Source organism: Cylas formicarius, unplaced genomic scaffold (assembly GCF_029955315.1).
Source record: "Cylas formicarius isolate icCylForm1 unplaced genomic scaffold, icCylForm1.1 PGA_scaffold_8__14_contigs__length_24414737, whole genome shotgun sequence".
Classification (NCBI taxonomy): domain Eukaryota; kingdom Metazoa; phylum Arthropoda; class Insecta; order Coleoptera; family Brentidae; genus Cylas; species Cylas formicarius.
The window spans coordinates 2,683,401-3,245,253 of NW_026844361.1; the positions used below are offsets into that span (position 1 = coordinate 2,683,401).

The following is a 561,853-nucleotide window of genomic DNA, read 5'->3' on the forward strand; positions in this document are numbered from 1 at the left end:
TTTTTAAAAAATATATTTATTAACTTTAAATTAAAATAAAAATCAAAATGAAATTGGACGTAATAACCTCGTGACGAGAGAATGTTATTAGACCGTTAAAATACAAGTAAAAATGGACATAATAACCTCGTGATGAGAGAATGTTATCAGACAACGTTTTACAATAGAAATTGGTATTTATAATAAATTTATGCTGACGTTGACGGGGTCGACGGCTGCGGATGTTGCGACATATCGTTGACACGACGTTTTCGCAATCGTTGCACTCTTGCAGGTCGGTGGCATTTAACCCATATGGACAATAGGATTTCCGGATATAACATATATATATATATATATATATATATATATATATATATATATATATATATATATATATATATATATATATATATATATATATATATATATATATATATATATATATTCTTAAGAAATGGTTCTTGGGTTTTTTTTGGTCCTTTCTTAGTGAAATTAAAATAAGTTTCCGTTACTTGTGAAACATTTTATTTTTTGTGACGTTTCGGCCTTCAAGACTTTCTTCAGACATTTAATTTTAACCTACAAAAATGTATTTTTAAATAAAATTATTGATAGCATTGTTTTCCTGGTCATAATTAAAACATAGATAAATATTTGTATAGGAGTCAGCAAAATAGATTGAAATGATTAAAAATTACTAGTACAAGTCAATAGAACATAAAGAGTGATTAAAAATAGTATAAAACTATATCTATATGCACAACAATAAAACATACATCATTTTTATATTACGATTACATACATACCTTAAGCCAAAAATCAACGATTCACTATATAGTTGTTTGGTAATTTACAGTTTTACAACATTCACAACGGACATATCGAATATATAAATCGACAAGCCACATTGATAAGACGACGAACCAAAACAATAATGCGAAACAATGGATTTTTTTGGATCTCCGCTATGATGCGGGGTTCGAGAATAGTTGCCCTGAGACAGAGAAGCATAGGGCGGGAAGGACTCCTTGGTGGAGCTCTTCCCTGGAGCGTCTCAGGAGGAAAGTGCGGAGGCTGTTCAATACAGCGAGGAGCAGCAGCCAAGGTGCGGACTGGGATCTCTATAGGGAGGTCCGCAGACAGTACAAAAAAGAACTACGGGCATCACAGAGGAGGGCCTGGAGGGGCTACTGCGACGGAGTAATGAATATCCCGGACGCGGCTAGGCTCCTTAGGGTACTCAAAAGTGACCATGCGGGAAGACTGGGGGTGGTCCGCAGGACCGGCGGTGGCTACACAGCGAGACCAGCGGACACACTACAACAGTTGCTGAACACGCACTTCCCAGGGTCCGCTGATCCGGACACAGGGGGGAATATTGAAGCCGGGGGTCGTTTTGGATGCGACTACGCCACGGCAAGGAGGGTGGTTACCCATAGTAGGCTGAAGTGGGCTATTGACAGCTTTGGCCCCTTCAAGTCGGCGTGCGGGGATGGAGTATTTCCGGCTCTGCTGCAAAGGGACGGAGGACTCCTGACCAGCCGGCTGATCTACCTGTTCAGGGCCTCCATTGCGAGGGGGTGCGTGCCCGAGCTGTGGAGACACAGCAGGGTAGTGTTCATTTCCAAGGTAGGGAAGAGTGACTACACGGACCCGAAGTTGTACCGGCCTGTTTGCCTCACCAGCTTCATTATGAAGACTCTGGAGAGACTGGTGGACCGGTATCTGAGGGACTGGGTGGAGCTGGAGGCCCCTCTAGAGCCAGCTCAGCATGCGTACCGAAGTGGCGGGTCTGTGGGCTCAGCTCTTCACCATCTGACTTCCAGGTTGGAGGAGGGTATGGGCTCGGGACGGCTGTCGGTGTGCGTGTTCGCTGACATCGAAGGGGCTTTCAATAACATGGCCCTGTACTCGATCTGCAGGGCGGTGGAGAGTACTGGAGTGGGGACGGCCATTGTAAGGTGGATCCGCTCCATGCTAACCGACAGGAGGGTCGAGGCAAGACTGGGTGGGGAGCAGGTCTCCATCGGTTCATCACGGGGTTGTCCACAGGGCGGGGTCTTGTCCCTGTTCCTGTGGTGCCTAGTGGTGAACGAGATATTGCATATTCTGAGGGAAGAACACGGGGTCTATGCTCAGGCATATGCAGACGACCTTGTGATAATGACGCAGGGGACGGACGTGAGGAGGATGCAGGGGCTCCTGAACGGGGGCATTGGCAAGATTCTCACAATGGTGCCTGGACAGCAAGTTGGCTGTCAATCCTGGCAAGGTGGAGATGGTCATCTTCACTAGGAAAAGGAAGATGGAGTGCAACCTCAACATTTCGATGGATGGGGTGCCTCTTTCTGCAAGCGGAAGTGTCAAGTACTTGGGCGTATGGTTGGACTATAAGTTGACCTTCCAGGAACATATAAGATCAAGGACCAGGTCGGCCTTTGGAGCTCTGTGGGCGTGCCGGAGAGCGGTAGGGGGCACTTGGGGCCTGGGGCCGAAGATCATGCAGTGGATCTACGGTACCATGGTGGTGCCTATGCTCACGCATGGGGCAGTGGCATGGTGGCCGGGGACCAAAAGAGCGGGAGCAAGGCTAGTTCTTGACAGACTGCAGAGATTGGCTTGCCTCTGCATAACGGGCGCCATGAGAACGGCGCCCACGAGGGCCCTGGATGCTCTGGTGGAGCTGTCCTCTCTGCAGATGGAGGCGGCCAGGACCGCTGTGAGGCTGGCGAGCTGCGGGCTCTGGAGGGAGGGAACCTTCAATCGGGGTCCGTACGACATTTTAGAGGGCTGTCGCGGGGATCGCAGGCTCATGGGCATGCCGAGTGACGTCATGATCCCCGAGATGACCTTCTTTGATAAATTGACCTTTCTCTTTCCATCAAGGGAAGATTGGAGAGAGGGCAGAGTCGGCTCCTGGGATGGACTTGTCTAGTACACGGACGGGTCCAGAATGGGAGATCTGGCCGGAGCTGGAGCGTACTGCGAGATAACGGGATCAAGCTTGTCGGTCCCTCTGGGTCAGTACTGCACTGTGTTTCAGGCGGAAATTTTCGCTTTATTGATGGCGGCCAGAGAGGTGCTTCGGCTCAACTACGGAAGCAGGAGAGTCTTCTTCTGCTCGGATAGTAGGGCGCTATATATATATATATATATATATATATATATATATATATATATATATATATATATATATATATATATATATATATATATATATATGAACAACAGCTCACATTTGTGCGAAAATGTCGTCCCAGAAAACTTTTAATTAACGGCCCAATAAATACAAGAATGAAAAGTACAAATAAAATTTAGAAAATCTCCTAAATATCGCTAGCATCCATGATTGATGTATGTGTCTTTGTGGATCAATTTCGAGTTAAAAACCAAATCTCTACTTTGATAATGTCAAATTTTAGGGGGTAGTTTTATATCTGCGCGAACATTTCAAGGTGATTGATTCATTTTGAATCTCTCTCAAGTGACTTTTGGATGGTCTAATTCAGTATCTGGGAAACATCAGTTTTTTTTTTTGAGATTCAGTAATAAATAAAACGAACATTGGGGTATTTCATATTTGGGAGTAGTTTTATATATTCCCGACCGTTTCAAGATGCTTGAGTGATACATCATTTTAAAGCTCTTTTAAGTGGCTCTTTAATGGTCTAATTCAATATCTCAGACGTCAGCTTTTTTTGAGATTCCGAAATAAATATAACGAACATTTGGTTATTTCATTTTTGGGGGTAGTTTTATACCTTCCCGACCGCCTCAAGGTGGTTGAGTAGTACATCATTGTGAAGCTCTGCTAAGTGGCTCTTTAACTCTCTAATTCAATAGCTGGGACAACGTCAGATTTTTTTGAGATTACGAAATAAATAAAACGAACATTTGGTTATTTCATTATTGGGGGTAGTTTTCTATCGTCCCGACCGCTTCAAGGTGGTTGAGTAATACATCGTTTTGAAGCTCTCCTAAGTGGCTCTTTAATGGTCTAATTCAATATCTGAGACGTCAGCTTTTTTTGAGATTCCGAAATAAATATAACGAACATTTGGTTATTTCATTAATGGGGGTAGTTTTATACCTTCCCGACCGCCTCAAGGTGGTTGAGTAGTACATCATTGTAAAGCTCTTCTAAGTGGCTCTTTAATTGTCTAATTCAATAGCTGGGACAAAGACAGATTTTTTTGAGATTCCGAAATAAATAAAACGAACATTGGTTATTTCATTATTGGGGGTAGTTTTATACCTTCCCGACCATTTCAAGCTAGTTGAGTAGTACATCATTTTGAAGCTCTCCTAAGTGGATCTTCTAGGGTCTAATTGAATATCTGGGAAAACGTCAGATTTTTTCGAGATTGCGAAATAAATATAACGAACTTTTTGGTATTTCATCGTTGGGGGTAGTTTTATATCTTCCCGACCGCTTCAAGGTGGTTAAGTAATACATTATTTTGAAGCTCCATAAAGTATCTTTTGAATGGTCTGGTTGAACATCTGGGACATTTTCAGATTTTTTCAAGATTGCGAATTATTAGTTAAATAATTATTTGCTGTGATACGAGCGGATAAGGTGTTATTTTCTGTATAGCGACATTGAATATGGCTTTTGGGAGTTCCCTTACAATATTTCCGTGCTTAATTTCCCGGAATTTCCACAGGAATACATTTTTTTAATTACTGTAAATAACGAACTGGTCCACTGTAATATTCGCAAATCCGAATCCAAATCTAACTTCAGCCACATTAATAAACACACCTTCCAAGAATTAATGGGTAAGTTTTCCAAAATTGTAAGAACATATGTTCGCATAATAAGGTGCCACAAATCATTCATTGCCTCAGCTAGTGCCCGGATATTCTTAGAAGTCCAAAATTTGTTAAAATTGTTTTTTTAACGTCCGAAATATTCGCTTGTCTGGTTCGTGCCGCCCTGGATATTCATTGAAATAAAGTTCATTGGTTGCCTCTGCGTTTTCGTTTAACAAAATGTAACATTGAGAAGTATCATATTTTTCATAATTTTGGTACATTTTATTTTGGTACATGAACTAAAAGCTTAAGTTTGGCCACTAAAATTATATGTGACAGAACACAAAATACAATAAAGAATAAAAGTGATCCCAAAATAACAAAATTCTATGATTTTCATTTAGCGATATCTTTGTTCAAATTATTAATGGTTTCCGCATCGAATATTTCTGTGCTGTTCCTTTATTAAAAGCCAAGTGTTTTGTTTTTGTTATCAACCTTCTGTTTATGACAACTTACCAACCCTTTAAAAACCAAGTTGTCATTAATGTTTTCTAGGAAAGAGGACATCGTTATATAACATTTGCTTTTGTTCTAACTAGAAATGAACTATTGAACACACACCCACATACTTATAGATTTTTCACGTACACTAATCATGGTAAACTTGCAATTCACATGTAACTAAATAATTCATTAAAAATATATTTAGCGATGTTATATACATTTAAAATAAATGTACTCTAAAGTTTTTATAAATTTGATGTAAAATTACTTAACATTTCTTGTCCTTTTTTTTGAAGTTTAATGGTGATAAGGCTTTTAAAGAGAGGAACGGTATTGTAAAGTTTGTAAATGTTCTTTGAAAAAGAGACGTCCTGTGTGGTGGTGGAGAGATAAGATTATCAATCCATGACGTGCTGAATAATCTGTTAGTTCTTTTAAATCTGCATTGATCAATTTTTGATTATGCCGTAACATTTTTCATACAGGATACAAAATTGCTGGTGTAAATTGTAAATAAAAGTCGCCCCAGTATGGAACCTTGCGGCACACCGCAATTAACAGTTTCTCTAGCTGATTAACCTAACCTTTTTTCAATATACTGCATGCGATTATCAAGATAACTTTTAATTAGCATTATCGCACCACTCGAAAACCCGACATAATTTAAAATAGCTAACAGGAGTTCGTGACATATACTGTCGAATGCCTTCGAATAGTCCAAAAGCACCAAAACGGATGACTGACCCGAATCTATTGATTTTATAATGTCATATTTAATACTCAAAAGCGCCGTTACACAACTGTATCCAGACCGATAACCTGACTGGTTCGAAGCCAAAAAAATTCGTATTTGATTATTCATAATCTTTTCTAGGAGTTTAGATAGGCAAGGCAAAATACTGATGGGCCTTAATTCCTTAAAACTATCTACTTTATTATTTTTGGGAAGTGGAGTAATGCCCTTCAAGGACGCCTGAGTTTACTATATTGGTAAGAAATGGTAGAATTCTGGGGCAAAACATTAACAACATTTCTATATTTATTAAATCTGAACCAGATGCCAATGATTGAATACTACAAAGTTGCGCTCTCACCTCATCAATACTAACAGTAGAAAAGGAAAATTTGTCAAGTACATTTGTTTTTAAATTATTTTGGTAATACTGTAACAACATAGGATCCGCTTGTTGTTTATTTTTGGAAAACTGTAGGAGATACTGATTAATATCTGAAGGTCTGTTTAATCCATCAGGAAGAAATATATTTGTAGTTTTAGATGTTATATTTAAATTTCTTAACTTTTTCCAAAGAACTTTACTATAATTTTCACTAGAGACAGATTCTAGATATCTTTTCTTTTCATTTTTAATTGCTATGTTAGTTTCGTTTCGCAGTTGTTTATAGCTATCCCAATGACTATTATTTTTTGTAGTTTTATTTCAGTATTTAAAGTGAAATTTGTTAGTGCATATAAAATTTGGGGCACATTTTTTATCGAAAAGGTATAATCTTCTTCTTTAGGTATTAAAATTAAATCTATTAAACTACTAGTTCTATCAGTAACTCTAGTTGGAGTATTGACTATTTGTTGGAAGTTAAAAGTATCAACGCAGGATCTATAACATTTAAATTAAAGTCGACCCCGCAAATAACCTTATCACTCTCCATTGAAAATGTCGACGAATGGTCCTCAAAATTATTTAAAAAATCAAAAAACTGCCATTTTGGTGGTCGATACAGTGTTCCAATGATATATAATATATGTTTAAATTTTATTTTAATCTACAGATGTTTGAAGAAGAAATTTGAAGATATTTTTAATATACATACCTACTCCACCACCTCTTGTGACTCTATCGGCTATTATAAAAGTATAACCATTATTTGGATTTGGTTATTAAGAATATCACCATTCAACCATGTTTCTGAAATTTCCAGAATGTCATAGTTTTCATTTATTAAAAATAACTTAATTTCAGCAAAGCGATGCAATAATAAACGTGCATTTAAAAAAGCAATATGCAGTGACTTCATTCCTATTGGTCAATTATATATTTTCAATTATAAAAGAAGTTTATACCCTTAAACTTAAAACAAAAAAAAATCTATAAGCTAATTTTAACAGTAATAAAAATATAGAAAAAAAACGCAATATTGAGGAAGGAAAAAAAATATATCGCCAATAAATGTACCAATACCAAAACATACATTCGGACTTTCGGTCCTCATCTATTTGTTGCAATATTTGATGATTTCATCCTCCGTTTTTAAGAAAGTCTTATTTCCATTTATATTCTCAAAAATTTTCGCCTCCGTTGTCCATGTCTTGTCCCTGCCAATTTTATCCCTCGCCAACATTAGCAAACTGTATCTGCGTAGAGTAAGCTCCTCAACGATCACTAAGTTGGTATTTTTGAGGTTCTTTTTGTGATAAAATACATGATTTCTTTGACTGAGAGATGAAAATTGTATGATAATTGGCCTTGGCTTTGAAAATCTTGCATTCTGACTTCTACCAATACGACAGCAACGCTCGATATTAATGTTGAAAATATTGACTTTATCTTCCATGACCTTAGTCTTTAGGTCAGCATTATCCTCAGGAAGACCATATAAACGAAGTCGACTAAGTTTCGCATTTTGTTCCAGTCGATCCATTTTAAGATAAAGTTCGTCTTTTTCTATCAGAAAATTTTTTAACTGCCCTTCCATAATATCAACTTTAGCTTCTAATGTCACTATCCGTTCGTCGATTCTCTGGGTTACAATATACCTTCTTAGCCAGCGAATCCAAGAAACTGTTGTCGTTTAAAATTTCACTTATAATTTTTTACGACGCCTCCTTGACAACAGAAAACAATTCCGTTTTTTGCCTCTCAACGAATACCAAATAATGTAATGTAAATAGCTGCGAAATAATTCCTTATCAATTAATTATTGTATTACTTTTTAATAAGTCTCTTGATGATCTAATACAATACGCAGCTCCCGCGATTTACTACTTGGATAAAAAACGAGGAAAATATTCGCACTTTAGCGGGAGATATATTATGCTGTTTAATCGGAGCCAAAAAATAATGTGCTACGCTCTGCGAACTTATCGCGACTATCAATTTCTATATTCAATGATTTCTGTAAATTTACCCTGGATTTGCAATGACGATTATGTGAAATACTCGATTTCAACGATAAAAATTACCTTAATTTTACATAACTAAACATAAATTTTATTGGTATTTGAAATGTAGTTACTGTTAAGTTCGTAATGCAGTAGAATTGCAAAGTTATTCCAAAAATATGGAAACTATATTGCTTTTGTAATTTTACCAGATTACTGTCCAAATTTTCCAACAAGTGTTTACAGTATATATCGAAGGGATACAAAAAAGTCGAAAATTGCCGAAAGGAACACAAAGAAGTAACACAACAGCTTTAAATATGTCGGGTGACCTAACTGGAACCGAATATTGTCTGCGAAAACCTGAACACAACCGAACATTCAACTTCAAACAGATTATGAATTAGCGCAAGTATTTCATTAATTAAGTGAAAACATAAATAAAAAACGCAAGGAAAGCAAACATATTGTCAAAATTAAATAAACCACGACATGATCTCAAAATTCCAGAAGAAACCAATCAGTTACTTGGTTCTCCACAGAAAATATTTAACTGAAATCGTATTTGTGCTGATTTGGGGTATAACATTATCTATTAAATTTTTGCGTTTTGTGAGAAGTTATTGTTTTTTTGAATACTTAATTATATACAATGAATTTCAAACGAAAACGGCCTCTGCTCGACAATTAGGTACCAATTTACGTTCGCTACCCATCTATCTGTTTATCTATTTTTCGCTTTATCGCTAACGCAACGTATCAATAATTACTGTTTTAATATTACATCATTATTTAAAGCATGTGTAAATAACCGCCAACTCTTTTCTTCGGTTCGCTATATCGATTCAATTTTCCCACAAAAATGAAATTATTTGTGCTCTGCTGTTACCCACATTTTGCAGTGGCAAGTTATGCAATTTTCATTACAGCCAATCTTCTGTTGCTATGGCAATAAGCACCGACGAGGGTTAAGTAATTGTGATAAATTCTTAGAAAAAAATATATCTACAAAACGATGTAAAACATTTGTCGGAAAAACAAATTTAAAAAAATATTTCTGTATGCAGTGTATCACAGAACTGTCAGGATACAGTATGCACACGGTTTTCAAATTGCTGCCAATTGCTTTGAACTTTTTTCAGCTCAGTCATTTAAAACAACGATTTTCCTTTTTTAACTGGATAACACATGCTGTTTGAATTACAGGGTGAGTCAGCGACATATACAAAAGTTGTAAAATTATTTTAAAGTATACTCGTTGGCTCAAAAAAGCTTGATAAATAAGAACATACATTTTTTAAAATGGATCACCCTATTGTTAAATTTTTTATTAACATACCGAACCTAATAGATTTTACAATAATTTAATTATTCCAAATAAATACTTGTTTTCACACTAGCAAAAAAATTACAATACCTACATCAGTTTTGAAGGCAGATGGCTCATATTTGATATTAACGTTACTTTGAATTATATTATTTTAAATTGAAAAATCCTGATTTTCTTAAGGCGCTCCATATACATATTTTTATTTTTTCTGCAGGCTCTTCCAAAAACCTACATTGTTTATAAAGTAATTTCATTTTGAATACCCTATAGCAGCAGTAGTGTGGAACTAGTATTTTTTGAACGGAATTCAAATAAATAGGTAATAGGTCTTTAATGCTTGAAAATTGGATTTATATTAATTCCAGTTTTGAATATTATTACAAAATTTTCCTGTAACATTTTGAGGCATTTTTCATTACATAAATTTTCCAATTTTGACAGTAGGTAAAGTCCATTTTTAACAAGACAGTAATGCACTAGATATTAAAATGTCATGTCAGGAGGAATCCAGAAGTTTTGTAAAAAGCAGCCTACCAAAGTTATATAAAATCAGTTTTCAAAATTAAAACATCTGTCAAAAAGATCCCTTTCGGTAATATAATAAAGTGTTATGAAGTCGCACACGTAGGGATAATTATAGAGAAAGAAACTAATTATATTCCATATTACTTTACCACTAATTTCGAATGTACCCAATATATACCCGATTCATATAAATAATTAAATAGTAATCCTTAACAATGCTCGTGTCTAAAGTGTGATTATTTCTATACAATTTTAAAGATATTCCTTGTCCAATCACACCTGCCCATTATAATAATACTTCAGCCACTCAACTACGGAAGAGTTCTATTATCTTCGTTCAAAGTTTAGAAGAAAAAGTTTCCTTCTCCTCTACTAATCAGAATACAATTGAATCAATTAATCAACCTTCATTAATAATACCCCAACAATGTATGATTAATATAAAAAATGGAATATTTTAGTAAAACAAAATGCAATAAATTTACGGTTAATTAATTAATTGATGTTCTCAAATATCTCATAAATATGTGCGCCGGAAAGGTAGCTATAAAAGAAATTGAAAAAAGGTTATCAAATTATTTGCAAAAAACTGCTGACAAGACAACTAACATCCTCGAAAGGTCTGTTCAACTAAGAAGCCCGTAAATCTTCCTAAGAAATGTTTGTAGGGTCGGATTTCATGTTTCGTGGAATACTCTGTGCAGCAAGATTCCATGAAATTGATTTAAATAACCTATTATGGTTCCAGCACTATTTCATGAAGATACAATTATCTGCAAAGTCTGAATTGTGTCATAGATTGCAACAAAATATTGAGAAAATGGATTTACATCTAAATGTAAATTCTTTTATTACTGATGCTATGGAACTCATTCAGGAATCGAAATCTAATTGGGGCATTTGAAAGATAAACGTTTCTTATCAATTTAGAAAAAGTTTGAAAACATATGGGTACATGGGTACATGGGTACATGCTAGATCAATACTATAACGTTTTTTTTTATTATTATTTTAGGTGCATATTAGAACTGAAAATTTTGTATTCCACGTCGAATAAATATGAATGGACAAATATTTTCCACACAAGATCCTGTATCATATAAAATCAGAAATATGCTGGTTTTGCCATGTTCTGATGCCACCTGCAACAGCAATAAATGCGCAGTGCTTAAAGTGCTATGAAGAATGTACTTGCAAATTCTAGAGCACAACGGAATGTTTGGATGAAAATTTCTAAATTCTTTTGAAAAGAATATATATTTTGCCTATTCAAAAACTTACAAATAAAAATGTATTTCGAATACTATTCGCTGCATATAATATGAATATTTTCCAAATACTTATTGACAATTGCAATACAAAAGTCCCAATTCTCATACTTGATGTCTTGAAAAAAACCACTCGATTATCATTTGGTTCTAAGGCGATTTTTTTTTTTCAGGAAGGAAGCGACTTTTACAGGTTTTTAACTCCACTATAAGGAGGGAGGAATTTATGGCCATTTTCGATTACGCATGTTGTGAAGCAATATAACATAAAAAGAGATGTATTAGACTAATTAATAGTCATTATCTCTGTACCTCCCTAAGCTACGACCAAAATTTTAATTTTCTAATTTAATTGAAGCCATGTTTTGATCGATAAATGAAGAAAATGATTAATCTGTCTAAAACCACTAAAGATAGGTATAAAAACGTATTATTCAAAAATAATCATATCAATAATAAATAAACTATCCACGCGTTGGAAAATGCAATAATATACATGGTGTGCCAACTAAAATTTAAATATTGATGCTACTTTTAGAACAATCCAATGTACCATTCGCAGTAAACGGTTAAAATTTCATCAACGGTGAAACTCGACAATGCAATGCAAATGCGCACAATGATTTTCAGATGTGCTGATTTGTGGTATAATATTGTCTGTTGTTGCTACGTAAAAAACGTTGTAATACCTAATTATTTGTAGTGTCATTCGAACAAAAATGGCCTGACCTCGTCAATTACGTACCAATTTAAGTTGGCTAACCATCTATCCGTTTATCTATTGGTTGCTAAATTACCTACGCACCATATCAAAAATTACTGTTTTTTTTTTATTATTTCGTTATTTAAAACATGTATAAATAGCTGCCAACGCTTTTCTTCGTTTGGTTATATCGATCCATATTTCACACAAAAATGAACTTGTGTTTAATTATTTGTGCTCTGCTTTTACCCGCATTTTGCAGCGGTAAGTTGTGCAATTTTCAGTACAGCTAAGCTTCTTTTACCACAGTGATTAATTTTTAAAAACACTACATAAAAGGTGGCTGCACTTTTATACTTTTTTCAACTGGATAAAATATGTTTGGAGTACAGGGTGAGTCAATGTTATATACAAAAAAAGTTGTAAACATTATTAGGCCGCTTTCACACACACACCGATAAAGCAGACGCCGGTACCGGTACCGGTACCACCGCAGGGTCCACTACAATGAAATTGATTCTTTCACACAAATTCCGACTAGTCAAATAAGCCGATTCAGCAGCAGAAGCCGTCGATAATCTCGACGAATCGGAAACCAGACCGATTTCCAATTTGTCGATTTTATTGTTGGCTTATAAGAACGTGCCCACACAAGTGGGGATTTGTCGCTGCCGGAGAGTGATTCCCATTGTGGTTTAAAATAATAGGTGTCACATTGTTGAGTATAATTCAAAAAAAAATTAGTTTAAAGTACGATGCTGTTCCAACCAGAAAGTAAACTAGGTAGTAAAGTAAAGAAATTATGTAAATAGTAAAGTAAAAGTATAGTAAAAGTAGGCAATAAGTACTTCCTATTATCAATTTTTTAAAGAAACTTCCACAGGCTCTTGTAATACTGTTTACAAAACTTCTGCATTCCTCCTGCGTCGGTTGTTGAAAAAAATTGAGAAGGTCCGCAACATACGCATGCGCGAAATTTCATTCTTTTCAAAATTTGCCTAGTTCTCGTTAAATGTTCTGATAAGACGAGTTAAGTGAGTGGAAATCACCGTTTAGAATGAAAATGGTACAAAGTGCATGTTTGTGGGCGAAATGTACGGACATGCGCGAGGAATCAGTCCCTTCTCTATCCGAGGCGCATGAATTTTTACCGTAGCAGGGTCACTATATTATCTAATAGCTGTATGGTTTGTTCTAACCAAAACATAAAGGCGAGCCTTACCGAAATAGTTTTCGATAAATGTAGAGTAATTTAGAAACCAAATACCAAGCAAGTTAAAAACTTTCTCATCTTATGGTGTGTGAGCTTTATTTTGAACCCCATGAAATTGAAAGGCTATTGAAGCGACAACAGAAGTACTGACAACTAAGTTAAAAACACTCCGTTTGATCAAAGCAGTTTTTACTTATTAATTTGATTTATTTATTCAGTGCAATCAATAAAGTTTCTGCTGAAGCTGCAAGACCCTCTGTTTAACCCGGTCCGAATGTAGTTACAGAGAAAGGAAGAAAAAAAAATTACCACCTGAAGGAATTTTAAGACAATTTCTACCTATTATACATATTTGTACTATACTTTTTGTAAAACTTCTGGATTCCTCCTGCGTCGGTTTTTGTTGAGTCGAACTAGCAAACGTTTCGCTAATCATCCTATTGGCATTTTCAGTGCTCAACTAAAATTGACTCGCATTTTACTCTATACCTGCTTTTATATTGCTTGAGGTGGGAGGAGCTAAATGAGGGGCATCACCATCGTCTCTGCTAACTGATTCCTATATTCGTGACAGGTACAGACCTGAGTCGCGGTTGAGATTGTTAGGTTGCTTAAAGATTTCTATCGACTCTCGGATTTTTCGTTGGTAGAAGAACCGATTACATGCAAGAATTTTAGTTTATCGAATAAAATTTGACCTCCGACTTCATGATTGTATTCGGCAACTGCCGATGAGTTTATTTGTCTTAGCCTTAAGGCTCTTTCATGTTCTTTGAACCTAGTTGATATTTTTCGTCCGGTCTCTCCAATGTATTCTTTACCGCATATGTATGGAATGTTGTAAAGCCCTGGCATCCCAAATGAAATTTGTCTTTGATGGATCGAAGATGTTGAGAAATTTTTGGACTAGTGGTAAATCTGGTGTTGACGTTACATTCTTCAGAACTGTTGATATGTGGTCATGTTTTGAATGTAAGGAAGGGCATGTAACACCTTAGATCCGTTATTATAGTGGAATACGATCCGGTAGTTCCTCGTCTACATTTTAAATTCTAAGCGACTTCTTTTTTTCTGCCTCACCGGCAAACACCTAATTTGCTTTGAGTTGTAATTTAATTCGCTTTATTTAGTTGTTATTACTAATGTTTCAAATACTCACTTCTTAATAAATAGTCTCCTTAAACGAATACCCTTTTATCAATAAAGAATTCTGACAGCGGAATAAATATGTACATATTGTAAGACGCATATATTTTTTAAGCTACCCTATAAAATTTTTGTACATACGACGCAATAAGCAACCACTTGTGAGCCAGATGTTTTCTTAAAAAAACGCATTTCTCGCCCCTCGCTCTGTCAGAATATCGATTAGAAGACGGGCGTCATTCATAATAAACATGGTTTTGGGGTGCAGTGACATTTTAAGAAATATCTTTCCGGCATTTCTCGGTTAACCGTGCATTCGAGTATACAGTAGTTGCATTTCATGATGTTTTCATTTTATTGGCCTAACTTATTTATTCCACTGTCGCATATCTCTGCCCTTCACTGCCTGTGTGATTATTTGCGACAGGATACTTCGAGTGTCTCTGCCCTTAGCATCCGTTGCACGATCGAAATACCTAACACTAGTGAAAGAGGTAGGATGCTTGTCTCTGCCCTTCAATATATTATGACCTGTTGTTTATTGCACTGTAGTATCTGTTGCAGGGCGATAAGCACAAGCGGAATTCATTACTTGTATCAACGTTTGCCAATAAAATAAGTACGTACAAAATAACCGGCCGTTTATTATACAGAAGTTACAACACACATTTTTACATGACGCGCACACGACAGTCAAATACAGAGAGCAAGTGAAACCAATACCTACGGTACTGAGAGGCAAAGATAAAGAGACGTAAACGCAATATGTATTGCATATTACTTATACAAATAAATGTACCTAACACGCAAAGTATTGTATTCCAACATTCTCCCTCAATATTTGCGTTACATAGGCGAGTACAATAAGATACCACATTTTAGTCCCATTTTAAGTTAAATTACAGCTAAATCACTGCAAGCTTAGTTTACCACATAAATATAAGTGTTTATTACTAGCCAGACCTTTTGTAAGTAAGTCGGCTACCAAGTCATTAGTTGACATGTATAGAAAAGTAACACTACCATCTCTAACTTTTTCTCGTAAGAAATGGTATTTCACATGTATATGTTTTGTACGCTTGTGAAATATTTGATTTTGGGCTAATTTTATGGCACTTTGATTGTCATTATATACTCTACATGCCTGTGATACATTTAAAAATTGACACTCACTATTAGTAGTGAAGAGCTCATCAATCAAAGATTTTAAATACAATGCCTCTTTTGTAGCTTCACACATACCTATATATTCTGCCTCTGTTGAGCTGAGAGCTAAAATCTTTTGTTTCCTGCTTTCCCACGATATTGGTCCACTGGTTAAACAATATACATAACCATAGTATGACTTGACAAGAACAAAAATCGTCAACATACAAAGCCACGATGACAATGGAGTTATCTGTACCTTTAAAATACAAACAGGGTTCAATCTCAGACTGCACAAAGTTTAATTTTTGCAAAACTCTACTGGCTTTTTCATACCAAAAACGAGATGATTGCTTGAGTCCATAAATAGCTTTATTTAACAAACAAACTTTATTTTCTAACCCAGGCTCCTCGAAGCCATCAGGTTGACACATATATATTGTTTCATTCAGGTCAAAATTAAGGAATGCAATTTCAACGTCAAGATGATCAGCTTCAAGATTCAATTCAGCTGCCATTGCAAACAAAAGTCTCAAACTAAAAAAACGGACAACAGGGGAAAAAGTTTCAGTATAATCAACTCCATATTTTTGAGTAAACCCCTTTGCCACCAAACGAGCTCTATATGTTGCAATTTGGCCGCTCTGATCTCTTTTGATTTTAAACACCCACTTATTTCTAACAATATTGGTGTTAGCAGGCCTGTCAACTAATTCCCAAGCATTATTCTATCTAAAAGCATTAAGCTCCCTTTGGATAGCTAGAATCCATTGATCTTTTTTTGGTGCAGACAATGCTCCGGAAACAGTCTGGCTCTGACTCTACATTTAAAGATAACATAGCAAAATCAATATCTGAATCAGATGAGTCGGTCAAAATATATTCGTTAAAAAACGTCGGCTTACGAGAGATTCTTTTTGGGTACCTTCGGTCCTCAGTAACATTCCCATCACTATCAGGAGCCTGTTGCACATCACTCATTCGCCCTTCCATAGCACCTGTTTGTCCAAGCACAGCAACTGTCCCGTCATCAGACGGTACACCATTTTCCTCCAATTTTTCTGGGGAACTTGCTCAAGAACTGTCTTCTTTGTCAACTAGAGTTCTCTCTGCATCTTCAAAAGGTTCGCTCTCTGAAACATCACTTGCCGCATCATTAGCCGAAGAAGTTCTACATTACCATTTTTGTGGTCCATTCCAACTTCTGCACCCTCCAGTGGCATGGTAATAACGCCGATGTTCTGAGAACTTGCTTGATGTTCTAAACTCACAGTTTTCTGTTCCAAAAATATCACATCTCTTGCAATTCGAAGTTTGTGAGTAATGGGGTCAATTAATCTATATCCTGCAGTTACATCAGAATAGCCAACAAATATATATTCCTTGCTTTTCTGTTCCAGTTTCCCTCGTTTTCCATCAGGGACACGAACAAAGGCTGTACAGCCAAACACTCTAAGGTGACCAAGATCAACCTTCTTGCCTGTCCATCTTTCCTCCGGAGTTTCTCCCTTGATCCTTTTAGTTGGTGATCTATTTATAAGATAGACAGCCGTGTTCGCCGCCTCCGCCCACATCTGGCTTGGACAATTTGTATCAAACATCATTGAGCGCACCTTATCCATTATTGTGCGGTTGTAACGTTCGGTTACACCATTTTGTTCCGGTGTATAAGGAACAGTCACCTCATGTTTTATACCTCTTTGTTTTAAAAACTTGTCCAAATTCTGATTGCAGTATTCACCACCATTATCAGTTCGTAATATTTTTATTTTTCTTTCTGTTTCATTTCCGACTCGAACACAAAACTCTTTAAAGCAATCTGCAACTTCATCTTTACTTTTGAGAAAATAACAGCAAACTATTCTTGTGTTATCGTCAATTAGTGTAAAAATATATCTAACACCACTCCAGGACTTTATTTCGTTAGGTCCCATTACATCTGAGTGGATTAAGTCTAATTTATTCGCAGCCACCCCATTACTTTTATTTTTGGGGAACGGTTTCTTCGAATGCTTACCTTTAATGCAACTTTCACACAAGGATGAAGGTTGAGTATCACAATAGCTAATTCCTGAGGCCAAACCTTCTTTTAACAACTTCATGCTAAAATGATTAAGATGACCTAACCTTTTGTGCCACAGCATTTGCGATTATATGACTTCTGCAGTATTTGCACAGATGTCACTTTCTGGTATTGTATCAAGTCTGTACAAACCATCCACATTACTTGCTGTTGCTATCAACTCTTCCCTGTTGGTGAATTCTTTGCAATTAAATATTCGGCAACCCTGCGAATCAAAAGATACACTAAAACCCTTTGAAATTAGTGAATTAACACTTAATAAATTCACAGCCAGGTTAGGAACATATTTTATATCTGAAATGCGTCTTTCGCTGCCATTTTACTGCAACTTGACAACTGCATCTCCCGTTCCGGCAACAGACAATCTAGCATTGTCAGCAACTATAATTTCCTGTCCTTTATTTTTGTCAGGCAGCACAGGTAACAATGCATATGAGAAGTAGCTCCACTATCAATATACCATACATTTGGTATAATATGTCTTTCATTTATGTTAAAAGCCGCAAACAAAGTTTAGTTGCTATTCATGTTTTTAACTTTTGCATGAGGAAAGTTATTTTGATGGTTATATTGTTTCTGGGTACACTGATTTTTATAGTGCCCCTTCGAGCGACATCTCCAGCACCAAGGAGTCCTTTTACCTGTTTTTGATATCAGTGCTGTGTCTCCATTTGAGCATTTACCATTCTGCCATTTTTTATCTTGCAGGAGCTTGGTCTTTACAAAATCTGAGATTATGTCAGTTCCAGAACTTTCAAGTGCCATCACCATCGGTTCATAATCTTCAGTGAGCCCTTGGAGCATAACAACACCTAAAAACTCATCATCAATAGGTCTACCTATCGAATTAAGTTGTTGCGAGAGAGACATAATTTCATTAACATAATCCTCGATTGTATCATAATTACTCAACTTAATGGAACACAGATTCCTCAAAAGGCGCAGACGTCGATGAAGTCCCTTGTCTTCAAAGGCTTTTTCAAGAGCCTTCCAAGCTTCTATCGATGTTTTCGCCTGCATCACGTGCGGGTACGTTGACTTGTCCAAGGAAAGAATTATTTTGGATAACGCTTTTTCTTCCTTACGTGCTGCCTCCCGGCGTGCTGCAACCGCTGTTGGAGTTTCGTCAGTAGTCGCGAAAGTAACCATCTGCCCCGTCACACATTCCCAAAGACCATCATGTTTCAACAGAGCAGTGATTTGAAATCGCCAATCGCTATAATTCTCTCGACCTTTTAATTTTTCGATCGCAGAAAATGCGGAACCTACATCGGCAACCATTTTGAATAAACGACACAAAGAACGACAAAAAAATTCGGCAAGGCAATAGTTCAAAGCCCTGGGCCCATAACCTGTTGCAGGGCGATAAGCACAAGCGGAATTCGTTACTTGTATCAACGTTTGCCAATAAAATAAGTACGTACAAAATAACCGGCCGTTTATTATACAGAAGTTACAACACACATTTTTACATGACGCGCACACGACAGTCAAGTACAGAGAGCAAGTGAAACCAATACCTACGGTACTGAGAGGCAAAGATAAAGAGACGTAAACGCAATATGTATTGCATATTACTTATACAAATAAATGTACCTAACACGCAAAGTATTGTATTCCAACAGTATCCACTGCACGATCGAAATAACTAGCACTAGTGATTGAAAGAGGTACTATGCGTCTCTCTGCGTGTTCTGCAATTCAAAAAAAAATTCTGCTACGAATTCAGGTTCCTAGGCCAATATCCAACTCTTGGTCAGCAGAGTTTTCTATTCAACCTGAAAATTTTCTAGCTTCAAATTACCACATAAGTGAAATTCTACTACGAATTGAGATTACTAGGCCAATATCCAACTCTTGGTCAGCATACCTTTAAAAATAATGGTTTTATCGCAATTTTTTTGCAAGTGCTAGTATTTTTTAACAACGAATTTAAAACAAATTTTAAAAATAGAGTGTTCCGTTTTCAAAAAAAAAACATGTTTTATTCGCCACTCTTTATTGAGACACAGTGTACATTTTAAAATAATTTTAAATTGTTCACAATCTTTACAACTTTGCCATTCACCATTTTTCTTATAACTCTTGCGACCAACCTTTAGTCTTTTGACTCACCCTGTACATATGAATCGAATGTAATCGTAAAATTGTTAAAAATTTACTACTTTGGTTGATACGTTGCAGGCAGAGGATATTATCTCCAACATGCTGAATCGCAATTATACATAAGCAAATATGGCTTTAAATTGGTGAAGACTCAAGATGAGGCAGGCGTTTACATTTTTAGCGCAAAGTATTTCATCAGCCTGACTAACATGTAAATATGCTAGCATAAAAAATATGTTTTTATGTCCTACTTAGGAAGTGGTCCGTTATTCTTAGTAATTTTAAATTAACTTAACTCGGCCCTGAGAGAACTAACCACGATAAAGGAAGACAAGACATATAGCACAAGGCAAGCAATCTTCGTTGGTCCAACATTGACAAGTTAAAATAGGGCTGAGATACCTTTTCATAAACAACGGCCGTAAGCCAATAAAAAAATTCAAATTTTGCGCCTGGCAACAGTCGGACCGCGGCGGACATCTATTTTTTTTCGAGTTTCAACTATTTGGACATTGAAATTTAAAACCAATACGAACTAAAAGTTCAGATTTTCACGAAATTATATATTTTTACATGAAAATTGTTTCGAAAACACCGTGTCCTTATCAAATGTCACACAAAATCTGAACCTTTAGTTCTTATTTATTTTGATAAATGGATTTTCATTAACTAAAAGCTACCTCAGATCAATTTGGACATTGCTTCCAAACACGATAAATGTAACAGATTTGAAATTCGCCACGTATATGGGACTTAGCTCCGTGATGGAACTGATTGTTGTGATTTGGCTTCCAAAAAAAATAAAGTTGTCTAGAAAACTACCAACCCGATGGGCGTTATTCTTGAGCTAGGAATTTCGGGAGACCAGGTACTATAATTTTTGTTATAAGCAGTTTTTCGATTATATACAGAGTTTTTCAAATATTCACAAATATCTAAAATACTCTGAACAATATTCTTTTCGGAAATAAATAATTTGCCGTAAATCAAAATTTACTATTTTTATCTATTAAACACGCTTCTCGGGATATTTGAAAAAATATAAATCGCTATATCTCGCGCTCAATCTAAACGCGATGACTTAGTTTACTATTTAGAGGTTTGAATAGTTTCAGCAAATAAATATTTTCTAGAAAACCATTTACTCCACTGCAAAAATTTGTGAACAAAAGATCCAGGGCTACAATCCGTTATTATGTAGAGGGTGTGGCGGTAGTTCATTATTTAATTTTATATTATATGTTTGTAATTTATTGTAATTAGCCTCAAATGAAAAACTGTAAACGATGGGATAATTTTATTTAAATAGTATCGCAAACTGGGTCGACAGTTACAATTTTCCTATTTCAAAAACAAAAAGCCAGGAAACGGCTTTTTTAAAACACAATGCCGCTTAGGCATATTGATTACTGAGCTACGGCAACGCTGCTTCTCCAGTAAAACGTATTTCAACACTATTTACAAATCTTCTGGATTAATTCTTCATCAAACTTGCCGACGTTTCGCGAATCATCCCGTTAGATTCTTCAGAGCTAAAACAGAAACTGCTCTGAAGAAGTCAACACGATGATGGGCGAAACGTCGGTAAGTTCATTTAGAAACAACCGACGCAGGAAGAATTCAGAAGATTTGTAAATAGCATTTCTTGTGGAAAGTTCTGTCAAAAATTCATTTTCCGTTTGACAGTTCAATAAAATTTTGTCGATAAAATCGGTTGTAAATGGAATAAAAACCAGTACTGTGATACTGCTACAAGGAATTTGTTTATGCGTAGACGATGCAACTGCATTATAGCCAGAACCTTTAATAAAACGTATCTTAATTTACAACACATGAATAAGAGAAAATTCGCAAGAATTAAGAAAATCTCAATCTTTACCAAAATATGTTACTTTAACCGAAGAAATGGTAGTACACCACGAGATGCCTCCATTTAAATTTACCAAAGTTCAGGCTCCGAGTGTTGATGATTTTGCTAACATAGTGTCTTTTTGTCAAATATTGTTGGTCCGCATTCAAAAGGAATTAACAATTTTGGTTTATCGACAATCTTGATTCCACAAAAGAAATGGGATTTCAAGGGAAATTTAGTTTAAATATGTTTTACTTGTTAAAGGATGATAAAGTACGTTTTATAAAACTTGTGGATTCCTCCTGCGTCGGTTTATGTTGACTCGAACTAGCTAACGTTTCGCCAATTGTCCAGTTGCCTTCTTCAGAGCTTGACTGAACCTGGCTTGCATTTTACTCTGTACTTTTTTTTATATTGTTTGAGGCAGCGGAGAATCAGGGGCATAAACACCGTCTCGGATGACTGATTTCCATCTTGTTGACAGGTAGAGACCTGAATCGCGGTTAGGATTGTTAGGTTGTTTATAGATTTCTATAGACTCTCGGATTTTTCGTTGGTAGAAAAATTGATTACATGCAAGAATTTTAGTTTTATCGAATAAAATTGTATAACCGGCTTCGGCAACCTAACAATCTTAATCCCCCTCAAACAATATAAAAGTAGGTACAGAGTAAAATGCAAGCCAGGTTCAGTCAAGCTCTGAAGAAGGCAACAGGACAATTGGCGAAACATTAGCTAGTTCGAGTCAACATAAACCGACGCGCGCGCGCACCCACACACACACACACACACGCGCGCGCGCGCGTCGGCCTCCCAAAGCAGAGCAGAAGACTACTACTATCATCAGTTGTCACATTGGTGCTTACTTATGGAATATCCATTTGGGCAGATGCGTTGGAACTGCAAGAGTCATGGAGAAAGGTTGGACCAGTATATCGTCTAAGTGCTGTAAGAGTAGCCAGCGCCTTCCGCACTATATCGGAGGAAGCAGTGTGTGTCATTTCCGGAACTTTGCCACTCAGAATTCTAGCTGAGGAAAGACGGAACTTTTACCAACGAAAGAGGTCAACCACACTAAGTACCGAGGAACTTAGAGCTGAAGAACGGCAGAACAGCATCACACGATGACAATCGCAATGGGATGCCGCAACAAACAGAAGATGGACATACCGTCTGTTACCAAAGATCGACGTTTGGCTGAACCGGAATCATGGCGAGGCCAACTATTATCTGGCGCAGATAATATCAGGACATGGATGCTTTCGGACGTATCTTCATCGCTTCAAGCATGATGATTCACCAGAATGCCCGTCCTGCCCAGGAATCAGTGAAGACGCGGAGCACGTCTTGTTTGAGTGCCCACGATTTGATCCACAACGAGACGGGCTGGAGACGAACTTCAACCAGAGACAATAGTAGCAGCAATGCTGTCATCAGAAGCTGCCTGCAACGCTATTAATTCGTTTGTCACGGAAGTCCTTACGGAACTGCGTTCCATTGAAAGGAGAAGAACAAATGTCGTCCACTAGAATAAAGAAGAAGATATAAAATCTTAGCTACCAGAAGGAAGAGCAGCAGCTAATTCTTCCCTCTGCGATGTAATGCCTAAATGGCGGGTCCGCGGGGGATGAGAGGATAGAAGACAAGAGGTTTTAGGGTTTAGTAAGTAGGGGCACTAGAGCCGAGTTTTAATATAACGCAGTGTCGAGTCTCACATATCCAGGCGAAACATCTATCCCTGGAATCCGTAAAAAGGATTCCCCCCTCTTTAAAAAAAAACACACACACACACACACACACCAAATTTGCAAATTTTGTCTATAAAATCGGTTCAATATGGAAGGAAACCAATATTCTAATGCTAATTTGTTGATTATGTATGGACAATGCAACCCCCTGAAGTTTGGCCTCAGATTTGCCTCTATTGATTTCTTTTCGAAGTAAATCATGAAGAGGTTAGCAATCACAGGGGATAGAGATGATCCCATTGCTGCTCCATCCACTTGTCGATATATTTTCCCATTGTACGTAAAGTAAGCATTTTCCGGGCAGTGTGTTGACAGATCCGTTATATACGGCGGAAGATCTTCGTTCTCTTCTATAAGCAGGACTGCCTCCTCCACTGGAATGCTCGGATATAGGGATTTGACATCGAAGCTTGCCATAATATCGTCCTTGTCCATCCTGACCGACCCTAAAATCTGAGTAAAATTTTCTAAATTTTTGACATAGGATTCTGCCTTTTCCACTATGGGTTGCAGTGCACTGGCTAAATGTTTCTCCAGCTTGCATACTGGCGAGTTAAAGGCGCTCACGATTGGACGCAGGGGAATCCCGTCCTTATGTATCTTTGGACAATGGCTCGATTTTTCCCTTGGTATAAGTTTCTTTTTTGTATCCTCTTTTATTGATGACTCGAGAATTTTGGACTTGTTGAGTTGTTTTATTCCAAATAGGTCGTCTGATCTCTGGTGACCGGTTTGTATATTGCTTGATTCAAAATTTCCTCAAATTTTGCACAATATTTTCATTTTTGTTGAAATAGGGCCTTAGCAGCTTTGTCCAGGATAGCTTGAGTCTTTGTGCTCCGTGTGTGGTAAGACAACCTTGTAAACGTTAGCAGCAAATTCTGGTTGCGGCAATTTATGAGAAAATTCAAGTTACATAGCTGAATAACCTTCCTTTGTCTTTCGCGCTCCGAAAACACGAGTGTTCGAATATATGTATATATATATATATATATATATATATATATATATATATATATATATATATATATATATATATATATATATATATATATATATATATATATATATATATATATATATATATATATATATATATATATATATATATATATATATATATATATATATATATATATATATATATATGATGACACTATATTCCGGGATATCATCCGTTCGCTCGTTGAACTCCGACTGGAATCCTGCATCCGACTGGAATCCTGCAAATCTTGCATCCGACTGGAATCCTGCAGACGTTTCGCCAAAATCTCACTTGGCATCTTCAATGCTCGCGTTCCGAAAACACTTCGAACACTCGTGTTCGAAGTGTTTTCGGAACGCGAGCATTGAAGATGCCAAGTGAGATTTTGGCGAAACGTCTGCAGGATTCCAGTCGGATGCAAGATTTGCAGGATTCCAGTCGGATGCAGGATTCCAGTCGGAGTTCAACGAGCGAACGGATGATATCCCGGAATATAGTGTCATCACATTTTTCCATCCGTGAATCAATACGTGAGAATATATATATATATATATATATATATATATATATATATATATATATATATATATATATATATATATATATATATATATATATATATATATATATATATATATATATATATATATATATATATATATATATATATATATATATATATATATATATATATATATATATATATATATATATATATATATATATATATATATATATATATATATATATATATATATATATATATATATATATATATATATATATATATATATATATATATATATATATATATATATATATATATATATATATATATATATATATATATATACACTTCCAAAATATGCAGTGATAGAGCGGGGCGTTAATATAACAAGCGAACGGATGATATCCCGGAATATAGTGTTATCATTGCTTTATTTTGAAGATGCGGTCGTGTATGCCTCTTCCTATCCTGAATCCGATTTAAGATTGTTCTAGTTGTGATTCAGGACTTTTTCTTGTAAGACTCGCTCATATAATTTCGATGGTATGCTCAATAATGTTATTCCTCTATAGTTACTACAATCTCTGGTATCCCCTTTTTTAAATATTGGCACAATGACTCCGATTTTCCAATCGTCGGGAATGCTTCCCTCTTGCCACGCTAAGTCGCATATTCTTATTAGCACTCGACATCCCACTTCACCCATATTTTTCAGCATCTCCCCCGTGATCTCATCGTGTCCAGCAGCTTTCCTTTTTTAGCTTACTTAGAGCGCATTTTATTTCGTCCATCCCTATGTAGTGGTTCGTGCCCATGTCGCCAGTGCCCTGTTCAATTTCATCATCTTCTTCATTGCTGTTATTCAATAAACTTTGGAAATATGTTCTCCACCTGTCGATTATATCGTTGTATTTTATTGGTTTTATAGTTCCGAGATTATCTTTGGTCCTCATATTTTTTAGCGTTTTGTAGAAGAATTTTTGGTTGGTATGGTCCGATTCGATTTAATTTCCAAACTCTTCCCATGTTTTTCTCTTCGCTTTCAGTATCTGCTTAACTTTTCCTGTTTGTATTTTATACCCCTGATAGCTGTCGTTGTTTTTAGTTCTATATATTTTTTCCATTTTTGTTTTTTATTCTAATTTCTTTTTTGATGTCTGCATTCCACCACGCTATGTTTTTTATGTTCCTGTTTATTTTTGTTACTCTACATACTTCTGCGCAATAATATACATGGTGCCCTAATTAAAAATTTCAATGCTGATGCCACTTTTTCAAAGAAGCGGCAAGGCCGCAAACGTTTAAAATTACCTTAGCCCAAAAGTTGATACTAACCGAAATACAGGGTGCAATTTCACTTTTGATTTTTTTTTAATAATTTCTAATTTTTCGCAAAATTTGGCAAACTGGTGTTTTTCGTGAATACGTATGGTACTTTTCGTGCATTTAATACTTCCTAACTTTTTTGCACCTTAGTGTACGCAGATTTTTAATAAAGATTTTACACAAAACAGGTATACCTCTTCAACGCCAATGAAACAATTTTATGGAAATACAAATTTAATTCAAAATAAATAAGAACTAAAAGTTCAGATTTTCACGAAATTGACATGACAATTGTTTCGACAACACCGTGTCTTTATCAAATGTGATAAAGACACGGTGTTGTCGAAACAATTGTTATGTCATAATATATAATTTCGTGAAAATCTGAACTTTTAGTTCTTATTTATTTTGATAAATGGATATCCATCAAGTAAAAGCCACCTCAGTTCAATTTTCCACAAATTTAATTTTAAACTAAGGTAAAATAGAAAAACTATTCATATAAAAAAGATTTCTATTCAGCAATAGATGTTCAAAATGATTTCCATTCACTGTGATGTATTTATAGACACGTTTATTGAACGACTGACTGATTTTAAATAATAATTCCTCGTTTCGAAATGATTCAGCGGCATTTTTAATCCCGTGCCATAATTCATCTAGGGTATGACCTACTTCTTCATACACTAGCGACTTAAGGTATCCCCAAACACAGAAATCAAAGGGGATTGGAATCTAGACTCCTAGACGTCCAAGGTGTTTGACTCCCTCGACCAATCCAATGATAAGAAAATTGATTGCTTAGGTAGTCTGCAACATGTTTTGAAAAATGTGTCGGAATGCCGTCTTGCATGGAAACAATTGTTCTTGTTCATTCTGAAGATAAATCATCCAAACAATGGACGAAGAGGGTTTGCAAAAATTTAAGGTACTGCTCGCCGTCTTGGTAGTTCGATGAGTCCTAATATTAATTATCAACTATGCTGCACCAAAGGTTTATTTTAAATGCCTGCTGGAAATGACGTTCAGTTGTCAAATGGTGATTTTTTAGATCCCACGCATCCATATTATTTTTAGAAACATTGGGTTGGCGTTTTGCCAGATCCCACATAACCGACCAAATTCCAATCTGGCTAGAGAATCTCGCCTTAAGAGATATTGGATTGATTGAATTGATATGGATAAAGCTTTTTTTGGTGAAAAACTCTACAAACTGTGGATTTGGTTGCTCCGGTTCCCACTACTATTAGTCCTGTGCATATTTCCAGATTTTTTACTTACAATCTTAAAACGGAACGAACCAGTTTCGCCGAGTTATATAATAATTGCAAATTTTAAAATCTTCGCTTTCGAAACATCTCCATCTCATGTGCGTATGACCATATTATGTCTCCCCGTTGGAACACAAGTTATGTTTTGGCATTATTGGAAAACTAACCAAACTTTTTTAAAAGCGTTATTTTAGTAAAAGTGCCTTATATCCTATCTGGGCCTATTCGCACTATATTATTGTAAACTGAAATATCTCAAAACGACTAGATCAAAATGTCAATAAACTATATGTTTCGGAAATCAGGAAAAATAGATCTACTATTTAAGCTGCCTAGGGTATTCCATTTAAAAAAAATGATGCTGCTGCACTTCGACAGCTTGCAATCGTCGTTTGTTTTGCATAAGACAATAGAGCAAAAATATTCAAACTTTCGTATTTACAATTTTTTTTTATCTTTCAAAATTAACCTTGTATGTGGGTGTCAAAATATAATGAATAACCCAGTTCAAAGTAGACATTATAAATGCCTACTTTGAACCATTTTGCTCGCTGAATTAGGAGCAACTAAAATTTCAAAGGCGAATTTATCGTGAAGGACGCCCTATTGGTTAGTGTAATAGTTGAGATTGTCATACAAGTGTTTAACCGATTTCTAATTGCGCTTCTACTTTCAGGCGAGATGTGTCCGTAAGAGGTGGATGTAATAAGAGATCTTATTTTTATGAAGCCAGAACGTACTTTCCGAGATTTTCAAGTGTTCTCATATGCCGATGGAATGCAGAAACAGAGTAGTTGCTCCTGATGAAAAAGGGGAACGAGTCATTTTGGAGGCCAAAGATCCCAAAAATCCGGGCCGTTACATTTTTAATCAAATTGAATATGTCTACGTCCCCCAATAAATCGCAACTTACTGGTGTTTTGTTTTATTAATTATCCAGGCGATTTAAACGTTAGACTTTAGATTCCCACAGTAGTGTGCAACCAATGGTCCTTTCGATCACAATTAATCGAATTTTGCATTTTCAAAAACATCCACGTTAGAGGTTTTTTATTAAACAAAAATTGTATTTGTCACTTTCAGTGTTGGAGTATTTTAACATGAAAAACCTATTTCTGAACTAGACATTTAAGGACTAAATCGGCATGGCGATATTTTCACTACCAACAAAATTGCCCATAACTTTTTTATTTGTGAAAATTTTGGATTTAGATAAAAGCATTAGGGCATTTTTTAAGGCAAAAACAATAGCGTACTCAGTCAACCTTTTTATTTTATATGGCAATCATAGTTGGCTATGGTTTTAAAAAAATGGCCGTGCCGAGTCCTTTTCAGCTATGTAGATTTGTTGGTAACTGTGACGAAAAAAGGCGAAAATATAGGGCATTTTTGTTCATGTATTAGCGCTGCCGATTGATCTCAGTTGCGCGATGCAGACATAACAATCCATTAGTTAGACAAGAGACATGCGTCGAAGTGGAAGAACGTATTATTGTTGAGCTTTGTTTCTTTTGTAATTGTAAAAATAAATAAGTGTAAACAAGATACTCGACAAGAAGCTGGCAAAATAAACCCAACAATAATAGTTCGCTTTTTTAGACTGGGAAATTTGACCATTTACCAGTTAATTGATGCTTGTCAAAATCTCTAGTGCTTTAAATAGTAAACGGTTAGATTTATCTAACGTTTGAATTTTCTCACTGTGATTGTGTTTTTTGCATTATAAATGTCTTATTCGACCGCAGAATCATAAGACATGTTACTTTTTCGAGCAATGGCGGAGGTAATTTGTATAATATGCATTAATGGTCGCCAGTAAATCCTCAATATTGTGTGTCAATTATCACATCTTGTGTGGTATTTTGTGTGATCGGATTATAGAATCACCTTTTTCTAATAGAAAAGTTAATGGCCAAATTTATTTGAACTTTTTAAGAAGCCACTTGATGATTTTATTACAAAACGTTCCTTTACAAACACAATGAATGTCCATCACACTTTTCTCACGAACTTAGGAGTTCTTTAGACCAGACTTATACAAACTATTGGAATAGAATAAAAGATATTGTCTATCAAATTCGTTCTACTACTCCGGAAAATGTGGTTGATCGTATCCGAAATTATGAACATTTATTTCAATTAATTTTGTGTTTGTTTTATCGTTATCAATGTTTAGTTTCCATAATGTTCGGATGGAGATATTTTAAAAAGGGCTATTTAGGGAGATAAATGAACTGTGTCATTATCTTGCACAGCCTTCTTTAAACAATTTTTTCTACGCCTTTATCAAATCTTTAAAAATAATGAAACAGTTTTTGCAAATGAAGGAGACGAAAAAATAACGTAATAAATGAAGACTGAGAAATTGATGCTCTTGAATATTTTGAAGCATTTCGTGAAAATTCAAAAACTCTAACCTTTATAACTGTCTAAATATTTAAAAAAAAAAACGCACACAAATTTTGCCCTTTTAAATTCCGACCAGGCGCTTTTGACAGGGAATGCAGAGAGAAGACTTTTTTTCTCATTGATATGTGAACTTTTTGCCTCCAAAACATAAATAATTTTCGTTATATGTTGTGGACTGACCAATCAAATTTTTCAAATTCTGCTATTTATAATATAAAAATTCGTCATTATTGGTCAAGAGAAAATTTATTGCTAGTAGATCCACCAAGTCCACAAGTCCATTTCAGCTTTAAAGTTTGGTGCGGTATAATCGGTTTTCGAATTGTTGGTCCAAATTTTTACTGGATGGTTTTTTAGATGAGCGTGACCTTATAAGAAGCAGAATTTGCATTTCCAACAAGATGGCGCAACAGCTCATAAATTCCGAGGCACATATCAATTTTTGACAACCAGTTTCAACAAAAAATGAATTGCTACAAATGCCTATTCCTTGGCCTCCTAGGTCACCAGATATAACCCAACTTGATTTCTACTTGTGGGGTTATTTAACATGTTGACATTTTAAAGGTTGCAATAAGAGAAAATATAAACCAGATATACGGTAGAACGTTATCAAAGGCCATTCGCTTAGTAGTTGTAGTTGTTCGCTTAGTTGTTGAACACCCCTTAATAGTATATTATGCAACAAGTGTGGTAAACGGCATTCGACTCACGAGTTTATTTGGCACGAGCGGAGCTAGTGCTTAATAAAAGAGTGAGATAAAGAGTTTACTAAACGTTGCATACTATATCTTTTCTACGACCGTCACGAAGAGTCACAATTTAACAAATTAAAAATAATAACGGATTATCGGATTACAAAATTTCGTACCATTCCAACAAAATATTTACTAGTTGCTATCAAACCTATTCGTTTATCGTTCCGATGGGTTCTGCTATTGTCTCTTTTTAACTGTGTGCGTTAGACAGAAAGAGATGTATTATTGAATATGTCCTATAAACAACGGAATAAACACAATTTTAAAACGTTATGTTGTTTATTTACGTTTTATTAAAAAAAAAAGACTGTAATTGCAAGAGAAATTGTCCAAGGATGGAGCTTTTAAGAGAATTAAATTTTTAAGGTCGAATTAGCAAAAAAAGCCGAGTCTTAACCTTTAATTTTGTTTTGTTGGTACTGATGAGACGTGGACAATGGTACAATTGGTTTTAACAAGATATTAATATAAAAACTGTAAAAAAAGTTTCTGTTTAACTGTATGCATAACATTTTTCTGTGTATTAGCTTTTGCGTACATTTTTGCAAAAAAACACGAATCGATTCCCTGACATAACCGTCAGGACTGACAAACGTCAAAATTCAAGGCGTGCGGTAAAATCTCCGAAAACATCCGATTGCTCCCAAACCCGTGCGGTAAAATCCCGGAAATGTCCGAAGTGACTCGGATCCGTGGGAAACGAAACTGACATGGTAATGACGCTTCCCGCACGCTAGATCGGTGTGTACAGACGGAGTAGAAAAATTAACTTTAATAATTGATCATAAACTAATTAGTTTTCTCAGTGTTTCTTCTGTTTTTTTTTTATGTCCATAATTCTTACGCTCAAATAAATCAATAAAAGAAAAGTGGAGTTTACATTTTCGTCGTTTTTTGCCCAAACCACATATTCAATTTTTTTTCTGTTTTCGCCGTCGTAATGAGTGAAAAATACTACTAATTTGACCTACTTTGCATTTATACTCATAACAAAGTTACCAATGATGAACACTTAATTTAATTCAGCCTGTAAATTAATGCGCTCTCTCAATCCTTCTCCGTCATCGGTGCAGTTTCGTGGCGGTTCATGAGAGGGTGGGGGGGCGAGGGGCCATAAAACACTAATAAAAGAACAAATAAAAACATAAGAGGCGCATTTATAAAAGGCGGGATCGGCCGCCGATGATGCACCGCCATTGGTTCGGCCGGTCGGCCGCTGTTTGCGCTTCCCCCCGAGTCCCGCAGTCCCGCGCCATCGAACGTCGGTGCAATCGCGAAGACTTGCACTAAATCGATGATTTTTTAAACGAATGAATTTTATTTTTAACCTCTCCGCCCCTCGCGTGCCGGACGACGGCCGACGATTAATTCGACACGGTGTTATATGAGAAATCGCAATAGAAATACAGGGTGATTGTAATTGCAGTGTTTGTATATGAACTAGATATATGAAAGGATCCGAATTTAGATCGACCCTCACTATAGTGTCCACTAAATAAAATTAACATTTTATCAAATAAAATAAGTTTCTGAAGATCACTTGATATTTTCAAGTTCAAGTTCAAGAATATTTTTAATTAAAATGAAAAAAAATTGAAATGAAACGGAAAGCTTACCTTTTTCGGTCCCTAATTCCCATAATTCCACTCATTTGTTTTTTTTTAAATAAAAGCAATTTAAATAATAATATAGTATAAGGTTGCCTTAAAAAAATTGGTCATAGATGCTAGTTGTAAGACATTTAAATGAAAAAAATTCCGATTAGTCCAAGACAAAGAAAGACTGCACGTACCTACTTCTCGTGGCAGAAAAGGATACAATGCTAGGAAATAATTAACTAACTATAGAGCTGTGTTTTGTAGTAAATAAGATGATTTTTTAATACATTGTAATAAAACAGTTTTTAAAAGCTTGGCGGAGATGAAATAAGTGATCATACAAATAACAGTAATAAATTATTCAGCACCAGAATCGCCGGGAGTTGTATAATTTTATTTTAATGTTTAAAGGCGTCTGATCTCAAATAATAATGCATAAAGTTTCTATACAATTAAAAAAAAATACTAACATTTCAGAGTTTGAATTTACTTTCATCAAATTTCGATTCAGTTGAGATATTCGAGTTACTTCGTGAAAACAAAAATGGTGGAGAAAAAATTTTCTTATGTCAATAAAAAAAATATTTTTGAATTTTTTAATTCAGAATAGTATATTATGCAACAAGTGCGGTAAACGGCATTTGATTTACGAGTTTATTTGATACGAGCGGAGCGACTGTTTGAAATAAACAAGTGAGTTAAAAAGTTTACCGAACGTATTGCGTACTATACTTTTTTTTTAAATTTTAGCTCGGACCTTAGACTAGTAGAGCAAAATCGACTTACATGTCACGGGCACGATTTTTGAGAAACATTTAACTGTTAAAACCGCATGGCGCACTGGCAACAGAGATATAGAGCAATTTTCGGCCCTTTTGAATTGTCTATAACGTTTTTGGAAACTTTGAATTGGGATAAAAACATTGATGCGGCCTTTTTTCAACGGCAAATGCAGTGGCCTATTCATATTCATAGTTCGTTTTGGTCTTAAAAATATTCCCGCGTCTAGACTTTTTCAACCATAAAGATTTGTTCGTATTGGTGATGAAAAAAGGCGGAAATATATGGCAATTTTTATTTATTTATGAATATTCCGTGCATATACCTGTCAATGTCAGTTAAGGACCTAACATTTACTCTTTATTGAATTTTTAGCGTTTAACAATATAAAATATACCAAAATATGTTACAGCGTTACATTTTGTCAAACGAAAACGCAGAGGCAGTCAATGAATTTTATATCAATACATATCTGGAGCGGCACCAATCAGATAAGCGCATATTTCGAACTTGAAAAAATAATTTCACCAATTACGGAATTTTGAAAAAGCCAATTCAAAATCAAAACCACTTAAAAGAAGAATGGGAAATCCGGGAATTGAATATAATTTGAGAAGTATCGAAAAATCCAACGGGCACTAGCTGAAGCAACAAATGCTGAAAAAACTGAAGTTTCCACTAATTACATGAAGGAGACGCAGGAACAATTTTACTATTGGCTTATCGGAAAAAGCAATGAGAACATTAATTTCCCATTGTCTATTGTTTGGACTGTCTGAGCGAGAATTGACTGTTGCGGAATATTCTGTGTTCAATCAAACTCTTGACTGGAACCTTCGGCACTGTACTAACGCACAATAACGCGTTTTACCACAAACCGAAACTCAATTTTACATATTCGACACGCCTTTCGCCAACCAAGTTGGCATCTTCAGGAGAAGATTAAAACTAAACTTAATAGAACAGATGCTCTCTATATATATGGCAAGTTTTAATTTTCTAGTCCATAGACTTGTCACATTTCCTTTAAATCAAGAAAGGTTTGAGGTGGAAAGAAGCCTTATAAAAAATGTGGCTAGAATCAATGGCTATGAAGATAGTTTTATCGATAAGTTAATAATATCGATAAGGAAAATTTAAAAGTAGTCTCAATTCCTTTCTCTCCCCAATATACAAGTGGACATGATAGAGTCTTCAGGGCCGCAGGTCTTCGAAGTGTCTATCAGGCCGGATCAAAATTAAAAAATCTCTTGGGTAATCCCAAGGATAAACTAGATACCCCTGAAAAGTCGGGAATTTATGAAATATGTTTTAACGATTGTGACAAGTCATATGTAGGGCAAACCAAAAGATCAATTAATGTTAGATTTAAGGAACATTTGGCTCATTTAAAATTTGGTAGATTAGAAAAATCAAGTGTAGTCGAACATATGTTCAACAATAATCATAAGTAATTTTAAATTAGTTAAACATGTAAATAATAGTAGAAAATTAGATGCCTACCAAAGCTTAGAAATTGTTAAGAGAGGGAATAAGGCACTGAACAAGGACAGAGGTCCAATCTCATTTGGCCCATTATACGCGCTGATTGGTTGCGTGAACAGTGCGTAATTCCCTCTCCCACTTCCCGATGTGCATATATATAGAGAGCATCTGTTCTATTAAGTTTGCTTTTAATCTTCTCCTGAAGATGCCAACTTGGTTGGCGAAACGCGCGTCGAGTACTTAAAATTGAGTTTCGGTTTGTAGTAAAACGCCTTATTGTGTGGAATATTCTGTGGCTTGCGAGATCGTATGATCTAACTCCTCTAGATTTTCTTTTGTTTCTAGTTTAAAAGATCTTATATTTAAAGATAAAATTTTCCAGAATTAGAGAAAGTCACTCGAGAAGGGTTTGCTTCCATCATACTTATAGAGTTAGTGAATAGTATAGCCATTCAGTACGAAATAGTGTATTAAAGAGGGCGGTGTCCAATTGGAATTAAATTTTGATTTTTTATATTATAATATTTATTATGTTTGGTTTATTACTTTAAAATGACTATAATTTTGGTATGTAATACAAAAAATATTAAAAATATATATAAAATTAACCATAGGTTTTTTAGGTTCGTGTTTTTCACTTAAGTTATTTTAAATTGGCCTTATCTTTTTTAAAGTTCCAGTGTTTATTAAATAATTTTAAAAATTCCTATGTGACGTCCTTTTGAACATATTAGGCACGGCCTACATAAACTAAAAATGCCCTATATTTCTGCAAAATTGCAAAACGCCCTATATGGTAGTGAAGTTATAGCCATGCGGTTTTAACCATTTCTCAAATATCGAACCCTTGACATGTAAGTCAATTTTGCTCTATCTACTTCAGAAACCGTTTTTTTTTAATAGAACATCCTGCATTTAGCACTTTTATTTGGTTAGGGGTATCATTCTGTCATTTAATATGTATAGCTTTTATTTTAAAAAAATGGGTTGTTAAGCAATTATGGCCAATTTCTTGCAACAATTCGTGTATTTTAAATCTAACTAAATATATATAATATGCTATTCTAAGTTTTCTTTAAAGCACGTTTTCTAACCCCGTAAACATGTGTGATTTCAATTTGGCATTTAGCAAGAGTTCAGCGTTAGCCTTAAGAGAATATAAGGTTGTTGTATCCTTCGAGGCGGGTATCCACGAAATACATTTTTCACGAATTGTTCGTGACCTTAGACGTGGAGCGGTAGTCAATAATCGAAAAAGAAATTAGAAATTCTCCTGTATATTTTGTAGGAAACAATGAGAATTCATCACGTACATCGCGAGACCTACTGGATATAAGACTAGTGTTCAAATGACGTTCAAATTCAATAACTACCAACCTTTCATATTTTTCCCAGTTTAGAAATTATCGCAACAGAACTTTCAAGCAAGACTTCTTTATTGTTCCCTAATGTTACATTAAAAAAAAACTATTTATATATAGAAATAATATTCAATACTTTTGTATCTCAAATAAAAGAAGTGTTTGTGTGTGGCATTATAGGTGATCGAATAACAAGTAAACAGTATTTATTATTATAAAAGTGGGTAGGAACAGTTTGTTGGGATGAAAACAGAATTTAAACGGTTATACGCGGTAAAATCTCTGTATCAACTCGTTACCGACTGACACTCGCGTCAGAACTGACACAGCGGTCTGGGCCTACGATGGTACGTCCAGGTGGGCCTACTATACGTGTTCGTTACAAAGAGTATTTTATGACTTTGTTCTGAATGGTGAGAGATATTATAATTTATTGGAGAACTTATATACATATTTCCATTAACCGTTAATGGGTCGGACGATATTAAAGAAGGGATTGTTTTTTAACAAGATAGTGCGCAATATCATACCATAGTGCCTGTTCAAAACTGTTCAAATTAACGTTTTCCATTTTGGATTGCTTGATTGACTTGAGACTCCTGAACTTTTTCTTATGGAGCTGCATAAAAACGTGTATAAAAGTAGATGTAATAGTGTTCAAGGCTTAAAAATGAAAATTCGAAAAGAGGTAGAAAGACTATTGCGAAAGATGAAATTATTGCCAGAGATAGAGGTTATGTAGAATATGTTTTTTAATTAGTAATAAGTTCAATTTACTTGCATTACTTGCTGATTTTATATTGTATTAATGTTTTAAAAAAACTTAGTTACAATAGGATATTATAAAAGTTAAGTTAGTTTAATATGAAATGCACGAGTTGTTGCAGAAACTTGACCATAACTTATGAACTACCAACTTTTGTAATAAAAGCCATATATATAAAATGGTACATTAAATCCCGAACTCAATAAAAGTGCTAAATACTGCGTGTTCCATTTAAAAAAATTGGGTTTTTTAAATTTCGAAAAACATTTTTCTGATGATCATTCGTGACCACCCTATAAAAAATATTTTCCATAGGTAGATGTAAGCATGTTCGTTATGGTAAGAAAGCAAAAGACATTTGAACAGAATATAAAAGTTGCTGATTCTACAATAAGTAGAGTAAAAAAAATGAGAGTAAAATAAAGCAAATGAAGAGAATAAATTCATACATTTGCCTAAAATAAAGAGCCCTATCAAGTTTAATCATTTGCGTTCAATTTGTATATTATTAGTATGTCTGGAAAAAATCATGGTAAACCAGATAAGAGGTTTTCTAAAGAGTTATGACATGCCGCCCGCAAAACAGTCAGGGTTTAGATCGGGTTAATAGTTATGAAACTGTTCTGACGGATGTGGTAGACGATATATTTAGAGGTCACGATGGAAACAAAACTACTGTATTGATTTTGCTTGATCTCAGTAAATTGTATGATATCATAAATCTTGAAATCCTCGTCTCAGTATTAGATTACATCCGATTCAGCGAAATGTGAGCTTATCTCTTCGTTTTTAATTCATAGGACACAAGCTGTGGTGCTTGACGAGTCAGCTTCGACTCCATTGCCGGAGAGTGGGAGTGCCTCAAGGCAATATCTTGGGCCCTCTACTATTTTCGATTTTAATTTGTAGGTATATCAAATATTACTTATCTTTACGGAGATGATACTCAGATCTATCATTCCTTCTCTGAACAAAGCATCCATGAAGAGAATATCTCTGTTACTTCAGATTTAAATAGATTTTATAATAGTGTTACAGATCATATCGAGAAGTTTCTTATACAAAAAATGCAAAACTCCTGCCTTAGACTAGTGTACGGGGTTCGACGTAGAAATCTCAGATGGTCAGGCTGGCTGACCATGTTTAACAGATATAAACTTCATGCCTTACTATTTTATTGTAAAATTATCAAATTACGTGCGTTATCTAGTGCTATAGTTATTGTAAGTAAGTAAGTAAACTAACCAAAACTAAATATTTGAGTAAAGTATACTCCAGTAAGAAATAAAATCAGCTGTCGACGACAACATAACCTCAAATGTTGTGTTTTCTGATACCAGTATTGAAATGAATTTCTGTTAAATATAATAGTTACTGTTACTGTTAGTTTCTATTTATTAATTAATTAATATTTTCGTGCTTTAAATGCAACCATAAAATATGAATCAAAGAAAAAAAAGACACTCGATTTCGTCAAAAGATAAACTATCATTGATTTTAAAGGACATTGAAAATGGTTAGAAAACAAAGGAGATTTGTAGCGAATATTAAGTTGCTAATTCTACGATAAGTAGAGTTCTTTTACTCAAAAAATTTAGAAGAATATGCTTCCAAAATTTACGTGAATCACAGTAAGATAAAGCGAATGAAGACAATAAAATATAGTGAAATCGACGATAAACACGGTGACCATAATAATAATTGAGAATTCAAAACCGTAGAGCGTAGCGGCGGCAATAATAATTATTACTACACGCTACATTCAAAATGTAACCCCCTCCCCACACCCCTCGCACCCCGGCATTCGCAATATAATAAAACCGGGCACCTAAAAAAAAAAACAATCGAGATTGCGCTATAAAAGCGCAATTTACGGTCTCTAGTCGCGCGAAAGACGGACGAAGAAAACTCCACCCCTCGCAATGCTATGGACCAACCCCCTTTTTAAACATTAAGGGAGGCCCAGAGCCGGCAAATACATCAGTCCTGACGGGATCAACCTAGCGTTCGCACCGCGCGCATCAGATTTCCGATTTTCCGACTCTTTCCCCTCCGATCCGCGCGCTCGTCGTAAATTGAACCGGACGATGATACAGTGACGTCACAGAACATGTTTCAGAACACGTTTCATTTCATGACGCACCGCGGCAAAATGCTCAAGACGCTGAACAACAACCAGAACCCGTTCTCGATGGATAATCTGTTGGCGGGCGGGAAAATGTCGCCCGAACATTTGGAGTTGGACCTCGGCGATCAAGCGAAAGAGGATTTGGTGGAGGACGGGTCGAAACGCGACGGGTACAGCCCGGAGTCTCCGGCGCACGATGAAGACGGTCTCGAAGACCAACTGGACAGGCTGTCGCCCGCGGAGAAGAGCAACGAGTTCTTGAACAGGTTCAACACGTGCTTGAGGAACAGGATTTGCTCCAACTGCGGCCGTTTGGACTGTAACTTTTTCCAATGCCGGTTCGGTAGCGACGGCCTGATCAAAGACAACAAACCGGTGTTGAAGTTTAGTGTGAGTGCGATTTTGGGTGACGAGAAGAAGGAGGTGCAAAGGAATACCTGCAACGGTGAGTATGCATCCAAAGGACTTAGTCGGAATTTGGTACGTCGAAATTATCCAGCTGACAATTAGCTGTGTAATGAAGATTCCATCCGAGAAAACACAAATTAGTTTTAGACGTACCATTGTGCTTTTGAATAATTCTGATTCCGGTTATAAATGGGTAAAACAGATAGAGGATCTTTTCCGTAATGCTGAGTTCAACGTACACTGTTTTGGTCGGAATCAAATTGGCCTCTAAGATATAGGGTATTCCATTAAAAAAAAAACAAGCTTGATTTCTTTTCAAAAAGACGAAACCATTTACAAAAAACTGATTACCCGAGATACGAGTGGTGGCTAACTAAACGAGTAATGAAAAATTTGTTTAGATCATCTTTCGTTTCACAAAAAAGCAGTAAAGCTCTGCGAAAACTCTAAATCTATGAGCGTTATAAAAAAAGTTTGAATACAAAAGTTGGTTTGTATCTAATGCACCGTTATTATCGAATATCTTCGGGATTCAGTTTATGTTGAAAAAATTTTTAACGTTGCATATTAACTTTTAAAACATTTTTCTGCCTAACATATGTTGGAAAATAATACTTTCTTTAAGACGATATTCAAAATTGAAATACTTTTATTAGCAGTGTTGCGATATTTCGCTAATTGTTACTTATCCCATTTTTTAAAATGAAACACTCTGTATATTTTTCCATTTTCGGATAGCCCTTCGAATCCAACGATACACAATTTATTGACGATTTGCATCGATTCTCGGGCGATAAACCTCAATTCATTATTTACTTAAAATACTCTAAAAGTTAAAGATTATTTTATTTCATTTCATTTCAAAATAAAATTTATTATTTTATATTGTATTTAATATATAATTAGTCGCATTTAATTGGTTAATTGCATCCCGAATTTGTTGTTGTAATGCAAGAACTTCTATGGGTATATTTTTGTATACCACCTCTTTTAAAGGAGTCCAGTGGGTTTAAATCCAGACTCCTTGCTTTCCAGACCGAGTCATTTTGCCCAATCCATTGTCTGAAATTTCTATTTAAAAATCCACTGATGATAAGGAGCGCCACCTTGTTGCCAAATTAAATTTGGCTGTTCTATTTCAGGAACAGTATTTAGTATCTCTCCAATTACCGCGCCACAATTTAACGTTATTTATTTGTCTCAATTTTCACAAAGTTAAACCCTGTATAATATAACCATATATCCTGTATATATATCATAATAAAAATTCCTAATATTAGTTTTCCGGTGTAAAAAAACACATTTATCCAAAGACCTGATTTTCCGCAAACAAAATGGAACATTTTATCAGAAACTACTTAAAATTTCGTATGCCATGTAATGACAAGAAATACTCAGAATCAGGCGAATAATTAAAATTTTTAAAAATATTCATGGCGTTCCATTTAAAAAACTAAAGTTGATGACTGTCCTGGCAGAACACCCCGTATACATAAAAATACTCTAAATAAAATATACGCTTACATGTTTTTTGTCTTAAATTCACAAAGTTTATTGATAGAACTCCGATAATGCATATTGTAAATATCGATTCATGATTAAATTAAAATTAATTAAATTAAAATGATTAAATGAAATAATAATCATTCTATATGTATACTTGGGAACAGTAATGGATCATAGCGGACGGACTGAGAGAGAGATAGAAAATAGGCTTATAAAAGAAAAACAAATTATTGGAGCTTTAAACTCTGATTTATGGTCGAAAAACATAAGTAAAGATAAGAAACACCAATTATATAATACCGTCTTTAAAAATGTCCTATTATACGGATGTGAAACATGGCAACTAAATAAAAACAACAGAAAAAAAATTAAATACCATCGAAATGGACTTTTATAGAAGATCAGGTGGAATATCTAGACGCGATAGAATCACCAACGAAAGAGTAAGAGAGATCATGAAAGTAAAGAGAACAATTGTAGAAGATATGCAAGAGCGCCAATTAAGATGGTTTGGCCATGTCCAAAGGATGGATGACCGAAGAATACCTAAGAAAATGATGAGTTGGAGGCCTCGAGAAAATAGAAAACGGGGAAGATCTAAAATAACGTGGGAAAAAGGTATAGAACGAGCCATGTCAGAACGAAATTTGACCAGGTGACTGGAATGACCGCCGAGAATGGAGACTGGGAACCGGAAGGTGCAGGACGCTATAACCCCAGATATATATATATATATATATATATATATATATATATATATATATATATATATATATATATATATATATATATATATATATATATATATATATATATATATATATATATATATATATTATAATCACTACATTGCACTTGATCTTCCTATACTTTCTAATTTCGTGTTATTGTTTGTCATTATAAAAAAATCAGCATTGCTTCCTTTTTTTTTCTTTTTTTAGAAATATACAACAAGAGCCAATTAATTGGCTCTTGTTGCTGATTTTGCTGTAATATTATGTTAATGTTTTATAATTCGTACCTTATTTTTGCGGATATTTCTTTTCTCTTCTATTTTTATTCTTTAAGTAAAATTTGTTGCTATGAGTGTATTAGATGCATTATTGACTGTTGTATTGGTAGGTACAGGTCACTAGTGAATATTTTTAGAGAATACCACATGCCTCTTAGAGACTTCTCCTATTACTAAGACTTCAAAACGACAACTTTTATACAGACTTATCCCATTCGGAGAGAATATTGACCCATCTGTCAGATTATACTTCGTCTTTGTATCGAACGTACCATTTAAAGAAACCCATTTCAATCACGAATGCTTTGAAAAAGAAAATTTGACTCATCGTCTACGGAAACTTTTAAAACGAACTAGACCAACTGATTTTTTTTTAAATGGATATCCAAAGAAATAAAAGAATTTTATAATTTCTGTGCCCGTGAAAAATTCGATATAATTTTTTTTAAATAATTAATACCACAAAAATTAAAAAAGGTTTAACATTAAAATTATTTATTATGTAAACTCTACGTTGATGATAGTTTTGTTGTGGCCTCACAGTCAAGAATCAGAATAATTAGAAACAAGTATTACTGTGCTACTCTTACATGTTCTGATTCATTATTTAGTAGAAAATAATACTTCAGTTTACAGAAAACGAAGGGGTAAGCCGCAGTGAAATTATTGTGCAATTCCGGTCGAATTCCAGGCTAATTCCAAAGAACTTAGCATAAAAATTAATTTTGTGCTTTGAGATATTTTGATTACCAGTGGAGTTTCAACTGAATATTAAAAGAAACAAGAAAGAACCCGATTCCTTTAAAAATAACAAATATTTTCGAAATTCTAATTCAATTTTGAGTAAATTTGGCCTCGAGTTCGACTGCGGTTTTAGTAGTAACATTTAGTTACTATTCCTTAAAATACCCAACTAAGTTCTGGATTGCTCCTGCGTCGATTGTTGTTGAATCGAACTTGCTGACGCTTCGCGAATCATCCTGTTGTCTTCTTCAGAGCTTTACTGAGACTGACTCGCATTCTACTCTGTTTATTTATTGTTTGAGGATTGCCATATTGGTGAAAGGTAAAGACCTTAGTTGCGGTTAAGATTGTTTGGTTGCTTATAGACTTTTATATATTCTCGAATTGTTCATTGGTAGAAGAATTGATTACTCCTGGCATCCCAAGCGAAATTTTGTTCTGGACGCATCGAAGATGTTGAGAGATTTTTGGACAAGTGTTCTTGTTTTGACGTTATATTTTTTTAAGAACTTTTGATATGTGGTCAGTGATGTTTTGAATTTAAGGAAGGACAACAGTGGCAAGTGTGGGATTGTTGTCGGACGCACTGTCTTTGGAAGGTTGTGTTGAGGTGTATTTTGTGATGGAAATTAAGCATTCCATCACAAAATACACCTCATGCGGAAATTATATGTATTGGTATTGGTATTAAAAAGGGGCGCCCCCGCGGGCGTCCAAGCACTTAGGTCACCAGATGGGCCCGTTGTGCCCCTAGATCGCTCTAGAGGGCGTCCAGAATGGCGCCCCTCCTACAGAAGGTCAGGAACTCCTTTAGCCCAATACCGTGCACTGAGTCCGGATTGATCAGGGCCGTTCCGAAGACTCCAAATCTTGCCCATGCCAAAAAATTATTTTAATTTAGGGTTCGGTGACTAGAGCTGAAATAGTTTCAAGGCTCTGTAAACAAGAAGAGTTGATAACCTACTCCCTCAAACAACCTATAAGAAGGTACAGAGTAGAATGTGGGTCAGTTTCAGTAAAGTTCTGAAGAAACTAACAGGATGATTCGCGAAACGTCAGCAAGTTCTATTCAACAATAACTCGTGCAGGAAGAATCCAAACGTTTTGTAAATATTATTACAGTAGCCTATTGAAGTTTACTTGAAAAATACCTAAATCAATTGACAGTACCAACAATCGTTTTGTGTTTTTGGCCAATTTTCACCGATTTTTGCTGAAGCTATGTAAAGAATGTTTCGATTGCTTTATTGTGGTTTATCTGGGTATGTTTAATCAATACGACTAAATATACGCCACAGAATTTCAACGCATGTCCCAACATATCTATCGGATATCTTGACAAACGAGGTGGAAATAATCGAAAAAGCAATCTAAACAGTGATTTCTAAGCATTTTAAGATTCTTTACAGACCAACGGCATAATAGGTCTTCCTTATTGATGTAAATAGTTTCCACCACTTTTACAAATACAAATATTGCGCAGGACATTGAGATCAAAGCAAATTGATTTTTGAAAAAGTCAATTAATGTGGGTACCTAAAAGAAATCTTAAAAAAAATTATTAAAGGCACGATCGAACCAGCCAGTTCCTCATGACAGCGACATTATATCTTACCACTACACTAGGAAGCTATCTCTAACTATTCCCTTATTTAAACATAGAAATAATACCCTAGAACTGTCAGTGCCTGAGTGGACTTCGTTGATTAAACTTTTTCATTCGGGAATTCGGACATGAATTTGTGGATGGTGGATGGATTGGTGGATGGAATTTGATTAATGGTCCACTTTTTTGTCATCATTATTATTAGAAATATCATTTTTATAGTTGAATAGCTTATTTGAAACCACAAAAATCAATTACAAAAAAGTGTTTTGACGAAAAACTAAAAACTTAATATACAATAATATGTTTTGCTGGTGCAAATTAATACTGAATTTTTGAAATAAGCAATTCAGTTAATTTACTTAATTTAGTCAACTTAAAAGACACTCCTTTTTCGAGATATTTCGATTTTAATACATACAAAAAATCGGCAATATTGCTGTGAATAACATTTACTCACAATTTGATTTATAAAGGATACAACAATGAGCGACATTTTACTAATGCATATTTTTATTATTTGTCATTATTGATTATGCTAATGGTACATCAACCATTTCATACTATTTTTTATTCCGTTCAAAGATATTTTATATAAATTAATGAATGTCAATGCTAATGTTAATGAGAAAGTGTTCATTTCCAATCCATAACTTACTTATTCTTAATGAAGTGTTTTTGATTCAGCAATTTCGTTTTCCTTTCAAAAAATTATCGTAGAATGATCACTTCTATATACCGTCATACCGTTTGTAAGATATTTACATTGTAAATTTTTCAAAGAAACTTCCACAAGCTACAATAATAATATTTACAAGCCTTCTGGATTCATCCTAAGAACTTGCTGACATTTCGCCATGTTTTTGTTACGTTGTTATCCCTAATTTTCTTTGCTAATTTTCATCTGCTTATAAAATTCTTCGTTTATTCTGGTTTATCTTCTACCCAGAATCACATTTAAAATTTTGAAAAACGTCAACACTAGTGAAGTCACTCTTCTCAACATCACTATAGTGCATCGAGTGGGGCACCTCCAAAACATGCTTTTTAAAAGCATCAATCGCTTCTCGTGGTGTCAAACACCGTTTCCCACGTAATTTAGTCTTAATGTATGGGAATAAAAAGAAGTCGTAGGTGCTAAATCAGGACTATATGGTTGATGGCTCATCAAATTAACGTTTCCAATGCTCAAAAAGTTCTTTGTGTGCACTGGAGAGTGATTCGTCTTCGGCGGTTGGTTTTTCTAATTTCTTCGAACACTTTCGGCAAACAAATGATTGCGTACCATTGAGAATTCACTGTTTTACCTTTCACCATAGAAGCAATTGCAACGTGGCCAGTTTTCCTGAAGAAAACAGGCTGCCATTTGTTTCGAGGTGCTTCGCGCACGAACAACTTTTGTAGGCTTTGTCTCATTCTGAAAGACCCATACAATCGACTGCTGCTCACTTTCAGGTTCATATGCATAGATCTATGATTCATCACCTGTCGCGATATCATAGACGTATTTGGAAGCACCGCGATTGTATTTTTGCAGCATTTCCTTCGACCAATCAACACGAGCCTTTTTTTGAGTTGATGTCAAATTGTGTGGAATCCACCGCGAACAATTTTTTTTAGCGGCCATATGTTAATGCAAAATTGTATGTATGCTGGTCACACTAAAGCCCAAAGATACCTCAGTGTCCGCACTGCATCTTTGACAACCACCGATTTTGGACGACCTTCACTTAATGCATCCTCAAGAAAACTGCGACCACGATTGAAATCCGAAAACCAGCGATAAACAGTAGCCCTAGATGGTACTTTAACCTCAAAATGTCAAACTTCCCGATAAAAACGTTAGTCACCAGATGATGTGGCTGAAGTTTGATTGAAGATTACAGTGGACAAGTTCGTTATTTATCTTAATTAAAAAAACGTATTCCTGTGGAAAGACCGGGAAAATAGGCACGGGAATATTGTAAGGGAACTCCCAAAAACCATATTCAATGTTGCTATACAGGAAATAACCCCTTTTCCGCTCGCATCACCCCAAATAATAGTTTAATTAATATATCGCAATCTTAAAAAAATATGACGTTGTCCCACACGTTCGACCAAGTCGTTGAAGAGCCACTTTGTAGAGCTTCAAAATGATGTATTTCTCAACCACCTCGATACGGTGGGGAAAATATAAAACTACCCCTATTAATGAGATACCCTAAAATTCGTTTAATTTATTTCGGAATGTCACAAAAACCTGACGTTGTCCCAGATATTGAATTGGACTATTAAAGGGTCACATAGGAGAGCTTCAAAACGATATACTACTCAACAACCTTGAAACTGTGGGGAAGATTATTATCAATTAATCATGAAACACCCAAAAGTTCGATGTATGTATTTCGCAATCGCAAAAAAATCTGATGTTGTAACAGATATTCAGTTAGACCATTGAAGAGCTTCAAAAAGATGTACAACTCAACCACCTTGAAGCGGTCGGGAAGATGTAAAACTACCCCCAATAATGAAATAACCAAATATTCGTTTTATTTATTTCGCAATCTCAAAGAATCTGACGTTGTCCCAGAGATTCAACCAGACCATTAAAAAGTCACTTAGGAGAGCTTAAAAATTATATCCAACTCAACCACCTTGAAACCGTCGGGAATATATAAAACTACCCCCAATATTGAAATAACCAAATATTTGTTTTATTTATTTCGGAATCTCAAAAAGAACCTGACGTCCGAGATATTCAATTAGATCGTTGAAGAGCCATTTAGGGGAGCTTCAAAATGATGTACTGCCCTACTATACTTCCCGACCATTTCAAGGTGGTTGAGTAGTACATAATTTTGAAGCTCTTCGAAGTGGCTCTTCATTGATCTGGTTGAACATCTGGGACAACGTCAGATTTTTTTAAGATTGCGATATATTAATTAAATTATTATTTGGGGTGATGCGTGCGCAAAACGGGTTATTTCCTGTATAGCAACATTGAACATGGTTTTTGGGAGTTCCCTTACAATATTCCCGTGCCTATTTTCCCGGTCTTTCCACAGGAATACGTTTTTTTTAATAAGGTAAATAACGAACTGGTCCACTGTAATATTCGCAAATTCGAATCCAAATCCCAATGTAACTTCAGCCACATCACCTGATGGCAAGTCTAGTTGAAGATATCCCAAAATATAAAAGGCAGCCCTCGTACAACTAGGCTAAAAGAACATGAAAGGGCCTCAAGACTATAACAAATAAACTCATCAACAATCATGAAACCAACCAAATCTTGAAGACATGTAAATATATCCTCTCTTTGGAGAGATTCCGGAAGCATTGGTGACAACGTAACCAACATAAACCAAGTTCATAAGCACACACTTCATAACTCCTCGGTGTAGAAATGTACTTTATTCTAATATCCTGCCTTTTTCTTAGTTTCGTTTTCGAAATAAATAGATCTGCGTGGGAAACCCGTAATCCGCCAAACAACAACGTAGACCATAAAAGTTGTCCGGCGAGCGAGCACATTCGCGAACATATTTTTATTATGCACGCCCATAGTACCTTAAAAAAACAATTTCGGGACGTAGCGCCTCCTATTGTTGCCGAGTCGAACACAAAAAAAGCGCAATCCCGTCGGTCGTAAAAAATACATAGCTATAAAAATAACACGCCTCTATAAGGGACGTTTTAAGCCTCACGATAAATATTTCGCCGGGGGGATTATCGGGGCAGAAAAAAAAATCCCTTTGTGCGCCGACAATGGAGTCGGTGGTTTGTCGAACATTGTTAATAGATAGGTACATAATGGGATGTTTTTACAAGGTGTTGCCCGGCCGATTTTTAATCTTTTAGAATAATATACGGATGTAAGGGTAGGTTTTTGTCTGGGGCGTAATTTGCCGGAAAAATTGTGTTGTTTAGGCAGGAGCGAGTTTATCGAGCGAAAAATTACGCTGGTTTTTAACGTATCGTTATTTTGGGGGCGATCGCGTTGAGGTATACGTTTTTTTTTCCTGAAGGTTAGAATAAAATTAAAAATTTAATAATAATAATAATAATAATATGAACCATTTAATTAGCACATAAAAACTAACCAAGGCCAATATGATCAAAAGTTTCTTAACAAAAATTGGTAGATTTTAGTTTAAGGTTACAGTAGAGCTTCGATAATCTGGATGAAGGACTAGTAAAAAATAAAACTTTCAATTTTTATAAAAAGCACAAAACGATTAAACTTTCTCAAAACAAATATTATGCAAGTAAGAATAAGTATACAGGGTGTTCAGATAGTGTACAAAAGTAATATATCTTATTTAATATATGTTTTAGAAAAAAATCTTAAATGGAAAGTTCAAGGTAAGACTAAAAGAAAAAATTTCAAATTAATTTTTGAAAGAAACTTCCACTGCGATACTTTTCACAAAACTTCTGGATTCCTCCTGCGTCAGTTTTTGCTGAGCCAACAGGATGATTGGCAAAACGTCAGCAAGTTCGACTCAGCAAAAACCGACGCAGGAGGAATCCAGAAGTTTTGTAAAAAGTACAATTTCACATTGTTTTCAAATATACAAATATTATTTATTATTATTATCGTTATTATTATTATTATTAATTGTTTATCAAAAATTACATTTCTACAATAAGAAATCCGCATCACACATTACACAAGAATTAAAGAAACAAAATACTGAACTATTATGGATCTATGATTTTTACTTATTTCTTTAATATATCTATAATAAGATAAAGCAAGATGTTTTGACCCACCCACCCAAAATTGGTAAAGCGTTAATAAAGGGATTGGAAAACTCCACGATACGATGATTGGGTTGTGGTCTCAGTAAGTAAAAAATCGTCAAGCAAAGATTATTTGTGTTTTCTGGCACCAAAGTTTTTCAACTTCTTACTCAAAAAACTTAAAGACACTGTATGATAAAAATTAGTGGAGCTAAATCATTTTTTGATAATTACACACACATTAGAAATCCATCAGGTGTTTGATAGCGTTATTTGAAAATTCGTTTTAGTCTAAAAAAAATAAACTTTATTATTATTCTTTTTAATATTATAAATCGGCCAAGAGAAATTTCTGGGAACAATTTTTGAGATTCTGTAATGGCCACCAGAGGGCGTAATTGCCATCTTGAATTTTAAAACTCAAAAATTTTTTGTTGTTAATGATTCTTAAAATGTACACTGTATTTAAATTGAGACAAATTCAAATCATTTTTGTTGGGTGATTTTTACCTTATCTCAAAAAAGATCATTAAAAAGATTTTTTTCTGGGCTATCAAACATGCTATGAGTGAGATGATTGCGATTAAGAACCCTGGCACCAGATGCAGTTTTCAACCATAATGGCAAAACAATAATAATTTCCTTTGGAATTTTTTTTTACGTCATTGGAATCAGGAGCTCAACAAGGCAGTGAAAAGACTAACGCCTAAATGTTGACAAGGATAAAGCACAACAAAAAATGGTCTTTATAAAGGTTGTTGCAGGGCGATTTTTATTCTACCAAAATGGTAAACGTACAGGACAGTAAAATCCGGAAATCGGAGAGGCCGCAGAAACAAAGTACCTCTTCCTAGCCTTGAAAAAGTTTGGTCTAAAAAATTGCGAGTTTCGTGAGTTTGTAAGGGAACGTTTCCTAGTAGAATCGTCAAGTTCAAATAAATTTGTTCATGACCTTTACCATTAGTGAAAAATGGCCACAAGACTTTCATATTTTGATAATTCACTTCAGAAAACGCCATCTGGTGGCAGGGTGTCGCAATCAATTCATCTCATAGCCAATTTCATTGGCTAGGAAAAGCCCTTTTTAAGGTCTCCAAAAGTATTAAAATCCATTAAGCCAAAGTAAAAAGCATGTAACAAAAACTGTTTAAACTTATCTAAGCTGTTCATTCATTCATCATTAGATATATTAAAAAAGGGCTTTTAAATATGGCAATTATGCCCTTTGATGGTAATTTCAGAAACTCAACAATGATTTGGTCGGTTGACTTACTTTTTTATCAAATTCACAGGCACCTAATTATGAGAATGGCGCCTATTCTCCACAACAGCCGCCATCTAGCGACAGCGCCCTAAATTAATTTACCGGAAGGTGAAATACGCAATCAACTGGAATTGATTCTAGTTGCTGTCAAAACACAGCCCGTGCAAGTGATTTTAAGCATTTTTTTTAAGTGTTCCCTTTGAAGTGATTCTTTTGTTCAAAAGGTAAGAAAATAAATAAGTTTTGCCCATTTGCTTTGTAGTGTGGAATTTGCTTTATTGTTTCAATGCGTTTTATGCATTAAAACGTATGCCATGTTTGGAAAAAAATATGTAAATAATTTCGCCCTAAAGATACAACAAAGATCTTAATATGAGATTAGGAGCGCTTTTAGTTTTTTCTAATTTTAAGTAATTATTTTTTGCAGATGCCTAAAAATATGAAAAAAAGAAGCCAATGGAATCAAAGTGTCATGATTAACGCTGTTAATGCATTAAGAAATAAGGTCCTCCAAAACGTTCAATGTTCCAAGAGTTACAGTCAATTTAAACAAAACTACTATTTTCTTCACAGAAGTTTACCAGCCTATCTTACTAAGATACTTTGAATCTTTAGAATGTCAGATATATACCGACAAAGGGTAAATGAAAGAGTCAAATTGTCTATCTCTACCTGTATTTCAAAATATAAAAAATGGCGACATAAAAGTTCCGATATTTTCTCCCGAAGAATCCATCATTTAAGGCCCATCTTTTCGACTCACCCTGTATACGTTGGACGTTAAACCGACTTGTTAGTTTCCCTGTATATATAATGTTAAATATACGTATACTTTAAATATATACGGTCGCAACAGGAGACTTTTTTAAGCTATCGCAAAATCCAGACTTTTCCCCTGCATCAGCTTAAACGATCAGCGTCAGCTGCTGGACCACTTAGTCTGGCATCCCTGGAGCTCCCTCCGCGAAGGGAGAGGCGTTTTTATTCGGCGTACTTTTATAAACAATTTTCTAACCATGTCGTCACGATCCAGGAAAACGACGCTACTTCTCTGGAGAAACTCGATTTTCCGATTAATTTTAATGAAATTGCTAAAATTTTTGCAAAAATCACGGTCCATTTGAAGTTTTATGGGAAACATATGGCCATTATTGGCCCTGACGTCCAATTTAAAAATATATTCGCTTTTGCAATGGCGTCGGTTATACCAGAATGGAACATGTAGTCAAATTCAACGTAAAAAATTAAAGAACCCACTAATTGTTCTTACATTTATCTGCCCCTTATTTAATTAACACTTTCGCAGGTGATAGCTAATGTACTTAAAAATTTATATGTAATATTGACCTTTTATACAGGGCACGCCGAAAAAGTGCACTTTTGAAAGAAAAATAAGTGCACTGGAGTGTTACAAATGATTTTGTCATAAATTTATTAAAGATAACGCAAACGAAAATATATTTTTTAGGAATTCGACGAATGTACGCCGCAGAGAAACACTGTCACCATAATTCCTGTTATATTTGGGATTCCTTGTTTCGTGTAATTCCTCGAAAGTCGTTTGAGGTTTGTGTATTTGGTTGTAATTCTTATACAATTCTTATAATTACGCAATTATCTTTCAAATACCCGAATTCCATAAATAGTCTGTACTGACTGATAAAAACATCTCTCTCCCCCCCCTCTCTCTCTCTCTCGCCCCCTCTCTCTCACTCTCACCTCTCTCTCTCTCTCTCTCTCGCTGTCTCTCGCTCACTCTCGCTCTCTCTAGTGCAGTTAGAAAAAGGTGAAATCGAAAACCAATGAACCAAGTGAGGAAGACATTTTGCCCATTAGCAGAAGACGAGTTAGGCGAAGATGTGTGTTGAAAGATAACATAATTTTTTCTTGTTTTTATTCGAAAACAGTTTTTAGTTTAGTTTTCGTTTCATTTTTTTTACCATATCCTTATATGAACTCTTCAATTCAATAAAAAGGCTATATAATTTAGGCTGTCTTTTGTATTTATCGGTCTGCATATAACGCGCTACGATTGATGTGATTTGAGATTCTTATAGCGCTGTACGTACTCACCGCGTTATAGGAGGGTTGACTGTTTCTATCTACTACCTACCTGCTATCGTTGAATCACCCAGTACATCGTAGTTCCTCCGCGGTTTACATCTCGACTTTTAGCGAAAAGTTTTCGTCAAAATCGCTCCCCTTTACCCTCGCGCGGGACCTTATTGAAATAAAACGAATTAATCGAAAATCCGGGCCGGCGATGATATGTTAAAATCCTCCGGAGAGAGTGGGGGGGAGCAAACGTCAGCCTCCCGCGGAACATTTCCATTTTATTTTCCGCACCGAATGGCGCCCGTTCTCAGATGTATATATCGCGCTTATAAATCGGGAAAATTCGCAGGGAAATCTCCTCTTTATTTGATTTCGAGTGAGCGTTTCGCCCGGGAGTGCAAATTGGGCGATAAAAAAGCAGCGACGTGCACTCTCAAAAATGAATTAAAATTTCAACGTAAAGTTAAGGTTATCATAATGAACTAAACATAAATGCGACCTTTGATATTGATATTTTTTTATTTAATGCATATCTAACACGTTGATGGCCAGGGCGGTCACTACCCAAATAGCACAAGGACGTCGGTAAAACATCCTCGGCATATCTGGCGGGACGTAGCGTATATCCTAGGGATATACTGTTTCATCTAAGAGACATCCTTAAGACGTCCCAAGGATATACGATGTTACTAATTGGTACGTCCACTGTATATCAGATACGTATGTCCGTAGGATTGGGTATGGTTGGTGAAGTCATCACTGGAGTAACAGGCGATATTTGAAATGCACAAGTTTTTTCTAGTTAATATTTAATCTTTAATTTTGCTTTTGATGGTAAAAGTGAAGGACTGCCAGTTGATACCATTAATAAAACACATTTTATACACATCTCATTTTTTTCTATTGTAGATATAAAAAAATTGTAGGTATGTAATATAGCAAAACCTAAAGTATCTTAAAAATAGAGTAAGATACTATATCTTGAACTAAACTCTAAAAGAATAAGTAATATTTGACAGGTTTTCTGTGATTCTTTGATAAAAGTAGTTTTTTTCAGCCAAGCAGCTACTGAATTCTCACATTCTTTTCATGTTTGTAATGTGTTTGCCTTCTTATCCACATCTGAAAATAGCTTAGTTTTTAGAAAGACAGGAGACTGGTATCTTATATGTTTAAAAAATGGATTTAAAAAATCCCTACATCCGCCTTATAAGTAAAGGCTTGATTTGACGCTGATAGTACCCTCATGAAAGTGATCTTAGATGCTAATCTCCACGATGATGTAGGTATACATTTATTCTCATCGGTAAGATCTCTTTCATGAGAGTAGGTACTATCGCGCGCAAAAAAAAACTAGAACAAATATGACTTTTCAGTTTGACAGTAAAGGCCTATTTTCATGCAATATTTTTTGTCAACCTAAAAATTTTCCAAATTTTTTTTGCTCGTGATAGGAAAAACATTTTTATGAATTTACCCAACAACCATTTCAATGTGAAAATTGTACTTTATGAAGGGTGATTCCCAAAATTAATACTTTGTTTTTGCGGGGTGATTCTTGCATCCATTTTAAGAAAAAAATATACTAACTGTACTATATAACTAAAAACATAATTTTGTTCGGGGGATTTTCTCTAACATTGCTTACTTAAATAAAAAATTAGTTTAGTTTTGTATGCCTCAATTTCACTGCTCAAAAAACATGAGGAAAAAGTGCATTTTATTCTTGTTTTCAAAAACTAAGAAATAAGATACGAAAAGAAGTCTAGAATCAAAAAAGACATGTAATCTAAAACATATATAGGTTACAAAAAAGTCAGTTTTATCTTAACTCGGCCCAGCAATCACTCCTCAAAAAAAGTATCAACTAAGCAATCACCATAATACATACTTTTATACTTTATTTATATTACATTTACGCACTATTTATTTTTAAAAAGCATAAAATCTACTTACCAAATATTAATTTGGCCGATTTGAATTTTAAAAATTTCTCCTTTTTCTTCATGCCCAACCAATTAAATTTCATTGCACGTTCATTTGAAATCAGCGGGGTCAGAGCTTGTTATACAAACTCATAACTGCTGCCACCGCCTGATCTTGCTATCCCATTGACCTATAATAAAAAACAAGGCATGATATTGGTAGATTACACAACATTGGTTTGTTGACCTTAGAATTAATCAAATTTTATGTTATATATTACCATAAAGCTTTACTTACATGAATAATTAGTTCTTCAGTAATAAGTACTCAAAATAGACGCCAGGTCGCCGTAGCCTTATATCGCCAACAAAAACAAGACTGAAAAGATGGCGGACGACGAGACAGAGGAGAAGCCGACGAGACTCGAGCAAGTCCAGCACTTCACGACCGTTAGTAGTTACGTCATTGGTTGCAGCCGAACAATGTTTTCAAATAGGATCTTATAAAAAAATATATTATTTTTACGTTTTTGTAATTTTTTCACTTAGGTGAATCCGTATTTTCTATGGTATTTTTATTAAAATAGCGTTTCTTGTCTCGTTCGTATCAAAAAATAATAAAAACAAGTTGATTTTAACGGTTTGATTTCGGTTTTTTTTAGGACTTGCCAACACTGACGCCGATGTAGATGTGCACAAAACATGACAAATCAAATAAGACTAAGTGTTTTCCTCCTCAGTTTTTCAAAATTTAACTTTTTAGGTTTCTATTTTTATGTTGCCATTATGGTGTAAGGGGATATCCTCAGGTCATCTATTTAAAGGATATCCCTGGGATGTATTTTACAGTATATCCTTAGTATATATGCTAACGTATATCCTGAGAATATACTCCACATGTCCCGGGACATTGACCGGAAATACTGGGAATATTGTGCGCTGTCTGGATAGGGACCGCCATACCATTTTAGAATTGGACGGCTCTACTCAGGCGACTCTTTTCGGACCGCTAGCATCGACTATTTTGCAGCCATACTCTAGCACTAAGAATTTTTAAGTTTTCCATTGAAAACTGTTTTTATACATTGTCATACACGTCTTCCGTGTATAAAAAAGGAATTAAGAAGTCAACCAACAATTATAGAGGAATTTGTGTCATCCCCTCAATCGCAAGACTTTTCACCACAAAACAAAAGCAGATCATGCCTGGACATTATATTTACCTTGAGACAGGTCATAGAAAAGAATAAAGGCAAGACCATTTAAACACATGTGATATACATTGCCTTAGAAAAAGCAATGAACGTGGGAGAAAGATTATGTAATGATACAAAAGGGCACATAAAATTAGGCAACGAATTAACGAGACCAATAGTCATAATAAATGGGCTAAAACAAGGATATGGACTATCACCCACATATGTATACCATATGTATACCATATCGATACAAGGAAATATGTTGCATTCACTACTTTTCGCGGATGATCAAGTTATTTTTGCACATGAGAAAGATGACATGGAATACATGATAATAAAGCTAAAAGAAGAGTACGAACTGTGGGGACTGAAAATAAATATAAATAAAACCGAATATTTATGTATTGGACAACAAGGTTCAGATTTAGATTTGAATTTAGAGGACGAAATTATTAATAGCTGTCAAACTTTCAAGTATCTAGGATCGACAATACACCGACATGGTACATCTTTAGGAGATATAGAGATAAAAATAGCACGAGGGAAACAAGCCACAAGAGCATTGCTGATATGGAACAATAATCTTAATAAAGAAAACAAAAATAGAATTTTTCAAAGCTTAATACAAAATAACGCCTTATATGAAGCAGAAGTATGGCCAGTGACAACAACGATAAGAAACAAAATACGGTCGTGTTGGACTTTATGAGAAGATTGCTACAAGTCACAAGTACTGACAAAATAAGAACTGCAGAAATTGAGCAATGAATGGGAACAGAATGCTCGATTGCAAGGAAATGAGAAAACAGAGCATTACAAAATGAGTACTGGAATGGGAACCTCCAGAGAGAAGACGAATAGGACGAGTTAAGATGGGAGACATACATTGGACATGCGATAACTGATAGAGATCTGAGAGTAGGGGACTGGAATGTAAGAGAACTGTGGAGAATAAAAACGGTGAACTCGTAAAGGCAAATGGCGAAGAAGAAGAAAAAGAACTTTTTTTATTTATGAAATTGTTGTGGACATCTAGTATATATTTTATATTACAGGGTATTCAAAACTTTATTCTAATCAAGCAATTAACACATAATATCCAAATAAATGAAAATTAAATGTTTAAATTCTATTTCTATTGAAGTCACAGCACACAATTATTTATGAGAAGCACTGAAACCATATAAACAATAATGAGGTTGATCCCTACAATCTTTACAATAGGCCTTTTGTGTGTAACTTTGTCTGATCTTTCGCTCTCTTCTCTTTCTCACCCTCTAGCACTGGTCATTTCTTTGTTGGACTTGTTTCCCGGAAATCGGCGACGGAAAGGTTCGACCATTCCGCTTTTCGTACAGATAGTGTGCTTTAACCATGGTTAAACCAAAAAGAAGTTCTGCTATTTTCCTACACCATTTGATAGACTTGCGTAGTGCTGAGTTATAGCTGGCCATTTGATCTGAAATATCAACCGAATTCTTACCCCTTATTATAGTCTATAACGGAACTAAACGTTCGACTTTCTGCCATTTTTAAAAAAAAGTTTGACTCATGCAGTAATGCAATTATCCCACTGAACAAGTAACACTAAAGTCATCTAAAAATCATCTCAAAGGTCAGAGTTATGACTCGAGGCACCATCTTGCTGAAGGTATACATCATTGGAACGACTTCTTCAAGAATGTCTAGGTATCTACGTCCTAATAAAACACGATACCCCCCCCCCCTTTCAAAAACTAAATAGTGGTTTTCTGTCGACCAGTTCCTCGTCTTATGACGATTAAAAATTCACGAAAGTGAAAAGTAATATTCGTGGGACCATATTACAAGTCTCCCAAAAGAATTTGTTGCAAATACCACTGGCAAAAGTGCATTCGGAGTTCGACATCGCCAGAGTGCAAATGTTTAATACTCTTAAACTTGTATGGATGGTATTTGTATTTTTTAATATTCTTTGAGCAGTCGATTTTGGTATCCCTACTTCTTGTTCTATGTAGCCTAATACATTTGTTTCTTTTTGCTCCCTATTCTCCTTCAAATAATTTTAGGACGTGGTTGAATAAAGGATTCGCGCTTAACTTGCTTTATTTTCAGACGAACAAATATATCTGGAAACGGTTATCGTGTCCCTGGATATCTCATATAAACAAAATACATTTGTATAATATAAAAATTCTACTGGCTATATCCCTTTAAAACCATTACCTGTCGTAATCTAATCCCCAAGCTTGTTGGGCATTTTCATAGCATTGTATAAATAATTATTATACAAAATTAATTAAAATGAAATAAACACGTAATATAATTAAAAACTGGCAGTCTCTTAAGTTTTTGACACATTTGCATTTTTTATTATATAATTATAATTATTTTTATAGTAATATAATATTTGTCACATTAAGACATTATTATTTTTTAAAAATTTATTTTCATCCTGTTTTTTCGAAAATTAATAAAGAGTCTCTTGTATAGTAATGCCACTGCCACAAATAAAGTAATAAATGAAAAAAAAGGAATTTTGAGCTTATTTTTGTTTGAATACAATATACAGGGTGTTCCATTTAAAAAATACATATGTGTGCTTCATAACTAAAAAACGGTTAGAATATGTAAAAAAACAAACTACGCTAGTGGATTCTACAGAAAAAGTCCTATATGAACGCTTTTTAAACTATTCAATATCTTAAAAAACAAAGTAGATGGTCTTAAAATCGATAGTATTAAATTTCACCGTGTATCGCAAAAACCAAGAGGGCTATGACAATTTGGTTGACGTGATCCTTAACGTCACAAAAAAGTAGCATAAACCGCGACTCTATCTTTAAAAATAACTAAGATACTCCGTAAAAGTGTCCAAAATGGTATACCCGGTATGGGGATATTGGAATCTGTAAGAAAAGTAGCCTATGTATATGCCAAAAAATAATCTTGCTTTGTTTTATTTTAAATGGATACCCTTACGTACATACAGGGTGAAAAAGAAAATGTCTAATTTTAAAAAAACACAATATTTTACTTGTTATAGGAGCCGAAATGTTCAAATTTTGATGACATGGGTAAAAAGATACGGCGATGCTAAAAATTGCGTTGCAAAAAAAATAATCCTACTATGTTGCGTACGGCCGAAGTCAACTTTTTTTTTCTTATGGGCGTCATATAGATTTAAAAAATGCTTTTTAACCATGCGTAACACATTTATGTTTGATCGAGATAAATCTGAAAAAATAAAAATAAGATTTCAGGGTAGTTAGATTAGATGGATTTTATTGTCAGTTGTGTGAAGTTGATAAATTGTGGGTTTTAAATACAACAAATAGAGAATATAGTGATATGTTGAACGAAGCAAAAGTCGAAGAAATGTATTTAAATATGTTTCCGGAAAGGCGTCAACCGGCTAGAGTTATGTTTAGGCGTCTGAAAGCCAAGCTTGTCACCTACGGGAGTTTTGCTAAGGAAAAAGGGAACAAACTTCCACATGATAATAAAGAAATTTTGGTCTCGCAAAGCGTGGTTAAGACTCCTCGTATATCTTTAAAAGAGGTGTTGGTCTTGTTGGTTCTTTGTTTACCTTAAACCAGTGTTGTGTGTAACGCTGGATCACCCTCTTTAGCTTACAAACAGTGTCCACATTTTGCTTCGAGGTCTGTACCAGACTTTAGAACCCTTCTTCAACGTTGCCAAAGTTCTATATAATTTCTGTTCAGTTTACGCGACATCGAGTAGGGGGTTTCGTTGTCGGGATCGACGCGTGGCCCAATTTTGCATAATTCATGCAATAAACGTCGACAAATCGTCCCTGAACGCCGCCACGCTGTCCCAATTAATCCCGACCCGAAACAATATGTCGCAAAGTTCATAGTTTACGGGACCCAGAACCTATCAAACGCGAAGACACTTATCGAGAGAGTCGCGGTTGCCTTGACTACCCGATCCCCCACCCCATGGCGAGTGGAAAGGGAAACGTGCTATCCCAGCCGCCTCGCCGCGCACTTGGCGGAGGTGTTGAAGTGTGTGACGTAGTTTCCTCCTTGAGTGACGCCGTCGGGACTGTTTTCGCACGTCGGATTATTAGGAACCAATTTTGGCAACGCTTTACTTTATTTAATCCACGGAGGGAAAAACAATATTTGAACGAGCAACCTCGGCGTGAAAATTTAAAAACAGGGAAACAGCGCCTCCTCACTGTGGCCTGATGAACTATATGTTGATAAAACAAGCTGCTGTGATGCAACCACAATTATTATTATTATTAGAGTTCAACGGCGGATGTAGCCTTTTTACGCCCTAGGCCCTGTCTTATTTGCCGCCCGTTTTAATAGACATATTATTTTTGTTTTATTGAAGTATAATTGTTAAACAACACAAATAAATATTTAATTAGTGATAAATTGATAAATATCTTCTTGCTGGCTTTTGTCTTTTGTTTTTACTCTTTTCAAGGTGGAAAAATTTATATTCTTTTTAACAGTTTGTAACGAGACTACTCAAAAAAATACGTAATGCAATGTCTACATTCGGATAAATATCTTCGAAGATTCCGAGAATGTAACACATTGCATATTCCTTGGGCGGAACGTACCGTGCGTTCAATTTATCTTGATAACATTTTAATTGGCTGTAACTTTTTTGTTGTTAGAGATATCAAGGTAAACAAAAAAACAATCAAAGGTTAGTAGCCAAGTTTTTTCCTAGTGACGTATAAAGCAAAACCCTATCAATCTTCTGTCATATAAGCCTACATCACATTTTTTTAATGGAACACCCTGTATATTATATATGTGTTTAATAGAATATCTTATTCCGATTACAATTACACATTATATTTTAGTCCAATCGTTTTTAACAAATCGTCAAAAATTGGAAATTTTTATTAGTCTATTAATTTGACTGAGTACAACAATAATTATTTACTAATTAAAGCAGAACAAAAACATTAAAAATGGCAAGACACCATTTTTCTGAACACATTTCTCATACACTCTAATTGTATGATGTCTTGCATTTAGTAACGTTTCCGGATTGTCTCTTAACTGATTCATTGCCTCTAAAATCCTTTGTCGAAGGTCTACAGCATAATTACAAGGCGTTCTGTGCACGTGATTTTTTATGTGTCTCCAAAAGAAAAAATCCATTAAAGTTAAGTCGGGGCTGTTGGCTGGCCAATCCATAGTTCCGCCGTTTTATTTTTTTTTAATTTTAACTTGAACCACATTGTGAAGAGGGGCACAGTCTTGCGACCACATAATCAACGCTGCTATATATGTGGGTAAATCTTCTATAGATTGTTCTCTTTGGTGCTCTAAGAGTTGCAAATAATGATCTCCAGGTAGCTTTAGATCTATAAATATCAGACCCATAATTTGCCTTTCACCATACATTAATTGATTAGTACCCCTGGGTTTTTTTTTCGTATATTTCTGTAGGATTATTTAAAGACCAATATCGCGTATTTTGTCAACACTTTCTTGTGGTGGTTTTCAAAAAATTATTGTTTTTATTATGTCTCTTTAAAAAATCCAAACAAAACTGACATTTGGCATTGTTCTGCAATTAGTTCTGAGTTTTACGAAATTTAAATGCATTCTTTTAAAGCTGAGTGGATTGATCCCCGAGAAGTATCTCTTTCGTCCTATACTCTAGTAATAGAGGAAACTGGCTGTGCTTCATAGAATCCTAATATGTTTGCCTTATTTTCTCCATTTAAAACATTATGATTAGCATTTAATACGTTACCGTTTTCTGTAAATTTCTTTGCAAGCCTTGGGAATGTCTGCTTTGAAGAAGCTCAGCGCTTTGGATAAAATCTAATACACTGACGACAAGCTGCGGTTGCACGTTTATTATTCAGAAAGTGTACTTGAAGCATATCACTTCTTTCGCAAAAACCATTTTAAGAATAATGACTTGACAATAATTCAACCATCAACATCGTTTACTTAAATGTCAAATATAAACATTTTTATTTGTCAGTCAGGGCACTCTTTGAAATTATATAAAAATTTCCTATTTTTGCCGATTTGTCAAAAATGAGTTTACTAAAATATAATGTGTGTTACATCATTGTAATCGGAATAAGATATTCTATTAAACACATATGTAATATACAGGGTATTCCATTTAAAAATATATTATATAGGCTTATATGTCAGAAAATTTATTGATCACTTGGGAAAAAGACTTGGCTACTAACCATACATTTTGTTATTCTTTTGTTTACCTTGATACCTCTAACAACAAAAAAGTTACAGTCAATTAAAATGTTATCAAGATAAATTGAACGCACATCACATTGTCCAATAGCGAATCTTTGAGCTGATAGTGAGGAATGTATCCATCTAAAGTCTAAAGTCTCTTCCATATCATCAGGATACTTAGTATCTACATTACACTTCGACGTGATGCCAATTGCACACTTAAAGTATCCAAAATTCGATAATCAACGATGGTTCGAAAATTTTCTTCTCCAGATGAAGATGTTCTTTCATTCTCCCGTGTTCATTCTGTTTGAATTTTCGGATTCTTTTACGACGGTTATCAAAACGATTATAATTCTGAACTCCAGATGGTGCTTTGGCTTTTTCTCCATATTCCGAGAGTTGTTTATCTCTCATGCCTTATAAAAATAATTCCCAAGATCTTCCACATTTGTATCACAGATGATAGTACTGAAGTTTCTGACTGGCAGCATTAAAACGATCTAAAATGGCATTCCAAACAATGTCTAAAATCGCCGTTTCTAGATGTTGCAATTTTTGCTGCAGCCCCCTAGCTTCAGATCGCGTAGTGGGATTTTCAACCTTTTTTCAGCAATAAATAAATAAGTTTATTTCAGGCCACTCTCATTCTAATGCGTAGCGTGCATCATGTGGAGCAGACCAATGAGTTTGAGAAAGGCTATTAAACTTAAACTTGTATGCTGTAATAAGATCTTCCAGTGATGTGTTGAAATTACAAGAGATTTTAACATAGAGCATCTTTAATATATTTAGCCCTATCGCCAGTATTTGGGATAAATTCTCGAAATCTTTCGACAATTATGATTTAAAGTAGTCCTCGAATCGAATTGGAATGAGGAAAGTGCAGTGACTGTACAATTCATATCCGGCTGTCTTATGGAGGAAGTATGACCCTACTATCGAAGATTGTTATCGTAAAGTGATCGAAGATAACTCACCTTGCGTATTGGAAATGCTTAGATACGGCAAGTACGAAGAAACTTGCTAATATGTTCAACCTCTACATTAAAAATGACCAAAGATTTGTGGTAGTTTATAGTGTCATAAATCACATCACCAAACCTTCCCACTAGTCGCGAACAAAGTTGATCTCGAACATCAGCGTGAAGTCAACAATGGCGGTGCCCTTTTATCGATTCTAGTGCAAAAAATAGCACCTACGTCATAGTCAGAGCAATGAGCAGAAAAGGAAAAGACAGGTTAGTGCTGCTATACTGTGGTCTAAGGTGGCCTCATATGGAAACAATGAACCTGTCGCAACAAGCCTTTGCTTTAACTGTGCTGAATGTCAACTGTTATGTATATTAATTATGGATTTTTCTTGTAAATGCTCATCCTAAGTATTCTTCAATGACTTAGATGGGCGCATTGAACAAAAGGAAACTTTTTCGTAAACAAATGATGCATAAAATAAAACTATACAAGTTTTTTAAACTGATCATATTCACTGTAAGAACTAGAATAATGATAGTGCCTGAAACTAAATGAAACAACGAGGAACTGATGCAGACCGCCTAAGTCGTCCCATGCCAATACTAGCCCTTTCCAAATTCAACCAGAGCTCCCAATGTAATATGATTTCTTTATAGATTGTTTCAACGCCTTTAGTGATTGTGTCCAGTCATGAAAACGGAAAACGCGCGGGACGTACGGTTCAATTCAATTTAGAGTTTGAAAGGCAAAATGTAAAAAAAAAAAATATGTCGAAAGAGTTTTAAAAAAATGGTTATTAAAATATAAATAAAGTGGTGTTATCCGTTAGAAGCTACTGTAGTATTTTCAGTGTGACGCATTACTTTAAACCGTCATGACAGTACTTTAGTACTTGGACACAAATATTAGATGGCATTGGTAACAGTATGCACGACCTTCCCCTCTATCTTATACTCTTTGGTTTTAGATAAATAAGAGGTATTTCCATTGCCAAGGTGCTCATATAATTTTAAATGCTCCGATAAAAACGGATCATATTCTGAACCTAAAAAATTTTCATTATGGGGATCTCCAATTCGTTCTGAATGTCCTAAATCGCAAGGGAATTTAATAATCGCAATTACTCGATACAAAACATTTTTCCAGTATTAATTCTTCATCGAATGGTTTCATTAAATGTTGATCAACAACACAAGGATTTTTAATTTAAATGTAAAATTGAATGACGTCAGCATATCGTTGTTTGCCATCGATTAGCGAATATTCGACTGACTAGTTCACTAGCTAATTGATATTTTCATTCTGTTTGGGTAATAACTATGGTCAATTTATCTTTGGTAGAAAAGGTGGTAATTGTACGCACCTAATATTTAATTAAAAGTTTCGCTTTCACGGTTTTTTTTTCAGAAAATCTTATCCACGTGACTCCCCCGAGCCTGCTGGGGCTGACGTCGTACATCAGCGGCGCTACGACGGGGGGCACGCACTCGCCCTCGATAGCCAAACCTGTTGCTAGCCGGCCGCCCCATTTCAACCCCCACATGCTGCTGGCGGCGCACTGCAGGCCCCAGCCCTACTTGACAGGTGAGAAAAGGGACAGCGTAAATTTACGGCGTCCACCCCCCCTAGGGGCGTTTGTCACGCCGGTCACGTCGAGGGTGTTGATTTGTCGGAACGTGTCGTTTTTGACGTCGATTTATATACGTATACCGGGTGGATCAGTCCGAAATTTCAAAAAAAAACAATACAGTATGTCCAAGATCAAGATGTTTCCCATGCGGCTTTTGCAAACCATAAGAGATACGAAGATGGTTAAACTAGAAAAAACTTTAAAAATTTAAGGGTAATAAGGTGCAATTTTTGCGAAGAAACGTCACAGGCTACTGTAATGCTATTTACAAATGCTTCAGATTCGTGCTGCGTCGGTTGTTGTTGAGTTGAATTCGCTGACGTTTCGCCAATCATGCTGTCGGCTTCTTCAGAGCTTAACTGATTTAAGTAAATAGTGAAAGTAGTAGGTTAAGTAAATAATAAAAGGTGTTTCAAGTTTTCAAGTAAATAGAATATTTGTATATACCTAAAATAGCGTAATGTTCATATGAGTATTCTATATTCTTAAAATTAACTCTTTAATATTTATATACATTTAAGAAATCGGTTTCTCAAAGTCAGTTTCGCAGTCTGTTACTTATAACAAATTATTCGTTTCTCCTTTCGTTAAAACTAGAGACACAAAATCGATTAAATTACCAATTGAATATAGGGTTTAGGATAAAATGAGAAAAATGTACTTTTTTTTAATAGAACACCCTATGTATTTTTTACTCCAAAGATCGTAAATCACCAACAGAACAAAAAATTTAATAATACGCAATATTAGCCTAAAATTGAAAATAACCGGATTATCAGCACACATAGATAGCTGAGTGGTTGCAAAATAAAACTCCATTTTCTTCTTTCATTTGTTATAATAAAAATTGTCTCAGTCTTTTAGAAACTATAAGGATTTAATTATTCATTTATTCAGACGTCAACTCAAACGCACACAGACACAAATTAGAATGATACCGAATCTAAATTAAGAAATATATAGGGTGTTGCATTAAAAGAGAGTACATTTTCATCATTTTTTCTAAACCCTAAAATTAATTGTTTTTCTGTTTTGACCATCGTAATCAGTCGAAAAAATACTACTAGTTTGCTAATCTAATTGCCTTTTTATCTCAACTCATAATCAACTTACGAATTATGAACACAACAACTCTATGGCAAATTTAAATTATAATTTTCATATTCGGTTGCTATAGGTGCGGTAAAAGTTTTTGAACCATCATTTGGTTATTTTTTGGATTAAGAAAATACTGGAAAGTGTGCAAAAATTTATTATTGGCATTTTTCTCACTAGCGGATATAAAACACTTCATTTAATGGAAGTAAATAAATATACATATAGATTATTATTTATTGCAATTTGTTTACTATATTAGTCATTGACAGAAGGACATACAGATTCCCTTAAAAAAGGTTTTATTATAGGTAAATAAATTATTGAAAATTTTTGCTAGCAACTTAATTTTGAAATAAACCAATTATTGGTCATATTAAAGTATCAAAACATATTTCTGTGATCACAAGAGTTTATTTTTTGGAGAAAAATAGAAAAAAATATTCAAAATAGAAAAGTATTGAATTTTAAGATAATTTTTACACTTTATAATGGCGCTTAACTTTTACTGTAGAAATTTATGAAAAAGAGAGTATAATAGAAAGCATGGTGGTAGGACTAGAAGCTATGGCCTTTTTTATAACACTTGCTACATTTCTGTGCCCTGTTTTGATTAGGCTATACTGCAACTAATTCCTTGAATTGTCTCCAATTTGTTGTCTCACTTGCTGAAGAGAATTTTTGAAGAGGTCTTCCTATGTTTGAAGAGAATTTTTTATAGCTGGCTTGCAAATATATTGCCGTAGCCAGCAGTCGGTTTTCTTTCTTCCACTTGTTTTCCAACGGCGTGAAAAGGCATATTATGCACTTTGCTAACAACATTCGTAACGAATTTTTTTATTGTGTCTAGTAAGAAGAAAATATTGTTTAGCTTGCCCACATCTGATCAATTTGAACTAAATATAGGTAAATATAAAGAACTTTTAAAATAATCACCGTGAAACTAGGTGATATATTTTTTTACGCTCTTTCAAAGATTTGGAAATATATAAAATAGATATTTTCGTTCACTTATTTTTATTAAAAAAATTTATAGCAAAGTCCTGGATATTGCTAACGCTTTTAAAGTATTTTTTCTTACCACAAGAACAATCAGACGCAATCGCATAAATATCTAATAAATTCTTATCACTGTTTTGAAACCCAAATGTGATGACAATAATAAAGAACAAAATCCAGGTTAGATTGCTATGGACTCTCGGATTTTTCTTTGGTAGAAGAATTGATTCATTGATTGATTTTTGGATAAATGATAAATCTCGTTTTGAATGTAAGGAAAGACAACAGTGTCAAGTGTGGGGGGTTGCTTTCGAGCTCATAATATAGCTGGTGATGTGACCATGCATTAAAGTGTCGGTTTGTGTGGTTTTCTATAAACAGTATGAGCCAATGTTAGATCTAATTTTCTATTGATAAGAATATCTATATGGGAATCAGTCATTCGAGACAATGTTCATAGAGACGTACAGAGTAGAATCTGAGACAGTTTCACTTAAGCTCTGAAGAACCAACGGGAAGTTAGTGGAAATATCAGTAAGTTTAATGTATAAACAAACAACAACAAACAAAAAGTTTGGAAATTTAATTAGTTAATGAGGTTTTGACATGATGGAATATTTTAAGAAAATTAGGGACAACGTTATGGTCTCAACAAAGCGTAGTGTACACTGACTAATCTTACCAGTGTAGGCGGTGATCTTCTAGCCTTCAGCTTTTGCGCTTGATATGCTCTCTATAAAGACTTGTTAATTTTTCAAAGAACCATCTTTAGACTACTGTAAAACTATTAACAAATTAGCAATATATAAGCAGGTACACAGGAGAATATTAGCCAGTTTCAGTCAAGCTCTGAAGAAGCCAACATCAGCAAGTTCGATTTTACAACAACCGATGCAGGAGGGATCCAGAAGTTTTCAAATAGTATTAAAGTAACTTTAGCTTAGTTTCTTTGAAAAATTCTAGGCACTACACTTTTAGCAATTCCATTAAGCAATATACCATGAAATATTTTGATCAAATGACACAATTTTTAACCGATTTCTAACTTTTTTGGAACCGGACTTCGAAATATAGGTTAAGTTCGCGGAAAGTCAAACGGGGAGGAAAATTCAAAACTAAAACGTTTCAGTGACAGCCCCGATGTCTGGAAACCAGGCGACGGTGTTTCCGTTACCGGGCAGTTTCCCGTGGGCGCACAGCGGCCGCGGAAAACCCAGGAGAGGGATGATGCGGCGGGCGGTGTTCAGCGACCTTCAACGGAAAGGACTCGAACGACGGTTCCAAATACAGAAGTACATAAGCAAGCCGGACAGGAAAAAACTGGCGGAAAAACTGGGCCTGAAAGACAGCCAGGTAAGTCCGAAAACAGTTACATACGTTATCTCAATCGGTCAATCGGTACTACATTGAGGGAAACAAGAATGAATATAAAAAGTGCTCGACTCTAAACATATATTTTATTTATAGTGTTTTTAGGTATACAGGGTGTTCAAGTCTTTGGAACAATGCATTTTTTTAGCACTGGAAAACTAAATTTGGAAATTGTCTATCTATCTCTATGGCGAAAATATATTATACAGGGCAACAAATGGCCATAAAAAAATGGTTTTTCTAATTAAAAACACTCAATTTTTTAAATTTAGTTCTATTATTTGGTTTGTAATTTAATTCTGTAGTGCTTCAGTGAAAACTCACTATAGCCAAACTCTGTACAATGTAAAACGAACGAACAAAAATTAGTTGTACTATTAGGTCTCCATACAAAGCTACGTACTCTGTACAACGAATTTTTTACTCTCTATACAGAAAGAAAAAAGAGCACATCAAGTAACACAGTAAGGAATGTAGACCGACTTGAAATTAATAGAGTCTCTTCTAATTCTAATTACCGAGAACCTGGTCGTCCTAAGTGTTTTTCTCGTAATAAGCGATTACGTTAACGCCTTTATCGGTATGTATAAAAGCACACCATTGTTTCGATCATTTCTAATTTCACTTAGTGAATAAGGCGAACTCTAGATGATAAAGTTGCTTTAATTCGGGAGATAGAACGGGGAGAAAAGAAAAGTGATGTGATGTGGGACGTCGATACGGACTTACACCGTCAACTGTATCCACGATTTCGAAGTGCAAAGAAAAAATCATTCAGGCTGAAGCGGCAGTCAGGTCTAGTAAAAAACTAAGAAAGCCAAAATTTGAATATTTGGTTCGGACAATGTTGCAGTGGTTCCAACAGCAACGTCTTAAAAATGTACCACTCTCTGGACCTATCCTAAAACTAAAAGAAGACAAGTTTGCTGAACAGCTTGGCATTATCGATTCAAGATGATGGTTGAAGGTGATGTCAACAGAAACGTCACCAACGATTGGCTGGAGAAGACATGGCCAAAACTAGCAGACGGCATTTTTAATGTTGACGAAACTGGTTTTTTGTTAAAAATGATGCCAGATTATACTCTTAAATTTCGAAGGGTACAGTGTGTGTTTGGAAAACTTTCTAAAGAACGTATAACAGTATTAGTAGCTGCCAATATGAGTGGGAGAGAAAAAAGAAAGCTAGTCGTGATTGGAAAATCAATTAACCCACGATGTTTTAAGAACATCAAACATTTGCCGGTCACTTGCAAGGCAAACTGCCCTGGACAAACCCCATATTCCAAATCTAGGGAATATTGCATTTCTTCCAGCCAAAACAACAAGTGTATTACGGCCGATGGACCAGAGCGTAATAAAAAGTCTTAAGAGTCGATACGGGAAAAACATTTTAATGAAAATGATCGAGTCCAAAGACCAATTTTCCATTAATATGCTAGATGCAGACAACTTAATTAGTAAAGCTTGGAAAGAATGCGAACAGGACTTGTAAGATGATCAGCCACTAAGCGAGTGGATAAAGCAGTTTCAAACAACAATTACGTTTACAAATGAGGAGTTGCAAGATTTTATGGTGATATATCAGGATTTGTCTACAACAGCAGACTTGACAGAGGAAGCCATTTTACAACAAGCAAGAAAGGGTGAGGAATAGCAGCCAGAGGAAATAGAAGATGAAGAAGTTGATCTGGGACTACCACCAACCATTCAACAAGCCCTATATTCAGTTAAGCTGCTATAGAAATTTTTTATGTATCATGGGGAAGATGCCCCTCTCGAAGAAATGGTAAAAATACAAGCCAAAGTACGAGATGCGTACTGGCATACTAAAAAAATTCTAAAGAAAATGACCGATTATTAGAAACATTAAAATAAAATATGTATATAACATGATTATTACAGAACACATATGCGTATTGTTATTTTTCAAGTGCCTATAACTCTTTATAACGAAAAAAAAGCAGTCCTTCGAATTTCGCTATATAGAGTTTCGACATATGGCTTTTATTACAAAAATTGGTAGATAAGTTATGGCCAATTTTCTGCAACTAGCGTATTTTATTTCCAACTAAACCGATATAATACATTATTCTAATTTTTTAAAAACATTAATTAATTAAATTTAACAAAAAATCAACAAGTAATGCAAGTAAATAGAACCTATTACTAATTACAAAATATTCCTATCCATATCTTTTGACAATACAAGTAGTATATATGGTTTCAATTTTGCCAATAGCATTTCTAACCGCGTCTGTTGCATTAATTCTTTCTACATCTTGCCGATTTCTCATTTTTAAGTCTTAAACGCTATTATACCTATTTTTAAACACTTCGTTTTTTATGCAACCTTATCAGAAAAAGTCCAAAAGTGTCAAGTCGGGGCTCCTCGCTGGCCAATCCATCGTCCCGTACCGACCAATCCAAAACGGAAAACGTTGATTTAAACAATTTCTCACAAGCACTTCCGCATGATAGTTTTATAAGTTTATAATTTTGTATATTACCGATATCAAATATATCTATATAATTTGTTTCTATTATCATTACATCAAAAATCGTTAAAAGTATTTTTTTTTTCAAATGTAAGCACCCAATTTTTATATTTTGGTAGTATTTAGCATTAAAAGGGGGTGACTTTGTATAAGGTCATGTATCTAAAATTGATGGGGAAGTATGTCGAAAAATAGAAAAATCCAACACAGAAATGGCAACTACCGCTTCCTGTCGTTTGAAAATTTTTCAAAATAACGATTTCAAAAAATCATACGCAAAATTTTTAAAGTTTAAGAAGATGATCAGCAACGTTACTGGCAATTCTGTAGAAGACATGACTATTATGGCTATTTTGGCACCTAGGTAATGTGGAAAAACAATATCTTTTTTAATATCGGACTTCGGACTTCGGACATATCCGGGGTTTTACCACACGAGTTTGGGAGCAATCGGATGTTTTTGGCGTGGGGCTTTGAAATTTGACATTTGTCAATTCTGACGGTCATGGCAGTGAATGTATGCGTGCTGTTTTGCGAAAATGTACCCAAAAACTAACGATCGTAAAAAAAGTATAGTATGCAATACGTTCGGTAAACTATTTAAGTCACTCGTTTATTAAACACTCGCTTCGCTCGTGTCAAATAAACTCGTGAGTCAAATGCCGTTTACCGCACTTGTTGCATAAGATACTATTACACGATTTTTATTTGAGATACGCCAGTCATGGGTAATTTTTGTGTTAAACATACCGGCCGTATTATTGAAAATTGCCTCATAGGTGAATAGATTTGTTTTTAAATCACTTTCAAAGTAGTGGTCCATCATAAGGGAACAATAAAAAAGTCTTGTTTAAAGTTCTGTTGGATAGTAGTTTTACTAATATGCGGTAGATCTCGGGATGCATTTCTTTACGAATTTTCGTTGTTTTCTTCAAAATACAGGAGAACTACGAATTGCTTTTCTTCTGTTAGGACGTCGTTTTCGATTATTGATTACCCTTCACATTCAAGATCACGAAGGGGGTATAAACAAAATATATACCTTATACAGTTGTTTTTTTTATAGGTCTCTTTATTTTATTTTGTTTCTTCGTTTTTTGTAAATTTATATTTGTGAGGTACCGTTTAGTTATAAGTGTTTATTATGAAACGCTAATCTAGAAATTTGAGCGCTGAAGAGTCATTTTAATGGAAATGGGATGAAGCTTTCGAAGAAGTGGACAAAGATTTGGTATATTTTTAAGAGTATCTGTTTTAAGACAACAGTTTGTGACAGAAAGATTTGTGCAGACACAGCTACAGGAAGCTAAACTCAGAATCTTGCACTGCTACTTTTAATCGACGCTGAAGAAACTGGGCGCAAAACCAGTTTTGGTTCCAGAGCACCGGAAAGCAAGGTTAAATTTGGCTAAAGAATACATCAATTCGGCTGATGAATGCTGCGAAAGAGTTTTTTCAGATGAAGCCAGTCTCTACAACCCAAATAGACGTAAGAATTTATAGAAGATCAATCAATCAAATCAAATCACTATAGAACTGCTCCTAGTGACTTATTCGTTATTAATAATGGCAGTTTATCAGCAAACAGGCGCATAAGGGAGATCCTGGTAGAACATGTGATACCATTTGGCCCTTATATTGGTGAGAATATTTTGTTTCAGCAAGATAAGGTTGAACCGCATGTTGCTCAGATTGTGCAACGAGTTCTGCTCTTAACCCAATTGGCAATGAGAATAAACTATAGGTGTTTTAAGGAACTTCCTAACCCTTCTAAGACTTTGAATGGAATTACTGGAGATATTGTCCAAATATGGCATAAGTTGGTTCAATACGAGACAAGGCCCGTACTTGTACTTGTTGTTATTCTATATAGAGGAAGAAATAGCCGTTATATATTTTTAACCAAAGTTAATATTTTTTTTATTTCTTGAATTTCCTTTTTTTTTCTTTTGGAATTTTCTCTTAAGCTAAAATAAAAATGTACTTTTTCGAAATATGTATATATGTGTCTTTTTTAATATCATTTACGCAGTAAACTCCCTAATCGCTAAAAGGGAGAAGAACTGCAATTCCTACTTAAGTCTATAGATTGCATGTCTTCTGATTTTCCATATCTTTTATAATTATGTATAGAGAATCCACATTCACCTATAATGTTATTATTTTTGCAAATCTGATAATGAATTTAGTTCTTTCTTCGAAATTATAGAAGATCCGAAGTACTTTCTCCAACTGATTAATTTTTTGTTATCTTCTGTGTGTTTTGTTTTCTTTGTTTATTTGGTTCAACTGTTCCGTGGTGTCTATTTTTATTGCCGAATATCATTCTTTTGTCACGTTTGGTTTAAATTGTTTTGTTGTCTAGTTTAGTAATTAAAAGCTTTTGAATTAGGCAATACATGTAACATTCTCACCCATTGCAGTTATTATAAAATATATAAATGAAACCACTACTAACTGTAAAGACTTATGGTTGATTGGATTCCTTATCACATTGTGTTATTTATTGTATTGCTTACACTATTTCGCCATTTTTTCCCGATTCAAGATGCTCTTAAATATTCCCATAATATAATATAAAATAACTTGTTTATTTTCACTAACAAAACCAATGAATTTATTTTGACATTTAGTTTTAAATGGTTAGTAGTAACGCGTCAAAAGTAGAAAGTAGTGTGAAGTTTATTGGATGTTTTTGATGATCATTTGATGTTTATTGATCTGTTTTTTGATCATTTCTGTGCTGGATTAGACATATCAAGTGGAATTTCAATTTTAAAATACTTGAATCAGAGAGTTCTGAATGCATTCATGTTAGGTATTCTTCGACCAGATATATAATGCTTTTACAATCGACCCCGTGATTAACTTTGCCTACTGTTCATTACTCCAAAACCGGAGGTCCTTATAGAACACCCTGTCGAGTAGACTCTTTCCCGTGACCAGTCTAGGTCCGTCCTAGAAATTTATCTTCTTACACTAACAAGCTGGATATAAGTATGTTTTCAATCTTTTTCGCCGAGCAATTATTGAAACATGTATATAAAAAAATTAGTGCAAACTAACAATTTCTTACGTTCTATTTCATTACGTTTCTACATTGTATCATTATTAATATATAAAATATTAATTATAATAATATTAAAGATCAAAATTGTCACTATCGCTACTGTCGACTTATTGATTGTTTGGAACTGAAAAACAATTTTCTTTAAAAAAAGTACGCAACGACTCTTTGGCACAACTAATATATAAGTCAGTATTTTTTTATGCAGTTCTTGTAGAGTTAAAACACTATTAACTTTATAAGCGTCGTAAAGTATACGCCTAATTAGATCTGCGTGTTGCTCTTTAAAAACTCGCGAAGTACCAGCATCTTCTCTCACTTTTCTCCTGACTATCCCATTTGCAACAAATTTTTTTACAGTTGACTTCGGAACATTGGTCATTTCACTTGTTTTTATTGCTGCTCCTACTCCTCCTTCGGAATTTCTTATAAAATTGTAAACACTCAAAACAATTTGTTTAGCATCCGAAGATAAATGGATCGATTTTTTTATTTGCCGAAGTTGTTCGTCTTCTAAATTGTCATTCGGTTCGACTACCATCTCCACTTCGTCATCAAATCTGCGATGTTTTCCATGTCTTCTTCTAATAGGGGAACATCTGCTTCCTTCCAGGGTCTCCAAATTGTTTAAAAAAAAAGGACCTTAAAAAAATGTTTAATTGTAAGATTCTAATAAATATTTAGCTGTATTCTTATGACGTACCTTTATCTACCGCGAATATCATCTATAGTCTTAAAAAAAACTGTTGTTGTTTACAAATCGAAGGACAAAAGACACAAAAATACAAGAAGAAAAATGTTGTTAATCGACAGGCACACAGACCATCTCAGGTAAGACCTACTTAATGCAGAATAAACATCTGTTCAAAGCAATAAATGCACTTTATTTTTGGTCGTGTTATAACAATACCCGCAAGGCAGTTTGTGTTACTCCGGTACAGTGTATCTAAAATAATTTCAAAGAATAATGACTGGGGTTACTTAGAGAAGTTGCCAAAATCGAGAAGGCCAAAGGAAGCATAATGATCGAGAGAAAAAACACCTGAGTATGTCATTGCATTTGCCATAGAATTTTTTTTTATCCGAATCCGAAATTTCCATAAATAAAAAAGTTATGGGCAATTTTCTGAAGACGCGAAAATTGAAAAATGCCCTTGGTTGATGTTGAATATATCGCCATGAGGGTTAAACCAATTAATGTTTCTCAAAAATCGAGCCCTTGACATGCAAATTTTCTGTATCTAGTTTATACCTTAAATACCGCAAACAAACAAAATTCTTGCAGGTATTTTACAAACAGACTTTACCGTAATCTTCTTCTTGAGATGCCATGCAGATTCCTGTTTAGGTGTCCTCCGTTTTCCCGATCATATGAGTCTATTTATCGCAGCTTCCTAGAGCGACTGAAAGTCGCTTATACCCGTTCACTGGCGTATATTTCTGAGCCTAGACAACTTTTCCCTTCCGTGTTCCACCTGTAGTATTAGGCGTTGAAAGTCATATCGCTCTCCCCGCATAATGTGCCCCAAGTAAGAGAGCTTTCGTTTTTTAATAGGTTCGAAGACTTCTTGGTGTTCCAATCCAACCATCCTGAGCGCATCCTCATTTCTGACCCGTTGCGTCCACGGTGTCTTTAGTATCCGTCCACATTTCGAACGCTTCATTGCGGTTGAGAGAAACAGCTTTTAGCGTCCACGCTTCCGCTCCACGGATAACGACACACGCAAGAAAACGGATAACGGCATGGAATAAAAAATATATTATGCGATTTGCCACCTGGAACATAAAATCTAAAACTAAAACTAAAAGATAATAACATCGACATATGTGCCCTACAAGAGACCAAAAAGAAAGGTAAAGGCCAAATGCATTTTAATGATTACCTAGTGATTTACAGTGGAGTGGAAAAGAAACAAGGGCAAAAGAAGTAGTAGCCATTGCAGTATCTAAGAAGTTCCAAAACAATATACAAGAATGCAATTACGTATCTTCACGAATCCTGGTTGTAAAAATGAAAGCAGAGGACCAAAGATTGAACATTGTGTCAGTGTACTCACCTGAAGATAACAAACCAAAGCAAGAAAGAGAATCCTTTTATGACCAACTCCAAAATATAATTCAGTCACTGCCCAATGACCAACAAATAATAATTCTTGGTGATTTTAACGCCCGTATCGGAAATGAAACAATACCTGGAATCAAGCAGAGATTTAACGAAAACGTGTTAAATGATAACGGAGAACTTATGATCCATCTATGCACGCTTAATGAGCTGCGAATCAACAACAAATTTTTTGACCACAAAGATCAATATAAATTCACATTCAGCAACACTAGAGGCCACAGGTCTACAATTGACTATATTGTTACCAACAGACACATCCACCTACTCCAGATACGCGACGTAAAGACACTGAACTCTGCCGACGTGGGAAGCGACCACAGCTTGCTACTCGCAAAAATCAAAATAAAATTTAAACATTGAAAGAGTCCAGAGCACGTAACACAGGAATCTAAAATAAACATCGATTCACTATGGGACCCATCGATAAGGCAACTATATGAAAGGAGACTGAAAGAAAAAATCCAACTAAACAAAACAAAAGAAGAGGATAGTATAAATGCTTCCTGGGAAAAACTGAAGACCAACATTAAAGAAGCCGCATATGAAGCTCTAGGTACCCGAACAGTAAAAATGAATAATAATAACACCAGAACTCCATGGTTCCGCCCAGAAATTAGGGGAAAATGTAAAGAAAAAAAATAGCGTACCTCATTTACAGGACTTTACGAACACCAGAATCCTACGAAATATATAGACGAATCCGAAACGAAACAACAGCATTAGTAAGACGAACAAAGGACCATCACTGGGAAATTTTTTCAAAGCGAATGGAGGAAGACTTCTATGGACTCCAAAAGCAAATTTGGCGATTTATTAGAACCCAAAGAAAGTAAGTGAACGAACTAGTCGAAACAAATCAGATAACAAAGGAAACCTGGGTTAACTACCTAACCGAATTGTATGAACCAGAGAAACCTGAGATTGAACTGAATACACCCGAAATAGTGACGAATCGCAACGCAGAAATTGAGGTAGCCGACGTAGATGCAGCTCTTCAAAAACTAAAAAACAGGAAAAGTCCAGGTAAAGATGGTATCCCAAACGAGTTACTTAAATATGGTGGCCCGTGTCTTGCACAGCAGCTAACATCCCTCACTCGGAAAATTCTCTACCAACATAGAATACCCGATGACTGGCGAACTAGCATCACTATCCTTATGTTCAAAAAGGGAGATAAGAAAGTACCCTCAAACTACAGAGGTATAAATCTCTTAAGCACTGCACTGAAACTTACAACAAAAATTATAGGAAACAAAATCATCAACTTAACACCCTTAGCCGACGAACAGCAAGGATTCAGATCGGGCAGATCATGTACAGATGCGGTTTTTGTCATAAGACAGATAACAGAAAAATCAATTGAATACAACAGACCGGCATACATGTGTTTTATTGATTTGGAAAAAGCGTTCGATCGAGTGCGATTAAGAGACGTCTTACACCTCCTTTACAACAGACAAACTCCACACAACCTCATCAAAACGATAGTAAATATATATGAAGCAAACCAGATCGAAGCAAAAATAAATGGGATCCTGACTGAACCAGTAGCAGTGGCCGAGGTATCCGACAGGGAGACTCCCTGAGTCCCCTTCTCTTCAACATTATCATGGACGAAGTAGTAAGAAATGTACGATTACTGAGAGGATACCGAATGGGCGACCATGAAATCAATATTCTGTGCTACGCTGATGACGCCGTACTGGTGGTATATGATAATATCGGCCCAAAAAACTAAATGCATGACAACATCAAAAACACCATTAAGATGCAAATTAGAAGTTGAAGGCAAAATCATCCAGCAGGTAATGAAATTTAAATATTTGGGCATAGAAATCTCGGGTTATGGTGATGTGGAGGCAGAGGTCAGAGAGCAAACAACAAGGGCAACAAGAATAGCAGGATGCTTAAGCGACACAATTTGGCGAAATAAAAACATTAAAATCGAAACCAAATCGAGAATTTACAAGGCAATAGTAAGACCAACCATGACATACACCGCAGAAACCTGACCAGTCACAGCGAAAACTAAACAATTACTAGAGACAACCGAAATGAGGATACTTCGTAGAATAACTGGAAAAACGCTCTTGGACAGAGAGAGGAGCGAAAATATAAGACGAACATGCAGGGTGGAAAACGTTAATGCGTGGGTATTGCGTAGAAAGAAAGAATGGAACGAGCATATTAGTAGAATGGACAACAGAAGAATAGTCAGAATTGCACGCGACAAATCACCATTGGGTCGCAGGAGCTTAGGTCGCCACCGAAAACGATGGAGTGACAACCTGGCAGTGGGATAGGCAGAGACGACGAAAATGAACAGGCAATTTGCCTAGACTAAAGTAGGAAGAAGAAGAAGAAGAAGCTTCCGCTCCGTACAGGAGAACCGAAGTTGGAAATTTAGATTCCGGTTGGTGAGGATTTTTTTAAATCTTACAAAAGTTGTTCTTGCTTGTTCTGTCCTGCATCGAATTTCAAGTTCTGGGTTCCACTGGCCATCCACCATACACCCCAAATACTTAAACTTCTTGACCCGCTCTATTTGCTCTCCATTGAGTTGAAGGTTTGGCAAGACATCTCTAGATATAACCATAAGCTTCGTTTTGTTGGTGTTAATCTTACAGTAGTGTTATATTACAGTATTTAGTAGGGTTTGCAGATAGTTGGCATTATCGACTATTACTGGGTCTTGGGTCATGGGTCTTTCAGATATTATTTCAGCACACAGAGATTGAAACGCACTGGGGATAGAATGCAGCCCTGCTTGACTCCTTTCCTTATTTCAAATTCCTTTATTGTTGTTGAGTTTTGGAGATGTATTTCACTCGCCTGGTGCCAATATAGATTAGCAATCAGTCCTACATCTTGGTCATCCAATACAAGTTATGTTACCAGGAGTTCATGTCTTACATTATCAAAAGTCAACGAAGCATGTGAAGGCGTATTTTTCTTGGTCAAGGCAATTTTGCACCAATGTCTGCTGAAGATGGCCTCCCTGGGTCCAAACCCTCTCTTAAAGCCAAATTGACTGAACTCGCTGACCTCTTCGCACTTTCTGTAGAGTCTTTTATGCATGATTCGAAGAAGCAGTTTTAAAAAATGACTCATTAAGCTAATGAACCGATAGTCTTTACATCTTTGTGCGCTATTTGATTTTGGTTGGGTTATAAATGTATTCGATGCCATATTATGGCCACACGTGTCACGTGGAACGTTTCTCCTCGCGACCGGAAAATTTCTTATCCACCCCGCTCGACGATTACCTCCGAGCGAGAGATCGATGGAGTGCAGATACGCGCCACAGAGGTTTAATCTGGCGAGAGAAAACAATCGCGGTTTAGGTCGCTTTGTCCCCCCCGTATTGTGGTTTATTTCCGGTCGTTGTCGTAATATAGGCAAAGCGGTTTAACTGATAAGAACCGGGGGACTAAATGGTAGTGTGCGTTTAAAAAATCGAAATCCCTGAATATATGCATTAAATATCCTTTGACGTATATTGTCCGATGTTTGCTCATCGAATGTCTACTACGAGCCCAGAACATATGTTAATATAATGTTAAAAATTAAATTAGTATCTCGGTAATGGTAAGAGATACAGGGTGACTTAAATTAAGACAGAATTCTGAAAATACTTTTTTTTATGTTTTCATTTTAAAGCTTAGCAAAAATCTGTAAATACATTCTCTTTGGAACTCTTTAGGCTTCATCTCATGGCCAGGTCTAAAATCCTTTACGACGTTTCGTTTTCCTCAAACCATCATCAACTTTATTTTTTCTTATGATCGCCATATACGGGCATGGTCGGCAACGGCATTACTATAGCATAAGGTATATACCGGGTGTTTCAAATTCGACTCTCGCCATTAGGATCTCGGTAACGGTAAGAGATACAGGGTGACTTAAAGAAAGGCACAGTTCCGAAAATATTTGTTTTTTTATGTTTTCATTTTAAAACTTAGCAAAAATCTCACCATCTTCACCATCATCAACTTTATTTTTTCTTATGATCGCCATATACAGGCATGGTCGGCAACGGCATTACTATAGCATAGGATATATACCGGGTGTTACAAATTCGACTCCCACCATTAGGATCTGGGAACGGTAAGAGATACAGGGTGACTTAATTTCAAAGTTCAATAATGTTCCATTTTCAAATTGAAGTTATTTTTGTTACTTCCGGAAATATGGCGAAAAATCTGAAAATTTTCTTTTTTATTTTTTTATGTCCTTATTTTCAAAGAGATCTAAAATTTGTAAAATCTGTAAATACATTCTCATTGGAACTTTTTAGGCATCAAGAATCCCTTACGATATTTCGTTTTTCTCAAATTATCATCAATACTTTTTTCCTTACGGTGGCCATATTGGATTTTGCAGTGCTGAATAGGCCGCATTTTTACTTCTTTATTGATGTATCATATTGATGTATTTGTATTCTCTCAAATTCAAAATATTGAACAAAAACTTTTATATAATAATAAGCTATGGATTTTCAAATCTGTCAATGACATTTTAATATCTAGCGTCGTTAAAAATAGACTTTGCCAATGAAGCAAAACGAGATATAGTAAACATTTATTATAAAATCTATAGAAACGGTGTTTAGACGTCGGAATTTATCCTGACAGACTACAACCTCATCAAACCTTATTTAAATTATTCTATAGAATTCTCGCTGATTTGCTTCATTTGAAAAACTAAGGCACAAATATGGAGACAGAATGGATAAGGAAACTAAAGAAAATTTAGTTAATGGGGAAGATTAACTTAAAATTATTTTATTCCTTTCAATGAAAGTTGGCATTTTGTAGGTAAATATGAACCCGGGAAAATCCACACGCCAAGTTTACTCTGAAGTAGGTGCTTCTGCTCATACGAGTGCTTGGAGACACCTAAAAAAAAGTGATTTCAAATGCTACAAAAGTCATATCTCATAAAACTTATATCCAGCTGATATACATACATACATACAATATACATTGCGCATTGCATAACATGCAGAGACGAATAGATCTGTAGAATCACAGACAATATTTTGAGCATCTTTTGTAATTTTTTTACGTATAACAATTATTATTGTTAGTTTTTTAAAAATATCCTGAAGTTTCCTATTAATTATACGTTTATAATTTTATCTTAGTTTTTCAAACGAAGCAAACTCTAAGGTCTAATTTTAAGGACACAGTCATCGATTTGAAAATTCATAGTTTGCTATGATAGAATAGATAGGTTTTGTTCAATGTTTCGAATTTCAGGGAACACAAATACAAATTGTGATACATCAATAAAAACACTGCAAAAATCCAAGATGGCGACCATAAAACAAAAACATAAAATTGATGATGGTTGCGACGTATCGCAAGAGATTTTTGACCCGGCCATAAGATGAAATCTAAAAAGTTCGAATGAGAATGTATTTTGAGATTTTTGTAAACAATAAAGACATAAAAAAATAAAAACAAAAACCGAAAGTTTCAGAGTTTCTGCCATATTTGCGTAACAACAAAAGTAAAAAGTAACAAAGATGATGTCAATTTCAAAACGGAACTTTATTAAACTCACCGATGCGAAGTCACCCTGTATCTCTTACCGTTACCAAGATCCTAATGGTGAGATTCGAATTTGAAACACTCGGTATACTATTAACAAATAATCATTTATATTTGCAGGTTATTTTAATTACAGTAAAAGAAGTAAAAAGAAATATATTTAATAATGTCTGGGACATATTAATTGGAACGGCATCGATTCTCGTCTGCATAGTGGATGTTTTGCAGTATTCGGGTTGAAAGTTACACCAAATTTTCTGAGGTTTTTGCCTTTGTTAGGAAATAGTGCGGAATGGAGAAGTTGGGAGTGCTTTTTTCAATTTTAAAACAGGTGTTACGCCATCCTGTTGAAACAGAATCCTCCTTGCCATAAATTAAAAACAGATTCAGGAAATTTAGCATTTTTTGATATTCGCGCGATATTCTTCCCCTGGAATTCGGATGATTTGACTGCGTGAATCACCCACACAAACTTCAAACGTAGATTCATCGCTCGAAATAACTGAGTCTTATACCCCATTAGCCAATAAAACTCCATTTACTTTTTTGTTTTTCAGAAAGATGTGACTTTTACTTCGAATAAAATAAAAATGTGATATTCTTGTGATGCGTTCGACTTTTCATTGTTGTTTAACTTACTTTGTAGAACCCATATCCCATATTTTTCAAACTTCTTAAACAAGTGTTTTTTGAAACTCGTTTACCAATTGCATGTCATGTGACCATTTTACAGCTATCTCTTTCGATGCAGCTTCTGCGATCTTGTTTGATAATTGAGCGAAGAGTCCGTTTGTCTCTTTCTGTGATCTTAGAACGAAGACCGGTTCCCTTTTTTGCCCGGATATTTCTATTATTTTTGAATAGTGTGATAATGTTCATCACTGTGCCATGATGTATTGCAATAGTATATTGTGCAACAAGTGCGGTAAACGCCATTTGACTCACGAGTTTATTTGACACGAGCGAAGCGATGTGTTAATATATTGCCTTGGTAAAATTGATACGCCACTAGGCTCATACAATATATACGCTGGGTATAACACAAAAAAATCTATAAACCTATAAATAAATGAAGAGGTCTTTGAAGAAAAACGCGGAAGATTGGCGAGAGAAAAAAATATCATGTCACCGTGAAAAACATTCACCTATATCCTATTTGACACATTTTGACTAAAATTATTTTCAAATATACGGGGTGACTCGTAAATATGTTGAAATCAAACTTATATATTTTTTAATACAACACATATTATGGCATTAATAGATACTCCTTTTTACACTCAATCGCCGAATGTAGGGTTGTTGTGAGTGTTTTCCGATTTATTCTCTATACCTAAACTTTTTTTTGAGGTGTACACATGTTTACGAACAAAACCCCGAATATTTATATGTCTGGATAAGTAATTTTTTAATTTTGTGAAAAAATGGTTCCTTTCTTTCCATTAATTTAATAATTCTGCCATATATTTGAAAATAATTTTCAATTGTTTTTTTTTTTGGTCTTATCTACATTTTTGTATTTAATTTTTTTTTCTAAAACAAATAATGAATATTACTTTGACACACTATTTGGATAGCCTGTATAAATAGGATGTATTTAATGTATAGTTATTATTGTTACCGGATTCATTTACATCACAATTTCTAGTTATGGTCTGTTCATAGATATAAGAAAGTGACCAATTGCTTTTGAATGGGATTTTAAGTTCAGGTAGAATTGTGGTCCGTAATAGAAAATAATTTTATACTTACCTGTGTTTAAGATTCTTCAGTTTAGTATACTACTTACGTTAAGTTACACAGCACACAGTTATACAGCTTGTGTTGAATCGTGTGCGAATTATGCAAAATATGTGCGAGTCTATCTCAGGAGATGCTCCCGCCCAAATGTAGAAAACACTATTCTATTGAGACCAAGGAAGTTATAAACAAAAAACGGCCACATTGACGAAACATCGACTGTATGGAAAATTGTGAATAATCCCATTCCAGCGAGGAAAAAAAGAAGAAAGAAAAATCTTACATTGCCTTGTGACTTTTAAAAACTGATAAAACAATTATGGTCTGTTCATAGATAGAAGAAAATGACCAATTGCTTTTGAATGGGATTATTCAAGGGTGGGCATTAACATACAAATCAACAAGATTATTTTATACCTACCTGTGTTTAATATTCTTTGGTTTGGTATACGACTTAGTTTAAGTTTATTAGTAATCATTCTTATTTCGTGTGTAACACAGCGTGTGTTGAATCGTGTGCGAATTATGCAAATATTGTGTGAGGCTAGTGTATCTCAGGAGATGCCCCCGCCCAAATGTAGAAAACACTATTCTATTGAGACTAAGGAAGTTATAAACAATGTTTATTTGACTCTCATTGAACGTGCAATGTAGCAAGCAAGCATCTTTAGAAGAAACAGCCACATTGACGAAAAGACCAACATCAACTGTATGGAAAATTGTGAATAATCCCATTTCATTATCGATGAAAAAAAGAAGCGATGCTGACATTTTCTCGAGTGTAGATCAAAGTGATCAAGATATAATACGGCGTAAAATTTACCAGCTATACGAGGAACAAAGCGTGCCTACATTAGCTATCTTAATTAGGAGGATTGAAAAAGATAAAACCGGTGTTAAATGTGGCAGAACTACCTTATGGAAGTGTATTCAACACATGGGTTTTATATTTTAAAAAATTGACAAAAGGCTAGTTTTAATGGAATCTTTTAGAATTCGGAAATGGCGACTGGAATATCTAGAAAAAATTATGATTTACAGAGAACAACAAAGGCCAATTATTTACTTGGATGAAACCTGGTTCGACACTTATGATACCCCGGAAAAGGGTTTGGGTTGACTCAACTGATAAGTGTAAAACAAACGCGTCCTCAAAAAGATGTAATTTTTTGCATGCTGGCTCTAAAGATGTTTGGATTCCAAAAATATTAAAGATTCTTCTCTGGATTACCATGAAGGCACCACCTCTGATAAGTTGTAAAACAAACACGCCCCCAGCATCATCATGATATGAGGGAATGAGAGAATGACATAGTTTGCTATAAACAATCTCTTTGACGTTTTAAAAAACAATTTGAATGTTAAAATTTGTAACTATCTTTTTCTATTTTGCCTTTTGTTAGTTTTATCTCCCTATTAATGATTGTTTTAACCTCCAGCCTCGTTGGATGTTGTGATGTGAATGCAAATAACGTGAAAGCGGGTTGAGATATATGGGCAACCAACTCAGTAATCTATATTAAATCATGAAATCCTCCGTACAAAAAAGAAAAATCGAAAGTAAACTAAGCGTGTTTCGTCCAAATAACAGCAGATAATTTACTACAATTTAACATTAATACATTAACGAATTGAATCAATAAATATTCTTGAGAAACAAACAATTCTTTAAAACCAATAAACGTGTATTTTACTTAAATAATACTTAAACATTTTTATTTGAATCAAACATTTAAGTAGATATAAATAATTGAAATAAATTTCTCCAACATTTCAAATAAATATTTTTAGGGCCATTATCAAATCAAATCAAACCGTTTTATTTGCCCGACTATTTATAAACGATAGTAAAAATGCATTACACTTGGTTGTCAAAAGTGACTTCACAGCGATTATAAAAAAAGGATTACACACGAACTAAACATACCTGGGGTGTACAAGCACGCACTAAGTCATAAATTATATATTATAAGTATAAGAAAACTATATGAATATGAATCATATGAAGATATGACTAAATATAACCTCGTTCGTTAGACAGACAGTAAATAAAGAGACAGACCCTCGATAGTGACCGCTAGAGATACAAAAAAGCCTAGCAGCATAGTAAGTTCTATTTTTTTGTAAATTGATATGGTTAGGTAAAGCATTCCCAAAACTAAAATATGTAGTTTTATGCTACAATCAGTTATATATCTGGTGTTATGATAATGGTCAAATAAAGGAAATAAAGCATGTGATATTTTCTACCATATATATTTAATAACTTATTAGGATTTGGTGTCTAGGTGTCTAAAGGGTATATTGTAAGCAAACCTCGTGCATGAGTTTCGTAAATCCTGGTTTTTTTATGAATAATAAGAAAACATATTTATACTTATTTTAAATTGATTTTTTTTGCCTTTTCGATTGAAAAATCAAATCACGCACTTATTTTTATACCAAAAAGTGCTATCGTAATGAATTTATTTTTATTTCACATAAATTACATATCAAAATATCAAAAACATACCGACTTTGCTGACAAATAAATATTCGGACGCATTTAAATCTTTTATTTTAAATCGAACATTAATAAGAGGTAACATCACCTTTCGCGACAATAACAGCTTTTATGCGTTTCGTCATGGAATCTACCAAAATCTTGCAATATGAAAGTGTTCCAAATTTCGGTGATTTTTGCCTTTAATGCAGGAACTGTACGCTGAGGATTGTTACGCAAAGTCGTTTTCATCCGATGCCATAAAGTTTCAATAACATTCAAGTCGGGGCTACTTGATGGTCACGATAAAACTTTCATATTATGGTCCCCAAACCACTTTTTTGTTGTTTTCGCAGTATGGCAGGACGCACCGTGTTGTTGAAATATAAAATTTTCATTTCCAAAAGTTCGTTCTATTGATGGAATCAAACTTCTTGGTAAAATTTATTGGTATTTTTCTGCATTTACAGTACCATCAATGAAATGAAATTTTACCGTGCGCTTTAGACAATCTTTGTGAAAGGCTTCTCTGATTTTGTACGAATCACCGTTTTTCGAAAATCGCCTACACACGCATCAAATTTTGATTCGTCGCTGAAGATAACGTTACTACTCCACGTTTCCGTTGTCCAGGATATTTTAGATTTTGCCCAATCCAAACGTTTTTTCTTCTGAATAGACGTTAATAATAGTTTTTCCTTTGCCTTTAACAAAAGTAGATCATAGAATATTAATAATTTTTATATTGAAAAATTGTAAACTTACCTTATAAAAACTCAAACCAGACTTATGCATCCATTGTATACAACATTCCCTGGCAACATTTAAGTTTGCCTCGTGATTCCATTGGGCTTGAATTTGTCGTAAGACGCTTCGTCTGCTATTTTTACAAATCTTGACCAGAATACGACGATCTCTTTCAGTGATTTTACGGGGTCGGCCTGAACTTTTACCACGAACGCCAACACTAGTTGTCTCTCCTACTTTTTTATAATATCCCCGACTGTTGATTTTGCAATACTCAAGTCATTTGAAATTTTGTGCATTGATTTACCTCTGCAGTACTGAGATATGATAATTTCTCGCACTTTTTTGTTTGTTGCAACACCACGCGTCATTTTCTTATCAACTATTATACAAACTTGAAAGATACAACCCGAACTGACATCTCATTTATCTAAGCACACTACATTTTACCATCAATGCATGGGTAGCATTGATTTCTCTTGGTCAATAAACATTCGCGTCCGAATATTTATTTGTCAGCAAATTTGGTATGTTTCCGTTATTTTGCTATGTAATGCATGCGAAATAAAAAATAATTCATTACGATAGCACTATCTGTGCTATTGTAATGTGCGTAAATTGATTAGTCAGTCAATCGACAAAGCAAAAAACAAAATTTTTAAATAGATGTCTTTTTTATCATTTTTTACGTCGTCCGAAAATTTACTTGTTAGGGCTCTTATTAGAACAAATATTTTTTTTCCGCAGCACGGTAAATATGTATCGCGACATCAAAAAAAGTTAAAAATAAAAAACACTCCGTGCATTTGGTTCGGTATTCCGCGCCGATACGTCAGCGAGCGAAGATTAATGGGTAAAACGGCGCGGATCCCTTTTAAATAAGAACCGGCGTCGCTCTTTCGTATATAGAGACGCTAGGCCCTCTTTTCCCGATAATATAATTTATTTGACCGAAATCGGCGACTTCTGGCGTTGACGTTTCTTTTATTCGGCGACGATATAATCGAGCAAGGGGGCGCCCTTCGACCACCCCGCCCCCGCCGATTTTACGGCAATTTACAAGTGTGTTTGTGATTTGTATATACACTAAACACAAAGTAATATATCTTGAGCGGCTTTATCGCTACACCCGGGAGACCGGGACTACGCTTATCTCCGCAGGCCGTTGATCTCGCGACATTTTGTATTAAATATATAGTCTGAAACTTTAACGATATTATTATATTAGGACCAAAAATATAGTGAAGTTTTGGTTAGTATTTTACAGTACCTTAACCGCAGACCTTCGCAGGACCGTGGTTAAAACCCATCCCAACAGATGTTTATTCTGCATTAAGTAGGTCTTTCCTGTGATGGACCGTAACGAATATTTGTAGAAACTCGAAATTTTTATTTGAAAAATTGATTAGGCATCGATGCTGCGGGGTATTTTGGAATAAGTAGAAGTATTTATTTTAAAAATCAGGTGTATCGTTCTCAAGAGCTTAGTCTAAATTACAATATGCTCCTATATATTACGAAGTTATTTGACTGTGATCCTTCCAGTATGTATTTATGTACCTGATTCTCGAGCTTTGACCCTGCGTGGCTGTTTTCACTGGATAGTTCAAAGGGTAAGGGTAAGTACCTGCACTCTATTTATCTTACAGGTAAGTTCGAAAAAAATCATTTTTGTCTTGGGTGCCTGTCGATTAACAACATTCTTCTTCTGGTATTTTTGTGTCTTCTACATCGTTCTTCGTTTCTGTTTTAAGACTATAGATTATATTTGCCGTAGATAAAGGTACATCACAAAAATACAGATAAATATTTTTTTAGAATCTTACAATTAAACATTTTTTGAAGGTTCCCGTTTTATAACACTTTAAAATGTGGAGACCGTGGAATGAAGCAGATGTTTGTTAGAGGAAGACATAGAAAACAACGCAGAATTTGAAGATGAAGTGGAGATAATAGTCGAACCTAATGACAATTTAGAAGACGAACTACCTCAGCAAATAAAAAAACGGATGCTAAACAAGTTGTTTTGAATTCTATAAGAAATTGGGAAGGGGAAGTAGGAGCAATAAAAATATGTGACATGACCAAAGTTCCTAAGTCAACTATAAGAAAAATTGTTGCGAATGGGATAGTCCAGAGGAAAGTAAGAAAAGATGCAGGTTCGCGAGTTTTTAAAATGCAACACGCAGATCTAATTAGACGTATAAGAAAAACTGCATAAAAAGTACCGACAGACTTAAAAATTAGTTGCGCCAATGAAGAAAATGGATTTTCATTTCCAAAAAATTAATAAACTTGACTACAGCAGCGATAGTGACGATTTTTTAAGTGACTGATACTTTATTATTATTATTATCATATTTTATATATTAATAATGATAGTATGTGGAAATGTAATGAAATAGAACGTAATAATTTGTTACTTTGTACTAATTTTTTTATGTACATGTTTCAATAATTGCTCTGCTGAAAAGATTGAAAACATACTTATATTCCGCTTGTTAGTGTAAGAATATAAATTCCTAGGACGGACCTAGACTGGTTACGGGTAAGAGTCTACTCGGCAGGGTGTTGTATAATGGGCTGCCGTTTTGGAGTAATAAAAAGTAGGCAAAGTTAATCACGGTGTCGGTTGTAAAAGCACTATATTTCTGGTCAAAGTATTGAAGGCATTAAAAAAAAAGTATTCTTACTTGAGTGACAAGGCAGGGGTGGGCCAGGTATATTTCTTTCTTTTTGATATATTTCTTGAGTGTTGACCATTTATGGCAGTGTTGAATAATCATTTTACTGTGCGTTTCGAAACAATTATTTTACAAGAATATGACAATGTCAACAAACAACAATAAAAGGAAGGAAATAAAGGAATACTCATCACCATAATAGACGGTAGGTCAGAAGACGAATTTGTCCCAAACTGCTGCTGCTTAGGATTCTAGCGTGGATTATCATGAGGATAAAAGTGCCGACCTTTTTGAAAATTGGTTTCGAAACAATCTTTTAAAAAAAATTCCCAATAACAGCGTTATTGTCATGGATAACTCCATAAAATATGTAATCAATAACATACCAATTGAGAGCTGAAAAAATTCAGTACAGCACATTATAAACAATAAATACTCTTACACTTTTATACAAAACAACATAACTCTTATTATAATTAATCTCAATGAGGATTCTGATAGTGAAACAGAATTAGATTTAGACATTTCAAATAAAAATGTATTGTATATATTTAATGTCATTGTTTTTCCTTTTTTCTTGTATATTACATATTATAACAAATCAAAAAACACCCAGCAAATGTCAAATGGGCCCCCGAATATCTAACCGCCACCCCCCGACCCATGATCGATTCCGCGCCGCCGCCACATCATTCGGAAATATGCCCGCCGCATTTCTTCGACTCTCGCCGTTCCCCATCTCGTCTATTATTATCCACTGCGTTAGATGTGCAACACATGTTTTTGATAGATCCTAACGAGGGGTAGTTATTTCGCTCCCTCCCCCCGCCGAGCCATTTGTTTCTCGGTCTCACCCTACCCCCGTTTCGTCTATATATCGTATGCCACGCTGCCGATCCGTGATATCTTTCTTTCTTTAACGTTGAATGTGACGTCACGTACCAAAGAATTCGCTGAAAACTGAAGCCCGTTTGTCGTGCACTTGGCAACCAAAAGATTAAGAACATCTTGCAAGCAAAAAAGAGTACTTCTGGCATTATGTAGTGGCGACGTCGTTCTCAAACAGTATCCAAAAATTGTATTGCTTAATTTTCAAAAAGGAAAAAATCTGGGATATAATTAATAGAGAATCCTGAAAGATCCAAATAGTTAACCAATGATGTACTTTGGATATTTATTGTTTATTAGAAAAAATCTTTTATAACGTCAGTAAATGAAACCTTTTCAGATTTGATCATATTGTTACGCATTACGTATATTATTAATAACTGTTTGTCTACTAACAAATTCCCTAAACCCTGGAAATACGCTCGGTGTCAAAGAGTATTCTTCAATATCAGCTATTCCAATTATGTAAATATTCGCAAGGGCGTCGCACAGGGTAGTATTTTAGGTCCGATGCTGTTTTCCGTTTATACCTCCGACTTCTGTAAATTTATTAAGCATTGTTCCTCCCATCAGTACACAGACGACACTCCAGTATATCTCTCTTTTAATTACTCCCAAATTAATACCGCTGTTAATAATACCCAGTGCTCTCAGCGATATTTCTACTAAGTATGGTCTATTATTTAACGAAACTAAGACTCAACTTATAATTTTTGGTAAAGATAAAGGAAAAATAATTAGTCTAGACGCTACCAAAATCTGGGTTTGCATTTGGATAATAATCTGCATTTTGAAGGTCACGTAGCTGCATTGATCCAGAAATTGTTTTACAAGCTTCGGATTCTCTACCGTAATAAAGATGTTCTGGACACAGCAATAAGTTAAAACTTACCGATTCCTTAATTCTCTCCTCAATTTCATACTGTATGGGAGTTTACTGGCCTGCCCTACTTCAAAAGGACAAGGAGTCTTTAGCGTCTTCAGAATGCCTGTCTCAGATTCTCATACAACATTCGTAAATCTGATCACATATCTACTACTAGCCTAGAGGATTCTCGCTCTTATCGTTCCCAAACATACTTCAGCACAATTCCAGCGCAGTTTCACGTATAATGCTATCAAGGCTTACAATAAACTCCCTGAGATCAATCACGTCACTAACTTCATTCAAACAAAATCTTAAACAATACATTTATCATAATAGAAACCGATCATAAAACTATCAAATTGCATATATGTATTACTTTTTTGACTTCACTCTAGCAGTCTTAAAATTATTAAAAATGTTTTTTTCACAATTTAACTCTGCCATTTTGAATGAATGTCTATGTTAATTTGTATGCTTTATTTTATATTATAAATAGTGTCATATGCTCATTTTAGGGGGTTATATATTTTGTAAGATATCTCCTTCGAAACCGAATAAAGGCCATTTAGTATTATTATTATTATTATTATTATTATTATTATTATTATTATTATTCAAAAAGCTTGATCTTCCATTAATCGCCTTATTTGAGAACCTACCTTCGGTGTCTAAAACATACTCCATCTTTACTTAAAGCTTTAACATACTGCTTCATCAGTCCTAACAGTGGTACAAGTGGTACAAAAAATAGGGGTACTTCGTATATCCTGACGGCTGACCTAGTTGAAGCCCCACAATTTTTAAGTCATCACAAGTCATCGAATATAGGCGTCGTATTTGATTTTCTTACAAAGTAGTTCCAGATTCTGCAAAAGAACAGCTTTGTAGGGCTGCTCTTAGATGAATCAATAAAAAAACCTCTATTTCTCAGAATTGCAGTCTATACCAAGTTTTTTTTATTAGATTACGAAAATCAAATCAAATCAAAATAAATTCTGTCTCGCGCATGTGCCAATATTATTTTATTTCGAAGCTAGCTGCTAAAATTTCGAAAAGATCCTTAGGTAAACCTAAGTCTCTCTCAGTAAGTCATTAAGTTCTGATTGGGAAAATAACTGTGGTTACTGAGAAACACTACAAAATATCATCAACATCAATAAGGGTATCTTCTTGTATTTCAGATTCAGAAAAACAGGCAATATCTTCTTCTAAATTGACTGGATTCTCAGGTATTGGAACTTCTAAGCCATTTGGCACTAGCTGAATTGCAGGCTGGTGATTCGGATAAACAATGTTTTTCAAATTTGTAATATGATATCCACCAACATTCACACATACAAAAATGGCAGTCATCATGGTGATTTGCTGCCTCTCTCCATATCATAAGTATTCCAAAAGGTCTTCTGGTTCCATTATTCTATTGTCTGATACCTTCTTCACGTACCTTACACACAAATACGCGTAGTATTGTTTCTTAACCAGGGGTGTATTTTTTGGTAATTTGGTAATTCCTTAACCACACACAGAGCAAACCTTATCTGGAATATTTTTAACCTCACGAAACGACTGCCAAACACAATTACACGATAAACGGGCGTTCTTCAAGACTGGCCACTAATATTCTGTCAATTTATGCTAGTGCGGTAGCAATTTCCAGTTTTAGAATGTTATGTAATGTTTCTCTTTTTGAAACAAAAATGTTGCGTAATAGAATCAAAAAAAATTGTCATCACTCCACTTTCATACCTTCAAAATCTTCGGTGACCTGTGTTATTATTCAAATGTAGTTGAAACCGATGATAGGATAAATTTCGATAAATAAAAGCAGCACTCCGAACGTTATATCTTTTTTTGTGAATCCAACTAGTAAGGATGAGGTAATCACTACAGCTTAGGCTCTTAAATCTCTGCAGGAGTTACTGCTTTGTTCAAGAATTTTTTCCCGATTGCTTAAAACAATCCTTAGTCATTCTAGTTTTTAAATGTAAAGGAAAAACTCGTAGTAGATATTTTTTAACCTCAAGTAAAATTTGAAGTGAATGTCAACTTACTTACCAAATCCGGAAAATTTATCTACCTCTGACGTTGTAAAGACTTAATCTGGTGTTCTACTTCAGGTTTCAAGGTGGCCACTTTAGGTTCCTTTTTGTTGCGCATCCCTTACTTCCTCAATCTTTCTCTTATTTCCGTTTTTAGTTTCAAAAACCTGTTTCACTATTTTGGTGTCAGTCATATGTTTCATATGTCCGTACCATCTATTCCGTCTAAGATAGGTTTTGTTTTTAAGTGTTAATGGTCATGTTTCTAATTCCATCCCTCACGACCTTATTGCCTATTCTTCGTGTCTTCTTGTTAATGTCCATGCTTTTGATCCGTTGGTATAACGACTTTGTTGGAAAGTTGTTAGTACCACATCATCTGCGTAGCATAATTCTATTACCTATCAAATATCAATTAGGCTCAAAGAACACGAAAGAGCCTTACGACTAAGACAAATAAACTCATCAGCTGTTGCCGAACACACTCATGAAACCGGGCATAAAATTTTATTTGATAAAACTAAAATTCTTGCATGTAATCAGTTCTTCTACCAACGAAAAATCCAAGAGTCTATAGAAATCTATAAACAACCTAACAATCTTAATCGCGACTCAGGTCTCTACCTGTCACCAATTTGGGAATCAGTCATCCAAGATCGTGTTTATACCACTCATTAGCGCTCCCCCCCCCCTCAAGCAATATAGAAGCAGGTACAGAGTAAAATACGAGCCCGTTTCAGTCAAGCTCTGAAGAAGCCAACAGGATGATTGGCGAAACGTCAGCAATTTCAACTAAGCAAAAACCGACGCAGGTGGAATCCAGAAGTTTTTGTAAAAAGCATCTATATCTTTCTTACTTTCCAATATCTCGCAAGACGTAGCTTCCTCTCTTGCTTCTTTGATTCCTTCATCTAGTATTACAGTGTAGAATTACCGCTTTGTCCAACGTTGCCGGATATTTCTTGTTTTGTGTGCTGCTCTTAACTTTGGTTTATCATCTCTACATGCTTATATTCGCTTTTTCGAGTGCGTATTACATATAGCACACAGATTAGGGTTTAAAACTTGGCAAGTAGGAAAAGATAGTAGGCAATTGCTTTTAAGAAAAAAAAAATAGCATCACAGGTGAATTTCAAGAAAAAATGGGCTTATTAGCATTAAAGATTACAGGTATAGAGGAAACTATAGTTAATCTTCCAATAATTCCTCATTAACAGTTAAACAATATCCTAAGCTATCATTTCTAAGTTTACTTAGTTGATATTGTAAAATCCTATCACATTCTAAGGAAAAAGCGTTTTGTAACTGGTTAAGATTTTCAAATTTTACATTTTTATAGATAACACTTTTCAAGTGACCGAAGTTAATCGGCAAGAGGCCAGGTGGCCTGGGTGGTCAACGGATTCGCCAGCTTGTCAATAATATTCCAGTTAAAGTATTTCCTAAATACTCCCTAACCATACGGGAATTATGGGCGGGACCACCATCCATCTATTTGGTATCAGTTCTATTCTTCGCAAACAACTTCTTCTAGTGCAGGTTCAATTTGACTTTGTAATAAGTCCAAATAAGTTTCTACCGTGATTATAGTCCATAAATAATAAATGGCCTAATTTTATGGTGTCCGCAAATTCTCACCATAACATTTATTTTTTGAGTGTATTGGCTTCAAATGTGAACAAAGAGATATTCGTTGTCTTGGCTATCGAGCGTGAATTCATCAGTAAAACAAATGTTTTTCAAAAAATCCCTCTCATTATTTACTTTTTCCAGGATCTCAAAACAAAATGCTAATCTTTCTTTATCGCCATATTGGAGCTCTGCTTTTCATACTTATAGGAAAAATATTTGTGTTTTTTCAATGTGCGCAACACTGTGGTTTGATGTCTATTTACAGCTTGTCCAAGCATCCTTATAATATTTTGTTTTCCTCCACATGCAGCAAAATATTCAAATCTCTATTGTGCGTTTCTTCTGCTCCGTTATCGAAATTTTCAGGTTAACATTTGCAATTATTTATGCCTTTGGACTCGAATTGGGTAATAATACTTTTAACTGTTGAAATCGAATGTATAGTTTTAGCAGGGCGATAAACCGAAAGCATTTCTTTCACACACTGCTTTACGACTGTTTGCTGCATAATACCACTTAATTTTGGTTACTTTTTCTTCAATTAAATAACGGATATTTATTGAACTGAAGTGGCTTTTACTAAAAGTTCAGATTTTCACGAAATTATTTATTTTGACATGACAATTGCTTCGACAACACCGTGTCACATTTGATTTTTGATAAAGACACGGTGTTGTCAATTAAATAAAATGCATTTTACTGTGTTCGAATTATTGCCAAACTAACCAAAACTATAAAAATTTCGTAATTTTCCCCTGATATTTATTTCAATAACTGAAGATTGGATATAAAAATTATTGGATATTAAAATTTATGCAAACTCGGCACATGAGTTCATCATTCCGCCAATTTTTAGGCACCTAAAAATTTACATATAGTTTCCTGTGTTTCGTTCAACAATGCATCGCTGGTATATACAGGGTGCTACATTTAGGAAAGTGTCAAATTTTGTAAATGATTCCTAATTCCGTTTTCCCAAAACGTCGAGGGCCACAGCGCCAGGGAATAGGGCTAACACATTTGTAGGGACTTATCATAAGAAAATACCTAGGAAACAGTTTTTTACATTGGAAAAAATAGAATAAACCACTGATGACATTTATATCATCCTAAAACTTAATTTTGAATCACTGAGCAACGTCTTTTAGTAATTTTACACCCGGTAATTTTTGAAGCCACCCTATAGTCCACCTATTTTATACCCTGAAAATTCCCTCCCCAATTTACACCAAGTTAATAAAAAACGAAAATCCGCACACGGAAATTATCACCCAGCGTCGCGTCGCGTCGTCGCTTTTTTGCTCTCCCCCCATCCCTTTTTTTTCCGTCGGCCTCCCGTCGTGTGAGTTCGGCACGAAGGGGGTTGCTTGGCAGCCTTTCCGCGACCGGCATTTGTTCGTCCTTTGCGTGGTGGGGCGCGACGTTCTTATTGGTCGACCCGCTTTCTTACGTGTTCTTGGGTTTCCACCCTCCGCGACGCGAGACAGAGAAGGCGTCGAGCCGCCCCCTGCGCCCCGCGCCCTTAAATACTCGTTTATATCGAGCACCCCGCGATTAAAATCTAATTTAATAGTAGTTTAGAGCGATTGGGAGCGAGTTGATTGTTTAATGCGGTGGAGGGGGGCTTTATCGCTTAATAAAGACGGAGGCAAACGGGACGGACAGAGGACTCGCCTAGTAATTCTTCTTCTTTTATTTAATTGTGACTTCAACTTACAGGCAAGTAAAAGGTTGCGATTGTGATAAAAAATGACCATTGATATTTATGCCCGTATCGACCAATGTAAATAATCAGTTTTTAAGTAGCTAAGCAGATATGTTCTTATTCACCAACTTATAAACCACTATCTAAGTTCGATTATTAGCTTGAAAAGGGATGTTGAGTTGTGTTGGTGGCTTTAAAAAGAAGGAAAAACAAAATTGTGATTTTTTAAAATGAAGTAATTATGACTTAGATATCTTGCATGCAATCCACAATGATAAAGGCCAGATTACTTGGAAGAAGTTTGCTTCCTTTTTGTTGACTCATTTTTAGACTAAAATGAAAAAAAGAACATGCTTTACCTAACAGAAAATTTCTGACAAAAATTTGGATTTCATTCGCTTCCTAACTCAGGACCAAGCTATAACTTTCAATTTTTGTATTTTAAATTTTCGCCTACCAGTAAAAGAGCAACATTGACTTAAGGCAAATGACTGTTCTGTTTTGGGCCAATATGTTTTTGATAATTTGCTTGTATGGAAAAAGGTTACTTTTTATAAAATTTATTTCTTAACTTTTTCGCAAACAAACAAGAGCAAACAGATAGCACTAAAAAAACAAGGCCGTATAACCTTGTTACAAGCTCGACAAAAGTAACCGTTGGCTTTTAAGCTCTTTATTAGAATGTCACGGTGGATATATCAATTAAGTAAACTACCAATAAGCGTTAATCAACAGTTTCTTAACAGATGATTAGAGTGTTTATAGACCATGAGGCGGTGTTGCGAGTGTTAAACATGGTCGATTTTTTTACCGATTCAGCCTAAGTAAATAAAAAAACAAAATGTCTTGCTGATATTTCGTTACATATTACGCTTAAAATATTTTATTTTTAGTGGATGTGGAGACAAAACGAGAACGCATGAAGAAGTTTGTAGTTTGTGTAACGGAAAACATCCAGAGAAAAAAGAAAGAAAATTTATAGAAACTAATGACAACACAAGATTAAATGTTTTATTTAATATAATAAAACAGTAGATTCGCGGAATGGGGATCAATAGAATGGCCTGTCAGATCTCCAGATATTACATTATGGACTTTTAAGTTTTCGTTTTGTCTCCAGATTCAATAAAAATTAAAATTTTTATTCTCTGAGTTTCATTTAGCGTCCACTGCAATTGTAATTGTAATTATTTTACCAACAATTTGTTTTGTATTTCTAAATATATCTATTTTACGTTTCAACTGGTAAGTGGGTGTATTTTTTACTGCAAAGCTCACTGTTTTATTTGGGACACCTTTTGAATATTTTCAGCATCTGTATACATTTAGTATAAAAAGACGACGAAATCGACCTCAAGCCTCGACTACACTCTGCTTGTTATAGGTGTAGTATTGTAAAAAAACCTTTTCCAACATTACGACAATTGCTTTCAATATTCATTTGCCTCGAACGGTATGCAAACTGACTCTCTACAAAAACTTTATTGCTATCAAAATATGATATAATTCTGTCCTTTAAGAAAGCCTCAAAGATATACATGGTGGCTCAAAAAAGCGCGACGAATAAAATTTATGAAACGCCCTATTTTAAGTTGAGTTTCGCATCTGATTGTGAACGGAAGTGATGAGAATTACCTAGCGTTTTGACCGAATAACCCCGGTAGTCGTAGCCAATAGCAGTAAAAAAAACTTGCTTTGAAATTGAGTCGCTTCTTTTCGTTTATAGATAATCGGACTGGAGTATTTTGAAACCCTCGAAAAGGGGTTCTATTCGGCAGAGTACAGTAGTAAAATTCGTGGGCATAGACATAGATTCTAACTTATCTTGGGAAAGTTATATTAAATCAGTTACTAACAAAATTAATAAATACTCTTTTTTCTACTCCCGTCTGTAAGATACCTAATTACTCATCAATTTATCGTGCGGGAAGCGTCACTTTACCACGTCAGTTTCGTTTCCCATGAATCCGAGCCACTTCGGACATTTCCGGGATTTTACCGCACGGATTTGGAAGCAATCGGATGTTTTCGGAGATATTTCCCACGCTTTGAATTTTAACGTTTGTCAATTCTGACGGTCATGTCAGTGAATGTATTCGTGTTGTTTTGCGAAAATGTACCCAAAAACTAACGGTCTAAATTCCAAATTCTATATTATTCTAACCCCACATACCAAATTTCATGACAAAATTCGCATTTGTAGTTTTTTCATTATTTTGGACAATATTATTTATATAAATATATATAAATAATATAAATTATTAAAAGTTATTTTTTTTATTTGATAAGATACAGAATATTCTATATTAATCTAACTCCATATACCAAATTCCATTATGAAACTCGCATATTTAGTTTTTTCATTATTTCAATACACAAAATTAATAAAAAAAATTTATTTGATAAATTATTTTGGTCAATTTAATTATGTAATTTAAATTCTGCAGTAAAATAAATAACACTAATACCATGGAATAATGATTTTATTTTAAGAAAACAATAGTTTTTGATTAAATTTAAGAAAATAATTAAAACAATTATTTTCATTGTACAAACGACAATTTCTCAATCTCATCTCTTTCGACTATGCTAATACATTTTTCAACTCTTTTTAAAAGACTCTGCCTGGATACTCGTCTAAGTTCTGATATGCTAATTTCTCAGAATGCTTGTCCTATTCTGGCACAAAGTTCATCTCAACTTCTGAGGTTTGTTTTATAAACTAAAAAAAAAATCATGAGTATAATATCAAGGGATCTCGGAAGTGCTACTACGAGCAAATCACCAAACAATCGGATTATTTTGTTTTCGTTAGTTTAAAGTCACCGGCATTTTAATTCGACGATTATTAAATAAAATTATTACTTTCCATGGCACACTGGGAAATTAACTTATAATAATTTTGTGTAGGGAATGACCAAAATAATGAGAAAACTAAAAATACGAAAGCTAAGCAAAATTGTCCTTAAAAATAGAGGAGTATTTATGTTAAATGCGACACATGGATGTTTTGCAATATTCAATATACTCTTTGGGGGAGTTTTTTCAGATTAACTGGTAGAATGATGCCGAGGGAGTGTCTATGTGCTGTGAGGGAAGACAATTTTTTATTTTGTTTTATTGTGTATTGTTTTTGTTTGTAGGTCTTTTTTTACGACAAATGACGCGGGTGCTAATATAGTTATTAAATAAATAAATACAATAAATATATTGCAGTAACAACAACATTCTCTAGACTTGATAAGAGTTGTAGAAGAACTATAATTTTCCGACAGATCCACTTGATTGTTATTGTCGCTTTAAGTCGGTCCGCGAATGTTTCTTCTTATTTTTCTTCTTAAATGATAGGAATCAGACCGCGTATAAACTGTTCGTTACCTTGCAGGTGAAAATTTGGTTTCAAAATAGACGAATGAAGTGGAGGAATTCGAAGGAACGCGAGCTGCTCGCTGCAGGAGGCTCGAGGGAGCAGACCTTGCCCAACAAAAACAACCCGCATCCCGATCTGAGCGACGCTGACGGCGACCGACCGAAGCTCGACCTCACCGACGTCCAGGTAACTCGATTTTAAACAATCACGAACGGTTTTCCATTCATTGTTGAAGTGTAATAACAAAAAAAGTCTTTCAAACCGAACATGGCCTCTACCAAAACAATAATAATAATAATAAAGTTCTTTATTGAATTGAGTAAATACACATTTGATAAGACATTTAGACATTGGAGCAATGGTGATTGTTCTTACACTAAACGTTTTATCCGATATGAGGTAATATACAAAGAAATAGATAAAACATACCATCTCAAACTTGCATTTCAAAGCATTCACACAATTTGCTGACAAATAAAAAATATAATAGGCAGGTAATTTATGTTAAGTTGAACATCAGCAGCTCAAATAAGAGAATTCTTGTTTTGATAAGAAAAATTTATACAGACTGAGTCAACGTAATGTAAAGTTCAATATAATAGGTTTTCCGAATATTTTAATTTTTGTTAAAAGTACCTAAAAGTTTTTACACTCGACGTAAAAGATAAATATATGGGACGGAATTTAATTTGTTTATTAGTTTTTGTGAAAGATCTTGCGAAAACCTACAACTTTTATAAGTATGTATACCTGTTTTATAATTACTTTGCGAATTATTTTAACTCTTCCGATATTTACCCTCCTTTCTGTCTCTCGTGCTATAACCTACTATTAATATTATCTATGCTAATTCTATCTTCAGTACAGTTGTACTAAAAAACATAGTTGCGGACTGTAATGCATGTATTTATTCACTTGTTTTGAACCAGAATGTGACTAACATTTGGGAAATTTGGCAATGCCATAAATCATTGTAGTTTTTGTATTCAGTACTTATCGTGGACCATTAATCAGGTACCATCATCATAATATGTCATTTGAAGTATGATTAATGAATCGCAAAGTAACGATCTGAGGGTCTACAGAATATTTGTTGATAGGTTTATTTTTTATTCATGTCAGCATCCCAACTCCAAATCAACCCTATTTTTTTTATTTGATCTTTAAAGTGTATTGATTTACTTTCTAAATTTAATACATTATTGTCTAATATGAGTAATACATCTGAGTATCATCTGCATAAAAGTGATACAAACACGATAAGAAGACATTTGAGAATTGTGATACATAAATAGGAAATAACAGAGGTCCCAAAATAGAACCTTGTAGGACTCCGGAGGATACTTGAAGAAAACTTGGCATTCTATCAACAAACACCACTATATCCCCACGGTTGATAAGATAATTTTCCATAGCCTTTCATGCAGATAAAAACCAATATAGTTCAAAATCGACGAAAGCATCTCCCTGGCACAAAGGATGTAAAATTTGAGGACACCACACCATTATCAGATTTTAAACCTACACGGTAGAAATAATTATAACAGTTGCTGGACATTAGCGTAAACACTGGCAACCGCGTCAAGTTTTTTAAAAAATGCTACGCTACTACCTATTTCAAATATAAATTGATATAAAGCTTGACACTTTTCTAAAATGTGGTTCAACCTGTATCACCCGTGTAACTTATTTCCCAGGACATTTCGCCGGCGAGTTCGCCTTCGGAACGTCAAGCGGCGCCGCAAGAGGTCGCTGTCAACTTACAACATGCTGCACACGCGTACCAGATGAGCTACGACGGCATAGACTACGACAGTTCGAATGACAGCGACGAGGAGATAAACGTTACTTGATTCTACGTCGAAAAAAGCCGCCGCCGGGCGGTTTAAACGCGTTTTCGACGATACGGCGTCGTGACGGCCGGTATAGACAGACCTGACGAGGTTAATGTGCGTGTACCTAAACTGCTTCGTTTTCTTACGTCGCGCAAACCGCGACGCCCGATATCGCACTTTGTACATATACCTGCCGGAAATTTTAATGACTCTGTATGTAAAATGTAAAAAAGCTGAAGAAATAAAACGATATTATAAGTATTTGAGCTATTATTTAGGCCGGCCGAACGATTCCGGCAGTGTGGACCGAGAGAAGTAAAGAAGAAGAAGAAAATGCGTTTTTTTATTTCATTACAATGTCCGAATCTTACTCTAGTTTTGCAGTTCAGGAGTTAATCGGAAAGTACTGTTTTTTACAAACAACTCGATTAAATTTTTGTAAGTCTATTTGTTAGCATCACCGCATGTTTAAGTTCCATCTACCCGTTTTGCGTCAAGTCCGGCAATAAAAATTGTTTAACGTAGCCTGTTTGCGGTATCCCGGCACAGATATAACGGCGATATTAACCCCAGCTGATTGCATTTTTATCGGCGACCGATTCACCGCAAAAGGCCGCCATATGCGCCCTCGTATTTGCCGATAATTAATTATTATTCGGTTTTGTAAACCTACGGCACGCGGCAGTCATTAAATATCGGATATTATCCAACGAAACATTTTTGGTGTGCGAAGGGGAAAGCAATAGCTCGTCCGCGTAGGTAAATTTGACCCCGTTCGAAAGTGGACATAATATGACCCCGCCTTTACCGCCGCCGTGTCAAGGCCCACTCGAATTAACATAGAAAATGGATAAACCGCCGCGAATCGCGTCGATAACTCCTTATGCGAAAGTAAAAGTCATTGAAAAGTAAATACTCGCTAGTAGACCGTGCCTTGATCGATCGGAAGCGAACGCGGGTTTATTTGTCGTATTACTGCGAAACTTGTTAAAATAGTTTACGTTGTTCCTTCGCGAAGGTGAAAATGAAAGTTTTTCGGTCGACTCTTCCGTGTCTCGCCGCGTTCCAAATCGCAGGTAAGCGCAGGGCAGATAATGACGTAACGTCGCGACACACGAATGTCAAATTTTTTCACTATCCGTGTTCAGTGTTTCATATAATCTATGTATTCTACGGCCCTAATAACAACAATAATAATAATCAATTTTATTAATACAACATTATGCTTCATATAAAATAACTGCAACTAGACCAAAGAATGCAATAATTTATCTAATATCTCAACGGCATTTTCAGGTTTGGCGGCTTTCATTATCCCCGACGAATTGCCGTCCATCTTATCGGTAATATACTCAAATATCCCCACCCTTAAAAAAGGTAAGCCCGACGTGAGTTTCAAACTTTATGTGGTCTGTGATCAAAAATCGTAGTACGAATTCCTACCCGGCAGGTACCGACTCACGAATAGGTTGGGGCTTCAGATTAGGCGACAGGGCCGATTTCCAAGTGCTTACGGAGCTGGGGCCGCAGATTAACACGCAACCCTTGGCCAATCAGGGGGATAATAACAATAAGCGGGAGGCGCTGAACAGTTTATCGAACGTTTTGTATGCACAACGCCAGCAGGATCAGAAAGAAGAAGAAAAGGTAACTCGAATGCTTCGCTGTGCGTCGTGCGCTGACGCGTTAATTTTTAGAAGGCTTCGAGCGATACCAAAGGTAAAGGTGAGAAATGGCTTGAAACATGGAGCGAAACGGTAAGAAGCGAGCAGGAAAATGAAACGCGACAGTTTCAGCCGAAACCGGGGCTCGGCGTTGGGGAGATCGACGCAAAATCAGTACGTTTTCGCCGAATTTGCCGACAAGATTGTGGTAACAAATCCGGGGCGTTTTTCAGGTAATTCCAAGCGACTACGAGCTAGAACGCATCGAAAAATTAAAGGTTAAGTTAAAGGAAATGCTGAAGGATGTGGAAGTCACGCAAGCCTCAGTTGATAAAGGACAGACCTCGGGATGATGTAAAAAGCTGATTTTATTTATAAATTAAATGTGTTTTAAAAAAACGAGTTTGCGTTTGAAATTCAGCTGTAAACTTCGAGGTTATGGTCTTTTTTCAAGTGAACCTTTCTGGCGTAATTGTCTATGAATCGTTTCGTACAGTAATCACACTTGTAAGGCTTCTCTCCTGTATGAGTGAACATATGCCTCTGCAGTTTATTGCTAAACGCGAATATCTTTGGGCACATGGGGCAGAGGTATTTCTTCTCCGGCACAGAAGCTTTCCAGTTGCCCAAATCGTGGACCACCTTCATGTGTCGCCTCAGGCCTTCGCGGTTTTTATATTCCTTATTACACAAGTGGCATTTGAAGAGACGCTCATTTGTGTGGGTGTGAAGGTGTAAATTCAGTTCAGCTTTGTTAATAAACTTCTTGTCGCATATGTGACACGGGAAATTCTTAATACCAGTATGTCGTTTGATGTGTTTCACAAGGTTCCCTTTGATGGGAAACTTCTTTTCGCACAATGTGCACTGGAATTTCCAATCGTTGGGGTCCAAGTGCATCTGCAGCCTATGAGTTCGTAAGTTGCTGTGAGTTTTGAAACTCCGGTCGCACTGGGGACAAGGATAGGCGCGGTTGACGTTGTGAATTTTGTTGTGATGATTTAAATCTGCGGAAGAGACGAAACTTTTACCACAAGACGCACAAATAAAAGGTTTCTCATTGTTATGTTTGCGCTTGTGAATTAGCAAACTGTAAGCATTCATGTACCGGCACTCGCACTGATCACAAGAAAAGGGCTTTTCGAATGTATGTTTAGAACGAACATGAGACTCCCAGAGTTGTCTTTTTTGAAACACGGCATCACAAAACTCACACTTTAGTGCTTGTTTTAATTTGGGGCCGCGTTTCAATTGTTTTGTTTGTTCGGAAGAACTTTGCTCATTGTCTTCAGATCCTGTTGAGTAATTATTATCGCAGAGATCGTCTGTATCACTATCGCCATTCAAAAACAGATCAAAATCGTCTTTCTGTAGGTCTTCCTTTTTCAGCAATGCGTCTTCTTGGTAATTCCCAAATTCCTCCTTAACTTTTGCAATATCTTGTTCTAAAGCAACCTCATCCTTTATATCACACTCTTGTTTCAAGTATTTTGAATGTCTCTTCACTGGTTTCGGAGTGTGTATCCTTATTATATGTAAAGTTAAAGATTTCTTCTGTTTAAAGCATTTGCCGCAGTTGTTGCAAATGAACAGTTCTTCAGATGCATTTTCTTCAGGTCCTTGCTTATCTATTTCGCTTAGTATTTCTCTTCGAAACAGTTCATTTTCTATACAGGTCCTGATAAACTGATAGGCCGCCCTCAGTTGTTTAATACAAACTTCGCAAATGGAGTAATTTTCTTTCCAGATCTGTCGGAAAACTAATAAATCAACCAACTTTCTCCATTTACAAGTGATAAATTAAAACTTACCTCGTTAGGTACGCAAATTTTTAATTTTTCCGATAACTTTACGTTATCTGAGTCGGCAAACTCCAAGCTTTTTAAATCATCGAATTCTTGGGCGCAAATGCAACAAAAACACCTCAATCTGCTCATCTTAAACTAAAGATAAATAGTAAACAAAACATAACCTTCGGAGTGAAGTACGACATTGATAACTTCTTCTTTTATCAACTAAAGTTCATTGACTTGACAGAGTAAATGTGCAATTGTGAATTGTTCCTCAACTTACCAACCAGAACTAAAATTTGTATTCTGTCACTGTCACAAAGAAGAAGATAGGATTATGGAAGAATTGTTGGGATACCTCTAGCAATTGTTTTTATTACAATAACTTCACACATTTCAAGTAAACAAAAGTTGGTTAAAGATGGCAATACTTCCCACTTTAGCTTGTATCGTGTGTTTAGAAGCTCAGCCCGAATCTGCAAAAATTCTGAATGAATTATGTTCAAAAATTGTTGAAAAACTTAACATTGTTGCACCTGAACAGGTACGGAAATTACCAGGATTGCATCGTTCGCAAACTTAAAAAGTATGTTTTAGCATTGGAAAGAAGGTCATTTAATATGTTGCAAATGCGAAATTCTGTTGGAATATGCATTAGAATTTAAAAACCTTTGCGTTAAATTTGAATCTCACAGAACATCTCTAGCCAAATACGAAAATATTGACACAGATTGCGAAATTGCTGCAAACTGTGATTCCCCTGCTCAAAGTATTAAACATTTCCAAGATGAAGATGTTGCAGTCTACAAAACCGCGAGCGATCATTTTGAGTGCCACCACTGCAAAAGAGTTTATAAAGTTCAGGAAAAGTTAATATTGCATATTGCCTCCAGACACGGCTTAGTCTGTGAGCACTGCAATGAATCATTTCCTACAAAAAAATCCCTATACCGCCATATGCAATCCAGGCATAAGGAAATTGTGGCGGCTCAAAGGAAAAAGCCACCTGACAAATTTTTCTGCGAACTATGTGGAGAAAAGTTCGCGTTGAAGAAACTTATATTGCAGCATTACGTTTCTGCACATTCCATTGACCAAAAAGGGGCGAAACCTTACAGTTGTTTATTGTGCGGAAGCAGATTCGCATCGAGCGCGAATTTAATTCAACACAAGAGCTACCACGAAATTAGTAGGACACACATTTGTAGTTTTTGTGGCAAGACCTTCAAAACCAAAGGTGATTTAAGCACTCACGAATCCATCCACTATAACGAAAGAAAGCATAAATGCCAATCTTGCGAGAAAACTTTCAACACCAATAAGAACCTCAGAACTCACATTCTGGTAGTTCACACAGATCCCAGTTTGTGGAAGTACTCTTGCCCCGAATGTTTAAAAAGATTTCCGCAGAAGTCAAACTTTGACGATCACCTAAAAAGGCATCGAAATAGCCGAAACTTTTCGTGTCACATCTGCAGAAAAGCCTTTATTTCTAGGACTGAGTTGAAACGGCATTTAAAACTACATTCCAATGAAAGGGATTACAAATGCAACGATTGTGATAAAGAGTACAAAGATAAGAGATCGATGGATATACATCTGACTCGAATTCATGCCCCGCACTTGGTCAATGTCAAAAAATTTTCTTGCCATGTGTGTTCCAGTCAGTTTTTTGAAAAATACAAATTGGCTAGACATATCAGAACACACACCGGAGTGAAACCCTTTGCTTGTGATTCATGCGAAAAGCGATTTGTTGACAAAAGTTACCTCAATCACCATTTCAGAACTGTACACAATACCAATGAGGTTCAGATGGAACAATTTGCAAATTAGATATTTATCATTTTTTATTTTTTACCTAAGCACCCTGACTGTTTTACACTGAATTAACACCAGCGAGCAGTATGATGGAATCGAAAACAAAAAGTTTCAAATTAGATATCAGTCAAGGGAACGATGTGACGTCAGACGAAATTTCAGTTCATTGATCCTAATCTTTTGAAACGGCTTGTTGACCAGGAGCCAAAAGAAGATTCTAAAGACAATTAAGTTTCGCTATAAGGTAAAGAATTTTTTTATTAGTGTAAATTGTGAACAGTGTTCAAATATGTATATGTGACTAGTGTAAAAAGCTCAATTAGCAGTTCAGAACTGTACACAATACCAGTGATGTTCAGACCGAGCAATTTGCAAATTAAAAACTCATTTCTCAATTTAGTATCATTGAATCGAATGAAGCGAATTACAAATTAATTTCACTACAGACTGACAACCTAACCTTTTAAACGTGGCCCATGAGCCAAAAGAAGATGTCAAATGCAATAAAGTTTCGATGTAAACAAAAGTTTTTTTATAAATTTTGTAAATTGTGCACAATGTTAAAATATAAACACAATATACACAAAAACTAATTCAAAAGCGATGCCCAAAAACGCCTTGCCACAAACATGTTGCGTTTGCCTGAACAAAGCATTGTATTTAACTAAAATTTCTTACAGGAAGGAAAGCAAAGTCAGTAGTTTAAGCAAACTGCGCTCCTGTGTTCCCGAAGTGGTAGATTAATAAATGAAATGTAGAACCGTCCAGTTTGGTAGAATTTAGTTTTTCAGGAATGGCTAGCCTCTTACTTTATTTGTACGGAATGTTTGAAACTTTTGGAGTTGGTGTATAGTTTCAGAGAGACTTGTATCAAGTCGGATCAGCTGCGCAAACAGGAAGAACACAAGGATGTAAAAACAGAAGATGACCCAAGCAAACCAGATGATGTAAAAACTGAAACTGATGCTGATGGCGATGAAGACAACCAAGATACTGCCGACTATTTGAACGACAGCAGTGACGAAGAATCCAAGAAGGAAACTAAGGAAGAAGGTCAGAAATCAAATGGCAAACGGAAAAGGTCGCTCGAGTTCCGTTGTGAAAAGTGTAGTTATGTTTTCAACTCCAGCTTGAAACTGGTAGATCATTGTGTGGAAGAACACCAAATGAGCGCGAAAGATGTACGTCCGTTCGCTTGTGATAGATGTCCGAGTCGTTTCGGTAATTCCTCCAATTTGTTGCAACATATCAAGTACCACGAAGCGATCAGGTCTAACATATGCCCTTATTGTGGAAAGGGCTTCATCACTAAAAGCGATTTAAGTATCCATGAGAAGCAACATCTAAACAAACGGGAGTATAAGTGTGACACTTGTGGAAAGTGTTTCAATACTCACAAAGATATTAGGTGAGAGGCAATCTTTACTATATTAGCAGGTTAGCCTTTTTTTCGTATTTAGATCTCACAAGTTAGTAGTTCATTCCGACTCAAACACTTGGAAATACATGTGTACCATATGTAGCAAACCGTTCCCCATTAAGTCAAACTACGATAGTCACATGCGGAGGCATACAGGTGATAAAAAGTTCGAGTGTCACCTTTGCAACAAAAAATTCACCGATAAATGCGTGTTGCAAAGGCACATGCGCACTCACTCCAATGTAAGGGAACATAAATGCGCGCACTGTGATAAAGAATACAAAGATCAACGGGTAATGAAGGTAGGTTCACTGTGTTGCCGAAGACCATTTACTACAGTTGAGAAATTTAGGTCCATATGGCGAAAGTACACGGGATAGGGCTGGGATTCATCAAACTGCCGTCGAAGGATAGGAAATATATTTGTCACATATGTCCGAGGGCCTACTACGCCAGGAATAAGCTCACGCGTCATCTGTACACCCATTCTGGCGAGAAACCGTTCCAGTGCACCATATGCGACAAAAAGTTTAACGATAAATCCTACCTCAAACAACACATGAAGAAAACGCATAACAGCGAGATAGAATCGAAATGGCTGGTAATGCCCAATATGCCCTGAGTTCAAAAATTCCTAAACTATTCTTTTTGTCTAGTCAAAAGATTTTTTTATGGGTAACAATAGTTTGACTAGGGGATGAGATACTAAACAATTCTTACCACAATATTTTATTAAATTTACCTTTTTGTTATCTATGTTGGGGGCTCAATATGCTGTTTATTTGATTGTTTTATGCAGTTTTAACGATTATGAATACACAACACAATGGAATTGTGACTACTAAAACTCATTGCGATTGTAAGTACAAACACATTGGCAGTTTCCTGGTTGTCTAATTTTTTAAAATTTATTTATATTTTGTAGCTGGTTGTTTATATTTTGGATATTTTTTAAACAAGCTTTGCTTTATGTAACTGTTTCAAGCCCACATTGAAATATTCTAAAATTGAACTGAGGTGGCTTTTACTTGATACATTTGATAAAGACATGGTGTTGTCGAAACAATTGTCATGTGAAAATATATAATTTCTTGAAAATCTGAACTTTTAGTTATTTATTTTGTCAAATATTCTAATTTTGTTATAGAGCCTTGAAGAAGAAATATGTTTCGAAACGTCGGCAAATTGAAATCTGGGTTTATTGCCCGCAAGATCCCACAACCCATAAAAACACCTTTCGATTAGAAGTGATACTCTTCGGAATTCATTTTAACTGTAAATTATATTCTAGCGAGTGTAAATAGCTTAAAAGAAATAAACTTTTTACCTCATGAAAGTTTTCTTTGCCCTACAAACGTGTCAATTTAAAAAAAAAAAATTGACAGCACCTAGAGGGCGCAAGGATTTAATACTTGTTAATCACTATTTTTTTTTAGGTATGTGATTAATGTGCAATTACACTGTAATTAAAAAAATTAAATTACAGGGTATCTGCTTGACTGTATTTATTATTTCCGTAATTATACCTCTCATACAATATACGTAACGAATATATTTATTAAACTATCGGTACCATAAACACTTTGCCACGATTTGTCGATTGTTGCACTTACATTTGCAAAAGGCAGTATCGTTTTCAACCTGGAACAACCAAAATTTGGATTTTAAGTGAAAAAGTTGATATTGAAAAGAGGGTGTTAATTTATCTTTGTGTAGGGGATATAAATATTACCCGAGAACCAATTTTTCCCACATTTTCAGTTCCCTTCAAACTCTCGTTTTGCATTTCTTTAATTATTATTAATGGAACAATCATGTAGCGAAAAAAATACAATAGCCCTTCAATGGTATACAAACATACAGTAAAATCGGTATAAAAATTGTTACATATCATCACTCACAGTTTCAAAGGTTTTTTATTTTTGAGCGAAACAAATAAAAAGATGTCTAAATCACTATTGATAAGCAAATTTTTGTATTATCTGAAAAGCACATCAAAGATAAGTCACAATTTTTTGTATATAATAAAACAAAATATTTATCGCTTAGAAAAAATAAAACCACTGCAAAAAACAAAAACAGCAATTCGGACAATCTTTTAAACCATTCAGGATTTTATACCTAGTTTATATATTTACATCTTTGAGGCCCAACAAAGTTCACGAACCTTTTACACTCTTTTCATCTGTTGAACATGATGGCTGAAGTAAGAAAACTAAATCTGAAAAACATATTGCAACCTTATATATGACCAAAATAGAGTTTTAAAGCTATCAATATTGTTAAAGTCTTTCAAACATCTTTTTAAAAATGCTAGTAATTTCAATGCTTTATTAAATATATATGTAAGTTGGAACTTTAGTTATTGTCAAAGAAACCGCCTCTAGGTGACTTAACTCTTCTTTATTTTTGAGTATGATCTAGGGAATTTCTGAATTCAAGATTTCTCAACCTATAGAAACTTCAAATAAAAGGATTTATCTACGTTTAATGTTATATATTTAAGTTCACTCAGTTAGTGATGTGAGTTGGTCAGATGACCTGGTCATATGCTTCCCATGCCATGCCATGATGTTAAGTGACCTATACACATGCAGGCAAGTGTTAAGACTTGCCTGTACAGGTCGAGACACGCGAGTAAGTGCGAATGTGTATGTGTCAAAACTAACGGCGCGTTCAGTTCCATGCGTGGCTCGAAGCGAATCACATTGTGTCTGATTTTTAAAGCAAATGCGAAGACAATCCGTGATTGTGGAAGATGAAATGAAAAGAGTATTCCAATAAAACATTAACAGATGAGGCATGCCAAATATTAGTTGAGAAGTTGAAAGAAATGAACAAAGATGCAGCAAAGAAAGACGTTATCAAAAAAAAACTGCAAGAACGACAGCGGTTGTAATCCCACACATTTCTTCGACGATGATTTTTCGCACAGTAGCAGATCCCACCAACTAGTGAACCTCGAACAGTGTGTGGCAGCAATTTGTTTCGCACTTGCTCGCGGACTTATCTGGACACAATTGCGCGCGAACTTGCCTGCATGTGTATAGCCCCCATTATGATGCTCGCGTCATAATCGATTGTGACCAATCGGTCGTTTAAAAATATAACTTCACTTTTCTTTTATTATCAAAATGTTAAGCTTGGGAGCTGGCATACAATAAAATGTAAGTTTTCTCCGGTATCTTGATATGAGGCAGTAAATCTATAAAATTACAAACCATAAAAATTTGCTAAAAGTAAATATTTTGGATCCACAACTTTCAACATAGGGTTTAAAGAAGTGTGAAAGCTGGGTTAGGTGGCTCATTATGTTTATCATGTTTAAAATCATAGGAATCACAAACTCATATAATTCGTCTTCTTTTCAGAGATAAGATAAATAATGTAAATAAAATAAAATAATTTTTGGGCCTATCAAGAAGTAGATAGTTAAACTGCAGTCCCATGATGCTGAAATGAGTATCGTAGTCGAAGCATTCAAAAAAATAAAAGACTTTTTTGAAAGCGAACTACCAAATTCACCTTTTCTAATGAATGAAGAAAAAAAAAGCGATGCATGTGCTAGACCAGGGGAGATGTATGGTATACAGCAGCAACCAGTAACTTCTTCATCCACAAAAAGGACATTCAGTAGCCAAGGGTTTATCCCCATTGAACGCAGAAATACATTGACAACTGAGCGCGCTGTAAAATTAACATATGTTCATCATAACCCTTTGGGGCCTTCAGTTAATGAATTTAATTCTCCAGTGCAAGAAAATTCCGAAGAAGATTCCGCTGAATGCCATGAGATTATAAAAATGTCTTAAAGTGACACTGATCCAGATTGTAATAATGATATGTGAAAAAATTAGTTAAATTAGGTATCTATTAGGAAATGTGCTCAATCTCATTTATTTGTTCTTGTATGTTTTTTTTAGAAACTAAAAATTTCATATATCTAAAGAAGTGTTATATATAAAAAATGTTTTATTTTACGAACTATCGACTAAAATCTCAAACGACATAAATGACCCACATGTGGCATAAATGACTAGTAAATAGCAGTCATTTTACATCACTGCTCACAGTATTTAAGTCTTCTTCGATCTTCAATCATCCAAAATGACTTGAAAGTTGCTATATAATAAACCAAACCTAACAAACCTTTCATCTGAAGCTAATCCGAGTCCGATCCAGATTCAGACAGGCACAAGTCCTCGTCGAGAGTGCCCAAATTGCCGTTCATCTTCAATCCTCCATTACTGTACCCGTTAAGTTTGGCGCTCTCGGCGGCAGGCTTGTCGTTATCGCTGTCCGATTCGCTGTCGCTGCTCGACGACGACGAGTCGCTGATAGTGCCGACGCCATTTTCGTTATCGCTCAGGTTGAGCGTCGGAGACACTTTGCCGTTGTTGATCGGCACTATTGGTAGACGGTTGTTGAGAGACGGTTGAGACGGAGGCAACGGGTCCGCGAAATCGTCCATGCCTATCATCGGGAGGCTGGCAAGGGTACTCGGATTACCGTGCATTCTGCAAAACCCCCATGTCTCGGGCCTTTTGATTTCTCATCCAGTTAATGAATCACTTACTCCATCACGTTGTGTATATCTCTGGACGATGGTAACCGACCGGGACTCCGCTGGTTACCGGGAATGGTATTTGGCGACGGGTGGTTCGGACTGGCTCGCAGTGGCGAATGTTTAGGCACTAATTGGGTCACGGGTCTTTCGGACTTGCGGCCAGAGGCGACTCTGGTCTTGTGCGAGACCCTCTGCCCTATGGGAGGCGTGGCCGAACGCTGAGACAAGCTCCTATCCCCACTCGACGTCGATTGTTGGCCTAATCTATCTGCATGTGGGGAAATACCAATTGTCTAATCAATGACATATATTTTACTATTTACACCTGTTCTGTGTCGGTTATTGATCGACAGAACTTTACTAAAACGGGTTTGGATTCTACTCTGTACCTGCACGACTAATATGGGAATCAGTCATCTCATGTACCTCCTTTAGCTCCCCCCCCTTCAAACTGTATATAAGCAGGCACAGGGTAGAATGCAAACCCGTTTCAGTTAAGCTCTGAAGAAGCAAACAGGATCATTGACGAAACGTCAGCATCAACATCCACAATTTATCTTCGAAAAATTGACGTATGTTTTCCTGATCCAATTAGGCAATCACGATTATTTTTTGTGTGTGTGTGTACTGGAGATTTTAATGTAAATTTATGATCTAGAGCAGGATTAAATTACAGATTTATCTATAAACATTTTTACCTCATTCCAATTTTGTCAAATGATTACCGATCCAGCTAGAATTACCCAAAATAACGAACCTGCTTAGAGATTTAATTTATATAAGTAACAATCAAACAGTAATTTCAAGCGTATACAATCGGACCATGACTTGCTCAATAAAATTTGAAAACCAGAAACATCTAGCAATTTCAGGCTGAACTCGAGGGGTATTCGATCGAGTGGATCATGAGTTATTTTGTGCTAAACTAAAGCACTTTGGTTTCACCAATCGATCTGTACCTTTTTCCAGTCGTATTTAAACAATAGGAGGCAGGTTCAATTCTTGGACCTCTGTTGCATCTCTGGTATACATTTGATATGTCTAAGGAGGTCCATTTTTTTTCAAATTCATATGCTGATGACACCCAGCTGTTAATCAATTAATGATGAAAAGGTCGAACCTACTCTTAGTTTGGATCCTAAAAGTCTTTCCCATTACAGTAAAAAACGCAATGTTAAGATAAATTCTAAAAAAACACAAATTATGCAATTTGCTCCCCTTGGAAGCTATAATTTTGTGTGTGTTGACATTAAAATCCAATTGTAAAATGGAGATCCTAAATTTACAAATCAAGCAAAAAACTTAGGAGTGCTAACTGAGATATATTAGTCACATTTCTAATTTATATAAAAAGGCTTATATATCCCTCAATATGCTATAGGCAAATAAACATATATTGAATTTAAAAATTTAAAAAAACTCTATCTAAAGTTATATACTGTCATCCATTATATTATCCATTCTTAACCATTGCTAATAAAACCAGATTACCAAAAAACCCAGAACAGATCCAGAAAACATTTGTTGAAATGACTCAAAACTAAATGCGAGTTTTTTTTTAGTTGCAATTGTTGTATTTCAGTTTGTGAAATATTATTTACCAATGTACCTGAAAGATTGTTTAGTTTTTTGCTATGAAATTCACAATGCTACTCTAAGGAAGAAAAACATTCCGAATATGCCCCAGCATAAGTCTTGTAAATTTGAACGCTACTTTAGCTATCAAGCCATAAAGTTAATTTTTAAGATTTTGAATATATCTCAGAAAAAAAGTTAGGTTCATTTATCGGAATTAAAAAAGTCTCTGTTATAAACAAATTAGTATTTTACTGATCATCAATTAGCTGGTTTCATTATTATTGTAATATTCAGTTAATGTTGAGTACCTGAGATCAAGATATTAATCTAGACTTCCGCCTTTTGAGATGTGTTGAAACTTTGTCTACTCTACTGTTAAAGCCATTGAAGAATAGACATTCTTTCTGCTGCCTTCAAAAATGCTTGAAAAAGTGGTCAAATGTGAAAATGTCAATACTTAAATTCCAGTCAGAGTTCAGATGCAATCTGCGCTAGAGCTTTGCTCAGGATTACTAGTGATATAACCTCTGTATTCGATCAGTCATATTGTTGTCCTGCTTTAAAAGATATGACTTGAGTCTTTGATAGTTCTTTTAGACAAATTAACATTGATTAATAACTCAGTACTTTGTTCCTATACAGATTGTAGCAAACATATATTTAAAAATCATCAGAATTTTTGACATATCATTGACTGTCTACTGGTATATAGAATTTATAAACCTTTTTGTACATATTTAGTTGTGGTCGTAAAGTTTTTCAAATTATATTATTGAAAGGTGGTTACACTTAGCTGCAGGTACTTTCCATCTTTGCATGTAGCATTTGGTAATTTCATTTTTCATGCAATAGAGATTATTTTATTTATTACCTTGAGGAAAGGGAACCGGAGCTTTGTTATACTCGCTACGGGTTTTTTTAACTTGTATATTGCAAGCTAATTTCTCTAGAGTAATTTCGCCAGTGATACGATCTATTATCAAGACGCATTCCTTAGTGTAAGGTCTTTGGGAGCCTTTGAATACTGTCTGAGCTGTGCCAGATCCATCTGAAAGGCAATATGTCCCGAATCTCAAAAAAGTTACTACAAATGGCTCCTGTTTACCTAAATGCGGCACTGTTACCGTGACTTGGTGATTATCTCCCACATCGAGCGTCGCTTTCTTGTTGGTATCAACCGAGGCGGGTTTAAAATCATCTAAAACACAGGGAATTGATGGGATTAAAGTAGGCAAGTGGCGACCGCACTTACACCTGACGGTGTGGAAGGCGGTAGACCGGGGATTGGTGAAACTCTGTCCTATTTTCAACTCGCGAACTTCATTACCCAGACCGAGTTTATCTGCCATATTTTCGGGGTTTAATCCATTCTAAGGTTAGATTTTGGGCTGGAACGGAAGGACTTTCTCGTAAACGCGGCGTGACTCCGCCGCATATCTAATCGTTACCGTGGAAGACACTTACTCGATTGAACGCTTCATGTGAAAAACTGTTGAAAATTTCTAAACATATGAACACACGTATCAAACGGGTAAAATATTGACCTACTTTTTGACGGATTTGACGCTCGTAGGGGGCCATTTGAACTAATCGCCACTTTCAAATGGGTTGGCTTCCCGGCTAAATTAAAAAAAAATTACAGGTCTCTGTAAGATGATTGTAAACAAAAATAAAATTTCGCAAAAAATGTTTAATTTGTTTTAAAACCACTTCCAAATCACAATTTCTTGTCGTTACGAGACCTCCGAATCGTTTTAATGGTGGATTTAGAAAAAAAAGTCGTGCATTGAACTTTCTCCGCGCGACTAGTGGGTGGGGATGAGGTGATTTTTCTCGCAGTAATGGCCGCCATGTTGTGGAAATGTGTACCGTTGCCGTGGAAGTGATGTGAATTCTCGGAAAATAAGCCGCGGAAAATGGAAGAAACGAAAGTGATTTACCACATAGATGATGAGGAAACCCCGTACCTGGTGAAAATCCCGATTTCGCCCGACAAAGTGACTCTGGCAGACTTTAAAAATGTCCTTAACAGACCGAATTACAAGTTTTTCTTTAAGTCGATGGATGACGATTTCGGGTAATTTTTCCGCTGTCGTTTTGAAATTTTCTCGCAGAGGTTTTTACGGGGAGAATATTTTCTCCGCGCGGCTATCCTACTCGCGTTATATCGCTTTTTCCCGAACATAATGGTTTTTTGATAGCTTTTATGTAGCCATGATGTCTTTATATGTAAACATACAATTAATATCAGCTTTGACAGCTGAATGGGAGCTTATTGTGATCGTTCTTTTGAATTTTCGTTACGCTTTCGCCGTCTTTCTTTGATTCGCATCCTCCAATTAAAAAAAAACTGGATAAATTTCGATTCATGTGTGATAATATTACAGGGTTGTCAAAGAAGAAATTATAGAAGATACCGCCCATCTGCCCTGTTTCAACGGGCGGGTAGTTAGTTGGGTAAGTTTTCAGGTTTCTAAAAATAATTAGAAATTACTGCAAAATAATTATGAAAGTATTTTTTTGACCATTTAAATATTGTTTTATGGACATCAGAAGTTCATATCGTTCGTCGCTATAGTCTTTTTTAATGCGCGAGAGTAATAAAATGTAATTTTACCAAACAGGCTTGAAGGTTATATGCGAAAGTTCAGATAAATTGCAATGATACTTTTTAAAAACTTCATATTTCAGTTTTTAAGACCCACACACCCCAAATCCTTCCTAAATTATGGTTACACTAATTTGCTTACAATAGAATGACGAGTTTGGGTAATGAAAGTATTGTGACAGCGGCGTTACTACGGATAGTTTATGAAAATAATAAATATAATAATAATTGTACATGATTATTCAAGTAAATGAAACCTGATATGGAAATAAGAATAATGTGGAAATAGATAAATTGTAATAAATATATATAAAATATGATTTGTAAATTTTGGGGATTGTGTTTTGAGTAGTCAGATGAATTATAGTCCTTGGAGTCCATAGAAATAATAAGGGGCTCTACAGTGTTTTCTAGCATGTTATCAGCTTTCCACATTCTTCTATTTTAATCATATGTTCAACACACACACACACACACACACACACACACACACACACACACACACACACACACACACACACACACACACACACACACACACACACACACACACACACACACACACACACACACACACACACACACACACACACACACACACACACACACACACACACACACACACACACACACACACACACACACACACACACACACACACACACACACACACACACACACACACACACACACACACACACACACACACACACACACACACACACACACACACACACACACACACACACACACACACACACACACACACACACACACACACACACACACACACACACACACACACACACACACACACACACACACACACACACACACACACACACACACACACACACACACACACACACACACACACACACACACACACACACACACACACACACACACACACACACACACACACACACACACACACACACACACACACACACACACACACACACACACACACACACACACACACACACACACACACACACACACACACACACACACACACACACACACACACACACACACACACACACACACACACACACACACACACACACACACACACACACACACACACACACACACACACACACACACACACACACACACACACACACACACACACACACACACACACACACACACACACACACACACACACACACACACACACACACACACACACACACACACACACACACACACACACACACACACACACACACACACACACACACACACACACACACACACACACACACACACACACACACACACACACACACACACACACACACACACACACACACACACACACACACACACACACACACACACACACACACACACACACACACACACACACACACACACACACACACACACACACACACACACACACACACACACACACACACACACACACACACACACACACACACACACACACACACACACACACACACACACACACACACACACACACACACACACACACACACACACACACACACACACACACACACACACACACACACACACACACACACACACACACACACACACACACACACACACACACACACACACACACACACACACACACACACACACACACACACACACACACACACACACACACACACACACACACACACACACACACACACACACACACACACACACACACACACACACACACACACACACACACACACACACACACACACACACACACACACACACACACACACACACACACACACACACACACACACACACACACACACACACACACACACACACACACACACACACACACACACACACACACACACACACACACACACACACACACACACACACACACACACACACACACACACACACACACACACACACACACACACACACACACACACACACACACACACACACACACACACACACACACACACACACACACACACACACACACACACACACACACACACACACACACACACACACACACACTTTTACACATTTTGCAATCTTTATTTCTTTCTTACCAAGAACACTAAAATTTGTAGTTCATATTAAATACAAATAATAAAAATTTGAAATTTATAACTCTCTCACAAAGCAAAGCCAGAGTCGGTTCAGAAAAAAATATGTCAGACCTGGATCTACCCAACACCCCACATATTATATGCTTCTTTATTTTATTTAGTTCATACTGTTACATATCGTCAGACCATAGCAATGTAATAGCTGCTTGTAGCATTGTTGGGTTTAGCAATTTTCTTGTCCCGTCCGACGGCGGTTCCCAATGTATGGACAGCGTAACCCATCCGTCGGAACCGCGACTGCCGCCTCAGGCCCCCGAATCAATCTGTACCGATACCGAGAGCATAATCAGCTCGAGGCAGGGCAGAAGGCACCACAAATACTCGTCCAGAATCAACGGACACCTTCCGAGGTTCTAACGATCCCCTTTCTGTCATATCAAAACGACAAAGTCAACGTTTTAGGGTCTATGAGACCGCGTCGGTACTGAGTTCCGATATCGAAACCACCAGTTTTCAATCGGAGACGACGGGTAGGCACACGGCCTTGTCAGAATGCTCGAGCATCAGCCGATTGCACGTGGCGGGTCGCAAAAGGCCTCAGAGGAGGCGAAAACAACGACTCCAGGCCATGTCGAGGACTAGTTCTTATTCCAGCATAACTGACTCCACCATGTCGTTAAACATTATCACTGTCACGCTGAACATGGACACTGTTAATTTTTTGGGTATTTCGATAGTGGGGCAAAGCAACAAGGGCGGCGATGGCGGCATATACGTGGGGTCTATAATGAAAGGGTAAGACTAGTAGTAGTGTAGTTCCTTACACAACGTCCATCTGGCGGGAGGTTTCAAAATACCGCTACTCGTCGATAGATGGCACCACGGTTGGTAGCAAAAAACAAAAGAACTAAAAAATAATTACAAATACTATTACTGCACAGTATTAATATAATTATTAATATAAATATATGACTATAATGCTTAAAGTTTGGAGAGGATAGGAAAGAAGACTGATTTTATTATATGTGTGGAACAAGAAACCTCATTCCCTTTATTATAACACACTGTGGACTAAATAGCTTCTTGTATTTAAAAGTTGAAGGAGAAGACGAGAAATCGTTTACGCCAAAATATGTGTAATAATAGGAAGGCTTTTAAAAAGTATAATGGTATTGTTAAAATATTTTTTATGTATATATTAACATTACAACTATTTTTTGCGTACACTAAAAGGTGTGGAGAGCTTTTATATTTCAGTATTTTACAAGAGAAACATATTGTACCCAGGATACGCCGATCACATATCTAGCAGCTTTTTATCTTTAAGCGTTTAACTTGTGTCCGTGTGCGAATATTAAGTTTGGAGCAATGTATTCAACTTCAAGTTTTGAAGTTATTAAGGATTAAAGTAAGTAAAAACTTTGAATCCAATTACACAATGAATAATGAAAAATTATGTTACAAAAATCAACACAGAGATCTAGACTTAATTTTTAACAAAAGTGTTGGTTTTAAGGGTCTCTTATCACACATAACACAAAAAAGTCTCAAGCTCTTCGGTTTCACCATGAGAAATTGTGATGAATTTTCAATTGACATCACAAAAGTTAACTGTAACACCAATTTGGTCACCTGTTTATGATCAGTACATTAAGTTGGGAACCTCAGCTGCAAACTTTGACAGAAAAGCAAAAAACGTTGATGTTATAGTTTATACATACTTATACTAACCCAAATTATTTATAATTACGATCCTCCTTGAACATAGTAATTTGAAATGGAGTATTTGTTAATTTATTAGTTTTATAAAACAACAGCAAATTTTCATCGGGTCGGCTAATGATTCATTGCTTATAGTGGGGCTGATCCAGGGTTGATAAGGTTTCTTTTTGCCTTGTAAAATTTTAAGACGGGGATGTCAATTTACAATCTTTAGAAGCTCATTTTTGAATAAGTCTACTTTATTGTTGTATTGCCATATCTATGTCCTTCGACCTACTGTTACTGTAAGAAGCTTCTGTCAATGAAAAACATCAGTAATTTTTTTCACAATAGAATAGAAGCCCTATTTTCCATCTAATATAGATTGGTATTAAAGTCACCCAAAGGTACAATGGAATACAATATTTAGGGACAAAGTTAGAAAGTAAGATGCGTATGTTGGAGTTAGGAGCGTAAAATAGGAAAAACTGTTTCTAACAGCAATCCAGATATGTTCCCCAAGCTCCTCTCACTTACTAAGAAGAGTTTTAAAAAGTTAGTCTCTAGTATCTTAAAAGAGTTCAATAGTGATCTCTGAGATATGTGATATACCCAACCATAGCAAAGAAAACCTTAAAGTAGCTGCGTAGGTTTATAACCTACTGGCTAAACAAACATTGTCTTGCTTAAGAATATATATATATATATTTTTAATTAACACGTAACCAGATAGTGGAAGATTTTGACCAATATTCTATAAAAATTGAGTGCATAAAATCAATTAATTTCAAGTTTCAGGTCTTGGTCAGTCGGTCAAGGCGTCTAATCTACCAATTTTTTGCATATATATTTTTAGATTATCACTAAACCACATAGGGGAAAATTATATCTACTATGTAAATAATAAAAGAAGACGAAAAAAATTGGAGGTTAAGTTTATGTGATGCCAACAACTTTGTTAAGTTTTGAATATAAATTTTAATTCTTGACCTTTAAAAATGGCACCCGAGCCTGAAAACATAAAAATATAATAAATTAACTCCATTAATTTATTATATTTTAGAGGAGCGGTCGCTTTGGACGGCAGGATAGAGCCCGGCGACATGATCCTGCAAGTCAACGACGTCAACTTCGAAAATATGTCCAACGACGAGGCGGTTAAGATCCTGAGGGAAGTCGTACAAAAACCGGGGTAAGAGTATTTTTAACGCTGGAGACGTCGCCTGCATTCCTGCCGGTTTTCAGGCCCATAAAACTGGTGGTGGCCAAATGTTGGGATCCCAATCCCAAAGGATACTTTACAATACCCAGAACAGAACCCGTCAGGCCCATAGACCGAGTGTATCAAATTATGTTTTTTTTTTATTCGCAAATGTTTGTATGGTCTTGTATTGCATATGGAGTGTTGGTATGTGAATATGCTGCCCATGTTGAAAGGGTTTTTTAATTGCACCGTGACGTGAAATGATTTTTACGGCAGAGAAAGGTAATCGGGAGGATTCCAGCAGGTTTAGGTTTTAGAGATAATTATAGAGATTAAGTAAGATCTTTCAGAAAAAAATAATAGTATATATGGTGTGCCATTTAAGCAAATCGTGATTTTTGATTTAAAATGATCCAAATATATTTGTTTATTTTGAACATTCTATATATAGCATCTAATTCAACTTATGTTGCATATATCTTTTATTTTATCTTCGATTAACGATAATATCAAATATGAGTGATCTACCTTTAGTAATAATAAGAATAATAACGCTATCGTAATTTTTTTTGCAAATGTGAAAACTAGTATTTTTTTTTAGAAAAATTAAAATATTGGAAAAACTATTACTTTTAGGCATGTATTATCATTATTAAGAAAGTTGAAGAATTTTAAAAGGAATTCAAAATAAAATTTGGAAAACAGGGTCTTCGATTTTAACAAAGTGTATGATTTATTCGTCACGCTTTTTTTTGAGCCACCCTGTGTACTTTAAGATAATTTGAGAGTGTGCATCCTAACAATCTTTTCACCTTTTTTATTTAATATTTTCTCATTACTTTTGAAGCCGATGAAGTAATGAATTTTACTCTATCTTTGACTCACCCTGTATAGATCAAGCGTGCAAAACGTATTACTGTTGGATGCCCTCTTCACTAGCTAGCTTCTTCAGGCATTTGCTGTATTTAAGTCAAGTAGTTGAGAGCGATCAAATGTTTTCGTTCTAAGGGTCAAGTCACACGTCAGTCAGTAAATATCGAATTATGCACTGATCACGCGAACGCAAGGTGTCAGTTTAATACGTCAACTTTATTAAACACCGTCGCTGCTTTTCCTACTATGTTGTAGGTCCCGAGTTTGGTAGTAACATATATCATTAAAAATCTTTGACCATCAGGTGAGTTCCGATTTTTGCTGTAGGTCTGTAAAGAATCATAAAATGCTCACCTTTTTGATTCATCTTCAATTCAATCAATATCACTAAACATCTTTTATTGTGTGAACATCGCCTGAAATTTGTCGAAATACATATCTCTAGTTGTATTAATTAAGCATATCTTGACAAACCACATAAAAATAATCAAAGAAACAATGCAAACAGTGATTGCTAAGCATTTTAAGATTCTTTACAGACCGTCGACATGATCGGTCTTTCGTATTGGTGTAAACAGCTTCCACCATTTTTAGTGATACATAGATCATATTCTTACCACTACGCCAAACCTTTTACTATATTGCCATCGATAAAACATACCGTTTTCGAGATATTTGCATTGTAGTTTTTTATTTGAAAAATAATTGCGGGACCAAAATAAGTTGAAAATAATTAGGCCATGGATTAGAAATGAACACATTCACATCGACATTCATCAACCCATATAAAAGATCTTTGACCTTTATGTTATGAAAATACCGCTTTGTATTGCCTTTTACTGCATTCATTTTACCGTTTAGGTTGTATTGTAATATTTAAACTTTCATTCATTTTGAATTGTGTTTAATGATAACTACCATACTTTTGTTTCTTCTTAGTTTAATAAAATAATTAATGGGTTTAAATGCTTTTTCAAAATACACAAAATTTTAAAGGAATTTTCTAAAATTCCGAGAAATTATACGTAAAAGCGAAATTATGGTGTACCTTCATTGCTATAAATATATCTTGTGTCTTGTGTTTGGTTTTACTAAAAAACAATACTTTTAATATTTTATTTACAAAACTTCTTCTTCAGAGCTTCACTGAAACTGTCTCGCATTCTACTCTGCTTATATCTTATTTGAGGGAGGCGGAGGTAAAGGAGGGGCATGAACATTATCTCGAATGACTGATTGGTATACTTGTGAAAGATAAAGACCTGAGTCGCGATTAAGATTGTTTGGTTGCTTCTAGATTTCAACAGATTTTCGGATTTTTCGTTGGTACAAGCATTGATCACATGCGTAAATTTTAGTCTTTTTGAATAAAATTTGGTGAGTGGTTTCGTGATTGTGTTTGGCAACTGCTGCTCTTTGAGCCTAATTGATATTTTTCGTCAGAGCTGTCCAATGTATCCTAGCGGTAACATATTTTTCTTATAACGGTCAAATTTTTGAACAAAAATAGGGAATAGCTACAGATTTTCCATTATCACCAGTCATCGCGAATATATTTATGGAAGTCTTTGAGAAGAAAGCCCTGGACACCTTCCATCTAAAACCAAAAATTATGGAAACCCAACGTTGACGATACTTTTGTTATTTGTCATGGTCAAAAAACCCTACCAGATTTTCTTAGCCATTTAAACTCTATACACCCCAACTTACGTTTTACCATTGAATTAGAAGCTAATAATAATAATCTCCCATTCTTAGATATTCTTATCAATAGAAAATCAGACCTAATATTGAGGCATTCTGTTTACAGAAAACCTACGCACATCACCGTCCAATTCTATTGTTTACAGAACCGTAAAACCATCTCAATCCGAGTCACTGAACCCAGAAAAAATACTTTAACATCTGCTCGCTTCTTATAATTTCCGCATTAGAGATATCAAGCGTTCAAAGACAATGAGTTCAAAACCAACTCCAGAGTTGCTACTCTTGGCCTTTCTTTCATTCAAAATATCACTGACCACATATCAAACGTTCTTAAGAAATATAACTGCAAAACCAGATTTACCACTTGTCACATACCTATGCGACAAAGAATACATTAAAGAACATGAAAGAGCCTTAAGACAATGACAAATAAACTCATGGGCAGTTGCCCAACACAACCACTAAATCGGACACCTAATTTTATTCAATAAAACTAAAATTCTTGCATGTAATGAATTTTTCTACCAACGAAAAATCTGAGAATCTATAGATATGTATAAGCATCCATACAATCTTAACCGCGACCTTTCACCAATATGGGAATCAGTCATCCGAGACAATGTTCATGTCCCTCCTTTAAGTCCGCCCCTCTCTAACAATATATAAAGAGGTACCGAGTAGAAAACCACCGAGTAGAGACCCAGTTTTGGTTAAGCAATGAAGAAGCCAACAGGATGATTTGCGAGACGTTAGCAAGTTCGACTCAACCGCCACCGACGCAGGAGGAATCCAGAAGTTTTGTAAATATTATTATTGTGGAAGTTCCTTTGAAAAGTTTAATATGTCACGAATATCGATTTGCGGGAACCAAGATTTAAACTGTGAAAAGACCAGAATCATAATAGAAACCAACCAAAACTACATTTTAAGGTGCATGGGTGGCGCACACGGCCGCGGTCAGGGGCGACCCCGTGGCTAGACCTCCGAGCAGTTCCACCGTCTCCAGCACCTCGATAGCGAGCACCGTGCCTGCCAACGAACGTGAGTGTCTTCTCGGTCCCGGTAGGTACATCTCAAAAGACATTAACAAAATATATGTCTGAGTCATCATAAAATCAAATTTTACTTTCTTGGCAACGTCGCATTTTAGTTGAAAATTTAAATTTCGTTGGAATTTTACGAGTTACAATCGATCGATCGATAGGAGAAAGACATAGATATCAGTAGTAATCTTGTCTTGGCCCTTTCATTGAAAAAGAAGTGAAATATAAAATTTTTCAAAACAGAACGCTCAGGTGTAACTAACCCAAGGGTAAATATTTAAGAAAATCGCGACTAGCGCAACGTTTTAAATTTATAATGTAAGCGAAAAGAATTGAACTAATTGAAAGAATGCACCGGGTTACAACTACCAAAATTTAGGCAAAAACTCGGAACTTAATTTAAAATGTTTATCTAGTTTTAACAGAAACGCGTTTGCTTTTCAAATAGGACACACATTTAAAAACATTAACCTAACTTATGTGCAAGTTGTCGTAAAGTTAAATTAATTACCTTGGCAACGTTGAATTCCATTCGAAATTTAAAGATTCATGGAAATTTTTTAATTTAAATCTTCTTCTTTCATTCATTAAAAAAATCATCCAGCCAGATACCCATTATCCAAATGATAACTTCATTCGCAATGCTGGTTACAGTCTTGTTTCACAGTTGTTATTGTTAACATGCAGGAAACAGTCTTAAAAGTCAAGAAAAGTCTTAACAATATTGTTATTTAACCATGTTTATAACAATGTAGCAATAGAATAGTAGTAGTAGTAGTAGTGAATTCCCTTAAATTTGTCTTATTGTTTATCAATTTACTGCAAAATATACACTGGCCAGCAAAATTAACGCACCATTATAGTATATTATGCAACAAGCGCGGTAAATAGCATTTGACTCAGGAGTTTATTTGACACGAGCGGAGCGAGTTTTTAATAAACGAGTGTGTTAAAAAGTTTACCGGACATGTTGCATACTATAATTTTTCTACAATCGTTAGTTTTTGAGTACATTTTCTCAAAACAACACGAATACATTCACTGACATGACCGTCAGAATTGACAAACGTCAAAATTCAAAGCGTGGGAAATATCTCCGGAAACATTCGATCGCTCCTAAATCCGTGCGGTAAAATCCCGGAAATGTCCGAAATGGCTCGGATTCGTGGGAAATGAAACTGATGTGGTAAAGTGACGCTTCCCGCACTCTAGATCGGTGGGTAATTAGGCATTTTACAGACAGGAGTAGAAAAAATTATTTTGAATTATTTTTGTAAATTCATATAAAAATAAAAATATTCATTAGACAGTTTTTTTTTTATCGAAGTCGCTTTATTTTATTTTTATTTTGTTGAAATTCAAATAAATAACATCTTCGTTTTTTGTAATTTTTATTCCTAAAATTTATCATTTGCACTTAAAATCTACATTTGTGAGGTACGGTTTAGTTAAAGTGTTTATTATGAAACGCCATTCTAGAAATTTGAGCGCTGAAGAGTAATTTTAATGGAAATGGAATGGAGCTTTCTAAGAAGTGGACAAAGATTTGGTGTATCAGATACATCTCGGATGATCGAAAGTTACAGGAAGACAAGTCAGTACTTAAGAAGAACTGATAAACGCAGACCATCTTTTGAGGGTCTCTGTTTAAGACAATAGTTTGTGACAGGGGGATAGCTACAGGAAGCAGAATTTCAACTGGTACTGTTCATTGGCGCCTTGCTGAATCTTTGACCTCAGGGCATCCTAGATCAATGTTAAACTTTACTAGAAAATACATCTATTGGACTGTTGAAGACGGGAAAAGAGTACCTTAGTCAGAGGAAACCAGATTTTGACTCTGCATCTCAGATAGACCTATAAAAGTTTATTAAAGACCAATTGGCCAATGTAACTTCAAAATACATGATTATTTGGTTAACTGTTTATATTGATAGTAGATAGGTATATAAAATCATTTGATACCATTAGCCCTTACATTGGTGAGAATGTTTGTGCAGATTGTGCAAAATGATTTTAATGGGGTTGAAATTGAAACTGTGGATTAACCAGCAACCCGTGCTGATCTTAACCCAATTGAGAATATTTTGCAAGAGTTTCCTTAGTATCCTAAACTTTGAATGGACTTACTGGAGATGTTGCCCAATATGGGAGGAATAATTTGGATCAAAACAAGATAAGGCCTGTACTTTTAGGCATCTACTTGTACTTGTAGTGTAGCTTCTACAAGCGGAAAACTAAAAAGCGATCATCGCAATTAACTTTACCGTCAAAGAGATCCATAAGACAGTTACGTCTTGCTTGATCATGGAAATCCAATACAAAGCTCACTAAGAACTAATCATAATGAATCAATCCTTGGGAATTGTTGAAGATAAGGGGTTTTGGGAGTTTGTTAAATTGTTGAATCGATTGTATTCAGTCCCGTCTCAAAAAATCTTAACTTCGCAACTAATTCCTGAACTGTATCAAACTCAAGTCGCTAAATTCTACATTACACTACATTACAGCAACTATTGATTTTATAGACAATGGACAGTTAGTCGACCTGGATCACATTTAACATCGGAGTTAATGGACATTTTTAACCAGTGGCATATTTCTTAGAAGATCGCCATGGTGGTTTCAGCTAATGATACAAATAAAAAATCGGCTAAAAATGATCATGTCTCGCATACTCTAAATTTATCGGTAAACGAGGGATTTGGACAAAATAGTGAGATAGGTGTTATATTGAAAAAAATTAGAAATGTCGTAGCACATTTCAAAGACAGTACCCTTGCTGTAGAGAAACTTTCGTAGATGCAGCAACAAGAGAAAACTTCTCAATTAAAACTGAAGCAAGATGTAGGGACGCGCTGGAACTCGAATAGGTGCTTGATAGGTTAATAGCCGTTAAGGCTCCAATTACTGCTGTGTGTTGTCCAGTTTACCAAATTCTCCTGAGATATTCAACGCAAAGGAATGGCTAGCACTAGAGGATTGCGTTCGCATTCTAAAGCCGTTTGATTTATTGAACAACAACCTTACCTGGAGAAAAATAAAAATACCCTACCTTGTTTACGATAATTCCACTTGTGCAAGGACTCTGCCTGACCAATATTGCTAATAAGCTGCAAGCTGATTTAATGGCAATTATTTTAAGACTGCTCGGCAGTTATGAACGAGACAAAATATCAACAAAAGCCACTTTCTTGGACCTGCGTTTTAAAGAGTCTTCAAGATAATGCAGACAACGCCGTGAAATGGGTACTTGAAGAACTTGAAATCTTTTTGCCTGAACTTCAGTTAAACCTGCGACCGTTTCACCCAAAGCTGAGGTCGACCTCGAAACTCGGATTGTACCTATATAATATGTAATTTGTCAATGCCGAATATACCGCGTTCTTCAAGCCCACTCGACAAAAATCTACTGCCTGAATTATTCAAAATTCATCAAAAATATCTCTGTGTTCCTGCTACAGCAGTGCCTTCTGAAAGGATATTGTCGCCAACTAGCATCATCACTAATTCCAAAAGAAAAAGATCGTCTTTTTAAATACAAATTTGTAGATGCTTATCATTACTTCCTCCTGCAAATCGAAATAATCATATAATTCATAATCTAGAATAAGTTGTTTTTTAATCCTAATTTTTATTACTCTTATATATAGTCGTTTATTTCAATGATCATTCGATTATTAAAATCTATTATTTCTATTATTGCAATTATGAAATTAGATCGATTGTTTATGCAGTGACTCTATTTCGCTCGCTCGAGGCGCCACTTCGCGGCTTTACGTGCAGGTCGCGATCTATTTCCAGATTTGGCCGAACCGTTGACGATCAATTCGCCGATGTCGGAGATCGTGCAGGCGATGCAGCGACCGGACAGCGGCCTCGAAATCCGCGACCGGATGTGGCTGAAGATCACCATACCGAACGCGTTCATTGGCACGGACATGATCGACTGGTTGCTGACGCACGTCGAGGGGTTCCCGGAGAGGAGGGATGCCCGCAAGTACGCGTCGCACCTCCTCAAAGCCGGCTTTATCAGGCACACCGTCAATAAGATCACTTTTTCCGAGCAGGTAATATACAAAGTTTTGGAATTATAATAAAAAAATAATAGAGATATTTTAAATTCTCGCGCAAAATTTTTGAAAAAATTACGTAATGAAGTAGTATTAAGTAAGTATTAAGTGTATTATGTAATAAAACTAGTCAGTGGTTCTCAAACAATCTACATCAATTAAAAACGGTAGGCAGGGTATTGTATATAAGTGTCGATGTAGGTACTTGTAGGTACTGCCACTGCCAGAATACAACCCCTTTACAAAAATCTAAATCTAAAAATTATTAAGTAAATCGGGAAATGCTGTAAATAATTTTTAAGGTTCTGAAATGACCACCAGAGGGCGTAATTGCCATCTTGAAACATCTTTAAAACTCGTTTTCCGCAAAATTTTAGATTGAACACTCTTTTAAAGGTTGAGGCCCTCTAAAAGAAAATTGATGGGGGGTGTCCCAACATTTCCGGAGTCGTTAAAAAGGGCTTTTCATGCTATGAGTGAGATGATTGCAATTTAATACAAAAAAATAATTTTCTGCAAAAACAATTGTGAAAAGTGGGTTGCTGTGCTGGGAAAACCTAAAATATGAATAAAAGATTTTAAAACTCAAGAGAAGTTGAATTTTTGGTTAGGTTTGCTTAGTTTTGGTTAGTGGGCATTTCCACTCTACGGGTTGTTATTGAAATAAAAGTTCGTTGTGATATCCTAATCTGGTCTCATTTGTTGAGTATTATCACTTTTCTTTAATTAGGTTTAGTCACTGATCAATATTTTTAAAGACTTACGAAGTTTATTAATTATTAACATTTTAAGTAGTATGTAGAAAACCATAATTATCGATATTCTCATAAAAAAAAATCCAGCCAAGATGTTATTATAATAGTTTGCGTTTTTAATAGGCTGTGAAAAGTACAGTTAGAGAATCTTTATCTAGTTCTTTACTGGATGTTGTAAATTAACACCAGAATTTTGTTTGCCATTTTGGAAATCGATATTTGTGGTTATGATAGCTAAGAAGTATCATTTTTGATTACGTCACTATACGTGACGTAACTGCACATCTCCTGAGGGGAGAATACCTATCTGACAAAACGCTTTCATGTCGTTATTTCATGCTTGTCAAAATCTCTTCATTTTCTACCCTTTTAAATAGCTAAAGTTACTTTAAATTTTCTTACTCTGATTGTACTTATTGGATTAAAAATATCTTATATACGCAGCTAACTATCCTTATAGAAGACATTTTAGAAAGATGTTTAATCGTTAAAGTAAATGTTTGCTCGAAACAGGACGAGTTCATCCTAATCCAGTGCCTAGAAGAAATCGACGCCTTAAAGACGAAGAAAACGTCATTAATATATTAATATTCTTGCCTCTGCCCACATAAATCTCAATATAAGCTATACCAGTATCATATTGAATTACATTTTTACGATTTTGATAGGAGATTGGATTGGTAGTCGGCTAAATTTTATGCTAGATAAGGGTCATTATGTTTTGTCTCGAATAATATGGACCAATGAAGCTACTTTTACGAGCAGTTTCAACTACATAAAAATTGATCTAGCTGTTATTAAACAGACCACTTCTGCGACGTCAGCGAAAACAAGTGAACAAGCAGACAGGAACCCAATACAGTGGGTCTCCATGGCAAGGTTTTGCATGAGGTGTCTGAGAGGCAAAAGGGATGGCGTAACTTGATGCCCTTTAACGTTCTAGAACTTAAAGAAGAAGACGATTTGTCTACAGCAAAAATCATACTGTCAGATCTTACTCGCTTAATGTTGCTAGTGCAGTGAGAATAGAAAAGCATAATAAAAACGGTTACTAGTCATTGCGCCTGACTCTAGACTCAGCTGAAATAGTTCACAGAGAGAGGAGTAAGAAAAATATGGACAAAAGCCGCTCGGAAGTGAGCACACTCAAGAAGTAATTGAAGGCAAGACAGCGAAGTGGAGAACCTAATCTCTTTCTAAAATATGTAAACGGAGTTCCCAAATTCATTGCAAAAAACTAGACAGGCCTTCTCATCCCAGATTGACGGACCCCTCGTCCTTACTTATATACTTCCAAATTGTTACAGGACTGTGGACCAAGCTTCAGCTTCTCTTTGAAAATGTGTCTTACTCCCAATATGACAGTGCAGAACTACAGATGTTTAACTACTATATATACCTTAAGGATAGATCTGCAGAAACTAGTACCTTTGATAGGGGAGATAGTGTTCTAATAGCGGTCTGTAAAACTATTTCAAATAAAGTTTTTATTTAAACATTTATTTATTCAAATTAATCTGAATAGCAACAAATTTATACTGGCTACAGCCTACTTGCCACCGAAGTGTTCCTTTGAGAAATATGCAGAATTTAGAGAGAACCTGGAAAGACTGGTTGAAGAATACCCCAGTCATAAGTTGTGCGTCCTAGGCGATTTCAACCCAACAGTTGGTGGACCAAGGAAGAATTATCCTCAGTTGCAATCCCTCTGGCGGAAAGCACGCAGAGCGACATCGAATCCACTAATCTACTATCTTACCTATGATCTTACCACAACCTCTTCCAGATAAACACACTCAGGAACGTTAACGACAACCTTCCGGACCTAGTGTTTGCACAGAATGGTGGAATTTTAATGGTTGAGGCGGATTGTGCCTGCTGCCAATAGACTTTTATCACCCACCACTCTCCTTTTCCTTGCAATGTGATTCAGTACCTTTCAACAGTTCTGGTCTAAGGGGTAACGGCCTTTATAAAGATTTTAAATCAACGAACTTGAGTGCAGTGACTAAGTTTTGGTCGCAGTTCGAATGGGACAAGTTATTTGCTAGCAAAACCCTTGAGGACTTGGTCAACGTGTTCTACGATATAGTTTATTTAGCTATCGATATTTACGTTCCATTAAAGAAGTTTCCAGTTTGGTTTTCTCCAGAGCTTAAAGATGCAATAATTGAGAAAAAGAAATCACATAAACGATATCTTGGGACTGGGTTATATACAGACTATAAGAGATTTTCAGACTTAAGAGCTAAATGTAAATTTTTAAAAATGCAGTGTTACCAGGAATATATATCTTTGACTGAATCTTCCTTAAGAGAAAATGTTAAACGTAAAACGTTAAGAATTTTTGGAAGTTCGTTAACTGTAAAAAGAAAATAAACTTTATTCCATCGGTTGTGCACTTTGGCGACGTGACCTGTTCTGTGTGTGAGGATATTGTCAATTTATTTGCAGACTATTTTTCGAACATGTATATTGATGGGGAGGGGACTGTGTCTCTGAAGATGCACTGCCCTCTGGAGATGTCTGCCTCTCACACTTGAACATTTCGATTTCATCTGTTTACGAGAAACTGTCGACTCTAGATAAAAACAAAAGATATTTTATTATATTTTATTAACATCGCAGCTTCATACTTTCTAGACCCCTTTATATTAGATTTTACCAATCTTTAAAAACGGGAACTTTTCCAACTTACTGGAAATCAAGCTTCATTAATCCTATCCTAAAATCCTGAGCTGTATTCCTAAAGTGTTCAAATGTTTGGTCTGCGACTATTTATCTGCTGGCCTGAAAGGTTGCTTTATCGGCCGCATCACTCCACTGAGCTAAACTTTCTTATATGTACAGATTTTCTGCTGGAATCATTGGAGGAGGGGTCTCACGTTCATCCCATTTACACAGACTTTGCAAAGGCGTTTGATCTAGTAAATCATCAAATCTTAATCGAAACATTGGAATCCCCGGAAAACTTTTGGAATGGTTAACATCCTACCTTCCTGAAAGAGTGCAGATTGCAGGGCTTCCAATCCACCGAAATTAATTCCGCAATGATCACACCTGGGACTCTAATTCTATATGAGAGTCCAAAATGCTGATGACTGTATAAAACTCCAATCCAATTTAGATCACCTATCGCTATGGGGCGAAAAATTTCCAAAAATATTACATAATTTAAATGACGCGATTGTTAGAAGAACATATCAAAGCAGTTCTTATTTTGGGCGAGGCTAACCGGAATTATCATGTTGCCATGCTTTCAATGAAGACAATATTCCGTTTGGGTTACCAAGAAAATTCCTTGCAAATGCGGAAAAGAATTCATTCGAGGAACAGGACGAAAAATACCAACTATTTTCAAAGAACATGAGAGAGCCTTAAAACCACGACAAATAAATTCTCATTAGCAGATCTCATTCGATAAAAGTAAAATTTTTGATGTAATCCATTCTTCTACTAAACAAAAATCTGAGAATTCATAGAAATCTATAAGCAACCAAACAATTTTTACGACGACTCAAGTCTTTACCTTTCATCTATATAGGAATTAGTCATCTGAGCCAATGTTCATTCCCCTTCATTAGCTTATCAAAAAATCAATTAGAGCCTAAGATATTGTTACTAAAAAAAATAACCAATGTCAACATATCAACATCAAACATATTAAAATACAGACAATTAAAATAATTGTACGGGTATTTGTATCAGTAAATGGAGTAGCAGGGCACTATTGTTGGGGGCACGGAAGAAATATTGAACGTGTGGCAAAAATATTGCGCAGAACTGTTCAAGAAACAACAACTCTTGACGGAGAGTACAGAATTCACAACATAAATGAAATAGTGCACTAACCAGGCATTATCCATGTAGAGGTCGAAGAAGAAAATCTCCATTTGTTTAATATCGCATCTAAATAAGATTCTACTTCGCATTATTAAGCGGCGATTAGAGGGATCTATCATATAAGACAACTCGTAGATAAATGCAGAGAATTTAATATTCCAATTGTCATCTGCGTCTTGGATTACCAAAAGGTATTTGGCTGTGTTAACTGGAGAATGCTGTGGAGAGTACTTCGAGAGATGGGCGTGCCTGAACACCTACGTGCACTCATAAGAAGTCTGAACGACAACGATGTGACCAGGCCTCTTCAGCATCTAGGAAGAATACATAATGAAAGAGGCATTGGACGAATCTCAATTGTAGAATAAAAAAGCAAATTCCCAAAAACCCATAGAAATCGTGTGCATAGGTTTTCTGTAAACACAATTACCCAATATTAGGTCTGATTTTCTATTGATAAGAATATTTAAGAATGGGAGGTTGTTATTAGTTTCTATTTCAATGGTAAAACGTATGTTAGGGTGTATAGAGTTTAAATGTCTAAGAAAATCTACTAGAAATTCCTGACCATGAGGCCATAGTAGATTTTCTTAGACATTTAAACTCTATACACCGTAACATACGTTTTACTACTGAAATAGAAACTAATAACAACCTCCCATTCTTAGATATTCTTATCAATAGAAAATCAGACCTAATATTGGGTTATTGTGTTTACAGAAAACCTTCGCACACTTCCGGCTCAAAAATCATCGGTTATCAATTCTATTGTTTACAGAGCCGTAAAACTATCTCAACCCGAGTCACTGAAAACAGAATTAAAATACCTTACCTCTGCTCTTCTCTCTAATAATTTCCAAATTAAAGATATTAAACGTTCCATCAAAAAATACACCTCACCACAACCTTCCAATAGCAATGAAGCCGAAAGCAATCCCACACTTGCCACTGTTGTCCTTGCTTATATATTCAAAACATCACTGACCACATATCAAAAGTTCTAAAGAAATACAACGTCCAAACGATTTACCTCTTGTTCAAAAATCTTTCAACATCTTCGATCCGTCAAAGACAACATTCAATTTGAGATGCCAGGAGTTTATGGCATTCCTTGCATGAGCGGCGAAGAATACATTGGATAGACCGGACGAAAAATATCAACTAGGCCCAAAGAACATGCAAGAGTCTTAAGACTAAGACAAATAAACTCATCAGCAGTTGCTGGAAACAATCGCGAAATCGGATATAAAATTTTATTCGATAAAACTAAAATTCTTGCATGTAATCAATTCTTCTACCAACGAAAAATCTGAGAATCTATAGACATGCATAAGCATCCATACAATCTTAACCGCGACTAAGGTCTTTACCTTTCACCAATATGGGAATCAGTCATCCGAGACAATGTTCATGCCCCTCCTTTAAGTCCGCCCCTCTGTGGAAGTTTCTTTGAAAAGTCCCAATTTGTACAAATTTTAAGGGATTTAAAAAAGATCCGGTGGGGTAGGTCGACTTTTAGCCCTTACGGCTCCATTTTGCTTATTGCAGTGCTACTACATCTTCGGCGACCTGTGCTCGGCCATGACCAACTTGAAGCTGCAGGGCGACACGGACAGCGTGGGACCGTTGCCTAACGTGCCGAATTATATGCCGTACAGCGGTACCTACAACCCTCTCGAGTACATGCCGATGCCGTTCTACAGCGAGAACACGGTTTACGGTTACAACAAGGAGGAGTCAGTGCTTAGCGGGAGCGGTAAGTCCTTCGTTCATTTTTGTCTCTTCTTTTCGGAGTTTTTTCGTTTGTTTTCGTTTCTCGTGCGGTCGTTCTAATATAATTAACCGGCGGAAGTAGAAAACGAGCCACCAATAAATAAATAAAAAATAAAATAAGTAAATAAATGGCGGTGAGTGCGGAGTAAAACTAGTCGTAAAAGTAGAAACTTAGGTATGTAGAACGAAGTACGGAGCCGAAATCAGAATGGATAACTCGGTTTGTTTCAGATGTCCTGCTCATACAATCCTCGTAAACGAAACCGGAGTGCGTAGAAGACTCTTTTGAGAATTTTCTTTTTTACTGGTGCGAATACAAGCGTAACGGGTAGAGTCCGAAAGCGGTAACGCGGTTACGTCATCGGCGTCCGTTTCGCCAGGCCCGAGCGCCATTTTTAATTTAGTCGCCCTGTTTCTTATATATTAAGATTTTAATGTTTGCCATTTAGGAGAGATCACTGAACTACAAAATAGATAAACTGTTTTTCCTTTTTAATTTTACTTTTTTTTATAGGGATAAAAAAAACTCAATACAATTTTAAGCAGCAACAAAATCGGTATAGGTTTCAAATAAAAATTTTTATTTTTTTTTCCAACTTCGTACACCCCTTTTTTGCACACCTCTGGCTTCATCATTACGAATATTTACCCGTTGCGATTCAAACGGCGTCTATCACTGTTTAATACCGATTTTAAGTTAAAAAGAAATTTCCTAATTCTAAGCGAAAAAATGAAAATTATTCGTTGTCTTACATTCACACCCTGTATATCAACAGTAAAAACAATAGGATGCCGCAGACACTCTGCATATTGTGTGAAACTTACTGTAACTCAAAAACCAATTGAAAACTATTAGTAACCAAATTTCAATATTGATTGTCAAATCGTAGCCTCAATTTTCAAAACCACAAAAGTTTGGAAAAAAAAGTCTAGTTTGACTTTTCTATAAAAGCTGTTGCTATGTTTAATTTTTTGCTATTTTTTCTTGTGACGTCTTTAAACATCATAACTTCAAAAATATATGGAAACGTTTGTTACTAGGCTTATAATCTAATATTCTTTACATTTCATAGTAGATGTAGAATATTTATTAGGTGCTACAGTGAAAGTTTTGTAAAAAGGATTTTTTAGAACGAAATATAAAACCTTCAAAAAAACGTGAAGTAACCAACACAAATAGTTTATAAAGTATTATAAAACTTAAAGTGTTTTGGTATTTATTGCACATCTCTCAAAACTTGTAACGCCAATGGTTTTTTTTGTAATCCAATAAAAGCCATTATAGATATCTGTTCAGGGAGGCGGAGCCTGAGCGCGTGTGTAACTTACTACCTTCGGACTCTAGGCGCAGTTGCTAATCAGTGAGGGAAAAGGAACAGTTTGGAATAAATTTTAAAAAGACACTAACCAAAATGTAGTAGCGGCTTCGCCATTTCTATTGTTTTATTTACTTTGCGCCTGTACAGTTTTCTACGAAAGCGCTGAAAGCCGGCAATAAATATAAAATATAGGTTTTGGTTTAATTATGCAAAAGTAAGTCAGTGACATAAGTTTCAAATTCCAACATTTGATTTGAAGGTTATTTTTATTACTATTACCAAAATTGAAAAGAAATACCTTGAACTTTTTAAATGCAAATAGGTTAGGAAAACGATTGAGTTAGACGGAGCGATTTCCAAATTTCAAACGTCTCAAATTCGTTAATTGTCTTCTTAAAAGAAACTAATATAGTCAATTTTTATTATTATACTGTGTATAAAATCCTTCTCAGTTACTGAAAAAATTCTAAATAAGATTAAAATATTGACCGCCTTGTACTTCCGAAACATTGTCAGAGATATCCTGACTTTTCTTTAGAAATTCTGACCTCTTTTTCAGAAATTCTTATTTTTAAGAAATTATTGCTTGTTTTCAGAAATTGTGACATATTCCTCAACAATTTGCCTAATTAACTTAAAACCTATAGTTTGTTTTTGGTGGTGTTTTAGCGCTTTCGTTTCGTAATTTTCGAATACTCATCCTTTAGTTTTAGTGTCACGCAAGTATCCGGCTCTTCGTTTTTTGTTTTCCTCCTTTGGTGCCATTTTCGCAACACTCGTTTTACCTCACATCCGTTCGACTTTTATAGCCGGATAGTTGTCGCGCGTTCGCAGTTTGTCACCCTTAAGTTTTGTTTGTAAATAAACGGAATTTTAGTTTTTCAATTCTGTTTTTTTTGTTGTAATTTCGTCCTCAATAAACGTCCCCTTGGTTTTATTTTTATTATTATTTTTTCCCCGGAAGAAAATCGCCGATGATTGTGGTCGATTGCATAGAAACCCGTTATTTTCCCGACAGGTGGCAGCTCGAACGGATCCGATCCGCTCAAGGAGGGGGCGGGCGCGCACAGCAGCGCGTCGGACAGCGACTTGACGTCGTTGGGACCGCGTCATCTGCACGGGGGCGGTCCCACCGGCAACGGGAACGGCTCGAGCAACGGCTCGGAACGGAGTAGCGGCACCCAGGTGGCCGTCGGCCAGGGAGGCAACAGCAAAGACATTGCCGGTAGTAGACAGTCGTTTAAGATAGCGATGGGCAACCCGTGCGAGATGTTTGTCGATGTTATGTAGGGTTTTGTTGCGTGCGTTTCGATATTTCTTTAGGTAATTTTTTTTCTCGTTCGTTTCGGTTTTCGTTTGGCGTTTTTTGTCTTTTTTTTTTTTGGGAACGCATTCGATCCGCTCGGCCAGATAATGTAAGTGAGACTCAGGAATCAGGAGTCATAAAAATGGGGCAAAATTATAACCTACAAATTTATATTTTGTGTTTACACGCGATGTTTTGGCTAGGAAATTAATATCCAACTCGCAAAATAATGGAGAAGCAACTTGCGCAGGAGAAAGCGCTCGTCAGTGAGACACGTTTTATTTGTATTTTTAATTATGTACTTTCGAAAAATCTGATATGGTGTCGAATGTCCCGGTGTTTGTCTTGTGTGCTCTACAGGAAGGCATCATTTACGAGGGTCATTCGAAACGTGTCCGACCTAACAATGATACATATTTTCTCAATTTATTTTTCTATATAGCCTCTATACACGTCTCCCAGCGATGCTCCCATTCCTCTAACCCATTCAAAGTACCCAGCGTTTTTCTCCGCAAAATAATTGTTCACGAAGATTCTTGCCTCCTCATTTGACGAAAAACTTTGTCCTCCGAGCGCAGTTTTCAGATGCGGGATCCAAAAGAAGTCACTTGGGGCTAGATCTGGTTAGTAGTTTTTCAGTTTTCAGTTTCAGCTTGTCAAGTAATGATGCATAGAAAAAATAGTCGGCACCACTTTCCCTGCCAGATTTTGCTTTTTCCATAGTCGGTTCCCCCTTCGCAGTCCATTATTGTTAATGTATTTTTGATTCGGGCGTATACTATTGTATCCAAGTTCCATCTCCAGTAATTAATCGGCGCGTTGGAAACGTTCTTTCGGACATGTTTTGGGTCTAATGTAAGTAAACGTGGCACCCAACATGTGGACAGCTTTCTCATGCCTCAATCTTGATTTAAGATGTTACAAACACGTTCTTCGGACATTTAGCACTATTTGATGAACTATTAACAGTTTTTGGGCGTCGCGAGCGTTCATTATCTCGTAAGCTCTTACGGCCACGTTTACATTCAGCTGCCCAAAATTTCACTGTGGTAAATGACAGTGTAGAGTCTCCATTCACAGAGTCTGATTAAATTTTAATATGTGTGTGTGTATTGCTTTTCAAAAACAAATATTTTATAACAGCTCTATATGGCTCAAACTTAGGTCAGCTATAAAGAGGCGCAGAACTAAGATCGCTAGCTGTTAGTAACTAGCGCCGCCATCTTCAGGGTGAGGTCGTAAACTTTTCAAGTGACCCGCGTGTTGTACAGTGAGAAAAAAGGTACAATTTTGATCATAGAAAAATACACTTGCCTGCATAGAAATCGGCTCACTGTAACGTTTTGACTTTAACTACATTTTTTTTAGAAATCGTTCCGCAGATAAAAAAACAGTTTAAAACACGATTTAGTAGGATTGAACACAAGTTTAAATTGATTAAAATTTGTTCCGGATTCTTAGGTTTCTCGAAGTGAAATAACTGCATGAGACAAATTAATTATTTTTTATTACTAAAAGAAATAACTGTGACAATTACCACCTTAAAACTTATTTTTTAATATTGGGTATGACCTCCTCTTGCCCTAATAATATCTCTTACACGTAATCTAATCAAGTTCCATATTGTTTCTTGCGAAATCTTAAACCACTCTTCCTCTTCTGCAACGATAAGCTTCTGGGATCGAGGTTAAATGTTCGATCAGATTGAGGTCGGGACTACATGCTCCTGGTCTTCCGTATACTTTTTTTCGTCGGTCGCTACCACAGAGGCATATTCTAGTCTCATCTCAAGAGCAGAACCCCATTGTTCCAATGTCGAATTCAGATGATCTCGTGCAAAGCGTTGAGCAGTCTTCTTGTCACTGTCACTGGTGTTGTTTTCATCCAACTAATACACTTAAACACTAACCAAATTATTAAAAACAAATAATGTCAAAATTTCGGTTGCAAAGGCAATTAATTTTAGTATTTGACAACTTTGTTGCTCTCGTTATAGCTACCGCATAAGCATATTTCATTTGATTGCCGATTGCTACGCATATAAAAGATCATTACTCTTGACAAATTTAAGTCCATATTAAGCATTATCTTTTAAACAGTATGTTTCTTTTTTAGTAGTAGTAGTTAAAGTCGAAAGGTTACAGTGGGCCGATTTGTATGTTCGTAAGTATATTTGTTATGTTGGGTATGCAAGTGCAATAGAAAACTTAAGGGGAATTTGAAAATACTTGATTCATTCAATATTTAACAAACTAAAACCAATTTCAAATTTAATAATAGATAATAAACCCACGAATTCTTTTGGTCCCTGGGGCAAGTGATTTCAAATTCGTAATACGAATCTTTTTGTTTTAGAATTTGTCCTATGTCCTAGTTTTGTCCTTTTCTGATTTTCTCATAAATTCAACAGGCACAATATCCATCAGCTGTCAAGTCCATCTGAATCTGGAACATTGGTTTTTCATTTGTCATGTCTCTTGATTTTCTTTTTCTTTTTAATGTTTTTTACCCTTACTTTCTTGTTTTGCATCCTTTTAAGGCGTACCTTACGTCTTCAAGTTGCTTTTGAAAAACCTCTTAAATTATTCGGGACAATTTACAATCCCTTTCTTGAATTTTGTCTTCTTTTTCTAATTAATTTTTTTGAGCAGCAACAGCATTTTCAGAGAAGCTATCATTTTTATCACAGTTTGATACCGCTGATGCCGTATTTGAACAAGAAATGTTGGTTTCATTATTTTCATTGGCATTGTCATTTTGAAAGTATCAAAAGTTCGCCAAAAAGAAATGAAAACACATTTTATATTTCCTTTTTTATTATTCATTATTTAAGACAATTGAACATATATTTAAAACGAAAACGTAGGTGAAATACGTACGAAATGACACACTGCTTTGTTTAATTAAAAAAGGAAATGTATTTCAAAAACTAACAAGTAATAATTACTAATGTTATAAATCGCAAAATAAACATAGTATTAATAAAATAAGATATAACAAGAACATAATGAACAGTGCGACCATTTTCGGCAATTCATGCACTGCACCCACATTTCATTTGGTTTTTAGCGGGACTATAAATCATTACATTAAATGTATGGGCAGTCTTGATCGTCACTGTTGAAAAAGGGACGTCCCGTTTGAAGTAGTCCTCCAATGTACTCTAAGAAAAGTGTATTGAATTCTACACTGAGAAAATGTTTATTAAAAAAAAATGAAAATAATAATAATGAAACCTACATCCAAACAATTAATTGAAATCTTTTTTTTTTTCAAACAAGATGTATTCAGGTAACGTCTATATTTATTTTTTTACATTTTAAGATTTTTTAAGCATTTTTACAGGGTGTGTCAAAAACTTGTTTCACGGATTACTCACGACCCTGCTAAAACCGCTTGAAGCAAAAAAGCTGAATTTTGGTATAAAGCAGGATTTTAGGCTATAGAGGTTCTATAAGAAGGGATTTTTAAGAACTCAAGTTCCACAGGGGTGGGTTAAATATGAGAATATTTATTATTTAGAGAAATTGTTAATTTTTCAAAAAACGCTTCAATTTTAATTTCTTTTAAAAATAATATATATAAAGATACGATATGAGGAAGAAAAGGGTTGAAATCCCTTCTTAAATACTAAAATAACTTTTTAGTTAAAAAAAGTAAGTTTTTGTTTTTTTTTCTTTCTGGTGAGCGATGAAACAACGTGGAATATCAATAAAAATGAATTGCTCGTGACAGGAAAAACAGAATAATACTTATATTACAATTTATTTTTTTATAGATGGAGGTTTGGACTGGCATGAAAAAACAAATTATACTTAGATATTAGAAATGTGAATTAAATGGTGTCTACTTTGTAAAAAACTCTGTTATACCCTCAAAATACTGCTTATGCCTTCCAAAAATCGTTTGTTTATCCTTGTTATAGCATCATCAAAAATTGGGGATGTTTCTTCTGGCGGCTCTTCATAATTTTCTTCGTCAGTTTCAATCACTGTTTGACCAATTTGCGCAACAGTTGCCTCTTCTGTAGGCATATTTGTCGTTGCAAGATCACTATCAACAAAATTATGTATGGTAATAAGTTGTAGTCACGCACTCGAAACCATTTCAATAGCATCGAGCAAATTTATTGCTGTTGGTGTGTTATTTTCAATGCACTTACGATTATTACGTTATTAAGTGAGTTTCTGTCAAACGGCTAGACTCATTTCAAAATAGTTTCAGTTTCAAATAACTCACGTCAAGTGGTTGCATTCTATTGGTAGAGTGCGAAGGAAAAGTCTCCGCATTATTTTTTGCCACGGTAAGGACAGCTAGGTTAAGATGGTTTTCATGGTTATCATAAATTTGAAGACTCGGATTTTCTTTAGAAATCTGTATTCAGGTGCAACTAACCCTAATGTGGTGGAGCTGCTTAAATCATATATTCTCTGTGTGTTCTTAATTTATTGCAACATGTTGTTACCAGGGTATTCCGCTTTGCACTCCTTACCTTTTTTACTTGTGGCTTTCGAACAGTCATAGTTGTAGTTTCATTGCGATTATATGTTCTTAAAAAACCGAAACATTGTGCTTACGAGATAAGCTACATTCCTCTGTGGTTCGTACTGAACGTTCCTTAGTCGATTGCGAAAATCTCGAAACCATTTTATCCCTGCCATGTTTACGTTTCACTGAATATTTTATTTACATTGCACATGAGACATTCTATCGTGTTCTTTAACATTTCTTGCTTATCTACCCATTGTCTGAAGCCGCTTGTTTTCTTATTGCAAGACCAGAGCTTGTAGAATCTTGGGAAAAATTGAGAATTTTTCTTTTCTTTGATTCCGTCTTGTGATTTGTAAAACAAAATTATTGTTAGCTTTATAAACACTTATGAAACATAAGTTGCCAGACTGTGAGACACTGTCTTACTGTTGTCTTACTCTTGAACACATGTGTGACATGGCTCTCTTGAGCAAGGTCTCTTCAAGCCAAAAAGGCACACTTACCTTTGTGTAAACCTGTTTACGAAAAGAAAGAATACAGCAAAATTTAAGCATAAAATGAAAACGCCGTCGCCATTGTTTGAATCGAATATGCCTTTCAAGTTGATGCGCCAAGTGAACTACCGGGATATAAACAATTACCTGGGTGGCCTTTGACAACATGCAAAAGAAATGACGTAAGCATTATTTCTTTCTTAAGGTTCTACAGAGCGTTCTTCTCTGCATCCTAAAAAGTCATCAAACATTTTTTTTTCAATTTTCCAATAAAAAAGAACGTCAGAACAATTAGGTTATAACCCGTTAATAACAAACAGCAGCAAAAAAATCCCTGTTATTAGTTATCATGTTATGAAGGTTTTCTGTGAAATGCCGATCGATAGCGTTCCCAAAATGCATGGAGTTGTTGCATGAGCTACGGTTGAAGTGCAATGGAGTCGGAACAAAACGTGCGTCAGACCGACAAGTCGCGCCACCTCGACGTTTAAGCAAAAAAAAAAAAAAACTGGGTGACGCGAAAATGTAAATGTATCGTCACCTCGCGATTCAATTTCACCCTGTATAAGGTAAGTGCGACAAATAAGGCCTGGTTACGGATAAATAATTTTTATTTCTCAAAAAAGAAATGAAATTAACAAATTTTTCATAAAATAATATGAAGTAAATTATTTTTATGCTATGCAAAAACATGCATGTGGTATAACACTGACAGGCTCTGCAAATATATTCCTCATTGTCTGAGGCAGTATAGCCTCATTTATCATGGGCCTATTACTGACGCCCAACGCATTGTCTTATATCTTGTTGGGACAGCTCCCTGTACATTTTTAATGAAACGTTTCTTCCTTTTGCTGTAGATTCACCATATTTTGGTAACTACTTGAGCTTTGTAATTAAATGATTTGTTGTTTGGTGCTATTGGCCCTTCCAGTATTTGTTTTAACATGTCGGGCGTTGACATCAATTCAAAACTAGTGTTTAACGGATTATTTTTATTGTGTTCTTTATTTAAGCGCTTCTTTGTGTTAGCAATAGAAGGTCGTCTTCACTGCTATATTCTGCGTCGATTGCTTCGATGCCTTTCACTCCAGAATAGCTGATTTATCCTATGGATATAATCCATTCACAATATTTTCATACATTAGATGATATAGTTGCTACGTTAAAAATTGATGCGTCTCAAGGGGCAATGATAGTTTCGTAGATCTTTCCTTTTGCGACAGCGATATCCACACCTTAACTCATTTTTGCCTGAATATTTAACGAGGTCGAGGCATAGACATGAGAAAATACTGCCGTACAAATGTGGCATCCAAACTTACGACGATCTATCAGCGGCTATGTTGGTTCTTGAATGCCGCACTGGTTAAAAAGGAATATTTTAAATTTTTTTCATAGTTCCTTCATAAGTTGTTGTATTATCAGCATATGCGGGCCTCTATATCTCTATATGGTTATACGTCTAGACCAAACCTTGGTGAATATTAAGTTCAATCTTGATTTGGTTATTCTCCTGTCTGAGTTATTTCCCCAAAACCGCAATACTTTTTTGCCGATGAGATTCAAAACATTTGTCGACTGACTTGTTGGTGCAGTTTATAAGTTATACGTGCTTCTTCTATGATGGTGTACTGTAGACCAAAAGAATTGGTCCAGCTATTTTGAATTTTCATAAATGCCGAATGAACAATACGTGGTCACAGTTCCTTTGGGGGCCACTTTAACCAGGACTCCAGCAGCTGGTAGGTTCTGGTTTTCAGCGTGTGCCTTGAAGTAATCTCTAACAATATCTGATCTAAACCAACCACGTTTTAGAACTCTGGCTACAGGTTCGTTTTCTTTTGATCGCTTATAGTTGAATTTCTAGTTGAATTTCTAGCATCCCATTGGCCTCGAATTTTGTTGCACAAACATAAAATACAAAATTATGGTAATTGTAATGTAATGGTAACTGTAGTATTTGCCCTACCTGCAAGTGGGTAGAGCAAATACTGCAGGTGTCTGCTGACCTTGTTTGTGGCACCTAGCTTAATCCTTCTATGCAAGGTACTGTATATATATCTATACATTTATTTTATTTTAAAGCGGATGTTTTTCGACAATATTTCGCTCCCAGTATATATATGTGCATGACGCATGTCATATTATTCTTCTAATTAATAAAGTTGGGTCGAATTAGTACGTTTTGGTTTTATTGTACACCTTTTCGTGTTTCTCTCTCGTTTGTGTGTCACTGGCGTTCGTCCCCGCCCACACTTGTGTTTTGATTTTTTACTAATTCGTTATTTCGTTGCAGTTTTAAGTTACCTCTAAGTGCGCGAGCAAATCGTTTTGCAAATTTTTTCGTTTCGAGGTAAGTCGCCATTCGTTTGGTTTCTGTTTTTTTTTCCGCCGCGCTCTTTTATTCTGTCACGCTTGCGCATGATCCCGTTTTTGTACAGGGCAGCGAAATAAAATCCTGAGTTCCTTATCGAACTTTAAGGATAATTCAACGATTTCACGGTAGCCGTTATGTATTAGTTTACAGGCCAATCGTATACATTTTACAAACTAGCGAAAGTTTATAGCCTAATGAGCCCGGCAGTCGTGGCTAGTAACTTTTACTATTTTAACGAGCGGCTAAATCACAAGTTACGTTCAAGGACTTGATTTGTCGTCCCTACTTGTTGTTGTTGTCGTTGTAGTTGACGAGTGACAGATGGCGGCATTTTTAAAAGGCGTAGTGTGAACACTTTGGTGCTGGCTTGAATATTTCATCTAATTTAAAGAATTATTTGTTACAGTGTATGGCTAGGAGGATTAGTTTTATTAGACAACATGTTTATCTATTTGCTCTATTTACTTATGAGAAGGAAACTTTTAATTATACAACACGTGCTTTTCCCTTAACTTTCATTAACCGACTTGTCATAGACTACAAAAAAGAACAGTGCTCCCATCACAACAACCTTACCTAAGTATCGACTGTGGTTCTGTGCGTGATGGCTTTTGTGACATCGGCAACATTTTTGTTAATTTTATTTACAGGTTATAAAAACAGACTCCTAGAAAAAAAAGACCATACTGTACTATTTACATAATTGATTTAAATAAAATTTAGGTCTACATACGTAAGAAATTAATACTTAATAAGTGTAAAGGTGCAAGTGGACGTGTTACTGTTAACAGCTTATGTTGTCCAACTTCTTAACCTCTGAAGCTGTGGTTATCATAGTATAAAAAACGTTTCCACTATGCTCCAAAGCAGTGTTAAATTATTACGGCACCCTAGCCTCTTTGCAGTTTGCTATATGCTTGGATGGGCAGCGTTGCACAAGTTGCTTCCTTACCAGCATCCTTAGACAGATTTCAATCGCTCGAACTTCCGCTGGCATATGCTGGAATATGTGCCAACAGATACTTCGGCCCCCATGAGGTCAGTCAGGTTCACTTTATGGAAAAGGTCTTTCTATGACATCGTGTCTGTAGATTAGTAACGCCATCTAACGTCAAACAGATGAATTATCCGACCTAACCTCTATACACACGAATATACGAATACACACTCTTTATAGTAGTATTTTGACATCCCAAGTTTTTTGGAAATAAGAGAATAAAATTTAAAAATCTTGCAAGAAAGAAATAAAAGAATTTTGTGAAGAAATGTGTAATCTGTAATTAATTATAAACTAATAAATCATTAGAGGAAACATACAAGGTGTGTCAAAAGAAATGCGAAAAACTGAAGGTGGTGATACTTTGTCAAACTAAAGGGTAGTTTGTTGTATAAACTTTAGGCCTAAAGTCAACCACTAAAGAGCTATCTATCCCTCTATAAATATGCCCGGAAAAATGTCATTTTTATTTCTTACCTTAAAACGAAAGTAGAATAATAAAATATTAAGGAAGTATTGTTATAAAAACAAACTTTCTGCATATTTTGCCATTTTTTGTAAATGAGTGGAGGGGATTGAATGTGGATTCTATTCAACAAAATTTTAGGCAAAACTTATGCAATGACATATTTTTTTCTTTTATTTACAATTACAATGTAAAGAATTGCATGTAAAAAAAAGCTTTAGTTGGGTGCTATCAAACAGTTGCATTGTGTACCAACATTTATCAATTCTCTTCTGAACAATTGTATTTTAAAAATCAATTAAGAACAAACATTTCTGAAACCAATTTATGTATTCATGCGTAAATTATGAAGAAATATCTTCTTCAAAATCATTTTATTTAAACAATGTAACTCAAATAAAACGCAACAACTAAACAAAACACTGAAGACAAAGCAAAAAAACAATTTTTATTAATGAATTAAAACTCTTATTATTGATCAATTAAATAATAGATAATTAATAGATTGATTAAATGAGTACTATTTTGTACTCTAAATAACTGAGCCATGTCAAATAACGCAATAATAAGAAACGCATTAAGAAGTGACAGCAGCCTACTAATCTTTTTTTTTATCTCGTTATGCATTGTAAGTATTTGAAAAAATTGCAGGACACGAAAATGTTCCTAAATAAGTAAACAAACTTTTTTGTTTAAAAACTCCTTTTTCACACATTCCATTTGTTTATTACGCCCATTTATTTATTAATTATATCAATATGAACTATTACAATTTTTCTAAAAACACGACATATATTTTGATTGATCATAGGAAACAATCTTGTGATTCAGATTATGCACTTTTATTCTATATTTATTGAAGTTAGTCTCATTAGAAGACAATTTATCATAAACCACACACATATTACCCATTTTTAAAATAAAATTGCTTTCAACAAAACTGAATCATGGAACGTAACTCGTAACTTAGCCCCTCGACTATTTTATTGTTAGCAGTTAATCTTGGGTTAAACATCGATTCCGCTGAACGGAATTTCTGCTTTTAAGTTCTTTGACTATACTTACAAATTAATGTTATGTCTTTATTATATTTATTTATGAGGATTTCAGTAAAATTTTGCCTGGATATTTTCAACCGAATGCTTCTTTTTTCTCAGTTGCTTAAATCGTCCATATGTTAATTTATGTATTTCTAAAAAGGTTTTTAAGAGCACTATAATTCCTTTAAAAAAACTCAAGTAACCCGCATCAGGTTTTTTAAAAACTATAAAAACTAAGGTGTCTTATAAACCCAATATAAATTTTCGTTGCCTTATAATACAACTATAAGCAGCAAAAAGATATTAGGAGGTGACAGAAATAGAATGCTAATGTTTTAAAGGACTTTCTGAAGAAATACTGCGTAAAATATCTACACCCGAAAAACTCACGTATTTATTTCAATTAAATCGCAAAAAACTAACGAATTTCTTGTTTTCGACGATCACTTCAGAAGGTAATGCGCTAGATGCTGTGCATCTATTGCCTACTGCAGACAACTCAAGGTTAACTCTGGCAAACTTACGTCGATTTGATAATTGATTGATGTCTATTTAAAATTGATATTGGTTATACGTGTGCAAATGATAAGGCAGCTTCAACAGAAGGTTCTTTTTAGACCAAACCGGAATAGTCGGCTACCAGTTCACGCAAACTTAAAGAGGAGTAAACGTGAAGCGTCACACGGGAGAGAAAAAAACTTGGAAAATAGACTAAGTATACCACAAACTCACAATTTTTTATTATCAATTTTATATTCGCTTAATGTATCATAGATTAATGTTAAATGTACAGGTAACGTATTTAGATTTACATCAGTGGTGGAAAAGTTTATATTATAGTTAGTCACATGTTAGGTTATACTTACCGTTACTGGGCGCTGTGTATAGGTGATTTTAAATCAGTAACACTTCTCTGACATCACACCAATGACGTCTGGCTGGGTTTATATTACAAAACACTTATTTCCAAGTTAACGACCTTTAATTTATTAATTCAATAGCTATGGACAATTGGTTGCTGGTTTCTTGAAGGTACATTTTTGTAGCAGACGTTTAATTTCCTTTGGATTTTTTGAAAATGGAAAATTCTGAGATTAGATTTTTTTAAACCTAATTTATCGGATATAATTTAGCAACATGTTAGGTCCCTAACATTATATCTTAATTAACGTCATTGTAACCTCATTGAAAGCTTCGTTATCAGAAATATCGCGCAAAATCGTTTGTCTCATAAGGTTATGAGAATCATTTCACATCAAGTGCTCTTCTTTTGGATCTGAAACCCAGACTTAATCTAACATTTTAACGTAACGTCAACAAAAAAGAACAGAAAAAATATTAAGTCATAATTAATACGGAATAAAGTGATATAAGGGTACAAAAAGTACCCGATCAGTGGAAGTTTCTCTGAAAAATTGCATGACGACTCACATGACCGCAAAAACAGAGTACATAACCTATTATTTGACAGTTAACTTAATAATGCTGAAAGCTTAAACACGAATGGTGTGCCTCGGTGATTATTACGTTATCTCTGACGTCATTGGTTCTTATTTGAGCAGTCGTATTCAAGACGAAGTCACTGATTTAAATTCGCGTTATATTTTACTGATAATTATGGAATACGTATATAGTGGACTTCCTTTCCTACGCAATGTTTCCAAAATTCGCAGATTTTTTTAAAATTTTTATGCGAACCACGGTGTTATTATTAATACTAGTTGATATTTATTATTCGATTGGTCTTTAGTACGTACATTTCGACTGCCATATTTCTAAGGTGCTTTTTCGACCGGCTCGAGAATATTTTCTTTTATATTTTTTAAATTATTTTCGGCTTTGTATGTTTAAGGTGTTATTTGACGATTTTGTGATATGCGCGCTATTATTTGCAAAAAAATTTATTCAGAAAAATCTGGACAACTTCCCAGACTTTAAGGTTTTTATAAAATAATCATTTTAAACTTAGATAGTAGATTGCAGCATGTCTATAGTAACTTTTCACGTGCTGGATATATGAGGAGTTGTTCATATTTTTTTGGACGCTGCTTTATATGATATTGCAATACGCTACAAAAATTTTATACATTTTTTTGGGCCCAAAAAATGGCGAACATCGCCACCTACAGGGTACATTGTTTTGCCGCGTTTTCGTTTTATACAGAACTTCTTCGTTGTGCTAATGTTTTCGTGGAAAATACAGGGATAAACGTAACCAAAAAAATTTTCGTGTGACTGATTAACACGATCATTAGATTTACGATGCCCAGAGAGAAACGATCGTACTCGAAATAAAAAGAAATGAATGTCCAACGAGTGTGTTTTATTTGCCCGCATGGTCGAAGATTCCAGTTGACCTTACGGCCTAATTAACCGATCAATCTGCCGATTTAATGAATGTCCGGCGCATTCGCCAAATATCAGAGTGCATAAGTTTATCTTGAATTCTACGGGACTCAAATTTCCGCCATGTTTAAGCAATGAAGAGCATTTAACAGTACAGAAGGTGTTTCAAAATACGGATACCCCTAAAAAATGTGTACGTTTTTTAATCATGTATATTTTTTATTCGAAAGTCTAAAATTATAAATAAAGTAATTATTAAATAAATAAATAATCGAGTTTGGGAAGAAAACGACAAAAACAAAAGTTGTTCAAAAAATAATAAGCTATTTGCAAGATATATTTTTATATATACAGGCTGTTGCATAAATCAGCCGCAGATAAAACTTATATAATGTAAATCCCCTAAAAATCCTGCACTTTGTATAATATGTATATATACCCAAATCCAATTATTTTTGGGATATTTGCGCTTTTAACATAAAAACAACATTCAAAAGAAAATAATCTAGAATTTATAATTTATATCCTTTGTGACTGCGAAGTAGGTTGTCACCAAAAATTAAAATGGTAACAGATTTAGCGAAACTTTTATCAAATATAAAATGCCTTCTTTGCAAAGAGAAAAGCAATGAATTTTGGAAACGTTTATTAACCCAAATAAGAGAAAATAAATTGGCTTACTGTAATTAATCCCGATTGTACGGTTCAGACAAAAAAAAACTTTCATCGAATCTTTGAAAATTTTCAACAAAACATCGAGCCTACCCAGAAAGAAGAGAACATTAATACTAATACCTAGTTATATCTTAACTGTATCCGATACCTTAATTCAACAGTTTTCGGAGTATTTGTTAACTTAAGCGCAATATTAAATTTAATTAGTTATAATATAATACGTAGGTGGTAATCTGATGGATGTTTTTCTAAAGCGGCAGCGATAGATTGCCAATATTCCTCATTTAGAATTCGTTCTGAAGAAAATTTTGATAACCATCACCGTTTAAAGTAACGTCGGCGAAATGAGGACCTATTATCGTGTTGTTTAAAATACATTTACAGTTTGAAGTGCTTGAAATTGGAATTCCCTTAAGCAATGAGAATTTCTGTGGCCCATTGACTGCTGTTTTTTCGATTTATCATATCACTGGTTGAACACGATGGCTCGTCGGTCTAACAAAACATTTTTTAATAGGTATAATTTCTGTTAATTTTTTCGAACATTGTATCGCAAAACTCAACCCTTTTTACTCTATGCCTGGGCGTTAATTTTGTGATAGGCCTAATTTTGAATTGTATTGTATTCTGCTTTTTTTGAGAGTGGTTTGAATCTTTCCCGTACGATGTATTTTGTTGATCAATAAACTCTTTTTTCGGGATTTCCGATATTTTTCTTATTGAAATATTGGGATTTTATTTAGCTTTTAGTAAATCACTATCTTCATCTCTTTACAATATTCTCTTCTTTCTGACTAGGCAGGATGTTTGTTGAAATTTTTCATAGATTCGATGAAAGATTTTTTTGTCTGCAATATGCATTCGTCAATTTATAACTCTTATTTGCTTTAGCAGACGTTTCCTTTCTGTCTTCAAAATAATAAAAAAATCGTAAGGTTTGGTAAATTGTTAAGTCATAAAAACATTTTGTTTTTTGGTGACCACCTACTTCACAGCCATCTATGATATTAATGATAAATTTAAGAATATTATTTTTCTTTTAATGTTACTTTTAAGTTAAATTCGCATTTATTTCAAAAACTATTGGATTTTGGGTGGTAGATTTTTATTAAGCCTATAATATACAGAGTGTTTTATCAAAAATATGTAACTTTTACCTGTGTGCGATTTCTGCAACGCCCTGTATATAAAAAAAACATATAGTTTACTATTTTTAACAACTTTTGTATTTGTCGTTTTTGTCCGAACGTTAAATAAAACAGTTAAAGGAGCGATATTATAAGTGATCGATCACCTTGTACAGTACTCGTATTTGTTATTATTTAAATATTTTTTTCAATACTTTTTTTGCTAACAACCCGGCTGCCATCTATCGACGAGTAGCGGTATTTTGAAACATCGCCCGACTTTATAAATGATCACCCGGTACATCAGATTTTTTTTAATTTAATAAGCAAAAGTTATTTGGCATAGATAATATAAGCAAGAAAATAGAGAAAAAAAGATGCAAATCCTATGTCTCCATTCTACAATGAATGGCTAAAATATAGAACAAATTCATTTAAAAATCAGGTATTCGATTTAATGCAAATATTATCGCACACTTTCATCATAATTTTTTCTTTCGCATTTTTTGCATTTTGCAGTTAACAGAAAATATACAGGGTGGGTCAAAACTTAGATTTCGATACGAAATTCATTTTTTTTTAATTCGTTTTTTGAATTCTTTGTCAAATTTCACGGATTCACCGATCTCTTCCTTTTTGTGAGCAAAAGAATAAAAAAAATGTAATTTTGAAATGGACAGGTGAGTAGTAGTAGTACCACGTAAGTAGTCAGTGCTAGAAAATTTTTTAAATTGTTAAAATTACATTTCTTCAGTTAAAGTGAATATGGCGTATCTAAATCAAACTCGGAGAATTGCGTAAAATTGAGAGAAAATTTGTAGAAACAGGGTATATAAAAGATTGTCTATGAGCTGGTTGTCCTAAAACTAATGAGAACATAAGATTAAACATTTGATTAGATGTTGAGGATAATCATTCTATATCGTGCATCTTCTGAAGTAGTTTCAAATAGTGAAGTTAAAAGAAAAGAAAGAAGAAATTTATCATCTGTACAAGAATATATTACTACATGAGCTGAACGAAGACGATCCCCACTGCAGACTAGAGTTTTGTCAAGCTATGATGGAAATGTGAAATTTAAATCCCTTTTTTCATCGTCATACTGTATAGTGAAGAAACTGCGTTTAATTCAAATGGTACCATTAAAAAACAAAATTATAGGCATTGGAGTACAAAGAGAAAAAATTATACACAACAAAAAACAATTGTTTGGCAGGGACTTTGAATAAAAAAATTGTTGGAAATAAACAAAAGCGAACGTAGACAAGATCCACGTAAAATTGGGGTTAAAAACTCCCTTGCATTGGAATAATTATTCGTACTAAATTTTAGCAAGACTTGTTGTTACCTTGAGTTACTATTGAGTTAAATTTCTTATTTACTTATGCTTTGGGATACACGGAACAATTATTCTGGGTATGGTGTAAAACCGCCGGTAATATACAGCACTGGCAACATGCTCTCTGCTATAAAACTTATAGATGGATAGATAGATACTTTATAAAGCACTTTCTGTTTAAAAGCAATTGTGGCAAATTATTTTCCACAGGCAAATAATAATGTAAATTGTAAAAGAGTGAGTGACATAGGCAACAGTAAAACAAAATAACAACAAACGAGACTATTACACATTAAGAAAGAATTAGCTAAAAGAACACAAATTAAGTCAAAAAATACATACCCATAGTTTTGTCCATGTACTTCTGCACGGAGTAGAAACAGTGCCTTTGAAGAAACTTTATTAAATATCTTTAAAAAATTTTATTACTCAGTGTCCTCACTTTTGATGGTAGTTCATTACGCAAACATAGAATTTGAAATTTTAAAGACCATTTAAAAGAAACTCCTTTATTTTTTATTTATTTATAACTAATTTTATTGAATGAGTTGTTCCAAATGTCCACCCAGTCGCTGTATACATAGTCTGGCTCTTCTTAGAATTGAACTGCTAACAGTCTCACGATCAGCACGAATAGTTTCTGTAGCATCCATAATTCTAGCTACCTCTGTTTCCAATACTTTTTGCATAAAGTAAATTTTTCACTTTTCCCCAAAAAAGTAATCTAAGGGATTAAGGTCAGGTGACCTTGTTGGCCAAGGAACTGCTTAACTTCTTGCTTTTCTTGTATAATTTTGATTGAGAAATTCTCTTACTTGTCGAGGTACGCCATCGTGGTGAATCCACATTCGTTGTCTTACATTAAGATCATTTTCTATGAAACTTAAATAACGAATTACCGTGACACGTTCTTGAAGTATAAAAGGACCAATGAGGCGGTCATCAATAATGCCACATCACGACGCCACGATCAAATATTTACCAAAAATCTATCTTCAAAATGGGAGATTTCCGAGTTTGTCGTTGATTTTCAAGTGTCCACCAATGTGAATTACTGGTGTATTTGACACCGTTATGCGACAAATCCTTTGATTTCTCAATATCCAGCAACTAAATTCAAGTTTGAAGCGTAGTCGGCAGGTTTTAAAACACGTATAGATAAAATGTGGTACAGGTACAAACCGAATTTGTGTAAAGTTCTCCAGACGCTCATCCGGCCAACGTTAAGACCTATTCTTCGGACACTAGTAGAAGATTGATCATCAATCGTATTAAGTATTGCCTATTCTTGAACAAGGTCATGTTGAACGGGACGTAGGAAACTTGCCTGTTTCTTTCAAACATCGAGCAGGGTGAGAAATTTTCGACAATATTCACCCGTTGCCGCTATTCCGTTTCTATTACACAATCCATAAAAAAAGTGAATGTCGTATTCTTCATTCCAAAAAGTAAACATTGTACCTTGATGAGTATTTTAATGTAACTCACGTTTATTGTCACAATGCATAAGATTCGCAGTCACTTGGACTGTTTAATAATAATATTAAACGCCGAATGTAATACTAATAATACTAGCAATAATAAAATTTCAAATGCTTATAGCTCAGTTAGAATTTTCCTGGTGTATGTTCATTTGACATTTTTAACTTGAAATCTCTCCAACAACACACTCCAAAGCTATTGCAGTCTTGTTGTGGGGCACCCTGTATATCTGGTAACTATATGGGTATGGTCTGTTCATTGGTCACTTTCTTATATCTATGAAGAGACCATACACCTATAACAACCCATATAGGGCATTGATGATCATCTAAGGTAGATACTATTAAATGCGTCAATCGAAAAACACCCTGTACTTTGAAACGAATCGTTATTGCAAAATAGTTTCAACGACATTGTTTGCTATTATTGTTGATAATACGCGCGATGGTATTTAATCTGCGGTTCTTATTTTCGCTGCTATTGTGAACCGAGACACAAGTGACCAAGTGAAAAAGCCGCTCCCGAAATGGCGGATACACCCGAGAAAATCCAAAAGATCGATTACATGGAGGAGAAGATCCACATCCCCCTTACAGAAAAGGTAACACTAAACAAATCCTGGAAGCCTGCGATCCCAGTAAAGGTGCTTTTGGGACTTTTTTTAACCCGTTCAGTGTTGTACCATCGACGAATGATATAAGCAAGGCATTTGAAAATTATTTGTTGATGTGAGATTTTTGGACCTGCTTAAATTATAACGAGTTTGAACTGCCTACTTTTTGAATTTTACCAGTATATGCGTGTATTTCTTTGGGTTTGTTAATTTTTTTTGAAAGTAGCTTTATCTACTGTATGTACGCCTACAGTTTGTTGACTACATTCTCATTTATTGTTACGAATAAAGAGACGTGGAAGCAAGGGGAGCGTAAGTAGATGTATAGTGCCGATATAAGCAACAGAAACCGTACATAACCTCAATTTCCTAACCCCCCCGCAGCGGGGGCCCCCCGCGCGTGGCGTCCTAGTGTCCCCCCTGTCTACCAGAGTGCGCTCCGCCCCCCACCCAGCTTGTGTAGCGTCCTGTTTTGCCCCGGTTCCGCCCGTCGCTGCTAGATGTCGCGCGCTTGTGTAGCGTCCTGTTTTGCCCCGGTTCCGCCCGTCGCTGCTAGATGTCGCGCGCTCCGACCGTCGTAGGCCCCCCCGGTAGAGGGCGGTGACGGTGCGGCGCGGAGACGGTGTGGCGCGGTGACGCGGTGGATCGGGTCGTCGGTAAACAAGTCGAGTGACTTATACAGAGTGTCTCAATAATCACGGTTTAATAAAAGAAAAACTATAGATACAATAGTAAATATTTATTAGCTCATATGTAGACAACGTAATGCTTCGTACAAGCGGTGTTTCTGGTCCATGAGATTTTCTACTTCATCGCGGTCGAGGATAATTTCGTCGCCATGATCCTGTTTCAGTATCAACTCACAGCTCTCTTCTTCGTTCGAATAGGTCACCTCGATACTGCTCCCGATGTAGACTGTTATGTCGTTCCAGAACATGATTTCTCCCACCTCGTCCTCCAGAAAGAACAAAAAATCCCAAAAATCCTGGACTTGAAAATCTATGTGCTTGTTCTTGAAGATGAAACGGACACCTGAATTCTTTATTTCGAAAATCGTGTTTTCATCGATAGTGACCACTTTGTTACACATTGTGACAAACAGACTGACTTCGGTATCAAATTCAAATGTACTTATATATCAACAACCCCCCACTATCGGTGTAATTAAGAGAGATATTTACATTTAGTCAATTTGAATAAGCATTTTGCCAAAAGAAGCAAACAAGCGCACGTAGTTACATATAGCGGGATTAAAATAGTTTTTCGATCTGCCGAGATGTTGTATTCGTTACCGCAAATGTCGTTAACGCCGCCGCTGGTGTTATTGGAATTCTTGATAGCGATCGTTTGCCATTCGCCGTGGTCTTCGTAGCTCCGGTTCGCGAAAACGAAACGTACCTTGTAATTTAAATACGGCTTATCTGCGGTAGTGTTATTCGACAATGTCACGCTAAAAGTTTGTAGCTTGTCGATTCCGTTGACCTGAGCGAGTTGCATACGCGTCCACGTATCGGGCCAAATGCACCGATTTTTGAAACAAACGAACGCTTCAATCACATCCTTAGGTTTATGTATATAGAAAACGTTTTGTACCACAGCCGACAACAAAACAAAGTGAGCACTTAACAAAACCATGTTTCTAGCCCGAATGAATCTATCCTAGATCTCGGTAACTGCTTTTATAACACTCAAACAATAATGACATTTATTCTGGGGAGGTGCCGGGCCGTCGATATGCATTTTGCTGTCCGGTCTGTTATAGTGAACAAAGCAGGGCAAATGAGTTTGCAATTCAAAATTGTTGCGATGTCGTACTGGTAACTTATGCCACATATTTAACAAATCGTGCGGTCTCACATGCTCCAAGAAATGTTGCACAGGAATCAATTCAAGTTGATCGGTATCCAAGCTTCTAAAATCGTCGAAGAAAACTAACTTCTTATTCATTGTTGTGAAAGATCGATAACTTTCTTAACAAATCCCTAATTTGTTTAAAGACACTCTCTGTGGGACAATTAATTGCGACAAGACTCAAGTCTATTTCACCGACTCTCGTTAATTTATTCAAAAATTCGTTGTATTCGTAATACGTTTTCTCTTTGAAAAAATACAAATGTCCGTTGGTGTATCGAAACGCGCCCGACAAATCGTCGGGCAGACCCGGAAACAGTTCCGTAGTAAAACCGTGTTCACTCGCACTCAAAGAACACTCGTCTATTTCTGCATAGTAGCGTTTACCGTAAAATATATACGTTCGACCGCCATACGTATTAAAAATAGCGTTCACTGTTTTACCCGCAGGCACACCCAGTCGCTGGACGCTTTGTCGGTCGCCCACTACCGTGAAACTCGGGAAGTGAAGTAAATAAAACGAATCACCGGTGACTACCAAAAGTTGTCCGTTGGGTCTCTGGTAGATATGCGAAATAGGAGCGTAAATAGGGACATAATCTGATATCATTTTAGGTTCCATGTAGACTTTATCACCTAATCTTATTATCCAAACCCATTTGTCGTAAAATAGATACATATGATGGTTAGACGTAACCAAAAATATGGATGGATTTACGTGACACAAATCTGGTACTTTTGTTTCGTTTTTCCCTATCGGAGGTTTCGTAGTTGTGGTAGTAGTGGTAGTTGATGTTGTTGTGGTCGGAGTTGTTACGCGGACGGTGGTTGTGGTTTTTTTACCATATAAACGTTGAAGACCTGCAACATCGTCGTATGACAATGTCTTAGAATTTAAGCTATACCAAGGGTACATAATGGCATTGCGATCGTTACTGTGCGCCAAACCCAACGTATGTCCAATTTCGTGGAACAACACAGTAAACAAGCTCGTTTTTCCTCCGGGCGCAGGCACTTCTAAACCGTAGTACCAATCTTCGGATTTATCCAAATGAACTTCCACGCACTCTTGTTGTTGATTTGGAAAAAATGCATGTCCTAATATGTTACCCCTTCCGTCAAAAGCAAAAGGACAGGATTCGTTCCCTTTACATCTTATGCTTTGTCTGTGGGTAGTATATTTGTCAGACATCAAAATCATTATATCCGGCTCTGAATAATTTAAGAAAAAATTTAAATTTGATTCATCACTCCATATTTTAAAAACCTCGGTTGCCAGCACTTTTAACTCTTGATAGTGACTGGGCGGTACTTGAATATACCAATTTAAATCCGTTTTCTGCCATCGCGAAACAGTCGTGAAGGCATTTTCTATTACACCACATCGGGGTTTATTTATTAGTTCGACGGTTTCGTTATTAAGAGTACCATCCACCGGTAAATTATAGAAATCCTGAAAATCCATTAGGGCACGTTGCAAACTCGACGCATTGATCTGCGTTAAAGATTCGTTGTCGTTAGGTGAAAGGAATCCGAATTTTTGTAAATATTCAATCACACCTTCCTCGGGCAGCGCGGCGACTATCGTCGACACGTCCGAACAGGTAGTAAAGACAGCGTAGCATAGCAACAAGACTCTCATCTCGTTCAAGGTCAGTAAAATACTAAAATGTATTCGGTTCCTAGCTAATCTTTTATAGGTAAAATAACAAAGAGAAGTGATGAACCAAACGCTTTTAGTCGCTATTTTGCGTGAGATGACGCAGAATATTACTCGAGAAATGGAACGAAAAAAGAATTATACTTCAATAGATTACAGTTTCGCAGTTTGTATTCATATCATAGCATTAGCGTGCTTTATTTTTACGTGTAAATGTATTATTAATTTTTTTGGATTGAAATAAAAAGTCTTATTTAAATAAAGAAAGTTTTATTTCATACAGGGATCCTTGAATACAACCAATTATATAAAAGGGCAGAATTTCTCAACGCGCACATGCGCAGTCTTCCTCCGGAGTGAAACATGCAATGGGCGTGATCCGGTTGAAATTTCGGCGGATTCAACCAATTATCATCATCGAATTTCTCCACGTTAATGACTCTGCATGCGACATCCTCCTGATCCATTTTCGACATTAAAAATTCCATTTTTGATCTTCCTCTCACGTATATCAAGTCAGCATTTTCTATCAGTAGTCCGATCAACGTATCAATGTCGGAATATTGAACAAAACCAGAACTGTATTTGAGACCGTGATGATATTGTTCGAGCCAGCGTACCGTCCTTTTTTCTGCACCGGTCAACGTGCAATATTCACGCGGCGGTTTCAAAACGTAATGACTAATTTGACATCCATTGTAGACAGCCATTTCTTTAACGACAAATCCATCTTCTAACTGGAAGCCTTGAATATCTACCGCAACGATGCGCATTTTTAATATGACTGGTTAAGATTAGGTTCCTCCGGCGGTATTTATGTTAGATTTCGAACAATCTCGCTGAGCGGTAGTTGTTCCACGATACAATCGTGAATGATGATGCAATAGGCACGTGTATTCGCGGGAAATCCCTTTTTTGCTTCGATGTCTAACTTTACGTCGACAGTGCTGGATTTTACACTGTCGTTTCTTCGAGAACAGTCAATGACGAAAATCGCGCAGTTTTTGAAAGCCATATAGTCAAGCAACGCAGTTTTTTCCTCACATCCCTTATAACTGGGGTAGAAATCCGTGTAATTGTGATGCGCTTCCACGAAGTCATTCTTTTCAAAATCTAATCGTAAACGTTCGTGAGGGTAATATTCTCCGTTTAGTGTTAATCTTATATCCGTTACGTCGACGTGATCGAAAAGCGTCGCATTTTTCGCTTCGTTGTCTTTGCGATTTGTTTGAAAAGCGACTATTACGTATCGGGGGCTTTCGATAGCCGCGCACGTCTTGACAGACCAAATTTCTTTGGTAGAGCCCGCGGTTAGGGCAGGATATTCATGAAGTTCCCATCGTCTATAGGGTATCAATATGGGTTGATCTAATCTAATCGATTTCAGCAGAGCCAATTTGATTTCGTCGTTTGGAAATATGTGCTTGACCCTAAGATCGACACTATCAATTTTTAATTCCGCCGTTGTTTTAATTGCACTGGCCGCAACACCGCCCATTGGTTTAATTATCATACAATTTTTGTCATGTCTGGCTCTTACCAATCTTATGGTTTGTTTTCCACAAGTTATCATATTATAATCATTAAATATGTTTAAAAAGTGTCGTAACGGGATTCGCATGCTAAAATGTCCATTTTCTGTATCGTGAATCGCATTTTCAGGGAAATTCCAGCCGGAAATATCTAGATGCGATGAGTCATCTTTCGAGTAACATAGATAACCTCTAATCGTACTAACTATACCCGGATCACGCACGCTATCCACTTCTTTCCCATTCAGCTCGTACGATATAGTTTCAAAAAAAAATGCTCCTGCATTGTTTACAAATTGCACTTGGTCGGTTCCCGTGAGACGTTTCAGCGATCCCTTAATGCAAATAGCAGCGTCGTACATAAGCAGCCAGGCATCTCCTTGATTGATCGTGATCTCAATGGTGTCGTTGTTCAAAAAAGATTTCACAAAGGGATGATAGGTGCGGGTCTCCACGCGCTGGATAGATTCATCAAATTTTGGCTTTCTGTGTATGTCGAATATTTGATTCGATAACATCGTAGCCCAGTGATCGGAGAAATTGTTTGTTGCTCAATGTAAGACGACCTTTACGGATACGCCTCGGTTTTGTTACTAACCCTACCGTTTGGATGTTCGCTTTTTTATATTCACCAGCGTCTCCGATTGAGTTGAAAATCAACATTACGTTAATTTTTTAAGTTCCAATCTAATGATGATTTCTTCACCTCGGAAATTAACCAACTCAAAATTTTGATCCAGAACCTGTAGGGTAATGTTGTAGATTTGTCGTTTGTTTACTGGCAAGTACGTTAGATATTTAGGAGTTTCGTCGATGGCGTACCCCGGATCGACGGACAAGGCAAACTCGTAAATTGTGTGCGAAGGTCTGTCGTTGTAGAACGCTCCAGACGTTATGTTACTATCTACATGTATCGTTCGCACTTTTATTATATCCACGGGTAAATCTGAGGAATGCATAATATTGGGCTCCAAAATTTTCTGTGAAAACCCCAATAATTTTCCGATACTGTCCGAGTGTTGTTTAAAGTTTACCCCGTATACGGGGCTGTAGATTTCACACTTTATCGTATTATTGTTGGGTTTGATTGATATCTCCTCTATTAACTTTGGGATCGTATTCTTCTCTTCCTTATTTTTTGGCAGATGTTCGTTAATGTAGGTTTCAATGTCGCTAATTTCATAGGACCCGGTCGGAATTTCAATTACGTTTTCTTTATTGTTACCATCGAAGTAGTAAAATTTATTCGAACCCTTATCTATGTTGGGAATGTTGTTGTAAGAGTGGAATCCAATCAGCGCTAAACCGTACTCTACATCTTCATCCAACTGCAGCGGATTGACAAAGTCGATGGATAATGTCGACGTGTTCCCTTTTAACGTAAATATGATCGACATGTTGACTGCTTATAGGTCCGCGATTTCAGTCCTTTTTATAGAGAAATTGCAAACACAAATGACCGCAATTGTATTGCGTAAACTTTTGATATCTATCGTGATTATAGTAGATATTGGCGCTGTTGCCGAAATATTTAACAAGTTCCGCGGGTGGTTTAAGGTTACCGAAACTGTCAAAATACTCAACATCGTTTCCCTTCCTCTTTTTGTATGCTACCCAGTGGGTTCCTCTATTTCGACGAACATCCAAATTTACGATTCCGCATTCTTGCGATCTGATTCGACGGGGTAAACTATCTCGCATAAAAACACCCCTGAAGTGAGGAATTTTTAATTTGCGCGCCAGAGATATTAAATCGACGTCGTATAGAGCCCTTCTGGGTAGCTTTATTGGGAGTTTTTTTGTTTCTTCAGATAAAGACCGAATCCGCCGCGCGGACTCTTTTTCAAGAATAGACCCGATCCCTTTTTTCCAATCTCTTCCATAGCTCGGTTATGGCGGTTGTCCTCTTCGAGTTTCTTTCGTGCGTTTTTCGCATCGATGACAGTTTTAGCGATAGCAGCGGCTCCGCCCGAGAGCGAACCTAAAGCCCCTAGCGCTCCTAATAACGGTAAAAGTGGTAAAATACCGCCCGATTTTGATTCGAACGGTATAATTCTAGGTACCCTAATTTTTTTACGTCCTCCCGCTTTTCTTACAGCGGCTCTGCCAGCTCGAAGCGCTTCCAGTGCCGATCTTCTAAGCATTTTAGGGTTATCGATATGAAACAATTGTTTCTTCTTTAATGCATTGCGAACCTTTTTCACGACACCCTGTCGAAACGAAACAGAGGGACGCCGTTGTTGACCCATACCGAGCTTACGTTTAGTTTTCATAGTCGCGGTGACAAAGAATGCGGCAGCTTTTTCACCAAACTTTGCGTCTTTAGATTTTACTCGCTGCCACGCACGCGTTTCCAATTCTTTATCCGCTTTATGACGTTCGTCTAACGATTTGTTTTGCGAATAGGCAATGTCGTGTACCTTACACGCAGCGTCCAAAGGATTCACCCCGCTATCGCCTCGGTTCAAGCGTTTTTCCAATTTTGTACCGGGACCGCAAAACTGGTAACCCGGAATGTGTACTTCAAAAGGTAACTTGTTAATAAGCGTGTTAACGAGACCACTTCCGGACGCGAAGCATAACATACTAATTAAAGGAAATTGCTTGTGTCGTATATATATATATACGAGGTGTCTCGAATAAACATTGTAGTCATGCGGGTGGTGCAGCAGAAACTCAAGCTCCCCATCGATAATTTAGATTTGGTTTGCGGAGATGGTTTCTTTAACAAAAGCAAACACGGTCAACTGCTACCCAATTCATTTAGGGCGGTGTTTTGCGGACCTAGCGGTTGCGGCAAAACCAACACCATGTTAGCGCTACTCTTTAACCCCAACGGGGCAAGTTTCGAAAATGTTTACGTCTACTCAAAGTCGTTGTATCAACCAAAATATCAACTGTTATCTCGCGTATTGAGCAATGTCAAAGGAGTTGGATATTATCCCTACAGTGAAAGAGACTCGATAATCGACCCCAGCGACGCGAAAGAGAATTCTCTGTTTATTTTCGACGACGTGGCGTGCGACAAGCAAGATAAAATTCGCGAGTATTTTTCGATGTGCCGACACAAGGCCATCGACGCTATTTATCTCTGTCAGACATACTCCAAGGTACCCAAGCAATTGATACGTGACAATTGCAATATTGTCGCGTTGTTTAAACAGGATGACATGAATTTACGTCACGTTTATGATGAACATGTCTCACCCGACGTTTCATACGACACGTTTAAACAAATTTGTTCCGAGTGCTGGAAAGAAAAGTACGGCTGTTTGATAATTGTCAAAGATTTCGACGTAAAAAACGGACGCTACCGCAAGGGTTTCGACAAATATATAAAAGTCGATATTTAATTGTCGATAGAAACAGTCATGAAGGCGACGTCCGCCGACATCGCCGACGCGGCGCTAAAAAAAAAAGTAAACGAGTTGTCTAGATCTATTCGAAAGAAGTATTTAACATTAAAATTGGGTAAGAGCGAAGAGGATGCGTCAATTCGGAAGCTTTTCAAACCCGTCAGCGAGCCGCTAGAACGTATAGCAAAAATAAAGCTATCACCGTCACCGGCAGAAATAAAAACTGAACGTCGAGGTGTCAAGCGGGAACACAAAAAGGAACCGAACGAAGAAACAGAAAATAAGGTTAACGTATCATTTTTGCCTATGGAAGAAATTCAGGAAACGCCGGATCCCAATAAGAGCGTTGAGATGCAAAATATCGATGAGGAGGAAGATGATGTGTTTGACACATCGAGCGTGGCCAACGCATCCCTTCAATCATACCTGGAACAATATCCAGAAATTTCCCATTCATATATTCAAAATTTATGGGTAAAATCGCCCGACACCGATATTGTTTACGGACCCGTTTACGACAAAATATCATCCAAATGGTTTCTCGGCAATAAATCGCTGGATTTTCATCAAGGATCTGGCGATATTATTGTAGACGGCGAGAGATATTCCGGTACCCGCGGCTTGTATAATTTGGTGTTTTTAAAAGATCCCATAGCATACACAAAAGACGATTTGGCACAATATAAAAAAATAATGGAGGCTACCCAGGTGCACAGGGACGCGATCGGACGTTTGAAAGGCGCATCGACTGTACCAAAATATACCAAGGTCATCCGACCCTTAATAAAATCTCAGTCGCGTTCGTACTCGTACAGCGGTCAAGGTTATAATATGCGTTATAATGACGCTCCTACTGAATATGTATACTGGGACGACGTCAATGAACTCGTAGAGCGTCTGAAATTACTAATCGCGTCGAAACACGCAGGCAACACGTCTCATGATAACGAAATAGTTTCAATCGTTGAAGAGCTAAAAGAATCAGGTTTTATACGTTAGTTTAACGATGAGTCTGGACAAGTTTGGACGTTCTAGCGCGCTGCGACGACCCTTCACTAATACTGTGATTAGAAGCGCCCTCGACTATATGCCAGACGGAAACGTCAATATGAACAATTTAAAAATTTGCAATGTCCAAACGCCTAGCGATGACGGTGACGTGGCTAACAAAAAATATGTGGATGAGACAAGTAATTTATTAAAAATTGCATTGAGAAAGATTATTGGACAGAAACTCGAAGCGTACACGAAAAGATTACAAATTGAAGACAAAACTAAATTCTCGCGTCTTGAAGAACAACTGAAAATGAGTAGCACTACACTCGAAAATGAAATTATGCAGTTTCGCGAAGTTTTCCACCAAAAGCTAAGCGAAATGAGCGCAAAGAAAGATTTGGAAAAGCACATGACAAAAGTCGCCGTTTTGTCACAGCAATTTCATGATATTGTAACCAAAATGGAGCGACTTACGAACGAAAATGAGAATATAATGAAGGTATTGAAACAAAGGGTTTTAAATCCTCCATCGCAACCGAACACACATTATGAATAAAGAGAAGGTACAACTGGTTCGAGAACTGCACAAGCCGGCACGCAGAAATTATGCTCGCCGCCGGACTATAATACGAGGGATGGATGACCTGTGGCAAGCGGATCTGGCCCAATTAGATCGCTACAGCAAACAAAACAGAAATTTTAAATTCGTGCTGGTTGTGATAGACTGTTTCTCAAAATATGTATGGTGTCGCCCGTTGAAAACCAAAACCGGGGTCGAAGTCGCCAAGGCGTTTTCCAAAATTCTCAAGGACGGACGGCACCCTCAAAACTTGCAAACGGATCTCGGTAAAGAATTTTACAACGACACGTTTCTGAAACTTGTGGATAAGCATAAAATTAACCACTATAGTACGTATAGCATAAAAAAGGCCTCAATTGTCGAACGGGTGATACGTACCCTCAAAGAGAAATTGTTTCGACATTTTTCTTTACGCGGGACGTACAAATGGATCGATGTGCTCGCCTCTATCGTTGATGAATACAATAACACAAAACATAGAACGACGGGTACGAAACCCATCGATGTGAGTAAGAGCAACGAAAAGAGAATTTTGAAAACCGCGTATAGTAGCATAAAAATATTCGGTCCTCGTAAACTTAAAGTCGGCGACATCGTTAGAATCAGCAAAGTCAAGCACGTTTTCAACAAAGGTTATACACCGAATTGGACCACGGAATTGTTTAAAATTGTTAAAGTACGGGTTACTAACCCCGTAACGTATTTGCTTCAAGATATGCAGGGTAAACCCATAATGGGCGGATTTTATGAAGAAGAATTGCAGAAGACAGTTAACCCGGACTTATATCTCGTCGAAAAGGTGTTGCGCAGACGAGGCAATATGGTTCTCGTGCGCTGGTTGGGATTGGATAAGTCGCACGATTCGTGGGTAGACAACGTAGACGTTTTGAAATAAATTTAGTCTCGATTTAGAAGTTCTGACATAAATACGTGTATATGATGGCTCAAGAGAAAATTGTGACATCCAACGAATTGTATAATTTATTGGAAAATTTCGAGTTGCAATTTCCTTCATCAGAAGTGCTCCCGTCCAGCTTCGTTCCTGTAGAGCAACAAACCAAAATATCTGCGACCAAACGAAAACAAAGTGCGTCGGTCGTATCCCGCAAGAAGAAGAAGAAAACTACCACAAGTGAAGCGTTTGCAGCTCCAACGTCATCCGCTGATTGGCTCGAAGTGTTCACGGACGGTAGAGAAAAAAGTGTCATTTGTGAGGCATTCAATTTAAAAAGAAACTTGGCGTCTCAGTTGTCGGGATTAGAGTGCAATATCAACGAAATTGAAACACAAATTGCGCTTTTTAATACAGACTTGCAAGTGGCGCGGATGCAAGCTCAAGAGTGCAAAAGAAAACTAGAACAATTTAATAATTTAGCATTTAACGAAATTGTAAAATAGTAATAATGTATATAATAAATAAATTATACAATTACAAACTTCTGTGTAATTATTATGCGGTGTTGTGGTGGTGGTAAAAAAGAAAATAGCGTCTAAAGATATACATGTTTATTCTTGTTGCAATACAATGGAATACAATCAATACATAAAAGTCTTATCTACAGTATTAATAGTTCAATGGACTATCAGAAAAGCGTAACTTTTTTCCATATTTCCTCTCATCGTGAAGCATTAAATTACATTCATCTTCAGTTTCTACAGTGAACAAAACTTCTTCAAAGCAGCTTTGACACCAAAATTGTTTATCGTGATATACATCATTCAAATTATTTATATCCAGCTGTAAATGATAGTGATCCAATAAAAGTCTAAAATTTTTCTTTTTAAATTTTTTAACTACTTGAAATATAAAGTGACAAGATTTACAAACTAAAATTTCCGAATATTTTATCCTGTAATAACTGACCCATAAACAGTAAGCGGATTCTCCGTCAAAATCAATGGTTGGAGTTGCCAAAATGCTATTTCTGTAAGACGATCCAAATCTCTTATTCAACAGAATGAATTCTAAATTTAATAAAGAATTGCCATCAGACTGGAGCGCTAATTGTTTAAGGTACTTCCATCTATATTTCGAATAATATTTAAATATTAGTATCGTTAGTTTCCAAGGCAAAGGTGACTCAAGCAAAAAATCAGCACTACACCTAATATTTTCGCAAATTGTTATAATACAAAGGCTTTCTAATGTAAAATATAAATATATTAAAAAATATATTAAAAAATAATTACGGCACTTTATAATGTCCCCACGGAAGCGTTTCATATGAATTCGGCAAAAGATAACGTTTATCGTCTAAAGGACTCAAGGCAACTTTTGTTTGTTCGATGCTAAATACATTGTGAGTGTATGAACGAATGGTTCGTTGAGTGGCGTACTTTTCCCTAAAATTTGTTAAGCATTCTACGTAGTCATCAAATGAAATTTTATTTTTTACAATATTGTACTGAATACCCTTTGACTTTTTAACTACCGAACCCGTTAAAATTTTGAAAGTATACATTTTCGACCTTAACCCCGCATAATGACTAATGATGGTGCCATTAGTCTCATCCTTCATCAACCCCAAAACCTTTTTGTTGATTTGCGGTATATTATAGGGATTGTCATTAGGATAATCAGACGTGTCAAATTTTGTTAAATCGGCCTTAATAACGCTTTCATATGCGTCATAACATTTGATATTATAAATGAAACTGTCCGTATCCATGTATTGAATTTTACATTTTTCGGGACCCAAATTTGGAAGCATGTAATTATAATGAAACTCGTACATGGTCGTTTTCGACAAATCCAATATGGACATTCCAATATAAAGTGGCTTATTAAAGCAAAGTTCCGATTTTTTTAATTCTATAAGCAACAAATTGTTATCAAGTATGGTTCTACTGTGAAATCTAGGACTAGAAATTAAATTTTTCGCACCGTAGCGACCATCCCACGCTTTAACAAATTTAACAATACGATGCTTGCGAATGTTTTCCATTGTTTTACCGTAAGCGGCATTATTAAACAATTTGTATAAATTTATACCAAATTTTGTCTTTGCTTGGGTTCTTAATTTATTATTATGATCGATATAACATTTCAACCAACGAGATTGGTTAAATTTTAATATTTTGTGAATTTTCTTTAGTACGAGACCGTTTTTGAGAGCCTGTTTTAAATTGCGATAGTGTATGACGTATTTTTCTTTATTATACAAAGTAGTCATTAGTTTTGGTAACTTTGAATTGGGGGGCACTCGATGTTCGGCACAAAATGGAAAATCTCTATGTGTGTCATGTAATTTCTGCGGGTATTCCAGGTCTACCTCTAGGATATATCCTTGGGAAGATTCATCTGGAATGTTCATGACAGTAAATGAATCAATCTCTTGATGAGACATCCAGTCGAATCCTCCGTAAGGAAGAGGCTCGCACATGGCCTTGCCATAGAGGTTATTGACGTCAAAGTACATGATATAGGAATCATCCCTGGATGAATCGTAGTTGGGCATATATTTATTGTTGGCCTCCGCATATCTACCAACACACACCGAAATTCCACCTCGTATAGCCCGCTCGATAAACATAATTTGGTCAATGTCGCACAACGAAGGATGATCCGTTACCCATTTCAAATTTATTAATGTTAATCTCTAAATAAATAATATTATTTAAAGCCCACCCGGAATCACGTTCCTGAAACTCTGACATTTGATTTAAAATTTTATCTTGGACATTTTCAACAAACCAATCATTCAATTCTGTTCCTAAATCAACTACAGCATTTCCGGTACTCAGATATTTAACATCAACTTCGCCTTGGACATCATTTTTTGCCTTAATAAATTCACCGCAAAATGTGGTATTTACTTTCAGCAATAAAAATTTCTTTAAAATTTGACTAATTTTTTGTTGAAATATTGGACGAGAATCGTTTAAAAATTGAATTAAATCTTTATGAAGTAAATTAATTATGACACCAGTCTGAACTCTTCCCTGGAAACACGACGCTACCGATTCCCATACAACCATTTCATTTGTGTTTGTCTCGCGGCTACTACTTTGTAATCCCAATCCAAAATGCTTATGTTGATAATTAAGAATAATTTTTCTAATAGCTTTCAGATGTTGAATTGTAGTTTGTAATTTTCTTTTTAACCCAATAGATAAATCCTTTTCGTTAGAAACGATTTGGTTGCAAGATTCAATATTTTTACTTAGTCTCCTAAGCCACACATCACTATCTCTAAGAGTGAACTTGTCGGAAATATGCTTTTTTAATTTTTGTAAGGTTAAAATTAAGATTTGCGCTCTATGAATGATCTGCTTTACGCGCATCGTGGTTTATTAAATATATAACAGTAAATAAGACTTACCCTGTATAATATGTTGATTAATTTTGAATTATTTTGAATTTCTTTAAAGAGTTGGGCTTTCCAATATCTTTGGATCCCTCGTAGACCAGTTTGTACTGCCCCGACGCAAAGTGTTCTAGTCTCGGACGGAAAGCTTCTGTCACGCGAGTAGGAAGAAATACTACGGAATTTTCTAATTGCAGCAACACGGAATTGCCAAATTTTGTATTAACAATTTTGGCTCTAGTAATTTTAAACGGAACGCCTATCGGCAATTCATGCAGTTTGACAATCGGCTGCTCAAAATCACCTTCTGCAAGACAGGTTTGATTCAGTTGACTTAAGTCCATCTATAAATTATTATTAATTATTTTATCTCAAAATAAAAAAAATAAAAAAAACTTACGCTTAAGATTGCTGCTATTCTATTTGCGGTTACGGGTTGAGAGTACTAAGATGATCTTTAGGAACTTTATAAAATAATAACAAATGTTAAAGAATTAAAATAAAACAATAAAAAAGGTACTTACTGCTTTTTTGTACGAACACCAAACCACTAAGTTAGCTTCCACGTTGCACGAATAATACCAAAAACAACTACTGACAAAACAGAGAAAAATGAGATGTATTTATACGGTGCGAGAATACTTTCTAAAAGTTAACAAACGAAGACACCTCCACATGCGTTGCAACAAATTTTTCCCATTACGTTAATCCCACGGAGCAAATATAAAGGGGGCAATTAATTATTATTCTCAACAAGCAAAACAACTCGACATTTAGACTCGGCGCGTTATGAAATTCCACATCCCATACGGAGATTGTAAAAAATGAAAGCAAGTTGGCCTTGATCTTTTGCGGCAACATACGTTCGTCCAACGTCCGAAGCGGTTGCGTTCCCGTGTGAAAGCGTGTTGACCCTGAGACTCCTACCTGCACGGTTGTCTGGCGACAACATCGCGTCTATTCAAATCGGCGTTGGTACTTGTTGGTAGAAGACCTTTTCGACTTTTAATTCAACCATGGAAGGGAGTGCATGTGTATATTCAGTGCAATGAATACAGAAGTGCGATGTCCATTTCCCTACGACCCTACAACTGGTAAGTTTTATATTTTAATTACCTTTATACAGTGCGCGTCTTTTCTTGTGGGTTTCAGTTTGGGTTATCACTTTTTTGGTTAGTTTCTACCTGTTTTAAAATATGATACTCATCTTTTTTACGTTGCATAATAACCGATTTAAATTGAGTGTTTTTAATAGCTTTTAAATGACAGTGAATGGAAAAGGAAATTTTGGCTTTTAAAAAATAAACAATTTTTAAATTTGTTTCAAAAATGTGCGTTTTATGGGGAAAACGCGAAATATGTTTTATTTTTTGTACTAAAAAATTGCAGTTTGCCTTTTTGACAATAATAATCGAATTAAATTGAGCGTTTTTAATATCTTTTAAATGACAGTGAATAGGGAATTTTGGCTTTTAAAAAATAAACAATTTTTTAAAAATTATTTGATGACCCCCACTTACTGAAAGTTTTGTTTCAAAAATGTGCGTTTTATGGGGAAAACGCGAAATATATACATATTTTTGTTTATTTTTTGTACTAAAAAATTACAGTTTGCCCTTTTGACAATAATACACGTACATTTAAATGACAGTGAATTGAAACGTGAATTTTGGTATGCGCGTATAACTTAAAAAACAATTTTTAAAATTATTTGATAACCCCCCTTTTTGGAAGTTTTGTTTAAAAAAAAAAATGTGTGTTTTATAGGAAACGCTACATATCATACTTTGTTTTGTTCTAGAAAAAATCGCGGTTTGTCCGTATGACAAGTCGCATATTATGTTGGCGCATCGCTTAGGGCGTCACATATTCAAATCACACAAAGAGTACCGGGGGTTAGAATTCCCGGTACGACATGAAACGACAAGGGAACATCACCAGCAGCAGGAGCAACCCGGTGGATCAAAAGAAACAAAGGAGCAGCAGGAGTACCCGGGTGGGTGGTCGACGGAGTGGGACGGCGAGGAGTGCACTTCGTATTTAGATTTCCTCCGGGAACGGGAAGAAGAACAACGCAAGGAACAGGAACAATGGGATGGTCGACTGAATCGACATAAAAAGAAGAAGAAACTCCTCGCCAGACCAATTTTATAAATAAAATAAAATGTATTAAAATTCAAGTTTATTTAATTATCCTCCCGATCCACCGCGTCACCGCGCCGCACCGTCACCGCCCTCTACCGGGGGGGCCTACGACGGTCGGAGCGCGCGACATCTAGCAGCGACGGGCGGAACCGGGGCAAAACAGGACGCTACACAAGCTGGCGACATCTAGCAGCGACGGGCGGAACCGGGGCAAAACAGGACGCTACACAAGCTGGGTGGGGGGCGGAGCGCACTCTGGTAGACAGGGGGGACACTAGGACGCCACGCGCGGGGGGCCCCCGCTGCGGGGGGGTTAGGAAATTGAGGTTATGTACGGTTTCTGTTGCTTATATCGGCACTATACATCTACTAGCGTAAGCCCATATACTTTCTATAGTCGATGGGATTTGTGATGGCATAGTCGGCAATAAAATGCCAGACAGAATAAAAAATATTGTTCATCTTGATTCCACTTAAACTTCAATAGATGTTGTTTGGCCGTAAATGTCTATTTGATGAATGCAAGACAGCCGTCACTAATAAGTTTTGCTACCGTTGTATCAAGTGTATTCGCTTTTTTCCAATATTCTTTTATTCCAAACAGATAACTACTGCAGTATCATCGCGCCTTGCCTCACTTACAATATTTTAATTATAAAATATTTTGCACTAAGTCAACACCAATTCTATTGCATTGAATATACAATGGTAAGGAGGCAATCTTAAAACTTTCAGCAAATATTTCGTCTGTAACACACGTTAAGTTTGTTTTGCAATTTCTGAAATTTTTAATAATTAATTAATAATGTGCTTACTGCGCATCTAATTAATGACTTCTTCTTTTCTTATTGATGCATTTGGTACATTTTCGCTATGCCTAGAATGATGTCGTGCATTATCCATAATAATTAAAGACGACCCTTCGAGTTTCGGCAGCGGTTTTTCGAAAATATTACATTGTTTTGTAGTGGGAACTTCTGAAATCATCCGGTAATTGGTGCTATCTCTATCGAGTTTAGGACGCCGGGGCGTAATAGACAAAGATAGAAAACTGGCTGGTAAATGTTGAATATCAGGTTTTGCCATTCTGGGCATTTATACATATACATAGATTCAGTTCCTTTTCTTCATTAATTATGAATGGCTTTGCACTATTTATTTCGGCATTTAAAATGTTAACCAAAAGCATTGTTTGTCTGTTATGCCTTTAATATAATAGTATACATAATATAAGTGTTTACTTTGCATCCTACGGATTTTTCATTCATGAAAGTTAATTCACACTATATGACAATGAACACGTACTTCGCCTTTTTCCGATTTTTTAAATAAATATGCCCATAAAATATCTTCACGATTGTCTTTTTCAGGCATCACTTTTAAAAAATTCCGTATATTTGTTCGTATCATGTCCCAGAATTAAAATTAATAAGTTGCACATTGTTTCGGCAGCTGCTTAAACAATTTCATCAACTAAACTTTCATTTTCCAGGAATTTGTATTCATTAATTTTAGAAAACTAATTGTCGTGTTTAAACTCATCCGGCAACATGTAAAAATATTAGAATCTATTTATTTCGTTCCTATGGAAGCCAATTTAAAGGCGATTTACCAATACCTACTAAACCACAAGGCCGTGAAACACTAAAGTATGAATCATCATCCTGGTTGCATGGCGTTCATAACATCAAAAAGGATAACATTTCAATTGCCTTATATTATTTTAATGTTTAAAATATAGTACAAATATTTTTCAAAGAAACTTCCACAGGCTACTGTAATACTTTTTATAAAGTTTCTGGATTCCTCCTTCGTCGGTTTTCGTTGAGTCGAGAGTCGAGAAGATTCACAAACCAGGATTACGCGTTGGACCTTTTGTCAGCACCATTGGTTCTCCAACATATTCTCTAGCAAAATATCTAGCTTCCTTTGTAAAACCGTTTACAGGCAAAACTGACAGTTTCATACTTAATTTCTTTCACATTATTGAACAAATAAAAATTATTACATTAGATGCACAAGATATTCTTGCTAGTTTCGAAGTAGAATCCTTCTTTACTAATTGAAAAATTCTTGTCTGGAAAATATTTTCTTATAACGGTTATTTGGCTTCGTGGTTAGGAACCCCTGGTAGCTTTTCTTAGACATTTAAACTCTATATACACTAACATACGTTTTACCATTGAAATAGAAACTAATAACAACCTCCATTCTTATATACTCTTATCAATTGAAAATCAGACCTAACATTGGGTCATTATGTTTACAGAAAACCTACGCACACAGACCGCACAAAAATTTTCGGTTATCAACTCTCTTATTTACAGAGCCGTAAAACTATCGCAGCCAGAGTCATTCAGAATTAAAAAATCTTGTCTATGCTCTTCTCTCTAATATTTTCCAAATTAAAAATATTAAGCGTTCAATCACAAAATACACTTCACCACAACACAACAATACCAATGAAACCGAAAGCAATCCCACACTTGCCACTGTTGTCCTTCCTTACATTCAAAACTTCACTGACCACATATCAAGAGTTCTAGAGAAATATAACATCAAAATCAGGTTTACTACATGCCCAAAAATCTCTCAACATCTTCGATCCGTCAAAGATAAAATTCCATTTGAAATGCCAGGAGTTTACAGCAGAATACAATCACGAAACCGGACCCAAAATTTTATTCGATAAAACTAAAATTATATATAATCAATTCTGCTACCAACGAAAAATGCGAGAGTCTATAGAAATCTATAAGCAACCTAACAATCTTAATGCGACTCCGGTCTAATTAGCCCCGCCCCCCCTCAAACAATATTAAAGCAGGTACAGAGTAAAAGGCGAGCCAGTTTCAGTCAAGTTCTGAAGAAGCCAACAGGATGATTAGTGAAACGTTTGCTAGTTCGACTCAACAAAAACCGAGGCAGGAGGCATCCAGAAGTTTTACAAAAAGTATAGTATAAATATGTATAATAGGTAAAAATTGTCTTAAAATTCCTTCAGGTGGTAAAAATTTTTTTCTTCATTTCTCTGTAACTACATTCGGATTAAACTGAGGGTCTTGCAGCTTCAGCAGAAACTGTATGATTTGCGCTGAATAAATAAATCAAATTAATAAATAAAAACTGCTTTGATCAAACGGAGTGTTTTTAACTTAGATGTCAGTACTTCTCTTGTTGCTTCAATAGTCTTTCAATTTCATGAGATTCAACATAAAGCTCACACGCCATAAGATGAGAAAGTTTTTAATTGCTAGCCCACCTGAGTATCTGGTTTCTAAATTTCCCTACACTTATCCGAAAACTATTTCGGTAAGGCTCGTCTTTATGTTTTAGTTAGAACAAACCATACAGCTATTAGATAATATAGTGACCCTGCTACACCCACATTCTTCCTCCAAATGCAGTAAAATCTCTATCGTTTGCAGTTATTTATTACGGTGCTGTTGGACTTGAATTAGATAATAATACCTTTTAATTATGATTACTTACATTTGGCTCTAATGAAAACGCGTTTAATAACATATAACAATCACAAATAAAAATATTGTTAGTCACGAATTTTCGTGCTAACATTGTCAAAATGTATTTTACTGTTGTTTGATTTATTATTACTATAAACTAAACTATAAAAATTTTCTTTTTTTTTTCATTATTTAATTCAATAACTGAGGATTGGCATATTAAAATTTATTCAAACTCGGCACATAAGTTAATCACACCGACACCTTCGAAGAGTTATATTATAACTTTGCTATAAAATGTACGGGGGAACCAATATTCACTCGGTATACGAGGTTAGTGCCAAAATTTCCGTGCCTGACATAGATGCAGCTCCAGTATCACGATAAAACTTTGTCTTCTTTTAAATATATATCTTGGTAGGCTGCGAAAAAAAATTGAAGTCTTGCGTCAAATAGTTTTTTATTGGTAGCATTTTAAACAAGACGTGTCCGCAAATAACGCAAACTGAGTATAGAGCAGTCATAAAGTTTTTGACAAAAGAAGGGTTAGCACCTAAAATTATTAAAGAAAGGCTGGGTGGTGTGTACGGCCAAAGTTCTCCTTCGCATTCTGTAGTGAAAGAATGGATATAACGTTTTCGAATGGGACAGGAGTTCCTTGAAGATGATTCAAGAACTGGTCGACCAGTGGAGGTCATAACGGAAAATATTGTTGCGATTGTGGAAGAGGTGGTATTGAGTGATCGACGTGTAAAGGTCAAGGAAATCTCAGAAATTACTAAGCTTTCTGATACAAGTGTTCGTCGAATGCTGCATGATCATTTAGGTATGCATAAGGTGAGTCCAAGATGGGCTCCTAAAAACCTTTCGGCTATTCAAAAATAACGCAGTGTCGAGTGTGCGCGGTCTTTTGTGGAACTCTGCGGGTCGGAACCGAAGCCTGTGATAGAAACTGTTGTGACTGGATATAAAACTATGGTTCTCTATTATGACCCTCTATTGAAAAAAGAATGAATGGAGTGGCGTCGTAAGGGTGTAGCACCTCCAAGAAAATTCAGAGTCTGCCAGTCAACAAAAAAGTTGATCGTCACGATCTTTTGGGATTATGAAGGAATTCTTTTGATAGATTTTAAAGAAACTAATACCATTGTTAAGGATAAATACTACTCAACATTATTACATAAATTGCGAGACTGCATGCGTGTAAAACGTCGAGGAAAACTGACCAGAGGCGTGCGTCTTTTGCACGATAATGCACCTGTCCATACTGCTGGTGTTGCACAAACTGCCATTTTAGAGCGTGGGTTCCAACACATAGATCATCTTCCTTATAGTCCAGATATGGCCCCCAGCGACTATTATTTGTTTGTGTATTTGAAAAAGGATTTACGTGGACGGCGGTTTAACGATGAAGTTGAGTTAAAAGAGGCTGTTTTAGCTCATTTTGCAGACAAACAAAAAGATTTTTTTTAAAGTTGTTAATAAAGAGATGTAATAAGTTAAGTTAAGGGAGATTGTATTGAAAAATGATAAAAAATTGTTACTCTATTTTGTTTCTTTCATATTCAGGCCGGGAAATTTTGGCGTTGCCCTCGTACTATATAACGCTATAGACACCTGCACTTTTCATGATGACTCATCCATCGATTGTTTACAGTTTACGTTTCACCATCTTATTTTTGAGGTCGTGTTGAACTTACACCAAATTTTGGTCCGAAAGTAACAAAAAAAAAAAGCCGTTCAAAAATGTATTTTTGCAGTCCGGGTTCAGCTTCAAAAAGCTATGGGCGTTCGCGGGTCCCGGGTTCCTCATGTCAATCGCGTTCCTGGATCCCGGCAATATCGAGAGCGATCTCCAGTGCGGTACCATAGTGGAGTACCGTCTGCTGTGGTTACTGCTATCGGCCACGGTCCTGGGTTTGCTGATGCAACGTTTGTCGGCTAGACTGGGCAAGTGATTTTTCAATGTTATCCGGAACAAGGGCAAATTCCCTTGTTTACGCAAACGCGGGTAAACATTAGATTTCAACGATTGGGAAAAACCTTTCGAAGATTTTTTTTCTAATCCCGTCAATATTTACCCAATAGTTTTATCTCGGAATCCAATTCTCTGTTTCATTGTATCGCTTAACGAGTATATCGTTGCCGTTGGAAGGTAGTTGCATAAACCTGATGATCATTTTGAGATGTTTCGACGAACATTGATAATTGACGCGCTTTCTTATAAAATACGGTGTGTGATTTCCATTTAAGAACTCCAATAGAAAGGGGTGCTACTCCCAGTAGTAAATTTACATTATCAATAGTAAAAATAATGGTTTTTGATCTTTAATTTTAAAAATTTAATTTTAATTTATGAATAAATAACTTTTACACTTTTTTTTTAAATACCGTGTATAGTGCTTTCACAAATAAACGGTTTCCTTCTAACGGCTGCGGTAAAAATGAACGCTGCTTAGGTCGTAAATTTGGGTTAAAAATTTTGTTTTTTTGAATTATTTTTTAAAAATTTTCTTTTAATTTTTTAATGAAATTTTTTAAAATACTTCGTAGAATCTCTGTTTCATGCTGTTCTTATAATACAGTGTATAGTGCTTTCACAAATACACGGTTTTGAAGTAATAATATGAAATCTGCGCTGAAGACCAAGTAGGTTCATGGCTTTGTGGTCATTTTTTCCTACAGTTTCGTCTCGGTTGCCATCTGCATCTGCTTTCCGTCTTGTTTTTGGTATTCCCTGCTTCTCTGCACTTTTCCCTCGTATAAAATATCTGGTTCGTTATAAATATCTTTTAATTCCTGTTTTCCCCTCTCGTCTAAATTTAACCCTCTTTCTTTTCGCTGTAAACCTTCTCTAGTACTTTTCCCTACCATTCTGCGAATCTGTCTGGTTCTGCTTTCTTTAGTGTTCATACTTCACTTCAATATGTCTTATGACTGTTCTGTATAGTCTCACTTTAATTTTCCTGGATATAACTTTACACTTTAGTAATTTATTCAATGCATAAATACTACGGTTTCCTGCGATCAGTATGCTTCATATTTACACTGTCATATCCGAGTTTCTAGTAAACTCCGTTTCCAGGTAGTATATTTTGTAGTTCCTCGAATCTGTAGGTTTTATTTCTGTCTGTTACAATTGTCAGGTATTGGTTTCATTTAAGCAAATAATGCTGCTTTGTCTTCCAATATTTTAATATTTTTATGAGTTCTTGCTTAGTTCTTTGAACAATAATACTCAGTCAAAAGCTAGGCATAGCATATATAGGTTTTTGTTGTCTTATTCCTTTTATATAGGTTCCTTACTCTGTTATTTTTATAGTTATCTTTTGTATTCCTTGGTGTGTTTTCATAAAATTTGTGTTTTTCCTTCTTAGTAGTGCTTTGGTCGTTCTTCTTTGTTTCGTATATGCCGAACCCTTTTGTTGCCTTGTGTTGCATGCTTTTCGTATATTTCTCCATCTTTCCTCAATATCTTCCAGTTGGCTCATGCTATCTAGCTCTCCGCTTATATTTTTTCTACAGATTCTTTGTTCCTCATTAATTGTTGGTCGTATTGTCCTCTCCGTTTTGCCTCTTTTATTTTTTGTTTTTTGCGGTTCGAATAATTTCATTGCAACTTCCACCATTAAGGGATCGTAGTCCACATCGGGGTCTCCTTACTTTCTTGTGTTTCTGATTGCTCTTGCGTCATTTTTTTCTAGTAGAACGTGGATCATTTGCCGCTATTCCTTGCCTATCTCTGGTAAAGCCATAGTTAGGTACACCTTCATATGCTCTATGTAATTCGCTATAAATGTCTTCCTTTGTATTTATCTCCTTTTCTTCTGATGATGCTTGGATGCTAATCAGGGTAATTTTTAAATACCTCCCTTCTGTCTCAATGTGGTAGAACCTGTCGGCGAGTGGGTTGAACATGTTTAAATTCTTTACTTATTATGAATCCACATCACAGTATTCTATTTTGGCCACCACTGTTCAGATAATCTTTTATAGTTTCTTGTCACAATTGTGTCTTTTTCTGGAGAGCAGCTACAAGGAATTTTTTCCGCGCCAGAGGTTTTAATTTCCCCTCTTCATATGAACCTTTATCTTCATCTCTTCCCTGTCATTGTTAGGTTCCCTGTCTAGTTTTAGTCCGTTTTTCTTCTTGTCTTGTCCTACCTTTACCAGGTTTTTCAACTTTATTTCCTACCTCTACCAGTTTTTTATTTGATCTTATACTATTTTCTACCTTCCTTCCTTTTGCTTTAATCTTTTTTCTAATTTCGATTTCCGGTGTCAGGTGTCATCATTAATAAAGATTCGATCGGTCCGTGTTTATTTTAGCTTACTTTTATTTTTTATACTTTCTATTTTATACTTTGTTTTGTGTTAACTTCTGTTAGGCACGCATTTTCTTATCAAAAATTTTTTCATTGTTTCTTTCAAAACACTATTTTCAGACTGGTTAGTTCAGTTCAGATAGTTCAGTTAGTATAACGTTCTTTTCTTTTTTGTTCGTTTCTATCAATGCGATATAACCCTTTTTGTATATTAGATTCTTTATAATTTCTTAATTTTCTCTTTCAACTTCTTCAATACTCCTTCTGCAGCTTATGATTACCTTTTCTTAGTTCTCTCGCCTATTCCTTATATTCTGCAATATCATCTCTCAATTGCTTTAAATATGTTTTTATTTCCTTTTCCTCCATTTCATTTTTTCATCCTCCATATTATTATCCTCCATAACGCATAGTTATCACTTCTGCATCTTTTTGTTGCTTATTTGCAGTGTGTTTATTGCCAAGCTCTTCTCTACGCGACGGGACCCGCATCAGTAACTTTATTGTATTCATTATATATTTATATAAAGTAGGGTGCTTCAAAAATTTTTTTTATTTCTGTTTAGCTCTTACCTTCTCAAATGTTTCTTTTTGATATAAAAAAAAATCCTCACCAAAGATGAGCCCTGTAGCTCAACTCTAAGGGGTCGCTATTTTTATTTCAGTTTCCCATTTAATTAACATCGGAAAAATTCTTTTTTCACTGAAATTAAAAAACAATTTTCTTTTTACATGTTATTTAAATGGGAAACTAAAATAAAAATAGCGACCCTTTAGGGTTGAGCTACAGGGTTCATCTTTGGTGAGGATTTTTTTTATATCAAAAAGAAAATTTGAGAGGGTATGAGCTAAAAAAAATATTTTTTTTTGAAGCACCCTAATATACAGGGTATAAAGAAGATACGGAAATATTGCCGTTTCTATTTTAAATACCCTGTACAGTGCTTTCGTAAATAAATGAGTTTATCGCATCGAATTTTTCGCAAATATTTGGAATGTTGAAAAATATTTTTATGATAAATGGGGCATGCAATAAAATAGTTTTTATTTTGTTATCTTGTAAACGGAGCAAGATTAGAAAAATTCAAGAGAAGAAAAAGTAGGAGTTTTAGTCGTTCCATCTCTAGAGAAGTATGGAAATTAAATTAAAGTCAGTGGCGTACATTTTTATCACTAAATTTTCTAAAATTGGCCCATTTTTTAATTTTTACTGAGTTAGGGTCAAATCAGCCCTTTATCGCTATCAACAACGCTACCTAATTTGAAACAAATCCGTGAGAACAGATTTCAATTAATATAAAAAACATTATTTGAAAAAAAAACAACACTTGGAAACTTGGAAACGATGCATTTATGGGTAATTTTTAAATAAAATATACTCTATATATATATACTCTATATATATATATATATATATATATATATATATATATATATATATATATATATATATATATATATATATATATATATATATATATATATATATATATATATATATATATATATATATATATATATATATATATATATATATATATATATATATATATATATATATATATGTATGTATAATATATATAACCATGTACAACCAAAAATTATTCTCTGCTTCGCCGCGCTCAGGCGTCGTCACGGGTGTTCACATGGCCGAGCTGTGCTACAGACAGTACAAGACTGTACCGAGGATCCTTCTGTGGCTCATGATGGAGCTCGCGATCATAGGATCTGACATGCAAGAGGTTATAGGCACTGCCATTGCCATTTTCCTCTTATCGGACAAAAGGCGGGTCATTTTGCGCCCGTTGGAAAAAAAATCTGACGAAACGTTTGCAGGGTACCTCTCTGGGTGGGAGTACTGGTTACGATTCTGGATACCTTTACTTTCCTGTTCCTGGATAAGTATGGCCTGAGGAAACTCGAAGCGTTCTTCGTGTTCCTCATCGGCGTGATGACGGTGACCTTCGGTTACGAATATATCGCGTCGAAACCCGACAGTTTGCAGATCACCAAAGGGATGTTTTACCCTTGGTGCGAGGGATGCGACGACAGGGCCGTGCTCCAAGCGGTCGGTATCATAGGTGCCATCATAATGCCACACAATTTCTACTTGCATTCGGCTCTGGTAAAGTCGAGGGAGGTCGATCGCAAGAGAAAAGACAAAGTGCGCGAGGCCAACTTTTATTACTTCGTCGAATGCTCGATCGCCATTTTGGTCAGTTTGTTCATCAACGTGTTCGTTTTGGCAGTGTTCGCGCACGGACTCTATTCGAAAACCAATAAGGAAGTGGTGAGTATCTGATGATGTCGCAAGACACTAAAAAAACGCGAAAGCCACATTTTTGCATTCTGGAAATTGACAGAATTCGTAAAATTCGTATTGTGAAAGAGTTTATCAATATTATAACATGAAAATAGGATAGGAAACGTTTTCAGTTAATTTCCAATTAACCGTCATTGTCAACCATAGCATATCTCCTTTTATTCGTCTTCTTCACATTTTACGTAACGTTGGTTAGGTATACTAGACACACTCGCCCAATCATAGCATATCAGCGACTTACAATATCTCAGAGACGCTTTTATACTCGAATCCACCAATACACATCCTAATCCTTCTGTTAAGAAAATGTTGATTAACGCTTACTGGAAATTCACTTAATTGACGAATCCGCAATGATATTTTAGCAACGCTGCATAATTTTTTTTAGCGTCATCTGAGGAGTAATTTTGGAACATATTTCTAATGAAAAATGTCATTTTTTACTGGCACTTCATAGGTTAGAAACTGCGGTGTTATTTTTTTGCTGTTGTTTGTGTGGTAAGGTAAGAAATAAATTTCATAAAAAGCACTTTTCTCATACAAGCAAATTGTCAAGAACATATTGACTATTATTAATTTAGGCATTATGTTGTTTACCTCAGTACTTTTACCCACTTTTGTAAAAACCCACAAAAAATCTTCCCAAAATCGAACAGTTTTTTGCCTCAAGTCTTAGGTGATAATTTAAAATACAAAAATTGAAAGTTATAACCTGGTCCTCAGTTAGGAAGCTAATACGACGCACGGTGGGGCAGAGGTTTCCCAAACTTGAAAAAAATTGCAATGGCAAATTTAAAACAAACTGTTTCTATTCGTATAGTTTGTTTGTCATAATCAAGGCAAAAATAGTTAATGGGAACCTTCCCCCTCTCCACCTTACAATGAGATTTGCGGAATTAATGGTTAAAAAGTAGTGGAATATTTCCAAACTCTTATAGATACCTAAAAATGTAGTAAAAGCGTTTAAGAAAATTTACATTAGAATTTTCATTAGCTAACAGCTGATTTTGAACATCTGTTGGTAGAAACATAGATAAAGCTGCTTTGAAAAATGCCTTTTGGGGTATTTCGAATGCCCATAATAAAAGCGTCACATGAAAGCAAAATCTTAAAGATATCTTCTTTTGTTTTGATTCGGGAAACTTTTAATGAAAACCCTTCCCTATAGTTTTTTACTTCTTTGTTTGTTTCTACTTTCTGCTGTTTCCTCCGATAATTGACCAACGGGAAGAAGAGCCGCACTAATTACTTCTGCGCCATGAATTAGAACGAGGTGGACCACGGATATGTTGCCACTAATATCCTCGCCGTCCCAATAGTGAAAGATTTAAACAAGTTTTCATAAATTCATAAATTGTAGATTGTCCATCTGGCCTTCTATGTGCTATTTTTCCTTTAAAGAAATTTCTGTCGATCTTTAATAACCACTTTAAATGGTACTAACTATCTAACAAAGGCACTTGGGTCTGATTCCCAAGAATTCTCGAATTTCTGCTTATATTTCTTACGATCAGAGCCTCCATCGTAGCCATATTTACAAACTAAAAGCAAAAGGCTCAGCTCATGGTCATCAAATTGAATCAAAATATAAAATATATAAATAAATAATAAAAATATCTCTTTCAGAAGTATCGTTTAGTAGGTCCGTACATATGGATGAAATTTCTATTATGGTGGTAAAGTGGGTAAGCATTCTTCGCTTCGTGTATAATTTTGTATGATGGAAAACGATCTATATCATTTCTTTTCTGGAGATTGCATTGTTCAAAGCACTTATGTATTTTGCTCCCCTATTAGAACTGGATGTAGTTATCTCATTGCTGGCACGTTTTGTCTTAAATCTGGAGTTTTTTGTCGCTTAGTACGTTCGGTATGTATTTGCCCGGTGTACTTCTCAAACCTAATACACCTTCAAGCCATTTCTGTTTTTTTCTAAGAATACATGATGATTTTTGGATGCGTTTTGCCACTTATCTCTGAATTGCAGATTAGAATTGCAAATTAGATACAAGAAGCGAGATTTCCGAAACATTCTTATCTGAAAAATTGGTTATTCCTTTGACAAATTCTTTAATGCAGCTGTACTGCCTGTTACTTTTTACAGAAAAACATGCTTGAATCTTATTCCAAAGATTGCTTTAGATTATTTCTATGTAAGCGACTTCATTCTGGAACAAAATTAAAAATATTTATTCTTACATATTCGAGATACTGTCATTTTGTAAAAACATCGAAACAATGAAAAGTATATTGAAGTGTAATAAGCAAAATCTCGCAATAGTATAATATGCAACAAGTGCGGTAAACGTCATTTGACTCACGAATTTAATAAACGAGTGACTTAAAAAGTTTACCGAACGTGTTGCATACTACACGTTTTCTACGACCGTTAGTTTGTGGGTACATTTTCGTAAAACAACAAGAATGCATTCACTGAATTGGCAAACGTCAAAATTCAAAGCGTGGGAAATATCTCCGAAAACATCCGATTGCTCCCGGAAATGTCCGAAGTGGCTCGGATACATGGGAAACGAAACTGATGTGGTAAAGTGACGCTTCCCTCACGATAGATCGGTGTGTAATTAGGTATTTTACAGACGGGAGTAGAAAATTAGTATATTATGCAACAAGTGCGGTAAAGGGCATGTGACTCACTTGTTTATTTGACACGAGCGGAGCGCAGCGGAGCGAATTTTTAATAAACGAGTAACTTAAAAATTTACCGAACTTGTTACATACTATACTTTTTCTACGACCGTTAGTTTTTGGGTACATTTTCGCCGAACAACACGAATACATTCACTGACATGGCCGTCAGAATTGACAAACGTCAAATTGAAGGCGTGGGAAATATATCCTAAATCATCCGATTACTCCCAGACGCGTGCGGTAAAACCCCGGAAATGTCCGAAGTGGCTCGGATCCGTGGGAAACGAAACTGACGTGATAAAGTGACGCTTCCCGCACGCTAGATCGGTGTGTAATTAGGTATTTTACAGACGGGAGCAGAAAAAAGATTTTAATTGGATATTTTAATATGAACGACAGTCAACAACACACTACAAAAACTTCAGTGGAATATGGCGGAATGTGTAACTTTTTAACAAAGCAAATTCATAAATAATAAAAATAAATCATAGGCAAAAATGAAAATAATGCATATGTGCAGACAGCAAATTAGTAGAGATTATTTGAGTTATACGAAAAATTTAACTACTTACTAGACCTACAGGCAGACATCCTTGTTTTTTATATTTGAGTTTTCAACTAGAAATGTAAACCTCAGTATAGCACAGTTTTCTAACAAATAAAAACTCAATAACAAAAAAAAATTATTAAAGGGATAAGTTTACATGACTTGTAATTAGTTTGTTTTGCAAACTAACATATTTTGAATTTGGATTTTTTTAACGTTCGGGTGGCCCCTGCCTCTTCTGTGCGTCGTAAGATACTGTTTTTGTGTTCCGAAAAACGTCAAAATTCGTAAAATTCGTATTGTGAAAGAGTTATTATAACACCCAAATATGATTAAACGTTTTCAATTAACTTCCAAATTGATCGTCATTTTCAACGTTGTTTACACCATATCATATAATAATAATAATAATAATAATAATATATTTTATTCGGATAGTTTCGACAAGGAAAATGACAAGAAAAGGCAAGCGCCCAGACATATCTGCTTGCTGATTTCTACACTTATCCTCACACATACATCACACACAATGTTTACGATTGCATTAAGTACTCACTTAATTATGTAACAGAAAGAAAAACCTAAACCTACCGCTGTAAATAAAAAAACTATTAGCGAAAGTCGAGGCTAAAGTACTGTAAGTACCACAAATTTTTAAAGAATTCTAGCAGTGCACATTGGTTTGATTCTTCCTGCGTTCTGTAACTTCTCAATGTTTTTTTTTTTCATTTTTTTCTCTTTAAATTCTAGAACATTGTCACGTTTTTAGTTTATTTGGAAAAGAATTTATTGTCACATTCTGAACGGAATGGGGCAGGTCATTATATAGTTTAACCAAGTCGTAACTGAAGGATCTTTCAAATATACCAGATCGGTGACGAGGAACTATGACCCCTTTAAATCTTAGATTTAAGTTATTCACGTCTGTTCTAAAAGTTATTTTTGGGAGAGGTATTCGAGATATTTTGTTTTAATTATTTTGAAATAAAGTCAACAGCGATGGATCAAGCGCCGCTTCTTCATGTTCGTCCAACCCGCTTCCTTCAGCTTGTAGCTGATAGATCTTCGGCGGCGGATGCCGTAAATAAACCTCAAGCAGCATTTTTGAATTTTTTCAATACATTGTGACGAATTAGCTGTCGAACAAGGCCCATATACGACATCACAGTGATTAAACACGGAGAGAACAAGAACGTCGCATACAACCCTTTTAAACGGCCAATAGCCCTTTGCGTACAAGTCGAAATATGCTTTTCAAAGCGAAATTTTGTATCTAAAAGTAACCCCATATTTTTTGCCTCGTTTTGAAGTGGAACAGTAATATTATTTATTTTTATGATTACTTCAGAAGCAAGACGCTCAACATCCACCGGGCGACCAAAAAACATTACAGAAGATTTTTTTGGGTTTAAAACAAACCGCGATCTCTGGAAATTCTGTCAACTCGTTCCAGGTCCCTGTTGATATTTTGGCACTCAAACTGCAACCTATAGGGGTCAAAAACATGGTAGAGCTGCTTGTCATCAGCATATGATTGTCCTTTGCAATGTTCGAGAAAATCTAAGAATTTTGTTGTGAAAACAATAAACAGAACAGGAGCCAAAATTGAGCCTTGATGAACTCCACTTCGTATGTCTGGGCAAGTAGACTCGACCCCGTTCATATCTCCTTTTATTCTTCTTCTTCATATTTTACGTAACGTTGGATACTTTTGCGAGGGACACTCGCCCAGTCACAGCATATTAGTAATTTACAATACCTCAAACTTGAGGAATGCAGAAGATTTGTAAATAGTAGCCTGTGAAAGTTTAAAAACTGCCGGAAAGTAATTATAATTCTAATTTTAAACTTCTACCTGCCACTGTCCGGGAGTCTTCGCCGTCAACACAGGTACAATAATACTCTATAGAGTACGGCAAACAGCACAGTTCAATAATTATTCATAACTCTCTTGCATTAAGAAACAGAGCATAATTTATATCTTTTTTCATATTTTTATTGTCCAATAAAAGAAAAGCACGAAAGGTCACCAAAAAATTATATTTAGTAAGTGAACTACGTTAAACTATTCCTTACAAGCTAAGTCAACTTAACAAATAATTACAGCTTTTTATTGCAGTGGGTTAATTGGTATTTGGTATTGGTATTGGTATTGGTATTAAAGGGGGGCGCCCTCGCGGGCGTCCAAGCACTTAGGCCACCAGATGGGCCCGTTGTGCCCCCAGGCCGCTCTAGAGGGCGTCCAGAATGCCGCCCCTCCTGTAGAAGGTCAGCAACTCCTTTAGCCCAATACCGTGCACTGAGTCCGGATCGATCAGGGCCGTTCCGAAGACTCCCAATCTTGCCCATGTCAAGGCAGGGCACTCGGTGAGCAGATGATACGGGGTCTCCTCCCCTTCCATGCACCACCTACACTCCGGGTCGTCTCCAATGCCTAGCAAGCAAAGATGCCTCCTAAGCCTGCAATGTCCTGTGTAGGCCCCTGTTAGTGCTCTACACTCCCTTCTGGTCAGTCTAAGCAGCTCCCTGGTCCGAGGAAGGGCGGGTCCATCCATCATAAGCCGCGCCTGCCTCATTCCCGGAGCAACTCTCCAGCCCCCCGCGGCCCGGTCTCTCGCCCAGGCTTCGAGAGCTCCCCGCCTCACACACGGGGCGATCCCCAAGCGGGGCTCTGGCTCTATATGCCTATGCGAGGAGCCCTCCCTGGCTAAGGCGTCCGCTGCCTCATTGCCCCGGATACCGGTGTGACCCGGGACCCAGACCAACGTGACCTTTCTCTCCTCAGCCACCCTCCTCAGTACCTCTTTGCACTCCTTTATCAACAAGGAGCGCGTACGCTCTACGTACGACTTCAGCGCCATAAGTGCAGCCCTACTATCCGAGCAGAAGAAGACTCTCCTGCTTCCGTAGTTGAACCGAAGCGCCTCTCTGACCGCCATCAATAAAGCGAAAATTTCCGCCTGAAACACAGTGCAGTACTGATCCAGAGGGACCGACAAGCTTGATCCCGTTGTCTCGCAGTACGCTCCAGCTCCGGCCAGATCTCCCATTCTGGACCCGTCCGTGTACCAGACAAGTCCATCCCAGGAGCCGACTCTGCCCTCTCTCCAATCTTCCCTTGATGGAAAGAGAAAGGTCAATTTATCAAAGAAGGTCATCTCGGGGATCATAACGTCACTCGGCATGCACATGACCCCGCGATCCCCGCGACAGCCCTCTAAAATGTCTTACGGACCCCGATTGAAGGTTCCCTCCCTCCAGAGCCCGCAGCTCGCTAGCCTCACAGCTGTCCTGGCCGCCTCCATCTGCACCCGATCCGCCAGAAAGGACAGCCCCACCAGAGCCTCCAGGGCCGTCGTGGGCGCCGTTCTCATGGCGTCCGTTATGCAGAGGCAAGCTAATCTCTGCAGTCTGTCAAGAACTAGCCTTGCTCCCGCTCTTTTGGTCCCCGGCCACCATGCCACTGCCCCATGCGTGAGCATAGGCACCACCATGGTACCTTAGATCCACTGCATGATCTTTGGCCCCAGGCCCGAAGTGCCCCCTACCGCTCTCCGGCACGCCCACAGAGCTCCAAAGGCCGATCTGGTCCTTAATCTTATATATTCCTGGAAGGTCAACTTAGAGTCCAACCATACACCCAAGTACTTGACACTTCCGCTTGCAGAAAGAGGCACCCCATCCATCGAAATGTTGAGGTTGCACTCCATCTTCCTTTTCCTAGTGAAGATGACCATCTCCACCTTGCCAGGATTGACAGCCGACTTGCTGTCCAGGCACCATTGTGAGAATCTTGCCAATGCCCCGTTCAGGAGCCCCTGGATCCTCCTCACGTCCGTCCCCTGTGTCATTATCACAAGGTCGTCTGCATATGCCTGAGCATAGACCCCGTGTTCCTCCCTCAGAATAAGCAATATCTCGTTCACCACTAGGCACCACAGGAACGGGGACAAGACCCTGCCCTGTGGGCAACCTCGTGATGAACCGATGGAGACCTGCTCCCCACCCAGTCTTGCCTCCACCCTCCTGTCGGTTAGCATGGAGCGGATCCACCTTACAATGGCCGTCCCCACTCCAGTACTCTCCACCGCCCTGCAGATCCAGTACAGGGCCGTGTTATTGAAAGCCCCTTCGATGTCAGCGAACACGCACACCGACAGCCGTCCCGAGCCCATACCCTCCTCCAACCTGGAAGTCAGATGGTGAAGAGCTGAGCCCACAGACCCGCCACTTCGGTACGCATGCTGAGCTGGCTCTAAAGGGGCCTCCAGCTTCACCCAGTCCCTCAGATACCGGTCCACCAGTCTCTCCAGAGTCTTCATAATGAAGCTGGTGAGCCAAACAGGCCGGTACGACTTCGGGTCCGTGTAGTTTAATTGGTATACTGTCTTAAGTGTCGTTTGAAGGTTTTAGCGTGTAATTTGAGTGATGTCTAGATACAGCCAACGTTTGCCTGTTTCGAGAAATGTAGGGATTACAGTTAAAGTATATTTTTTCCCAAAACGAAAGGAGATTCAATCAAATTGTTTACAACATTATAAAAAAAAAATAAATCATAATTTGTTCTATGATTTCGCTAAGACTGCATATAATAGAAATTAACTATAACTGAAAAAATCAACAATACGCTATTGGAAGTTAACAAAGAGTTAATACGTGTAAAAATGAAAAAACAAAACTGAACTAAAATAAAAACTATCCGAGCAGTTAAAATTAAACTGTCGCGTAAGCGTAATAAACTTTCGCAACTCTAGCACGATCTGTGCGCGAACCATCCGTCCATGGACGCGTCCGTGTTTCCCGTAGACGCGGACAACGCGGACCAACTCGTCGATTCGGACATCTACAACGGGGGCATCTTTTTGGGCTGCGCTTACGGACCACCGGCCATGTACATCTGGGCGATCGGCATATTAGCAGCGGGTCAAAGTTCAACCATGACAGGTACCCAAGTTACGGCACAAATTAATTCGAAAAGCTTTAGTATAAATAATAGCTTGATGAGTTATTATTTATTAAATTTATTTATATTATATATATTATTAAAACTATTTATAAATCTTGCTGGCTTTCTTATATATTGTTTGAGGGACTGGACTGAAACACTCTGTATATTGTTTACCCTAATGTTTGTAAATCACCGACAAAACAAAAAAGATCATATGCAATGTTACCCTGAAATTGAAAATAACCGAATTATCAGCACATTTCTTTTTTAGACTAGATGGTTATGAGCGGTTAGAAAACTAACCAAAACTCCATGTTCCTTTTACTGTTTTATTTGAGCGTAACAAACAATAATAATAACACCAATTTCCACGTCTTCATTTATTATAAAAATTTTTCGTCTGTTTCTTCTTTTAGCCTAATCGGTTTCATTATTTCTAAAGATTCGATAAAGACGCAAAAAAAATTGATCAAAGAAGGCTGTGCAAAATAATGATCGCCCTGCCAGATAGAAAACTAGTTCTATTGTTATTAATGATTTAAATTATTTTACTGTATTACCTATTCAAAGTAGGTAGCGAGTAGGGTGCCTTCTGACCCGGAAGGCTAGCACACATGGAGCGGAGTAAAGAAAGAGCAGAGAGCAAAAGCAGGAGTGGGTATATTAATAAAGAAAAAAAATTAGAAAAAACATCAAAACATGGGAAACTCATAATAATGCGGATCACGATCTAGAGCAGAGCTATATTTGGCGCTTACGGACCTAATAACGATAGACCGATTGCGGAAAAAGAAAGCTTCTCGGATGAAATACAAAAAGAGAGAACACAAATAAAACAAAAGGAGGAAATTATCATTGCAGGAGACTTAAACGGAAGGGTGGGTAGAAAAGAAAATAACGTAATAGGAAAATACGGAAAAGAGGTAGCTAGTGATAACGGAGAAAGAATTATCGAACTATGCGAAATGAAAGACCTTCAAGGTACAAACGCATTTTTCTGACATAAAGACATCTATAAATACAACTGGACCCAAGAAAGCAGAAACATAAAAAAATCTATAATAGATTACATTATTATACAAATACAATCCACAATTAAAATAAAGGAGCAGAATATGGAAGTGACCATAGAGTGTTGTTGGCAAAGATAGAGTTCCCTTGGATAGGAAGAAGAACTCGTACCAACGAAAAAAAAACATTGGAAAATCAAAAATTCACTTACTCCAGGTCGATACATAACCTCTATCAAAGAAGACTGGATCAGAAGCTTTCACAATTTAAATATGAAGACAATATACAAGATGCATACCAACGCGTGAAAGAATGTATGCTACGAGCAGGAATAGAAGAAGGAAAAGAGAGAAAATATCAAAATACCGTCAGTGATAACACGATAAACGAAATAAAAGAAAAGAAACAACTATGCATCAAATGACTCAGTACTAACAACGAATAGAACAACAGAAAATTTAAAGAAAAAAATAGAGAAGTAAAACTGGTAAACAAGTAAAAGAACGAAAACTGGCAAAAGAAGGAGAGCAAGAAATAAAGAATAGGCTCCATTCAGTTATAGGGACAAGAACAAGATAGATCCGATTAAAGGAAGGCTGCGGCTGTAGACTACCTATTCAAAAATGGGTTTTACACATGAAGAACAGCGCAACTTGTTAGAATGCTATTTAGCATACCGTAAATCGTCTGTAAGTGAAAGAAAACGATACATAAACAACCTATATCCACAGCACGTTCCACCACATGAAGGAGGCGAAAAAATTTGATTACAAGTGAAGACGTGGAAATTGGTGTTCTTGGATGTTTTGGAGCATCTCGTCACAATTTAATTCCAAACATAATCAAAGACTCTAACCTGTCTTTTAATACTGTCCAAAAGATTCTAAAACAACACAAATTTTGCCCTTATAAATTCCGATCAGCTCAGATGCTTTTGGCAGAGAATGCAGAAAGAACTTTTTGTGTCATTTATATGTTAACTTTTGTCGCCAAAACATAAATAATTTTCGATATATTTTGTGGACTAACGAATCAAAATTTTGAAATTATGGAATTCATAATCCGAAAAATCGTCAGTATTGGTCAAGAGAAAATTTATTGCTTGTATATCCACGAGGTCCACAAGTTCGTTTCAGCTTTAACGTTTGGTTCCCGCATTGCAATTATTACTGAAATTCTGGGTGTTCTAAATGAACTTCACCTCATAAGTAAGCAGAATCTCCATTTATAACAAGATGGCACTTATTCCTTCACCTCCTAGGTCACCAGATATAACCCCACTTGATTTCCACTTGTGATGTTAACGTTTTAAAGGCTAGGATATTTTTTATTTCCATGTTTCTTACGCACACTTAAACCATTAAAATGAAAATGGAAGTTTATTTCGCACCCACTCATAGCCATCTAGTCTAAAAGGGAAATGTGCTGATAATTCGGCTATTTTCATTGTAATTAGTGGAAAAAATGCCACTAGTTGGTTGCTATTGATGAACACTTAATTTAGATCAGCCTGTATAAGCAGGTACAGGGTAGAATGCGAACCAGTTTCAATTAAGCCCTGAAGAAGAAAAACAGGATGATTGCTGATAGAACTATAGTAACCTGTAGAAGTTTCTTTGGCAAATCTATTGATTAATTACAAGCTAAAATGTCACGTTAGTGGGCGCACACATGTTACAGTTTCCTCAGTAATTTTGGGCATTCCTGCACAGATAAACATAAAACAAACCAGTATCCTTCTCCTTCCTTATTACTTGATCTATTTTCCCTGCTACGGTATTCTCTCGCAGTTACATAGAATCAATACGCCTAGAAGTCTACTCTAGAGATAAATCTCTCACGAAGAAAGAGAGAAAGAATGTGAGGATGGTATGTGTGTAAGATATACTCGCACCGTTGCCAGTAAATTTTAAATATGTTAAAGCGATAATATCTTATTTGAATAATTATCTACAACCGAAATAATATTTTTATGGATTTTCTACGGATAAAGCTACAATATTTTCGGTTAGTTAATTTTTTTATTGGCAGTTCTGACGTAGAACAGAACAACGCAGTCAGTTGGAACTTGTGTGCCATTTTTGCAATAATTTCGTAATCCTGTCTCTCTTCGTTAGTGTACTTTTATATACTAGCCTTCTATTGAGAGATACCTTTCAATAGCCAACGCAGTAAAATGCTCGGTTCCCATCTTAATTTATTTGCTTTTTATAGGCACTTACGCCGGCCAGTTCGTTATGGAGGGTTTCCTCAATCTCAAATGGGCGAGATGGAAGCGTGTCCTCTTCACCAGAAGTCTCGCCATCATACCCACGTTTTGCGTGGCGTTTTTCACCAACATCGACGACCTAACTAATTTTAACGACATCTTAAACGCCGCAATGAGCGTTCAGTTGCCGTTCGCCCTCATCCCTCTCATAGCGTTTACGAGCAGTACCAGAATCATGGGCGAGTTTGCGAACGGAATGTAAGCGACCACAGACTACTAAACAACGCTCGTTAACTATTTTTCTATGCTCTCTTCTTCGTTGGTTTGCGATAAATATTACTCCAGCGTAATATAACCACATCTTTACAGAGATAAACAGAGGTTTCTAAAGAATAGAAGCAAGACGAATAACGTGATGGTATTATCATATTCGTTTTGCTTTGAATGCTTGTATATCTCCAGTTACACACCCGAATAGTCACATAAAATGTTAAAATGAACGGCAACAAAGCATTGCTGCTTCAAAATACAGCGTGCATTGACTCCAGTTCATTGTTGCCGACCTGTACCTTCCCTCTCTCTCTTATTTTTAGAGTATAAATAGTATAGCATAACGTTGCGAGGCTCGTTTACCAAAACAAAACACTCTTTATTCGTATATTAATTTAATAGTTCACACACGGCACTAAAACAAACAAGATTGCTTTCGAAAAATAGTAGCTAGGCGGGGTATGTTCGTAGCGCGTAGGAGCTTTTTATTTTAAAAAGGTGGCGGCTTCGCGGTCTTGCCCTAGAGGGACGGATTAACTTGCGGACCACCTATGGAACTTTCGTAAAATCGATGTAATTACATTGTGTACACACCCTGTATAAAGCGTCTTTTACTTATCGCCGTACTAGTAATAACGATGTCCAATTGTATTATTCCAAGTATCTTGCGCACTCTGTATAATAGACGAAACCTGAAACTTGATACTGTTTACGACAAATTGGTTAAGGCTTTCGCGACCCGTTGATAAGCTATTATCTTGATTCGGGTTTAAAGGCCGTCGTCGATTGGAATTACTTCCTAACGTTTCGCTAGCACGAGTGGCGAGCTTCTTCAGAGGTACTTCCATCTCCGATGTTGGACGTAGACTGACGATTTCTCCTGCGCAGGTTGTATTTATGCCGATTGGTGGTGGGCGGGGCTTGTTCCGCTTCGGTTGGTCTCGGGATATCGATCGGTACTGCTCGGGCGTTCCTAGGGATCGGGTTCCAGATTTGGTTGAGTCTAAGGGTCTCCTCCTTTCTGTTGAAATTGTGTGGGTGTTTTTGTATCTCAATGACTTCCCTGACTAGTCTGTTGTGATAGCCGTTGACCGATGCTAGTAACTTACAGCTCTCAAAGTGTATCCTGTGTTCCCCGCTGCCCAGTGCGTGTTCAGCTACTGCAGACTTCTCTCTCTGCCCTAGCCTGCAGCTTGCTTTATGCTCCTTAAGTCTCGTTCCAATTGATCTCTTGGTAGTTCCGATGTAGACCTTTCCGCATGAACACGGAATGCGGTAGACTCCTTCAGCTGAAAGTGAGTCCCTCTTGTCCTTCGCTGACCTGATGGTCTGCTGGATCTTCTTTGTAGGCTTAAAGATTGTTTTGATGTCGTGTCTTTTCAATACCCTGCCAATCCTGTCGGTGACACTCGGAATATACGGCAGATATGCGTGAGAGGTGGAGGGTCGTTATTCGGTATCCCGCGATCTTGATGATCTTGAGTTCATTGATCTCTCGATCTCCCTCTTGCTGTAGGCATTTGCCTCGAACGCAGTTTTCAGGTGTTCAAGTTCCATCTGGAGGTTCTCCGGTTCGCAAATCCTTCGGGCTCGTTCTGTCAGGGTTCTGATAACCCCACATACTTTTGACTTGGGTGATGGTTGGATAGAGCATGCAGGTATCGGTCCGTATGGGTTGGTTTTCTGTACACTGTGTGGCCCAGCTTGTTACCTCGCTTCCTCACTAGTACGTCTAAGAATGCAAGTTGTTGGTGATTTTCAGTCTCCATAGTAAACTGGATGCTGGGATGCTGACTGTTGAGATGTTGTTGAGCTTGTCCATACCATGTTTCCAAATCACGAAGGTGTCATCCACGTACCGGAACCACGTTGCTGGATGCTGGTTGCTGACTAGCAATGACCAACAACTTGCATTCTAGTAAATGGTAAAATAGTAAATGGTTTTCGAGAAACTAAGTTTTTTCTGCGTCATAATAATCAATGACGTCATCGCGTCTTCACCGAGCCCCCGAATAGCGACTTTAAAATGGATTTTTTCGTATACCCCAGCAGCGTATGTGACGAAAACCGCAAATACAAAAATTTTAACTCTTGATGCGGCCTATGACAGTGTTTGAACCTGTTAACCATAATTCTATAACTTATTCTGTAAAACAACAATTTCCTAGGTCTTTTAGATTTTTGCCTATAATTTGAAAACCCTGTATATAATCGACAAAATGCCTGAAATAAATGTTGTTGCACTTCCGCGTCTGCTGGTTAAAGAATTTTGCCGAGCGGGTGAACGATTAAGAAGATATTTTTCTGGAAGCCAAAATTACCAAAAAAAAAAATAATCAAGAGACGAGAACGGACAAACAGACAAAAAAATTTTTTCGACGTTGATCATTTCTATGCCAAAAATTTTTATATGAGCGTAGAAAAATTCGATTTTATCGATTTTCGAAAGTAACAAGAAAAATAAAATAAGGGTTCGGCGTCGGACTGGAGATCGACAACCAACATCCTTGATTCGCATTGCGTACTGCTGGCGGCTTCTTTTTAGTTCGCACCTGTTTGGCGTCTAGGTTAGACGGCGTGTGTGAGTATGTGATGTAAATCAAGGTATCTTGACGTTAATTGCAAGGACACTTCTTTGTTGGTTTATATCTTCTTCACATGGGTACCTCTTCTTCGTATATAGTGGGGCTACACACTTTCTTAATAGTGTAAGGTCCACCTTTCTTAGGATCAAACTGGGAAGAGCAAGAGGCCTTTGACTGACTTGGCGCGTGTACTTCTACCATAACTTGATCCCCTACGGTATAACTTTCTTCCCTTCGACTTTTGTCGGCATATGTCTTTGCTCGATCTTGACATTTCTCAATGGTTTCACGAACTTCCTGTAGAGTTTTGGATATGAGTTGGAGGTAAGGAGCAATTTGAGTTGAAAAATTTTCATCTTCCACTATTGACCAAAAATCTCTGATTACGTCATCGGGTGTCCTAAGCTCGCGAACAAAATTCACGTAAGACGCAATGACTCTTGGAAGTGTTCATAGCGAATCTGATGCTTGGCATTCCACTTGGTGTGATCGTTCTGGACTAATATAGCCAATTGAGTATTAAGATCCCTACTCTTTCTCTCCACTGGGTTGCTCTCTGGATGATAAACAGGTTTTTGAAGTTTTTTTGGAAAATTAAGTATTATATAACGTAATATAACTTCGTCGATGCGTTATCGGGAACAGGCTTCGGCGCTAGCATATTTTAGGGGGAATAATTATATACGTCTTGTGGCAGTGTCTTCCATAATAAATATCTATTTGTCACCTTCTGGTGTCTCCGGTAGTGGTCTAATTAAATCAATGGACAAAACCTCGAATCGTTTGTTCTGTATCGAGGTTTGCAATACACCAGTTGTTTTAAATTCATCGGTTTGAATCTCTGGCATTCCAAACTTTGATGAATGTAGCAAGTTACATCTCGACGGAGACTTTTCGATGTCAAGCTCTTTTAGCTCTGCTTCGCGCAATTCTTTGGCATTCAGCCTGGGTAAGTCGATGCTTAATAATGCGATCTCAAATTCGTCCAAATTTGGTCGCGACAATGTATCGGCGATGACATTCAATCGGCCAATTACATATTCGATTTTGAGGTCAAATTCTTGAAGAGTGAATGACCATCGAGCTAACCTTCTGCCATTTTAATGGTTGGTAATCGCTCTTGACGATGCAATTAGTTCCTTCTAGGTATCCTCTAAATTTGTTGCAGCTCCACACGACTGCGACTGCTTCTCTCTCCGTGGTAAGTTCCTTTCCCCGGAGGTTAATAGTCGACTGGGATACTCGATTGGCACTTTCTCTGCGTAGGACATAAGGTAGCCAGTTATCTGCCTGTTGTAATATTGGGGTACTGCTGAGCAAATCTTTCAGTTTACAAACGTTTTTTCGTTAAGTCGGTGAGTGGTCGTGGTGCGACGTCTGCGTAGGTTGGTAGGAACTTCCGAAACCATGAACAAGTCTGGAGAAAATTCAGAAGTTGCTTGATGTTTGGGGACTTCATTACGTTTATCGCTGCCGTCTGCGCCGGATTGGGTCTAATTCCTTCCTGGGTTATCAAGTGTCCTAAGTACTGCACTGTATAGCATGCGAATGAACACTTTTTCCTGTTCAGTCGAAGTTTGAAGATTTGCAGACGGTCAAAAGTATTCTGCAAGTCGCATAGGTGGTCTTTAAATGTGGCGGACAAGATGATGATGTCGTCTAGATAGGCTAGTATCGAGATTTCTTGAAGTCCAGATCGAAATCGATCGATTAGCCTCTGGAACATGGAAGGGGCTGTTGTCAAGCCACATGGTATTCGGTTGTATTAAAGTAATCCGAAAGGTGTGATGAATGCGGTTTTGTCTCTGTCTCCGATTTTAAATCACGTGTTGTCATGTATCTAATCCGTTTTGCCATGTCATCGAGTCTTGGTAGTGGATATTTGTCCGATTGTGTAATAGCGTTCAAACGTTGATAAGTCACCCAAAGTCGAACTTCGCCATCTTTTTTTGGGACTAATACAACGAATGAGGAATACGTTGATTCACATTCCTCAATCACAATCCCATAGTTTGTCTGGTTCTTTTCGAAGGATTCTTCACAAGTCTTTGTTTCCATCCGCTAACGTCATTAGCAAAGATCGTACTATAAATGGGATTTTGTGCTTCATTAGCAATTTTCTTAAGATGCGACATTGGTCTTTGCTCCTCTGTCGATGAAAGCTACACCTAATGCATCAAGAATACCAATTTAAACATCTTCCGTTGATGATTGACACAAAAAAAATCTGTGGAAAGCGTATTGATATGCGTATGATATGATTGATTTGCAATTTGGGCAATTGGTTCTGGCATGACCAACTTTTCCGCATCCGTAGCAAACAATTTGCCGTTTTGCTTCTGCTTTGTTTTTCAACTTTCGTCTTTCATTCATCCCGCTTCTCCTTGTCATGTAATCTTGCTAATTTTCGGCATTCCTCCACCGAATGGCCAAAATTCTTGCAGTAGTTGCACTGAATTTTGTTTTTCTTGGTTGCAGATGACACTCTGTGATTAGTCTTCTTAAAAGTTGAGACTTTTATGCATTTCCTCTCTTCAATTCTGGCAGCTTCAATGAGGCCACGAAATGTTTTAATTTGTCCCTGGTAAATCTCTCAAGAATTTGATGATGCGTTTCAGGCAAACAAGGCAGTAAAGCGCGTGCTTTACTTACAAAAATGTCAGTTGCTTCGTCAGTACTTTCTTCACATGAAAATAGTTCTCTGTATATTTGGTAAGTAGGTTTTGTATAACCATAGGCCTGTAGCTTTTGAAAAATTTCTGGAGTCATGACAATTTGGTTCAGGACCGGTTTTTTTTAACGTTCTCCTCGACCGTAAGTACATAAACTGAATAACAAAATTTACGCGACTTGACCTACTCAATTCAGCCAAGGCAGCTCTTTGACTTACTCATTTCAGCCAAAATCACTTTTAACGGATATGTCTCTCAGAACAGTCGCGCTATATCTACTTTCACAGATCCACAAAAGTCGCTACGAGTTTGTTGGGCCAAGAAATGCTGTTTGAGTGTCGAACTGTCGCTACAGTGTCGGGAAATACATCACACACGCCACTATAACAAACAAGAAAAGGGGTTCGGAGTCGGACCGGGGATCGACCTTCGATTCGCACTGCGTGCTGCAGGCGGCTTCTTCTTAGTTCGTGCCTGTCTGGCGCTTACGGTTAAACGTCGAGTGGAGGGACGTACTTAACTTTCGTGTTACAATAGTATACATAGGTATATGCTCTGTTCTCTCTTTTCTCGGTCAATTCAACAACAACCAACCAAATACTTGGTAAACCAACAACACCATTGGACCACGGTCAAACAGAACGGAGGAGTTAAATGTTGACTGTAGCTGTTGCCTTTCTGCATTAAACCTATGCAGAAATAAGCAGTTATTTGATTAGTTTTGTTTAGTTTCTGTGATCCTTTTGTGGAGTTGAGGGAGAAGAGAGACTTATTATTTAAAAGTGCGTACATAGGAGAGATAGTACAACTGGCAACAATGAACTAGAGCCAAACATACTAAAAGTTGTGCCGAAACTATGAAAACTGCATCTTACGACCTGTCAAATGTCAATTTCATAAGCTAACTTTCGCAGTTCCCATTTTTAAGTAAAAATTGGGTAGTACCAAAAATTCGGAAATGGATTTATTGAGCAAGAATTGATTTAAAACCTAAAACTGTTCCCTTCTATGCTCGACTTCCGCCCAAAAAAAAATCCTAAAAAATCCATTTGGAGTAACTTGCCAAATTTAACTGAGAAACAATTAACGATGGAGAAAACAAAAGTAAAATTGAAAAGTTTAATTTAATATACAGGGTTTTCGGCTCATCTGAGGTACATACTAGTTTTCTTATTTTAAACGAAACAACTAATAACAATACTTAATAGCAGCATTGCATTATTATCGATACAATTATAAAAACACGTGGGTTCCATTTGTTAAAATTGTTTTTTATGATTTGATTGTTGTACCTAATTCTTGCTCACCATCTATTAATTTACATCCGAAATATCCACTTAATGTATGACAATAAGCCCTATTTCACAAGGAATAAATCCACAATTAAATAATCGGGGCTCCATAATGGGAAAAATTGTTGACGTAATTTTTGACGTAAAATTCAATATTTGTCGAAAACATTTAGACTTAGGTATAGGGGTATACATGAAATATGTCTATAATTTCCTAGGGAATCCAAAACTACACGCGGTTTTCTATTTAAAATAAAGAAGAAATTAAAAATCCAGATGCAACTTTTATATTTAATATTTTTTTCAATTTTCAATTTTCTGAGTTAAGGGAACCGGAACCTTTTTTTAGAGATCTTTTAGAGACACTCTATATTATACTATACTCTATACCGGGTGTTTCAAATTTGACTCGGTAACGGTACAGGGCGATCTAAATTAAAGCAAAGTTGCGCATCGGTGAGTTCAATAATGTTCCGTTTTGAAATTGAAGTAATTTTTGATACTTCCCGAACTATGGCGGAGAACTTAAAACTTCCGCATTTTGTTTTTATTTTTTTATCCCTTTATTTTAAAAATTTGCAAAAATCTGAAAATACATTCTCATTGTTACTTTTTAGGCTTCATTCATGGCCAGGTCAAAAATCTCTTACAAGTTGTATTTGTGTTACCTCAATTTCGAAAAATTCACAAACACTCTTATATCATAGTAAACTAAGAATTTTCAAATCTGTTAATTGTTAAAAATGACTTTACGAAAAAGAAAAACTAGATATGGTAAAATTTTATTATAAAAACGGCAGAAATGGTGTCAAGACATCGGAAATGTATTTGAACATGTATCCTGAAAGACGACAACCTTATCGAACTTTGTTTAAATTATTCTATATAAATCTCACTGAGTTTGCTTCATTTGAAACACTGAGACAAAAATATGGAGGCAGAATGGATGAGGAAAATAAAGAAAATGTAGTTAATGACTTAGGATTAACGTGATATTATTTTATTCCTCTGGATAAGAGTTGGCATTTTGCAGATTAATCAAATCCACACACAGCACGCACATGCATGCTTCTTCTCATACGAGTGCTTGGAAACACCTATATAGAAACGCTTTAAAATGCTACAAAATTCATATTTCCCAAAAATTACATCCAAGTGATGGCGAAAGCCGATTACAATTTTGCAATTGGCTACAAAGGAGACTCTATTTTCCAGCTTTCCTAGAAAATATGATTTTACATTTACAACTCTAGGCAATTTCGAGAAATTCGACCGCAAGTTCGATTTAATCTTAATGTGTGGCCAGGTATTTATGAAGACAAAATTTTGGGTCCTCATTATTTTAACGGTACTATGAATGGAAAATCGTATTATCAGTTTTTAACGACAACGCTTAAACACTATTTGGATGATTTACCTTTGATCCACTACAACAGCGTGTTTCAACAAGATGGCGTCCCGTCTCAGAACACAATACTGGTAACTGATTATCGAGGCTTGGAGACAGATGGATTGGGAATAATGGACCAGTGAGATGGCCAGCCAGGTCTCCAGATGTCAGCGTATTCGACACATTTTCAAAGCCAAGCGAACTTAGCGAGATTTCTATCGAATAATTTCATATAATCAAAGATCTTAGCAGGGAACAGAGCCTTCTATGAGGTACAACAATACAACAAAAGTAAAATTATATAAATCATTAATTCTATCAGTAGTTACATATGGCAGTGAAGCCAGGACACTAAATCAAAGAGAAATAAATAAACTGTTGGTGTGGGAACGTTAAATATTAGGAAGTATATACTGTCCGTATGGAGATATAAAAATTAATGAATGGAGACCCAGGCACAATTATGAATGAGAGGAATTGTATGAAAAGGAAATTATTGTAACGTGTATAAAGTCTAACCGCCTAAGATGGGCAGGGCAGTAAGAAGCGCAGACAATCGCCTCATTAATAACGTTTAGACCTTAGGAAAATAGGGATAAGGCAATGGGAAATCACTGCACAGGATCGACAATACTGGAAAGGGGCCGTAAACGTGGCCTAGACTCACGATGAGTTGTAGTGCCAGAGAAAAAAAAGAAGAAGAAGTATCTCGTTTTTCTTCAGTGATAAAGTCCATTTTTAACGATACATGCACTAGATTCTAAAATGCCATCGACAGATTTGAAAATTCATTGCTTACTGTTGAATACTTCGAATTTGAGGGAACACAAATACAACAAACGTAATAATTTTAATACTATAATACTAATACTAATAATATTCGACACTAAAAATAAATAAAGTATATGATGGTTTGACAAAAAGGAAACATCGTGATGGATTTTTGACCTGGCCATAGGAAGAAGCCTAAAAATTCCGGGTTTCGCGCGCTTCTAGAATTCCGACCGTAAGTGTAGATGGTGCTGTCAGCCGTTTTACAAAGTGATTCGTAACAAACGCGGGTGACGTCACGACCGCTTAACTCGGTTTTCGTTTCAGGGGCAACAAAATCATGTCTATAGCGGTTAGCGTAGGCATAATGGTTATCAACACCTACTTGGTCGTGGTGCAGGTGCGGGGCTTGGCCTTGTCGCCGCCCGTCTTGGCGACCACTGTGCTAGGCGCGAGTTTTTACGTCGCGTTCTGCCTGTATTTGATAGGTCACATGTTGGTTTGTATGGGCAACGATAGGTGGAGCGACAGCAAGTTTGCGCGAAAATACTTCGTAGGACCCGTAGATGCGAATTTTGCAATAGGAAACTAATAGACGTACTTATAAATATACGTTGTTTATATAATTTATAGTATTCCCCCATTTTTTCTTGACAGTCCGATTTCTTAGATTGACGTACGTCACACAGTGGTCGAATTTCTAAAAAAGCTGGCTATGGAATGATGTTTTCGGTTATTTTTAATCCAATTGATAACGACATTATGTGTTACACTGTATTTGGCTTAAGAAAAAACAATTGATATCTCGTTGCTAGATTACAGCGCCCCGTCAAACTTGGTTGACGGTTCCTTTTTTGGATTATTATTTTCAACGCCTTAAAGTTTATGGATAATAATGCTCCGACCTCAAACATACTGTAAAATGGGAGTGTTTTGACAGGGACAACCTATTTTTGAACTAGATAGAGCAAAATCGACTTACATCTCAACGGTTTCACTGCCAAGTAATATTTAAAGGGATTTTCAATTTTCGGACGTTTTGAAAATTGCCCATAACTTTTCTTATTTATGAAAATTCTGGATTCAGATGAAAACATTATTAGTTTTTTTTAAGGTAAATATAGTATGGCAATCTTAGATATTATTTTTAATATTTAATCTTAATATTTCTGAAAGAGAATTATACTTATTTTAACTTAATAAACGAAACACAATAAATATTAGAATACAAAATATTAAAATTTAATCTTTTAAATTACTTATTTTGAAATATTTTAACTTATATGTTTAAATTTTGCGCCATCTTCTTCAATTCACTGAACGCATCTATTTCCTACTGAATGGCAGCTATTTACTAACTCTCTAGGATCCAAGGAAGCCAACGCTTCGCGAATGGTTTCCTCTAACTCTCCCGTAGTTTCGAAAATTCTATCTTTAAATACAAAATCTTTTAATCTCCCCCATGAAAAAAATCTCGAGGAGCTAGATCACACGATCTCGCAGGACACAGAATGGGGCCTCTTGTTCCAATCCAACATTATCTAAATTCTTCATTTAAAAACTTCTTCCACACCTACAATCCGTGCGTTGTGAGAGGGGCAACCATCTTGCTTATAATAAATACTCCTTCGATGAATTAGTGGCGAGTCAGCTAAAGCCCGTAAGGATATGCTTGGTTTTTCCAATATTATTCCAATTATGTTCAATTCCCCGATTTCCTGTTCTTCATTTAACTGCCTTGGCTTTTTGAAACTTCCGCAATTGACTAAATCATTTTTTAACGTCAGAAATATACGCTTTTCTGATCGGTTCCACTCTGGATATGTTTAAGTTTGGTCCCTAAAATTACTTGCGACAGAATACAAAATTCAATAAAGAATAAAAGTTATCTGCTTAACGGACATTGACACCTATATGCACGGCCTACTAACACATAAACAAAAAATGCCCTATAGTTCCGCCGTTTTTCATACCAAAAAATCTAGATGGTTAAATTTATGAGAAAACAGAGAACTGTAGAACAAATCTGAGTATGCAATTGCATTTACCTTGAAAAATGCCCTAAAAATGTTTTTATCCGTATTCAGAAGTTTCATAAATAAAAAAAGTTATAATTTATTTTCAAAAGGGCCGGAAATTGAAAACGTCCTATTTCTTAGTTTAATTCTAGTTCAGCAATAGACTTTAGTGTTAAAACACTCCAATTACGACGACCCGGTACAAAAAAGATCAAGAAGAAAATCTTGTTTAAGTTTTCTCAATTTTTCAAATTTAATTTGAAATTGGTCAAAGGATTCGCACAATATTTTTACATGGTATCCCCAAATATCATGTACAGTGCGGGTCATGGTGCCACTTTTTGTGAAACGCAAGATGCCGTCAACGGAATTTTCTTATGAGCTGCAGGATGATTCAGAAAATTTCACGACTTGCAGCACTGCTAGTATCTCTGTTAATATTTACGGTATCAAAAAAATAAAAATACATCTATTGAGATCTTTTTACGTATAATCGAATAGATAATCGAATAGATTTTTAGTTTTTCTAATTTTTTGAATTATGACAAAAAGTTGTTAATTTTTATATGGGACACCCTATATAAGGCCATAAAACTTTACCATTTGTTTTTAATTTTAGTTGTTCAAGTGCAGTTTTTCTTCAAATTTATTATTTATTATTATTATTATTATTATTATTATTATTATTATTATTATTAAGATTTGTCGGACCGAAACAAAAAACGCTTTGTCTCTGGAGTTATCAATTTGTTCATTAAATTGTGCTAAATATTATGGCTGTCAACGAAAATTTTGGAAATGTTGAAAAATATAACATGCCGTTTTGTTTTGTGCATCTGAAAACAACCCAATAAAAGCATATTCCGTGGGCTTAAATCCAACCTACTAAATTTTGGATATTTTCCCAAAAGTCGGCCAAAAACGTATAATAAACGATATCGAGAAATTAGTGAAATTAATGTTTTGGCGTCAATTAGAACAGCTCCTACAAATTCAAAATTTTTTAATATTAACGGAGCCCTGTAGGCTAATGGTCATGGCCAACTAATATGCTAGTAACAATCTTAGACAGAAAGAAGGTTAAATATTGTAAACGTTAAAATTAATAGCAAAGTATTAAAAATGATGATACTTAATAAAAGTTGTGGGTTTATGCAACGCCTTTCAGAAAATATAATAATACATGCGGTGTTTGTACCCTTTAAGAAAATCGAGAATTTCCAATTTGATATGAATACCGAGTAGCATCTAATTCAATTCCGTTGCATATATCATTTGCGTCATCTTCGAATATCAAATATAATCAAAATTTCTTTGTGTGAAAGTGTAAAAACTAATATTTTTTTTAGAAAATCTAAAATACGACAAAAACTATTAGGTTTAGGTATGTATGATTTTTAATAAAAAAGTGAATTGAAAAAAAAAATTAAAATAGTTTTGTAAATGTTCCATTTAAAAAATGTGCGTTTTTTTTCACGTTTTTTTGAGTCACCTTGTATTCTTCTATTTGAATAATTTGAAATTTTGCATAACAACAATCTCTACCACTCTTGCATTTGCCATTTTCTCATACCTTTTTAAACTTTAGTAATTTTTTAGTCATTAAATTATTTAAAATAGTAAATTATTTTAGGATTTTTATTAGTTAGTTTCTTCGGGTGTTTGTTCCATGCCTTCTTTGAATTACCCGTTGCTTCGTTAAACTTTTATTGCCAAATTCTGTTGTAAAATCCGCATTTCGATATTTTTTACCCAATCAGTAAAAAAAACTGGAAATAATGTCCATTTTTCGGAAAATTTTCATTACTAAATAATAATTTTCGTTTTTTTAACAATATATACAAGTTTACTCTTAAAATGTCAACATTATATTTAAAATGTCAATAATATTACATATTATTCTATTTTATATATTATTATTATACGGGCTGATCTAAATTAAGTGTTCATCATTGTTACTTTGTTACGAGTAGAGATACAGAGTCGCTTAAATTAGTAAACTGGTAGCATTATTTTCCACTGATTACGATGGAGAAAATAAAATACAATTGAATATAAGATTTAGGAAAATAATGAGGGAAATCAACTCTTTAAATGGAACACCCTGTATAATTTTTACTCTAACGAACGTAAATCACCAATAGAACGCAAAAAAATGTCATGCAATATTAGCCTAAAAGTGAAAATAACCTAATTACTTTTCTATTGAGCGAATTGCCTTTAGTATTGTTCTACCATCTATCTGGTTTATTTTTTCTCTTATTGTAGTTTTCTAAACGTCAACGTGTTGGTATCTTTCGTTATAAATTTCGTCCTTTAAATAACCTCACAAGTACAAATCAAGTGGGGTTATATTTTGTGACCTAGGAGGTCAAGCAAGAGGTCCATTTGTAGCAATCCATTTGTTGTTGAAAATAGTTGTCAAACATTGATATGTGCCTCGGAAGTTATGAGCTGGCACGCCATCTTGTTAAGAATGGAGATTCTGCCTACTTATGAGATTAAGCTCATCTAGAAAACCATCCAAAATAGCAGTAATAATTGTAATGTAATGTAATGCGAGAACCAATTATACCGCATGTTCTCGAAAAAATGTTTTATTTTATTATTATTATTTTCACTTCTTTCACTTCTTCCCGCACTAGTGGACATGCGTGGTACCAAAATGATCGTCGACAAGAAAGTTTCGGCAAAAACTAGAGTTTTACAATTTTTCATTTTTCGGTAAGTCCTAAAATATTCACAGTAGTGCTAGATTACACGGACTTTGGTTAATGCAAGGGTACACCGCGTCGACGACACTAGAAACCACAGGAAGTGCACATACTCGCCAGTTTTGAGCAGTTGTGTCTACTGTGTTTACTACTACAACCTGTGGAGATTTTCTCCTCTTTCTCTGGATGAATACGTAATTTCAACACACTACAGTCCACTAACTAAATGTACGTTCTTGCGTGTTGGTTTTTGTGAACTCAGGGATGTACTAACAATAAATTTTTGTATTTCCTGGATTATAAATTCCAGAATATGACAAAATTTGATTAGTCAGTCCACGAAATATACCGAAAATTGCTTTGGCGGCAAGACATACTAATGACAAAAAAAAGTCTCCGCTTTGCATCCCCTGCCAAAGGCACCGATATATAAGTGTAAAATTTGTGTGTTTTTTTAATCCTAGGTTAGAATCTTTGACTATGTCTCGAATAGAATTGCCACGATATGCTTCAAAATATCCAAGAACACCAATGTCAACGTCTTCACTTATAATAAAAAAAATTGTCTCCATCCTTGTGCAAAAACTGTTTTATTACTGGTGAAGATTGGATTAAGGGCCTGAAAAAATTGTTCATGTCGAGAAACGCGCTGTGGATATAGGTGTATGTATGCCTTTACAGACGATTTATTGCATGCCAAATGGCATTCGAACATGTCGCATATGTAAAAACCTTTGTGAATGTATTCATGTTTTGCGAAAATGTACCCAAAAACTGACGGTCGTAGAAAAAGTATAGTATGCAACACGTTCGGTAAACTTTTATTATTCACTCGTTTATTAAAAACTCGCTCCGCTCGTGCCAAATAAACTCGTGAGTAAAATGCCGTTTACCGTACTTGTTCCGAATCCAGCAAAATTACTTTAAATAATTGATAACAATTGATACAACAATACTAATAACTAAAACTAATTTTTTGACAACTAGTTTTGTATTTGGCAGGACCGTCATTATTTTGCACAGCCTTCTTTGAACAATTTTTTCTGCGCCTTTATCTATTAGTCTAGTCTAACAGAGAAATACGCTGATAATTCGGTTATTTTCAATTTTTGACTAATATTGCATACTACCTTTGATGTTCTGTGGGTAGTTTACGAACGTTAGAGTAAAAAATACACAGGGTGTTCCATTTAAAAAGAATACATTTGCTTCATTTTTTCCTAAACTCTACATAGTTTGCTAATTTAACCGCCTTTGTATCTATTCATGATCACTGGTAACAAAGTTAACAATGATGAACACTTTAGTTAGATCAGCAGGTATAATATTACAAACATTAAAATAATGGGAAACTCCCAACACACCAAAACCGAAAAAACTCCAAGATCCTTGCTTTTTAATGCAAGTTGTAGTCTTGAAAAATTTTGACATTTGGATGAAGCGTATTGTAACACTTCATTGCACAGTTTCTAAGAGCAACAATTACGTTTTCAATGCTTGTAATGAAAACTCGAAATTGATTTCAGCTTTGCACCAAATCTTATCTGGACGTTTCATATCGTTAGTACCGCAGCGTGCGACTGCGTCCCTTTAATGGAGTTTAACGAGGTAATTGGCTGATTTATCGCTGCAGAAGTTGGCGGTATATTTCGACCTGGACTATACCGTTACGTCATTGTTTTATTGTGCGTTTACTGGCCAGTTTTATCACCGGATCCTTTCCGGTTAGACGCCACGGTCCCGGATACCGTAAACAGCTCGACGGGCACTTCTTTACCGTAATTGTCGAAACTCGTCGGCTCGTTTTGATTGTCTGCCGTCAAATGGTTGTTGAGGGATGGTCGGCGGCTCACGATCCCGTTTTGAAAACTCATATCCGTCAGTTTGGAAGTCGCCGAGCCTAAAGAAGAAGCATCTTAGCACAGAATATCAACGACAGTTTGGTAGTCGTTGAATTTAGTTTCTTCAGGCTGGCGTCAGTACAGAAAAATGACAGCCAGTTACCCACATGACATAAATGTAAATTATATTAAAATTATAAATTGTAAATTATAAAATTGTAAATTATATTATAAATTACTAAATGGATAACTTTGTTACTATTGATCCTACGATGAAGTCAAATTTTGACAGGTCGACATTTTTTTAAAATTAAATACCCTGTTTTTCTCTGGATTTCAAGTATATATGAGCTTTTAGGGTTATTTTTGACAGATTTTCAAGTACCGCGCATTTTATCTAATATTGATTATGAGGAACTATTGTTTGAAAAATCAAATTAACCATGAACACTAAATTAGTTGCTTTTTTATCGCAAAAGAGTTTTTTTGTGTTGTATAATTTTCTATTATGTAATATTGGTAAATATTGTGAAATTTTCAAAAACGTCTTACTAAAACATCGTCTTTAGTATTCTAAATTTATTTTACAAAAGATGTGACCATCATTCATCTGCACGCATACATGAAAACGTTTGCGTAGGTTTTCGATACACCTTCTAAGAGATCTGGTTGCCCATTTAGGGTTTCATCTTCGTTTCGCATTCTGTTTTGTATATCCCGAATTATTGCCGGCCTTCTATATAATCTTTATTTTAAAAAAGGTGTCAAGGGGAGTAAGATCAGGACTGTTAGGAGGCCAGCATTACACACAGTATTACAGATGGGCAACCAGATTTCTTAATTGTCAAAATTTCGTTGGGATTTTCCCTTGACCAGAAATGTGTCTTTTTTAAATTAGGCGGTGAGGCCGTATTAAATGAGGACTCATCTATAAACAAACTGCTGTGAATCTTCTGAAAAGAAATATTTTGAAACTTAGTTTCTGCACTTTAAATTAATACGAAAACAGGTACTGCTGCGACGAAATGTCAGCTACCGAAGAAAAGGTTTTGGTTAGTTAGAATATTTAAAAGTATTTATGTATTTTACCATTGCTTCTTCTTGTGATTCTTCTCTAGATGTTAAAAATATGGAAATTAACTATACCATCTCATCTGCTACCTGCTTCTTCCTATTGTTCTTTATCTCTCGGTGATATAAATATGGAACTTACCTATGCTATCACGTCTGTGCACCCTCTCGAACGTGGGGAACTCCAAACTGGGGATGTTTTTGGCCAAAGACCAGTTTAACACGTTGTCCACCGTGTCGTCCCTCAACGGACTCGAGTTGTCCTCTTCTATGGTCTGTTGGAGGCTGAGGTTCCTCGAAAACGCCCTCTGGTTGTACATACCTACAAAAAAGGCAAGTCGTACTAAATGGCATATAGATTCAGCCTCTTCCGTGCCTTCAAATATTTCCTCGGTCCTCCTGGTAAGGGGGATGATTACCGTTTGCTGGGGTTCGTACGTGTGGTGGCCAAACTGCTCGATGGTGCTGGTACCGAGGTTGCCGCCAGTCTCCATTATGCCGATCTGAGTGGTACGGACGTGGTACGGAAAGTTTTTGTTGGCCACCGATGGCATGGTCAGAATCTAACGTCATTTTTGAGTCAGTGCTGATATGTTACGATTCCGTACGTAGCAACGTCGAAATTTTTAAAGGTTGTTATTATTCAGTTACGTAAAAAGGGTTTTTGAAAAAGTGGTGTGTTTTTACGAGGTCTAGCCTTAGAGAACGTAGATAGGATTAATAGTGACTTACCAGGAACATGAGGTGTCCTCCGAACGCTATGAAGAGGAGGACCGCCCATACTATTGACTCCCTCACCCACTTGTCTATGTAAGTGTTGGCGGATATGATGAACGTGGGTCCGGCGACGAACCATATCGTTCCGAAAATGTTGAAGGGATAGTAGAAACCCGACTACAAATCAAATAATTACTTCTCTACATATAGACTGACTCAATGGTCTAGCGCCCAAATGTTTTAAGTGCCATTAACCATTTTCAGTATTCGAAAAACAAACTTCAGGTAGAAATTTAGAAATAGTTTTCTAGTAGTTACTACATTTAAAAGACAGTTCTGACAGTCTCAATATTGTATTCATCATTTACAAAATTTCTGGATTCCTCCTGTTGGCTTCGTCAGAGCTTAACTGACACTGACGCTCATGCTCTCTATTAAATTGTAAATTGTTGACTGATTATGAGTCACGATTTCTATAGATTCTCGGATATTTATTTGTTCATCGAATAAAATTGATGTCTGGTTTCGTTATGGTGTTAGGCAGCTGCTAATGAGTTTATTTGTTGTAGTCTTAAATATCTTTCATGTTCTTTTAGTAGTGTCTGCAATGTATTCCTTGGCTCATATGCATGGAATGTTTCAAACGGAATTTAGTCTTTGACAGGTCGAAGATGTTGAAAGACTTTTGGACTAGTGCTAATTCTGGTTTTTGACGTTATATTACTTAAGAACTTTTGATATGTGGTCCGTAATGTTATGAATGTAAGGAAAAACAACAGTAGCAAATGTGGGGTTGCTTTCAGAATCATCATTTCTGAAAGGTTGTGGTGAAATGAATTTGGGGATGGAACTCTAATATGGAAATTATTAAATTGATAAAACTAAAGCTCTTGCATGTAATCAATTTTATCAACAAAAAATCTGCGACTCAGGTCTTATGTTCATGCCCCTCCTTTAGCTCCGCCCTCTCAAACAATATATAAGCAGTTACAGAGTAGAAAGCGCGTCAGTTTCGGATACGCTCTGAAGAAGGCAACAGAATAGTTGACGAAACGTCAGCAAGTTCGATTCAACAACCGACGCAGGAAGAATCTAGAAGTTTTGTAAATAATTACAGTAGCCTGAGGAGGTTTCTTTGAAAAATCATTTTCAACTTTTGTGCGTGTTAATGTTCGGTATTTGATGAATGGTTTAATGTCATTAACTCAATTCGCAAAAAAAACACTTAATACATTTGCGCGCTAGGCCGTCGACATTGTACCATAATTTACCAGAATTTCGGAAAATAATTTTAAAATGTTAACTTACATTTTAAAAATATTTTCATTTATACAAGGCGTTCGAAAAGGTGAAACGTGGCCTATATAGTTTTTTCGTAATGCAACACACAATACTTTTATTAGGTTTTTGAACTGTACATTCGGTTGTTCTGAAAATTTTATTAATTTCATAAGCAGCGATGCTCTATCGATCTAAAATATTTTTAACGCTGCGACGTTGCCGTCTTTTCGAAAAAGTCGAAACATTATAGCCAGAACATGCAGAAAATTTAACGAAACTTATCCTGATTTACAACACATGAACAAGAGAAAATTTGCAAGAATTAAGAAAAGATTATCTGTAAATGTAATAGACGTTTTGATTAAATCAGATTTTTTATTATGAAGTGCGTTAAAATGAAGAAGGCACTTCAACGGATTTTAAAGTGTTTAGAATGCAACGGGGAACACTTCGAACACCTAACGCAAAATTGGATTCATTTTTCTGTGTTCTATTTTTATTTCAAGTACCTAATATTTTGTTAGTTTAAATAGATTTTAAGATATTTTTCGTAAAATGGTGTGTAAAGTTTTTCTTAATTCTGGAAAATTTTCCGTTGTTAATGTGTTGGATTCGTTTCATTAAATTTTCTCCATGTTCTGGCTATAATGTGGTTGCATTGTCCATGCATAACGAAGAAATTTATTAAAACAGCATATATTATATATGAGTAAATCTTTATCGAACTGACAAGCGGAAAATAAAGTTTTTAACATAAGATGGATATTTCATGGCCACCTGAGAGATGAATTAAGTCAAAGTAATCCAGTTTTCAGAGAAATTTGCTTTTATTTCTGAAACTAAACCAAGCCAGTTAGGTATACGACCATGATAGCATCATTCGAAAGGGAATTCAATTTGCACTTAGAATATGTGGTAATACATTTTTGTATCTGATAGACAAATCATTAGTTTGACCAATCCTGTATAATATAGAACTAATTGAGATATAGTACTTAGAAATCGTCTGAATTCCTACTGAATCGATTGTTTATAAATTAAACTTGCTAACGTTTCGCCAATCATCCTGTTACTTTCTTCGGAGCTAAACTAAAATTGCTTACGCAGCAGAAAAAATCCAATCCATAATAGTATATATAAAGTAGTATTACAGTAGTTTATGGAAGTTTCTTTGAAAAATTAACTAATTAAGTAATAATGTACCTCTCTAAACTACTTCCAAAATTTTAAATTTATACTGGCTAAAGTGGCGTAGTGATAAAAATTTAATTAAAGCTATGTTTTGGTTAGTAAATAAAGATAATAATAGATAATTTCTAGAAAACCGATGAAGATAGGTATAGGAACGTGTTTTTCAAAAACTGTCGTAAAGTATTAGCGGTGTCCCACTTAAAATTTCAGTATCGGTGCTAATTTTTCGAAGAAGCTCCAACGTTAAAAATATTTTTTCTACTCCAGTAGTCTGTAAAATACCTAATTACACAACGATCTAGGGAAGCGTCACTTTACCACGTCAGTTTCGTTTGCCGCGGATCCGAGCCACTTCGAACATTTTCAGGATTTTACCGCACAGATTTGGGAGCAATCGGATGTTTTCGGAGATATTTCCCACGCTTTAAATTTTGACGTTTATCGATTCTAACGGTCATGTCAGTGAACGTTTTCAGAACAAATACCCAAAAACTAACGGTCGTAGAAAAAGTATAGTATGCAACACGTTCGCCACTCGTTTATTAAACACTCGCTCTGCTGCGCTCCTCTCATGTCAAATAATCTCGCGAGTCGAATGCCGTTTACCGCACTTGTTGCATAAAATAGAAAAAATATTTAAAATAAACCATAATACTATATCATGCAACGAGTGCAGTAAACGACGTTTGAGTCACGAGTATTTAAAAAGTTTACCGAACATGTTTCATAATATACTTTTTCTACGACCATTAGTTTTTCTGTACATTTTCGAAAAACAACGCATACATTCACTGACATGACCGTCAGAATTGACAAACGTCAAAATTCAAGGCGTGGAAAATATCTCCCAAAACATCCGATTTCTCCAAACCCGTGCGGTAATATCCTGGAAATGTCTGAAGTGGGAAACGAAACTGACATGGTAAAGTGACGCTTGTGTATATTTTTTCTATTATGCAACAAGTGCGGTAAACGGCATTCGACTCACGAATTTATTTGACACGAGCGGAGCGAATGTTTAATAAACGAGTGATTTAGAAAGTTTATCGAACGTGTTGCATACTATACTTTTCCTACGACCGTTAGTTTTTGGGTACATTTTCGTAAAACAACGCGAATACAATCTCTGACATGACCGTCAGAATTGACAATCGGCAAAATTCTCCGAAAACATCCGATTGCTCCCAAACCCGTGTGGTAAAATCCCGGAAATGTCCGAAGTGACTAAGTTTCGTGGGAAACGAAACTGACGTGGTAAAGTGGCGCTTCCCGCACGCTAGATCGGTGTGTAATTAGGAGTTTTACAGACAGGAGTAGAGAAAATTCATTTCTAATATTGCTTAGTTGATATTGTGAAATTCTCGCAAGTTCTAAAGAAATAGCGTTTTGTAACTGTCTAAGATTTTCAAAATTAACAATTTTATATATAACACTTTTCAAGTGATCTCATAGAAAAAAGTTCTTCGGTGAGAGGCCAGGTGACCTGTGTTGCCAAAGGATCGGCACCTTGGTCGAATAAAATTCCCGTTAAAAGTATTTTTCTACTTCCGTCTGTAAAATACCTAATTACCCACCGATCTCGCGTGCGGGAAGCGTCACTTTACCACGTCAGTTTCGTTTCCTATGAATCCGAGCCACTTCGGACATTTTCGGAGATATTTCCCACTCTTTGAATTTTGACGTTTGTCAATTCTGACAACCATGTCAGTGAATGTATTCGTGTTTTGCGAAAATGTACCCTAAAACTAACGGTCGTAGAAAAAGTATAGTATGCAACACGTTCGGTAAACTTTTATTATTCACTCGTTTATTAAAAACTCGCTCCGCTCGTGTCAAATAAACTCGTGAGTCAAATGCCGTTTACCGCACTTGTTGCATAATATACTATTCACAAATACTCTCTAACCATACAGGAATTATGGGCAGGACAACCATCCATCTGGTACCAGATCGCCTGATCTTCGAGAACAACTTCTCCTAGTGCGGGCTAATTTGATTGTCTAATAAGTCGAAGTATTTTTCTGCCGTGAGATCATAGTCCATACAAAATGGCCCAATAATATGATGTCCACAAATTCCCACCATAACATTTATTTTTTTGGTTCCCTATTACCATTTGCTTTTTCCATAATTTCAAAAGAAAATGCTACTCTTTTTTCTTCGTCGCCTTCCCGAAGCTCTTGGTGCATTTGGTAGTTATAGGAAAAATGTTTGCGTGTTTTTAATGTGCGCAACACTGGGGTAAAAGTAAAACGTAATGTAAATATAAAATGTCCCTTTCCGCTGCTCTATTATCGATATTTTTAGCTGAACATTTGCAGTTATTTGTTACGGTACCTTTGGACTCTAATTGAGGTAATAATGTGTATTATAGTGGAATCGAAAGTATAGTTTTAGAAGGAAAATAAACCGAAAATATTTCAGACACTACTCTAAGACTATTTCCTACATAATACCATTAATTATGGTGTACTTTTTCTTCAATTGAATAACTTATATTTAGCTTTAATTAAAGCGCGTTTAATAACGTATAACTATCACAAATAAGAATTTTTTTACTGTTATGAATTTTCGTGTTGTTATTGTCAAAAGCTATGTTACTGGTATTCGACTTATTACCTAACCTATAAACAATTAAAACATTATATTTATATTTATAAACAGTTAAAATGAAAAATGACTAATTAAAATTTATTCAAACTCGGTACATGAGTTAATCATGCAACTTTTCCAGCAATGCAATGCAATGATGGCTCATTAAATAAAATAGAGATTTTTCAATTTAAAATGATCCCGATATATTCGTTTATTTTGAAGATTCTGTGGCATCTAATTTAAATTCCGTTGCATATATCCTTTACGTCACCCTCGAATAATGTCATTATCAATTTGAAAATAATGGAGCTATCGTAATTTTTTTGGGAGTGTGAAAACTATTGTTTTTTTTTGAAAACTTTAAATGTGGGAAAAACTATTAAGTTTAGGTATGTATTATTATTAAAAATTTTAAAAGGAATTCAAAACAAACTTTCAAAAAATAGCGTGTTCCATTTGAAGAAATGTATATGTTATTCGCCACGGGTTTTTGAGCCACTCTGTATATTTTAAAATAATACTCAACTGGGCATCTTTACAATTTTTTGATTTACTATTTTCTCATAACTTTTGAAACCAACTAGGTAATCGAATCAATTGACTCGCCCTGTACAGCACATTTTGAAATTTGAAAAATCTTACATTTGCATATAAATAATATAGAGCGCACTGTAATTAATTCTCATGACGACTCTGAAAGTTATATTTTGAATAAAAACTTGCTTATTTGGCTAATTATTGATAATTTGCATTTATTTAAGTGTACTTACCTTCTCGGGGTATCGTTTCAAAGTAAACACAGTCGAGTAGATGAACATGAACCACGCGAATATCCTCAGCATGATTAAGCTGTAACCTGCAGGCGACTCGTACAGGTACAGAACTTGTCCCGGATCGAAAACCTGGAAAATATTCCACTTTCCAAAGTCGAATTCTCCCAAAGGCGTTCGCCCGCACTCACTATCGCTTCGTACACGAATATAGTGAGGTAGGTAGTGACGTAAAGGCACATGAATATGGTCAGCTTGACGCTGGCTTTTATGGGCAGCCTGCCTCTCGTTACCGTGTACCCTTTTGCTAGTAGCAGGAGCAGCAGGAGGTAGCAAGTCTCGGAGGCACCCATCAGCATGTTGCCTGCAAAAGGACAGCGGTTCGGACCGGACCTGATCTATTCTATTCGAAAGTAAGGAGGAGTAATAAAACGATTTAGGATGATACCTTATTTCAGAAGATGTCGACAATATCGAAAAAAAATGGAGACCGAAATTGTTTGGATTCATTTATTCTTTTAAAATACTAAATTATACAGGATGAGTCAACGATAGAGTAAAGTTCATTATCGCATTAGTTTCAAAAATTACACAATCCCTATCCTATTTTTAAATTTGGTTTAGAATTTGTTTTTAAATTCTTCAACTTTTTTATTAATAATAATACATACCTAAACATAATAATTTTTCAAATATTTTAATATTTCTAAAAAATATTAGTTTTCACACTTACAAAATAATTACGATAGCGCCATTATTTTTCATATAATTTAAATTAGACGCTACAGGGTATTCAAAATAAACGAATACATTTGGAGCGTTTTAAATAGAAAATTTTTGAATTTCTTAATTCTATATCATAAACAGGGTGCCCCATGGCAAAATAGGAGATTTTTTTGGTACAAATAATACGACTTACGAAACTTGCCTTAGTGCAAAAGTTGATATTAACCGAGATGCAGTATATCAAAGCTGCAATTTTATTTTTGATTTTGTGTGCCTCCTAAGTAATGGTGCATTGCAAAATAGGAAAATTTATTAAATGAAAATCTGCATACCCTAACGCGCAAAAAAGTTAGGAAGTCTCAAATGCACGAAAGATACCATAAATATCACCTTTGGACTAGGCTAAATTTCATTAAATCGTATTTTTACCTAAAGAATCTCCTATTTTGCCGTGTACCATTACTTATAGGACACCCTGTACATTATTTTTTCTAAAAGATCTATAACTTGTATTAAATATGTCATGGAACATTTTTTTATAATTTGAGATACTTATCGGACATTTACCGTTTTTTATGTCTAAGACTAGTGCCTAAGACCCTGTATACCTTAAAATAATTTTATATTGTGAACCCTAACAAAGATTACACCTTGTCTATTTACCAATTTCTCATAACTTACTTTTACTCTACTCTATCGTTGACTCACTTTGTACAATGTGTTCGAGATAAGGATGTCTATCATAGAGATATTGGAAAACGTAAGAGATACGAAGATGGTTAAATTAGGAAAAGGTTGCAAAGTTTTACGGTTTCGTTTTTATCTTGTTCTGCTGTTATTTAAAGATCTATAACGTTTCCTTTAGTCGAAATCATCATCAACATTAGTTTTTTATATGGATTGATTTAGAAAAATGAAATGATAGCTAAATAAGTACACCCCGTCACATGTTAATTCATGAAACAAATTACTTAAAAAAGGCTTACTATAAAAAATAAGAATGTTCAAAAAAGTGACCTGCGCCATCCTGTTGATGCCAACAGTTTCTAATTTTTGGGAGCGGTAAGTTGTCTAAAGCTTCTTCAAAGTCGTGCTCAGAGTTTAGAGTACGATTATCAAAATAAGAGGTCTATTAATAGGGTTCCAAAAATCCCAAGCCATATATTAAACCCAAAATGATGCTGATGTCTAAATATTTAATGTAGTTGAGGATTATCTATCTCTTGGTAAAATAATGAGCATTTTGCCCGTTACAAGTTCCATTATTTATTACCATACTTTCGTCCGACCAAAAGGTCTTATGGGAATAGTTTTCATGTTTCTGACATTTCCTAGTATACCATTGGCAAAATGTTCTCCGCCCTTCTTCTTCGCCAGATCTGGGTGCTTGACAAATTCTAAAATTTAAAAAGTGAAATCTTTGTTCCATCAAAATAAAATGAGCGGTACATTTGGCGATTCTATTTTTTTAACAGATATTTCTCCATTTTCCGTTGCAGCAAACAATACATTATTTAATTCTTCTTCATTGCAGATCTGCTTAAGATTGGTAGTTAATATTAAAAACTCGGTTGTCTTCTCTCTGCATACGGAAGGTTGGGGCAAATCGCTCCCCCTGGGGCAAGGAGTCCCATCTCAAAAATTAACCAACTTTTTATCGTTACTATAATTATAAATTCTGGTTATTTCACTTCCATTTTATTATTTATTTTTTCGAAAAAATTTTTAAATACCAATAACAATTTTTTTTAATCGATAGACAAATAGTTACTAATCAGTAGCGTTTTTTTTAATAAATACTTTTTAATAAATAATTATAATTATATAGAACATTATAAATAAGGGAGAGTAGGGCTCGATGGCCAGAAGCTTCGCCAAAATTTGGGTACATTTAGTTAAAGTTAGTCAAAAATAAATCGACTTGATGGTTAAAAGTCACAAAAAGTAATAAAAAACTTAAGTGGGCCGCCTTGCCCCACCCTCCCCTAAACTTCTTCAAAGATATATACCGTGTTTCGACTCCCACCATTAGGAACTTCGTAACGGAAAGAGGTAGAGGGTGACATAAATTAGGCCAAACTTGCACATCGATGAATTCAATAACGTTTCGTTTTGAAATTGAATTTATTTTTGTTATTTCCGGAAATATTCCGCAAAATCTGAATCTTTTCGTTTTTATTTTCTTATGTCTGTAAAGACATTCTCATTGGAACTTTTTAGGCTTCATCTTATAGTCAGGTCAAAAATCCCTTACGACATTTCGTGTTTCTCAAATTATCATTAATACTTTTTTCTTATGGTCGCCATATTGGATTTTTGCAGTGTTGATTAGGCAATATTATTACCTTTTTATTGATGTATCACAAGTTGTATTTATGTTCCCCCAATTTCAAAATATTGAACAAAAACTTTTATACTATATTAAGCTATGAATTTCCAAATTTGTCGATGATATTTTAATATGTTCTTAATTGTTAAAAAAGAACTTTACCAATAAAAAAAACGAGATATGGTAAAACTTTATGATATAAACCATAGAAACGTGTCAAGACATCGGAAATGTATTTGAACATGTATCCTGAAAGACGACAACCTCATCCAACTTTGTTTAAATTATTAATAAAAATATGGAGACAGGATGGATGAGAAAATTAAAGAAAATTTCGTTAGATTAACTTGAAATTGTTTCATTCCTTTCTCCCCAAAAATGACATCCAGATGAATACTAAAGGCGAGTTCAATTTTGTAATTGGCTACAAAACAGACCTGATTTTCCAGCTTTCTTAAAAAATGTGATTTAAACAGATGAAAACACTATTACAAATTGTGAAATACTCAATCGAAGTTCGATTTAGTCTAAATGTATGGGCAGGTATTTATAAAACAAAATTTTGAGTCCTCATTTTTTTACAACCTGATTGTGATTTTTTATGGCTTGTATTATTTGTTCTCACTGGAGATTAATAAACAATATAATAATGAAATTTTTGTAAGAGATGTGTTCAAAAAGTAAGGTGACTTTCAAGTTTTATCAAAAAATGTTTATTTATTTATTAAAATTGATGTTGTCCCCTTCAAAGTAATCCCCCAGATATAATACACAATCTTCGAAACACTTCTGGTAAGCACTTCTTCGCTCCTTCCATTCATGCATTTCTTGAGTTTTGCGAACAAGAAAGCGGTCGCAGGGTACATCCGGTGAATAAGGTGGCTGAGGCATGATTGTGGTTTTGTTTTTGACCAAAAAGTTAGACACAAGCAACGATGAGTGCGCAGTTGCATTATCGTGATGCAAAATCCATAAATTGTTTTCCCACAATTTCGGACGTTTTATCTGTATTTCTTCTCGCAATAGACTCGTAACTTCAATACTCTTTATTGACAGTACGACCTTGAACTCTTGATCAAAGAAAACAGTAAACAAAACCTTGATTTGATCGAACTTGACGTACTTTTTTCGGTCTTGGCGATTCTGGTTTCTTCCAATGGGAGGACTGGACTTTCGTTTCGACGTCATAACTATATATCCATGATTTATCACCAGTTATGACTTTATTTCACTTCTTCAATGCTTTCATCAGTAATTGACGTCCCGGGGCATCCAGAGCGAGGTTCGTGATTGGCGACTTCTCGGCCATCTTGGAACAGTTTGTACCACTTATAAACATTTTTTTGCTCAAAGTAGATTCACCACATGCCGTTGTCAATATTTCAAGTGTTTTGCAGCATTTTCTACACAAAATTTTATGCAAATTCTGTTCCATTTTTTTACAGCAGAAAATCGCCTAGCGCACAAAACACGTTTAACGCTTCTGTCTCACAAAAAAAAGTAAAGGTGCAAACTGCCTAAAACTGTGAACAAAAATTAGGGATATGGAAGATGGGAAGTACGTAGCCCGCCCAATTACAAAAGTCACCTTAGTTTTTGAACACACCTCGTATTAATTAGATGATCATGAACATATTTCGCCATATTTATAATATAATATAATTTGTCATTAGGAGAGAAACGACAGTATATGAACTAAATGTCAGTACCATGTCATGTTGAAAGTACGTCCATCTGAGTACTGTTTACAAACATGAAGTTGATTAAATAGTGTAGAGTTTATATGATTTTAGAACTAAAATTGACTTTATGTTAGTACCGTGAATAAACGAGTCAGCAGCGACGAACGAAAAAAAAAATTATGTGTCTCGTTGTCGACGCTTTGAAGTTGTAGTAAAATCCTTTCAGGCTTTTATTTTTGCAATAAAATAGATGAATAATATGCACAAAAGATTGTAGTTTTAAAATATTAGGGATTTTAAGTAAAAGATTAACAGTTAGACAGGAATCACCCATTTGCATTTTCTGTTCATTTCTTTTCGATGAAAATTTTATGCATTTAAATCTGTAGATATATTGTATATATATTAAATATGCTATTTAATACATGTTATACCTAGTGTTTTCACGGCCATGTAAAAAAATAAAGTTGATGATAATTTCGTCGGCACCAAACGTCGTACTTAAAATCTCCCAACGTTTTTTTGAAACGTTCTTAAAGTGGCCACAAGAAAGTGCCTTTATTTTTGTATATCTCTTTAAATAAATAACAAAAAAGAACCAAATTGGCAAATTTCGTTTTTTTTGGGCGAATATTCAAGGTGATGGGAATTTTTTATGTTTCTCAACCTCAACTGTTTTCTAATTTAACCTTCTTCGTATCCCCTTATGGTTTCTAATATCCCCATGATAGACATCCTGTATGCAGGGTGATTCAAAACAAACGAGGTTTATGGCATTAATGTTGATACGTTTGCCACTTTTGGGATAACCTGTATAGTTTGAAAGTAATGTTAAAAAGTATAATTGTATCATCTCTCTCGCAGCCGGACGGACTATAAAATCTATTAAAATCGTTTCAAACCAAAGCGTTTCATCTGCGGCGACTCCCTACCGCTGACTGCGTACTTCAAGTACACTATGCTCAGTACCAAGATGGCGAACAGTTGCAGCACCACGGAGATGACGAATATTTTGTAGGTGGTGTGCAGGAGTTGTCTCGACTTCAACTCCAGCGAGCACACGACGATCGCCACCATTAGGAAGGAGTAAGCTATCGAGAACGCCATCAGTACCGGCAGAATATCTGGAAAAAATGAGGGTTTGGGGGGCAGAGCGTTCGGTTTGTTCGTGGTTTAGGTTCGTTCCAACCTCAAATCGTAAACAGGTTTCTACGGTTGGTGGAAAAAAAATTAAAAGTTACTTTGACATTTTTTGAAATTAGAAAACGTTGACTTTGAAATAATGAGATTATATTAATCTTAAATTGACCAGCAGAACATCGCAAGAGCAAAACGAAACGAACTTTGAAAAAGTATGCTGGGGTAAAAGGTAAACCTGATAGCTGCGAGCCGGTGTTACCAACAACATGGCAATTTGTTTGGAGTTAGTACCTCGCTCGCAACAGAGAGTCATCTCTCTATTCCTTTCAATGCCGAGGTGACGTGGATATAAGATATACGAGGGCAGCGCCAAAATTTCCCTGAATATGAAAGAAACAAAATAGAGTAACAATTTTTTATTATTTTTCAATATAATCCCCCTTAACTTCAATACACTTGTTACATCTCTTTATTAACAACTCAATCCCTTTAAAAAAATATTATTTTGGTTTGTCTGCAAAATGAGCTAAAATAGCCTCTTTTAACTCAACTTCGTCGTTAAACCGCCGTCCACGTAAGACCTTTTTCAAGTATCAAAACAAATAATAGTCGCTGGGGGGCATATCTGGACTATAGGGAGGATGATCTATCTGTTGGAATCCACACTCTAAAATGGCAGTTTGTGCAACACCAGCAGTATGGACAGGTGTATTACCGTGCAAAAGACGCACGCCTCTGGTCAGTTTTGCTCGACGTTTTACACGTATGCAGTCTCGCAATTTATGTAATAATGTTGAGTAGTATTTATCGTTGACAGTGGTATTAGTTTCTTTAAAATCTATCAAAAGAATTCCTTCACAATCCGAAAAGATCTTGGCCATCAGCTTTTTTGTTGACTGGCAGACTCTGAATTTTTTTGGAGGTGCTTCACCCTTACGACGCCACTCCATTGATTCTTTTTTCGATAGAGGGTCATAATAGAGAACCATAGTTTCATCTCCCGTCACAATAATTTCTATCACAGGCTTCGGTTCCGACCCACAGATTTCCAAAAAGACCGCGCACACTCGACACGGCGTTGTTTTTGAATAGCCGAAAGGTTTTTAGGAACCCATCTAGCACTAACCTTATGCATACCTAAATGATCATGCAGGATTCGACGAACACTTGTATCAGAAAGCTTACTAATTTCTGAGATTTCCTTGACTTTTAAACGTCGATCACTCAATACCACCTCTTCCACAATCGCAACAATATCTTCCGTTATGACCTCCACTAGTCGACCAGTTCTTGAATCATCTTCAAGGGACTCCTGCCGCATTCGAAACCGTTTTGCCCGTTCTTTCACTACAGCATACGAAGGAGAACTTTGGCTATTCACACCATCCAGCCTTTCTTTAATAATTTTAGGTGCTAACCCTTCTTTTGTCAAAAACTTTATGACTGCTCTATACTCAATGGGCGTTATGTGCGACATTTTTTCGGACACGTCTTGTTTAAAATGCTGTCAATAAAAAATTATTGGACGCAAAACTTCAATTTTTTTTTCGCTGCCTACTAAGATACATATTAAAAAGAAGACAAAGTTTTATCGTGATAGTGAAACTGCGTCTATGTCAAGCCGGGAAATTTTGGCGCTAACCTCGTAGGTTACAATCAGTTTAAGTTTTTAAAGTTGTCAGTCAATGACTCACCGATTCCCTCTGTGTACAGTTTTATTTTGTGCATCTGATTTCTAATTAATTTTTGTAACACCAATCGTATCGTTTTGAACCCAATAATAGAAAAAAATCGTTTAATATGTCCTACCATTCAGAAAAGCATTTTATTTATAAGGCTTCCAGCGGTGTGACAAATATTATATAGGTATATGCCTCTCAGAGGTACTGTCGAATGTCATGTGGATTTAAGAATTATTTTCATGTTTGATATTTGTCGAAAAGGATTTTTGTTTATTTGATGAGTCTTAAATATAAGCACATTTTTAACTTCATTATAACCATGAAGACAGAAATGTAGCATCACACTGCATTTTTGTTTTAATTGAAGTTCTCTGTTAGATTAAATTCTACATCTTCGCAAGTGCCCTCTTTTAGCACACAAGTCAACTATTCAAGAATTTCAAGTACAGCTGCCAGCTGCTTACTTAATCTGTACAGTATCCTTTTTAGTGCAACGTTGGGGGACATTGTGTGTCCTATGTTCTTCTTCATGGATACACTGTTTGACTGGTGCACCTCAAATGATTTACACCTTAACATTGGAAAGTGCAAGTAAGGTTCTGAGTTTCAGTCAAGAAGACGATATTACAGATGTTCCATATCGAATGTCAAATGTAAGATCTACAGATCTGGGCGTGCATTTCGATCAAAAACCGAATCACATGAATCACATAGCAAGAATTGTATCTGAGGCTAATCTTAATTATGTGCGTAATTGTAAATCTTTTACACATATCCTTGCTTTGAAAACTCTTTACTTCAGTTTTGTTTAATCTAGTGTTGAGTACGCGTCGATTATGTGCAGTCAGATCTACTCTAGTCAAAGCTGGGCGGTTGATGAGAGGTTTAGATTAAGAATTTTATTTAAATAGTCTTGAACGGAGGTGCAAGGACGTGTCAGTTGTCTTCATTTATAAATTGTGTTATATAACGTTATAAACTGTCCCACTTTGTTAGCGTACATGGATATTCGTATACCGCGGTTAAATGCTCGCACTAAAGACACTTTTCACCGTGTTCTGGCCAGAACAAACCTATTAAAAAGTTCTCCTATAAACGTACGGTGTTCTAATTGTAATAACTTGTCAAATGTATGTGATATTTTTAACTGCAGTCCGAATGGATTGAGAAACATACATTCGAGGCCTGATTCACGTTAGTTGTGTACATCAATGTCGATTGCGAACTATCTTAATTGAATGCCAAAGGCTATGTTGCTGTTGGAACATATAATTTGATTACTAAATATTATTTTCGTTTTCTGTTGAAAAATAAAGCTATTATTATACATTCCCTCTTCTCAGGTGTCTCCTGGCGACAGGAAGCGCTTATTCAACGGTCCGAAGAGACAAGATGATATGCTTGTTGCTAACGCTCATCACCCTGCGAACTTTCCAGTTCCAGCTGCTGTAGGCTCCTTTTTAGGGTTTTTGGTATTTCTCCCGTGGCACCTATCACTATTGGGACAACAACCACTATCTGCATTTCCCACAGCGCCATACAGACACCAGAGTATATAACCAAAGTATATAAAATTCTGTTAGAGTGGTATCCGGAGATATCTTCGTCGTGATAATCTCGTTTATTTCCGGTATGATGTGAGGTGTATTGGGTTTAAACTTCAGCCTTGGTAGTTTAGGTTATGCCAAAGGGTCTAGACCAAAGATATGATTATTTTTGGTTGGTTTAGTTAGTTAATTAAGTTATTGGCTTCCAAACCTGAGACCAATCACCAGTTCGAGGGATTCCCGCAATTATCTAGTCACTTGTGGAAAAACTCCTTCATTTGTAAAGAACTCTGGGCAACGTAAGACAAGTTTGTTAGCTTTGACGTGGAAAGTTTATAGTTTATATACCAACGTGTCCTTGGAGGAATCGTTAGTTGTTTAGGATAATACGTAGGGCAAGGACTAAGTTGGAACCTTTTGTAAAAACTGAATCTTCCGTCTCAGAAAGTTGGTGCGATGATACATTTACAGTATTTGGTAGTTGATGTTAGTTTTTCAAATTTTTGAATGTGATTCTAGGTGGAGGATAAAACAGGATTTTCAGTTTTGTCATGAATCATATTTGACAGGTTATTAAACTCGACTGGGACAAAATAGAAGCAAATTCAAGATGTAGAGACGGAAGAGTTTTATTCATTGGGTCTATTTCTTTACGGATAAAGTAAAGTAAAGTAAAGCAAAACTTGATTTACGAATTTTTTTTAAGCAAGTCAGGTTTTGATATGATAAATTATTATAAGGAAATTAAATCGTTATGCCCTCTACAACGTAAACAAAAAAGTCAGTGTACAGTCGCAGTCGGTAATCTTCTAGCTTTCTGCTTTTGCGGTTAATGTTCTATCCATAAAGGCTTGTTAATTTTTCAAAGAAACTTCCACAGGCTACTATAATGCTATTTGCAGATCTTTTGGATGCCTCCTGCGTCGGTTGCTTATGTCAAATATCTATTAAAATTATGTCATTTTTATGTCAAGTAATAGTGGATCTGATAACGTTTAATGACTAGGGTAAGGTAGAAACGGTTTGTGAATGGGGTCGGAACGAACTTAAACTATGGGGCTCTTACAAAATTCGTCCGCAGAAAAGTGTTCATGCCAGTAATCACCGGGAGCTCCGTTAGTCATGAGCAGTTGGTAGTTGATGCTGATACCCTGAAAATCGATACTTCTAGAAGGTGGTCGATTAAGCGAAGTCTTGAGAACCGCCGACCGTACAGATTTTCGAAAATAAAAGACTTTCAATAAAAGCAACCTATAGAAACATCCGCTAAAAGAACATAAAAATAAGTTGAAAATAATCATAACACATTATAGGGAAAATTCCACACTTTTTTCCATTTTAGGCATAATACAAGAGAGCAAGTGATCTTAAAATATAGGTTGCCGATTTTTGCAATTTTTTACAAGAAGTACTATCAGCAAAAGAATTAGAGCAGTACTGCAGCGCAGCAAAGTAAAGACTGCAAATGATGGCGTATTCATTTTTAAAAAAGAAAGAAATCAAAATGCAAAAAAATTGGACCACATTGGACTTAAAGTTTTACCAGACGTGATCCCTTTCATCTTACGATTTTATGCAAGGAAAGATCCAAGTAGTACAATACATACGAAAGTTATATTAACAGATAACAAATATTATAATCTATCATTTATTCCTTGGGTGTCTTGTTTTTTTTTTTGTTCTTAAAAATTCATTTTTTGTTGGTAAGTTCTACAGGGTGGTCATTTTAGTGTGCAACATATGAAATTTTTTGTTAACAACTGCACAACTAAAATGCTAATATTGGCAAAAGTAGTTGCATATCATAATTATATTAGGCGCACTTAAAATATTTGCAAGTCAAGCACCACACAGCATACTTATTTCAAAAAATTGAACAAAATTACAATTAATTACTTTTAATTAATTACTTACAGATTAATTAATTAATGTTATTAATTATAATTACAACATGCCTAAATAACATAACAATAAAATACTTCAAAATAAATTATCATTATATAACAATATACAGGGTAGGACGAAAAATACAAAAATTGAACACTTACACTTACTAAAAAAAATGGAGCCAAATGTTATGAAAAGTTGTTTAGAATTAAACGTAATGCAAACAGTTTTTCTGTTCGAACAAAATTATTTTTTTTTTATATATATAAAATAGGAAAATTATTTAATTTTAAAAAATTATTAATAAAAACATAATTATGGGGCAGAAAATATAAAATAATTCTATGCATGTAATTAATTGTAATTGTAAAATTCGCTCTTGAGCTCAGTGCATTTGGTGTTATATTTCTGCCGTGAAATCTTGTTAAATGTTCAAGTTCCTCAAGATTATTAAACGTCCGATCCATATAAAGTTTTGTTTCAAGTGTTGGGGACATTTTCAAGAAAAAAACCTATTGGAGTGATATTTAGCGAACGGGACCACTGTGGGTCGGTATTTCGTCCTAACTATTCGGTAAGAATTCTAGAAGCGACTATTTCACGCACTGGTATATAATTATCTCCACATATTAAAACTACCTCTGCTTTCTTAGTAATCAAGCAATTATTATTTGACAACAACAATAAATGTCATCAGACTGTCATAATGTTTACTGCAAAGTGACATCTCTAGTAGGATTTTATGTTTGTTAATTAATAATAATTTATACTTACTGTTTTTCATAAAAAATTTAAAACCGAAATTTTGTTATTTAAATGTCGATTTCTTAACATGCCTATTATAATTATTTGGTTCCTTGGCTACTTAAAGAAATATGTCATTAAATATCGTTGCAACAAACATAACATTTATGCTCTTAATATGAGTTAATTTTACAAATAAGATGAAATTGGAACAATTTTTATTTTTTATTTTTTTTTTTAATTTTGTTAAATCCATTTTATTTTGCATAATTTGGGACAGTATGCTGACATTTCACCAATCATCCTGCTGGCTTCTTCAGAGCTATATATTGTTGGGGCGGAGTGGAGCTAAATGAGGACCATAACCATAGTCTCGGATAACTGATGACGGTGAGAGCTCAAGACCGGAGTCGCGGTTAAGATTATTATTATTAAGATTGCTTATAAGCAGCCTAATAATCTTAGATTTCTATTTCTATAGATTTCTATAGACTCTCGGATTTGGTAGAATAATGAAATGAAATGGGACGTGAATTTAACAAACCCATATATGTGCTTCGCGGACTACAAAATAGCCTTGGGATCTTCTCTGGTCAGTGCTGGACCGGACCAAAACATCTGCTACCCCTGATTGCAAGCTTGTACTGGATTTTTATCAGATGCTTTTACCAAAAAAGAAAGACATAAGACAAGGATGTATACTGCAACCACTGTATATAGTGAATACTTTTTTAAGAAACGTTCTGGAAGACATCTAGAGGAATTCATGGAACTCCCGCGACGTATACAACAATTATATCTCTGCATAATTAGATACGTTCTCTCAGAATTGCATCTTGTTTCAACCACAACCACAAATAATACGGTGTGGCTAGCGCCCCCTAGGGTAAGTATCAAATTCATATTTGTCAAAAACTTTCTCGATTGAATAGAAAATTTAGAATAAAACTTAAACTTGGAAGTATTTTGGTGTCTGTAGTCCAAGTCACACTGAGAATACAGTGTAGAGTATTATGGAGCGCAATTTCGCTGCTCGTATCCAATTTTTTTACTCCAGTGAAATTTTTTATTTCCAACAGCAATAACAATTGCAAGCGCACAAAATATAAAATTATAAAAGGTTATTACAAAACGATACAAACGAAACCAACAGTAATATAGAGAGGCCAGACCTTAAGATATTTTAAAAATAGACTATACTATATACACTATAATACTATATAGTATAATAATAGGCCAATTACATGTAAACCAATCCTGGATGTTAACGATTGTAGAGTTTCCTCCGACAGGCGAGAGCTGTTAAATGTAATTCTAAGCATTGGTTAGAGTAGTAGAATTCGTGATTGTTACAAAAATTATGATAAATGTATCGCTGAATACTTTCTATCCGCTGTTTATAGCAGGTGTAATCGGGACTTCGTACCGAAGCAGCATATTCTAGATGTGATCTAACATAGGAATAATACAGTGTTTTCATGACATTGATTTTTGAGAAGTCTGTTGTATTGCGCCTAATAAACCCTAGCATGGACTGAAAAATCTGAAAAAGTTTTAATTTAGCAGCATGCCCAAATCCCAGGAGTGCTAGGCAGTCATGTTTGAGTGGTTATTCTTAAGAACGGTTTCAGATCGTCAGCAAAAAGAAGAAAAATATTATGCTTAAAACATGATGTAATGTCACTGATATTGAATAGTAACAGTCCCAGGTAAGAGTCCTGGGGGGGCCAGATTAGACTAAGATTTGGAGAGATGTAAAGTTGTTCAAATGCACCAGTCATGTGACTTTCTATCCAAGGTCATAACGTACCCGAAACACCCAAAATCTCGAGTTTCTTAACCAATGGTGTTTGAGTCAAACGACATGAAAAAGTCAGTATATATCGAGTGTATCTTCCCTAAAGCACGACCAGGAAAGTAAGTAGGTGGAATTCGGTAGATGAATAATGTCAGATCATAAGCACGAAGTTAAAAATTTTGTGTTTAAGTTTTAGAATACTTTCGGAATGAATATACTAATAAAAGTTACTTCTTAAAGGTGCAGAGATCTTGATAAGATAAAGCAACAGTTTTCGAGAAGTAGAGGGTGAACCTTATCTGGTCCTGGCCCTACATCAGGATTTAATAGTATTCAACTCTGAATAAGTTACACAAGTTGTGCGCACTCAATGAGAGCTGATCTGGCATATCAAGGGAATTGTTGATATAGACTGAGCCAAAATGTTTACTAGAGTTTAGTAAAAAATCTATGTAAGACCAGAATATTTTTGGGTTTCGTTGAAAGGAGCCTTCAACATCTGTTTTGATAACTGAATGCAATGATAACGCAATTTGGTGGAACAGAGATAGGCGTAAGGAAGCCTACTTTGCTTGAATTTTTTATGGGCAATCTTTTTTTGAATAATAAGAGCTTTCAGATTCTGTGACAGTCATTTGGGAAATTTTCCACTAGCGATCTTTTTCACGGGAAAGAAAATGCTAAAAGTTTTATATGGTATGTCATAGAAAGGAGTTGTCAACTCTTCAACAGTCAGAACAGGTACACATAGACGTTTTTAAAATTTGCGGTTCAAGGTGTTCTGGCTACACAGGGAACGAGAATTTCATTTAGTTGAAATAAATGCTTGATCTATTAACGAACCAACATGTTTTGTATTGAAATCGGAGTTATTCATTGTCGAAATGATAGAAAGCGTTATCAAAACGTAAAGAGTGATTCTACGCCGAAACAAACCAGAATATCCTGTGGATCTAATGTAACGGTTTTTAATTGTTCAACGAAATGAAAACATTAAGTACGAATTTGTCAGTTTTCGTTGTAACGAGTTTTAATATAGAAGCCAGATTTTTTTTTAGGCAATATGTTGGAGGAATTTTAAAGCCATTTTTTCATGGATTCTGATAGAGAAAAAGTCTTAATAAGTTTGCGTTCTACAGATGATGTAGGATCTTTTTTAAGTTGACAATAAGAATTGTGAATTGATATTCACTTGTGTTTTCCTTTATCTGCGTTTAAAATTGCGAGATCTGGATCAGATTCCAGAGATTTTAGAGCAATTTATCCAGGCTTTGGAATATTATATTTAGGAGGTTTGTTTTTTTAAGTTTTTTTTGCGGTACATTTACCACAAGGTATGGTAGACAAGAGTTTCATGGTTTCACCAGTGTTGACGTTAGTTTTTCAAAATTTTTAATGTGATTCTGGACAGCTTTGCCATGAATTATGTTTGAAAGGATATCGAACTCGGATGGGGACAAGACGGAAGCAATTTCAACATGTAGAGACAGACACAGACAGAATGCCTTGTCATCCGGCCCAAAAATCATCGGTCATCAACTCTCTTGCTGTAAAAGTATATCAGCGCGAGTCACTGAACCCAGAATTAAGACACCTTACATCTGGGAGATTAGAGATATTAAGAGCTTCATCACAAAATACATTTCACCACAACCTTTCCAATACAATTAGTCCGAAAGCAACCCCACACTTGCCACTGTTGCTCATCCTTACATTCAACACATCGTCAAAACCAGATTTACCATTTGTGCAAAACTCTCTCAACATCTTCACATACCAGGAATTTACAGTATTCCCTGAATATGTGGCACAGAATATATTAGAAAAAATTCATATTAGAAGGTATTATAAGCCATCTTGACTTCCTTATTTCAGTCATCACCTCATTAATTAATTAATATATTTCACCGTTTATTACCTATTTTACCAACCAATTCAAAACATCTTATTCTAATATTTGTATGAGTAATCCATTTAATATGCGGACTTATATGTATTTACAACGATATTATCGACTCTAGGACTGCTATACGATTCTCGGCAATGCTGTACCGTTTTGTCCCACTTGAAATGCATTGCCCATGCTACCCGCACTGTATTATGTGTGACTTGGACTATAGTCTCTATAGTTTAGAGAGTACCATTTCTTTAGAATCACCCTGAATAAGCTTTGACTTATAAAAAATATAGTATATAATTATCCAAAAAAAAAACAATGACTATTTTCTTCACGATGAAAAGTACCTTGGTCCCGTTACAGTTGCTGATGGCGATGAACCACCACCTTTCCCTAGCGCTCCGGAATTTCCGGGCGTTATGACACGATACCGTCCGGCCTGTTCTGATGACGGACACAGGAGATTTCACCGGAACGTATCGTCTCCTCCTCGGACGCTCATCGTACGCGGTTACGTTGGACCCCTAAGAAATGAAAAATTTTTCCTCAAACCACAGAAGCCTCGACAAGCTCTGACTCATAGACAACACCAATTTTCCGATGCGAGTTTTGACTTTTCGAAGCAGCATTGGAACGTTTGTGACGTGATTTGTGTTTTAATTATTTCCTACTTACTTTTTTCTTTATTATTTTATATATGTACTAGCTGAACCGGCAGATGCCGTACTGCCTCAATCGATAAATAAAAGACACAAACTTTTGTATAATCTTAAAACAAACAAAACGATTCCGTATTTAATAAAAAAAAAACCTTTTTGAACGAAGCATATTATTATTTTCGACACATCATGTAACTTACAAAACAGAGTTTTCCTAAAATACTGGCTATTTATGAGGTATAAATTTGATATTGACAGGCACGCACTGTTATGATACAGTATGTTAATCAAGCTTTCTCATAAACTATTTTTCTTGTACAATTGTCCATGCGCGAAACAAGGAAACTTCAAGTTGATTCCGCAAACTTCTAACCACTGTCCTTGCGATTTATTTATGGTCATCGCAAATGCCAGTCGTGCTGGAAATTGTAAGCGTTTAAAATCGAATGGAAACATCGGTATCCGCGGGATCAAGACATCCTCTCTTTTCTTTTATGATTATTGCCTCAATGACGTTGTCCACCAGCTTTTTCACAGTCTTGGTCCATTGCAAAGTCGAGGTTTGTTTATATTACGCAGCATGATGACAACTGAACCTACTTTTAACTGCAAATTGTGAGGTGGTAATCCAGACAATTTCATTGAATTTAAAAGTTCCGTGGTACAGTTAGTTGACTACGTCATCCTGGTTCATAACAGTGTCGACTGATTTGAATGAAACCAACTGTCATGGAAGAAAATTGAGATTCTCGTCATCTTTAGTTTTCGCCGCCAATATCACTCGTTCACCCAGAAAATTATGAATAATCAAAGCCAAGCTGAATAAGCTCCCCTTTTGAGTCTGCGATGTGACAGAAATCTGTGGGTAATGTAATGAATCTGATCCAGGTGTCCACTGCAACTTTATTATTTTCATTTGCAGTTTCATCTTGTTGCAAAAAATACTCGCATGTTGTAAATTGGAGTGTCTTTACATACTGCCACAAATTCTATGATTTTAGTCATGCAAATCTCTCTGATCTCTGTGACGAAAATCACCTGACAACAGAAGCATGGCCCCACCAAAAATATTGTGGTTGTCACGAAGATGTTTCAACGTTCACACACTCAACACTCACCAGATAGCGAAGTTCTCACATAGCAATACGATTATTTTCCTGATCTCTTCGCACATTTGATTTGGACTGCGACTATCTAAGTCAGGTCGTCTTCTTCTGGGTATCGTAAATTGTAAATAATCAAAATGTCAAATGTTCAGCACTTTTATTGAGTTTCGGAACTCGGCGGCAATAAACTGAAAATTGACTCTTTGAAGTTGGGAATACCCTTATATTTCTTAGTCAACAGTGAGTATTATTGAATGTTGAAACGTTTTTATGGGAAAAAGAAGAGGGCTGTTTTTAGGGTTTTCCCGGCAATTATTAACATTTTTCTCACCTTTTAAACCTTTTTTAAACCTCCACGAACATTTCAAGACCAAGATAAGATAAATCCGTTCGATATTGCACTTTCTCTACGGCGTACTTTGGAGATTTCTTCTTAAGGATTAAGAAGTTTGTAAGAAACTCTTTCTCTTAGAATATAATTCAACACAGCATTTCTTTAGCATTGTTTCGATGTGAATAGAGATTTTGTACGTTACAATAGCCTGGACCGATCCAATCAATTTGAAATTGAAGAGTGGAAGTAACAAAGGTGATTTGAGGTGAAATTGAGTTATTCCCAGAGAAAAGTATTAAGCGATATGCTGCGTCATTTCAAGAACGCAATCGTGGCACTGCCGAAGTTCTATCGATTTATTTTTATTGAAGACTTTGCAAAACTTTCATTTCACCGACCAAGAATGGACACTTTTCATACCTCGATGGATACGATCGACTGGATTGGGAAGTTCATGCAAATATCGGCACAAGTAGAGAAGCTAAATCACAACTGGAGCTTCATCAAACAAAAGCTGACGGAGCTGGGGAACTTCTAAAATAGTCTTTTCTTCCAGGTCTTATCCATGGACCTCGAATGGGTAATGTTTTTTTTCTGTTTAATGGCATTAAGGTGTGAATGACATTTCTTCCTGTTAAATAGGATCTATAGTCCTCTGGTGTGATAGCGGTCATAACTTTATACCTTGTGACAGGGATTTTGCGTTGATAGAAAAACGCAAAAGAGTCATGAAATCCTTGATGCCAGACGATCTGGTCAACGTCATTCACTCGGCAAGGTACAACCCACCATTTGGAGTGATCATTATGGCCAATTTTGAATTTTGCGATAAAAAGAGACCTGCAGACCTAATTCTAAACACTTCAATGCTTCAAATCATTAAAGCAGTCATAATCAGATCGACACAAACTGTATTTTCTCAATCGCAAAAACGAACTTAAACCAATCTTCTGAAGAAGTATAAAACTATGAAAGATTTGCTAAATACAAAACTATTAGGATTTACGAGGGTCACTTGAAAAGGTTCCAAACCCACCCTGAAGATAACGGACCTAATTGCTAAAAGCTAGCATCGTAGTTGTACACCTCTTGATAGTTATGGTCTGTTCATAGATATAAGAAAGTGATCAGTTGCTTTTGAATGGGATTATCCAAGGGTAACATACAATGCAACAAGATTATTACCTAAAGTTTCGGAATTTAAATTCAGGTAAAATTGTGGTCCGTAATAGAAAATAATTTTATAGCTACCTGTGTCTAATATTCTTTGGTTTGGTATACTACTTAGTTTAAGTTTATTAGTAATCATTTTTATTTCGTCTGTAATACACCGTGTGTTGAATCGTGTGCGAATTATGCAAAATATGTGCGAGTCTAATGTATCTCAGGAGATGCTCCCGCCCAACTATAGAAAACACTATTCTATTGAGACTAAGGAAGTTATAAACAATATTTATTTGACTCTCATTGAACGTGGTGCCAGCAAGCAAGCATCTTTAGAAGAAACGGCCACATTGACGAAAAATCCAACATCAACTGTATGGAAAATTGTGAATAATCCCATTTCAGCGAGGAAAAAAAGAAGACATTTTGTCGAGTGTAGATGAAAGTGATCAAGATATAATACAGTGTAAAATTTACCAGTTACCATGAAGACACCACCGCACAAAAGGAATACGTCTGTGATAATTATGCAAAAAATCTAGCACATACAGTTTTAACGCTTCCACCTTACCACTGTATATTTAATCCCATTGAACATGTTTAGCACCAACTGAAATATGCCATTCGTCGTAACAATGTTTTTCCCCGTGTTAAGTCCAACGTCCTCAAAACTTATAGAAACCGAAATTTTTAACAGCCCTCCACAAAGTTGAGCAAATTCTGTTAAACAGATATAAAAAGCAGAACAATCGTATATCCATATTGCAAATAATATAGAAGAAATAATAATTAGAACATATAGCGATAGTGATACTGATATATTATGTGAATAATTTTAAGTAATTTAAGTAGGTAATGAAAATAATTTGTAATTTTATTTTAGATTTAAACATAAATACATACATAAATAAGTAAATTTGGTTTAGTATCTTTCCTAACAAAACCCCAAATACTTAAATTCTAAGCAAAGTACGGACCTGTTCGGCCATATTTCATTCTTACAGCTTGCCCGGGTCTTTCCTTAATTCGTATCAGTTAGTCACTTTCTTATATCTATGAACAGACTTTACCCCATTTTCAGCCGTTTTGGTTAGTGGCTTTTAGTTGAGAGTAGTTTGAGTGAGTCGATGTAAGTGTTTTAATGAAAATGGAAAAAAATGGGTACAGAGTTGGTATAAAATATTTGTTTTTGAAAGGCAATATGCCTAGGCAAATTAAAGTTGAGTTGGATTCTGTATATGAGTACTCTGCACGGTCATATACCACAGTGAAATTTTGGACAATTGGATTTAAACGTGGTCAAGAGATGAACGTCCAAAAACTGTAACTAGCGACGATAATATTGCTAAAGTTCATCAAATGGTGTTAAACGACAAAAACGTGTTTGAATGAACATTGCCAATGCTCTTTTAGCGCAGTTTAGGTGCAATAAATCCCAGTTTTGGCTGCGATTACTTAATATAGATGAAACTGGGATACACCATTATACGCCAGAATCAAAAATACAGTCAATACAGTGGACTGCGAAGGGGGAACCGACCCCGAAAAAAGCAAAACCTATTTTTCCGGCTGCGAAAGTGATGGTGACTGATTTTTGGGATAGCCATGGGGTCGTCTTAATCGATTACCTCCAAAAAGGAAAAACCGTTGCAAGAGGATACTGTGCATCACCCGGAAATTGGATTGTTCCTTTATCTGGGAAGTTAATTTTAAAAAACAAATTGGTGCTTTTTTTTTAAATTATCAGGACCAGTTTGATTTTACGACGAAGGCACTATTAAAGTTCTTGGAGGGTGTGGTCGAGAGCTTTAACGCTGCACAGTGTTATAACGCTTTGCAATTTCGCCAAGGCCTTCGGTTATGTGTGCCATGAAAAAATTTGAACAATATAGTATGTGGGGTGTGTTTCTCGAATGTTTCAAAGGCGAAAAGAAACCGGCTTCGTTTAAGTGTGATATTTTGACGTAAAAACGATTTATTCAATTAACACTTTCACAGACACTTTTTTTTTAAATGCTCTTTTTTATCTACAAAATGAAAGATACAGTGTACGTCATAAACTGGATTAAAAATACCGCAAACGAAAATGTATTTTTTAGGAATTCGACCTGTCCGAGCAGTAGAGGAAACAGTGTCCACCGTAATTCCTTTTTTCTACCCCCTTCTGTAAAATACCTAATTATACAGGGTGCGGCAAAATGATAGGTACTATTTGGGATGTTAATAAAAACCAAACTACATAAAGCAAACATTTTTTTCAAATTATTTTTGAAATGTACATTTTATGCCATTTAGGAACGTTATTTTTTAAAGGTGATGTCTTTTAAATGACGGCCATTATTGTCGATGCACTGTTGTAGGTTCTCGCCGAAGCGCATCATTACTCGATGGACCATTTCTTGGGGAATTGGGGCAATTTCTTGTCTTTGTCTTATGGCTGCCTTTAATTCTCCCAAAGTCCGCGGACGACGTGTGAAAACTCTCGCTTTCGGGTAACCCCAAAGAAAAAAGTCGCAAGGCGACAAATCAGGCGAACGTGGCGGCCAGTCAAGATCACCCCGGACATTTCGGGGATATTACGCACGGATTTGGGATCAATCGGAGGTTTTGAATAGTTTGAAAATACCCCGACTATTTTAAAACTTGTGGATTATTTTAGTCGAGAAAGCGAGGGAACCGCTTTTACTCTTAAACGCTGTGTACAATGAAAGAGCAATTTAAATTTTTTAAAACTTTTACCGATGCATTAGATATTTCTCGAAGATCGATGCAAAAGCTTGTTTCTGGAGGCATCAAAACCGATCATGAACAAAAAGTTAAAGTACACGAGTGTAGCATACAAACACGAATTGATGCAATGTACGCAGCACATATTAATGTGAAACATTCTTTTTTTCCAAATGAATCATTCGAAATTTTATATAACCCCTTCATGGTTTTTGAATCAAAAAAATTCATCCATTTTAATAATTACTTTTCGTCCCTTATGAGAGAACATGTCACTGTAGAATCGCTACGCAAAAATTTAGAAAAAATCGAAGGTATTGATATTTCACATGGAACATTCATTGATGGATTAAAAAGGTTAAAATTTTGTTGTAAAAAGTATTTCAAGCTGGAAATATCTAATGGAACAATCATGAATTACTCATAAACGACTGAAATTTTTGAGAGAATACATGAAAAATCAGAATTTTGAGCGAAACTTGTAATGAAGCGTGTAGAAAAAGCTGGCACGACGATCCTCAAAAAGTATGGTGAAAGACTTTGTTATACAATTTTACATACGGGTTCTAAAAATGGCTTTGTGGAAAATTTTGAATATTTCTTTTTTATGCTAACCTATGCTTTTTTGCTAACCTATGAGCAGACATAAAAGTTTTGCATGAACCAGATTCGGGAGAAGATATTTTTCCGACGATGACTAGCCGCTCATTTGTCCTTTGCGTTATGGGTTTTCGTTGTTTTTGTTGTTGAAGCATTGGGAGTTTTTCAACAATAAACTTACCTAATTGATATTTGTTTTCTCCCATATATTTGATGCGTTTTACTTTGTCTGTTGGTATAAATAAGCTACTGAACCAAGTTGCCATAATCTAATTATAACAAAATAATAATATATAAACATGAAATAAACAGTTGACCTAGCCAGAATTTGCATAGAGCTAAAGATTGACAATTATATATGAAATGTCAAAAATCCCCTTCGATTCGACTTGTGCAAACAAATGTATTCAAAGACAAACGTAAAAAATTGAGTTTTTTTCCCTTTTTCTCGAAAACGATAAGTTTTATCGTGAATATAGGTCACACAAAAGTAACAGATCATACAATTCTCTACAAAAATTGTTCAGACACATTTTTTCTCACGACTCACCATTCATGAGACATCGCGGTTTCAACTATTAAAAAATTCATATTTTACATAACATGTATAAATAAAAATAAGAAACTATGGACATTTTGGTCATAACAGTACGATTGTATTTGATAGTTATACTAATCATATGAAAAATATTAAAGCTGCAGAACAACGTCGCCAAACTACAAAAGCATATTCATCTTTTGATATCATTTTCGATCGATCTATGAAAGTTCCAACAAACCAACAACAATTTCTTGCAAATACTCACAATAAGTCTCGCTTCATTTCAATGTTTTATTTTTTTATTTTATGAATTTACAGAGGCTGGAATTTCAATAAAACAAGCTGATAATGATGCTCATATCCTAATTATTGAAACAGCAATAGAACAATCTAAAAGCTGAAATACAACCGTCGTTGTTGGGGAAGATGTTGATTTGTTGATACTACTGACTTCACGGACTCAACATGAAAAAATTCTGAAACCTGGGAAAGCTTAAGTACAATCAACATCACAAATTCTGACTGCATATTCAAAATATCCAGGTCATATTTTATTTTTTAAATGTCCGAAAAACATGATTTCATTGATTGCGCAGAAGTATTAACAAACATTGACTCTTCTCCACACGACACAGTTCCAAATGGAATTCGTTTTGTTCTTGCAATGTATGGCGCTCCAAAAAAAATGATTGCATAGATAAATATAGATATTTGAAGTTTGTAAAATCTGCATGGAACAATAAAAGAATCAACAGTAATTATCTGGAGCCAATTCAAACTCTACTTCCGCCTGCTGTAGAAAAGCTGTTCAATACTATTTTCCGTAAGACGGGTTGTAGTGGCTGTCAAAAAGTGGGATTATTTTGTTCGCCAGTTAATTGTCACGGCATGACTTGCTCCAATATTGAATCAAGTTCACCAAAAGAAATTATTTATGATTCTAATGAAGAGACAATTAATGCATCCCTTTTCTTAAAACAGCAAACAGAGATTCTGTAAGAAGAAGAAAACGAAGATGAAGTGGAAGCATCTATTGTAACAACATTTAGAAGAAAACCTATTCCGTTTTGAAAATTATCAATATTACCATACTTTCAATCAATAGGATACGATTTGATCAAATTTTCTTCATTACAATAGACCGTAAAGTATTCCTACTGGGTAAACCACTTTTAAAAAATGCGTCAAATACATTACCACAAAGGTGGTGCGGAAATGTGTGCATATTATGTAAATAATGAATTTTCTAATAGTTGAAACCGCGATATTTCACAAATGGTGGGTCGTGAGAAAAAAAGTGCCTGAACAATTTTTGTAGAGAATTGTATGATCTATAACATTTGTCTGACCTACTTTCGCGATAAAACTTATCATTTCGAGAAAAATGGAAAACGTTTGACCTTGAATAAAAGTTTTTGTACAAGTCGAGTCGAAGGGGATTTTTGACATTTCATGTATAAGGATATATTTAACGTCTCTGTTAATTTTCAGCTCTATAAGAATTTTGCCTAAATTTTGGTTATTTTTGTCTATTTTGAATGGATTATAGTAGGTTCTACCACTTTATAATCTAATGATTAACGTCCACACTGCAATTTACGTACCTACTTTAAACTAATGAATTAATTAAAATTGGAAGGCATCTGAAAATGGTTGCAATATAGTTAAGACATAAGTGTACACGTGACGTAACTGCAACACTGCTCCGACTGGAGTTTATAATTTACGCTAAATATTCAAAAATAGTCAATAAATTTATTATGTTCTATTTCATTATATCGACTTACCACGGTCGTAGCCGAGTATTCCTCGGTTCCAGCCGTGGTACTAGTGAGATCATTGAAGGTGATGGACGATGGGTATGTCGAATAGTCTAAACTTGAGAAAGTCGAGGACATCGTAGTCCCGGTTGTGTCCGAAACTGTGGTTTGGGGTAGTTCTGTGGTTGTTTTGACGGTAGTAGTGGTGGTGGTTATTTTCACGTGACCTGAAACCTTTTATAGTTTAGCTTATCGAGAGCTTTTCCTGTATTACCTGTATATCAGAAGCGTATCCGCGAAAATGCATATAAATAACATGAACAAGTCAATAATCAAGCGAAAATGTACAGGGTGTCGAGGGGGACTATTGGGATCTCGGAAACCGGAAAAGAAGCTAAGGAAAAGTTGCTCATTTTGATGCTTAATTTAAAACCGTGTCAAAACAAAGAAAATTCCCATTAGTTCCGTAAATATACAGAAACACCGAAAATCAGCAATTTCTTTTCAATTGTTTCCTGGCCTTAATTGATTTTTTTTAAAACAAATAATATTTTCTCGTTGTAACGTTTTCTCTCCTACAAATTGGCATTATCAAGTTTTAAGTATGACGTTTCGGTTTTATGTGCCTATCATCAACTTATTTTTCAAATACAAATCTGCATTTTTTATCTATCATTTCGAAAAAGCAGGTCATTTTGAAAAAATACATGTATCAAACTTATTGATTTAATAAGCAATAACGCCCTAAAATTGACAATAAAGCCGACTGATAATTGGCAAAACGGCAGCAATTTCGACTCAACAAAAACCGACGCAGGAGGAATCCAAAAGTTTTGTAAATAGTATTACAGTAGCCTGTGGAAGTTTCTTACGAAATTAACAAGCCAAACGGAAAATCAGGTCTTTCAAAAGGTTCCAACTTCGTCCTTGCTCCACGTATTATCAAATTGTAATCTCAAACAGCTAATGAAATTCGCTTTGAAACCGCAAAAATCTTTAAAAAATCAAGACCTCCTAAATCTAATATTTCAGAGCCTGAACGCATTGCTCTAAAATCTCTAAAATCTAATCCCGAGATCGTAATCCTAAAAGTGGATAAAGGAAATGCTACGGTGATTATGAACACAAATGAATACCAGGAAGAGATATTCTTACAGGCAGATCATATCGTCAACTTAAAAAAGATCCTACCTCATCTATAGAACGCAACCTTAAATCTGTTATTAAGGCTTCTTCTCTATCAGACTCCCCGATAAAATCTGTCACCCCTTATGACTCTAAAATTCCTCATCTCTATTTTTTGAACAAACGTCGGGAACAGCTATGGGTTCAACATTATCACCAGTTATCCCGAAAATATTTATGGAAGGCTTTGAGAAAAAAGCTCTCCACACCTTCCATCTAAAACCAAAATTATGGAAACGCTACGTCGATGATACTTTTATTTGGCCTCATGGTCAAGCATCCTTAGTAGATTGTCTTAGACATTTAAACTCTATACAACCAAACATACGTTTTACCATCGAATTATAAACTAATAATAACCTCCCATTCTTTGATATTCCAATCAATACAAAATTTGGGTCATTGTGTTTACAGAAAACCTACGCACACAGACCTTAATGCATTGTCACATCACCGTGTCCGGCACAAAAATCATCGGTTATTAACCCTCTTGTTTACAGAGCCCTAAAACTATGTCAGCCCGAGTCACTAAACTTGGAATTAAAACACGTCTCTGCTCTACTCCCTAATAATGTCCACATTAAAGATATTAAGCCTTCCATCACAAAATACACCGCACTACAACCTTCCAATAGCAATGAGGCCGAAAGCAAACCCACACTTGCCACTGTTGTCCTATCTTACACTCAAAACATCACTGACTAAATATCAAAAGTTCTAAACGTCAAAACCAGATTTACCACTCAACAACTTCGATCCGACAAAGACAGAGATACCAGGAGTTTACAACATTCCATGCATTTGGGGAAAAGAATACATTGGAGAGACCGAACGAAAAATTTACAACTAGGCTCAAAGAACATGAAAAAGCTTCAAGACTGAGACAAATAAGCTCATCAGCAGTTACCGAACACAATCACGAAACCGGACATAAAATTTTATTCGATAAAACTAAAATTATTGTATGTAATCAATTCTTCTAACAACGAAAAATCCGAGAGTCTATGGAAATAAGCAACCTATCAATCTTATCCGCGACTCAGGTCTTTACCGGTCACCGATATGGGAACCAGTCATTCGATACCCTGTTTGTGCCCCTCATTTAGCTCCGCCCCACTCAAACAATATATACACCGGACCAGAATAAAATGCGAGCCAGTTTCGGTTAAGCTCTGAAAAAGCCAACAAGATGACTGGCAAAACGTTAGCGTTAACAAAAACTGATGCAGGAGGAAGCTAGAAGTCTTGTAAAAAGTAATAAATCTAAATGTACACAAAATATAAGGCGGCCATGAAACAAAAGCCATTATTATGTCAAAGCTTAGCAAGTTCAGGAGGAATCCAGAAATTTAGAATTAAGAAATTAAGAATCTGAGAAGAACACAATTATTAAGTTAACTAACTAAATTGAGCCATAGTTCATATTACATTTATTTATAGACTTTGTAGTGAAAACGATGTTTTCAGATATGGAACGGTCCCTAAATCAATATCGCCAGCGACTTCAACCGCCTCCAAATTTGCTGAAATTTGGCAGTTTAGATCTCTCTTATTTTTGTTAATAACCTTAGATTAATAATACCTACACCTCAGGGTATCTTTATCTATTTCAGATTCAGAAAAACAGGTGGTATCTTCTTCTAAATTGGCTGGATTCTCAGGCACTGGGAGGGGAGATCCGAGCCATGTCGCACTAGCCTAACTGAATACTTGAGGCTCGGATAAATGATGTTTTCCAAATTTTTTGTATTATATCCGCGAACATTGCACATGCAGAAATAATGGTTATCATGATGTTGGGTCTCTTTATATGATCATCTTCAAATACCTTGCAAACAGTATGTGGCGCCCGAGGTATGTATTGCTCACTAATTGGCGTTAAATAACTTATATTTCAGTAATCAGGAAAAACACTAGACAATAGAGAGAAAAGTTAATGGCATTTAAATCCAAACCATACTCAGATTTATAGTCAGGACCATCCCCATCGTGCTTTTTGTGTGTAGATGAAAACTGTTCTACAAATAAGTTAACAATTTTTCAAAGAAACTTCCGCAGGCTACTGCAATACTATTTACAACACTTCTGGATTCTTCCTGAGTCGGTTATTGTGAAATCGAACTTGCAGGAGGAATCCAGAAGTAATATAAGTAAATAGTAAGTTAACAATTTCTTGACAATTACCACCAATCTCATTCAGCAAATACATGCAATTGGGATATTCTGCTATTTCCACTTTTCCGGCATAAATTTTAATTTTTTTTTCTGAAAAATATTAAAAAATAAAATAAAGATTATATAGCATTTCCATATATTGCTACCTATATTGCCTGCCGATCTTCAGTTATTGAAAGACCGTTATTACGCCTTGCTTTATCAATTATTATCAATATTAATTATCAATAAATAATCATTATCAATATAAACTCAAATAACCGGGAGGAACAAGAAAAGAAGGATGTTAAGCATAAGCTTTGACAAGCTTTCAGACAATATTAAAATATCGCGAAAACGCCGTCTCTCCGCATTGAGGTCACAAGGCAGTAAATAAATATCAAAATAAAACGTGAAAAAAATTCGGGAAAAGAAGACCTTTATATTTGTTTACAAGCTATGTACAATACAATAAGCTCTAACAGCGCTTTTAAAGAAAACACGAAAAGATCGCGAAAACGCAATCTCTTGATGTCACAATACAGTAAATAAATACCTAAAAGCAAGCGCGGAGAAGCTTTTGGAAAAGAAGAAATTTTAATTTATTTACAAGCAAAGCATAAATGAAAAAAATCATTTTTTTTATTTAATATTTTAATTTCTTGACTTTTCGCAGAATTTGCAGGAGGAAATTATGTTTTCGAAAAAAAAAATAACCCGCCTACTACCATATTAAAATCGTTATTTAAAAACAAAACAAAAAATAAACATTTTTAAAGTCGTTTATTTCGAAAACGAAGCGATTTGAGAGATATCAAAATCAATACACGTTGAAAAGGGAACTTTCATATGAACACAAACACGGCCGCCGACAGCACTTAGACGGTTTTGTTTCGTCTTATGTCAAAATATATTCAATCGGATCGGAGTTTTAGGCAAAACGAACGAATTTACCTTTACTCCTGTTTGGTTTTTTTGGTGTTGGTATATTGATGGTATACAAGGGCCTGGGAGTCGTAGGGGGCATCGATGGTCTGAACTGGCAACCGGAAAAATCCCTTGTTGCCGCACTTCTCGCCGTTAAGTTGACGATTTGGTTCTGCTGCACGTTCAAAACCGACTCCCTCTCCTTGCAGCTCTAAAATTGTCCGTAGTTTAAAGACATCATCGCCGTTGAGGGTTATACCTTCGCGGACTTGTAGACGGCGGGCCATTGGTCGTCCGTATCGTAATACAACAAAAGATTTAAGTCTCCCTGGTCCTCGTTGTACTCTATGACGTATTCAAACTGGCCGTCTTCCGACAAGAAACAAAATCTGGCCAGGAAAGCCCAGTTCTGCGAAATTTGAAATCGCGACAGCGCTCGATCTCATTTCTTATACGCAAAGATTACCTCTCTCGTTTGCAACGTGCCTTCCACGTATTTGCCATACGCGCATCGCAACAGCAAGGCCAGTAACGGAGAAAACGCGGCAAAATGCATAGCAGAAAATGTAAATTAAATCTATGTCGTCTTTAAGTGCATACGTGCAATCAAACAGTATTATATTCGACTTGGATATTCAGTCGATAAATCTAGCGTGTGATTCCTTTCGAGTTCCCATAGAAACTGCGTTTTCAAACAAATAAAGAAGCACTCAAAATGCATCGTTTTTTGTCCTCCTTTCAATGACTGCTTGATTGAATTTTTCATATTTAGCGCATGATTTCGAATATTTGCAGGAAAACGGTTTTTTTATATCTTTTGTTTAAGTCGGGCGCCGAGTCGTACTTTTAAGTAGTAATCGGCGCTTTTAAACTTGAATAATCTCAACTGACAACCTGTAGGTTGTATTCTGGTTAATCACCGACAGATGGCACCAAAAAGTAAACCATTTATCGGAGGACAGGTGGCACTCAACTGGCCGAGTTTAAAAATTCGCAGGGAGATGACGCCCCGATCGTCGTCATTAACCACTAATAGCAGCCTTCTTTGTCCGTCCGGAAAACCAGCTCCAATTCTTTTGGGCGGGGTTATTATACATTCTTTCGCGGTAACTCGCGTCGAATTTTGAGATTTTCCGTTCTCCCTCGCTTAGAACTTCGTCGGTTCCGTTTTCGAACCGCCGAAGGTGGTGGAAAAATGCGCCCCGAACGGATCGGTGCCAGTTTATCGACTGAGAATACCAAATTGAGGTTAGGCAGTTGGTGACAGCTCCCGTTGACCTCCGCGGTGCCGTTCGATTTGTTTTTTCGATTTCGGGGCGGCGAGGGAGCCCTAGAAGGCTATCGGTCGCGAAACCGAAACCCCCAAAGTGCCGCAGGCCCGTTTTCGAGCGAAACCATGTGACGGGAGCGACGAATTCACGATCGCAACCCCGTGAAAGTGATGTTGTAATTTTCGCCGTCGCCATTTTGATTCGTCGCCAGTATTTTGTAAGTTTTCGTGTTTCTCTCGATTTCGCCATCCGGGAACGCTCCCCGGACGAGGTTTCCGCGCATTCGCCCCCTTCGTACGTGAATTTTCATTCGCGCGCTCTACGTGAATGTTTATTAATCGTAGATCGTCGAAGCGAAATCGCATGTTCGGAAAATTTAACAACAAACGACGAGAAAAACGGAAAACAAAACAAAATCGTGGGGATTGTTTCGTCCGAGGCATTCTCGATTTTTCTTGGCATCGAATCGATTTTTGATTAATGGACGTGCCCTGTTTTATATTTTTCAAAGCAATTTAAACTAATTAGGCTAAACTGTTTACTGATTCGCTCCTTCCTTTGTAAGGGTTCTTATCGCTATCCGCGCCGTGTTTTTTTAATTATCACTCGGCCGCACATTTTCCGTCGATAATTCGCGAATTCGAAGGAAACGTTTTAGTTCTCTAGCGTAAAAATCTATTGCGATCATGTTTTGCCGCAATTGAAATTGTTTATAAGGGAGGCACTTTTTTTACCGAGTTTCGGTCGCTTGCTGTTGGTGCGTGGGGTACATTTTTTTCTTCCTTACCGTGATGATTCATTAATTAACGTTATTATCTTTCGTTATCGTAGTTATCTATTTGATGTTGTGAGGTGTCTTTAATCACGTTAACGGGTCCTTTCGTCACAGTTTTCCTGGTAAGATGGGGTCGTCGTAGCCACATTGTCGTCCGCGAGGGGCAAAATGGCGCCGGTGCCCCGGCCAGGCAGCCTACGCGACCCCGACATAGCCGAGCTCTTCTTCAAACATGACCCGGAGAAGATATTCGAGGACCTGCGGGAGATTGGCCATGGCAGCTTCGGCGCCGTCTATTACGCGAGATGCCTCATCACCAAGGAGATTGTGGCCATCAAGAAGATGTCCTTCACTGGCAAACAGAGCCTGGAGAAGTGGCAGGACATCCTAAAAGAGATAAGGTTCCTGAAGCAGCTGAGGCACCCCAACACCATAGAGTACAAAGGCTGCTATCTGAAAGATAGCACTGCCTGGCTCGTGATGGAGTATTGCCTCGGGTCTGCCTCCGACATCATTGAGGTGCACAAGAGGCCGTTGAGGGAAGAGGAGATCTCGGCCATTTGCGACGGTGTACTCAGGGGGCTGAGTTACCTGCACGAATTCGGTAGAATACACAGGTAAGTGCAAAATGGTTGAAAAAAACTCAACTAGATTAAGTAAAGCTTTTACTTTTCTTTATTCTTAAAAGTAAAAGAGAATATAAACAAACTAAAGGTAAAGTAACTAATTGTTATGTCTAAACAATTGTTAACTTGATAAATAACTGATTATTTTCACAGCACCACAGGTTTAATTTATACTTACTGAAATATTGTAAATATTCATGAAACTGCTGATCTAATTAAGCGTAACAGCTGGTTATGATGTGGTGCCATGCCTATGTTAGCAATTTGCTAGCAGGGATTGTAGCTTTTCTTACTGAGTCCTTCAGGGAGGGGTTTTTCTGGGAGGGAGGGAGTTGTAAGGTCAATATATAAAAAGAACAGTAATGAAAGTGTAGACAGTAATAGGGCAGTGACTTTGCTTTCAATTTCTTCCAAAACTAGTTATACCAGACATTAAGTTTCAAAGTAAGGTCAATAACTTATTTGAGGGTCAGTTCGGTTTCCAAAAATGAGAGTCCACACTGGATGCTATCATAAACATAGTAAACTTCATCATTCATACACTGGAAAAGCACAAAGTTACTGGCTTGTTTTTTAATACTTACAAGCATTTGAAATCTTCAAGGAGAAATTTATTAACTGTAGAGTGTTTCATATTTGGAGGGATGATAGCAGACGATTGTGACTCACTCAGAGTGGCGTTTATTTGAACAGGGCAGCTTCCTGAGGCCGCTCATTTTTCTAATTTTTATTGATAACATAAAAAATAGTAGTTCATGCTATCCTTATTTGAAGGTGATATTCATCGGTTGCGTGGAAGTTCCAGTCCTTCAGTGATGTTTGAAAATGACTAAGCAGAGGAAACCCTTAAAACTCTTGGGCATAAATATAGATTTTAGTCTATTTGGGGGAATCAAATCAAATCAGTTTTTAGCAAAATGAATAAGTACCCTTTTATGTTGTGGAAACAGAAATTCTCTAAATAGAAAGGTCGTGCTATCTATTTGTTATGCACATAACATCACACACACATCATAAGAACAGTAGCATTTAAAAAGAATGCATTTTCCTGTACAGACCATGAAAAGCAGCTATGTAATGCCTATTAAAATTTATAATTACATTCTAGACTCTATTAGACTTATTATCCATTAAATTTAAAACCCACTAAAAAAATTATTAGTGAGTAAAACAATATACTCTTTGGATGACTTTTTTCAGAACTGAAGAATGGGTGAATGATTGCTTAGGGAATTTTATGTTTTGTCTTATTATGTATTGTTCCTGTATTGTATTTATTTGGAGGTCTTTTTACCAAACATATGTACCTTTTTTCTGCGCCAATATTGTTGTGAATATGATTAAATAAATAATAAATCATTTTTGACTACGAAAGTGATAATTATTACATCATAGTTATAAATAAATAAGTATATGTTCATTAGATATATGTTTTTTTTAATTGTATTATATCTTAGAGTTACCAATATCCAACTAATATCGAAATTGGCATTTAAAAGTTACTAAGATAATGAGGCGGAGCCAACGCCACGTCGTGGATCTAATGTTCAATGATAAAGGAAGTCGATATAGAAAAAATCCCAAACACATTGACTAGTTTGACACCTTTCAAAAAAAAATTGGGGCTACCTAATTATGGGCCTATTATTCCATTTCCCACATTCAGAGACCACCTATTCTGATTTCTAATGATTCTGTATTCACAAGAATTCCCTGATAATTTAAACCACTTGAGGTTGGTATAAGAGTAGGATAAATCTTTTTCTACTCCCGTCTCTAAAATACCTAATCACCCACCGATCTAGCGTGCGGGAAGCGTCACTTTACCACGTCAGTTTCGTTTCCCATGAATCCGAGCTACTTCGGACATTTCCGGGATTTTACTGCACGGATTTGGGAGCAATCGTATGTTTTCGTAGATATTTCCCACGTTTTGAATTTTGACGTTTGTCAATTCTGACGGTCATGTCAGTGAATGTATTCATGTTTTGCGAAAATTTACCCAAAAACTAACGATCGTAGAAAAAGTATAGTATGCAACACGTTCAGCAAACTTTTTAACTCACTCGTATTAAAAACTCGTGAGTCAAATGCCGTTTACCGCACTTGTTGCATAATATACTATGGTCGTGCTATATAAGATGATAAATTTTATATAGTTACGTTACATTCCATTGTAAATTTAAATTAAAAGCTTATTGTCGCGTGAGAGACTTGCTCCAAGATATTTTGCGTGAACACTAGGAACAGAGGCGATCTACAACAAAACATATTTAACGTTATATCTATTCATAGAAATGTAGAATTTTCAATTACAAAAATATGGAACTTGGAATATTGTTCAATTCGTTGGAAAAGCTTACCATTTATACGATTAAATCATATACTTTCTAATTTTCCTCGAGAGCAGGCCTTTTGTACTGTCCAAAAGTTTCGATTTTTATTATTATAAAACAATTGAATGGCACTCATCAACTTGCTTATGTTAAATGAAACACCCTGTATGTTTATCCATTTTTATATTTTACCTGTAAATTCCAAGTAGGAAATGTTCTTCATTATTTTTCGATAGCTTTTAGAAGTTTTGGATTCAAACATTTCAATGTGTAATTTTTATCAGTCAATTTAAAAAAGAAAAAAAACAGATTCACAGATCGAGTATTCTTTTTATTGAAAACCTTTTATAAAGTTAGAAACAAAATACTGGCGCTTTTTCCGAAAGTACCCTGAAAATTGGACTTCATAGTAGTTTTAGTAGTAGTAGTAGTTATAGTAGAAGTAGTAGTAGTTGAAGTGGTAGTAGAAGTAGTAGTAGAAGTAGTAGTAGTAGTATTAGTATTAGTAGTAGTAGTAGAATAATATATTCTTAATAATAATAACAATTCATTAAAAAACGTTTGTGTTATGAAATTTCTTGGAGGAAGTTCGGAGTAATTCAAAAATGGTTGTATATTGAGTTCCATTTAAATTAAGGCAGTTGTTACTTGGTTGCGAAAATGCAAACACCTCGACAATAGAGGAATACAATTATAAAAATATTATATATATATATATATATATATATATATATATATATATATATATATATATATATATATATATATATATATATATATATATATATATATATATATATATATATATATATATATATATATATATATATATATATATATATATATATATATATATATATATATATATATATATATATATATATATATATATATATATATATATATATATATATATATATATATATATATATATATATATATATATATATATATATATATATATATATATATTTATTTATATTTCATAGGTTCTGAGATAAGGTTGCATTACATAATAAACGGGCCACATATTTACAAAACTTCGTCACATATTTATAGACAATGGAAATGTCATCCTTCAGGCAATTTAAATAAAAAGTTTTTTTTTGTAATTTATTTTTTCATTTTCCATAACAACATAAGCTTCTTAATAGGGGACCGTTTTCCATTAATCTGTTATAATTATTCTATAAATTATATACACCGACGGCTAAACTTCGTATCATCAGACCTAAATGAAAAACGTATGGGTATAATCAAAAGATGCTCTTTAATCGCAATGAAAGTTTTGTGAAAACCCAATTAGTTTTCTTTTGCTACGCTACACAAACCCAAGTTATGCTATCCCAGTCCTTCTTATACCGTTTAATTTAAAAAACAGTTAAAATTATATGGTAAACTTTTTTTTCTCTCTCCCGCTTCTGGTTGAAATTTTGGAAACAATACAGTTTGGCAAACTGTTTGTAGGCCACATTTTAAATAAAAAAGATTTCCAAGCAGGCATCGAAATGAGTTAAAATGGAATTGTTGTGCAAAAAGTTCAATTTTATTCAAAAATTGAACTGAGGTGGCTTTTACTTGATGAAAATCCATTTATCAAAATAAATAAGAACTAAAAGTTCAGATTTTCACGACAAACATGACAAACACACACACACACACACACACATTTGATAAAGACACGGTGTTATCGAAACAATTGTCATGTCATAATATATAATTTCGTGAAAATCTGAACTTTTAGTTCTTATTTATTTTGAATTTTATTCAAACCCACTTAAAAATGCAACATTTTGAAAGTGCCAAACTAAAAATTTTTATGATGCCCGGTCGATCTTATATAATTTAATACATGGTTTTTGCAAGAAAGATCCTAATGTTAATCTTTTAATTATGGTAAAAACGAATTTTAGCCGTAAGAATAGCGATAGCTCCTGCCTCAATTGTACTCCCACCACACACGTTAATTTGTGGGTCTTAGTAGCTGCGAAATTGTGATTGCTAATTACAATTACTTACACAATCAGGCACAACCATCCGAAATCATGTCGAAATCAACGATTTTGGAAATTCTGTCACAGTTTGTACCATGGTGGTTAACCCTTTGATGGACAGGTGCCCATTTAGCAGTTTCGTTCCTGGACCTCGCTCCACTCCATTTTTTTTAATATGGGGTTATTGCAAAAATTATGTTTACCAGCTAATTTCCGAGACTGAGGGTCAACTGAAAAGACTAATTCTTGAAGGTGTTATCTGCGTTTGGAAAATTAGTTGTTTGAACATTCCTTACAAGTTATTTTATATAAGTTTTTTTTTAAATATCATTTCATCTTTTTACATAACTTCTGGATTCCTCCTGCGTCGGTTTTTGCTGAGTCGAACTTGCTGACGTTTCGCTAATCATCCTGTTGGCTTCTTCAGAGCTTGACTGAAACAGTTTCTGCCTAAGCGTCGTATTTAAAATATCTCGAAAGCTATCTTGTGGAGCTCAAAAGGTGACAAAGAGAAAGTGACGTTTATTTTTTTATGTATCTCTTTAAATAACATCAGAAAAACATAAAAATGAATTCGGAATATTTTGTTTTTTTGGCGTATCTTCGGCAGGGATGGTAATTTTTGAGTTTTCTCAACATTTAAATTTTCAATTTTTTCTAATTCTTTGTAGCTCTTATGGTTTCGAATATCCCCTGATAGACATCCTTATTTTGGACAGACTATATATAGATACCTAAGTGATTTAAACATAATAATAATATTTAAAAGTTAAATGTATGTGCAACTATACATACAGACATACAAGTGACAACCCGAAGAAAGAAGTTAGGTAATATAACAAATTATAAAAAAAATAAAATAAAAAAATTAAGAAATGAAGTTAAAGCTATAAAAGCATTTGAGTTTTAAGTATGTGACAATTTCTGTTCTAAATTTATTTTAGCCGTTTATATTCCTAATATTAGTAGGCAGAATTTGTATCCTGGTAGTGAGGCCCATTTTCAAAGAAAGTAGAGCTATGAGCTGGAATCTGCGAGTTTTATCTATTTCTGGTATGTGCATATTTGCATACAGTTTTTTTTAATAATCAGAGATAGTACAAAAAAGGAGCCCTAAGTACATTAAGATTTTTAAAATATGATACGCATTGACGCCCGGGGATGCGGCATACAAATACAACCAATAATGCGCATTTGTGCAATTAAAATCCAATTTGCAAAAGTATTGCGTAACTGTTATCATTTCATCTTAATTCCAACACACACAGTCGTATTTCTGCAGCTTAGGGTTTGATCTAGTTGGACTCACAAAAAGTTTTCTGGTTCAGCAATCGGTATTGATCCCTAGCCTAAGGCTTCATTACATTTTAACTTATGAAAAGTTAATAGTCCCGTTTTTTCTCAATTCTGGTTTTTACACCGTTCCACCATCTTTTAATAACTGGGAATATTTTCTAAGTGCAGTAACAGGAATAGTAAAGTTTTTTTTTTCAAAGAAACTTTATCAGGATTCTGTAATACTATTTACACATCTTCTAGATTTCTCCTGCATCGGTTACTTATAAATTAAACTTGCAGATGTTTCGCTAATAATCCTGTTTACTTCTTCGGAACTCAACTAAAACAAAAAATTAACAAGCCATTTATGGAGATTACATCAAGAAAAAGAGCAGAAAGTTAGAAGATCCCCGGCTGAAACTGGTAAGATTATCTGTACACTTTTGCAATTTTTTTTGTTACGTTGTAGAGGCGATAACGTTATCCCTAATTTTCTTAAAATATCTCATCATGTGAAAACCTCATCTGCTTATAAAATTCTTCGTAAATCTAGTTTTGCTTTATTTCCAGAAAAAAATCATCATACCTGTAAGGAACTAGGCCAAATCAATTAGACTCTTCACATACAAAAATTTGAAATACAAAAATCAACACTAGTGAAACCATCAAACTCTTGTCAACTACTAAACACTGTGGTAAATGTACTGAGACGGAAAAATAAGTTCTTGAAAAAGGTTCCATCTTCTCAAACATGTAATGAAATTCGATTTGAAACCGCAAAAATCCTTAAAAAATCAAAACTCCTAAATGTAAATCCCGACGTCGTAATTCTAAAAGCAGATAAAGGAAATGCTGCGGTGGTCTTGAACAGAAATGAATATCAGGAAAAAAATCAAGATATTCTTACAGACGGATCCTATCGTCAACTTAAAAAATAATATCTGGTTAGTTTTGACGTAAAGTTCCTATTCCTGAAACTCTCAAGAAAAATGTTTGTCTGGAACATATTTTCCTTTAATTGTCAAATTTTTGAACAATCCTCGGCAATAGCTAACCCAGCTACATTATGATCAGTCATCCCGAATGTATTTATGGAAGCCTTTGAGAAGGAAGCACTCGATGCCTTCCGTCTAAAACCAAAATTGTGGAAATGATAGTTTTGTTATTTGGCCTCGTGGTGAAGAATCACTGCTAGGTTTTCTTAGCCATTTAAACTCTATGCAGCCTCACATATGTTTTACCAAAATTAACTAATACACTAATAATAATCTCCCATTCATATAAATAAGAAATAAGACTTAATATTGAGTTTACGGAAAACCTACGCACATAAACAGAAACTTGAATGCATTGTCACATCATACATACACTTCACCACAACCTTCCAAAGACTGTGAGCCCGAAAGCAACCGCCCACTATTGCTCTTGGACTGCCACTTGCCACTGTTGTATTTCCTTACATTCAAAACATCACTGACCACATTTCAAAAGTTCTTAAGAAAGATAACGTCAAAACCAGATTTACCACTTATCCAAAAATATCTCAACTAGGAGTTTACAGTATTCCATGCATATGATGCAAAGAAGACGAAAAATATCAACTAGACTCAACATGAACTCTAAAAATCCTAAAAACTACAGAAATTTATAACGAAACCTTTCACCAATGTGGAAATCATCATCATCCGTCATAATGCTCGTCCTTTAGCTCCGCCCCCTGCAAATAATGTATATATAAGTTCCAGTTAAGCTCTGAAGAAGCCAACAGGATTATATTGAGTTGAGATTTGTAATTAGTATAACAGTAAAGTTGTTAATAACAATCATTATTTTCATTATCGTGGTATACAAAAAAGGATAAGATGTAGGTAACTTTTTTTTGTCGACAGGGACGTCAAAGCGGGTAACATACTCTTGACCGAGAACGGTACCGTGAAGTTGGCCGATTTCGGTAGCGCTTCCATCAAGTGTCCAGCTAATTCATTCGTCGGCACCCCTTACTGGATGGCCCCCGAGGTCATACTCGCGATGGACGAGGGCCAGTACGACGGCAAAGTTGATGTCTGGTCTTTGGGGATCACATGCATCGAGTTGGCCGAAAGGAAACCGCCCTACTTCAATATGAACGCGATGTCCGCCCTCTACCACATAGCCCAGAACGATTCGCCCACTCTGTCTTCGCCCGAATGGTCCGACGTCTTCAAGCATTTCGTGGAGGCTTGCCTCCAGAAGGCGCCCCATTCGCGACCCAGCTCGCAGCAACTGCTGTCTCACGTGTTCGTCACGAGGCAACGCTCGCCCAACGTACTCATCGACCTCATCCAACGGACCAAGGCGGCCGTCAGGGACCTCGACAACTTGAACTACCGCAAAATGAAAAAGATCCTGATGGTGGACAATTGCGAGACCGAGAGCAACGTCGACTCGTTACCGGACGTGGACGATGCCCCCGAAGAGCCTACCGGCGGGGACAGTTCCAAGAGTAACTCGGTGACGTCGGAGCACTCGGTCCATTCGGTGGGCGTGTCCGCCAGTAGTCAATCGAGCAGCACCAACAGTCTGCCGGCCGGTAAGGGTTGTCGCACGGAAGCGAATTTCGGGGAAATCCCGGCCAAAAATCGCATATGCCAAGCTGAGAATTTCAGGCGAACGTCATTAGCACTTAGCTGGCTATCATATCCTACCCTAATTACTGGTATATTGCTAGTTAACTTAAAAATATTCGATAATTTCGATAAAGCGTGAAGAAAGTAACCTAAAAATCTACCTGCTGATCTAAATTAAGTGTTCATCATTGCTAACTTTGATATGAGTCGGTTAAATTAGCAAACTGGTAGCCTTTTTTGCACTGATTACGACGGTGAAAACAGCAAATCAATTGAATTAAGCTTTTAGAAAAAAATGAGAACACCCTGTATATTTTTTGCTTTAACGTTCGAAAATCTACAACAAAACAAAAATAAATAACCGAGTCATCAGCACATTTTTTGCTTAGACTATGGCTATGGGTGGTTGCGAAATAAAACTTCATTTTCCTTTTACTGTTTTATTTGAGCGTAACAAACAATAATAATAACACCAATTTCCACGTCTTCATTTATTATTAAATGTTTTCGTCTTGTTTTAGCAAAAAATGTTTCATTATTTCTAAAGGTTCTATAGAAAAGTAATGACAGCCCTGCCAAATAGAAAACTAGTTGTCAAAAAATTAGTTTTCATTATTTAATGATTAATATTGTTATTATATCAATTGTTATAAATTATTTAAATTAATTTTACTGTATCGCTCATTCAAAAATGACTTGCACATGAAGAAAAGTGCTACATGTTAGAATGCTATTTGGCATGCAGTAAATCTTCAAGAGAGGGCGAGAGAACGATCCATAAACCTATCTGCGCCTTAATAGAATCTTTAGAAATGATGAAACCGTTTTTGCAAAAAGAATATTATTATAAAGGAAGACGTGGACATTGATTTTCTTGGATATTTTGAAGCATGTCATGACAATTCTACTCGAGACATAGACGGAGAATAATAGAAAGGATTTTAAAAAACCACAAATTTTGCTCTTATAAATTCCGACCAGTTCGGGTGCTTTTGGCAGGAAATGCAGAGAAAAGACTTTTTTTGTCATTGGCTTTGTTAACTTTTGCCGCCAAAACAAATAATTTATGGTATATTTATTTTGTGGACTGACTAATCAAATTTTCAAATTCTGGAATTTATAATTCAAAAAATTTCCAAACGATTTGTATTAGGGATTATAATAATATTTTCATTATTTGGAAAAAGTAGCGCCAAAAAAACCATTATTTATTTTTAAAAGTTTTCAGTTTGGTAGTTGATAAATCAAAGCTTGGATTTGGTCGAACGAATATTTCTGCAAGAATGACACCTATCGAAGAACAACTGTTAGTTAGATTCTTTAAATTTTCTGTATTCTACAATTTTGGAAGCCATTAACAGTCGTTTTGGAGGTAACCACAGAGCTTTTCAAAAAGAAAGCATGTTGACTTATATGCATGGTACGACAGAAGTTTTAGCTTTTCTCCGACAACCACTGATAAAAAAGTTACTAAAACAGGTTGTAGTATATACAGTAAACGGCTAAGTTCATTTAAAAATTACGTATTGGATTTGCTAGACACTTCCATCATAATATATAAGGCGGATCAAAAAGTAGTTGTCGATAGCAAATTCCTTTTCCTAAATGGAACACCATTTGTTTAAATGCACTTTCGAATTCTGTGTCAAAATTCACCATTTATACATATCTCTTGCTTTTTACGAGCAAAAGAATAAAAAACAGAAATTTAATTTTGAAATTAAGAGGTAGGTAGGTAGTGCCAGTAAAGGTCTTAAATTGACACAATTACATTTATGCCAGTAGAGAAATCGAATACGACCCATCCAAATAAAACAAAGAAAATTGAAATTTTTATTTTTATTGGATAAGTCAAGAAGAAGAAGTTTGTAATTTATTCAATGTAAAAGTTAAACATTTTATTAGATGTTGAAGATAATCCACATCGTGCCTCTTCTGAAGTAGATTGAGTCATTGATGTTAGCCAACACACAGCTTTGCGTGTATTACAATAAAAGTATCATCCGTACAAGATTACATTTTTGCAGGAAGTAAGCGAAGGTGATTTTAATCACGGACTACAGCTTTGTGAAACTATGATGAAATTGAACAACATGCATCCATTTTTCCATCTTTAGATACTGTTTAGTGATGATGCCATGTTTTGTTTCAATGGTACGGTTAAGAAACAAGGTATTGGAGTACAAAAATAAATAAATAAAATCATATAAAACATCCACAAGAAATAAATGTTTGGGCAGGGATTTTGACTAATAAGATTATTGGACCTTATTTCTTTGTTCATAATCTTATTCGAGCCCAATATATACAATCTCTTTAAATCAGCCTGATATGGCAGATAGACAAATCTGCTCGACAAGTGTGTGAATATTTAAATACGGTATTTCTCGGACGGTGGATTGGGTACAATGGAATCAATAGAACGGCCTGCAAGGCCTCCAGATATTACTCCATTGAATTTTTTGCTTTGGGAATATTTGGAATCGAAAGTGTATAAGGAAAAAAACACAAAATTTAGATGATTTAAAAGTTAGAATTAGATATGAAATATGGTAAATACAAGAAAATATTCTGAATAATGTTTTGGAAGTTTTTTTAAATCGAATATATTTTATTTCCTTTGGCATGCTGGTCTTGTTCGATATTTTGCGTTAAACAAGATTACAAACTTCTTGAGTTCTTGTTTTGTCTCCGTTACTTACCTGTTCATTTAAAACTGAAATTTCTGTTTTTTTATTGTTTTTTTTTTCTGTTATTGTGTTTCTTGTAAAAAAGAGGAGATTTGACCCAGAATTGGAAAATGGATTTAAAAAAAATTGTATTCCATTCATATTTATTCCATGTATATATTTTATGTTTAAGAAAAAAATATGATGGACCTATTTTTTTCTAGAAATACAATACCCGATTTTTAAATGAATGAAAAAATTAATTTCCCTATTTAAATAAAACAAAATTTTTTTTCCCGTTTTTACTTGATTTTTCCTCGTGAAGAAATTTTTTTTGGGAAAAACGCGTGTATAGCTTTTTTAGAGCATAAAATTTGCTACAAAAAGTTCCTATGCGTCCATTCTCCCCGACAAACAGCTTTTAAGTTATAGAGCTGTGAAATTAAATGTGCATTAGTCAATTATTGAAAAAATATTAATTATAATTACATAATAATTAATTATGTGTAATTTTTTGTCATTTTGGAGTTTCTGTTGAGTCAACAGAAACTTTTTGTATCAAATTTTATGCTCTTCAAAAGCTATACACGCGTTTTTCCCAAAAAAAATTTCTTCACTTTGGAAAATCAAGTGAAAACCGAAAGAAAATTTTTTCTGTGTTATTTAAACAGGAAAATGAATTTTTAAATGAGCTAAGCCGCTATTGCACTTAAAGCCTTTTACCCGGCGGCATAATTTTTTATTTTCTATAAAGTATCAGATTGTCAGGTAGCACAGAGAAAAAAAATATATCGCCTAAAAATCAGACACCCTAAGTAGCATATAGTTAATTGAAATTTTCATAATATTAACAGAATGGGTTATGGTGGTCATTTGTGTAGATGATTGGGGACGGATTGCCAACTTTTAGTAGTTTGATTGGGGCAAATGGTTACCTCTAATTAAAGATCTTGTGAAATATAAGCGAAAAAGTGAAAAATTCTTTGAAGAAATTCTTTGCAAGCATACCATTTTGCGTGTTTTGCCAATTTCTTTTTTAACTGAATGGTTGGCTCTATATTTTTGGCGGGGATTTCTTCTACATTCGCCTGTGTGCGTCGGGTAAAAGATTTTTAGGGAGGTTTTCAGGCGTCGAAGACGGCACCGCTAGGAGGCACAGGGCCATTAACCACGTGGCCGCCGCAGCTCTCTCTGAGCATGCGAGCGCCAATAATTTCGCCACGATCAGGACTACTAGCATAGTCACCAAACAGCAGAAGGAACACATGCAGGTAAGCCGTTCATTTATTTATTTTGTACTCTTTCAAACACCCAAGGTAAATTACATGAAAGCCAAATTTACAGCACATACTTTGCTCTCTTTTTGATATATCGAAGAACTTCGACCGTGTTGTTCATAGTTTGTTGCCAAAATTGTCTACCATTTGTTTGTCAGAGTCCGTCATATCTTTCTTCGAATCGTGTTTTACTGATCGCCCTCAAAAAGTGAGCTTAGATGGTAGTATCTCTTCTTTTTTAGCCCACCGTCACGGTGTCCCGCAAGAATCGATTTTTTGTCCGCTGTTTTTCCTCATTTATATAAAAGATTTCGCACATTTCGTTAAGCCCATCGAGTGTACACTATTTGCAGACGAGACCACAATTATCTGCGGAAAAAAAAACTCCGATTTTTTCTTGGTTTGTACTATACCGAATCTGGTGAAACACATTTTCCCAATATTCATATTATGACTTTTATCATCTGCTTTTATATATAATAAGCTAATCGAGATTCACTCTAATAAATCAAGTTTTTCTGTTCAGTGTGACACTTATTTCTACGAAACGTGTAATGATTCCCCGATAAATAATAAATCAAAACCATCTAACTAACAAAGGAAAATCAAAAGCCTTTTTAAAGGTTTAAAGTGTTGCCCCTCATTTTCTATGCATGAATTTATCATTCGATCTTAGTTCTGCTGGAAAGATTTCAGTAGTTAATGCCATATTTATTAATGATACAAGCGGTGCTATTATCATATATTTAACGTTAACTTAATCCATAACAGATAGATAGATCTGACGTAAAAGGATCTTTAATAAACACAGTTTTAACAATTTTGCTCGTAAAGCTACCAAACAATATTAAAGCGATTGAATGAAAAACTTTCAAATTAAAAATTAACATGTTCTTAATTAAAAAAATCTTTCTACACTGTGAAAGATTTCTTGAGCAGCGAGAGAAAGTCTTTTGATTTTTATCGTCCCACATCGATCAATTTATTTATTTAAATTTATATATTTGTAATTTATTTGATGATTAATGGATATTAAATTAATTTAAAAGCTATGGCCTGTGATAAAATACTTTGTATTTGGAAATACCAACAATGCTTTCTATTTCAGTTTGCAAGCAAAAGCGTTTACGATCTTCTGGGCACTCGCATTCATATCACATAATTTCAGATCTGCTATGGTCTGCATTTACAAAGTGTTTAAAAAAGACGCGGCGATATTTAAGGGGATTAACTCTCAAATCATTTTGTGAAAAAAGTTCCCATAAATGTAGGTCGGGAAAAACAAAGTTTTCAAACCAAGGACTTTAGTTGGCCCCACAGGAAAAAATCCAAAGAGTTACATGAGGTCCACCTCGGTCAATCCAGCAATTTCTGTAATTTAGTGTGCGCTGGTGCGCCTTCGTACATGATTCACATTACGTTTCATATGGCCAATGTGTTGAAAAATCCCCAATGCGTGGGGGAAAAGCAGCAGAAAGAAGTGATTGAATGCTTTGGGTCTAACAAATTGTCCTGGAGAATTTTCCAAGCAGTCTCATTACTTGCATTTAAACCTCAGCAATTTTTTGAGAAGTTTTAGGGTCCCGTCTCATGAATGGTTTTGAAATTGTTTCTATCAGGGGCTATATGATTAACAAACCTTCCAGTGTACAACCGGCTAGCGTCTAATGCATTGCCATCAGCAGGTCCATAAATAAAGTGCAAGTCATCTGTATTTCTATAGCGATGCATGGATTTTCAATATTAGACAGATAGATACAAAGTGATTGACACATTCGAATAACACCTGCAATCCTTGCTGGTGATGGTCACTGTCCATCGCCCTGTTGGATCGCATTCTCTACCTGCTAATATATATACATGAACATCGTCTCTTATCACTGATCCCATATAGGTGCAAGGTAAAGATCAGTCACAGTTAAGATCGTTTTGGTTGTTTTATAGATTTCTATGGTCTCTCGGACTTTTCTTTAGTAGAAGAATTGATTACCTGCAAAAAATTATTTTTATCGAATAAGATTTTATGTCCTGTTTCATGCTGCTGCTGGGTTTATTTATTTGTCGTAGTCTTAGGCTCTTTCATGTTGTTTTAGCCTGGTTGATATTTTTCGCCCTGTTTCTGCAATATGCATTGATTGCTTTAAACTCCTGGCATCTCCAACGGAATTTCGTTGTTGACGAACTGAAGATGTTTAGAGAATCCATAGAAATCTATAAGCAACCAAACAATCTGAACCGCAACTCAGTTCTTCACCTCTCACCGCTCATCCGAGACGATGTTCGTGTCCCTCCGCCTCCCTCAGACAATATATAAGCAAGTACAGAGTAAAATACGAGCCAGTTTCAGTCAAGCTCTGAAGGAGGCAACAGGATGATTGGCAGACATCATGATTTATTGACAACCGACGCATGAGGAATCCAGACGATTTGCAAATAGTACTACTAACTTAAATATTGTAACTTCGTTTTTAAACATCCCGTATATTACGTTCTATGTTTTCACCACGTACCCGAAATTCGAGTGCAGTTCGATTTTTTAATTGTATCATCATTGTCCTTGAAAAAATAGGAAGAGATGCACGAGCAGATGTCCGGGTACAAGCGCATGCGCAGGGAGCATCAGAGCGCGCTGCTCAAGCTCGAGGACCGGTGCCGCATGGAAATGGAGAGTCACAAGAATCAGCTCGACAAGGAGTACGAGGCGTTGCTTCAGAACTTCAGCAAAGAACTGGAGCGGCTTCAGATCAAACATCAGCAGGAACTCGAACGGAAGCAGAAGCAGACGATAGCGCTGGAAAAGAAACTGGTTAAGGACATCACGAGCCGGCAGGATATGGATAGGAAGGCGTTTGAGGCGCACAGGAAGAAAGAGTACAAGGCGAACAAGGAGCGATGGAAGCGGGAACTTTCTCAGGACGACTCGACGCCCAAGAGGCAGCGGGACGCCACCTTGCAGTGAGTGATGCTTCAATCGAGCAAATCCGCTAGGAAAGTTTCACTTTTTTTTTTCTTGCAGGACCCATAAGGAGAACTTGAAACAGGTGGATGCGCAGGAAGAACAGAGGCTCGTAAGGGGCCAGAAGGCCGAACTGGAGCTGGAGCTGCGCAAGTTCCGGAGAAAACGTCTGATGGCATACCATCAGCTCGAGCAGGACCTGCTCAGACAGGAACTGCACAAGAGGCAGCAGCAGCTCGAACAGGCGCACTCCATGCTGTTGAGGCATCACGAGAAGACGCAGGAGCTCGAGTACCGACAACAGAAAGCCGTGCACGCTTTGAGGGAGGAGCAGGTCGGATTTTATGTATTCTATTTATTTGTTTATAGAAGTAACGGGTCACAATTTGGTAAAAATTTGTGTCAAAAAGATATCTAATAAAAAATATTAAATTAAAAATAAAATATGTAACAATAATGATATCAAGTTTATTCATCAAATTAATAAAACATATAATGCATGTAATAAATGAATAAGTCAAAAAATTAACATTACAGGACTGAAGCAATATACAGGGTGTTTTCTCCTTAAATGTCAATAATTAAAGAGGCGATTTTTGGGTCCATTAAAAAAAATCATGATTATATGTCCTAAACGTCTTAACTTTTGAGATGCAGTATGGTAAAGTTTTCAAAAATTAAATATGTGCTATGTATTGGAGGCATTATTTAGTGTAGACATGATAGTACGCCACTGAGTTTTTTTAAAATAAAAATAATTCGTTCAATCTCCAATTATTTCTCAAGAAATTTCTTTGTTTTTTTAAATCCCATGTAAATTCAATTCATCGCGTCTTATTAATTTGGCGTCTAAAACATTCGAGCATTGTTATTTTAAAAAAGAATAGTCGAGTATACTATTAAGGAGTTGGCAGATATGCATTTTATATACGGTTTGCCTGACGCAGTGCACCGAAAGCTAAGCGATTATATCAAGAGTGCTTTCTTAATAGAGTCATACCAGGTAGCTGAACATTTTGAAATGTTGACTGAAGCAGGTACTTTGAGGGCAAATAATCATTTAAAAGGGGCCCATTGGACTGTAAGAACCCCAGAAATGGAAAAAGCAGTTTAAAATTCTATTGATGAAATTGGTAAACTTAGAACTAAAAAAATCGGAAATAATCAGAATATCTCACACGTCTTTTTTCACATTTTCACATTTTTGGGCTGATGAAAACCTCCATGGAGTTGTAGAATATAAACATCAAGAGCAGTTTTCGTTAAATGTTTGGGCTGGAATTGTTGGAAACTACAACCCTTTTTCCTGCCAGAAAGGCTAAATGGCCATAATTATCGCCGGGTTTTAGAAGAGGATTTGCCAATATTGCTAAAGGAATTACCTTAACCATGGACTCCTTGGTCCCCAGATTTAAATAATTTAGACTTTTTCTTATGGGGGTATCTTAAAAGTCTGGTTTATCGCACTCCTGTTTACACTGTAGAAGAGGCGCAGGATCGTATAAGAGCTTCCTATGGTTTAATAATAAATGATATTTCATTAAAACTTTAAAAATAAAAAGAACGGTCTTCTAATTTTTTTTTTTTTTTGAAGGACATTAGTTGGTAACTAAAAACTAGACGTTTTGTTTTAGACAGATATGTTATTTTTCACAAAAAAACATTTGCATTCATTTCATTTATTCATTTTTTTTTCAGTCCGTCCCACGGTTTTCACTTAAAACTAAAAACCAATTTCTCTGCATGCTGTCATATTAACGATATTGATATGACTATACAGAAAAGAGGTTTTTATTTTTTTAAGCGAAAACCATACATTTTTCATACAAATTTCATTAAAATCTCTAAAGTGATATTACAGATATTAAAAAAATATATAGAAAGCCGCTTTCTATTCTCAACACAATAGGACTTACATTCAATAAGCTAAAACCATTTTTCTGCAAAGCCACTGGCCACAGGTCTCTTAACATAACGTAAATGTTCGAATTTAGCCTTAAAGTTGGATGGACGTGTCGCTTGCAGGTTAAAAATCAACACGACACCGAGCTGGCGAATCAGGCGGAATACATGAAGAGGACGGAGCGGGAGATGCGCAAGAAACACGCGCTGGAACTAAAACAGCAGCCCAAATCGTTGAAGGTAGGTAGCGATACTGTGGGGTGCCCAGTTTGTGTAATATTGTATTATTCTTTTGATAGTAAAGCAATCCAGATTTAAAACAGTTAAAATAAGACAATTTTAGGCCAAACTTGTCATTTACAAAAATGTATACAGGCTGTCAAAGTAATATATCTGTTTTAGAACAAAATGTTAAATACAAAAGTTATAGATCAGACTAAAAGAAACAATTTAAAGTTATTGTCAAATATACATTGTAATAAATTAAACCGAAGACCCTATATTATTGCGTTACTACATCGCATACTCCCATGCATCACCTAATGTGTTTAACCCTCTATATTTTTGACAACTGTACCCTAATTATGATAACAATTTTATAAAGTAGTACAGTAGTAGTAGTACAAATTGTATATACAGCATGAGAAAAAATTACCCTTGCATGTTATAATTCTATTAATTACTCTGTTAGTGTTAGTGCTTTTTTAATTTTACTAAACATTCCCTAGTTTTTTTTTTATGTCAATTGACCGAAATAATTTTAAAAATACAATGAAATTTATATTTGTTTATATTGTGCGATACGTCGCCGTTACGTCGTTTAACGCACCAAATAAAATCGCTAAGTATTGTATTCGTTTTGAATAAGGTTATAGATAAATTGGGCATCACCAGCGAATAATAATTTATTACAAAATTCGTATTATTAAATAATGACATAACACTCCACAATTGCAAGATTTATTTTGATTTCAATTGATCGTGGTCCCAACGCTATTCTCTATTCCTAAACTTAGTATTTTTGAGGTATATTCATTTTTACGAACATAACTCCGAAAATTGGTCAAACTATGAGAAAACTTCGCAGTACGCCAAGAAAAATAAAAATAAATAGATAAATTTCAAATTTTTATGTTTTTGAGAAAAATGTGTTGTTATAGATGAGACTAAAAGAAACTGAAATTAATTTCAAATATACAGAGTTATTCATAAATATGTCAGAAATTATAATTATATTTTTTAAATAGAACACCCTATATATTATGGCATTAATAGATACTCCCTTTTATAATTAATCACCCAATGTATGATTGTTGGTATCTTCTTATGATTAAGGTGGTCGTTTATTGATTATTTTTGTTTCAATATCGGATTCAATATATTATTTCCGCGTTACATTTCCATTTGTATTTTCACGAAAAAATAATATTTTTCATTTTGATTCATCCTGTATAAATGATTCGAACTAACTTGAAGACAAGTATAGAGTAAGTAGCTATTAATCTTATAATATACAGGGCGTTTTATTTACAAAAATGAAGTTTTGTTTCCACATATTTATAAATCGCCCTGTATACTTTTTTGTAAATGATAAATTCTACCAATGGGTGTTTAAAAATAGCGGCAATTTTTAAGAGGGTTATTCCTCAGATCATTTTATGAAAAGAGTTTCAATAAATGTAGGTCCGGAAATGCATTGCTTTCAAAATACAGGGTGTTACGGATTTGTTTGCGAGTTGCCCTCTTAACAACCCGATAGTGATCAACTTGAAAGATAAACTTTTATTATTTATTGTAATTAAAAAGCCGTTTAAGTTAAAAATTTGTGTTCATTTTATTAGATAAGGCACGTTGCCGTTTTTGGGGATATATATCTTTGTCATTTGCGTGCGTCATCGTTTATCTTTTGCTCGCAGCAAAAGGAGATGCTCGTGCGTAAACAGTTCCGCGAGACTTGCAAGGTGCAAACGAAGCAGTACAAGGCGCTCAAGGCCCAGATACTGATGAACACGCCCAAGGAGCAGCAGAAAACCGTCATCAAGAAACTGAAGGAGGAGCAGAGGAGAAAGCTCGCGCTGCTCGGCGACCAATACGAGCAGAGCATCGCGGAGATGTTGCAGAAACAGTGCATCAAGCTCGACGAGAGCCAAGAGCTCCAGTGCCAGCAGATGAAGGAGCGGCTGCAGTACGAGTTGGAGATCCTCATCGCCTACCAGAGCAAGAACAAGATGCAGGCGCAGGCCCAGAGAGACCGCGAGAAGAACGAGTTGCAGGAACGGGTCGAAGTCAGGCGCGCCTTGCTCGAACAGAAGGTTATTTTTTTTTTTAGTCGATATTTTCATTTATTTTAAAAACTGACAATGCGAGAGTTATTTATAAATCTTGCAGTGGCATCAATAATTTTGTTAAAAAAAAACTTTTCAAGTAAAAAAACATTTTAAATCCAATGGTCAAAGAATGTACCTTCCCGAGGTAATAGCTGTCTGACGTCACATATATAAGCTAATAAACTTCTATGAACTTTATTGGCGTGGCTACAAAGTAGATCTCCCGTGAAAGCAGGGGCGTTTTCCTGTTGTGAAAGACACTAGTGTCAATATTTTCAAGTCCTTAACAAACTTAAATAAAAAGTCTACACACATGCGCCTCTGTAACTTTTAACTATTTAAAAGTCATCTTACCGAAAGAACCCAGAAAACAAAAATTAGTAATACTTATAGTTTTAGAAAATATGTATTATAGCGTCCCACGTTTTAGGGCCAATATTATTCATTCAGTAAAAATTTGAGCTTAAACACTATAAAGTTGACCAATAAAATAAAATACTTAGGAATAACAATGGATACACAATTAAAATGGAATAAACAATTACAAGCAGTAGTAAAAAACCTAAGGCCAATGTTTATTATACGTTAGTGTCGTCACGTTTACAATATGGTATTTTGGGCTGGGGAGGAGTACTGGAGATACATCTTAAAAAAATTGAAATAATGCAAAAATATTCCCTAAAAATCATTTTCCAAAAAACTAAAAATTACTCTTCTGTATAGCTCTGTAGGGAGTTACGATAAGGCAATTATTTTTTAAAACAACAGGTTCAAATATTTTCAAAAACAAAACCGAACTACAAAATATAAATCATTCTTATAATGGAAGAAATGGAGAAATGAGAAACACTAAGTGTAAAAAACAGATCGGCCAAAGATTTTACAATTTTCCAGACCCATTTTTATAATTTCCTAAATGAGGATTTAATGCGGAGAATTAAAATGTTAATATCATTAAGTGCTTTTAGAAAGCATCTCAAAAAATTTAAGGTGAGTGTGAGCCTTGTAGCAATAAATAATATGAATGCATAAAGGATAAAAAGAAATATTAGAAAACAAAATATATGTAAGAGTAAATAACAAGAAAAAGTGGTAGAGAATGTCAAAAATAAGATAAGATTTATGTGTAAGATTTGTTTGTTTTCAATGTCAAGTTTAAAGTATTATTTGTTTGTTTTTAATATTATTATGATATTTAAGTTAGACTTGTAGAAATTTCTTCAAACTTTTATTAGCATTAGTTACTTTCTGAACTTATGAAATGTGATCCTGCACAACTTGGGGTTTTAGAGACAATTTTCATTTGTTTATTTTTTAGATGGTCTTTAAATGTGATATAAGCCCTTTGAAAAAGTATATTATTGTAATGCTGATTCCTAATTGTCGTGTGTTAAAGATGATGGCGGAAAACCAACGTTTCATCGAGGAGAGAGGCGAGCGGATCAGGATCCTGCACGAGCGGCAGGAACGTGAGCTCGAAGAGTTTGATGAGGAGTCAGTAAGGCTGGGATTTAGGTGGGGTTTCGCCCAATCGATCTGGTAGCGTTTGACTCTCGTTCGTATTTCAGTGCATTGGCCATAGCCGAGATGTCAATGGCGTTGGGCGATCTCCGCGATGGCTACGACGATGAGGGCAGCCTCTCCGGGTCGATGCTGAGCCTCGCCCACTCGAACAGTTCGACGAGCTTCCCGCCCAATTCCGTTTAGTGTTTAGGTCGACTAATCGTCGTAGTGGGTCGAGTGGCGACGTAGATCTGTGATCGGTACGTTTGAACTACCGGGACTCGTTCCGCGCTCTTTCTTGGTCGGTTTTGTGTGTTTTTTTTTTTTTCGGTTCGGTGGGTAAGTGTCAAACGTGTACTGATTCCGAGGCAGGGCCGCCCTTTAACGGCGTACGCGCGCGTTGCACTCGGTCAAATCGGTAGCGGAAATACCGGCGGGAAGCTGCGAAGTTTTTGCTAAACGAAGGCGAATGTATAAGTATAAAAGTGACCTTTTACTTTTTCAGTTCATAATTTAATTAGCAAAAAAAATAAATTTTGAAAATATACGGGTGGTAAGTCACTAAATCGTTATTTTCGAGTGAAATGCCACAAAACGTTCAACATCGACATCCGAGTAGGAAAGATGGCCTGAAGTTGACGCCAACCCCTGTATATTGTAAATAATATGAGGTTTGTTGTCAACCTGGCTAGAAAAAGTTCAAGGAATTTTTTTTTCCTGGGCTTATTCCTCTTCTGCCTCACTTCAGGTTTTAGACACTTTCCCTGTTATAGTACACATTTATTATGCAAACTTTAGGTGACTACGTGTTTACTTTTCAGTTTTATGCAACCTTTCATTCTTAGAAATGTCATTTCTTGTGCCTGTATTCTGATTTCTTTTTTTTTTTCTTTTTTCATTGTTGAAAGTTTGTCGTCTCGTGAAATTTTATTTTATTATTTACCGTTCTGCTGAAAGTTCGGCAGATATGCTAACCTTTCCTACATCGCAGCCCAAATAAATAAAATGCTTTACCTGTTCCAATACTATCTTTGTCCTGACTGAATATGTACCCTAGGAAAGAGTATTTTTGACAGATTGTATAGAATATGATGGTCTCTATAGGGCGTCTTCTGTTCAATACTATATTTGTCCTGAGTGGATATTTACCTGAGAACAAGAATTCTAAGTCATCGGCATACAAAATGGTGTCGTTCTCCACTCTTTCACTGTGGCATCTATATAAATGCTAAATAATGTTGGTGATACACATCAGCATTGTCTATCTCCCTAGTCTGTCGATATTGCTTAGTTAACTTTCCACCCATATCTATTGCAATTTTGGTATCTATATATAAATTTTGTATTGCAAAAACAATTTAAAAAAAAAACGCGAATTGTAAAGGATCATCTTACTCCCGGGAAATTTTAGGTACTTTTTAATTTGCAATTTTTAAAAAATCTTTAATTCTGTTTACACGTACATGGTGACCAATTTTTCAATGGTAACTCTTAAAGCGTTGCGCAGTGCTCCAAAGCTGCCCAAATTAAATTATCAGGGACGGACCAAGAAGTATTTTTGAAAAAAGAAAATTAGTTGGTTTTCATTTTTCGTTTCTCGCAAGTCTTTTCCGATTTTTTAAACAAAAAGTTATACGAGTTCAAAATTACTTCATCTCGGTTGTTTTGTCTACAGGGTGTCTTACATTACTGTATTTTTGCGTCTTTTTAGATTTAACAAAAAAAACTAAACTAATTTTGTGGTAGCTGTATTGCAGTTCACATCTATTGAATGTTTAGTTAATTTCACTGAATTAATTGGAATTAATTAAATTAATTAGTTTAATAAATTTAATTAACTTGGCGTTAATGTTAAGTTTCTCAATCAGAAAGTAATTTTTAATGCATTGTAAAAGTCCATTTTCAATTGTTTTTTTCCCTCAGTGAAACAATAGACTTGAATTTTTGAAACTAACTTGGTTTTTTATAAGGAATCTAGAAATGTCAAAATCAAGTTATGCGGTTTTTGCAAAATATTTGTGAATCCACTTCTTCCAATTTAATTTTTGTACCTTCTGCGTATTAGCCATCAAAATATACAACTTTTTTCCCATTTAACAGACACCCTTGATGGTTTAAAAATTACCCACACAATCGCATTGAAAAATTGATATCCATTACTTCCCGTTTAAAAATAAAAATAATATTTGAAAAAGAGACAAACCCCTGGACGCTTGCTCGTTTTTCAGTTTGCGATACCATTATCAGCAGTGCCTTTTTTGGACGACAGATGGGGCAGTCAGTTACCCGCTTGTATTTCCACTGCCGAAATTTGCGTGTAAATATACTGTCTATTACAAAGAAAACCCATCGGGGCGCCATGTTCGAAACCCACGCCCTCCTAACGTATAAGCATACTTTTTATTAAAATTTTTCTTTATACTATTAACGTAAATTATTGGTTTCCAAACTGTAGGTATATTTCTTAATTTTTTTTTCCTTTTCCGATCGACCGAATAATCCCCGAGACTGTCGCGTCGACTACTTTATTCAAATTATTTTAGGTTACCCAATGATGGATTATATAGCTACGTAATTTTTAAAATAAAAAAAAAGACTAACTGTACCAAAAATTATTGGTATGTACGCTTAATAATATACAAAACAGATTATTAGCCCTTGCTTCTTGTACTATAGGGAACGGCAGACGGCAAAATGGCTTCGTCGTTTTGAATTGGTTTCTATTGCGTTTCGATCGTTTTGAGTACCGTCAAAACGATCCCGAATCTCTCCCCGGTCTCTCCGGCTACTTCCCGGTTTGCGGTTTTTCTTCGTTCGAAAAACTTTCGTTAAATTCCTTTCGAAGTTATAGTGGGTCAAGCGAAACCCATACAATGGTAAATAAATACACAAAATGATTAATGGCCTTTATGGAGTATATAGTACGAAACTTTAATATTTAATTTGGCATAAAAATAAAAATAATTATTCTAAAAAGGAGACCCCAAAATTAAAGTCATGTACTATTTGTTTTTTTTTTGTTTTTTTTTTTTTTTTTTTTTTCAAAGAAAGTGCCACAGACTACTGTAATAACTATTTACAAACCTTCTGGATCCCTACTGCATCGGTTGCTTATAAATCAAACCTGCTGAAGTTTTAGCTTAGCTGAAACTGAAAGGGGCATGAACATTGTCCTGGATGACTGAAGGTAAAGGTCTGGTCTCGTTATAAATTTCCATAGATTCTCGGAAATTTCGCGTTCATGATCCTTGAGTCTAGTTGATATTTTGCGTCCGATCTCTCCAATGTATTCTTTGCAGCATATGCATGTAAACTCCTGGTTGAAATGTTGAGAGATTTGCATCCTACTTGGCTGTAACTTTTTTGTTTTTGGAAATATCAAGGTAAACAAAAAAACAACATGTAGGGTTAGTAGCCAAGTTTTTTTCCAAGTGACATATAAAACAAAACATCAATTTTCTGACATATAAGCCTATATCATTTTTTTTTTAAATAGAACAGCCTGTATTTCATATGTGTTTAATTGAATATCTTATTCCGATTACAATGATGTAACACTCTTTTTTAACAATTCGGCAAAAATAAGAAATTTTTATATTATTTCAAATTATCTAATAATCAAATATTGACTTTTTCCAAATTTTATCAAATATTTTTAATAATATTGATATTGAACGACTGGAATGGTATTTCCATGACCTTAAACTTACCTTATGCGTGAGGTCTTTATCTTGGTAAAAAACAAAATTTCTAGAAATGCCTTTCGCACTTTGCTTTAAAATATTCTTCATAATTCTCTGTATAAAATGTAGGTTACCCACTTCCGCTGCATACCCTACACCCAGCCCCATAGCATCACTGAGCTCCCGCCGTATTTCACTGTTGCTATTAAACTTTTGTCAAAAAGCCCTCCTCCACGTTTATGGCATTGGATGCAAATAGCTTAAATTAAGCTCATCCAAAACTCAAAAGTGTTAAAATTAATTCCTTTATTCTGTTTATTTTCCTTTCAAAAAGTTTTCTTCTAATTATTTTTTCGTAAAACTATTCGGAATTTACTGTTTTTGCCAAATCTATTGGACCAAATCTATTGGATTTTCGAAGAATCTATCTTTCATCGTAATAATTAAATATTTTGTGCTGACTTTTTGTTTTATTTAAAATCCGTTTTACCAATATCCCGGCGATTTTACACCATTGCCATGAAAAATAATTTTCTTTCTGCAATGATGTCGTGCCAAGTTTTATTTGTTATGGGGAAATTTTGTAATTATTTTTTTCTTATGCCAAATAATATATTAAAATAAATTTTTGTTCTACATTCTCAATACATCCCATCAATTTTAACGATAGTGCAAATTTATTTACAAGTATAGCAAGTTTCACTTTGACGCTGTAGAATACTCGTGGGTTCCGCTCAAAAGTTAATTTCGCCAGTCGGTTTTTCTAGCAGTATTCTCCATTTCGTCGGTAAGAGAGGTAGTTCGTAACGATTCGTGCATTATTTTTTTTTGTTTGTTATGTAAATTGTTTTTCGTTGACATAGAGTATATGGTTTAATGTTTCAGGTTTGTAACGAATGAAAATACTTATGACATATTAATAAAATTAGTCAATATATTGTAAATAATTTGTTAAAGCTACTGTGTCAAATTTATAATTAGCGTAATTTTTTTAACTTAAATTACATAGTCAACCCATTCGCTAGTTTATTTATTTATTGACACCTAACCTATAAATACATAGTACGATTCAACTATGCGTTTCAGAATTTCTGTGGGCATGGCTGATAACATAGCACAATTTAGAGGAGTCTTCTTATCGTTGGCCCGGGAATGACGATTAAGCAGTAATTACTGGCAATGCATGCAAATTGAAAAAGAAGAAGAAATGTTTCACAGAATACAACAGCCATGTTTAGAGGCCTGTGATGGTTTGTAAGGTTATGTGCGATTATGTTTTGTTTGGATTGAAAAACGACTTAAATATATGAAATATTCCGGACAACGTTTCATCGATGGATCTTTTCGGCTCCCCCGTGTCGAATTCCTACAAGCAAGAATATGACTTTGAAGAGGACAGCAAGTACGACGAAGATAGAGAGAAATATGAACACCAAGACGAGAGCGATGAAGACACTGAAGACGCCAGCGAAACAGATAACGGTATGGTAACTAATAATAATAATAATCTTTATTAATATTATTCGCTAGCGAAAATACAAAAGAAACTGTGTTTATATGATACATAATAAACTAATAATTTTTCAAGGTATTAAGGGTAAATAATATTCCATATTGCTCTCATTCTCATTTAAAGCTATTTGACTTTTCACATTCCTTAATATAATCAAGTAATTCATTATCCTGTTTTAAAACCTTATTGGACAGATTATTTTGGTGATCTTTAATATTTACTTTATGTATGTAAAAGTTATTTCTTGTCCTAGTGTTTTATTTATGAATATCTCTTAAATATGCACAAATATTTTAAAAATGGTTCTGAACTAGCTAGTGTAATATTTTTTAAATAAAGTGTTGGGAGTTATAGTTTGTCATGCACTTAACACATTTAAGTAAGTTAACATATCAACTCAATTTAATGTAATCTTTGTGGGTCCCTTTCACTTTTTCACTGCTTCTATATTTAAGGTCGGCAAGACGAGCACTTGGAGATAAAAGAGCAAATGTACCAAGACAAACTAGCGAATTTAAAAAAGAAGTTGGCACAGCTTAGCGACGGCACACACTACGAATACAACAAGAAGGTGAAGAGGCTGGAATATCAATACCACGAAAGACTGCGCATGAACGAGATCTACAAGTATATTAGGCTTCCACTATATTATATCCAAAGTTAGTTGGTTTGATTTGCAGAGAATACATGATAGACTTGGTGAAAAAAGATTACAATCAGGAGATAAAGGCGGCCGCCAGAGATTTCGAAGAAAAGAAAATCGACCTGCGGGAAACTCTGATATCTGACTTGGAAGACAAAAAGAGGACTGTGGAAGCCGAACGGTTATCCATGGAGCTGACCGGAGATTCCATGGAGGTAAATATTGTGAGACTCCCAAGTTGGAATTTTCTTGTTATGTTTTGGTTTAGATTAAGCCCGCTATGACTAGAAAACTCAGGAGGCGACCCAACGACCCCATTCCGTTGCCAGAAAAGAGGAGGAAGGCGCCAACCGCTCAGATTGTGTACCTCTTGGATGAGAAGGATGCGGATAGCGATCTGAGGCAGATCAAAGAGAAAATGCCGGTGCCCACACGAAAGCTGAGCGAGAGCTCTATGGGCAGTCCCACTCACAGCTTGCAGGGGGTATCGGTGCAACCTTTTACTGAGGTAACGAAGGTTTTATGTTTTTTTTTTTTTTCGGGTTGCCAAATGGTGTATTTTTAAGCAAACAAATCTGATCGAGACGCGCATCGAAGACGGTAAACTGTTGTACGAGAAGCGATGGTTCCATAGAGGACAGTCCATTTTCATCGAGGGTAAAGACACTCCCAAAACTGCCGCGAATATCTGCGGCATAGGGACGGATTGCATTTACGTCAAGAAGCCCAATGGGGAAAAACTCAGGTTCTTCTTATCAAGTCTTATCAGGGGAAAGGTTTCCCTTAAAAGAAGGGCTTCCTGAAAACCCTATAAATGTCGCTTATTTCATTTTTTATGATTTTTTAAATTTTAATATTTATATAAACTTTCCTGGATCACTTCGTAATCTGACACTTCCATCCTTTTCCATTAAAAAAAGTTGTTTTGCTCCTTTAGGGATGTGATGACTTTCTAATGAGCCTGGCGCTGCGTAAAAGTGAGGTTAGGCGGTGCGTGCAAGACGAAAAAAATAGACTGCTTAAAGATTTTTATGCTTTTTTTCTACATATGCGGGGAGGATAAGCAGTGAAGTTTGTAAGAAGTTGTTTCCTTTCATATCCTCTACAATTTTTTCGTGCTCTCACGGTAGAGCAATTGCAAAGAACTCGAAAATTTCGTGTTTTGTAACCAAAATCCTCGGTTTCAAATTTCAGGTAGGAGGTAATGCCACAGTTGCGATCTGTGTTAGATGATTAAACCTTCGAAGGGTATCTGTAATGTGCGATTACCCTATGTTAGTTGCTCATTGGAAAAGAAAACGAAATTATCTACCACAGTCCACTCACGCACTTTTTCTGGGCCATCTAGTATTATATGATGTAAGAGATTGTCGTTTTTTAAATTTCACAGCTTTTATGACAGTTGTATCACTTAATCAATCAATTATTTTTGAAATTAGGATAAAATGTGTGTACTTCCTTTATGTTTATGCTTAGAGATAACTTTTTGGAGACCCAGAACACATCAACATGAGGTACTGCTAACAATGAAGAAGTTTGCTGGTGGTTTACGACATTTATTATATAGAATAAATTGTTTATATTTACAAAGTGTTTTTTTGTCGATCCATAGAGCTCGCTCGCAATCGACGTTGAGTATAAGGAAAAGGTTATAACCCTACGCGGGCAACATAACCGTGACATCTATTGATCAATTGTTTAACTAATTAGTTCCAGCGCCTAACGAGGCATGACGCTACCATCCGTCCAACTATCGATGCTCGTTTCAAGTCTATTGAGAGGTTGCACCATCACCGACAATCTATTAATGCTTGTATCAACGAATTAGTTCCAACGTTAAACACGATATGGCAACCCACCGCGCCATCTATTGGTGTTTGCCCCAACTAAATACAATAGGATTAGCATTCTCGTGTTCAACTTCAATGATTGAAGCTCGATAGACTTTCTGAATTACGAAACCAGGAGCAATGAGGACCTAGCTGAAAAACCTACAATTTCCTGAAGAACCTAAGAAGCTTGCAGGTTGACCTGAGTACTTTTGAGCTTATCATTAAAAAGAAAAAAAATGAATTTTGGTTGACAAATATAACAAACCAGGACCGCACCAGGAAATAAACAAACAACTATTTTTTACAATTCCAAAAATATCTTGTCGATCTAATTAATAGTGCCTGATTATAGAAACCGCAAGTAGTTTTCATTCTTATTTGAAAATAACATTAATACCAAACCACCCACATCTTAAACAACAATTTTTGGGTAAAAATAACATCTTTACATAATATACAGTTGCAAACAAAACAGCATTGTCACTCTACGTTTATAAAATCTCAAAAAATTAAACAATAATAACGAAGATGTGCTGCTACATGATGTAAAGCAACCATAAATAGCTTCTCATAATAACATTACTGCTCTTTAAAAACACATGTTACCAAATAAAAAACTTGCCTTAATATAGTCACTCAACAATGTCGAAACAAGAATCTCGAATGACAGCGTCTTTCAATTAAATTATGTGTAACATTTCCGTTTGGCAGGGCAGGTAAAAGTCGACTTTCGTCGAGTGTCCTTAGTCTCTGCGTATGCCCACAAATAAACGCGGTTACAAGAAGTGGGTGGTTCTTTGCTCGGTCAAAGTCATTTTTCCCAAGAATCCTAAACCTAATAGGATCGCCTAATTCGCCAGATCTGTCCACAAGTGCAATGCGAAAACTCTCGCTGGCTGTGACGTAGTGAAGTCCTGTATTGGGGCGTTTACTATGTAAATGCATGGAAATAATCTGAAACTGGCCCAAGTTTTGATGGACTTTGAGTATTTTTAGTAGCTAGTATAGCATTTTGTTTGGATGATCACTCGTTATTTTCATTTAATGTCAACATTAAATCGTTTTAGTACTTATTTAATAATTATTGGGAAGTAGCGTAGGGTAGGGTTAAAATAATACCATTGCAATCAAGTTTGGCTTAATGTATTATCTTGAAATACACATATTACACATAAATACATAAAACTAGCGAACAAAACGATTTACTTCTAAAACTTTGTGTTTTACGGCATTCTACCATTTTAAATATACAAAAATCAACAAATACTTATAAACTAGAAATCCCTATTTTTGGATATATTAAAGAACATATTAAAAAACAAAAAATATTTCTGAAGTTCATAGGAATTAGCGTTCTCAGCTTACAAAAATCTCTAAACTAAATGGTAATTCTTCTTCGGTTTTAAATATTTTTTTGCTAAGTTTTTTACCACCCCTTGTCCTTTTGGAAACGAATCACCATGATGGGATTCAAAATAAAAGTTCCATTTTTTATTTTTTTTTTCAGAAAATGATCAGAAGGCTTTATAAGGCCCCCATATGATAACTGTTGTACCCAAGAGGGTATGCTGTAATGATGATCTGTGGTAATTTTATAAGTATAATCTCCTAAATTGGGGATATGTTTTGTTTTTTAACTAAGTAACCCGCAATGTATTCTCGAAAGCATCTTCAGTAGTTTCCTTAATTAAAATCAGATGGATCCTTAGATCCACTTGGGGAAACTGATGAAAATGATGAGCTGCTTTAGGATTCATTATGTAAATTGTAAACAGGCGTGTCTTTAATGTCTAACACTTTGGTACAAATAATGCAATTGTCTAAAACTCGCTCTTTTGTATTTACTTTAGAACCTAAAATACCAGGATTTTTCCTAATAGAATCATACGAATTTTGTAAATGCCCCCATGAGGTGTTGGGTTTCATCTGGACCCCCTCTGCTTCTTATTTGAGAAAAAAAAGTTCGCCAAACTATCCTGATCATGAGTACAAATATATTTAAATATCTAAAGTGGACTTCATGTTTTCAAACAAATTTTGTAAAGAAATAATTGACATTAATATGCCTTTTTGAAAAGTCATTAGGGTGTTTTTTCCAACAACTCTCATATTATAAATTAATTCGTACATTTTTTTTAAGTGGTCATTTTGATTTTTCCAATCTATTCTATAGGCATTTTTTGCCGGGACACTCCCGTTTGGAACATAGCTATTAAAAATATTGAACCATAAATTAACATCATCTATGAAGTTTCCCAAATCCACTGTCATTTTCTTATCTTCTCCCAGGTTATGTAAACGAGCAGTAGAAACATTATTAGAGAGAAGTTGCGCAGCAAGTAGCACATTTTGACAATTTGCTTTTTCAACATCTAAATGCTTTTGGTTTTTTTTTTCAACAAGCATTGACTTCACTATCGGTTAAGGAGTCCAGAGCCTGAAGAGGATTTTTATTTAAAATTAAATTGTCCTTTAGCATAAATCCTCTATCTAAAAGCCAGTTATGCAATAATTTTAATAAATGTCAGCAAACATATATGTTATTATTAGAAATGGGATGCTTAAATGAAGTGTTATTTATATTGATGCCTAATACTTTCCATAGTCCCACATTACTTGCACCACAATCACTTACACAAGCCACCACATTAAATGATATTTTGTGAAGTTCAATGATAATGTTGAACAAAATTTCTTTGGTTATTTTTTGGTCAAAAGCAATAAAAATAGGTTGCTTCCAGTTTGAAAATAGGCCTTGAGCCATAACAACTTGCACATTGTTATAAGGACCTAAAATTTCATCTTGAGCGACATCATATTCTTCCAGAGCCTTCACTTTAACCTCATCATACTGTAAAACAACTGTTCTTTCAAAAGTAGAAAATGATTCAGCTGCTAGCTTAAGCATTAGCAAAACATCTGATAATATTCCTTGACTTAAATTAAGTTCTGAAGCCCGTCTTCTTAAGGAAGACATGGATAATGTAATTCACTTCTTAAATAAAGGTAAGATTTCTTACTGTAATATCTTAACGTAAATGCTACACCTATTTTGTCTCCAGTCCAGTTTACTCGCTTCTTTTTTTTACAATAAATCGATTTGATTCTGGGAAAGTACCATCTTTAATAGTGTCATGGGTGCTATTTCTTCAGTTGTTTTAGATTTTGGGGATTTGTAATATTTAGTTTTGAAATATTTTAGTTGGTCATTAAGAATTTTATTTTTTTTTATTACTTTTGATAAAAAGACCTTTAGTTTTAATAGAACTAGCTCCTAGCAAAGAATATTTTTTTGGTTAAATTATTAAAACTATCCAAGAAATTCATATACTTACTTAGCTTTACAATTTATTAGTCGGGGTTCAGAGTTGGGTCCTGGCATGGGTTCTGGAGATGGATTTTTCTCTCGTATTTCACTTGTGGCATTTGATGTTGCTGCTAAAAGCTCAGACAATACCTGCTGCGCTTCTTTTTTGGCATTTTTGGAATTAGGTCGTTTTGATCTACATAATCCTGCTTCTGTTGGTGGCTTCTGGTTAAATAAAAATAGGGTGGGAACAGCAGTTCTTTTTAAAATCTTTTTTAAAGGTAAACCTAAAATTTAAATTTTGTAGTGAATTCAATGTGTTACTAAAGACAAAAAAAACCTAATAACTCATTTTGTAAGTCTCTTTCATAATCATTTTCAGTAAAATGAACTGAGCAGACATAGCTTGTATATGGATTAACTTTGTCCTCTCTTCTACATCGAACTATCCACTCATTCCGAATAGTTCGGGATACTAGATCTTTCCCTTTGGGAAAGCGATGAAAACTACATCTTTGAGAACTTGCTTTTTCATCAAAATAGTTGTTATTGCACCCATACATGGCACATCTCGTTCCAGGCATGCCTAACTATTTTTTGATGTAACTTATCCCACTGAAATAGGTAAAAGAAACGTATTTCTTACCTTTACCTATATTATTATGTCTAATTTATTGAGCTTACCTCCAAACTAATAACACCGCTAACAAGCAGCACGAACCCAAAACTTTTAAGTCTTTGTTTAAGGTTAAAAATACTGTTTTCCTCAGTTCTCGCCACTCAAGCACGTACAATTTTAAAGTATTTGTTAAAGCTTAAAAATACTGTGTTGTCCAAGTTGTTTTTACAGAAATACAATTAACACTCACTAGTTTAAATTATTTTAATTGTTCAAAGAACACAAAATACATCGGTTTAATACGCCTTCAAATGCATTGACAGAATACACAAACACCGTTAGATGACTTCGCTTACGTCACAAGCGACCACGTGCGATCGATAATTTTGCCGAACTTATATGTCTTATGGGATTGTGCAATGCTATTAGGTTTACGATTCTTGCTTTTTCCAACCAGAATACAAGCGTTGAATAAATTTGGTCAATTATAAAGTAAATTCTGGACGATGTCAGTAATGAGCAAATATCCTGAGTACACTTGCCCAATTAAAAACTAAGTTGTAATTATAGTTTTTTGATTTGGTAAAGTTAGAAAGAATAATATGGACTTTCAATCTCCATAAATAAGTCAGTTCCATAATATATTAATTATGTACTTACTTAAGCGTAATAGTAATAAAGGAGAATTAACATAGCAGACCTTGTCCACAATTTTAGTATTTATCCCTTCAGGTTGATCGAAAAGAAGAAGACGGATCAGCTGTTTGCCGTTTTTTATTTGGGACGGAATGGTTTTTGTTGCTGTTTGGGACGAAAAAAATATGCTTATGGTTTCGTGAACATGGCAAATGGTGCGGATGGATGTTGGTCCACCGAACAAATAATAGCGGATGCAGGAAACTGGTCTCTGGCCGGAGACGTGGCTCTTTTAAATAATCTTAAAGCTTTTTCCGAGGTATTTTAAACGACCCCGTTATCGTTTTCGCTTAAAACTTGTGGTTGCAGAAAGTGCTCAATGAGACCGTTCAAATAAGTCGTAACGTTGACAAATTATTGGACAATGTTAATGATGTTGGCATCAGATTGGATTTGGCAAAAAACGAGTTTCAAAGCCTACGAAATTCCCAATTTGTTGAGAGTAGAGTCTATGAAGATGATGAAACTATCGATGGCGCCTCTAAATCAGATAATAAGGTTTGATTTCTCGAATTTATGTGGGTGGTAGTCAAAATTCAGTGTTTTAGGGAGAACCGGCTGATCTTACTGAAGACCAAAAAGAAATGGTCATTAAGCAAGCAATTCAAACCGGTTTAAAAGTTATGGCAAATTACTATGATAAAGTGGCAATAACTGCGGCAACAGATGTTGACAGAGGGTACTAATGAGCTGTTTCTATAGTTACGATGATGAGTCAAATTTGGTTTTAGCTACATTCTTCAGTCCAAAGATTCATATGCCCACAGGCCCCTGCCATATCTAGTGGGCTCACAAGAGTGGTATATGAAATGGCACGTCGGATTACTCAAGACTGACATTAAAAAGTCTCAAAAGGAAGATGAACTTCCTAAAGATAAAGCCCTGGAGTCGCACTCGGGGCTCGATATCAGCTCAAATCATGATGAGGTTCAAGCCAATGCTGTTTCAAATGAAACAGTAGATGTCAATGTGAATCACACTTTGAATGCCCCCATAACAAATCTAACATTCGCAGAGCAACTGACCCAAAAACTAAGTACAGTAATCACCAGTGACATTAATAAGAACCCAATAAAGCAAAATGCAGAGAACAAATATCCTAGAAGTTTGTTCTCTGATGAACCGCCTCCTCTAGATGTAACAGTATTGCCTAAGAAGGTGTCCGATAGTGATGATAATGAGCAGAGCGGAGAGAAAATTAGTGCAAGTCAAAGCCTTTCAGCAGATGAAGTGGACAAGGATAGTGACTATTACCTTAGGCACTTTAAACGTCAAACGAAGGGACTCTTTGATGAGACAGATGAAAGCAGTGATGATGAAGGAGATATATTTGCCAAGGTTGGGAGACCAAAAGGAGACAAACCATTCTTACAACCTTTTAAGAGTACCACACCATTTTTGGATGAAGAACCCCCTGAACTGAAACCCAAAAAGAAGAATGATGTTCTAAAAAAGGTAAGTAAGTAGCCTTTGGGCTTTTCCATGAAAATATCAATTGAATTTTAGAAACCTGCTGGAGGAGTGTCCATATTGGAGGAAGATTTCGTAGTGCCATTCCAGAAAGCCAATAGGAGTCCATCCATTTCTTCACAGGAGAAGAAAAAAAATTCTTCACTTTTCGATGGTTCTTCAGAAGATGAATTTGTCACAGCTATAAAACCAGGTTCAGAAACTAGCTCATTTAAGAATAATGATGACCCTAAAATTCCCATAAAAAAGAAAGAGGGTACAGATACAAAAATCACAAACAATGCAAACTTTGATAGTTTGGAACCTACTCAAGAAGAACCCTCCAGGGAACCAAAGAAAAAAATTAGCCTTTTTGATGATGATTTCCTTGAAGATGAGGATGATATTTTTGGCAATATAGGCGCCGAAAAAAATCTGTTCAAAGACTTGAAAAGTGATATGGGTCAAAAACATATGTTATTTGAGGACTCAGATGAGTTAGATGACTCTTCTTCTTTCCTTTCCTCAAGTTTCCAGAACAAGACCTTGTTTGAAGACCTTGAGGGTAGTGAGAAGCACACGGAAGAGAAGGAACAAATAATGCCAGGCAAGATACAAAGGAAAGATACCATAAGCAAATTGAGGAAAAATTGTGGCTTGTTTGACAGTAGTGAAGATGAAAATTCTGATGAAGATATATTTATTAAAAAGAAAATTGAAAAAGAGGTGGAAAAATCAAGGGATATGACAAACAAAATTGAAAATAACGTGAACCTATTTGAAGGCACTGAAGATGAAGACATTTTTCACAAAAAAATTGATAAAGAAGATTCGAAGATAATTAAAATTGAAAAAGATTCAGTCTTGAATAATAAGAAGCCGCCAATCGATGAGTCCGGGAAAACCGCCAATTTGTTTAGCTCTATTGAAGATGAAGATAGCAACAAAAATGTAATGCCAGAGGATACTAAAATAGATAGTAAAGCTAAGCAGGCCACTGGACTGTTTAGCAGTGATGAAGATGAAGGTGCTGATGATTTTACCAAAAAAGATGAACACGATAAGGATCAATTTAAGCCAAGTGTCAATTTATTTAATGCTAGTGGAGATGGAGATGATGAAGGTGTTTTTACCCAACAAGTGAATAGCTCTGCTGAGGGGCAATTAGAAGCCGAGCAATCTAATATAAGGCAAGTGGTTCTGCACAAAACTGATACAAATAATCGCATGAAGGGGCCTTGGCAGTCAGCGGTAGAAGAGAAAGATAATATCGGTAAGCAATATCAAGAGAAAGAGGAAAGTAGACAGAATTCTGCAGAGAAGGCAATTAGGGAATGTGGTGAAATCACTGCCCCAAAAGTTATGGAACAGGAAGCGGCGAATTTTAAAACGGACGGAAAGTTGAATCTTTTCACTGCTTTACATAATGATGTGGAGGTTACAACTGACACAAAAGACGCTGTCGGAGAAGATCTAGATGTAGACGAGAATGGTGGTATTGGTGGCATACCTGAAATAAAAGTGACCTCAACCACTTCAGATAAACCAAGCAAATCAACTAGTAAAGATTCAACCAAAAAATCACGGGTGATAAATCTGTTTGATCCCACGCCGCCTCCAGACGATAATTTCTGGGATAACAGCGACGATAGCGATCTGGAGGGCTTCTCCATTAATGACGACTTCAATCGAGAGCCGACGCCCCGACGCGGGTCGAGTCTATTCAATAATGACCCACCTTCGATAAACCCCAACGATTCCAGTGGCATCGTCAGGGACCAAGACTCAATCAGGTACGTTTAACCTACTTCCGCAAAAATCCGTAATTAGTAACGTCTAAGCATTTATTATTATACTTATTAAAAAAAAAAAAGGATGAAAATATATATTTTTAAAATAATAATATCTTATTAATATCTATATTATCTATATTAATATCTTATTAAGTAAATAATTGGCTATGACTCATCTATTAAAAACAAAAAAGTAAATGTGTTAAAATTGATATAGTCAGTATAATTTTTATATTCTGGAGAGTATTGAGTTCCTTGTACTTATATTCCTTGTATTTATACTAATTTACATTTCTAAAAACCTTAAATGATTTCTAATTAATGTAACAAATAATATACAGGGTGTTGCGTTTAAAAAATATATGTTTGCTACAAAACTAATCATGGGATAGAGCAAGTGAAAAACAAACTACGCCATTATAAGAACGTTTTTTAAACTCTTCAATAACTCATAAGACAATGGGAGTGATTCCAAAATCGATAGTTTTGGATTTCACCCTGTATCTTTAATTTCACAAAAAAGTAGCACAATATCGCGTAAACCGTAAAAATAACTGAGATACCCAAAGTGTGATACCCTGTACAATTAAGAATTGTGTAATGTAATGTAATTGCTGATTGTTAATATTTATAACCAAATGAACAACAAAAAATTATTATTATTATTAAACTAATGCAATATTACATGCTTTACAAACAAATTCAAAACACGTTATTCTAATCTTTGTAATAGTAATCCATTTGAGTAGATAAACAAAGGGGGTTTGGACCAACATAATATCAAACAGTCGCGGAGGGCCTGATGATTGTGTGCTTCGCCTCCGGGGCCCCGTTGCTTATGGGGCACGTTGTACGAAGTTCAGACGAACATAACCTCAAAAAACCGTGATGATTCACTTTTTTTTCCGCTACCGAGGATCGAACCCAGGATTCATCCGTTGTCGAATGCCGATTTTAACGCCGAGCTAACGGGCATATTAAATCAAATAGTGAACTACGCGTTATATATGAAGAATAATGACGTCGCGCCTGTACTTCTAAGGTATGCCCCGTGGATCCCCTATGTGTTCCGGCCGCTTACGGGGGCCCCAGTGCTTATAGTGTGTGTTTTAGCTCTCCAGCGGAGGTGCTCCGGCAGGCACCGGGGGTCGTGCCATCTCAGACGTCACGTTTCACCCCGGGGGCGACGCCAATAGGGCCTCGAACGCCGCTTACGCTATTAGACGAGCATAACGGACGAGGAGGTATCGTCTGCAGGCAGATCCGTTAAACTGATAAAAATGCGCTCGCCTTTATCCGCTCGTATATATAGGGGGGAACAAAAAATAAGCAATAATAAGCTACATTTTTATTGACTGAGACGTACATAACTCAAATCCAATTTAGGAGACTCGAGTTTTTCAATGTCCTCGCGGTACAGGTATACTTCGATGGGTGGAGTGGTTTTTTTCAGCTTTAATTCGCATCGCTCTTCTTCGTGCCAATAAGTCTAAATCTGAAATGAAATTGCCAATTTTCTCGTTAATAAATAACCGTACTCGGATGCAATCCTTCAACCACCCCACTGGATTTGTGAATATAAAACATATTTTGCACTTTTTTTTTTCAAAGAAACTTCCGCAGGCTACTGTAATGCTTTTTACAAAATTTCTCGATTCCTCCTGTGTCGGTTTTTGCTTAGTCGAAATTGCTGACGTTGCGCTTGACTTCTTGGCTTCTTCAGAGCTTGATTGAAACTGGACAGCAATTTCGACTAAGCAATAACTGACGCAGGAGGAATCCAGAAGTTTTGTAAAAAGCATATTTTGCACTATCGCCGTAAATAAAACAAACTGAGCACTTAATGGAGCCATGTTTTTGGCACGAATGACCCTAGATCGCCGAGGGTCTTTTTATAACGCTCAAACAAAACTGACATTTATTCTGCGGAGGTGCCGGTCCGTCAATATGCGTTCTATCCGGTCTATTGTAGTGAATAAAGCACGGCAAATGTGTTTGCAATTCGAAACTGTTGCGATATGCGACCGGTAATTTCTGCCACATATTCAACACGTCGTAAGGCCTTACGTGCTCGACGAAATATTGTACGGGAATCAGAGCGAGTTGTTCGGTGTCCAGACTTCTTATATCGCTGTCGAAAATTATCTGCCGATTCATTATAGCCAAAGGTCTTTAATTTCATTAGCAAATCTCTAATCTGTTTAAAAACGCTCTCGGTAGGACAATTGATTCCGACAAGACTCAAGTCTGTCTTGCCGACTTTTGTTGGTTTATTCAGAAATTCGCTCTACTCGTAATAAGAGTTTCTTTTGAAAAACTACAAATGACCTTTGGTGAATCGAAACGCGCCCGAAAGCTTTTCTTTCTCCAGAAAGAGTTCGTTAATGAAACCGCGTCCCGTCGTAGTCAAAGAGCACTCGTCTATTTCTCCATAGTAGATATTACCGTAAAATATATAAGTCCGGCCGTTATAAAGTGTCGAAAATGGCGTGAACTGTTTTACCCGCGGAAATACCTAGTTGCTGGAGGCTTTGTTGAATCTTTGTTTTGTATCTTAAAACTCGGAAACTCGATTAGATAAAACGAATTCTCAACGATGGCTAAAATTTATCCGTTTGGTCTTTGGTAGATGTGCGATATAGGAGCGTAAGCGTGAACATAATCGGATATCAGTTTAGGCTCCGTATAGATTTTATCGCCTAACCTTATCACCCAAATCCATTTGTCGTGAAACAGGTACATGTGCTGGTTCGACGTGACCAAAAATTTGTCAGGATCTGCGTTACACAAATCTGGAGCTTTTGTTTCGCTTTTCGCGGTTGTCGTCGTGAAAAATGCTTTTATTGTTGTTTTTTTACTATATAAATATCGTCTGGCGACAATGATATTGCGTCAAAGGTCTACCACGGAAACATAATGCGCCAAACCCGGAGTACATAGCGCGACGTCCTTATTCATCATATCGCACATCCCAAGAAAAACTGTATTAAGTGCCTAATTAACAATTTTATAGGAGGAGCATTTAAAGAATTGATATAATACATTTTGTTCTCAGAGTTTTTTATATTTATGATATTTGTTATATTGCTTTATTTTTGTTAACCATAATAAGTATTTACAAAATATAAAATGATATTTCGGTCACGTTTTCAAAAACCCCAAAAAACTTTGATTTTGTTGACTTAATACAGTTTTCTCCAAAAAATATAATCTATTTTTTCCGAATTGTCGATGAAAGGTGAATTAAAAAAAAAACAAATAACTCAAAAAGGTATTTATTTGTAAGCATTATCAATATTTAGGTTAACACAATTTTACAATTTAATTTAAAAGTCATAAAAAACATTTTCAAAAAACCATTAAAACAGAGATTCGTAAAAATGTTTGTAAAAATCTGGTATAAAACGCTTTTCAAGATGGAATTTAAAATCCTGTTTTTTATTCTCATTAATTGGGCGTTTTGAATTATACGCTTTTTTAAGTTGAGTTCTGCTGGCAAAGAAGATGCCGCAGATCCAGATTTTCTCCTTGTTTTTTTTTTTGTTTAACATTAACACACTTCCATTGGCTATCAGAATGTGACTCTTTTATAAAAAAAATATGAAAGGCTGTTCCATTTCTACTTTTACAATTTTAATCTGGGATAAGTAAACCTGTTCATTTTCAACATTTTTATCGAGATTATTACCAATATTTGTTGTTAATTGTTTGACATCTATAAAGTCTTTGTGTGTTAATTCTTTAATGGCAAACGGTTTTTTCTGTTTTCTCGAATTTCTTATAACGCTGATAAACTGATCAGGTGTGTATATTGGATCGCGCCTTACGGAAGTTTCGGAAGTTTTCAAGAACAGTTTTATAGGAAAAAAAATACCTCTTTTTCAATTGTTGAATGTGTGCTGTTTAATTCATTTTGCGTGTGTCCGGCAATAAGGAATTTATGAGAACTGCTCTTTATCTTGAGTACTTGTACAGCATGCATTAAAAGAGCAATCATGCAGCTGAAACAAAATAAACACCGTTTAATGTTTATTTGTTCACAAAAATTAAAAGTACTTACTTGTTTTTATTCTCAGCTCCTCAGTTATCACTATAAAAAGTAATTTCCAAGTCTTCGTTATTGACGGTATTTGCCTTCTCTTCTAAGTACTTAAAAATGCAAGACGTTACTTCAGTAGCACCTTTTCCACCTTCCCCTTCATGCCAAACAAACAGTTAAATTCATTACATTTGTTTTAGATTTATAATAAAATATTGATATCTCTCCTTTTGGTAGAGGCAATACCGCTTGCATATCAAAACAGGCAACTATAATTTTTTTACTTATTTTGCTTTTGTCACAAGCCTTTTCTTCTCTCGACTTTTTTTTTTTTCATATTGATGTTCTTCATAATCATTTTTAAGTGTTTCCTTTATTTGATCAGTTACATGTTTATATTGGTAACAGAGGCTGCACTGATCTTTCTTTGGCTTAAAAAAGGGTACATTAAATTATTGATTAAAAATATCTGCCTACCTGTGATATTTTCCAAAAGTTCTTCCTTCAGACTAGCGTGAATCTTTATAATCTCTGTAGATGTCAGCAATACACTTGCTTCCATCAATAAACTTTTTTGTGGTTTGTGCTCTCAAATAATGCGATTCAATTCTGGGTATAGAATTAATGTGGGTTTATTTCTTACAGTTAAAATGGTTCTGTCATTTATATCCAAGGTATTTTTGAAAAACATTTTACACACTCGCATTTTTTTACCTTCTTCGGTTTGAAAATGGGAGGAATAATTTGGTCTTCTTTTAACATCTTTTAATCTTGTATTAGGTGGCATTAATTCCATGTGCTTCAGAAGGAAATCTCTTTTTTTCTTTTAATATCTGGAAAATTATAATAGTCCGTAAATATTAGATTTTGCTGAATTTCGGTGATTTTACTAGAACATTTAAAAATGCAATTTGCCTTACAGGTACCCTTTACTCTTTTAAAAATTAATTAAGAACTTATATCATCTTTTTCAGATTTAAAATTTCATATTATAAAAAAATTAATTGATAGAAAAAGGTATCAATCTAGGATAATACTACCCACCCGCGAACATAATTGAAGAATAACGCATTATCCTCATATAAAAAGTCATAAAATTTTTAATATTACTCCCGCAAAACTGTATTAAACTAGAATAATACGGTCTTCTTCGGATAAAATAGAATTTTCTTACCTTGACAATTGAAGGAAAAGTGTATCAAAGACAAATAATACACTTTTCTTCGGAAAATCAGAAATTTCCGCGTAGTACGCCGAAATAATACTGTTTTCAACGAGCGACCAACACAATTTTGACAATATGACGTTTTACCTAGCATAAAACAAAATGCGAATTTTGTTGGCTTGTTAGGGTAAAGTAGAACCCTAAAAATTGTTGTTGTTGACAAAACATGAAAAATAGTAATTTTACTACTTAATACGGTTTTCTTCGGGATGTGCGATATATTTGATTTAATATACTCGTTAAAGTAGGCGTTGAACAACGGACGGATCCCGGGTTCGATCCTCGGTAGCGAAAAAACAAAAGTAGAGGCATCGCGGTTTTTTGAGGTTATGTTCGTCCGAACTTCCTGCAACGGGTCCCACAAGCAACGCGGGGCCCCGGGGAGAAGTACACAAGCATCGGGTGCGGAGCGCCCCCTAGATGGATCGGCCACCCCGCGGGTGGCGATTGTGTTTTGAGGTTATGTTCGTCCAAACCCTCTTTGTTTATCTACTCATTTAATATATTTATTTACATGTAGTTAAAATGATATTATCTAACGGCATGGCACACAGGTATCTTTTGGACTGCTAAACAATTCACGGCAATGCTGTAATAGTACTTAATGATTGAACTAGTCACGTCGAAAGTCAATCCTCATTTTAATCATGATTAACGGTCTGACCTAAACGTAGTGTGTGATTTTTTAGAGCAGATTCGGGCGAGGAATCTTTCAACCCGTACGCGTCGTCCACCAGGAAGCTATCGTCGGACATCTTCGCCGAACAGCAGAGCGAGGACGGCGTTTTCCTTACCAAGGAGGAGACGGAGAACGGGCCCCAGCCGCCCAGCTTACCGAGCATACCGGAGGATACGAAAAACGAAAGTTTTCCGAGCAACTTCGCCCATTTAACGCCGAGCGGACGCTCGGAGGACCTCGCGGACGATCAATCACATTCGGTTTTTGAAAAAACTGCCGACGACGCCAATAGTAAGTTGAATTTTCCTTCGTTGAGCGCACGGGTACTACATTTGTCATCTATGATGTACACTTAAAGCGGAAAAAAATCCGGACGGTCACTCGTATGTTTTACGCAGTGAAAGCTCCTCCTTGTGGACAACTCATTCCATGTTAAGTGCGTTCCGATAAACCGACGCGAATACTAGATTTTTCCCCAATGTGACTAAAAATCTCTCATAGGCGGACGCAAAACTCCAATCCGCTTATTAAAATGTTTATTAAATTCGATAATTCCCCTTTATTTAGTATAAGAGCTTGGCTTTGTTGTTTATATTTTTTCTTTAGTTCAGTCAGCATTATCGGATTCAGTTTTTGAATGCAAATATTAAATGGCACCAAAGAAAAAAGAATTTTTCAAAAAAAATATTTGTTTCACTAATGAATGTACATTCATACTCAACAACGAACCAATATCATCAAAAAATAAACGTTATGGTTGGAATTTGCGGACATCGTATTATTGGGCCATTTTTTTATGGACTATAACCTCGCGGCAGAAATCTATTTGGACTTACATATCAGCCTTTTGACAGGCCTTTTAGGCCGAGAGCTGTATAATTTTCCTCCATTCGATTATATCTCTTCCTATATTTCTCCAATTAATAATTCTTCTTTCTCTTAAATCTTTCTCCACGGCTTTACTCCATTTTCTCCCTGGTCTACCACGCTTCCTCCTCCCTTCTGGTTTTTGCTACTTGCTTTACTTCTCTATTATTTTCCATCCTGGTGGACTTATTACAAGACCAAATTGGACCCGTACTAGAAGTTGTTCGCGACGATCAGGAGATCTGGTACCAGATGGATGGTTGTACCGCCGTTATTTCCCGTATGGTTAGGGGGTAATTGGGAAATACTTTTAGCGGAAAATTATTGGCACCTATTAAAATGTGAATAAAATAAATACTTTACAAATGGAGCGCATTAACTGTTGTTTGTGTGTGGATACTGGATGTGTACATATTCTATTTGTATATATGTACATTTATATTTATATTTATTTTATGTCCTTAGCACTCTCCTTTAAACGATAAGCGGACAAAATTGGTGAAACAGTGAGTGTCCGTTTACGCGAGCTTTGTTCCCTTTCTGCCAGAATTTTATTGCAACAAAAGATAGTCAAAAGAGGGTCTGACACGCTAGTGAAAATCGCATTTGGCTTACTTTTTCCTAACCTATAATATCAGTAAACTATAATTTTCGTGCTTTTGGCGAAATATAGACAAATGTACTGTTAAAATATAAAAATTACATTTAGAATGTCAATAAAACCTAATATTTTTTCAATACTTGTTGACTGGTCACGCGTTTTATCCCCACAAAAATTGTACGTTCTTGGTATATGCCCTGCTTTAGAAAAAAAATATATACTTAGAATGTGTGTTATTTATATTGGGCTCTAAGTTACTTAAATAATACAATCTAGGGATATTATGGTAGGAGTGCGCACTGCATTTTTTGGCAAAGAAAATACACAAACAGAACTTTATTTAAGATGTTTTCAAGAAAGTTTGACCGAAATGGGTTAGGACATATTTAGTATCCTGAGAACTCAAAGAAAATAAGATCCTCAAACCGAAAAAGTGTTGGATTTTCACTTCGTGTTTGTAATCGAATGAATTAATAGCTTTATCTCTTCTAGATTCAAAAATTTGGAAAAAATTCAAATAATTATTTTTTTGGAATTTATTTATTTTTGAAAATATTGAAATGTTCAACTTACTTTTACACTATAAATGGTATTTTGGGTGGACTTTTCCACCTACAGAAGTGTTTTGTATTTTCAAAACATTGAAAACGCAACTGTTAGAAGCAATGCGATGGAATATTCCACACTTAAACACAAAAATCTTTAGTATTTTATCTCTTTGATTGTTTTTCATTATTGAAACATGCAGTCATATGAGAATGAGTATTAATCAAATTTTGGTTTGGTTTTGGTTAGTTTGAAATATTGAAAATATTTATTCATATTATAGGTTAGGTAAGAGATATCAAAATGCAGTTAGCGTGTTAGATCTTAATTCGGCCATCTTTTCTTTGCGATAAATGTGACCTCGTTGCATTTCATTTTTTTGAAAAATAAATTTTATCTGTAGCCATGCCGCAAACCACCCGCTAACCGCCACACAAGCAATCTAAATCAACCCGCAAAATGCGTTCACTCATTTCGATGTTGTATATCCGAAAATGTCCGAACGCTCCCACTATTTTCTTAAAAATAATTTGCGGCATTTTTACTTTACAGCTTTTTACGTTTTCGAGATAAAGTCTGTTCATAGATATAAGGAAGTGACTAATTGATACGAATTAAGGAAAGACTAAACAATATTTATTTATTTGTTTAAATCTAAAATAAAATTACAAATTATTTTTATTACCTGATTAAATTACTTACTGCTTACTATATGTTTAACAGAATTTGCCCAATTTTGTGTTTCTATAAGTGTGAGGACATTGGAGTTAACACGGGGAACAACATTGTTACGACGAGGGGCAGATTTCAGTTGGTGCTAAACATGTTCAATGGGATTAAATATTCGGTGGCTTTAAAACTGTATGCCCTAGATTTTTTGCATAATTATCACAGACGTATTCCTTTTGTGTCACATGAGGAAGGGGTTTTAGTCAACTATCTACTGTGATAACTTGCATTGTCCATTACAATGTCGATATTAGGAGGAAAGTTTGGAAATTGTTTTTAAACCAACTTTCAAATAAATCAGCGATGGTCTGTGGTAATAATCATGGTAATCCAGAGAAGAATCTTTAATATTTTTCGCAGACAGAGAAATTTCATTTGGAATCCAACCATCTTTAGAGCCAGCATGCAAAATAGTTATTCTATTACCTCTTTTTGATGGCGCGTTTGTTTTACACTTATCAGTTGAGTCAACCCAGTATACCAAACCAAAGAATATTAAACACAGGTAGGTATAAAATTATTTTCTTCTATTACGGACCACAATTTTACCTGAATTTAAATTCCAGAACTTTAGGTAATAATCTTATTGCATTGTATATTAATGACTACCCTTGGATAATCCCATTCAAAAGCAATTGGTCACAGTCTTATATCTATGAACCGACCATACCCTTCTTAATTGGCCATCTGGTGCTTGGGAAAACAAGGTCCACATAATTCCAACACAAGCAACGTAAGACTCGTTAATTGTTGTCTACAATCAGCAGTCTTAGGCTTAAATCGTAATTTATCTAATAAGTTAAGAATGGAAAATAAAAATTGATAAAAATTTTAATTTTTATTCTCTTTCCATCAGTCATAGTGACCGCGTCTTAAATGGTAATTTATCTAATAATGAGTTATCCTGATTTTATTTTGAACATTCCCGTTTTTAATTGAACAATTGTTTATTTATTTATTATGTCAGTTCCTAGGGATTTGTAACACTCGTGCCGCTACGGTCTAGTTGGCAAATTATTTCATTTTTAAGGTTAAGAGCTTTTAACTTTAAAACTCCTTTGCTTCATTATGATTAATGGACAAACCTGTTTTTTCCCAATACTTTTCGTCCGATGTGTCGCAGTGAGTAGCATTTTGATTTTTTTTGCAGCGTCGCCGAGCAAACTGAAACATAACCTAAAAATTAATGTCGACGCGTTGTTACCGCACGCGATTGCGCCCAAATTACGCGGTGTCGTGAGATCTGCCAGCTCAGACGAACCGGGTGACCCTTCTTCGGAGGGTATTCAATCGGACGTCGGGATATTGCGCAATGTTACTAAGGTTAGTGCAGCAAGGGATGTCCCGTTTTGGACAAGTTTTATGGTGTATCTCGAAATATATCGCTTTGAATTTTGGAAGTAACTCCATAAAACTAACCTGCCATCAGCAATCCCACATAACATCAATGTAGGTAATACTAAAATGCTATAATATATATATATATATATATATATATATATATATATATATATATATATATATATATATATATATATATATATATATATATATATATATATATATATATATATATATATATATATATATATATATATATATATATATATATATATATATATATATATATATATATATATATATATATATATATATATATATATATAATTCAGATCTTTACTATTGTCATTATATTTCTCGTAAACTATAAAATGATAGATATTGCAAAATATACATTTTTTTAATGAACATTTATTTATTTTTATTTATATATTTATTGTGTGTAATTATATATTATAATAATTATTAATGCAACATTTTACACAGAAGTCGATTGTGCAGAAAAATTCATTCATTCATTCATTCACTGACAATCAATAAATGAAAATCTAAAACTTTTTTTTGAGATTTTTTTTTTTTTTTTGGACCAACCTAAGAATTTACTACTTAAATTGCAGAGTGTACCGAGTAGATCTATAGCATATGGAGTTAAAGGTCGATAACATGTAATTAATACATTCTAAAAAACTGCGCAATATAAATAACGCACATTCTAAGTATATTCTTCCTCTAAAGCAAAGTATTCTTGGCACATACCAAGAAAGTACAATTGTTATGTGGAATAAAGCATCTGAGCAGTCAACATTGAAGGATAAATCCCACTTTTGATACGTCGTGAATTATGCGTGTGCGTTTTCCTTTATTTAAAGGTGCTTTTACCTGAAAGTTTCATCTAGGTAAATTATACGTGTTTTTGGATATATTTTTTAATTTCTTTCTGTGCGATTCCATTACCTCTTGTCTATTTCGGGGTATTTAATTCCCATTTCAACCATAGAGTTAGGAGAGTGGCATGACCAATATTATATTATATTAGTTTCATTTTCTTCTAACGCCCTTTACAGTTTATCCGAAGTAGGAACAATCCGGTTTTGATAAAAAAAATATATTTTCCTCTTATCATATCTCGTTCATTATTGCCCAGATGGTCAGACCGAGAATCACCCCACGTTTTTTTTTTTCATTCAATTCATTGTTAACAACTGTCAAAGCCTGCTTTTACAAGTAACATTTCGCACGTGACTTTTAAGCCTCTTGTTCAAACTAAACAAAATAATTTAAGAACCATAGTAAAATGAGCAATGCTGCAAAAAAAATCCTCACCAAAGATGTGCCCTGTAGCTCAACTCTAATGGGTCGCTATTTTCATTTTAGATTTAATTAACATAGGAAAATTTCTTTTTTCACTAAAATTGAATTTACGCGATTTTTTACAAAAACACAATTTATATTGCTAAAGTTGAGTCTTTAATCTTTCCAAAACCGTGTAACAAAGTTTGATTATCATTCAAAGAAGATTAATTACTGCCATTTAAAAATTACTAAATTTTGAACTTTTCAGAAATAGCTTGTAATGATTTTTTATCTACATAATTTCTTAAAATTTGTATCCTAATTAATAGGGTGTTTTATTTCTATGGTTTTCAAATTTTAGAATTGTTGTCAGTACGTGTGTAGTGTACCTGTGTAACACTAATTATATCATACGGTACAGTTGTCAAATTATCAGTGTCTGCAACAGATATATTAAGAAATTATTGTGTATTGTCATTCTTTAAATCTCTCAGTAATTTCAATTATTATCAGTAAAATGGTTTTTCGTGTAGAAAATTAAGTTTGCAGAAGTTAAAAAATACTATGTCGATTTGACGTTTTCCATTCTTCATTTAAATATTTAGACTGAGCTTCTGTTAAAGAATGTGATGAGTTATGATTAGATATATCAAACAAATTCTCAAGGTGATTCTTAAATGTACGCTCCGTAATTTTTTGTTTCTGAGTTATCTTTTTTATTTTTATTTTTTTTCAAAAGTTCCCACTCTCGATAAACTTTTATGATTTTAGTAATAGCGTTTCCAAACTTTCATAACATCACTAATCACTTCATCAAAACACTGTCGAATTGTGAGATTGGCAACGAAACCTATATCTCGGTGACGGAGCGTCGTACAGTGTTGAAAAATAAACGTTTTAATTTTTTGTCTGTTCTCCGTTCTCTGTTTTCTGTCGACGCTCGATAAAAATGCGAACAACATCCGAACGGTTTGAGTGAGGGAGCTGAAGTTTTGCTCCTTTTTAACTGCCCACGAGACACATAAGCCAATAGGAAATGTCTGCAATTGGAAATTGGCATCTGTTTTTTTTTGCGATTTTCGTCTGTTTTTCGTACATCGTTATGAAACACGATGTGTCCGAAATTTTTAGCTATCGATTTCAAAATTGGCACAAATATAGAGCCTGGTTCCCTAACGGAATCTATTGAAATTGGGGGGGCTTGGGGGTAGGGAAGTATTTTTAAAAAATTAAAAACCGCGCATGCATGCGTCTAAGAAAAAAAAACATTTCTCGAAACCGGTTTATGCGATCGAAAGAAAAAGGTGCACCAAAAGATCCTCAAGACCCAGTGCTTTAATTTTTTATTCTTGACAATTTTTGAAAATGAACAGGGTGTGGCCAATATTAACAGAGAACTGAAAATGGTTTAAGGAAAATGTAGTGTAATTAGAAGACTCAATCAGATGCTAATTACATCAAAATATAGCTCATGTAGGCGACTAAAACTTTTGTATTTAAGGTTTTCACATTTTGTACAAAGTGTTCGGAATATTCTGTGCTATCGACTATGTAGCCATCGACTTCAAATTTGACAAGGAAGTAAAAGTCCGTTCGCACATCGAAACACTACAAATTGAACGCAATCAAATGTCACCAAATATTTTTTTTTATTTGGAAATATTTTCCTCGATTATTTTGTCTTCCAGGAAAAGATGATTTTCTCAAAAACTATTCAACCGAACGGCAAAATTTTAAAGCCAGAAAACGCGGGAGATCGGGAGCTATGACTTTTATTTTAAGCATTTTTGATTATATACATTGGGTGGGTAAATTATTGGGGATAAATAAAAAACTGCTAAAGATGCGATAATTTGATTTGAATAGTATCGTAAACTGCGTTGACAGAGAGTTTCAGGTTTGGTCAATTATACAAGGCGCGCGAAATATTTGAAAAAATATACAAATGTACATATTCACCGTACAACGATTTTATTAAAGTTCCATAGTGGTCCGCAGGAGCACGATAGAAAAGCAATGCTTCCCTGTAGGACAAAAAACCCCGAAGCGGCTTCTTTTTTAAATAAAAATCTGGTCCGCGCTTCGATCTTGCCCCGCCCACCAACGATTTTTCGAAAGCAATCTTGTTACTTTCGAAAATCGATGATATCGAATTATACGCTCGTATAAAAATTTTATATCTCGGTAACGGTAAGTCCTATGGGATCGCCGTTGGTACAGAAATGATCACCGTCGAAAAAAAATATTTTTTTGTCTGTCCGTTCTCCGTTCTCGTCTTTTGTTTTTTTCTGAATAACTTTCGAACCATTGGAGCAATAAAATTGAAATTTGCCTCCTTTTTAACCCTCCACAAGGCACATAAACTTATAAGAAATGGTCCTGATCCAACGTCTAACCATTGGATCATGCCTTGAAAGACGATGTGTCCGAAATTTGAAGCGATCGACTTCATATTTGGCACTTGGCTTTGCCCGTGATGGAACCTATTGAAAATGGGGGGCGCGGGGGCCGGGAAGCATTCTAAAAAAATAAAAAATCGCGGGTGCAAGGGTCTACAAAAAACATGATTTTTCAAAAACTTTTGCATTTAAGGTTTTCACCTATTGTATTGTATGTAATTGGGCGCAATCAAATTTTACCAAGTATTTTTAAAATTTTTTTTTTTTTTTGATAATTTTAGCTTCCAGAAAAATATGTTTTCCTCCGTAATCGTTCATCCGATTGGAAAAATTCTTTAACCAGCAGACGCAGAAGATTCAATGCAATATTTCGGGCATTTTTTCGATTATATACAGGGTTTTCAAATTATAGGCAAAAATATAAAAAACCTAGAAAATTGTTCTTTTACACAGTAAATTATTAGCTGCAAATCAAAAGTCACAATCAAGAGCTACAATTTTTGTATTTGCGATTTTCGTCTATCACATACGCTGCTTGTGATATTTGAATAAATCCATGTTGAAATCGTTATTTCGGGGGCTGTCAAGACGCGATGCCGTCATTGATTATTACGGCGCACTGCATGGTTTCAGAAAAAACTTATTTTCTTGAAAAGCATTTACTATTTTCGAAAAATTCTCGAACCAGGACGCGTGGAAAATCCAGAGCTCTAACAGCATATGGGCAAAAAATCTAAAATATCCTAAAAATTTCCGTTTTTGTGGGTAAATTATTGGCGATAAATGAAAACCCGTTAAATTTTATTTAAACAGTATCATAAGCCGTGTCATGAGAGAATTTCAGGTTTCGTCAATTTTACAGGGCGCGAGATATTTACAAAAATATCATTCGACAACGATATTATTTGTACAAATTTTAATATTTACCGATGTTTGCTGTAACTTTGAAGTTCGACGAGATGTGAAGGAGACTTTATACAATTAAATTACATCGATTTTGCGAAAGTTCCATAGTGGTCCGCAGGAGCACGATAGAAAAACAATGCGTCCCTTTACCACACGAAACCGTGAAGTTCTTTCCTTTTCTAATAAAAAGCTGCTTAGCGCTACGCGCTACGAACTTGCCCCGCCCGGTGACGATTTTTCGAAAGCAATCTTGTTATCTTTGTTAATGTTTGGCGGTGGGGGATGTTTTTAGGATCGGGCGAGGATACCCGTGAAGCGCAGACCGTCTACCAGAAAAGGTAGACAAGAGGCGATCAGGAATTCGGTGGCCGATTTTAGGTTGTACCACGGGGAGGTGACGGAAAATGACACGATTTTGAAAAACGAGAAAGATTCGCTGGAAGAATCACTAGAGGACTACAATAAGAAGGGCATATCTTTGGTTTTCGGCGAGGAAAGTAAGAAAAGTGCCGATACCATTTTAGAAAAAAAGGCCAGCGAAGGCAAGCTCAATTTATTTGGCGAAGAAGACAGCGATAGTGAAGATCTTTTCGGGGCCAAGGCGAGCGTGAAACCAGCGCTTTCCGAGGACAAGGGCTCCGTTTTTAGCGCCAAATCGGCGAACAGAGGCAAGGCTAAGGATTCCCTGTTTGAGGATAGCGATGGGAGCGACGATGACGACTTGTTTAGAACGACGAAAAGCAAAGGTAGGTTGTGGAAGGGGATCGCCGGGGTTGTAGTGTGGTCATTTTTTAGACGTGTTTAGCTCTACGCCGGTCGGAAAGAGGGCCGTTAAAACCGCGGCCGTGAGAAAACTGGAAAACAAGGAGGTCAAAGAGGATCCGCTGTCTTTGTTCCAGTGAAATTTTCGATTATGGATCGGATATTTTCCGTTGAAAGTTATGTTTATGAAATGTTTATAATATATTGTATATTTGCATGCGAGTTTTTTTCGAATGCCATATTGTTGACGCTATTAATAGGTTACAGACGCTGCAAAGCCATTAGTAAAGACTATCTTCTCCCAAGGTTTTCTTAAAGTCGATTATTTGAACATTTATAGACATAAAATTTATTAAAGAAGACCATCATTACAATGTAGTGGGTTGGATGGTAAAACCAAGTTGATATATTTTTTTATAACTATTTTTTTTCTGTTTAACTAGTACTAAAAAAAAAGATTAATATTCGGGGTCTTATTCCAGAATGTTATGTTTCTACACAAAAAATTAAATGCTTCTATTTTGTTACACGCTCTATCGGCCGTTTTACGTAAACTCTGTGACTATTACTTTCTGAGATATAGACGCTTACTTTAATTGACCCTTTGTGATTTTTGACAGATACGTTCCTTTATAAAAGAAGCTTTTAATTGCATGAAAATTATATATTTTTGTTAAATGAAAGTATATGTGAAAAAAATAAAAAACGGAGATACACTTGACATAAGAGTACATTATGAAACAACTGCGGTAAACGGCATTTGACTCAGGAGTTTATTTGACACGAGCGGAGCGAGTTGTTTAATAAACGAGTGACTTAAAAAGTTTACCGAACGTGTTGCATACTATACTTTTTCTACGACCGTTAGTTTTTGGGTACATTTCTGTAAAACAACACGAATGACTGACATGACAGGCGTGGGAAAACATCCGATTGCTCTCAAACTCGTGCGGTAAAATCCCGGTATTGTCCGAAGTCGCTCGGATCCGTGGTAAACTAAACTGAAGTGGTAAGGTGACGCTTCCCGCACGCTAGATCGCTGTATAATTAGGCATTTTAGAGACGGGAGTATAAATAGTATATTATGCAACAGGTGCGGTAAACGGCATTTGACTCAGGAGCGTTTAATAAACGAGTGACTTAAAAAGTTTACCGAACGTGTTACATAGTATACTTTTTCTACGACCGTTAGTGTTGGGTACATTTTCGCAAAACAAAACGAATAGATTCACTGACATGACCGTCAGAATTCATAAACGTCAAAATTCAAGGCGTGGGAAAGATCTCCGAAAACATCCGACTTCTCCCAAACCCGAGCGGTAAAATCCCGGAAATGTCCGAAGTGACCCGGATCCGTGCGAAAGAAACTGACGTGGTAAAGTGACGTTTCCCGCACGCTAGATCGTTGTGTAGGTATTTTACAGACGGGAGTAGAAAATCGTATATAATGCAACAAGTGAGGTAAACGGCATTTGACTCACAAGTTTATTTGACACGAGCGGAGCGAGCTAGATCGGTAGGTAATTATGTATTTTTTCTACTCCCGTCTGTAAAATACCTAATTACACACCGATCTAGCATGCGGGTAGTGTCATTTTACCAAGTCAGTTTCGTTTCCCATAAATCGGATGTTTTCGGAGATCTTTCCCACGCCTTGAATGTTGACGTTTGTCAATTCTGACGGTCATGTCAGTGAATGTATTCGTGTTGTTCTGCGAAAATGGACCCAAAAACTAACGGTAGTAGATAAAGTATAATATGCAACACGTTCGGTAAACTTTTTAACTCACTCGTTTATTAAACCACTCGCTCCGCTCGTGTCAAACTCCTGAGTCAAATGCCGTTTACCGCACTTGTTGCATAATATACTATTACAGACGGGAGTAGGAGAAAGATGACCTATAGAGTTCAATAAAAGTCATCAAAACACCGTTTGTCGCAACAAAGCAAGGCTAAATTTATGATCAGAAGGAGTTTCTAAATTAAAAAGTACTGCTTTTATCTTGAGACTCTGCGGTATTCCGTTGGTTTTTCTCCTAAACAACTTGAAACTCATCTTTTGGTACTTACCTTGGCAGCTTATAAGAAAATCACAACACAAAATCAAACCGCAAAATTTTGAAATATGATTACTTTGAAAGTGCTCAAAAAGTTTTGTTGCAAACCCTTCTATGAAATTTTATTTAGCATGTTTGAGTTTTTTTTCAAATAACATATTTATTTTTATAAATACATTGTGCTTTATTTTTTTAATCAAATATTATTCAGATATATGGTGTCTCCTATAATATTTCGATATCAAACTTTATCTTTTTTGAAGTTGCCTTTGTTTGGTTTAACTGTCTTTTGTGTAAGAATGTAATGTAAGAAATAACGGCAAAGTAGGTAATCAATATTCAAGAACCGCAAAAGGTATATAGAAGTGTTCTAGAGTATAATGTGTTTAATATAAGGTATATATTTACGCTGGTAAATTTTAAGTACGGATATGCTTTGTATGCTACAATAAACACGGACTTGTACTTGTACAAAGAAAAACAGGATTGTAGCGATTAACGTCTTAATGAATAACTTCGCAAGTTACTAAATATCGCTAACCGAAAAATGACAACCTCATTCCAACGTAAATTTAACTGTTGAGGTTTGCAACAAATCGTTGGAAAAATATGAAATTCGACGGAGGTGGCTAAATTAAAACCATAGATAATTAAATTATCGTGTAATTCTTAATACTTTAATAAAATATATTGACAATACAAAAGATATAATTAGAACCTCAACAATAACAACTTTCTCTCTCCCTTTCCGGGATCGAGATAAACTTTAAAGAAAAATACTTTCTCGGAAATATATTAACAGGTTTTTTTCTCCTCCCTATGTACAGGAACATTTGATGTTTCTGGACATAAATCAAAACAATATCAACTAGAAAACGTTTGCACCTTAAGACTAGATCATGTGCTCCCTTATTAACAAAACTTATAAATAGAATGCGGAGATCTGCTGTACGGTGAGTCCATTTCTCGTTCTTTTTGACGTTTTTCAGTTAGCCTTTGTACTTTGTGCACCCTGTATCGTAAACGGAATCTAGTGGAGCACCCAGATTTTTTTACAATTTTTAAGCTACGTTTTTTAAACAAGACTTGCATATTTTTAAAAATTTGATTTCACTTTTTATATGTTTGTAACATAATTTAATAACAACTTTTAATATTTTACAACAAACTTGTTTTTAATATATAATAGAATACAGTGGTTTCAAAAAATGCTCAAATTGTTTTCCATCAGCTGACAGTAAATCATTGACATTTTTTGATATTTAGGAGCACAACTGGTCCACAGTGTTGAGGCCAGAATTCAGTAAGTACAGTCAGTACTGCAAATTTTTTGCAGTGTCTAAAACACAAGGACAATATTCTAAAAAATAAGCACTTGATTTACTTCCCTAAAATTCGACGTATTAAGAACAAGAATAATTTGTAAAATGTCTGGAAGCTGAAGGAAATCAGTTAATCAGATAATAATAATAATAATAATAATAATATGTTAAGTGGAATAAAATTACCATAGAAGTATATTTTCAAGAACGTCCAATATATAGGCTGTTCGATAACAAGATCAGCAAGGATTGTTTTGAAGAAGGCCTCTTTTGAATATCTACCACTAACCGAGATAACCCTCAATAAACGAAAAACGAACACACTGTACAACAGCAGAGCTCGGAATTAGTCAGTTGTAAAACGAATCTCCTCTTTTGAATACACTATTGAAAATTTGGCACAAACAGCTGCAAACAAAACCATCTCAAGTCGAATCGGTGACTAAACTTGAATCTTACCCCGTTATCCACCGTCTTCGTTGCTTTTGGCGATCTTCTCCAACTTGATCCTCCTCGTCTGCTTCTGGTGTTCCACTTGAAAGTCCCTTTCCGTCAAATCCAACCGGTTTATATTGTAAATCAGATTCTCCTCGACCAACACTTCTTCCGGAGGGTTTCTTAGTCTATCTAACGTTTCGCATAAGCCTACAACAGAGCACCGTCACGTAGAGGCGAATCTGAACGAAATCTCTGCCAAATATCCGGTAAATTCCAATAAAAATCATTTTCAAAGTATTTTATTCAAAAATTTTCCACTTTTTACTTCACTTAATTTGTAGTGGACCGAGAAGGCCTTTTCTTAGCAGTAACAAAAAATTATGCAACTACGGTCAACAATGACTGCAATCTGTTACTTATAACACAATAAATTAGGACAAATAACCACCCCCCCCTTCCCAATATCCTAAATATTTTCAATTTTTGAGTACCTGTTATTCTTTCAGACATAAAAAATGCGCCTGTCGTTTGTACCACTAAATTCACTATGTAGACAGAGCATTTGCCAACGATATTCATTACACAACTATATTTTAGCGACAATGCGCATCGGACCAGGATTTATATGCGACTTATTACCCATTCCGTAGATGATACAACAACATCGGTAAGTACTGATAGTGTTTCCCACTAACTGTCTAGCCGCTTGAAGAATGGTTAAAGTGCTTTTGAATAACATAAGTTTGTAAACACAAAATGCAATCAACGTGAAGTTAGTATGGCACAGGCCACACAAGCCGCTTCGCACCTAATGAGCTGGCAAAATGGCAAATTGCTCAAGGCAGAAGTCGAGAAACTTAGAAGAAGAACTACTGCTACTACCACAAGATGAAATAAAGACATTTCGAAAAAGTGTCAAACAAGTGGCAAAAATCAAAACCGACTTCAAAAAAAATCTGTGACTATATTAAAAGAAAAACTCTGAACATAACTCAGAATACAATGTTTTTATGGCAATAATGTTTAAGAAGCTCCTTGTACTGGGCCTAATAAACCTGAGCATTGATGTGGACTAAAAAGTTTAAGTTGGATTTAAGTAGCACGCCCAAATCGCTCATCTGATCCATGCCTTCCCCGAGTGCTAGACAGTCATTTTGAAAGGTTATTCTTGAGAGCAGTTTCACATCGTCAGCAAAAAGAAGGCAAAAACTATGCTTTAGACAACATGTAATGTCATTGATAAAGAATAGTAGGGGTCCCAAGTGAGAACCCTGGGAGACGCCAATGAGACTAAGATTTGAGAAGACTTAAAGTGGTTCAAATGCATCACTTTCCAGTGATGTAACTTTCTATCCAGCGCAATAAAGTACCGGAAACACCCAAGATCTCGAGTTTCTTAATCAACAACCCATGGAGTATCCTGTCAAATGCCTTGGAGAAGTCTACTTATGAATGATGTCAGATGCTAAGCCCGAACTCAAAAATTTTGTGATTAATTTTTTGAATACTTTCGGAATGGCATTGAGTAACTAATAGGGCGGTAATTAGCGGCATTGGCTAAATCACCAGAATTGATACTACAAAACTTGATTTCCAGAAGTCGGGAAATATGCCGTCCTGAAATGACTCGTTAAAGATGATAGGCAGAGGTCTAGATAAAATAAAGGATTCTGAGATGTAGAGGGTGAACTTTATCTGGTCCTGGCCTGTTACCAGGGTTAATATTACTCAACCCTAAATGAAATTACAAAAGTTGTGCCGACCCAATGAGGGCTGATATGCCACATCAAGGGAATTGTTGACATAGACTGAGTCGAGAAGTACTCCGCAAAGAGTTCTGCAGCTTGAGGGATCATGAAATTTTTAAAATGAATAAATTAATATGGAGTGGATATTTTGGATGTAAATTAATACAGGGCGAGCCAAAATGAAGTATAAATATTTAATTACGAAAAACGTAAGAAGTCAATTTTTTTCAATGGACACCCCATATTTTGATAATTTTCTTCGATTTGGCATAAAACGTTAAGGTGACTTTGTATAAGGTTGACTATTCCGATAATTTATAGTTTCTGAAATAATTGACAATTTAACATTTTCCTATTGGAATAATGCTATAAAGTAGCTGTTATGTTTTATTATTAATTAGTCATGATACTCAGGCTCTAAAAATAGAATTCCGAATGAAATTCAAATTTTGTAAATCAAAATGGAGCTGTAGGGAACTCAGAAAATTAAAGAACAATTTGGATCGCTGAAGACAGGTACCATGTGGAACACTAACGTGTTTCGAAATTTTGTTTATTTATTTTTAAATTGGTAATATAATTATAATTATCGCTACACATGATATATGTTTAAACACCATGCTTGCTCAAATCACGTTCAATTCTTCCCAAATTGTTTTATCAGAAATCCTTTTTGCGTTTATTTTCTTTTATATTCTCTTATGGTTAAAGCGATATTTTTGTTTTTAATATTTTTATATTACAAATAAGAGAACTCGTGTGAAACTGAAATGTGAATAGATGGTATTTTGTTATAGCATTATTACAATAATAAAATGTTAAATTATCAATTATTTCGGAAGCTTTGAACTTATGGAATAAATAACCTTACACAAAATTAACTTAATTTTTTTGGAAATGTCTGAAAATATTCTGAATAAACAAGTAACTATTGCAGGTTGGAATTTTTTATTTTTGGCCTGGATTTCCTCGAAATGCGAAGGGGCGAGACTCACCGGGACAGTTCTTCCTACTTTTGGCGGTACCGAGACAACCGATCAATATAATCAGTGCAGTTTTGAACAAAACCTTGACCCCTTCGCACAAAAACACGTCCCAGACCCTTAGCAAAGTGTCCCAAGGCAAGGTTCTTGTAAAGGCGCACAGGAACCACTCCGTACAATAGAACAAAGGTTCGGCGTTCACTTTTTTCAAGTGCCTATACACGGGCGGACAGACTTTCTTCAATAGGCCTGCAACGATCATCACATTTGGGCAAAGTTCCGAGTAAGCTGTAGATAAAAATAACCTTGCAAAATGAACCCGTCTCTCCTGACAACTTCCATGTCGGGGGAGTAATAGTCTTGCAAATACTTATTGGAAATGGACACCAAACACCAAAAAGCTTGTTCGGCGGGCATGTGCATTAGTAGAAACGCTGCGACGGGCGCTTGCGCTTGACAATACCCTATTTCGGGATTTAGAACAGTGTACGCCTTCAATACATTGAAGAGCTCGTGTTGTCTACAAAATGAATCCAAAGAAACGTGTAATCTGTAGAGTTCGCACCTCTTACCCGGGTTTGTCCTCAGAATTGAACATCTCATGAGTTGGAAACTGCCTGTGGATATCTTTCTTTATGTCTTCCAAGCACTTGGAATCGCCCGTTGCCCTGAGACATTCGTCATACTTGCCCTGTTCCTGGTCTAGGTATAATTTTCCGCCGCATAGGTACAACCACGCCCTGGGGCGTATCGACATTGGTATTCCTAAAAAAAATGTTTATTACATGAACAATAAAACTATTACAACAAATTATCACATGCAAAGGTGAAGGGGACAGGTATTTGAATAATTATATTAACAATTAATAATATTAAAATAAGATATCGCCTAACCAGCAGATATATATTTTATTAAATAAGCCTCTTTTACACGAGCCAAACACATAGAATCCTATTTTTGACTTATTCCTCACTTTCTTTTTATCAATATTTATACTACTTGCTACATGCTAGGTAAAACCTTTTCTTAAAATTTGACACCCATTTTTATTGAAGAAATTAAGCCCTTGGTAACCCAGAGCTTACTTTTTTTCTTTGTATTACAAAATTTGTCCTTGTCTAATTTACAGTATTTCGAACTAGTTTTCATTATTCAGTCTCTACATTCTTTAGGATCCCATAAAACATTTAAACCTTTGAAGGTAAATTTGAAATTACCTTTACGGCATCTTTCTTTGACTTTCCTGTAGTTCCTGTCCATGTAAAAGTTCCAAGTGCTGAGCATTTTTAGCCATTTTCTCTCTCTCCTGAGGACTGTCTCGGGAGGAGGACCTTGCCTTGGTTCCGGGGAATATTGCGCTCCCCCCAAGAACCCGTGTCTATCGGGCACGGTCGATATAACCGAACCGTCGATCAGCGTTGAAGCCTCCGAACATTCGGATATCGTGTCCGCATTAATAGAAGATGCCATTGCGTTGTTTAAAACTGAACTCCCACACGGATCGCTTCGAAACACATGTCCGCGGGAGTCTACGTCGGCCTCATTTTTTACCAACGTCTGGATTAAATTTTTGGCGAAACCGCGGTCCGCACTACGTGAACGGATAATTAAATCATTAATAATTGAATTTAATGAGTTCGCGACGGGGGATGGGCCAATGTTTGCGAAAAATGACACATAAATAACGTCAAGTTAGCAGCGAATCTTCTTCCTTTCGGGTATCACATAGTGCAATTCTTCTACTTTTTATTATTATTTCTTATGACCTATTTTACGAGGATTATCCGGCCAATGGCAGTTAAATTTCGCCTGTCTAGATCGCGGTTCGTTTGAAAAATCAAACGCAAGGATGGAAAAATAAACAGGTATAAATATCCAACACAGCCTTTATTAAAATTAAAAGACACGAGACAAATAAGTAAGCCAAGGGTCTTCTTTTTGTTGTGTTGGGTAATAGTTTAAGTAATTCTTTTACGTCTTATTAACATTTCTAATAGCAGAGTTTACCAGAATCAGTGGAACCACGGCAGTAAAATTTCGCGCTTTTGGATAGGTCTGGACATGAAAAAATGTTCATGTATGAATATATATGACACAGTCTTTATTACGTAAACTTACCAATTTTTTATATAAACCCCACAAAATGGCACCGACTACATAAACGTGCAACGAAAAATATATTTTCCAATAAAAGTAACATATTATTTATAAAATGCTTAAAACTAATGTAGGAATGCTTAATACGCTATGTCAGGGAGAAAATCTGCTTCAAGGTATAGTACGTATCACAAAATGACATTAACCAAAACGACAAAAATAGTCGCGACAAAATAACAAATCTTACTATTTTTGTTTGCTTTTAGTGCAACAAGTCTTTCCCTTAATTAATAGCACTGGTCTTACAAATATTATTCAATTGCCCTAACTAGCGCCCACCTTGAGCACCTCGAAACAAACCTTACATACTCTCACCGGTTTGTTCTCGCCGAATTTAATTATGGGCACCTCGGAGTCGCTGCATTTACTGCATAGAGCCCTGCCACAGTGCCGACAATGATGGGTACGCACGGTTATCGAGAAATCTGCAAAAAAGGACAATGGGTCAAATTACCATCTAAAATTAAAGAAGAAGAGTCCAAGCCGCCTTACTCTTGCCGCACTCTTGGCAACAGTCCGTGGTCGTCCACGTCGCCGGCTGCGAAAGCTGATCGAGTAGGCGTGTGAGCAGCTGCTTGCTAGGCACTTGATAATTGAAAATGGTGATTCGATCGCAGTTTTCCGTGGCCAGGCACGTGTTCGCCTTCACCAGTACCCTGAAACGCTCAGCGAAAATGCAAAAAGGTTTTTTACGAACCGACGAGGGAGAAATACCTGCACAAGTTACCGTTTCCCTTCATGTACGCTAAAAGCAGCGGCGAGTTGCCGTTAACGTCTTGCTCGTTGATCGGATAGTTTGGCATACATTCGAGGAAAAGCTCGCATATCGCGGCCGCGTTGTCCTTACCGTATTTGCAGAGCTCGTGGAGCGGATTGCGACCCTTAAAATTGACCGCCTCCGCGTTTATGTTCGACTCCGTCAGCAGGGCCCTTACTACGCTCAAGTGGCCCTCCCTGCGGTAGAGAAAATGGTAGGTGAATCGCTCACGCGCGTTGAAAATCAAATTGAGTTGAAAAAATTATATCGGGCAAAAGCTCATGGTTAACTTGGACAGTTTCACTTTCCGGGGTGAAGATTGCGGCTCCAAAGGAGTTTTTGATTTGAAATTGGCCTAAATTTACCTGTAGGTGTTTTACAATACGCAAAACCCGATGTTAGACCAGTTCCAATGTCTTTTGTTAAAATTTGGGAAACAGTTTAAAAAGGGGCATTTTGATGATATTTTTTACATTAGCGTGGGGGTGTTGCCAGTAGTAATTAAGTTTGGAAAATGGCGAATATTTTGGGTTATGAATTAACAACAAATAAAAATTTGTCTTATTCCATCGTACTTGAAATGTCACCTTTCAATATGTTTATGTGACTAGTATATATCTTGTTTATTCTGAAAAACCTGTAATGCATCTACAACGTTTAATTTCGTCATACGAAAGAAGGCGTTTCCATGGTCTTTACAAAATTTGAGTCAGTGGTTTGAAGGTAAATTTTTATGCCAGATATATAGTTTCCGAGTCTAAAAGTGTGACATCAAATTCTGGAACATGTTGGGGTTTATCAAACGCATTTTCCATTGCTATAAGCAACTTTGTTATTTAAATAACGAAAGAAACCCAGACCTAATCCAACCTTTTTACGTGTCAACAAAGAAGTTCGAAAACTAAAAATGTTGAATTCGAATTAAGGGTTAATTTTCATAAGAGCTGCAAAAAAATAGAAAGTTTTACATGTTATAACGTGATCCAATGTTGACTTCCTATATTTTAATTGTCTAGAAATTTGTCGATTTTATTAGATTCTGCAATTATATTGAACACATACGTATTTAGACTATTATTTGAAAATGAGAGACAACTTGGCAACAATGGGCTCGAGTCAAACATTTAACGCCTTCTTAAAAAGTCCCGAATATGTCAGGTTACAATATGTACACTTCATCATTTATTCTCAAATTTTTAAGGATAACTGAAAGTGTATCATGCAAGTTGGCTAATCGCTTTAGAAGCGCTTCAAAGCTTTCACCGTTGTTTTTTTAGCTGTCGATTAAAAATTTTAAATATGACAAAAGTTTGACAAATAAAAGATTTTATTATTAATAACTATCCTGAATAATAAATGAGGGTTTTATTCCTTAAGTTAGGATTGCTAGACGTAGTTAATCTTTGTACTTTGTACTTTGTGAAAAAATTCTAATGTTAAGCAATGGTCTTCAATGATTCGGAGAGAAAGACAGCAGGTCAAGTGGGCCTCTCAAAAAATGTCCAGATAGACCAATAGAAAGAAGTCCTCGATGGAGTGTAATTTGAAGAAAAGTTCACACTTTATTTTGAAAAAGGAACACCCACCCTAGAGAAGATTTTGATAGAGCTCGGCCAGAGCGTCAGTAATTCCGTCGATAACCACAAAACTTTTAAAACATGGATTTTGCCTGGGAAATTGTTTGCTGAACAAAATAAAAAAGAAGTATAAAGCAGTACTCAAGAGAGAAGAACAAAATCTTTTACCTTGGTGACGTGGATTAATCAAGTAGTATCAAAGAACGTGTCAAGCCAAAAATATTGCCATTGTTCGCTGAGCTTCTTACAGAAACATATTTTGAACATCTAAACAATGTGAAGTCTGCCTTTTTTTTACTTGGGTGGATTTGAAAATATCGAATGAATAGGAAGGGCAAACTGATAGGAAACGAGAACATTCCACACATTTTAGATGATTGCGCAGATAAGTAATTGTAATTAGCTATCATAATTTTGCACCTACTAAGAGCCACAAATAAAAGTCTGCGGTAGGATTATGAACTGAGGAAGAAGCTTTCGGAATTATTACGGTTAATAATCATCTTATTATAATTAAAAGATTTATTCAAATATTATATAGGATAAATTAAAACTTAACGCTAAGAGAACATTAGGATCTTTCTTAGAAAACCATGTATTAATTTATATGATAATATTTCGACCAGGCATGATGGAAGAGTTTATTTTATTTTAAATGAGGTAAAATTTGGCATTTTTAAGTGGCTTCTTTCGAAATAGCTTTAGAGAACGGTTGGGGAACATTCTCTTGGTTTTCCTATTTTATCACGGTCAAGAATAAGGAACAGTTTTCAAAAATGGAACCCCTGATTACCTGACTGCTATGTGGAGGGCGTTGTCTTTGGCGGCGTCGACCGCGTCGCAGTCCGCGTGGTTCTGCAATAACGCGGACACGGCGGCGGCGTTGCCCGCCTCAGACGCGCAATGGAGGGCGGTCCTCTTCTGCGCATCTGTATCGTCGACTCTCGCGCCCGCCAGGATCAGACTCCTCACCAACGTCTCGTTGCCGAAACGAGCGGCCAGGTGTATAGGGGGCGTACGCATCGAATCCTGCACCCTCGAATTGACGTCTACGTGAACGGTGAGGAGGAAGAGGGTACTCTCGATGTCGCCCTTTTTGATCGCCACGTGCAAAAAGTTCTGACCCTTCGCGTCGAACTGTTCGGCCGCGCTGGGGAAGCGGTCGAGGATCGCCTGGGCCGCCCTGTTGTTCCTAACCGAACCCGAACGATAAATCGCGACGTGTATGACGCGTTAATGTGGACCGCACACTCCGTTTCTTATTGCGAGAGGGTTATCAATTATTTTTTGAACTGTAAAATTTAGGTCTTGGCCGTATTCCACGAAGACATGGATCCTGAGTGCGCCAGGTAGACAGACTGGTTGTTAAACTTACCATAGTGTTTAAAATTAGAATTATAATTATAATACGACCAAAAATATAGTGCATTTATTGCTTTGACGTTTTAAGTATCTTACAATACCTTAACCGTAGACCTTCGCAGGACCCTTTTACAACAGATGTTTATTCTGCATTAAGTAGGTCTTGCCTGAGATAGACCGTAACGAATATTTGTAGAACCTTGAAATTTTTATTTGAAACGTAAATGGACTGTTTTAAATTTGATTAAGCATTGATGCTGCGGGGTATTTTCGAATAAGTAGAAGCTATTATTTTAACATCAGGTGATACGTATCGTTTTTAAGAGCTTAATCTAAATTGTAATATGTGTCGTATATATTACGTAGGTAATTATATATCAACTCTCTTGCTTAAAAGAAATTAATAATTTCGACATTAACGATATTCCAATAGCAATGAAACCGAACACATATCAAAAGTTCTAAAGAAATATAACGTCAAAACCAGATTCACCACTTGTCCAAAAATCTCTCGACATCCGTCAAAGACAAAATTGCATTTGGAGTCTACAGGATTCCATGCATATGCAGAGACGAGACGAAAAATATCAACTAGGCTCAAAGTACATGAAAGAGCATTAAGACAAAGACAAATAAACTCATCAGGAGTTGCCGAACACAAAACCGGACAAAATTCTTGCATGTAATCAATTCATCTACCAACAAAAAATCCGAGAGTCTATAGAAATCTATAAACGATCTAACAGCCTTAACCGCGATTCAGGTCTCTACCTGTCACCAATATGGAAATCAGTCATCTGAGGCTGTGTTTATGCCCCTCAATTTTTGTCTTGTGTGTCTGTCGATTAACAACATTCTTCTTCTGTATTTTTGTGTCTTCTACATAGTTATTGAATTTGTAAACAACAACAGTATTTTTTAAGACTATAGATATAGCAGACATGGAAAACAACGCAGAGTTTGAAGACGAAGCGGAGATGGTAGTCGAACCAAATTGTTTGGAATGTCTACAATTTTATAAAAAAATCGGAAGGGGAAATAGGAGCAGCAATAAAAACAAGTGACATGACCAAAGTTCCGAATGCAATGATCAAGAGGAAAGTGAAAGAAGATGCTGGTTTTTAAAGAGCAACACGCAGATCTAATTAGGCGTATAATCTACCACGCTTATAAAGTGTTTTAACCCTATAAGGACTGCATAAAAAAGTACTGACAGACTTAAACGTTAGTTGTGCCAAAGAGTCGTGTACTTTTTTGAATAAAATGGATTTTCAGTTCCATACAATTAATAAACGTCAAGTTCTAATGGAATATCAAAGAATTTCGCAATGGAGGGTCTATTATTTAAATGCAATTGAAAAATTTCGAGAGCAAAATAGGTCAACATCGTATTTAGACGAAACGTGGTACGATACTCACGGCACAGTAAAAAAAGGATGGTGTGATAACAGTAACAAGTGTGTTCTAGACACATGGAAGGCAATAAAATTCTTCATGCTGGGTCCAAAAATGGTTGCGTGGAAGATGGCTTATTTTTGTATAGCAAAAACGTCAAACATTCAAGTGTCAACATGACCGCAGAAATATTTGAGTTCTGGTTTGAAAATAAACTGTTGCCAAAACTATCGCCAAATACTGTTATTGTATTGGATCATTCAGCCCAAATTAGAAAAGTTCCAAATACTTCTTCAAATAAAGAATAAATTAAAGAATTTCTATACGAAAATGATTTATATTTTGAAGAGAGCTACAACTTCTGGAATTGTTAAAAATAAAACATTTTAATAAAGATTACAAAATCGATTCTTTAGCATATCAAAACGGACATGAAATTTTAAGATAACCCCCGTATATTTAACCCGATTGAGATGATTTGGTCAAAGTTGAAAGCGCATATAAGAAGAAATAACACTGCACCAAAATTTAGTGACAGTACCATAAACGTAATTTGGCAAGAGGTAGCTAAAATATCAGTACAAAGCTGGTTTAACTGTGAAAAACGAGTAATAAAAGAGGAAAATATTTATCGAGAACGATTAGTGGCGGAGTTGATCATTGAACTAGGACTTATACTTTATTATTATTATTATTATATTTAATATTTTGTATATTAATTATGATACTATGTAGAAATGTATCGAAGTAGAACGTAATAAATTGTTACTTTGTACCAATTATTGTATGTACATGTTTCAAGAATTCCGAAAAAGGGGCTGCGGTTTTGGAGTAATAAACAGTAGACAAAGTTAATCACGGAGTCTGTTGTGAAAGCACTATATATTTCTGGTCTAAGTATACTTTCCTGTAGTTGGTGGCAAAATGCGCTCTTGAGAATGGCAAATGTTAGATCTTAATCCTCTTGGGTTTGTCGGTAGTGGCTTAGTATTTTAATCAAAACGAACTGAATATTATCATTAATCATTAATGCTGGTGATGTTTTGAATCATTCCTCCAAACTGTTGTTGGAATATTCGTCTTCAATAAAATAATAGAACGAAAGCCGAAAAAACTTTGTCACTTCCCTCTAGAGGCAACTAAGCATCCTCCTAAACAGACCACTCAACAATTGCATTCTGTGTTACCACACCTCTCCTTCTTTTCTGCCATTACGCCGTAACTTAACATAATCCGTTAATCGATCTTTGATTTAACTAACCTTTCTTAAGGCCGATATATGGACTGGCCTAAATTAAAATGTAGGAAATGGATGTGAAAAAGATATGTACAAAAAGGAGCTACTGGAGATTGTGATTTTGAATGAACGCCTTTGTACGAAATTTGTTGTCGACGAGAGGAAAAAAAAATGGTAATCCCTTTGCCAAAAGCTAACGAAACTCAAGAATTTAAAGATTTAAAACCAACTGGTGTCCTCCCATGCCATCCAAAGACTTGATACATTTCTGAAGTGAAAGAAAGATTAAAAGAGAGATTATTGTTATTAGCCCACTGCTGTATGCTATATCTACATTTATAACATCCAGAAGGTACATTGTAGTGCTAAATATTATGCAGATGACACACCGATATAATTGTTATTCACTAAAGATATTTTGTTCGTTCTTGTCAAGCAATATACGACGATTTGTAAAATCTTAAATCAATCTTATTAAAGCATTTCCTCATTTTGAACCCAAATAAATGTTGTTTAATGATATTTGGTTAAAAAAATGATGTTTCTAGTATAAAAAACAACAATGCTATCAAAATAGGGGATTGTCACTTATAAATTAAAGAAAATGTTAGGAAATTAAAAGTTATTAGTTAAAAGTTAGTGTTTATGTAATATTAAAGCTGTTGTACAACAGTTACGAGATTCTGACAATAACATTTTAAAAAATGTTATATGCTCTATATGTTCGGCCATGATGTTATCTACAATCCTACGGTACATGTTTAACGACACCACAAAAGAACAAAATATAGAAAGCTTAAAATTCTCGCCTTTGTCTCATATATGGATTCCAAAAATTTGGGAGGATATGGAGGATAGAAGAAAAACTCATTTAGTTTGTTTTTATCATCGAATATTGTTTTATACATAAAATAAATATTCGTTTTAGAGGGCTAATAACACCACCTCGCCAGAGATCTTCATTTTTTGGGAGTAGGTCTATCTACAGCAACTATTTTCCTGTCTATGTAAAAATACTTGCTCCAAAATAACTATTGAAATCACTAGCTCAGAGAAGTACTTACCTGTAATAAATTTATTTTACGTATGCTATGCCGAAAATATTTTATTTTATTTTTTATTTTTTTATTTCTACATTGTATACATACGTATATATATAACACTTCGAAGTGTTTTCGGAGCGCGAGCATTGAAGATGCCAAGTGAGATTTTGGCGAAACGTCTGCAGGATTCCAGTCGGATGCAGGATTCCAGTCGGAGTTCAACGAGCGAACGGATGATGATATCCCGGAATATAGTGTCACCACATTTTTCCATCCGTGAATCAATACGTGAGGATATATATATATATATATATATATATATATATATATATATATATATATATATATATATATATATATATATATATATATATATATACATACTCGGGGGCTCACAACTGGTGGGTACGGGCCTGGTGAACCCGAGGTACCCTAGCTGAGCCTCATTCTGTTTCAACTTGTCTTGTTTGGGGCTCTCTCTCCCTTTCATCTTTCCTATCGGCCCCCCTAGGCCAACTCTTGGTATTTTTCCGACCCCGACGCTATTAGGTTGCGAGGGCTAGGGGTCTCTCCTTTTCACCTATTTATATTTCTACCTCGTATATATATATATATATATATATATATATATATATATATATATATATATATATATATATATATATATATATATATATATATATATATATATATATATATATATATATATATATATATATATATATATATATATATATATATATATATAAACGAAACAAAGATAAATAAAACAAACAAAAAAAAAAATATATATATATATATATATATATATATATATATATATATATATATATATATATATATATATATATATATATATATATATATATATATATATATATATATATATATATATATATATATATATATATATATATATATATATATATATATATATATATATATATATATATATATATATATATATATATATATATATATATATATATATATATATATATATATATATATATATATATATATATATATATATATTGTTTGGGGTACTACAGTTTCCTATGTTAACGAAAACTATTATTTGTTATTCGCATAGTAGCAAAACATTATGTATTTTCTATTGCACGGATTTATGCATCTTACGATAAGAGTTTGTGTTAACTCCGAAGGACACTAGATTAGACTTAAGGAACTTCGGTAGTTCTCCTGCCGCCGAAGACAATACAAGAACAAAGCAGTAGAATACAAAACGAAACAAAGATAAATAAAACAAAAAATACGAGCGGCTAAGGAGAAGTGGAAGAATTTGAAAAAAAAAACATGATATGTTCAACATGTACAAGAAGGTTAGGGAAGTTGCTGGCTTATATAACAAAAAGGCTGCTAATTCTATAGTGGATAATACAGGAAAAACTTATTATTAAAATTAAAATTATTATTATGAACAAAAAATGCTTGAGATATGGAGTAAAAGGTAACCGGTTGAAGACGACAGGCCAAATATACAAGATAATGCAATTCAAGATGAAGGACCAGAAATCTTGAAATCGGAAGTTCTACATGCTATAAAAACAGCCAAACCCAAGAAAGCAAAGGAACCAGACAATATTCCAACAGAGCTCTTGTAGATGATCCACGAAGACCACATCAGTGCCTTAACTTAGTTTTTCAACAATGTATATGATACTGGTAAAATACCCGAGGAATGGTTGAAGTCTGTTTTTATAGCCCTTCCGAAAAAACAACAGGCGAAGAGATGCGATGAATACAGCTTAATTAGCCTCATGAGCCACACACTTAGAGCCTTCCTTCGCATAATACTTGTAAGAATAAGAAGCCGGTGCGAAAGAGATATAGACGAGACCCAATTTGGTTTTAGAAACGTACTTGGAACCCGCGAGGCACTTTTTGCCCTAAATGTGCTTCTACAAAAGTGTCGCGACCAACGTAAAGACATCTGTGTGCCTTTCATCGACTACGAAAAAGTATTTGATGGGGTTCAACACGATAAGCTTTTTAATATGTTAAGGACCTCAGGTATCGATGGTAAAGATCTACGTATCATAGAGAACTTGTACTGGAACCAAAAAAGCAGTGGTATGATTCGATGGAAGATTAACCCGCGAATGTTGCATTCAGCGAGGTGTCAGGCATTCTCTCCCCGCTATTATTCAACCTTTACTCAGGTGTGATTTTCAAAGAGGCTCTACAAGATAAAGACCATGGAGTGAAAATCAACGGCGAACTGATGAATACTATTCGGAATGCCGACGACACGGTCATCTTATGCGATAGTATCCAAGGCCAAGGCCTTCAAGAGCTGTTGGATTGCGTAAACACGACAGGACGGAACATGGGTCTAAAAATGAATGTCGCTAAAACAAAATTTATGGTATTCAGTCGCCAACCACATGCCGATGCATCCTTACATATAGACCAGCAAAACATTGAGAGAGATTACAGATATCTTGAATGTTATATCACAGACCAACTAGATCCAGATAAATAAATCAAATGCAGAATAGAAACAGCTCGCACAAGTTTAATGAAAATGGAACCATTCTTCTGCAATGATAACTTAAACCTCAAATTGCGCCAAAGAATGAGCAAATGCTATATTTGGTCTGTGTTGGACTCTCAAGGCCAATGCTATTAATCGCCTGGAAGCATTCGAGATGTAGTTGCATAGAAGAATGCCAGCAAGTGCCGTCCGTGAGTTATTTAACACAATCAAAATACGAAAAATATGGTACCTGGGGCATGTTCTTAGAGGGGAACGCTACAAAATCCTTCAACTCATAATGAAATGCAAAATCGAAGGTCGCAGAGGCGTTGGAAGGAAACAAATGTCATGGCTAAAGAACATCCGCGATTGGACCGGAATACTCAGATTAGCCGAAGACGGTGATCTACTCGCCAATGTAATTGCCAACGTTAGGGGGACCTGATATGGCACCGAAAGAAGAAGGAGCCGATTATTATGCGAATGATCTTTACCCCGTCCACCCGCCATGTTTGTCTTAAATAGTTGGCCAGCATTTCTCTGTTTTTTTTCTCGATCTTGTTTTGGCAGGTTGATTGCTGCTGGGATTGCAACGTCAACAATATCAATTGACTTTTCTGTCTTGTTATAGATTAGAATATTTGGTCAGTTGTGTTGGACGAAGTGGTCACTCTGTATTGTTCTGTTCCAAAAAATGTTGAAATTGTCACTAGCTCCGGCGTTTAGCAGTAATACGATCGTCTTTCACTCAGTCTTTCAGGTTGTAGGCTACTTCCTTATGAAGTTGATGCGTAGTATCTAAGATAAGAACGGGTAGACTTGATACTAGATAGCACACATGAAGAATTCTCTTTTATCGGGTTGGGATATCTACCGTGTAGCTCCTTCCTTATCTATTGCACCCTGAGTTCTAACTGAGCAATCATAGTCCAACCAGTAGTGTTCGTCCTGCAGTCAGAGTGGCGTAGTGATAAAAATATTTTCGCAGGAGCTCCACCATTTTTATTTTATTGTACAGTCGTCGGTTTACCAGACCAATGCCCCATATATATCGTGGTAAGTGGATTCTCCTCTTACTGGGTCTCGGGTGGTGGGCGCGGTATCTCGATAACTTGTCCTTATAATTCTATTCATCTGTCGAGTTCTGTAGACGCCCAATCGACGACTCCAAAGCTGTACGACGCAACATGAGTGGCATAGGGATTGACTGCTGTTGTTGTGTTTCGAGCTTACAGGTTGGTCTTGAATATCAGATTTTTTTCGGTAAGCTGTGCTTTGACGTTCTCAACGTCTATCTATTTTTCTATATATCTGAGTTGTTGTCGAAGGTCTTTTTCAAGGTCGAAAACAGTTTGACATCGTCCATGTACATTAGAAGGGGAAGCCTGAGCTAATTACTAATACGATATCCTTGCCGACGGCTGAAGATAATAATAATAATAATAATAATAATAATAATAATAATAATAATAATAATAATAATAATAATTATTATTATTATTATATAACTTTCAAGTTGTCTACCTTGTTTAACGATCTCTGTCATTGCAAATTTACATTTCATTACTCTCTCGCATTAAGAAATCTAGTATAAAGTTTTTTCTTTTTCAACAGTAGAAGTATTATTATTATTATAACATCTTTCCCGAGCTACAGCCAGTCGAGTGTCACATCAGAGCGATAAAGATTTTACGCTAAGAATATAATTCAAATATTATTGCACGCACCTGGAGGTGAGGGCGGCCGCGAACGGTGAAAACCCGTTCTTGTCCCTAAGACTCAGGTCAATCTCGGGTACGCTCAGCAGCAGCGAGATGATCTCCTCGTGCTGATTCTCCACGGCCACGTGCAATGGCGTCTTCGAGTCGGCGTCTCTGGCGTTGATATTCGCCCTGTGCTCTATGAGCGTCCTGCAACGGCGTACAATCGAATCTTGACCTAAGTAGTACCGATACCAAAGCTAATCTTTGGGATTGACTTCATAAAATTAACAATATTCGCCCCAAAATGAACCCGGAAGAGCTGCTAATGACAATAGGTGAAGTAATAAAGCCACCGAATCGGTTATTTGCTAAGTACACCGCCGACACGACTTTTAGATGCATTTTTCTTGAGGTTAAGCCGCAACCATTATAACGACAGTAATAATTTTCGAATTTTAAATGGCAGAACCTATATTTTTTTGCATTTTTTTATTCGGAGATCATTCTACGTAGGATAGAACGGTTTTGATCATTTTTTTTGTTTTTAATTTTTTATTTAGTTGTAAGTTGTAATTCTTTACTTGTCTAATTTGTTTTAGGATAACCTAGTTTTTTCAAATAGAACCCTAGTGGGAAGAAAAACATTTTAAAACCGGTACTTTTTTTGCAACATTTTGACACCAAAATTTTCAAAATCCGCATAAAGGAAAAAAACAAATAAGTAATAGTATATTATGCAATAAGTGCGGCAAACGGCATTTAACTCACGAGATTATTTGACACGAACAGACCGCAGCGGAGCGAGTATTTAATAAACGAGTGACTTAAAAAGCTTACCGAACGTGTCGTATACTATACTTTATCTACGACCGTTAGTTTTTGGGTACATTTTGACAAAACAACACGAATAAATTTACTGACATCACCGTCAGAATTAACAAACGTCAAAATTAAAGACGTGCGCTAATATTCCGAAAATGTCCGAAGTGGCTCGAATCCGTGGGACAAGAAACTGACGCTTCCCGCACGCTAGATCGGTGGGTAATTAGGTATTTTACAGACGAAAGTAGAAAAATGCTATTTGCCATTAGACAAGTAAAGGAAAGTTTCATTTACAATTTTTCCCATGATCAGGTGACCCGGTAAATAGTGTTTATAATGGTCACAGCCTCGTGGACGCAATTTTCAAAAAATAAATAAAAATTTAAAAACAAAAAAAAATTAATGAATCCAAAAATGCAAAAAAAAATAGGTTGTGCCATTTAAAATTCGTCGTGTTTCCGCTAAAACCGGATGTGCAACCATTGACTACATATTGTCAAAAAAATTTACATTCATATTAACCCTTCCAAATTTCAAATCGCTATCGCTATGTTCCTTCCCACTTTCTGGTGTCACCCGGTATACAGGGTGTTGTTTCTCTGACACCAGATAATCAAACCATTCAATCTGGACTCAACCCCAATACCGAATCTATATTTTTTAACTCGATAACACCCTGTATATGTATGTAAAGATTCTGACCTTGCCACCGTTTCCAATCCCCACTGGCAGCACAGGTGTAGTGGGGATTGGCCGTCGCGCGCTTCCTCGCCCCCCTCGCCGTTCGAGCCGGGCATCCTGGGTGAGTCCAGGTCGCATCCAGCCCGGATCAGGAAAATGGCGGCAGATTCCTTGTTCTCGTCGATAGCCCGGTGCAGCAGGGTCTGCACGCAGCCGTCCGGCCCGGGGCCCCAACAGTCGGTGTCGGCTCCGTGCCTGACCAGGATATTCGCCACGTCTTCTTGGCCTGTACGTGGGTATAGTGTGTCTCAAAGTATCTCGTTTTGGATTTTGACGATCCCAAAAAGTAATTACGACCGTCATACCTATCGTTATTGCGTAAACCCAACAGTCATAGACTATACTCTGTAACGTCGTCATTAAGATCTAAACTGTTAAAAAGAAGATAACATTGTGCAAGTCAATTATTTTCCCGCTAGTTACTTATACCCTCAATTAACGGCAAATAAATAAACTTCTTGTATTTGAAAGAAAGGTGCTTAAAATGAAATGTGGACCCCAAAAGGACAAAACAACAGTAGCATGAAGATACCGTGGGGCAGTGAAAGTATAGTGGCACGTCATGTGATAAGATCAGAAGACCACAGATTGATAGTACTTTTTGAGAGGCCGGATGGCAGAAGATCAATAGGCCGACCGAGAAAAAAGATGGAAGAATGCCTTCGCAGTCGACTTATCTACGAAGAATGTTAAGGAGTCTAGCTTGGACTAATGTGAAGATACAGAGCTTTTTTAAAACTGGTTTCAAAATTATCTAGTTTTTCAGACATTTTTTATTTTTTGAATTTCTTAGAAAAAAAATTCATAACGAAAATCTAAACTTACAATTAAAGAAACTCCAGATTGACCTCCATTATTTTTAACGCAGCATTGGCATAATTTTCTGCGTAACTTCGTAGAGCTTCCTTTGTATGATACTGAACTTTGTAAATTTATATAACCTTCTTCAGACCAGATAATTTTGCTATAAATCCCTATCTCTGTTATTTTATTAATACCAGTGGCAACATTTTAGTCTTCATTGTTGGTACCAGGGATGCAAATTATGACCTCACTTAAAGTTCTAACATTTAAACTTGTAGATTTTGGCTAGCACCAGCACTATCCTTGATTTTGCTACAAGAATTTATCGGAGCTGTTCTAACAGTCGCCATAACATTAATTTCACTAATTTCCCCAGACGATTTATTATAAGTTTTTTGCCGAACTTAAGTTGGCTTTAAGCCTACCAACTATTCTTTTTTGGGTTGTCTTCGTTCTGGATACCCACATAATACATTTGCAAAAGTTATGTAAAAGTAAAACGTACTTTATTATCCATTATACTTGTGCAAATACAGTTCATATGCTTTATGCGTCTTTTCGCGACACAGCACAAGTTTTTGTTAACAGCCATAATATTTGAAACAATTTACTTAACAAATTAAATGCTTTACTAAAATTGCCACAGCAAAATTCAGTACTTTTTGTAACATTGTTAATTCGACGAGCGAAATTCTTCAAAATAATAAATCAGAACAAAATTTGCACTTTAACAACTAAAAAATTTAAAACAAATGCAATGTGATATTCGAAAAGCGGATGCAAAACAATGACGTAAAATTATACAGTGTGTCCAATTTAAAATTTCAAAATTAAACTTTGTCATAATTTAAAAAAAACTGATAGAACTAGCCACTCCATTGGGTTGTACGTAAACAGGAGAATTGCCTAGAGACTGGCTGGTTTCCACATTTATTCCTCTTCATAAGAAAGCAAATGCTACTAGGTGCTCTGATTACCGAATTATAAGTCTGATGAGTCATGTATTGAAAATCCTACTTAACGTCGTCCACTCTCCTATATACAGAAAGCTCGAAGAGCAAGGTTCAGTTCGGATTTGGAAGTGGAATGGGAACGCGAGAGGCCCTGTTTTCTATTCAGGTCCTGATACAGAGGGCTGTGCGTACAAAACCTCCCAAGAATTTACAGTTAACCAGCGAGTACGCCAGGGACGCATATTCAATACTTACTCCGAAATAGTGTTTAGCCAAGTGCTTAGTGATACAGAAGAAGGAATTATGATCAATGGAGAGATTATCAATAATTTAAGGTATGGTCTGTTCATAGATATAAGAAAGTGACCAATTGCTTTTGAATGGGATTATCCAAGGGCGGTCATTAACATACAATGCAACAAGATTATTACCTAAAGTTTCGGAATTTAAATTGAGGTAAAATTGTGGTCCGTAATAGAAAATTATTTTATACTTACCCGTGCTTAATACATATGTGCGAGTCTAGTGTATCTCAGGAGATGCTCCGGCCCAAATGTAGAAAACACTATTCTATTAAGAATAAGGAAGTTATAAACAATGTTCATTTGACTCTTATTGAATGTGGTACCAGCAAACAAGCATCTTTAGAAGAAACGGCCACATTGACGAAAATTCCAACACCAACTGTATGGAAAATTGTGAATAATCCCATTTCAGGAGGAAAAAAAGAAGCGATGCTGACATTTTCGCGAGTGTAGATGCAAGTGATCAAGATATAATACGGCGATACCAGTTACCAGTTATACGAGGAACAAAGCATGCCTACATTAGATATCTTAATTAGCAGGCTTGAAAAACATGAAACCGGTGTTAAATGTGGCAGAACTACCTTATGGAAGTGTATTCAAGACGTGGGTTTTAGATTTTAAAAAATTGACAAAAGGCAAGTTTGAATGGAATCTTTTAAAATTCGGAAATGGCGACTGAAATTTCTAGAAAAAATTTGGATTTACAGAGAACAACAAAGGCCAATTATTTACTTGGATGAAACCTGGTGCGACACTTATGATACCCCGGAAAATGGTTGGGTTGACTCAACTGATAAGTGTAGGTTACCCGGGTCTTTCCTTAATTCGTTAGTTAGTTTTTTATATCTATGAACACACTTTATGCGGACGATACAGTTGTTATAGCAGATAGTGCTGAGGGATTGCACAGGTTCATAGACCGTGTAGTGGAGGTATGGCATGAGTCTCAACTGAGGGAGACCAAAATTCTTGTAGTTAGTAAAAACAATGAGAAACTGTACCACCAGTTTAGGGCCAATAATGAAATCTTGGAAACAACAGATAAATTAACATACTTGTGCTTCAGCCTGAACAAGGAATGGGATCATGCGCGATAGATCAAATGTAGTACAGAAAAAGTCAAAACCGTTTTTAACTGCCTCAGAACAGTCCTCAATATTACTATGAGAACACGAGTACTAAGATATTATGTATTCTCCACGCTCCTATACGTAGTGGAAGCCTGGACGTTGACAGGTGCTATATCAGAGTACTTGAAGTCCTTTGAAATGTGGTGCTATCGCCGCATATTCAGGATATCATACTCCTACCATGTCACAAACAATACCGTGATCCAGCGAATGCAAAAGCAACTTGAAGTCACACATCGTGGCTGAAAAAATGAGTGAGTGGACGGGAATGACGACTGTATATTTATTCAGGGCGGCTGTCAACAATATTGTATGGACCAACGTGAGTGCCAACATCCATAGAGGATAGACATAGAAGAAGAAGAAGACCCTGTAGCTCAGAAACGCAATGTGATAAAAAAAAATCACACAGTTTCACAGAAGAATGTATAACTTTGTGTAAATATTGGTGTTTCGTCGGTAGTATTTATTTTATGACAAATTTCGTATTGCATGTATTTATTTTCTATTAGTAATAATGCGACATTATATAAAGACTTTATTATTATTTGATTTTTATTTCGAATCTCACCGGAATCCAGGGCGGACCACAGAGCGCAGCTGCCCAATCTATCTGGGGCCGACATGTCCACCCCCTTGGTGCAAAGCGCGTCGACAACTTCCGGTAACCTGAAAAGCTAACCTCAGAAATCGGTCCGAGTGGATCGGAAAAGACATTTCGACTCGCCTACAATGAATAGCCAACTGCAGGGGCGTCTCGTAGTCAGCAGTCTTGGCGTTGATGTCCACGCCGTGTTCCAAAAGGAACACGGCCGTCTCGGCGTCCTCCTTGATGATAGCTTGATGCAGCAGACTGAAATCTTTGCCGTTACGCACGTTGACGTCGGCCTTGCCTTCGATAAGCAATGGAACGAGGTTTTTGTTGCCCGAGTTCAATGCCAGGCATATAGGTGTGTCCCCGTTAATGTCCCTCAGGTTGAAATTGACTGCCAACCTAGTGGATGGAGACTTTCAAGAGTGAAACTAACCTTTTTCGCTGCTTAAGGATATTTATAAGGGGTTTACAAGAATCTTTGGCTGTTTTAAAACCTTTTCTATTGTTGGTTAGTTAGTTTATAGTTTTATAAGAAAACTATTTGGTAAAACACGCTGTGCATGAAGTCCAATAAATAAAAAATTACTTTAGTTTGGTTAATATCATATCCAAAACGTTTTTGTTACTTTATGGTTGGGTCAGTTTTTTTAAAGATTTTATGACATTAGATGGGATTTTCGTAGGTCATCAATTGTGCTATGACCAGGTGTCGTTTTCTGACTTAACGATGATGATGACGTCGATGACAATGATGATGAAGATGATGATAACGACGATGAAGATGATGACGATGACGATGATTTCGACACCAATGATGACGAGGACGATGATGATTATCATGATGACAATGACAATGGTGAAGATGAAGACGAAGATAACGATGATGATTATGATTATCTCCAAGACGATAATGACAAAACTAACTACGAGAATATAATGATGAAGACGGCGAAGAAGATGATGACTACGATGACGATAATGACGACGACAACGTTTACGATGGTGATAATGGCCATAACGATGAGGATATAATGATGACGAAGGCGAAGACGATGATGATTATGAAAATGATGACGATGATGACGATTATAACGACGGTAACGATGGTGAAGGCGATGGCCCATGATAAAGATCACGATGACGATGTTGACAACGAAGATTATGAAGATAACGATTATCAATAGGACGATGGTGACAATTATGACAAATACGACGATAGTAAAGACAAAGGCAATGATAAAAATCACGATGACGATGTTGGCAATGTGGCGATGACGACGATAACGATGATGACGATTGGAAAGATGACGAATTTGATAATGATGACGATGTTGACAATCACGATGATAGCGATGGTGACTATGATGACGACGATAATGACGATCACGATAACGGTGATAGCGACGATAAGGAAGATGATGATGACGATTATTATTATTATTATTATTATCATCGTACCATACTATTCCAGACTGACGACCTCAGCAAGGAATAAGCTCGCACCGACTTGTACAATTTTCTTGCTCAACAAATCAGAGACTTATCACAGTCTAAATTCTCCAGAGAAATTAGACTGTTTCTTCTGGAGCATGCTTTTTACTCAATTACGGAATACACCCTTTCGGCCAAACACAAATTTTAAATCGACATATGTTTTACCTATCGATATTTACGATTTCTGTTAAATTTTAGATGCCATCGTTTTTACACTTTATGATTTATGTATTGTACTTTTGTAGTGTATGTCTATTGTATATTTTGTCACATTGCTTTCACGCATGGAATTTTTCTATTGTTTATACGATTTATTTATCCACAACCACAACTTGTCAGCGTTAATCTTTCTTTTTTCTTTTGTACTACTGACGCGCCATTTGTTGTAAACACTACCTATCTATCTATCTATCTATTTTTATTATTATTATTTTCTCTGTAAGGAAATTGGAGGGGGTGTATTGGGACAGTTTCTTAAATAAATGATAGTATCTCCAAAAGGCTTAATGAATTCAAATTAACTTGTAGTCTTTAAAACGGGATTTTCGTAGGCCATCAATTGTGCTATCAGCAGGTGTCGTTTTCTGACTTAACGATGATAACGTCGATGACAATGATGATTATGATGATGAAGATGATGATAAGGACGAATACGATGATGATGACGTAGAGTTCGACACCGATGGTGACGATGGCGATGATGATTATAATGATGAAAATGGCGACGGTGAAGATGAAGACGAAGATAACGATGATGATTATGATTATCTCCAAGACGATGATGACGATAATGACAACGACAACGTTCACGATGGTGATAATGGAGATAACGATGACGACGGCGAAGACGATGATGATTACGAAAATGATGACAACGATGACGATGGTGACCATTATGACGAAGGTAACGATGGTAATGACGATGACGATGATAAAGATCACGATGACGATATTGACAACGAAGATTATGAAGATAACGCTTATCAATAGGACTGTGGTGACGATTATGACAAAGAGGACGATAGTAAAAACAAAGACAGTGATAAAAATCACGATGACGATATTGGCAATGATGGTGATGACGACTATAACGATGATGATGATTGAAAGCATGAAGTTGACAATGATGACGATGTTGACAATGACGATGATAACGATGGTGATTACGATGACGACGATAACGATGACGGTGATGGCGACGATAAGGTAGACGCTGATGACGATTATTATTATTATTATTATTATTAAAGTTCTAGTTGTTTTATAAGTCACGAAAACATTTCGAGAAAATTTGGTAGGTTTTTCGGGTTTCATAAAACAGATATTCAGAAGTTGAGCGTTACCATCATGAAACAAAAAATGTTCAATTGGGTAGGAACGCCAGCAGCATACCTGGTTTCTCCTTCGGCGTCGTCGAACCCTATGCCCTCGTTATGTCTGATTAGAGCCTCAATGGACCGAACGGCGTTGTGTTTGACGGCGTAATGCAGGGCAGTCTGCCTCAATTCGTTGGTAAGGAGATTCGGATTCGCACCCAGTTTAACCTCGAAACGTCGTTTTTTATGAAAATTATAGTCGGGAAGCCGCCATCGACGACGCATAATGATGAATTAAACCAAGCATTCAATAATTATTTCAAACATTAATTTAACATTAACATTATAATTAAGAAAAGGATATTTCATGGTGGCATTTAGTGAATTAATTAAAAATGCTTTCTTTCTGATAGTGAATAATTCCATATTTGACTTTTTTCTGGGAAAATAACAAATAATTCAAAAATTCTTTTCTAATTCTTTTCGATTTCGAGGTTATAAATTTACAAAATTGAGACAAGAGACAAGCCTGAAATTCATGAACCCACCATAAGCGCAAAATGTACTCCGCATTCGTCGATAATTATTCAGCTAAAGATGCGTATCGATTATGCGCAGTTACCCTGCATGCCATGAACGTGTGTGCCAACAGAGCTGTTCCATCACGTTTTCGCACGTGGCGGCGTTCATAGTTTTTCACATCAAGAAATTCCGTAGAAACGCTTTTGTCGCTTTCGTTATTATTATTCATAGTATCGAATGCAAGAAAAACAAGAAAAGAAAAGTGCATAGGTGGTCGAAAGACAGCAAAAAGAAAGTCATTTTTTCTTTAACATGACAACACAGGCACCCATATTAACTAATTAAGTAATTAATTTCCACGCATCTTCACTGCGTTTTATTATAATCCTGAGCTAGTTTTGTATTCTAGCACATATTGTTTTACCATGTTTGCTTCCTGAAAAATATCGCGCTAACCTGTTGTTAAATCCGCAAAGCGAACACCCGGGCAAGAACCGCGGAAGTTTAAAAATTTAGTGGCCCGTAAGGTGTCGCCGCCATGCGGAAAATGTAGAGCTAAAAGAGGGAGAGAGCGCGCGCACGTGCGACTAAGAACGGGCTTAAAGTCTTTCGCGTTCGACTTGGGATCGATAGCACGCCGATAGTGTTGAACCCCAAAAGAAAAAACTATTGTCTCCCTACGCGTTGCGTGTGCGTGTGAACCACCTCCACCGTAGCGAGACCGTGATCCTCAAGATCGAAGAGGAGCTGCTATTTGGGGCCCCAGTCCAGCGAGACAGCAGCTACACCTGTTTTATGTTTTATTTACGTCAAAGGAGTTAGGATACTCTAGAACAGACCACTTTCTAAATGTATTTTTGTTCTTCCTTCCTTGCTGAGTTGTTTTTATTTGAGTTGCATTGTTTAATTAAAATGCTTTTAGAAATGTATTTATTTATAGTTTACGCATGTATAGAGCAATTAGTTTCAGAAATGTTTATTAATAAATTGCAATAAAACTTTCTAAAATATCTTTATTCGGAATTTATTTTATTTTTAATTTTTTCGAAACTGTAAGTTTTATGAAAAATTGCAGCAGACAAAGAAGTTTCTAGTCTATCAAAATTTATTTTTTCCATGTCACTCATGTAAAAAAAATATGCAGTGTGTTCTCACAATGGTAATTAATAATTCAGCAATATTTTACTGTTTGATCTATTTTGTTTTTTTAAGTTAGGTTTATTTTAAACAAGGAACTCCCATCGGTTTTTACCAATGGTTTTGAAATACCCTGTATCGAGCCACGAAGTGGAAAATAAAAGGGGTACAAAACAGGAGGCCTGGCTGACCAGTTCCAAAGTTCTTTCACTCATTTCGAACTTATGAACTTTTGTTTTAAAACACGAAACAGCAAAGAACCGTTGAAAAAAGGCATAGGAAAATGCAATTTCAATGCAATTGATGTATTCGAAAAAACACGAAATTTTGCATTTTTAAAAACAACGTAATTGGTTGGTCAATTTTAAACAAAAGCAGACAATTTATAAAGGCCGATTCTGTATTTCCGTTTCCGTTACATTTTAGAAAGTGGTAAGATTAAGTATAGAGTAATTGACCAAAAAATTTTGAGAGAAATATCATACAGGGTGTCAGATTTAAAATAAGAAATCGGGTGATGAGATACTTAAGATACATGTATGACAGTAATTTTTTCTATACAACAAACTTTTTTGGATGTATATCAAAGAAACCCGCAGTAATGAACCGTCCTGTGTAGCGAATAGTGTCCGGGACACTCTCCTATTATTTTCTCTACGGGCACTACAAATTACCTCAAACCTCTATAATTTCTTACCAGCACGTCCACCAACTCCCAATAATCCCGCTCGCAGGCGAGATGGAGGGCGGTCTCGCCTTCCGAGTTGACGTGGTTCAAATTCTTGACGCGACTGGCGAGAAACGCAGCAGCCCGCTTGGCCCCGCCCCCTATGAGCAACTGCACCAAGTCGGCACGCGTTGCGGAGCAGGTGGGATCCGATTGGGCGCCGCATTCGAGCAATGCCTCCGCGTAGGCGTGCTCGCCCGCCTCCCACTTCAGCAGGGCGTAATACAGGGGCGTGTACTCGTCGTTCGTTTTGACGTTTACGTTTAACTGGTCCTGAAGGGGTACACAAAAGCGATTTTACCTACCAGACAGCTTTCACGATAAATAAATATAAAATAAATGATTTTACTATGTCTATTAGTTCATTTAAAAAAGAAATTAAGAGAAAATTTATTGCATTATCGTATGCGGGCGTTTATTTGGATATTGGGCGTTCATCTATGTTCAATGTTCGGGACGAAACATCTTTCTCCTCCCTTCTTTAAAATTTCTAGTTTCTTTCTTGCCTCCCTGTTCCTAATTCATGCGTCTGTTCTGTTGAGCCGTTAGTGAGAAAGCCCTTGGAAGGAAGAGGTAAATTATTCCTTCTGCACATTAATATGTTTCTTCTGGCATGTATAAGACTAGAAGAAAAAGATCAATACACTGAATTACACTCTTACAACCCTTGGTTACCATACTGCTGGGAGACGCGAGAGTAGGAAGAAAGAAGGATAGTAAAGCCATACGGAGAAGAAATGAAACGGTTGCGTTGGTTACGAGATTATACATGACACTAGGGTGTACTGAAATTCGTAATAGACCACATAATATTAAAACAGGACGAGGATACAAGAGGTCATAGTGGAATCGAATGTAGTTCCGACCACCAAAACTGCGATTTGACGTGAAATAGGAAGTTAAAAAAACAAAAAGATCATTAAAAGCCTAAAAGTTTATTCGATCATTAAGAAAAACACTATGCCATAGAATTAAAATAAGATAGATACCCATACCTCACAACCTCACTGTGAAGAAGAATATATTTGATACCGACAATTTAATTATTTAGGACAGTATTTATAATGCTTGGTCACTATGCATAACGGACATTAAAAAGTTTGCGATAATTTGTCACATTGCCCGGTCAATATAAATACTACCATTATTTTTCTGGAAATTTTGATTAATTTATAGCATCTACACAACGTGCGTGTGGTATGACTCTCGCTGGCCAATCAGCATTAATTTTTGGTAGCTTGTCGTCCTTAGCGACTTTCCAGACCCTTTTCAGTTTTTTTTTCCATGAGTATTTATTATTTTATACTTTAAGTTGAGTTTGGCCACGTTTTGGTAAATGTATTTAACTTCGGATCTCTTAAAAGCCAAAGAGCAGAAGTAGCTTATGTGTCTCTGATAATAGGAGAGAATTTGCTAACACCACTATTTAGGAGATACGTTGCATATGGCTCGAACTAAAGATGGTATGTGGGAAGTCCAGACATTCTCAAAGTTACGCAGAACGAGCGAATCAGAACGAAGAAAACACGCTTTCTTCGCGGTTGGAACAATATCAAGAAATGGTCACCGTTTTGTCCAGCTGATGAAGAACAGAGCTCATCACTGTAGTGCGTATGAGATGTATGAAGCGGTGTTTGGAACAAAATTAAAAGTTGGCCAAGAAGTGTTTTACCTGTAAATGTCTTGTCTAATAGAAAATGTGATGAGGACTTAGACGTACTCCTAACGAATCAAATTAATTTACAGTTTATGGAAGAAGAGGCACTGGAAAATGAACCAGCGTCAAAATTTTTGGAGGGAGGTCTTCTGCTAACTCTTAATAGTTGGGTTCAATTTTCAACTTTGCTGTCTAAACCATCATTTACATTTTAAAAAACTTCAAGACTCCGTGGATCATGAAGGTTTCCTGGAAAAACCAAATCGTCAAGAAAATTAGAGCCGACATATCAAACATTAGCACTATATCAGCAAGCAATCCAAAAAATAATCTGAAAAATGGTTCAAACCTCAAATTTAATATCCACTGACGCCCAAAGGGTCGACACACTCAGTGGGCAGAGGTCGCATAGGTGGAAGAAATATATTGGCATTCGTTCTTAAAATAACAGATGAAAATATCTATAAATTGGGTACGAAACATGGAATTCTAAATGAACTGTATGGCAGGAACCAGTTTACGAAGAAAAGTACAACGTCTAGCATTATACATACTGCCCGAGCAATATAACATTTTTTTTATAATTTCTCATTTTTTCACTTTTCAAATTGCTCGGGTATTATAAATAATGTCCAATGATATAGATTAGGAAGATAGGAGGAAGCATTGAATCCATGAAAACCGAAAAAGCACCCGAGTCAGGACTATCAGCAGAATTTCTAAAAGAGGAAGTTCACTTTCTGTTAGCAATACAGCTCTACATTGGCAATTAAACAGCTCCATGATAGGGGGACAGCAAAAATAAAAGCAGGTTCGTATCCCGACAAAGATACTGTCTGTCCGGTACTCTCAAATGATAATAGCACTTGACCAAAAAGAACTAGAATTTATTACAACACGACTTCTAGCTGCAAAAAAATGAGGAATGTTAGTTAACAAATGAGAGATTAAATGTATGCGCGTAGGCCAACAAAAAAATCAGAATTCACACTTAAATAACAATGTAGAACAGTACAAGTAGGTAGACAGTACGGGTAGGACAGAGAGCGGGCTTGACGATCTAAAGACAGAAAGTTGATTGCAAGTGCGAACTCAAGATAATATTCTCAAAGTCTATCATATAGAGTGCGTCCAAGATAAGAATGTCAATGATGAAAATATTGAAAACTATAAGGGATACGAAGATAGTTAAATTACAAAAAAGCTGGAAACCCGGATTTATGATGTAATGCCCAGTACAGGGTGAATCAACAATAAAACGAGTAAAATTCATTATTCATTGATTTCAAAAGTTATGATTGTTAGGAAGTACAAATTAAAATTATTTTAAAGTATACAGGGTGCCTCAAAAACGCGCGACGAATAAATAAAAAGTAATAGTCTTACACAGAAGCGTAAATATTGGAAAATATTAAACATGCTTAATAAAAGTTGTAGGTTTTTGCAAGATCTTTCAGAAAAAAATAATAATATTTATGGCTTGTCATTAACGATTTTTTTTAATTTAAAATGACACTTTTTTGGTTAACGCTTAGTTCCGGTTCAATAACTTTCGTCTTAAAAATTTAACGAATTTTTGAATGTGAATTTATAAGACTCGAGCATCATCTACTTTCAGATTTATGAATAATGTTGACAGAACGTCATCTAGGTACTGTTTGCAAACATGAAGTTGGTGAAACGGTACAAAGAGTTTATCTGATTTAACAACTCAAATTTATTTTATGTCAGTACCGTGGATAGATGAGTCAATATACTGGAACGGAAAATTTGAAATTTGTTTCTCGTTCTTGACGCTTTGAAGTTGAAGTAAAATCCACCATTATTAACAAAAAAAAATTTTTTTCAATAAATTAATATTTCCAAAAAAATATTAATTTTGACACACACACAAAAAATACGATAGTGCCATTATTTTTGAAGGAAGAAGAAGTAAAAGATATTTGCAACACATTTGCAATATTTACCCCTGTTTGAAACTATATTACTTGGCCGTGACAAAATGACCTGTCCTAACAACTGCGCAAATAAATTCATATAATTTATTGCGGTGTCATTAAATTAAAAAAAAAACTAAGTAAGGATTTTCCCAACGTTTTTTTTAAGTTTTCAATTAATCAAATTTTTGAGGAATAAGATAAAATTTCTGAAAAACAATTCAGATTTTCTGAAGACCAAGTCAGAATTTCTGAATTAATTGAGAATCTTGGGAAAACAACCATAAACTTCTGACACAAGTCTCTCTTAAGGGACATTAGACATTAGATATACAGAGTGATACATGACAAATGATCAATCTCCAATTAATTGATATCATTTATATACTGTGTGAGGCGGAAAAAATACTTTGTTGACAACAATATGACCTAATATCGGAATGCGTAAACCGGAATGCTACTGATGAGGAAAATGGATTAGAAATTATACTTCAAGTTCAAGACATTCCCCGGTCAGTGGTAGTGGCTAATTAATGTGATACCACTAGAACACACAAGTATCATCCCTTCACTATGGAACTACATCTAGAAATTTTTCGAAAAACTTCTGCACCGTTATAAATGAAGCAATAAAGGCCGATCCAAATTTTTTGCCTAAGATAATATTTTCCGATTAAGCTTTTTGCAGTAATGGTGCAATTAATCGTTATAATATCCTTTTTGCAGAATGATTTACCTCAATTTACATTGAGACCCAACCAATGTGGTTTCAGCAAGATGGAGCTCCCCAGCATTACCATCGAAAAGTTTTAAGCAATCATTACCCACAGAAATAGATCGTTGGTCACTTAATGTGTGGTGTGGCATAAAACACTTTAAAGTTATTGAACCGATTTTTTTCGCGAAGCACTTAATATTTAAACTTCTTCAAGAAGTTGATGACCATCGAAAAGTTCTATTATTTTTTAAAAATCATTACCCACGGAAATTTTATATGTTATATGTTAAAAATTGGGTTTATGTGAATCTCCCTTACAACACCAGAAGATATGGAAAATCGGATATAGGAAAAATACCAAAGATGTGTATTCAAATAGAAGGGAATATTTTTGAACATTTATTAAAACATAATTATAATTTAAAATAAGTTAATTTGTAGTAATAGGCATATATTATTATTTACTTTTTCTATGAATTTAAAACTTGTCCGTTATGTGCATCAAAATTGCATTATGTACGACTCCAACCAAGTTGCTTCTTGCGAATTCTTATTCGGGGATAGTTAAAACCCAACTATACCAATGTTTATAATGTTTCGATACAGGGTGTTTGAAAAATCGTTTGCGCTCCGCTTAAAATCTTTGATTGCGGTTTCATTTTGATATTTGCTTTTGTTGGATAGATCTTTCAAAAACGCACTAAAACCTTATGTTTCTTATTACATCAACCTGAAAGTCATGGCCAACTGGGACTAATTTTTGATACAGGGTGCTCGAAATATCTCGGGCGCCTCGCTTAAGCTCATGGCTCAATTTTGATAATTTTCTTTTGTTGGACGGATTTCACTGAAAGACACTAACGGTTTTCCTAAAATTAAATATGTAGAAAGGATTAGATATGAATTAAACAGACTTTAGAAAGCTGTATTTTTTTAATTAAGAGGGATTTTTAATTCTCATCTGATAATGAAAATAACAGAAATATCCAAATTGATTGACGTGGGCATACTGTTTCCTTTGTAAAACCAAGTCTCCCATGGATAAGCGAATATTCGAGGGTCAAACTCGCTCGCTAATTTATATTTTAATTGTGTTTACATCATTCGAATACTAAGATTTATTAATGCTTTTGTTTTAATCGATCACGTACAAAATAATCGTTATTTATAAGGTTTGCAATATTTATTATTTTAAAACATTAAAATCTTTGGTCATTATAAAAGTACTTCTCGATTTTCCGCTTCAAAATACTGTGTCATTTATCTTTAGTAAGATCTATTCAGCAAAAATGATTATTAAAATTGAGCAATAAACAAACATTTTACAGGAGTAATTGACAAACGTCAAAATTCAAGTCGTGTTGAAAATGTCCGAAAACATCCGATTGCTGTGTTAATTATTAGTTTTGGTTTTTTACCAATTATTTAAATTAATAATTTTCTACTCCCGTCTGTAAAATACCTAATTACACACCGATGTAGCGTATTTACCACGTCAGTTTCGTTTCCGCAATTTTACCGCACGTGTTTGGGAGCAATCGGCTGTTTTCGGAGATATTTCCCACGCCTTGAATTTTAACGTTTGTCAATTGTGACGGCTATGTCAGTGAATGTATTCGTGTTGTTTTGCGAAAATGCGATTGTCAATTCCGACGCTCGTGTAGGAAAAGTATAGTATGCAACACGTTCGGTAATTTTTGTATCCGTAGAACTTTTCAACTTTTGTATTTACCATTTTCTCATAACTTTGGAAACCAATGAGGTAAGGCACTTTACTCTGTACTAGGCTTTACGGGCACAAACGTTAAATGAAACGATCGAAGCAAAAGCCACAAAGGTACGACCCCCCCCCCCCCCTTCCCAAGCCATCGTTTAATTACGACGGTTACTGTCGCATCTCGATAGATCAGAGCACCCTGGTATCGCACTCACCTGTCGAAGGAGTACGTCGAATATCGTCCTGTTATCGGCTTGGACGGCGATATGGAGGGCGGTGTAGCCCAGTTTGTTCTGAGCGTTTACGTTGACGTTTTTGTTGATGAGCTTCTCTGCGATTTTCGCGGAATCGCTCAAATTTGGCGCGCAGGCCACCAGATGGAGCGCGCTCTCGTTTTCGCTCCTACAATACGGAAGTTAGGCTTAAAGTACTATTTTTTGCGAAATTAGTGATTGAAAAATATTGACGATGTAACGTTGGAAAAGAACTTCAGTAACACAGGGCAACAACTTTTGAACTTGAAAGTTGATTTCGATATAACAATTAATGGTATAATTTAAGCCTCCTAAATTTAAATCTGATAAGCCTTTTCTTCTATGACGTAAGTTTTTTTTAATCAACATTAAAAGAATTAATAAGTCTCGGTCGATTTAAACAGTATTTTTATTAGTACAAGGTCAAAAACCGAAATAAAAAATCATAAAGTCTCAAACAATAGTTAAATCCATTTAATTTTGGACCTCTTGGTCGGAGAACTTCGTGTAGTAGATATTCTTGTATATTCCATGGCCGGAATGTGCCTTTTTAATATCCAGCAGTAATCTACCATCATTGCAACGTTCCACCGACCTTGATATCTGCGTTTCATTTCTTTTTTATCTTGGTTGAACCTCTCACCTTGCTGCTCACTCGCGACACCAAGATTTGCATCCTATTTGCCTAAATTTCTCTGTTTCTCTATTTCCTAGAAAAACTTTTATTATATCTATCAACCCATGAAACAACCTCTTTAGATGCGATCAAGGTCACAAAGTGTTGATCTTCCATTAATCGTCTTATCTGAGGACAAAAATTCCTTCCATTAATTTTGAATCTGAAAGAGCGGGAAATTTTCCACATAGATATTTAAAAACATGATCTGTCTCTAAAGCTTTAACGTGCTGCTTCATCACTCTCAATTTAGGTAAGAGATATTTTCGCGGATCAATAAGATCATCGTGAAGAATATCTTTCTTTTTCATCCACAAAAATACAGGTGTACTCCGTATATCCTGAGTGTTGACCTAGTAGAAGTCCCACAATTAAGTCACCACAAATCATCGAACTATAGTCCTTGTATTTGATTTTATCAAGCAGTAGTTCCAGATTTTCGTAGCATTCTCTCCTTTGCATAGAATGAGAAACAGGTACAGAAGCAAGAACATTTCCGTTGTGCAAAAGAACAGCTTCAATGACGGAGAGATGAGTCAATAAAAAGTCTCCAGTCCTTAGAATTGTATTTTGTACCAAATTTCTTTATAAGATTAAGATAGAATATCGGTGAACAAATTTGTTTATCTTGTGCCAGTAAATTTTTATTTCAAAGTGTAGATGCTAAAATTTCGTAGAAATCCTTAGGTAAACCTAAATCTTTCACTAACAATATTTTTCAAATTTTTAGTATTATGACAACGAACATTGCATATACAGAAATAGCAATAATCATTGTGATTTCTTGGGTCTCTCCAATAGGTAGGGACCGTCCGGTTCCATTACTCCAACCTCTTAAACCTTCTTCACATATCTTACAATGTGTGGCGCCCAAAGTTTGTCTTGGTCTACAATTTTTACTTTAAACAGGGCTTTACAACTAAATTTCTTGACCACAAAAGAACCACACACATAGCACGACCCGACGCGGCAATGTTTTGAAGAAACTATATTTTACTTTCAGCGATCCCCCGCCAATTTCAATTTTTACAATGTTATGTAATGTCCCTATTTTTAAAACAAATATTAATTAATTAGAAAATATTGCGTGATAGGAGGAGCAACATTGTTTTTCTATTAGTTTAGTCCCTATAACTTTAAAAATATGAAAAATACCAAATCACAAAATCTTTGTTGGCCGGTGTAACCAATCAAATTACTCAGAGTGGGTTTTTAAATGAAGCGTTTGAAAATATTCGCAGTTCACTCCATTATAGCTGTTTAAAACTATAAATCAAAACGAAAAGAATGTTCAATAAACAAAAACTATTAAATAGAAAAATAAATTAAACTCAAAATTTGCACATTAACGTTTTGGAAGGCTAAAACTCCGAGGGCACTTTCAAACTTCACTGTAAAATGCATTTTTTATAATTGTTTTCATCATGTCAATCTCAGACTGTTTCGATCTGATTAGTACCTTTCTATTTAAAATTAAGTTTGTTGGAACCACATTTACTGACAAATATTCTTATTTAACTTATAGGACGACGTCCTATGTCCACGAACAATTTCTTCACTTTTTTTTCATTTTATTTTATTTTATTTTACGCTGTATTTCGAAAAACCATAATGCAATCTTTGGCCATCCACTTGGTCTTCCTCCGTTTTCTGACATTAATTTATTTATTTCTTAAACAATATTTAACAAGAAGCAAATTAATTTTTAAACCAAATACAGGATGATGAGAAAGTTTCTCAAAACTAATATGAAAATGGTAAATACAAAAGCTGTAAACATTGTTAGGATATCCAAATTAAAATTATTTTAAAGTATGCAGGGTGGCTCAACAAAGCGTGACGAATAAAACATACATTTTTTAACTGGAACATCCTATTTTTACGTTTTGTTTTAAGTTTCTTTTAAAATTCTTCAACTTTTTCATTAATCATATAACATATCTAAATGTAATAGTTTTTCCAATATTTACATTTTTCTAAACAATAACAGTTTTCACAATTGCAAAAAATTACGATAGCACCATTATTTTTGAGGACAGATCACTCATATTTGACTTTAGCGTTATTCGAAGATCACGTAAAAGATATATGAAACGGAATTTGAATTATATAATGTATTTATCAAGTATCTCATATACCTATTTGTAATACTTTGCGACTTATATTAAGTTTTCCAATATATACCCTTGGTTCCGTTCAAGACTGTTCCTACAACCTTAGTTGAATAAGACAAAATGTAGCTTTGTCAAATTTTTACCTGACAACTGAATAAATAAATTCATAGAATTTATTGTGGTGTAAGTAAATAAAAAAAACTAAAACTGTTGTAATGGGCAACGGTGAAAATCGCCAGAGACCAAAAATATTGCAGCAGGTATACCGCAAGGCAGTGTAATAGAGCCAATATAATTTCTTTTGTATATTAATAACATTACTAAATTGATTGCATGACTCTTCTAATTATAAATAAATATACCGAAAACCTCAAAAAAGAGGCTGAGAGATTCATGATAGGAGCGGATAAACAAATCGATCAAGAATAGAATCACTGCAAACGTTGAATTTAAACAATTGTTATGTTGTTTTAAGCGCATGCACAATATTTTTGGGAATGTTTTTGGATAGCGCCTTATCATAACATATAGTTTTAGAGTATTAGGAAATTAGAGTATTCCAGGAGAAACTAAGAAAACTAACCAAAAGGGAACCCTGCAAACTACACTGCGGCTAAATTTGTATGTAGGGGAAAATTTAAAGAAAACAAGATTTTAGCAATAGTCTTAGACAGAAAGTCGGGTACATATTGGAAAAGTTATAATAAATCGCAAAGTATTAAAAATACTGAAACATACTTAATAAATGTTGTAGGTTTTTGTAAGATCTTTCAGAAAAAATGATAATGATATTTATATATATTTAAGAACTTCAAATTCCGTTGCATATATCTTTTACGTCATCGTGGAATAACGCTAATATCAATAATGAGTGATCGGCCTTTAAAATTTTTTTTTTCAAATGTGAAAACTACTATTTGAAAAAATTTGAAAAATTATTACGTTTAGGTAAAAAGTTTCAATTTCAAATCGAATTGAAAACAAAATTTTAAAATTTAACAAAATTTACGTTTTATTCTTCACGCGTTTTTGAGCTACCATGTGTACTTTAAAATAATTTTAAATTATGCATCGTTACAATCTTTACAATTTTTTTATTTGCCAATTTCTCATAAACTTTTAAAACCAATGAGATAATGAACTTTACTCTAGCCTTAACTCACCCTGTACTTCTCTATCCCTTCATTTTCATTAAACCGTAAACAAAAATTTTACAATTCCAGATAGCACACAATATCCCCAGTATATCCGGTCAATGTCACAATTGCAAAAAATTACGATAGCACCATTATTTTTAAGGACAGATCACTCATATTTCACTTTAGCGTTATTCGAAGATCACGTAAAAGATATATGAAACGGAATTTGAATTATATAATATATTTGGACCATTTATCAAGTATCTCATATACCTATTTGTAATACTTTGCGACTTATATTAAGTTTTCCAATATATACCCTTCGTTCTGTTCAAGACTGTTGCTACAACCTTAGTTGAATAACACAAAATGTAGATTTACGTTAGGTATGTACTATTATTAATAAAAAAGTTTCAATTTCAAATCGAATTGAAAACAAAATTTTAAAATTTAACAAAATTTACGTTTTATTCTTCACGCGTTTTTGAGCTACCATGTATACTTTAAAATAATTTTAAATTGTACATAGTAACAATCTTTACAATTTTTGTATTTGCCATTTTCTCATAACTTTTAAAACCAATGAGATAATGAACTTTACTCTAGTCTTAACTCGCTCTGTACTTCTCTATCCCCTAATTTTCATTAAACCATACACAAAAATTTTACAATTCCAGATAGCACACAATATCCCCAGTATATCCGGTCAATGTCCCATTTAAATCGCATGTCCCGGGATATGTGGATGATATTCTTACGATATACGTTAGCAGATATACAGTCGAACTTCGATAAGTCGAACTGCTATTTGACACATGAAAATTTCGAGTTATCAAGACATTTATTCATTCATTTTTAAAAATGGGTTATACGTTATATAAATGCCCTAATATCTATGATTTTTGAACAAAAAACGAAAATTATGAAATAGTAGTACATATGTATGTACATAATATATGTACATACAAATGTATTGTATATGTACCTAGTATATATAAACATAGTATGTATGCACATATACATACATATGTATGTACATATTAATGTTTACTCTTTCATTAGAAAAAACTGTGACTGACGACCGGATTTCTTATTTTGGTTTTCAACCAAAGCTTCAATTTTATTTAAACAATCATAGAGGGAATCGGTTGTGCGTTCACTGGTTTTCATATTGGAACGCAAGACAATCAACGAATTTTCAACCAATTCATTTGAAGATGGTTGCTGAGAATCATCTTCCCATTCCTCCTCCATCGTGTCACTTTCGCAGTCATCTTCGATGTTTAAATGTACCGGTTCTGCCGGACTCGATAATATCGTCGTCAGTAGGAAACTCTGAAGTAACAATATCCTCATCCACATGTATAAAATCGTTGATGGTGCTACCTTCTGCTATACCTCTAATGTTTGTCCAAGCTTTAAACTTGATTTCTATTTGGATTTCGTCTTCACTCTTTTCTTTCAGGCGTTCACTTAGGAAAATCAAGAATACTGACCAAAACCGGCTTTTTTAAAACAATTGGAAATTGTTTCAGGCTTAATGTCGATATTCCATGCGGTAGTTACGTCGTCAACACAATCCATTAGTGTAATGTTATTGTTTTTGTTTTCTTCGAAACGTTCCATTGCGGTGATGACTGAATGTTTATTTTTCAAAATTGTAGACACTGTATTTGCCGAGATCCCATACTTCACAGCTACACCCTACAGCTACATACTTCACAGCCACTTTCCACTTCTTTTATAACCTTGAATTTTTGATCAACAGATAAAGCTTTTAAAGTACGTTTTGATGACATATCAACAAATGCAAAAATCCAAAAATGTCTTTAATATAATGTGTAAATTGAATAGAGGCAGTATTTTTCACTTAGTATTAACTAATAAATCATACAAGTCAACTTAGCAAGCACAGAAACTGAACTGCTTGTATAGATAGGGGGAACATTAGAATAGAAATAAGGGAAAAAAGTGAAAAACCGTAAAACAAAATGAAACCTAAAAACTTAAATCTTGAACAACTGAGTTTTTTAGATTTGTGATGTTTTGGGAGACATTTTATTGATAACGTTTTTGTGCACATCTACATCGACGTCAGTTAAAAATAAACTAGTTTTTATTATTGTTGGACACGAACGAGACAAGAGACGCTTTTTTAATAAAAATATCACAGAAAATACGGGTTGATCTAAGTAAAAAAATTACAAAAACGTAAAAATAATATATTTGTTTATAAGATCTCATTTCACGCAACTATTCGCGGTCGGCTTCTCCTCCGTCTCGTCGTCCGCCATCTTTTCATCTTTGGTTTTGTTGGCGGTTTAAGGTATACGAGGGGGTACCCAGAAAAAACCGGAATCATTTTTTATAAACTATATATTGTTTTGAACATCACAGAACGGCCTTATCCCCTTCAAAATACTCTCCAATACAACTAATACATTTGTCCCAGCGGTGCTTCCACTGTTCGAAACATTTTTTATATTCATCTTTGGCTATAGCCGACAGCTCATCCCTCGTTTTTTTCTTGACCTCTTCAATGTTGTCAAATCGCTGTCCTTTCATGTCCCTTTTCATACGTGGAAATAAGAAGTCACACGGAGCGAGATCTGGCGAGTAAGGTGCATGGTGCAGAAGAACCATGCCATTTTTAGCCAAAAACTGCTTAACAGAAATGGCTGTGTGTGCAGGTGCATTATCGTGGTGAAAGGACCAGTCCCCTGTCAGCCACAAATCAGGTCTTTTTTGTCGAATACTGTTGCGCAATCTTCTTAAAACTTCCAGATAAAAAGCTTGATTAACAAACCACTGGTACACTTGAGTTTTTCCCATCGCATCGTCTGTATAAGCTGTTTTTAACATTGAAACAGTTTCAGCAGCACTTTTACCGAGCAGAAAACAAAAATTCAAAGCTGCACGTTGTTCTTTTAAACTTGCCATCGAAAAAAACGAAATAACAAAAAATGGCACTGCAAGTGAACAAAACAAGTTAAATTTAAAACGAAGGTGGCGTTGAACTCGCAATAAGTTGTACTATCCACAACCTAGCTGCTGAAAGGTGTTACTACACAAGCTCTGGGCGTGGCAATTCAATTCCGGTTTTTTATGGGTACCCCCTCGTACGACGACTTGGCGTCTATTTTGAGTATTTTGTGTGCTGTGCTTTCATTTCAGTTATTTTTTTGTGGTATTATTATTACTATAAATCATGTAAGTAAAGCTCTATGGTAATATATAACGTAAGATTTGATAAATTGTAAGCTGTTGTTGTTGTGTAGTCTACCAACATCATGACTTGATTTTTATTATTTTGCTAAGTCAATGAGATAGCAAGATTAACTGGAGGCAGCAATTATGAGTTTGTAAAACAAGCTCTGAGCCCATTGAATTCAAATGAACTTGCAATGAAATCTAATTGGTTGGGCATGAAGAAAAAGGATAAAATTTTAAAATTAAAATTGGCCAAAGTAATACTTGGTAAGTGGGTATATTATTTTCCAAAATAAATAAATAAAAAATAAATAAAATATAATTTAATAAAACATATATTATACATCATGTTTTTTGAACAGTTAAATTAAAGTAATTTTTTATTTAAGTAAGCAATTTTAGAGAAAATCCCCCAGAACAAAATTATATTTTTAGTTATATAGTATAGTTATAGTTGATATATTTTTCTCTTAAACTGGATGCAAGAATCACCCTCCAAAATCAAAGTATTAATTTTAGGAATCAGCCTGCATAACGTACAATTTTCACATGAAAACTTTTTTCCTATTTTTTAAGGCTTGTTTTCATTGTGGCTAGGAAAACTAGGAAAATTTTTAGGTTTTACTATCAAACTGAAAAGTCATATTTGTTCTAGTTTTATTTGCGCGAGATAGTACCTACTCTCATGAAACAAATCTTAACGATGAGAGTTTAATCAGGTTTGTATTTAATGACATGAAATACAGAAATGTATACCTACATCATCGTGGAGATTAGCATCTAAGATCACTTTCATGAGAGTACTATCAGCATCAAGCGTGTTTTTTGAACATAAAAGATACCAGTCTCGTCAGATGCGGATAAGAAGGCAAACACATCCCGAAAGAGCTGCTTTCATCAAAGAATGACAGAAAACCTGTCAAATATTAGTTATTCTTTTAGAGTTTAGTTCAAGGATCTTACTCTATATTTAAGATAATTTAGGTTAGGTTGTTTTATATTTTTGAAATATTATATACCTACAATTTTTTCATATCTGAAATAGAAAAATTCAGATGTGAATAAAATGTGTTTTATTAATGGTCTCAATCGGCAGTCCTTCACTTTTACAATCAAAAGCAAAATTAAAGATTAAATATTAACTGTAAAAAAATTGTGCGTTTCAAATATCGCCTGCAATGATGACTTCACCAACAATACCCAATAGGTTAATTCCATCACACGTGAGTACCAAATACTGGAATAGAATTGTTGTAGTCGTACAACTAAGTGGACTATTTCACATTACCTTTCGAGTATTTCTCATAGGTTGTTGGAAATAACCTAATAAGTAAGGTCCACTATATCTATATAAGATCCTATATCCTCACAGTCGGATATACTAACGACCTCTCAGCTATATCTGATATACTGTGGACGTTCCAACTAATAACATCGTATATCCTTGAGACGCGCTAAGGATATCCCTTAGCTGAAACAGTATATACCTAGGATATACGCTATGTCCCGTCAGATATCCCGAGGGCATTTTACGGACGTCCTTATGCTATTTGGGAGGGACACATTATAAGTTGATTAATAATGATTGGTCTTTTTTACAAGAGAAAATTCAATTTAAGATACCGCGCTCGAGTTGGTAGCACTTTCTCTCATGTGTGATAAGTACAATAAATTAAGAAACCTTTTCGTTTTTTACGATAGCCTAAAATGCGTAAAAGAAAAACTGTGATTTCCTTTCTTGTTCTGCTTGTCTAATTTTTTCAACTTAATTGAATTTCATAACTTTGTATTGTTTATATTTAATGTATTCTTGTTTCCTTTTTTCGGATTTGTAATTAGGTTTTACCTGTTGGCAGCTGGGTAAATTAATTATTATTATGTCACTTTGTGATATATTCAGTACTCACTATGCAGTAACCTGAACAAAATTGCAACAATATAGCTGAAGACGACAAAGTAGTCATATATAGGGTGTTCTTTAAAAAATCCGATAAAAATAAGCTTAAAAGTTAGTCAACTTGGCATGACTTAAAAAAACCCTGCATTTGACTACATTAAGGTACATTTTTTACATTCATATATTAAAATAAATAAGAACTAAAAGTTCAGATTTTCACGAAATTATATATTTTGACATGACAATTGTTTCGAAAACACCGTCTCTTTATCAAATGTAATATTTACAAACTACCTGCTGCTATATATACGAAAACTGACAATAAAACTTTAATTAATGTTGAATTTAAGTTTAATTATGAAGAGGTATCTAATTGACATTTGAATGTCTCATTTCATTAATCACCATGGCTTCCAATAAATTTAATTTTCTTAATTTTTTGGCTGTATGCAAAATATCAAAATTGGCGTCAAAAATGTGTTTTTCTGTGCTTAAGTGTGTAGCATAATTAGAATCTAGACTATTGATTGTTTTTAAACCCTCTTTTATGTTCGTTAATGCGTTTCTTGAAGGATCTACCTGTTTGTCCAATACAAAATTTAGGACAAGATCCTCATTTCAACCTGTAGACACCTGATTTTTGGGATTTTTGACATTTCGTTTTATTGTTTTTTAAATATTTTTCTATTGTGTTGTATGTTCTGAAAGCTATTTTTAAACCACATTTTGACAAATGTTTTGAAACTTTTTCACTAGGTTCTCCTACGTATGTAATTCTTTTAAGTTGTTCGTGTTCTGCATTAGGTTTCAGATAAAAGTTGTCTGTATTTGTTTTTTATTTATAATTTTATCTATAATGGACGGATTATAGCCGTTGTTCAGTGCGTTACCTCGTAGACAAAGTGGCGTCGCAGTTGTTGTCCAGCAGGAACAGCGCGGCGAACGAGTCGTCCCTTTTCAGTGCCCTGTGGAGCAAAGGGTCGCCCCTGCTGTCCCTCAAATTGACGTCGGCGTTGTGCTGGACTAGCGTGGAAGCTATGCTGTCGTTTTTTCCTCTCAGCGCTAAATCGAGCGGCAGTTCGTCCGATTGCGACCACACGTTTACGACGTCCGACAACTGAAATGGAGAAAAATCATAAGTCCTTAAAAATTGGAACGACCGGTATACATAGCTCGTCACCAAACTTGGTTTTTCGCCTAGGCCCGTCGGGCCCGTGCCTAGGGCGGCATAATTTGATGGGCGGCAAATTTTTCAAAATGTAAAAATTTTAAACTTGATCGAATGTAACTGAAATTCATTCCAATAATTGGTTCCGATTTTTTTTTATAAAAATAGAATGTAATTCATTTTTAATTACCTTTTTATTGGACAATCAATATTTAATATAATATATAATAATATCTTTTTTGAGAAATTATAAAGCTCTGTTTACTTTTGGTGTCTTGAGTAAGGGTACCCTTACATGTAAAAAGCTTCTAATATTGATCAATGCTTTTTTTTATTTTGTTTTTGGTATTAAATAAAATATAATATAATATAAAAAATATATTTAGTATTCATTTAATATTCAACTTTTTGTTTATATATATAACTACATTTTTTCTTCAAAATGAATCCTACAGGACAATATAAATAATACAGTGAAAGCTCCCATAAGCGGACACTCACGGTTCCATAACTTTTGTCCGCTTATGGGAGGTGTCCGCACGTACAATGTATTATGTTATGATAAGAGGAAAAGGAAACAGAAACTGGCAACATTTTAAAACTAATTATGTATTTATCTTCAACATATATGTACATGGTGTAAAAATTAAAAAAAAAAAGATTATTTCTTAGGTTCTTGCAAAAATTCTAAAATACTTGTCTGACAATTTTCGTAATAACTTTCTAAATTTTTCAAGTATTGAAATGCAGCGAAATCGTCTCTGGCAAATGTTTTTAATATAGAAATATGATTTAGAGCTTCTCGATATGAATTTATCGTTTCTGAACTGCATGGTGCTTCCACTTCTCCTTCTGAGTCATTTGGACTACCTTCTTTTTTTCAAGTTTTCAACGGCATTTTCTTCTGTTGTTATGTTATCGTCAAAGGTCATTCTGGATTTCTGTTACTGTCGCTAAGGGCAGATCGTCTTCGGGATCGTAATTGTAATATACAATAATAATACATTCACTTTTTCTGAATACAGCTTTGACAAAACAATTCTTAATTTTCGAGGAACTTACTTTATTCCATGCTGTTTTTATAAAATATAAAGCTTCTAACACATTGATAGACTTTGTAAACTCAGATAAGCTTTGAACATCTTCAATTTTTGTTAAAATATGTTTCAAAATCAAGTGCCGATAATAAAATTTGAAGTTTTGCATGATACCTTGATCCAAGGTCTGACAAACGAAAGTTGTGTTTGGCGGTAAAAATATAATTTTCACATTTTTCAATTTCAGTTCACGAGGATGAGAATTGCCTTTTTTGGATTCCCATTTTGCGGTCGAATTGGAGCAACCACTCAGACATGATTTCTCGGGTCATCCATGCATTTTTATTGGATTTCTAAGTGGCTGGTAGATCCTATCGATATTTACGTTCCCTTAAAGACGTTTTCGGCTAAGAAGTTTCCAGTTTGGTTTTCCCCAAAGCTTAAAGATACAATAATTGCGAAGAAGAAATCACACAAATGATATCTTGAAACCGGGTTATATACAGACTATAAGAGATTTTCAGACTTAAGGACTAAATGCAAATTTTTAAAAGTGCAATGTTACCAGGAATATATATCTCTGACTGAATCTTCCTTAAGAAAAAACGTTAAGAATTTTTGGAAGTTCGTCAACAGCAAAAAGGAACGAAACTTTATTACATCGGTTGTGCACTTTGGCGAAGTGACCTGTTCTGTGGGTGACGATATTGTCAATTTATTTGCAGACTATTTTTCGAATATGTATAGTGACGGGGACACTGTGTCTCTGAAGATGTACTACTTTCTGGAGATGTTAACCTCTCACACTTGAACATTTCGATTTCTTCTATTTACGAGAAACTGTCAACTCTAGACAAAAACAAAGGATCCGGTCCCGATGGTCTCCCACCATATCTTATTAAGCAATGCAGCTTCATACTTTCCAGACGACTTTATATAATCTTTAACCATTCTTTAAAAACGGGAACTTTTCCATATTACTGGAAATCAAGCTTCATTACCCCTATGCTAAAATCCGGCAACAACTCGCAAGTCAACAATTATAGGCTCATCAGTCTCCAGAGTTGTATTCCTAAGTGTTCGAAAGTTTAGTCTGCGACTATTTATCTGCTGGCCTTAAAGGTTGCTTCATCGACCAACAATTTGGATTTCTCCCCCATCGCTCCACTGAGCTAAACTTGCTCACATTCACAGATTTTCTGCTGGAATCATTGGAGGGGGGTCTCGCGATCATGCTATTTACACAGACTTTTCAAAGGCTTTTGATCGAGTAAATCATCAAATCTTAATAAAAAACATTGCGAAACATTGGGATTCAAGGAAAACTTTTGGAATGGTTAACATCATACCATCGAGTTTCCAATCCGCCGAAATTAGAGTGCCTTCTGGTGTTCCACAAGGATCGCACCTGGGACCCCTGCTCTTCAATGTCTATGTGAATGATATTGCCTTATGTTTTCATCACGCATGTTTCCTATTATTTGCTGACGACTTAAAATTCTATGAGAGCCCATAATGCTGACGGCTGTCTAAAACTCCAGTCCGATTTAGATCACGCACGCTATTGAGCGATGTGAATATTAATAAATGCCAACAAATGAACTTCTACCGGAGCAGAAACCCTATATATTTTACATATAACATGAAAGGGACACCGTTATTGCAGGCCTCCGTAATAACGGATCTTAAAGTGTTACTCGTATTAAGTTGACTTACACACAACATGTTTCATTTATTGTGTCTAAATCACTTCAGATTTTGGGCTTTATTAAGCGTTGTACAGTGGACTTCCAGAGTGTTCCGTTTCTCAAATTACTATTCTGCTCCCTCGTGCGTCCACACCTGGATTATTGTTCCTGTGTGTGGTCACCTTCGTATAACGTCCACATACAGGCCATAGCAAGAACATAGGTTCCTGTGGTACATAGCATTTAAGGAGCACCAAGGACTTGAGCACGTTGATTACGCTGAATTGGAAAACTCTCTCGCATGCAGAGGGATCTCACCATCTACCGCATTCAAATTCCCACGGACCTGAGATGCTATGTAAGATTAAGCTTCCCCCCCTTCCTCCATTGAGAGACAGCGTTTTGTCGGACACAAAAAAAATGTCCACTTCTGTGGCACACTGGTTTGTAGCCAGCCGCGCTGGTTTGTAGCCAAGCACCATGGACGGAAGTTTTTCCAAAAACTGTGACACATCAACTTGATTTACTGCAGCAGCTTAACCAGACGTGCGTTTAAAATTAAGACCACTTTTGAAGCCACCCGTCGGACGCACTGAAATTATTGTAGTCCCAATTTCCTTAGCTTTCATTTTCACTAACGGCCCTGAGATTGGAATGTTCTGATTTCTAGCTTTCACAAACCACTCAAAACATCTTTTGTCTATAGCAAAACCTTCCTTTTTCAAAAAAATCCTTCTTTTGACTTATATTAGTTCCAAGTTGCGATTTACTTCTGATATCTTCCTCATTTTTGGCTATTTCGTCTGCTTGACGAACTGAAGCACTTTCTTTGTCTAAACAACAAACAACTGCCATCTTTTCCTTTAACGAGAGCGTATATGCATATTTTACGTAAAATTATAAAATAACTCCAATACCAACTACGAATCTGAAGACAAGACAAAACACAACATTAAATGCAGGCTAGCAAACGGAATGTGAAAATGGGGAATCACCTAATAAAAAACGGGGAATTACCGAATTTTATGTATAGTGTCCGCGTGCATTTATAAGAGCGTCCGCGTATCGGAATGTATTCAACGTTAAAAATGATATGCTGAAATTCGGTTCCAGGAATTTTGTCCGCTTATAGGAGCTGTCTGCAAGGAGAGCTTTCACTGTACATATGTTTTAGAAAAGAACTATTAAAAAGTTATAAATAAGACAAACACTCTGTATATTATTGCATTTGTAGATACTCTCTTTTATACTCAATCACCCAATATAGGATTGTTATGGGCTATAAGCAGGCCTTTCGGATTTATGACCATTTTTTCGTCAAAAATATCCTGTCTTTAACAGTCTATACTTTTGATGCCATTTCCGACAACTGTAATTTTATTATGAAAATTTTATCATTTATCCTATACTCGTTCTGAAGTTAGTTAGAATCCTTTTGTACAGGGTGAGTTAAAATAAAAAATATTAATTATACTGTATATTACACTTCCATTAATGGTTTTTCAGTTTTATTAAGGATTCCCGTATACCAAAATTTACTATTTTCGAAAATTTGTCATATTATGAGAAAGTATCACAATACGAAAATAAATTAAAAATAAATAGGTTTTTGCTTAGTCGAAATTGCTGACGTTTCGCCAATCATCCTGTTGGCTTCTTCAGAGCTTGACTGAAACTGGCTCGTATTTTACTCTGTACCTGTTTATATATTGTTTGAGGTGAGCGCTAATGAGGGGTATAAAGACCGTCTCGGATGATTGATTCCCAAATTCGTGACAGGTATAGACTCTCGGATTTTTCGCTGGTAGAAGAACTGATTACATGCAAGAATTTTAGTTTTATCGAATAAAATTTTATGCCCGGTTTCATGAGTGTGTTCGGCAACAGCTGATGAGTTTATTTGTCTTAGTCGTAAGGCTCTTTCGTGTTCTTTGAGCCTAGTTGATATTTTTCGTCCGGTCTCTCCAATGCATATGCATGGAATGCTGTAAACTCATGGCGTCGCAAATGGAATTTTGTCTTTGACGGACCGCAGATGTTGAGAGATTTTTGGACAAGTGGTAATTCTGGTTTTGACGTTATACTTCTTTAGAACTTTTGATATGTGGTCAGTGATGTTTTGAATGTAAGGAAGGACCACAGTGGCAAGTGTAGGATTGCTTTCGGAATCATTTCCATTGGAAGGTTGTGGTGAAGTGTATTTTTTGATGGAACGCTTAATATCTTTAATGTCGGAATTCCGTTTTCAGTGACTCGGGCTGAGATAGTTTTACGGTTCTGTAAACAAGAGAGATGATAACCGATGATTTTTGGCCGGATGGTGACTTGACCATGCATTAAGGTATCGGTCTGTGTGCGTAGGTTCTCTGTAAACGCAATGACCCAATGTTAGGTCTGATTTTCTATTGATAAGAATATCTAAGAATGGCAGGTTATTATCAGCTTCCAACTCAATGGTAAAACGTATGTTAGGGTGTATCGAGTTTAAATGTCTAAGAAAATCTACTAGGGTTTCTTGACCACGAGGCCAAATAACAAAAGTATAATCGACGTAGCGTTTCCATAATTTTGGTTTTAGATGAAACGTGTAGAGAGCTTTCTTCTCAAAGGCTTCCATAAATATATTCGCGATGACTGGTGATAGTGGAGAACCCATAGCTGCTCCCGACGTTTGTTCAAAAATTTGCCCGTTATAAGAAAAATATGTTCCCGATAAGTATTTTTCAATTAAGGTGAGAAGGTTTGGTTCCAGATTCTCGGATTTTAATATATCTGAAATGATGTCGAGAGTTTCAGGAATGGTAAAGAGGGATTCTACGTCGAAACTAACTAGAATATCTTGTTTATCTTATGTAAGGCTTTTTAATTGTTCAATGACGTGAAAGGAATTAAGTACGAAACTGTCAGTTTTCGCTGTAAGGGGTTTTAATAAGGAAGATAGATATTTTGCTAGAAAATACGTTGGAGAACCAATGGTGCTGACAATAGGTCGAAGGAGTAACCCTGGTTTGTGAATCTTGAAGAAACGTCAGCAATTTCGACTAAACAAAAACCGACGCAGGAGGAATCCAGAAGTTTTGTAAAAAGCATTACAATAGAGTGTGGAAGTTTCTTTAAAAAATTAAATAGGTAATTTCTAATTTTGCGAAAAAATTTTTTTTTTCTTAATTTATAAATTCTGTCTTTCTTAGAGCCCAAAATATTATCTATTAGTTCTCTCAATTTGGTGTTAGTTGTTTGACTTGCAACTCAACCATGAATTTTGCGATGGATAAATGGTTGTCATGATTTTCGTAATGTTAGGGTTTTTTTTGGAACTATTCGCAATATGTTATTATCTGACAGAATTATACTTAATTCGTCTGTGTAAACTTTTCACGTTTACTTTGTTCTCGATCTTTTGTGATATTTGAAAATTGTCAGTATTGTCTTCGAAAAAATAAGTACACCCCAAAAGTTAGGTATGCTTAATAAAATTGAAAGAGCATTAATATGAGTAATTAATAGAAGTACAGTATACAGGGTGCTCCATTAGATTCTGTCAATAAAATTAATATTTTTCATTTGAACTCACCCTGTATAAACGATTCGAACTAACTTCGAGTGTACGATAAATGACTGTGCCACTTTATAAAATTCTTGGCATAATAAAATTACACTCAGTATAGACCATAACTACTCTACATTGGGTGATTGAGTATAAAAGGGAGTATCTATGAATGCCATAATTCACATGAAATATATATAAGTTTGGTTTTCCATATATTTATGAATCGCCCTGTATATTTGAAAAAATAAATAAATTGTTTCTTTTAATCTCATCAATAACTTGTGTATTTAACATTTTTCTCTAAAACAAATAATAAATGAGATAGATTTGTCACACTATTTGGACACCCTGTATAGGTATATACTCTAGTAAACTCAGACCAGAAATATAGTGCTTTTACAACCGACTCCGTGAATAACTTTGCCTACTGTTTATTACTATAAAACCGCAGCCCCTTATAGAACACCCTCACAAGCAAACCCTTACGCGTAACCATTCCGACCGTCCTAGGAATCAGACCCTTGCCCGTTACTATTCTAACTACACTAACAAGCGGGATATCAATCTTTTCCGCCGAGCAATTCTTGAAAAATGTACATAAAAAAATGAGTATAAAGTAACAATTTATTACGTTCTATTTAGTTACATTTCCACATAGTATCATTATTAATATACAAAATATTAAATATAATATTAATAAAGTATCAGCCAGTTAATCATCTCAATCGGGTTAAATACACAATGATACGGCAGTAATCTTAAGATTTCATGTTCGTGCTATCGAATCGATTTTGTAGTCTTTATTAAAATCTTTTAGTTTTAATAATTCCAGAAGTTGTTTTTTCGTCTAGCTGTCTTTAAAATATATATCATTTTGGAACAAACATTCTATAATTTCTTCTTTACTTGAAGAAGCATTTTGAATTTTTCTAATTTGGGCTGAATGATACGCGGCATTATCCAACACAATAACAGTATTTGGCGATAGTTTTGGCAACAATTTATTATCAAACCGGTCCTCAAATATTTCCGCGATCATGTTTTCATGGTAATCCACACTTGAATCTTTGGTCATGTCACTTGTTTTTATTGCTGCTCCTACTTCCCCCTCTGAACGTCTTATAAAATTATAAACATTCATAACAATTTGTTTAGTAACCGAAAGACAAATGGATCCGTTTTTTTATTTGCCGAGGTAGTTCGTCTTCTAAATTGTCATTAGTTTCGACTACCATTCTCACTTCGTCTTCAAATTTTGCGTTGTTTTCCATGTCTTCTTCAAAAGGGGAACATCTGCTTCATTCCACAGTCTGTTAAAAAATTGAAACCTTCAAAAAATATTTATGTAAGATTCCAATAAATATTTATCTGTATTCTTATGGCGTACCTTTATCTTCCGCGAATATAATCTATAGTCTTAAAAAAGACTGTTGTTGTTTACAAATCGTAGAAGACGCAAAAATACAAGAAAAAGAATGTTGTTAACAGTACATATCACCTGGCGTTAAAATAAACGCTTCTACTTATTATGCTTATGCTAAACAAAATTTAAAACGGTCCATTTACGTTTCAAATAAAAATTTCAAGTTTCTACAAATATTCGTTATGGTCTATCTCAGGCAAGACCAACCTAATGCAGAATAAACGTCTGTTGCACTATATTTTTGGTCGTAATATAAGGAAATATCTATTTATTGTGTCGGTTAATGGTAAAACTATTACATTGTATGATGCTACTATACTGGACCTCAAGTGAAGAAACCAGAATATTTGAATATTAATTTAGGCATAATCAAATTATGGTATAACTCTGATGCCTAGCAGGAGTTTCATCCAAGGTTTCCAGTATTTTAGTAAAAAATATTTTGAGTTCGTCGAGGGCCGTAATAAAGATTTAATTAGACCAATGTTTCGAAAAAAAAAAAGGTAAAGGGTGCCATTACACAAAATTAGACAGAATTTGATGGTGGAGCGGGAAAATCAATAAAATACGACCAAGAATTCAGAACGGCCCCCCGTCTCGTTCACCATATGAATCACCCTGTAACGGATAAGCTCTGACCGCTGCTGATGAGCCAGAAAAGAATCCGAATGACTAAATGGCCTCCGATTCCATTTCCGTCGAGTCGCGACGCGCGGAGCCATCGCTGGCGGTTGAAACGTTTCCCGTGACGTCATCTATGACGCCGCCGACGCGGACGTCGAGCGCCGACGGTCAAGGCGAAAGGACTAAACCGTACCCCCCCGACAGGGTATCAACAATAGCCATTCTACCATTCTACCAATCTTTGTGTGAGTGCAATTTACAAATTTACAAGCACTACATACCTTACTTATCCGCTACTAGACCTAGCAACTATACAGTGTAGTTATTTTAGTGTGCAATATATGAGATTTTTTTTACGAACTGCTTTACTAAAATGCTAATATTGCCAAAAGTTGGTGCATGTTCCATAATCATATTAGGTGCACTTAAAATAATTGCAAGTCAAACAGAGTACACGGTAGGACAAAAGATACAAAAAAATCCTTATTTCAGAAAATTGCTACGAAGAAAAGTTGTTTAGAATTAAAACTGATGGTTTAATAACAAAACAGGATCTACTAAGATATATTTTTTTTAATATTAATAATTTCCTTTTTTTTCAATAATTTTAAATACTGTTGCAAATAATATAACATCAGATCAGTTGAGCAAATATTTGTTCCAATTTCATCTTATTTGTCTAATTAACTAAGATTTTTTAGTTTTTAGAGAAACACGAACTTTAGGTTAGTTGCAATGATATTCTCGCAGTCAAAGCATTGCTAATTATATATTAAGAAATAGTCATTTTACTAGCAAAATTTTTATTTTAAATTATTATTAACACAAAAATTTACTAATCAAGGGAAACATGTAATAATAATTTGTAACTACATAATTTAACAAAATAGGAAAAATAACAAATTTAAACAAATTATGAATAAAAATTTAATTAGAAAGCAGATAAATACATCGGGAAGTGGTAGTGGTAAATTGCTTTAAATTGATTAGTGTTAAATACAAGTAGACGCAACCTTTATACCAGAATTTCAAAAAATCTTCAATCAATGGCTGTGGAAGTTTCTTTGAAAAATAATACTTTTTTATACAAAACTTTAAATACAAATTTTACTATTTAAATATTTCCATTATAATCTGCAACGGTTTGACTACTTAAAAATATTTTTTAAAAAATTTAAATGTTACTAAATGCTGTTGCAATAAACAAATAATATAGAATTTCAACAAAAAATTGCTAAATTGATTTGATTTTAAATGATTCAAAATTATTAAAACAAAAAATTAAAAAGTTATTAATATTTTTCGAACAAAAAACATTTCTTATCTTAATAGGTACTGTCTTGTTATTAAGATCTAAGTTTTAATTTTAAACAACTTTCCTTAATAACATTTTGATTAATTTTTTAAAATAAGGGCACTTTACTCATATGCAATTTTTGAATTTTTTATCCTACCCTGTATGCTGTTTGACTTGCAACTTTTGGCAATATTAGTATTTTAGTTGTGCAGTTAGTAAAAAAAAATCCCATATGTTGCACATAGGGTTCTTCTCTTTGTCTTGATTTTAATAAAGCCATGACCGTAAAATACGAAAACGTTTGATATCCTTGCCTTAGATTTATATAAAAAAAACTTCGAAGTATTTTACTATGGTGGAGTGTAAAAAAAATATAAAAAAAATACTAACTAAACAATATAATAAACTAATTCCGACCATTAAATGTTGAGCCGAAATCAAAAATCCGTAATTAATCATCTTAACTCAGTTAGCCTAGATACTGAATTGACGTTTACACAAACATGTCAACTTAACAAAATGCAAAATATTAGTTTTAACAAATTTAAGTGAACAGTTTGCATCAGTCTGTGAAAAAATGGTTGAAGAAAATTAATGATTTAATGATTAAAATGTGTGATGGGGCAAGTGGCATTATCAAATAGACTGGGGAAAATGGTAGGACCGATATTAAGTAAAAAAGTTCCGAGGGCCTCCTCACTTAGTTACGGATCGTCAAAGAAGGGAGTTAGTTAGAATTTGCATCTGAATGGAATGAAATTGGAAAATCTGCATACAGATTCATAAAAGCGGCTTTGAATTTTATACAATACATAACTTTATTTCAAAAAGTACACCTCGAATCGAATGTAAATGTTTCGGGCGAACGGAAAGCTTTTGTTAACCGAGCGATAGAAAAAAGGAGCTTATCTTGGCGTAAAGAACGAGTGAGTCACAGGAACATTGGAATTCTTTTATTTTTAGTGATGAGTCAAAATTTGATGTGTGATAATTGAAATAAGAACAAAAAATGAGGCTTTCCATAAAGACTGCTTAAAGCGTACTGCAAGTTTTGCTTTCGGGAATTATTCATTTCATAAACAGAACAGTTAACGCAGAGAAGTATCGAGAAATACTGGAAACAAATTAAATTCCTATCATTCAAAAATTGTGTCCACCAGAGAGATTTATTTGTTTGAAAATCATGCTATTCACATTGTGGATTGGATTTCCAGCAGTCATGACGTGAATGTGGTAGAAAAATTGAGAGGATTAAGGTCTAAAATTAAGGAAGTGTGCCAAAGGAATGCCAGAGTCTCGCGAATTGTATGCCTAAAATACTTTTGGCCGCAATTCAAGAAAAAGGTGATATATATTTAGTTATATTTTTATTTTTTTACACTCTACTATAATAAAAAAGTAGTCTAAAGCGAGGATATCCATACTTTTAGTATCCTACAATTATGGCTTTGCTAAAAAACATTTAGACATAAATCCAGAAATAGCCGAATATACGGGGCGGTCCACGATTGATGGCACCATAAATGTTTACGGCGAACAGTACATAGGATTTTTTTGAAAATTTGATTAGTTCCATAAGCGGCGATCAAAAATATTTTTAACGCTGAGATGTTGTCGCTTCTTAGGAAAAAATGGCACCAACATTGAATTTTTAAATGAATATTATTGGATTTTTCGATCCGCTAATACTTTTATTTATTTATTTACCAGCAGTATTTACGTGAAACCAAACAAAACGCAACAAGTACAACATCATCACATGTATCTTACAATAAGTGGCACCTAAATGAAAAAAAATACTATAAGTTTGTTTTTGAATAATACCTTCCTGTACCCATTTTCGGCAGTTTTCGAGAAAATAATTATTTTCTTAATTTTTCCCACCAAAACATAAAAAAAACAAAAAAAAATTATGTAGCTACGTACATATTTTCATTTTATAGGAAAATATAAAAAATAAACACTAATACAGGGACTAAAAAACGAAAGAAACTAAACTAACCAAACTAAAAATTTATCTATCTATTACAATATACTTTATTCTTTTTGAGTAAAAAAAATCGTTATTTTTGTTTGTTTATTTTTTCTCAATTCAAATTTCATATTCTCCATGTGCTTTTCAACCTTCCAAAACCTTCGCATAATATCATCCTATTATCGCTAGATTGCAAAAAAATATGTAACAATTTTAGCAATACAAAGCGCTTCAGAATAACTTAGTACTTCGTCCTGTTGTTTGAGGTGTTTGAGGATCATTTGGCTGTAAAACTTCAGTCATAATATCATTATCCGTTAATAACTCCGTTGTTATTAAATTATAAACAGTTGGGAAGCTATCCAACTCAGGAAGAAGAATGTTGGTAAGATCTTGGCCGCTATTGCGCAACCAACTACTTAGGAGAACCTTCCAGTCATCGTCGTTACTGAACCACATGTAAGTCATCGTCTGAATCTGATTTTATCAGACCTGCATGCTGAAAGCAGTTTGAAATAGTGGTTGAAGTAACATCATTCCAATATTGTCCAAACAATAAACCTGTAGAACAACTAAAATCATCACCCTGTAATCCCATGGCTAACGCTTCGACTTTACATTTCACAACTGGACCACTTTTCGGATCTTCGAACTTGAAACCATGGTAAAAAAGCTTTATCTAGATCTGAACGTACAGGATTTCTATTTTTTTTTTAATCCTGTGCGATTTACAGTCACTTGTTTTCTTGATGTTTTTGCGATTACTCCAAATTGTAGATATTATTGCTTTTGCCTATTTCTTTTGTCTAGTAATTGCCGCCTTACCGATCCTACAGTTACAGTTAAAGACTTGTGCCGATTCGCTATTTTAACCATAAACTCAAAATAGTGCTAGCGCACCTTTCCATAGAACAATAAAGTTTCAGAAAAAACTTCGCAAATGATTACTGAAAAATCCCCGGTTTTAGCGTCCACTTGTACTTTACAACCAGAACAATAGTGAAAATATTGTACGTTATAACCGTAGTAGAAGTTATATATGGTACGTAATATCCGATGAAAAATCAAGGGTATTTTGGTCGAACCAGTAAAATATGTACGTAATACCCGGAAGTACGTTATATCCCATGTACGTTAGAAACGGAGTTTACTGTATATAGTTGGTCAAAACGTTAATTTGCCCATCAGATACAAAAATGGCGAAAACTGCATTTTCTTAAATGGAACACCCTGTATATTATCACATATTCTAAGAGCAAATTAAATTCCTTTTGATGTATCATGCCTCTAGACCTAAATCGTTTAGCTTGTGGATAATTGATTTTCGGTTTTGAGAGTACAAGGTGCGAATTTGACTTGTTCTATAGGTTTATTGGAATGATATTACTTCAACCACTATTTCAAACTGGTTTCAACATGCAGGTCTAATAACATCCGAAGATGCGTTTGATTCAGAAAATGACTCACCTCTGGTTCAGTGGTTCGAGATGTACAACAATAATGACAAAGAGGAGAGGGTGGTTCCCCTAAGTAATTCGTTGCGCAATAGCGGCCAAGATCTAACCTACATTGAAATGTATCTTCCTGAGCTGGATAGCTTCCCAACTGTTGATGATAATTTAATAACAACGGAGTTAGTTATTAACGTTTAATGATATTATTACTGAAGTTTCCCAATGCTCTGGTAACGAAAGCGACGATGATGTTCAACAGGACGAAGTACCAAGTTATTCTGAAGCGCTTTGTATTGCTAAAATTGTTACAAATTTTTTTGCAATCTAGTGATAATATGATGATATTATGCGAGGGTTCTGGAAGGTTGAGAAGCATATAGAGAATATGAAATTTGAATTGAGAAAAAATAAACAAACAAAAATAACGAATTTTTTTTCTCAAAAAGAATAAAGTATGTATTTTTACTTGAATGTTGTAAAGTATATATAGATACATAAGTTTCTAGTTTAGGTAGTATAGTTTCTTTCGTTTTTTAGTACCTATATTAGTGTTTATTAGTTTTATAATTTTATATAAAATAAACCTACATTTTTTTGTTTTTATAGCGTACTTATTAATTAATTGGAATAGGAATACAATTTTACTTGACATGACAAGTATTATCGTAGCCTTTAAACTAATTCCGCTTCACTTCCTCCTTGAGGGCGCCCATGACACTCCAACCGCAATAAATAATAATAATGAAGAGTTTCAGTGCTTTACGTTGATAACACTAACATTAAAAATATTATATCCCGAATTAAACTTGATAGCGCAAAGGACCAAGAAAGTCAAACAACCGGCACAGCCAGATACTGTTAAAGCCCAAAATTTAGCATTAAATAAAAGTAACTGACATTGATAGCTCTATGCACGGCCGACTAACAATACAAACATATTTTCGCATTTTCCATTACAAATATTGACAAATATATATGTCTGAAAAGGACTTGACACATTTTTAAGACCATAGGCAACTATGATTGCCATACAAAATAAAAGTTGTATTCATTTAGGAGAAAGCGGAGAACTGTAGTAAAAATCGCCAATGCATTTGTCTTTAAAAAATGCCCTATTAATGTTTTTATCCGAATCCAAAATTTTCATAAATAAACAACTTATGGGCAATTTTCAAAAGGGCCGAAAATTGAAAAACGCAGTATATCTCGATTAGTAGTGGTTTTAATCATGTTTCTCAAAGATCAAGGCCTTAACATGCAAGTCGTTTTTACTCTATCTAGTTCAGAAATAGTTTTCTTTTTCTGTTAAAACACTCAATTTTGAGACATATGTTTACAGATAAAAGACACCATTTTCTTTTGGGAAAACATTTAGTTATCAATTATTTTTATAACTGCAAATAATAGTTTGTTAATTTACGAATTGTATTTTCTGCAAGTTGCTATTATATTTGGTCACTGTAAGATTTTTATGTTTTTCAATTTACTAAAAAATTTTTAATAAATCACAAATAATAATTAGAAAGGAACAGTTTTTGCTATTTAAAGTAACATTAATGTTCAAAATTGTTTATATAATAAAAATGCAATATTTGCTGTTTTTTTTAATTTCCATGAACATATTCTGAAAATTTTATGCATTTAAATGCGCACGTAATGGGGTTTTTCGCTTTCATTTTTTCCGCTCCTATAACTAAATTTATAGCGTGATTTGCCCAAAATGTACTAATATACCAACGCAGAAACGCACACGTTCATCAGATCCACTCTTTAAAGGATTCGAGGTGTTGGTCGAAACCTTAACGCAACCGTTGGCGCAAAGTCCACGCCCGTTTTCGATAAGTAAATCATAACAAGTCGAGAGGCGACGTTGCCGTGATGTCGTTTTCGTCGGGAAACGCCCGGTGGCATTCCCAAAAAAATATTAAAAATGAAATCCCAATAAAAAAATTCAAATACAATATAAAAGAAGTTATGTCATTATTTTTGACATTTTACGGTTAAGCTTGTAGTCGATTTTTTTTGCTTAAAACTAAGTTACAATCTTTGTACTAAGTATTATAATTATAGAAATTATTTAGTTTTAAATTCAGAAAAGTTATCGAGATACAGTATAGACTCGATAATCCGGATAAGTAAAAGAATCCGAATCATCGACATTTCAGTTTTTATACAAATACAACATAAAAAACACTAAAAACTTTATTCTTAAAATCTTGTCAAAGTCAAATATAATGTAATGTGAAATAACAGAAGGATACTAAACCATAGCTAGCAACAAGTGCGGTAAACGAGTGAGTTAAAAAGTTTACCGAGCGTGTTGTATACTATACTTTTTCTACCACCGTTAGTTTTTGGTTAGTTTGGTAAATTTTCGCAAAACAACACGAATACATTCACTGACATGACCGTCAGAATTGACAAACGTCAAAATTCAAAGCGTGTAACTTTATTTCCCATATATCCCAGCCACTTCGAACATTTCCGGGATTTTACCGCACGGATTTGGGAGCATATCAAGTCGTAAATCTGGTTTTAGAACTTTTGATATAAGGTGTACCTTACCTCTGCTCTCCTCTCTAATAATTTACACATTAAAGATATTAACCTTCCAGTAGCAATGAGGCCGAAAGCTGCCACTGTGGTCCTTCCTTAGATTCAAAATATCACTGACCACATATCAAAAGTTCTAAAGAAGTATAACGTCAAAACCAGATTTACCCCTTGGCCAAAAATCTCTCAGCATCCGTCAAAGACAAAATTCCATTTGAGATGCCAGCCTTCCATGCATATGCGGCAAAGAATACGTTGGAGAGACCGGACGAAAAATATTAACTACGCTCAAAGAACACGAAAGAGCCTCACGACTAAGACAAATAAACTTATCAGCTGTTGCCGAACACACTCATGAAACCGGCCATAAAATTTTATTCGATAAAACTACAATTCTTGCATGTAACCAGTTCTTCTACCAACGAAAAATCCGAGAGTCTATAGAAATCTATAAACAACCTAACCATCTTAACCGCGACTCAAGTCACCAATTTGGGAATCAGTCATCCGAGACGGTGTTTATGCCCCTCATTAGCGCCCTCCTTAAACAATATATAAGCAGGTGCAGAGTAAAATACGAGCCAGTTTCAGTCAAGCTCTGAAATCAGGTGATATAAATCGCTCAATCGTTTAATCTTTTTCAACTATCAAAAATTAAACGAAAAACCCAAACATCACTTTAATTTCTGTAACAACATATTGTTCCGGTGATAATGATTTTTTTGGATTATAAATTCCAGAATTTCAAAAATTGCATTCTTCAGTGTGCAAAATATATCGAAAATTATGTTGTTGACAAATGACAATAACAAAAAAACTCTTCTGTTTCTCTGCATCCCCTGCCAAAAGCACCTCAACTGGTCGGAATTTATAAGGGCAAAATTTGCGTTTTTGAAAATCCTTTGGACAGTATTAAAGGATAAGGTTTCATTATTTCTAAAAATGCGATAAATGCGTGGATATAGGTTTGTGTATCGTTCTCTTCCCTTACTGCATGTCAAGTAATATTCTGATATGTTACACTTTTCTTGATGTGTAAAAACCATTAGTGAATAAGTGATACAGTAAAAATTAATTTAAGTAGTTGATAACAATTGACATAACAATACTAATAATTAACACATTAAAAGTAATTTTCTATTTATTAGGGTTGTCATTATTTTGCGCAGCATTTGACCAATTTTTCCTGCGCCTTTATCAAATTTTTAGAAATAATAAAACCGAAAAAATTTTGTAATAAACGAACACGTGGAGAAAAGTGCTGATAATTCGGTTATTTTCAATGTTATGCTAATATATCGATAAAAATCGATAAAATCGAATTCTGAGGGGTCGGGAAGTATTTTCAAAGAATCAGAAATCGCGTTTGCAACGATCTGCAAAAAAAACATTTCCCAAAAACGATTGCAAATATCGAAAAAAAAACTTAAACGAAAAGATGCACGAGATCCGGATCAAAAATCATTAGGAATAAGATTTTTATGAAATTTACAGGGTGCGTCGGCAATTTGCAAAAAACTAAAAAATGGATTCTTCATTTAAAGACAATTGGCTATGACTAGAAGACTGTGTGTCAGTTGTCAGTTTCTTTGATATGGTTAAACCGGCTGCATAGACGCTTAAAACTTTTCTATTTAACCATTCCACATCTTGAACAGGCTGTTCGGGATATTTCGTGCTATAATATATGATATATTAGTTGTCTTGAATGTGCAGCTATCGACTACAGATTCGGCAAGAACGTTAAGCGCAATCAAAAGTCGCGATGTACTTAAAAAAAAATTGAAATTTATTTTTTAGCTTATTTTTGCTTCTAGGAAAAGTATTTTTCTCGTAAAGTATTAAGCCGATTTACGGTTTACGTCTATCACATACGCTGTTCGGGATATTTGGAAAAATTCAAACGAAAATCATTCTCGCACTCAATCTAGCCGCCATGACGTCATTTGCTATTACGACGTACTGCATGGGATTTAGGAAACAAGCATTTTCTCGAAAACCATTTACTCTATTGAAAAAAATTCAGATGCCAGGAAAAGTGGGAGATCCAGGGTTATGACCTCAATATCGAACATTGGTCGAATTATATACAGGGTGTGTCGTTTATGGGCAAAAAATCTAAAAGTTCTTAAAAATTTTCATTTTTGTGGGTAAATTATTAGTGGTAAATGAAAAACTGTTAAAGATGCGATAATTTTATTTGAACAGTATCGTAAACTGTGTAGAGAGCGAGAGAGTTTAAGTTGTCTATCAGAGATACTTGAAAAAATATCATTTTAAATCACAATTAACAGTTCAAATTTTAATATCTACCAAAGTTTGCCGTAATTTTGATGTTCTGCAAGACGTGAAAGTCACTTTATACAGGATACATGCACAATAAAATTACATCGATTTTGCGAAAGTTGGTGGTCCAAAGGAGCACGATAGAAAAACAATGCGTCCCTATAGGACCAAATAAAAAATACAAAGCTGCGTAATGACTTCAGACAGACGCTTCGTACTGCCACGATTTTTCGAAAGCAATCTTGTTGTTCATCTGTCGGTGATTTACGAATGTCAGAGTAATAAATATACAGGGTGTACCATTTAAAAAGAGTATATTTTAATGATTTTTTCCTAAACCCTACATTCAATTGTTTTTATGTTTTCAGCATCGCAATCGGTGGAAAAATTTTTACTAGTTTGCTAACTTAGCCGTCTTTGTATTTCTACTCACAACAAAATTACCAATGATGAACACTTAATTTAGATCAGCCGGCGTTATTAATTATTCATTTTTGAAAAGCGCATAAAAAGCGCTCCCCTTAAAAAAAAAGCAACTTTAGCTCGTATGTTAAAAATTATATATTTTCGTAACTCTTTCAAATCTGAAGTGTGGATTGGTATGTACTAAGTAGACGCAAAAATTAACTTTTTACAAAGGGCTTAGAAGACGAGGTCTGTTTCTAAATGGAATGTATCTTTCTAATACGCTGGCCTAACCACATTTCATAATTAATTTGGCCTGTTTCAAAGATAGAAAAGTAAAATATTGAAAAAAACAATCTTATTACGTGAGGAGATGTTGGGTATTTTAGATCGCGACAACCGGCAACGTCGCCGAGATATCTCGCGCCACACCAGTTGAATGGTTGGACTGTCGCGACTAGTAAACACCGAAAATTCGAACGCATTAGAAGCGGCACGATCTTGTTCGTGCATATTTTTGCGTATATTGGCGAATAGCTTTTGCGAAGGTAAAAAAAACGCGCGCGTCCGAAAACGTCCACGACTATTTTTGGAATTTTCGCCGGTCGGCGGCGAAAACATTTCCAAAAACAATAAACAACGTTCCCGCGCGTGCCAGCGCTTAAAAATTACTCAAACGTCGCAGTAGGCCGTGGATCGTTGACCACCGGAAACGCGAAAAGCCGCCGGTTGTCCGTGCTCATATAGATCGGCCTACTGCGATCGCGTTGTCGCCAAAAACGCGAGATATTCGATAGATCGGAGTCGTCTGTGTTCTGTGAAAAAACAAAAACCGACGAATTTTTTTCGACGGTCCGTGGGGAAACGCGGCCGACCGAGATGGATCGCGGCGAAGAGTTTTGACAGCGTCGTAAATTGTCGCGCGAAAATGAAGACGTGCCGATACTTGTCTGCCGTTATACTGATTGTCTTGGAATGTAAGTACGGCTGGTACGTCGCGGGTAGAAATTTACGGGGCGCGCCATGATTACCCTTTGGTGTTAAAACTCCGCCCGCGTTTAAGAGCCGTAAACAAAAAGAAAAAAAATTAACACAAAAGTTATTTGGATCCACTTTTACTTTTAAAGTCATCTATAAAGTATAACAATTTTCTTATTTTAGAGATTTTTATACATATTTCTAAGATCTTACGTTAAAAGTGACTTTGTTATACAGTATTAGTCAAATGTCCCGTAATGGTCATATATCCCAGGAATTATGATGACATGCCACAATTGTTTTTTTTTATAAGAGATCAAACTTTCTTATTTTAAATAGAAATGTTGGTATTCCATTTTTCGGTTGCTCTTGAAATTTTAAGTAATTTTCAGGTAACATAGCCCTTCCCAAAATCGACAGTTTTTGCATAAAACGAAAATAATTAACGATTTGATCAATAAATTGAAATTTAATTTATGGGAAAGATAATTAATGATTTTAATTTTAATTTAAACTAAGAAAAAAGGTGCTTATTTAAAAAAAAAAAGCTCAAATGGAAACACAAGATTTTTATGATTTAATCGTATTTGGAATTTTAAAAAAAGGAGACTTTGTATGAGGTCGCCTATTTGAAAAACAATCGAACGCTATAAAAATGGCACCTATTACTGTCAAATAACAAAATATATGTACTTTCTAAGAACGGAACAAATTTTATTCTGTACAAGATACAGCGCTAAACGATAATAGAAAAATTTTAAAAATTTAGAAATAGGACCCCCAAATAATTTGTTTTATTTACCATTAGTGTTTTCTCCATTCCTTAATTTCTTTTTCAAAGAAATATCGCAAAAACATAGGATTTTTTCGTGTACTAAAATAACTAACAAAAATTGACTTAACATAAACTGGTGACAGTTCTTTGTAGTTCTCGACTGTTTTTCTCGCCACGTTTCGCCGTAGTTTTCGAGATATATGCGCTTTTAACATAAAAGCAACATAAAAAAAAACAAAATGTTTGTTACAACTGATAGTGACAGGTACAGATTTTGCAAAACTTACGTTCTTCTTATTATAGTTTAGTATAGTTATTATAGTTTAGTATAGTTTAGTATAGTTTATTCTGAAAGAGAAAAACAATTAATTTTGGAAATGTTTGTTAAAGCAAATAAAAAGGGCTAAAAGGGTAATTAAAAGACGAGTCATCATCTTTTTCAATCAGTGGCACGATTAATCGGAAAAACAGCAGTGGGCCACAGTAAATGTTCATTGCTACAGGAAATTTATATTTCAAGGACGTCGAACTGTAAATATGTGGTCTGCTATTTTAAATAACAGGATAATAGTTCCTCATTTCTTGGACGTTACTTTAAACGGTAATGGTTATCTAAATTTTCTTCAGAACGAATGAATTAGAGAACTATATAATGAGCTCCCCATTGGAACAACTAAGGAACCTCGTCTTTCAACAAGATGGTGCTCCCCCCTCATTGTATAGTATTTGTTAAAGAGTATTTAAATCAAAGGTTTAACGAATGGATTGGAAAAAATCGAACAATAAAATGACCACCCAACAGTCCTAACCTGACGCCGGTGGATATATTTTTACGGGGAACTCTAAAAGATCGTGTAAACGCAAATAGCATCGAAAACAGACAGCATCTGAAAAACCTGATTAGAACAGAAGTTCAAAGTCTAAATGAAAAATGTTCCCAATTTATCGGAAAGATTACGGAGAACATACATAGACGTATTAAAGAAAATGGGAGACTAGTCGAGCAACTTCACTTGTCACAATTATACTTCACTAAGATATAAATTATAAATTCTAGAATATTATTTTACTTTTGAATGTTGCCTTTATATTAAAAGCGCATACATCCCAAAAACTATTGGATTTGGATATACGACATATACGGGAGATGTGCAGAATGTTTAGGGGATTTTATTAAACGTATAATATACATTATTTTAAAACTTTTTATAACTTTTATTTGTAGCTGATTCCTGAAACAACCTGTATATATAAAAATATATCTCGTAAATAGCTTACTATTTTTTAAACAACTTCTGTATTTGACGTTTTTTTCCCAAACGTTAAATAAAAAAGCTAAAAGGAGGGGTGAGGCTACATTATAAATGATCACTCGGTAAAACTTATTGAAATAGGTAACCTTGCGCAAAGTCACCGTTTTTCTTTAAGTACGACAAAAACTCTAAAATAAAAATGAAAGTAGTTCCATTTGGCAAAAATTACTTTTAACTATTTTTTCATTTCAATTTGCAATTTTTAAAATATCAACAGTTTTAAATATGTATACGATACGAATACAAATAGAACTAACATCGAAATAATCAGATGGGTGACTAGAGCTAAAGTAAACCATGGGCATGGCGTCACAGCTGACTCAAGTAAGACTCCGGCTTATCTTTAATCAGTGAGCTGTCTTTCCATTTCCATTATTTTGTTGTTCTTCTTATATTCGTATATTATTTTCTTCTTTTTTATTTTTTTATGTGTTTTAGAGTCGTTGAATAAAACAAAAATTTCAAGCCAAAAACAAGTCAAAGTATTGGATGTGAATTATATCGAAAAAATTGGAAAAAAAAATACAAAATTTATATTTATTAATTTGACGCATGACACTGTTGATACTCTTTCTCACTTTTTGAAAAGCCGTTTAAGTGCATTTTTCATATATTTCCCAAATATTATTATGATTGAACGAAATCTGGCGTACCAAATTTGGAAGGCTATTTGGCTTTAAAATTTACTTTTTATCGCTAGAGGTTGGGAGTGATCTGGTATAATTTTTAAATTAAAAAATATTTCGAAAAAAATCATCATTTGCAAGTCGTAACCTTAATTAAAATTTCTCTTATCTGTATTTTGTTATCTATTATCGTATTCGTCAGCTTATCTTGCCGAAAATCGAAAGTAACGGGATAATCAATTTATATTTGCCGAATTGCAGCGTGTCGTGATAGTTACAGCCTCGGTCCGACGTTTTATTTCAAGGCCGTTACGAAACGCACTCGTCCCCAGCTCTTAGAATTGATATACAGGTCGGCCTTCCAAATTTCCCAAAGCCGCATAAGCACTGCCCGAGGGCGTGTCACTTTCTTAGCTCTGCGACGCACTCCCAATAGGTTTGTTTCTACATTAGTTCGGGCTGTTTGGTGTGAATTTATTTTAAATTATACGGAATGATATAAGAATTGTGCTCTATAGCTCTAAAATATTTAAAGTCCGCAGTGTTGCCGCTTCTATAGAAACGCGGCAATATCTTGCTCAGTTTAAATGACACCCCCTGTATATCATTTCATGTTTAAATTCAAAGGAAGAAATATCGTAGATTTTGTTCAGGTTTCCCTGTACCTATGTCTTACCGTTATCGAAAGAAAAATCTGCATATAGATGGAACATTCAGGGTGTTCTAAAAATAAGATTTTGTACGGGTTCTAGAAACACAATTTGTTGATTTTTTTTAATAGGAACCCTGTATATTCTTTAATATCGAAGTTTCCCTATACTAATCTTTCACCTTCTTTAAAATAAAAATTAATTTTCCCGGAATTTATTCAGAAAATTAAAAATAGAAGTTTATTCATCTAAATCTACTTCGATAACGCATTTATGCCAGTGCTCGATTGAAACCTCGAAATATTTTTTACATTCGGTTTTTGGTATATAAAGTAGTGCTCCCTGCGATGTTGCTATTACTTGCTGCTGAAACGCGTTCCCCGTATGGGTTTTTTGACTCGATTGAACACAAAGAAGTCACAGGGAGCCAAATCAGGTGAATACAGTGGCTGCTGGACGGTATTTGGTGTATTTTTTTGTGCGTTATCATGATGCAAAATCCACAAGTTTTCTGGTTTCTTTTGGCGAATTGCTTCGAGCAAACGTCTCCTTACCAACCTCTTTGTTTACTGTTTGGCCTTCTGGCAAAAATTCATGATGCATAGTTGCCTTCTTGTTTGACTGAAAACGACGTGTTTTTTTTTTATCTCGGTTCATTTCGTGAACGCCATTTACTTTCCTGATACCTGGATTGCGTGTTGTACTCATAAACCCAGGTCTCGTCTTCAATAATGATCATTTTCATGAATGTGAGATCGGACGTAGCCTGGAAAGTCATCTCTTTTGTGACATCAACACGGTCTCTCTTTTGGCACAACTTTGCAGCTACACGACTTAAACCCAGACCTTTGGCAATCTCAAGTCCGCCGCTATCTCTTTAATAGTTAATTTGCTATTATTAACCAACACTTCTGTTACTTTATCAATATTTTCGTCGGTTAATTGACTCACTGTCACTTCTGAACCGCTCGTTTCCTTTAGAGAATCGTTACCGAAATACTTTTCCGACATTTCCAGCGTCCGCACACCATTAATTCGATTTTTCTACTCCCGTCTGTAAAATACCTAATTACACACTAATCTAGCGTGCGGGAAGCGTCACTTTACCACGTCAGTTTCATTTCCCACGGATTGGAACCATTTCCGGGATTTAAGCGCACGGATTTGGGAGCAATCGGATGTTTTCGAAGATATTTCCCACGCTTTGAATTTTGACGTTTGTCAATTCTGACGATCATGTCGGTGAATGTATTTGTGTTGTTTTGCGAAAATGTAGTCAAAAACTAAAGGTCGTAGAAAAAGTATAGTATGCGACACATTCGGTAAACTTTTTAAGTCACTCGTTTATTAAACACTTGCTCCGCTGCGCTCCGCTTGTGTCAAATAAACTCGTGAGTCAAATGCCGTTTACCGCACTTGTTGCATAATATACTATTTTAACGCAAAATTGAATGCAAATATATTTTTAAAATTGTGAAAAATCGCCAACCCACACGGAGATAAATGTATCTTTCCTTCACTATATAACTTTTGCGAATGTAAAGTTATGGCGTTAAGATTTAGAGCGAATGCCAACAATAGATGTACCAATAAAAAAACTTCTTGATCAAAGAGTTATACATTACATTGAACTCGCATCATTTCGAAGAAATTTTCACACATATACAGAATAAACTTCATTTTCATTTAATTTGAGTTTCCAACTATTTCAAGCTTTCTCAGCATCCGCTTTAATTATAATAATCCAATAAAATCTAATAAAGTATGATCTTTAAAATTGTTCTCTGTTTACAAAGAATGCTTTGGAGATTGACATGAATGATCGATTGATTATTGACTTTCGAAAAATGGAAATAATCCGTGTTTCTAGAACTCTCGTACAAAATCCTACTTCTAAAACACCCTATATATGTTTCAGGAACTGTCGGCAACAATGCAAACTTGAAAATATTTCAGAACGATAGCGCACCTACTTACACATCACTCCGTATATTTTAAAGTAAATCTGTTGTTCCCTTTGCCAGCTACTTCTAATAGGCTGCTACGCCACGTGCTGCAAATATCAGCAGGATCCTAGTCGGAGTTCAACAAACGAACGGATGATATCCCAATAATATATATATATATATATATATATATATATATATATATATATATATATATATATATATATATATATATATATATATATAAAACTCCGCACGCCAATAAGTCCAAAACGAAAAGAAATATTTAATTTATGTAAAAAGTAGCCAAAGTGTGGGGTCAAGTAGATATTTCCTAAAGTTTAAAAAATTCGGCGCCTGCAAAGAACTGGACGTCGCGACGCGTCGAAAAATTATTCGATTGCAGAGACTTTGGAAATACGCGCATACAAAAGTACATATTATTTAAAAACTTTTTTGTTATTTACTCAAACTTATTTACTTTACCCGTTTCTAAGTTATACCGATTTAAAGTAAACATTTCTTGATTAATAAAAAATGTGATTAACGCTTATTTTTACAAGTATGCCATGAATGTTAGTTACTATGGCAACCATTGTTATCGCAGTTGTTTTAAGTGCAATTACAAACGTAAGTTGTTATTGCTGTATCAAAAAATTGTCACATTTTGTCACAAGAAATATCCAAATTTGTTCGGTTTAAAAAAACTAAGAATTATTATGTGAAAATGGTGCAATTTAGCAATGAGGAAAAAGTAGACATGTTACTGGTGTTTGGAGAATGCAGATGCAATTGTAGAGAAGCAAAAAGAGTTTACGCACGGCGTTATTCGCATAAAAGAGTCCCCGTTGCAAAAACCTTTTCAAGTTTATGTAAAAACTTAAGAGAATATGGCAGCTTCATAAAACCTAAAAGAGATAGTAACAGGACGGCTACAAATGATGAAAATACTGTTGCTGTAATTCAGCAGGTTGATAATAACCCCAAGATATCCCTATCAGAGATAAAAGAAAATACCGGTGTTACCATAAGTTCTTCGTGGAGAATTCTACATAGAAACTCTTTTCACCCGGGGACTCTTTTATGCGAATAACGCCGTGCGTAAACTCTTTTTGCTTCTCTACAATTGCATCTGCATTCTCCAAACACCAGTAACATGTCTACTTTTTCCTCATTGCTAAATTGCACCATTTTCACATAATAATTCTTAGTTTTTTTAAACCGAACAAATTTGGATATTTCTTGTGACAAAATGTGACAATTTTTTGATACAGCAATAACAACTTACGTTTGTAATTGCACTTAAAACAACTGCGATAACAATGGTTGCCATAGTAACTAACATTCATGGCATACTTGTAAAAATAAGCGTTAATCACATTTTTTATTAATCAAGAAATGTTTACTTTAAATCGGTATAACTTAGAAACGGGTAAAGTAAATAAGTTTGAGTAAATAACAAAAAAGTTTTTAAATAATATGTACTTTTGTATGCGCGTATTTCCAAAGTCTCTGCAATCGAATAATTTTTCGACGCGTCGCGACGTCCAGTTCTTTGCAGGCGCCGAATTTTTTAAACTTTAGGAAATATCTACTTGACCCCACACTTTGACTACTTTTTACATAAATTAAATATTTCTTTTCGTTTTGGAGTTATTGGCGTGCGAAGTTTTAAGAGAAAAAATATATATATATATATATATATATATATATATATATATATATATATATATATATATATATATATATATATATATATATATATATATATATATATTATTTAATGGTATTATATTCGATCGAAGAAAAGGTTCCAATTATTAAGTGGTAGTTTGAAAATAGATCACTTCTTAAAAGCATGGTTATTTACTTTCTTCCTAAGTATCCCTTAAATGATCAAAGGATCAAAGGGAACGTTCCGACTTAGAAGTTAGTGCTTTAGCAAACGTAAACTTTTCCTTGCAATAATATTCAAAAAATTCAAAACAGTACAGAATATTTTAAAGAGGAATATAGATATAATTCTTATTAATTACACACCACGCAAAAAATTTTACCAGTGGATCATGAGAAACGCATGAACAAGCCAAAATGAAGATTTTTAAGCGATTATATTATTCATACATGGTCGCCATAATCCGGCAGTGGCTGTTGGGTATTCACAAGAATACCATCACAGGTCAATTGCTTTAAGGACTCAGTACCTGGAATAGGTCAACGTATGGGCTGGTATTTTAAGAAACCAGACCATTGGTACTTTTCCTTTGGTTTAGTAGAAGCTTCTAAAAAAATTATAATTATTACAAGGAAAAACGAAAAAAGAAGGTTAATCTTTGAGGTGGGCCTCCTTTTATAAAATAATTATTAAAGCTGGAATTTTATTTTTAGAACTTCTATTTTATTTTTTATGACTGACGGACAGTTTTGATTATAATAAAGGTATTCGATTTTTTTTTAAATTAAGGTCGACGTTTTTATTTTAGTCCAAACGGCACAAACAAACAACAATAAATAGGTATATTTTTGAAGCATTGTGAAGAAACGCAGCAAAAAATTTAAAATGTAATTTCAAATACGACATTGCGCAAAAGAAATCGGGACCAAGAACGAGGCAACCCTTAATAAGAATTAAATTATATTATGGGAACTGCGTTTGGCAATATAGCGTTTCGATGATTTTAAAATCTCCGTTTAGCTTTGTCACACTAACGATAACCCTATAACCGAATAATATTTTTCGTGACCTGTATAATCAAAAAACGTGGGTAAATTAGAAATTTAATTCAATCTAACATTTCATCAAACATTACCGATAAAATAAATAGTTCTTGTTTTAACAATAACGATGTGGTTTGCAAGAAATGTTTGTTTTTAATGTGACAACTTTACAAACGAATAAAAGCATACGCAAATGTAGGGGAATTCCTAAACCTCGATTTCGTGTGCGTCTTGTACTACGCCTAATTTCGCTCATTTTTCGTGAGAAAACTGACTTATTGAAAGCGAAAAGGTGCTTTTGTATGTTGCTATTATGAAGACTGAGCAAAAATGCCGCTATAGTATATTTCGTTTATATTACATTTGTTATAATATTTTTTCAACATTTATCTCTATGGATTGCATATGGCGTGAGTTTCTCGAAAGCGTGTTTTCCAAATTATTTGGAAAATAGACTTTGTACTGTAGGTAGATCTTGAGCAATCGTGCATGTGAAAAAAATGAGAAAACTGATGATGACACTGTAAGATTTATAAGAAAATCTCTTTTTACACGCGAAGAGAATTTTAAACAAAATTGAAATACCTTAGATAAATCAATTTAAATATCGGACCAATAATGAATATAAACGTCAATAATTTAGAAACGTTGGGTTTAAACCCCATACTCTTATGCATCGTTGAACTCCTCTTTCAAAGGTCTATCTAAATCAATATTAATAAACAAGGTGGTCAATTTGAAATAAAAAAGTTGTAAGTAGTGTTCACGGCAGAACGAGTCACCTTGTACACACGAATCTATAATAAATCAAATATCCAAATTGAACCCATCAATTTTTTATTTAATTTTTTGTTGATATTTTTCCATATCATTGATGTCTTTTAAAAGAAAACTAAAAAATTCTTTCTTGTCTCCAACTACTTTCTCTTAAAACTTAAAAAAAAAACTTTTTTTTTTATTATTTTCGAAATCTTTAAAATTCTATTCTTTTAGCGCTAAGTGTTGATATTTTTTCCACATCGCTAATGTCTTTTAAAAGAAAACTAAAGATTTCTTGTTTTTAACTCGTTTCCCTTAAAACTTAAAAAAAAACGAAGTTTTTTTTTCTTATTTTCGAAATCTTTAATATTTTCGATTCTTTTAGCGCTAGATTTTGACATTTTTTCCATATCAGTCATATCTTTTAAAAGAAAACCAAAAAAAAAACTCTTTCTTGTCTCCAACTAGTTTCTCTTAACAGTTAAAAAAAAAACAAAGTTCTTTAAATTAATTTTCGAAATCATTAAAATTTTGTTTTAGAGCTAGATGTTGATATCTTTTTCACATCATTGATATCTTTTAAAAGAAAAATAAAAAGTCCTTTCTTGTCTCCAACTAGTTTGTCTTAAAACTTAAAAAAACAATGTTTTTTTTATTACCTACGAAATCTTCAAAATTTTCTATTTTCTCGATTTAATGATCTACTTCATACGTTTTAGTTTGATGCTACTTAAATATCTATTTTGCTCTACAATAATGGGTAATTATTATAAACATAGGATATCTTTCTTGCTGCACCACTAACGTCTTCAATTAATTTATTTAAGGATTTTTTTGTTTGAGATGTTATTGTAATTAGAGGATACTTTTTTGATACGATGTATTGCGTGCACATAAATTCACAATAAATAAATAAATAACTACACAACTACTTTGGTGACTCACGCGCACAAGAACGGTTTGAAAATTGTAATAAACAAGTTAGTGATTCGATGTGGAAACAAATCTAATGTCCTCGTTATTATATGCCATAACAATCACATCGATTTTGGAAAGTAAATACTCAATTTCTCAATAAGGCTGTCTGCCATTTAAAACGGGGCCCGATCTGATTTCAATGCAAAAACTCTTACAAAAAATATATATATTCATTATGTATTTCGACTATTTCGGAGAGTGCCGTGTCATTTTTGAACGATCGTCGCCACGGACCGTAAAAATTGAAATCGATATATTTAATTCATTAAGTATTGCGATACGCGAAATGTCAACACGCAGCCATTACGTTATAATACCTGCCGCGCGTGTGGCAACAATTTAATTTCACCGAGACCGAGAAATCGGACCTTTAACAACTGCCTTTGCAGTGAATGTAAACCGATAGTATAGTGCCTTCGCAGATAAACGATTTTGACTTAAGGGCTGCAATCAAATAAGATATGGTCTGTTGATAGATATAAGAAAGCGACCAATTGATTTTGAATGGGATTATCCAAGGGTGGTCATTAACATATAATGCAACAAGATTATTACCTAAAGTTTCGGAATTTAAATTCAGGTAAAATTGTGTGTAAAATTTTATACCTACCTGTGCTTAATATTCTTTGGTTTGGTATACTACTTAGTTTAAGTTCATTAGTAATCATTTTTATTTCGTGTGTAAAACAATGTGTGCGAATTATGCAAAATACGTGCGAGTCTAGTGTATCTCAGGAGATGCTCTCGCCCAAATGTAGAAAACACTATTCTATTGAGACTAAGAAAGTTATAAACAATGTTTATTTGACTCTCTTTGAACGTGGTGCCAGCAAGCAAGCATCTTTAGAAGAAACGGCCACATTGACGAAAATTCCAACATCAACTGTATGGAAAATTTCATTTCATTTCAGCGAGGAAAAAAAGAAGCGATGCTGACATTTTCTCGAGTGTAGATGAAGGTGATCAAGATATAATACGGCGTAAAATTTACCAGTTATACGAGGAACAAAGCGTGCCTACATTAGATATCTTAATTAGGAGGCTTGAAAGAGATGAAACCGGTGTTAAGTTCGATTTCGATTTCTAACTATATTACGAGTTGGTTTTACAGGACCTTTACTCTTAAAACTAAACATTGTTTGTACTAATTAAATATTATATGTCGTGGTTGCGGCTTTCTCGCTCTGCTGTTGCCGGTGTTAAGTGTGGCAGAATTACCTTATGGAAGTGTAAACACATGGGTTTTAGATTTAAAAAAATTGACAAAAGTTAAGTTTTAATGGAATCTTTTAGAATTCGCAAATAGCGACTGGAATATCTAGAAAAAATTAGGATTTATAGAGAACAACAAAGGCCAATTATTTACTTGGATGAAATCTGGTTCGACACTTATGATACCCCGGAAAAGGGTTTGGTGGACTCAACTGATAAGTGTAAAACAAACGCGCCATCAAAAAGAAGTAAAAGAATAACTATTTTGCTTGCTGGCTCTAAAGATGGTTGGATTCCAAATGGACTCTCTCTGTCTGCGAAAAATATTAAAGATTCTTCTCTGGATTACCATGAAGACACCACCGCTGATTTATTTAAAAGTTGGTTTAAAAACAAACTAGTTCCAAACATTCCTCCTAATAGCGTCATTGTAATGGACAATGCAAGTTATCACAGTATACAGTTGACTAAAACCCCTTCCTCATGTGACACAAAAGCAATAATCCAAAACTACATATGTAATAACGACATTTATTTTCACGAAGATTATACCAAAAAGCAATTAATTGAGGTTATACAGTTCCACCTTGCCACTGTATATTTAATCCCATTGAACATGTTTGGCACCAACTGAAATCTACCATTCGTCGTAATAACGTTTTTCCCCGTATTAACTCCAATGTCCTCAAGCATACAGAAATCGAAGTTTTAAACATAGAAAAAGCAGAACAATCGTATATCCATATTGCAAATAATATAGAACAAATAATAATTAGAACAGACGATGATAGCGATAGTGATACTAATATATTATGTGAATAATTTTAATTATTTTAAGTAGGTAATAAAAATAATTTGTAATTTTATTTTAGATTTAAACATAAATACATACATAAATAAATAAATATTGTTTAATATCTTTCCTAACAAAACCCCAAATAATTAAATTCTAAGCATAGTACGGACCTGTTCGGCCATATTTCATTCTTACAGTTTGCCCGGGTCTTTCCTTAATTCGGATCAGTTAGTCACTTTCTCATATCTATGAACAGACGATACCACCATAGATACATATTCAAGAGAGATGGCTTTGTTTCCATTTTAAAGCGACGCACAGGTTAAGGCAATGTTGCCAGTGCTAGATATACATATAAATATATTTTTATCTAGACAAAAGTGTGGATAAATATATGTTAACAAAATGCTAATATTTCGTTAACCATTACCCATAAAATAACAAATAGGATACTAATATTGCTAAAATTTGAGACATAATCATATTTGCAAGTGAAACAGAATACAGAGTAGGACCCTTATTTCAAAAAATTGATCAAAATGCTATTAAGAAAAGTTGTTTAGAATTACGAGTTATTTTAGCAATCACTTTAGCAATTTTTTATTCCAATTTCAACGTAATTTTTTAACGAAACGCTAATTTTATGTTTGTTGCAACGATATAGAAAAATTTATAAAAATTCTTTTTCAGCAGCCAAGAATTGCTAATTACAATAGTCATTTCAATAGCAAATTTTTTTATTTCAAATTGTAATAATTCATAATTTTTGTGCAAAAAAGTGGATGAGGCTAGTGTAAAATTGAAACGCAAATCGAAAAAATGCGACATTCCTGTTTCACCATCTTGTTCCGACCTACCGATCTTTGCCAGCCAATCAGAAGCGACCGTTTCAAATCGACAGTCCAACCAATTAAAACGATTCACTCATACAATTTAAATTTCAATATACACGTTAAATGTACAACAAATGCTTACAAAATAAAAAATATTACAAAAATCAACTAATGAATAAAAACATGAAATCTCAGATAACCATAAAAAAATTACTAAAATGAATAATAATATTAATATTATGAACTATGTTGGATAATTTAAAAAAATTTGACAAATTATTAATAACAACATATTTAGAAGCAGAAAAAATAAACTACTTAACAATAAATTATCGACACGTTTCTGTATGCCCGCCTTCTCGTTCGATGCATGTAATTGTACTAACATAAAAAATGGTTGATCTCAGTACATTTAGCGTTATATTTCTGCAATGGAGTCTTATTGAGTTTTCAAGATCTTCAAGATTATTACATGTCGAATAAACTAAAATCTATTGGAGTGATATCTGGCGAACGGGGAGGTCACCATAGATCATTGTTAATACGTTCTTCAAAACACAAATTAACTAAAAATTCCAATAATAATACAGTAATGACAGTGCGTACGTAGTGCAAAAATACGGATCGCCAGTTAAATTTTTGCGCAATTAATTTGTTTTTTGACGATATTGGCTTTTTTTTGTTAATAAGGAAAAAGAAACAACACCGCTAGTTGTGACGTGAATTTAGCGCCAAAAAGGACGTGTTTATGGTAATCATGCCGATCCTTGAATCCACATGCACGTGCCGCAGATCATTCTCGCTCTTGAAACGTGCAAATAAATGTTGTTAACAGAGCATCTCGGACATTAATATAATCCAGATCTTCTGTGGGCCTAAAGTACTTTTAATCGATTTTCTTCATTATATATTGTTTGAAGAGCTTTATACCTATTGTATTTACACTATAAAGATCCTGCATGTCTGAAATGAGTTCAAATCTTACTAACAGTTGAATAGTGAATTTTTTTAACGTATGTCGTCCATTAAAGATACCTTCTGCTTCACGCACTGGTTTATAATTATCTCGACATATTAGAACGAACTCTACTCGAAAGAGACATTTCAAATATTTTTTTTTAATAATCAAGCAATTATTATTTGACAATAACAGTCAATGTCATCAGAGTGTCATAGTGTCAAAGTCTTGTCTCTTTATATCATGAATAGCCGCGATTATTTCAGTAACATATTATGTTTGTCAATTGACGACAATAATTTATAACTTTTTTTACCAAAAATTTAAAATAAAAATTTTGCTATTTAAATGACGACTTCTTAATATGCTTTGGCAACTTAAAAACAATTTTTATAAAATTTTCAAGTGATATTAATTATCTTAGTGAATTTGACAAATACGATGGAATTTAAACAAAAAATGTTTAAATTGATTTGATTCTGAATCAATTGTGACAGTACTTAAAATTATTTTAACAAAATGTTTTTTCGAACAAAAAACTTTTTAATCTTGTTAGGCCCTGTTTCTGATATTAAAGCATAATTTTTAATTCTAAACAGCTCTTCTTAACATTTCGCTGATTTTTTTTTTAAATAATGCTACTTTACTCGTGTTCATTTTTTGTATCTTTTCTCCTACCTTGACTTGCATATATTTTAAGTGCACCTAATATAGTTCTGGAACATGCACCAACTTTTGGTAATATTAGTATTTTATTTGTGCAGTTAGTAGAAATAAGTCCCAAATGTTGCACACTAAAATGGCCACAGCTTATGTACAAAAATTTTAACATTGTTGCATTGTTACAACGCACTTTTCCCATGGCTAATATCTGATATTAACATCACGATAAAAGGAATTTAATGCACGACTTATGCCGTCTCTCTTACAAACATTAAATTCTTCTCCCCCTTTAGTACCAGTATTGTCGATTTAATTTAAAACACAAATTTATGAAACGCCCCTGGCTATTTGGAAAAATTCGGTTATTACTGTAGAAAATTCTCATAATACTTTCAAACGTATTGTTAAACTCATAATTGATGTAAGTAAAGATAGCGATAGCAACACAGAACTGCCATATAGAATAACATAAATAAAAATCATAATAATAGTCTTGAAAAATGAAAAATAATTGAACAATTGAAAGAAAACATAACAACTACCTAAGCTTTTACAGCATTAAACGAAAAACCACGCACAAAAACAATGGAGTGATATTTGGGCATAATGAATAGTCATTAATCCCTTATTGGTATATATATATATATATATATATATATATATATATATATATATATATATATATATATATATATGTGTTGTTTCTCTTAAGTATCTCTATAACACTGAAATTATAAATTTGAAAATACAGTAATTAAACGAACAGACGCCTGCAAATATCATAATTACACAAAATGGTGCATTGGAAAGAGAAATGGGCAAGGCAGGACATATCAGAAGAGAAGAATATATAACGCCATAGTTACGAGCGTCCTAACATAAATATGGCCAATTAACGAAAAAATGAGAAATCTCTAAGAGCAACGGAGGCAATTAGCAGCAACAACCAACCAATGAACGAGTTAGGGATATTATTGGTACCACACACACCGGCGACATGTGACACAAACAAATGGCTTGCCAATCGAAAGGATGAAGGAGACCAGGCAGACCTTGCAAAAGTTAGAGAGAAAAGATAAACAGACACCTATGGAACGACTAAGACGAAAAAAATAAATCGCTACGGTCTGTTATTTTCCTTCTTCTTTAAAGAGTCGTTTTGTTAACAATAGGACCGACGCGGTAGTTTTACTGCATTCAAGAAGTCGAAATAGTTTATCTGCGAAAGCACTGTAATTGCCGGATAAGACAGAAAATTTGTCGTTCATTATTATCGGGCAAAACGTCCGCCCACCAAAAGCCAAAGGCCGATAAATTGCCTAAAAAAAATATTCGCCACTATCTCGTGCAGAATTTTGACCTCCGCGCGCCCACCCGTTTTTCCGAATTTTCGTCGGACGCGGCAACGCGGCGGGATGAGTCACGACCGACCGTCGGCAACCCATAGGCTGTCCATAACAAAATTCAAAAATTGTCCCGAAATGGAATCGTCGTCAAACTCGCTACGGGCATTGATCGATCCCAGGTTATTCGGCGTTTATTGTTTTTGCCGGTTCGTCGGTGGAATTACAATGTAAATGGCGTCGAATCTACGCGACCGAACTAAAGTTTCTGCGGTACCACTCGAATCACGTAATTAACGAGGCCATCGGCCCCGTTTTCGGCTCTTATTCAATCAGAGTCGATTTTGCTGGCCTTGTTGTGGTCGCCGCGTTGTTTAAGGCGCCGCCGGCTAATAAAACAATTTCCGTTCCGCTTCATTGCACGATTCAATATTTTTGTTAATAACACGAAAATACTTCGATATTTCGATAGTTCCATTAACCCAAGCATAGCCAATTAAGGCGATGGTTGTTTAACCAACACAGTACAACGGTTTTGGTAGATGCGTATTTGAAACACAGATATAAATCACACAGACCATTAAAATTTTCCCTGAAGTTTATGGTTAGTGACTATTTCTCCACGTTCTAAAGTGATGCGGGTTTTACAACAGAGAATGGTAGTAACAAAGGCCCGGAATAGCCAACTCAAAAAGTAAACACGACAAAATTGTCAAATTCCAATCGGTAATAATTAAGAAATTAAGAAAAAATGCTTAACCCCTGTAACTTTTTTATTTTCTATTTTAGAAAAAAGGTTTAATACAAAAGTTGTATTTATATTTGTATCAAAGTTTTTTTTTAAATGGCTAACCTTGTATATAATTTCATAAAATTATATTTGAGAAAAATATAATCCTCGCTTTTGTTTAGTTATGACAGTTGTGGCATATCTTGAATCTTATTATTGTTCAAAAATAGATAAAAATTCAATTGATGAAAAATTTGAATTATCGTCTTATATAAAAAAAAAACTGGCAAAAATATACATATGAATTTCCATATATTCGCGGCTGGCCCTATTTTATATACAACAAACTTTATTTTGATTTTTTTTTAATATTCTCTTATCGGATTTTGAAAAATAACATTTAAAATATGTCAGAACTGTCACAGTTAAACAAAAGACGTGGCTGGCGTTGGCGTAACGCCGTGATGATGCATGGCCAACTAGGCAATGATTTTATATTTGACTAATTTTGGTCTTAATGTAAAAAGTAACAATAAAATGTTATATATTTTTGAAATCAGCATAAAATGATCTTTCTTTTTATGAAATAAAATACAGGGTTTCAATTTTAAAAAAATATACTCTGGTATACCTTGGTATATCCTTTTTGTTATTTTTTATATATAAATAGGAGTGTAATATTAAATCTACACATTAAACTCCACAACTTTTATATTCAACTGTTTTTCTAAAAACATAATTACTTATAATAACTAACCTAAACTAAAACTCAAGTTTGTTTCAGGCATTACCAAAGTAAGCGCTATACAGTGCTACAAGTGCATCCTAGCACCCTACATCCACTTCTCGAACGAGACCCTTTACAAATGCAAGGACATCGATTTTTCGGATAAATTTATGGTCGACTGTCCCTTCTCAACATTCTGCATGAAAAAAGTGACCAGTGCCAAAATACCAGGTACTACCCTCCAGAGACACTACGGATCGAGATTAACAGTATTTTTATTTCCAGCACTGATCAATGGCGTTGAACGCAACTGTGCATATCAAAAACTAGAAACCCAAAGGGTCGAGAATGGCAAGTGGCACCCCGAAGTGAGGATCGAGGAACCGTACGAAGAAGGGTGCTTCAAAATCAACGACAAGGGGCTCCGGACATCCACCATTGAATACTGTTACTGTAAAGGGAACTTGTGCAATGGTGCCGGACTGTCCGGTGGCTACAGTTTGACTTTTATTGCCGCGTGTTCCATCTTGTCTGTGATATTGACCAGAATGAGTTTTTATTAGCAAAAGTATGCACCCAGACTCTTTATATCTGTGATACTACCCCTAACAGATGTGGACCTAACATTTAAAAAATACATGACATATTTCCCTCTTATCTATTTACTGTTAAAATGCCCAATACCAATAAATAAATGTATATATATCAAAAACTCATTTTTACTCACCCTGTGGGAGTTCTCGACGAGACACAGGAACACCACGTCCTCCCGCTGCAACCTCACGGCACTATGCAGAGGCAACTGGGTTTTACTTTTGAGCATTTGGTACAATAGAGGTCCGCTCATGTGCTCAAAGTCAGAGGCATTCAAGTCGTCCCAATGCGTTGAAATCAAGCCCGAGCAATACTCTCTAAGACTAGAGGCTTGAATCTCTTCCGCTACGCTGTAAAACTTGACGCAACTTCGTATAGTAACGACACTGATCAGGTATTGTTCGCAGCTTTCCATCAGGCTATTGAGCTTAAAGTCGAATGCCTGTTTTATAAGTTTTAAGGTTAAGTCGGCAGACTTTAAATGCACTTCACTCTAAAACCAAATTTCCCTCAATTCCAAATTTATTTCGGAGGCAAATTGAGGGGTTACCTTATAAAGCCAGAGAATTATCGCGTTTGCAACATTTGGATCTATGTCGGACCAATCCAATTCACTTCTGTCTTTCAACACATCTTCGTTCCACAATTTCGAACGGGACGCCAAAACAATCTTATGGCAGGGCACTACACGATCTAAAATATCGATAACTTTAATAAACGGAGAATCGTCACAATTTGAACCCACCCAAAGCCTTAATTTTGATATCACTGTACAATTCTGAATTGTACAGCTGGCTTATAGTGTTCACTAGCCGAGAGGCAAAGCTATTGCTGATGTCGCTGTCCACAGAATCTCCGTTCGTAGCGGCGATGTAAGTATACCGACTCTCCAAGTCTCTATACTTATTCTGCAACTTTGAGTACTCCTGCTTCAGCAACGCCAAGTGCTGCTGCAGCTTTACCACTTCCGAATTCGCTACAAAAAAAAGGTAAATTGAAATTATACAGGGGTTTTAAATTTAATTTTACCCATTTTGCGACCGACCGACTACTTAAACTGATTAAATTGGTTTAATGATCCGCCCAAGTAATTTGTAAACATAACCATAAACAAACAACTGACATATGACATTTGAAGATTTATCATTCTTCCATAATTTTCATCTTTATTCCGTGATCCTCTTCATTTTTGGTTAACAATAATGGCCAAAGAGAAAATACATTGGCCAAAGCCCATTTAAAACATATGGATTAAAATTAAAATATTTACGAAACTCTCTTTTGAGTTTAAAGCTCCCATTTCCATGGACAATATTTGAAAATTATGAAGTTGGCAAAATATCTTAAACCACAGCGTTTATATGGACTCTCGAAAGTAAAACATATTTTAAATTATTTTGTTACTGAATTTAGGTTTCAGTTCTTAGTCTAAAGAACAAAATGATTTTGAAGATAATTTCCACAGAGTGAGATTTAATAAATCAATGGTTTTAAATAATTAAATAAATTTGGCCGGGTTAAGTTCGTTTTGATACTGTGATGTAACCGGTTTTGGGGTAACCTCTATGACATTAATAAATTAAAAATAAGTTGGCTTTGGTGAAAAAGGGAAAAAAGTGAAAATCGTCAAAATATGGCCAACTCTATAAGATTTTTTAACAGGATATCTCAAAATTTAAGGTAATTTTACATCGGTTCTCTACGCTGTGTACGTTTACACAAAAATGCGTAAAGAAATTTCCGTACTCCGCAATTAAGTTACGTAAAGCATTTTTTAGAAATATTTCTACCTCGTCGCCAAAAAATGATGCATGGCTATCGAAAATATTCGTCAGAAAAATCGAACCTACGAAAGAGAGTCACAGTCGTATGTTGAGTGACAAAGAAATTGTCTATGCTCTCCAAACCCATAATTTCAGAGCCGACTCAAAGAATAATTACCTAAAAAATGTGTAAGTCAAAATAAATTGAAAACTCTCCACAAGTTATTTTAAATTCGAGTAGTTTTAGGCTATTTTTGTTTTAACTGTTTTAGGAAAAATGTTCTAGACTGGATCAATACTCAGGAAGATCTGAGTTCCTCAGTAAACCTTGTAGGAAGTTGGACGGTAAATGTTGGAGATCAGGATCAGGCATTGCATTTGTGGAAGTTTGTAGGTGGTTTTGATAAAATTGACTCCTATAATGAAATTACTGCCAATAGTGTGGTAAGTAGTTACATATTATTGAATACTTAATGCCTTGAAAAAGAATATTTTAGGAATTTCAAAAGCTTTTACTGGACCAAGGGAAATTGGTAAGGTCTAGGCACTTACAATATCTTTTAGCTTTCAGCTATTGGCCGCAAATTGTAGCCCGCGAGCCTAAAAATATCTATGAAATTCGTAGCTATGCTTTAAAGCCAGGTAAATCGTCTTTAAGCATAGTTGGTGTTTTTTTTGTGACCCCTTATGTTTGCAGGTACAATGATAGAATGGGGCAACAACTGGGCACGGGCTATAAACCACAGAAAGAACAATGATGAACCATTTGCTGGCTTTTTCTCCCAGATCGGTCGTCTATATAATGTTCATCATATTTGGTGTAAGAAGTTACTCCACTTGATGTATTTTTTGGTACATTATTATTTTGTAGGCTATGAAGACCTTCTGAAGAGGAAAGAAACTAGAGAGAGTGCTTGGCGATCTCCTGGATGGGATGAATGTGTAGCTTACACTGTTCCTTTGATCAGGGAAATGCATTGCCGGATTATGGTGCCTACCGAGTTCTCCCCCACTCAGTAATCTGTGGTGCCATTTATATTTCTTTCGCACATTCTAGTCCTTTTCTGCCTTGTGTGAAGAGGAACAATTACAATAGGACCCTGAATGTGCAGCGGGCTGATATGCATTTTCTTTTTTTGGTTCACTTTATAGTTATTTTTTATGAAATATTATGTATTGTGCTATTAATTTCTTAAATTTCATATCATTGTATAGAACTGATTATGAAATTGTATCCATAAAATACTTTACTAGGTAGCCAAAAGAATTGTTTTGTTTAAATTGAGTTGGTTAGCTTTATGTGCATCTTCTTTTTTCCTGCTGTTCAACTGTTCTTGAGTCATTCGGCCAACGACAAACTATTAAAAAATTGTAATAACCATTTAGGAAAAGTGGTGCTGCTAATACTAAACACGTGACCGTTTTACTTCACTTTACTTAACATGTTTACATGTTACCTTAGAACCTTTGGCCTCATTCAACCTGCGTAAGCGATAATAAAGCATTATTAATGACTCTGTTACCATCGGTCGTGTTTAAAGTGCAATGGAGAAACCTGTAACACTTTAACGCTATGCCCTCAAACTAGCAAAATTAAAAGGCAAATTATTCATAAAATTGAATACTTTATAAATCGCACTATTACCAGCAATAATTGTTATTCACCACTTAAGTAACGTCCATAAGCAGAGCAATTTGTTTTGAAACTGGTAAATTTTTCCTTTAACGTTGAACACTCTGCTGAATCCGTAAAGGCACTGAAAAAGTACAACGGAAACATGAACTTCACACAAAAATAATACTATTCCCAACTACAGTCATATTTTTGTCCGTCAGAGGTCTCGTAATACATTATAATGAACCTAACTTTAAGAAGAGGAATTTTGGTTATGTGTACAAGAGTAACTCTTATTACTACAATTTTCATTTAAATTTTAAATTTCGGGTATGATACCATCAAGAACACTTGCTAGAAAAGCGCCGTCCCTTAAGCAAGTGACGACATGTACGAATTTACTGAGGAAACAGGCCTTTTCGTCGGAAATGGATAAAATCGAGATTCCTAAGAGGATCCAGCGCGGGCCTACCGATATTTTACGTGCTCTGGAAGCGACGATTAGCAGAGATCCGACGGCCGCTCACTACAAATACCACGACGACCCTTATCTATTACCCATGTCCAATGTTGGTAAGCGTGCGTTCGCTTTAGCCAAAAACGCCGGGAGAAAGGCGGCGCATTGGGTACGTAGACAACATCCGGATGTGTTTAACCACCGAGAATGCGATCCACCAATAGAGCGTTTCTTCCCCAAAGTGGTGTATGATGAAAATAGCGAACTAGCAGAACAGGACTTAACGGACGCAATGGAAAAAAATCAAGTATCAGATTCGCTGCTTATTTACAAGATTTTGCAGGAAAGGAACGCGGATATATCGGCGAAATCGACGCAGGCTCTGTTGGAATTACTTTGTTATTACAATAGCCAGGACGATATTGATGAGGAATGGCTCGAAGAAAGGTGGTTCAGACAGAGTGTCAAAGGTCAAAAAAAGCTTTGGAAAGATGGCGGACCGGCGGAAGAAGTATTCGCAAAACTTAAAGAACCAGACGAGGAGGCTTACGCAGCTCTAATTCAAGGCATGGCAAAGTATTCTCAGTCCACGAGGGCTTGGCATTATTTCGAAGAGGCTAGAAATAAGGGCTACACTCTGAACACAGACACTTACAATTCTTTGATAAGAATCTCCAAATTTTTCAAGGAGGGTTATGATATGAGGTGGACCCATGTCACTGACCTGCTCAGGAGCATGAACCAAGCCAACTTAAAGCCGAATCTAGGCACTCTAAATGCGGTTTTATTTGTCTTAAGCGGAATGACCACTCACCGAGCGGTTAAAGAAAATATTCTGAAGACTTTGAGGGAATTTAAAAATTTAGAAATAGAGCCATCCTTGGGTTCATATTATTTCATAATAAACACGTTCTATGGAGACCGGCGTTCAGTCAGTACCGTCCTGTATGATGTTATGGAACAGGTAGACAATAAGAAGCATGAAATCAGAGATATGGATGACACGAGTTTCTTTGTGGCCGCTATGGACATTTGCAATAACCATTTAAGAGACGCCCATCTTGCAGAGAGAGTAAACAAATTGCTACACCTTGGAAACAACTATAACCTTATAGGAGACTCTTATAGAGAGTCCACCTACTACAGGCATTACTTCACAGTTTTAATGACTAACCAGCCACTGAATGAGTTCATGGAAAATGTCTACAATAAACTAGTACCAAACATCTATGTTCCTGAACCCAGTGTTATGGAAGAACTGTTAAGGCAAGTGGAACTCAACGCTTCAATAGAGTATATCCCCAAACTGTGGTCTGATATGACTATTTTCGATCAAGTCAACCGAGAAAAGCTGATCACCCTAGTGTTGAATATAATGGTTGAAAATTCACCCCAGGTGGGCACCGATTTGGCGATCGCTTTCAGTAACATAGCTAAGAACATATATGAAAATATTGAAAACCAAAACCCTGAGAGAACAAACCTTACTGTCACAGGAGAGATGCTGGGCAACATCATGGTATTGGTTCTCGCAAATAATGATTTTACAATAGCTCAACACATAATGAACAAGTTAATTAAAGATCACACCAAAGTAGTCGGTGTGCCTAAGTTTGAAGCTTTGTCTCTATTTGTTGATCACTGTATGGCCCACTCTGCCCCCTCTAGCGCCATAGACTGTATACAGTACTGTGCGGACAGCGGCTTCCCAGAAGCTGTCGCCCTTAGTGCTAGACTCAACAGCAAAATGACTTTAGATGAGACCATGTTAAATAGGCTGTCCCCAATTATAAGCAGTTGAAAAGTTAAATAAACGGATTAGTGTTATCTAACTTTCATTTCTTCAACTATCTTATCAAACATATGAAAAAATTACCATAATTTGTTATTGAAAGTTTCCTTATCGAATTGAGCATATTAGGTAACTACGGTAAAAATCGATGCGCCTCGGACGGCTATAATATTTTCGCAGAGAAAGTAAATTTTTTCCGCGCATGCCTCTAAATTTTACCCACTAACCTGAACTTTGCGCCATTTTCTTTCTAAATGGTGATCTCCACACCCTTAACTACTTTTCCCATAACTTTTAAAGAGGCATATTTTGAGACATTAGTGCCGTAAAAATCTTTCATTTGCACCAAAAACCTGTCGAATTGACGAACTGTCAGCGGCCATGTTGGCTGCTGAACGCCGCTAGGTCATATTTTTTTAAAACGAGATTTCACACGGCCGCGCAGGCGCATATATTTTTTCAACGTCGCTTCAAAAGTTTCTATATTTATATGTCAAGCAGGTATATGGAAACTTCAGTTTTAAAATAAATTGCCTATATTACTGGGATTCTACCACTTCAAGTAACAATCTAGTTTTGGTTAGTTGATGATGTTGTCTCGTGGAAAAAGTTTTTCGAGTGAGTTGCTATTCAGCATTTTAAACTGCATTAAGAGTAATAGAAGGGCCATAGATACCAAAATTGTTGGTTGGCGTAACCACAGTTCTTTATAAAATTTCTAACCCCCTGTTACCAAATATTTCTATACCACTGTCAAAAGTGATACTCTTTTCATGATAATTTTAAAGCGCCTACCACTGATGTACCTAAAATAAACACGTTGTTTTGGCATATAATATTGCTATTGCTGTGACATTAAATCCCTTAAATTATTAAATTAAATATTAAAAAGTATATTCGTTAATGTATATTTTCAAATCATTGTAAAATTCTCTTGGATTGGAGAGTTTTATATGACCACAATTTTGCTTTTTTATATGTGCTGCTGCTAAACTGTAGGATTTTCTGTTTATAACCAGTACATCAGTATATTGGAATAGTTTTTTGAAACTGCGACAGAAATATAAAGATAACTCCAAACGTCGTTAACATAAATAAAAGGTACCTCGCTTAATGTGGCCAGCTGTAACGAATAGTAAATGGTTGGCAAATGCCGAAACTTGTTCTTTGGCGTCACTGATTATGGAAAATTACGTTTTTGGGACGACAACTCGTCTAAATCCTAGTAAAAAGATATCGTCTTGTTTACAGACATACGCAGACGACACTATAAATATGATCGATAAGAAAATTCGGGCTAGACGCTTAGATAGACGCATTATTTATTTGTTTGGGTTGCGTAACGACTTGAATTTACATGCCGCGTGGAAGAGTACATTACATTGTGTAGCCGATCGTTTTTTCAGATCCGGCGAATTAGTCTCATCCCTAATCGTACGTGCGTTAGATTGATTTTTATACCCGCGCTCGAGACTCGCTATATCCTTTTTTAGGATTTATTTCTACCGAGAACCGTTTATTTAGACCTAATAAGCGGCTACTTGGTACTCCGGCCTATTATTATTCGCAATTATAGCGATTCTCGGTCATACTGGTTGCTGCGCGTCTTCGAAGTAAGAACGGATGAGCGGGATTTAATTTTAGTCATTTTCACTGTTTTCTGCGGTCGTTTTTGATCTGGGCTTGCACGTCTCACGTGTCGACCACGAGATGCACGCGTGTTCCTCTAGGTCTGATAACCCCGAAAGGTTTGTTAGACGACGAGACCTTTGGGATAACCTGCCGAGCTGATAAAAAAAACTACTGCCGTCTCGTTTTACTCCGACCGGATATATGTATTATAGATTTAGTCCAATGTTTCAATAACAACAATTTTCAAACTTCATTATTTCATTGGTTTCAAAAGTTATGAGAAAATGGTAAATTTAAAAGTTGTAATTTTTAATAAAAGACTTGAAGGACAAATTTATAGTCGTCTCTGGAAGCTTCCTTGTTGCTTAAACCGTCATTTAAATGAAATTTATTCCAAGAACGCTTTAAGGGACAAGGGGGTCCTAAGAACCGAGTATGAGTTAGATCCTAAGAAAAATATACCGTTATAACTACATGTTTTTATTGTAAACCAACCTCTATTTGATATGTCATTGTCCAGCTTCTCGTCGTCAAGTTTTGGAAGTAGTGTCATGGAAAATATTCGTTGGTGTTTGTCTTGACCTTTTTTCTGCCGTCATATTGCCAATTTTGTCATCATATTTAATTCAATAACTGAAGATTTTGAACTGAACTGAATTTATTCAAACTCGGCACATGAGTTAGACATACCTCTTCAAGAAATTATATCACAACTTTGATATAAAATGTACAGGGAAGGCAATATTTGGACACGTAAAAATTTGCATGGGATTTCCAATGTTATGTTCAGAAATAACCCGGTATATGGTGTTCCATTAAAGAAAATCGAGATTTTCCAATATAAAATGATCCAAATATATTCATTTATTTTGTAGCGTCTAATTCAAATTCACTAATATACAAAAAGCGTGAAAACTAGTACTTTTTTTTTAATTTTAAAAAACTATTAGGTTTAGGTATATTAGGTAGGTATTATTAATAAAAAAATTTAAAGAATTTCAAAATGAATTTGCTATTTTACAAGAAATGTATGTTTTGGTTAGTATACTAACGGGTGATTCAATAAGAGTTTCCACATTACAATCTGAAATATTTTTGAAACGCCACTGTATTTGTTTATTATCATATAATATTTCTAACCTCAAAACATAAAAAAAATAGTCATTTAGCAATATACGACTAAACAACATGTAAAAATTGTGCAAGCCTATTATGAAAATGGTCGATCAAGAAAAAATGCATTTCGGGCTCTACGTGAATTTTTCGGCGCTCAAAGTCGACCTTCTGAGAGGACAATTTGGAATGTGGTTCAAAAATTTGAGCACACTGGATCTGTAACTAACATCAAAGTCCCTCAGCGTGCTCGGTCATATCAAAATATAGCCATTGTTCGCGAAAGTGTAGCAGAAGATCTAAACACATCGATTCGTCATCGATCGCAGCAAGTGGGCTTTACGTATTCAACCACACAGCGAATTTTAACAAAAGACTTGCATCTACACCCATATAAAGTCCAAATAACTCAGGAGTTGAAACCTCGAGATCATCAGAGCGCCGCGTCTTTGCAGAATGGATACAAGAACGAGGGGTTCATTTTTCAACGAAAATCATCTTTAGCGATGAGGCACATTTTCACGTTGGTGGCTTTGTAAACAAACACAATGCTCGTATTTGGGGAATAGAAAATCCAAGAGAGATTGTTTAAAAAGCAATTCATCCTCAAAAAGTGACTGTTTGGTGCGGAGGAATAATTGGCCCTTTTTTTTTTTCGAGGATAATGCGGAGAACGCTGTTACGGTTAATGGTGTTCGCTATCGAAACATGATATCTGATTTTTTCTGGGAGCAATTGGAAGGTATGGACATTGAAGATTTGTGGTTCCAACAGGATGGAGCCACTTGTCACACATCCAGAGAAACGATGCAATTGCTGCGGGGCAAGTTTCCTGGTCGCATTATCTCACGTAACGGCGATATCAATTGGCCGCCGCGATCATGTGATCTTACTCCCCTAGATTTTTTTTTTGGGTATCTAAAAAGCAGAGTGTATAGAAATAAACCAAACACTATTCCAGAGCTGAAACAGGAGATTAGACCCGAAATAGCCGGCATAGAACCGGAATTGAATAGCGCCATCTTTCATACCTAATTGTAATACACTAATCTAAAATGGCCAATAAAAATGTATATTTTTATATTTTTCCGAGTTTTTTTTATTATTTTAATGTGGAACCCCTTATTGAATCACCCTTCATATACTTTAAAATAATTTAAAATTGTGCATCCTGGGAATGTTTGTATTATTTACAAAACTTCTTGATTCCTCCTGCGTCGGTTGTTGTTGAGTCGAACTCGCTGACGTTCCTGTTGGCTTCTTCAAAGCTTAACTGAAACTGTTTCACTGGCGAAACATCAGCAAGTTCAACTCAACCATAATCGCCGCAGGAAGTCCAGAAGTGTTGTAAACAGTAGCTTTTTTTCTCATGAGATAATGCTCTCTCGTTGACTCACCCTGTACATTCGATTTTTATCATTTTAGGTTATGTATTTGGTATAATGAGGCGGCCTGTTTATTTTTGACTAATTGGGGATATTAGGCGAATAAATACTTAAAAAAACATTCTTATTTGCATATTAATCATAAAAAAAATTAATAATCACGTCGTTGCACTGGCGACTGCAATTATCGCAGTAACGAACGAACATCGTGGTCTGCTTCGCATTATTTAAGAAAAATATGTTGTACGATGGAAAAATCGTTAATTTATTGGACGTTGCAGCGCTTAGCAACAGGTTTGTCTAATTATTGTTGATATAATTATGTAACTCGATTAGAAATTACAAAAACTCGTGTTATCGCCTCGCCACACCACAAAACAATAATTTGTTCCACGTGATTATAGTACACCGCGGTCGCTCAAATCTAGTCAAGCTAGTGCGATGCCTCGAAGCCGTTTTTCCAAGCGCACGGTTACAACTAGCAGAAACGCCCACAAACTCGATCAGTTCAGGGCACAGACCAGGAACGTAGCGGGCGACGGCCACGGACGACATAACTTTTACGTTTTTTCTTGGGCGTCCCTGTAGAATATTGCAATTGCTTCGGAAGCACGAACGGGCCATGCCGCCGCTACGTTTTAAGAAACAAAGTTGAGATAAACAGAACGACGCTGGTGAGTGACGATGATCTTGGAAAATTACCTAAAACGCTCATCTAATTACCGAAAATCGGCCTGGAGGTCAATTTCGTCACCTTATCGGACGCGTGTCCTCAACTTTGAAGGTAGAGAGAGGTAGATAGTATAAAGTCTGTTCATAGATATAAGAAAGTGACTAACTGATACGAATTAAGGAAAGACAAGGGCAAGCTGAAGAATGAAATATGACCGAACAGGACCGTACTTTGCTTAGAATTTAATTACTTGGGGTTTTGTTAGGAAAGATTCTAAACAATGTTTATTTATTTATGTATGTATTTATGTTTAAATCTAAAATAAAATGACAAATTATTTTTATTACCAACTTAAATTACCTAAAATTATTCACATTCAGCATCACTATCGCTATCATAGCCTGTTCTAATTATTATTTGTTCTATATTTGTAATATGGATATACGATTGTTCTGCTTTTTCTATATGTTTAACAGAATTTTCCCAACTTTGTGAAGGGATGTTGAAAACTTCGGTTTCTATAAGTTTGAGGACAATGGAGTTAACACGGGGAAAAACATTGTTACGACGAATGGCAGATTTCAGTTGGTGCCAAACATGTTCAATGAGATTAAATGTACAGTGGTAATTTGGAAGCCTTGAAACTGTATGCCCTAGATTTTTTGCATAATTATCACAAGCCTATTCCTTTTGTAGGTTCAAGCTTTGTAGAACCTCAATTAATTGCTTTTTGGTATAATCTTCGTGAAAATAAATGTCGTTATTATATATGTAGTTTTGGATTGTTGCTTTTGTGTCACCTGAGGAACGGGTTTTAGTCCATTGTCTACTGTGATAACTTGCATTGTCCATTATAATTACGCTATTAGGATTAATGTTTGAAACTAGTTTGTTTTTAAACCAATTTTCAAATAAATCAGCTGTGGTGTCTTCATAGTAATCCAAAGAAGAATTTTTAATATTTTTCTCAGACAGAGAAAGTCCATTTGGAATTCAACCATCTTTAGAGCCAGCATGCAAAATAGTTATTCTTTTACCTCTTTTTGACGGCGCGTTTGTTTTACACTTATCAGTTGAGTCAACCCAACCCTTTTCCGGGGTATCATAAGTGTCGAACCAGGTTTCATCCAAGTAAATAATTGGCCTTTGTTGTTCTCCGTAAATCCTAATTTTTTCTAGATATTCCAGTCGCCATTTCTGAATTCTAAAAGATTCCATTAAAACTTGCCTTTTGTCAATTTTTGTATTATATCTTGATCACTCATCTACACTAGAGAAAATGTCTGCTTGCTTCTTTTTTTCCTCGCTGAAATGGTTCACAATTTTCTATGTTGGAATTTTCGTCAATGTGGCCGTTTCTTCTAAAAATGCTTGCTTGCTGGGACCACGTTGAATGAGAGTCAAATAAACATTGTTTATAACTTCCTTAGTCTCAATAGAATAGTGTTTTCTACATTTGGGCGGGAGCATCTCCTAAGATACACTAGACTCGCACATATTTTGCATAATTCGCACACGATTCAACACATATATTATGCACGAAATAAGAATGATTAAACTTAAACTAGGTAGTATACCCAACTAAAGAATATTAAACACAGGTAGGTCAAAAATTATTTTCTATTACGGACCACAATTTTACCTGAATTTAAATTCCGTAACTTTAGGTAATAATCTTGTTGCATTGTATTTTAATGATCATCCTTGGATAATCCCATTCAAAAGCAATTGGTCACTTTCTTATATTTATGAACAGACCATACCTAAAACGCTCACCTAATTACCGAAAATCGGCCTGGAGGCTGATTTCCTAACCTTATCGAACGCGGGTGATTAATATTTACAATGTTTTCGTTTAACTCACCTTTGAAGGTAGAGATAGATGGTATACCTATAATATTTACGACTGCAGTTTTTATCTTTATCTTATTGGTCTCCGGTTTAGATCGCATCGTGCAGGACGAATGCAAATAACAGAGAGCATCAACCCGCGTTGAGCCATATAGAAAAAAATGCGTCTATAATTTTGACGGTGCTGTTACCAGTGATGGATTGTTTTTTATACGTATGACGTAACTTTGAAGATCTTTGCGAACAGTGAAATTCAAAAAATTTCGACTTTGTCCAATAAAGTTGTAAATTAGAAAAAAAGTCATTCTTGCTAATCAGCAAAGTGCTCTTTCTTACATCTTTAAATATAAAGTGTACAGCCTAATAGGCGGCCATATCACACCTTCACTTTTTTGAAGTATTGGTGGTTCGCAATTTTAACCTCCAGATTTTCATTATAATCCGGGAGCCCTGGACCTTTTTTCAAAAGGATAAGCAACAAGCTAATTCTTTGGCAATCGTTTCATTTTATCAAGACGCCCAACCTTTTCCTCTATGAAAATTGTTGTATCAGATAGCTAACTATACACGCAGGTATAAAATCATGTCAATTTAGTTACCATAGCAAAATGATCAGCAACAGTTTAGTTTTTAGCTAAATCTATAGATATTGAAATATATATTTTGAAATTAAATTTGGCCTACAAACAAATAGGTCTGGCATAGGGTGGCCACCCCCTCAAAGTTGTATCTATTATTTACTTATAAAAAGTGATGAGCAACATGCTAAATTTTTTATTGTAGCTTGCTAATAATTTTTATAAACAAATGATCACATTGCCCTACAAATAAACTAGTAGAATTTTTCAGTCCTACACGATAATACGTTATTCATCAGCAACTGTAGGGTACCAAAATTAAATGAAACTTTATGGCATTTTCTATCTAAATCAATTAATTTCCTACATAAAAATAGGTCGATTTCGCTAGTCCGACGAAAAATTGGTTGCAAGTTCGACTCTTGAATATTATTCCTGCTTAACCTCTAAATTACGGTCTAACCTATAAATTTAGTTGAGCGATTAACTTTTTTTTTGTTCTTTAAATATTCCTACAGCCATCATCTAAGATGCTGTTTTATACAAATGAGTTTAATTAAGTTGTTTCATTATTATTTGTAATTTAAGAAATCAACTTTTTTTTTTCATATTTTTTATGAATATTAATTGTCATTATCAAAAATTTTTAATCCATGAATATTATGAAAAAAATATGTCGTTATTCATAAAACAATCACTCATTTTACTATTTTTTTTCTTTTCACTTAAACGACAAAACAAAAATGAAAAAAAACAACATTTTCATTTTGCATTTACTTAAAAAATAAAGCATAAAATTACCTTTCATAACATAAATATTTAGCTTTTACTCTAAACTCCTTGTAACAACAAGAGTGGTAGCCTATTACATCGTCATCTCAATGGTCAGGCAATTCAGCATTATTATATTTGTGGTTATGATGCTTTCGAGCGTTTAGATACTTTTTACACGCGAGATAAATGTCTTTAGTAATTTTTTTTATCGTCTCTTTTTTTCATGATAATTATGTTTATCACGGAGTGTATTACAAAGAAAACACCTCATTATCACTTTCACACTTAAATGTTATAAAAGAAAATTAATTAACACGTGTTGACAAGCCAAGTAAACAAAACTTTTTAATGCATGTAATTATTAACAAGCTACAGTAAAAAAATTAACATGTTGCTCATCACTTTTTATAAGTAAATAATAGATACAACTTTGAGGGGTGGCCACCCTATAACAAACCTATTTGTTTGTAGGCCAAATTTAATTTCAAATTATATATTTCAATATCTATAGATTTAGCTAAAAAGTAAACTGTTGCTGATCATTTTGGTATGGTAACTAAATTGACATGATTTTATACCTGCGCGTATAGTTAGCTACCTGCTACAACAATTTTCGTAGAGGAAAAGGTTGGGCGTCTTGATGAAATGAAACGATTTCCGAAGAATTAGCTTGTTGCTATCATTTCCAAAAAAAAAGGTCCAGGGCTCCCGGACTATTATTCTACTATCTCAAGTGCTGAGAAAACGTTAGTGCTGAATGTTGACTCGTCTGAGAACCATTAGCTTTGCGTAATTGCCGATTGCTTGTATTCAGCAATTTTTTGCCGAATTTATGAAAAAGGCAGCAATTTTGCACATTTCATGTAATGGGCAATTCTCTAGTTTTATTTTGTCTATTTCAAAGAATAAGCAAAAGTTTTAGCAGAAGGTGAGGTTTTTGCCTTAGCAACCGGGTAAAACCGGGATACCGAGTTACAAACATGTTCCGTAAAGGACTTTTTCCTCCTTCCAGAAGATCGATTCATAAAAAACTATTTAATAAAAGATAAAAGAATATAGCTCTCAAAATTTTACTAAAAAAATTTAAAAAAATTTCTTTCTACCCATATAGGCATTAGATTTTTATATATAAAAAAATTAATGATTATTACAGCTTCTTCCAGCATGACAAGCTGAATTGCACAAATAGTTAGTTTTTACACATTTGCACCTTTTTGAATGGTACATTCTGGAACAATTACAGCGATTATATCCTTGTCCAAAACCAACTGAACCTTTACGGCCAAGCGTTCTATATTTGTTTCATAATTAGGCACGTTGTTTAATATCAATTTTTTGAATTACGTTGACTGCAGAGAATTCCTTTCTAACCAGGCATCTACAATGCCATGCTTTGCGCCTTTAACTTTAAAATTTCCCTCTTTTTCTGCCAAAACTATTCCAATGGGAATAGCTGGGTCGCCTCTTCCTCTATCGAATAAACTGGACAAGTGCGAATCGGACTTGCGCAGGATGCGAAACTCTTGTACCATGCAAAGAAACTTTTTTTCTCAAAAAAATCTTGTTTTTTGGTGCCCGCTGGCGCCAATTTTTCTGTTTTTAGAATTTGTTGTTTATAGCGGAAATTATCTGTGAAAATTTCAACGGTCTAGCTATTACGATTCAAGAGCAATGTGGAGTTAACAGCACAATTAGCAATTATGGCTACACGTGCCGCAGTTTTTCTGTTTTTAGTTAATGTTCCTATAGCAGCAACATAGATTCGTTATCCGTAAAAATTTCAACTGTTTACTCTCACGGTTCATGAGATGGAGCCTGGAGACAGACGGACAGCTAGAGGAGTCTTAGTAATACGGTACCCATTTTACCCTTTGGGTATGGAACCTTAAAAATTGATTGAGTCATTTGTTATTTACTTAGTAGCACATTATCTCCAACGTTGAATGATTCCAGTTTTTTATTGGATAAATCAGTCATTTTTTTAGCACGTAAAATATTTGTATAAGTCACGTTTCTCAATTTAATACCGGATGCTCGTGTTGACTGTTTATAGCAATGCTTGGACGACCCTTTGAAACAAGTACCGTTAAAATGGGTGCTTTATTCTCATTTTCTTCACGAAGCGGTAAATAAAGTTCTGTGTTCTCCTTAACCCCATTGTGTTCTTGTAGTACTTCACAATCATTTCTTTCTAATATTCCATCAAAAGCAGCATCAAACTTGAAAGAAGTGGCTTTTGTAACCTCTTGGTTATTAATTGAACCTTCCGTAATAATTACTGGTATATTCGCTTCCGGTACTGTGTTTTCAATTTCTTCATCTTCATTTTTCTGTTATGCCATTAGAAATTGCAGCAATTCTTGTGGTACCTTAAATCTTGGCCTACTTTCGGCCTGCTGACCGAACATAGCTTTGTAAGGCTCCATTTTTATTGCATCGTGATAAGTGGTATTTATTATATATAAATGATCTGATCTGATCCCCTGATTTTTCGCCTTTAGATTTCTTCGTCTTACACTTACCAATTGCTAAGAAGACCTTGATGGAAATGGACGCCATTTTGGACGCCAGTGTAATTGTGTATTGTAAATCGTTTCTATTATGATTTTCTTTGGCATCGAACTTGTAAGTTGTTCAAGTGATAATTACATTAACGAAAACTTTTCTGACTTTTTCTTTCTAAAGGACACACAGTAGGCAATTTTCACAAAACATCTGACTTCTTGCGAGGTCGTCCTTTAGGTTTGTGTTCTATTGAAAATACTTATTAATATTAATGTTAAATAAATCATGCCTACTTATGAAATCATTAAGACCTAACTTTACGTGTGATACGTGGGATAAAATCTTTTGTGCAATTGTGAGACATCACTCAATTGAAAATTAAGGCCGGTGGAAATTGGTATTCTTGGATATTTTGCAACATATCGTGACTATTCTATTCGAGACATAGTCAAAGACTCTAGCGTATCCTTTAATACTGTCCAAAGGATTAAAAAATAAATAAATTCCGACTAGCTCGGGTGATTTTAGCATGGGATGCAGAAAGAAGACTTTTTTGTCATTGATAAGTTAACTTTTGCCACCAAAACAAATCACCGAGCTCAGCAGATATAACCCCACTTGATTTCTACTTTGTAGATTTATTTAAAGGACTAAATTTATAAGGAAAGATACCAACACGTTGAGTTTATGAAGGCTGCGATAAAAGAAAAAATAAAACAGATGGATGGTAGAACAATACTGAAGGCAATTCGCTAAATAGAAAAACGTGCACAAAAACGTAAAAGTACGAGGTGCTGCTTTTGAACACTTTTAAAATAACTTTAATAATCCAACATAAGTTAATTAGGGTTTTTGTTTATTTTTTTACTTTCTTTACATGTTTCTCAAGCTCAAATAAACCAATAAAAGGAAAATGGAGTTTTATTTCTCATAGCTTAGTATAAAAGAAAAAAGCGCTGATAATTCGGTTATTTTCATAGACTAATATTGCATATGTCCATTTTTGTTCTGTTGGTGATTTATGAACGTTAGAGCAAAACGTATACAGGGTGTTTCATTTAAAAAGAGTACATTTTCTTAACCCTACATTCAATTGTTTTTCTGTTTTCACCATCGTAGGCAGTATATCTCTACTCATATCAAAGTGACCAATGACAAAGAGTTAATTTAGATCAGTCTGTATACATGGACTTAGAACCGTTTGACAGTGTTCTTTCATTTATATTAAGCCTAAAAAAGAGGAATAAGAATCGTGGAAATAATAATATAAAAAGAAAGAGAAACTGGCAAAGGAAATGGATAGGTAGAAGGGTCGAAGGAAAAGGCATTTTAACCATGTTAAATGAAGAGTTGCTTCATAAAGATCCTTTATCATACAAAAACTTTCTAATAATGAATAAAACATCATTTGAAAAGTTGCTGAATTTGGTGGAACGTCATATAAAAAAACAGAATATTTAAGTGCCAATATACAGGGTTTTTCCACATTCAGTATCTAGCAATATTTTATATGAATTTTGAAACGACCAGTATAATAAAAAAAATGTGCAATCAGATCACACATCTATTATATGGTAAAGTACCTACGTTTTCTGTTTTTGTAAACACCAGATCGAAAGGGCTGGTTGCGTATAGCCGAAGAATTTGCCGCATTATGGCAGTTTCCTAGTTGCATTGAGGCTTTAGATGGACGACATATAAAATTTAGAGCACCTATTTCGGCAGGATCGTATTACTATAACTAAGGGGTGATTTTTTTCGATGTATAGAACTTTAAGTTGCAATAACGATGGATTATTCGATTGACATGAATTGTATTTATCCGAAAGATAATCTTGTGGCATTACATTTTAAATATGATTTCTGGCATATGACTGCCACGGCTGGCGCGGAGGTAATCCAATCTGGACGCCCAATTTTCGATGACTTTTTCCAACATTTGTGGCCGTATATCGGCAATAACACGGCGAATGTTGTCTTGCAAATGGTCAAGCGTTTGTGGCTTATCCGCATAGATCAATGACTTTACATAGCTCCACAGAAAGTAGTCAAGCGGTGTTAAATCACAAGATCTTGGATGCCAATTCACAGGTCCAAAACGTGAAATTAGGCGGTCACCAAACGTGTCTTTCAATAAATCGATTGTGGCACGAGCTGTGTGACATGTTGCACGGTCTTGTTGAAACTACATCATGGTTATGCAATTCAGGAACGAAAGAGTTAGTAATCATAGCTCTATACCGATTACCATTGACTGTAACGTTCTGGCCATCATCGTTTTTGAAAAAGTACGGACCAATGATTTCACCAGCCATAAAGCGCACCAAACAGTCAGTTTTTCTGGATGTAAAGATATTTCGACATACACTTGAGGATTAGCTTCGCTCCAAATGCGGCAGTTTTGTTTGTTGACGTAGCCATTCAACCAGAAGTGGGCTTCATCGCTAAACAAAATTCGCTTATGAAAATCGGGAACAACGGCAATCTCGTTTTGGACCCATTCGACGCATTACTTGATGATCGTTTGGCTTCAATTCTTGCACGAGTTGGATTTTGGAAGCACGTAAACCAAGATCCTTCCGCAAAATCTTCCATAAAGTGGATGGACACAGATCCAATTCCTGTGCTCAATGGCGGATGGACTCATTAGGGTCTTCCTCAATGCTAAGCTCTACAGCAGCAATAGCTTCTTCTGTACGCATCGTACGGCGTCTCTGGGGATGCGAGTTATCAATAAGAGTAAACTTGGTGCGAAAACGTTCCATGGTTAATCGAATTAACTGCTCTGATGGACAATTTTGTCGACGATAAAATGGACGTAGTGCGCGATACATATTCCGCACAGAACCATTATTTTGGAAATAAAATTGCACTATTTGCAAGCGCTGTTCAGGCATGAGTCTATTGATGATGGACTGCCAAACCAAACTGAGAATAAATCACTTGACAGCTGTTAAATCGGTCGCCATCTTGAACAGTAATGCCAACTTAAAGTTTTGTACATCGAAAAAAAAACACCCATTATAAGGGTGATCACTCCATTGTTCTTTTGGCCATGGCAGATGCAAAATACAAAATAATTTACTGTAACGTAATAGATTCAGAATTCTTTTAAACCGCATTAATTTAAATGGAGAAAAAGTTGAAATAATTACTTTAACATGTGTCGGTCTTCATAATTACCTGGCTACAGAAAACTGGAAAAATTACACAGAGATATCTCAAGATGAAATTTTAGCAAATTCGTTCGAAAAGCTTCCACAGCAAGGAAGTAACAGAAAGGTGGTGTCTGCACAATTTATACGGGAAGAATTTAAAAATGTTTTTAATAGTTCAGGGAGTGCGGAATGACAGCATAATATTATTCAGAAACATAATATGTAAACGTTTTTATTCAATAAATGTTTTGCTTATATAAATTACAATTTTTATTATGTATTCCTTTTTGCAATCATTTGTTTCCTAGCACCATGTAAAACATTGTGAATAACGTGTTGAGTATCTAAAAAGAATTCCTCGTCCTCCGCAAGTGCTGTTAACATATTCACCAAATATTTCACTTTCTGAGCGGATTTTAGGTTTGTTCTGGTGGGTGACAGTTGCAGGTGCTGCAATAGCTGTACTTTATTAGCGCTTTTAATAGTCTCATCCTCAGTATTGTCACATCTTTTTCTTTTCCGCATATTGTTCGTAACTAAATTTGGAGTTAGACTTTTAACTGGGAGTAACTGCTGTATATGTTGATTTTACAGGCTGAGAATCAATCAATCAATCAATGAATCAGTTCTGAATGAATTTGGTCAAGTGCACTATTTCTAGCATGTTTGTTTTTGTATTCTGTACTTTTCACTGCATATAAACAAGGGCGATAAGCATTTTTACTTGCTGCTGAGACCACGACATAATTTCATAACTACACATCAACAAGATATTTGAAAATTAACTATTTGAATTGAACCAAAGCCCGCAAAATCAAGCTAAACAAACATAACCTCATTAACAAAACAATCGGAATTTGGAATTGCGCATGTTCAGTCAATTTTATGCAAGAATTTAGGACGTGTTCTATTTTATTGTACGCAATTTGACTAAAAATGCGCGCGCAACCAATTTTTTTACAATTTAAGTTAAAATATTGTCCAGTGTCAAACGGTTCTTAGTTAAATATATAATTTTGCGAAGTCCTTGGCTTTTTCTGCGACCACCAACGCCCTGTAATCCCATTTCAAACGCCGTTACGCAATTGATTAAGGAACCTATTGAAGCCCTTCAACGCTAATTGGGTCTTTTTGCGTCTGGAACGTTCCAGATGCGTCCGAACGGCCTATTATGCAATCGCAGTCGATTAATGGACAGTAAACAACGCGCACTTGATCTACGCCAAGGCAAAGCTACAACATGGCGGCAATTGCGGACGGTTTGACGAACGCGCCGAAATTACGAATAGCAGTTTGTTGTGTTTACATTTTTTTAGCCGGGGCACGCTCGCATGTTATGTCAGACCGCGATGCAGGCCGCGTGCTCCACCGAAACGCCTACGTGACAGAATAAACGCCGTCCTCTGTGATTGGTCGATGCCGAATTCTCGCCATTGGCGTGCCCCACATAGCACACTGATATTCTTAGGAATTATAATCCAGGAATATATGTGTGACCATTACAAATATCCATGCACATTAATTAGGTTAATTGTTAAAACTTTTTTTCTTTCTTCTTTTTTCATTTGTATTTACAAATCTTCTAGGTTCCTCCTTTGTCGGTTGTTGATAAATAGAACTTCCTGACGTTTCGTCAATCGTCCATTGTTGACTTGTTCGAAGCTTAACTGAAAGAATCCAGATTATTTGTAAATAGTATTACAGTAGCCTGTGGCAGGTTTTTTGGAAGATTTCTTTTTTCAATTTTTTGAACTGTATTTTAACATAATATATAGGAACGTATCTTGCATCCCTCAATGGCTAATCAAATAATTGTAGCGCACATTAACATACATACGTTAGTTCCTAAAATTAACCATAATGAAGCATATTTAATGACTAGCAAAATCGATGTTTATACCTGTATTTTAATATTCTTAATGAGCTGGTCAATCTGAAAAACTCCATGCATCATCAATGATTTACTAAACAATAATAACTGACACTAAAATCAAATTTATTCAAAAAATAAGGTGGCCACGAAAGAAAAGCATTATCAAGTGGAACCGCCTTGGGGTATTTGTTACTTTCGCAAAATCGATGAAATCGATTCTTTGAGAGATCTCGGTAACGGTAGTTCCTAGAGGACCGCCATACGTACAAAAACGAGCAGCGTTGAAAAAAAAATTTTTCTGTTTGTTCTCCGTTCTTGGACATTTTACACAATAACTTCCGAACGGTGTGAGCTAGGCAGTTCAAATTTTGCCCCTTTTCAACAGTCCGCTGGAAGCGCAGGATATGTAAAAATGACCGCGGTCAAACCTCGACTGTTTTTTGGACATCGACTTTAAATGTGGCAAGCAAATGGCGTTTTGGTCCCCTGACAGGGCTAGGAGATCGGGAAGTATTTTAAAAAAAAATAAAAATCGCGTTTACAAGGCTCCAATGAACAAGTCAATTCTCGAAAATTGTTTATGCAATCGAAAAATTTCTTGAACGAAAAGATCGAGTGCTATAAACAATTATTCTTCATAATTTTCAAAAATCTAGAGGATGTGCCTGGTATTCGCAAAAAACTGGCAATTGGGGTAATGGATCATAACTAGAAGGCTGGATTTCAGTTGTCAGTTTCTTTTACATGGTCATATAGCCCGTATGGACAGCTAAAACTTTTGTATTTAAGATTTTCACTTATTGTACAGTTTGTTTAAGATATTCCGTGCTATATTAAGAAATGTAGCAAGTGTCTTAAATTTGAAGCTATCTACTTCCAATTTACCAAATAGTAGAAGTCTACACCCATATTTAAACTGCTGAAACCAGGTGCCATCGAATATCGCGAAATATATTTTAAAATTCTTGAAAATTTTTTTTGGGTTATTTTGTCTCCGAGAGAAAAAATATTTTTTCTACTACCGCCTGTAAAATACCTAATTACGCACCAATCTAGCGTGCGGGAATCGTCACTTTACCACGTCAGTTTCGTTTCCCACGAATCCGAGCCACTTCGGACATTTCCGGGATTTTACCGCACGGGTATGGGAGCAATCGGATGTTTTCGGAGATATTTCCCACGCTTAGAATTTTGACGTTTGTCAATTCTGACAGTCATGTCAGTGAATGTATTCGTGTTTTGCGAAAATATACGCAAAAACTAATTGTCGTAGAAAAAGTATAGTATGCAACACGTTCGGTAAACTTTTTAACTCACTCGTTTATTAAACACTCGCTCCGTTCGTGTCAAATAAACTCGCACACAACAACACTTGTTGCATAATATACTATTCTTGAAAATTATTAACCTAATCGCCAAAATTCCTAAACCATAGAACGCGGAATATCCGATACTATTACTTTGATTTCAAGAATTGAAAATTGTTCTTTTTCAGAGTAAATCATTTGCCGCAAATCAACATTTGTTGAAAATATCGCTAATTGGTTCAAACCGTATTATAGGCTGCATCAAGAGCTACAATTTTTGTATTTACATTTTTTGTGTATCAAATACGCTGCTCGAGATATTTGATAAAAGCGTGAGAAACGGGGACATCCAGGGCTATAACTTCTCATTCGAATATTTTTGTTGTTTTTGGGAAAAAAATCCTAAAAGTTTCCGTTTTTGTGGGTAAATTATTGGTCGTAAATGAAAAACGTCAAAAGATGGAATAATTTGGTTTAAACAGTGTCGTAAAGTTGGTTGACAGCTACAATTTTCTGATTTGAATACAAATATTATTGTAAATCGCTATGAATGGTACAAATTTTTATATTTACCAAAGTTTGCCATGATTTTGAGTTTCGGCGACCGTGAAAGACACTTCATACAGGGTGTGCACATAATAAAATAACATTCATTTTACGAAAGTTGTATAGTGGTCCGCCGGAGCCAAAGGAAAAGCAATGCACTCCTCTATGCTTTGTGGACTGTGTAGCCTGAAGCCTTTACAATTTTAATATTGCACGTTGAATGAACCGAGCACTAATATCTCTGATTACTCGAACTAAATTAAGCAGTAGTTCATGTATGTCATACGGGATCTCACGATGAAAACGATTTTTTATATACTCTCATATGAAGTAATCCAGTGGATTTATATCTGGCTTTCCGGTCATCGTAAGGTCCACTGTTTGACATAATTGTTTGTTTCATAATCCCCTTATTTTTTTGTGTAAATTTTGCTATATTATCAATTTTAGGGAGCAGCTATTGTTTGGCATATCGTTGAGTGCGACATGTATTTCTGCAGAATGACGAAATAAAAAGTGCAGGTCTGTATTTAAAAAAAATAAGTTGATGATGCGCTCACAAAACCGAAACGTCATACTTAAAACTTAATAATGCCAATTTGTAGGGGAGAAAAAGTTGCATTGGGAAAGTGTTATTTGTTTTCAATTTTTTTAATGGACCACCCTGTACCTGGAACATACCCAACCGTATTTGTGTTCCACCTATAACACAAGTATACTCTGAATTTTCGTGAATCATCTATGCAAACTCACTGCACATTCTCTGAAGATAAGATGTCCCATGGGACCAACATTTAAATCCATGTAAAAGGTTCTACACGCATAACGGAAAAACGACGCATAAAATAATGCGTCTCAGACATCCACGATATTATTGGTTTGTTTTGGTTAAATGGTTAAATTTCTATCAGTTTAGGCTACACAGGATGTCCCGAAATTAATTCGAAAACTATAACAACATATTCTACGTCCAAAGTAAACCCTAGTTTTATAAATAAATATATGTCGAGAAACGTCCCTAACGGAATCACGGATCATAAAAGGAATGTATGTGAAAATGGTTTTTTATTAATATTTCCGAAATCTGATGATGCAAAGTTTTGAAATGTAGTAATTTTGGCGTGCTGAATCTGATTCTAAAATTATAAATGTCAAATTTTGGCACAGGGATGCGTGTAACAACAGCTGCAATAACTTTTTTTTGTTGATTGACTTTTTGACTTTGTTTTTGTAAAATCGGAAAAGTTGCGTTTAGTGACAAGAAAATGTACTCTTTAGCATATCTATTAGGTCCTGAAGCCGGAATGATAGGTTATTTGCTAATTTTCATTTGATGGTTCACTAGTAGGCTATTTGTCCACTCGTAATAGTAATTTATATATATATATATATATATATATATATATATATATATATATATATATATATATATATATATATATATATATATATATATATATATATATATATATATATATATATATATATATATATATATATATATATATATATATATATATATTTTTCCGATTTTATTCGAAAAAAATCTAAAAGTCAAGCCACAAAAAAGTTACACCTTTATCCAAAATTTGTCATGCCAAAATTTTTTCCAAAGTTATTAAAAGCCAATTTTAGGTCCATTTTTTTTAGGGCATGTAGACATATAGCATACAGTGTAGAATATGCTGTTATAATTTGACCCACTAATATCGGGACACCCTATGTATCTTAAAACGTCTCAGACCAGCAAGAAGGTTACAGCACAAGTATTATTAAAAAATGGCTTTCCAGTTTGTTTTTTTAGGAAGAAAAGAGACTTTCAATTATATGAAAGAACGCTTCGAGAATCGAACGTGTTTTTGATTAATTTGGAAAATTTTGAAAAGTTTGACGTCAGGATTTAATTAATATATCAAATTAAAAGGCGTTTAATTACCGGTAAAAACCGATTATTATTCGTTTTCTGTGAGGTGCGACAATTTTACCCCAACTAGGGCCTCTATATTCTATATTTACCTTGTACTTAGTACCTTGTATACGAGTACACGATGTCCACGGATGGAGTAGACAAAAGGATAAATAGTATACACACTGAAAAATTCGAAAAACAACATACTTAATAAAAATAAGTTTAAAAATAAGGTTCGCAATAACTAACGTTTGTTTTTTGTTACAGGGTAAGAAAAAATACAAAAATAAAAAAAATTCTAAAGAGTAAAGTAAAATTAACCAAAAGTAGCCAAAAATTTACAGTTTAAATATTTCGATTTAAACCCAATAGTATATTAGGCAACAAGTGTGGTAAACGGCATCTGAGTGGCGAATTTATTTGGCACGAGCGGAACCCAGCGGAGCGAGTGTTTAATAAACGAGTGACTTAAAGTGTTTGTCTACTCCCTTCTGTAAAATACCTAATTGTAAACTGGTCTAGCATGCTGGAAGCCTCACTTTACCACGTGAGTTTCTTGTCCCACGGATCCGAGCCACTTCGGACATTTCCGGGATATTACCGGGTTTGGGAGCTCCGCTTGAATTTTGACGTTTGTCAATTTTGAGGCTCATGTGAAAAATGTACCCAAAAACTAAAGATCGTAGAAAAAGTATAGTATGCGACACGTTTGGTAAACTTTTTAAGTCACTCGTTTATTAAACACTTGTTGCATAATATACTATTCCCAAACGTCCCGGAAATGTCCGAAGTGGCTTGGATCCGTGAGACAAGAAACCCACGTGGTAAATTAATATTTTAAAAAAGTAAATGTTTGAATAATTGACTCTTGAATATGGTCGCCTAGGAGCCGGATTTGAGAATTTGAGGGCTTCTTAAGCAACTGACATATCAAAGACCCGAAAATAACTTCGACGTCAAATAGAAGTATGGAGAGGAAGTTTTTGAACTATAAAATTGTATCCCCTTTTCTTTAATTCAATGTACAATATGCAAAACGTTTTCCTTTAAATATATTTTTCCTAATATTACAATGGCGATTTTTGCTGTCATTTTGGATTAGAAATATTCTTTGTTATAAAGTTTTATCCATGAAGATACGCAGGTGAATTGAATTTTGAAAAGCATTTGATCAACACATCACTTTTTTAATAATAATTTCATTTTTTCACTCATTCCTACGTAGCCTTATTCATACAAACATAAACCGAGCAATCCCGAGAATGTTCTCTGGCAATAGTCTTGCCTTCAAGTCCAATTTTTAGGATTTTGATAGAAATACATAGACACAAATGACTCAATTTCCTTGGATAGAAAGTAAAGCAATTGGATTAGGTTCGCCGCCCTTGACATAAGAGAAAAAATGGCGAATAACCCATTACATTGCCAAAATCCGAAAATGACACCAAATGGAAAGACAACCAAAACTTATAATTCACTTTTTATTTTTATTTTCTATTTGACCCCTTTACCTATTTTGTCCGAGGACATACTGTATATGGGTAGGATACGTAACACACACACACACACACACACACACACACACACACACACACACACACACACACACACACACAAATATCTATATATATATATATATATATATATATATATATATATATATATATATATATATATATATATATATATATATATATATATATATATATATATATATATATATATAACAAATTTTAGTTAATTGGGGTATCGGTCCTGATGAGGGCTCAAATAAAAGGCTTTTGTGCTACACCAAGCTTTCGAAAATGTTTATTTTCTTCTTCAGGGGCTACAATATGAAAGCGGCTCTTAGTTATTTAATACTAAAGTCTTATAGTTAAAGTACTTACTGCTACAGTGCCATTATAGGCCAACACCAAACTCATCCGGATAACAGAAAGAATCAAATACGACCGTTAATTATTATAACCGAGGGCAGCCATCTAGACGAAATTGTTATTACATTTTATTTAAACGAATTTTACTTCATCCGCAAAACGCAAATGATGGAAAGGTTTTATTAGTATGGCCACCGCCAGCCGTCCAGTTTTTTTCCCTTCTTTTTTTTCCCCTTTTTGTTACCTCCTTTTTGCTTACAAGGCCCTAATGTATAGAGGCTTGGGACTATTTTTCTAAATTATAATTACATTGTGACGACACTATTATCAGCAAACGCAATTCGATTGACGGTTGGTTGTAAAGTTAAGACATTAGAGTAGATCACACTGAGGCCATCAATGTCAGATCTTTTATTGACCGATTTCGGTTCCAAGAAAATCTCCACCATTTCCAAAGTTGCTCTTTTGTTGTAGTTGCTTTCTTTATGGAGAATTTTTGTTTCAACAAAGTTAACATCGTGATCCATTTGGTTAGAGTGTGTTGCTAATGAACAGGTGTTCTTATTGAGTCTGCAATCACTCTTGTGTGACGTAATTCTATCTTTAAGTACTCGCGATGTCTGTCCTATGTATACCTGATCACACTGATTACAGGGGATGCTATAAATTACTTCTGAATTCTTTTGTACCTCATCCTTATCTTTTAGTTTGCTAAAGACACTCCCCAATGTTTTTGTTTGTTTATATGCTATCTTAATATTTGTTTGTGCTCTCAGAATTTTTGTGAGTGTGGTCGTTAATTCTTTAATGTATGGCAATGAAAAATAAAAACATCTCTGATCGTCCATTCCTGGGCTATCTGAGTGGACGACCGTGTTCCGCGGGTTTGGAGCTCTTAGTGGGGTCGTGCTATATAACAATTTTTTAGTTAACCTACTTGGGTATGAGTTGTTAATCAGCATGTCGTAAAGCTTATTAAGATTTTTTTGTCTTAGTGATGGGTGAGAAATCCTCTCGATTCGTGTCTTTAATGCTATGACCAAATTTATTTTTGTTTTCGTTGTATGGTAAGAGTGGAAATTCATATATCTCCCCGAACTGGTCGGTTTTATGTACCAATCTAATATAATTTTGTTATCGTTGTTCCGGATCACTTTAGTGTCCAGAAATGGTACGCTTTTATCAATTTCCTCCTCTACTGTAAATTGTATGTGTGCATCATAGCTGTTAAACACTGTGAGCGTTTCCCTCACGCAACTTTCAGGTATGGAAGTAATTATATCATCCACATATTTTTTCAGAAATGGTAACTGAAACGACAGCTTATCTACGCACACCTCAAGTAGGTCATCCATAACGTATTGAGCTAATATTGGAGAAATGATGGCACCCATCGGTGTACCTAATTTTTGTTTGTAAAATTCATTGTTAAATCTAAAATACGTTGTATCAAAGACAAACTGAAGTATCTTCAGGAAACTAATTTGTGACAAATCAGTGTGGTTTTTAATTCTGTTCCAATGTTTTTTTATACTTTTTTCTACCAAATTATATGGAATATTACTAAATAAAGAGACGACATCCAAGCTCACAAGAACATACTTATTAGGTAATTGTTTGTCATTGATAAATGAAGAAAACTCAAATGAATCACCTGTGAAATAATCATTATTCTTATTATATGCTTTGGTTAAAACCTGAGTCAACAATGAAGCCAGTTTACTGTTCGGAGCATTAATTGATGAAATTATCGGTCTTAAGGACAATTGGGGTTTATGTATTTTGGGTAAGCCATAAAATTTAGGACAAGTTTGATTATATATATTTAAAGTTTTGGCTACCTCATTTGTTAATTGTTTTTGATCTTTTAATGATTTGACAAGTTTGTTAGCTTTTTGTTGGTAAGTAGATGTAGGATCGCATCTGAGACGCTCGTAATAGGTCCGATCCATCAGAATTTCGTTTGATTTTTGAATGTATCTTTAGACATAATAACTGTCACATTCCCTTTATCGGCCCTAGAAACGACCAACTCAGCGTGATCCTTAAAAAATTTTTTTGTCTTTTTTAACAAAATGTCTATATAGCTGCGCTTTGCCGGTTGTTTTAAAAAATTAGTCAATACATTAGTAAACTTAGCTCTTACAGTATTTTTTGCGTTCTCTGGTACAACTTTAATTATAGTTTCTACATCAGCAATTAAACGTTTGACTGAGATTTCATTGCATCTTGGTGGCACGGAAAATTTCGAACCTAAAGAGAGAAACCTCAAGACATCATCCGGGACCTCAACCTCTGAAATATTCTTAACCCAATTATCTTGTGTTTTGATTGTTAAGTGATGCTGTTGCGACTTCAAGTTTTGAAATTTGTTTATGTTCTTTTTTTTGATGGTTTTGAATTTTTTATCACATGACCCTTGTTGTCTTTTACCAAATTCGGAATCAATGTCAAAACTTTCTCTCTTACTTGTTTCAGTGATTTTTCAATACGATTGATAGTTGAAATAGTGAGTGATATTTCTAAATTAATTAATTTGTTATTCAACCTGGTATTGAATTGTCCAATTGTCCTTAAGACCGATAATTTCATCAATTAATGCTCCGAACAGTAAACTGGCTTCATTGTTGACTCAGGTTTTAACCAAAGCATATAATAAGAATAATGATTATTTCACAGGTGATTCATTTGAGTTTTCTTCATTCATCAATGACAAACAATTACCTAATAAGTATGTTCTTGTGAGCTTGGATGTCGTCTCTTTATTTAGTAATATTCCATATAATTTGGTAGAAAAAAGTATAAAAAAACATTGGAACAGAATTAGAAACCACACTGATTTGTCACAAATTAGTTTCCTGAAGATACTTCAGTTTGTCTTTGATACAACGTATTTTAGATTTAACAATGAATTTTACAAACAAAAATTAGGTACACCGATGGGTGCCATCATTTCTCCAATATTAGCTCAATACGTTATGGATGACCTACTTGAGGTGTGCGTAGATAAGCTGTCGTTTCAGTTACCATTTCTGAAAAAATATGTGGATGATATAATTACTTCCATACCTGAAAGTTGCGTGAGGGAAACGCTCACAGTGTTTAACAGCTATGATGCACACATACAATTTACAGTAGAGGAGGAAATTGATAAAAGCGTACCATTTCTGGACACTAAAGTGATCCGGAACAACGATAACAAAATTATATTAGATTGGTACATAAAACCGACCAGTTCGGGGAGATATATGAATTTCCACTCTTACCATACAACGAAAACAAAAATAAATTTGGTCATAGCATTAAAGACACGAATCGAGAGGATTTCTCACCCATCACTAAGACAAAAAAATCTTAATAAGCTTTACGACATGCTGATTAACAACTCATACCCAAGTAGGTTAACTAAAAAATTGTTATATAGCACGACCCCACTAAGAGCTCCAAACCCGCGGAACACGGTCGTCCACTCAGATAGCCCAGGAATGGACGATCAGAGATGTTTTTATTTTTCATTGCCATACATTAAAGAATTAACGACCACACTCACAAAAATTCTGAGAGCACAAACAAATATTAAGATAGCATATAAACAAACAAAAACATTGGGGAGTGTCTTTAGCAAACTAAAAGATAAGGATGAGGTACAAAAGAATTCAGAAGTAATTTATAGCATCCCCTGTAATCAGTGTGATCAGGTATACATAGGACAGACATCGCGAGTACTTAAAGATAGAATTACGTCACACAAGAGTGATTGCAGACTCAATAAGAACACCTGTTCATTAGCAACACACTCTAACCAAATGGATCACGATGTTAACTTTGTTGAAACAAAAATTCTCCATAAAGAAAGCAACTACAACAAAAGAGCAACTTTGGAAATGGTGGAGATTTTCTTGGAACCGAAATCGGTCAATAAAAGATCTGACATTGATGGCCTCAGTGTGATCTACTCTAATGTCTTAACTTTACAACCAACCGTCAATCGAATTGCGTTTGCTGATAATAGTGTCGTCACAATGTAATTATAATTTAGAAAAATAGTCCCAAGCCTCTATACATTAGGGCCTTGTAAGCAAAAAGGAGGTAACAAAAAGGGGAAAAAAAAGAAGGGAAAAAAACTGGACGGCTGGCGGTGGCCATACTAATAAAACCTTTCCATCATTTGCGTTTTGCGGATGAAGTAAAATTCGTTTAAATAAAATGTAATAACAATTTCGTCTAGATGGCTGCCCTCGGTTATAATAATTAACGGTCGTATTTGATTCTTTCTGTTATCCGGATGAGTTTGGTGTTGGCCTATAATGGCACTGTAGCAGTAAGTACTTTAACTATAAGACTTTAGTATTAAATAACTAAGAGCCGCTTTCATATTGTAGCCCCTGAAGAAGAAAATAAACATTTTCGAAAGCTTGGTGTAGCACAAAAGCCTTTTATTTGAGCCCTCATCAGGACCGATACCCCAATTAACTAAAATTTGTTGTTCAACTAGCCGGTCACGACTACCGTTTTGTATATATATATATATATATATATATATATATATATATATATATATATATATATATATATATATATATATATATATATATATATATATATATATATATATATATATATATATGATGACACTATATTCCGGGATATCATCCGTTCGCTCGTTGAACTCCGACTGGAATCCTGCATCCGACTGGAATCCTGCAAATCTTGCATCCGACTGGAATCCTGCAGACGTTTCGCCAAAATCTCACTTGGCATCTTCAATGCTCGCGCTCCGAAAACACTTCGAACACGGAAGCTGATGTCGACATTTTGCTGCACCTCTAAAGCGATTCACAAAAAAAAATCATTTCATTTTCATGTTTAATTGACATTCTGAAACTGAAATTTCCCGCACGCCACTGAGCCGGCTGATATCCTCGTGCAGTTTGCTGCGGAGTGTCCCCGACCGAGTATCGGTCTTGCGTGTTTATTGTGTCCTCTGCCGCGCTCGGTGTTAGACGTGCTGAAATAAAAAGTCTTCGAGTCAAAGTCGTACCGTCTCGTTTCCTTCGATATTCGTCTTCCCACCCGGAGATGGCCCATGGAAGTTACGATTCGATAGAACCGATCAATATCCTGCGACGACTGTTGCGGTTAAATATCGAGTAAACGTTAGGGTTTGCCAAAGAAAAATTATCAAGGCGGCTGTGTTTTGACATACACAAAGACAATAATTTAATTCCTTTACGTCAACCCCGACTCTGCCAATAACCAGTGGCTGTGATACCTGCATTACCGGCATTTGTTTCGGTAAGTAATACAATTTCGGTTTAGTGATTTGTTATGTATTAACGCCCAAACGTTAGCATGTGATTGTTTATAATTCAAGGTAAATCCGTAAGTAATCGCAAGTGAAGTGCAGTCTCGCGTTGTGCTATTGATTTTGAGGGATAAACGTACGCCGCGACCTATCCCACGGCCTCCTAAAATAAATTATATTTTACCGAGTTACGAACCGTGCCGGTTGTGAATCATCTGGGATTCGAAAATTCCCAGGGTTCAAAGTACACGGAAACGTAAGTGAGTGTCGGCGATAAGGGCACTTAATCTATAGAAATGACGACTTTTTGTCGGACGGTGATGAAATTTGATTGCCGATTGCTAGATAGCTTTTATTCTTGGGAGCTCCCATTACGTAATAGAGATGATAGTTTAAAGCTTTCGTTAAACGGGAGCTTTCTTTCCGCAAAAGCCACTCACAATGAGTCCCAATTAGATGCGGGTACTTGTGCATGCGAGGCGTCGCGAATACCCACTTGAGTGAGCTCCTAAAGTTGATTGAGATAAAAAAACTGTGATTGCGATCAGCCACAGTAAGATTTATTGGTATCACTGCACTTTGCCCGATCGACGTGCATCAAAAATTGCGCACAGACGTAAAAACATACACGGATAGATAGATAGATTACATTATTAAAGATTATATTATCAAGTCAATCATAACGCAAAGTTCTTTTCAGTTAGCTTTGATTGTTACTCGTTTTTTGTTTTACTTTACGTCAAAGCAGTTTTCTTATATTAAACAAGATAGTTCTCACAATCTTGCTACCCGAGTTTGTATTTCAAAGAAGCCGCTTCGCGGCTTCTTGTCTTTGAATGGAACTTTCGCAAAGTCGATGTAATTTTATTATGCAACCACCCTGTATAAAATGTCTTTCGCGTCTCACCGAACTTCAAAGCTACTGCAAACTTTGGTAAATATGAAAATTTGTATCAGTGCTAGACATCCGCAATAACATTTTTCCAAATATCCCGTGCATGGAAACAGTAAACAAAAAATCGTAGCTCTCGACACAGCTTACGATACTCTTTAAAGCAAATCTTATCTTTTGCCGTTTTATATTTACGACCAATAATTTATCAAAAAAAAAAAGTTTTCAGGATGTTTTAGATTTTTTGCGGATAAGCGACACATCCTGTATATAATTCATAAAATGTTCGAAGTAGAGTTTATAGCCCAGGATCTGCCACATTTCCGGGCACATGAATTTTTCCAATTGAGTAAATGGTTTTCGAGAAAATATTTATTTTCTGGAACTAGGCAGTATGCCGTAATAGTAAATGACGTCATCGCGTAAATACAAAAATTGTAGCTCGCTGGCTATTGGACTGTGTCAGTCAAATTTTTCACTAATTTTGATTTCCGGCTAATAATTTACTCTCAAAAAGAAAAGTTTTCAGGGTCTTTTAAATTTCTTGTTCATACCTGAAACACCCTGTATATAATCGAAAAAATTGCCTAAAACAAAAGTTATAGCCCTGGATCTCCCGCGTTTTCTAGTTTTTGAGATAGTAATGTTTTTGTGGAAGCCAAAATAGCCAAAAAAAATTCAAAAATTAAAAAAATGCTTTTGCTCAACTTCTACGGTTTAGATTTAGGTATGGACTTCCTTGCCAAATTTGAAGCCCATAGCTGCAAGTTTGAGACCGCTATTACATTTGTGAATATTGCACAGAATATTCCGAACACTCCGTACAATATGTGGAAACCTTAAATACAATAGTTTTTGTCATGTAAAATAATCTGGCAACTGAAATATAGTATTTTCCTTAAAAGTAGAACATATTTTTCAGTTTTTGCGAAAAAGCGGCGCACTCTGCACATTTTTGAGAAATTATTATTGGCCTAATGTTCTGCATACTCTCGTCCAAAAATTTTTTCGCCGCGTAAACAATTTTCGAGAAATGACTTAAGCCCTTGCAAAATCGATTTTTTATTAAAACAAAAAATACTTGCCAACAAAGTCAGTCAGTCACGTTAGAGGCAGACAGAATCGTTTAAAGCTTAAGTCTTTTAAATGCCTTAACATCTCCTCAGCGGTCATCTTTGTCTAAAAAACTTGGCTCTTTTAGGGAACTAAATAGTAGTAATAGAAGAAAAGTAGTTGCTACTTGCTAGGTGCTCGACTCAATACAGCATTATTCAAAGACATTTTTCATATATAGCTCTTGAATTGATCAATAAATTACCAGTAGTATTTTTAAACGATTTGTCCTTAATTACAACAAATTTTCAAAATATTTATTTTTGATAATGACGACGATTTTTACTATTCACAAATCTTCTGGATTTCTCTTGCATCGGTTGTTGATGAATCGAACTTGCTGACATTTCACCAATCATCCTGTTCGCTTCTTCAGAGCTTAATTGAAACTGATTCGCATTCTATTCTGTACCTGCTTATATATCGTTTGAGGGGGGCGGAGCTAAATGAGGGACGTGAACATTGCCTTGAATGACTCATATTGATAGAAGAATTTATTACATGGAAGAATTTTAGTTTTTTATGGAATAAAGTTTAATGTCTAGCTTCGTGATTGTGTTCGGCAACTGCTGCTTCATGCTGTTTCATGTTATTTGAGCCTAGTTGATATTTTTCGTCCGGTCTCGAGAATGTATTCTTTGCCGTATATGCACGGAATGTTTTAAACTCCTGCTATCTCAAAGGACATTTTGTTGACTTTTAATACGTGGTCAGTGATCTTTTGAATGTAAGGAACAGGATAACGGTGGCAAGGGTGGGGTTGCTTTAGGACTCATTGTCTTTGGAAGATTATGGTGAAGTGTATTCTGTGATAGAACGCTAAATGTCTCTAATGTGAAAATTATTAGAGAGAAGAGCAAATGTAAGGTGTTTTAATTCTGGGTTCAGTGACTGTGGCTGAAATAGTTTTACTACTCTGTAAACAAGACAGTTGATAAGCGATGATTTTTGGGCCTGATGGTGATGTGACAATGCATTAAGGTATCGGTTTGTGTGCGTAGGTTTTCTGTAAACACAATGACCCAAATTGTGTATTGATTAGAATATCAAAGAATGGGAGGTTATTATTAGTTTCTAATTCAATTAGTTTCCAAATTAATCGTAAAACGTATGTTAGGGTGTATAGAGTTTAAATGTCTAAGAAAATTTACTAAGGATTCTTGACCATGAGGCCAAATAACAAAAGTATCATCGACGTAGCGTTTCCATAATTTTGGTTTTTGATGGAAGGTGTCGAGGGCTTTCTTCTCAAAGGCTTCTATAAATATATTCGCGATGACTTTTCTCAACGTTTATTCAAAAATTTGACCATTATAAGAAAAATGTGTTCCAGACAAGCATTTTTCAATTAAGATGAGAAGGTGGGGTTTCAAATTCTATGGTTTTAATATCTCTGAATAGTGTTGAGCGTTTCAGGAATAGGGACTTTAGAAAACTGAGGTTCTACGTTCGTACTAACCAGAATATCCTGTGCGTCTAATGTATGGTTTTTATTTGTTCAATGAAATGAAAGGAATTAAGTACTAAACTATTGGTTTTCCCTATAAAGGATTTTAATGTATTTTTTATTATAACGATAATTGCTTAGATTTTCTTTGTATTAAAGAGACTACGTTTGAAAGCGGTCTTTGAGTGACAACTTATTCTTAACTATTATCCTATATATAAATTTTTTAATTCTTCTTAATTTTTAATCGTTACACTTCTTGCTTTCTGGATGATAAAGACATGCTTCTCAAAACAATCTAAAATTAAGTTCAAATAAGTGTGCAGTAATGGGATTTGACCAAAAAACATAATTGCCTTCCTAAACAATAACCTTTCACTATTTATAGATGGACTGAAATTCCCGATTGTAAGAAAACCAAAAAATCTCGGCTTAATCCTTGAGGATGACTTGCGTTTCATCGCCATTGCAAAAGGCTCTACGATCTACGATAAAAACCATTTTAAAATACAAATTTCACAAAAAATTATGTGTGTGTGTGTGCTGGCGTATTACCCTTGCCTTGACGTCTGTATTAAGAATCGGTTACAAAAGCTTAAGAAAAGAATAAATAAAGTCATCTTACTTTGTCACACTCGATAGCAGGACAAATCATCGCTTCTCTTAAAAATCTAACCCTTAACAATTTTCGTAGAGAGCTCATACGCTCCTTAATCGTAGCTCAATTATCCGTTGTGGTCTAGTAGGTTTTTTTTTGTATCTCTATATACAGGGTCTCCCAAGTGAGCAAAATTTAAAGGTTAATAACGTGCTGTTTAAAAATTCCCATCACTTCCGGAGATACGTCGAAAAATCTAAATTTGCCTATTTTGTTTTTGTTTCTGGTATTATGATTTCCAATAACCGTATCATATATGGTTATAAAATTAAAATGTTGAATCGCACTGTAGTGAAGCTATACCCGAAAGACATATCGCGATGACCGCAGACCGACCTTGGTTGATTTGAGCGGATTATTTTGAAAAAAAAATAACGCGATAGCAAAAAGCTGACGGCGTCAAGAATCGCAATTGTTTTCGCCCCACCGATTAATGTAAACACCGGATTGTGCAACGAGACGAAATTGAAAAGGTCGTATTCCAAAGCAGTAGATGTTTTTGTTAATCTATCAAAGTGTTAAAAAAAATTAGGTTAGTTTGACGGTTAAGTGTCAGTACAGGCGTACGGATGAATTGTAACAAGAGGAAATTCTGATTTCCCCGTAACTATTAGGTAGTGCCGTGACTCGGCGTATCAACGCTCTCTTTTCAACTCCTGTTTATGCGTATTACAGCGCTGTTCTTTTCCTTATATTATAATAAACGTACAATTCATGACTTGGGTATTATAAAAACTGCTAACAAAATTAAGAAGGTGTACAGGAATTTCCCTTACTATTGAACAATTAAACGATTAGATAATACATTTTTTGATTAAATTGGTCGTTTTTTGTATACAAACTAACTGATAAATGTCAAATATAGCAATAATAACAAATGCCTTTAGCATTTTTTTAATCTACTACCTTTTTTTATGTCGTTATGCATTGTATAAGTTTTTCTTCAAAATTTAGTTCAATCCCCCTCACTCACTTTTAAAAAGTACAAAAATATGTGTGTGTGGTTTTATAGTTCTATATATTTTAGTGTTCTTTGTTGACTTTTGACCCGACGTTCGCCGCCTTAAGTTTTTAAGTGTTTTAAAACACCCTGTATATATATTTAATTAACAAATCTATTAAACGCACTTTTTGTATATATATATATATATATATATATATATATATATATATATATATATATATATATATATATATATATATATATATATAGATGTATATATAATAATATTCTAAAAATTGCATTTTAACTTTTATCTAAGTTCGAGAAATAGATAATCAACAGAAAATTTTTAATTGTTTATGGAAAACGAGATCACCATAGAAAGACTTAACGGTATCGAAGTTTGAACAGTCTAGAAGTGATAACTCACTACTTAGCATTTTTTTTTAAATCATGGAAAAACTTATGAAAAAGCGCTTATTACAATAAATTGCAAACATGGTTCAAGTAAACAAATTCCAGTATGGTTTCCTTCAAAATAGTAATCCCACTGTGGGTATTTTCAGTCATATTTCAAATTCATTGGGATAACAAAAAGATCTACGATAGCTATAGATCTGATAAAGGCTTTCGATATAGTTGTTTTTGATATTTTATTAAATAAATTGGAAAACTTACGAATTACTGGAGAAATCAGTTTGGCAAACTTAACAATGTTAAAAGTGATACACAGTCAGATTCCTCGGGAGTGCCGCAGGGTTCAGTCTTGGGGCCTCTGTTGTACTCTCTATATGTATTAAACTTCAGACCTGTATATCTCAAAACACGCTTTAGCCTACACAGGTGCAGAAGAAAAATTTTATGTGCAAAGGTCAACAGTGACTTTAATAAAAAAAAATTTACGGTATTTCAGTAAAGAAATTAAGAAAGATCAGGACTAAGTAAATAATGTTAGATATTTAGTGGATGACAAATTAAGTTGGAACGAGTAAGTAGATAATAAAATTGTACCTATGATCCTGGCAATATTTAAATGTAGACGTTATTTACCAAAAAAAAACTAAGGACATATTTTACAATGTTTATATGTCTATTTGCTATATGGGGTAGCAAAACAAATTTTCAACGAATGGAAGTGTTACAAAACAAAATAGTAAAAATGTACACACACTAGGACAACTAGGCTATAAAAGAACTAAATATCTTCAAGTTGAATTTACTTCTGCAAATCGGACAACGTAAATTAATATTCAAAGTAATAAACAGTGAAGAAAAATCTAATTTTACAATAGTTTTACCTAGTCAAGTGCACAATTATGTCTGATTAAAAACAAGAGCCAATATAGGACCGCAAAATCCTATTGTCTTTCAAGAGGCTTTTAATGATTTGTCAAGAGGTGTAAAATCTACAAATAAACTGAGTTTATTCTTAGTATACAGATAAGTTTGCAATCATAACTTATTCAAAGTTATTGTTTTTGTTAAATAAATATTTGTTAAAAAAAAGCTTGTATAATTTTAATTACTTATTCTTATTAAAACAAAAATATTAATAAAAATATAGATAATAAAATAAGCATCGCAAAATATTATTTTAATTGTTTAAAATAACCTTTTAAACATTAAAAAGATTTAAATTGTAAGTAAAATCCAGTTTTTTTTTTGTTAACGCCGTGCTTAGAGTTTATCTTTAAGTAATCCATTAAATATTTTTCCCCCAGATCTGAATGCTTTTATTTTGCTGCTGCGGGAAACAGACCCTGTACATTGTATTCCGTCTAAAAGCTAAAATAATCAAGTTTTCCACCATAGACATATACCGTTTCTACTAGTCCAATAAGAATTATTTACCGAGAAATAAAATTTCATCCCAAAACCGTTACAGCTACTACACATACAGAGGCCCTGCGTAATGCCGAAATTTGCAGCTTTAACAAGCAACATGGCCGCTGACAGATCGTCAATAAGTTTGGATGCGGTATTTTTACTTCAGGATTTTCTTAAAATAAGCCTACATCTACTTGAAAAAAGTCATTTCGCGCGATATTGTTACATTCGAGATCGGAGTAGGCGAAAATGCAGAGTCTACGAAAATATTATTAGAACAATGTAGGACGTTGACACGAAAACACGCGGTGCACGCGAACTCGAAAAAAAAGCCGCACGCGGATATTACGGGGCCGGCAGAAAGTGATGACGATCGTTGAGGAAGCATGTCGATGGCGATGTACAGGGCAAGGTCGCTGATGAGCCTCAGGAAAGTCCGACCACTTTTGCGCCGCAGGAATTTCGGAAGGACCTACTTTTGACGGTTGACGTCATCGCCGCTTTAAATTGTAACCTCGTTTTGATGATGGCCGCCTCGTTATCGGCGTTCGTTTGTTTGTCTTTTGTCTTGATTTCCCCGGGCGGTGAAGGTGGGAAAAATTTCAGGTTACCGTTTGGAACTCAATAGCTAAAGGAGCCTAGAGAATATGTTTAACTTTTTTACAAAACTGCCAGATTCCCCCTGCGTCGATTTTTGCTGAGTCGAACTTGCTAACGTTGCGCCAATCATCCTGTTGGTTTTTTCAGAGCTTAACTGGTGACAGGTAAAGACCTGAGTCGCAGTTAAGATTGTTAACTTGTTTATAGATTTCTATAGACTCTCCAATTTTTCGTTGGTAGAAGAATTGATTACATGCAAGAATTTTAGTTTTATCGAGTTTCGTTATTGTGTTCGGCAACTGCTGATGAGTTTATTTTGTCTTAGTCTTCAGGCTCTTTGACCCTAGTTGATATTTTTCGTCCGGTCTCTCCAATGTATTCTTTGCAGCATGTGCATTGAATGCTGTAAACTCCTGTAAAATCCAATCCCGACATCGTAATCCTGAAAGCAGGTAAAGGAAATGCTACGGTGGTCATGATTTAAGATATTCTTACAGACGGATCATATCGTCAACTTAAAAAAGATCCTACGTCATCTATAGATCGCAACCTTAAATCTGTTGATAAGGCTTCTTCTCTATCAGACTCCGTGAGAAAATCTGTTAACCCTCATGACTCTAAAATTCCTCGTCTGTGCGGACTCCCAAAGATTCGCAAACCATGATTACCCATTCGACCTACTGTCAGCAAAATATCTAGCTTCCTTATTAAAACCCTTTACAGGGACTTCATTGAACAATTAAAAAGCATTACTTTGAGATACACAAGATATTCTGGTTAGTTTCGACGTAGAATCCTTCTTTACCATTCCTGAAACTCTCGACATCATTTCAGATATATTAAAATTAGAAAATATGGAACCAAGCCTTCTCAACTTAATTGAAAAATGCTTGTCTGGAACATATTTTTCTAATAACGGTCAAAATTTTTCAACAAACGTCCAGAACAGCTATGGGTTCTCCACTATCATCAATCATCGCGAATATATTTATGGAAGCCTTTGAGAAGAAAGTTCTCGACACCTTTCATCTAAAACGAAAATTATGGAAACGCTACGCCGATGATACTTTTGTTATTTATCCTCATGATCAAGAATCCCTAGTAGATTTTCTCAGACATTTAAACTCTGTACACCCCAACTTACGTTTTACCGTTAAGTTGAAAACTAATAATAACCTCCCATTCTTAGATATTCTTATCACCAGGAAATCAGACCTAATATTGGGTCATTGTGTTTACAAAAAACTACGTACACAGACCGATACCTTAATGCATGGTCACATCACCATCCAGCCCAAAAATCATCCGTTATCAACTCTCTTGTTTACAGACCCGTAAAACTATTCTCAGCCTGGGTCACTGGACCTGGAATTACCTCCTTACCTCTGCTCTACTCTCTAATAATTTCCATATTAAAGATATTAAGCGTTCCATCACAAAATACACCTCACCACAACCTTCCAACAGCAATGAGGCCGAAAGCAATCACACACTAGCCACTGTTGTCTTTCCTTACATTCAAAACATCACTGACCACGTATCAAAAGTTATAAAGAAATTTAACGTCAAAACCACATTTACCACTTGTCCAAAAATCTCTCAACAACTTCGATCCGTCAAAGACAGAATTCCATTTGAGATACCAGGAGTTTACAACATTCCATGCATATGGGGAAAAGAATACATTGGAGGGACCGGACGAAAAATATCAACTAGGTTCAAAGAACCTGAAAGAGTCTTAAGCCAAATAAACTCATCAACAGTTGCCGAACACAATCACGAAACCGGACATAAAATTTTATTCGATAAAACTAAAATTCTTGCATATAATCAGTTCTTCTACCAGCGAAAAATCCGAGAATCTATAGAAATCTATAAACAACCTAACAATCTTAACCGCGACTCAGGTCCTGTCACCAATAATCAGTCAGGGAATCAATCATCCAACACAATGTGTATGCTCCTTATTTAGCTCTGCCCCCTCAGACAGTATATATAGGTACAGAGGAAAATGCGAGTTAGTCTTAGTTAAGCTCTGAAGAAGCCAATAGGTTGATTGACGAAACGTTACCAAGTTCGACTCAGCAAAAATCGATGCAGGAGAGAAGTTTTGTAAAAAGTATTACAGTAGCCTGTGGAAGTTTCTTTGAAAAATTAATATGTTTAACTTATTCTCTTACCAAAAAAGATGCATTTCAACTCCATTGTGTCTAAAAATTGGTGATAAAATTAGTCGCATCCTAAAAAAATAAATTCTAATCCAATTCAACATATCTTATTAAAACAATCAGACTCAAGAGTTCGTATCAACCCCCAGAAAAAGTGTCCAATGTTTAGCTTGGGTCATTTTGATACATTTATTTCTGGTTGGATATGTGGGCTTCGTGAGCAGAAAATAATTGCGCATTCCTTTTCACGTAGTGCCGACTCTCTCGTTTATTAATTAAATGTGTTCCATTTGAAAATCTTGAGATTTTGTTAATGAAATTCGCGAAAAGGGCACCACCTATTTGGGACACCCTGTACCAGCTGAGGCGCCATCATCTCCTTAGTCCGTGGTTAAATTTTCGTTGCAATATCTGTATCAGTAGCGTCACAATACAATTTTACACGGGACAATCGAAATATGAAAAAAAAAAACACTTAACCTCAATTTCTGCCTAAACTATGCAAAATTCAAATAGGAATTTCTTAAGAAAGTGACCTTTATTTTAACCAAGGATTCCAAAGATGTCGATATATACAGGATGTTCCATTTAAAATAACAAATTTGATGTCGGAGGGGACACTTTTGGGACACCCTGTATCATGTAAATTGTAATATTTTAAATCTTCAGGAGAGTCCAAGAAACTTTTGTACGATACTTTTTTTCGTATCTCCTACTTCGTTAGGTAAATACAAGTAGCCAATATAAATTTGTGTTGCCTTTGATTCTGAAAGATGTATTTTCTATTCTATCTATTTCTAAATACGTTATACGTAATTTGAAATAAGTTATTTTAACTATTTCTTTAGTATTGGCCTATTTATCGTTTTGCAAAATTATTGTAGTAGGCCGTGTTATATCGCAAGAACTAAATGCAATCTTGTTTTAACCGGCGGGTTACGAGGACTTGTATACTTTTGATAATCACCCTGTACAGATACACATACATTTGGGCACCAAAAAAAGAGGAAAATGTCAAATAACAAGTCGCTCCACTTTTGTTGCATATCGATTTTTACAACATATGATACTCTTGAATACAATATGGCGACTTCCGGCGCTTCAACTTCAACAGCTGGTTTCGAGAAGAACCAATCTTACAAAACGCGGCGTTTTTTTAATAATAATTTTGGAATGTTTTTGATCTAAAGACTGAGACGTTTCTAAAACTTGTAAGATACAAACGGCAGTAGCAAATTACCTCGGTTTATTTTACCCCCTCCATTTCGCTTAATCCCATTACGCAACGCCATCTTTAAACTAACCGGTCGGCCATGGGACAATGGCGGAATACCAATTAGGAATATCGCCACGGATTGCTAGATTACGCGTTGATTCTTGTTGCAGGTCGCTACCAACATGTCTACCGCCATCTCGACCGCGCAGACGGCCACGCTCGTCACCGCCGCCATTTTGAAGACTGACGAAAAGCCGGCGAAGCTCGTGCGCACGTCCTCGATCGAGAAGTTCCTCAAATTCAACACGTACATATGCTCGCCTCAGTACTACACACTGCCGGCCATCTTGACATGGCTGAGGTCTTCCAAAAACGGCTTCCATGCGTCCGCCGAGAAGACCATCTTCCTGTTCAGGTCGTTAATATTCAGCTCGTTTCTCTTCCGGTACTCGTCGCATGGAGTGAGGTCCGCGCTTCAAGCCGGCCGGAGAGTGCTGATCAGCCAGCTCCCGTCGACCCTGTTGGGAGTCGCTTTTCACGTGGGCGTGGTTTTGCTCGCGTCCCAGCTGTTGTGCTGCGCATACCTTTTAGCCACGGTCGTCGTTCCCTTAGGGTTAAGTTTTTTGCTGAGCAGTATAGTCGGCATTGTCCTGTTGGGCTACAAAATTAACAGGTTCTCGTGCCGGAAGTGCGACAGGAGGAAGAAAACCAAGTGACCGATCGAACTCAACGCGTTGCCATTGTAAATTAAGTTTTATGGTCCGTGACTTTTCTCGCGGCTACTTTTTCAAGACTGGACGTTTCCGTAGCGATTTTTTGTACATATTTATTTTAGTTTTACGTCGCTGAATAAGAAAAAAAGTGATTATGTAATTTTTCGTACGGCACAGTTTGAAAATAAACAGGTTTGCCGATAACCCCGTGTGTTTACGTTTCCCCACCTTTTTTTTTAATCGGATCGTTAGGCGAACCGGTAAGATCCGGTTCGCAGCGGATGGTAATCGCAATCGTTTTTATTTCGAAAATGGTGCCGATTTTTCGACTATTATCTTGTCGTTAGGTGCGGACGTTGCGGAAACTTACGACCTTACGGCGCCATCTATGAACCGGCCTAAACAAAACGGTAAAAATCCACTTTGGGGATTGGAAATGGCAATTTCACCATTATGTCACTTTATTAAATAAAGTTTATTTGTTATTAACGGCTTATGGTCGAATTTTACAGGTTCCTTTTTGTTGACGTTACGTTAAAAAGTTAGATTATTTCTGGGTTTCTTTCGGAGGAATAATGGGCAACAAAATTGTATTTATCGCAACGCAGTGTTTGGTAGTGTTTTTAGATACCGAAGAGGATTTGCCGTGAATCACAAAATGATTATGGGAGATCGGCAGCAAAAGGTTGTAAAGTTGCATGCGCCATCGGCAATACTCGTCAATAAGTGACACCGTCCGAAGCTAACATGTTGCCAATTGTTGCTTTTTTCGTAGCTTCGTAGGATTTGTTAGTTAATTTTATTTTCATTTATTAGAAGAACAGTGTTTTTTCGTCAGCTTGTAACCTTAATAACAGGCAGACCTCTTTTTAATTTAAAAATATTGCTTTTGCCTTTACACATGCAGGCAACTGTTAAGACCTGCCTGTACAGGTCAAGACACGCGAGTAAGTGCGAATGTGTATGGGTCAAAACTCAAGGCGCGTTCAGTTGCAAGCGCGGCTCGAAGCGAATCAGATGGTGTCTGATTTTTAGAGCAAGTGCGAAGGCCAACTTCATTTTTCGCACAGCAGCAGGCCCCACCAACTGGTGAACCTCGAGATTTACCTGAATAGTGTGGTCGCAATTTGTTTCGCACTTGCTCGCGGACTTACCTGGACACACTTGCGCGAAAGAAACTAGTCAAATAAAAATATGTACATAACAAGCGAAGTTCAGGTACAGTAAAAGCAAATCCTTATTTTTTAAATTCATAACCCACATATTTTCGAAACTTAGCGTATTACACCACCACTTCGGCTTTAAACTTTATGGAGCCTTATTCCACAGTAGGTAGCGTCGAACTATTCACTATCATTACGTGCGCTTCAAGTAAGAGATAAAATAAAACAACGCCAAAATAAGACGTCTAAAATCTTTGCCCAACGAAACAAAAATTACCCGGTTTAGTGGCGAAAATTCAAAGAAAAAACTTTACAATTTTACAACTTTGCGTCAATTGATGCGATGCGTTAGCAGACTTCGTTGTATTGGTCTCAAAAAACGTTTGTTTTTCTTGTTTCTTTGTTCAAGTTTTACTGGCTCCCACTGTTTACAGAGAACAAGTGTAATTTTTAGCATTTGTATATTTGTTGTTCCGTGACGGCTGTCGGCAATGGGTTGCGAATGTCGTCAGCAGACGTACACAAATAAAAGCAACGTTGTAGTGGTAGATTCTACGGTATCCCTCGACGAATGTCGGCTATGCGCGAGTGTCCATGGTGGACCGGGCCAATAAAAGCGAATCAAGTGGCGGGATCCGTTGCGAGTGGCGGACGTTTGTTCCAGCTAGGTCCCGTTAAAATTAGAAAACTGTGTGGTTTGGTTAAAACATTAATAACCATATTGGATTCTTATTCGGCTTTGAAGTTGATTAGTTAGGAAAACATGCTTCAGTATTTATGGATTATAGTCTTTTCATTATTTGTAAGCAGTCCACGCTTTTATCCTAGGGTGAGCTAATATTCTTTTGACAAAAACGAAGCTTTTTATATATAAATTTATTTCGTACAGAAAATACAACAGGTAACACATATAACAAAGTGAAATGATTAAAACCGAACATTTTTAAACAGTTATTTTTAGCGTTTCGGGCCTATAAAAAATAGATGGTATATAGTTTTTGGTTTTTTGCTCGAATATTGCACAGACTTAAATTTCGGAGAATGGCAGTCACTTCGCAACGATTTTTGATTATATCGTTGCATAGAACGGTAGTAACGAAACGTAATCGGGACTTAAATATTCGTCAGTAAAGGTAATAACGATTTACTCTGTGGAATGGTACTATGGTAATGTCTCCGTTCAACGGGCCACGCCCCCCACGTTGTAGGCCGCGATCGTCACGTGATCGAGCTTCCCGGGCAACGCTTGCACCTTGTCCAGGCCCCGTTTCCTCCGCAGCTTTTTTTCCTGGGACGAAACCTCCATCAGTACGCCGTTCCTGTTATCGAAATACATGTCGGGGTCTTCCAAGGTGCGCCTCTTGGCGGCTGTTATACTGATAGTGAAACTAATTAGATTCTCGCACAGTCTTTTGGCATTCGCGGTGGGCGAATCTCGACCGGAAATACCGTTGAGCAGGACGTCCTCCATGAGCAGCAGTTGAAGTTCGTACCGCTGCAACGGGGTCACGTACGGCACTCCGTCCTTGTTCCTCAATATTTGAGGCTTGTGACTCGAAGCGCGGAAGTCGAGGGACGTCTTCGACTTCAACAACTTGTAGCCCCCCTCTCTGGAGGTTGGCGGGTTTTTTTGACTAGAGACTTGTCGCCGCAGGCTGCTCGCCTTGTTCTCCATTACCGGCGGTTGCTTCCTTACGTCTAGCGTTTGAGGCTTCTTGAGTTTCGACCCGTCGTCGAGAGAATTCTGCCTCATGAAGTGGTCCACCAGCGGGTTCCGATGATGCTCGGATCCCGGTACATTTGAACTACTCTCGCGTAAACTAGGACTATTCGACCGGGGCGCGGGGCTACTTTCTAGCGAAGAACTGGACTTGGACTCGCTCGTAATGGAACCCCGGTTCTTCGACTTCCTCGGCGGTTTAACCGGAGGTTTCGGAACCGTACCGACGGTTTCCTCCCTGTGGGTTGTCAATTTTTCCGAAGGCTGCTGCTGCTGCAGGCCGGCAGCTACCGTCCCCGCCCTTTTCGCTTTGGGCGGGTCCACGGTCGAGTTGACCGTAAACTTACACACGTTGGGGTCGAAGTTGTCGGTGAGGCCGTCGCTTGCCACCATGACGATGTCGTCCTCGTTCAACGTCGTTATGGAGAGGGTGAGGTTGCTCAGTTCCGGATTGATACCGTCGACCGGTCCGAGGGCGCCCAAAGCGTCCCGCATGTCCCTGTTACTGTTCACGTCGTGAGATCCTTTGGTCAGTTCCCTAATGCCGTAGTTTTGCGAGAAAACGTAGGCCAACGTGTCGCCCACGTTGCACACGCAGCACACGTATCGCGGCTCGTGATTGGTCCTCGCCCCGTTGTCGATCCTGATCGACTTTGACTTTAGCGGGAGCACTACGGCTACTGTTAGGGTCGTCAGCATGCCCTAAGAACGTTTTGAAACCCGTAAATGATTCAAAATCTATTTAGGAAAGGTGCGGAGTAACAAAACTTTGTTAGGTACACAAAGAGACGAATTTATTCTAGTTATAGCGTGTGTTAAAGTCTTGGCTTTTGTTGAACCCTTTTCCAAACGTAATTACAACCTTTATATACACGAGGGTCACTTGAAAAGTTTCCGACCTCACTCTAAAGATGGCGGCACTAGTTACTAAAAGCCAGTGATCGTAGTTGGGCACCTCTTGATAATTACTTATCAAAATTTCAGCCATTTGCGTGAGGCGATGTGAGTGGTTTCGTGAAAATGGCAAAAATTGAATATACAGCTGTAATAACATTTGTTTTTGGAAGGCAATACGCCTACGTAAATTAAAGGTGAGTTGAACTATGTGTATTGGTACTCTGCACTGTCATTTCCCACAGTGAAATTTTGAGCAGCTGAATTTAAATGTAGCCGTAAGAGTTTAAGAGATGATGAACGTTTGAGATGTCCATAAACTGTAACTACCGACGATAATAGCGCTTAAAATGAGAGATAGCAGAGGTCATGAAAATTTTCGAAGAACATGTTTGTCACATTTGAAATCAAAATCAATCAATCAAAAAACCTCAGCGGTTGTGACGGTGCGTTGCGAAAATCCACGAATTTCAATTTGAACTGCTTGACCTTACTGCACCAGATCTAGCCCCAAGCGATTTCTTTTTATTCCCTCAACCGAAAACTGCGCTCAGAGGACAAAGAATGTCGTCAAATCACCTTCGTGAACAATTATTTTACGGAAAAAAAAACGCTGGGTAGTATTTGAACGGGTTAGCTTTACTGGGAGAAGTGTATAGAGTTACAAAGAAGAAAATTAAAAAAAAGAAAAAATGTATTGAATTATTGTTAGGTCGGAAACTTTTTAAGTGACCCTCATATTAGTGGATAAACGTAACAATCAATAATTTGTCTGAGACAGACCCGAGTCAAGTTTATCATATATGCAAAAGCTTCGCATCGAAATCACTCATTACAGTCAAAATAAATTGTGAAAAACATGTATGAATGTTTAATTAGTAAGGAACTTGTTAATGAAAAAATTTGCCTAAGTACAATGAATAAAAGAAAAACCTGGTGATGTTCAATCTTACCATATCGTCTGGACAATAGTGAACACATGAAGGTATATGCTCGTGAATGTATTTATTATTGTTTCCATTTAAAACGTTATATAGGTAGACTGTGTACTTTATGAATTTTTTGTGTTCTATTTATTCTAAAAATATTGGATTTTTTATACTGTTTTGCTTTTTGCTTTATACGAACAATAATATTTAATATATATTTAAAGGAGTGTTAATTACCAAGCTTTTTATACAAAATTTGAGTCTTTTTTTTCCTGTATTTTGGAGAAAAGGTAGAGTGTGTTTGCTTATTGAGTATTATATACAGGGTGTTCAAATAGTATGTCAAGGTTTATTCTTTGTTTAGAGAAAAATGTTAAATACAAAAGTTAAAAGTTTGATTAAAGGAAACTATTTAAAATTATGTTCGTGGTTGATCAATATGTGGCAAATCAAACTTCTATTTTTCTTTTATACTCAGTCACCCAATGTAGGATTGTTATGGTCTATACCGAGTGTTTTAGGATTTTTTTCGTTGAAAATGTGTTTAACACTATATTTTTGACGCCGTTTCCGAGAGCTGTTATTTTATTACACTGACAATCTTATAAACGATTATGCAGGGTGAGTCAAAATGCAAAATATTAATTTTAGGGAAAACATAAAACAAAAAAACCCTGTATATTATCCTTCCAATAAATACTCCTATTAATACTCTTTCAATTTAATTAAGCATTCCCTCCACCTAACACACAACACGAATAAAATACTGAAAATATTTAAACCCTAAAAATATCACAAAAGAATGAGAATAAAACAAATATTACCTGAATGTGAAAAATCTATAGAGACGGATTAAGTTTATTTTTTAAAAATGTAATGTGAAAATAATTTATTATATCTGAGATTTAAACAAAAATAAAAATTATAAACTCTGCAACTTTGGGAAAACAATTTAAACAGTATTTTAAGCTGTAGAAGAGAGTTCGAAGGATAAATAAAGTGAAACTTAATTAAACAGTTCTTTTTTCTGTTTGTTCTGTTAAATTGCGCAGTTTATAATTTTATTTTTGTTTAAACCTCGGATTTAATAAATTATTTATAGTAACATGTAACAATTCGACTTCATAATAGGTTTGTGAATAAAAGAGGCTTTGTATTCAATGAAACTTCTGGTTCAAAACAACCGGGCGTAGAATGCCTTCATCTGTTTCATCGATTACCAAAGTGCGTTAGATAAAGAAAAACAAAGACCTTATATTAAGGAGCTTGACTGAGATCGGCATGGATGACATCAAAATAATCAGGCATTTGTACTGGAACCAGTCAATCGAAATCAAAATTCATAGTGGCCTTCTGACAGATTCCTTCAACGTCACAAAAGGAGTTAGGCGGGGCTATATATTATCACCGACACCGTTTAATATCTATCAAGGTAAATGGAAGACCTATTAACAATGTTCCTTATGCAGATGATGAATTAGCGGATCTGCTAGGCTGACTGAATGAGACTACTTTTTTGTATGGGCTGAGTATTAATATAAAGAAAACTAAAATCATGGCGTAAAACAATTGACACGGTGGATAAATTGCGGTATTTTGGCTCGGTGGATAAAGAGAGGGAAAAGAAAAAGTTATCGATCTATTCAATTACGTTACGTTCTCTACCACGTTCTCTTAGTTTTAAACAAAAAAAACCGTAAACAAACAAATATCTCTAACCATTTCATTACTCTACCCTTTTTTGAAACAGCCCATAAATCCATTGTCTCTTACCTTATTCTCTAATATGAGATCGTGGGCGCAGTTGAAAGCCCTGAGTAGGGCGACAAACACCTCTCTGGTGTTGCCCACCAAATTGAGGCTCTCGTCCGGGTTCAGACCGCCCTCCGCATTAGCTTCGTCCGCCTTTGTCGTCAGCTTTTCGAATGGCTTAGTGTCGTTGAAAATGGTCTTGTTCAGATAGTGGAGCGATCCGTGAACCGCCGATTTCGCTGCCACGGCCGCTTTTTCTCCTAAAAACAACCGCCCGTTGTGAAACACCGCCCCTTCGCTTCGCTCATAATAAATGCCGTTCGTTCTAGGGTTATATTTATTTATTTAATGACAATTTAGATTGCGTGCTGTACAGAGTCCCAAAAAACCATTTCCGTCTTATCTTAAAAAGATAGGTGCACCAGTAAATCCAAACTTTAGCAATTACCAGCACAAAATTAGCACTATGCAAAGTGACACACGAAGACTATGACAAGCTTATATAGTCGGTACGATTTGTGATATCATACATAGTCGGCATAGTAGGAGAGAATAAAATAGATTGTTCATTTTGCTTGCACTTATACTTCAACAGATGTTGTCCGGCCCTAAATGTCTATTTGATCAATGCAAGACAGTCACCACTAACGATCACGATTATATCATTTGAGAGTAAGAGAGACAGAATCAGTTGTACTTGGCATTAATTAATTTAACTACTACGGTCATACTCAGAGATTGATTCATATATTAAATATGAAAATTTATTAAATAAACCATTGTCCGAAAACTATGCACTAAAAATTAAAACAATATCGTAAAACTATACCATATAAATTATAATTTGACAAGAGTAAATATATCACCATATTTACTTTGTAATTACTATGAAACAAACATCATCAGAGTCAAAATTGGAACTGCTACTACCAGAAAATGGCCCTTGGTCTACATTAAAAACTAGTGATGGTACCATTATATCAAGTGTATTCTCTTTTTCCCAGAATTCTTTTATTATATTTTCTGTATATGTTATACAACTGATCCAAATTTCTTTGCTACCTGTCTGAAGAGCTGCCATCCAAACAGATACTTCTTCTTCTTTCTTCTTACTACGCCCTCTCCTTTCGAAGGTCGGCGATCCAAATGGCTATTGTGGCTCGGGAAACTGCAGCCCGGAATATTTCTATTGATGAGCGATTAAACCACCTCCTGAGGTCCTTGAGCCACGAGTTTTGGCGTCTTCCTATCGATCTTTTACCTTGGACTTTGCCCTCTATTATCAGCCTCAGAAATTCATATTTTTCGCCCCTCATAACATGGCCAAGATACTGCACTTTTCTCTGTTTTATTATATTTAATAATTCGCGAGACCCGTGCATGCGATTCAAAACCTCATTATTGGTGATTTTCTGTACCCATGAGATCCGCAGTATTCTTCTATATATGTACATCTCGAACGCTTCTAGTCTCTTCTCTGTTTGAGCATCGAGTGTCCAGCTCTCGCATCCATAAAGCAAAACAGAGAAGATGAAGCATCTCACCATTCTCAATCTGAGCTCAAGACTTATGTCAGATCTTATGAAGAATACCCTCATGCTCATAAATGTTCTTCTCGCCTGCTCGATTCTCGACAATATTTCCTTCTTCGGATTACATTGGCTATTGATATTGGCTCCCAGGTATTTGATTGAGTCGACTTGTTCAACTGGCTTCCCATTAACATTTAGATGTACATGAGTAACCGTTTTTGAGAACGCTAGTGTTTTGGTTTTGGCGACATTTAATTGCAATCCGAAAAAGTGGCTATAATGGACTATGCGATCTATCATGATTTGTAGCTCGGACGGACTGCTTGCCATGACAACAGTGTCGTCCGCGTACCTGATATTGGTTATGCTGATGCCATTGATCTTTATTCCTCCGTTAATTCCATCCATTGCCTCTCTGAATATAGCCTCCGAGTAGAGGTTAAACAATAGTGGGGACAGCACACAACCCTGGCGAACTCCCCTCTTGATCAGTATCTCATCTGATATGTTTTGCTCGATGTTGACCACTGCTGTTTGCCTCCAGTAAAGTTCTGAAATAATACGTAAGTCCTGCTCATCGATACCGGTTGCTGTTAGTATTTCGATCATCTTTTGATGGTTGACGCAATCGAATGCTTTGCGGTAGTCGATAAAACATGCATATACGCTTACATTCATGTCCCTGCATCTTTGTGTTAACACTTTCAGAGAGAAGAGTGCTTCGCGTGTACCTAGTCCGTTTCGGAATCCAAACTGAGTTTCGCCTATTTGCAGTTCGCATTTCCTGTATATTCTTGTGTGGACAATTCTAAAAAATATTTTGAGCACGTGGGACATGAGGCTAATCATTCTATAATCGTCACAATTAGAGGCATTGACTTTTTTGGGCAGCGTTATAAAAGTTGACTTTAGCCAATCGGCTGGTATCTTGCCCGAACTATAGATCTTGTTAAACAGTGATGTTATCAAATCCAAGCTTTTGCCTTCATTATCTGCTATTAGTTTAAGTGTTTCTGCATGAATTTTGTCTGGCCCAGTAGCTTTTCTATTTTTTTGTGATCTGATGGCGTGCATGACCTCATATTTGGATATTACTGGACCTTTTTCGTTTAGTTCGCTGTTATATGAGGGTGGGGTGTGTGTTCTTTCGTCGTTGTATAGCTGTTCGATGTACTCATGCCATCTTTTCAGTTTAGCATCTATTCCCGTAATTATTTCATTGTGTTTGTCCCTAAGTATTGATGCATGGTGTCGCCTGTGTTTGCCTGTCATCTCTTTTATTCTTTTATGCAGATTAAAGCTGTCATGTTTTGATTGTAGCTCCTCTATTTCTTGGCATTTTGCTATCAACCATTGTTCCTTTGCCTCTCTGCATTTCTTTCTAATAGTTCTATTTAGTTGTTTGTATTCTGTCGGCTTTGTTTTAAGTTTCCTTCTCTCATTCATTAGGTCCATAATTTCCTGTGTCATCCACTCTTTCTTCCTGTCGTTCTTTATGTAGCCGATGTCCTGTTCCTCTATGTTGGTTATTTTGTTTTTAAATATGTTCCATGTCGTCTCTATTTCCCTTTCTGGTGCCAAACTGACTGCTGCTTCTATTTCTCTTTCTATTTTCAAACTTATTTCTTGTTTCTTTTTGGTGTTATTCAGTTGTGCAAAGTCTATTTGTTTTGTGGTCTTTTCCCTTTTGGTATTCATAAATCGTTTGAGTTTGAAGTCTATCACCACAGGATTGTGATCACTATTAATGTCTGCGCCAGGGTATGTTTTCACTGCTTTTATGTATTTTTTGAATTCCTGTCCTATGAGAATAAAATCAATCTGGTTTCTGATAATCGTCCCCTCTCTGTCTGCAGGTGATCTCCAGGTATATAGTCTTCTGGGGTGAAGCTTAAAAAAGGTGTTAGTTATGATTAGGTTGTTTTCTACACAGAACTGTATCAGTCTGTCGCCTCTTTCATTGCGCGTTCCAAGACCGTAATTCCCTACACTATCTCCATCAGAACCACGGCCTACCTTGGCATTGAAGTCACCAATAACCATACTTATTTCACCCTTCCTTGTCAGTCGCATGGCTTCATCAACTTGGGAGTAGAATTCTTCGATTTCTTGGTCTGATTTGTCCTGTGTTGGAGCGTAGATCTGGATTATGTTTAAATTTCTGTGGGTTGTTTGTAGTTTTAGCATCATGACCCTATCACTTAGGGGAATGAACTCTGTCACTGACTTTGCTATTCTCTCTGAGACAAGTATTGCCGTTCCATATCTATGGTCCGGATCAGTGCCTCCTGAATAGTACATGGTCCCTCTTTTAGTTTTTTGTTTTCCAGAGTTAGGCCATCTGACTTCACTCATTCCCATGATGTCTATGTTCAATCTGTTCATCTCGCATTCAACGTTTGTAAGTTTTCCTGCCATAAATAAGCTGCGTGTATTCCATGTGGCAATGCGGACGATTTTACCGTAGATTTTGAATTTTTCGCTGTCTCTATCTGCATATTTCTCACTAGTGGAAGACGGGGGTATTCTTCGCACCCTCTCCCCACTTAAGGGGTGCCCCGGACTGAGGGCCATTTTTGTGTTTTCTTCAGCCATTGAGATTTTTTGGAAAGTATAATACAGTAAGAGTTCCGTTTCTTTTCTGTATCGCAGTACCACAACTATTAAAACTGCTACAGTCATACTTGTAGTGATCCAGTAATGAGCCGGTCCAGAGTCATTTTCTTTGCGCCCCATCCTGGTACTGGTGGTCGCTGCTGCCCTCCACCAGGGATATTTATTGACCTCCCAGTCTAGATCCGTACTGTTCTGCGTTAACAGGATCACCTCGAGTAGGATGTGGCTCTGCACCACGCAGTACGGTCCTGGCTGAGGAGAGGCTATGTGTGCTTTTAGGCACGGACGCGTCACCCAGCCCTGGTTGTCATGAGGACCAGTGCCCAGTCATCCCGAAGCAAAGGTGCTACCTCTCTAACAAACCTTGAACCTAAACAGATACTACTGCAGTATTATTAAAAAATATTTTCTCCAATTCTATGACAATAAATGTATAATGGTGAAGAGACAATATGAAAATTTTTCCATTTCAGCAATTATTTCGTTTGTAGCATACGGCAAGTTTATTTATTTAATTAATCCGCTTACTGCACAGCAATTGATAATTCCTTCTTGTTGAGGCATTTATACATAATTAAAGACGGCCTTTCGAGTTCAGACAGCAATGGAAAGTACTGTAATTATCCGTTAATTGGTGTTAACTTTGTCGAGTATTCGACACCGGGGCGTAATAGCCATTCTTAGTATACGATTGGAAGCAGGTAAAAGTCAGGCACCTTCTCTCCTGCTATGCCATTGCAAATCGAACCGACTATATTTGAATTAGGGTGTCCTATATGGTATTGCGTCCTAGAAAACATTTTTTCATCCGGCATTTAAAAGCTTGAGTAAGAGTAACAAAAATATCGATGTCAAGAAAATATGTAATACGTAAAATATGTATTTTGTAATCTGACGATTGACATTCTACCTTCGTATTCTTTGGTTAATTTCTGATAAGAGACAAGGAGAATCAACTTGACCGTTGAAAACTTTCTATTCTTTTATTTTGGAGTTAGAACTATAAATTTTGATCGAATATGGTTGTAATCATGGTTTTCAATTGTAGTGTTAGTTTTATATGCAAAATATCTTAAAAATTTGGTTTGTACTCGTCCCAAATGCGTGATGTGGATGTTACATTTAGGATTCAAAATGACTGAAGCGAACGAAAGTTTATTCTGACCGCATAGTACAGGGCAAGAAGAGATTTCGAGTTTTTAAGATCTATTGAGTGTCTTTTTATTTATATGTAAACTTTAGAAGTTATCGGCTTAACTTACCACTTTGTGTTGAAAGCACCCCGAGTGCGAAGAACATACAAATGGTCATATGTTTTTTAGATAGGATAAAACTTTAAGTTAGGAGTCGAGGTTGGACAGCCTCTGCCTAGTAACAATACTAGGGAATTTTAAATTATATGTATTTGAATCTGTTCTTTTTTCTCAGATCTGACGAGCCTGATCCCATGCTCCATCCTAGGCCAGGAACGCCCGTCCCCAGTTCCACAGTGCTGGAGATTGTTTGTCCCTTTTTTTGTCTTTTTTTTAGATGTGACCGTCTTGACTGTTTATCTTAGTTTTTGTGTGCTCTGGGCCTGCCTACTAACGGACCCTATCCCCTCAGCAGCTTTTTATGCCTCTTAAATAGAAATAGAATTCTGAAAAGTAAACTTCCCCAGGAGAACCGTCTCGATTATCTGGGGTAGTTCCGAATAGTGCTGGCAGCGTCAACCCCAAAAAGAAGAAGAGTTTATTTTTATGAAGCCGGCCACTTTATTGGATTCGCTTATTACTCTCTCCATATGAGTCTTAAAAGTTCACTTTTCCAATGTTGAGTTTTTAGCAAAATAAATGCTAAAGCATTTGGCGGGATTTAGGAACAGGTTATTTTGGCAGTATTGTATCAAGCACAGAAGATCTTGGCGGTTAGGACAGTCATTGGAGGTTTCAATGTTGGTATATATTTTGAAGTAATAGACGGAGAGTAGTATTTTATAATGTTTGAAAGATTTTTGTATTGAATTAATATATATAAGGTTGTTCGGAAAGTCATTTCGTTATTTCCCGTCAGAGGACTTAATTACGTTTTTTCGAAACCAACTTCACACTTAAGCCGCATAACCGTTATATGTCTTGAGAGCTGATATTGCAAGGCTTGTGTGTGAAAAAGTTCTATTAATTCTACGCAGTAGTTTTCGGTTGGTGCCCTTTTAAATATGGAGAGCAATAAGCAGCATTTTCGTCATATTTTACTTTTTTACTTCAGAAAAGGTAAAAATGCTGTCCAAGCGAGAAAAAAATTGACGGATGTGTATGGAGAAGGCGTGTTAACAGTACGCCAGTGCCAGAACTGGTTTGCAAAATTTCGATCCGGCAATTTTGATGTCGAAGATGCACCACGGTCTGGAAGGCCGTTGATGCAAATCGGCGAATAACCACACGAGAGATCGGTGAGAGATTAAATTTGTCGAATTCGACTGTTTATGGCCATTTGAAAGGCATGGGCTTAACCTCGAAGCTCGATGTGTGGGTGCCCCATGTCCTTACGGAGCGAAATTTGTGTCGTCGCGTTGACGTGTGTGATTCGCTCCTCAAACGTCAAGAAAATGATCCATTTTTGAAGCGGATTATTACTGGGGACGAAAAATGGGTTGTATACAACAATGTTAAACGCAAGAGGTCATGGAGCAGAAAAGATGAACCGGCTCAAAGCGTGTCAAAAGCCAACATTCACCAAAAAAAGGTGATGCTCTCCGTTTGGTGGGATGTCAAAGAAATGGTTTTTTTTGAGCTTTTGCCGGACAATACAACGATTAATTCAGAAGTCTATTGTCATCAACTGGACAAATTGAATGATTCACTTAAAGAGAAGAGGCCCGAATTAATCAACAGGAAGGGTGTAGTGTTCCACCAGGATAATGCGAGACCTCACCCAAGTTTGGTCACTCGCCAAAAACTTTTACAGCTTGAATGGGACGTACTGCAACATCCACCATATTCTCCAGATCTGGCGCCTTCCGACTACTATTTGTTCCGATGGCAAAAGGTGTTGGACCAGAATGGCCAATATATAATTTAATAAAATATTTATTCATTATACGAAAACTGTCTTTCATGTTCCCCAAAAAAAACGAAATGACTTTCCGAACAACCCAATATTATAAAAAACAAAGGGCCTCTCTGATATAATGTGATGGCAACCGTTAATTGATACATTTTAAATGAGTTATTTGACACTGAAAAAGCCATATCTTAAAAGAAACAGTATTAACGAAAACGTGTGAAAAGTTTAGCAGCCGTCTCAGAATACAAACAAAACAAAATATTTGTTTTTGTTTAGTGTTTTATTATTTAATAATTAAAATTATAATTAATAATTAATATTTAGTCTTTCAATCACGAGATTTTTCCAGTATCGCTGAAGAATGCAGTTGTCCAATATATAAAAACAACGATAAAGGAAGGATAGACAATTTATGACTATACTAGACTAAGTTATTTTAACTTTATTATTTAGAAACAGGATGAAAATGGCTTGTTCTTTCTCATGAACATTTGAAAAAAATGGTTAGTCATGAATTCTTAATGCGGAGACTTATTAAATGTCGAGTGAGGGATCTGCTTTAAAGTTGGCTATCCTCATATTTGGAGGGATTGATACAGAAAGTGAGTGAGATGGCAAATTTTCTAATTTTATTGATGACATAGAAAATAGTCCGTTGAATATATTGAACACGCTACCATTGTTTGCAGATTATATTGCTCTTGTTGTGTTCTTATATTCATCAGTTGAGTGATTCCGCATCTGATTGTAAAAAGAAGATGTAGTCCTTCAGTGATGAGAATAAACAAGAGTATTTTTATATCGTCAGACAGCGGTTCTATTTGGCAAAGTGAAGTAGTAAAATTCTCGGACATAAACTTAGATTTTAACCTAACTTCGGAAAGTCGGATCAAACCAGTTACTAGCAAAATGAATAAACAATATTAAATGTGATTAAATTACCAAATAGAGCTTATAATAAAAAAGCATATTCTTCACATATTCTTGAGTTTGATTCTGGATTTAGAAAGTGTAAAAATCGAGTCAATAACATGATAAAAACTGCAAAAAATTATACTTTCGTAAAACGTAGGAATCAGCGGTTAAGGATACTAAAAAACAATTGAAGTTTATAAATAATTTTTTTGCGAAAAAATTGAAATAACTGATCGCGTGTATAGAAGTAAACGGTAAAAATGTAAGGAAGAAGTAATTGAAATTACATTAAGCTTAAGAAAAAATCTGCGCCTGCAAGTGATAAGTATCTGTTCTCTTCTATCATTTATAAATAAGACATTCACTACTTAAATCTTTCCAGGAGAACTAAAAACAAATAAAGCATATTCCATTGTTAAAATCAAGCATAAAAATCCAAAATAAATAAACAAGTGATTAAAACAATAATGGAGAATAATTCACCATTAGATAAATTCCAGTATTATTTCCTACAAAAAAGTAGTACTCTGTCTGCTACCTTGACTTCAGACCAAAAGCAAATTGTAGTTGTCTTGTCAATCGACCTACGTAAAGCATTTGACACAGTTAGCTTAGAAATACTAAGAGATTGACGAATTTCTATTCTCTTTATTTTTTTGTTTAGTATTTTTACTGGATCATTGTTTACCAGTTTTACGCAAGCTTCAATTTTCCTTTGCAAAAGTTAAAATAGGTAAACTTTACACAACAATTATGGAGTACCACAAGGTTATGTCCTAGGACCACTACTTTATTATATTTACGTGATTACTTTGCAAATTGCTAGCCTTAAAGCTCAATACGCAGTAAAAAATAAGACGGAATTAGAAAAACTAATAAATAACGACCTAAATACATATCTCACATAGCTGCCACCAACAAATTAAAAATAAATATTGACAAAATAAAGTTTATAATTGTTAACATAACCTAACCTAACCTAACAACATCAATTTGGAAAAAGTAACATCCCTAAAATATTTAGGTCTAATTCTGGATGAATAAAGTGAGTTCTATGATTCCAATTATTTATAAGCATCGAAATTATATCTCTCATAGAACAAATAAACTGGTATATACCGACTTTTTCGTGTCACACCTGAGACGAATCTAGGGAACTTCCAGAAAGACCATTTTCAAAAAGATATAAATAATGCAAAATAAATTTTTGAACATTTTATGACTATCTTACACCTACCGATGTCCTACATCAGGAATTCAATGTACCTACATTGGAAACTATACTGGAATTTAAAAAACGTATACTTTCAAATGTTTCAATAGTGAAAGTGACAACATTAGACTTACGAATTCTTATCCACCTTTTGTCAGAAAATGCAAAAACTATCGGAATATTCGTAGAAAAAAAAAAGCAAAACAAAAGTTAGTAAAACTTAACACTAGTCAATGTAGCATACTGTTAAATTAGTAATTCAAATCTCAAGGCCACCACTATCAAAGCACTGATTTGAATCAGTCCTGGACAAAATCAAATTGTCTAGAAAATGACAGTTTTGCCATCTAGGATTAAAGGTTCAAATCACTAAAGCGTGGGGTAAGTTGTTGGTTACATTTTATAAATATAAATGTTCAAACTCACCCCAATTCACGCCATCCGCGACAGCCAAGATGGCGGAGTCCTTCCGCGCTATAACGCCGAAACAATCCGCTATAGGGTCGCCGTTCTTCTGCCTCGTAATTTGATTCCTATCGTACAAAGAGTCGGATAGTCCGTAACAAAAATCGGATTTTCTGTTCCACTCTTCCGGCAGTACGGCGTCCTCCACTTTACGAAATGGATCCGACTCCGCGTGACTTTCATCTGAAACGTTTTCGGCTATAAAAAATTTCCCATTTATTGAAATACATCTACAGGGTGGTCCAAATTATAATGGAGAAACTTTGAAAGCGCATTCAGCAAATGAAAATAAGTAAAGAAGTTCATATAAATTTTTTTTTTGCTATAAAAAAATCTTCTATATTTTGATTTCATTGCAGGGACCATTTTTGTTCATAGTTAATCAAGGTATCTAAATGTATTAACAAAATTGAGATGAACTGAAGGCGTACCATTTTTTTTGTTTATTTAAATTAATTAAAACAGTCTCACAAACGCCACGGGTTAAACAGAATGACGTTTTGTCTATGCTACAAATTTTGTTTTTAAGTGTCAATAAAATCTGCTAAGTTTGAATGGGAAATCTAATTTTTTTCGCAATTTGAGAAAGTGAAGCATTTTTAGCTTTTTTAATTCCTTTTATCTGCTGTATGATCTGACCGCCCTGTATATTTCCACAAGTCACGCGTTCTTGTGATATTAATAAAAAGAAAAACATTGTATCACGTCAATGCACTGCAAAATTATGACTGGGAAGCGAGTATCTAATGCAAATCTAAAAATATGACACGCTCATGCAATGCTAAAGCGGAATGTTATCATCGTAAATTGTCAACTGCTAAAATTCTCATGCCTTGCAAACGTTATACCCCGTTTAGGCCGCTCGATATGTATTATTTTCCCTCTGCGTTTGTTACGAAAAGGGTCGCCTTCGCTTTTGGACTTTGACAAGGAGTAATTCTTCCCCTGAGGATTGACGTTCGTTATTTGCTGTTTGGCGTCCACCCTCCTGACCGGATGATGACTGACCGATCTTTTTTCCCTCGCACCCTCGTTGGTCACGTTAGTTCTACGTCTGACCACGTCAGTACCATCTTGCTTGTTAGTATCTTTGTTATGATCTTCTCTCTGCTTACTACTAGATAAATTCAGATCGTTATTCGTTATCACATCCTCGTTTACGTCCGTTATATCACAGTATCGGGAGTCTTTCCTCGTTCTCTCGACCTCCACTCTAAGTTCCGACATGCTGCCGAGACTGTGGCTTCGGCTGTGCCTCTTTGGCTTGTTGGTGACCCGGTATTCGTGGCCGGCCACTTTTATTACCATCGTCGTGTTATCTATGGGCCCTCCGATCACTCTCTTTGAGTTTTTTTTAGGCGCCTGCGGTTGTACTGAAACGACAACCCTAGCACCCTTATTATCGGTATATAACGAAAATATAACATACCTGGCTCGTCTTCGTGCGTGTCTATGAAGTCGATGTCGTCGTCAGGAATGCAGAGATGCTTCTCTGTCCGTTTGACAGTGGTTAAACCGCCGTTGGGGCCCGTGTAACAACCGATAATGGAACTCGACCCGCTGTCATATCTACCCAAGTCGTAGCTAGGTAAATCGGTCGGATTTTTGCCGTAGATTATGGGAGGGCTCTCTTTTAAATTAATCAGCCTGAAAAACAAACGGTATTTCCGCTGTCGCACGTGAAAATTTTGCTAACATCGAGTGGTAAACCGCTGATGCCAATTTAAATTAATTTGTCTAGTTAGCCTATACAGGGTGGTCGTTATTGGAGTGTTTTAACAGGAAAAACCAATTTCTGAACTAGATAGAGTATAATGGTTGACGCTTAAAGCCGCATGGCGATATCTTCACTACCAACTTATTTCAATCTTTGGCCCTTTTGAAAATCGCCCATAACTTTTTTATTGATAACAATTTTGGATTCAGATAATAACATTATTAAACATAATCACACATAATTTCAGTGAGCAAACTTAAGCTTTTAGTTCATTTCGCAATTTGAAATGTATGAAAAGTGATACATTTTGTCCCACTGCCAATGAAGTTTATTTCAATACCTATCCACAGCGACACCAACCAGACAAGTGAATATTTCGGACGTTAAAAAATAATTTAACTGATTGCGGAAGTTTGAAAAAGCAAAGTCAAAATCGAAACGACTTAAATGAAGATTAGGAAATCTGGGAATTGCATATATTTGGAGAAGTATTGGAAACTTCAAGCATATCTTCACAGGCACTAGCTGACCAACAAATTCTGCAAAAACTAAGGTTTTGATTACTTTAAAAAAAAGTAAATTCATTTTGGTTTATCGGAAAATGCATTGAGAACATTAATTTTACATTGTCTATTGTTTGGAGTGCTGAAGCGGAATATTTAACGGATACAATTTTTACCGCGGGAGCACAGAAAATCTAGTGTATCAAAATTGGCAAGGTCGCTTTGGATTCAATGTATGGGTTGGAATTTTCGGAGGTAGATTTGTGAGATATTATTTTTCTTAACGAAAATCTGATAGGGATAGTTTTATAAATATTTGGCGAACATGTGTTGTTTCGTTTTTGGTAGACTTGCCATTAATTCATGGAAGGAGTAAATTATCAGTAAGATGTTTGCCCCGCTTATGAGAGAATTGGAACTAGAGGCCGTATTCTGTGGCTTGCGAGATCGTGTGATCTACTCCTCTAGATTTTTTTTTGGTGGAGATTAGAAGATATTTAGACATAGAAGCTTCCAAACCAAAGAGTCGGAAGAAGCTACTGGGGAAGCGTTTGCTTCTCTCAATTCTATAGATTTAGTAAACAGTTGCCATTCAGCACGAAAAAAGTGTGTTCAGTGTATTGAAGATTTCGGCGCACTATTTGAACACTTACTATTTAATTGAACACACTTAATGTAAACAGTTAAATTTTAATATTTGGTATTCTATTATTTATTGTTTTATTTATTAGGTTAAAATAACTATTATTTTGATTCCCAAATAATCAAAAATATTAAAAATAATACCTAAAATTAAAGTATTAAAGGTTTCATGCTTTTTACTTAAGGTATTTTAAATTGGGATTATCTTTTCTAAGGTTCCTGTGTTTATTAATTCATTTTAAAAGTTTCTATGTGACATATTTTCGAACAGATACCAACAAATCTATATGGCTAAAATGGCTCGACACGGAGATATTTTTAAAACCGTAGCCAACTATGATTGGCATATAAAATAAGAAAGTTATATTCATTTATGAGAAAACTGAGAACTGCAGAAAAAGCTGTACAATTTGAGTAAAAAAGTCACGGACTCTTGATTACCTCCAAAAATGTAGGTGAAACCTTAGGTATATATATTTTTTAATTAGTGTTACACCTTTTTAAATACCTTAATATTGGTTCTTTATACGTGACATTATGAATTATTCTAATCTGCTAATATTGTGATCGTCGATAAAACAGCAAAAAGTGTAGCTAAAAGCTATTTTGTATTTTTTTTCCATATTCGAAGTTAAAGCGGATGAATTAACGAAATTTATTATTATTCATTTTTTCAATTTCAATTCAACTTTTTTATTGTACATTTTATTAAAAAAAATTATACAACAGCGGTACTATTTAATAATAAATATTTATATACAAGGTATAAGAAAAAAGCATACTATATCAAATTTACATACTTTTTATTAGAGGCCATGTATATTATCTCATAAATTGTAAGTTGTAGTTGTAAGTTGGTCACATATGCATAATGTAAATATTATTTTATATTAATTATTATTATTATTATATGTATTTTTTAGTAATTTTTACATTTCATACTTTTTTGTATTGGGCAATTGCCCGTCGATATCCAGTGAACCGCAAAAAAATGAATCAAATTCATTTAAAAATCAGGTGTTGAATTTCGAGAAAAATATTCGCATCGCGCATTTTGTGCAGTAAACAGAAAATATACAGAATGGGGCAAAAGGTAGATACCGATACCAAGTTCCTTACTTTCATGAGCAAAAGAATAAAAAACGGAGATTTCATTTTGAAATGAACGGCGAGTGGCTATAGTACCAGTAAAGTTTTTACATTGTTACAATTACATTTTTGTCGGCACAGAATTGAAATAATAATTTTTATTGAATATTGAGATAATCCGAGAACTCAATAGGAAGTTTACGATTTGTTTAACGGAAAATATCCAAAAACTAATGAGAAGTTGAGGAGATTTCGCATATTGCATCTTCCAAGGTATTAAAAAATAACAATAATAGAAAATGAACACATTACACCACAGGAACTGTAGGAAGATGACCATGACCGCAGACTACAGTTTTGGAAACCTATGATGGAAATATGCAACTTAAATATTTTCTATTTACTGTCAAAAATGCGCATAAGAAGGAAAAGAAAAGAATATTTCATTTTAAAATGAATTTATCACCCATTTTGGCGGTTCACTGTATAAATAAATAAAAACAAAGTTCATGTCAGGCTGCAATCATAACAAGTTATATACTTTAAATAAAATAAAATATTGAATGTCCTTGTTTATCTCATTATTGTCCGTAATTCAGTTCAGACAAGCGATAAAAAAATCGACTAGTCCATTCCACAACACTATGTAATATCAAATACTTTTGTTTAACTTATAGAAACGACACCGAAAGAGATATATTAATAAAGATATTGTCCCTTAGTCAATTTTAAGGCAGAAAGTTCATATATAGTGCTGCTGTTGTAAGAGAAAATGTTGATAATATAAACTTAGGTCTGTCAGCCACTGCTCTGTTTTTAAGATGCAAACTTCTGAACTTTAAAAAGTGGCTGGTTTTCAAGGTAAGCAATTCTGTGAAAATAATGTTTTTAGTGTGGGCAATAATATACCTAATGATAACAATTGGAATTCAATGCAAATAAGATTCATCCAGCGGTTCACCCTTCGGCTAAAATTTACCCTTGCAAGTACTTCGTCACAAACGCGTTCTCGTTGACGTTATTCCTCTTATCTCTGGGCTCATTGTGGAAGCTCAGTTGTCTTAAATAGCTCGACACGCGTTTCCGGAGCGACGGCATTTCTATAAAAATTTGCTTATATTGTCGAGGCAAACGCACGCGAGTAAATATTTACACGAAAACTTAACCTACCTTCGTCTAGGCGCGCAGTCTGTCGTGATCGATAAAAGCCAATGACTTTTCCTTTTATTGGCGCACATTTATCCGCTAATCTCTTATTGTTTGTTTTTATCCAACTTATTGCCTTTTCCGATTCGTTTTCTAAAATCACAACTACACGCGGATGTTTAATTGGTCACGCCCTTGACAGCACAACTTGTCAGCACGTTATTTTTTCATCGTTGCCATAGTAATTTGATCGGTTGAGTTGTAGAGCGAACGTATCGCGTTCCATGTTTGAACTACAGTTTAATTAAATTTGTTCTCGGGTCTAATATTGTTATTCTAAATTCCACAATACAAATCGACAAAATACATGGATACAAATATACAAAATTACGTCTGGAAAAGTCAATCACGACGACACGATGCAATTTGTAGATGAACTTCGGCACTTATTTTTTCATGTAAATATTGCAATATGTTGATTACAGAATTGTAAGAAATTTGGCAGATAAAATTACCAACTATTTCTTCTTGAATTTGCGGGCGCAAGGCGTTTGTTTTCATAAATTTATATATTAAACCTCTCTAAAAAATGTAAATAAAATCGAAATCAAAAATGACTTTTAAAAGTCTAAATACAACTGAAAAAATGTTCAAAAATCAACTATAAAACCGGACAGAACGCTTTTCCCTTCATCGCAAGTCGTAGTATATATGATTTTAAAAAGTATCAATGAAGAATTTGTTTGAAAAATATAACCAAGAAAATTAAAAATTATAAAACAAGTCAATAAACAATTTGTGTGAAAAAACTGTATTTTAATATGTAACCGAAATTAGCCTTAAAACAAACAAACAAACAACCTCATTTCTCTTGTTTCTAGTATGGGGAATATAAATATTCTTTATACACTCAGAAGTAATTATATGCATGGTAAAAACATTTTTGCATGCATAAAGTTTAGCCATTTAACACTAAAGAAGTCCGAAAGACTCATGTATTGCATAAAAATTTAAATTTAAAAAATTATTGATCAACCCAATTTTGATCGAAATAATTAGGTACATCGTGTTTATCAAATCAAAGATTTGCCAGCCCATGCATTTTTTGTCTGTTAAAAATATATGCAGAAATTGTCTATCGGGATTTATAGACAACAGCAGCAAATAACTTTTTTCGGGGTGATCAAAGAAATTTTATGGGATTAATTTGTCGAGCGAGCATATCGCACCGCACGTTTGAACTACAGTTTAATTTAATTTGTTCTCAGGGCAGGAAAGCATTGTAACGACGAAAGAACACACGTACGTATTGTTATTCTATATTCCACATTACAAATAGGCAAATACAAGGATAAAAATATACAAAATTACGACTAAAAAAATAACGTTTATAGGTAAAGAAATATTCTAAATCGAGTTAATACCAATGGCAAGGAATCGTTTGTAATAAATCACATACTAGTCCGAATTTAGATTTTTCGTTGGTGCGACCACTTTTTTAGTTCTGTTATTTATAGGTTAGTTGCTAACCGGTAAACAGTTACGTCTAAGTTTTATTATTAGTAATCACAATTACAGGAATTAGTTTTGGTTAGTTTGCGTGCGCGTGTAGTTAGTTTATATAGTTAGTTACGAAAAATAATAGGTCCAATTGAACTAAGTCGGTGTTAGATAAAATTAAAGAGAAAAATGTAGAATATTAATTTCCTAAATAAACACAGATATACTGTAATACACACTTTTATATTGTTGAATATCTTCCATAGGGCTTAGTAGTTTGAACAGTCCGATAGGAAATCTTAAGATTTGTTATTGCAGTCATCTTTGTTATATTGATTTAAGCATTATTAGCAGAAATAAAGACAATATTAGTTATAGTAAGTGGTCTGCAGTGTTTTGGTCAAAAGTTAGACTTAGAATTCAAAAAAATCTCGTTAAGAATAATAAGGGTTAATCATCATGTTAGTTTCACTTATTTCTTCTGGTAACTCTTGTTAAAAGGACAACAGTACACACAGTTAGATGAATCAAAAATGTTATTAGAACTTCATTAGTAGAAAACGACACTGTAAGTGGTCAATCGTGAAATTTGTCGCCCTCGACGATTCTAGTTTGAAAACGGTACCACAAAAGATACCAATACTAGAAAATATCACCGAAAAAATTGATCACCGTAGTCGGGACTATCGCCCCGTTCCCTAGCTATAATCGAAAAGCAAATATTTCCCCAAGCATCTGGGCAGTTCAAATTTGCCAGCCGCTTGTAGCAGTTTGGTGCCCAAGATCTTCCTGAGGTACATACGAATTTGCTTTTTCAACGTCAGCGGGAATTTAGCGAGTTCCAACATCTTAGCCTTCTGCTTGGGATCAATCACCTGATTCCTACGAATCATGCAGGGATCGAACGACTCAGCCGCTTCCAGTAGCAAGAAGAAAATTGAATCGTTCGTTACTACATTCTGCAGGGAATTTAACATACCGTCTGGATCTCTAAACTGCGTCTTCATTATCACCTAAAAAGATACTCGAAGTTTATCTTCCAACCCTTTTATAATGTAATATTTTTATCTGTAATAAACTACCTTTGCTCCATATTTTATTAATAAGTTGACCACGGCTAGGCTCGGACTGTCGTTGCTCGCGATGTATTCGACCAGGACAGGCCTGAGTTGGGAATTTCTGTCGAACTCGTCGTTGAAAACTTTTAAATTTGGATCCGCACCGGCAGTCAATAGCATCTGAAATATTTTTCTTTGTACAATTAAAGTATTGAGGTTATACCTATCTTCCTCTTCCAACCACAGCATACAAATATGAAATAAAACCACATAACACAACACACTGTCAAAAATGTACCTGCAGAATTTCGTATCTATTTGCTATATTATCAGCGCAAGCCACGTGTAGAGGCGATCCAATTATCGGAGAGCTAGAATTTACATCGGAACCTAAAAAATAGAAAAAATACCCCGACATTCTAATTAATTTAAATTTGGTCCCTTACCCGATCTTATCAGAAGTTCCACGATTTTAGGATCGCCTTTCAAAATGGCGAGGTCCAACGGACTGGGCTTCTCCAACTTATATTCCTCTTCGTAGTTTAATCTAGCCCCTTGCTTAATAATTAGATTTATTATTTCGATGTTGCCGGACAAAACGGCGTAATGTAATACCTGAAAGGGAAATTTATTAGTGAAATTACCCCCTTCGAATAAATGCTTATTACGGTTCTGTAGTCGTGTCGCTCGTCGGCCATTGCGTTGACGTCGGCGCCGTACTTTAGTAACAACAGCACGGCTTCCATGCCCTAAAAATAAGAGTATCTAATGTAATAATCGCAAATCCCTTATACTATGCCCGCAGCGCAACTCCGGTTTTACAAACTTCACTTAGACAAAATAATCCGGATAATCAGCACAGGGTGAGGTTAAATCATTTTTTCGGTTAGTGATATTTAGTAACTTGTGAAGGTATTCTTTAGGGGTTGGTCAGTGCAATCGCGTTTTTGATATTTGCTTCTTTGACATCGAAAATGAAAAGATTGAAAACGTTGGTATAATCCGACTCCACGAGGTTATTTTTACAGTTTTTATTTTCAAATTTGATATTATATTTTTTAACACTTGTATTTGGATTTAATTAGGAGGTATTGCATATTTGTTACTTTTCTCTAAAATTTCAAGGCAACTGTCCTCGTTGAAATTTCCTGCTACCTGGCGCCAGAAAATTAAACTTTGCTGTAGCTCACGGATTGCTATATTAGAGACTTTTTGCACCTTTTGTTTTGCTGTGGTTATACTTTATCGTCTATTTGTTATCATAACGTTTTCCCTTGTTACCCGATCAAATTCTAGCGTAGGTGGTATGATAAAAATTTGTTAGTTCATTGCACTTAAACTGTCACCTTTTAAACATTTTTATTTGACTAGTTTCTTTATTTTTATGGTACAAAACATCTGGCACATAGACATCTAACTTCCTTATAGCAAAGATGTCATTTGTAGTCATTGTAGTCATTACCTATTTGGACCAGTGATTTGAAAGTAAATTTTTGTAGCAGACATTTATTTCCCTCTTGATTTTTCAAAAATGCAAAATATATGATAATAACGAGCTAGTGCCGCTGCGGGAAGCCAAAATCATTTTTTAATTCCTAATTTGTGGTGCTTAATTCAGGAGCATTATTTCCAAAGTAAAAGGACCTTTGCCAGAAACCTTATTTATTACTTGCTATTTAATTGTTTTATTAAATAAAGATAATTTAATTAAAAGCTTTAGCTACATGAATACACAATGTGTTGCGTTATGCATTCCTCTTCCTTTTAAATTCCTTACATTCTACCCTATATTTTTTCTCCTAAGAGTAATATTTACAATAAACTTAAATTAATTTTCAACAGTGGCAACTACTCAAGCTTGAACGGAGGTTTAGAAATTCTTCCAGAAGAAGTTATGTAAACGTTTCTAGTAACTTTTCTATCAACATCAGATTTTTTACAGCAATTTTAATGATTTCGTTATAAGATTTGACGCGCTAGTACAATTTCCATTCCAAGTTTCTTGTTTATTTTCGGTCTTGCATCCATATCCTTCCTCTCCCTCTCAAGCCCTATGTAGTACCTAATTTCCTGTTCCGATCTTTTGCTCATAACAACTTCCTTCCCCTTTACAATTAAAGAATTTTTTTATCTAATATAACACGAGGAAGTCTTTGGTTGCTTTTGTCCTTAATTTTTTGCGTTAACATGAAGTTCTGGTAATATTATCTTTGTTTTATTATAATACTTTTTCTCTATTTCTTGATTTTGAGCAATAAAATATTTATTTATAGATTTTGAAGCAGATTTGGTTATCATAATGTTATTGCTTAATTTTCTACGCATTAACAGTTCCGCTAGTGAAATGTTTTCAAAAACAAATACATGGACATCTTTTTTATTATCTAAAATTTTCTTTAATATCTTTTTAGCAGTTTGTATATTTCTTTACAGAAATTTTCATATTCTTTGGATCTTAGCTGTGCACAATGTATATAATCTTTTTTGCCACGTTGCCAGTCATTACCAGGTGCTTGTATATATCTGCTGTCTCCCATTTTGTTAATTTGTTCCTGCTTTTTCTTTCATTTGCTAACAAGAGAATTGCGCCATATTACTTGTTAAGTTTTCATGTTTCATGTGATAACCTTTTACCGTAACGTCAGTCAAAAAGAAAGTGCAAAAACTAAAATAACTTTAGAAAACTTTGGTTACAATTAACATGACTATATGGATATAATTGTATTTTTTTTCCTTTTGTACTTGGACATGGTGTATACTATGTATTATAATGTATTGTAATTCAGTGAAATAAAATTCTATATATCTATTAATAACAACATAAGGGCAAAACGCCCCCTTTTATTAATTTTGGTGGATTTTTGCACCGATTAGTTTACAATGGTAAGGCGATTTATGTTATTAACCTGCGGTTGTCTGACAGCCTTCATCAGCGGAGTCAGGCCGGACCTGTCCCTGCTGTCCGGGTTTGCGCCAAACGTCAACAAGAGTTCGAGGAACTCCAGGTCCGTAACAAGGTTGATTTCGGATCCAAAAAAATATCGTTTGTTAGGATCCGCGCCGTGTTCCAATAGCATTCTCGCAATGTGCATGTGCTTGTTGCGAATGGCGAGTCTCAGAGGTTCGTCGCACAATGTGGTACGAGGAAAATCCTCGTCGGTGTCCGGGCGGTAGTCGACTTTGGCGCCCGATTTTAACAACAGACGAACGAATTCTTGGTATCTGAATAAAAAGCGCAAATTACGGCACTGATTTCTGCTGTTGAAAAGCAAAGGATAGGGAGTACTTATGCTCTGTTTCTTGATGCGAAAGAGTAAAACTTACGGCTCTCCAAAAGGCTAATATTGTACCTACGATTATTTTCAAGGGTGCAGAGAGTGTTTTAGTGTTTAAAATTAGAATTATGGTTACTTTTTGATGATTGTTGGCGAGTTCGTTTTTGAAAATATCATCGGATCATCAAAGTAAAAGTAGGAGGAAGAAAGGAAACTATAATAAATCGTCAGAAGAATAATAAAATCAAAAAATACCTACTTTGGACAATATAATGTCTGAAGTGACGGATGATTTCATTCGACGCATGGGAAAACTCTGAAGGAAATTAATTTTTAATAGAAAAAGACGAAATGGGGAAAATAGGAATATCTGTTATCTGGGTAGGTCAAGGATAAACGCACTCCGTTGGTAGCAAAAATGGAATTGTTGTTTCGATCAAAACGAACTGGAGACAGTCATAAAGACAAGAATGCTGATATTGTGCAGCCTTCTTTCAGAAAATGCTAGATCTTATCCCTCCTTTGTCTGTCATGGATAATATGCCAATGTCACTCGAGAAAATGCGAAAAAATATTCACATCTTGGCTTATTTTAAATAAGAAGCAATTTCAACAAGATATGGTACAAAAGAAACTTCTGAAGATTACAACAACTTACAACTAATGAGAAATGTGTTTTCAGTTTTGGTTATTTTTGGAAGAATCCAGAATAATTCGTCTGACTGGTAAGAACATGATGACTAAAATTTATAAATGAAAATGTATTTTATAATTTATTCATTTTCATATTATTTTTACTTCTATACAAGTTTTTATTTGCTTGATCTTAGCTAATATTTCAATTTTCTGCCCACCTTTATAATTGTAATCATGTATAATTATTGTTATCCGGTATCACATTACTTTCATTCGCCAAACTTGTCTTTCCATTGTATACAAATTAGTGTGATCTTAATTTAGAAACGATTGGAGAGATGCAAGCCTTAAAAACTGAAATTTAATGATCCGTGTCGTTGCAAATTTGCACTTTATTACTCTCTCGCGTTAAGAAACGAAACATAACCTTGAAATAGGGGCCCTTACCCATGTTCGGCAGACAAATGAAGCGCGCTGTAACCGCATTCGTCGGTCGCGTTGACGTCACCACCTCGCGTGAGCAGCAATTGGGCCGCCTCGTAATACTTCTGCCAGACCGCGTAGTGGAGGGGGGTTAGACCTTGGGTGACCGGTTCATTGACCTTTTTGGACCAAACATTTACGGGTAATTATCACAATATTAGAAATTATTTTGAGAAGGTATCGTGGCCATATTCATTCATACCTTTTAAAGTTCACAACAGAAATCTCCAGAGGCCTGGTATATTGACAGTACCATAACATACAAAAATTGTTTTTAGGCGAGTATTTTCGTACAATGTTGCGTCATGCATGAATAAATTGAATACAGTAGATTTTAATTTTCCCTGTGAGTCTTTCTGAACAAAATATATGAAAACAAGAAAATATTGCATTCTAGTTTTGTCCTGCCTCTTTAATCTTTGCAGGGAAATTTTGGCTTATCAACAACATGGATTTGTACAGGGTAGATGTACCGTAACAAATTTACTCATCTACCAACAATTTTTATTGCACGCCTTTGAGGAAGTTTGGTCAGGTGGATTGTGCCTACACTGAGCTTAGAGCTATGGGCCTGGGGGTTGGACTGGTGCAGTGGATTCAGTGTTTCCTGTCTGGTCGTACTCAGTTGGTTCGTATTAATAGTTTCTCAGGTAAACTTGATATTTTTTCGGGAGTCCCCAAAGGTTCTCATACTGGACTCATCCTTTTTAACTTGTTTATAAATGATATTGTTAGTGTAGTGTCGGACTCGCAGTGTGGACGATTTAAACATATTCAGGAGGGTTGGGTCGCGCGAGGATAGTCTGCTGCTTCAGAGGGACGTGGACAGTGTTTGCATGTGGTCCAAGATTAATAGTCTGGCGTTCAATGTAAAAAAAAATGCTGTAGTATTAGTTTTAGTCGTTCGTTAAGTATGGTTCACAACCGATATAGCATTGATGGCGCCGAGATTGAGGCCGTCACTAATATTAAAGACTTAGGTGTTTGTTTCGATTCTAAGCTAAGTTTTGTGGAAGTGGTAAACAGGTCTATGCGAGTCCTTAGGTTGTTGTACGCAATATTGACCAACTTACCCCACATTGCTTTAAACTCATTTATATCTCTTTGGTTCGCTCTGCACTGGAGTATGCATTTGTGGTATAATGGGTATCAACCACAGTGTTATAACTAAGGCCTTCAATATTGATACTCTTCAAACCAGAAGATTTCAGAGTGATTAGGTTTTCTCTTGAAGATTATGAATGGTTGGTATTATGGTCCAGCTCTTTTACATAGCATACAATTTAACGCATATTACAGAAACTGTGATAACTCAATGTTTCGCATACCTTTCCAGCGCGCAAATTATGGAGTTTATTCACTCATTACTAGAATGCTGAAAGAGTGCAACTGTCTAAAGCTTAATTCTATTTATTGTTATTGTTATATTTTGTTGTGGTTTCTGGCTGTTATAATGCTGTCTTTCTCTCTCTTTGCCTTCAATGAATGTAACAGTTTTGTAAATTGGTTAAACCGTAAATAAATAAATGGCCTTTCTGAAGTGGTATTATTATGTATTACGCGCGTATTATGACAGCAGCAGATTGTTTTTTTATACGTACTTTGGCTCCGCAGGCGAGCAAGATCCTGATATCGTCGAGCGGCACCATTCGAATGATGGAATCCGCCAGCTCCCTTTGGAGGGGGTTCGTTATACACTCGGTAGGCATAGTCTAAAACAAAACATTATCTAACTTAAAGTATATCTTTAAGTCTTGGCCTGTTGACGGACCCTCCCCCAAAAAGTAATCATGGCCTTCATACCTATTGTTACTAGGTTAATGCAATGGAAAAAATAATTAACGAGAAAGCGAAACGGCTTCTGCGAAATACAAATCCGCGTTATGTCTTCTTGAAATCATTTGTCATACCAAACAATTTGTAAAAAATGTGTATTTGTACAAAATATACTATACTATGGAGCTAAATTAAACTATGACTGAAGGAAAGAAGGTGAAACGTAGTATTATTAGTATAGACTTGGGTTTTGGGTTAACTATGTATAGGCCGTTCATCTTAGGACCTTACCTTATCTCATAAACTATAGGGGATGGAGTCAAAAGTTACATACAAAATTTAATTGGAGTATTATAGATCTTCAATTTATTTTTATGTTGTATATACAGGGTGTTTCATTTTTCGTGAGCGAGTATCAACTTTCTTATTTTAAATGGAACACTTGGTACATTGTTTCATTTTTGAATTCTATATAAAATTCGAGAAATATTTTGTGTATAATGTCCTATACCTAAGTCTAACCATTTTTTACGTTTTAGATAAAAAATGAAATTTTAAAAAATGCTAAAAAACTTGTTTTTTTTTAATGGAAACTACATATTTTTATAATCTTTTCATATTTAGCATTACAAATTAAGGCAATTTTTACTTTTTGAAGTATTTCCTTTTAAACATTTGTCTATCACAAATAATATGCTGTTGCCATAAAAGTTTAGTTAGTGTAAAGTGCTTTGACGGCGTTTAAACAAAACAAGTGCTAGAACGCTGCCTTCTTGGACGCGGGTTTTGTTGCTGATTACTGTCATAATTAAAATATGACACGTTATTGATTTATTTATGTATTGTTTATAAATTTAATTTTTTCGCTTGCTTGCGTATCATGTTTAACACAGAGGAAAAGATATGTTAGAAAGTTACATATCGGCGGGCTCTTAAGGAGACGCCCCTAAAAAAAGAATTTACTAACACTTTAGAATATATGGAACCTTGAAGAAAGAAAAAGATAGATGTCTTATTTTGAATGATGAAGAGCAACTTAATATTTTGTTGCATTTTGCAGAGACCCCTGAAGATCCCCGAAATGCGTCTTTAGATCTAGATATCAAAAGAACAGCGCTTCGAACGTTCCTTCGAATAAACAACTGGAAGTCCTATAAATTCTGTTCAGTGCAGAAATTAGAGCAACGGGATTACAACATCTGGTTATATTTTTGCAACAATCTTATGCAGAGACACTCAGAAAATATATGTGCTAATATTTGGAAGAATACCCATTACTGGAGCAATAAAAATAATAAAAAAACGTATGGAAGTTACAAGATCAACTAGAACTTCTATCAAAGTATGGTGCGCCATTTGGAGGTTCTGAATAAAAGGTCCAGTATTTTTTGATCGGAAATTAAATTCCCAAGGCTACTTAGAGCTTTTAAATATTATCCATCTCTGTGTTGAAAAGGAAGTGCTTGAAAGGGAACAACAAAATTTAATTTGGCAGCAGGATGGCGCTCCTTATCACAGAAGTCAAGAAATTAGCACCTATTTAAATGCATACTATAGAGAATGGATTGGGGAGAATGGTAGTTACGCTTGGGCTCTAAGGAGCCCCGACTTAATTCCCCTAATTTTTTTTCTATGGGGTACACTTAAACATTTAGTTTGCAAACACAAACCGTCAACGGATTTTTAAATGGGACTGAATCTGTTAGAAATGCCATTATGTTTTTAGAAACCCTTTATACTACTTGTATTGCCCAAAGTGGAGTATATGTTGAACAACTGTTACAATAATGTAAGCTATTAATTGTTTATTGATCGTTCGTTAATAAAATATTCACCAACGTTATCGCGTATCCTTGGTCTTATTCTGTATAAATAATGCATACATACATTTGGATCTTCATAAGCGCATCGGCAAGATTATGGTCAACTACGAAATGGTTAATCATAGTGGCAGCACTTTAGCACTTGTTTTGTTCAAACATAGCCACCTTACACTAACTGAACCTATATGGCAACAGCATGTATTATTTGTGTTTAAATGGAAATATTTCAAAAAGAAAAAATATTAAGTATATACAACATTATACAAAATTACTAAATAAGACAAGACTATAAAAATAAGTAGTTTTCATAAAAAAAAAAGTTTTTTGGTAGTTTTTTAATTTCTTTTTTAATCTCATTTTGCGCGTAGCTTGTATTAATATATATCGAAATTTCTTATGAAATCTGTTATTCGAGTCCTTTATCTACATCAAAACTTAAGCCAAACAATAAACGCTTCCGAATGAAGAAACTGGCAGATATTTTACGTCTTGCGAATGTCATTTCTCGCATTAAAAATTAAAAATGTCGAAAACGGTTAGCCTTAGGTATGGGACATTATACACAAAATATGTCTAGAATTTTGTATAGAATTAAAAAATGAAGTAATATTCTAGGCGTCCCAGTTAAAATAAGAAAGGTGATCTTCGCCGACGAAAAATTAAACACTCTGTATATACAAAATGAAAATAAATTAAAGGTTAGTAATGTCTCAATTAATTTTTGAATTTAACTTTTGGTTCCATCCCCTACATTATCGCCAAGGACACCTTTTTACGACTCCCAAATTTAAAATATATATTTGTTTTTAGTCTCTAGTATTATCCGCTATTCCCTATTACTTATTTGAGCAAAAAAAAGATTCAGATAAACAAATAATGAAGTTCTTTCCATACTTCACTTAACTTCACAAAGGAAATGCTATATAGCACGCGTCATTGCTTTATCTAAAATTTCTTACCCAGATAAAACATCTGCGCTTGAGTTCTCGATTCTGTGGTCTTTCCGTTGTAGACTTAAGAAATAAAATCACGAGGCAAATTTGGCAAATGCGCGTCGGGAAGCGCCTTGTGTACAAACACGTAAACAGGCGTCGGGAACCATGACCTTGGTGCCCGTCTAAAAATACCCGATTTTATTTCCAGAAACGCGCTTTCTTCCGAAACAGCTGTTGAACTTTGTTTGCCAACGTCAACTCGGAATTAATCGATTAATCGGGTATTTTGAGTTAATTAACGAGCACCGTGGTGCACAGGAAAAAAATCAAAACGACCACGAGCGAGATACGCTTTTGGTATGTCTTTGTTATGGTCTATCCGAATATCGAGAGAAAAGAAAAAAAACGTCCGGGACACAGAAGACCAAAGGCTGCGCGTTTTATTTTATTTCAATTACCCATAGATATATATCGAAGACATTGTTTCCATCTTAAACTGATGCAGATATCTAGACGAGTTGAGACAATGTTGGCAAGTGCGGGTGTTTTCACTGATACAACATACTCACATTTTGATATATTCAAAACTATAGGTAAATTAGAAATTTCACGCAATATACGTTAACAAAATTTCCTGCTAATAATGCGTTAAATATTATTATTTAATATAAATATATTAATATACTAATATAAAATAACAGATTTTTTTTAACAATAGCGATATGGTTGGTAAGAAATGTCTTTCTTTTTCAATGTTTCAATTGACAACGGTGCAACGAATAAACACTTACGAGCGGAGCGAGTGTTTAATAAACGAGTGACTTAAAAAGTTTACCGAATATGTTGCATACTATACTTTTTCTACGACCGTTGGTTTTTGGGTACATCTTCGCCAAACAACAATACATTCACTAACATGACCGTCACAAACGTCAAATTCAAGGCGTGGGAAATATCTCCGAAATCATCCGATTGCTCCCAAACCCGTGCGGTAAAATCCCGGAAATCTCCGAGGTGGCTCGGATCCGTGGGAAACGAAACTGGCGTGGCAAAGTGACGCTTCCCGCAAGCTAGATCGGTGTGTAATTAGGTATTTTACAAACGGGAGTAGGAAAAGGTGTTTTCGGATATTGCTGTTACAAAGACTAGTAGTATAAGTACCGCAATACTGAGAACTGCTTCTTCTTCTTTCGTTCAATAAGCAGTGGGGCAACACTACTATCATCATTCGTCCATTATCAATGTAAAGAACTTGGCACTTTGAATTTTGAAGCGCTAGACAACTTTCTCGGCCAGTTGTTATCCTGATTCGGGTCTAAAGGCCATCGTTTGTTGGAAGTTCTTCAGGACAACAACAGTTCCGAAGTGGCGGGTGTGCTTGATTTCTTGCTTTGTTTATTTGTGCTTAGTAGATTGTTCAAGAAAGCTTAAAGACCTCGGATATGGTTTGCATTATCTGTATGCCAAGTTTGTTTAATTTTATTATTTATAATATAATTATTAAACTTTAAGTATTGTTGCATTATAATCCTATAAGCTATAAGATAATATAGTGGCCCTATTACGGTAAAAATTGATGCGCCCTTCTTAGAGAAGGTATGGAACTTTTGCGCATGCGTCACCCCCAACTGTCTGAGTTGCTACATTGCCGTAATTTTTCTGGAAATTGATTAATTTTTACAAGAACGCAACATCAATCTCTGAAATCCGAACATTATTGGTAACGCCGAGATAAGTAATTACTATTGTCACAGAACAGTTTGTGCCCGGTGCCATTGTCGTTTTCATTTTTGGTGTCAATATTTCCGTGCCGTATTCACAAACTATAATCTGTGCTTTCAATACTTTACTCTTTTACGAAATTGCAGCAAATGTGGCAAATATGTGGACGTCAGAGAAACAGTGATTCCTATATATTTTACATCTAACAAAACTGGAAAAGAGGCTTACAGAAATTACTAAACATAATTCCCTATATTTTTACGTACACTTAAATAGCTACGTAGAAATATAAGAAAACTATTGAGCTACAAGTTGAATTTTTACTAGAACAAGCATGAGAAGTACCCATTGTCAACTACTGTCTATAAAAGGTGCTTCTTGAACATTTTTTCCACTTAGATGTTATTTCAATAGAGGTTAAACCTATCAGTTTATGAAAGCTAATGCTTTGCGCCCATTTGCGAGCAAAAAAAAATCGGAAAAAATGGCGTACATGAAAAAATGCATGTAGAAATTGCATTGTGTCTATAGTGCTTAAAGAACAAAAACGCCAAATTAATTACAGAATTATACTGACGCTAACGCGGGTGCAATTCTGCACTGCTTTTCCACAAATTAACTCCTTTTTCGCCTGAAAATTTAATACGGTTTCGACATATTTTGAGGAAATACTGCAGTAAAAATGCAGCATCCAAACATGGACGATTTGTCAGAGGCCATATTGTTTGTTGAAAGAAACAGGAATTAATGCGGTCTCTTTTAAATTGGACGTCTGTGGAATTACCAAAGCGACGGAAAATCCGAAAATAAAAATTTTGCATCCGAGACTTGACGAAAGGTATTTTTGAGAGACTGCCATCGGATCGTCAATTAGGAATATTAGTGTGGATTTAAAAATAAAGATTATAGATTTTTTGCGCGAGTGTGGGAATCATTTCAGGCTCGTTTGCGAATATCGCGTCCACAAATATATCCCTATGCCTGGAAAATGTCTGCTAAATGTAATTTATATAAAGTTTTCGTTCACTAATAGGCTAAAAAATATTCTAACGTGTAATTGGCACTAATTTTCCCAAATGTTAAATGAAGATCTGATGCATGTGTATGTGTGTGTTGATACTTAATACTTCATTTTAAATGTGAAAAAAGGTGATGGGTCAGGCATTGGCTTAAAAATATAAAGTAAGAATGGTCAAAACGAGGTAAAAATTTAAAAAGGACCGTGAACAGTTGTCACAAAATATTGGTAAAAGCCCAGACAGATAAGATGGGACAAGATAAAGTTATGGGCACCCTAAGACTTTTAGCGACGGGTGAAACTTATCTCAGCCTAGTGTGCAGCTTTCGAATATCAGTCCACTATTTCCTTGTGGCACAGCAACAAGTTTAGACATTACATTACTTAAAAAAATGAAGCACCAACATCTAGAGAAAAAAGAAATTGCAAACAATGACATTTATAAAAATTACGTATTGAGTAACAGATTATACCATATGAGCTTAGTATTAGAGCAAAGTCGGCAACAAAATTCAATTAATTTTTATTATAAGAATATCCATACGAAAAGCAATAGGTTTGGTATATTACTAAAAAAAAGGAGTAAGGCAGGCAAGAAAAAAAAATTAAATATGCGTTGTTTGACTAGATTTTAACATATTTGACCTCCTACTTCATTAATTATCGAATATGGGAAGTAAAATCGCAATTTTATTATTACTTGTGAGGGGTTTTCTCTGGTGCACTTTAAACACTTTCCCAACATATTTTACAATAACAACATTGGTTGAAATAGAAACAGCAAGACGCTATAGAAATTTTGAAAATAAGTCAATACTATATATGGTATATGGTAAAAAATTTGATAAGACTCGTGTTAAGACAAACATTCTTTTATTATACAAATAGAATTGTTTTGTGCAGTACTCGCATTTTGTGATTTATAGAATGCCATCGCTATTGATGAGGGCTTATATCAGATATTTCCTATCAAGGCTTTGTCAGTATTTTCGCGAAATCACGAATGTATATTTTGTATTTGTATATTTTGTACATTTATACCAGTTTACAAAAGAAATCTCTAATAGCAGTAGTAGACAACGCTAATTATAATTTAAAAATACATCACATTCAAAGTACACCTATAAAAATAAACAAACGGAAAAACAAGCTTATATGACATACGCCACTTCCTGAAACTTTTTTAATTAAAATTCAGTTAGTATATTCTCTAGCTTTGCCCAACAATTAATATAAGTATTTTTTTGCAATCCGTAATTTTGATAAAAGTAACATTAAAAAGGGTACACTCAGTTTAACCGAAGAGGCTATATTATGAAGGCCTATCAGTCGAGTCCAGTGGCAAGCAAAGGGAGATAGGAAATCCTTCCAATTAGAAATAGAAAAGAAAATCATGTATTGATTTGGTCGTTACTTTTATTAAATCCTTCATAGATATAGGTAGATGGGCACAAGATCTTTTTAATTAAAATTCATTTGACATGTTTTCTAGATTTACCTCACAAATTATTTGAATTAATTAATTATTTTTTTATTATCCATATTGTGATAAAAGCAACATTACTATTGTTATTTGTTGATGTATATTACGTAAAAGTTAATAACAAAATGCATTTTCATGAGTATGAACTAAGTTTTCGCGTCTATAAATAAATAACTGCTTCTTCGAGAATTCCCGCAAAATTCATATTTTGGCGGTAAAATTTAGTTCATACTCACGTTGGCAGGAAAGTAAGAAAAATTTCTTTCAATTGCAGTTGACCATATATTTAAATATTTTATCTATGGATGGCACACACAGCTGTAATAACATAATCTTGCTTTATGTTTGTGAAAAACTTCGTTAATCTGCGTCACGCTAATCAACTTTGATAGTGCACCGACTTCATGAATTAATGCACCAAGAAATGCTAATAAAACACACTCCCACGCAAAAGACTTACGTAGATTTTGGTCAGGTAGTAGCAGTAACGGAGTTGTACCAAACCGAACATACTGCGCATCTGAATTCGCAGATATGCGGATAAATCGCCGCGATTGATCGGATAAGGCGCAAAAGATCGAACTGCGTTTCGGATGCGGCCGTTGTTATTATAAATTCGGTCCAAAATAAACAACGTTCGACGGACCGCGAGCGTAAAGCAAAATAAATTTGGCAATAATAAATGGTACCTACATGTACTTCGGCGGGGTCAGTTATTCCAACCTTTCGGACCGGAGAAGGTCAACAACGTACACTTCACTGCGAATCATTGCACCGTCGTAGCATTTTTCGCTTTTCAAGAGAAAATAAACTTTCAAACACGGCCGAATGATTTTTGCCATTTTTTAGCGACTTTTCTAGGTTAGGTTTGTCCAGGAACGGACTAACGCGATATTAAAATTTAACAAATATTAAAGCATTTAAAAAAAGGGACTTAATTCCGGCTCTTGCAACGCTTTCTAAGGTCAGCATTCGCAAGTTGTTTATAGCTATGCACTGCTTCTTAATGCGCGAAAGTTATAAATCATTATTGCACTCTAAAACTTGGTCTTTATATAACGCTAATTGAAGCCTATCACGTATTTGAAAATTAAAGTGAGAAGACCGATATAGTCACAATGTGTTATGTTAAAGTGGATTTGAATCGATAGCTCTATATTTTATTTAGAATTATTTTTGAAAACAGGAAACGTGACGTCACCGTCTCATATGCTAATAAGTTTTCTTTCGCCCGACAAAAAAATGTTTTACACAACTGAACTCTCGAAACGAAACATAACATCTAGCTATTCGCTGAATATTAGTCACGACAATAGCCTGTGTAAATTGTATTGCCTCGAGAACTTCAAGTAAAAGCTTTTAGTTTGTTTTTATTCATACCCCCAATTTCTGTTATCTGCCCATCTCTATACAAATATCTGCCAATCTCTATACAGATATCTGCCCATCTCTATAATTATAATCCAATATAATAATAATTATTATATGGTGTCTCCTCTAATTGGAAGACTATGAGCACGTTTGATATTTTTAAGGTCTCAAATTGTACTAACATTCTTTTATTAGAGGAAAAAAGTATATCGTCGTCATCTTTGACAGTCTACTTACTACTGACAACTTAAGAACATAAAATACAATTGTAACTACCAACTTAATGTTTTTTTTAATATACGATAATTTAGGAACGATTTGAAGTGTGTCATTAATCTAATTTTGCGCTAAAAAGTATATAAATATAAAGTATAGCATAATAAAAGTATAATTAAGATTTAACGTTTTAACGTTAACATGTGTTTTATAATTATTTGCATATTTATAATAAATTGAATTTACCGGCGAATTAAAAATATTGCATATATTGGTGACACTGTTTTTGACTTTTGTCATCCACAAGTATTTAGTGTTTTTGGGTGTGTTCCGTTACTTCTAAATGTAAATAATTTAACAATTTAAGCATTTTTACTTTTACAACTTAGTTTTAATAATTTTTCAAATATTTTTGCTTTTTTGCGTGTTAATAACAAAACGCGGCAAGTTACGTTTCGTCGTGAACCAACATTTGAAAATTGGATCTGCAAATCTAGTAAGTATTTTGGTGGTACCGAACATTTTTCGATATATTCCTAGTATTTCTGAAGCCCAAATTTGAGGTTATCTTTTACTGCTAAATCAAGCCAATACCTATTGTTATTTTGCTTCTGTTATTACTGACTGGTGTATTCATGAGCATTGTCGCAATCATGTGGTTATTTTTTAGCTCGAATTTCGGAGATGGGTATCGAGCCCTCGCAGAAAATTGATTACCGTTGCGATAAATTTTAGTAAGGAAAGAACTTTACTGATTTACCAGTAGTCGGTTACAATGTGGCATATAGTTAGGGTTCTTTTGGTTATCCTCGAATTAAAAAGAAAATAAAAACAATACACCGTGATACCATCGAGTGAATGCACAACTTTATCACCGACACAGATCTGGATCCTTCACGGTAGGTATAAATTAAAGAGCGTTGGCATTAACCGCCTGGCGTGACAACCATTGTAAACGTATTTTCCAGACGAAAAAACAAAAACATTCGTGCGTTTTGGTTAGTTATTGCGTGTCAGATTATTAATATCAGTTGGGTCAGGATAATGCCGACGTTTCGCGTTTGTTACTTTCTGGAACATGCTAGATGCGCGTATCAGCGACGTAGAAGGCCATATCACAAAGACGACTTGATTTTAAAACTCACTTATGTAAGAAGACCGCTTACCTCTCGCAACCTTCTTCCTGCACTGGATAGGCGAACCTCCTCAAAATCGTTTTGTGGGGGGCAACCAAAAGCTCGCGGCGACTCAGAATTTAACACTGCTGCGAATTTATTCCAAAACTTACTTTGAATTGCCGTCGGACTACGTCAAACTGCCAGCTGCGTAGCGAAGTATTTTCTATTTATATATAGTCGCCGTGTGTGTGTGCGTGTGTTTGTGAGTGTTTGGGACGTCGCAATTGCTCTTGTCCGCTGGCTATGATAATCGACGTCCGCCTCTGATATTTCCAAGAAACTAGTCTGGTCGTGGGGAGGGGTTTTCCTCAAAACTTACTCAAAAATTGCGAAAATCAAAGCACAATGTGTGTGGTAAGTACTCTGGGGTCGAGAGTAACGATCTTGGCAAGCTGCCAAGTACGGAATTTCCTTTATCTTTTGAGCAAGATCGAAGCGGTCGGTGCCCGACCTTTTTTTTTTGTTCCGAAAGGCAGTCGATCTAACAAAAAAAGAAGCTCTTCCGCTGTTTGTTATTGTTATCGGAAAAATCTGGTTTTAACGCAACGTATACCTTTCATTATCCGTTGGATAAAGAATTTCTAATTTCGTTGATACTTCCCTTGTAAATCAACGTTGGCATTTCTTGTGCGTCTGTAATGTAGAAGGCAACGCGGACAATAACATAAATTGCAGTCGTCCACGAACGACTACATATAAATCTTTTAATACTGTTTTATATTCCCGATCGGACCCGGCGCATAAAACGATTTCCTCAAATCGTTTGTTGAATTTTGTAGTTACATTTTCGTCCGAGTTATTTTCGCACCGACGCTCCAAAAATATCTTTTTCGCCCCGGAATAGTTTACGCGGCGTTGTGCGTCGCGACGCGCGGTCATCAACTCCCAAATGTATCCACCGATTTCGCGGAAAGTACCGTCGAAGACGTCACGCGGCGGACCATAGTTCGATTGCCGTTTCTTTACTCTTCGAGTAGTTCAAACGACCCGGCGGCGTGGAGGTTATGTCACTTGTATTAAGTACAGAAAATTATGACGTTCGACTTAAAATCAGAGAGCGAAGTGAAAGAATACCTGAACAATTTAGGGATTGAATACAGATTCGGATGCTATAGCGAAAAAAATCCGGAAGGTGTTCTTCTGTCGGAGTTAAGAATGTTTGTAGGTTAACGGTTTTCTGTTTGCAGTATGTCATTTGCTTGGCGATTTTCTCGAAGCGATCAAGAAAGACTTCGAGAAGGCGGCGAAAGTGTATAAAAATAACTGCGACGAGTTTAAATTTGGAAAAAGTTGTACCAAATACGGCAATTATAATATATTAAACAAAGGTATCAAAAATGGAAATTATAAGACTGCTTATGAGTACTACAACAAAGGCTGCGAGTTGGGAGATCCTCAGAGCTGTTTTCACCAGGGCATGCTTCTGGTGAGCCAGAATGAAGAGCAAGGAGTGCCGTATGACATTTCTAAGGTAGATTTCTCATATTGGGAATGTTGAGGCTTTATGTTACGAATTTAAAGGGTATGGAGTGTTTGAGCAAGTCTTGCGATGGTAGCAAGGCGATGGCGTGCTTTTATCTCTCCGCCCAGTATATACTGCAGGCAAGAAAGCTAACGGAGCAGTCGCCGAGCGCCGATAGCAATAAAGTTATGCAACAGGCTTTTAAATATGCTTTGAGGGCTTGCGAGCTCGGTAATCCGTTCAGCTGCGCGAATGTGAGTCAGATGTATGCCAAGGGGGAAGGCGTTGAGAAGAACCAAGAGCTTGCTGACAAATACAAGACCAAAGCGAAAGATATGGAGAAAGACATTAACAGCACGAAATCGTTGGAATTTGAGATAGGCATTCCTCCATAGAAAAATATACCGTTGGTTAGTTTTCCAACGTTTTTTATTTACTCAAAGATAGGTAACAAAATAATTATTTCAAACGCCAACTATGCTATAACAAAATGTATCACAATAAGGTTATCACTGGTGACCTCCATAGGCTATAAGTAGTCCATGGTGTTGACTCTCGCTATTTTGTTAGTCTTGTCTATGCTGGGCAGGGCCTGCAGTCTCACCGGGCGCCTGACACTTAAATCCGTATTGAATGGAGAGCCTAAAGGTCGCGGATTAATGTTTTGTGAAAAATTAATGAGAAATATTTTACTTGGTAGCCATTGGCTGCTCCTGCCGCCATTTAGAGGCGACTCCTGGCTCAGGTTCTCCGTTGACCTCGTCCTGCTGCGTTTCGCGAATTCTGGAATACCCACATAACCTAATTTCAACATATTTTACCTATTTTGAGAGGCGAGAATTTTACCATACCTCTCCACAGATTGAACGCCTTGCTCTCCAACTTGGACGACTGGCTAAGTAGTTCGTTTGCGCGCTTGGTCGTCGGCTGGAAGTAACTGCTGATAAGATCCTGCGGCTTGCTGGGCTCCTCAAACTTCTAAAAGGAGTCGGGTTAGGTTCCCCCTCTACTTCTCGTACCGCTAGTTAAACCACTACACAAACGCCATGCCTTAGATTTTAGTCAAACTATCGTCATTACCTCGCTTTCGAATATGTTAGGGCTGCCCGGGTTCGAATCACCGAACGGCGGCGTGACTCGGTTGTGATTTTGTCCTGTGCGGAAAAGCGGCGTGCGAAAGACAAAGAAAAACCGGAACCGGTAATAATGCGGTAGCAAAATAAACGCTTTTCATATTTAAATATATACAATGATAGCGTGGGGCCAAAAATGAGCCAATTTTGAGTTTTTTTTTACACGAGAGGTGACGTCCCGTATGTACGTATTCATCATTTCATTTAATATTTGGAGGATTAAGGGATTGGAATCTTGAAAAACGGCAATTTTTTGTTTATTTGAACATCATCAGCAATCTTTGTCTTTTTGGTATGGCACCCAAAAAAAAGAGTCGAAGAAAGGGACAGCCACGCGCCTTACGCTGTGCAAATAGCACGTGGATGGACATCTATAGAACTTTCACAGATAAATGGATTTGGAGTAATGACTGTAATAAGTGGACGTTTCACATACAATTGTAGTTTGGTGTAGTCTCATTTTCTCTTTATATCCCGTCCCTGGGAAGACATTTCTACCGCCGAACACAGTGTTTCATTATGCGATGCGAAGAAAATTGTAAAAACTGTTTATAATACTGTCAAATCCCATTGAAACAAGAAGGAAGCGACAAGGACGGAAAATGTACTACATTTACAAAGCATTATTGTCGTATAAAACAGTAGAATTGTCCTGAAATATTCGATTTCGATTTGCTTTTCCCACCCACGAATTTCCCTTTAAGAATAATCCATCAAATCCGTAATCAACAGAACATTACAAGTCTACAAAATTTACAGCTATTACAAAAATCATTAACCTTGATGAGGCACATGGTTTGACACCAAAGGATGGAACTGTAGAACCACAGCTCCTTTTAATAAAAGTAAAGGAGCAACAATTTTACATGCCAGATGAGAAACCGATTGGCTCCCAAATGCTTTTTGACTTAGCTGTAAAAAAAGTAAAGACTGCCGGTTCTTTCTAAGATCCTGGATTATTCTTTGCGGAATGCTATAATTCCTTCTACTCACTCCGGTTTGAGAGCTCATCATAGAACAATAACCGCCGGCTTAAAAGTATCTCATGATATATCCTGGGGCCCATATTGTTTAATGTATTCAAATTGATATACACTATATTTTTATTTAAAGGGAAGTCATGGATTGAAGCTGGACATATCTAATATACAAATTCTATCTATTAAGAAAATTTATTTTGAAAAAAATCTTGTTATTATTTACAAATCGTTAACCGAACAGATTTTCAGATACGGATTGACAGTTTTGGTTGGTCTTTACAGTAGAGCCTTGAGCCATTTGTGATTGAAAAGGGTAACCTTCATGTGATTTTAAAAAAACCTGAAAGAATGTATTCAAGGAGATCGAGGACGGTATATCTGTTGTTGATCTTCAAAAAGCTTACGATACAATACCGACAACAAGACTTTGGAAAATCCTAAAGGACACAAACATCAATCATACACTCATTGCTGCACTACAAGATTTGTATAACATCAAGAGTGAAGTTAGGGAAATATGTCAGCAAGGAATTCGCAGTCCTCAGACAGGGATGCTGTATATCTCCAACACTGTTTAATATCTATGTGACTGCCGCCCTAAAGCAATGGAAACGGAAAATATACGGAATGGGGATTGAACTTAATGACTTTCATTTATACACCTTGCAGTTTGCAGACGATCAAGCAGTAATATCAAGTGATAATGACAAATGATAAAAGAAAGAATATGGAGTACATGATGCGTAAACTTGAAAAATGGGCCCTTGCAGTTAACACAGAACCTGGTGATCTACAATTAAACCACACATTCCTCATTAAACATTGCATCATTGCCTAGAGTACAAATATCTGGGAGTTACTTTTGATACAACAGACAACAAGGAAATAGGAAAAAGAATAACTACAGCCCAAAAAGTAATACCATGTCTTAATGGAATACTATGGAACAAGCATATAATAGAAAAAAGAAAATATAATATATATAAAAAACAGCTTACTATATGGGGCTGAAAGTTGGAGACTTACAGAAAAATATAAAAAAAGGGTAGAAGCTGTTGAGATGGATGCAGTGCGTGGGTCACTAAGGATTTCTCGAAGGGATAGGGTTTGAAACGACAGAGTCAAAGAAATTATTAATAATAATTAATTTGGTTTGGACACGTGCAATAAATACCTCACACAAGACTTCCCAAACAAGCAATGGAATGGCAACCTAAAGAACACCGGAAAAGCCAAAGACCAAAAATCTATCGGAAACCAGGGCGTAACAAAAGTGATGAGCGCCAGAAAAAGAAAAAGAAAAATAAATTAGACAAAACTTTATTAAAAGTCCGTACGGTACTATAAGTCAAAAGAATTTATTGCAATGTTCCTTATAGTAAAAATAACTAAGCAAATATACTTAAACTATTTAGCACTAAAATTTTATAAATGTCTTCCTCTGCAATTAAGGAATATCAAAAATGAAAATAGCTTTAGGAGAGAAGTTAGAGACTATGTCGTTCAGAATCCAGAACCGTTCCTTGCCTTTTTGTAGAACAAAAAATATATATAGATGTCACTGCTTCTTTCTTTGGTAATTTTATGTAAATGCAGTAGATCTCTTTAAAAAACGTTTAGAAAATTGTATACACCATCTTTACTGCACATTCAGGTGCTCTGATGCACCTACGTGCACTACTCTAATTGTTAATGTCATTGTCAGCTACACTATTGTAGTTTCTAATTTGCAATCTAGTTGCCTCGGTCTTGATTATAGCAGACCATTTGACACGTACTTTTGACGGGTCTGGATATCATGATACAGATTGTAAGCGACTTCTGCCTTGTACACAAACTTCACGTTAACAACTTTAAAAACTCAAAAATTTGAGAACAAAATGAAATTTAGACCTCACGTGTCTTATCTAGTCCAACAAAGTTATTGTAAACTTAAGATCTTTTTTTTTAAGAAACTTCCACAGGCTACTGTAACACTTTTTTATAAAACTTTTGGAGAGTCTATAGAAATCTATAAGCAACCTAACAATCTTAACCGCGATCCAGGTCTCTACCTGTTACCAATATGGGAATCAGTCATCCGAGACGGCGCATCTCATTTAGCTCCGCCCCCCTCAAACAATATAACAGTAGGTACAGAATAAAATGCGAGACAGTTTCAGTCAAGCTCTGAAGAAGCCAACAGGATGATTGGCGAAACTTTAGTTAGTTTGACTCAACAAAAACCGACTCAGGAGGAATCTAGAAGTTTTATAAAAAGTATTAAGATCTTTATCTGTTTAAATAATTTGTTACCCGTCCACGAGAATTGAAATTAGAATTTAGAAAAAATTAGAAAACAGCTGTATAAGGTTTTGTTCTGGATGAGACGTTTTGATTACGTCTCTCCTTTACGTTCAAATTCTAATTGGCTTAGACTGGAAACTCGTATGCTTGTTTTTAAAATTATCAATTAACAACAGCTAATAGGGCCAGGAGTTATAGGCATTTTCTGACAGTTTCAAGGTGCAGAACGGCCATGTTTCAGAAGTCGTTTAGCTACAAGTTACAATGCAGAAAAATATTTCAATTCTATTCCCCACAGCATTAAGGTTTGCTCGATCTACAGGACCACTTTAGATCTCCTTTATAAAACTGTTATATCTCTATGTTTTTCTGCATACCTTTGAATGATTTTGGATGTGGCTTCCGTAATATTTCTCTATTGATGTGCATTCGTTTCATGTCACTCGTAAGATCGTACTGTTATTGCTCGTTTTGCTTTTTATATCTTTGTTCTAAATTTCTTATATTTGTGCCACGCTGTATATATACTTATTTTGTATATTTTTATGCTGTTAAGAATTTGTTCTGTTGTTTTTCTTGTTTATTTGTAATACCATGTTGTTAGTAACTGTACTGAGTGGTTAGATATGAGTAGCAGCAAGCTAGACCTCACCACCCGAATTACACTATTTTTTATGTATTGAACAACGTCGAATAATATAAAGTTGAAAATTCAAAATTGAAAACGGGACACGCAGAGTTTCTGCTCCTACCATAGTGTTACGTGTTCAACCTTATAGAGTATTATAACCGTTAGGTCACACAACTCTTTTCTAATTAGGGTTTTTTCCCAAAATTATCAAACTTTTCTTTCACTTTATTCCATTTTTAGCGAATTGGTACACTTACAAAGGTTTATTTGGTTTCGTACACTTTAGTTTTGATTTGACCCCAAAGAAAAAAATCTAGGGGATTTAAATCTGTTGAACGTGGCGGCCACTCCATAGTCTCTCTTCGACTGATCCACCGATTTGGAAACATTTCAGGCACCCTCCTACATTTTGTTTGTAATGGGAAAGTGCCCCATCTTCTTATCGATGATCCCTATTTCGATATTTCTGATGTTCGAATATAGCAAAATTAATAATATATACAGTGCGATCCTGCACTGCATATTGTTGTCGCGTTCAATAATAAACCAAAACTGCTCTTATCTGCGAAAGGACTATACTCCGGTCGCAAAAAACAATCGGATACTTTGGCTCGCCCCGTATAGTACAGAAAATCAGCGGGCATGCGATTTGAAACGCTAAAAGAACATTCAAACGTTTTCATTAGGCAGACCTTATCAGCCCTATCCTCGCGGTCGACGGAGGGTTCGCTGTTAAGTCTCGCGGGAGCCGTTTGAATGTCGAAAAATCTACCTACAGTAAATTATCCGATTACTAAAACGCAAACCCACGGACCAATACCCCCCTCCCCCAACATCCAATCTGTAGCCGATCTAAAATCATTACTCACCGGCCGGTGGCAGCTTGGTTTTGGCTACGACGACGTCCGGCAGCTTGTATTTTTGGCTGTCGTCAAGCCAAATGGCCTGCTCTCTGATGGCCTCCAAGTCGCTGCAAACAAACCCGATTTGAATACGTCGGATTTTCTTACAGTCCGGTGTCGTCTACAGGGTTCTCACCCAACCCGTTCATGAAAAATTTATTGAAATGTAATTTAGAAAAACGCTCCGAATTTTTGAGGTTTAGGTAAGTGTCAAGTGATATTGGAAAAAAATATTTTCAACGTCCTGTCAGATGCTTTCAATTGCCATATATTATTCCATTTTGAGATTGTGAAATGGAAATTGTGAAATGTGAAATTATAAACATATTTTAGGTATAATGCTTTATACCTATGACTAACCGAAATATTTGATGTTAAAAAAATTGCTCCTTTGGCTGAACCAACTTTGAATAAAGTTATTTTAGTAATTTCTGAAAATTTGATATTCATATATAACAAAATGTTAAAAGAGAGATTTAAGTTCACGTTTTTGTTATTGTCGTTGTCTAATTGTATACAGGGTGTCCAAAATTAATCCGCAAAAAAATCACATTTTCAAAGTCGCTATTTTTTTTTTTCAAATGGGATACTCTGTAACTTTATAATGTAACTAATTATTTAGAATACTGTTCGGAATAGGTATAGGTAGCCCCAATGTAGTTTGATAAACTTGACTTGATAACACTTAAAATTTCAAGGTGTCTCATTGAAAAAAAAAAAAAAAACTAGCGAGTTTGAAAATGGGACTGTTTGCGGCCTAATTATTATTTTTAAAACTCATTTTCGAATTTTAAAAATGCATTGTTAAATATGATGATTAACTAGCGGCTTTAGGAAATCAGGAAAATTTGAGGTTAGTTTCATTTCAACGAATATGTAAACTTTGGGGAAAGAAGATGGAATATCGATATATAATTCCTAACCAGAAATTTATTAACTTATTTCGGCTAAATAAAGAGGACACCAGAAATTTAATAGCAGAAATACAAGCTCCATAACGAAGGCACAAAATTCCTCTTCATTTATAGGTAAATAAAAAGGGTAAAACTATAATTATGACATCTCATCATTTTATAGATCTTAGTGGTGGTTATCAGATTACAGCTGGTGGACATTTAAATGTAGCCATTAAGTAGTAAGCAGAATAATTAAAGAAATCAGTAATTTTTCAAAGAAACTTACACAAGCTACTGTAATGATATTTACAAATCTTCTGGATTCCTTCTTTTCCGTTTCAATCATCTTGTTGGCTTCTTCAGAACTTAACTGAAACTGTTTCATTAAAACTCTGAAGAAGCAAACCGGATGATTGACGAAACGTTAGTAAACTCTATTTATCAACAACCCGAGCAGGTGTCACATGATCTTATTGTATCAATTCCATATACCGTGATGGCTTTATATTTGTTTTATACTATGCTGTACTTTTGGATCACATGATCTAAGGAAACTATGTAAAATAAAAGCACTTTGTTACCAGGTTGCGCTACGATCAGACGTGTTCGTTATTAACTTGTCTCCTCTAAGTAAAGTAGAAGTTAAACAACAAAATAAACAGCAGGAGAAATCCAAAAGGATTATCAATAGCAATTCAGTAATTATATGTTGGATCACCTCTTGCCCAGATATATTCATGCCCACTTATGTTCTTCTTTTTTTTCCTAAACTTGAGAGGACGTGGCAAAACGCGTTAGAAAAAGCAGAAAATTTCGGAATAAAGACATAAACAGAATGAAGGACGACGGAAAAATAGCAAAGAACAATATACCTGACACGTATACCGGGTGTTTCAGTTTGATAGACAGGTGAAATTCACTACTCCCGCCACTGGTGTATTTTTAAAAAAATGTCTCTTAATACATAGTACGTGTGTGCCAAATTTCATTAAAATATCTATAGTGGTATTACAGATATTAAAAAAATATAATTTATTTTTGAAAACTTTACCACTCTGTATCTTAAAGATTAAGACGTTTAGGTCATACGTTCATTTGAAGTTTTCTTTTTAAAATGGACTCAAAAACGCTCCCTTAATTATTGACATTCAATTAGAAAACACCCTGTATATTGGGCGTATCGTCGGTTTATCGCGCCTTTTTTTACGCTCCCCGTGCAATAGTTTAAGAAATAAAAAAATTACAGGGACAGAACAGGACAGGAACCATCTTTTGAGTTAATATCACAAAGTGAGACAGATATATAACCGACTTTTTCTAACGCGCTTCCTACCTGTAGTTGCACTCTTTTTTCAGAGTTCCCGCCAGCTTCTCGGCAATCTGCGCGGACAATTTGACACTACGGTCCTGGCGCCTGATGGTCTCCAGGTAGTCCTCGCGTTCCTGCTCGAACTCGCTGTGGATGTCCTTGACCTCCTTCTCCAACGCTTTCACCCGGTGCCTGTACCGTCTCAGCGCTTCGGTTTTGATCAGCAACTCCTGACTGATGTCCTTGTACTGATTCTGCAGGATCTCGCGGTCCTCGTTCATTTCGATTTTTGCCAACAGGTGTGCTATCAAGCTGAAAGAAATTACGACGTCTTATTTGGTTCTGTCACATAGTCGATTCGTTCACCTCGCCCTTTTCTGGGCTGCCAGTTTCTTTTTCTTCCGCCTCTCCGACAACTCCTTATCATCCGCCTTTTCGCCTCCTATTAGTGCCGCTTTCAGCACTTCGATCCTTTTTACTATTTCCTCTTTGGAGCTCGCGTCCTTCTTCCTATTCTCCCTGATCTCTTCGTTCAGCTGTCTGATGTTGGCCTCGTATTCCTCTTTAATCGTTTGGATCTGCTTCAGGATCGTTTCTTTTTCGTTTTTCTCGCTGCACAGTACATTTTGGTTTAGCGTCGAAGGAAATAATAAGAACCAGTAAAATATTAGCAAGCTGGGAGTTACAGGCAGTAACGAAAAGGTTGGAAACCGAAGCTGCCAAGCTTGGTCTAGCAATGCAAGAAGCAGAACGATTAACAATGGCGGCAAGTAGCGGCAAATAAAGAGCCCTTTGGAAGGGTAAAATATGTTTTTACAACAATCCAGGAAACGATGACATGACCCGGATCAAAATACGTCTCAAGAAATAGTAAAGTCAAGTAAAACTAACATCAAAACTGCAAAGCAAATTCAATATCTGAGGGTTTTGAACATTCAGAATTCAAAAATGTTAACAGTATTAATTTTTCCACAAGTTACTGTTACCAGTTTCAGTTAAGCTCTGAAGCCAACAGGATGATTGACCCATTCGATACTCTTTCAAACATGATTCATGACAAAACTGAAAGTCATTTCAAATGTCGAGTCTATCTTGAATAAACTGTCTCCAACAACTAACGAACTCGATTTGAAACCGCAAAAATCCTAAAATTTCTAATTTCTAAAAACATAAAGGAAAAGTGGTCATGAACACTAGTAAATATCAGGAAAAAATCCTATCATCAACTTAAAAAAGATCCTACACCATCTATGGAACTTAAATCTGTTATTAAGGCTTCTTCTCTATCAGACTCGAAAATTCCTCGTCTCGACGGACTCCCTAAGATTCACAAACCCGGATTACCCCTTCGACCTAATGTCAGCACCAACATATTCTCTAGGAAAATATTAAAATTCCTTTACAGGGAAAACTGATAGTTTCGCACTTAATTCCTTTCATTTCATTGAACAATTAAAAAACATTACATTAGTTCCACAAGATATTATGATTAGTTTCGACCTAGAATCCTTCTTCTAAAGTCCCTATTCCTAAAACTCTCAATATTATTGCAGATATATTAAAATCCGAGAATCTGGAACCAGACTTTCTCATCTTAATTGAAAAATGTCGGGAACAGCTATGAGTCCTCGTGACCAAATTTATGGAAACGCAACGTTGATGATACTTTTGTTATTTAGCCTCGTGGCTTTAAACTCTATACACCCTAACATGCTTTATACTAAATTACTCTTGATTTGGAAACTAATAATAATCTCCCATTGACAGATATTCTAATCAACAGAAAATCTGACCCAACATTGGGTCATTCTGTTTACAGAAAACCAGACCGATAACTTCACATCGCCATCCGACCCAAATATCATCTTGTAATAATAAAAATAATGTTTAAATTTATTCATTCATTCATATCATTACGTGATAGAGGAAAATGCTTATCAGATTTAAATTTAGGAGGCCTAAATTATAAAGAATCGAAATTAATTTCCAAAAGTTTAAAAATTGTTGACCTGTTAATATCAATGAAATTAAGAAAAAAAACAGATGGTACGATGGGAAAGGAAAAACTTGGTCGTTGAGTCAGCTCAGAAGAAGCAAGCAAAACTAACCAGGAGCTGGGGGGCACAATATAACATGTTTCGTGTAGAAGGAAAGAAAGAATTTCCTGCAAGACTTACCTTTCGTGCAGATTCTTAAGCTTCTCCATTTCGAGCTGGTACTGCTGCACCAGATGGTCCCGTTTCGCGTCGAAGTCAACGTTGTCGTTGATCTCGATCGATTCGCTCAGCGCCACTGCCTCCGTCGGCTGTTGGTTCTCGAGCAGCGCCTTCAACCTCTCGATTTCTTCCTGGTACTGACGTAGTATCGCGTCTTTGGGATCCTGCCGTCGACGTAGCATCAGTAGCTAACGTTCGTCATCGAAAAAAAAAAAACACTCACCTCATTGACCTTGGGCTTGTTGTGGATGTTCTTCGCCCTGTTCGCATACCTCAACGTTGACAGCGTCTCCATGTAATCCCTGTCCGACGGGCTGATGCACGCGATCATCAAGGTCCTGGTGTTTCCGCCCAAAGAATCCTGCAGCAGCCTCGTCAGTTTCGAATCCCTGTAGGGAATGTGTTTGGCTTTGCCGTCCACTAGGGCCGAGATAACGTTTCCCAACGCGCTCAAAGACAGGTTTATTTTGGTCGCCTCTTTGAGACGGTCGCCGGTGGCTCCGGTTTTGGTCTGCCTCTCGGAACCCGCGAGGTCCACCAAATTTAACTTTCCTTTCCGTATACTTTCGTTGTTGTTCAAATTGCTGATCTGCTCGATGCTGATGGTGAAGATGCTGTGCGATCTGGAGCTGTTCTGGTTCATCAGCGTCGCTCCGATCATGCGATTTTTGGAACCGACGTTGAGGAAATTTTCGCACTCGTTTACGTTGTGGACCGGATGCTGGGTCAGGCCTGGAACCGTGACCCCTTCGTTAGGGGTCTCTTTGAGGCTCAGCGTGCTGCTGGTGGCCATTTTATCGTTTGGCACTAGTAAATCCCTACAACGAGTATCAGTTCATCCCAACACTTAAGGTCGGTTCCTTTTTTGGATGCGTTTTCGTTCAAAATCGAATCGAGAAAAATTTTATGAAATAGTACCACATTAAATGCCAAGGAAACGCTATCGAGGTATCACTTGGCCTAATGTAATTAAACGTTTACAAACAGTTAAAAGAAAAATTATAGCAAAATAAGGTTGTACAATAAAATAGCAAAAAGCTTTTTTAAATAATAAAAAACAGAAAATTGACAATATTATATAGAATGGTATGCCTTGAACTGTGTATTACAGCATAGTGAGTTTCCGGTAACAGTCCTCATTCACTTGGCATAAGAATCAGAGTTGTTAAAAAAACTATACCTAGTTTCATAAAAAACTGCTAGGCTTGAAAATAAATAAATAAACTATATATATATATATATATATATATATATATATATATATATATATATATATATATATATATATATATATATATATATATATATATATATATATATACATACATACATACTATGTATGTATTATATATATCAGGCTGCCATATAGCTTTGGATGCTGCAACACTAGCTACAACCAAACGCAAAAAAAGTGCCCTTTTATAGATTTTCAAAGGGTTTTCTTGTAATTATTAATGTAATACGTGATAAATAGTCGTGTCCCTTATTCATCACAAAAACTAAAAATAGGGTGTTACATTTAAAAAACTGTATGTTGTATTCGTTATGATTTTTGAGTCACCTGTATACTTTAAATAATTTTAAATTGTGCATCCTAACAATCTTCACAACTTCGTTGTTGTAGTATTAGTTTTTTTTTCCTTTTTAATTATGTGGTTCTCTATTTCATATTGTAGGTATTTATTAATATTTTTACCATGGTTATTGTTATAAATACGACGACATTATTACAATGCGGACGAAAACGCATGTAAAGGACGACGTATTAAATTATTATAATTATTTATAATTATAATATAATAAAGCTATTAAAGTTTTATACCGAATCTGTTCATTGTAGATCTCCAGGTAGCTGACCAACGCGAGATACTTGACCCCCGTCGTGACGGATATCGCTTCGAACACGTGGTCAAACGTTCTGGAAATGACGCCCCTGTGGGCGGGGTCTCCGCCTTTGACCCCCTCCATCGTAAACGATTTTCCGCAGCCGGTCTGGCCGTAGACGAAGATCGTCGCGTTGTAACCCTCCAAGACGCTCTAGACAATTAATTCACAACCTTAACTGCACTTGGCTATCATACAGGGTGTTATTGAAAGGAAATAATCTAAGTTGTGAATGTGGATCCGACTCTAATTCCAGATCGATGTTTCGTTCGGGCCAAATCGGATAAATAAGGGCTATTTTTTAGCAACTTTGGTTGCAACCATAGATAATAGATATACAAATTCGAGAACCGGAGTCGCTGCGCCCTCTATTGCCAGGGTGAATCAGATAACTCCGATAAATGGTTTAAAAAACTAAGTAGTTAATAATATTTGTGAAATAAAAGACAAAACAGTTTAATGTTTATTGAAAACACAAATCGTAAAAATACATAAATTAATGATGACTGAACATTTTTATTTGGACACATCAAATATCATATGTATTTTTTACTGTTTTTTTCCTTTAAATTTGAATTAATATTCTTAATCCAAACCAATGAATGAAATTTACTGTCGCAATTTAAGGTAAACTCTCTTATGTTACGTCAATCATATGAGAATATATCTTCTTTGCAATAAGGTTTTAAAAAGAGTTGTAAAACATCGGATATATGAGGTGTTTCACGGTTCATGATAAAGTCTGTTCATTGATATAAGAAAGTGACTAACTGATAAGAATTAAGGAAAGACCCGGGCAAGCTCTAAGAATGAAATATGGCCGAACAGGTCCGTACTTTGCTTAGAATTTAATTATTAGGGGGTTTTGTTAGGAAAGATACTAAACAATATTTATTTATCTATGTATGTATTTATGTTTAAATCTAAAATAAAATTACAAATTATTTTTATTACCTACTTAAATTACTTAAAATTATTCACATAGTATATCAGTATCACTATCGCTATCATCTCCTGTTCCAATTATTATTTGTTCTATATTATTTGCAATATGGATATACGATTGTTCTGCTTTTTCTATATGTTTAATAGAATTTGCCCAACTTTGTGGAGGGATGTTAAAAACTTCGGTTTCTAAAAGTTTGAGGACATTGGAGTTAACACGGGGAAAAACATTAAATATACAGTGGTAAGGTGGAAGCCTTAAAACTGTATGGTCTAGATTTTATGCATAATTATCACAGACATACTCCTTTTGTAGGTTCAAGCTTTGTAGAACCTCAATTCATTGCTTTTTGGTATAATCTTCGTGAAAATAAATGTCGTTATTATACATGTAGTTTTAGATTGTTGCTTTTGTGTCACATGGGTTTTAGTCAACTGTCTACTGTGATAACTTGAATTGTCCATTACAATGACGCTATTAGGAGGAGTGTTTGGAACTAATTTGTTTTTAAACCAACTTTCAAATAAACCAGCGGTGGTGTCTTCATGGTAATCCATTTTATTCTAATTTAATATTTTTCGCAGACAGAGAAAGTCCATTTGGAATCCAACCATCTTCAGAGCCAGCATGCAAAATAGTTATTCTTTTTCCTCTTTTTGATGGCGCGTTTTCCGGGGTATCATAAGTGTCCCACCAGGTTTCATCCAAGTAAATAATTGACGTTTGTTGTTCTCTGTAAATCCTAATTTTTTCTAGATATTCCAGTCGCATTTCCGAATTCTAAAAGATTCCATTAAAACTTCGATAAGGTAGTTCTGCCATATTTAACACCGGTTTCATCTTTTTCAAGCCTCCTAATTAAGATATCTAATGTAGGCACGCTATATTCTTCGTATAACTGGTAAATTTTACGTTGAAGTTGGAATGAATTTTCGTCAATGTGGCCGTCTCTTCTAAAGATACTTACTTGCTGGCACCACGTTGAATGAGAGTCAAAAAACATTGTTTATAACTTCCTTAGTCTCAATAGAATATTGTTTTCTACATTTGGGCGGGAGCATCTCCTAAGTAGTATATCAAACCAAAGAATATTAAACACAGGTAGGTATAAAATTATTTTCTATTACGGACCACAATTTCACCTGAATTTAAATTCCTAAACTTTAGGTAATAATCTTGTTGCATTGTATGTTGATGACCACCCTTGAATAATCCCATTCAAAAGCAATTGGTCACTTTCTTATATCTATGAACAGACATTACCTTATATGTTTACGGCGAATGGTACATTGGATTGTTCTGACAATTTGGTAGGTTATTCCCTGCTTTTTTTCACAAAACCAAACGATTTAGGTAAAGGGTCATGATACATCTTCGAATATGTGATAATAAACAGGATTTTCCCTTAAAAAAATGTACTTTTTGCACTTTTCACCATGTTTGTATCTGGTAGACAAATCGATAGTTTTGACCAACCCTGCATAATGTTGAACTGATTTTGATATTAATAAATTCTGTCAGATATTAATTAAAAAAATAATTAATAAAAATTAACTTTATATTGGCTGCAGTGTCGCAGTAATAAGAATTTAATGGAAACTATGTTTTAATCGAAAAGATATCTAATTTCTCGAAAACCACTAAAGACATTTATAGGAACGTATTATTCAAAAACAATCATTAAGTACTAGCGAATCGTAAATGGAATAATATACATGGCATCCCATTTAAAAATTCAATGGTGATGCTACTTTTCCGAAGAAGCGCTAACATCGTAGCTTTAAAAATATTTTACAGCGATAGAGTATAGCCGCTTTGAATCTAACCAAATTTTCAGAACAATCCAATTAACTGTTCTCAGTAAATGTCTAAAATACCATCAATCGTGAAACATCTCGTATTTTGATAATAACAAATTTGAAGTAAAATATTGCTTAAAAAGTGGATACATTTTTGAAAAAATAAGATTTGTCGTATATTCTGGTTTTTTGTCGATCACCACCAACCAAATCCCTATGACATTCCTTACATATCTTTACCCGTTCGAATACTCTTTTAGCAGCATCTATATATATATATATATATATATATATATATATATATATATATATATATATATATATATATATATGTTAATTTTCCTTTTTTTAGTGAACTAAAGTATTCTGATTTGAATTCAGGAATGGTCACCTCTGTATGTATGATGGCCGTTACATGCAACGCAAGTCTTATTGTTTAACAAAAATTATGAACAACTTACCTTTGAGTCATTTGAAAAATGATCAACTATTTCCTAGTCACATATTAGTAAAGCCAGTTTTGATTAGGTATACAAAATAGCGTTAACCTAAATTTTCTACTAACGCGCCTCTATCGCGTAAGGGATGTGAAAAGAACTGTCATTCTCATAAGAGATGATTGGTCATTTTTTCAGAATAATTTACCCCAACTTCTTCAAGAAGTTGATAACATATTAAGACTCAATAAATGTGGCTTCAGCAAGATGGAGCTCCATAAAAATGGATCGGCAGAGGTGGATTCATTGGATGGCCCCATCGATCATGTGACAACACTACTAGATTACTTTTTGTGGGGATATGTTAAAGATCGTGTTTATGTGAATGCAACGCAAGACGAATGCTAAAACGTCCAAAAAAATATATGAAAAAAGCTATACATATGTATCCAAATGGAAGGGCATATTTTTAAACATTTGTTGCGCCATAATAATAATTAAAAATAAGATAAGTTCGTTTGTAGTAATATGTATTTAATATTATTTACTTTTTCTGTGAATTTAAAAATTGGCCGTTATTTCCAAAAAAATTGCAAATAACTTTTGTTTTACCTGCGGCTTCAACAAAGCTTATTTCTCCTGTTCAATTTTTAATATTAACAGAGCCCTGTTGGCTAATACTTTATGGCTAATATTAATCTTAGACAGAAAGAAGAGTAAATATTGGAAAACTTAAAATAAATGGCAAAGTTTTAAAAATAGGTATATTTAATTATAGATTTTTCAGAAAAAATAATAATATTCATGGGTGTGCCATTAAGGAAGTTCGAGATTTTGCAATTAAAAATCATCTAAATATAGTCGTTTATTTACACAGCATGTAGCATCTAATTCAAATTCCGTTTTTTTATCTTTTATCATCTTCAAATATCGCTAATACCGTATTTTTTTGCATGCGTAAAAACTAATATTATTTTATAAAAATTAAAATATTGGATAAAAGATTAGGTTTAGTTATGCATTATTATTAATGTTATTAAAAAAGTTTTTTTCAGGAATTCAAAACAAAATTTAAAAATAAGGTGTTCCGTTTAAAAAAGTCCACTCGCCCATGTGATTTGCGGAGGCTGCGCGTCAGCGGGAAGTGTTTTTTGCAAAATTTCTGTGTCTCGGTCACGCGCATAAAACGAAAAGTCCCTAAAAATCGCCTATTTCGGGGGTAAATTATTGTCCGTAACTAAAGAACCGCAAACAAAGTGGAATTTGATTTACACCTCTTTCTAATAGAGAACGTCGGCTATAATTTTCGTCTTTGAAGTTTTTGTCTATTATACAGGGTGCGAAAGATACATCGAAGGTAAATTATAACCAGCCACTGAAATGCAATTACGGATAGGACAATTTGACTTAGATGCTGGCGAAAGCTTGAGTCTGATTATTTAGTAATGAGTACAACGAAGTAAGCGGCACAGTGACCCGACCCGAATCACGTGACTTCAAGCATAGTTGTTTTATCCCATTCCGTGTCCGCTCCTTTTATAATATATGACGATTTCGGATTTTTAAAAGAAAAACTATGTTGAACGTTATTTGATTGAATCTAGTCATTGAAGATATATTTTCATCTGAAGTTCATTTACCTAAGATGTCTCCTAAAAAAATGGACAAGAAAGCATTGTCTGACATGCAGCCCCTTTTCATAGATGAAATTCTATGGATTCATTATCATTGTTTAGATATTATATTTATTTTATTGACGTATAATGATTAAACAATACATATAAATATTTAATAAGTGTCACCAAAATAAATAATAATCATTAAACTATAATGTATTGATTAATTGATAAATGGACTAGTTTAACCTCAATAGACAGTGGGGCCAAAGTATTACGTCTGTCTTAGCCCATAGATACTTGCGCGTAACAACGTTTTTACTATATTCAAAGTGAAAAAAGATCTTTCTCTTGATCAATTTGTAGCCGGAATTCTCAAAAAAATACGTAGTGCAATGTCTACATTCGGACATTCCGAGAATATAACACATTACATACTCCTTGGGCGGAACGTACACCGTGTGCCAAATAAAACGACGAACTATACGATCTGTAGGAGATACGAAAAAAAGTTTCGTACAAAAGTTCCTTGGACTCTCCTGAAGATTTAAAATATTATAATTTTGTGGATACAGAGTGTCCCAAAACTGTCCCTTACGACATCAATTTTGTTATTTTAAATAAAACACCTTGTACATATCGACATTTTTGGCGTCTTTGGTTAAAATAAAGGTCACTTTTTATAGAAATTCCTATTCGAATTTTGCATGTTTTTTTTCATATTTTGATTGCTCCATATAAAATTGGCGTTACTGATCCCAGGTATTGCAACGAAAATTGAACCACAGACTAAGGAGATGATGCACTACTCAATCAGTTTGACAGATGCGCCTTAGCTTATACAGGGTGCCGCAAATAGGTGGTCCGTTTTGGCGAATTCAATTACCAAAATCTCAAGATTTTCGAATGGAATACCCTATATTTTTATTCAGATATCAATTCTCGGATAAAAAATATAGTACGTTTGTAATTTATGTTATATTTAAATTTTTCTTACTTTTTGAGATATTCAAAGATAACACCTATATAAATTCTTGTTGAATTGCTGGCAATATTAGGTATTTTTTAAATAGCACAAAGAGACGATACTACTTCTTTTAAAACTACTCCAGATATACGAATAAAACTTATTGCTAACAATACAGATTTATTAAAACTTCAGAATTCATTTTTAAAGAAACATTTAATGGTTAACTATCTAGCTTCATTGAAAATACCAAATAACAAATAAAAATAATTAAAGTTTATAGACTAACTAACCAAGGTAACAAATTGGTATAAATAAATATATAAAAAAAAGTTAACTAAAGAGTGTTCCTTAATTCGATCCATAAAGTTTAGTTAAAAATGTTTCTCTTAAAATGTTCGTTTCATCTGGCATCAAAACAATAAAGAAATGTCAAAATCAAAGATGTTAGGCTTTCACGGCCAGAAACTATATTACTAAATATTTCCGGGCTTTTGAGCCGTGGTCCCGAGATTAAACTCGACGTTTCGTCTACAACTGCGGTAGACATTTTCAAGAGCGGCGATGCGGTAACGGTCGAAGTGTTCTTCCGTACTGCTCTCCGATGACTGGTTGGTTGACCGGAAGATCTGCCGTATTTAAGCGCGCTGTAGTGGGCGTGACCTCGGTGGCGGGCTTGGGTTGAGCTTGTCTGGGTAAACACGTTGTTTTGTTGATGACCTGAGTCCATGTTTTACTGATATTGAGACCTTCTTCTTTTCTATTGAAATTATTCCGATGTTTTTGAATTTCAATAGCTTCTCTGAAAAGACGTGGATAAAAATGTGGTGTTTTGTCCAGTACCTGCGTGTCTTTGAACATGATACGATGGTCACCTTTGTCAAAAGCATGTTCTGCCACTGCTGATTTTTCCGTGTGTCCAAGCCGGCAGTTCCTTTTATGTTCCTTTAGCCTAGTTTCAATGCTTCTCTTTGTGGTACCTATATATACCGAGCCACAGGAACACGGAATGCGGTATATCCCTGGTGAAGAAAAGGCGTCCCTTGGCGACCAAATGGAAAATTGGGTCATAAAGTTTATCGAAAACCCACTCACACGGAACGTTACCTGAACAAATTATCTAATCACCATCCGAGACAGAAAATGGGGGTAATAAAAATCTTAATGACAAGGGCTAATCGGATTAGCGAACCCAAGTACCTACGTGAAGAGATTAATCACTTGACCGATTCCCTGAAAAATAACGGATATACCACCTCTGAAATACAAAAAGCTATAAAAAATAGAAGATCTAAGACAAGAGATACGACAAGGGAACCTCAAGGGAATGTATCATTTCCTTTTATTAAGAACGTCACAGACAGGATCGGTAAACATTTAGAACGACACAACGTTCGGGTCGTCTTTAAACAAACGACTACAATCAGACAAAGACTCAGGTCTGCCAAGGATACAAGGGACGCCTTTTCTTCACCAGGGATATACCGCATTCCGTGTTCCTGTGGCTCGGTATATATAGGTACCACAAAGAGAAGCATTGAAACTAGGATAAAGGAACATAAAAGGAACTGCCGGCTTGGACACACGGAAAAATCAGCAGTGGCAGAACATGCTTTTGACAAAGGTGACCATCGTATCATGTTCAAAGACACGCAGGTACTGGACAAAACACCACATTTTTATCCACGTCTTTTCAGAGAAGCTATTGAAATTCAAAAACATCGGAATAATTTCAATAGAAAAGAAGAAGGTCTCAATATCAGTAAAACATGGACTCAGGTCATCAACAAAACAACGTGTTTACATAGACAAGCTCAACCCAAGCCCGCCACCGAGGTCACGCCCACTACAGCGCGCTTAAATACGGCAGATCTTCCGGTCAACCAACCAGTCATCGGAGAGCAGTACGGAAGAACACTTCGACCGTTACCGCATCGCCGCTCTTGAAAATGTCTACCGCACTTGTAGACGAAACGTCGAGTTTAATCTCGGGACCACGGCTCAAAAGCCCGGAAATATTTAGTAATAAAATGTCAAAATATTTAAAAATATAGTTGGCCTTGACATCACATTTTTTTTTTTTTGACGCATTAAGGTATATATTTCTGTTTGTTTTTCTTGTTTTTCAAATTCCTATTTAAAACGTTGTCAAGTTTATTGTTAGCATATATTCTATTTGTATTTGGATAATCTATAAACTTTAATTATTTATTTTTGTTATTAGGTATTTTCAATCAAGCTAGATAATCAACTATTAAGTATGAATTCTGAAGATTTATTAAATCTGTTAAAGTTTGTACGAGTAGTATAGAGTCGATATTCTCAAAATCTCCACGTATTAATGGACACGCTGTATTGTTGGCAATAGATTTTATTCGTATATTTGAAGTATTAAACCTTTAAAAGAAGTAGTATCGTGTCTTTGCTATTTAAAAAATACCTAATATTTCCAACAAATGACCTCATTCAACAAGAATTTATGCGGGTGCTTATCTTAAACGAATATCTGAAAAAGTAACTAAAATTTAAATATAAAATAAGTTACAAACTTTCCTTGTTTTTTGTCCTAGAATTGATATCTGAATAAAAATATAGGTTGTTGCATTCGAAAATCTTGAGATTTTGTTAATTGAACGGCACCACCAATTTGTGACACCCTGTATAAGCTGAGGGGCATCTATCAAACTGATTGAGTAGTGCATCATCTTCTTAGTGTGTGGTTAAATTTTGGTTGCAATAGCTGGATCAGTAACGTCACAACACAATTTTATATGGGGCAATCGAAATATGAAAAAAAAAACACATAACCTCAATTTCTGCCTAAACTATGCAATATTCAAATAGGAATTTCTTAAAAAAGTGACCTTTATTCTCACCAAAGATGACGATATATACAGGGTGTGCCATTTAAAATAGCAAATTATAATATTTTATATATTCAGGAGAGTCCAAGAAACTTTTGTAGTAAACTTTTTTTCGTATCTCCTATGTGTTTCCAGACCTTATAGTGGATCGTTTTAATTAGCACACGGTGTACATCGTCCGTGTTTAATAGCGACTTCTTGAGCTGATAGTGTAAATGAATTTCTCTAAAATTCCTTCCAAATCATCAGAATACTTATATACTTAATAACTAATTCATCTGCACAAATTTTCAATCTACTTGAGACAAATTTTTAAAAAAATTAAACTTTCGTAAATGCACCAATTGCACACTGAAAGTATCTAAAATTCGATAATAAACGTTAGTTCGAAAATTTGTTCTTTCAGTCTCCCGTGACTCCGGGGGGTTCTTACGACGGCCATCATAATGATAAGCATTTTGTACTTCAGATAGTGCTTTGGCTTTTTCTTCATATTCGGAGAAGTGTTTATCTGTCATGTCTTGTAAAAATAATGCCAAAGAACCATACATTTATTTCTAGCAATAAATTCCAGTGCGACAATCATTCCAGTCCCACTCTTTTTCTATTGCGTAGCATGCATCATGTCGAGCAGAGCAACGAGTTGAAGAAAAAGTCTTAAACTTGTACTCGTATGCAGTAACAATCTGCCAGCGATGTGTTGAAATGGTAAGAAAATATAACGTTCTTGCAAAATGGAAAAAAGTCAACTGCTTCGGTTACAGATTCAGCTGCATAAGTTCTCACTAAATTTATGGAATGAACAGCACAAGATTTGCTAATGGATAAATTATTTTTATTCGTGACTGCACACCTGAATATAAGCCTGACATATTGCTTGCAATATCATAACATTGACAACGACAATTCGTTATATTCAAACCATTATTCTCAAGAGATTTTAACATAGTATCTTCAATATCTTTATGGCGAGTATTTGAGATAAATTCTAGAAATCTTTCAATAACTTCACCATTGTCTTGTACATCTAATAATTATCGTAACTTGGTCAACAGCAGCAATATCAAGCGCAGAAAAGTTTATCAATTTGATTATTTCTTTTTTAAAACATTATTCATCAATCAAAATATTAATATTGGGCCTGCGATTAAAAAAGTTAATTCCCAGTTCTCAGAAAATACTGGATCCTGCGATGAAAGTGACGTCGAATCTGACAATACCGGCAGCAGTATTCAGGATGAAAAAATATCTTTTATTTAACTTAAACAAATAAATAAAAGCATAAAAAATGATTAGGGTTTTACTGCTAAAATTATTACTGCCTACAACAATAAATTTATTAATTTCATGCTTGTATTTTTTGTATTTAACTTCTTTAAAAACGGACCTTTTTTAGTACCCTAATGTTTTGAAGCATTATTTATATGCGTGTAAAATTAAAAAAAAATCATTAAAAACATCTCATAATTATTTATTTTAATTATAATTTTTATAATATTTTAGTTTAATTATAATTATTTTATTTTCTTATAATTGTAATATTTTAATTATATTTATCTCTTACGCGTTACGCTACTGGTAGAGCAAATTGTCACTGCTTCAAGCAGAAAAAAATCACGTCAACGTTCTCTTTACTAAATAATCGGAACCTACGATTTCCGTATTTAGGAGCGCGCGAGATATTTAAATCTAGATCATTCTCGAACCACCTTACCTCGACTAAGGGGTAACAAATATCGTTGTAGATCGCTTCGGTGGTCGAACTTTGGTCGTAGGTGGAATCGAAGGTGAAAGTTTTGGGAAACGAGGGCCCCTCCCCCGGGTCCCATATCTCCACTACGCAGTTGTTGGTCTTCACCACGCACTGCAACATACGTTTGCTCTTCACTCCGTCACCGTTTGTTATCATTTTTACCTTGCAATTGCTCTCGGTCTCTTTCCTGTTCATCGGCCGACATCTCACGATCACTTTGACGTTCTCCGCCATTTCGTGCGTACTACGTGTCCATCTGGAGGAAAAAAGATTAGACATTCACTACGATGAACCGGCTTAAGCGAACAATTCATCAATTAATAAAGGTTCTAGTTTAATTTTACAAAGAAACTTCGACAAGCTACTTTAATACCATTTACAAATTTGCTGGATTCCTCCTGCCAATTAGCCTGTTGGCTTCTTCAGAGTTTAACTGAAACGCATTATACTATACTCTATTCTGAGAGGTATGAACATTGTATCGGATGACTGATTCCCATATTAGTGAAAATTTTGAATAAGATTGATGTGTGGTTTTGATGCTCTTTCATATTCTTTGAGCCTAGTTGATATTTTTCGTCGGGTCTCTCCAATGTATTCTTTGCATGGAATGCTATAAACTCCTGGCATCTCAAATGGAATTTTGTCTTTGACGGATCGAAGATGTTGAAAGAGTTTTTGACAAGTAGTAAATCTGTGTTTGAAGTTATATTTCTTAAAAACTTTTTATATGTGGTCAGTGATGTTTTAAATATAAAGAAAGACAACAGTGGCAACTGTGGGATTGCTTTCGGACTCATTGTTAATAGAAGGTTGTGGTGAAATATATTTTGTGATGAAACGCTTAATCTCATTAATGTGGAAATTATTAGAGAGGAGAGCAGAATTGTTTAAATTTTGAAATTGAACTGAGGTGGCTTTTACCATAAAAACTTAATTAAAGTTGTTGTGAGAATTTAAGTTCAATAAAGGAGAGATATTTAAATCTAATTGATCGTTAAACAATACATTTGAATGTCTCATTTTGTTAATTTCTATTGCCTCCAATAAATTTAATTTTCTACTTTTTGTCCTCAAAGATGTGTTTTTCTGTGTTTATGTGTGTAGCATAATTAGAAACCAGGCTATTGTTTCTAAACGCGCTTTTATGTCCGTTAATGCGTTTCTTGAAGGATCTACCTGTTTGTGCAATATAAATTTTAGGACAAGATCCGCATTTCAACCTGTAGACACCTGATTTTTGAGATTTTGGACATTTCGTTTTATTGTTTTTCAAATATTTTCCTATTCTGTTGTTAGTTCTGAAAGCTATTTTTAAACCACATTTTGACAAATGTTTTGAAACTTTTAAACTAGGTTCTCATATGTATATAATTGTTTTAAATGGTTTATGTTCTGTGTTAGGTTTCGGATAAATAGACTTTACTGTTGTCTGGATTTGTTTTTTATTTATAATTTTATTTATAATGGACGGATTGTAGCCGTTGTTCAGTGCAATTTATTTAATGATATTAAGTTCTTTGTTGTAATTTTCTGTTGAGAGTGGCGTATTAAGAAAGCTGTGTATAAAAGAGCTAAATGTGCGTATAAGGGTGATTTGAGCTGTTATGTATGACTGTGTCCATGTGGGAAGGTTTATGATATATTGAAAAATCTAATTTGTGTTGCGCTTTCGTAATAGTTAAGTCTAAAAAATTAATAGAGTTATCCTGTTCAATCTCGATAGTGAATTTTATACGATTATGTAATGAGGTGATGTAATTGAAAAAAGAATTCAATTGTCTGTCCGTTCCAACAAAGGAAGCAAAGACATCATCCAAGTATATCTATACCATCATAAAAAACTTTTACTTAAAGGATGTTCTAGTATGATATTTTTCAAATTATCTCTCGGCTAACAAAGGACTAAGTGGGTTTCCCATAATCAAACCTACTTTAGAGATATAAATCTGTTGTAGATTGCTTAATAGTATTTTCAATTAAATGGATAGATTTTTCTCTAACTAACCAAAACATTTGTCAAAATGTGGTATCAAAATAGCTTTCAGAACGAACAACAAAATAGGAAAGAAAATATTTGAAAGACAATAAAACGAAATGCCCAAAATCTCAAAAATCAGGTGTCTACAGGTTGAAATGCGGATCTTGTCCTAAAATTTATACTGGACAAAGAGACAGATCCTTCAAGAAACGAGGATACGGTTTTAGGAATGGACTAGGGACTAGAGAAGCACTGTTTGCCTTTAACGTATTAACGCAGCGGTGCTTAGATGTAAATCAGGATGTGTACGTTTGTTTTCTGGACTACAATAAGGCATTTGACACCGTCCAACATAAAACACTCATAAGACTGCTTAAAAGTAAAAACATTGACTCTAGAGACATAAGAATAATAAATAATTTGTATTACCAACAAGAGGCCGTGATAAGGGTACACAATGAGGTGACAGACAGAATAAAAATAAAAAGAGGTGTTAGACAGGGATGTGTCTTATCACCATCTCTGTTCAACCTATACCTATAGAACCAGAAAAGTCCAGAAGTGCTTTTAATAATATGAGGAAATTGTTGTGCAGCAGGGATTTGAGCTTAAGTTTGAGAGTGAGGATGCTTAAATGCTATGTTTTCTCGGTCCTCTTGTATGGCGTGGAGGCCTGGACTTTGAATAAACAAAGCCTGAATAAACTAGAAGCTTTTGAGATGTGGACGTACCGAAGAATTTTAAGGATATCCTGGACGGGCAGAATGACAAACGAACAAGTACTTGTGAGGATGGACAAGCAACGTGAAATAATGGATACGGTCAAAATAAGAAAATTGCAGTATCTGGGGCATATTACACGCGGAGAAAAATATAAATTGCTACAACTGATTATGCAAGGTAAAATCCAAGGTAAACGGAGTATCGGAAGGAGAAGGATGTCATGGTTGCGTAATCTGAGAGAATGGTTTGGATGTAACTCCAACCAATTGTTTCGTGCTGCAGTCTCAAGGATACGAATTGCATTGATGATTGCCAACCTTCGCAGCGGAGATGGCACGTGAAGAAGAAGAAACAAGAGAGTTGATCACCGATGATTTTTGGGCCGCATGGTGACGTGACAATGCATATCGATTTGTGTGCCTAGATTTTCTGTAAACACCCAATGTAAAATTTTCTATAGTGGACGTATCTCTGGAACTGTTGCAGCATTACTTACTCTAATAAGTTGTTATACTCTGTCTGTGTCGCTACCTTCTTTGTCTTCTCCTAATATTCGTCTTTTTCGCTCACAATTGCTCGGTCATTGACAACTCTCCAGTTGTATTCACTTGGCCAACATTTTTGTCAAGATATTCTCTGGTGTGATTCGGTCAAAATATTCTTCTGCCATTCTCTCTTTTTCCCATCTTAGACACTCAAAATACTAGTGGTAGGCAGTGTCTATGCAGCGGCAATATAGACATTCCTCACTTTGTGTCACGTGAAACCTATCCCGGTTTTCGTGAAAACACCCATGCCCTGATATAAGTTGAGTGAGGTAGTATGTAGTTTCTATATCTGTTATAAATCTTTTCGTCCACTCACCTCTGCGTTCATCCAATTTTGCTGTCGTTTGTAAGGTCAGTTTACATGCTGCTTTTCTCTCCATTCCTTCATACATTGAGTACCTTCCTCGGGTGGAGTCTTTGCGATAACTACTAGAGCCTACTAGAGCAAGTACAGAGTAGAATGCGAACTAGTTTCAGTCAAGCTCTGAAGAAGCCAACGGGATGATTTTTCGAAACATCAGCAAAATTAAGTTATTACGCAGGAGGAATCCAGAAGATTTGTAAATAGTAAGACCTAGTTGGTTGGGTACTATTAACGAAATGTCTACAGCGCATGTGGGCAACCCGCGGCCCGTTGTATGAAATGAATTTGGACAAATTAGTTTGTCAAGAACTGTTGTAGCATAAAAAAGACGGCTAACGTAAAAGTCTAATCAAGTTGATTTGATGATCCTTGTATTATTCACCAACAGAACATATTTTCTAAGACCTTTCGACTCCAGAATGTTATGAATATGATAATGAGCGCTTCAATGCGTTTTTGGAGGGATTATCAGCCGAATATGACGATATATTACTGTGAAGACAGATGGCTAAGCAAAGAGAAAATGCTGAAATGGTTTTAGGGGGGGACAGTTAATAACAAATTTGTATAGTCACTTCAAGAACAAAATCCACTTGTGGGAGGCACAGATGCTGTCTGGTAATAGTTACTACCACACTCTATGCATATGAAAATCTTGCTTATGCTCGATATGCTGAAGAACTCAATCAATGGAAGATTGTTTCAATTTATTTGACACTAAAACAAAAAGTAATGTACAAAATACTCAACTACGCTTGCAAATGAAGTTGATCGAAATCATTCTGCTGAGAGACAAAATATTAGGGCAGCCCTAAGGCGAGTGAAAAAGTTATGCGACCTAATAGTGACCGGTTCATTGAAAACCAACAAATGAATCGATGGAAGCCCCCTAGGGCTCGAGCAGGTGTTGGGAAACTGGAAGCCAAGATCAGAGGGAGAGCAACAAATGCTATCTGTCTAGAGCTATGAAAACGGACAGGATTGATGCTATCTTAGGCTTTCATATGCTATAAAGGACAACTAGTCTAGTACAGGGACGGATCCAAATCAGACACTGGGACTGGAGCTGATCTATATGGCAGCTCTCCCACGACACATATCTGTGCCTCTGAGTGTATTCCAAGCGGAAATTTATGCAATACTGTTGTGTGCTCATAAGAACCTCAATATAGGGTTGAAGGTGGAAATCTGAAAATGGGCTCTTAATTTGAAACGCTGGAGGAATAATAACAGGACAGTCCCATCTAAAAAGTTACTTTTATAATATGGGGATGGAAGACGAGAGCATATCCAGGCTGTGTTTAGAAGAGGAGGAAACTCCAATTCATCTGCTAACCAGCTATGCATCACTAGCGAACAGCCGATTAATAGTTCCAGTAGCTCAGCTCATTCAATTAAATCTATTAATTTATTTTAACGAATTATTAATACAACCAAGAAACCTGTGAGTTTCTATTGAGAGATCACGTCTCGACGAGTTGTCAAAAAACAAAAGCGAATGTATGCAGCGTGCCTATCGACTCCCGGTGTTGAGAGACCAACCACGTTCGATTCACAGATTCTGTTGATCAAAAATGGTAGTTACCGCTGCTCAAAATTCAAAATCGATTTGAGACGTGAGATACTGCAACGCTATATTTGCAACGTTAGATGATCCTTATAGAGGATAATACTGTCAAGCCCCCAGACATTTCTAGAAACGTGATGTCCCATTTTTTTGACCTACTATACCTGCTCGGTTATTCAAACCTGTGCCGTTAAAATTACCCCTTAAACGATCTAATACATTATTGACCGGTCTGAAATACAGCACAAATATCGATTCCCTAGCATTCGGACGTGTGATTGGGTATACCTCCGTTTCGAATGCGAACGATATAATATCCACATCTAAATATAATACGACCGCCACCCTCCGACAGGCAATAACAATTATATTACCTTTTACGGTATTTTTTTGCTTAATAAATTGCCCGGCATGCGGGAGCACGCGAGGCGATGGGCACGACAAACGCCGAACAATTTGTTTAAAGCGTTCTACAAACACGACGCGGCTCATAAAAAGAGGGTCGTTAAGAAAATGGGATGATTAAATTTCCCTAGCAAACACTTTGCCCCTATAGGTATAGTTCGCTCGGAATCGTATACGACAATCTACATAATGAAATTGTACTGGCTGAGTAACGACAAAAGTTATGAGAAAGTATAAAGGGTGACTCAAAAAAGCGTGACGAATAAAAATATATTTATTTACGTACATAAAACGTACATCTTTCTAATATTGTAATTATTACCTAAAATAATACTAGTTTACACACCTGCAAAAAAAATACGACAGCGCCATATTTGATATGAGCGATATTCGAATCATTACCCACAGAAATGGATCGGTAAAGGTGGATTCATTGGATGGCTCCATCGATCATGTGACAACACCACCAGATTACTTTTTGTAGGAATATGTTAAAGATCGTGTTTATGTGAATGCAACGCAAGAAGATATGGAAAATATAATTCGAGACGAGTACAGGAGAATAACATCGTTTATGCTAAAAAGTCCAAAAAAATACATCAAAAAGGCGTATCCAAATAGAAGGAAATATTTTTGAACATTTGTTGCGCCATAATAATAATTAAAAATAAGATAAGCTCATTTGTAATAATTTGTATTTAAAATTATTTACTTTTTCTGTGGATTTAAAATTTGGAAGTTATTTTGTTTAGTTTGTTGAAGCCGCTTTATCTGCGGCTTCAACAAACTTATTTCTCCTGTTCGATTTATTATTTTTTATTTACTTTTTCTGTGATTTATTTTATTTTCACATTGCTCTTTCTCTGTTCATTGTTTAATCTTAATAGAGCTCTGTTCGCTAATAGTTGTGTCATGGCCAACTGATATTGACAAAAATATTGAAAAAGTTAAAATAAATCGCCAACTATTGAAAATATGACATACCTAATGAAAGTTGTATATTTTTTTAAATATTTTTCAGCTTAAAATAATCCAAATATATTTCTTTGTTTTGAACAATCTGTAGCATCTAATTCAAATTCCGTCGCATATATCTTTTACGTCATTTTCTAGTAACGCTAATATCAAATATTAAAAATAATAATAATTAGAATACTGGAAGAACTGTTAGCTTTAGGTATGTATTATTATTAATAAAAAAGTTGAAGAATTTTATGAGGAATTGAAAACACCATTTAAAAGTAGAGTGTCCCATTTAAATAAACATATTTTTTATTCGTTACGATTTTTTGAGCCAATCAAATAATTTTAAATTGTGCATCCTAACAATTTTTGTAGTTACACATTTACACATCATTTAGTTTGTCAGCATACCAGCCGTTTACAAAAGTATTATTCACAAGTGCTAGACAAAAAGAATTTCCTCCCAATTAAGAAACCGATAACGTTTCTCCCTTCAAGGGAGAAAATGCGAACAAACCCTGAAAAATGCGTCTTCTATTGATAGTAACAAAATAGCAAAGAATATTTGCTGTACGCTGTAGAGGAAATGCTCTTGTCATATACGTCTTTAAAATAACAATTTAACCTCGTTAAAAAGGTACCTGGCTTGTCACAATTTGTTTGTAAAATTGTACGTATGATAATTACGTCGATTAATCATATTTAAAATTATCTGATTATTAAAATGTGGAGTAATGTGGATTCGAAATGGTATTTTACAGTGTATCCCACTTTAGAACTGTACACCCTTGTAAAATCTTTGTTTATGTGTTATGATTTTGATATTTTCTTTTTGTTGGATAGGTCTCTAAAAAATTCAATAAAACCTTGTTTTGCTTATTTGCTTAAAACGAGACTATTTCTGAAAAGAGAGAGATGAGAGAAGTACTATTAGGGATTTTTTAAAGATAAATTGCCAACGAATTCATATTCAGGAGTACTTAGAACCCAACTATGCCAATTTTTATAATATTTCAAGAAAGGGTGTTTGAAATATCCGCGCTTAAGGCTGTACATCATTGTAAAATCTTTGATTACGGTTTGATTTTGATGTTTTTTTTTTTGGATAGATCTCTCAAAAACACAGAAAAACCTCATTATTAGGGATTTCTTTAAAAATAAAGTATCAACGAATGAAGTGCGAATACAAGCATTACTCCGTTAGAATGTTTGTTTATAGTACAATTTTGCAATAGCTCTTTTTTGCTGGATACATCTTACTAAACAGAAATAAAACGCGTTTTTCATATAGCATGGACTGAGACGCAGTTTTTTGAAAATGGGAAGTAGTTTTAGAGATTTTTTCAAATTGAAAATGACAACAAATTCATGTTCAGGACTACCTAAAAGTAATTAAACCAATGGCCAAAGTTTTTAATGTTTTAAAAAAATAAATATTGTAAACCTTGTAAATAACGATTATTTTGTATGTGATTTTAGTTATACAAATTTCAAAAATAAGGATAAAAAAGACTTTTTAAGGGACATTTATTTTTTAGTATCATCTTAAAACAACAAAATTAATTAAACTTAGTATTCGAAAGATGTAAACAAAATTAGAATATAATTTAGCGAGTGAATTTGACTGTCGAATATTCGTTTCCCCATGGCAAACTTGGTTTTACAAAGGAAACAGTATGATGACGTCAATTAATTTTGATATTTCTGTTATTTTCATTATTAGATGAGAATTAAAAATCCTTTTCAATTAAAAAAAAATACTGCTATATAAGGACTGTTTAGTTCATATCTAATCCTCAATTATCATATTTAATTTTAAGAAAATCGTTAGTATCTTTTAGTGAAATCTATCCAACAAAAAAACATTATCAAACTTGAGTCATAAACAAACATTCTACAGGAGTAATGCTTAAGCGATGCACCTGCGATATTTCGAACTCATGGAAATTAGTACAGTTGGGTTTTATGTAGTCCTAAATAAGAATCAATAACAGCCCTTTTCGATATCTGATTTTACAACGATGTACAACCTTAGGCGAGGCGCATTTCAAACATAAAAATTGATATAATTGGGTTCTAAATCCTCCTGAATAAGGATTGGTGGATTTTTTTTTAATATTCCTAATAGTTCTTCTGTCTTCTCTCTCTCTTTTATTAAATAGTCTCAGTTGGCCATGACTTTAAGTTGAAGCAATAAACAAAACAAGATTGCTCTTGAAAAATCGTCGCTGGGCGGGGCAAGTTCGTCGCGAGTAGCGCGAATCAGCTTTTTATTTAAAAAAAAAGGCACTTCGCGGTTTCTTGTCCTAGAGGGACGCATTGTTTTTCTATCGTGTTCCTACGTACCACCCTGGAACTTTCGCAAAATCGATGTAATCTTATTGTGAATACACCCTATATAAAGTGTCCTTTACATCTCGTTCAACTTCAAAGTTACGGCAAACTTCGGTAAATATTAATATTTGTACTGTAGACGAAACCTTAAAGTCTCCCTCGACACAGCTTACGATACTGCTCCTATCAAATTATCACATTACCACAAACGACGTACCCTGCATATAATTCCAACAATGTTCAAAATAGAGGTTGTAGCCCTGGATCTCCTTAGTTTTCTGGTATACGAATTTTTCCAATGGAGTAAATAGTTTTCAAGAAACTCTTTGTTTTCTGAAACTATGCAGTACGTGGTGATAGTAAATGACGACATCGCGTCTAGATTGAGGATGAGGGTGATTTTCATTTGGATTTTTTCAAATATCTCGAACAGCGTATGTGAAAGACGAAAACCGCAAATACAAAAATTCTAGCTCTTGATGCGGCCTTTTTAAACCAATTACCCATATTTTTTACGATTTTTGATTTGCGGCTAATAATTTACTCTGTAAAAGAACAATTTTCAGGATCTTTTAAATTTCTGTCCATAACTAAAACACCTTGTATATAATCGAAAAAATGCGTGAAACAAAAGTTACAGCGCCGGGTCTCCCACGTGTTGCGGTTGTAAAATTTTTCCGATGGCGTGAATGGTTATGGAGAAAAACTTGTTTTTCCGGATGCCAAAATAAAGAAAAAAAAATCAAAAGTAAAAAAAAATACTTCGCGTTATTTTATTGCTCCCAATTTAAAGAGTCTAAATGCGGGTCCAGACTTCTAATTCTCTCCCATGTCTGAAGTCGGTAGCTGCAAACTTGGGGCACTAATGATGTTTTTTAATATTGCACGGAATATCGCGAACACCCTGTACAATACTTAAAAACCTTAAATGCAAAAGTTTTAGCTGTTTATATGAGCTATATCGTCATGTAAAAGAAACTGACATCTAAAACACGACTTTTAAATTATTGCCCATCTTCAATAATAGGGGGACCTATTTTTCATTTTTTTTTTTAATTTGCGGCGCACCCTGTATATTTTTGAAAAATTGTCAAGAATAAAAATTTATATTCTCTGCGTCTTCTGGTTCAAGAATGTTTTCGGTCTTGCAAACGCGATTTTTATTTTTTTTTTTAATACTTCCCCCCCCCCCCATTTTCAATAGGATCTGTCAATATGTGCCAAATATGAAGTCGATTGCTTCAAATTTCGGACACTTATCGTGTTTCATAACAATGTTCAAAAGACAGTCGAAAATCGCGAAAAAAATATGGGAGGCAAATTTCAATTTTGTAGCTTTAACGATTCGAAAATTATTCAGGAAAAACCAAAAGACGAGAACGGAGAACGGACAGACAAAAAAAATTGTTTTTTCGACGCTGATCATTTATGTACCAATTTCGATCCCATGGGTCCTAGCGTTACCGAGAGTAGATACGTTCGAAAAATTCGATTTTTCGAAAGTAACAAGGTTTTAGTGTATTTTGCCATAACAGCGAGCGAGGGAGACTATATCACCATAATGAAATAGAGATAGAACGAAAGTCTCCCATAAAGCTAACCACAACTATAAAATATAATACCTAGATGTTTTGCTTGTTGGACGATTAGGATAGTTTTGTTATTTATTTGACCTTTTAGATTGAAGTCTATCTCTTAGTTTTGTATTTTCGTCTATTACTATTAATTGTGACTTGTGCAAATATATTTAGTTTTTGCAGATCGAAGTTTAGCTCCTCTAGTGTTGCTACAATGTTCTGTTGTTAATGGGCAAATGCTGTCGTCCGTATATTGTCTAAACTTTGAATTTTCACGCTATCTTTCGTATCGGCACGTACATTGAGCAAAAACAATGTGGAAGGAACCAAGCCCTGTGGCAAACCGTTTCTGATGATTTCAAAGTCAGTTTTTTTCTATCCTCGGGTTGTCAATATATATACATATGTATTTCATTGGCAATTTAATTAACTCAAAAACTAAATGCGGTTTTGGAATGAATTTAGACTCATCTGTTGCCCTTATGAATGTGACTTATGATCTTAATTAATTAATTAACCTAAACTAACCAAAACTATCCTTATTATATGAGATTATTCAAAGGCATTTGTTACAATAAATCATTAACTTCTTGTATCTAAATTAAAATATTATGGTTTTGATAATGCAGCTTCAATTCTTATATGATCCTATTTAGCCAATAGGTTTGTCTATACAGGGCAATAATAATTTATCTGATCAGGTACATATTACATGTGGATACTGTAAAGTACAGGCATTCGCTAAAGATACCCAAATTTATTTTTCTTTTTATACGGAAGATAGATTTCTTGGGAGCTCTTAGAATTATCAATACGGACTTACAAATATTAAGTGATCTTTCTAAAAAACACAACATGAAACTTAATCCTGAGAAAACTCATTTTATTATTTTTGGGTGAAAAAATAAGGTGGTTTTTCTTAAAAGCAATGTTAAAATCTCTATAGGCAATATTAAATTTGAGAGAGAGAGAGGGAGTTTCACAAAAAACACACTTTCATTATACCAGACTAATTAATCACATTATTAAATTAAAAAAATAACTAGAGATGAAATCTATGGTATAACAGATTTGAAGGACTATTTCAACTTTATTCAAATTAGTAATCTAATTTATTATTTATTTATTAGGGACAAAATCCATATTTAGTAATTTTTTTTTCTTTCCTTTTTAAAGTTTTTTTGTTCTAACAAAGTGGGATCTATTGGAGTAGTCTTATAAAATTGTATTTGTATTATAATTTACTTGTTCTTCTTTTATGACAATAAGTGCTATATAATAGTAATAATAGTAAACTTAAGTGTTGAAAATTTTAAATATTTAAAAAATATTTACTTAATATATAACAAACTAACATGTAATCAAAATTTTATGATTTTGCTTATGAGTGCAAGTTAGTGACTAACTAAAATTACAATTTAAAAGTATATGCATATTATTCTTTATTTAAAATTCAGTACCTAATCTACAATGTGCTTCCTGATTCGGTAGAGTAGTTATCATTAAAACATTAATAAATCAATATTAATAAACGACTGGTGTTTTGACATTTGCAAGAATTATGAAGGAATATTTGTCCTTCTGGAAACGCGTAAAAACACCACAACGCATCTCGAATAGTTAATATGACCTGTCCATTTGGCTGTTCCTCCAAATCATTTGTAGATTGTTATTTTTGGTGATCCAACAATCATTTCTTTAATATACTAAATAAATATAATAAAATGCATTATATGAATAAACTGAAAAATTCAAAACTAACTTTAGTATTGGTTGGGATGCGAAATTAATCTTTTCGTTCATTGGTTGTAAATAGAATAGGTTGTATTGATACAACGTGCGTGGTTTTGATACGATTTTTAATTGTCTTCCGGAATACTTGATAAAATAGTTAGTGTGAACATCTTAATTTTAAAAATTGACAATTGAATCGCGTAAGTATTTCGCCGTAACCCATTTCTTATTGCATTCGAGCAATTAGGTTTATTTCGAAGGAAAATCGGGTCCTATATTTCCCGTCGCGGCGATAATATGCCGCACATACATCGAACGGCACGGAAATCGATTCACTTATTATACGTTATTTCCATAAGTATCAAAGTGCGACGGGACAGCCGCGGAATGCACATTACACCGACGCGTACAAAAAAAAGTAATACGTAAATTTGTTGTGATCGCGCGGTAACCCGTAGAGACGACTCCATTTCCCCCCGTTTTATTCAAGTTCAGCGCCTACTTATTGCAACGGCGCCAATCAATGAGTTCCATGCCGCTTTTCGCCGGAATATGGGCAATACATAAACACCGTAACCTTGACACGAATAGTTAATATCCCACTTCTGAACTGTAACGGACCAGGCGCGGCGGGGTCAAGTGCTCTGATTGTATTGCGTTATTTTCGTGCGTGACGGGGTTTTATCGCGAAAATGGGGTGACGAGGTGTGTACCACTCCGACTCCTTCGTATAATGGCCGTTCTTTGAACCGCTATTGGTATATGCCCGTTTCTCCGAAATTTAACTCGCAACTACCTGTTGTCGAGAAACTGTCGAATCGTACTTTGTAATGTTTTAGAACCATAAATATAATTGTAATCAAAATACTATTTCGGTGAAATCATCATCAACTTTATTTTGTCATATGGTCCGTGAAAAAACTACACCATGTATTAAATAGCATTTTTTATTACGAATGCAACGACGCACGACACAATGTGATTTTATTAAATTTTCAATGTTTTGCTGTAGCAGATAACGTTGAGAAAATGTCAAAAGCACACCAAAACATTAAAAATTTATGTTTTTGTTATTTAAACAATGTCGTATAAAGTATTTTTAATAAAAAATGGTATTTAATACATGGTAAAGTTTTTCCCAGACAAAAACAGAAAAAATATATTCATTCATTCTATTCATTTTTTAAAAAGAAGTTAAATAAAAATAAACACAAAATTTTAAATTGCAACAATCCTTTAAGTATTAAAAAAATATATTTTGTGTTAAAAACTCTGCACAGTTTACTACCAACCAGGAAAAGTACTATATTGGAATTGAAATAATACATTGTCTTTTATTTTATTATTTTCTTTTTTTAAGGAACGTCAAATGACCAAAAGATTTGATGCCTCATGGCTCATGACTGAAAACCAAACAATCATAAATTTCGGCGTTTTTTCTAATTTTTGATATCAGATAAATGAAATCGCTGGGGCTCAAAACGGCAAAGAGACAATAAAAAAATATAGGCTAAAATAGTCACAGTTATTCAAAAGGACCCATTTCTCCAACAGTGAAAGATAGATTTACATCAGATTTACATCGTTTGGATTTATTTCAATGCAAATATGGCACTTTTTTGATCTGTGCGGTTAGTATATAACATATTTAGGCAATACATAAGTGCTAGTAGATTATTACTAAATAGCCTAGCCTACGGATCCTTTTATAAACCTTATCCTTGTTAAGAATATCATACGACCATGTTCAAATATAAATAAATAAATAAAAATAATATAAATAAATAAATAAAAACTAAAATTTGGGTAAATAAGTATTTCTTTGGATTGAATTCAAAAATCTCTTAATTTGCATTACAGGCGGCGCCAGGGAAATTATAAAGAAAAAAATACGAACTTAATAAAATTTTATCAGTACTGCCCTCAAATTTCACAAAAAAATCGAAAAAGTTTTCAAACTGTAAGAAAATACCGTCAACTTCCACTGACATTTAAAAACATACGCTTCCGCTACTACTTCACCTACGTTTTACCTAAATATGCAGTTTTTGTTGATTAACTTCTTTGAATATTGACGAAAAATGATATATCATAGGTGGTAACTATAATATAGCAATTCAGAAATGCATAAAACAGTTCATAGTAAACCCTTTTTCTGAGGGTATAAACACCGCTGTTCTTACCTATTCTAAAACATCCAATTAAATACGGATCAAGCGTGCGAGCCACTTGTTTATGATTTAAACTACTAAATAGAGAACAGATTGAACGCAACGTTTCTTGCGAAGCAATTTCCCATAACTATGAATACAACTCGTCTCCATTGGAAAATCAAAAACTGAGCGCGTTCAATTCAAATAATGGGTCACCGTATAAATATTGTAGAGTAAACAAGTCGAATTCTCCGTTTGTGTCTGTTCGATGCATTTTTATTATTCATTATATGTAGGTCGATCGTACATACGTTGTCGTACCAAGCGTATGCACCTTTGCGAAGAAATTCCATCAATGCGCAACGGTAGACGCAGCAGAACCGCAGATTGCGAATTTGTTTATTTTTGCAACAAAAAAAAAATGACGTAACGTCTAATTTGAAAACAGTTATTCGCATACCTTGAAATCACAGTTACCTATGTTGTCGTTGGAAAACTGTGCGTGGAAATTTCCGGATTTGTTTATTTTCGCAACAAAAGAAAACATGATATAACATCTAATTTGAAAACAGTTATTCGCATACCTTGAAATCGCAGTTACCTATGTTATCGTTGCAAAGCTGTGCGGAGAAATTTCCGGTTCCGATTTCTTTTCAAATTTCAAACACCCGCAATTTATTATACGAGATCGATTATTTCTGATGCGTTACCGAATCCGCTTTTATTCCTAATAGAACTGACCGGCTGACCCGCTAGCGAAGTTGATTTCCGACGATTAGAAAGCAGCTTTCCATGCGCCCCGTCACCCCATCAGGGCCGAATTGGCCCAATTAGCACGGGCACAGACCACTAAACAATGGCATTCTGTGGCGCCGGCTTTTGAAAAAGTTAAGTTTTATTTAACTGTCACACGTCAGTACATAAAGTCGATTCTAACCAAATTTATTAAACCCATATTGAGCAAAACCAGTAGATTTTTTTAAAATATTTTTTCGGACATACCCGAGCTATATGAAAATTGAATTCTTCTTCTTCCACAACAATCACTCGAACAACCGGTCTGACTGACAACGAAACAAAGTACCACGAATTTGGAAGGTTCTTTTTTTGTAAAAAGTGAAGGGGAACATATTGCACAATCTCTTTTTTCGTTAATAAATATGGGAGATACTCATTTAGACAATCCTCCTAAGTGCTACCAAAGTAGGAGAATAACCTTGTCGGCGTGTCATCGACTACATAGGTGAGAAGGCTGAATTTCTAAAGATTGTCTAAGATTCTGTTGTAGTCAATATTTAAGTGACGAAGAAAATGCGAAAATTTACGGAAAATGCAACCATGTGAACGGACACGGCCACAATTACGTTGGTAAGGACATTTTACCGCTTTTATTGGCATTATTACAAAATGTTCCAGTAAAAGTCACTCTCTATGGGGAGATTGACAAAAAAACGGGAATGCTGATGAATCTTACCGATTTAAAAAAATGCATGGAAGAAGCAATTATGGTGCCAATGGACCATAAGAATTTGGATAAAGATATTGATTTTTTCAAAATCTGCCCAAGCACAACAGAAAATGTTGCCATATTCATTTGGAAGCAAATGCAACAAATTATGGACCGACCCAAACTTCTTTACGAAGTCGAGATACACGAAACCGAGAATAACATCGTCAGATATAGAGGAGAGTGAATCTGCATTCAAGACATTCTATTTTTTTATTATATGTAATATATTAATCTCAAAATAGATCAATTTACATTCACTGGGTCGTCGCGTTTTTCCTCCAGGCCCATAAATGTTCAGCCCCACACTTAAACCAAATTACAAAGCTTGAGCATTTCAACTAGATAGTGACGGCGATAAATTTGTTCCTAAGACATTGGCTTTGTATTTTAACTTCTCTACATTCTCTGCTGACTGCAATTTTTCTTCACTTAACAATCTTTCCTTACGTTGCTCTTCAATGGACTCTTAAAGAGAGGAACTGTATAAATATATTATGCAATTTCTTGAGGACTTACTATGATAAGGCGTATAATTATCCGATAATATGTTTTCCAAATTATAACCTATAAATCCAACGACCGCCGCAAAAGGTAGGGTTACGTATGGGGCGTAGGCCCTTAAAAATCCATAAATTACCGGCAACATTGTGATTTATCTCAGTACCTGCATCAAATACTAACAAATGGTTTTATCCAAAACGTTCAAACTATCTTGCCAATTCAATTATGCGTTTCTGAGTATAAAGTATATAGGATCATTCGCCCATCTTCGACGGTCGAAGTTCGACCTCCATTGAAGATTTTTGATATAAGAAAAGATTGCAATCAAAAAACAGTGAGTGGATTTTGCAGGGAGCCGACAAAAAACGACCTGGAACGTCCAATGCCACCCCCAGAATCATCTCAAAATAACGTGCAATTTTATATCCGCCTGTTACTATCGGGCCAATTGTCCAATTTTGATATATTCATTAAGCGTGGACATCATATGACGGATTGAGGAAGATGAACTTGCACTTAACCCCGTTTTCGTTTAAAATTGTTTGTTAAATCTATATTTTGGGTTTCCTAGGACACCGTATAAAAATGCGACAATCGTTTGCTATCAACGAAGATGTAAGTGAGTCTCTTTTACAATGACCGACTGGTTTTCTCTAATCAAAAGGGCCAAAAAGTCGTGTATTGTGGATCATAATTTGAAAAAAATTCACTATGACTTCGGAGACAATAGAGAAATGGTAGAGGAGTATAATCTGACAACTAAACTGTTAAACCGAAGAGCGTGGCGCATGAAAAATGAGCTTAAGGGTGAACCGAAGTGGGAAGTGGAACTGGGAGATCCTGAACCAATATACAATTGTGTCGACAAGTGTATGATACGCGAAAATGCTGATCAGGTGTGCAAGTGTGTGCTGCCTTAGCTGGCAAAGATATTAATTCTTATTTTGCAGCCATTTATCTGTAAACGTAACACAAAATTGAATTTGGAGTGGAGGATACGTAATTTGCCATATCCCTTAGAAGTTTATTCAGTCACAGCGGATCAGGACTCCCAGCAGTTGATTGTAAGAACCACAAACAAGAAGTATTATAAGAGATTGGATGTTCCAGATCTTCAAAGATTAGGGATTGATTTAGTGCAGGCAAATGTTGCCTTTTCCCATAGATACAACACATTGATCATAACAGTAATATATTTGCCCCCATGATTTTCTTAATAACTATATCTTAAATTTTTAGTATAAGAAACCCAAGCAGCTGTTGGATTTTGAGAAAAACATGTTAGAAGTAATCAAAGGCATTGAACCTCAGAAATATGGAGAAGGGTTGAATGACTGTAAACCTAGTTAAATAAATTGATAATTGTATTAACATGTAAAATGTTTTATCTAATTACCTTTTACCAAATATATAGAATAAAATTTAGGGTTCTCTGTTACTTTAAACAATTTTCACAGTTAACAAATTAAGAAGTTTCGGCTGAGTCTACTAACTGGTTATGGCTGAAGCAGAAGTGGTGATGGTGTAATTTAAATTTTTAAAGATAAAAGAGGAAGAAAAGTACATAACCAATCGGAAAAATGAAACAAAAACGTTCCGCGCGCACCGATACTGCAAACAATTTGAGCGTTAAGCGTCCTCTTTTACCAGGAATATCTTCATTTTATAGTTATGCGGATGTCGAGAACCCGCCACTCTACGAGTCATCATCGGATGATGAGCAGCAGCAGGAATTTGTTAAGAGGAAGAAAAAGTTGAGTCGCGCGGAAAGAGTAGAGTTAATAAAAAAACGGAACGACGAGATTTTGAAGAAAGAAAATGAGCTCGCCAACCTGACAGAGCCTAAGAACTCTGAGCATTTTGAAAGGCTCCTGTTGGCTGATCCCAATAATTCAGAGATGTGGATCAGGTATATCGCCTTTCATGTGGCTTCAACGGAAATAAATAAAGCGAGAACGGTTGCAAAAAAAGCACTGGAAACTATAAATGTGACTAGGATAGAAGACAAATTTAAAGTGTGGGTGGCATTACTCAATTTGGAGAATATGTTTGGGACAAAAGAGTCTTTTGAAAGTGTATTTCAGGATGCGGTAAAGTACAATGATGCTTTGCAGATTTACTTAAAGGGGATACAAATGCTGGCCGAGGCGGGGAAATACGAAGAGATGGAGCAGAAGGTTAAAAAAGTGAGAGGCAAGTTTAAACAAGAATTGCATATGTGGTTGGATCTGGCTAAAATCTACTATCAATTAAACAAATTCAAAGAAGCAAGGAACTGCAAAGAAGGCGCTTTGCGATCCATACTTGACAAGAAGACACAAATAAATATAATTGTTCGATTTGCTATTATGGAATTTAAACATGGAGAGCCTGAACAAGGTTGTGCAATATTTGAAACCATCTTGACAACTGATCCCAGGAGAGTCAATATTTGGTGCACATACGTGGATCAGTTGGTAAAAAAGGGTGACATACCACAGGCAAGGCAAGTGCTTGACAGGGCTGTAAGTCAAAAGTTACCACTGAAGTGTATGAAAACTTTGTTTATGAAGTTCAGAAAATTTGAAGAGAGTTATGGTACAGAAGTGAGTGTGGGAGCTATCAAAGTTCGAGCCGCGGCTTACATAGCTAGCATTAAGTAACATAATAATAAGCTTTTGGTAACTAATTTTATAAATAAATCTAATTTTGTTTATCTTTGTTTAATTTACTCTTAATTCCCCATAAAATAATGTATAATACTGGGCAAGTGACATTCGCATAGGAAGAAGATTAATAATACATAACCTATTTTTATACCAGGAAGGAAGTTATAGATCATTCTAAATTTTTGTAATTTTGAAATAGTTTTAATATTTAGCAAACAATGGCTGATAGGCTCACTCAATTACAGGATTGCATAAATCAGGTTAGTTCTTTGGGTAGTTGACCATTTGATTTTTGCAAATAAAATTTTCAGCAAGCAGAGCACTTTTGTAACAGCATCGGCATTCTACAGCAATTCGCACCACCTAGCAAATTTACTAATTTTGACAGGACAGGGTCCCAGACGCCCCAACAACAACAAACTCAGGTAAAAGTATATAATGGCTAGTTATATTTTTTGCAATTAACAATTGCTTTGTACAGGAAGACTATGTTCAGTTGTTTACAACTTTGATCGCTAGATGTGCCAAGGATATTGACACCCTTATAGAGTCATTGCCTAGCGAAGAAAACTCTACAGAGTTGCAGGTTACACTAGAGATCGTAAAGCATATATGCAATGTTATTCATTTGGATTTTTCAGTTGGCCAGTCTAAGAATTTTGGAGCAGGAAAATCAAGAGGCAGCTGAGCGTTTAGATGCTGTAGTTCGTGGAGGTCAAGATTTACTTGAAAAAATTCAAGCTGCATTGAGCGATATTGCTCAGGCTCAGCTAGACATGCAACATCTTACGAAAGTTGCATCTGGTGGACGGGAATGATTAAGGGGTGTACGGAGGGTCAGAAATCTCACGAATTTGACCCTCGCGTAAAAACTGATGAGTGTATTCAAAAGGCTGCATTAGATATATATGTTACATTAATAACTTAGGTTAAGCAACTAAAAATTTATTAAAAAAAATATGTTACCTACTGCGGGGTTTATTTGTAATAGTTTTGCTACATTTCACAAACATATTGAAGCAGTGTACGAGAAAAATCAAATGCTACCCATATGGAGCAGTTTTATTTAAGTTTGCTAAAGAGGTCTTTGGTGACGCAGTGATCTACAGCATGGAGCAAGTCAAAAAGTTCTTCAGTACAGGTTTCGGCTGTTTGGCTGCGCGAGTTTACTCTATCATTGCAAATCTGATATCTTTCGGCTAATTCCTTACAGTGTTGCGATTCCCGGCATTTTTCCTAAAATAATATTTACCTGTTTTTTAATTATTAAATTTTGCGGTTATTGGAACTTTACCCTTAGAACCTCCTGGGGATCTACGAGCTCTTCGTCAGCTTCCTGCGCCCTTACGGATGGCAATTTTCGGACAAATTTGTCGAAGAACATTTTTTTGGGTAATATTCAGTTCCTTGAAAATCCTTTTTACGTAATAATCTACCAGAGTAAGTTTGCGTTCCAAAGAAAAGTGTACTAAAATGTGTTTCAAAGATAAAATGAGTGGTGAGTCTCAAGATGGTGTAAATCTAGCTTATATTTGTTCTATTTCTATTAATTTCAGCTACTCTTGAGTTCAATTTAAAATAAAGTATTTTTTAAAGCTTCGGGCCAAATGTTGTTTCGAATTAACAAATATTAATTAAATTTTATGCAAGTACAGTTTGTAATGACCATTTTCATATTCGCCGTATTCTCTGGCAAAAGTCGAGGTTAGGTGGTTGGGTGATAGATCGTTGTTATTATATTTTCGTAGAAACTGTAACCGCGAGCATATTTAAACAAATCGGTCAATTAAATTATAATCTTTACCCGTTTTCTCGAATCGCCGTTGAAAATCTCGTCCGAAAAACGATGCCAGCAATTTTAAAATTTGACCCAAGTTGATTGATTGTTTGTTTATTGTTATGTTCGCGTCTTTCCATTGAACTTTGTGCGGGCCTAATACAGGTATGAAAAATGCTTCCAAATATTGAAATATTGGTGAATTTTATATCTTCTCTATAGGATGAACGGCATGGATCACCGAAGTCATGGAAACCAAAACACCAAGCCAAAGAACTACAAACTCCTAGTTGATCCCTTTTTGGTAAAGGGTAGTCCTAAGCTCTACCGCTATGATGGAGTGGTACCCAATGACAATACCTACCCCCCAGTCACTCTTAGAGATCCGCGTTCTCACTTAACAAGGATATGGACCCGTCTGGAGACACTGGAACTGCCTGTACCTAGGTGAGGGCTGCAAATGATTTATTAATTCCTTCCCAAAGTTAATTTTCTGTTAATAATCTTTCTTAGGTTACTTTTTTTGTTAGAGTTTCAATTTGTTAATATACCTACCATTTGCGGGATTGGTATTAAGTAGACAAGAGCTTAAGTGAGTTTTAACGCAGATATTTTCAGTTTTTGAGTTTTCAATAACTCATCCCGTTGATTATTGTTTTGGGTACCATAACCTCACTTTTGGAAATATTCGTTAAGTTTTAGGATTTTGGTGATTTTAGGGTTTTATGTTCATTTTGGCTGCTCCATTAAGTGGTGGTTTCGTTTTAAAACAAAATATGCATCAGTTTATAAACAATAGTGTTAATTTGAGGGTTAAGATATATTTAGCACAGAAAGGTAACTTTTCGTGCGTATGCGAAAAAAAGGAATACAAATTTTCAATTTTCAGCCGAAATTAATCGATTGTATGGAGATTCTAATAAAATGTTGGAAAATTACGTACTAAACGAGTTCCTAACCTTATTTCGCCATTAGACGCATTTTTATACCTAATTGTCTTAATTTTCTTAAAAATTTCAATCTATTCTCCCTTTTTCACATGCCGACGATTATATTTGAAAAAAAAACGTGCCAAAATCGTCGGAACTGAAAAATGAGGACGTGTACTTTGACAAATGGCTGACGTCATTCTCGCGTTTACCGGAGCCGTTCGGAAAGTAGTCGAACTTGTGGTTTCAGGTTCAGGGTCGATCACAATTACGTCGGCGAGCCTCCGTCGATCGAGGTGACTATTTTTCACCTAAACGATAACATCGACAAGCAATTTTTGAAAGAGATCGTGCAAAAATTCGGAATTATAGAGGAACTTTTTATATATTATCATCCAGTGACCAACAAACATTTGGGTAAGTGTTTAGAATTATTATTCGGCTGGATTGATAATTAATCGCGTCCGTTTCAGGCATCGGGAGGGTTATTTTCGAAGAGGTTAAATCAGCGAAAGCGTGCGTGGAGAAACTAAACAATACCAGCGTCATGGGCAAAATTTTGGACGTATTTTTGGACTCTTTTGGGGAAAAGTGTAAGGCGAGGTTCGAGGAGCTGACGGCAGAGAAAAAAACCGCCCCCGTTCCCGCGGTTCCGGAAGCCACCCCCAAACCGGAGGCGGAAAAGAAGAAGACCGATGATGACAGGTTACCTTACGATCCTGGCGATAACGACTTTGAGGATCGCCTGTTCAAAGCGAAAGAAAAAGAACTGAAACATCACGACGATTATTCCGAAGAGTTCATGCGCAATTTAAAAAAAGATCGAGACCGGGACCGCGAGAGGGAGCGAGACAGGTACAGTTCGCGGTCGTACCGAGAGTTTTCGACTCCGGGCAGCGCCGACATGGGTTACGGTACCGCATCCAGTGAGTTTTCAGCGACCTATGGATCGACCAACACCACTCCCTTATCGTATGTACAGTCTGTCTATATTTTGTTGTTATTGCGAGGTATCTCGGTTGCTAGTAATGCTAGACAATTCTGGCTCCATAGGTATACAGGATGCGTCAACAAAGTTGCAAGATCGATAAAGATCCACAAGTTAAAAATCTTTTTAGTTAAACAGGGTCAGCCGAAAAGTTAAGTAAAATAAAACTTAACGTTATTCTTAAATTTTATATATTTTTAAATGTGATAGTTTTTAAGCTTTGTTTTGTTTGCCCATACAACTCAAGCTAGGCGTTCAAAATTAATACCATACTTTACCAAAGTTTCATGGTATGCACTCGATGTAATATTTTCGACAATAGATTGTAGAGGGTTTCTGTTAAAAAAATTCAGTAAGGAACATTTTAAATGGAACAACCTGTATTTTTTTTTTGCTTCAATCCATTTGTCTAACAAAGCACTTAACTTTTAATTAGTTTAATTAGTTTAATTTAATTAATATCACAATCCCTTACTTTTTAAGATATTTTACTTAAAATGTTTGAATCAAGGTTGCTTGATTCTTTTTCTAGTGCCTATCCTCTACGGATGTTGGCAAGCATGTTAATCCATACAATCTTGTTGACAACCTCCCTGAATATATGTACAGTCGTCATTCCCGTCCACCGTCTGGTTTTTTTCTGCCGTGATCTTCGTCGTCGCCCCTGATCTTTTCATCCATCTATTTTGCGCTGCAAGATTAGTTGAATAAATTTATATTTCTCATTACGCGACTTTGAGTTGGTTTTGCATTCGCTGAATTATGGTCTTGTTTGTGACGTGGTTGGAGTACAAAGGCCTCCAATTGCTCAGATGTAGCATCTGTCAACGTTCAGCCTTCCACTCCATATAGGAGTGTGATGAATACATAACATCTTAGTACCCGTGTTCTTATTGTAATATTGAGGACTGTTCTGCGGTGGTTAAAAACGGTTCTGACTTTTTCTATGTGGCATATGATCTACCGTGCATGATCCCATTCCTTGTTCAGGATACAGCGCAATTACGTTATTTTAGCTGTTATTTCCAAGATTTCATTATTGGCTCTGGTGGTATTGTGCCTCATCGTTTTTTCTAACTACAAGAATTTTTTTTCTTAAATTGCTTGGTAGAAAGGTTCTTTAAGCTCGACGGGAGCATATTATAATAGTGTGGCTCTGCATAGCCTAAAGATCTTTTGCAAAATATGTGATTCAGTTTAGGCTTCAAGAGATTTTCTCTGTTACGAGTGTAGTGACAATGGTTATCAATATGTTTCTTATCTAAACGTTTATTTTTGTGAGTAACTAGCAGTATTTTAAATAGGTATATACAAGGAACCTTCATTCTTTTGTGTTGCTGAAATATTTCTTTGCAAGACTGTCTCGGAGAAAGTTTAGAAATTAGCCTAAGTATTCTTTTCTGCTGTACAAACACCCTTTCAGCATCACTAGCTTGCTCCCAGTTCACAATGTTGTAAGAAATTGAGGAGTATGCCGAAGCATAATAAAAGACTAATTGATCTCTCAAGAAATGGGCCTCTAATTGTTAATATGGTAAAGAATGTTTTATTTAGTTTGCTACAAACACTATTTATGTCTTGATCCCACCTCAATGATGCATCACTGTAGGATAGTATGCATCCTTGGCTCCCCGATTAACTGCAAATTCTTGGGAGGTTTCGTTGTTTATATGCAGTCGCTCTCTGATGCAAATACAGATTAGTTATGAGGCGCAAGTTTTTGCCGTGTAATTTGTGGTGTCGCACCTTGTCAAACGCCTTCTCGAAGTCGCTAAAACGACCGTAGACATCGCAGTTTACGTCCCTGGCCAACTGTATCAAGACCTGAATAGAAAAAACAAGGCCTCTCGCATTCCCATTCCACTTCTAAATCCGAACTGTACCTTGTTCATATTTTTTTCGAACCTTCTGTGTTATAAGAGTGAATGATGTTAAGTAGGATTTTCAGTAGAGGTTGCTTTAAGCAATTTTATTTAGCTATTGCCGTGGGTAAATAATTATAAAACACTAACTTAAAGTACGGTAACATAAAGTTCAAGAGTTAAGTGAGGGTTTTTTTACTGATGCACTATATACATCACTACATACAACATAATATGTTAACAAAATGCTAATAGTTCGTTAAACATTAGGCATGAAATGACGACAATAAAAACGTCTTTCTGGACATTGCTGTTTCAAAGATTGATAGCAAAAATGCAACAATACTGTGAACTTTGCAAAGAATTTGACGGTTTGAATTACAGAGTGTCTGTCATTTCAGGGTCAAACAAATCGAAGAGGTGTTTCATAGGCGGGTGTACTTGTTTTCTGATTTTGAAATAATGCTCAAAAGAATCGGACGTGGTTTGCATTGCCTCAAAAAATGTGTCCAGTTTATTTAATTTGACTATTTACAATTTGATTATGAAAAACCATGGTGGGAGAATATAATTGCTGAGCGGGCCAGTTGGCGCATGAGATTATAATATAATATTAGAATTTTCATAATTATATTACCATTTGTGCCTAGATACAGGGAGATACAGAAAATTTGGCTATTTCACGTACTTTTTATTTTCATTTCCTTTTCTTTTTCATTTTCATTTACTTATCATAATGGGCTGATGAAAACTGAATCCTGTAATCTTTTTTACGTAAAATCCAGTGGCGTACTCAAATATTTCCTAAGATATGATTTTTAAGATTTGTGCTAAGGTTATGGTTTTATAAGTGGAACGCCCTGTATATGCAGTGTGGCCATTTTAATGTGCAAAATATAGGATTTTTGTTTACTAACTGCACAATTAAAATACTATTATTGCCAAAATTTGGTGCATGTTCCATAAGCATATTAAGCATATAAGCAAATTAATGTATTAAATTTGTGTTCCAAATGCAAATTTTATGTTTGTAGCAACGATATTTAATAACACTTAAAATTTTGATAAAAATTCTTTATAAATAAGCACAGTATTACTAATTATAATAGGCATATTAGCAAATCGTCATTTAAATAGCAAAATTTTATTAGAGCATTTAATTCTAAACAAGTTTTCAATTTACTATTTACAAAATTTATAATGTTTGGCCAATCATCCTGTTGTTAGAGCTGAACTCAAACAGTATTATAGTAGTCTGTGGAAGTTTCTTTGAAAAAAAAAAGTTTTCAATTTTTTTGAAATCAGAGTACTTCGCTCTTGTGAAATTTTTGTATTTTTTGTCCTACCCTGTATGCTGTTTGACTTGAAAATATTTTAAGTGCACATAATATAATAATGGAACATACACCAACTTTAGGTAATATTAGTATTTTAATTTTTGCAATCAGCAAAAGAAATCCCAAATGTTGCACACTTATAGTTGTTTAAATATATAATTGTAAATTAACATATATTTTGAAGGAATTTTAGAAAACACTTGTTTTCTATCTCAATCAATTAATTATTGTTTATTAAATTATTTATAAAAAATACGAATAGAATGCAAAAAAAGGAAACTAATTTTGACCAGGTGGCCGATTTTTTTCGCATAACTTTTCTTTAGGCGTTTACGAAGTTAATTGTTTAAAATGTAGAATCCAGCCTTCACATTTTTAAAGTGGTTTATAAGTTTTGCTATGCTGTATTTATATTATATGTATTATAAATGAAACACCATGCATTTTTTTTTGGTAAAATGCCATTGAGCTTTGTATATGTTTTCGAAAACCGTATAACTATTATGGAATATTTTTAAAAATATTTGTACTTGTTGATTTGGTTCGCTAAAATGAATATTTACAGAATACATTATTATAGTTGTAGTTTATGCCTTATATAGTTATAGTTTTTATTTTTTCTGATAATTATAATAATAATAGTAATAATAATACTAACAATGACAATATTATAGTGGAATACAATTAGGATAGAATTGGCTCGTTTTTTGTAAAATGTCAAAATGTATGTATATTCAGACAAATATATATTTTTGAATTTTTTGAAAATAATAAATTATATTACTTTGCGGTTGGTGGTATCGACTTTTCGATTTTTAGGTTCGATTATCACGGTTTAAGCCAAGCCACGCCCATTCCGCCGCAGTATCCGTACGCCACGCCCACCTACCATGCCATGGGTCCGCCTCCGGTGTGGCCGGTCACGCCCCAGTGGCCTCCGCCCGACCCGTGGGAACGGTCGCCGGCGCCGCCCCCCAAATGGGGCCACGAATCGGAACAGCCGAAACGGACGATCGAAAAGGCACGGGACAGGGACCGGGACCGGGACAAACACAGGGATAGGGACCGGGACCGAGATAAAGACAGGAAAAGGTCCAGCAAGTCGAAGCGGGACAAAACGAGGGACAAGGAGGAGAAAAAGGACAAGGAGAAGGTGGACGAGGAGAAGCCCTTGGATTTGGACACGAGGATCGAGTTGCTCTTGAAAGGGAAGGGCAGCGGGGGCGTGCCGCCGCCCTTTTTGTCGCTGGGGGGCGACTCGGACGAGGACAGGATGAGTTGCTCGCCGCGGGACAAAATGCCGCCCCCGCCTCCAATTCCGACGTCCATCGATAGCGACGACGGTTAGTTGTTTCTGTTGCTGTATCTTTTTTATTACCATTTTATTTATTTATTTATCTAGGGTATACGATAAACATTATAATAATGTAATGACTTTAAACAATATACAGAGCGGTGCTAATATATAGCGGCAATGTTTAAAATAAAAGTAGCATAAAATCAAAAGATAATTATTTTAAAAAATATTGGGAAATACATTTTTTTTCTTTTTATTAAAATTATTTGTTTTTTAGTTTTATAGAAGAGCGCAATTTACATTTTTTATTTATAGTAAATTATCATTTACTTCATCATTTTATTATTATTTATTTATCAAATATCACTTGAAGAGGCAATCTAATTCGGATCATAACTCACGGGGATATCAAATAGCAAATCTTGACGGAAGTGACTCAAGAATTGCCAAGAGTCATAATATTAATAAGAATAATATTTTTTTAAACATATGAGAATAATGTCACTACAAAGCTATAAAAAAACTTTCAACGCATTGTACAGTGGCCGACTAACATCTGATTTGAATCAATACATTTTTTAAATATTTAAAAAAAATACTTGCCAATCTTGGACAGGGTTTATTAATATTTATGATGCTCTCAGTCCAAACTATTATTCATTGTAGCCTCATCGCTAAGTCATTATTTGTTGAAAACACAAGGTGCACTATTTTATCTGCATTTAGTCTAAGAGCATTTTTAGAGAACTATAACTCAGCCCTATCTTCTACTTGTTTTTATTTTCTCTAAATCTTGCTTGTTTTGGCCATAGCTAATAATTGACGTATTGTCTTCATAAAAAATGCATTTGTTGGGGTACAAAAATGCATAGATAGTTTATGTAGATAGTAAAAAGGAGCAGACCCGGGACAGAGCGCAGTGGCATGTCACTTCTGATATTTCATTATTGTATGACTTAATAAGATCCAACTCGTACACCATATTTGCTCAATTTTTCCAACAGTAAGTCGTGAGAAACGCAGTTGAAGGCCTTACTAAGGTCACAAAGAGTAAGACCCACACAAAGCCCTTAACTACGTCCATGACAACCCTACATGCTGCCTGTATAGTAGATTATCCTGGTCCAAAACAGACTGGGTACTGTTGCTGATTGTTGCTATATAAAAAGCGTGAAAACTCTTTTTATTAATGACTCAAAAATTTTATCAGGTGGTTCGTAATTGTTAAAAAGATGAGGTGTGAATATATTTTTTTTTTTTTTTTGAGAACAACACTATTAATATCAAAATAGTCAAATGAACCTGTTTTTTTATGAAAGTTTGTAACAAAGCTTAAGACCTCAACAATCCCTTGTAGGAAGAAAGTTGCTGTTGTTGTTCAGGCATTCCCTCTGTAACTCTGGTTTAATTGTTGAAAGACCTTAGAATATCGGAGGCAATGAAGTAAAAAATGAATTGACTTCAGTTGCCGAGACATCACTGAAATGATCTTTTTTAGAACGATTTCTATCATAATTAATTATTTCCCACGATCCCTATACTTGTCATAGGCCTCTCGCGTTGTATTTTTTAATAAATTGTCTATATTTATTTGAAAAGTACCTGAATCTTACCGATTAAGAAATCTTCAACACTCTCTAAAATATAGACGTGTCCCATATTTTGTAATGAACTTAGTCTTTCAAGTTTAATGTCATTTATTTTCCTTCTGAACCCTTTGCTAATTAAATATTTTTTATTAATTATTTCTTCTATGATTTAATTAGAATGCTCAAAAAAACTAAGTCTTGTGTGTCTGTATAAACGTTTTGCAAATATAATTAGTTAGCCTAATATCTATTTTGCGGGCGTTTCTTTTAAATACTTACGAAATTGAAGTTACCTTTGTAGGGCCTTCCATCTAAAATTCCAAAGTTGATTTAAAACGAAGAATTGATAATCCAAAAGTGACTAATCTAAAAATTATCTTAAATCCAAAGAATGTTTGTATTTAAATTTTTAAAAACTAACGAAAACTATTACAAGTTTTGAGAAAAGTATATTTGGTCACCTTACGTGAGACACCAGGTATGTTTAAAGGGAAATAGTAAAATAAAACCTTTTTTTTGACAGATCGATCGAGTATTTCACTAAGTGACATGCCGATTAACCCGATGGCTCCGGTTTTGTGTAGCGACGCGCAAGACGACGACACCATACCCCTGTCCGATCCTCCGTCACCGTTTTTGTCCATGGATATATACCTCCAGTGTCATAGGAACGCCATCGAGCAGGTAAGTCATGCTCGTGTACTGGGTGAAAATCAAAACTAACCCATTTAACCCATGCAAAGTATAACATAACAATTAAACTTAATAACATAAAATTGCCACTCTCTGAGTCATGCAAAAGCTTGGGTCTCACTCCTGATTCGCAGTTGCGTTTCATAGAACATATTACTAATAAACTAAGGACTGCCTAATTTAAAATTAATTTATGGCAATAGACATGTACTTTGTCAGGGAACTCGTAAGTTGCTGTGTGAATCACTTGTTCTGTCACAATTTAATCACTGCAGTGCTGTGGTGCCTGGAAGCGTCCAATCGTTACCGTGTCCAGAAGGTTCAAAACTCCTGTCTAAGGCTAATTTATGGGGTAAGGAGGAGAGATCATATCTCCCCGTACCTTGCTGTGTCACATTGGCTTAATATGCACCTTCGATGCAAATTACGAATGAGTTCCCTTTATTTGAACATCCTTAAAACAAAATTACCTTTTTATCTTTACAGGAAAATTACTCTTAACATATCAATACACAATTTGAATCTGCGTGGAAGACACCGACTAGTTAGTTATACCCCGTCACCGCAAAGAATTATTTAAAAGATCATATTCCTATAATATAGCCATTTGCATTAACTCTATTACTAATTTTGATATTAATCAGTCCAACTCGACGTTTAGGAATAATTTCAAAAAGCAGTTGTTACGTACGCACTAATATTAAGCTCTTCTACAAAACATGTGCCCCTTTCCTTTCCTTTCCTTTCCTTCCCCATCCATTTCTTCTCTTTTCTTTTCTTTAGAATTATGTGTATCTACGCTTGGCGCTTTCAAATAAATTCTATAAAATTTTTTATTATTATATTTTCGCTGTTAAATTGAGGCCTCAACTGTATCTAGAACTCCTAGATGGCTGCCCTAACAAGGCCTATTGTTGACCATTATTTCGCTTATTTAACTTTGGTTATGTAATTATTTCTATGTAACTTTGATGGTTATAACAATAAATGTATTATTATTATTATTATTATTATTATTATTATTATTTTCTTCTTAAGGGTATTCTTCTTCTTCTTCCTGTGCCTTATCCTCAGTGGACGTTGGCGATTACTATGGCCCATCTGATTTTATTTGCTGCAGCCCGAAATAGATCCATAGATGTCATTCCCGTCCATTGTCTTAGATTCCGCAGCCACGATATTCTTCGTCTTCCAGGACCTCTTTTGCCGTTAAGCTTGCCCTGCATAATAAGCTGGAGTAGGCTATATTTCTGGTTTCGCATAACATGGCCGAAGTATGATAGTTTGCGTTCCTTGATTACGTTTAAGACCTCTTTTTGTTTTCTCATACGCTGTAGGACGGCTTCGTTGGTTACGCCGTAGGTCCATGATATTCTAAGCATGCGTCTGTAGCACCACATCTCAAATGCTTCCAGACGTTTACATGCAGCGTCGGTTAGAGTCCAAGCTTCCACCCCATGTGTTAGTATTGAGAAAACGTAGCATTTAAGAACTCTGACTCTGAGGTGTAAGCCTATATTTAGATTGCACAGCACGCTTCTCATTCGGTTGAAAGCTGTTCTACCCTTCTCAATTCGGATCTTAATTTCATTTATTTGTTCCCATTTATTGTTAAGAAATGTGCCCAAGTAGTTTATCGATGTAACCGTTTCTAATTGGGAGCCATTTGCATAAAACTGGCCATCAATATCTTGTTTGCTTATTATCATGACCTTTGTTTTATTTATGTTTAGGTGCATGTTGTAGGTTTCGCATACTTCCGTTACTCTGTCTATTAGCCTTTGAAGACCCTCAGCTGTGTCTGCAATTAGGACTGTATCGTCAGCGTACCTTAGATTATTAATGAGTACGCCGTTTATTAAAATGCCGTCCTCTGCATTCTCCAGAGCCTCTCTAAACAGTCTCTCTGAGTAAACGTTAAAGAGCAGAGGAGAGAGCACGCATCCCTGTCGAACTCCTTGGCGTACTTCAAACTCTTCAGAGAGTGCATTCTCCACCCGAACACGAGCCTTTTGATTCCAGTAAAGGTTAGATATAATGCGGATATCCCTGTCATCCATGCCTGACTGTCTGAGCGTTTCCAATAGTTTCCTGTGATTTACTCTATCAAAGGCTTTCTCGAAGTCGATGAAACAGGCAAAGACATTGCAGTTAACATCGCGTGCCCTTTGTATTAGAACATTAAGGCTAAACAATGCTTCCCGTGTACCGAGTCCGTTCCTAAATCCGAATTGTGTCTCTCCGATATGTTCTTCGAGTTTGGGATAAATACGTTCATGTATGATTTTTAGGAATGTTTTTAGAACGTGACTCATTAGACTAATGGATCTGTAGTCTTCGCATTTTTTAGCTGTGATTTTTTTCGGTATGGGGATAAATGTTGAAAACAACCATTCTTCCGGGATTGTGCCGCTCTCATAAATGTAATTGAATAGCTCTGTAACGAGGTCTAGGTGGTTTTGTTCTATGAGCTTTAGCAAGTCTGCATAAACTTCATCGGGTCCTGCTGCTTTGTTGTTTTTAAGCTTCCTGATTGCATGCGCAACCTCTTCCGTGGTTATAGAGGGCCCAGTTTCTATGATTTGTTCCTCTAAAGTGCCTCGGTTCTCGTCATTATAGAGTGCCTGCATGTACTCCCTCCATCTTTCTATCTTCTGATCAATCTCCAGTAGTGCCTCGCCATTTATGTTTGTGACCATCCCTGTGTTTCTAGGTCTGAATAAACCTGCAGCTTCTTTGATTCTTTTATGTAGATTAAACGAATCATGTTGGTTTTCCAGTTGCTCGATTTCGGTGCATTTCTCTGCCAGCCAAGCCTCCTTTGTCTCCTTGATCTTTCTTTTAATCAAGCTATGGATTTGTCGATATCTTTCTTCGTTGTTGTTTTTATATTTTCTTCGCTCCTCCATGAGGTCCAATATTTCCTCGGTCATCCATCTGGAGTTTTTCTTCTTCCTTTCTGTGAGAAGTCTAGACTTTGCCGTCTCCACTATGGTGTTCTTTGTATCCATCCATTTTCGTTCAATATGGTTATATGATTTTTCTTTGATTTCAGCTATTTTTCTATTTAATTCCTGTTTTGTTTCGGTTTTAACATTTTCGTCTTTAAGTTTTTGTGTATCCACTCGTTCTGCTCGTTTTGATTTTGCTAGCTTCTTTAATCGTAGTCTTAAAGTGGATAGCAATAGAGTATTATAAAAGTTTTATTGTAAAGTACAAAGAGTTTATAAGAAGCACTAGCTTTTAGCTTTAATAGCTGTTACAAGTTTCGTAAGACGTCCGATGAATTTAAAACTTTATCTATAACATCTTTGTTGTCGATTGCTTCAGGTTTTTTAATATTTCAATTCAATTATTTGTTGTTTATAAGAAGTTACATTTCTACAACAAGAAAAAAGAAGACAAAATAGTAAACAAATAAGGAAAAATCCATCAATATGTCATTGGAAAATCGCAGATACAAATTATAGTTTTATTTTTACTCGTTTCTTAGAAAAGCGCGGGTCTTCAATATATTTATAATGAGGTAAGCAAGGCGTTTTGACCTATGTGAATCCAATTTTTTTTAAAGTGGCGATAAAAGTATTGTCATTGGAAAACTCCATGGTACATCCGGCAAGTGAATAGTTACATATGAACAAATCTAAGCTGGTTTAATGAAATAGGTGTAGCCTTTATAGGAGATTTTCAGAAAATTATTACTATGGGCAAAACTTGAGTAAAAATTCGTGTAGTGTGAACCGATTGCAATGTTAAGGTCTGGTTGAAAAAGTTTTGTTTTAAAACATATTAAGATATCATCACTATGACACATGGGATAATTTGGTTTAAACAGTTTCGAAACTTGTGTCGAGAGAGAGTTTCAGGTTTCGTCGATCATACAGGGTGCGCAAGATTTTTGAAAAAATATCATTTAAAGTTTGTGCAAATTATTACATTTATCAAAGTTTGCCGTAAAGTTCGGCGAGACGTGAAAGTCACTTTATACAAGGTGCATGCACAATAAAATTACATTGATTTTGCGAAAGTTCCATAGTGGTCCGCAGGAGCACGATAGAAAAACAATGCATCCCTATATGCCAAGAAACTGCAAAGCGGTTTCTTTTCAAAATACAAAGCTGCTGCGAACTTGTCCCGCCCAGCGACGATTTTTCGAAAGCAATCTTGTTTGTTCTAGCGCGGTTGAGTGTTGTGTATGTTTTATTGGTCCATATATACTCCTTAGGATTTTTCTCTCTGCAATTCTTAGTCGATTTTCATTGTGTTGTGTAGCGTCCACATATAGTCTTATAATTGTATGGTACCAATTTTTTTTCGTGTGTCGGGATTTGTTTTTGGGTTTTATCACACTTTCAAAGACAAAACATTGATTGCCTTAGTCATGTCATTGTCTGAGGTAGTGGTAGCTCCCAGATATTTCAATTCCTGAGCCCATTCAATATTATTCATTGGAACATTTTGGTATATTCTCTCTCTTCGTTCTGCCATTGCTGTTTCTATATATTTTGTTTTGTCTTCGTTGATCGTTAAACCAACCTGTTCAGTAGAACTTGCCAGCTTGATGAACTCCCCCTCAATATTGATAGTTGAGTTGAGACATATTTATTAAAAAATGTTATGCATTTTAATTCATAACACATAATTTTAACTATCAGATTTTTATCAAAGTTTTTTAGTTTTAAAGTGTTAATAGTGTCGTAATAATAATTTCAAATAAACATACATTGCGGTAAACTTTAGAGTAACAGTAAAATATAATGGTTAATAAAGTAGGTGATCGAATGGTAGAGTTCTCCAAAATATATACCGTTTTTACAACTTTTTATGGTTTTGACTTCGGAATGAGATTAAGGCCCACCTGTTGTAAAGTGAAAGAGACCATTCTTTTTAGCACGTTTACCAGAAGCCAGGGCCGTATTTAAAATGTTAGTCGGCAAGAACTGTGTCGTGCGGTATTTTAAGAGTAGGATTTAAAAGTAAGTTTTTTCACTGTATGGACTAATAATAATCGAGGAATCTCATCGATGAAATTCTATACAAATCCGTCAGCTTTCAACATTTGCATGTACCGAAGTACGTTTCTGGAATGTCATTGTGGAATTGTGAATCTATTTATTGAGGGTTCCAAAGGAAAACCCAAGCAACGTAGGCCTGCGGTTAGAAATTCATAAAAATTTACCAAAGTTAAATATCGGATTAGGTCGTAAAAACGATATATAGTTTGGAGAACGTTTTTTTTATATAATAAAACTAGCTAACGTTTCGCCAATCATCCTGTTGGCTTCTTCAGAGTTTGACTGAAACTGTTTCAGCTTCAAATCGACGCAGGAGGAATCCAGAAATTTTATAAAAAGTATTACAGTGTGGAAGTTTCTTTGAAAAATTAACTCTAACGTTATTATTATAAAACCAAAAAATGAGAGTGGCGAAAGACTTAGGATGTTTCATTGTTACTTGGTAATTGAAGTGTACAGGGACACCATTTTAAATATCCCACTCGAAATAGATCTTCCCCTATTTGCGTGAGGAAGCCAAATCTGTAACTGAGAACTGTAATTTCTGTCAAATGTCACCATCTTGATTTTCCACGTAAATAAACCCATGTATATTTTTATCTCCCTGAACAGATTTTTGTATTCTGAATTAAAAATTATAATATTGTGGACTTTTTGAAGAACCCGGTCGGAATACCCAGGGGTTTAGTTCGTTAATACCCAAGCATCATCTTATCTTACTCTAAACAAAATCCTTGCTAGAATTTTCTTTATTGCTAAATCTGTAATACTAAATAAACTAATTAATAATCAACGACTTCACTAACAGTTCAAAGTTTTATAACGTTATTTTTTCATGGCCTTTTAGTATATATTGAAAATCACAAATGGTGATAATTACGTCAGCTCATAAATTGTATGAACTGATAAACGAACGTACTTCGGTGATAAGATGAGTAAGGTCACCATGATGACAGGGGTTAGGAGGTAAGGTTATGTTAAGGTTAATGTTTATTAAAATTTTCGGTTCATTATATTGCGTGATTTTATTGCATTCTGTCCTAAATAAGTTTATCTAGTCACATGCGTTAGATTTTACAATATTTTAAATTTCTTTTCTTTATTCAAGATTTGAAAATTATTTATTGCTGATTCATAGTTATGATAGAATATTTTTGTATATTTTTAATTAATAAAAATTAGATATTTAAATAAAAAGCACAACAAACAAGTATTATGTTAAAAATATATACAAATTTTAACACAAGATACAAAGGACAATTTATTTTAAAAAAACAATTATAATTCAACGGAAATAGGTGAATATGAATATATAATAATAATAATAATACTTTCTGAATCCAGTGAAATTATTCCATTTAAAATTGTTTTGTTATACCACTCTAAAATAATTTTATTGGTATGTTCCACAGAGTTTTTCCAAAAGTTGCAAAGTAATTTTTCTTTTAACCACCTAATATCTCGACATTTATTCGCTTCCCTTTTTACGCATATTTTTGACTTTTTTACTTTCTATAGCAAAAACTTGTTTAATTAAAAATTAAAAATAACGGTCAGTTTAAAACCAGGCTTTTACATGCATATCTTTTAAGGCGCAACATAGGGTAAATATTAAAAACCCTTGTGCACATTTGTACTGTACTCTCTCAAAATACAAAAGAACATATTAAACTTCAATTTCACACAAAATGTCACTGATGACCAGTATGGAGGACAAGAAGTTAATATTGTGACAATAAAGGAGTTTCTTAAGGTATTTTTGGGGCTTCTCTTGATATTGTATTTTTGATGTTTATATTTTAACATATTTTTCAGATCTTAAACTTTCTGTAAGGATTTACAGGAGAAATATGCTGAAAATGTGTTTAAATATTTGAGAAGTAAAAAAAAAAATTATGACAAAAAGAATTAAAACTCGGAGCAAACTAACCAAAATATAAACACAAGCTAACGAAAAACCACAATCTTTCCACTTTCTAGCTTTCAAAAAATGTAATCTGTCAACAGCAGTTAATCGCGACATTACAAATTCGTCCATCTTTGTCGGATATATGCATCAGTCATACTGTTAGCTCAAGACAAGAAAATTGATAATTGTGTATTTCTAATACATTAAAAATTATGAATCTATTGCGTTTACTAAAAAATAATATACTGACGAAATCTTCTTCTTTTGTGATTTACCGTGCATTTAATGATTGGTTTTGGTATGTTTTAATTGGATTAAATTCGTCTAATGTTGACAATCTTGACAAATCGTTAACAGGAGACAACATACTATATTAAACTTATTTATTTGAGTTTTTGTTTCTTTGAATAGTTTTTTAAAGCCGTTTGGGTCGCAATTGTTTAAGAGTATTTAAATTGAAAGTGTCCACCACGTTATACTTTTTCATTCAGAATTCGGAGCTAAAAAATATAGAGGGGTTCGTTTAAATCTAATACAAAGATGGTGCCGCACCGATTCGGCTTCCTCACCCAAAGTGGAAAATGTCTTTGAAAATTTTAAGGTAGCAGAAAGGAATTTCGAGTGAGACACTTAAAATGATGCCCCTGTACATGCTCGAGCTGATTTATTGTATCGAAGCGATGATACAAACGGATTTTTTGAATGTAAATAAATAAATAAGCTTTTATTTGCAACAGGCGAACACCCCTTTACGGGAACTTCAATTAAAATCAAAACAAAAATGTTAGTAGTAGCTATTGACTACTTCTGCGCCCTTCCTTCTTCTATGGGAGATTTTTAAGATATCCAAATCACAGATTCCTAATCAAAGTTTCGGATGTAATTTGACCAATTATAGACAGATGGCATCACAAACGAAATTACAAATTCCTAACCAATTTAACACCATCTAATAGTACGTTCAATAATCTGTATTATTAAAAGTGGTAGTTTTTGATTTTTTCTCAAGGACACAAGAAAGTGTTAATTTGGAACCACCAAGAGCGTTTTTTTTAAAGGCCGTGGTCGCGCGCCAAAAGGAGGCACTGCAAACGTCTGCGCTGTTGAAGAAGGTGCAGATCGGCGAGTTCGGGAAACTGGGCAGCGACATCTCGTCGAGCGAAGACGAACTGTTGACCGGCGAAAACATCGAGCGCAACTACAGCCCGATCGACCGGCGCGATTTCAAGAACGAGTTCAAATTCGACAAGGACGACGACAGGATGAGCATGTCGTCGTTGAGTAGCAACGAGAACAAAATCGAGGAGGTAGGTCGGCGTTTTGGGTAGTTCGACGCGTTATAAACGAGGTGGGGGGGTTTTAGGCGCAGCCGGATCAGGCGCCGTTGGTCGCTGCGCAGTCGACGCTGCAGACCGTCGGGACTGCGCAGTTTCCGGCAGTGCCGGCGATGCCGGCCAGCGTCTATCCGGGTTACCCTCAATATCCGGGTAAGTGTAGCTTTAGTCTCTTTTTTCCGTGTTTAATATCGTTTCCAAGCAGACCTATTGAGGATTGCCGCAACAGGTAAAATTTTAGATAATTTGTGTACTAGGTGTTTCGAAAAAACGTTCTAAGCTAAATAGACTAAAGTTGCCATGTATGAAAAATATGTTCGTTTTGTTGGATTTTCGTTTCCTAAGATTCAAATTTGAAATTTCTTAAAGCTAAGTTTTAGTGTTTGTATACTAAACCATATTTCAAACCAAATGCAAACTTCGTACATTTAGGGCTAATTAATTCTTTTATTATAACCTTGTTTCTTTAGTTATTTAGCGGTTTTGGCATTCCCACTGGTTGAGGAAATAATAAGAACATAATAATAAAATAGGATAATAATGTAGATATGCGATTAATTGTAACATTTCAAAATTATGAGCTACAGAGAAATCCAAAATCTTTCGATTGTTAAAGTCATTTACCAAACGACTGAGCCTTTGATGAAATTGGATTTTTCGAAAGTATCTATGCTCGTATAAAAATTTTATATCTCGGTAACGGTAGGTCCTAAGGGACCGTCGTTGGTACAGAAATGATCAGCGTAAAAATTTTTTTTTTGTCTGTCCGATCTCCGTTCTCGTCTTTCAAACCGTTGGAGCTACAGCCTCCTTTTTAATCCTTTACGAGATATATAAGCTTATAATAATAATAATAATAATCATTTATTGTCTAACAGATTCTACATCCATTTACAAGACAATCTGACAAGCATATGATACATCATTTAAATACACTATAGCAAAATGTATAAACAAATTAAAGAGCCCTTTTACCTTAGTACCTATGCGTGATACAATATCAATTGCCTAAACAACAAATTTTGTTTTGAGAATGTTTGATAACTGATTATAGGAGAGGTTGAAAATGTCAATATCACTACAACGGTCATTGAAAAGATACATAGCATTGTATAAGGGGGTTTTTATAAGGAAATTTGTAGTTGGGGTAGGCAGGTGGAAAATCGGCGACCTGCGGACAGATCTTTGAGGGACATGGAGAGGTAATTTAATTAAGAGCTCCGAGCAGTCAATCCTGGATAGAACAATTTTGCAGAGGAAGATAACCGCTAGATAGTTTCTTCGCCATTTTAAAAACGGGAGTTCAAATCTTTCCAGAAGTAATGACTGTTCAGTACTCCCCGCCGGAAACACTCCGTCAGTTTTAAATGCCAGGAATTTAACGAACTTTCTCTGTATACCCTCCAATTGGTCTATATATTTAGAGTGACTGGGGAACCAGATTGTCACACAGTACTCAAGCTTGGATCTGACATAGCTAAAAAACAATGCTTTGAGAGCCTGAATGTTCCGAAACTCTTTAGCGTTACGAAATATAAAGCCCATCGATCTTGTTGCATCTTTGCAAATGGTTTCAATATGAGAGGCAAAGGACAGTTTAGTGTCGTACAAAATGCCAAGGTCTGTGAAAGAGGTGCATCTGGTAATTGGAGTAGTTTCCAGGCTGTAGTTAAAAACTATTGGGTGCTGTCTGTTACAAAACGTCATCACAGAACACTTATCCGGATTCGGATGAAGATTGTTTGCCACACAACAGTTATTCAACGACTCCAGGTCCCTCAGCAATGCTGTACAGTCGGCAATGCCCCCCACAATCCTAAACAGCTTCAGGTCATCGGCAAACAATAGGGCGTAGCTAGTTATGTAGTCGCCTATGTCGTTAACGAATAATAGGAAGATCAGTGGAGCCAGATTACTGCTCTGAGGTGCCCCGCTTGTGACTATAAACCTCGAAGAGCGGTGTTCACGAATCCCCACATATCTATCCTGTAGATATGAAGCAAAAAAGTCTACCAGTTTATTGCTGAATCCCATTGCCTCAATTTTCTTTAGGTCAACTCTGTCGAATGCTTTAGAAAAATCTTATAAGAAATGGCTTCGATCCGACGCCGGAATGCCTATTTTTTTCGCGATTTTTGACTGTTTTTTGGACATTGCTATGAAACACGATAAGTGTCCGGAATTTGAAGCAATCTACTTCATATTTGGCGCATATATGTAGGCTTGCCCCGTGACGGAAGTATTTAAAAAAAATAAAAATAAAAATCGCGCTTGCAAGGGTCTACAAAAAGACCATTTTTCAAAAACCGTTTACAAAACCAAAAAAATTCTCGAACCAGAAGACGCAGAATATTCATAAACTTTAATAACTTGACAATTTTTCAAAAATATGCAGTGTGCTCCGCAAAATCAACAAAACCGAAAAATGGGTCCCCCTATTATTGCAAATTGATTATAACTGAAAGACTATAATTCAGATGTCACTCTCTTTAGATTGCAATATAGCCCGCATAGACAGCTATTTAAGGTTTTCACGTATTGTACAGGGTGTTCCCGATATTCCGAGCTAAATAGGAAATGTGTTAAGTGTCCTAAATTTGCAAATTTAGCAGAGAAGTAAAGGTCCGTGTTCACATTTAAACAGTAGAAATTGGGTGCAATCCAATTTTACCAAGTATTTTTTAAAAATATTTGTTTTTTTTTTATAATTTTGACTTCCAGAAAAATATATTTTTCCCCATAATCGTTTACCCGATCGGCAAAATTCTTTAACCAGCAGTCGCGGAAGATGCAGTGCCGTAATATTTATTTCAGGCATTTTTTCGATTATATATAGGATTTTCAAATTATAGGCAAAAATCTAAAAGATCTAAAAAATTGCTTTTTACAGAGTAAATTATTAGCCGCAAATCAAGTCGTAAAAAATATGGCTAATTGTTTCAAACGGTGTCATAGCCCGCATAGGCCGAGAGAGGTAGAGAGGGAGGGAGATATAATTGCATCGATTTTGCGTAGTGGTCCATAGGAGCACGATAGAAAAACAATGCATACTCAGTGTATTGTTGTTTGCTGTGTTTTGTTTGGCACAACCGCTCCATAAATTTCTGCCAACAGGACGTATATTTTGGAAAAAAAGTTTAGTGCAGACTTAAAAGTTCCATCAATGTAAGAATCTCCGAATAATTATACAATTAGTTACTTTGTTTAATTTTTTTAATTAAATCGTAATCAAAATATACCTTATATTTGCTTCTCATCTGAATATCAAGACGCGGTTTTCTTCTCTTAAAAAAAATCCGGAGGCGGCACATTTACGTAGTTTTATTGAATACTCAATGTATCAGGTTTGGGCATGGAGGTTTGCCCTGTCCGACTTAAATTGTTTAAAGAAGGAATGCGTTTCGTCAAATGTCCATCACGCACGTGGATTCGGGCTTTACATCGATCTTTTTGCTCGCACCGCTCTGTTTGGACATATAGAAATCCATTTTCAATAGATTTCGGTTTTCCACGTTTCTTATTTGTCGCCATGTTTTAAAAGATTTATGTACAAGAGTAATTAAGAGTTAATAATACCGACAGGCAATTTAGATGCCTGTTTTATGGACCGTTTATTTATTTATATTTATGCTGCTATGGGGAATAATATATCCAAACTAGTAACGCCCACTTTACGAGAGAAAAATTGATATTGAAAATACACAATTTGACATCACTCTCTCACTCTCGTCTCCCACTTAATGTGGTTTGCAGGCATCGGTAATGGAAGTGGCCCAAGGGGAGAACCTCGGGGAACGCCAGAAGTAACTACTACTCGATTTTTTCGAGGGTTATTGTATTTTTTTAAGGGGATTCTTGACGTTTAGCAACCTAAAGTAACTGAAAATCTGATAGGAGTCTATTTCTTCATCGCAAGTTTTCCTCCATTATCTCCTGGATTCTTTCCGCCCTTTATTTAGTATCTCATAGTTTTGTAAAAGCGAACCTGAATGATTTTCCTTAAAAAAGTATTTATACTAAATACATATTTACAATTTTAATCATAATAATATGAATTCCTTGTGTTATTGATACCGTTTCAGGTGAATGAGACTTCATCACTATATAGTATTATCCGACAAATCGTTTGACGAACTAACTTCACAATTTACAAAAGTACACTAAAACTAAATATATTTTTCTTTTTTCAAAAGAGCAACCAAAACTATTTCTAAACCCAAAAAAAAAGAAAAGAAAAACAAAGAATATAGAAATAAATTTAATTTTGTCCGAGCGAAACACTGTTATTGCTTGATTCCTAAATAAGCGACAAAGCAAAAATATCGATGTGCAAAAAGTAAAGTAAAATGTTATAATTTCTTTGCAAAAGAGATATTGGTGAATTGCTTCCTAAATTTGTACTATATTTAGGCGCATAGAATAAAGCAGGCGTTCTAGTCATTAAGACCCTAGCATAACAATTTTGGGCAGTCTACTCAGTTATTAACAATATTGTACAAAAAAATGCCACTATTCGCCTAACAGATAATTGCAACATATGATAGAAGTCCAAGGCTTGCTTCATACGATACACCCATTAGATTGTGGTTATACATAAAGTTCATTAGAAAAATAAACTTTTTTTGAATGCTTTCAATTTTTTCACACCGGCAATCTCAAGATGGGACCGCATATAGGCGTTATATAGTACCACCAGCGACTTGGGATCTTTAAATTCCTTGGTAACCCTTGCAATAAAACCCAAACCCAGCATACACCTTTTGGTCATCAGCATATGAAATAAATTTTGCAAAACGAAAACATTTACCCGCGTCCGCTATGAGCAAAGAAAACAGAATGGTTCCCAAGTGCGATCCCTGAGGTATGCCAGACGTGACATCAATAGATTTCAATTTAGTTCCATTTAACTCGACAAACTGAGTCCTAGAAGTAATGTATTATTGAAGAGTTTTCTAAAGAAAACTGAGCACATGATATGTACATTATCGAATTCCTTGGAAAAATAGGTCTACACAGTATCCATTTGCATTCTATTATCCAACGCCTCTGACGCATCCTGAACATACAGTGAGAGATTTGTAGCGACGGACCTACCCTTAAAAAAAGCCATGTTGCGTTTGGCCAAGAAGGTACCAAAGTTTAAAAAATAACTCCTCTGTTATAATTGTCTCAAGCGTTTTGCCTCGAATAGAAAGATTTGATATGTGTCGGTGCCTTGTGATATCAATATTACTGGCACTCTTATGAACAGACATATTTCCAAATAGTCGGGATGTGCCCTTCTGATAAACTTTTATCAAAAATTAAAAATAGCGGTAGCAACGGAGATTCCGTACAAGATTTAAAAAAGATTTCTTAATATCCAGCTACTGGATTCAAGCCTTAAAGCGTAGTCTGCGGGTTTTAAAGCTTATACAGTAAGATGTGTTACGGGTACAAACCGAAATTGTGTACTCTAATCCGGAATATGTTAAGTCCATTACCTATTCTCCCGACACTAGTGGAAGGTTGAGCATCAATCATATTAAGTATTGCGCAAAATCCTATTAAACGGGACGTTCAGAAATGGTTGTAGGAGACTTGCTTGTTTCCCTCAAACATCGATGGACATGCTAAAAACATAACACAAGGCACTCCACGAATGGGAAATTGTCGACGATATTAATCAACTGCCACTCGTCCGTTCCAATTAGACAATCCATAAACAAAGTCACAAAGTCAAAAAGTATTTTAATGTAACACACGAAAATAAACACGCCATATTAAGTTACGTTTACTCCCACAATATTAACGGCCGAACGTAATACTGGAGCAACTAATTCAATGCAGCGGTTGCTTTTTAAATGGTTTTTAAAATTTCAAATGCTTGTAGCTCAGTTAGAATAGCGTTTAGGGTACATGTTTATTTGTCATTTTTAACTTGAGATCACCCCAGCAACACACTCTCAAGCTATGACAGTGATGTACGTGGGCCCCCCTGTATAAGTTTATAAAAGCCAAGCACCGTGCAAGTTACTTGAGGTTTTAGTAAGTAATGACGTCCAAATAAGTATGCTTTAAGTAATTTTCAGAAACAAGTAACAAAAAACTATATTTAAATTAAATTTTGCCAGCGGTAACTTTCATGATCCAATCAAAAGTATTTCTAGTCTAAATTTCATTTTGGGTGTCTTAAATCGTCTTCAGAAACGATTTTACTTTTTACAGACCCATATTTTGTGATACGCGCTCGTTGAATTAGAACGTTTTTTGAAACACCCGCAATATTTGACGCACTTTGTAATTTAAAAACGTTTCCCGTTCAGCTGCCATACTCAGATCCGCTACAGGTATTTCAAATTAATCAAAATTTCGGTCCGCCCAGTGGTAGTAACACCCGTTTTCTTTAGGATACACCGGTTCGGCTCAGTACGGTTATACGCAGCCGCCTCCCATCTCGCCTTACGCCGCCCCCTATCCGCAATACCCTTACCCGACCGCCACGACGGCCGCTTACCCTTACACAGCTTCGATGCCTTATTACTCGGCTTATCCTGCCGCCGCCGCCGCCACTGCCGCGTACGGTTTCCCCTACCCGACTATAGGCGCCGCCTCCACCGCGTGCGGCAGGACCGACCTTGAGGGCAGGACGGACGATCCCCACGCCCCCACCATCGATAGCGTCGTCGAGAAGGTCACCCACGAGCTCAAGGCTATCCTGAAGCGCGACTTCAATAAGAAAATGGTCGAGATGACGGCTTATAAGAAGTTCGAGGCTTGGTGAGGGCGTGGCCGCATCCTTTAGTCGCACAAGTAACTTTTATTTCCTCAGGTGGGAGGAAGAAACGTCGAAGGTTAACAAGGTGAAAGACAAAGAGGAGACGGAGAAGCCGATATCGTCGAGAGACAACATAAACGTACTGCTGGAGAGCAATCACGACTCCCTGTACGGCTACGACTCCGTGGGTAAGTTTTATTTTGGTCTCCGCCGTCTGGTCGACGTGGTAGTTCCCGGTGAATTTCTCAAACGAAATGTAGCGTGTGCTTTTATTATGCAATAATTTTCATTTTTTTTTTCGTCGTTATGTGGTAGATCTACACAACAGATGCGGTAGTTCAAAGGGTACGGTAGTTTCATCATGCCAATATCTGGTTACAGAAAATTCAATGAACACAAAAAAATGTTAATATACAACAAAAATAACTAAAGTAATGGTATTATTCTAAAATAACACTAACACTTAGTTATGAATATGTAAAAGAAGTGGTTTATTTTTTCCCCTAGGCAATTTTCCTTTTTTTAATGTGAAATTCAATCCCTTCCACTTACACACACATTTTTCTCTTTAAAGTTGTTTCATTTAACTTAAGATAATTAGTCGGAACTACTCTTCTGCATCAAAAATCGCTCGAGTACGTCAAGATGTTACATCACTTAAAATTTACCTAAATTGTTGTTGTGTCATCTGCATGTAAAGAATCGATACCAGGTTAGTAAAAAGTACCAGAACGCTTAAATATGTCAAAATCTGCCAAAGATGTTAAAAGCAGTGTTGTCAGATTTGCCAATTTTACGTTACACGTCATAATTTTGTTATTTTAAACAGAATGCCCTATTCATTTTTGTTGCAGTGAATTGCGCTTCACGAAATTGGTGAGGCCTCATAATTTCAAAATTTTTCTGTAAAAAGTACGGGAATGCTTAAATATCTAAAAAATTACCAAAGTTAGAACGATAAAATTCATTTGCTGTGAGTGCAGAATTCGAAAATGCAAACAGCAACGTTGTCAGATTTACCACTTCTACGTTGCACGTTATAGTTTTGTTATTTTAAATGAAATGCCCTATTTATTGGAAAGTTTAGGAGTGTGTGACCACATTCGCGATATAATTTTTGAATTCTGCATGTTCAAAAACTGTTATCCGGTATAATATAGGCTGATCTAAATTAAGTGTTCATCATTGGTAACTTTGTTATGAGAGATACAAAGACAACTAGTAGCATTGTTTCCACTGATTACGATGGTGAGAACAGAAAAAATGTACTCCTTTTAAGTGTAACACCTGTATATTTTTTATTCTACCGTTCGTAAATCACCAACAGAAAAAAAAAGGTCATAAGCAATATTAGCCAAAAATTGAAAATATCCGAATTATGAGCACATTTACTCTTTAAAATTAACTCCATTTTCCTTTTATTGTTTTATTTAAGGTAAGAAACATGGAAATAAGAAAATAAAAAAAACTAAACATCCTAATTAATTTATGATTAACTATACTTCAATTTATTTTTGAGCACGCTTTTCTATTGAGCGAATTGCCTTTAGTATTATTCTCCATCTATCTGGTTTATTTTTTCTCTTATTGCAGTCTTTAAAACGTCAACGTGTTGCTTATAAGTTTTGTCCTTTAAATAACCCCACAAGTGTGGTTACATCTAGTGCCCTAGGAGGCCAAAGGTCTATTTGTAGCAATCTATTGTGCTTGTGCTTTATATGCTTCGGAAGTTATGAGATGGTACGCCATCTTTTTGAAAATGCCACCCAGTATTTTAGTAATAATTTGTACAAATAAGGACCAACAATGCGTTAAAGTAGGAACTTGTGGAGCTAGGGGATGTCCTAGAAGTAAATTTTCTTTTGACAAATAATGATGATTTTTTTTATTATAAATTCCGCATTTTGAAAAATTAGATTCGTAAATCCACAAAATATACCAAAAATTATTTATATTTTGAAAGCGAAATTTAACTTACCAATAACAAACAAAAATTTCTCTCTGCACCTCCTGTCAAAAGCACCTGTGTGTGTGTGTTTTTTTTTTTAATCCTTTGGACAGTATTAAAGGATACGTTAGAGACTTTGGTTATCCCTTCTTCTTTTTGCAAAAAACCGATTCATTAATTATAAAGATTCGATAAAGGCCCAGAAAAAATTAGTCATGTAGTGGAACGGGATGTGGATATAGGTTGTGTTGTATTGTATTGTTCTCTGGCCCTTAAAGACGATTTACTGCATGCCAAATAACATGTCGCACTTTTCTTCATGTGTAAAATTTTTTTTTAAATAAGTGATACAGTAAATTTAATTTAAATAATTGGTAAAAATTGATTTTTTGACAACTAGTTTTTTATTTGATAGGGCTGTCATTATTGTGCACAGTCTTCTTTGAACAATTTTTTCGAATTTCGCCTTTAATCGAATTTTTCTAATTATTGAAAACGTTTTTACTAAAAGGAGACGAAAAAATGTTATAGTAAATGAGGATGTGGAAATTGGTGTTATTATTGTTTTTTTACGAACGAATAATACAATAAAAGGACAATGAAGTTTTATTTCCCAACCCCTCATACCTATCTAGTCTCAAAGAGAAATGTGCTGATAATCCAGTTATAGTAAAAAATATACCCATAAAAAAGTTACCAATGATGAACACTTAATTTAGATCAACGGATATATCTGAGCATGTGCGCGGTCGTTTCAGGTCTGGGTCTGCGCGCCTCGCTGCCGAAGATGCCCAGTTTCCGGCGCAAGAAGATCCCGTCGCCGGCGCCGGTCGAAGAAGACGAAGAATCGAAACTGTCCGATCAGGAGGAAATCGTGCGCAGCGATTCGGACTCGGAGTCGACGTCGCGGCGTCGCGGCGACGACGTCGCGCGACGGAAAACATCGTCGAGCAGCTCGAGCTCGAGCTCGACGGTCAGCTCGGACGACGACGACAGCTCCGACGACGAGAGCAGCTCCGACGAATCCGACGTCGAGGTGAAACAGATGAACAGGAGCGACGCGTCCAAGACCGAGAAAAACGTCGAAGACGACGTCGACGACGAGATGATAAAAATATCCGACTTGTCGACGTTCGAGCCGCTCGATGACGGCATCGTCGAGAGAAACGAGACCCCCACCCCGATGGAGCTGGACGAATCGGTAGACACCGCACAGTCGAACGTTCGAACGTTAAAGGTGAGATGTGTGGAAAATTGGTCAATACAATTTAAAAATCTTCCGGATTCCTCATGCTTGTTGATAAATCGAACTTGCTGACGTTTCGTCAATAATCCTGTTTGGCTTCTTCAGAGCTAAACTGAAACCGCTTCTTGTTCTACTCTCTCTTATATATGGTTTGAGAGGGCGGAGCGATAGGAGGGGCATGAACATTGTCTCGGATGATTGATTACCATATTGGTGAAAGGTGGGTCACGGTTAAGATTAATTTTTGCTTAGAGTGTTCGGATATTGCTGATGAGTTTATTTATCGGAGTGTGCCAGCTAGTTTTACACTGACAATAAATTCATGAAGTAATTGATGAATTTCTTTGTGAAGTTGTTGACTAAGCATACCGGCTTTACACTGGGAAGGAGTTTCGTCAATATTTGACGTCTTAAAGTGTCAGTTCAGCCATCATATAGTATTTTGAGGTTATCTATTATTGTTTTGAATTAGTGTTTAATTATTTAATGAAAATATTTAAGCCCCCGTCGATTATACAAAAAAGTAAAAGAATGCTGCAGGGCCCTTATCCTGACTGCTAATAATTTTTTGGTACCTTACATTGAAATTAGTGGGTCAGAAGATAAAAAGGAACAGGTCTTAAAATTGGTTAAACAAGAGTTTAAAAAGGACTCTGAACGTTTTATATAGTTTCTGAGGATGTCAAAAGAAAGCTTCATGATTCCTGTGAAAGTCCAGATAATTTTCACATATTTAAAAAAAAAAAAAAAACTTTCGAAGGAATGAATTTTTATTTTGTTCGGCTTTAAGATATACCGGATATGTCCTTAGAAATGAACTCACTTCTTCCGTAACCTAAGAGACAGGTAAAAAAAATATCAATATTTAAAATATTATATAAACATTAGTTTGTAAGATGTTTAAATATTGTCGCTTGGAAGTATACAACTTATATCAGTCTTCAGTCAGTCGAAGATGTCTTAACATTATAACTTCGATCAAGTGAAATTTTTAACATTCCTTTTAGGAAAACCAACTCTGCAAAAAGTTCACCGTTGTGTCTAATTTATTTATTTATGTTAATAATATTACCATTTATTATTATAGTAATTTGTTACAAGCAATGACTCTAGATTGATATTTTAACACTAGTTATGATTAGTTATATTTGTATATAATATTGTACATATACTCTTGTGGATCCATTAATCTTAATGTTCATGCCCTTCCTTTAGCTCCGCCCCCTTCAAACAATATACAGTGTGTAGAAGATAAGGCTGTTTATTAATATTGGAAACTATAAGAAAAAAGTGGCATAGTTTAAAGGTTAATAACGGTGTTGAGAAAATTTTAAAAGTTCTTCTGCAGATACGCCAAGAAATCGAAATTTACCGATTTTGTTTTTATTTTGTTCTGATATAATAATATAATAATATAAATAAATATGATACATGGCCCGTAAAAAACTAACCATGTATTAAATATCATTTTTTATGTCTATTTTTATTAAATATTCAATGTTTTGGTGTAAATGAGGAAAAAAAATTCTAGCTAAGTAGGTAGGTCACGTCACATATTAATTCAGTATTGCTTAAAAAAAATTACCTAAAAAAAAATTACTACAAAAAAAATTGTAAAGAATGTTCAAACAAGTATGAATTATTTTCCAAACACAGATAACATACATAACATAGATAACACTTGTGAGTATTAGATTTCGCTATTCCAGTTGCACATTCTATTTTTCTAACAGATATTGCCGGATTTTTAGTTACAGCTAAGGATTCATTATTTAATTTTTCTTCATCGCAGGGTTTATTTCTGAATAAAACTGGCGTCATAATCTCACCATACTCCTTAAGATTTGTAGTTAATTTTCCAAAAATTTTTGTACTCGTTTGTCTTCGTCGTTGTACTCGTAATAAAAAATTCTATTTTTCGTTTCATTTATTAGCATGTTACAAATATAGAAAATCAGAAAACAGTCAACAATAACAATTTTACAATAGAATATTGAAAACTTACAATATAATAAGCAGGAAGTGCAATCATCTGACTAGATATAGTTATTGAAATCTTTAAAAAAGATAAACTCCTCCAAAGAATGCTTTATTAAAAAGTGTTTGACTTAGTTTTTGAACCTGTTTAGTGGGACTTGTTTTGTCTCGGGCTTAAGTTTATTAAAAAAATGGATGCAGTAGTAATTTGAACCTAAACTTTTCGCATTAAGATGGAAGAAACCAGGTCTGAGGGAGTCAGTCCCTATTCCGTGTTTTTTAGGGGTGAACTTCATTCACATGTAAAAAATCTGTTTGATTCTCGTAAACGTAGACACTAAGTAAGGATTTTAAGCTCCTTAAATTGCGATCTAACATCCTCAGTTTATCAAGTCATAAAGCAAGTTTTAGCCAGCTACAGCATGATGTTCTGTCAATATGTTCCAATCTACAGTGCCGTTTAGGCTACGTATTAGAAAAATGTTTTTTTAATATTTTTTTAGCCACTTGGTCTGCGTAGTGACACCAATTTAGTGTCTAAATAAATTCCCAAGAATTTTGCACTGTGTTAATTATTTACTTCAATGATATGCCTTTGACAGAAAATTAAAGAAATTGCTTTCCCTTTGTCAAGGGTTAAGCTGTTTTTTGTAAACCAGTCCTTAATTAGTTACAGCAAGTGCTTCAGTAGGATTTTTTTATTTATTAACAACGCGAGCCGACCATTCAAAAGGACTTCATGAAGGTCGTTGATATATATATATATATATATATATATATATATATATATATATATATATATATATATATATATATATATATATATATATATATATGAGAGGGTAGGTTCCATTACTGAGCTCTGCGCATAACTCCATTTCTCACTGATAATGTACTCGAAGTTTTATTGCTATAAAAAATATATTGTTCCCTCTGAGCTAGAAATGAAGCAACTAGGCTTTGGCTCAAGATGCCAAGTTAGTGATATCATAGAATGTTGCACTCGTAAAGTTGCCTTCTCCTTGTCTTTTAACTATTGCTTTTATTCGATTGGTGATAGTAGAGTCGGTTGCTCAACCCTCCCTGAATCCATATCGCTGACTACAGTAAAAATTAAAATTCTCCAAATGTTTGTTAATTTGATTTTTTAAATACTGATTCAATGATTTTTGGTAAAAAAGGTACCATGGAAAAGTAGCTTGCAGTAACTTCCCCATGGTTTGGTTTTTTCACGGACTATATGAAAAAATGAAGTTTCTGTCTATGTTGCAGAGCTCAAAGAGTGATGATTAGAAACTGATTTTTATCTTTTAACATCTCTTTAAATAATAAAAAAAAAATCAACAAAATGGGCAAATTTTAGGTTTTTGTCGTATCTTCGAAAATGATAGGAATTTTTTATTTTTCTACATATTGCCAACCTTTAAATTTTCGACTTTCTAATGTAACCATATTTGTATCTCTTATGGTTTCCAATATCTCTGCGAAGACATCCTTATCTCTGACACACTCTAAAAGCTGTGAAAGTAGAACCAAAATGAATTTGCACTCAACTGCCGGAAACGTTAGTGTAAACAAAAAATAAAGACAATGGAATTTCGACAATCTCTTAGTATTTCTACCTTTTAACTAAATAAAGACATATTTATTTATTTATTTTATAAAGTTAATCCTTTCCACTCGTATATATGTCCTTTCGCGATTTGGGATTTTTTTTCAATATTTTGTTATTGTTGTCATAATCCCTAGCATTATTATTAAATAAATTCATAGACAATAATAAAAAATTAAATCCTATAATGTATAATATATAATATAATATATAATAATAATGTTGTAGTGTTTGGTACCGTTCGAAGCAGTTATCAATGTGAAGTCAAGGCTTACGCATGCAAGTGTCACAAATATACGTAGTTTCCCGCCTGCCGCCGTGTACTTTACGGTTAGAACATACCGCACACTCTTTTTTCTTTCCGTCATTTTGGCGTAAAATATGTAATTTACCATTTAGCCGCTTTTCTGTATCTACAATGGTCTGCCAGAAATTTTGGACCCCTGCCGAAAGTTTTTTGTCATCTCGTCAACCAATTCCCGAACAAACTTTAGATGTGTTATTGGTTTTTTATTTTGGTCCCTTTGTGAAATTTTATATAATAAATATGCGTTGACATTGGACATTTCGAGTTCCCAGAAAAATAATTTTCACCACCATTTTAAACACTTCCTCAGGAAACAGTATGACGCTGAATAAGAGTCTGCGCGGTCGACACCGCCCATAAATTTATTGTAATTGTATTGTAAATGCTACATTTCGCTGATTTACAACTTGAAATATGCCAATAACATCAAATTACCTGATTTGTATGCAAATGTTGTTTTTTTGATAGAATCAGGTATAAATTTGCGTTGATTTGAATAGTATCTGTCAAATGAACATTCAGTTTCAACAATTCTTCTGCAAGTGGAAAGCTCGTATGGTATCTATCGGTATAAAAATGATATCCTCTTCATCCTGTTTATTGTCTAATAATTTTTGACACGGGTAGGTAGATACAGTATCCCCCATTTCGTAGGCTTGTTAGGATTGTAAGTTAAAAAACTAATTTTACCCTTAAATCCAATAACAGATTTGTCTACCGATATCTCTCTTGATGCAACAAAATGTTCTTTGAATTGCTTGTCCAAATAATCTAAATAGTGACTGACTTTCTGAGTTCGAGTCCAAAGAGAGATGGTTTTCATGCAAGTGGAGCATCCAAAAAATCTGTAAAAATCGTTCTCTCCTAAATACACTACTAAAAAAAGATATTTTGAAGTTAGAGTATTGTGACTCTTGGAAATTAGATAAGATTATTGTTCCCATATTTAGGACAAATCCAATAAATGCGGTAATCTCTTCTACTGTAGTATCTACCCACGTTTTGACAACCTCTTGTGTGTTATTTTATGTCTGGCGTAGTTATTTGTTTGTTCCACTATTTTTATTATTAGCTCATCGGTAAAAAAAAGAGCTGGAAAAAATCTATGGGTTTTGTACAAGTATCAGGAATTTGTAGTCCTGCCATTTCATCCCCAGAAGTAAATAGAATCCTAGCTGGTGCCTGATCGTGGCATGTGACGTCCTGCCATGGACGAAAATTATCAGGTAAAGGTATGGTTCTCTGTCTTTCAGTAACTATAATATCACTACCACTATTACAGCCACTAATACTATCACTATCCAATCTATCATTTTCAGGTGCGTCAATATAAAATTCATCGTCACTACTTTGTAATTCATTTTCAATTTCATCTCGTAAACATTTCTTGGGATCATTTATTTTTACGTAAACATGTCCTCAACAAAGGTTCAAGATAGCAATTTAGAAATATTACAAATGAGCTTAGGACATGACAGACCGGCCAACCTGTTATACGGCGACATACGAGTGCAAAGGGTTAATAGCCCTATTTGCGTACAAGTAAACTAAAATATGGTAAATAATTGTATTAAAATAAAAAGGTACTGAAATACCAATTGATATTTCGTGAAGTTTAATATTAATATTCGAAATAAAATGTCCGACACGTTGTATAAGGTCGTCGCACCGCGCGCCGTCGACTCATCCGAACCGTCCAAGAGGCCGAAGAACAACTTCTACAGCATCTACGACAGCGACAGCGACGAGAGCGACACCGAGAGGATCCTGCTGGAGCGCAGGCGCAAGAACACTGAATGGATGGAACAGATCGAGAAGGAGCGACAGGAAACAGAGGCGCGGAGGCGGCAAGAACGCGCTGAGAAGGAAGAAAGGGAACGGACGCCGACTCCGCCGTCGCAGAAAGCGACGCACGGCGACGTCGACGTTGACGACGAGGAGACCAAGAGCGCGATCGAGGAGAAAACGTTGGAAGAGCTCGAGGCGGAACGGGACGCCCTCTTGCGGCAAGTGCGCAATCCGGAGCCGCCGTCGAACGAGATGGACGTCGACGACGATCGGCCGCGTCACGTGACCGCCGAAGACGACGACGCGGTCGAACAAAAGGACGTCAACGGCGCCGTGGACGCCGTCGCCAAGGGCCTGTCCGAAGGTTCCAGGGAGAGCAGCCCGTCGAGCCAGGTGGTCATAGAGCATTCGTACTGCATGTCGCGGCCAGACGAGAAGGAGAACGACGCCGGCGTCGGTGTCGAGACGCCGCGCGGGGACACCCTCGCCCACGATCATGGATACACGAACAAGGAGGAGACGGCGCCGGTCGTGGAACCCGTCAAACCGAAAAAGGTAAGGAAATTTCCCTTACAAAAAGTGTGAACGGCGTTCACATCAGAAGTGAGATTATTTTTAAAATAGTAGTTTCATTTAAGTGACATTTAGGGATATACATCAGAAGTGGGATTATTTTCAATATAACAATTTCATTAAAGTGACATTTAGCGAACTGCTTTTTTATTAGGATTATTGGGAAATTTTTTCCCACTCGCTTGTTACTTTTCTTAGAAATTAATAGTTTTTCAAAAGTCGCAGAAGGCAAGTAAACTAACAGAACAAATGGGATTCTTGCGATGTTATGGGTTCCGTTTTATTTGTTTTTCGATCAATCAATTAACTCTTAATGAAATATTTTTTAAAATACGAGAACAAATAAAAATTCAATAATTTAAACTACGCGTATGACCTACGAGAACAAATAAAAATTCAATAATTTAAACTACGCGTATGACCAGCGTTATCGGGGATGTCAGATTTTAAAGTTCTCCTTAAGCGGTTGATTTAATATAATTTTTACGTCAGAAGTGAGATTGTTTTCAGGCCAACAATATCATTAAAGTGACATTTAATGAACTGTTTTCTATCAGGATTATTGGGGATTTTTTTTCCAACTGGTTTAGTATTTTCTAAATACAAGATTTTGGACAACGATATTTTTCACAGGCCTGTAAAATTTATTACAACAAACTGCTTTTAATTGCCAAAGAAGTAATAATTTGGGAGGTAAACTAATTGAAGAAATGAGATTTTTGCGATGATATGACTTAAATTTCATGTTTTTCTATCAACCAATTGACGGCCATTATTGAAATATTTTTTTATGTGCGAGAACAAATAAAAGTTCAATAAGTTAAACTACAGATAATAGAGTTAACTGGTTGATCGGAAAACAAAAAAAAGCAAAGTCTCAAAAATCTTTTTTGTTTCGGTTGTTTAATGAGTTTTATAACTCTTAAAAAGATCGTCGCTTAAGATTTTGTATGAAAAAAAAACTACTAAAGCTGGCGGCATGATTGCCTCATTGGTTGCCCTCTGGGACTTTTGAAAAACTATTAATTTCTGCCAAAAGTAATAAGCGAGTTGGAAATAAAATCCCAATAATCCTGATAGAGAACAGTTCGTTAAATCTCACTTTAACTGTTATTTGGAAAATCATGCCACTTCTGATGTGAACACAAACCTGTAGTCCTCGCTAACGCTTGTTTAACTTTCAAGTATTTGGTTAAAAAAATCAATTTTTTAATTAAAAAAAATATTGTTGGATATTTCTTTTATTACTTTGACTTCCTTCCTATATATTTCCTGAAAAACAATCGACAACGTTTTTATTAAAGGAGAAAGCGCCCAAACAGCCGAGACCCCGCAAGCAAAAGAAGCTCCAGGAGCTGCAGAACACGTTCTACAACGAACGGCAGCGTTATTCGGCCAAACAGGACTACGTGGGCCGCTACAATGTCCACGAAAACGTTTACCACAAAATACGGGATCAGATGTCCGAATTCGCGGTTCTTTACGAATTCCTCACCAAGGGTATCGACCGGGAAGACATCGAGTACATCAAAAAATCGTACGAGGAGCTGCTATCGGACGACGTGATGGGTTACTGGCTCAACGACACACACTGGGTCGACCACTGCGTCACCGATTTGTACTCTAGCCCGCCGAAGAGACGGAAACGGGACGAGAGGCAGCACTCGACGGGTTCGGCGAGGACCGAAGGGTATTACAAGATGTCCGCGCACGAAAAGTCCCGTTACAAGTACCACCACGCCAAGGCTCACGCCATCACGTCGGCGGTTGTCGTGCCAGTCAACAAACAAGGTATGACTAGTTATTCGGACCTCAGAAGGGGTCGATTTCTAACTTCTGACGTCACGTGGTATCAAAATTAAAATCTTTTGCTCAACAACCGAAAAGTCTAAGTCCGTCAATTCTCGCGTGACATGCCACACAAAGATTGTCAAACTTGGTAGGCAACACTAAGAAGTAAAAAATTGGGTGAAATCATTCCCAAGTCACAAAGGTCAATAAATGTCCCAAATGTTATGTATTTTAAATACATGTGTAAAAAATCGTAATCAAGTCCTCACCTTTAACATAATTAAACATTACTTTTTGTTTTACAGACAAGAAATTAAGAACACTCAACATGCTTTGAATTGGCATATATCTGTTAGACTTTAGTATATTTCTTATTTTGAATAATCTGCAATTGGTGTAATTTATTATTAGGCAAATTGAACAAAAGTTTGGAACAAAATTCTAAATGGGGAGCAGCTAGGCTGTTATACAATAAGATTTTGGTGTCAATTGTCAAATTTTTCCCTAGTCTAGATATAAAATTAATCTTTTTAGAAAATGTATTCATTGTATCATGGGCATGTGTATGAAACGTCAAATTTGAGCGAAATATAACAAACACCCAGATATTTAATTTCGTTTTCATGAATTAATTTTTTGTTGTTAATATAAATGTTTGTATCGAAATTTAATTTACTCAATTTATGTCGTTTACCAGAAATACAAAATTTTGACTTGTACGTGTTTATACAAACGTTATTATTGCACAGCCATTCAGAAACCTTCTTCAGATCAGCATTCATTTTTCTTTGCATTTCATCCACATTTTCACCCACATAGTGTCATCCGCAAATAATATCGCTTTAGTATCATCTAAAATATTTGCAATATCGTTCATATACATAAGAAACAACAATGGTCCCAAAACTGTCCCCTGAGGTACACCATGTTCTACAGTTATGCAATCAGATATGCAATTTCTATATTTCGTTTTTTGTACCCTAACTGTTAAATACGAACCAAGATTTATACGCTGTTCCCTTAACACCCATTTTGTACAATTTTCTTAACAGTCTAGTTCTACTTATTGTTTGGAAAGCACGCTTAAAATCCAAAAATACAGCCAACACAACTCCATGGCCCTCGAGAAATCATCACAGACAGTAACAAAGACAGATTCACATGAATGTTTAAAGCGAAAGCCCGACTGGTTAGGCACTAAAATATTGTTATCTTCACAATAACTTTGCAGTTGCTGTTTCACCACAACCCCAAGGACCTTCTTATAAACTGGAACGGTATTAATTGGCCTAAATTCTTGACAAAGATTGGTGTTGGGAACCTTCTGTACAGGGATCACCATTAATGTCTTCCATGCCTCCGGGAAAAATTCACTCACAATGTGCAACAATCGATTTCAGACAGCTGCACAGGCATCAATCAATACACTCTTTGAGATACCACACTCATCACCAGTCACATTTTTTAATTCTCTTATTATTTTTTTAGGACCTGCATAATTATGGTATTAAACTGATCTATTTCACCATAAGTTGGTATATTATCAGTTATATCATTCACAGCCTGGGATGGCGGAATGCCACTCAAAGTATTTTTAACATTGTCTATAAAATACTTATTAAATTCGCTTGCCAAACTGCAACTCATCGGGAAGAATGCCTTTTTGAGAAGTAGCGTTTTTAAATTGTTCCACATTTCTTTGGAGTTTGTTTTATTTATATCAATAATATCTTTAAAATATCTTTGTTTTTCTAAATTAATGCAGCTTACAATGCGATTTCTCTCTTTTTTGTAGGCAGGCCATGGCTTGTATTTTCTATTTCTATGGACAGTATGTTATGACCGCCAATTCTTGGTGTTAGATGTATTTTATGTTCCAGATATTTATCATTGGTTATTATATAATCTGTCAGAGTTTCACTTTTGTCTATAATTCGTAAAACGTATTTTTTAGCAAATCAAAATTAAAATCTCCCATGATAATGTTTGTTCCCGTGAAATCGCTCAGTTCATCCAAATAATTTGAAAAATAGTCCAAAAATTTAGCATTTTACAACCGTGGAGGATGATATGGAACACTACATAGATATTTTGACCCAAATAGCACTATCTCCACAGGCAACATCCATACATAATTTTGTACACAAGATACGTTCTTTAATTTGTACTTTATATCATACCTTATGAATGCCATCACTTCTCCAGTTCTCCTATTATTGGTAACGCACTGTTCCAGCTTGTATCCATCAATACACAACTCACTGTGATGAATATCCTCAGATACATGAGTTTTAGACAAAAACAGTGCTTTTAGTTTCCAGTCATTAATGAAAACAATTATATTGTCCTTATTGTTCAGATATCCCTAGCAATTGAAGTAAACTACTCCAGAACTTAAGGCGAAATTAGTGTCTAATTGCTATTTCACTAATTTATTACCTTGGACTTGGTACAATGCGCTTATATGTCGTGCAGTTGTTTATATCCCATGCTGTATGGTCAACATTTAATTTCAAACTATATTTGTTTTTGGCTGCTACACAATTTGGACACTTAAATTCATTACTAGCGCAGTCTTTTATGTCATGTTCACCACTGCATTTTCCACATAGTTTTTTATCCTTACACTCTTTAGCCAAATGGCCATATTTACAGCATTTAAAGCATCTAACAGTTCCATAATCATTGTGTATCTCTTTGAGGTCTCGACAATGTGTTGAGCAGGTTACGTTTTTTTTTTAAACAATTTCGTATAAAAAATTACTCAGCAGTCCTATATGATAGAATTTTATCCCATTTAGGACCAAATTTGTTTTACCAAACCTTTTGGTTTGTTTGTCAGAGAACCGCGTTAGGATAACTGCTTGCATAGCCAAGCAACACAATTTTATCTTTGGTTTGTAAGTGCGTGTGTAGTGACTGAAACTCCGCCATACCGACTAACTTGAATGTTCAGAAGTATCAGGAGATCCTTGAAGTCTATATTCCCTGCTAACGCGTATTTAAACCAGTATTTTATAAATTTTTAATTAATTAACCAGAAATCTTTTTTGTTTTATTATGTTATTTGTGGATCCCATCCTATAAGAACTTTTATGGGGCAGCGTATGTGGTAGAATATTGATACATATCTCTTTTAGGCCTCGACCATGTGTTGAGCCGGTTAAGTTTTTTAAAAACAGTTTCGTATAAAGTATTGGTTACCATGTAATTGTCCTAAAGCGGTTATGTGACACAAATTTCTCTCATTTAGAACCAAATTTGGTTTACCAAATCTTTTGGTTAGTTTGTCACAGAACCGCGTTAGGATAACTACTTGCATGGTCACCCCACACGATTTTATCTTCGATTTTATGTTTGGTTTGTGAGTGTGTGTGTAGTGACCGAAATAATTTGATGACATAATTATCAGTTAGAAGAAAGAAATGTTTGGTAGGAATGTTAGAAAAGGAAAGGATATTGCCGATCCCGGTTTGCTAACTAATTAGTATATACCAAAAAGCTAAACTAAAACAAGCAATTAAAGATGGAGATAAGTAAAAGGTTAAACCGCGTCGCTTTAGACTCATCAAAATATACTTTAAAAATTTTATCATGGGCCGACTAACTTATACTGATTCTCGCTTTAAAGGCGAACATTGAGGTCTCTCTTATTCAAACCAGTAGTTGATCTATGCTTCGTTGCGTTCGTTACTTGCCCGGAGCCACTAAATAGTTGATATTTGTAGTAATTTTTAACTATTTTTACAGATCTACAAAATGGAGATTCTCCGTTCGACAAACACAATTGCAAGATTTCATTTAAATTTGGTAAAGCACGGACTACACACAAATTTTCCTATATTTAGACAAAAAATTGCGAATTTTTGAATTGAATAATTCATTAATTCTCTCAAGTAATGAGGTTAAATATGGGAAATTCAAGAAACACATGAAATTTGCAGTATCATTTATCAAAAAATAAATTTGATTTAAAAGAATATAATCAGACATATAAAATTGTCAGATACAGACGTCAAATCTTATTATGTATATAATAAAAATTAAACAACAAACAACTATGCAGGAACCGTATATATTGAGGGTTTATCGTCAAGAGCATATAATAAACAAAATAATAATTCCTTAAAGTAAAACTTAAGGGTTATTAAGGGCTATTTGAGTATGTCGCAATTATCAAAGAGTCGACAAATAATAGAAAACCATCTCCAATTTTTGCCCTATATTTTTACTAAATATTTTTCGTTAGTTTCATAGAATCGCGTTAGGATAACTACTTGCATTTTCACACCACACAGCTAATATTTATATCAGTTTAAAACCATTTATACAGCACAGAAAAGTAAGAATTCTCCGTTTGACAAACACAAGGTTGAGGTCTCATTTGGTGAAGCAAATTTTTCCCTAAATGCGTGAAAATTTATCGAATTTTACCTTAGGATAACTATTAATTTAGCCATACGACATAGTTGATTATTCGTAGCAATATACCCCTGATATAAAACAAAAAATAAGGATTTTTCTGTTCCACAAACACATATAAATTTTGTATGTGCGCTGTGGCCCACAAGTAGTTATCATAACGCAGTTCTGTGAGACAGGTGTCTGTCACATCAGATGACTTAGTTGTGCAAGACATGGTTTTAGAGTTATCAAGACAAGTATTTTTTTCCTGTATAAATTTTTGAGCTATATAATTGGGCTTACATTCATCACGTAAGGGAGGATTGCCTTTTTTGATATTTTAATAAATTTTCATACTCTTGAAATTAGAATGTTTAACATCAAAATACGTGATGACTTTAGGTTGCTCGTTTTGAATCGTAGGTCTGTCGAGGGAGGCGCGTTCCAATCAGCGCAGATTGCTGACCGCGTTCGGATCCGATACGGACTCGGACCTGTTGAAATTCAACCAGCTGAAATTCCGTAAGAAGCAGCTCAAGTTTGCCAAGTCGGCCATTCACGATTGGGGATTGTTCGCGATGGAACCAATCGCCGCGGACGAAATGGTGATCGAGTACGTGGGCCAGATGATACGTCACAGCGTGGCCGACTTCAGGGAACAGAAATACGAAGCCACGGGCATCGGAAGCTCGTACCTCTTCAGGATAGACTTGGAGAATATCATAGACGCGACCAAGTGCGGAAATTTGGCGCGGTTCATCAATCACAGTTGTAACGTGGGTTTCGGATGTCTCGTTTTCTCGAATTTGTATTTATTTTCGTTTTTTTTTTCGTTGCAGCCGAATTGCTACGCGAAAATCATCACGATCGAGTCGCGCAAGAAAATCGTCATCTATTCGAAGCAGCCGATAGCGGTGAACGAGGAGATTACTTACGATTACAAGTTCCCTATCGAGGAGGACAAGATTACGTGTCTGTGTGGCGCCGCCACCTGTCGGGGCACTTTGAACTAAACGAAAGTGAGGTTGGGTGGTTTTAAATTGTGTTTTTAATGATTGTACATAATTTTCTGTAAATATAGCGGATTTGTTAATACATCATCAACACATTCCGTCTGAGTATAGTTTTATTTCTTGATTTTTTTGCAACCGGAGAATCTCGGCACAAATCATGTTCTCCAGGAAAATTGGTATTGGAATAAAAAATGGTTGCAATTACCAACCGTGCCAGTTTTAAAGTGGTCGAAGACTCTCATATATGGAATAAGAAGAAGAACATTAGCGCATGGCCCACTAAACAATCGGTTTGTATTCGTCTTAAAGGCTTCGACATCGGTTTGAATTAAGTGGTTTTTGTTTACTGAGTGTTTTGTGAACGTATATGTCAAAGTATATTTTTGTCACCGGAGAATAATTGTTGGCGATGTTTAAGTCATTGTATATGTGTTGGTCTTTGATCAAATGAAGAACTTTCGCGGATGTTAGTCATGGGTGAATGTTCCTAGTCAATGTGCTAAATGTTACACAAATTGGATAGAAGAAGTCTGCCAGCCGACGGAAGGAAACGTCTAAGCATTATTTCATTTCCTCTTAACTTGCCATTGTTAAATTTAAAATTTAAATTAAAATGTTTCTTTGGTGAATTCAGGTGTTCTTGTAGCTCGACTAACCTATTAACATTAACATTAAAAACTTAGCTGTTTTTGAAAATGGGATTATTTACTATAGAGAAGAATAACTTGGCAAGTTTACATGCAACGTTAATTTTTAACGTTTAATTTTAATATTAATATTAATGTTGACGGATTGTTGCGTGAATGCACCATACAAGTCGTGGAATTAAAAAAAAAATGATCAGAATTTGCTGATCTCAATGTCAATCACCAAACCCATGCGCATTGGGCCCATAGAAGCAAATAAAAAGAATCACTACCACACAGAATACAACTATATTAAGTGGTCTGTGACGACAGATCGAATTATCGTTCTTCGAAAGTGAATTTTGGTGTCTGATTGGGCTGTCGAATTCTCTAAGATATCAGTTCAGTGAATCGATTCCAAGACGCTTTTTCAGTAGAATCAGCAATAATTGTATGGTAGTGTATTTTTGGCATATCGTGTATTCTATACTCGTCGGTGCCTTTGTCTGCCAGTTCAATTATTTCATTTAATTCAAAATTGTTTCTCGATATATGAATATAGGTAAAATGTTTGGCATCAACGGTGTTCAAGGAATATTTAAAATTACTAACTGAGCTTTAAATTATTTTCCCGTAAAGGGTACGCCGTATTCAATATCCAAGCTCGTTAATTCTTCACGCCCGGGTAACAATTCGTACTGCAATATCATTTTCATCGACCAACACTTCGACAACAAGTGCAGCTTGGTCAGGGCCTTGAGGCATGGCGCCGGCAAATTGCTTCGCACGTACACGTGTTTATTTTTCAAAATTTCTCGCAAGGGCCGTTTGAGGATGACGATATGCAGTCCGAATGGCGTATCGCAACTGTTGTAGAGTCTTCGCTCGAACACTGTGTTGCTGTCGAAGAATACCCTAGCACTAGTAACTGGCGCGCGTTCAATTTCGCGCCAGATGTTCAGCAAGTGACCGAACGAGGGGCCCTCGACGAAAACGAAGCAGCTGAGGCCGTTATCGATCACAAAACCCGTCAAAGTGTCTCGGTGGGCGAGTATTTCCTCCATGAAGGACGAGGCCAGTGCCTTGTCGGTGACTACGCAAAAGAGCCTCTTGAAAGTGTCGGGGATTCGGTGCAGCACCAAAGGAGCCGCTTGAGGAGCCAACAAGTAAGCTTCGAGCGTTAAGCTGGCTCCGTTTCGCAAAAGAAGCGACTCGGTCAAAATATTTGCCGGTGCTGTGTCCATAACCAGATTGATTTCGTTCAAAGACGAGTAACCTCGCCCTTTCTCTTGAGGGAGATCGTAAAATTTCATGAACGTTGTGTTACTCGGCACGTGCAATTGGCCTTGCTCCTTGAACTGCCAAACGTTGTCCAGCAAAGAGCTTAGATCGAAGGAACACACAGCCACCATAATTTCGGTCTCTCTGTCGGCTTCCTCTGCACCGATGCAAGCCCACTCGCCTTTCGAGATTTGGGCGATGTTCGCGTCGTTTCGGTCGCCTCCGAACACGGCGTCGCTTCGCTTCGCAGCGTTGCCGGTTTTAACCGCCCCTATTTCGACCACGAGCCTCTTGGAGTACAAAAACTCCAGCAGTTTTATTTTCGGGAGGCCGTGGGTGAAGTAGATTCGACTGTCGTTGAGAAAAATCGATCGTTGGATGGGAATAGGAGCCGTTTTGCACTCCGCGATCGCGGGGATAGAGTACCGGCAATACAGAGCTCTGTAAGGAGTGTTTTCGAGGCGTTCACTAGGGAAATTTTCGATCGATTTGAGTTTAACGACCAGCGGATTCAGTGAGACTTTCTGGTCGGTAGTGAGGAGGTTACCCACGGTGATAATCATTATGAACTTGGATATAGGGTGTTCGGTGTCTTCTGCCTTAAATATTGCTCGTTCCGGATCGGTAAGGAGCACTTCGCCTGTTATCGTTACCACCAAACGGTTATATTTCTCATCCCTCATTGTTGCCGCTTTGTTGTATTTCATTACTGGCACGTGAAGTTCGCCGCTTTCGAAATTTACGATGTCATGCAAATATTCGTTGTCTTTTTCGTAATACTTCAGCACGGCTTCGTCTTCAGTCAGGTTTTGATTCATTTTGGTATCTTCTTCAAATACTTCTACGAAGCCTTCGTTAACTCGGGCGAAGTTCTCTAGAACTTCGTCTACGGGCGGCGTATCGTCCACAAATATGGCGATTTCTAACACGCGTTGTTTCAAAATTGTTAACTCTTCTACGCTTAGTTGCTTTACCGAGTGTTTCACGCAAATGGGAATCCATACGAGCTGGTTTTTCCTAACGGTGGTCAAGAACTTCGCGCAGTTGGGCGTCCACACTTTTACAATTCCGCCGTAACAGTCGAACGAGACGGAATATCGGCGTTTTTCTGGAATTAATTCGTAATCTATACGGCCCCGTGTGTTTTCTCCGGCATCGCAATGCGCTATAAGAAATTTAACGTCAACAGTTGTCATCGTTGGTCTTATTAGGCAATCCATCGAATTGTCAAATTAAATTCAATATGGAGTCCAAGGGCAAATAATCAAAGCACAAAAGTGTTTAGCTGTTTTCTTAACTATAAAAGCTTATGGAAAAATGCATACAACTTGCGTTGTGGTTGGCTGTGGGAACCGTTCAAACCGCGATGAAGTTTTTTTGTAAAAGAACGGTAGCCAAGAAATCGATGAAGGTACCAAGAGAAAATATAAGAATCAACCTACTGAAAAATCTACTCAAACAGACTTAAAGATAGATGAGTTGACTCTAAAATTGAAACAGCGCAGTTTTACAGCTAAAAAATTGAAGATTGGGAACAATGAAGAAAAATATACTGGCTTTGAATATGGTTCGTCTGTTAATATTTGAAATCATAAAGGAATATGTTCCCATTTCCCATATTATATCACAGCACTAAGTTGCTTTAATCAGTTGATCCTCACCCTTGTAAAGGTGTAAAGACTGAATCCACCTTTTAAGATGTGGCATATCATTTTAAAATTAATACCTATAAAATACCTATTATAAAATATAAAGATTTTCTTTCAAATTTAAACCATTACGCACAAGTTAGAGTTCTCCAAACCATATACCGTTTTTTCAAGCTTTTATGGTTTTGATTTCGGAATGAGGTTAAGACCCGCCAGTTATAAAGTGGAAGGGACCGTTCTTTTCAGCACGTGAACCACAAGCCAAGGTCGTATTTAAGATGTCGGCCGACAAGTACTGTGCCGTGCGGACTGTTGTATTTTAAGAGTCGGGAAATTTTCTTTGATTAAACTGTTATATTAATTCATATTAGTGTGCTTTTTATAAATCTTCCTAAAACAGTCCCTACTTGAGGCAGGTCAATTCCAAGTTGAATTTGCTCGTTAGATGTATTAAACACATTAGAAAACTTAAACTGATTCCCAATTTAAAGTTATAACATAACATAACATTTTCCTAGGAAAGAAATACAAAATCTTATGTAGATAATGCTTTGGAGTGTACTGTCAGTTCTACGAAAGATTATTTTCTTAGCCGTCGAAACTTTTGAATAATTTCTATTCCGTCTTGTGTTTGTAATTAGTAATTACCAATTTGTTATTCAATTGTGTTGCAAGACTCAGTGTGCTTTTTTATCTGGGGAAAGTGGAGCCATAAAATTAACGTCCAAGGTGATTAAAACACCCTATGCCACAGTACGTGACGTAGTTGTGAATGATATTCAAGAAATGAAAACGCGGAGGGATGGTGGGGTCCCAAAAATTCTACTTGGTATGCACCATGCCGGAATATTGAGACGGTCGATATATGATGCGTATCAGAAGAATAACAATTAAAACTTTACAGAAAGAGTTTTGAACATTGACTGATGCCAAGAGACTTTGCGTGCGTTGGTGCAAAGAATTGGTTGTTATTACAAAACCAGCAATAAGAGACAAGTTTTTGTATGCACGAAGTACCGAAGTACGGATGTGTGTCATTGAATAATTGAGAATCGAAGAGAAACTCAAGCGAGGTAGACTTTTGGTTAGAACTTCATAAAAAGTTACCAAATTGAAATACCGGATAAACTCGTAAAGACTATAGATCGTTTGGAGAACTCTATAATGGTATATCAAACAAAGGTAGAAACAAAAAACAAAGTTATTGTTTCAATAAAAAAATATATTTTTAAAAATCTATTTCGAATGGTCCCCAAGATGCATCGGGAACAGCTTCTAAATTTACACATTCATCATTCTGTTCCACAAGTTTCTTGCTCACATTGGAAAGAGTGAGAAATTTAGCCAAGAGTTCTGGCATTATGGCTTCAGCGAGATACTGAAGAGCAATTTTTGAATTTTTATATCAAAATTTCCAATTCGTATAAATTCTTTGTTTAAATAATATATTCGCGGACCATATAACAAAATCGCAATATTCCAGATTTCATATAAATAAAATACAGTTGTTATTGAGTCGAATTTGCTGTCGTATCGCCAATCATCCTGTTGGCTTCTTCAGAGCTAAACTGAAACTGCCTCGCATTTTACTCCGGCCCTGCGTATATATTGTTTGAGGGAGGCGGAGCTAAATGATGGGCATAAACATCGATGCCAGATTCCCATATTGGTGACAGGTAAAGACCTGAGTCGCGGTTAAGGTTGTTTGGTTGCTTATGTTGGTAGAAGAATTGATTGTATGCAAGAATTTTAGTTTAATCGAATAAAATTTTCTATTCTTCTTTGAGTCTAGTTGATATTTTTCGTTCGGTCTCTGCAATGTATTCTTTGCCGCATATGCATGGAAAGCTGTAAACTCCTCGTATCTCGAACGGAATTTTGTCTTTTACGGATCAAAGATGTTGAGTAAATCTGGGTTTGACGTTATAGTTTTTAAGAACTTTCTATATGTGGTCAGTGATGTTTTGAATGGAAGGAAGGAAACTGCAGTGACAGAATATTTAAATAGAGAGCTTAAAGATTACAGCCAAATAAAATTATCTCAGGAAGACTGGATACCAATTTATTGGCCAATCCAAGGCCGGACAACATCGGTTAGAAATGTCGAAGCAACAATACAGAAAGCCAAAATCTACAACACATTTTTAAGTATTTTTTTAATTTTTTACGTAATTGAATTTTGAATAAACAAAGGTTCAGTATAAACGATCAACGAACTGTCAAACTTTTGTCTTCAATTCAAATAAAATTTTTATTTGTGTCCCTATGATAAATTCATCACGTGATCCGTCATTTAAAAGTATTTTAATGGTCTATCCAATAATGAAAATATTCAATATGTCGCCCATAAACCCCAAGATCATGTTTGCCTTATTTTGGGCTTTGCAGGCAAAAATACGACACCAAACTTTTTATATTTTCACGAGTTTCTCAAAACCGTTTCACTCTAGAATCATTTTGCAGGCAGGCTTATGTTCCTCAAAAAAATCTTTCCGACATTCCCATGCTATCCCATCCGTATATTATAACAATTACTGCGTTTTGGATGGCAGCACAAACCTTTCCGGTGGATTATGTATCAGCTCACACTGATCGCTCGTCGATCCTGATCTTTCTGCTGCTGTCGGGCCGCCGGATCCAGGACAACGAAAACCCCATCCCTCGCACTCGGGGAGTATCTCATTGTTGTTTCCCTGCTATCTTCTTCCATGTCCTAAATTGTGAATATCACGTGAGGGTAGAATATTAAAACGTCAAAGTTTTTAATTTTGCAAGACTTCTCTCACGAAAAACATAATACAATACAATGACTATGTTATAGTACTATGCTGTTTCTTATTGCGAGAGAGTAATAACAAGTAAATTTTCAATGACAGGCTGAACAAGTTAAAGTTAAAGGTAAATTTAAAGTTCAGACAAGTTTCATATTTCAGGTTTCAAGTCCTACCACAATATCTTGTAGATCTAATGTAATACTTTTTAATTGTACGATTAAATGAAAGGAATTAAGTACGAAACTATCAATTTTCGCTGTGAAGGGTTTTAATATTTTGCTAGAGAATATGTTGGAGAAGCAATGGTGCTGACAATAGATCGAAGAGGTAATGCTGGTTTGTGAATCTTAGGGAGTCTGCAGAGACGAGAAAATTTTAGAGTCATGAGGGGTGACAGACTTTTTCACGAACTCTGATGGAAAAGAAACCTTAATAACAGATTTAAGGTGTTCCTTAGATGGCGTAGGATTTTTTTTAACTTGACGATGTGACCCTTCTGCAAGAATATCGTGAATCTTTTCCTGATATTCATTTGTCTTCATGACCGCCGTAGCATTTCCTTTGTCTGCTTTTTGGATTACGATGTCGGGATTAGATTTTAGAGATTTTCATTGATATATGATTGCTACAAACATTTCAATTTGCACACCCTCACAAACAACACTCACAAAACACTAATTTTAAATAATGTAGTTAGCTCAGGTCACGTTTCACTTATGAAATAGAAATGCCGTTTCTTGACTTGTAAAACAAAGTCAGATTCAAAGTACTTATAAGCTTACTCTTGCTCTTAAAAGCCTTCATCTGCTCCTTAGAGTAAAAGCTATTGGAAAACATCAAACAACTTATAACATCCATATTGGTGACTGGCGGAACTCCATTAATTGAATAGTCTAAACAATACATGTCTAAAATAAATGTATCTAAACTATCTACTAATTGTAGCCTCATCTGATATCTACAAAAACATTTCATAAAAAACACTAACTCTTTTACAGTTTTTTAATTACCTTTGACCAATATCGAGTTTTTGTTTTAATAATTTCTTTGAATAAAGAATCTCCATCTCAAAATAACTAACATAGAAACCAGAACTCGCCACACAAATGATTTTCTACGTGACCTACTAGACGGCCATATATGATGGCGTGGTTTGGATTGCCTAATTTGGTATAGCACGGGCCCGTTAGTTGGAAACCTTTCTTCTTAAAAGTTGCTAGTCTCGCGGAGGCCGGTCTTCTAATTTCGGGAGCGGGATAAATAAAACCAACGCTGAGGTAATAAATTTTTTGACATTTTTTCAAATTTGATGGGTAATGTTACATATTTATTAAAAATATGATAAAGTCGTGTATAAACATATAATCTTGTGCTTACAAAACGTACCATCTCCATAAGCAACCCGCGCGAAAACAAAACGAAGCGTAGGAAATGTCAAAAATCGGACGCGAAGTTAATTCTAACGACGTAGCTTGTAGTACCTACATCGCACATTCGTCGACTTAACGTACACCCTCGTCGTTCCTTTAGGATCGACGAAATAAAACTTACCGTTTTCGTATCACAGTGCTCGATTAAATCAAGTTTATACACGCTAAACGTATGTTATATGTAATAATGAAATATGTACCGATATTGCTCAATTAAATCGATAAATTGATATGTGCGAACGATCAGAACCTCTCGCGAAAGGCTACGGGCGATACGTCGAGACCAAATCGTGAAAATTCTGCAAAAAATTGACAAACAAGAAAAGCCAGATCAGTCGTCCCATGGATTTTAAATCCATTTGGAGTACATTGGTCCGTGTATCAATAATAGATGTACTATAGACGTTCCTGTATTTGAATCCTTTGTACGACTGTTAATACAGTTAATACATTGTCCATTTGAAGTAAATCTGTTTTTAAGGCATTTGTCATATGGATGTCCCGTTAATGTTCTATATATATCTATTCTCTATATATATAAAATCGACGGTAGAGGTATCATGCACCTTTGCTTATTTAACTAACTAAAGTCTTGATTTTAGCGCAAATAATAACGCGTAGCATAACCAAAACTTAAATTCATCAGTCATAGAGGAAACGCTAACATTAACCAAAGGATACAACACAACGTCAAGACACAGAATAGACAAACATACTCTGTGAACACAACTCTATTAACTTATGGAAGTCCAAAACCACTTAAGTTAACTGATGTAAACAATGTTCAATTATTTTGAATTAATGTGTTTCGCAGTTTATTTTTGGAAGAAGATAAAAATGTTTTGTACTTTCAGTTTTGGTTATTACAAGAGTACTGAACCAGTAATTGAGAAAGGTAAAAAATTAAGAATCGTCAATTCTCATTTCTAGTTTCCAAACAAATGATGAAAATATTAATGATTGTACTGAAGTGGCTTTTACTTGATGAAAATCCATTTAAAATAGTTAAATAAGAACAAACGTTGTTCAGATTTTCACATAGATATATTTAAATGACAGCTATTTCGGCAACACCGTACCTTTATCAAATGCGAATATCAAACGTATCGATGTTTATAAATACAAAACAGGTAGTAATTACTTAATGTGAGTTATTCAATTGAAATTTAACAAGGGGGATCCATTCAAATCCAATTCATTAAGTAATACATTCGAACCTCTCATTTTATTAATCCCCATAGCTTCTAGATCATCATTTAAAAACAATAGCTCAGATTCTAATTACGCTATAGAAAAAAACAATTTTGACGACAATTTCGATATTTTACACACTGTTTCAAAAAGTAGAAAATTAAATTTACTAGAAGCTATGGAGATTAATAAAATGAGAGGTTTGAATGTATTACTTAATGACCAACTGGATTTGAATGGATCCCCCTTGTTAAATCTCACATTAAGTAATTACTACCTGTTTTGTATTTATAAACATCGGTACCGTTTGATATTCGCATTTGCTAAAGGCACGGTGTTGCCGAAACAGCTGTCATTTAAATATATTTATGTGAAAATCTGAACAACGTTTGTTCTTATTTAAATAACTAACAAAAATATTATTGTATTAGCACTATAATATTAAATGCACTAGGGAGAAAATTTTTAACATACTT

At 35.4% G+C, this 561,853-nt stretch overlaps 31 protein-coding genes and 2 long non-coding RNA genes across 68 annotated transcripts; 21 read left to right on the forward strand and 12 right to left on the reverse strand.

Moving 5' to 3' along the window:
* The first annotated feature begins 12,344 nt into the window (after positions 1–12,344).
* On the forward strand, positions 12,345–28,282 carry LOC132706691 (uncharacterized). The gene is made up of 3 exons (XR_009619628.1): positions 12,345–12,455; positions 19,964–20,096; positions 28,252–28,282. It is a non-coding gene; the product is annotated as an uncharacterized LOC132706691 (long non-coding RNA).
* A 10,560-nt stretch (positions 28,283–38,842) lies between these two features.
* LOC132706417 (H2.0-like homeobox protein) lies at positions 38,843–101,005 on the forward strand. Its single transcript, XM_060677748.1, has 6 exons — positions 38,843–39,283; positions 60,228–60,249; positions 63,884–64,060; positions 67,330–67,553; positions 98,987–99,157; positions 100,669–101,005. The coding sequence occupies exons 1-6, from the start codon at positions 38,843–38,845 to the stop codon at positions 100,822–100,824; spliced, it is 1,191 nt and encodes a 396-aa protein (XP_060533731.1). The 3' UTR covers positions 100,825–101,005.
* A 146-nt stretch (positions 101,006–101,151) lies between these two features.
* Positions 101,152–102,860, forward strand: LOC132706042 (uncharacterized). 2 transcript variants are annotated; one of them, XM_060677104.1, is made up of 5 exons: positions 101,152–101,244; positions 102,103–102,183; positions 102,257–102,453; positions 102,504–102,644; positions 102,704–102,860. In XM_060677104.1, exons 1-5 carry the CDS (start codon positions 101,163–101,165, stop codon positions 102,821–102,823), a joined length of 621 nt encoding a protein of 206 aa, XP_060533087.1. In that variant the 5' UTR covers positions 101,152–101,162; the 3' UTR covers positions 102,824–102,860. The 2 variants fall into 2 exon arrangements, with proteins under 2 accessions (XP_060533087.1, XP_060533088.1); XM_060677105.1 differs by lacking the exon at positions 101,152–101,244 and adding an exon at positions 101,688–101,882.
* On the reverse strand, positions 102,838–104,443 carry LOC132706041 (zinc finger protein 664-like). Its single transcript, XM_060677102.1, has 2 exons — positions 104,282–104,443; positions 102,838–104,219 (listed from the first exon to the last, which is right to left on the reverse strand). Exons 1-2 carry the CDS (start codon positions 104,405–104,407, stop codon positions 102,888–102,890), a joined length of 1,458 nt encoding a protein of 485 aa, XP_060533085.1. The 5' UTR covers positions 104,408–104,443; the 3' UTR covers positions 102,838–102,887.
* A 145-nt stretch (positions 104,444–104,588) lies between these two features.
* Positions 104,589–106,096, forward strand: LOC132706456 (gastrula zinc finger protein XlCGF57.1-like). The gene is made up of 2 exons (XM_060677801.1): positions 104,589–104,804; positions 104,858–106,096. The coding sequence occupies exons 1-2, from the start codon at positions 104,682–104,684 to the stop codon at positions 106,094–106,096; spliced, it is 1,362 nt and encodes a 453-aa protein (XP_060533784.1). The 5' UTR covers positions 104,589–104,681.
* A 561-nt stretch (positions 106,097–106,657) lies between these two features.
* LOC132706457 (gastrula zinc finger protein XlCGF52.1-like) lies at positions 106,658–111,620 on the forward strand. Of its 2 annotated transcripts, none has more exons than XM_060677803.1 (5): positions 106,658–106,816; positions 106,873–107,489; positions 107,542–107,803; positions 107,854–108,102; positions 110,873–111,620. In XM_060677803.1, the coding sequence occupies exons 1-5, from the start codon at positions 106,685–106,687 to the stop codon at positions 110,876–110,878; spliced, it is 1,266 nt and encodes a 421-aa protein (XP_060533786.1). In that variant the 5' UTR covers positions 106,658–106,684; the 3' UTR covers positions 110,879–111,620. The 2 variants fall into 2 exon arrangements, with proteins under 2 accessions (XP_060533786.1, XP_060533785.1); XM_060677802.1 differs by lacking the exon at positions 110,873–111,620 and adding an exon at positions 108,649–108,876.
* LOC132706458 (ell-associated factor Eaf) lies at positions 108,989–115,268 on the reverse strand. 3 transcript variants are annotated; one of them, XM_060677807.1, is made up of 8 exons: positions 115,195–115,268; positions 115,111–115,135; positions 114,899–115,034; positions 114,752–114,844; positions 114,518–114,694; positions 112,078–112,336; positions 111,651–112,018; positions 108,989–109,142 (listed from the first exon to the last, which is right to left on the reverse strand). In XM_060677807.1, exons 3-7 carry the CDS (start codon positions 114,993–114,995, stop codon positions 111,664–111,666), a joined length of 981 nt encoding a protein of 326 aa, XP_060533790.1. In that variant the 5' UTR covers positions 114,996–115,034; positions 115,111–115,135; positions 115,195–115,268; the 3' UTR covers positions 108,989–109,142; positions 111,651–111,663. The 3 variants fall into 3 exon arrangements, with proteins under 3 accessions (XP_060533790.1, XP_060533788.1, XP_060533789.1); XM_060677805.1 differs by having other exon boundaries at positions 115,111–115,260; XM_060677806.1 differs by having other exon boundaries at positions 114,899–115,048; positions 115,111–115,208.
* A 157-nt stretch (positions 115,269–115,425) lies between these two features.
* On the forward strand, positions 115,426–141,759 carry LOC132706459 (segment polarity protein dishevelled homolog DVL-1). The gene is made up of 11 exons (XM_060677808.1): positions 115,426–115,723; positions 116,034–116,123; positions 118,560–118,730; positions 118,783–119,115; positions 121,085–121,213; positions 121,267–121,360; position 121,459; positions 124,736–124,867; positions 128,653–128,918; positions 135,068–135,275; positions 137,630–141,759. The coding sequence occupies exons 1-11, from the start codon at positions 115,563–115,565 to the stop codon at positions 137,899–137,901; spliced, it is 1,857 nt and encodes a 618-aa protein (XP_060533791.1). The 5' UTR covers positions 115,426–115,562; the 3' UTR covers positions 137,902–141,759.
* Positions 141,760–155,227: 13,468 nt separating this feature from the next.
* LOC132706805 (protein Malvolio-like) lies at positions 155,228–202,976 on the forward strand. Its single transcript, XM_060678352.1, has 7 exons — positions 155,228–155,355; positions 177,019–177,208; positions 181,210–181,369; positions 181,420–181,873; positions 189,857–190,046; positions 193,276–193,528; positions 202,578–202,976. The coding sequence occupies exons 1-7, from the start codon at positions 155,281–155,283 to the stop codon at positions 202,840–202,842; spliced, it is 1,587 nt and encodes a 528-aa protein (XP_060534335.1). The 5' UTR covers positions 155,228–155,280; the 3' UTR covers positions 202,843–202,976.
* On the forward strand, positions 170,691–172,080 carry LOC132706720 (uncharacterized). Its single transcript, XM_060678206.1, has 2 exons — positions 170,691–170,743; positions 171,451–172,080. The coding sequence occupies exons 1-2, from the start codon at positions 170,698–170,700 to the stop codon at positions 171,801–171,803; spliced, it is 399 nt and encodes a 132-aa protein (XP_060534189.1). The 5' UTR covers positions 170,691–170,697; the 3' UTR covers positions 171,804–172,080.
* Positions 202,977–206,156: 3,180 nt separating the features above from the next.
* Positions 206,157–245,676, reverse strand: LOC132706803 (transmembrane protein 145-like). 2 transcript variants are annotated; one of them, XM_060678351.1, is made up of 13 exons: positions 245,504–245,676; positions 245,297–245,446; positions 245,065–245,248; positions 240,799–240,998; positions 232,228–232,404; positions 226,621–226,705; positions 222,118–222,309; positions 216,640–216,812; positions 216,449–216,580; positions 210,627–210,788; positions 210,271–210,457; positions 210,037–210,216; positions 206,157–208,882 (listed from the first exon to the last, which is right to left on the reverse strand). In XM_060678351.1, exons 1-13 carry the CDS (start codon positions 245,591–245,593, stop codon positions 208,674–208,676), a joined length of 2,121 nt encoding a protein of 706 aa, XP_060534334.1. In that variant the 5' UTR covers positions 245,594–245,676; the 3' UTR covers positions 206,157–208,673. The 2 variants fall into 2 exon arrangements, with proteins under 2 accessions (XP_060534334.1, XP_060534333.1); XM_060678350.1 differs by having other exon boundaries at positions 206,158–208,882; positions 222,088–222,309.
* A 400-nt stretch (positions 245,677–246,076) lies between these two features.
* On the forward strand, positions 246,077–273,456 carry LOC132705872 (serine/threonine-protein kinase Tao). 3 transcript variants are annotated; one of them, XR_009619524.1, is made up of 11 exons: positions 246,077–246,525; positions 247,198–247,700; positions 255,207–255,886; positions 259,709–259,863; positions 262,439–262,824; positions 262,886–263,159; positions 264,851–264,967; positions 266,644–267,039; positions 268,451–268,569; positions 268,623–268,817; positions 273,327–273,456. XR_009619524.1 is itself a non-coding variant. In XM_060676815.1 (10 exons), the coding sequence occupies exons 2-10, from the start codon at positions 247,252–247,254 to the stop codon at positions 268,759–268,761; spliced, it is 2,715 nt and encodes a 904-aa protein (XP_060532798.1). In that variant the 5' UTR covers positions 246,077–246,525; positions 247,198–247,251; the 3' UTR covers positions 268,762–271,592. The 3 variants fall into 3 exon arrangements, 2 of the variants coding, with proteins under 2 accessions (XP_060532798.1, XP_060532799.1); XM_060676815.1 differs by lacking the exon at positions 273,327–273,456 and having other exon boundaries at positions 268,623–271,592; XM_060676816.1 differs by lacking the exon at positions 273,327–273,456 and having other exon boundaries at positions 259,721–259,863; positions 268,623–271,592.
* LOC132705873 (sin3 histone deacetylase corepressor complex component SDS3) lies at positions 273,439–276,119 on the forward strand. The gene is made up of 5 exons (XM_060676817.1): positions 273,439–273,722; positions 274,209–274,380; positions 274,434–274,611; positions 274,665–274,904; positions 274,963–276,119. Exons 1-5 carry the CDS (start codon positions 273,575–273,577, stop codon positions 275,197–275,199), a joined length of 975 nt encoding a protein of 324 aa, XP_060532800.1. The 5' UTR covers positions 273,439–273,574; the 3' UTR covers positions 275,200–276,119.
* Positions 276,120–277,915: 1,796 nt separating this feature from the next.
* Positions 277,916–280,469, reverse strand: LOC132706052 (uncharacterized). Its single transcript, XR_009619545.1, has 3 exons — positions 280,220–280,469; positions 279,876–280,150; positions 277,916–279,822 (listed from the first exon to the last, which is right to left on the reverse strand). It is a non-coding gene; the product is annotated as an uncharacterized LOC132706052 (long non-coding RNA).
* A 189-nt stretch (positions 280,470–280,658) lies between these two features.
* LOC132706233 (WASH complex subunit 2) lies at positions 280,659–299,694 on the forward strand. 3 transcript variants are annotated; one of them, XM_060677444.1, is made up of 10 exons: positions 280,690–280,781; positions 280,887–281,109; positions 281,160–281,348; positions 281,399–281,529; positions 281,582–282,305; positions 282,357–284,092; positions 290,046–290,326; positions 293,929–294,101; positions 299,010–299,463; positions 299,513–299,694. In XM_060677444.1, the coding sequence occupies exons 2-10, from the start codon at positions 280,996–280,998 to the stop codon at positions 299,617–299,619; spliced, it is 3,909 nt and encodes a 1,302-aa protein (XP_060533427.1). In that variant the 5' UTR covers positions 280,690–280,781; positions 280,887–280,995; the 3' UTR covers positions 299,620–299,694. The 3 variants fall into 3 exon arrangements, with proteins under 3 accessions (XP_060533429.1, XP_060533427.1, XP_060533428.1); XM_060677445.1 differs by lacking the exon at positions 280,690–280,781 and adding an exon at positions 280,805–280,820; XM_060677446.1 differs by lacking the exons at positions 299,010–299,463; positions 299,513–299,694 and having other exon boundaries at positions 280,659–281,109; positions 290,051–290,326; positions 293,929–294,070.
* Positions 299,695–302,185: 2,491 nt separating this feature from the next.
* LOC132706588 (TBC1 domain family member whacked) lies at positions 302,186–307,718 on the reverse strand. Its single transcript, XM_060677995.1, has 6 exons — positions 307,246–307,718; positions 306,600–306,792; positions 306,333–306,547; positions 306,040–306,276; positions 303,318–303,503; positions 302,186–303,266 (listed from the first exon to the last, which is right to left on the reverse strand). Exons 1-5 carry the CDS (start codon positions 307,496–307,498, stop codon positions 303,322–303,324), a joined length of 1,080 nt encoding a protein of 359 aa, XP_060533978.1. The 5' UTR covers positions 307,499–307,718; the 3' UTR covers positions 302,186–303,266; positions 303,318–303,321.
* Positions 307,719–307,992: 274 nt separating this feature from the next.
* Positions 307,993–389,608, reverse strand: LOC132705809 (rabankyrin-5). 2 transcript variants are annotated; one of them, XM_060676703.1, is made up of 16 exons: positions 389,541–389,608; positions 384,432–384,662; positions 384,237–384,379; positions 383,820–384,179; positions 346,518–346,744; positions 336,553–336,739; positions 330,279–330,581; positions 327,999–328,150; positions 325,245–325,511; positions 325,089–325,186; positions 321,284–321,548; positions 319,784–319,966; positions 311,313–311,711; positions 308,900–309,139; positions 308,678–308,841; positions 307,993–308,610 (listed from the first exon to the last, which is right to left on the reverse strand). In XM_060676703.1, exons 1-16 carry the CDS (start codon positions 389,554–389,556, stop codon positions 308,450–308,452), a joined length of 3,396 nt encoding a protein of 1,131 aa, XP_060532686.1. In that variant the 5' UTR covers positions 389,557–389,608; the 3' UTR covers positions 307,993–308,449. The 2 variants fall into 2 exon arrangements, with proteins under 2 accessions (XP_060532686.1, XP_060532687.1); XM_060676704.1 differs by lacking the exon at positions 389,541–389,608 and adding an exon at positions 384,716–384,814 and having other exon boundaries at positions 307,994–308,610.
* LOC132705812 (uncharacterized) lies at positions 356,911–383,773 on the forward strand. 2 transcript variants are annotated; one of them, XM_060676709.1, is made up of 3 exons: positions 356,911–357,758; positions 383,150–383,323; positions 383,378–383,773. In XM_060676709.1, exons 1-3 carry the CDS (start codon positions 357,722–357,724, stop codon positions 383,653–383,655), a joined length of 489 nt encoding a protein of 162 aa, XP_060532692.1. In that variant the 5' UTR covers positions 356,911–357,721; the 3' UTR covers positions 383,656–383,773. The 2 variants fall into 2 exon arrangements, with proteins under 2 accessions (XP_060532692.1, XP_060532691.1); XM_060676708.1 differs by lacking the exon at positions 356,911–357,758 and adding an exon at positions 365,563–366,064.
* Positions 385,187–387,000, forward strand: LOC132705811 (protein NipSnap). The gene is made up of 6 exons (XM_060676707.1): positions 385,187–385,366; positions 385,465–385,638; positions 385,722–385,893; positions 385,947–386,091; positions 386,147–386,269; positions 386,321–387,000. The coding sequence occupies exons 1-6, from the start codon at positions 385,320–385,322 to the stop codon at positions 386,467–386,469; spliced, it is 810 nt and encodes a 269-aa protein (XP_060532690.1). The 5' UTR covers positions 385,187–385,319; the 3' UTR covers positions 386,470–387,000.
* On the forward strand, positions 387,270–389,339 carry LOC132705810 (small ribosomal subunit protein mS39). The gene has a single exon (XM_060676706.1). It carries the CDS (start codon positions 387,397–387,399, stop codon positions 389,320–389,322), a length of 1,926 nt encoding a protein of 641 aa, XP_060532689.1. The 5' UTR covers positions 387,270–387,396; the 3' UTR covers positions 389,323–389,339.
* A 4,235-nt stretch (positions 389,609–393,843) lies between the features above and the next one.
* Positions 393,844–427,570, forward strand: LOC132705835 (uncharacterized). 2 transcript variants are annotated; one of them, XM_060676750.1, is made up of 2 exons: positions 393,844–394,117; positions 426,834–427,570. In XM_060676750.1, exon 2 carries the CDS (start codon positions 426,846–426,848, stop codon positions 427,377–427,379), a length of 534 nt encoding a protein of 177 aa, XP_060532733.1. In that variant the 5' UTR covers positions 393,844–394,117; positions 426,834–426,845; the 3' UTR covers positions 427,380–427,570. The 2 variants fall into 2 exon arrangements, with proteins under 2 accessions (XP_060532733.1, XP_060532732.1); XM_060676749.1 differs by lacking the exon at positions 393,844–394,117 and adding an exon at positions 415,486–415,789.
* Positions 427,571–429,267: 1,697 nt separating this feature from the next.
* On the reverse strand, positions 429,268–448,924 carry LOC132705833 (PP2C-like domain-containing protein CG9801). 3 transcript variants are annotated; one of them, XM_060676747.1, is made up of 7 exons: positions 448,742–448,924; positions 448,551–448,671; positions 445,050–445,267; positions 444,469–444,993; positions 443,582–443,803; positions 433,856–434,094; positions 429,268–430,961 (listed from the first exon to the last, which is right to left on the reverse strand). In XM_060676747.1, exons 2-7 carry the CDS (start codon positions 448,667–448,669, stop codon positions 429,720–429,722), a joined length of 2,565 nt encoding a protein of 854 aa, XP_060532730.1. In that variant the 5' UTR covers positions 448,670–448,671; positions 448,742–448,924; the 3' UTR covers positions 429,268–429,719. The 3 variants fall into 3 exon arrangements, 2 of the variants coding, with proteins under 2 accessions (XP_060532730.1, XP_060532731.1); XM_060676748.1 differs by lacking the exon at positions 444,469–444,993 and having other exon boundaries at positions 429,272–430,961; XR_009619519.1 differs by lacking the exons at positions 429,268–430,961; positions 443,582–443,803; positions 444,469–444,993; ... (1 more) ...; positions 448,551–448,671; positions 448,742–448,924 and adding an exon at positions 434,897–438,339 and having other exon boundaries at positions 433,963–434,094.
* Positions 448,925–450,030: 1,106 nt separating this feature from the next.
* LOC132706609 (ankyrin-3-like) lies at positions 450,031–467,538 on the reverse strand. Of its 3 annotated transcripts, none has more exons than XM_060678043.1 (9): positions 467,180–467,538; positions 457,271–457,381; positions 455,634–455,788; positions 454,182–454,497; positions 451,944–452,024; positions 451,722–451,890; positions 451,574–451,665; positions 451,300–451,455; positions 450,031–451,230 (listed from the first exon to the last, which is right to left on the reverse strand). In XM_060678043.1, exons 2-9 carry the CDS (start codon positions 457,376–457,378, stop codon positions 450,916–450,918), a joined length of 1,392 nt encoding a protein of 463 aa, XP_060534026.1. In that variant the 5' UTR covers positions 457,379–457,381; positions 467,180–467,538; the 3' UTR covers positions 450,031–450,915. The 3 variants fall into 3 exon arrangements, with proteins under 3 accessions (XP_060534026.1, XP_060534027.1, XP_060534025.1); XM_060678044.1 differs by lacking the exon at positions 467,180–467,538 and adding an exon at positions 465,120–465,279; XM_060678042.1 differs by lacking the exon at positions 467,180–467,538 and adding an exon at positions 464,887–465,022.
* Positions 467,539–468,071: 533 nt separating this feature from the next.
* LOC132706611 (cytochrome c oxidase assembly factor 7 homolog) lies at positions 468,072–476,853 on the forward strand. The gene is made up of 4 exons (XM_060678045.1): positions 468,072–468,323; positions 468,379–468,662; positions 468,713–469,063; positions 476,838–476,853. The coding sequence occupies exons 1-3, from the start codon at positions 468,224–468,226 to the stop codon at positions 469,046–469,048; spliced, it is 720 nt and encodes a 239-aa protein (XP_060534028.1). The 5' UTR covers positions 468,072–468,223; the 3' UTR covers positions 469,049–469,063; positions 476,838–476,853.
* LOC132706607 (osmotic avoidance abnormal protein 3) lies at positions 469,071–506,367 on the reverse strand. 19 transcript variants are annotated; one of them, XM_060678036.1, is made up of 13 exons: positions 506,206–506,367; positions 491,435–491,528; positions 491,234–491,383; positions 480,829–481,043; positions 479,230–479,824; positions 478,968–479,170; positions 477,157–477,402; positions 476,815–477,102; positions 474,553–474,653; positions 474,376–474,455; positions 469,505–469,631; positions 469,347–469,454; positions 469,071–469,295 (listed from the first exon to the last, which is right to left on the reverse strand). In XM_060678036.1, the coding sequence occupies exons 2-13, from the start codon at positions 491,504–491,506 to the stop codon at positions 469,183–469,185; spliced, it is 2,298 nt and encodes a 765-aa protein (XP_060534019.1). In that variant the 5' UTR covers positions 491,507–491,528; positions 506,206–506,367; the 3' UTR covers positions 469,071–469,182. The 19 variants fall into 19 exon arrangements, 14 of the variants coding, with proteins under 14 accessions (XP_060534019.1, XP_060534022.1, XP_060534020.1 ...); XM_060678039.1 differs by lacking the exon at positions 474,376–474,455 and adding an exon at positions 469,734–469,807 and having other exon boundaries at positions 506,206–506,366; XM_060678037.1 differs by having other exon boundaries at positions 506,223–506,363.
* A 172-nt stretch (positions 506,368–506,539) lies between these two features.
* On the forward strand, positions 506,540–507,388 carry LOC132706612 (6-pyruvoyl tetrahydrobiopterin synthase). The gene is made up of 3 exons (XM_060678047.1): positions 506,540–506,864; positions 506,910–506,989; positions 507,038–507,388. The coding sequence occupies exons 1-3, from the start codon at positions 506,782–506,784 to the stop codon at positions 507,313–507,315; spliced, it is 441 nt and encodes a 146-aa protein (XP_060534030.1). The 5' UTR covers positions 506,540–506,781; the 3' UTR covers positions 507,316–507,388.
* A 28-nt stretch (positions 507,389–507,416) lies between these two features.
* LOC132706613 (small integral membrane protein 12-A) lies at positions 507,417–507,940 on the reverse strand. The gene is made up of 2 exons (XM_060678048.1): positions 507,648–507,940; positions 507,417–507,596 (listed from the first exon to the last, which is right to left on the reverse strand). The coding sequence occupies exons 1-2, from the start codon at positions 507,775–507,777 to the stop codon at positions 507,466–507,468; spliced, it is 261 nt and encodes an 86-aa protein (XP_060534031.1). The 5' UTR covers positions 507,778–507,940; the 3' UTR covers positions 507,417–507,465.
* A 177-nt stretch (positions 507,941–508,117) lies between these two features.
* On the forward strand, positions 508,118–509,019 carry LOC132706121 (protein DPCD). The gene is made up of 3 exons (XM_060677255.1): positions 508,118–508,528; positions 508,583–508,819; positions 508,872–509,019. Exons 1-3 carry the CDS (start codon positions 508,268–508,270, stop codon positions 508,980–508,982), a joined length of 609 nt encoding a protein of 202 aa, XP_060533238.1. The 5' UTR covers positions 508,118–508,267; the 3' UTR covers positions 508,983–509,019.
* Positions 509,020–509,174: 155 nt separating this feature from the next.
* LOC132706120 (protein RRP5 homolog) lies at positions 509,175–510,281 on the forward strand. The gene has a single exon (XM_060677254.1). The coding sequence runs from the start codon at positions 509,213–509,215 to the stop codon at positions 510,272–510,274; it is 1,062 nt and encodes a 353-aa protein (XP_060533237.1). The 5' UTR covers positions 509,175–509,212; the 3' UTR covers positions 510,275–510,281.
* Positions 510,282–510,407: 126 nt separating this feature from the next.
* LOC132706847 (mediator of RNA polymerase II transcription subunit 21) lies at positions 510,408–511,244 on the forward strand. The gene is made up of 4 exons (XM_060678438.1): positions 510,408–510,540; positions 510,592–510,705; positions 510,762–510,866; positions 510,922–511,244. The coding sequence occupies exons 1-4, from the start codon at positions 510,499–510,501 to the stop codon at positions 511,096–511,098; spliced, it is 438 nt and encodes a 145-aa protein (XP_060534421.1). The 5' UTR covers positions 510,408–510,498; the 3' UTR covers positions 511,099–511,244.
* On the reverse strand, positions 511,243–511,748 carry LOC132706848 (cytochrome b-c1 complex subunit 6, mitochondrial). Its single transcript, XM_060678439.1, has 2 exons — positions 511,575–511,748; positions 511,243–511,516 (listed from the first exon to the last, which is right to left on the reverse strand). The coding sequence occupies exons 1-2, from the start codon at positions 511,662–511,664 to the stop codon at positions 511,343–511,345; spliced, it is 264 nt and encodes an 87-aa protein (XP_060534422.1). The 5' UTR covers positions 511,665–511,748; the 3' UTR covers positions 511,243–511,342.
* A 92-nt stretch (positions 511,749–511,840) lies between these two features.
* On the forward strand, positions 511,841–552,546 carry LOC132706846 (histone-lysine N-methyltransferase SETD1). 2 transcript variants are annotated; one of them, XM_060678435.1, is made up of 17 exons: positions 511,841–512,222; positions 512,280–512,504; positions 513,237–513,403; positions 513,460–513,958; positions 517,993–518,516; positions 520,583–520,743; positions 528,735–528,983; positions 529,040–529,163; positions 529,216–529,239; positions 535,316–535,339; positions 535,400–535,769; positions 535,822–535,955; positions 538,474–538,952; positions 544,517–545,200; positions 546,523–547,009; positions 551,837–552,189; positions 552,253–552,546. In XM_060678435.1, exons 2-17 carry the CDS (start codon positions 512,281–512,283, stop codon positions 552,424–552,426), a joined length of 4,677 nt encoding a protein of 1,558 aa, XP_060534418.1. In that variant the 5' UTR covers positions 511,841–512,222; position 512,280; the 3' UTR covers positions 552,427–552,546. The 2 variants fall into 2 exon arrangements, with proteins under 2 accessions (XP_060534418.1, XP_060534419.1); XM_060678436.1 differs by lacking the exons at positions 529,216–529,239; positions 535,316–535,339 and having other exon boundaries at positions 511,842–512,222.
* Positions 552,547–553,354: 808 nt separating this feature from the next.
* On the reverse strand, positions 553,355–555,529 carry LOC132706411 (uncharacterized). Its single transcript, XM_060677741.1, has one exon. The coding sequence runs from the start codon at positions 555,527–555,529 to the stop codon at positions 553,676–553,678; it is 1,854 nt and encodes a 617-aa protein (XP_060533724.1). The 3' UTR covers positions 553,355–553,675.
* Between the last annotated feature and the right edge of the window lie 6,324 nt (positions 555,530–561,853).

Bases quoted from the DNA above. Each gene is read 5' to 3' on its own strand.
- LOC132706417 (XM_060677748.1), top strand. From the start codon at position 38,843: ATGTTTCAGAACACGTTTCATTTCATGACGCACCGCGGCAAAATGCTC. The intron at 39,284-60,227 runs GTGCAAAGGAAT...TACTAATTAAAG, and splicing joins TGGGTGACGAGAAGAAGGAG to CAGAACAAAAACATTAAAAA. The intron at 64,061-67,329 runs GTGAGAAAAGGG...AAAACGTTTCAG, and splicing joins GCCCCAGCCCTACTTGACAG to TGACAGCCCCGATGTCTGGA.
- LOC132706042 (XM_060677104.1), top strand. From the start codon at position 101,163: ATGTCCGAATCTTACTCTAGTTTTGCAGTTCAGGAGTTAATCGGAAAG. The intron at 102,454-102,503 runs GTAACTCGAATG...GTTAATTTTTAG, and splicing joins ATCAGAAAGAAGAAGAAAAG to AAGGCTTCGAGCGATACCAA. The intron at 102,645-102,703 runs GTACGTTTTCGC...GGCGTTTTTCAG, and splicing joins GGGAGATCGACGCAAAATCA to GTAATTCCAAGCGACTACGA.
- LOC132706041 (XM_060677102.1), bottom strand. From the start codon at position 104,407: ATGAGCAGATTGAGGTGTTTTTGTTGCATTTGCGCCCAAGAATTCGAT. The intron at 104,220-104,281 runs GTAAGTTTTAAT...GTTTTCCGACAG, and splicing joins AAATTTGCGTACCTAACGAG to ATCTGGAAAGAAAATTACTC.
- LOC132706456 (XM_060677801.1), top strand. From the start codon at position 104,682: ATGGCAATACTTCCCACTTTAGCTTGTATCGTGTGTTTAGAAGCTCAG. The intron at 104,805-104,857 runs GTACGGAAATTA...AGTATGTTTTAG, and splicing joins ACATTGTTGCACCTGAACAG to CATTGGAAAGAAGGTCATTT.
- LOC132706457 (XM_060677802.1), top strand. From the start codon at position 106,685: ATGCCCAAAAACGCCTTGCCACAAACATGTTGCGTTTGCCTGAACAAA. The intron at 107,490-107,541 runs GTGAGAGGCAAT...TTTCGTATTTAG, and splicing joins AATACTCACAAAGATATTAG to ATCTCACAAGTTAGTAGTTC. The intron at 108,103-108,648 runs GTAATGCCCAAT...ATTTTGTTATAG, and splicing joins AGATAGAATCGAAATGGCTG to AGCCTTGAAGAAGAAATATG.
- LOC132706458 (XM_060677807.1), bottom strand. From the start codon at position 114,995: ATGGCAGATAAACTCGGTCTGGGTAATGAAGTTCGCGAGTTGAAAATA. The intron at 114,845-114,898 runs GTAAGTGCGGTC...CCTGTGTTTTAG, and splicing joins CGCCTTCCACACCGTCAGGT to ATGATTTTAAACCCGCCTCG. The intron at 114,695-114,751 runs GTAAACAGGAGC...ATTGCCTTTCAG, and splicing joins GGTAACAGTGCCGCATTTAG to ATGGATCTGGCACAGCTCAG.
- LOC132706459 (XM_060677808.1), top strand. From the start codon at position 115,563: ATGGAAGAAACGAAAGTGATTTACCACATAGATGATGAGGAAACCCCG. The intron at 116,124-118,559 runs AAATAATTAGAA...CAATTTTCTTGT, and splicing joins GTAAGTTTTCAGGTTTCTAA to CCCGTCCGACGGCGGTTCCC. The intron at 119,116-121,084 runs GTAAGACTAGTA...ATTATATTTTAG, and splicing joins GTGGGGTCTATAATGAAAGG to AGGAGCGGTCGCTTTGGACG.
- LOC132706805 (XM_060678352.1), top strand. From the start codon at position 155,281: ATGGCGGATACACCCGAGAAAATCCAAAAGATCGATTACATGGAGGAG. The intron at 177,209-181,209 runs GCAAGTGATTTT...CGCCGCGCTCAG, and splicing joins ACGTTTGTCGGCTAGACTGG to GCGTCGTCACGGGTGTTCAC. The intron at 181,370-181,419 runs GCGGGTCATTTT...AAACGTTTGCAG, and splicing joins TTCCTCTTATCGGACAAAAG to GGTACCTCTCTGGGTGGGAG.
- LOC132706720 (XM_060678206.1), top strand. From the start codon at position 170,698: ATGAATACAGAAGTGCGATGTCCATTTCCCTACGACCCTACAACTG. The intron at 170,744-171,450 runs GTAAGTTTTATA...GTTTTGTTCTAG, and splicing joins TCCCTACGACCCTACAACTG to AAAAAATCGCGGTTTGTCCG.
- LOC132706803 (XM_060678350.1), bottom strand. From the start codon at position 245,593: ATGCATTTTGCCGCGTTTTCTCCGTTACTGGCCTTGCTGTTGCGATGC. The intron at 222,310-226,620 runs GTAAGAGCCCCA...CATTTTTTCCAG, and splicing joins CTTTTCTGCGGACGAATTTT to ATATTCTGCCGGTACTGATG. The intron at 216,813-222,087 runs GTTTGAAACGAT...GTCCTTTTGCAG, and splicing joins GCCGCAGATGAAACGCTTTG to GCAACATGCTGATGGGTGCC.
- LOC132705872 (XM_060676815.1), top strand. From the start codon at position 247,252: ATGGCGCCGGTGCCCCGGCCAGGCAGCCTACGCGACCCCGACATAGCC. The intron at 264,968-266,643 runs GTAGGTAGCGAT...TTTTGCTCGCAG, and splicing joins AGCAGCCCAAATCGTTGAAG to CAAAAGGAGATGCTCGTGCG. The intron at 267,040-268,450 runs GTTATTTTTTTT...CGTGTGTTAAAG, and splicing joins GCGCCTTGCTCGAACAGAAG to ATGATGGCGGAAAACCAACG.
- LOC132705873 (XM_060676817.1), top strand. From the start codon at position 273,575: ATGGATCTTTTCGGCTCCCCCGTGTCGAATTCCTACAAGCAAGAATAT. The intron at 274,381-274,433 runs GTATATTAGGCT...TTTGATTTGCAG, and splicing joins CGCATGAACGAGATCTACAA to AGAATACATGATAGACTTGG. The intron at 274,612-274,664 runs GTAAATATTGTG...GTTTTGGTTTAG, and splicing joins TGACCGGAGATTCCATGGAG to ATTAAGCCCGCTATGACTAG.
- LOC132706233 (XM_060677444.1), top strand. From the start codon at position 280,996: ATGGCAAATGGTGCGGATGGATGTTGGTCCACCGAACAAATAATAGCG. The intron at 281,349-281,398 runs GTTTGATTTCTC...TCAGTGTTTTAG, and splicing joins CCTCTAAATCAGATAATAAG to GGAGAACCGGCTGATCTTAC. The intron at 281,530-281,581 runs GTACTAATGAGC...ATTTGGTTTTAG, and splicing joins GCAACAGATGTTGACAGAGG to CTACATTCTTCAGTCCAAAG.
- LOC132706588 (XM_060677995.1), bottom strand. From the start codon at position 307,498: ATGGCATCTTCTATTAATGCGGACACGATATCCGAATGTTCGGAGGCT. The intron at 306,277-306,332 runs GTTATTTTTATC...TGATCGTTGCAG, and splicing joins AGACGGGTTCATTTTGCAAG to GCCTATTGAAGAAAGTCTGT. The intron at 303,504-306,039 runs GTGAGTCTCGCC...GCTCTGTTGTAG, and splicing joins AAGTAGGAAGAACTGTCCCG to GCTTATGCGAAACGTTAGAT.
- LOC132705812 (XM_060676708.1), top strand. From the start codon at position 366,016: ATGAAGACGTGCCGATACTTGTCTGCCGTTATACTGATTGTCTTGGAA. The intron at 366,065-383,149 runs GTAAGTACGGCT...AGTTTGTTTCAG, and splicing joins TATACTGATTGTCTTGGAAT to GCATTACCAAAGTAAGCGCT. The intron at 383,324-383,377 runs GTACTACCCTCC...TTTTATTTCCAG, and splicing joins GACCAGTGCCAAAATACCAG to CACTGATCAATGGCGTTGAA.
- LOC132705811 (XM_060676707.1), top strand. From the start codon at position 385,320: ATGGCCAACTCTATAAGATTTTTTAACAGGATATCTCAAAATTTAAG. The intron at 385,367-385,464 runs GTAATTTTACAT...AGCATTTTTTAG, and splicing joins AGGATATCTCAAAATTTAAG to AAATATTTCTACCTCGTCGC. The intron at 385,639-385,721 runs GTAAGTCAAAAT...TAACTGTTTTAG, and splicing joins AATAATTACCTAAAAAATGT to GAAAAATGTTCTAGACTGGA.
- LOC132705810 (XM_060676706.1), top strand. From the start codon at position 387,397: ATGATACCATCAAGAACACTTGCTAGAAAAGCGCCGTCCCTTAAGCAA.
- LOC132705809 (XM_060676703.1), bottom strand. The intron at 384,180-384,236 runs GTAACCCCTCAA...ATTTGGTTTTAG, and splicing joins TAATTCTCTGGCTTTATAAG to AGTGAAGTGCATTTAAAGTC. The intron at 321,549-325,088 runs GTGAGATTCGAA...ACCCACGTACAG, and splicing joins GTGGTCCGCCCTGGATTCCG to GCCAAGAAGACGTGGCGAAT.
- LOC132705835 (XM_060676750.1), top strand. From the start codon at position 426,846: ATGTCTACCGCCATCTCGACCGCGCAGACGGCCACGCTCGTCACCGCC.
- LOC132705833 (XM_060676747.1), bottom strand. From the start codon at position 448,669: ATGCCGTCGCTCCGGAAACGCGTGTCGAGCTATTTAAGACAACTGAGC. The intron at 444,994-445,049 runs GTATGTTATATT...TTGTCGTTTCAG, and splicing joins CACGCACGAAGACGAGCCAG to TACAACCGCAGGCGCCTAAA. The intron at 434,095-443,581 runs GTGAGTTTGAAC...GGTTGTTTTTAG, and splicing joins CGCGGATGGCGTGAATTGGG to GAGAAAAAGCGGCCGTGGCA.
- LOC132706609 (XM_060678042.1), bottom strand. From the start codon at position 464,946: ATGCGCAGTATGTTCGGTTTGGTACAACTCCGTTACTGCTACTACCTG. The intron at 454,498-455,633 runs GTAAGGGCCCCT...CTTTTTATTCAG, and splicing joins CATTTGTCTGCCGAACATGG to ATACCAAGAATTCGTTCGTC. The intron at 451,666-451,721 runs GTAAGGGACCAA...TCTATTTTTTAG, and splicing joins GGAACTTCTGATAAGATCGG to GTTCCGATGTAAATTCTAGC.
- LOC132706611 (XM_060678045.1), top strand. From the start codon at position 468,224: ATGACGTTCGACTTAAAATCAGAGAGCGAAGTGAAAGAATACCTGAAC. The intron at 468,324-468,378 runs GTGTTCTTCTGT...TTCTGTTTGCAG, and splicing joins TAGCGAAAAAAATCCGGAAG to TATGTCATTTGCTTGGCGAT. The intron at 468,663-468,712 runs GTAGATTTCTCA...ACGAATTTAAAG, and splicing joins TGCCGTATGACATTTCTAAG to GGTATGGAGTGTTTGAGCAA.
- LOC132706607 (XM_060678027.1), bottom strand. From the start codon at position 491,506: ATGGCGGAGAACGTCAAAGTGATCGTGAGATGTCGGCCGATGAACAGG. The intron at 477,403-478,967 runs GTAAGTCTTGCA...TGTACTGTGCAG, and splicing joins CTTAAGAATCTGCACGAAAG to CGAGAAAAACGAAAAAGAAA. The intron at 474,654-476,814 runs GTAGGAAGCGCG...GTTTGTTTGCAG, and splicing joins AAAAAAGAGTGCAACTACAG to CGACTTGGAGGCCATCAGAG.
- LOC132706612 (XM_060678047.1), top strand. From the start codon at position 506,782: ATGGGAGATACTCATTTAGACAATCCTCCTAAGTGCTACCAAAGTAGG. The intron at 506,865-506,909 runs GTGAGAAGGCTG...ATTCTGTTGTAG, and splicing joins GCGTGTCATCGACTACATAG to TCAATATTTAAGTGACGAAG. The intron at 506,990-507,037 runs GTAAGGACATTT...AAAATGTTCCAG, and splicing joins ACACGGCCACAATTACGTTG to TAAAAGTCACTCTCTATGGG.
- LOC132706613 (XM_060678048.1), bottom strand. From the start codon at position 507,777: ATGTTGCCGGTAATTTATGGATTTTTAAGGGCCTACGCCCCATACGTA. The intron at 507,597-507,647 runs GTAAGTCCTCAA...CCTCTCTTTAAG, and splicing joins TAATTATACGCCTTATCATA to AGTCCATTGAAGAGCAACGT.
- LOC132706121 (XM_060677255.1), top strand. From the start codon at position 508,268: ATGACCGACTGGTTTTCTCTAATCAAAAGGGCCAAAAAGTCGTGTATT. The intron at 508,529-508,582 runs GTGTGCAAGTGT...CTTATTTTGCAG, and splicing joins TACGCGAAAATGCTGATCAG to CCATTTATCTGTAAACGTAA. The intron at 508,820-508,871 runs GTAATATATTTG...TTAAATTTTTAG, and splicing joins ACAACACATTGATCATAACA to TATAAGAAACCCAAGCAGCT.
- LOC132706120 (XM_060677254.1), top strand. From the start codon at position 509,213: ATGAAACAAAAACGTTCCGCGCGCACCGATACTGCAAACAATTTGAGC.
- LOC132706847 (XM_060678438.1), top strand. From the start codon at position 510,499: ATGGCTGATAGGCTCACTCAATTACAGGATTGCATAAATCAG. The intron at 510,541-510,591 runs GTTAGTTCTTTG...TAAAATTTTCAG, and splicing joins TACAGGATTGCATAAATCAG to CAAGCAGAGCACTTTTGTAA. The intron at 510,706-510,761 runs GTAAAAGTATAT...TGCTTTGTACAG, and splicing joins CCCAACAACAACAAACTCAG to GAAGACTATGTTCAGTTGTT.
- LOC132706848 (XM_060678439.1), bottom strand. From the start codon at position 511,664: ATGTTCTTCGACAAATTTGTCCGAAAATTGCCATCCGTAAGGGCGCAG. The intron at 511,517-511,574 runs GTAAAGTTCCAA...ATATTATTTTAG, and splicing joins ATCCCCAGGAGGTTCTAAGG to GAAAAATGCCGGGAATCGCA.
- LOC132706846 (XM_060678435.1), top strand. From the start codon at position 512,281: ATGAACGGCATGGATCACCGAAGTCATGGAAACCAAAACACCAAGCCA. The intron at 512,505-513,236 runs GTGAGGGCTGCA...TTGTGGTTTCAG, and splicing joins CTGGAACTGCCTGTACCTAG to GTTCAGGGTCGATCACAATT. The intron at 513,959-517,992 runs GTATGTACAGTC...TTCGATTTTTAG, and splicing joins ACCAACACCACTCCCTTATC to GTTCGATTATCACGGTTTAA.
- LOC132706411 (XM_060677741.1), bottom strand. From the start codon at position 555,529: ATGACAACTGTTGACGTTAAATTTCTTATAGCGCATTGCGATGCCGGA.